The sequence below is a fragment of the Symphalangus syndactylus genome, chromosome 8, assembly GCF_028878055.3.
Source record: "Symphalangus syndactylus isolate Jambi chromosome 8, NHGRI_mSymSyn1-v2.1_pri, whole genome shotgun sequence".
NCBI classification, from domain to species: Eukaryota; Metazoa; Chordata; class Mammalia; order Primates; family Hylobatidae; genus Symphalangus; species Symphalangus syndactylus.
Window position 1 is genome coordinate 26,822,067 of NC_072430.2, and position 437,415 is coordinate 27,259,481.

The following is a 437,415-nucleotide window of genomic DNA, read 5'->3' on the forward strand; positions in this document are numbered from 1 at the left end:
CTTTGGGTAAGTCACTTGACCTCTTTGAGTCTTAGTTTCTTTCTCTGTAAAATTAGATTTTAAATGAGATAATTCATAGGAATCCCACAGTGCAAAGCTGAGCACATAATAAACACTTAGCACACACATTTTGGAATTCCAGGTGACCCATTCACTCTTTTCTTTATATGCTACTTGACTTCTAGGTACAAGAAACTTCTTACAGTTCCCCAAACACATTGTGTTTATTCACTCATTTTTAAGAGGAGATGGAAGGAGACATTCATAGCTGTTTCAGAAATTGGGTCAAAACCTGTTTTTCCATGTGCCAAGATAGGTGCCAGATATACCCTGCACCCTGCAGGGCTTAGTCCTACCAACTCCCACCAGCTGCCATAACAACCTCTATAATAGATGACTAGACAGTGTAGAGAGAAGAGTACACATGGAAGTAGGTAGTGCTTGGATTTTCCCTTCTCCGTCCCAAGCTAAGTGAGTGAGTCTCAAGGAGGATCATCTTTCAGGCAGGGGTTCCTATAAGAAAGGGGGACTGGTGTCTGGTTCCCTGGCTACAGGCTTGCTAAGTTTCAGACGTGTGGGCACTGGGTTGCAGCATGGGGAGGGAGAAGTTTTGGTGGAACTTGACATATATGAGTGGAGTTGGGGGACCCACAGTGATATGGTTTGTGTCCCTACCCAAGTCTCACCTTGAATTTTAATAATCCCCATGTGTCAAGAGTGGGGGCAGGTGGAGATAATTGAATCATGGAGGCTGTTTCCCTCATACTGTTCTTGTGGTAGTGAATAAGTCTCAGGAGATCTGATGGTTTTATAAATGGGAGTTCCTCTGCCCAAGTTATCTTGCCTGCCACCATGTAAGATGTGCCTTTGCTCCTCCTTTGCCTTCTGCCATGATTGAGGCCTCTCCAGCCATGTGGAACTGTGAGTCCATTAAACTTTTTTCCTTTATAAGCTACTCAGTCTTGGGCATGTCTTTATTAGCAGCATGAGAACAGACTAATACAGTAAATTGGTACTAGGTAGTGAGATGCTGCTGTAAAGATACCCCAAAATGTGGAAGTGACTCTGGAACCAGGTCACAGGCTGAGATTGGAACAGTTTGGAGGGCTTGGATGAGGGCAGAAAGATGTGGGAAAGTTTGGAACTTCCTAGAGACTTCTTGAATGGCTTTGGCCAAAATGCTGATCGTGATATGGACAATAAGGTCCAAGCTGAGGTGGTCTCAGATGGAGATGAGGAACTTGTTGGAAACTGGAGTAAAGGTCACTCTTGCTATGCAAAGAGACTAGTGGCATTTTGCCCCTGCCCTAGAGATCTTTTGAACTTTGAACTTGAGAAAAATGACTTAGGATATCTGGTGGAAAAAAATTCTAAGCAGCAAAGCATTCAAGAGGTGACATAGGATAAAAGTTTGAAAAATTTGCAGCCTGATGATGTGATAGAAAAGAAAAACCCATTTTCTGGGGAGAAATTCAAATTGGCCTCATAAGTTTGCATAAGTAGCAAGGAGCCAAACACTAATTGACAAGACAATGGGGAAAATGTCTCCAGGGCATGCCAGAGACCTTCACGGCAGCCCCTTCCATCACATGCCTGGAGGTCAAGGAGGGAAAAATGTTTTCCTGGGCTGAGTCCAGGGTCTTCCTGCTGTGTACAGCTTTGGGACTTGGTGCCCTGCATCCCTGCTGCTCCAGCTGTGGCTAAAAGGGGCCAAGGTACAGCTCAGGCTGCAGCTTCAGAGAGTGCAAGACCCTAGCCTTGGCAGTTTCTTTTTTTTTTTTTTTTTTTTTTTTTTTTTTTGAGACGGAGTCTCGCTCTGTCACCCAGGCTGGAGTGCAGTGGCGCGATCTCGGCTCACTGCAAGCTCCGCTTCCCGGGTTCACGCCATTCTCCTGCCTCAGCCTCTCCGAGTAGCTGGGACTACAGGCGCCCGCCACCACGCCCGGCTAATTTTTTGTCTTTTTAGTAGAGACGGGGTTTCACCATGGTCTCGATCTCCTGACCTTGTGATCCGCCCGCCTCGGCCTCCCAAAGTGCTGGGATTACAAGCGTGAGCCACCGCGCCCAGCCAACCTTGGCAGTTTCTATGTGGGGTTGGTCCTGCAGGTGCACAGAAGACAAAAATTGAGGTTTGGGAACCTCTGCCTAGATTTCAGAGGATGTAAGGAAACACCTGGATGTCCAGGTGAAAGTTTGCTGCAGGGATGGGGCCCTCATGGAGAACCTCTGCTATGGCAGTGTGGAAGGGAATTATGGGGTCAGAGGCCCTACACAGAGTCCCCACTGGGGCACTGTGAGAAGAGGACCACCATCCTCCAGATCCCAGAATTGTAGATCCATTGACAGCTTGCACCATGAGCCTGGAAAAGCCATAAACACTTAATGCCCGCCTGTGAAAGGAGCCAGGAGGGGGCTGTACCCTGCAAAGCCACAGAGGTGGAGCTGCCCAAGACCACGGGAACCCACCTCCTGCATCAGTGTGACCTGAATGTGAGACACGGAGTCAAAGGAGATCATTTTGGAGCTTTAAAGTTTGACTGCCCTGCTGGATTTCTGATTTGCATGGGGCCTGTAGTCCCTTCTTTTTGGCCAATTTTTCCCATTTGGAGTGGGTGTATTTACCCAATGCCTATACCCTCATTGTATCTAGGAAGTAAATAACTTTCTTTTGATTTTACAGGCTTTTAAGTGGAAGGGACTTGCCTTGTCTCAGATGAGACTTTGGACTGTGGACTTTTGGGTTAATGCTGAAATGAGTTAAGACTTTGGGGGACCGTTGGGAAGGCATGATTGGTTTTGAAATGTGAGGATATGAGATTTGGGAGGGGCCAGGGGCAGAATGATATGGTTTGGCTCTGTGTCCCCACCTAAATCTCACCTTGAATTGTAATAATCTCCATGTGTCAAGGGCATGGCCAGGTGGAGATAATTGAATCACAGGCAGGGTTTCTCCCATACTGTTCTCATGGTAGTGAACAAGTCTCAGGAGAGCTGATGGTTTTATAAATGGAAGTTCCTCTGTACAAACTGTCTTGCCTGCTACCATGTAAGACATACCTTTGCTCCTCCTTCACCTTCTGTCATGATTGTGAAGCCTCCCCAGCCATGTGGAACTGTAAGTCCATTAAACTTTCCTTTATAAATTACCCAGTCTCAGGTATGTCTTTATTAGCAGTATGAGAATGGACAAAACCCACAGGGACAGAGATTGATGTCTGTCCCTTACTGGCAGAGAGATGATGATGAAGGGAGCTTGCTGTGGCTAATGAAAAGACAGGGCAGCCACAAGGCAGCCAGCACATCTGTGACTCCTCCTGGGACAAGGGAATGCCACAGAAATTACCTGGCTCAAACCTTTGATGGATCCCGACCAAGAGGCTGTCTGCCAGTGTGAGGGAGCCCCAGCAGGGAGAGGGTCTGTATCCCTGGGCAGGAACTGAGGATCATAGGTCATCTGGATAATGCAAGGCCAAACTCAGGGGGCCAGGCCAAACTCAGGGGGCCGGGCCTGTGAAGGTCCCCACAGGGAGCCTCTTTGGAACCCCAGTGCGCTTCAAGAAAGAGCTGGCATTTTCAGCAGGTGGGGTCAGCCAGGAGAGCTTGGCAAACACCTCTGCTGTGACTCTATTCTCAGAGTTAGATATCACTCCTTGGAAGCATTTGTCAGCATGAGGGCGTGTTTGTGTTTTCTGCTGTCCCGGTGATTGGGAGGATGCTCTTGGTATTTAGTGAGCAGGGGTGCTGGACATCTCGTGATGTAGGCAACAGTTCAGAACAATGAAGAATGGCCCTTCCAAAATGTAATGCAGGCTGGGTGTGGTTGCTTATACCTGTAATCCCAGCACTTTGGGAGTCCAAGATGGGCAGATTGCTTGAGCCCAGGAGTTCAAGACCAGCCTGGGCAATGTGGTGAAACTCGATCTCTACAAAATATACAAAAACTTAGCTGGGGATAGTGGCACATGCCTGTAATCCCAGCTACTTAAGAGGTTGAGGTAGGAGGATCACCTGAGCCCAGGAGTGCTGCAGTGAGCTGTGATCATGCCACTATGCTTAGGCCTGGGAAAAAGAGCAAGACCCTGTCTTGAAAAACAAACAAACAAACAAACAAAACAAAATGCAGTGCAGCTCACTGCAGACAGCTAATTCAATGAAAGACTACAACTTTTCCTCATATCCCTCCTCCCCATGCCATAACACTGGGGCATTAGAAGCAGCAGAGTGGGAGGAGGAGGGGAATAAGGGAAGGCTCTGCCCCTTCCCCACTGTGAGGTCTTGAGCCATGAATTGGGTCTGAGCTGGGGATGGGGGATGCTTTGGACTAGAGTGAACTTCTTAATAGAGTGAGTCTTCCAAAAATGCGACTGTTCTTAATATCAGAAGGGACAGACATGCTGGGATCTGCCTAAGGGGTGGAAAGGAGGATTCCTCAAGACATGGGTGAAAGCACAAGTTGGAAAAGATTAAAACAATTTGTGGTTTGAACTCTTCCTGAAAGTTAATAAAATTCAGTTGTCGATACATTTATTCATTCATGTATTCAATATTCATTGAGCACCTATTATGGTCAGGGCCTGGACATATTGATGAAGACAAAGCTCTTGTTCTCACGGAACTTATATTCTAGTCAATTTGTGTTTCATGTCTCTGTGCCTTTGCACAGGCTGTTCCCTCTACCTGTAATTCCTGGCTCTGTCCATCTTTCTGCACAGGATGAGATTTTTTCAGATTTCAGTCAGCTTCACCTCCCATGGAAGACAGGCTTGAGCTCCGTGGCAGCATTGGGAATCCCTCCTTCCATTCCCTAGGTTATGGCAACACTGTGTTGCTCTAATCACTGGCTCATGTTTCAGTTCCTGTCCTAGCCTGGGGTCACCCTATTATCCCCAGCGCCTCAATGAACACATGCATTGATTTATTAAAGAAAACTCTGAAAAGACTGTAAATTCATTGGAAAATTCTGCCTCCTTTATTCACCGCTTTTTTTTTTTTTTTTTAAGCACTTCACACTACGAGACCCTGAACATGTTGTTGCCTACTTCAAAATCTTGGGCCTCACTTTCCCCATCTGTAGAGTGGGCATTTAATCTTACCTCCTCAGGTGCTATGAGGATGAAATGGAATGGGATGTATGGAGGGGAGTCCCAGGGGCTGGCTGTGGGTGGAAGTGTGTTTTAGCCACAGCCTCGGGGACACCATTGCTGAGTGCTTACTAATAGCTTCTGGATCACCCATCACATTAAGAAACTGGGACTCTGATGAGCTTGTAGACATTTTCTAGTGCTTGTTTATTTACAGATTGACTTCTCAGAGGGAATTGTTATTATTATTTGTTATCGCCTCTATAGTTGCTTCTAATTCCCTGTTTTTCAGCCAAATTGGTTGAAATCAATGTTTCTTGTATATGCCCTGGGATTCCCACCTCCCTGCTTTTTCTCATACTTGTAACTCTGCCAGCAGCCATTGAATTCCCATTCAACCTTCTAGACCCACTCAGATGCCACCTGTCAATAAAGCATTTTCTGATCCTCTTGGCAGGTTGTGTTCCTGCCTTCTTTTCTGAAGGTCTTTTCATTCATTGACTTAATTAGGGAGGTTGCATTTGCATTAACCCCTGTCTGAGCTGAGATTTCAGGGGCCATATCTGTTTTGTGCCTGTTTCCTGAGACCTGAGTCTGATCCAGTGGCTTGCGTATGGGGGAAGTGCAAGAGAACGGAACTGAGGCCATGGGGGGAGGGTGATACGGATGGGTGTTGGGACAAGAGCCAAACAGCCCCATCTGAGCTGACCTCTGAGCTGACCTCTGTCTCTACCACAACCTGCCTGGGCCCGGCTCTGCCCAAACTTGCCCACATTATGCCAGCAGCCCCCACCCCCTCTTCCAGTGCATACATATGTGTTCCCACAAGCTTCCCCAACTCCCAGGACGAATCAGCTAGGGAAGCCTACATGGAGATAAGATTAGGTGCAATTCGTTAACAGGAGTTTTGGCTTTCTCCGTTTTGGCAAAGCCTTCTTGACAGAGCAAACACCCTGGGGAAATGCATCAAGCAACAACTCCCTGTGGCGTTTTAACAGCCAAAAAGCCAGCTGCTGAAAGAATTCCAGCCAGGCAGCTGACAGCAACAGGCTGGCTAATTAATGGAATCTCATTTGCAAAATTAGTGGTAAACATTATCACCCAGGTGTATTAGCCCTAACCCCCAGCAGAGAGCAGTGGAATAAAAAGCTGGTTTTAAAGGCAGGGAAGAGCCAGGGAGCAGGGGTAGAGGTGGAAAGCTCTCATAGTCAGAGGGCTTGCGTTCCAGGCCTCTAGGTTCCAACCCTGAGTGATCACAGGGCTCCATGCTCACTGGATTTCAGATTGTTGCTGTAAACCAAAAAGTATGTAAGACAGGTCTCCATCATCTTAGAAGTATATTTTGCCAAGGTTAAGGACATGCCCATGACACAGCCTCAGGAGGTCCTGATGAAACTGCCATTGCAAAATTGTCACTGAGATAGTGAAAGAAATTTGACATAACCAACTCCATCTTGCTTCCAACCTCCAAGCTGTCCTTGTTCATTCCTGGGCATAGGCTGAACTAACTTTGGGAGGAGGTTATTATAGTTTATAGTTTAAAACAAGGACGATAACAGCCCTTTCCCAAAACAAACCTCCTTCTCGCCTGGGGATTAGATTGCCTTTGTAGGACTAGCAAATTAGCCTCAAGATTAGAAATTATGGTTTAAGAGTCATGCAGCTGGAGGCTATAAGATTCTGACATTCCCTAAACTGCTCCTAAGATCAGTGCTTGAGATATTTTGCAGACGCTGCACTTGATGGATCAGCTGACACCACCCAGAACGATTAACTGGCTCATCTAATCTGTGGCCCCCACTCACGAGCTGACTCATGAAGAGGACAGCTTCAATTCCCTATGATTTTATCTCCTACCTAACCAATCAGCACTCCTGGCTCACTGGCTTCCCCTAACCCACCAAGTTATCCTTAAAAACTCTGATCCCCGAATGCTTGTGGAGACTGATTTGAGTAACAGTAAAACTCTGGTCTCCCACACAGCCAGCTCTACATGAATTACTCTTTCTCTGTTGCAATTCCCCTGTCTTGAGAAATTGGCTCTGTCTAGGCAGAAGGCAAGGTGAACCCATTGGGTGGTTAAACTGAGAATATGTGCCCAAGGTGGTCAGGCTACAGCGTGATTTTGTGTTTTAGGAAGACATAAGTCATCAGTCAATGCATGTAAGATTTACATTGATTCTGTCCAGAAAATGGGGACAACTTGAAGTGGAGATAGGGGTGGCAAGGGCAGTAGGGGGTACTTCCAGGCCATAGGTGGATTCAAAGAGTTCCTGATTGGCAATTGGTTGAAAGAGTTTATCTAAAGACCTGGAATCAATGGAAGAAAGTGTCTGGGTTAAGATAAGGGATTGTGAGGACCAAGGTTTTTATTAGGCAGATGAAGCCTCCAGGTTGCAGGCTTCAGAGAGACTAAATTGTAAATGTTTCTTATTAGACTTTGAAAGGTGGAAGACTCTTAATTAATTCTCTACTGGATCAGGAAAATTCCTGGAAAGGAAGGGTTTTCCCCACAAGAGACAGCTTTGCAAGGCCATTTCAAAATATGTCAAAGAAATATATTTGGGGATAAAATGCTTTGATTTCTTCTAGGGCCTGCTATCTGTCATGTTGGTATCTTATTGCTGCTAAGAGTCTGCTTTGTCAGCCTTAAGGCCTCTGTTTTAATGTCTTTAAAAGCTGGTCAGCTGTGCCTGAATTCCCAATGGAGGAGGGTATAATGAGGCACGTCCAACCCCACTTCCCATCAGGTTAGTTTAGGGATGCCTTGGCTGAGAGGAGAGGTCCATTTCATTGGTTGAGGGGCTTCAAATTTTAATTTTGGTTTTCATTGTCATGGAACATTTATTAAGCATCTACTGTATGCATGCCATACTGGCTCAGAAATTAGAAAACCTGGCTCCATCACACAGAGGAGCACAGCCAGCTTTCCCTCTCTGGATCTGGTTTCCTCAACTACAAAGTAGAGATGATGGTGACAGTGATTATGACAGCTTCTATGTGACGAGCACTTTCAGTGTGACAGGCTCTGAACCAAGAGCTGTCCAGCCATTTCTTACCCAATCCTCGTATCAATCCTCTAATATAGAACCTACTTACAGCACCATTTCATACATGAAAAAGAAAAAAACAAGTTTTTGAGTGTGTACTAAGTTGGCTAGTGTCCTCCCAAAACCCATGAACCTTAAAACGTGACCTTATTTGAAACTGGGTCACTGCAGACATAATAGTTAAGTTGGGTGGATTAATACCAACATAGAGTGGGCCCTTACTCCAGTATGACTGGTGTTCTTATAAAGAGAGGACTTCTATGTCATAGGTAGCAACTAGCTGGGCCCAGTGGCATGAGTGGTAAAGGAATTTACCAAGAGAGTTGTAGGTAAAGAAAAGTAGATTTATTAGAGACAGTATGAAAATACATTACAAGAAAACAATGGGGCTGGGCGCGGTGGCTCATGCCTATAATCCCAGCACTTTGTGGGGCCGAGGCAGGTGGATCACTTGAAGTCAGGAGTTCGAGACCACCCTGGCCAACATGGTGAAACCCTGTCTCTGATAAAAACACAGAAATTAGCCAGGTGTGGTGGCGGGCGTCCGTAATCCAAGCTACTTGGGAGGCTGAGGAACGAGAATCACTTGAAACTGAGAGGCAGAGGTTGTAGTGAGCTAAGATCATGCCACTGCACTCCAGCCTGAGTTCAGTCCCCCCCACCCAAAAAAAAAAAGAAAGAAAGCAATGGGCAGCAAAGCAGAGAAGGGGCTGTCTGCAAAGAGGCAGGGGCTGGAGGGAAGTTTCATGGAGTTGTGCCAAAAGGGCTACCTGCAGGATGAAGCTGTGGTGCCTGCAGTTTATTTGTGATTAGCTGGTCTCTCAGAACAATTGTTTATTGTTCTTCCCCTCTGGGACCTTCCCCTACCTGGGGCCCCTTCCTCCTTATTGCTTACTTATCATCAGGGCTCCACAGTCTAACCTTCAGAACTGTGGGAGAGAATAAATTTCTGTTGTTTTAAGTCACCAAGTTGGTGGTGATTTGATTTTTTTTTTTTTTTTTTTTGAGGCGGAGTCTCACTCTGTCGCCCAGGCTGGAGTGCAGTGGCGCGATCTTGGCTCACTGCAAGCTCTGCCTCCCAGGTTCACGCCATTCTCCTGCCTCAGCCTCTCCGAGTAGCTGGGACTACAGGCGCCCGCCACCACGCCCGGCTAATTTTTTGTATTTTTAGTAGAGACGGGGTTTCACCGTGGTCTCGATCTCCTGACCTCGTGATCCGCCCGCCTCGGCCTCCCAAAGTGCTGGGATTACAAGCGTGAGCCACCGCGCCCGGCCGGTGGTGATTTGTTGCAGCAGCTTTAGGAAATAAATACAGAAAATTTAAGTAAGTTGCCCAAGGCCACACAGCTGTGAAGCAGACCCCCCTGAGATTCCAAGGCAGATTCTGATTCCAGAGCCCCAGTGATGAGCAATTACTCTATCTTAAATGAATCAGTTGTGTTCATCAGTGCCTGGAACAAAGCAAGAGCTGATGAAGTGCCAGCTGCTATTGTTGCTGTTGTTATTAATTATATATTATCATGGGCTCACTCCCCCCTCTGCATGCTTTGCAGGGTAATATGAGGAGCAGTAAGACAATAAATGCCTTGTAGTCTTTCAAGACCCAGACAACTGTAAATTATATTATCATGAGAAACAATGAAGTAAAGAAAAAGTACAGTGAATATTTTTTTCACAACACACTGAAGTGACTAGTCACACTTTGACTAGTCAGTCAAAGCAACACAAGTTCATCCCAGTGAGGGGGAGGTGAGAAGTCAGCAAATCCGTTGTCCTCTGGAGAGAACTAGAGATCTTCCCATGTCTCATTTGTATCCCCAAATGCTGCCAGGTACAAAGGAAGAGAGAATGACCACAAATCTCTCCTTTTCCCTGAATCCACACCTTTTGCCATGTTGTCAGAGGCATTTGAATCATAGCAACGCCATCTTTAATAGGGGCTGGATAAAATGAGGCTGAGACCTACTGGCTGCCTTCCCAGGACGTCAGGTGTTCTAAGTCACAGGATGAGATAGGAGGTCAGCACAAGATACAGGTCATAAAGACCATGCTGATGAAACAGGTTGCAGTAAATAAACCAGCTGAAACCCATCAAAGCCAAAAAGGCAACAAGAGTGACCACCAGCCATCCTCACTGCTCGTTATATACTAACCATAATGTATTAGTAGACTAAAAGACACTCCCACCAACACCACGACAGTTTACAAATGCCACGGCAACGTCAGGAAGTTACCCTATATGGTCTAAAAAGGGGAGGAACCCTCAGTTCCAGCAATTGCCCACCTTTTTCCGAGAAAACTTATGAATAATCCACCCTTTGTTTAGCATATAATCAATAAATATTCATAAAAATGGTCATCCAGCAGCCCTCAGGGCTGCTCTTCCTATGGAATAGGCATTCTTTATTCCTTTATTTTCCTAATAAACTTGCTTTTCACCTTATGGACTGGCCCCGTCTGTCTTGCGTGAGATCCTAGAACCCTCTCTTGGGGTCTGGATTGGGACCCCTTTCTGGTAACAATGTGACCTTGCAGCCCCCTCATTTCCATGCATGGTATATTTTTTCCTGCCCTTGACTTTGGGTTGGCCATGTGACTGGTGTTGGTTAATGCAATCAGATGGAAGTGATGGTTAATCGTTTATGCTTGATCTTTTGCCTCTCTACCTGCCCTCTTGTGCCTCTGCCTTCACCATGAGAAGAATGCTCCAGGCAGCTTGTGGACTCAGGAGGATGAGAGACACCTGGCCAAGAGCTGGGCCACGTGAGCCAAACCAGTGCTCATTGTTTTATGCCATTGAGGTTTTGAGACTTTTTTGTTATGCAGGGTTACTGTAGCAAAAGCAAACTGATACAAACCCCCAAGGGTTTACATCCAGGTCTGCAAATGACACTGGTTACTTGAAGCTATGACACAGAGTGAGACTCAAATAGCAGTGAGGGTGTTCCCTTAAACCTCCACAGAAACGTGGGGGTTGAGATGATGGTCACATGAATGACATCTAATGACTGCATGACCTTAGACATAATTAATTATGTTGGGTAGGTTAATACTAACATACGGTGGGCCCTTACTCTACTGTGACTGGTGTTCTTACAAAGAGAGGACTCGTAGCCTTCAAAACTATGGGAGAGAATACATTTCTATTGCTTCGGACCACCTAGTTTGTCTGTTTTTCATCTGTCTAATGGGATTAAAAAATGTTCCCTTGGGCCGAGCGTGGTGGCTGACGCCTGTAATCCCAGCACTTTGGGAGGCCGAGGTGGGCAGATCACGAGGTCAGGAGATACAGACCATCCTGGCTAACACGGTGAAACCCCGTCTCTACTAAAAATACAAAAAAATTAGCCGGGCGTGGTGGCAGGTGCCTGTAGTCCCAGCTACTCAGGAGGCTAAGCCAGGAGAATGGCGTGAACCTGGGAGGCGGAGCCTGCAGTGAGCCGAGATCACGCCACTGCACTCCAGCATGGGCGACAGAGCTAGACTCCGTCCCCTCCCCCCCCCAAAAAAGTTCCCTTTAGGATTGCTTTGAGCATTAAGTGAAATAAAATATACAAAAGGGTTTAGCATAGTACTTACTGTTAGTGGTGGTGAATCCATATGGGTCTGCAGCAGCCTCAGTTCTTGCCTCTTCGGAAGAAAGAATTTGACTGAGGGGCATAAGGCAGAAGGAGAGACGGAGGCAAATTTTAGAGGAGTGAAAAATTACTAAAAACCTGGGCACGGCACGGTGGCTCACGCCTGTAATCCCAGCAATTTGGGAGGCTGAGGCGGGCAGATCACCTGAGGTCGGGAGTTTGAGACCAGCCTGACCAACATAGAAAAACGCTGTTTCTACTAAAAATACAAAATTAGCCTGGCATGGCGGTGCACGCCTGTAATCCCAGCTAGTCAGGAGGCTGAGGCAGGCGAAGCGCTTGAATCTGGAAGGTGGAGGTTTCAGTGAGCTGAGATCGTGCCATTTCACTCCAGCCTGGGAAACAAGAGTGAAACTGTCTCAAAAAAAAAAAAAAAAAAAAAAGCTTTAGAACAAGAACAAGAGGAAGTAAGGTACACTTGGAAGAGGGGAAGAGGGCCGAGTGGGCGACTTGAGAGACGAAGCGTGCAGTTTGACTTTGACTTGGGGTCTTATGCCTTGGCATGCTTCTGGAGTCTTGCAGTCTTGCATCCCTTCTTCTCTGATTGTTCCCTTGGGGCGGGCTGTCCGCATGCGCAGTGGCCTGCTAGGGCCTGGGGGGGAGCATGCCCAGTGTGTTTACTGGAGTTGTACGCATGCTCACTTGAGGTGTCCTTCCTTTACCAGTCAAACGTCTCTAGGTCATGTACCAGTTAAACTCCGGCATTTTGCCTCTTTCCAATGCTTGAGCCCACTTGCCCAACTCCTGAGACTTTCCCGGGAAGCCACTGATCACCAGTTTCAGGTTTTTTTCTATTGGGAAATTTTTTTTTTTCCTGGTACTGGCTGTCTCCAATTATTATTTTAGGGAGATAGTTAACAACTGCCTGACCATCACCTGATAGTCGCCTGACATTCCTGGTTGGAGAGGGGGTGGGAGTGGGGTCGGGAGTTGGGTTCAAGGTCCTCTCCTTCCCTGCTCATGCTTGACTAGTTACCTACTGTAATAGTGCCAGCGCATAGTAGGTCTCAATAAACGGTAGTTTCTTAGCAAATGGAGTGGCTGGAGGCCTCCTATTATGTGGATCGAAGATGCGTGTTTTTGTCCATCTTCCAGATATTTCCCACACTGATGCCTGGGGCCACAAAGGAGGGCGCTCTGCCTGTGTACCGGGATGCTTTTCATTAAAGCCTCAAAGAGTCAGGGGCTCTTTGCCTTGCTGCTATTCACGATGCAAGTTTTGTTCTGTGTGACACTAAGAGGTTAAAAAATAGTTAGATATTGGGGGCGGGGCTGGATTAGAGTCCTTGCTGCTCCCCCTTGGCACAGCATGAGTTTAGGCAAGTTAATTAACCTCTCTGGGGCTCTGTTTCCTCATCTGTGAAATGTAGGTGATTATCTCCACCTCATACCACTGGGGTGATGGCTGGATGTCATAAAGGCACCTCCCATCATTAACAGCTGTGGGGCAGGAGAGGCCATGGGTTCTTTCATCCTGGGCTCTTACCCACCCCCATGCACCTGAACTTACGTTCTAGTCCCATTTGCAAAAGCATGTCCCTCTGGTGGCTTCATCTCACGAGAAGGAAGAAGTGTGAACCACATTTTGTTTTACACACCAGCCCTCCTCAGCAGGCTGTTCTCTTTCAAACAGAAAGAGAGCTGTTTCTGGGAGCAGGGACAGCTCATGACCCTCCACTCTTTCCCCCTTTTTAATCTTCCTCATTCCTTTGCTCCTTCTCCAAACTGATCCGATGATATACACTGGGAATCATGCAGAGATGGTTCCAGAGCTCAACACCCGGTTCAAAGACTCATAACAAATAATGAGCCAGGTGTGGCGGCACATGTCTGTAGTCCCAGCACTTTAGGAGGTTGAGGCGGGAGGAATGCTTGAGGCCAGGTGTTCAAGGCTGCAGTGAACTGTGGTTGTACCACTGCGCTCCAACCTGGGCAATAGAGCTAGACCCTGTCTCTAAAAACAACAACAAAACCAAATCAAAACAAACAAACAAAAAAACTCAATGAAGTGAAGGAAATGAGGTGCAAATATAGAAATAAGAAAGTAACCATATGGCTCTCATTTTACTGAGCATTTACTATGTGCCAGGCACTGGGCTAAGCAATTTGTCTACTTCATCTCACCGAATCCTCCTACAGCCCTGTGAGATGGTAGTGTCATACCCATTTTTACAGATGAGGAAACTGAGGCTCTGTGAAAAGACCCACAGAGGACTGAGGAAGGAGGAAGAAAGGAGGGGGAGAAGGGTCATTTTTGGTTAATGATAGTGGTGGTGGGTGGGGCTGGGTAGAATTAGGAGGAGAGAGAGGGTGGGGAGAAGCGAGAGAGGAACAGGGAGAGAGAGAGAGTGTGTAATGGAGACAGAGAACGCAGGCATGTGCCCCAAGAGCTCCCTGCCGTCCAGGAAAAAGAATAACACACAGATGATTCAAATGGGCCGCAACTCCAAAGGGAATTTTGCGGCTGAACCAGAAGAAGCTGTCTGTATGCTGTTCAGTGGAAAAGAGAGGTTCCTTTGGGCTGTAGTAGTGATTGTAACAATTTATGAAGTACCTTTTTATTATTACTAATAATTGCAATAGTAATAATAATGGCAGCTACCTCTGTTGAGTGCCTCCTCTGTTCTAGGCACTGCTAAGTACTTCACATTGTTTATGTCTAATCCTCACCACAATTTGGAAGCTAGGTCTCCTCATGTTCATGGGACAGATGCAGAAACTGAAGCACAGGTGATTGTATCACTGTTCCAGGATCTCTAGGGCCAGTGGCTGAAGGCTGGCAAGGAATCCCTTGAAGGTCCCGCTGACCCTGTACTTAGGTTCAGAAGTTGCTGTCTTTCCTTCCTTTCTTGTGTTGCAGAACTTTCTCCTTAGTTCAGCTAAAACCAGGTTCTTGTTACACAACCAGGAAAGATTAGGCTCACGGACACATAGAAGGGTGAGGAGAGGAATTTATTGGGAGAAAAGGAAAAATAACTCTCAGCAAAGCGAAAAAGAGTCCTGCTAGCAGGTTTCCCACCTCATAGATTGAATCCCAGGTCACCACCCTGACACTGAAGAGGCCAGGTTCCTCCCCTCTGCAAATGGCGTGAACTTCCCGAGGCTCCACCCCGTCCTCCCAGTGTGCAGGTGGGTGTCATTCAGAGAGAATCAGTCAGGAGAGCGCAGGTGTCATCCAGGACTAGCGGTCCGGTTTCTCACCCTTCAGGCTGTTTTAGGCTTGAAGGCGGGGCTTCACCAGGGACCCTTGGCTATTTCCTGTCTCTATCACTTGCAAGCATAGCTCCATCCGTCCGTCCATCCATCCATCCATCCAGCCTACATGTGTTTATCAAGCATGTGTGGTTGTCCCTCAGTATCTGTTGGGGATTGGTTCCAGGACACCCCTTAGATAAGAAAATCTGCAGATGCTTAAGTCCCCTATATAAATACGGCACAGTAGTTTCACATAGCCTGTGCACAGTATACTTTAAATCATCTCTAGATTACTTTTAATACCTAATACAATGCTTACACATCACTTCATTTACATAGATTCAATGCACTCAGTGCATAGCAAATCCAAATTTTGCTTTTTGGAACTTCATAGAATTGTTTTTCTGAATATTTTCTTTTGAGACAGGGTCTCACTCTGTCAGCCATGCTGGAGTGCAGTGGTGTGATCACAGCTCGGCTCACTGCAGCCTTGAATTCCTGGGCTTGGGTGATCTTCCCACCTCAGCCTCTCCAGTAGCTGGGACTACATGCACGCACCACCATGCCTGGCTAATTTTTTTTTTGGCTATTTTTGTAGAGACAGAGTTTTACCATGTTGCCCAGGCTGGTCTTGAGCTCCTGGATTCAAGTTAGCCGCCTGCCTTGGCCTCCCAAAGTGCTGTGAGCCGGACCCTGGATATTTTCAATGAGAGGATGGTTGAATCCGTGGATGCAGAACCCATGGATACGGAGGGCCAGCTGTCCTATGCATCAGGTGCTCTGCTAGATACTGGGCATAGAGCAGTGAACAAGACAATGAGCCCATCTCATTGGAGGTTATATTCTAATAGGGAGAGACAATGAAGGGATGATAAACCAATCAATATATCATATCAAGATCAGTGGAGGGCCAGATACGATCTGTTCATTCTCAGCCCATTCCCTCACTTCCTCTTCCCGATGATGACAAAAAAGCAATGGTGATAATGAAACAGCAGTAATAGCTGCCATTTGCTGATGGCTCACTCTGCGCTGGGCATTTTACTTGCACTAACTCATTGTACCATCATAATAGCTCTCCAAGGCTGTGCCATCATTACCCCATTTTACAGTTGCAGAGAAGCTAAATAACTCACCCAGGGCCACACAGCTGATACGTCAAGGACTGCAAGAGATTCAGACCCAGGTTCTCTGGACTCCCACGCTTCCAGCCCACCCTCTCCCCAATCTTTGTGTGACTCATGCTTGCGACACACCTTTGTACAAACCCTCAGCTTCCAACATGTCTTCTCTTTTTAGTAGCTACTATTTACAAAAAGCCTATCAGATGCCAGGTATTGAATGTATATTATTGCCTTTAATCCTCTAAGGAACTCCAAAGGGTAGATATCTTATGGATAAGGAAACTGAATCTCAGAGAGGCGAAATAACTTGTCTCTGGTCACATCAATAGAAAAGAACAAGGCTGGGATTGAAGCATTGGTCTGCTTGACTCCAAATGTCATGTTCTTTCATTTTCTCACATTGATTCTTCATCTGGCAAATTCCTACACATCCATCAAGACCCATTGTAAATGTAGCCTCTTCATGAAATCATCCCTGACTCTTTGAGGCATAACTTTTTCCTCTTCCGTATTCTCACTGTTCCTTTAGTGTAATATTAGTTTGTGATTATTTGTTTCCTTCTGTATCTCTCTCTCTAGGCAGTGAGCCCCCTGAAGGTGGGGGATGCCTGGCCGTACTCCACTGATTACAATCTTGCCTCTTTCTCCAGAGATTAGGGCTCTGTGCATTTAATTTCATTTATGATTTCAAAGTAACCGGTTAGCCTATTTGTCCATGCATTTATGCTGTTTACTATTAATCCAATTAGCATGGAGTGAGGGCAGTTCCAGTGGAGATAATAGAACAAGTGTGCTTAAGGTCAGGTCCAACCCTTAGCAACATCGTGGACTCTACCTTCAGCCACTCCTTACTGCCTTTAACACTGCCCCCTAGAGGTCACCCAGGCTGGAGTGCAGTGGAGCGATCTCGGCTCAGCACAACCTCCACCTCAGCTTCCCGAGTAGCTGGGACAGGCAGGTGCCACCATGCCCTGCTCATTTGTGAATTTTTAGTAGAGATGGGTTTCATGTTGGCCAGGCTGGTCTCAAACTCCTGATCTTATGTGATCTGCCAGCCTCAGCCTTCCAAAGTGCTGGGATTACAGGCGTGAGCCACCACTCCCTGCCCTCTCTGGCTGTTTCTCTCCACTATTATTAGGAACACTGGCTGACAGACATTTACCCCGAGGGAGCATGGAAGCCCCAGATCCTCAGGGACCTGCATTTAATGCAGAAATCACTAACAGTGAAGTTTCAATTACCTGCACTTCCAGCAGAGCCGTGGTACGATTTTTGTGGTCTCTTTTCTCTATAAAACATATTAAAATTATATTTTATGATTGTATTGGTAGAAAGAGAAATATTACCAAGGGCAGATCATATTCTTGTGGTCTTCTGATTTATTTATTTATTTTTAAATTTTTAAATTTTTGAGACAAGTTCTGGCCCTATCTCCCAGGCTGGAATGCAGTGGTGCCATCTCAGCTCACTGAAACCGCTGCCTCCTGGGCTCAAACCATTCTCCCACCTCAGCCTTTTGAGTAGCTGGGACTAAGGTGTGCACTACCACGTCCAGCTAATTTGTGTATTTTTTGTAGAGATGGGGTTTCACCATGTTGCCCAGGCTGGTCTCAAACTTGCGAGATCAAGCGATTTGCCTGCCTGGGCCCCCCAAAGTGCTAGAATTACAGGTATGAGCCACCGCATCCAGCCTGCTCTTCTGATTTGAAAAAGGTTAAAGCATTTTTGCAGGCCCCTACTGGTATCATGGGTCCAGGGCATAGTGCTAGCTGTGCCTGGTGGACAAGTTGCCCTGATTTGGAGAGTCATGTGCCACCCCTTGCAGCCATCAGGACACTTGGGGTGACCCCGAGAGTCAGTCCATGGTTGAGGGGTTCCCAGCAGGCTTCCTGTGGAATGCATCTTTTTTTGTTTTGTTTTGTTTTGTTTGAGAAAAGGTCTCACTCTGTTGCCCAGGCTGGAGTGCAGTGGCATGATCACAGCTCATTGTAGCCTTGACCTCCCGGCCTCAGGTGAGCATCCCACCTCAGCCTCCTGGGCAGCTGGGACTACAGTTGCCACCACCACACTTGACTAATTTTTGTATTTTTTTGTAGAGATGGGGTTGTACTATGTTGCCCAGCTGGTCTTGAACTCCTGGCCTCAAGCCATTTGCCCACCTCGGCCTCCCAAATTGTTGGGATTCCAGGCATGAGACACCTTGCCCGGCTGGAGTGCATCTTTCTGGTTAGAATGGGTGTATCTTCCTTGGGTCTTTCTTTTCTTATGGAACGCCTCATGAATTGGTGTGTCATCCTTGTGCAGTTCCATTTTCACAGATGGTGAAACTGAAGCTCAGAGAGCAGGGGCCACTTTTCCAAGCCCTCCCAGCGGGAACCAGGAGTCTAATTTGGATCTGCCTGTCCTACCTGTCCAAAGCCTGTCCTACCCCTGTCCTCTACCTGAAGGATTTTTTTCAGGATGACCTGAGCCTTTTGTCCCGTGATATAGTGTGAATATTTGTCCCCTCCAAATCTCCAGATGAAAGTTGATTCCCAGTGTTGGAGGTGGAGCCTAATGGGGGGTGTCTGGGTCATGAGGGTGGGTCCATCATGAATGTCTTGGTGCCATCCTCATCCTCACAGTAATGAGTGAGATCTCACTCTGTTAGTTCACATGAGATCTGGTTGTTAAGGAGTCTGGGACCTCCTGCCACCCACCCCCGCCGGTTTGCTCCCTCTCTCACCATGTGACACGCATGCTTCCCTTTCTCTTCCATCATGAATGAAAGCTTCCTGAAGCCTCACCAGAAGCAGATGCTGGCACCATGCTTCTTGTACAGTCTGCAGAACAGTGAGCCATATTAACCTTTTTTCTTATAAATCACCCAGTCTCAGGTATTCCTTTATAGCAATGCAAAATGGACAAATACACCCAATGCCTTGGTTGGGGAGGTTTCAAGGCCAGGGTTCTCAGGTGGCCCAGCTGGGAATCCAGTCCAGCCCATGAAGACCTCAGTGAGGCCCATCACTCCTTTAATCTAAGTGATGGGCCTAGATTAAGGCCCCCAGATTATGTTTGTCCCTTGGGCTTCTGACCAGCTCAGCAAAAACCATTCCTCTTCCCTGATGCCAGATGCCTGACCTGGCTCCCACGTCGTTTTTGTTCCCAGCACTGGTTAGGGGCAGAAGTTCCATATTCATTTACATGGTCCCTTGCTGCCCTCTCACAACACTCCAGGCTGCCTGAGGACAGGATTGCTCCTGGGTCTGTTTTATCCACCACTTTTCCAGTGCCTGGCACAGAGAGGCACTAAGAATGACAAACGGCTGACTGAGGCAGTCTGTTGGCTCCGGACCCCTCTCCTTGCTCCTGCAAGGAGGGACGGCTATGCTGAAGGTGTTGGAATTTGTAACACAGCAGGCTGGAACAGGAGGCATGGGCCCCAGACTAGGCAGCCCTTAGAGGTGGGGCAGGTTCTTGGGGACAATGGCATGATCTCTGATGCTGGGAGGCTGGCAAAGTGTTTACCCAGAGAGCACAGGGCAGGCCTAGGTGATCGTCCAGGAGCCAGGGACTTAAGAAAGTGGCGAAGGGTGTTTTGTTAGGTGGACAGACAATAGAAGCAGGGTGTGCCCAGTGGCCCGATAAGTTGGCATCGTTCCACCTGGTGTGGCTCCTGTGGTTGGTCCTACTTGCCCTGTGTGCTGGGGCTGCCCGCCATAGGCCAGCACTGGAAGTCATGGGGGCCCAAACTTTCCCTGAGGCTGCCCCTTCCTCCTCTACCATGAGCCCTTGACTTCACACTGCCCCCACTCGCCTCCACCCTCTCCTCTTTCTGCAGATTAGCTGTGCCAGTCCATTGACGTCATGCTTCCATCAGAGTTCAATCTGCTTTTTTCAGCTCAGCCCGTCCATATACTCTTGGCTCCAGCCAGCTCCAGGGACCCTTTCTCGTTTAGCATTGAGAACATAAGCAGCTTCCAGCCTGAGCGAAATTAGATGATGCTTGGGTCCACAGGGGAGGGGACAGTGTTTGAGAATTGGGCACTGGTGGGACAGGCTCCTGCACAGATCCTAAAGGGAGGAGAGTTAGGCCAAAGGTGTTGGAATTTGTAACACAGAGGCTATACAAGGATGAGCAGGCCCCAAACTAGGCAGCCTGTAGGGGTGGGGCAAGTGCATGGAGATGGTGACCGGATCTCTCAACACAACTTAGGCAACTCAGTCAAAAGGACCCAGACTGAAACCTTCGTCAGTGGGGAGAACAGGCCGGAGCCAAAAGCAGGGCCCAGATCCAGGCTGATGAAGCTGAATGAGGCAGGCCAGCAGCTCCCTCTCAGAACACCTCTGAAGTTCTCTAGAAATGCAGAGTTCCAGGCCCACCTACAGAGCTTCTCATTCAGAGGGACTTAGATGGTGCCCCAGGCTCTGAAGACTTTGCATCAAGAAACCCCCTAAGCACTGACCTCAAATGCCTCCCAATCAAGGACACAAGGGGCCCCATAGCCAGAGCTGGGCATGCAGGAGATTTGGGAAAGGGAATGTCGGATAGCCTCAGAATGGAGAACCTTCCAGAAGGCCCTCATGGTGGAGAAGGAAAAGGAGAAGAAAAGGAAATGTGATTTTAACTTTAACTTAGACTTGGAGACAGGTGTTACTTTTCTCCAGTAATATGACTTAAAAAAAATCATTTTCTTTCCCCCCAAAAAAGGGAGAGTTAACATAACTATCTCCATTCTCCTTCTTGCCACCCCCTACCCATGGTATATTTGGGTGCCAGCAAATGGTAAGTAATGCCTTTCTCATGTATCCCATCATGAGTTGATGGGTTGGGGGTACATTTCTGGGGGAGTGTTTGCTAGACCATCCAATTATGGGTCCTATAGAAATGGGTTCTGAGCTCTAGGATAGAGTGTAATCAGGGAGCTGCTGGCCTGTAATCGTTTCAGTCAGATGTTTTGGCCTTGTAAAAGCTCCCGGAGGAAAACAGAGGGCCTGTAATGCATCCTGCTTCTTGGGTTCTAGAAAATTAACCTGCTGGGATTCCACACCCTTTGGGCAGGCTGTAAACCTGAGATGGGGCCACTCACACAAGATTTCTGCTTCCTCACCCTCTCCAGGTAGTAGATGTCCTCTACATCCCCAAACTCCTGTGATGGCAGCTCCTGAAATCCTCCAAGCAATTTCTGTGGACAGCAAGTGTATCAGATAGTCTCAGATGGGCTCGCCTCTCTCAGGGTGTGATTGCAGTCATTGGGATAGGAATGACTTTCTTCTTGAATGAAGAAGGCTTCATGGAAAATAAACCCAGAACTGTGTGGAAAGAGGCCTGACCTCCTCCCCAACCCCAGCTTGGTTCACCCTCTGGAATTGGCTCCTTAGCTCAGGGGCAGAATTGTATTTGGTTAGTGGCAAAAGCCATGTTTTAAGGTAGTGAAAAAGGTGAGTCAGAAGTTTGGATAATTACAGTCATCAAGTGGATTTTCTTTGCAACATGCAAGTTGTCTGTATTGGGACTGAATCACAGACACCATGTTAAGGAAATGAGTCAATGAGCTGTTGGATTCCATTTAAAAAATCCAGATGGAATATGCTGATGATTAAGGCCTGTGGTGCCCCCGCCTCATTTATCAGGCCTCCTCAGTCTCCTCCAATCTGTAACAGTTCATCAGGCTTTACTTATGTTTCCTATCTTGAGATTTTTGAAGAGAGTATTGATTGCTTTGTAGAATGCCCCTCGATTCGGGCTTTGTCAGGTGTTTTCTCGTGATTAGATTGAAGTTCTTGTGAAGGACTCCAAGAGATGCTGTGCCTTCTCAATGCATCAAATCAGGTGGCGCATGATGGGTAGGTGCTAATGGCGAGGTTAACTCTGGTCACTTGATGAATTCGATATCTGCCAGAATTCTCCACTGTAAAGTTACTGTTTTTCTCTTTGTAATTACCAAATATTTTGGTTGAGATCCTTTGAGATTGCAAATATCCCTTTTGGCTTAAGCTTCTACACCCTTAATTTTAGCATCCATCAGTGGATCTTGCTTGTGGCAATTATTACTTTGGTTTTACAATACACACACACACACACACACACACCCCACACACATCTAGATATACTATATTCAAACTGCAGAAAACAAAAGACAAAATCTTGAAGGCAGCCAGAGAAAAAAGGAATATTACATTCACAGGAACAAGAAAGGAGTTACAGCAGACTTCTCATATGAAACCATACAAGTCAGAAGACAATGGTGTGACATCGTTAAAGTGCTGATTTTTACAAAATACCTGTCAATACAAAATTCTATATAGAGAAGAAACAAAGGCTTTCTCAGACAAACAAAAACTGAGGGAACTCACTGCCAGAAAACCTAGTCTATAAGAAATGTTGAAGAAAGTTCTTTAACATTTTAAAACAATAGAGAAGGAAAAATATCTTCCATACAGAAGAATTCCAATTAATAAATGTAGAAGAAATCAGGGAAATAGGAAATTACCAGTAGAATACCACAGTAAATAATTTCAAAGCTTATTTTAGAACCACTGTCAATCTGAATCCCAGTCAACTCATACATAAAATAATTATTTATCCCTCTTATTCTGGAAAAGATCAAGGGTAGTTTGAAGATAAATGCCCTGCCTACTTCTAGGCTAGAAATCTACAATGTGGTTATGAAGGTCAAAATATTAGAATTATGAACAGGTAAGACTTAAAAACCGTAAAAATGCTAGTAAGATACAGGATATTACTACAGCCTTTCCAAAACATTTTACTATGTCAAATGGTTCAATAGCCTCAGCTGATATTGAAATAAAGACTCAGTGGAAGAGAAAGAATTTGTGGTTTGTGGTTTGGTATAACTGTATCACCAGGAGTGGCACCATTTAATAATCAAGAGCCATCCTTGATGCCATGTGGCAAGTGTTGGGTACCAGGTGCAAGAACAAAACAAAGTCTTTCACTGCTGGATGCAGCATCCCCCCCTTGCCCCAGCATGTGGGCCATCAGTGCCCACAGTCTGTGCCTTTCCTGGGAGTTCACAGAGCCTCCCCTGAGGCTCATCTCATTTGGCCCTCTCCACAGCTTTGCGAGGTAGCCAGTGTTGTTACCATTTTCACATGGGGCACAATGAGGTTGACACACTTGCCCAACCTCTCCCACATTGGAACTGTCAGGACTGGTGTTCATACCAAGTATGGTGACGCCAAGAACTGTTCTTCACTATGTGGTTGGCCAGACCTCAGAAACTGCTTTCTGGGGGGTATTTTGTGATTTGAATGTTGTTGCCCCAAATGTGGGATGTGTACCAATGACTTGGGTAGAACATGAGATGACTTTAGGGGCTCTCAGGTGTGGAATTAATTAATCACACAGTGAGAAAGTTATTGCCGTGGCAAGACTCTTCTAGTCCTTTTGGTTACATCACAGAGAAAGTCTCTGCTTGATGCTAGTGTGTCTTTAACACCTCCTTATACTAAACAACTCGCTTATACTACCTGTGGGGCTGAGGTGGGAGGACTGCTGGAGCCCAGGAGGCGAAGGCTGCAGTGAGCCAAGATTGCTCCACTGCACTCCAGCCTGGGCAATAGAGCAAGGCCCTGTCCCCCTCCAAAAAAGTTTTTGCCCATTTTGGATCTTATTTAAAGAAAGTCATGTGTTTTGATATAACATCTCTCTGCAAAAATTGCTTAGTTCAGCTGACCCTCTAGGAAGATGAGCCTTGGGTATGCTGATGTTCCTTGGCCTCCTGGCACACCATCAGGGCTCCCAGGAACCTGTGTTGGAGGTGCAATCACTTGCTTTACTCCAACCCATGTACTAGAAATATGGAGATCAAGGAATCCCATAGGTGCTCCTCTCCCATCCCCACAGCACCTGGTGCAGTACAGAGCCCATGAGAAGCTCTGTTTGGGGTCACAGGTTCCTAACAAGCATTTTGCAGTAGCTCCAGGATGCTTTCCCTTTAAGAGTGATATAGAGAATACTTTAAGATCTCTGACTTTGGAGCCGTGCCGCACTAAGTTCAAAGGCCAGTGTTGCGGCTTGTCGATCTTCTATCCGGCACTTCTGGTACTGTAAAGAAAATGGCCTAGAATGTTTCTCCAGTCAAGACACCAAAATGACGCTCATATCCGTGAAGGTCAATTTCCCATTTCCTTTTTCTCTGAGTCCAATAAATGCCTGTTTAATGAGGTGCTTGTCCTCCACTGGCCACAATGAGCACTCATGGAATCTTAGTTAATAAAATGAGGATTTATTAAATTTTCCGTTTTAATAAATAGTCATCATCTTTGCATTGGGCCCCCAAGCCCTGGTAAAAATGAAATGGTCTGTGTGACCACTCAAAGGGAAAATGTTAAGCTATGTTCTTTAGTTACAAAAGTGAGTCTCTCCCCATCCCACACCCCTACACCACCATCTTGCTGCGGTTTAAAGGCCTGAAGCTGAATTTAATTTTCTTTTTACATTGAGGTCTCACAGACGCCACAGCCAGGCATTAAGGCCTTAAAAATAAAAAGAAAGGGACAACAAAAAACAGAAACAGGTATAAAGAGTACAACAGACATTTTCCCTGTGCAGACACCACTGGCAGTTCTGCTCTGAAGGAAACCTGGCAAAATGAAAGCCCAGACACATCCCCAAACATTCTCCCCTCTTTTAAAAATTCATCCATTCAGAGTTCTAGGGAAAGATGAGTCTTCACAATTTTTGTTCCCAAATAAGGAACAGAGAGAGCTTCAAGAAATCAAGGCTTAAGTAAAACCTATCTCCCCAGGCAGCTAAAGCTCTGAAACAAGATTAAAGAAACAAGGCAATGTCTAATGCTGCTTCTGTGATTTGTTTTGAAAAGACTGAATTTAGACTTAAAGAATAAGGATCAGGAGATGAGCATTGAGACTTCAGGCCCCCCATCCCTGGAAGGTGGCTGTTGGTTGGAGCCGAGATCAGATTTCTAAAGATGTTTGCGGAGGCTCCCAGGAACAGCTCCCAGAAGGAACAGAGCCAAGGCGCAGGGCTGAGCTCGTCCCCTGGGCGGCAGTCATCCTCCATTCTACCCTGGCCTCTGCCCAGCATCCACTCCTGGCTTCTACCTGTCCCCGCTGGTCTCTGCCAACCTGTTGTTCATGATTGCAAAGGCTCCCACCCCCCCTGAGAATTCATTGTCCCGGGCCAGTGTGCTGGTCTGGTGGGGGCAGCCGTTGGCCATCTCAGACAGTTGCTTCTGCAGGATGGCCAACGAGGCCTTGTTGGCTGCCAGCAAGTCCTTCATGGAGATCATCTCCCCCGAGAGCCGGCGCCCGTCCGTGTCACTCTCTGCCACCCCGTCTGTCTCTATGGAGATGTTGCAGCGGTTCCGGACACTGCCTGGCATCACCACATTCCTGCGTGATCGCAACAGTCCTCTTTGGCATTGCGGGCAGCACCCGCTGTCCGTTTTCCTCAGGATCCAGTTCAAGGACTGTTTGATGAGGATAGAGATGACATTGAACAAGGAGTAGATGCAGCAGACACCCATGAGGATGAAGACGAAGTTGGCAAAGCGATAGAGGCCTTGGCTTTCATAGTGGGCGTTCTGGCTGCTGACCAGGTCCCCAAAGCCAATGGTGCTGAAAGCCACGAAACAGAAGTAGAGTGAGTCAAAGTAGCTCCAGCCTTCAATGGGGGTGTACATGGCTGAGGCGCAGCAGGAGATGAGGACGGAGGCCGTGCATAGGATCAGCATGACGTAGTACACGGAGGGCTTCCAGCCGGCCAGGCTGTCTATCTCGCACTGCCCCGCATCCTTCAGGCGCTCCTGGGGCAGGGCCCCTCGTCTCCGGAGCTGTCGCTGGTGGCACGACTTCATGATGTAGGCGATGATGGTGATCAGGCGCTCCAGGAAGAGGTTGAAGAACAAGATGGTGCTGGAACACCCAACAAGGCCGTAAAAGATCAGAAAGATTTTCCCTCCTACTGTCGCCGGAGTTGTCATCCCAAACCCTGCAGGAGAAAAAAAATGAGAGAAGAGTAAGAGAAATCTTTGCTGTGAATGGGGTCTGGGTCTTGGCTTTGATGGCTGGCAAAGGACCTAAAGAGAGAGTTTCATAAAATCACTCAGCCCTAGTCTTTCTAGGAATGAGCAGGAGAATTCTCATCTGCTTTTGAAGACACTAAGTGTTGTTCAGAGCTAGGCTGCTGAAAGCCCGTGTGGTGCTATTGTGCAAATCAGGAGAATAGCACCTCATCCTCATGGCGGACACAGCCAGCAAAAAATGGCTTGGTGATAAGAATGTGGGCTGGATTTCAGCCTCCCTTCCCTTCTCTGCTAGATATCCTTGTACAGTCCACAACCTGAACAACCATACTCAACAGACCATGTTTAGAGAGAGAAGCAAAGGCTCATACAAAGAAAAGGCTTATACGGACTCATCAGAATTCATTTATTCTACAAACAGTTATTGACCTGCAGATAGAACTGTGGAAAAGACAGGTCTGGTCCCTGCCCTCATGGAGCCCGAGTCCAGTAAGATGATTATGATATTGTGTGGTAAGTGTGGTGCTAGAGGGAGTACAGGATTCTATGGGAACTCCTAAGAGGGGAATCCATCTAAGAAGTGGGGTTTAGAAAAGATGAAGCTGGGAGACCTGAAAGCTAAAGAGGAGTTAGGCAGGCAAGAAGGGTGTATGTGTGTGATGGTGGTGGGATGGGGAAGTCGGGATGTTCCAGGCAGAGAAACAGCAGCCTCCCAAAGCACTGGGATTACGGGCGTTTCTAGCATACACAGAAATGAGAAATTTGCTCAAGATCTACCCATCTTTTAAACAAAATTCTTCAAACACACACTTCATACTTTTAGAATAACAACAGAAGTATTGGATGCTATACGTTGATAAACTATAAAACGTCTGTTTTGCCTTTGCCTCTAACTGTTCACATTTCCACCCTCCTGACCTTTCTACCTGTGCACACAGGCATACTGCTAAGAATGCATATTGTAGAACAATGGATGTTACTAAGAAAAACAGAAGTAGAAAAGAGAGCAGTGATACACTCAGGATTTCTCATGAAGGGGCAATGAGGGTCAGCCCACTCTCATCAGAGGGATGAGGGTTCTTTCCAAGCAAATGATTCAGTAAGCATGAGAAGGCTGATGGGTGGAGGGTTTGGCATCAGAGTCACTCTGACTACAAACACCATTAAAAAATAAAAAGAATACTGAGCATGCCTCCTTGAGTCAGTTTCTTATTAAAATCAAACCACCAAAGCTCTCTCTCTCTTTTTTTTTTTTTTAAAGAGATGGGATCTTGCTCTCTGTCCCACAGGCTGGAGTGCCGTGGTGCAATCACACCTCACTGCAGCCTCAAACTACCAGGTTCAAGTGATCCTCCCACCTCAGCCTCCCAAGTAGCTGGGACTGCAGCTGTGCACACCATGCCTGGCTAATTTTTAAATTTTTGTAGAGATGAGGGTCTTGTCTTGTTGCCTGGGCTGGCCTCGAACTCCTGGTCTTAAGTGATCCACCCGCCTCAGCCTCCCAAAGCACTGGGATTACAGGCATAAGCCACCATACCCAGCCCAGTTTTTCCTTATTTTCAAGTTCAGATTTCTAACTTGGGTCCCAACGTTTGGATCACGAGAGCTCTCTCATGATCCTCCCTCCTGATAATATGCCACTTGTCACCAAGCTGATACAGTTCCCAGTTGCTACAGCTTGGTCAATGGCTGCCTCCCAGTGCACCCTGGAAGTGTTCAGACCAGACCTTGAAATGTGTGGGCTTTTGGGGTTATGACCTGCTGGTCTGCTCAAGTCAAGCCAAGAGGGCACCTTTCCCAAACTCCCAGGTGTGCGTACTGTATTACCATTTAGAACTAAATACAATTTTCCTTTCTCAGCACACAAGGAGCTGCATTTGGGTAAGAAATTAACAGCATGTAACCAGGAAACTAGAGGAAGATACCGAGTGTAGCTTTTGAGCTAGATGGGATGGAATGGAATTGCTAGGATGATTTGGGAAGGGAGGATCAAGGGACAGGGAATAGTTCCATTGAGAATTACGTAGGGCCCTTCATTCTAGACAGAAAATCAGACCATCATCTCTTCTCTGTGAACTGTTCAAAATCAAAGTCCCTCAGCAATTCTTGGCAGTGGAGGTTCAATGTAGACCCCAAAGCTGCAAGACCAGAGAGTATTGCTGCTGTAGTTACTAAACACAGGGAACTGAATGCAGCAAACCGGCAGAAAAAGGGGGAAACATTTATCTGGGGCCATTTATTCTAGAAGCTGGATGAAGTCAATGAAAATAGGGAAGGTTCAGAAACATGAAGAGAGATGTGTGGGCTGGGGGAGGGTCCTTTCAGACAATCAGAAAAGAACATTCTCAGGTAGTCCTCACCTGTTTTAGAGGTGATTTAGTCATTCTACTTTCAGAAAGCTGAGCAACAGGAGTTGCTATGGATTTGCTCCTAGCCACAGTGATAGCAATAATTTACTGAGCACCTGTTAAGTTCAAGGCCCTGCACTACATGTCTGGACCACTGCCATGGTCTGAGTGTTTATATGCCCCCCAAATTCATATGTTGAGATCCATCACCCATAAGGTGATGGTATTAGGTGGTGGCATCTTTGGGGGAGGTGAGTGTGTTGTGAGTGTGGTGCTCTCATGAATGAGATTAGTGCTCTTATAAAAGAGGTGATTCATCCATTCCTTCCTCCATGGGAGGACACAAGAAGGTGCCATGTATGAGGAAGCAGGGCTTTCGCAAGATACTCAACCTGCTGATGCCTTGATCTTGGACTTCCCAGTCTCCAGAATCATGAAAAATAAACCTCTATTGTGGATAAACCTCCCAGTCTTCAGTATTTTGTTATAGCAGCCCATGTGGACTAAGACAGCCAAAGAAGATGACACAGACATAGTCCTTGACCCCAGCATCCAAGGCTGAGACAAACTATCTACAAAACAAGCCACAGTGGGCTGGGCACGATGTCTCATGCCAGTAATCCCAGCAGTTTCGGAGGCTGAGGTGGGTGGATCATGAGGTCAGGAGATTGAGACTATCCTGGCCAACCTGGTGAAACCCTGTCTCTACTAAAAATACAAAAATTAGCTGGGCGTGGTGGCACGTGCCTGTAGTCCCAGCTACTCGGGAGGCTGTGGCAGGAGAATCACTTGAACCCGGGAGGTAGAGGTTGCAGTGAGCCGAGATTGCGCCACCGCGCTCCAGCCTGGCGGCAGAGTGAGACCCTGTCTGAAAAAGAAAAAAAAAAATCAAGCCACAGTGAGTCAAGGGCCAACACGGAAGCACCATGGAGTTATCTGGGTTTAGGGGCCCAAATGCAGCCTCACTTTGGGATGAGTGACATAGGCACAGACAGTGAAGTGCTGATACCAGCAGACACACTTGATGAGCTGATTTTTCCAGTGAATGAGGTTTCTAGTGACATGTTCCAGAGATTTAACATTTCTAGATTCTATCTTATTTATTTGGTTTTAACATACTCAATTTTGTTAAGGGAGGGATAATCATGACTTCTGGTTATCTACTGTTTGATGGATGACTGCTATCTCTCCCATCAGCAAAAATAACAGAAAATGGTACAAATGGTGGTATTTATGGAAGCAAAGGGAGACAGCTTCCTCATGTCTGCAGTTGGAGGTGTGAGAGGTGGTTTTACTACTCTCAGCGCTGAAAAGTGTGGAAGTAAGCTAATAATGCAGGCTTTTCCACAGAAACCCTCCCCTTTTTTGAGCCCCATAATGCTGAGAGTTGAAGATGGCTCAGATGGTGAATAATAACCCTCAGGGTCCTTTTTTGGTAGAGGAAAAGGGCTCAGGGATTATTATCAAAGGCCTTTCCTCTGCCAGGCTGTGTGCTTGTCAGCAACTCCTCACACCCACACCGGGGAGCTGGGTATTATTAGTCTACTAGTTGCATTTGACAAATGAGAAAAAGATTACAGAAGCTGAGTGGTTTGCCTAAAGTAATAAAACCAGAATCAGAACCTAGACCGTCTTGTCTCCCAGGCCTGTGCTATTTTCCACCTGACTAGGCTGAGTGTAGCTCACTGTCATCACTGTCAAGGGTACAAGCCATGAGCAGAACAGAGGGAAGGAAATTAGCCAAGTGTCCATAGTTCAATGCTTTATACAGACACCCAGACCGCAGTGGCTGCCAAACCTGGTACCGAAACTGGGGCGGGGGTTGGGGGGTGGGGGTTGGCTGGCATCACAAGCTAAAACCTTAACATTTTCATGTACTAAAACATATAAAACATATATTTCTAAATGTATATATGTCTCTTCCAACAAATGATATAATTACATCAGTTTAAAAACCTGTTATGCCCCATGCATTTCAGTCTCCCCATATTTTGTAGGCATACAAATGAAACTGACAGTCACAGGTGGTACTTTTCAATACGTAATATATTCCCTGTGCTTCAAGCCTGAAGTCATCTGATTGATATTCAGCCCCCGAATCTGGGAGCAGATGAGTGGATCGAGAACCAACGGCTCTTGGAGGCCAGTGAAACTCACAGCTGATTTGGTCTAGTTCCCTTAAATCATTTCAGGCCTCTGTTAATGTGCTTGTAATTTCTAGGGCAGATTCTGGGACCAATCCCAGCCTCTCTGCTGTCCTTAGGGCTAGGAATAAAGCTACCAGGGACTGCCAAGGTCCCTGTCAACCTCCACAGAACACTTCACTGAGCCCATGAAGAGCAGGCCCGTAGTCTCCCAGCCTTTTATGTATATGCCATCAACTACATTTTTTTTTCAAAATTCAATTAAGGTTAAAAAAAAGTAAAAGCTTTGTATTATGATATTTTTCAAACAGGCACAAAGGCAGAGCAAAAAGTATAATAAACTCCTATTTTCCAAATTATCAACATTCTGTCAACCATGCTTCTCCCATCCCACCCCACCTCATCCCCTTTATTTGCTGGTGTATTGTAAAGTTAATCCCAGATAACATACCATTTCTTTGATTAATAAAGACACATCTTTAACTGCCAAGCCTTTATTTTTCAAACATAACCACTGTGCCATTACCATACCTAATAACATTAATACTAATTCCTTAATATCAAATAATACCCAGTCCATATTCAGGTTTCTCAAAATTATCTTTTTACAGATGATTTGTATGAATCAAGATCCAACAGGCTGCACCCACATTTAGCAGAGCTCTTCAGCCTCTTTCATTCATTAACAATCTCCCCTCTCATTTGGTATGCCCTTGATTTGTTGTCCTGTAGACTTTAATCAGGTTTTTTTTTTTTTTCTAGAAATACTTGAGGGTAGAAAAAAGCATTGTGTATTTCAAGAGTGTTCTTATATGCAGAGGCAACTCTCAAATGCTACACGAGGACATAAAAATTGGTATAAATTGTCTGGAAAGCAATTTGGGAATATGTGTCAGACACTTTTTTTCTGTTTTTATTTATATATTTATTTTTATTTTTCATTTTTATGGGTACAGAGTAGGTGTATCATGAGATATTTTGAGACAGGCATACAGTGCATAAAATCACATCAGGCCGGGTGCGGTGGCTCACACTTGTAATCCCAGCACTTTGGGAGGCTGAGGCGGGCAGATCACCTGAGGTCGGGAGTTCAAGACCAGCCTTACCAACATGAAGAAATCCCTCCTCTACTAAAAATACAAAATTAGCTGGGGTGGTGGCGCATGCCTGTAATCCCAGCTACTCCAGAGGCTGAGGCAGGAGAATCACTTGAACCCAGGAGATGGAGTTTGCGGTGAGCCGAGATTGCGCCATTGCACTCCAGCCTGGGCAACAAGAGCGAAACTCCATCTCAAAAAAAAAAAAAATCATCGTCATCATCATCATCACATCAGGGTATCCTTTTTATCCTGTTTTGTTGTTGTTGTTGTTTTTGGTTTTTTGTTTTTTGCTTTTAGGAATATATCTCCCAAATTATGACTAATGTGACCAATTATGCACATGGATGTTCACCATGTCTTTACTTTTAATAATGAAAATCCTCAGCAACCTAAATATCAGATAATGGGGAAATGACTAAATCAAGTAGCCATTAAAACTGTGTATCTAAAGAGTTCTCAATGACTGGTGAAAACGTTAAGTGGAAAAAAGCAGAGCAACTTTGTGTGTCTGCAGTGTGTCTGCAGCATGAGTCACGCCTGACATATGGGGCATCCTCATTAAATATTTGTTGGATGAAGGAATAAACTTTGTAAAATATATTTATGTAGCTATATACTGCAGCAATTAAAATGCTTTTGGCTGCCAGGAACAGCAAATCATAAATAGAGGTGGCTTAAACATGCAGGGGCTAGCTCCTAGAACATGAAACTGAGAGAGAGGGCAGCTCCAGGGATGGTTAATATGGTGGATTTGGAATATGATGCATGAATCAAGACCGACTCCTTCCCAGCTCTGGCCCCGTCACCATGTCAGCTGGCTCCCTTCATACCAACAGCTGCAGGAATCACTCCCTCACACACCAGTGTCCAGAGTCAGAAAAATGGTTTTCTACTTTGGATGTATCCTTTCCAGAAGTCCTCTGGCAAGATTGCCATTATATACCACTGACCAGCCCAAGTTACATGCCCACTCTGAAAACCAGTTATCTGTAAGAGGAAGGATTCCTCTGGTCAGGATTCATCAGATTCCCTTGGGGGAAGAGACGGACCCCAGAATTGACAATGTCTGCCATAGACATACATAGAAAAGGGAAAAAAAAAAAAGAAAAATACACAAAATTTTCAATCAGGTTATTTCGAAGTGACGATAACACGAGTGATTTAATTATTTTCCAATGTTTTATTTTTCATTACTTTTTTTTTTAAAGACTAACCAAGTGCAGTAGTGAGAATGCAGGGAAGGAGTAGAACAAAGAGTGCTATCTGTAACTATGAACAATCAATTGAAATAAGTCACTACCTTCAGACCAGCCTATTTCATTACTGCTTTTTTTTTTTTTTTAGATAGGATCTCACTCTACTACTCAGGCTGGAGTGCAGTTGCGTGATCTCAGCTCATGGCAACCTCCGCCTCCCAGGTTCAGGCGATTCTCCTGCCTCAGCCTCCCATGTAGCTGGGATTACAGGTTGCATCACCACACCTGGTTAATTTTTGTATTTATTTATTTATTTTTTGAGACGGAGTCTTGCTCTGTGGCCAGGCTGGAGTGCGGTGGCATGATCTTGGCTCACTGCAACCTCTGCCTCCTGGGTTCAAGTGATTCTCCTGCCTCATCCTCCCGAGTAGCTGGGATTACAGGTACGTGCCACCAAGCCGAGCTAATTTTTGTATTTTTTAGTAGAGACAGGGTTTCACCATGTTGGCTAGGATGGTCTTAATCTCTTGACCTCGTAATCCATCTGCCTCGGCCTCCCAAAGTGCTGGGACTACAGGCATGAGCCACTGAGCCAGGCCTCTTTCATTATTTTTAAACTGCGAAAAATATGTTTCTCAGCAGGTTTTCTCAAGTTGCAGTCAAACACCTGCGCAGACACCTGCAGCATACCTCTTGATTCATTCTTCTCAATACTCCAAGGAACCAAAGCTTGATTTGCACAGACTTTCCCACAACCTTTTTGATGCTAACAGTTTAAGCCTTCTCATGTGGGATGCAACTACAAAAGAATTGGCAGACCATTTTTTTTGGTAAAAAGCCCCTCCAATTTCAACTGGGATGAAGAAAGGAGGCAAGAACAGACTCCTGTGGATTATTCTTGAGGGGTGAGGTTGGGGATGGGAAGTGGGTTCAGTGATGGAAGACTTAGAAGATCAGCAGGAGGCCCTGAGTCCTCACTGGGCCCATTGTATTTATGTGGATTATGGAACCACAATTCTCAAAGCTGGACAGACTTCATGACATTCTAGTCCAAGCTTTTTAAGTTACCGGTGGGGAAACTGAGGCATCAATAAGCCAGGCAATCTTCACAGGTTGTGGAGGCTTGGCTGAACTCAGATCCCATGTCTGCAATGCAGACTTCTCTCCTCTCCCCTTATTGCTTGTGGTACATAGTTTCCAAAGATGATTTCAAACAAATTGCTCCCATCCTTGTAAGCACTTGCTGTTTTTCCCATTAAGAGATGAAGCCTATTTCCTCTCTCCTTGAATCTTGGATGACCCTGAGACTTGCTCTGACCAGCAGAATATGGTGGGACCGATGCTGTACTAGTTCCAGGCTTAGGCTGTCAGCTTAGGAACTTCAGCTTCCTCTCTCTGGATCCCCTAGACACCATGTAAGAAGGGTGACCACCGCCCCGTCTGGGAAGTGAGGAGCGCCTCTGCCCGGCCGCCCCGTCTGGGAAGAAATGAGGAGCACCTCTGCCCGGCTGCCTCGTCTGGGAAGAAGTGAGGAGCACCTCTGCCCGGCCGCCCCATCTGGGAAGAAGTGAGGAGCGTCTATGCCTGGCCGCCCCGTCTGGGAAGCGAGGAGCGCCTCTGCCCGGCCGCCCCGTCTGGGATGTGGGGAGCGCCTCTGCCCGACCGCCCCGTCTGGGAGGTCTACCACGGAGGCCAGAAGCAATGTGGGGGCTGGACGTGGTGGCTCACGCCTGTGGTCCCGGCACTCTGGGGGGCCGAGGCGGGTTGATCACTTCAGGCTAGGAGTTCGAGACCAGTCTGGCCAACATGGTGAAACATATGAAAAATACAACAGACAAACCAACCAACCAACCCAGTGACAACAAAACAGGTCTACCCTGGAGTCATACTCTAATTTTTTCTATTTTCCTCCCTTTCTGATCCTTTATCCCACTTTCTTTTTCTTCCTCTTCCTTCTCCTTCTTCTTTGTCAAATAGAGGATTGAGTTATTATCACTGATCCATATAAAGTCCCTCTCTCATTTATTTTAATTCCCACCCCCCATTTCTATTCCCCGACTTCCCATGTGCAACCTTCCTAATATGTTTGATACGCATCTTTTTGTTTGTATGTATTTTTAGAAAATGTTTATTGTTTTTGTGTGCAAAAAAAATTAATTAAAAAAAAAAAAAAAAAAAGAAGAAGGGTGACCACTCAGCTGGAGAGACAGGCCCTGCCATTCCTAGATGACTAGATTCCTAGTGCCAGGTACTGAGTAAAGCCCAGCCAAGGCTACAGCTGGATGCAGTCACAAGAGTCAGCAGTTGACACTGAGTTGAGCCAAAGAACTTCCAGCTGAGCCCAGGAAATTCACAGAATTGTGAGAAACATTGACGGTTGGTCAAACCACTCATTTGGGGAGGTTTGCTACATAGCGATGGATAATGAAATATCTTCTGTCTGGGACTTTCAGTGTTTTCAACAGGCACCTGTTTCCCTCTATCTTCCTCCTCTTCTTCAGCTCCCTGCTCCATTTTCCATTGAAAATTAGGTGTGAGGGACTTAAGGGGGCTTCAAGAGGAGGCCTGCAAGGGATGTGGAATTGAATGGAGGTTCAACTTGTAAATCAAGCAGGCTGTTGAACCTGTTTGATTTTAAGGAACAGCCTTCAGTTGAGGGCAGGGGTAGGAGGAAGAGAGCATTCTACTGTTGATAAATATTTGGCTGCTTCCCAAATTGGGCTATAAGAATAACGTTTCCACAAACTTTTTTGTACATGTCTTTTTGAGATGAAGTAGGGACCCCTCTTAGGAGCCTGCAGGCCCACTCCCAAACCCACAAGCATGGAAATAAAGGAAAATCTTGAGTTCCTTCAGGGGAAATTCCAGGTACCTAGGTACCCCTGAGAAGTAAATGAGCAATTTGATGACCAAGAAGGTAGCAGTAGCTTAAAACAATAGCTAAGGAAGCTAAAGTCACAAGGTTTTTGGTTCCCTATAGAAACTAAAGATAACATCTTAATATATGTCTCCGAGTTGTTTTTCAGAAACCTGGTCCCCCACCAAATGGATCCACTGTCATGTACATCTCAGATGTGGAGGAGCTGAAGACTGAACTCTGAGTGCTATCCTTTGTTCTAAAGTTCTTCCTGAGCATCCTGGAGGAGGTTATGCCCATTAGCTAGAGCTAACATTCTTCTCTGCTGACCCAACATTTTTATTTTATTTATTATTTATTTATTTAATTTTTTTGAAACAGGGTCTTGCTCTGTCACCCAGGCTGGAGTGCAATGGTGTGATCACGGCTCACTGCAGCCTCAACCTCCTAGGCTCAAACATTCCTCTTGCCTCAGCCTCCTACGTAGCTGGGACTATCACTTTACAATACCAAACAAAACCAATTTTTGGATTTTTTGTAGTGATGAGGTCTCCCTATGTTGCCCAGACTGGTCTCAAACTTCTGGCCTCAAGCACTACCTGCCAGCCTTGGCCTCCCAAACTGGTAGGATTACAGGTGTGAGCCACCATGCCCGGCCTGACCCCCAATTTTTAAACAAAGCTTCTTTTCCTTAAGTAATTGAAAATCGGAAAATCTTTGAATCTACGTGATATGGTTTGTCTCTGTGTCCCCACCCAAATGTCACCTCGTATTATAATCCCCATGTGTCAAAGCAGGGACCTGGTGGGAGCTGATTGGATCATGGAGGCAGTTTCCTCCATGCTGTTCTCATGATAGTGAGGGAGTTCTCATGAGATCTGACGGTTTTATTTATTTATTTATTTTTTATTGTCTTTCAGATGGAGTCTTGCTCTTGTTGCCCAGGCTGGAGTGCAGTGGCGCAATCTCGGCTCACCGCAAGCTCTGCCTCCCAGGTTCACGCCATTCTCCTGCCTCAGCCTCCTGAGTAGCTGGTACTACAGGTGCCCACCACCACACCTGGCTAATTTTTTTTTGTATTTTTTTAGTAGAGACGAGGTTTCACTGTGTTAGCCAGGATGGTCTTGATCTTCTGATCTTGTGATCCACCCGCCTCGGCCACCCAAAGTGCTGGGATTGCAGGCATGAGCCACTGCGCCTGGCCGAGATCTGATGGTTTTATAAGGGCTCTTCCCTCTTTGTGCTTTCTCTTGCCTGCTGCCATGTAAGACGTGCCTGCTTTCCCTTCTGCCATAATTGTAAGTTTCCTGAGGCCTTCTCAGCCATGCAGAACTGTGAGTCAATTAAACATGTTTTCTTTATAAATTATCCAGTCTCAGGTGTTTCTTTATAGCAGTGTGAAAACGGACTAATACACTACCTATGATCTGTAATCCCCTGCTTCAAGATATCCTGCCCTTAGGCCAAACCAATGTATAGTCTTCATGTATTGACTTACAATTCTGCTTCTAACCTCCACTTCCTGAAATTTTCCCTTGTTTGCAAGCCACTGGGATGTTTGGGTCTTAAGCTTGAGCTGCCTGATTCTCCTTGTTTAGTGTCCTGCAAACAAAGACACTCCTTTCTCCCCATTTCAAACCCTGGTGTGGATATCTGGCCTTACTGCACCAGGCAAGTGGACCCCAGTTCAGTTCAATAACATTTTGGTGACCATATGTACACATTTCTCTTGGATACATACACTTATGAATGCAATTGATGACTCACATGATATGAATACGTTCAGCAAAGTGGATGTACAAATTTACCCTCCCCTCATCAATGTTTGAGCTTCAGTTCATATTCTTCATATTCTTTTTGAATTTTTAGAGGTGGGGTCTCACTCCATCACGCAGGCTGGAGTGCAGTGGTGCAATCATAGCTCACTGCAGCCTCAAACTCCTGGGCTCAGGTGATCCTACTGCCTCAGCCTCCCAAGTAGCTGGGACTACAGGCATGAGCCACCACACCCAGTATATTCTTCATATTCTCGCTGATATTCATTGTAACTATTCTGGAGGATACATAGTGGTTTTCATTCGCATTTCCTTCATGTCTAATCAAGTTGAACATCTTTTCATAGGTTTCACAGTCATTTGGATAGTCTCTTTAGCACCTGCTCACTTATTTTGGCCATTTCTCTTGTTTATTATTGATTTCTAGGTGACATAGAAACATTGAAGCTCTAGGCCTTGAGCGAGGCTTGGAAGGGGGCAGGTTTGCTGGGTGAATTTACTGCCTCATTCATGCAAGGGCAGTGGGTTTCACACAATATGCTTGGCCAGCCTTTTGTCTTTCACAACACTCATTCTCTGATTGAAAATTATTTCTAGCTTTTTTTTTACTCTAGCCAATTCACTCTGTGGTGCAGATTCTGATGACAATGTTGATCGTGCTTAATAGTAACCTCTTTAGAATGGATTCCAAAATAGACACTTGCATGGCCAACTGCCTCTCAGGTATAAATTGAAGTGAACTTATGCAAACCCACACACTTATAACACTTCATGCTGAAGTGTCTTATGGTAAGTGACCACTCATATAATAACACCAGAACAATACAATAACACCAGTGTAACACTTTACACTGAAGTGTTTTATGGTTAAGTTACCACTCAGACTACACAATAACACCAGAGCATGCTAATGTTAACACTGTATCAGAATTTAAATTTGACAAGCCAGGGTTTGGATCCTGTAATTGAAAGCTATAGTTATGCACCAAAGGCTTACATGCTCTGTAGAAAATTCACAATTTCGGTCACCTCACACTCGAGGAACCCCTGTACACCTATAAATCTAAGGCAAGGGTATCACATGGTGACTCAAAATCCTTTTCCAAGCCCTTCTATAACTTTTTTTTTTTTTTTTTTTTTTTGAGACAGAAGCTGGCTCCGTCACCCAGGATAGAGTGCAGAGGTGCTATCTTGGCTCACTGCAACCTCCACCTCCCAGGTTCAAGCAATTCTCCTGCCTCAACCTCCCATGTAGCTGGGATTACAGGCACCTGCCACCACACCCGGCTAATTTTTATATTTTTAGTAGAGACAGGGTTTCACCATATTGACCAGGCTGGTCTGGAACTCCTGACCTCAGGTGATCTGCCTGCCTTGGCCTCCCAAAGCGGTGGGATTACACGTGTGAGCCACCACACCTGGCCCCTTCTATAACTTTTTAAAGTCAATCTTTTCCCATCAAGAACACTGCCCACTGAGTTCTGCAAGTCAGAATAATGCCAGTAGACAGAACTTAGTTTTGTCTCTGAAATTTCACATTGCTCCATGTCTGTGTTCATCATGTGAAAGGAAAATAAAACTTGGGGCCCCCAAATCACTAAGCTAAAGGGAAAAGCCAAGCTGGGAACTGCTCAGGGCAAACCTGCCTCTCATTCTACTCAAAGTCACCCCTCTGCTCACTGAGATAGAGGCATATCTGATTGCTTCCCTTTGGAAAGGCTAATCAGAAACTCAAAAGAATGTAACCATTTGTCTCTCACCTACCTGTGACCTGGAAGCTCCCTCCCCACTTCCATTCTTCCTGCCTTTGCTTGAGTTGTCCCACTTTTCCAGACATATATTAACTGATATCTCACGTCTCCCTGAAATTTATAAAACCAAGCTGTGCCCCAACCACCTTGGGCACACGCCGTCAGGACTTCCTGAGGCTGCGTCACAGGCGCATGTCCTCAACCTTGGCAAAATAAACTTTCTAAATTAATTTAGACATGTCTCAAATGTTCAGGGTTCACAATCATAATCTGCTTTATACAAATCAAAAAAAGCAGTCTTTATGAATTATGAAAATCAAGGTAAGAATATCTCTCCTTTGGCATCGTTCCTTCTTCACAAACACCACTGGAAAATTACCAAGAAGGAACAATGGGATGTGAAACTGGCCTTCTCTGGCCTCTATGAGTTTTCCTTCATAGTCTACCCATGTGCCTTAGGGCTCCTGTGTGCAGAATAAATCTGTTGCTTAGCACAGCCTCAGCCCCACAGAGAAGAGCCTCCCCAAGGAGGGGTTCAGCAGGTCTGTCCCCTCTCTCACCTAGCTGGAAATGAGCTGGAGGGATTGGTGACACGATGAGGCAAGTGAACTGGTATTTACCAGGAGATCATGTGAAAGGAAATCAAATTTTGGGACCCCAAACTCATTTAGCCAAAGGGAAAGGTGAAGCTGGGAACTGGGCCAGGCAAACCTGCCTCCGCCTTTTGGTTCCTAAATAAGATGGCTACAAGGTGAAAAGCTACAGCCTCCCCCATATTTTGCCCACAAGGAAATTCCTAGTGCACTGTTAAAATTTCACCATGGCAATGCAAATTGATAGCTTATCTTTACAGGTGCAGTCAACCCTGTCCACCAGACACAGATGCATATCTGATTGTTCCCCTGCCCCATTTTGTCTATGTTATCTGACATAAAATGCAGATCCCCTGCATTTTTCCTCTGCCCCATTTGTTTATGTCATCTTATGTAAAACATGCAGATTCACTGAGCCAGACAAAGGCATGAATATCTATTTTTCCCTACCCCACTCTTACAGGAAAATTGTATACTTCTCAATATCCCACCCTTCTCCTTTAGATTTGGAGCCCTCAAAATCATCTTCAGAGAAAGGCACAGACCTGTCTCCCTGGCACACATCCTTAACTTTGGCAAATAAATCTCCTAAAATGATTGAGGCCAGGTGCGGTGGCTCACACCTGTAATCCCAGCACGTTGGGAGGCTGAGACGGGTGGATCACCTGCGGTCAGGAGTTGGAGACCAGCCTGGCCAACATGGAGAAACCGCATCTCTACTAAAAATACAAAAATTAGCTGGGTGTGGTGGCGGGCAACTGTAAACCCAGCTACCTGGGAGGCTGAGGCAGGAGAATCACTTGAACCTGGGAGGTGGAGGATGCAGTGAGCTGGGATTGCACCACTGCACTCTGGCCTGGGCAACAGAGTGAGACTCTGTCTCAAAATAAATAAATAAAATAAATAAATAATACAATGATCGAGGTGTGTAATCTTTTTTTGATTGACGATCATATGGGTAAAACCTTCTCTTAGTTAAATGCTTGGATGATTTACTTCTCAGGGGTACCTAGGTACCTGGAATTTCCCGTGAAGGAACTCAATTATTTTCTTTTATTTCCATGCTTGTGGGTTTGGGAGTGGGCCAGCAGGCTCCTAAGAGGGATCCCTGCTTCATCTCAAAAAGACATGTACAGAAAAGTTTGTGGAAACGCTATTCTTATAGCCCAATTTGGGAAGCAGCCAAATACTTACCAACAGTAGAATGCTCTCTTCCTCCTACCCCTGCCCTCAGTTGGAGGCTGTTCCTTAAAATCATCCCTACCCCCGGCAGAAAAAGAAAGTACAGAATGTTAGAAATTTTAAAAAAACCTAACTTTTGGGAGTGCCAGAGAGGTGATGAGAGTCCCTTAAAGAAACTTAAGATAAGGAGAGACTGGGACAAGTAAGTACCTTGGGATATGTGTGCTAGGAGCTATGTGGAGAGGGAGGAGGCCCAGGGGGCATCTGTACTTCACAGGCTACTGAGAGCCCATCTGTCGATAAAGTTCTATGAGTATCCTAAAGAAAATGCTTACAGATAAAGGTTTACCATATGAGGGGCAGGGGTCCCCCATCAAAGCTGACTTCCTCTGGGAAATCCCCGTTTCTCATGTTGAGAGAGGCAAGGAAGGAAAGTGCTGCCGTGACAATCAAATAAGGCAGCACTGAGTATTCCGTAGGTTTCAAACACTGTGTTGAGAGCAAGGGGAGGAGGTAGTAGTGAGACGATGGTTACTGCCCTCCAGGAGTTTCAAACCCGATCCAAGAAATAAAGTACTAGAAATAACACAAGAAGGCGACCTGCACAAGTCAGTGTACAAAATCAAGTCAACTCCTTTTCTGAGTCACCTGCAGATGACATCAAAGATATCTGCCCAAAATAAAACTTCTTAAAGCTTCATAAAAACTTCTGCCAAGCTTCAGAGAGGATGGAAGATCTGATTACATCTTTATTTGCAGTATTTAAAAATTAACTTTTTAGTTTATAAAAATTAACTTTTATACTGCAAATAAAAGGTGAATGTATTAATCTGTTCTCATGCTGCTAATAAACACATACCTGAGACTGGGTAATTTATAAAGGAAAGATATTTAATTGACTCACAGTTCCAAATGGCTGGGGAGGCCTCACAATCATGGTGGAAGGTGAATGAGGAACAAAGTCATGTCTTACATGGTGGCAGGCCAGAGGTTATAAAACCATCAGATCTCATGACACTTATTCACTACTGTGAGAACAGTATGGAGGAAACTGTCCCCCCCACCCCATGGTTCAATTATCTCCACCTGGCCCCACCCTTAACACATGGGGATTATTACAATTCAAGGTGAGATTTGGGTGGTGACACAGACAAACCATGTCAGTGAATAAGGTAGAAGGAAACTTAGATCACCTGGGACAAAGGTCCTAAACTTTAGTATGCCAAGAAATCCCCTGAGGAGCTTGTTAAAAACTGGGATTTCTAGGCCTTATCACCAGATACTCTGATTCAGGAGGTTGAGTAGGACCAGAAAACCTGCATTTCAAACCAGTGCCTAATAGTGATCTGATGCAATGGCCACAAACCCCACTCAGGGAAATACCTACGAGCTAGAGTCACAGCACTGGGGTAGACAGGGTTGGTTTGTGGAAGGCAACAAAAGTCAAGTGTGCCTGGGGAAGAGTCTAAAGAATGGTGTCCCTATTCCCCAACAAAACCCAGCGAAGGATACCGTATCTCTGGGGTCCTGGAAGCAAAAGCAACCCTCACTTTTTTTTTTTTTTTTGAGACAGGTCTTACTCTGTCACCCAGGCTGAAGTGCAGTGGTGTGATCTCGGCTCACTGCAGCCTCAACCTCCTGGGCACAAGCAATCCTTCCACTTCAGCCTCAGTAGCTGGGACTACAGGCACACACCACCATGCCTGACTAATTTTTGTATCTTTTATAGAGATGGGGTCTTGCCATGTTGTCCAGGCTGGCTTCAACTTCCTGGCTTCGAGCAATCTGCTCGCCTCAGCCTCCCAAAGTGCTGGGATTACAGGTGTGAGCCACCACACCCCGCCCCTCACTTGTTTTGTATGTTAGTATGTGATGCAGAAAACATTTCAGACGGTGCAGTATGTAAAATGAGCTGTCTTCAGAAGTTCTGGGTTAACCGTGGGGCTCTGTGGCCGACAGGAAAATAGTTACTCCCTTCTCTTCCTTTGGATGGAACTGACTTCCAAAGTATTCAAGGACCTTCTACTTCCTACATGTTGATAAAGGAAGTGAACAGAGGAAAGTGGTTCTTCCCAGCCAATACACCTCCTGCCATGTGAGCCAGGCGGGTGCTAGTCCCAGTTTATTTTTGTAAAATGAGGTTTGGGATTATTGGCAGGGGGTGGGGGTAGGAGAGGAAGAGAGAGATGCAGCAATGTGATAGAGGATTGAGGCAGTCACTTCCAAACCGGCTTTCGGCCAGGGGTGTTTGCTAGCTTGGTGGACTGCCTCGGTGAATGAGCAGGCCTGGGTCCCCAGTGTTCTAGGCGGTGTTTTCTAGTGTGTCACCTTAACCATTGGTATCAAAACCATCTGAGGAACTTGTTTAAATGCAGATTCCTGAGCCTTACCTACAAATCAGCATGTCTGGGATTGAGTCCAGTTCCCTGCATTTAGAACAATGATTACCCTACAGCAGGAGAATCACTGTTCTGGAGCTTTCCATTCAAGACAGGGTTGCTCCATGATTTAATAGACCAAAGGAGGGCTGGCAATTAAGTAACTCAATAAATGTTATGCTTCCAGGATAACTGTACTCTTTATATCTGTGTTACCTGGTGGTGAGAAAAGCAGTGAAAATAGATCACCTTTGGGAAGTTCTTCCTTCGCTCCTGGCCTTTTGGTTCATGACTGCGGTACGAGGGTTAAACCTCTCTAGGTCCCTAAGCACAAAGCTGTTTGACTGTCAGAATTGTGCCATAATGAGGACAGTCATGATGACAGTCTGTGCCCGCTTTTCAGAGCCAGGCACTGAGTTTGGTGCTTCCCACAATCCTCATGCCAACCTTGAGAGGTGGGAAGCCTTCATCCCCCTTTTACACTTGAGAAATCTTAAGTACACAGAGGTTAAGTAACTTGCTCAAAGTCATGTAGCTAGCTAGTTAGGGCCTGGGTGCCAGTGCAGACCCAGTTAATAATCTCACTGTGTCATGCCCACAACTTATTCCGGTTGTCCCTTTGGTAAAACGAGGATAGGGTGTTCCACATGAGGTCTAAGGACCTTCCGATGTCAATATTCTGTGATTTGGGTGTACGTGTGCAGGGCACCAATCAGAGCTCATTCTGCTTATGCCATCATCCCAGGATTCTGGGGAGGACTCACCCTGCCTCTGCAGCTCTCCTTCCACAGGCCAGGCAGGTAGACCCACAGTCTACCCAAATAAATAAGAAAATTTCTTTTTCTTTTTTTTTTTTGAGACAGAGTCTTGCTCTGTGGCCCAGACTGGGGTGCTGTGGTGCAATCTTGGCTCACTGGAACCTCCACCTCCCAGGTTCAAGTGATTCTCCTGCCTCAGCCTCCCAAGTAGCTAGGATTATAGGTGCCTGCCACCATGTCTGGCTAATTTTTGTATTTTTAGTAGACACGCAGTTTCTCCATGTTGGCCAGGCTGGTCTTGAACTCCTGACCTCAGGTGATCTGCCCGCCTCAGCACCCCAAAGTGCTGGGATTATTGGCATGAGCCACTGCACCCGGCAACCCAAAGAAAATTTCTATCTGTAACACTTCTCAACTAAAAAATACGTTACAGGCTGATTTAAAGCATATTAAAAGTTACCAGGTAAGCCAAAGGGAACGTATTTCCATTCCATGCTTGAGCTATCATTTTGCAGCAGTTACCGCTATCAATACAGAGGTTACCAGTTCTTCCCAAAGTTATTCTTGGAATTTGATATTTTTAGGATTATGACTCCTCTCTCATTTCCATAATAGTAAAGCATCTCTGACAAAAGATTATGAATGTAGCACAGATTAAACTGTTTTCCAGGTAACTTCTGAACTATGCGGATGTTTCTAGACTCTTCAGCAATAAGTAGTTTGTAAGTGAAAAATAAATTATGGCTATTCTAACTGTACAAGCTGAAAACTAGGGTATGACAAATACAGATTCTTTAAATCATCTGCATTACTACAAACCACAGTAGTTCTTACACTCAGAAGTAACAAAAATCATCTGCATGGGAATCAGAGTGCATCAGCTCACGAACAGGAATTTAAAACGTTTCATTTCCCTGAGAGTCACTGCATCTCGGGGGCATTTAGTGCTGTGTTTTCTGCTTTCACAAGCTTTCCCTCCTCACAGTCAGCAAGGATGATGGTTGGAATGAATGCTAGAAGCAGTAAATGCTGTCATTATTTTTGATTTTACCCTCATTTAAGGTGAAAAACAATGTGATTTACTTATCTCAAGGAGGTGTCCCAATTCCAGTGCTTCTTAACTTCTAAAATTGTGAAACTACTCCTTAAAAGCAAGCAGATATAATTATGTTCTCTCTTGAACTAAATTGCCCTCCCTCAGACTAAGAAGAAATGGTTCAATTAAGTAGGATGTTACCAACGCAGGGCATGTAACCGATGAAAGGTGCCTTTGTGCCTTTTCTTCAACGTGAATGAGAAAATCTGGCTCTGAGACATTTTGAAGAACGATGACTATATCTTTATTTTGATGGACCTCTGGGCCAAGTATACCTGAATCTGCCTGCCTTTTTGAATTTCTTGCTGCAGAGGACAGGTACACAAGGCCCCTCTGGAGAGGTGGCAGTCGGTGTAAAAAGCAGAAGAAGATGAGCTATATACTTCTTGGCCTAGGGTGGGTCCCAGCCCCACCCTGATCAGCACTCTCCCTCTCCCAATGGCAGCCTCTTGGGCCCTGATATGGTTTGGCCGTGTCCCCACCCAAATCTCATCTTGAATTCCCATGTGCTGTGGGAGGGACCCGGTGGGAGGTAACTGAATCATGGGAGTGGGTCTTTCCTGTGCTGTTCTTGTGATAGTGAATAAGTCTCACGAGATCTGATGGTTTTCAAAACGGGAGTTTCCCTGCACAAGCTCTCTCTTGCCTGCCACCATGTAAGACATGTCTTGCTTCCCCTTTGCCTTCCACCATGACTGCGAGGCCTCCCCAGCTATGTGGAACTATAAGTCCATTAAATCCTTTTGCACGTATAAATTACCCATGGGTAAGGGGTATGCAAAATGAACAGTGTGAAATGAATGAATACAGTGAGAAATGAACGAGCGGTGTAAAAACAAACTAATACAAGCTGCTTTGTGGGACCCTCATGCTTCCAGAAATCCCATTAGAAAGTCAAAGACCTACAAAGGATTAGTGACTCTCTCACCTTTTATGGTTTTACTTAAGTGTCAAGAACAAAACATGGCCCAGGGATACAAAATGACAGAAGCATAAAGACTTGAAATAAATGTGTTATTTACAGTATGTGTTCTTTCAGTCTGTAGCTCTTTCCTACAAAATCATGAAATTTCCTATGGTACTACTGAACCACTAGGTATACTGCATTACCTACAATCTCCAAGAAATGTTTGGCAAACACCTCACATTTGCTATGACAGTAGCTCTAAGGAACAACCCCAGTAGAAAATTAAGTTTTTCTTCTCTCTTCTCCATTCTCTCCTTCTTTTCTAGTCTCTTTCTTCCCTTCCCCCTTCCTTCCATTTCTTTAAAAGAGTCTTTAAAGAGATACAACTCAAACCTCATTCTTTTTAGTGGCGCCTTCTGGGCATAGCTAAATGAATCACTGTTCTGCAAGAAATGGTTCTTTGAGGGGGTTCTTTTGGGGCCTTTCCTTAAAAATGTTAATTTTCATCTTATTAGTGTCAGAAAGAAGTTGTAACTTTCCTTTGGCCAAAGCCAGTATAGATCCATTCTTTAAAAGCATTGTGACATTTGTGGCACACATAGGATGGGTATAATAATTGAGCTGGCAGAGGAAAAGTTCAAAAATATTGTAACACAATGACATTTTAGCTAGTCATGGGGAAAGGATGGGCTGATTCATTGTGATTTATTTTTCCACAAAGGGAACAGAGACTGAAGACAGACACCTCCCATGAACTCCAGGCTGCTACCCCAAATGCCAGGGTCTTTGGTAAATGACTTTCAAACATAGAAATGTGGGCTGAGCACAGTGGCTCATGCCTGTAATCCCAGCACTTTGGGAGGCTGAGGCAAGAGGATCACTTGAGGTCAGCAGTTTGAGACCAGCCTGGCCAACATGGTGAAACCCCATCTCTACTAAAAGAACACAAAAATTAGCTGGGGGTGGTGGTGCATACCTGTACTCCCAGCTACTTGGGAGGCTGAGGGAGGAGAATTGCTTGAACCCAGGAGGTGGAGGCTGCAGTGAGCCAAGATTGCACCACTGCACTTGAGCCTGGGCTACAGACCGAGACTCCATCTCTAAATAAATAAATAAGAAACTTGAAGTTAGATGGAACTGCCAACTCAGTTAGCAAGTGTGAAGGACCCAGTGTAAACCACAGTTCAGGTTCATCCTGCACCTGATGTGCTTTGTGTCAGTCACACTGTTAGGCTCAGTGGGGTCCGACTTGGTGGCTCAAGCATGTGGCTAAGAAAGGGTGAAGTCATTGTTATCCACTGGGCAACAGAAAGAGGAATGGGCAGCTGCAGATGCAGACAGAAGGCACTGAAGAGAATGATTTAAACCCTGAACCATATCTCAGAGGCTCTCCTATCTGAGTGTCTTCACTGCAGGCTTCTGGGAGTTGAGACAAAGCGATTTTCTTCTGATGACATAATTTCTAGTTTTACTGGCAAAAATAGGCTCTAAAATGAATTCACCTAACTTGCCTTTCTCTTCCTTAATGATTGTTCTGTGACTCTACTTTTCTCTCCTACCTGTATCTGGAATGTTCCTTCTCCTTGACAAGCCATTTGTGTTCTTCATTTCCACTTATTCATTCAACAAACATTAATAAAGCATCTATGACATGCCAGATGTGGAGTTCATTGTTATCAGTAAATAAGACATCACCTCTCAGCTTCCTTAAACTATATTTCTTCCAGAATTTGCCCATTGTTTCTCTAACAGTTTCTGCTTCATTGCCTACATTCTTCATGTGTTTACTGGCTTTTTGTATTTCTTCTTCTGTGACTTGCCTACTTCTGTTTTTATCCCACTTTACTATTAGGGTATTTATGGTTTTTCTTCCTGGTTGGTAAGAGCTCTTTATATATTTTTGAGAAAGTTAACCCTTTGTCTTCTATATATGTTGCAAATATTTTCCCCAATTTGTGTTTGTCTTTTATTTGTGCATAAATATTTTGTTGCTAAAGTTTAATTTTCATTTAGGTAAATCAATTTCTTTTATTGTGGCTCTTGGCTTTTGGGGTCACAGAGAGTAAAGTCCTTCCTTCCTTACCCTAGGAATATTCCAGTATTCACTTATGGCTGTGCTTTTCAAAAACAATGTAATATTTAATTCCTTGTTAATTGCAGGCACATACCATTTAAAAAACAGTTTATTTTTCTTATCACTATTTTAAATTGAAATTTCTATTGAGATAATTGCAGACTGACAGCAGTTGTAAGAAATAATACAGAAAGATTCTGTTTATACCTTACCCAGTTTTCCCCAATGGCAACATTTCGCAAAACTACAGCATATCACTACCAGGATATTGACATTGATACAATCCAATGATCTTTTTCCTTTTCCCCTGTTTGACTTGTGCTAGTGTGTCTTTAGTTCTCATGTGTAGGCTCTTCAGCACCATCTCTGAATAGTCCATTCTTTCTCCACTCTCCTGAAATGTCACTTATCAGAGACAAAATTCTTGTATCCGTTTCTGGATTTTATATTTTGTTTAATTGATCCATTGTCTATGCTGGGGCTGGTACCAAAAACATAGAGAGTTCTCCTTTTTGTTTTTTTTTGGTTTTTTGTTTTTTTGTTTTCTGAGACAGGGTCTGACTCTGTTGCCCAGGGTGGAGTGCAGTGGTTAATTACAGCTCACTGCAGCCTCGCCCTCCCAGGCTCAAGGGATTCTCCCACCTGGACCTCCCAAGTACCTGGGACCACAGGTGCGCACTGCCACGCCTGGGTAAGTTTTTTGATGTTTTGTAGAGACGGGGTCTTGTTACATTGCCCAGGCTGGTCTCAAACTCCTGGACTCACACGATCCTCCTTCCTGGGCCTCCTGAAGTGTTGAGATTCCAGGTGTGAGCCACCCTGTCCAGCCCAGTTCTCCTTTTCTTAATGCTTGTGAAGGCTCTTCCCTCACCTCTCTTCTCTTCCTCCTCCTTTTCCCTTTTTCTTTTCAAAGATGCCCTTGCTTATTTCATGTTCAATTTTCCTGATGAGCTTTAGAATCATTTGGTTAAGTTCCAGAAAAGATATTTGGATTGTGATTGGGGTTGCCTTATATTTAGAGATTCATTTGTGGAGAAATAACATCCTTACCAAACTGAGTTTTTCCACCAGGAACACAGTGTCTCTCTCTCCATTTATAGAAACCTTTTAAAAATGAGCCTTAGTAGAATGTTGTAATTACTTCATATGAATTCTGCACAAATCTTGTCACACTGATTCCCATTTCATAGCTTTTGTAGATATTGCAGATGGAATCTTTTCTCCCACCATACATATTTTTTGGTTGTTTTCTTATTATTGATTTTTATTGTGGTAAAATAGACACAAAATTTGCCATTTTCACCATTTAAAATGTACAGTTCAGTAGCAGTAAGTACATGCACGATGTATACAGTCACCACTGGCCAGCTCCAGAACTTTTTCATTATCCCAAATAGTGTCTTTGTGCCTATAAACAGTAACTCCCTGTTCCCTCGCCCCACCGTGGCAGCCTCTATTCTACTGTCTATCTATAAATTTGCTTATTCTGTGTACCTCATATAAGTGATAAGTGGGCTCACGTAATATTTGTCCTTCTGTGTCTGACTTCTTCCATTTAGCATGATGTTTTCAAGACTGATCCATGTTATAGCATGGATCTGAATTTCATTTCTTTTTATGGCTGAATAACATTTTATTGTATGTATAGACCACATTTTGTTTATCCATTTATCCATCCATGGACACTTGGGTCGTTTCCTCCTTTTGGCTGTTGTGAATAATGCTGTTAGGAACATGGGTGTGAAAATATCTGTTTGAGTCTCTGCTTTTAATTCTTTTGGGTACATATTAAAAAAGAATATTTAATATTTTTTCACAACTGATTATTAGTGGCAGATAGCAGGGGAAAGGTATTACATTTCTTTTTTTTTTCTGAACTGGAGTCTTGCTCTTGTCACCCAGGCGGGAGTGCAATGGCGCAATCTTGGCTCACTGCAACCTCCACCTCCCAGGTTCAAGCAATTCCCCTGTCTCAGCCTCCAGAGTATCTGGGATTACAGGTGCCTGCCACCATGCCCGGCTAATTTTTGTATTTTTAGTAGAGATGGGGTTTCACCATGTTGACCAGGCTGGTCTTGAACTCCTGACCTCAGGTGATCCACCCACCTTGGCCTCCCAAAGTGCTGGGATTACAGGCATGAGTATTACATTTCTAATTAGAAAAAAATATTAACATTTCCATCTACCCAAACACAAAAATAAAAAATCACCCAAAATATATGTACTCATCTTTCAAGGCCCTTGCTAAATGCCCTTTCTGTTTGTACAGGCCCTGACATCACAGGGACAGTCATTCATGAACTCTTAGCCATGAGCTCAGCACACACCAGATACCCTAAACTATTACATGTAATTGTTCATGAAAACTTGGTTCACTCCTTGTGCTTTTGAGTCTTCTAGATGACTTTATTCACAAAGGCAAAAGGGAGTTAGGGCAGGTGCAACAGAAAGACGCCATTAACTTTGCAGAAGTGGTTTTGAGGCAACAAAAGCAGGTGAATTTCTCTAAAGTGCCAGGTTGTTTTGTCAATGTCTAGGTATTTACTGTAGGCCAGTAACACACTTGAATATATCTGTCTTCCACTTTCCTCACAAGAAAAGTAATTTCTCTTTCTAAATTGTGTATATTCTTATTTTGCCGCAGCCTGAAGGCCTAATCAATACAACTTTGTATTTTCTGTTAAGTTTTAAGCTTCTCAAAATCAGAGGCTTGTCCTGCAACCCCCTCTGTATGCATGCATGTGCATGCGTGCACGCGCACACACACACACACACACACACACACACCCCTATACACACACAATTATTAAGAATACCAAGTCTGGAGTCAGGCTATCTGGGTTCAGATCTCAGCCCTGTCACTCACCCAAGGACACCCATCTGGAAAGGGATACAGGGTGAATTTAAACCCCAGCAATGTGGGGTCATTATTCTAACCTTAAGTAAATTATTTAACCTCTTACGTGTCTCAATTTCTTTATCTATAAAACAGGATACTAACAGTACCACCCTCATAGGACTTTTGTGAGAATTAAATAACCTAATATAGATAAAACACTAGAAATGTGCCTTAGAGTTCTAAGAGTCAGCCCTTCTAAGGGGAGGCTGTGATTGACATCTACAGTGCCAAGCCCTGTGTTTGCTGAGTAATGCTTTCTGTGAATTGGGTCTTCCATTGTCCACCTTGGGAGATTTCTCATCTCATCACACCTTTGCCCTCCTACAGCTGGAATAGCATTTTCATTTGTATTTGACAAGAACCAGTTATCAAGAACAGACAGACCCAGGCCATCTGCCTGATTGGTTGTGTTTATGGCCCTGAGGGCAGCAGACTCCTGGAAAGAGAGGACAGGCAGGCCGTGAGTCCTGGCTCCGTTTCTGATTTCTAATCAGGGCAGAAAGGTCTTAGCTATTGTCATGGTTTGCATAAGTCTCTGGAAAAACATGTGTTGGAAACTTAGTCTCCAAAGCAACAGTGTTGGGAGGTGGGGCCGAATGGGAAGTGTTTAGGTCATCAGCGCTCCACTCTCAGTGGATTAATGCCGACTACAAAAGGGCCTGAGGTTGTGAGTTTGATCTCTTGCTCTCTGTCACCCTCTCTTTGCTCTTCCACCAAGGGATAATGCAACAAGAAGGCCTTTGCCTGATGCCGGCCACTCAACCTCGGACTTTCCAGCTCCAGAACCGCAAGCCAATCCATTTCTGTTCATTCTGAACTTCCCAGTCTAGGGTATCCTGTTATAGCAACACAAACGGACTAAGACAGTACGATGTCGTTGAGGGGATCTGGAGCTCCCAAGTGTGCCCTCTTCCAACTGGGGGCCCACAGACTCCTGCAAGCCTGGCTAATCAACACTACTGTCAAGTTCTAAGGAGGCCTTCCTCTTATGGCCTGTCCCAGGCTGTGGCTACGTTGCTTGTTAGGTCTTGTTACATTTGCATGTCTCCTCCAGTAGGACATACGCAGCATGAGGACAGAGACCTTGACTCGAGAACAATGTTTGTCAAATATTTGGAAAGAAGGAAGTCAGGCAGGCAGGAAAGGAGGAAGGGAACCTTCTCCCTCCTCTACCCCACCTACTCACTTCTCAAACTCTGCACCCCAGGAACCCTTCTTTGACATATATTTTTTCTCTAGTTTTTGGGAGCCAAGAAAAAGAAACATGAAAACAAGGCTGTAAACTATTCAAAAGTAGGACTGTGCCCATCCTGGTGTTTTCCCCCTTCCCTTCTGGCCCCCACTGCTTGGCCAAGAGGTGGCCACAGTTACAGGTCAACGCCTGGGTCAAGTCATGAATGCTTCCTTTTAGGAATTTTGACTTAGCCCATATTTTTTTCTCTCTCTTATCAGAGATAGATAATAAGCGAATAATCTTTGTTCTTCCACCTCTTTCCCTGATGGACACCAGCTGGGAAGGCATGGGTGCGGGGACATTTCCCACAGTCTATCTGTGGTCCCTGGGGCCATGTCTTGTCAGGGCAGATGGAACAGCAGGCCAGCCCTGGTATCTTCACCAGCTTCTCACAGGAGGCCCTGGAGCTCTGGGCAACCATGGCTCTGGGCCATTGACAGGTCTGCTCCTGCTGTGGTTGCCTCCCTTCTAACCTGCAATCAGCCTGAAGGTTTGTTCAGCTCAGTCCAGGGCATGGGACCAAGCACCACCAGCAGGAGTTCCCCAGGTCAGGGGCTCATTGCCATTGCCATCTGATCCTTCGAAAAAATAAATGCTAGCCAGGGGCAGTGGCTCACGCCTGTAATCCCAGCACTTCGGGAGGCCGAGGTGGATGGATCACTTGAGGTCAGGAGTTCGAGACCAGCTTGGCCAACATGGCGAAACCCCATCTCTACTAAAAATACAAAAATTAGCCGGGCATGGTGGCACAGGCCTGTAGTTCCAGCCACTCGGGAGGCTGAGGCAGGAGAATCGCTTGAACTGGGAGGCAGAGGTTGCAGTGAGCTGAGATCACGCCATTGCACTCCAGCCTGGGTGATACGGCGAGACTCTGTCTAAAAAAAAAAAAAAAGAAAAAGAAAAAAGAAAAGCCAAGCCAGGTATGGTGGCCCACGCCTGTAATCCTAGCACTTTGGAAGGCCAAGGTAGGAGGATCAGTTGAGTCTAGGAGTTCGAGACCAGCCTGGACAATATAGCAAGACCCCGTCTCTACAAAAAATTTAAAAAATTAGCTGGGTGTGGTGCCACATGCCTGCAGTCTCAGCTACTCGGGAGGCTGAAGCGAGAGGATTGCTTGAGCCCAGGAGTTTAAGGCTGCAGTGAGCTATGACTGCACCACTGCACTCCAGCCTGGGTGACACAGTGAGACTCCATCTCTAAAAGATTAAAAACTAAATAAATGCTGATACTTTTTTTTCGTGGTTACAATGTGCTTGACTACTAAGACAGGATGACTCTAATGGGATAAAAAGGGCCTGCACAAGTACAGTGGATTTTTATCCAGAATGAATTTTGGTTCAGTTAATATTCTGGTTAACTGAGGATTACAATAGATAGTAGATACAAATGTGCAATTATCAAAGTATGTCAGAATGTGCTCATCACACAAATTCTACCAGATTATATTTAAAACTATCTTTGATGGTCCAGATGGCATTTCAGATTCTTGCAGTACATCAAAATTATCAAAATAAGCACAAATTATTTTGAAATAGCATTGATGGGAGTGTCTGATTATATGAGATTCCTTGCTGCTTGAATTCCAGTAAGTGCACTTTCTATGTTTACTTGTACATAGAATAAACTCTGGTTTATCCAGAATCCAAACCTATGCATTTACACAACATGAGAAAGTATAACCGCTGGACTGGACCCCAATACATCCAACTGGAAAGATACCCTCGAGACATACATTGTCAGGGCTGGAAGGCTCCAGCCTGCAGAGGGAGGAGAGTAGGTGGCCTCCTGCACGTGAGGCAGAAGAGCACCATGGGGAAAAGCAGGGACTCACATCTTGCTTTTGCCACTCATGCACACGAGGACCTTGGATATGGTATTTAACCTCCCCTGCACCTCATCTGTGAAATGGGATGATCGTAATACCCCACAGGACTGGGGGTCAGATTCAGCAAAATGGAGTATATAATGCGCCTGCTGCTCCTCCTTGTTTCGGCTCCCATTCCTTGAATATTTCAGTCCCTGGCTCACAGTTGTCCTTCCCTTCAACACTATTCCTGTCACAATTCTATGTGGCTTCAGTATTCACAGAGAATCAATTGCTCCCTTGCAAAACCCTGGCCTGGCCTCTCAATTCTCAAACCTTCTCCTTTGGCATACTAAATTATTTTTTTCATTTGGTTTCCAAGACACAAGTCTCCTCTGGTTTTCTTCCTACGTCACCGTCTTCTCGTTCTCAGTCTCCTTTGCTAGCTCTTCTTCATATTTCTCTCTTTGAAGTATTGGGGCACCCCATCCCTCAGTCCTGGGGCCTCTTCTCCACTCTCTCTGTTCATTCCCTTGATGATATCATTTGGCGTCATGATTTTAAATACCATCTCTATGCTGATGCCTTTTAGGTTTTTTCTTTTTTTTTGGACAGACTTTCACTTTGTCGCCTAGGCTGTTGGGCAGTGGCACGAACGTGGCTCGCTGCAGCCTCAACCTACTGGGCTCAAGTGATCCTCCTGCCTCAAGCCCCCCCAGTAGCTGGGACTATAAGTGTGTGCTACCATGCCTGGGTAATTTTCATATTTTTTGTAGAGACGGGGTTTCGCCATGTTGCCCAGGCTTGTCTCGAACTCCTAACCTCAAGTGATCTGCCTGCCTCAGCCTCCCAAAGTGCTGAGATTACAAGCGCGAGCCACCACGCCTGGCCCGTCTTCCAGATTTTATCTCTAGTTTGAACTCATTCTGCTGAACTCCATACTCGTGTATCCAGCTGCCTGTTTTACTTTTCCACTTGGCTACGTAATACTGATTCTCAAATTAACAGGACCAAAATGGAATTCCTTTCTTTCCCCTCCAATCTGATCCACCCACAGTCTTTCTTTTTTCAAAAAATAGCAACTTTCCCCTTCCAGTTGTTGAGGCCTAAAATAAAATAGTCATCTTGTACTCCTCTCTTTCTCTGACACATCCAATCCATTAAGAAATCCCGTTTGTTCTACCTACCAAAATATATTCAGAACTCAACCATTTCTCATCATCTTTCCTGCTACCCCTTCGGTCCGAAATATTCTGTTTTCCTTGAATTCTTGTAGGAGCCTCCTGAATGGTCCCCCTGCAGTTATCCTTCCCTAGCCTGCAGCAGCCAGAGCCATCCTTCGGAAACAAGTCAGATCACGCACCCCATAGCCCCAAACTCTCCATTGGCCCCCATTCACCTGGTGTGAAAACCAAAGTCTTTCCAAGAGCCCACAAAGCTGCCCCAATCCTACCTCTAACTGCTTCTCTAGCCCCTCCACTGTTCACTCAGTCTCTTTGGCTCCATGGCCTCCTTGCTGCTCCTCCTCCATCCCAGGCTCCCTCTGCACCTCTTGCTTCCTCTGCATTTCCCCAGATAGCTGCAAGCCTCATCCTTTCACCTCTTCATGTGTTTGCTCAAATGCCACCTTCTCAGTGAAGCCTTCCCCAGCCACCCTAAAGAAAACTCAGAACTCCCGTCCCTCTTTCCTGCTTTACTGTAATTTTTCTACAGTACATATCACCAGTATGATATACCATATATTTTATATATTTATTTATTTATTGTCTCTCCTATTAGAATGTATGTTCCACTAGGACACAGATTTTTGTCTGTCATGTTCACTGCTGTATCCTCAGAGCCTAGGATGATGCCTGAAACACAGTAAGGGCTCAACAATCATTATTTTCATTTGTACATACAGTACACAGTTGGATTAACTTCACCTCTTCCTGTACAGCTTTTGCAATCATTCCCACCTAAATTTTCCAATGCAATATCTCACATGGGAAGGGCTAGCTAATTAAATTAATAAAATTAATAGGGTAAGCAAGTGTCCAAGGGAAAATTATAAAATTACCTAAAGAATAAGTGATTTACAAATGTCCTTAACCTAGAAGTAACCATTTATGTAAACAAACTGATTAGTTTTTTATAAACCATTCTTATTGATACCTCTGATAGTTCTGAGTATGTCTGAATGGTCCTGTTTATCCTCTCGTGTCATTGTAACCAATCACGCAATGGCAGCTGGACAGGCTGACCAGGAAAAAGATGGCAGGATGGGCTAGGCTAGTAGAGCACATGCTTAGTAGAGAGCATAGCATTGTGGGTAAGAGAGCAGGCATTGTGGGTAGGAGAGCAGGCATTGTGGGTAGAAGAGCAGGCATTATGGGTGGAAGACCATGGCACTGTAGGTAGAAGAGCAGGCATTGTGGGTAGAAGAGCAGGCATTATGGGTGGAAGACCATGGCACTGTAGGTAGAAGAGCAGGCATTATGGGTAGGAGAGCAGGTATTGTGGGTAAGAGAGCAGGCGTTATGGGTAGGAGAGCATGGCATTGTGGGTAGAAGAGCAGGCATTATGGGTAGGAGAGCACAGCATTGTGGGTAGTAGAAGTGGTGCTGTGGTAGGAAAGCCCACATTCAGTGTTGGTAGAGATCATTCAGGACTGTTGGCAAGGGCAAAATATTCTCACAGTTTCAGAGCAAACCAAATAGAACACATGCTGCCTAATTAGGGTCAGGCACAAGCAAAGGATAAAATCCTGACTGAAGTCAGAGCATAGGGCCAATCAGAGATGCAGATCAGATAAGAGGCTGAGTCCAACTGGAACTAACCACATCAGGGGGCAAGATCCATGCCAAGACCCACCCACCACCACCTGGTGACACCAGGACAGAGGCTGGGTGGCCTGCTCTAAGCACATTCTTTGGTGGCCAGATGAGGGCTGCCAGGTGTCACTGCTCTTGGGAGAAAGGCTGGGCACACAGGGCATAGAGCTGTGGCTGCCATGCCTGAAGACAGCTCCCTGCCTCTAAGTCGAGAGAGATCTAAGCTGATCTTCACAGCTCAGAGGCCTTCAGACTGCAGCCCATGTTTCTTCTCATGATCCCTTTTCAGTACTACTGATGACATCAGATCAAGTGCTTTCCGTAAATGGAAACTTCATCCATACCACAATATTCACTGCATATCCACTGCATGCTAGGTTATGTGCTATGTACTTAGAGCATCACAAAAAAGTAAACACAGTTCCTGCCTGCAAGTGCAATAGTGAAAATAGACTCATAAACAAGGATAAGTAAACTATGGTGATGATAATAACAGCAACAGTTAGTATTTATCCAGCATGTACTGGGTTCCAGGCTCTGTGCTATAAACTTTTACATGGATCATTTTATTCAGGAAACTGTGAGATAGGTAGTACTGGTACTAAGTTTTTATTTTACAGGACTTATAGAGGTAAAATAAATTGCTCATGGTCACACAGCTAGGAAGAAGCAGAGCCAGTATGAGAACTACAGTCTTTCTGACTCCAAATAAAGTGCCTTAATCACTAAGCCCTGCTTATTCTTGGGGCTTTAGGGAGTACAGTGGGAGGAATACCTAATTCTGACTAGGGTCTGGGGAGGCCAGGGAAAGGAGAGTCAGGGAGGTCAGAGAAGGCTTCCCCTGGGAGGCGGGGGATGTTTGAGCTGAGGCCAGAGGAATCAGTACATGTGGTCTAGGTAGGGTGCAGGAGAAACAATGCAGGCTTAGGGAACTTCTAGTGCATAGGAAGAGCACCGTGTGCTCAGGCAAATGTCAGCAGGGGGTCAATGGGGATGGGCAGAGTTGAGTGTCAGGGGGCAAAGCTGGGGAAATGTCAAGGCCCAGACCAGGCCCTTACTACAATGCAGTCCAGGATGATCCTGTGCTACAGATCTCCTAGGCCTCAGAAACCCACAGAATGAAACCTTGAACGGGGAGACTCTATGTCAATTAAAATAGGTTACTTACAAAACAATCCTAAAATTCATATGGAACCATTAAAGACTCCAAATAGTCAAAGCAATCTTGAGCAAAAAGAATAAACCTGGAGGCATCATACTACCTGATTTCAAAATAGGCTATGAGGCTACTGTATTAGACCATTCTCACACTGCTAATAACATGCCTGAGACTGGGTAATTTACAAAGAAAAAGAGGTTTAATGGACTCAGTTCCACATGGCTGGAGAGGCCTCATGATCATGGCGGAAGGCAAAGGAGGAGCAAAGGCATGTCTTTTTTTTTTTTTTTTTTTTTTTTTGAGATGGAGTTTTGCTCTTATTGCCCAGGCTGCAGTGCAATGGCGTGATCTCAGGTCACCACAACCTCCACCTCCCGGGTTCAAGTGATTCTCCTGCCTCAGCCGTCCGAGTAGCTGGGATTACAGGCGTGCGCCACCACGCCTGACTAATTTTGTATTTTTAGTAGAGATGGGGTTTTACCATGTTGGTCAGGCTGGTCTGGAACTCCTGACCTCAGGTGATCCGCTTGCCTCAGCCTCCCAAAGTGCTAGGATTACAGGCGTGAGCCACCGCACCGGCCGCAAAGGCATGTCTTAAATGGTAGCAGCAAGAGAATGTGTGCAGGGGAACTGCCCTTTATAAAACCATCAGATCTCGTGAGACTCATTCACTATCATGAGAACAGCATGGGAAAAACCCGCCCCCATGATTCAATTATCTCCCATCTGGTCCCTCCCACAACATGTGAGGATTATGGGAGTTACAATTCAAGATGAAATTTGGGTGGGGACATAGCCAAACCATATCAGCTACTGTAACCAAAACAGCACAGTATTGACATAAAAACAGATATATAGGCCAGTGGAATAGAATAGAGAGCCCAGAAATAAATCCACACATTTACAGTCAATTGATCTTTGATAAAAGTGCTAAGAATGCACAATGGGAAAAGGACAGTCTCTTCAATAAATGATGTTAGGAAAACCGGATATTCATATGCAGAATGAAACTGGACCCTTATACCATATATAAAAATCAACTCAAAATGGGTTAAAGACTTAAACATAAGACCTGAAACTATAAAACTACTAGAAGAAAACACGGAAGAGTTTCTTGACATTGGTTTTGGCAATGATTTTTTTGGATATGACCCCAAAAACACAGGTGACAAAAAGCAAAAACAGACAAATGGGACTGCATCAAACTAAAAGTTTTCTGCACAGCAAAGAAAATAATCAGAGTAAAAAGATGACCTGTAGAATGAGAGAAAATATTTCTACTCCATACTCTGATATGGGGCCAATATCTAAAATATATAAGGAACTCAAACAACTCAATAGCAAGAGAACAGATAATTTAATAATGGGCAAAGGACCTGAACAGACATTTCTCAAAAGAAGACATAGAAATCACCAAGAGTTACATGAGAAAATGCTCAACATCACTAATCATCAGGGAAATGCAAATTAAAACAACAGTGAGATATTATCTCACACCTGTGAGGATGGCTATTCCTGCCAAAAGGTAAGTGTTGTTGATGTGGTAAAAGAGAACTCTTGTACACTGTTGGTGGGAATGTAAAAAAAAAAATAGGTTACTTTTGAGGCTCTATTAGGCTATTCTTGTATTGCTAGAAAGAAATACCTGAGACTGGGTAATTTATAAAGAAAAGAGGTTTAATTGATTCATTGTTCCACAGCTGTACAGGAAGTATGCAGGCATTTGCTCGGCTTCTGGGGAGGCCTCAGGAAACTTAGAATCAGGGAGGTGAAGGAGAAGCAGGCACATCATAAAGTGTGAACAGGAGGAAGAAGGGAGGAGGAGGTGCCACACACTTTTTTTTTTTCTTTTCGAGACAAGGTCTTGCTCTATTACCCAGGCTGGAGTATAGTGGCGCAATCTTGGCTCACTGCAATCTCTGCCTCCTGGGCTCAAGTGATCCTCCCGCATCAGCCTCCCCAGTTGCTGGGACTACAGGAATGCACCACCACATCTGGCTCATGCCACACACTTTTAAGCAACCAGATCTCATCTCTATCACAAGAACAGAACCAAAGCCCCCATGATCCAATCACCTCCCACCAGGCCCCACCTCCAACACTGGGGATTATAATTTGACATGAGATTTGGGCAGAGACACAAATTCAAACCATATCATTCTGCTAACCATGGGCTTCCTTGAAGAAGTTCCTGTTAGCATGTACACTTGAAACTGCAAACCTGCCTTCCTGTGCGTCAGACAGACCTTCTCTGATGTGGCTGGTTCCAAATATGTCTCTGGACTTTGCAGGTTGTAGTGTCACATTCATGAAGACCTTTGAGAGACAGATTCAGAATTTTACCTTTATTTCATTTATTATTTTTAATTTTTGTCTGGACAGGGTCTTGCTATGTTGCCCGGGCTTGTCTTGAACTCCTGGCCGCAAACAATCCTTCGCCTTAGCCTCCCAAAATGCTGGGATTACAGGTGTGAGCCAGTATACCTGGCCCAGATGTTACCTTTAACAGGAGAGCATAGTAGTTAAGCACATGGGCTGTATAACCAGACTTCCCAGGTTCAAAACCAGCTATACTTAACCATCATCCCCAAACAAGCCACATCCTCTCCAGCTTCTGTACCTCAGCCTGGGATGCTCTTTCAGTTTTCCACTCCCTTCTTTGGCTGGGAAATTTCTACGGCATACTTCAAGTCAGTTTAAACATTACAATTCCATGAAATCTCTGAAGACTAGGTTACGGGTCCCTCTTGTGAGCACTTATGTATCTTTATGTGAACAACATGTACACACCCCTCTGGTAGCCATAGCTCTGCATTGTAATTGCTGGTTCACTTTAATGTCTCACCTACCAGATGCTAAACAGTTGGAGGGCTGTGGATTACTTGATCGCTGGTATGTCTCCAGTGCCTAGCACAATGCCTGGACATAGTAAGTGCTCTATTTGCATTTGTGGAATTAAGTTAGAAACCTCAATCATCTTTTGCCCTCTTCCATGTCTCTGAATTCAGTGTGCACTCGAGTTGCTTCTTAAAAATGCCTTCTGAATTCTTCTTTCCATCACCATGACCCTAGCACCTTGGTTTAAACCTTCTTCACAACTCACCATGCCTGCTGTGATGACCTCATGGCTTGTCCCCAGCCACAGCAATAGGCAAACCCTGTGATATGGTTTGGCTGTGTCCTCACCCAAATTTCACCTTGAATTGTAACTACCATAATCCCCACATGTCGTGGGAGGGACTTGATGGGAGGTAATTGAATCATGGGGGCATGTTTCTCCTGTGCTGTTCTTGTGATAGTGAATCTCATGAGATCTGATGGTTTTATAAGGGGCAGTTCCCCTGCATGCGCCCTCTTGCCTGCCACCATGTAAGATGTGCCTTTGCACCTCCTTTGCCTTCTACCATGACTGTGAGGCCTCCCAAGCTATGTGGAACTGTGAGTCCATTAAATCTCTTTTTCTTTTTTTCTTTCTTTCTTTCTTTTCTTTTTTTTTTTTTTTTTTGAGACAGAGTCTTGCTTTGTAGCCCAGGTTCAAGTGCAGTGGTGTGATCTCGGCTTCTTCCAACCTCTGCCTCCTGGGTTCAAGGGATTCTCCTGCCTCAGCCTCCTGAGTAGCTAGGACTACAGGCATGCGCCACCACGCCTGGCTAATTTTTGTATTTTGAGTAGAGATGGGGTTTCACCATATTGGTCAGGCTGGTCTTGAACTCCTGACCTCGTGTTCTGCCCCGCCTCAGCTTCCCAAAGTGCTGGGATTATAGGTGTGAGCTACCGCGCCTGGGCAAACCTCTTTTTCTTTATAAATTACCCAGCCTTGGGTATTTCTCCACAGCAGTATGAAAATGGACTATATAAACCTTTCCGGACCTCATTCATCTTTCAGGGAGGCACAACTGGATTTTACCATCACAATAGCACTTTTACAGTGTATTTGTAATTCAGTGCAAAATATTGACCTCCTGTATTCGACTGGGAGCTGCTGGATAGCAAGAACAGTGTGTTGTTATTTGTGTCTGTCCAGCATCTTACAAGTTGAGTGACGATTAGCAGAGTGAATATGATTTATTACATTCTTTCCTAAAGTTCCCTATTAGCACCCTGTTGCTCATAGGATAAAATATGCTTTCCTTAGCAGGGTCCCAAGGGACTGCCAGAATCTGAACTTTCCCCGCCACCTTCTGATCCCTCCCACTGCGCAGCAGAGCTTCCGCTATTCCAAAGGCACCTTGTCACTCTGCACCTCCGGAGTGGAGTGTTGCCCCTGTACATCGTTTGCCTACCCTGCCCCTCTTCTTCCCGTTCAAGGCCTAGTTCAATGGCCACTTGCTCTGTGGAACCTTGCTCAGCTTCTCCTAGCAGAGTTAATGCTCCTTTCTTGTCTGTGGCAGCATTTGTTATCCATATTAAATGATCTGTTTGCAGGTTATTCTCCCCTTCTGGGCCATGATGGGCCAGTAAGGCCCTTGAAGGCAGGGAGAGGATCTCATCGTGGCATGTATAACATGGGAGGTGCCCTAGAAAGGACTCCTGACTGAATAATTGTGTTTTATAAGATTTACGTTTTATAGGATTAATGGTGTGGTGCTAGGGCAAGAATGGGCAGGCACATTATAAAAGAGAATAAAAGCTCCAAAAAGGACCCCTGTAAACCTAAAACTTGTTATTATTATTATTTTTTGAGATGGAGTCGCACTCTGTCACCCAAGCCATAGTGCAGTTCTGTGCTCTCGGCTTACTGCAACCTCTACCTCCCGAGCTCAAGCCATCCTCGTGCCTCAGCCTCCCGAATAGCTGGTACTACAGGCATGCACCACCACGCTCGGCTAATATTTTTTGTATTTTTAGTAGACAGGGTTTCACCACGCTGGTCTTGACCTCCTGACCTCAGGTGATCCGCCCACCTCAGCCTCCCAAAGTGCTGGGATTACAGGCCTGAGCCACCATGCCCGGCCCCTGTAAACATAAGACTTATGAGTGGTAAAAGCAGCATCACAAAACAGGAGAGAAAGAAAGACCTATGCAGTCAGTGAGGCCAGGAACATTCGATATTTTTAAAAAGAATTAAGTATAACCTAACCTCACGGCATATAATTAATTAAATCACAGGTATATAAAATCATTAAATGTAAGAATATTGACCTCTAAAAATACCAGGATAATTAAATATAAATATCTCATGGACAGAGATGAGAGATATAAGCCCCAACACAACAGAAGAAATCTCAAAGAAAAATATTGTAATAATTTTGACTGTATATCAATTTCAAAATATCTTATACATTAAAAAAGGCAAGTGACAATCTAAGAAATCTAAGAAAAGACATCTGCCATAATTAAAATGTTAATATTTTTCAAATATTAAGTGTACACAAACTGATAAAAACATCACAAACCAGGAGAGAAAGAAAGAAGGAGATCCTATCCCAACCAAAAAAACAAGCCAGGTGTGGTAGCATGTCTGTAGTCCTAGCTACTCAGGAGGCTGAGGGGGGACTGCTTGAGTCCAGGAGTTTAGGGTTGCAATGAGCTATGATTGTGCCACTGCATTCCAGCCTGGGTGACAGAGTGAGACCCTGTCTCTAGAAAAAGAAAAAATTAGAAAAATATGCCTGAAAATCTCTTAGGACTTCCACATCTGACTATGATAGAATAACAGGAACTAGATATACCCTCCTTTCTTAAACAACTAAAACAATGTACAAACATATGAAACAAGAGTTTGCAGACACAGACAGCAGGCAGCACATAGAAATGGAAATACACCATCTTAAGATACTTGTATTATATGTGAAGTGGCATAATAATACTTGAAGGCAGATTGTGATAGGTTAACATGTATATTATAAACCTTAAGCCTTTAATGGTTATAACCTTATAAACCTTTAATGATTACTGAATAACCATTAAAATAACACATTGAAGAATTTTAGCTAATAAGCCAACAAAGAAGATAAAATAACCTTATAAACCTTTAATGATTACTGAATAACCATTAAAATAACAAGTTGAAGAATTTTAGCTAATAAGCCAACAAAGAAGATAAAATGGAATTATAAAAATACTCAATATTTAAAAAGGCAGAAAATGAGGAAAAAGAGAACAAATGATAGAAAAAGATAAAATAAAAAATGGTATATTTAAACACAACCATACCAATAAACATATTAAATGTAAACCTTTGAACACCAAATTTTAAGGCACTGATTGTCAGATTGGAAAAAAAAAAAGTCAAGATTCAACTATATGCTGCCTACAAGAAACCCATTTTTAAGTATAAAGACACAAAGGGTTAGATAAAAGGAAGAAAAAAGATATTCCAAGACGGGCGGGGTGGCTCATGCCTGTAATCCTAGCACTTTGGGAGGCTGAGGTGGGCGGATCACCTGGGGTCAGGAGTTCGAAACCAGCCTGGCCAACATGGTGAAACCCCATCTCTACTAAAAATACAAAAATTAGCCAGGCATGGTGATGCACACCTGCAATCCCGGCTACTTGGGAGGCTGAGACGGGAGAATCGCTTGAACCCAGGAGGCGAAAGTTGCAGTGAGCCAAGATTGTACCACTGCACTCCAGCCTGGGTGACAGAGCGAGATTGCCCCCCCACTAAAAAAGATATTCCACATTAACCCAAAATAAAACTGGAGTGGTAGTCACAAAAGAAAAGTATAGGTTAGGGCAAAGAATATTACCATGGTAAAGAGGATCCATTCTAAGAAGATCTTCTATAATGGATAAAGAGACAAAATCATCAAGAGAACATAAAAATTCTAAATGTTTATGCACCTAATAACAGATTCAAAATATTTGAAGCAAAAATTGCTAGAACTGTATGTAGAAATAGACAAATTTGCAATTATAACTGAAAATTAGGGCTGAAGATTTCAACAACCATCTCTCTCTCTCTCTTTCGTATTTGTTTTGGTTTTGTTTTGAGACAGGGTCTTTCTCTGTTACCCAGGCTGACGTACAGTGGCGTGATCATGGCTTACTGCAGGCTTGGCCTCCTGAGCTCAAGTGATCCTCCCACCCGGCACCTCCCCACCCCCCAGTATCTGGGACTACTGGTGTGCACCACCACACCTGGCTAATTTTTAAATTTTTTGTAGAGATGGTGTTTCGTCATGTTGCCAAAGCTGGTCTTGGATCTTTGGCTCAAGCAATCCTCCAGCTTTGGCCTCCCAAAGTGCTGGGATTACAAGTGTGAGCCACCACACCTGGCCAACCATCTCTCAATAAATGACATAACAAATAGAAAGAAAATCAGTAAGGATCAGTAAGGAATCAATAATACCAACTCTATTCAAACTTAAAGAAAATAGAAGAGGAAGTGCTTTCCAATTCATTCTATGAGTTCAGCATTACTCCAACATAAAGAAAAAAAAGACAAAAGTACATACCAGTATCTCTCATGAACACAGACACAATAATTCTTACATAATTTCAGCATGTTTGAATCCAACAATGTATAAAAATGGTAATACATCATAATTAAGGAGAATTTATTCCAGGACTATTTTGGGTTTTGTTTTCTTTTTAAATTTTTTGAGACTGCGTCTTGCTCTGTCACCCAGGCTGGGGTACAGTGGAGTGATCTCAGCTCACTGCAGCCTCAACTTCCAGGATGATCCTCCCACCTCAGCCTCCCAAGTAGCTGGGACTACCAGCACACACCACCACCCCTGGCTAATTTTTTGTATTTTTTGCAGAGACAGGGTTTTGCCATGTTGCCCAGGCTGGTCTCAAACTCCTGAACTCAAAAGATCTTTCAGCCTCAGCGTCCCAAAGTGCTGAGATTACAGGCATGAGCCACTGCGCCCCACCTGCTCTATTTGTTTAATATTTGAAAATCAATGTAATTTACCATATCAATGGACTAAAAAAAAACCCATGTAATCACTTAGTAGATGCAGAACAATCACTGACAAAATCCAACATCCATTCATGGTGATAACTCTCAGCAAACTAGGAATGGATAGGAACTTCATCAGTGTCATAAAAGGTAAATACAAAAACCCTACCGCTAATATTAACATTATATTTAATGATGAGAGACAATGCTTTCCCCCTACAATCAGGAACAAGTGTGGGATAGCCACTCTCACCACTGCTATTCAACATTGTGCTGGAGGTTTTAGTGCAATCAGGCAAGAAAAAGAGATAAAAAGCATTGTAAAGAAAGTAAAACAGAGGCCAGGCACAGTGGTTCAAGCCTACAATCCCAGCACTTTGTGAGGCTGAGGCGGTTAGATCAGTTGAGGTCAGGAGTCTGAGCCCCCAGCCAGGCCAACATAGAGAAACCCCATCTCTACTAAAAATACAAAAATTAGCCAGGCGTGGTGGTGGGCTCCTGTAATCCCAGCTACTCAGCAGGCTTGAACTTGGGGGGCAGAGGTTGCAATGAGCCGAGATTGTCCCACTACACTCCAGCCTGGGTGACAGAGACAGACTCCAGCTCAAAAAAAAAAAAGAAAAAAGAAAGTAGGCCGGGTGCGGTGGCTCATGCTTGTAATCCCAGCACTTTGGGAGGCCGAGGCAGGCAGATCACGAGGTCAGAAGATCGAGACCACAGTGAAACCCCGTCTCTACTAAAAATACAAAAAAAAAAAAATTAGCCGGGCGTGGTGGCGGGCGCCTGTAGTCCCAGCTACTCCGAGAGGCTGAGGCAGGAGAATGGCGTGAACCCGGGAGGCGGAGCTTGCAGTGAGCTGAGACTGCGCCACTGCACTCCAGCCTGGGTGACAGAGCGAGACTCCGTCTCAAAAAATAATAATAATAATTAAAAAAAAGAAAGTAAAACAGCCTTCATTTCATTCACAGTAGACATGAGTATCTATGTAAACAATTCAATGGAATCTAGCAGAGGACCAAGACTAATAAATAAGTTAGGCAAAGTTGCAGGACACAAAATATAACAATTCTATTTCTATATACTAGCGATGGACAATAAAAAATGGAACTAAGATATCATGTACAATAGCATCAAAAATATAAAATACTAAGGAAATTTGACAAAAGATGTACAAGACCAGTACACTGAAAACTACAAAACATTACTGAGAGAAACTTAAAAAGACCTAAATAAGTAGAGAGATATGCCATGTTTATGGCTCAGAAGACAATATTTTATTAGGATGTCAGTTCTCCCCAGATTGATCCAATGCAATTCTAATCAAAATTCCAGTAGCATTTTTGTAGCAACTGACAATTTTAAAATGCACATGGAAATACAAAGAACCTGGAATGCCAAAGCAACTTTGAAAAAGAACAATGTTAGAGGTTGTTAAACTAAATTTGGGCTTTAGAAGCCTCCGTCCAAGTCCTACATAGCAAACTGCAACCTAACTTAGTGCGTAAACAAATTGAAAAGCAAATAGGAATCTGCCTTTGTAACAAATAGCTGAGTCTCAGTCTAGTGTCAGCCAGTTGCAGGCGGCCAACTGTACAAATCATGTTCAATAAGGCAAACGCCATGCTGGAGCCAACTGGGCTCTTTTTCTCTGCCTTGCTTCTGTTTTCTGTACATCTCTTCCCTTTTTCCGTTAGAAATGTTATCCATGCACGTAGCAGCCCCAGAGTCTCACCGAATTTGTCCTAGTTCAAGGATCTGCTTGATTCATAAATCGTTCTTTGCTCAATTCAACTCTACTAAATTTAATTTGCCTGAAGTTTTTCTTTTAACAAGACTTACACTACTTGATTTCAAGACTTATTATACAGCTGCAATAATCTAGATAATGTGATTGTGTAAAGACAGACATGTACATCAGTGGAACGCAATAGAAAGCCTAGAAATAAACCCACACATACCTGGTCAACTGATTCTTTACAAAGATGCTGAAGGGTAGCAGAATATGCCACCCCCAAATGTGCTGCTTTGGCATAAGGATTATTCTGAGCTGAAGGCAACTGAGAAGAAGCAGCTATTTGAAAAGCTGCAAATCCCAGCACTTTGGGGACTGAGGAGGGAGGATGGCATGAGCCCAGGAGGCAGAGGTTGCAGCCAGCTGAGATTACACCACCGCATTCCAGCCCTGGAGACAGAGCAAGACCCTGTCTTGAAAAAAAAAAAAAAAAAAAAAAAAGGAAAGAAAGAAAGGGAGAGAAAGAAAGAAAGAAGTTTCTGCTCTTCTCCTAAAATAGGGACATAAATTTGTAAAGGTGACCCTACCTTTTTTCTTTACCAGGAAGGACAAACTTTACACACAGGAGACAACTCTAGATCTTTATCAGCCCAGCAACTGGCACCAGAGGAATCTACGTAACAAACCTTATTAACTAGCCCTTTAGCCCTTATCTTCCACTAGTTCCCCCATACATTTACCTTCCCACAATTTGCTCCCCTAGAAACTTATAGTCCTTTTCTTGTGTCTTGTCACTTCTTTAAAAATATATTGATCTTTTGTTAAGGTGCTATGTAAGCCCAAGTCCTAACCAACCTTGTTGTTACTCACCAGTGAATGCTCCCATACATAAACACATGTTAATAAACCTGTTTGTTTAATCTGTCTTTCATCAGCCTAATTTACAGGGCCAACTTAAGAACCTAGGAGGATACAGGGAAAACATATTTTTCCTCCCTTACAGTGCCAAGGCAATTCACTTGGAAATGAAACATGTTTTTAACAAATGATGCTTAAAGAATTGGACAGCCAAAACAAGAAAACACATTATTGATGCATGTAACAATATAAATAAATCTCGAAATGATTTATGCTGAGTGAAAGAAGCCAATCAGAAAAGAACATATATTGTGCAATTCCAAGTCCGTACAATTCTAGAAAATGCAAAGTAATTCATAGTGACAGAGAGCAGATCGCTGGTTACCCAGGGACAGGAAAGGGAGGGGTGAGCTATAAGAGGGCATAAGGCTGGGCACAGTGGCTTATGCCTGTAATCCCAGCACTTTAGGAGGCTTAGGCGGACAGATCATGAGGTCAGGAGATCAAAACCATCCTGGCTAACACAGTGAAACTCCATCTCTACTAAAAAAAATACAAAAAAAATTAGCCGGGTGTGGTGGCAGGCGCCTGTAGTCCCAGCTACTTGAGAGGCTGAGGCAGGAGAATGGCATGAACCCAGGAGGTGGAGCTTGCAGTGAGCCGAGATTGCGCCACTGCACTCCACCTGGGCGACAGAGCAAGGCTCCATCCCCCACCCCCAAAACAAAACAAACAAACAAATAAGAGGGCACAAGGCTGGGCGTAGTGGCTTACACCTGTAATCCCAGCACTTTGGGAGTTCGAGCTCACCAGATCACTTCAGGTCAGGAGTTCGAGACCAACCTGACCAACATGGTGAAACCTCGTCTCTACTAAAAATATCAAAACTAGCCAGGTGTGGTGGCGCACACCTATAATCCCAGGTACTCGGGAGGCTGAGGCAGGAGAATCGCTTGAACCCTGGAGGCAGAGGTTACAGTGAGCCAAGATCGCGCCATTTTCCCTCCAGCCTGGACAACAAGAGCGAAACTCCATCTCAGAAACAAAACAAAACAAAAAACCCAAGAGGGCATAAGGATGCTTGGGCATGACGCATCTGTTCCTTACCTAAATTGCTTAAATGGTTTCAGGAATGCATGTATTTGTATGCATTTGTGTACTCATTAAATTGTCAAGTATGTGCAGACTATTGTATGTCAATTATAGTTCAAGAAAGCTGCAAGAAATAAGAGCTGTGGTTTAAAACAAATAGCTCTGGTTATACTATCAAGCCTCAAAGTGTGACGCTACTTTCTTGTGTGTGTTTGCACTGAAGACAAACCCTCCTGGGAATGCAGTCAACCTTTGAGTCACTTCCTGAGGGACGGGCAAGTAATGGAGGAGGAAGGGCTGCTAGCAGGGTCCAGCTCTCTTGGTTTTGACCTAGGGAAGCTACAGTGTCCAGAAGGACCCCCATTTCCAGGGGATGGGGTGGCAGGTGGTGGAGTGACGCCCTTCCTTCTCATTCGCTATGGGTAGGAGCTTAAATTGGTCATCTGAGAAACAACATGCCTTCCCCTAATGTGAGAGGTGGCTGAGAGTTGCGGGAGGCTCAAGTACCCTCTGCCACATTTTGCCTTTAAGTTGCCATCATTTACTTCCTTAATCTGAATTCTGCCAAAAGTAGCCAGAGGAATGATCATTAAAACATCCACTGCCCCGGGGAGACGATGACCTTTGCTGATTTATTCCTCATCAAGGAACTTAAAACTTACAGAAGTCACAGGCACATTTATCCGCAGTTCCCATCCAAATCCTTAACCTGCAAACTCTACTGGGCATGATTAAGCTTCCTCAGATAATTCAGAGGGTACAGCAGGATCTTACAGGGAATCCTGTGGGATTTTCAAGGGCATGACATTAAAATGAAATGGGTTTCAATTTATTTCTGTCCTTCTCCAGTTTTAGTACCAGATTTCTCTCTTTAGAGAGAGGGGACTTGTCTGGAAGGGATGATGACTCACAGTCCCCAGGGAACAGTTAATAGCACCATTCCTTTGTTCCCTCTTCCCCGAGTATCAAATTACTGCTTTGTAGTATGGTACGTTAAAATGTTCACGTTCATTGCTTCTCAATGGGTCTTCAAGAACCAGAATGTTCTTGATGTGTGGTAGACCTTCAAGAACCAGAAGAAATGAACAAGTCTCTTAAGTCTTTTATAGGTGAGAGCAGGCACTGGGAGAATCCACCTCTTGAATTTAAGGAGCCTGGCATGATGGCTCAGAGGCTCTGAGGTGTGGCTTTTCTCCCTGTTCTTGTAACCACACTCCAACCTCGAACCCCAAAGCCAAGGGACCTGTTTTAACCCTTACGTCTCCAGTCTCTTTCATGATAATTTGCCTGGTTCCCCTGAAATGGTGGGTCCTGCATCCCAACATCTCAAATCTGACTACCTGCCATCTGCACGGTCACCCCACAGTCAAAGACCTCACTGCTGGTCTGGACCACTGTGCACGTTTCTAGTGGAATTTTTTTTTTTTTTTTGAGACGTACTCTCTCTCTGTCACCCAGGCTGGAGGACAGTGGTGTGATCTCAGGTCACTGCAACCTCCAACTCCCAGGTTCAAGCGATTCTCGTGGTTCAGCCTCCCGAGTAGGTAGGACTACAGGTGTGTGCCATGACGCCCGGCTAATTTTTGTATTTTTAGTGGAGTCGGGGTTTTGCCATGTTGCCCAAGCTGGTCTTGAACTCCTGGGCTCAAGCGATCCACCTGCCTCGGCCTCCCAAAGTGCTGGGATTACAGGTATGAGGCACTGCACCCAGCCCCTAGCGGATGTTTCTGCTTCTTTTCTTGCTCACATACAACACTGTTTCCTCCCAGTGTCAGAGTAAATTGTTAATGTTTCATTATGAGAGCGATCACTTAAAAATATAAATTGGATCTCATCACTCCCTTGCTTAGAATCCTTCAACGGCGCCACGCTGTACAAAAGGAAAGAACTGCAGCTCCTCATTGCCTTACAGGGCCCTGCATGCTCGAAGTCTTGCCTCATCCCCAGCCTCATATCATCACACTCTTCCCCTTGCTCACTGTGCCTCAGCTACGCTGGCCTGCCACAGGGCCTCTGCATCTGCTATTCTCTCTGCCTGGAATGCTCTTCCCCAGTTCCTCATTCACACTGCTGGATGCAGGTCTCAGCTTCAATATCACTTCCCCAGACCCTTGGCCACCTGAAGAGTAACCTGCCCCACTCCCCACCTGCATTCAATCATCACAGTCTGTGTTTTTTTTTTTTTTTTTTTTTTGAGACAGAGTCTCGCTCTATTGCCCAGGCTGGAGTGCAGTGGCGCGATCTCGGCTCACTGCAAGCTCCGCCTCCCAGGTTCACGCCATTCTCCTGCCTCAGCCTCCCGAGTAGCTGGGACTACAGGCGCCCGCCACCATGCCCGGCTAATTTTTTTGTATTTTTAGTAGAGACAGGGTTTCACCGTGGTCTCCATCTCCTGACCTCGTGATCCACCCGCCTCGGCCTCCCAAAGTGCTGGGATTACAAGTGTGAGCCACCGCGCCCAGCCATCTGTGTTTGTTTTCAACAGCACTTGCCCCATCTCAAATTACCTCTCATGTATTTATGCACTTTATGATAAAGTGAAAGCTCTGTGAGAGGACGGACTTCACCTGCCTCTGCTACATCTCCAGGGCCAACTGGACGACTGAACCACACTGGTCCCATGTGATTCTATCCTTCTAGAGCCTTCTGAGCCCCACTGTGCCTGATTAATGGAACAAAACCCTCTGTGCCTTGCTGACCTTGCTGACTTCCCCGGAGCCCCACTGTTGCCTTCTAGACACTGCCTGCCTGGATGTGTTTTTTTCTGGCCGTACTGTTCCTCTGGGCCATAAAACAGAAAATTAACCCCAGAAGCAACCTCTTACCAGTAGTCAAAGAGATGTCACTAGCGGGTATAGCACCAATCTGTGCAAACTGGAAAGAAACTCCCCTCTGAGAAGAGAAAGGCCCCATGGTTGCAGCTATGGAGTGCAGGCAGGGTGGGCTTACCCCTCAGCTGTGGGCCTTTGTGCAGTGCACGCATCACACAGCCGTACGTGGCATCTTTGAGATCTCAGAGATCCCATGTCAAGCCCCATAGAATGGATTTTTAGATTCCTTTCTGTAAGTCTCTCTTCTCTGACATTTTATATAAATTCTCAATTATCCATGGTAAATAGGGAATGCTAATATGAAAGTCAAAGACAACCTCCAAATCTCCTTTAAATAAATGTTGCTACTTACTGAGTCCTAACTGTGTGACAGGTGCTGGGCTAAACACTTTAAGCACACTGTCACATTTTATCAGCCATATGACATCAGCACATTGGGAGAAAGAAAAGTTACAGAATTCCATAAGTAATATGATCCCATTAGGAAACCAAAATGGTAGTATATGTTTCAGTCATGGACAGAAAGACCTGTATGGATACAGATAAAACTCCTAATAGTAGTTATTTTGGGGGAGTAGAATTTGCAATAGGACTTTATACTTGATATATTTCTGAATTGTTTATATATATATATTTTTATAATGAGCACATATTACTTCTACAAACAGAAAATAATAATAAAGATATTTACATTTTGAAAAAAATAGCGTGGAAATAAAAAGCTGTAAGTAAACAGTCAAATTAATTGCTTTGACTTTCAGGTTCTTGACCCTACATTTTTTTCTCTGTTATGGGTACTGATAAGCAGGGAAATGACCAAAATGACTCAAGTCAGAGGATGCCGACGGGTGAATAATCAGCCCTAGAATATCTCCCCACTCCACCATAGATAACAGCAACTTCTCATCGAGAACCGATCCTGTCTTCATGCTAAAAGCTGGACCACTTGCCAGGCTAACAGTGGAATCAATCTCTAATTATAAGAAGCTACAGCCTTTTTAAACGCACAATCGTGTGTGTAAGCAACTTATTACCATTTTGTCAAACCACTGAGTGGGAAAATAAATTCTGACATTTGCAGTTCTAATGTGATGAACACACAGCTGGGAGTCAAGTACCTTGTTCACAATTTTACATCTCATTTATTTCCTCCATTTTTAGAAATAACTTTACAACTAATAGCCTTCTTTCATTTGTTCTCAATGTGTCATTTTAAAACAAGAGTGGGGCCTATAATTTTAAAACAAGAGTGGGGCCTATAATCCTAGCACTTCGGGAGGCCGAGGTGGGTGGATCACCTGAAGTCAGGAGTTCGAGACCAGTCTGGCCAACATGGTGAAACTCCTTCTCTATGAAAAATACAAAAATTAGGCTGCCGTGGTGGTGGGCGCCTGTAATCCCAGCTACTCGGCAGGCTGAAGTGGGAGAATCACTTGAACCCGGGAGGCAGAAGTTGAAGTGAGCCGAGATCATGCCACTGCTCTCCAGCCTGGGTGACAGAGCAAGATTCCATCTCAAAAATAAATAAATAAATAAAAATAAATAAATAATAAAATAAAATAAAACAAGAGTGGAAACATTGGCCAACGGCAGAAAAGTTGAAAAAAGAAAAAGGCTGCCAAATTCATTGGGTACCTTGTTACTAGCAGGAAATGCAGTGGGGTGCAGTAGGCACCCCACTTAAGAGAAAGGAAACGAAAGGCCACGAAGGCAGAAGGTTTACTACTTTTCTGTGTTGACTTTGGCTGTTTTTAAATGAGCACAAACATGAAGAAACATGAATCAGAACGACTTGGTGAACTGCTCCATGACCTGTGGCTAATTCCTTCTAGAAACTACACTCTCACTGCCTGTTTTGCGACTGAGTGACCCTTGCTTTGTTCCTCCTTTCATTTCTTTCATTATCTGTCTTGGCCAGAGAAATACACATGACGATGCTAATGAACATCACCTTGAGACTTTAGACCTTCGTGGGGGTAACCTTTCGCCATCCAAAGTGCTGTTTCAAATACTGGGTCTGTATTTGACCCTCTCGGTTCAATCTGGAATGAGGGGTGGGAGGAATGGAGCACTTTCCCTCTCTCGCCAGGCTTTCTCCGTTCACTGGGTCCTGGAGCTTCATTCAATGTCTATTCCAGCCGGACAACAGGACAGAGATGAAGCACTCCTTGCTCTCAGATAGCTCAAAACTCTGTTGGCAAGAAAGCCAGTAAATAACTATTTTACTACACAATGCTGTGTGCTGTCTTTGTGATAATAACTATCACGGGTATTGATTATTTTGCTTTCGATAAAACCTTAGGCAGTTCAGGTTTTGCTAAGATTTTTTTTTTTAATTCCCTCCTCCTTAAATCAATTCACTTGTGTCCCTGCTCTGAGGCAGAGACTTCTGCTCTGCCTTCCTTGGGGTCCTTATTAAAGGAGTCTCTCTTCTCACTTGGACTTGCCAAGAGTCTCCAGATTCCTCATCCCCAGGCACCAGACCTCATTCAGAAGCCACCTGCTTCCATCTACCTGTTCCTACTTAGAAGGGACCATGATGGCACACGGGAGACCTGCAAAACAGACCAGGGACCATCTACTCCATCCATTTCATCTGCAGGAAATGCAGAAACAGCAGGCCAGAGGCATGAAATGTGAGCTCAATGTGCATGAACTTCCTTGATGTTCAGCCTTCTGCTTGTCCCATCTGCTGTCATCCACATTCTGGCCACTTTTCATGACCCCCAGCCCAATCTCCTTCTTGGTGGCACGTCTCTATTTCTGGATGCCATCCCCTGGTCTTGTCCACCATACTGCTGCCCAGGCCAGGTGTGTGTGTGTCTTGCAGACATTGTGTTGTGATGCGGGGTGTGCCCTGGTGCTCCCAGCACCTGTGAAGTGAGTTTCCTTTATGCCTGAGAAGTGATGACAGCTGAATGCATGTTCTCATCTGCTGAAGGGTAAAAAGCAGCTTATCGGCATCCTGGCTGTCACCACGAAGGTGGACTCTTCTGATAGGTCAAGCCCTTTGGGAAACTTCTTTAATACTCTACAAATAATGCCAGATCCCTACACTCAACCAGAAATGAAAACTTAAACACAGAACAAAAAAGATTCCTTTTCTTGAAGAGGGCACCAGCATGGCTTAAAGCTTGAAAGCAAGCTGAAGGCCCTCCAACCTCTCTCCAACAAGGCCAGACACTTCTCTCATGCCCAACCCTGATGTGGGAGCCACATCCTGCCAATGACATGACAGGCCATCTTCTCTCTAACGTCTGTCCACGGGCCTGTGAAAATCATCTGCCATATGGCAAGGAAGGCAGAAAAGGTCCTCTCAAGACTCGGCATCAGGTAGTGGCCATCAAATAGAAAACAATGGAACCTCAACATCTTTACGTTTTAGAAATCTGAAAAATCATTTATGCAGCATCCTTTATCAGCCTTGAAACAGTTTGAGATGTCGGTGAACCTCAGCACCTCCCTTCCCTTGGTCCTCAGTGAGACAAATGTTGACCTCATGCCATGTCAGGCTGGCTGGACCCTGAGGCGGCCCAAGGAGACTCTTGACGACAGCACACTTCCCCTCTTTCCTTTGCCAAAAAGTCATCAAGCACATAAAGAGTTTTCTTTCATGAAACCCACTTCAACCTTATCTTTGTTTTCTTTTCAAATGAGTCCCAATTGCAGGATTCAGTAGAGATGTGTGTGTTTTTATTAGAAGACCTGGGTCAGCAGTGTGGAGGTGTGAGTTCCCCAAGTGGGCCACTAGGCCCAGTTCTCTGCGATTTAACAACGTGCAATGTAAGGTATCTATTGATGATTCTGAAAGTAAGATGAATTGAGTAAACCTTAGAGGCAGGATAAAAACTCTCAAATCAGTCATGTCTACGATGAGCAGGCTACTGTGAGCTCCACAATTCCCAATTCAGGGGAGGCTTATCATCTAGGCAAGTGTTTTCTTCTCAGCAGTTCCTGTTTCTTATGGTTTGTTTTTAACAACGTTTGATTATAATAACATTTCATATTTGTTATTCACCATAATATATATTCATTGTAGGAAATTCAGAAAATGCAAAACACCATTCATAATCCCACTGTTCAGAAAAGGGATCAAACACGTCTCTCTGCAGTTCAGTTTCTCTGTTAGTAAAGTGGGAGATGAAGAATAGTATGAGGATTAAATGAGATTATAATGTAATCTATCATACTATTATACTATACTAATGTAAAGCACTTAGTACATAAGAGTTAAATAATGTGAGCTGCTATTATTGTGAACACTTTGATGTGTTTCCATTCAGTCTTTGTGTGTGTGTGTGTCTACAAACATCAACGTTTCATAAACGTTGGATCTTTTTGTGGAGAATTAATTTTTCTTAAAATTCCTACCTATGTCCAATTTCAGCTCAGTTCTGACTAATCTTCTAAGGCTATGTTCCATAAACTACAACAGGAAGAAAGACAGTCAAACAATAAGAAAAGTTGAGAAGTGTTACCTCTATGTACAAGGAAATAAGTGTTTATTTCTACCACTTGGACGTGAACTTGCAGATGTTTTTCTAGAGGCAACAATGCATTTCCCCCAAATTCTGTACATTCTGACCTAGTCTCCCATCTTACCAACTACACAGGCTATGCAAGATAGAGATGGGGTCTCACTCTGTTGCCCAGGCTGGAGCGCAGAGGCACACACAGCTCACTGTAGCCTCGAACTCCTGGGCTCAAGAGATCCTCCTATTTCAGCCTCCCGAGTAACTGGGACCACAAGCAGGAGTCTTATTTGATTCTGGTGCCAAAGGATGCTTGGTAGAAGGATCTGGCCTATGTCCCAGGGTTTCAGCCACATTGTCGGGACTTGATACACATAACCGGTGCCCGACCCGAGGTAGGCCCTGGGAATATAGATGGGAAGAACCCATTTTCTCTTCTCTAGAAGCACCCATGGAGTTATACTGAGAAAGCAAATGGGTAGACTGCCTCACAGTGCACTGTGAAAAGCTCTCTAGAGGAGCTGTTTTTTGGACAGCGAGGCCCCAGGAGAGGCATCGTGGAGGCTGCCTGGAAAGCAGGGACGTCTTGCAGAAGAGTAGAGTTGAGCTGTGTCTCAAAGGAGCAGGAAGAGTTTCTCAGGCAGATGAACGGAAGACAGAAAGCCAGAAGTGTGGACTCTGAACTCAACTTTCCTGGTTCAAATCCCAGCTCTGTTACTTGCTAGCTCTGTAACATTGGGCAATTTCTTAACTGTTTTTTTTTTTTTTTTTTTTTGCCTGTTTTGTTTTTGTTCTAAATAAGATTTGAAAACCCAGCTTTATTGAGATATAATTCACACACCATACAGTTTATGTATTTAAAGTGCATAATTCAATGTCTTTTCAGATATTCACGGAGTTGTGCAACCATCTCTACAGTCTCCACAGTGAACGTTTGCATCACCCCCAAAAGAAACCTCATACCAGCAGTCACTCCCCATTTCCCCTTAAACTCCCATCCCATAGGCAACCACCAATCTACCTTCTGTCTCTAGAGATTTATCTGTTGTGGACATTTCCTATAGATGGGATCACACAGTATATGGTCTTTTGCAGCTGGTTTCTTTCACTCAGCATGTTTTTGAGGTCTGTGTCTGATTTGTCACGTATAAAATGAGACTAGTAATTGAATCTACCTCAGAGGTAGGTTTGTTTGGTGAAGTTTAAATGAGATCAAGCTTGTCAAGCATCTGGCCCATAGTAAGTTCTCATTAATGTGAGCTCTCTTCCTGCTGACATCTCTTTGCGGAGCCAAGGAAGAGAACAGGTCAAATGTCTCCTATCTACAATGATCCTGTCGTCCAAACGTTAGATAAGCTATGAAGCAGTGACTCATGCACACAGCTGTTCCAACGTGAAAATGGTGTACAGTGGGAAAGGCAGAATATCAGTACAAATACCAGTGAGGCAAGGCAGGAAAGGTGAAGTGGCAGGAAATGAGGATCATGGAAATAGTGTCTCTCAGGGTGTTACGAGAATTAGATATGGGACAGGGCTTTGTAAACAGTGAACTGAGAGGTACAAATGGCGATAGTTACTATTCTTTTTGTTTTTATTGTGGTAAAATATACATAACATGAAACTTACCATCTTATCTACTTTTAGGTGCACAGTTCAGTGGCATTAGATACATTCACATTGTACAACCACCACCACCATCTGCAGACCTCATTTCATCTTGCAAAATGAAAACTATAGGCCCACTAAATAATTCCCCATTCCCTCCTCTGCCCAATCCCAGATAAACTCTTTCCTCTCCCCTTCCCCTTCCTTTTTCTTTTTTGAGACAGAGTCTCACTCTGTTGCCCAGGCTGGAGGGCAGTGGCAAGATCTCGGCTCACTGCAACCTCTGCCTCCTAGATTCAAATGATTATCCTGCCTCAGCCTCCTGAGTAGCTGGGATTACAGGTGTATGCCACCACACCCGGCTGATTTTTTGTATTTTTAGTAGAGACGGGGTTTCACCATGTTGGCCAGGCTGGTCTCAAACTCCTGACATCAGGTGATCCTCCCGCCTTGGCCTTCCAAAGTGCTGGGATTACAGGCTTGAGCCACTGCGCCCAGCCTCCATTCTACTTTCTGTCTCTATGGATTTGACTCCTCTCGTGACATCGTATCAATGGAATTACACACTCTTTGTCCTTTCGTGACTGGCTTATTTCACTGAGCATAATGTCCTTAAAGTTCATTCAATGTTGTTAGCATGTGCCTGAGTTTCCCTTCTTTTTAAGGCTAAATGATATTCCATTGTATGTATAGACCACATTTTGTTTTTCCAATCGCCCATCAACAGACAGTTGGGTTGCATCCACCTCTTGGCTATTCTGAACAATGATGCTGTGAACATGGATGTATAAATATCTCTTCAAGATCCTACTTTCGATTCTTTGGGGTATACCCAGAAGTGGGATTGCTGGATCCTATGGTAATTCTGTTTCATTTTGGGGGCACCCACCATACTGTTTTCTGTAGCCATTGCACCATTTTACATTCCCACAAGCAATGCACAAGGGTTCCAGTTTCTCTATCTCCTCACTGACATTTGCTATTTTCCTTTTTGGGGTTGTTGTTGTTTTCAATAATGGCTATCCTCAGCCTGGGCAATACCCTGCCTCTACAAAATCTACAAAACATTCGCTGGGTGTGATGGCTTATGCCTATAGTCCTGGCTACTTGGGAGGCTGAGGTGGGAGGATCATCTGAGCCTAGGAGGTCAAGGCTGCAGTGAACTACAATCATGCCACTGTATTCCTGCCTGGATGACAGAGTGACACTCTTTCTGAAAAAATAAATAATATGGCCGGGCATGGTGGCTCACGCCTGTAACCCCAGCACTTTGGGAGGCCGAGGCAGGCAGATCACGCAATCAAGAGATCAAGACCGTCTTGGCCAACATGGTGAAATCCCGTCTCTTACTAAAAATACAAAAATTAGCTGGGCTTGGTGGTGCGTGCCTGTAATCCCAGCTACTTGGGAGGCTGAGGCAGGAGAATCACTTGAACCCGGGAGGCAGAGGTTGCAGTGAGCCGAGATCATGCCACTGCACTCCAGCCTGGGTGACAGAGTGAGACTCCATCTCAAAAAACATAATAATAATGAATAAATAAATAATAACAATAACAGCCATCCTAATGGGTATGAAGAAGAATAGTTACTGTTCTTATAAAATCTGTTTGAATGGAAAAAGAGGAGACATGACACTTACTGAGTGCGCTACTATGTGCCAGGTGCTTTCCATAAGTTCTCATGGAAACTCAGCAGCCCTGCGAGGCACACAGGAGTGATCCAAATTCATAGATGAGGAAGCTGAAGCTAAGGAGAGACCAAGCACCTTGTGCCCATTCTCACAGTCGGGCTTCTCTAGAGGAGCTGGAATCAAACTTGGGTCTGGCTGACGAAAGCTGATACGGTTCCCACCATATTCGACTTTGCTACCTCATGAGCCAAGTAATTGTACCATTTACTGCACAAAGAAATCTGCATTCCTATTTATTTATTTAATTTTTGAGATGGAGTTTCGTTCACTCTTGTTGCCCAGGCTGGAGTACAGTGGTGTGATCTCGGCTCACCGCAACCTCTGTTTCCTGGGTTCAAGTGATTCTCCTGCCTCAGCCTCCCAAGTAGCTGGGGTTACAGGCGCCTGCCACCACACCCGGCTAATTTTTTGTGTTTTTAGTAGAGATGGGGTTTTGCCACTTTGGCCAGGCTGGTCTGGAACTCCTGACCTCAGGTGATCCGCCCGCCTCAGCTTCCCAAAGTGCTGAGATTACAGGCATGGGCCACAGTGCCTGGCCAACACTCCTATTTATTTAAATGTCCTCCTCTGGCTGGGTGTGGTGGCTCATGCCTATAATCCCAACACTTTGGGAGGCCGAGGCAGGTGGATCATTTGAGTTAAGGAGTTCGAGACCAGCCTGGCCAACATGGTGAAACCCCATCTCTACTAAAAATACAAAAATTAGCCGGGCATGGTGGTGTGTGCCTGTAATCCCAGTTACTCAGGAGGCTGAGGCAGAAGAATCGCTTGAACCCGGGAGGTGGAGGTTGCAGTGAGCCGAGATTGTGCCATTGCACTCCAGTCTGGGTGAGAGAGTGAGACCCTGTCTGAAAAAAATAAAAAAATAAAAATAAATGTCCTTCTCCATCTTCTTCCACTTCTGGCATGTGATAAATTAATCCACGATCATCTTATCTGTCACAAGCAATTTCAATCACCTCTCCTCTGAGTCTTTTCAAAATGAAATGCCTTTTGATTAAACAACATTATATTCCAATGAAAGAACAGACAAAAACATGTTCGTCGATGGTCTCAGCTAACATGTTAGGAACCATCTCCGCTTTTGTAATGGCTACTTAAAATGGACCTAAATGACTACACCATCAGGCTCTCCCTGACTCTGCTAAAGACAATCTGTTAAAGTTATATGACTTGTTCACTGTTTACTTTCCTTGGAAAACCTCTTAGAGCCCATTCTTCTGCTTGTTAAGCCCAAGGAAAAACACACCCAAATGACATAAAGTCCCCTATGTTCTTTAAATAAAATGTCAAACATACTAGTCTCAGTGTCTAAGTTTCAGTCACATTGAATGCAGAGAAGAGGGATGAATAATATTAAGAGTTGGTGAAACTGTGGTTCAGTGGAACTTTTCATACTGTCACAGGAAAATAAAGTGTCACAGCAACATGGGAAAACAATTGGGCATTATTTTATAATGTGAAGCAGGCACACACACCCTACAGCCCAGCCATCCCACTCCTATACCTTAGACCGTGGTTCCCAAAGTGGAGCCTGGAGCAGCAGCTTCAGCCTCACCTGGAAACTTAGGAAAAATGCAACATCTCTGGCCCCACCCTAGGCCCACTGAATCAGAAGTTCTGGGGATGGGGCGCAGCAACATGTGCTCTTCCCAAGCAATTCTGATGCCACCTCACCCTTGGGAGTGATTGCGCTAGGGAACGCTCACACGGGTGCCTCTAGGAGACATCGGCCAAAAATGTTCACTATGTCATTGATCACTACGGCAAAAACCTGGAAAAAAGCCCCAGTGCCCCAAACCAGGAGAAGGAATAAGTAAACTGTGGAATATTCATATGATAGCATATTATATAGAAGCAAATATAAATAGGTTCTAGTTTAGACACAATGTAGATGAACCTTGGAAACCTAAGATTGAGACTAAAAAGAGAGTTGCAGTTGAGACTGCTTCTTTTGTAACCTCAAAGTCAAAAGTGAAGCAATATACTGCTTAGAGTTACCTACTTATGTGATAAAAGTACAAATTTTGAAAAAACAAAAGAATGATAATTACACAGTTCAGGGTAGTGGTCCCTGTCGGGGGGGTGGGGAGGAAGATGTAGAATAGGGTGGTACTGATAATGCCTCCGTCCTCAGGTTGGGTGGGGGGAGCTCAAGGTGTCCATTTTATTAGCAGGATGTATGCCTCACATTTATGTTACACATATTCTTCTGTATGTATCAAATATCAGATTTTTTAAAAAGGGGAATGGGGATGAATTCTGCCAAGTATCACACTATCTCTTGCTCAATTTGGAGAATGATGCTCAGGAAAAGTATTCGGTGAGAGATAGAATGTTCGAGAAAATTCTCCAGAGTGGAGCCAGCTTGGAAGGGTTTGTGGCCTCAGAGGAACAGGTGAGCCATGAAAGAGGCTGAAATGCACAGAGGATTCCTTATCTTACCTCCATGTCTACCTCCATCTCCAGGATGGTAATGTGCTGAGGGCTGGCCCTTTATTTCTGCTGCCATGCTTGTTTGGCATATGCATTCACCCACCACTTGAGAGCCCACACGTGCTGCACAGTGAGAAGTCAGTGCAGGGAATGAGCTGAAGGAAAGTGAGGACAGGAATGAAAGGGAGCAGCTGGCCAAGGGGTAAAAGAGGTTAAAATGGCCCCTGAAAAAAATGCCTAAATACATACAGGTGTTTTTACTACTTAAAAATTTTGTTTTGTTTGTTTGTTTGTTTTAACCACCAACTGAATCCTCCCTGGGACTGGAAGTAAATTGCAGCTTAGAAAATTGTAAATCTTTCCTGGAATGAAAGAATACATTTCAACTGAAGATGGAGTACATAACTGCTACACAAAGTACGTAAATGTTTGCACCATCGATCCAGTGTTAAAGATGAGATACACAATTCCTGTTCTTCCTCCATAGGCTAGAGGGTCCATATTTTTTATTTCCATGTGCAAACTGATTTAAAATTGCCTCCAATCCTATTGTGGAAAGCTATTCTAAATGGTCTTATTTGACATGGGAGACAAGAATTGGATTCCCATAGGTCTGGGGTCAAGCCAGGTTTGCCTTCAACCTGGGCAACTACCAAAGCTCCATCTGTTTTCTACAATATATATTCTTCATTATTTCCCAAAAGTACACTCAGAATGGTCACAGAATGTACTCTGTTAGATGAAACATACTCTTGAAACATTAAATAGCTTTTTTTTTTTTTTTTTTTTTTTTTTAGATAGCATCTTGCTTTGTCTACCAGGCTGGACTGCAGTTGTACAATCATGGCTCACTGCAGCCTCGAACTCCTGGACTCAAGGGATCCTCCCGCCTCAGCCTTATGAGTAGTTGAGACTACAGGGGAACATTACTGCCCTTCACTAATTTTTTTTTTGTTTTTTTTTAGAGATGGCGGTCTTGAGATGTTGCCCAGGCTGGTCTCGAACTCCTAGATTCAAGTAATCCTCCTGCCTCAGCTTCCCAAAGTGTGGGGATTAGAGGCATGAGCCATCACACCTGGCCATAGATAGCTTTAATATACTATGATGAGTGAGCTGTATGTGAGGCAGAGAAACCAGTGTACAAAAAAAAATAAAGTATGGTGGGCACTTTTACCTTTAAATTACCCAAAGAACAAATGTCCTGTCCCCAAAACAGGACTGCTCTGGGGGCTGGCTCAGATACATACACACAGGTTTCATTCCCTGCAGAAAATACAGAAAGGCTGTTTTCACGCTACAAAACATATAGGGTGCCAGGCATGGAGAAAACATTTTAAGGTGAATACATTTTTTTTTCATTTTTTAAAAATAAACTTATTTTTAGAAGAGTTTCAGATTCATAGAAAAGTTGTGACGATAATACAGAGTTCCCATATCATACCCTGCACTCAGTTTGCCCTGTTATTAACATCTTCCATGAATATGGTATATTCATTGCAACTAATTAACACTGATATATTATTAATTAAATTCCATACTTTATTCAGACTTCCTTTATTTTTCCCTAATGTCTTTTCTCTGTTCTAGGATCCTACCTGGGATACCACATTACATTTACTAGTCATGTCTCCTTAGGCTCTTCTGGTCTGACACTTTCTTAGACTTTCCTTGGTTTTGATAACCTGGACAGTCTTGAGGTACTGGTAGGTATTTTGTAGAATGTCTCTCAATTGGAATTTGCCTGATATTTTCTCATGATTAGACTGGAGGCTGGTTACCGTGGCTTACAGCTGTAATCCTAGCACTTTGGGAGGCTAAGGTGGGCAGATCACTGGAGGTCAGGAGTTCGAGACCAGCCTGGCAAACGTGGCAAAACCCAGTCTCTACTAAAAATATAAAAATTAGCCAGGGATGGTGGCGCGTGCCTGTAGTCCTAGCTACTTTGGAGGCTGAGGCAGGAGAATCGCTTGAACCCTGGAGGTGGAGGTTGCAGTGAACCGAGATTGCACCACTGCACTCCAGCCTGGGTAACAGAGCGAGACTCCATCTCAGGAAATACAACAACACAAGAATAGAGTCATGGGTTTTGGGAAAGAAGGCCAGAGAGGGGAAGTGCTATTCTCATCACGTCACGTCACATCAAGGGGATACACTATCAACATAACTTATCACCGATGAGGCTAAAACCTTGAGCTCCTAGGTGAGGCAGTGTTTGGCAGGCTTTTCCACTGCAAAGTTAGACATTCCTCGGCCCGTGCTGTTTCCATATTGTGCTTTTTGGAAGGAAGTCACTATGCACAGCCCACACTTAGGAGTGGGGAGTTCATGGCCCACTTCCTTGAGGGTGAAATAATTTATAAAAATTATATAAAATTCTTCTTCAGAGGAGATTTGTTTCTGTTCCACAATTTATTGAATCATTTACTTAAATCAGTGTGGACTTAGGGATATTTACTTTATATTTAAGTTATTTTCCAACTCCAATTCCACTTTTTTTTTTGAAATAGGGTCTCACTATGTTGCCCAGGCTGGAGTGCAGTGGCATGATCATGGCTCACTGCAACCTCAACCTCCCCAGGCTCAGGTGATCCTTCCTTCTCAGCATCTTGAGTAGCTGGGACTATAGGTGCATTCCACCGTGCCCAGCTAATTTTTGTATTTTTCTGTAGAGATAAGGTTTCACCATGTTGCCTAGGATGGTTTTGAACTCCTGGCCTCAAGCCATCCACCTGCCTCGGCCTCCCAAAATGCTGGGATTACAGGTGTGAACTCCTGTGCCTGACCCAACTTTGATTTACTTATTTTGTTGTTCAAATCATTCCAGCTTTGGCCACTGAGAGTGCTTTCAATTGAGTCCTGTGTCTCTTTGACATACTCCATCAGTGTGTGTGTGTGTGTGTGTGTGTGTGTGTGTGTTTAAGCACTTCCTTATTTGGTACATATGATTTTACCATGAGCTTTCATATTAAAATTAAATAGATCGGCTGGCCGTGGTGGATCACGCCTGTAATCCCAGCACTTTGGGAGGCCGAGGTGGGCAAATCAAGAGGTCAGAAAATCGAGACCATCCTGGCTAACACGGTGAAACCCCATCTCTACTAAAAATACAAAAAATTAGCGGGGTGTGGTGGCAGGCGCCTGTAGTCCCAGCTACTTGGGAGGCTGAGGCAGGAGAATGGTGTGAACCCAGGAGGCGGAGCTTGCAAAGTGAGCCGAGATCACACCACTGCACTCCAGCCTCGGCCAAGAGCGAGACTCCATCTCAAAAAGAAAAAAAAAAAATTAAGTACATCTGGGGGTTGGGGATGGGGAAGGATAAGAACTCCTTTTAAGTCTGAGGAGTTATTATTACTATTATTTTGACAAAAGCCTATCCTTCCTAAATGATCATTTCTTTCTAGATTTGTATTACAAAAACATTCCTTTTCCTTCCATCTACAGTAAAAAAATTCTTCATTTTCCTTTTAGCTGGAACTTCCATCAAAAAGTGTGGAGCTTGGGTCTCACATAGCACCTAACACCTACGGACCCTCCATTCAATAACTTCTTCAGCCTAACACTTGAGTTACTACCAACTTCACTTGCTTCTACTTTTACAAATTTTGCAAATTTGAGTGGCTAAGCCCATGACCACAGACAGATTGTCTTCTTATTATATTGAGTTTAGCTGTATTCATTTTCTATTGCTGCTGCAACAAATGACCATAACTTTAGTGGCTTAAAACAACATACATTTATAATCTCACGCTCCTGTAGGTCAGAAGTCTGACCTGGGTCTCAGCAAGCTAAAACCAGCTGTCCGCAGGGCTGCCTTCTTCCCGGAGATCTTAGGCGAGAATAACTTCCTTGCACATTCAGGCTGCCCAAAGAATTCAATTCCTTGTGGTTGCAGGACCGAGGTCCCCGTTTCCTTGTGGGCTATCAGCTGAAGGCTGTTGCCAGCTCTAGTTCCTGGCTGATTGAGGCTGCCCACATTCCCTGGCTGGGGATCCCCTTTCTCCATCTAAAAGGCAGCAGTGATGGGTGTGATCCATTTCATGATTTGAATCTCTTCTGCCTTTTTTTTTTGAGATGGAGTTCTTGCTCTGTCACCCAGGCTGGAGTGCAGCGGCGCCATCTCGGCTCACTGCAAGCTCTGCCCCCTGGGTTCACGCCATTCTCCTGCCTCAGCCTCCCGAGTAGCTGGGACTACAGGCACCCGCCACTACGCCCAGCTAACTTCTTTTTGTATTTTTAGTAGAGACGGGGTTTCACCATGTTAGCCAGGATGGCTACCATCCACTGACCTCGTGATCCGCCTGCCTCGGCCACCCAAAGTGCTGGGATTACAGGCAAGAGCCACCGCGCCCGGCCTCTTCTGCCTTTCTTATATTTCTCTGACCTCTGCTAGGAAAGATTCTCTACTTTTAAGGCCTCATGTGATTAAGTTGAGCGTACCTGGAAAATGCAGGATAATCTCCCTATTCGCAGGTTCCAGGGAATGGAACCTGTCCTGGGGCAGGGGCCATTATTTGGCCTATTCCAGCAGCACAGCGTCTCCGTATCACAGGCATTCAACAAATGACTAATGACTTTAATGAATGAAAGAGCTAAAGAACACTGTGAGCTGAGTGCACATTAACCGGAGACACACAATTCTGCTGCTGTGCTGATATTTTGCTGATTAGAAAGTATCCTATCCATGAAAAACTAATTGTTTGCTGGGCAGAAAGCATCACAGTGTAGGATAATGAAAGCAGCTCAGATTTCTCTTTGGCATTTCAGTGAAACAACGTTCTTGGTGCTGGGTACACATTAGAATCAGCAAGGAGCTTTTACAAAATATCTATGCCAAGGCCTCTCGGAGACCAATTAAGTCAGAATCTCTGGGGGCATTGCTATCTGTTAAAAACTGCCCAGGTGATTTGAAAGGGCAGCTGGGGTTGAGTCACTGGCTTAGAATTAGCCCTGTCTCAGCCTGGGCAACACAGTGAGACCCCATCTCTACAGAAATTTTTCTTTTAATTAGCCAGGTGTGCTGGTGCATGGCTATAGTCCCAGCTACATGGGAGGCTGAGCCAGGAGGAACATCTGAACTCAGGAGTTTGAGGCTGCAGTGAGCCATGATCATGCCACTGCCCTCCAGTCTGAGCAACAGAATGAGACTCTGTCTCAAAAATACTACTACTACTACTAATAGCCATGTCTCATAAATGAGGACTGGCAACTTTTCTCATTGTATTGCCTTTTGTTATGGACTAAATTGTGTCCACCCCAAATTTCTGTGTCAAAGTCCTAACCTGACAGTACCTCAGAATGTGACTGTATTTGGAGACAGGATCTTTAAGGAGGTACTTAAATGAAAACAAGATCCTTAGTGTGGGCCCTAATCCAATCTGGCTGGTGTCCTTAAAGGAGATCAGGACCCAGACACACATGGAGGGAAGACCACATGGAGACGCAGGCAGAAGGCAGTCATCTGCAAGCCAAGGAGAGAGGTCTCAGATGAGACCAATCCTGCTGATACCTTGATCTCAAACTTCCAGCCTTCAGAACTGTAGGAAAATAAACTTCTGTTGTTTCAACCACCCAGTGGCTTGGTTATGGCTGCCCTAGCCGACTGATACAGTTTCAAAGTACCAGGTGCCTTTCAGCTTCCTCAGTGAGTGCAAGTTCCTGGGGGTGGGACTTGCTGTCTCACCTTCATTTCCCTGATGCTTATCAGGCTGTTTGAATATAGCTATAGTTCAATAAATACAACTAAAGCAGCTGTGACCCTGGGCTTATGTCCCAGCTCTGCCACTAATTGGCCATGTGATCTTGGCTAAGTTAACAAGCTTCGGAGTCTTCATCTGAAAAATGCCACTCCATGAGAGTGCTGAGATAGTGTGTGACGGAACCATGCTGGGAAATCTACCCAGATCTTTCCACAGCCTGCCTGATTTTGATTTGGATATGAAGGCTTATTAGGTAGGTATTGAATGAATGAACAGTGTCACAGAGCAAACCATGCAAACCTTTTCTTCTGTCAGCTCAGCTATATTTTAAAAATTAGTTTTATAATACCTTTGGTCTCCTCCAAGTTAGTTTCTCCCTTTTTTTTCCATGTTCATTGAGTGCCTTGGGCCAGTTTGTGAATATCATGTCGCAAACAAAACTCAACAATTTCACACTCCATCTTTAAACAGTAAGTGAGTACAACCCTTTTGCAAAGCAATGTCAAATTATGGGTGAACTGAGGTCAAGAGTTTGAGGCCACCCTGGCCAACATGGTGAAACCCTGTCTCTACTAAAAATACAAAAAAAAATTTAGCCAGGTGTGGTGGTGGGCACCTGTATTCCTAGCTACTTGGGAGGCTAAGGCTGAGGCAGGAGAATCGCTTGAACCTGGGAGGTGGAGGTTGCAGTGAGCTGAGATTACGCCACTACACTCCAGCCTGGGTGACAGAGTAAGACTCTGTCTCAAAAAAAAAAAATTATGGGTGAAAAGTCTTTAAAATATTCATGCCCTATTATCCAGAAACTTCACTTCTGTTACTCACTTCTGAGGAAAAGCTGCTAAATACAGAAATAGCTTTATCTGTAAGTAGATTACTTATAGCATTACATATAACTGAAAAAAACAGTGAAAATCTAAATGTCCAGTAAGGGGGGACAAATAAAATATAGTACATGCCCATCATAGACTATGATGGAGCTATTAAAATTGTGGAAAACGTTTACATGATGGCAGTTATCTTAAGAAAAAGATATAAAATATATAGGTTAAAAATAGATCTGCTGGATGTGGTGGCTCACACCTGTAATCTCAGCACTTTGGGAGGCAGAGGTGGGCAGATCACTTGAGGTCAGGGGTTCGAGACCAGCCTAGCCAACATGGTGAAACACCGTCTCTACTAAAAATACAAAAATTAGCCGGGCGTGGTGTTGCATGCACGTAATTCCAGCTGCTCGGGAGGCTGAGGCAGGAGAATCACTTGAACCTGGGAGGCAGAGGTTGCAGTGAGCTGAGATTGTGCCACTGTACTCCAGCCTGGGTGACAGAGCGAGACTGTCTCAAATAAAATAAAATAAAATAAAATAAAATAAAATAAAATAAGAAGCATAAAGGAAAGGCTAAAAGGCAATCCAACAAGGTGCTAATAAAGTGGGTGCCTTAACAGTGGGCTATGAGTGATTTTCCCTCCTGACCTTTGCTGCTCTGGGCTCCTGACTTTTTTCTATAATGAGCATATACTACATTTATCATGGGAGAAAATAGAGTTAGTATAAAACAGCCAACAATAAAGAACAGAAACAGGACCGAGGAGTCCTATTTTGCTTCAGGATTCAGCTATCTCATTACAATGCTTGAGAATGATCAAACACCATTTAGCTAATGACATTGTCACAGCGTAACAACATCCCTCCCCAGAAGGTTTTCCTGATGTGGGTGTAAAACACATCCTAAGGAAGCCATGGTGCTTACAGGGAGGCAAAGGACAGAGGCTGCCAAGTGCTGCTTCAGCAACTTCTCTTCTATCCCTTTTACAAAACATTCTCTTTAATTAATTTAACAGAAACCTGTCGATGAAAGTCAATATTTACATAAACGGGCACTTCTGATAAGGCACAAATATTATTCTTATTCTTTGCAGCATGCTCTCCATAGCAGTTCCTACCTCGGTAGTGAGCCAGAAACCTAGACATTGGCTGGTTGCCTCCCTCACCCTCATTGTCATGTTCAGTCCTTCAAGTCCTAGTGACGATGGACTCCAAATCGTCCTCCAGTCAGTCCATTTCTCCTATGGCCAATGCCACCACCATCTCTCCCTCAACAACTGCAATAACCTCCCAAGCCGCAGACTGCAATGGGTGTATTTATCCAATTCTGTACCCCCATTGTATCTAGGAAGTAACTCACTTGCTTTTGATTTTATGGGCTCATAGGCAGAAGGGACTTGCCTTGTCTCAAATGAAACTTTGGACTTGGACTTTTGGGCTAATGCTGGAATGAGTTAAGACTTTGAGGACCTGTTGAAAGGGCATGATTGTGTTTTGAAATGTGAAGACATGAGATTTGGGAGGGGCCAGGGGCAGAATGATGTGATTTGGCTTTGTGTCCCCACCCAAATCTCATCGTAAATTTGAATCCCATAATCCCACAGATCATGGGAGGAACCCAGTGGGAAGTAAATGAATCATGGGGGGCAGATCCCCCCATGCCGTTCTCATGATAGTGAGTGAGTTCTCACAAGATCTAATGGTTTTATAAGCATCTAACATTTTCCCTGCTGGCACTCACTTCTCTGTCCTGCCACCATGTGAAGAAAGACGTGTTTGCTTCCCCTTCTGCCATGATGGTAAGTTTCCTGAGGTCTCCCCAGCCACTTAGAACTGTGAGCCAATTAAACCTCTTTTCTTTATAAGTTACCCAATCTCGGGCAGTTCTTTATAGCAGCGTGAGAACGGACTAACACAGTAAATAAAACTCAAAGTAAGCTCCTGTGGGGAGACTTGGTCATCCTCACTGGAATAGTGCACAGACACACACACATCACACATGGAATACTATGCAGTCATAAAAAGAACAAAAATCACGTCTTTTGTGGGAACATAGATGGAGCTGGAGGCCATTATCCTTAGCAAACTAACACAGCAACAGAAAACCGAATACTGCATGTTGTCACTTATAAGTGGGAGCTAAATGATGAGAACACATGGACACAGACAGGAGAACAACAGACACTGGGGCCTACTTGAGAGTGGAGAGTGGGAGGAGGGAGAAGCAGAAAAAATAACTATTGAGTACCAGTCTTAGTATCTGGGTGATGAAATAATTTGTACAAAAAAACTCCTGTGACACAAGTTTACTTATATAACAAACCTGCACATGTACCCCCGAACCTAAATTTTTTTTTAAGTTAAAAAATAAACAGAAAGCCAGGTGCAGTGCTCCGTGTCTATAATTCCAGCACTTTGGGATGCCAAGGTGGGTGGATTGCTTGAGGTCAGGAGTTTGAGACCAGCCTGGCCAACATGGTGAAACCTTGTCTCTACTAAAAATACAAATATTAGCCAGGCGTGGTGGTGGGCGCCTGTAATCCTAGCTATTTGGGAGGCTGAGGCAGGAGAATTGCTTGAACCTGGGAGGCGGAGCTTGCAGTGAGCCAAGATCATGCCACTGCACTCCAGCCTGGGCAACAGAGTAAGACTTTGTCTCTAAATAAATAAATAAATAAACAGAAAATGACAGTTATCCTAGTGGGTATGAACTGGTATATCTCTGTGGTTTTAATTTGCATTTTTCTAGTAACTAGTTCTGTTTGTGTGATGATTATTTATTGATTTGCATATGTTGAACCAACCTTGCATCCCGGAAATGAAGCCTACTTGATCATGGTGGATTAGTTTTTGATGTACTGCTGGATTCAGTTTACAGGTATTTTATTGAGAATTTTTGCATCAATGTTAATCAAGGATATTAACCTGCAGTTTTCTTTTTTTGTTGCATCTCTGCCAGGTTTTGGTAAAGGAATGACCCTGGCCTCATAGAATGAATTGGGGAGGAGTCCTTCCTCCTCGATATTTTGGAATAGTTTCAGTAGGAACGTTACCAGCTCTTCTTTGTACATCTGGTAGAATTCAGCTGTGAATCCATCTGATCCTGTGCTTTTTTTTTGGTTGGTAGGCTATTTATTACTGATTCAATTTTGGAGCTTGTTATTGGTCTGTACAGGTAATCAGTTTCTTCCTGGTTCAGTCTTGGGAGGGTGTATGTGTCCAGGAAAGTATCCATCTCCTTTAGGTTTCCTACTTTGTGTGCATACGGGTGTTCAAAACAGTTTCTGATGGTTATTTTTATTTCTGTGGGGTCAGTGGTAACATCCTCTTTGCCATTTCTAGTTGTGTTTACTTGGATGTTCTCTCTTTTCTTCTTTATTAGTCTAGCTAGTGGACTATCTGTCTTAGTAATTTTTTCAAAAAACCAACTCCTGGATTTGTTGATCTTTTGAATGGTTTTTCATGCCTCTATTTTCCTTCAGTTCAGGTCTGATTTTGGTTATTTTTAAAAATGAAAATAACAAGTGTTGGCCAGGATGCAGGGAAACTGGAATTCTTGTGCATTCCCACGGGGATGTAAGATGTTGCAGTTGTTGTGGAAAATGGTATGGCAGTTCCTCAAAAAGTTAAACAAGATTATCATATAACCCAGTAATTCTACTCCTAAATATCCAAAAATATTGAAAACAAGTAATCAAATACGTGTACACAAATGTCCATAGCAGCACTATTCATAAAAGCCAAAAGGTGGAAACCCAAATGTCCATAAACTATAAAGCACTAAATCATGCTACGATGTAGATAAACCTTGAAAACGTTAAGCTAAGTGAAAGTGTAACCCAGAATCCCGGAATTTTGCGTATGCACTGTGAAAAAGTACGTACTTGTAACTGTTGCATCTTAAGTTCTTGATGTTTCAAAAAAGTTCCAGGAAGAAACTCAGCCCTAGAAAACAAACATGGGTTGGATCCAGAGATGCCTGGGCTGGAGATAAACTTTGCCCAACTCCCCTCATTACCATACTAAACTCTCCTCCCAGGGAGGAGCTTGCTTATTCACCATTTCCTATACACATATGTAGAAGCATGATCGGTGACGGTGCCTTCACTGCATTTACTCTACTTTATATACAATGACTCAGCTACCAGCCCAATAAAAGCCCTGTTTTCACCATTATTTGAGGAGGCACTGCTTTGGGAACTATCCCAGTGTTCTTCTTACTTGCTGCAAGTAATAAAATCTCTTTGTTAAGTCCTCCTTGGTTGTAGTCATTGAGCTGTCACTGGCCAAGCAATCGAACCCACCTGTTGTGTGGGTAAGAAACGGAGACAGACACAAAGGTCACATATTGAAGGATTCCATTTAATGAGAACTGTCTAGGATAGAGAAATCTATACAGACAGAAAACAAGTTGGTGGTTGCCAGGGGCTGAAGGGAAGAGCAAATGAGGAGTAACCATTCAAGTGGTATGAGGTTTTCACCGGGGGCAACAAAAATGCCTTGGAACTAGATAGAGGTAATGGGTACACGACACTGTGAATGCACTAAGCACCACTTCATTGTATACAAGTGGTTCCCCCTTACATAAGGTTTTGCTTTCTGAGGTTTCAGTTACCTGTGGTCAACTATGGTCCAAAATATTAAATGAAAAATTCCAGAAATAAACAATTCCTAATTTTTTTTCTTCTTTGAGACAGAGTCTCGCTCTGTCTCGCCCAGGCTGGGGTGCAATGATGCAATCTCGGTTCACTGCAGCCTCCACCTCCTGGGTTCAAGCGATTCTCTTGCCTCGGCCTTCCGAGTAGCTGGGACTACAGGCATGCACCACCACGCCTGGCTAATTTTTGTATTTTGAGTAGAGACGGGGTTTCATCATGTTGGCCAGGCTGGTCTCAAACTCCTGACCTCAGGTGATCCACCCGCCTCAGCCTCCCAAAGTGCTGGGATTACAGGTGTGAGCCACTGCATCCAGCCCAATTCCTAAGTTTTAAATTGAGTGCCGTTCTAAGGAGCATGATGAGATCTCTCACTGTCCCACTCTGTCTCACTTCAGACATGTTCATCCCTTTGTCCAGCTATATACACTGTTGCCCTTGAGTCAATGAGTAACTGTCTAGGCTATCAGATCCACTGTTGCAGTGCTTGTATCAAGTCACCCTTCTTTTTCTTAACAATGGCTCAGAAGCATGACAGTAGTGATGCTGGCTATTGTTATAATTGTTATATTTTATTCTTAGTTATTGTCGTTAATCTCTTACTGTGCCTTATAAATTAAACTTTATTATAGATATGTATGTGCAGGAAACACAGTATCATATAGGGTTCAGTAGTATCTGAGGCTTGAACCATCCACCCGGGGTCTTGAAATAGATTCTCTAAAGATAAGGGAGGAATTACTGTATTTTGACATGGTTAATTTATGTACGCACATTTCACCTCAATTAAAAAAATAACGGTAATATCTCCCAGTAGGAGAAAAGATGAGCGCATTTGCTTGCAACCCCTTGTAAGATTGGGGATTTCTTGAGCAGTTGTGACACAGACCCGTGGGGTATGCGGCATTCACCTGGCCTGCTGTGCATGGCCTCCTGGGAATTGTGGGGCAAGGGGAACCTTTGCAAACCCGAAGCTCATGCTGCCTGCTGTGTTGTAATGAGTGGTCTAAATCCACTTGGGCTTGTCTCCTTTCCCAAAGCATCCATGGAGGTTTGGTGAGCTGACCTAACTGGGGCCTGCTGTTTACAGGCCGCTTGCTGCTTGACAGGCCTCATTGTCCCCTGATGTACATGAGCCAACAGGGCGCACGGAACTTCCTTTCCAGGGATGCAGTCTGCCATAGCAACTGAAAATTGCTATAACTGTGCAATAGTTTATAACTAAACTGTGCAATAGAAAATCTCAACCACAGCCATGCTTGCTTTTGCCCCCATAACGCCGAGAATATTTATGGGCAAATTGCCAAATACTTGGTGACTTAGTGACATCCATTCAGACAGAAGACAGATTTAAAGGCAGGCTTCAAATATCTTCAGGAGACTATTGCCTGGGAAGGGAGAAAAGGACTCTTTCGAGTGTTCTTACATTTCTATCTGTGTGGTTACGTGGCTACGATATATGTGAAGAAGAGTGCAAACAATAAATGTAAAAATTCATCAAGTTGTACACTTAAGATTTATATCCTTGACTGTATATCGGTCATATCTCAATAAAATTTTTTTTTGGCAGGCATAGAAAAATATGCTTGGAATCATTCCATTTAATGAAAACAAAATGAGCAAACAAACATACAAAGAAACACAGAACCTTCTGGAGCAGTTTAAACACTGTATCAGAGCAAGATGCTGCTCCTTAGAATGAGTAGTGCAATGACCATGCATTACAGCAGTGGTTCTTAATCCTGGCTGATTGAAAATCACCTGAAGAGCTTTTAATAAATACCAATGCCTGGGCACCACCCACAGAGATTCTGATTTAATTGCCTGGGCATAAAAGAACACGTTATAGCTCCCCATGTGGTTTTATCACGGTGGACAAACCATGGCCCACAACCTAGATCGGCCTGTTGCCTGTTTTTTGTTGTTTTTTTTTTTAATAACATGTTATTGGAACCCACCCATGCATGTTCATTTATGTAAACTCATGGCTGCTTTCAGGCTACAGTCGCAAAGTTGAGCAGTTGCAACAGAGACCCTATAGTCTGCAAGCCTGAAATATTTGCTGGCTGGCCCTTTACAGAAAGGGCCCCTGGGTCAGACATCTGAATTGAATGTGGAGTTTATAAAACACAAAAAGATGTTCAGCACCACCTGGAACCTTCTGACTCCAACTCTCCAGGATGAGGCTTGGGCATGACTTCTTTGTAAGTTTCACAGGAGATTTTTCTTGAGGATCCCCTGGTTCTGAATTAGGGCCCTTGGTGCTTTGTGGTGATGCAGTTCCCAGTGGAGCCCAGTGACCAGCAGGAACAGGCTGGCTCTTCCAGAATCATGTGAGGAACGTTTACAACTCAGATCCCCAGTAATTACCCTTCAGAGATTCACACTCAGTTGCTCCGGGGTAGGGTCCATCTACTGCTGTTATAAACAAACCAACCAACAAAACCCCAAAACAATGAAACCCCAAAACTCCTCTCTGTGTTTGGGACCATTTACATTCAGGAGCTGAAATGAGACCAGGTCCCAGTCCCAAAATTTTGAAGGTGCAATTCCTCCTGATTGCCAGAATCTGCATTGGGTTGGTAGAAGTCAAGTGATTTGGCTCTGACTTTGGATTTAAGTGCAAACAAGAGAGCTGGTTTTGCCCAGGCCACACTTGGAGAGCACTCCAAAGTCTCTGCTCTGCAAAGAAGGTGAGGTGAACCTGCACCTGGATGCAGAAAGAGGGGCCACCTAGCAGAAGGGGAAACCTGCACTGCAAGGCTGCCACCTGGTGAGCACCGGCGATGCTCAACTGGCAATCAAATCCCTCAGGACAGCCACTGCCATCTGTTTCCAGGACAGAAACCAACAACCTAGGTCTCACTCTCAAGGATGATGCACAGGAGCACCCAGACAATCAGGAACATACACCTCCTGGTGGTGGAGACACAAAGAAGCATGGAACAAAATCCCTGCCCAGAGGCTGTAATTAACATACACGAAAAAAGATTGGGAGCAATATACATGTGCAAGCATCTACCTTAGAACGCAGGTGACCTCCATGGTCCTAAGAATGGGGAAGGTCTGCTGTAATTAAGGCCAGGCTTAACCGGGCTTTCCCAGGACCAGAGGAATTTCTAGTTAGGTTGACACCATTTTCTCAAACTTGGCTGCCCCTTATAATCACCTGGGGAGGTTTCAAAATCCCGAAGCCCAGGTCCTGCCCCAGACCACTTAAATCAGAATCTCTGCGGGTGGCAACGAGACTTCAGTAGTTGTTAAAGTTCCTCAGGTGATTCCAATGTGCAGCCAAGTTTGAGCGCCCTGGTCTACACCCAGAGAAGTCCAAGGGGGTCTGGGTGCAGAGAGAAACAACGGGAAGCTGTCTGGAGCCTGAGTATAGATACGTGGGGAGGGGCAGATGGCTGGAAGTACACACAAGTCCACAGAGGGTGGTGAGGGGAAGGGTGGCAACAACTATGATACTCTAGATAGAAATTGGAAATAAATTGGCACAGCTGAGGGGATCCACTGGGAAGTGAGCCAAGGTACTCAAGGAAGAGCTGCAATGAAAATTCGAGTTTGCTTTTTCTTTGGTCTAGGGCATTTTGACCCCACCATATTTTCGGGAATAATTTTAGACTTACAGAAAAGTCGCAAAGATAATACAGAAAGTTCTTGTATATCCCTCTAGGTTTCTTTTTCTTTCGTTTTTTTCTTTTTTTTTTCTTTTTAGACGGAATCTCACTCTGTCCTCCAGGCTGGAGTGCAGTGGCACGATCTTGGCTCACTGCAACCTCCTCCTCCTGGGTTCAAGTGATTCTCCTGCCTCAGCCTCCCAAGTAGCTGGGACTACAGGCACATGCCACCATGCTCGGCTAATTTTTGTATTTTCAGTAGAGACGGGGTTTCACCATGTTGGTCAGGCTGGTCTGGAATGCCTGACCTCAGATGATCCTCCCAGCTTGGCCTCCCAAAGTGCTGGGATTACAGGCGTGAGCCACCGTTCCCGGGCCCTTTCGGTTTCTTCTAATGTTAAGATCTTACATTACCATAGCACATGGGTCAAAATTCAAAACACCACCATTAGTACGTTACTACCCACCAAACTCCAGACTTCATTTGGATTTCACCTATTTTTCATCAATGTCCTTTTTCTGCTCCGGGATCCAATCGAAGATGGTGCACTGATTCAGTCATCAGGTTTCATTTGTACCCCACCATTTTCAAACACTCTATTTGATTCAATTGGTGCTTTACACTTAAAAACATTTTTGTTTTGTCTTTATGAATATGTATATATATTTTCGTCCGAATTTTGCCACTGAAGAAATTTTATTGAGACAATCTTTTCCTCAGTGAATTCCATTACAAGCTACTTTAATTCTTTCAACAATTTTTCCATGCAGGTAAACCAGTACTATGTTTTTCCATTAAAAAAAAAAAAAACTTTTCAACCAGGTGCAATGGCTCACACCTGTAATCCTAGCACTTTAGGAGGCTGGGGAGGGAAGATTGCTTGAGCTCAGGAGTTAAAGACAGGCCCAGCCTGGGCAATATGGCAAAACCCTGTCTCTACAAAAAATACAAAAAATTAGCAGGGCATGGTGGCACAATCTGTGGTCCCAGCTACTCAAGAGGTTGGGGTGAAAGGATTGCTCGAGCCCAGAAGGATGAAGCTGCAATGAGCTGTGATGACACCACTGCCCTCCACCCTGGGCGACAGAGCAAGACCCTGTCTCCAAAAAAAAAAAAAAAAAAAATCTTTTCAACAGATTTTTTTTTTTACAATAAATTTTACCAAAAATATTTGGTTCATCAATTACTTTTTGTCTATATGAATGCTGTCCCTCATGGTTTTTGACAATCTGAGTTTCCTTGGATAATCACATTTCCACCAAGATCAATTTTCCTGAGTCAAATTCTGCATATCCAGATTTGCCAAGATGTGATCCTTCTATTGGTTAAAAAAACAATTTTACCATGTGCATTTTTTCCTTCTGTTGCTTTTATTTCATTTGAGTTTACTATCACATTTAATTTTTTGCAGTTCAGTTGTTGTACTTTTCAACTTTACCATGTTTACTTTCTGTAGTTTCTCATTTGCAACAATTTTTTTATCACTTGCAATTTTAACTATTGTATTTCCTTTTGGGTTTTTTCTACCAATAGTATTTGAAGCGATGACTACAAGATTGATGATTTGCATTGTTTTTAGTTGAGCCATGGAAGAATTGAATGGCTCTTCTCAGATACTCTAGAGATGCTCTACTGGCCGGGATGAATCAACTGTATTGCTCATCCAGTTCTTCTGGATGTTTGTGTTCACACATGAACCAGCAGAGCAAGAATAGATGATGAGTCAAGTGAGTGAAATGATCTGCTTCATTTAAAAAAACTTTTTAAAAGCTTCACTTGGTGGGTGGGAGTCCCTGCATGTCAGCAGCACTGCTTTACCCACAGAACACAATGTAAATGGCATCGCTAGAGATACGCAGAATGGTGCAGGAATGTGAGAAAAAGGTAAGAAGGGCCAAGGAGAACGAGCAGAGCAGGATGTTTGGCTGAATTCCAGGCAAAGACACAGGGACCAGACATGGTGCTGAGGCAGAGCCTTGATCTAAGAGAAGACGTCCTAGCTCCCAGAATTGGGATATAAGGTCAGGGTGGGGCCAGCCCCAAGGTTGATTTTCTGCTAAACAACTAGCCTAGGATCCTTAGACTCCCCAGGAGTGGATTCTCTCTTAAGAGCCTGAAGTGTGGCCCAGTGACCCACCTGTGAGGGATGCGTGGAAGGGGTGGGGCCAGAAAATTACTAGAGAAGTCAATTCACCTGAAGAAATCAGTCACCTTATTTATTTAGGTAAAAAAATAGTCACAAGAGAAGGTTTCGCTGTAATACTCTATGGTAAGCAACTGCCTGCATAGAGGGAAAGTGGCTTTATTGTTGTGGCCAAGCCATCTGGGGCAGTGTTGTCACAGAGAGGGACATTCTGCATCTAGAGATGAAAGGGCTCAGCCCCTTCTCCAGATGCCCCAGACAACCTTCTCCAAATAAGTGCAGGTCAACATCTTTCTGCTTTGTCTCAGGACAACAAAAGCGAACATTTCACTGTCTTCTATACTGTTCTCTCCCACTGCCAGACTAGAATCAATGAAATGCACAGAAAAAGGGCACAGCTGGGAAATAATTGGGCTTGAGTAGCAACTAACAATTCCCCTCATTCTTTCCCTGAGCTAATCAACCACATCTCCTAGAGCCAAAAAGGAGAGGTCCTCTTCTCTGTGTATATATGAAATGTAACACATTTGGGGAAAAAAGTGAATAAATGTATAAATGACTTGAGCATCTTTGTAACTAATACTCCGTCAAGAAATAGAAAATTTCCAGAACCTCAGTGGGTGGCCAACTCTCTATCCTCTATCTGACACCCCAGGGCAGTTTCTTGACTTGCACAGAATCTGAGATTTGGACGGAGAACTAGAGCTTTGTTTTGCAAAGGTCCACAAAATCTGGAGATGTCTAGAAATGAAGTTGGGCTTCTCAACTTAGTGGCTCTAAGGCAACACTCAGGGAATTAAGTATTAATAGGCTAATGCAGGGAGTTCCTGATCAGGGGGTTCAGAGTGAGACTCAGAGACTCAGGGATGTATTTTTTTTTTTTTTTTTTGAGACAAAAGTCTCGCTCTTGTCGTCCAGGCTGGAGTGCAATGGCGCCATCTCAGCTCACTGCAAACTTTGCCTCCCGAGTTCAAGCGATTCTCCTGCCTCAGCCTCCTGAGTAGCTGGGATTACAGGCACCTGCCACCACGTCCAGCTAATTTTTGTATTTTTAGTAGAGACAGGGTTTCACCATGTTGGCCAGGCTGGTCTCAAACTCCTGACCTCAGGTGATCCGCCCGCCTTGGCCTCCCAAAGGGCTGGGATTACAGGCGTGAGCCACTGCACTTGGCCAGGGATATGCATATTTGGTAAGTACCCCCAGGAGATTCAATAGTATGTGGTTCTCAAAGACATGCCCCTTTAGAAAGACATGCACTGAATCCACAGACACTTAGCTCAGGAGGCACTATGTGACTCCTTATGTCCTTGCTACTCAAAGTGTGGCCCCAGACTAGCAGTAGTGGCATCACCTGGAATGCAAAATCCTGGGTCCCACTCCAGAGCTCCTGAATCAGATGCTTTTTTTTTTCTTTTTTTTTTTTTTTTGAGACAAAGACTCACTCCGTCACCCAGGCTGGAGTGCTGTGGCACGATGTCGACTCACTGCAACTTCTGCCTCCCGAGTAGCTGGGATTACAGGTGCCTGCCACCGTGCCTTGCTAATTTTTGTATTTTTAGTAGAGACGGGGTTTTACCATGTTGGCAAGGCTGGTCTCGAACTTCTGACCTCAAGTAATCCACCCGTCTTGGCCTCCCAAAGTGCTGGGATTACAGGCATGAGCCACCGCACCGGCTCAGATGCATTTTTATACGGTCTTGCTGGTAATCTGCACTCACATTAAAGCTGTAGTAGCACACCTCTGGATTCCTTAAAGACAGTTCTCAGCAGGGGCAATGCTGCCCCTACAGGGCATTCAGGAAATATGAGTTGGACAGGTGGTTTGGCTGTCACAATGACTGGCATTTAGTATGGAGGGGGTAGGGTTGTTACATGTCCAGCACATTAAATAAATATCCTGGCCAGGTGAGGTGGTTCATGCCTATAATCGTGCACTTTGGGAGGCTGAGGCAGATGGATCACTTGAGTCTTGGATTTTGAGACCAGCCTGGGCAACATGGCGAAATCCTGTCTCTACAAAAAAATACAAAAATTAGCTCGTCGTGGTAGTGCATGCTTGTGGTCTCAGCTGCTCGGGAGGTTGAGGTGGGAGGATCACCTGAGCCCAGGAGGTTGAGGCTACAGTGAGCCGTGATTGCGCCACTGCACTCCAGCCTGGGTGACAGAGCAAGTCCTTTCTCAAAAAAGAAAAAAAAAAAAAAAAAAAGGCCCGGCGCAGTGGCTCACACCTGTAATCCCAGCACTTTGGGAGGCCAAGACAGGTAGATCACGAGGTCAGGAGATTGAGACCATCCTGGCTAACACGGTGAAACCCCATCTCTACTAAAAAAAATACAAAAAATTACCCGGGCGTGGTGGCAGGTGCCTGTAGTCCCAGCTACTTGGGAGGCTGAGGCAGGAGAATGGCGTGAACCTGGGGGGTGGAGCTTGCAGTGAGCCGAGATCACGCCACTGCACTCCAGCCTGGGCGACAGAGCGAGACTCCACCTCAGAAAAAGAAAAGAAAGAAAGAAAAGGAAGTCCTGCATCCTGTACAACTTCCAAATGTCTCACTGGATAAATATCTGCATTTATCTGAGTCTAGAACCTAATTCTTGTTTTTTCATCTATAGGTATCTTTTTATTAGAAAAGAAATTAAACATTCTCACTAGAGACTGAAGAAGGAAACTAACAATCTTACAGTTCTAGAAAAGGCAAACTTCATAAGGGATTCTTAAGTTTTCAAAGCACTGGGGGCTCTTTCACAGATACACTCTTGGGGTAGGGGGCTGTAAGTTTTCTCAGATGTTTTACATTTTGTGCTTTAATTTTTGCTGGTACTCTAAATCAAATAAATACACAGTGTTCAGGATTATCTGGATGGCCATCTTAAATAACAGAGTGTTCCACATGACCACAGCCTCTGTACTTGTGCCTCTGATCCATGTGACAGCAAGACCAACTATGCTTTACTTTTCATATGATTTCTCCAGTTGGGTCCTGAGACCTTTCAGATAATTTTTTTTTTTTTTTTTTCTGAGACAGAGTCTCACTCTGTTGCCCAGGCTGGAGTGCAGTGGCGCAATCTCAGCTCACTGCAAGTTCCGCCTCCCAAGTAGCTAGGACTACAGGCGCCTGCCACCATGACCAGCTAATTTTTTTGTATTTTTAGTAGAGATAGGGTTTCACCGTGTTAGCCAGGATGGTCTCGATCTCCTGACCTTGTGATCCGCCCACCTCTGCCTCCCAAAGTGCTGGGATTACAGGCGTGAGCCACCGTGCCCGGCCCTTTCACAGACTCTTTCACAGAATTGTTGAACATTTCCTATGAGATCTGTGAGAGGACATGGTGGACAACACTGGTTCAGGGCAGTGATTCTCAAGGTGGGATGGGATGGGGCGGGGTTGAGTCTCCGGAGAGGTGCGTGTAGTTTGAAAGAACACATTCAAAATACCCACTGATTTCATAACACCAACTCCATAAAGTCAAGCGGAAAAATGATTTCAGCTAATGGGCAGTAGCAGAAAACCAACTAAGGATTCATCATTGTGGAGAAGGAGTCTGTATAAACATAGTTGAAAAACACTGGCTTACAGGCAGAGGAATGCTGACACATGGAGAACAGTAAGAAACGCACGCCAAAGAGAAAGAACAACTGAGGGTGAGTGAGCGAATCCTAGGCCAGAACTTGTCACAGTCTTCTGAAAACCAAAGAGCACATCAAGAAGAAAACCAAGATGGCCCGTCAACCTCCTTGGCCCCATGGTTAAGAGCAAGTTGATCCACTTTTAAATACTGAGGCAAAAGAAGAAAAAAGCTGTTTGTGCCTCCCAAATTCATCCACCAGGAAGTGCTGTCATCACGTGCAATGCCATCCAGCTCTTGAGGAGGAAAGTCAGCATGTGGCCTGCTCTGTGGTTACTGCAAAACTCCAATCTGCTTTAGCCGCGTCAGCAGTTCCCCACTCTATTGCATAGTGACTAGATCACTGCATCTGCCTATACAATCTTTACCAATAAAGACTCGAGGCCCTGTTCTTGCTCCCGTGAGCTGTTCCAAATAATGAATCTCGTTAGTGTGGCTGGTGGCTGTGATATCGACAAATTCCAGAAGCCCTTGTTTGATGGGCAATTGACTGAGGATCTCTTGGGTCCTCCTACAGAATGGGCAGGTGGGCTTGATGAACACAACCACCTTCCCAGGCTGGATTTTGCAGTTCACACACTCTTGAGCCATGCCAACAGGCTGCGGTCTCCCCTGGAAGAATCCTCAGCTGTAGGTATTGCATGGGTATTGAGCCGAACCTAAGTCTTATTTTACAAATAAACACACTCTTTGTTTTTGCACAGTTTTAATGTTTACTGAAATTTCCAGGCAGGCAACTGCCCCATAAGTTGAGGGAAGGCTCAACATGTTTTTTTTTTTTTTTTTTTTTGAGACGGAGTCTCACACTGTTACCCAGGCTGGAGGGCAATGGCCCATCTCGGCTCACTGTAAGTTCTGCCTCCCAGGTTCATGCCATTCTCCTGCCTCAGCCTCCCAAGTAGCTGGGACTACAGGTGTCCACCACCACGCCCGGCTAATTTTTTGTATTTTAGTAGAGATGGGGTTTCACCATGTTAGCCAGGATGGTCTTGATCTCCTGACCTTGTGATCTACCCGCCTTGGCCTACCAAAGTGCTGGGATTACAGGCACAAGCCACCACACCCAGCCAACATGTATTTTAAGAGTAACCAAATGTGCACCATCTCGGCCAATCTCATCATGGACAGTAAAGCGGTGGTGTGCAGTACAGAGCACCTGTGTCAGCCTACCTGTTGGTACAAACACCTGAGCACTTCATTATAGTCAGACCCTAGCATTTATATATTGATATACTTTTTTTTTTGAGATGGAGTCTCAGACTGTCCCCCAGGCTGGAGTGCAGTGGTGCAATCTCAGCTCACTGCAACCTCTGCCTCCTGGATTCAAGCGATTCTCCTGCCTCAGCCTCCCGGAGTAGCTTGGACTACAGGCATGCACCACCACTCCCAGCTAATTTTTGTATTTTTAGTAGAGATGGGGTTTCGCCATGTTGGCCAGGCTGGTCTGGAGCTCCTGGCCTCAAACAATCCATGCGCCTTGGCCTCCCAAAGTGCTGGGATTACAGGTATGAGCCACCACACCTGGCCCATATTATTTTACTATAAATGTTTTCTGTTGTTTATTCTTTTATAATTAGGGCAGTATAATGTCTTTCTAAAATACATGTGTAGTTTATTTTACCTATAAAATTTCATTTCAGGATAATAAATAGTTATAAAATTTCATGATAGTATCACAGATTTTTTTTTTGAAGACATAGTCTCACTCTGTCACCCAGGGTGGAGTGCAGTGGCGAGATCTCAGCTCACTGCAAGCTCTGCTTCCTGAGTTCAAATGATTCTCATGCCTCAGCCTCCCGAGTAGCTGGAATTACAGGCATGAGCCACCATGCCTGGCTAATTTTTGTATTTGTAGTAGGGACAGAGTTTCACCATGTTGGCCAGGCTGGTCTCGAACTCCTGACCTCAGGTGATCCGCCCGCCTCAGCCTCCCAAAGTGCTGGTATTACAGGTGTGAGCCACTGAGCCCAGCACCTTTCTGATTTTGCCTATTAGTATGTGATGTGGAAAACATTTCAGATGGTACAGTATGTCAAAATGAGATCTCTTCAGAAGTTCTGTATTTACTGTGGGGCCTTATGGCACCCAGCTCATAAATTGTTTTTGACATAAAAAGGGAGTTGGCAGGTATTATAGGAATTGAGCAGAACTATTCTGATTGAATCACCTCATATTTCAAAGGCCTTGAAATCCAGGGAGATGGAATGCCCAAGGTCACAGGGATAACTAGTGTCAGAATAACCAGACACCCAAGAATTCAGACCCAACCAGGACTTGGCCTCCTGCCACCAGCACTGCCAGCTCAGCCTGTCCAGGTTTCTGGAGGGCTCCTTGTCTCCATAGAAAACCTCCTTCTATGCCCCTGCTTTTGCCAAGTCCTGGACAATGATTTGGAACATCATGCAGTCTTACTAGGAAGCAAGAAACCTTTGCCGGACTGTTATTATTTTTTTTATTTTTTTTTTGAGACAGAGTCTTGCTGTCGCCCAGGCTGGAGTGCAGTGGCGCGATCTCGGCTCACTGCAAGCTCTGCCCCCCGGGGTTCACACCATTCTCCTGCCTCAGCCTCCCGAGTAGCTGGGACTACAGGCGCCCGCCACCTCGCCCGGCTAATTTTTTGTATTTTTAGTAGAGACGGGGTTTCACTGTGTTAGCCAGGATGGTCTCGATCTCCTGACCTCATGATCTGCCCGCCTCGGCCTCCCAAAGTGCTGGGATTACAGGCGTGAGCCACTGCGCCCGGCCTGTTATTATTATTTTTTAACCTAGGACCTTTTCTTTCGTATGCAGAAATTACAGCTATAAAATAAACAGATCCCTTGTGCCTGGCTGTCTTTGGACACAAATTGCTGCCTGTCCTTGTCTGTTTAGAGTTGGATTCATGGGTCTTCAAGAAAAATGGCCAAAAGGGGAAAAAAAAAACTTCCTTGATTTGGGGAGACAATGGATTTTGTAGTTAAAGACTCAAAACTTGGGACTCTAACCCATGAGTACCCTAGTACCCTCAACGACCACAATCCAAGGCCATAGGGTGGGTGGTACTTAGTTTGCATACACAGAATGTCCCCATCAACTGTATAAAAACTTGTGTTTGGTTGTTCTGTCACTTGATTTATCCTGTATATTAAAGTCAAGGGACCCCTTTTTCCTCTAACATCTGTGATTTCAGGTAAGGACTCTAGAGGGAATAAATGAGGTGAGGACTACTTCACCAAGGGGGTGAGAGAAGATCTCATGTCTTCAGGTGAGGCTGAAGATGGGGACCCAGTTTTATAAAAAGCTGAGAGAAGAAAAGGGCTGAGAGAAGAAAAGGGCCTGAAGCAGAAAGGAGCTTGGACAATCAGGAGACAGGAGACCAGCATGAATGAGAGACACGGTGCTGCTGAATGCCTTGGATGGATGGATGGACCCAACCTCACCCTATTTATGTAACCCATTTACCTAAAGTAGCAAAATGGAGTTGGAAAGTAGCTGATCCTGGCTGGTGGCTCATGCCTGTAATCCTAGTACTTTGGGAGGTCGAGGCGTGAAGATCACTGGAGGTCAGGAGTTTGAGACCAGCCTGGCCAACATGGTGAAACCCCATTTCTGCTGAAAAACAAAAATTAGCCAGGCATGGTGGTGCATGCCTGTAATCCCAGCTACTCGGGACGCTGAGGCAGGAGAATCACTTGAATCCGGGAGGTAGAGGTTGCAGTGAGCCAAGATGGTGCCACTGCACTCCAGCCTGGGTGACGGTGTGAGACTCTCTCAAAAAAAAAAAAAAAGAAAAGAAAAGGAAAGAAAAGAAAGTAGCTGATCCCCAAGTTCAAGACAGTGACACCTGGCTGGGTGCGGTGGCTCACGCTTGTAATCCCAGCACTTTGGGAGGCCGAGGCGGGCGGATCACGAGGTCAGGAGATCGAGACCATGGTGAAACCCCATCTCTACTAAAAATATAAAAAATTAGCTGGGCGTGGTGGCGGGCACCTGTAATACCAGCTACTCGGAGAGGCTGAGGCAGGAGAATGGCGTGAACCCAAGAGACGGAGCTTGCAGTGAGCTGAGATCGCGCCACTGCACTCCAGCACTCCAGCCTGGGTGACACAGCGAGACTCCGTCTCAAAAAAAAAAAAAAAAGACAGTGACAACTCATATGGAAAGGGACCCCCGGAGACTCTTCCACCTTCCTTGCCCAGCCTGGGTAGGATGGTGTCTCCCTTAGGCTTAATCTGGCCATCCCAGGAGGATACGTGGCCCAGGAAAGAAACAGAATGCACATCACCTTTGTGAGACAATTCTGGCAGGATTCATCAAGTGATCACACAAAGGCTTCAAAGACATAAAAAAGACACTATTATCAAGCAAATCCCAGGAGTCCCCAAAGATAGGAATGTATGTGTGACAGGGACAAGATGTCTTATTGCCTTCTAGGTGCTGCTGTGCCAAGAGAGAAAATGGTCTCCAGACAATGTGTTTTCAATGAGGTTTCCAGAAACTCATCAAAGAATAGCCTATATGATCATAGATTTCAAAGAGTCTCTGTGAAAATAATAAATGTTATTGTTTTAAGAGGGGAAAAGGGGTCTGGAGAGAAAGCCCAGAAACCACTCAGTTCCTGACACCCAACAAGAATGCAGGGAGGGGATGAAAGGCGTGCACAGGAGGAGGAGGCACTCAGGGACATGCCAGGCTTTTATTCCAAGGTGTCCTTGAGGAAGAACAAGATTAGGAGGCTCGGCTGAGAAGAGAAAAATTAATGTCAAAGGAAAATTGAGTGGAGGAGCGAGATGAGTGAGTTGTCAGAAAAGGGGAAAGATCAGGAGACAAAAAGAGACAAGAGAAATGGACTCCTGCCCAACAGGAATGTGAAGAGGAAAGACGGGGTCTTCAGGAAGCCTAGAGACTGATCTTATACATCTGGGTACGGCCCGTGCCTCACTGAGCTGCTGAGAATGGAAGCTGAAAAGGCAAAGTCTTTAGAGGTAGGAGATACACTTAGAGATCTCTCTGGTCCAGGAGAGAGAGAAACAACAACAACAAACTGTCTGGGCCTGGTGCAGTGACTCACGCCTGTAATCCCAGCACTTTGGGAGGCCAAGGCAGGCAGATCACCTGAGGTCCCGGGTTTAAGATCAGCCTGGTTAACATGGTGAAACCCCGTCTCTACTAAAAATACAAAAATTAGCCGGGGAAGTTAGTGGGAGCCTATAATCCCATCTCCTCGGGAGGCTGAGGCAGGAGAATCGCTTGAACTCGGGAGGCGGAGGTTGCAGTGAGGCAAGATCACGCCATTGCGTTACAGCTGACAAGAGCGAAACTCCGTCCCCCAAGAAAAGAAAACCTGTCTGTCTCTCTGGGGTGGACAGGATGCTCTAGTTTTATGTGTGTTTGAATCTCCAAAAATACTTGCATTATTTTTCATGGGAAAAGGTCCTGGATAAAATAACTCAGATTGCCTTTAAAATCCCACAGATGCTGGCGAGGCTGCAGAGAAAAGGGAACACTTACACACTATTGGTGGGAATGTAAGTTATTTCAGCCACTGTGGAAAGCAGTTTGGAGATTTCTCAAAGAACTTAGAGTTACCATTTGATCCAGAAATCCTATTCCTAGGTATATATCAAAGGAAAATACATCATTTTTCAAAAGAGATAAATGCACTTGTATGTTCCTCAGCTTGCTAGTCACAATAACGAAGACATGGAATCAACCTAGGTGCCCATCAACAGTGGATTGGATTAAGACAATGTGGTATTATACATATACACCACGGAATATTATGCAGCCTTTAAAAAGGACAAAATTATGTCCTTTGCAGCAATGTGGATGGAGCTGGCAGCCATAATCTTAAGTGTATAACATAGGAACAGAAAGCCAAATGCTGCATGTTCTCACTTATAAGTGGGAGCTACACATTGAGCGTCCACAGACATAAACATGGGAATAACAGATACTGCAGACTACTAGAACAGGGAGGCATGGGTTGAAAAACTACCTACTGGGGATAATGCTTATTACCTGAGTACAATACACCCATGTAACAAACCTGCACATGTACCTCCTGTATCTAAAATAAAAGTTGGGGGGAAAATCCCAGAATGTTAACAGAACTAAAATTCCCGCAAATCTAATGTCTAATACCTTAGATGAAAGCTTGGCAACTCAACTGGAAGACAGCAACCCATCGGGAGATAGAAAGTCAGTGTTAACATCTAAGACAGCACAGCCATACTGACTGAGAAGCTCCGCAGAAAAGCACCACTTCCCAAAGGCTATGAGGAATAAAGGGAGGAATTTCACAGGGGGTCATGGGAGAGACTCTACTGTCCGTGTCATTGACTCCCAGTAACCAGGAAGGAGACAGGAGAGAAGACAACATTCTGAAGGTGGCTGTGTAGGGCAGGGATTGAGATGATGGGTGCTGGAGTCCAATCGTCCAGGATCGAATCCTGCCTTTGCCACCCAGCATTGCAGCACAGGCAAGATTCTTACTTGATTCTTCTAAGCTTCAATTTTACATCAATTAATGAAGATACTACAGTTGATGGGGGAGTTATGAGCTGAATCTGCAGCCAGTGAGCTTTCTGTATGCTGGCTGGTGTTGTTACCAGCTCTACATCACAGCTGTACATTCTGCCTTAAAGGGAATTCCTGGAGCCCATACAGATCTGGAGGAGTCCATTTCAATGGGGGGATTTCCTTTTAAAAATTTATTTCCAGCTGGGCACATTGGCTCATGCCTATAATCCCAGCACTTTGGGAGGCCGAGGTAGGTGGATCACCTGAGGTCAGGAGCTCGAGACCAGCCTGGCCAACATGGAGAAACCCCGTCTCTACTAAAAATATAAAAGTAGCTGGGTGTGGTAGCACATGCCTGTAATCCCAGCTACTTGGGAGGCTGAGGCAGGAGAATGGCTTGAACCTGGGAGGCAGAGGTTGCAGTGAGCCAAGATTGCGCCATTGCACTCCAGCCTGGGCAACAAGAGCAAAACTCCATTTAAAAAAAAAAAAAAGATTTCCATAGGTTTTTGGGGGAACACGTGGTATTTGGTTACATGAGGAAGTTCTTTAGTGGTGACTTGTGAGGCTTTTTTTTTTTTTTTGGAAAAGGAGTCTCACTCTGTCGCCCAGGCTGGAGTGCAGTGGTACGATCTTAGCTCACTGCAACCTCCACCTCCTGGGTTCAAGCGGTTCTCCTGCCTCAGCCTCCTGAGAAGCTGGGATTACAGGAGCGTGCCACCACACCTGGCGAATTTTTTTGTATTTTAGTAGAGATGGGGTTTCACCACGTTGCGCAGGGTGGTTTCAAACTCCTGAGCTCAGGCAATCCATCTGCCTGGGCCTCCCAAAGTGTTGGGATTACACCACCACGCCCCGCCAACTGGTGAGATTTTGGTGCACCCATCACCAGAGCAGTATACCCTGAACCCAATTTGTAGTCTTGTATCCCTCTCCTGCGTCCCACCTGATGGGAGAATTTCTGAATGTGATGCCCCTGCCCCCTCGTCTAAGTATTGGTTTTGCCATACGAGGACAACACACTGGTCTGGGACAAGATATGAGTGGAGACGTGCTGGGACTTCAGATCAAGATTTCAGACGAATCAAATCTCCTGCCCGTTTGGTGCCAGAAGCGATTTCAGAAAGAGACTGAACAACAGGGGCAAAAATGTATTTTGCACCCACTGTGAAGCAGACATGGTTCCAAACACCCTGCCTATGTCACCTCGTCTACTCCTCAGAACAAATCTGAGGTGTGATTATTATCACCCCATGTCACAGTCTGAGAAACTGAACAGGGGATTGAAGCACCTTGAATGACATAATTCCATCATATACTGCAACCTCCTTAGTTGTAAAGCACGTGGAAGCATCTGCTTGACTCAAATATCTTGTGCTGGCCAGGCACGGTGGCTCACACCCGTAACTCCAGCACTTTGGGAGGCTGAGGTGGGAGGACTGCTTGAGCCCTAGAGTTCAAGACCAGCCTGGGCAACATAGTGAAACTCTGGCTCTACAAATAAATAAAACAATTGGCCGGGCACGGTGGCATACACCTGTGGTCCCAGCTGCTCGAGAGGCTGAGGTGGGCGGATCACCTGAGCCCAAGAGCTGGAGGCTGCAGTAAGATGTGATCATGCCCCTGCACTCCAGCCTGGGCGACAAAGCAAGGCCCCGTCCCAAGAAAAACAAACCAACCAACCTAGTGCTGAGATACAAATACAGTTTTAAAAGTTGCAGCTCTTCAGACTATTTTTCAAAGTCATTCCTCTGTTTCACGTGGACAAATCAAAGTTATAAAAATAGCCACTACTAATCTGATGAAATTACTGCTTTCCTTTGTTCAATCCACTGCTTCACACTTTGTGGCCTGCCTAACATCCTTGGGACTGATTAGGCCTTCCTCTTCTATTAGGTAGGCAATGTTCTCTCCAGCAAACAGAAGTAGGCCTTATGTCCCCGAGGTCACCAGTACCAGCCAAAAAGTAGCTTGTTGAATGTAATTTCATGCAGAATCAGCTTCCAGTTTAGACGTCATTAGGGCCAGCGTTGCTGAGGTTTGAGACTTGGCCAGTGATAAACAGGTCACCAAAATGCAGCCACGGCACCTATTATAGAGTTTCTTGGGTGGAAACATAGACTCACTTGTTTACATCAAGGTTCCTAAATGAAGATATTTTTAGTTTCATTGAGTTATTTTTTACTCTGGCCAAACCCTAATTATCCAAGCGTAGATTATCTATGCTATTACTCCAAAGTGGGATCGACTCCAAAAAACTTTATTCTGGCTCCTCGGTACTTCCTAACACAGAACATGCAAATTAATTTTAATATTGGCTTGCGATGGGAAGGGCAGGAGCAAGCTGAGCCTTAGGTAATATGCAAATAGAACAGCAGCTTCAGAAGAACCCAGAGCTGTGTGGTTAGTCAGCTTCTTAGTCTCCATCAGGGAAGGAGATGTGAGTTTTGCGTGTATGTCAAAAACAAATAAGCACAAATTTGGGATGGTCTGCCCTGCTTTTTGCCTCCCCTGGAAGGAAAAATTATGTTGGTTTGGTATGAGAAAGGATGTGGCTTTGGGACCCTCCCCCTTGAGCAGAGGTCCCAGATCCTAGTCAAGAATTCTGTAAACACCTCACCCACCTATTGTCTATTTATCTGCTGTGTGGTCAGGTTGTCACGGCTGTTGGCTTGCTGCTTCAATTACGCAAGGTTTATTTTGCTGTGCAATCGTGATGACTTTCATCTAGAGTCCTCAACATTTGCCTAAACAATCAGCACTTTTCTCCCTAGTTGTCCCAGATGGAAATGGGAAACTTGACGCCATATATACAGCCAATTGTTGAGCCAGAACACCTTTCTAATAACCCACTCTAGGGATAAATCAGTCCTCAATCTCCTGGAGCCAAATCCATGAGCATTCTATTTTTCTTGGAATTTTTCATATACTCAACTTGCAGGAAAAAGAGGTCATTAACAAGAAACAAGATGCAACAGAGTTTATTTAGGACATTGACAAAGCCACCAAGGCGTATCTTGTATCCAGGTGAAGAGTTCCATGTCTGACAGCCTCTGCACCTGCAGTTGCTCCTACCAATGTCAGAGGAAATGCACAGTCCTGAACATTCCTCACGTGAAAGTTCAACTGCACTGAGACAACTCTACTGACTGAGAAGGCAGAGTGGACTAACATATTTAAAAATATCTCATCTAAACTATGTTACAACCACATACACGGTGTTTGGGAAGAATCGCACAAAAACACAAGTGGTCACTCTGAATAGTAGGTGATTTTTTTTTTTAATTTTTGAATTTTTTTTATAGAGACAGAGTCTCGCTCTGCCGCCCAGGCTGGAGTGCAGGCGCGCTCTTGGCTCACTGCAAACTCCGCCTCCTGGGTTCAAGCAATTCTCTGCCTTAGCCTCCCAAGCAGCTGGGAATACAGGCACCTGCCAACACGCCCGGCTAATTTTTGTATTTTTAGTAGAGATGGGGTTTCACCACCTTGGCCAGGCTGGTCTTGAACTCCTGATCTCATGATCCACCTGCCTCGGCCCCCTGAAGTGCTGGGATTACAGGCGTGAGCCACCGCGACCAGCCTTGTTCTTTAATTTCAAAGGTAAATACAAGATTATTTTCTAAAGATTCACAGTAGAATCCTAGTACTCCTTGGTAATGAGAGAGAAATGAATTAAGGGGGACAATTCCATTCCATCCGCAGTGCAATGTAGATGGGGTTTTCTTTTCTTTTCTTTTTTTTTTTTGAGACTGAGTCTTACTCTGTCACCCAGGATGGAGTGCAGTGTCGTGATCTCGGCTCACTGCAACCTCCACCTCCCGGGTTCAAGCGATTCTCCTGCCTCAGCCTCCCAAGTAGCAGGGATTACAGGCGCCTGTCACCATGCCTGGCTAATTTTTGTATTTTTAGTAGAGATGGAGTTTCACCATGTTGGCCAAGCTGGTCTCGAACTCCTGACCTCAGGTGATCCGCCCACCTCGGCCTCCCAAAGTGCTGGGATTACAGGCGTGAGCCACTATGCCCAGCTGTAGATGGGGTTTTCATGGTCTCCAGAAGGGCTTTCTCTGTGATGTGACCACATTGACCTTCAGCCTGGGTGGTCAAGTGTTTAATATTGTTATATAAATTATACCACTTCAAAACTTTAACTTAACATCACCCTAAGCAATGAGAGCCAAGAAATCAGAGTATTTTTGTGTGCCGTTTAAATAAACAAAAATGGAAATAAATAATAAATGCCAATGAAATAGCCATTAATAAAATACACCGTCTTCCCTGTGTTACCGGAAATGATGTGTGGCCCCCATGGTACTTGGGAACATCCCGGTTTTCTGAATTCACATTTTAAGTCTGTGAGGAACCTGCAGGTGAGTGTGTGGCACGTGCAGCATAGAGACAGACACATGAGGCAGATGCATGAGATGCAGGCCCAGAGACGACAGAGTCATCCCCTCCACAGGAGGGAAGTTTCTGCCCTGGAACACAGAGAGAGAGAGAGAGACTTGGATCCTTGTGATGAATTCTCCTTGTTTGCTTATGTTAGTTTGAATAGGTCTGGATTTAAAGAGTCCCATTTCCCCTTCCTCTGTCCCTCATTATATGCTCATTACTAATGGCTAATAACTGGATGAGAGATACATGGGGGTTCCTATATCCTATTCCTTTTTCTAAAGAGGAATGGCTCATTGCGATTGTCTTGTTTTTCTTCCAGTATTGTATACTGGGCGTGTTGTGCATGGCTTAATCTGATTGCTTAGTCCACAAATGGCAGCTGGTGAGCATTCATATCTGGGGAGTGTGAGCCTCTGCGTGCTGAAGCTCAACAAGACTTTGAATATTCTCCCATCAGGGATGGGGAATACAGTTTGTGGCAGTCAATGAGATGGCTGGTGCTATTGTTTGGCTATGGTTTGAATATGTCCCCACCAAAATTCACGCTGAAATTTGATCCCCAATGTGGTGGTGGTGGAAGGTGGGGCCTAGAGGGAGGTGTTTGGGTCACGGGGGGGCAGATCCCTCGTGAATGGCTTGATGTCATTCTTGTGGCATTGAGTGAGTTCTCACTTTGGTGAGACTGGATTAGTTTCCATGGGAATGGATCAGTTCCCTTGACAGTGGGTTGTTATAAAGCCAGAATGCCCCTGGGGTTCATGCCTGTCTGCTTCCCCTTTGACCTTCACCATGTTAAGATGCAGCACGGAAGCCCTTGCCAGAAGCCAGGGTCATGCCCTTGAACTTCCAGCCTCCAAAACTATAAACTAAATAAATCTCTTTTCTTTATAAATTACCCAGTCTCAGTTGTTCTGTTGCAGCAACATAAGATGAACTAAGACAGCTGGTTCTATTGGGCAGAGGTATTTCTGGGTGTATAGGAAGGAGGGTTTATGCTAAGAGGTGGAACAAAATATAGAAAACAAGGTTTGGGTTTCATCTCCCACTCCCCTTCCCTGAGTACTTCGTGTGGCAGCCATGTTTGTGCTGCTGGATCCAAGCCCCCAAGATTCACTTGAGTGGACAAGGGATAAACACCTGACCCCCACATTTGGCCAATCAGATTCTCTCAGGAACGTAACTTGGGATTAAGAAACAGTAGGCAGTCATCGTTAGTTGTTTCAACTGAGGGGACAAAAACTCAGGGCTGAGGGGTGGCGATCAGCAGCCAAGAATGAGAAGAAGCAGAAAGCAGAAGTCAAAAGCAAAAGAAAGAGAGACGCAAAGGCAAGAGCCCAAGAAAATGGCTGCCAATTCTTGCTGATTCTCCACTTTCTGGCCTAGCACTGTTGTGAGTCTCAAATTTGCTTCCTGCTCTGCAGTTCCATAAACTACCCCTGTATGTGTCCTTATAATACAATCTACAATTTGTCTTGAGCTGATTCAGGTGAGTTCCTAATATTTGCAAGGAAAAGGGCCTTGACTAAGATAATACAGAAAACACGGTCATACATACTGCTAATAAAATTGTTCCTAGTTTTTACAAGAGAATAATTTATTATGTTTTGTTGTATTTTGCAAAGAGGACTAAGAATTCAGGCATCTCACCACCTGTGATATTGTAAAATACATATTTGGTCTTTGTCCCTGGTTCCTGATGTATAACTCCTAAAATCTGTAGAATCTCTAATGTGATGTCTTTTTGTATGTTAATGAGTTGACTGTTGACTGGCAGCCCCTAGGGTAGTTTCAGAATGGGGCTGGTCACCAGAAAGACCAAGGCATGATTAGAGAGTTGGGACTTAAAGCCCCACACCGCAACCTCCAGGGAGGGGAGAGGAGCTGAAGGCTGAGTTGATCACCAATGGCCAATGGTTTAATCAATCATGTCTATATAATAAAGTCTCTATGAAAACCCCAAAGGACAAGGTTTGGTGAGCTTCCAGATAGCTGAACACATGGATGTTCCTGGAGGGTGGCTAACCCCAGAGAGGGTTTGGAAGCTCCACACCTCTTCCTATAGGTGTTATCCTATGCATCTCTTCATCTGTATCCTCTGTAATATCCTTTATAGTAAACTAGTAAACCTAAGTGTTTCCCTGAGTTCTGTGAGCCACTATAGCAAAGTAAGCAAACCCAAGGAGGGAGCTGTGGGACCTGATTTATTGCCAGTCACTCAAGCACAGGTCAAACATGGAGCCTGCAATTGACACCTGAAGGTGGGGGGCAGGTTAGGGACTGAGCCCTCGACCTGTGAGATCTGACTCTATCTCCAGATAGATAATGTCAGAACTGAACTGACTTAGAAGACATCCAGCTGGTGTTTGCTGCAGAGGACACCAACTTGCTTGATATGTAGGATAATACCCTCACATCTGGTCGCAGAAGCCTTCTGTGTTGATTGTTGTTGAGTGAGAGAATAGAAAAAAAAAACCAGCTTAAGTTTTTCCACTCTTAGACCATCTGAACAAGTTTGAGAATAACTGCTCTAACTTACTAGGTAAAAAGAAAAAAAGAGGCCCTTCTGGGGTCTTCGCCCAAATATATCTGAAAAAAAATAAGATAGCTGATTGGAAGCAGAAGATATGTTGACTATAACACTGACTCTCAAGGAAGAGCAAAAATCAGAATCGCTTTAGGAAGTTTTGGTGTTTGTTTCAAATGGCGCTACCAAGGCTCTACCTCGGAGCTACTGAATCAAAAGCTCAGTCAAGTCATCACGGCAGTTATACATTTTTTTTAGTTTCCTAGGAGATCGTGCCGTGCGCCCCTGTTAGAAAGAGCCACTTGATCTCAGCACAAAAGGACATCTGAGAAACGAAAGGACTCTACATATCACAGATTAATGTAGGGACAAATAAAGCTAGCCGCAGTGGTTCCTTGATGGTGTTGCCTTTTTTGACGGAAACGCTGTGATTCTCTGCCCATAAAGATGAACTTCAAACATCCAAAAGGGCTTAAATTATATTTGGCACACATTTTTTGAAGAGGTGGGATAACACGTAATCCATTTATTTTAAATGCTTTCACCAAAATGGTTAAGATAAAAACAATTTGGGACAAACACAATTCTAGACAAAACTTTAATTCTTAGAAAAGTCCCTGATAGGCTGGGCATGGTGGCTCATGCCTGTAATCCCAGCATTTTGGGAGGCCGAGCCGAGGACCACCAGGTCAGGAGATCGAGACCATCCTGGCTGACACGGTGAAATCCCGTCTCTACTAATAATACAAAAAATTAGCCGGGCGTGGTGGTGGGCGCCTGTGGTCCCAGCTACTCGGGAGGCTGAGGCAGGAGAATGGCATGAACCTGGGAGGCGGAGCTTGCAGTGAGCTGAGATCACGCCACTGCACTCCAGCCTGGGCAACAGTGAGACTCCATCTCAAAAAAGGAAAGAAAAGAAAAGAAAAGTCCCTGATAATGAAGACCATCATCCTCCAGGTGCCAAATAAACCCAGTGGTGCTGTGCTGCCCCTGACATGTGGACTGAGTCTTGTCTCCTTCCAGTTGACTGGAGCTAGGACTTGAGTTGATGTGAGCTAGGACTTCATCTGGTTTAGCCACAGGAAGAGGAAGCAAGTTAAGCAAGTACTCCATACTCTGATGTTGACTCATAGATTACAAGAAATAGAATCAGTTTCATTATGAAAATCAAGCCCTTTGTATTTGCCTCACTAGTGAAAATTCAATTGAGCAAACACTAGACAAGTGTTATGGCTGGCTCACAGTACTCGGGGCTGTCAGAAGAAACAGTTACTTTGGGAGGTCATGTGAATACCTGGTTCTCATTCAGTGGAGACAATGCAAGGACATTATAGTCAAAGCATATGGGATGTAGTTTTCATTGATTCACCTACTCAGGAAATATTTACTGAGGCCTATGGCATGCCAGCCCTGTGCAAGGTGCAGACACACACAGGGGAATGAGATAGAGACAGACAAGGAGCTCCTGGTTCCATGCAGACAGCACGACCTCAGAGATGTCTGTCTCACCCTTCTCCATGGAGTGAACGCTCAAGCAGAAGAGATCTGCTGTCATGAGAGAAAGAGGCCAGAGGTGGAAAATGGCACCCCCCGCAAATCCCATTAAAACAAATCCCAATATGGCAAGTCGATTATATAATAAATCAGTATTACCAAATGCTAGGCACTTATTCAGTTACAGAATAAGCACATTCAAGGCAATCCAAATATCAAGAAAGACTTCAGACTATATTCCAGAGTTCCAGGAATGAGGATTTGACATAAATCTCCACCCGTGAATAAGGAAACTTTAGAATGCTCTGGGAGGATGGCTGGGAGGGATGCCACCCTATAGAACTGAGACAGCCCATAATGTTCTCTGCAAGTGAATGGGAGACAGAGAATCTCCACAGGAAACCTCAAATAACCCCAACCACCATCTGCTCTCCATGGGGGCCCCTTCAGCCCTTTTGCAACATTTCCACTTCATCTAATTTAGGCTGGGCACGCTGGGGAGGACCAGGGGTGCCTCGGAATATAGCATCAAAAGCATCCATCCTGCTTCCTGACTTGCCCTAGATTTGTTTAAAATGTAGAGGTGGCAAAGAGAAATCAGGGCAATAGTAACAGGCTTTTATTCAGAAAACTATCAAGGAAGAATAAAATCAAGTGGAAATGGGACTGACTCCATCTCCAACTGATATTATTGCGAGTCAATTTTCTTCATCAGTGCTGGGAGAACAATAGCAATTCTACACCATGTGTTTGGGGAACGTTCTGCTCAACTAGTTAATTAGTTCACAATACAATCTGAGACTTTGAGGGTGACACAGACATCTAGAAGAAGCGTGGGCCCTGGAGCCAAGCGGATCTGTCTCTCTTTCTGCTGGCTGTGCAGTGAGGAGCAAATTTCCTGTCTCAGTTTCCTCATCTTGCATGGAGTGTTGTTGTGAGGATCCAATGAGATGATTCACTTACATTAGCACTTAGTGCAGTGCCTGGCTCAACACATTTAATTGTTTCTGAGTATCGTGATACTTTCTTTCTTTTTCTTTCTTGAGACAGGGTCTCACTCTGTCACCCAGGCTAGAGTGCAGTGGCATGATCATGGCTCACTGCAGCCTCGACCTCCTGGGCTCAAGCAAACCTCCCACTTCAGCCTCCTGAGTAGCTGGGACTACAGGCATGCACCATCATGCCCAGCTAATTTTTTAGTTTTTGCAGAGATGGGGTCTTGCTGTGTTGCCCAGGCTGGTCTCAAACTCCTCCCGCCTCGGCCTCCCAAAGTGTTGGGATTACAGGCATGAGCCACCAAGCCTGGCCTTGTGATGCTTCTTTAAAGGCAGAGAAATGAAAACACTCAATTCTGAAAAGCTGGTCTGCTGTATCTTTTGATCTCACCCATCCTATTAATCACTAGAGGGCTTTCCTGCTCCTCCAAAATGCTCCCTTTGACCTCTGTCCTCCATGTTTCCTTATCTCTTGCCTGCAAACCTCAGTGTTGTTCTCTTTTTAAGTGTGCCCTTACTGCATCTGTGTTTCATAACCTACATTTTCCCCATGACAAAGCCTCTCCTCTTTTCATTGAATATCAATTATTAGAAAGAAAAACCTGCACAGACGGATGTGGTTTAGCAGTGAGTTTCTCTCTCCCTCCCAATCAACATGGAGTTGTTCACAGAGGAGTCACTAAGAATGTTTTGCAAGGTTAATGTTTGCAAAAAGTGTCTTTAAGAATGGAGCTCCCGGCCGGGCGCGGTGGCTCACGCCTGTAATCCCAGCACTTTGGGAGGCCAAGGCAGGTGGATCACGAGGTCAGGAGATCGAGACCATCCTAGCTAACATGGTGAAACCCCATCTCTACTAAAAAAATACAAAAAATTAGCCAGGCGTGGTGGCGGGCACCTGTAGTCCCAGCTACTCGGGAGGCTGAGGCAGGAGAATGGCGTGAACCTGGGAGGCAGAGCTTGCAGTGAGCTGAGATCGCACCACTGCACTCCAGCCTGGGGGACAGAATGAGACTCTGTCTCGAAAAAAAAAAAAAAAAAAAGAATGGAGTTCTCTTTCCCAAAATGAAATTGATTTTATTCTTAAATAACAGCATTCTTGCCAACGTTTAGGTAAGTACATAATAATGCAATTCTTAACACAGCTACCACTGCTTTTCTGATGGTCTTCTCCTTCTCCCCTGCCAGCACTGGTAACTCCAGGACTCTCCCCATAGACTCTGTTTCAAACCTCACTTCCTAAATCATCTGCAGGAGCACTCTACCCCACCGAGCAGAGGGTATTGGCATGTCTTTTACCCTCCATGCATCACTGTCTGCATGGAACTCATAAATAATGAAGCATCTGGCATGCCCAGTGTTCTGCATTCCAGGTTTAAGAGCAGTCTTTCCCCCAGAAACAGGCTTTTGGGCATTATCCAAAATCAACATGGATGGTATCCAACAAGACCTTACAGATGCTATTTTTCTTTGACTGTGCTGTGTCAACTGCCTACTGTATAGGACTTGATACATTTTTAATGACTGTACTGAGTTTCCTCTGAACTTGTCACTTTTCACCATTTCCAGTTAGGGGGTCTTAATTTCCCATAGGAAAACCTTTAGCCAGCCATAGAGTTCATTCTTTACCGGTTCGATTCTCATTAATTAAATATCCTAAGTGGAAAAGCTCTTGTGCCTACTGATTTGGGACACCCAGAGGGAAATCAACAAGAATGGAATAAAATCTCCATGCACCCTATCAGGAAAACCTTGACTGCTCCATGATCAAACTGGATGCAATTTAAAAAAATAATATCATGTGGGGCCCTCTAACTCTTCCTTGAGATTCTGATTAAAAATCTAGGTGATCAGATCACTTGGTTCATATATCTCAGAGACAAGAGGAACCTCAGCACTTAAGCCAAGGGACAGGAAAGAGGTAAAACACAGAGATGAATGGCAGGTGACACTCAGCCTAGGTAGGTGGGACCAGAAGGAGCACTGAGCTCCCTGTATTAGTCTGTTTTCACGCTGCTGATAAAGACATACCCGAGACTGGCAAAAAAGAGGTTTAATGGACTTATAGTTCCACATGGCTGGAAAGGCCTCACAATCATGGCAGAAGGCAAGGAGAAGCAAGTCACGCCTTACGTGGATGGCAGCAGGCAAAGAGAGCTTGTGAAGGGTAACTCCTGTTTGTAAAACCACCAGATCTCATGAGACGCATTCACTATCACGAGAATAGCATGGGAAAACCCACATCCATGATTCAATTACCTCCCACTGGGTTCCTCCCACAACACGTGGGAATTGTGAGTTACAATTCAAGATGAGATTTGGGTGGGGACACAGCCAAACCATATCATTCCGCCCTGGCCCCTCTCAAATCTCATGTCCTCACATTTCAAAACCAATCATGCCTTGCCAACAGTCCTCCAAAATCTTAACTCATTTCAGCATTAACTCCAAAGTCTACAGTCCAACGTCTCATTGGAGACAAGGCAAGTCCCTTCTGCCTATAAGCCTGTAAAATCAAAAGCAAGTTAGTTACTTCCTAAATACAATGGGGGTTCAGGCATGGGGTATACCCACTCCAAATGGGAGAAAATGGCCAAAACAAAGGGGCTACAGACCCCATGCAAGTCTGAAATCCAGCAGGGCAGTCTAATCTTAGAGCTCCAAAATGATCTCCTTTGACTCCATGTCTCGCATCCAGGTCATGCTGATGCAAGAGGTGGGTTCCCATGGTCTCGGGCAGCTCTGCCCCTGTGGCTTTGCAGGACACAGCCTCCCTCCCGGATGCTTTCATGGCTGGTATTGTCTGGCTTTTCCAGGCACACGGTGCAAGCAGTTGGTGGATTGACCATTCTGGGGTCTGGAGGATAGTGGCTTTCTTCTTACAGCTCTGCTACGTGGTGCCCCAGTAGGGGGCCCCAGTAGGGACTCTTTGTTAGGGCTCCAACACCACACTTCCCTTCCATGCTGCCCTAGCAGAGGTTCTCCATGAGAGCCCTGCCCTTTCAAGCAAACTTCTGCCTGGACATCCAGGCATTTCCACCACCCTCAGAAATCTAGGCAGAAGTTCCCAAACCTCAATTCTTGACTTCTGTAGCACCTGCAGGCTCAACACCACATGGAAGCTACCAAGGCTTAGGGCTTGCACCCTCTGAAGCCACAGCCTGAGCTGTACCTTGGCCCCTTTTAGTCATGGCTGGATTGGCTGGGACACAGGACACCAAATCCCTAGACTGCACACAGCACGGGGACCCTGGGCCTGGCCCACATAACAATTATTTTCCTAGGCCTCCGGGCCTGTGATGGGAGGAGCTACTGTGAAGACCTCTGACATGCCCTGGAGATATTTTCCCCATTGTCTTGGGGATTAACATTTGGCTCCTCGTCACTTATGCAAATTTCTGCAGCCAGCTTGATTCTCCTCGGAAGATGGGATTTTCTTTTAGATCATATTGTCAGGTTGCAAATTTTCCAAACTTTATGCTCTATTTCCCTTATAAAACTGAATGCCTTTAACAGCACCTTTAATAGCACCTCTTGAATGCCTTGCTGCTTAGAGATTTCTTCTGCCAAACACCCTAAATCATCTCTCTCAAGTTCAAAGTTTCACAAATCTCTAGGGCAGAGGCAAAATGCCTTGAGTCTCTTTGCTAAAACATAACCAGAGTCATCTTTGCTCCAGTTCCCAACAAGTTCTTCATCTCTGTCTGAGACCACCTCAGCCTGCACCTTATTGTTCATATCACTATCAGCATTTTTGTCCAAGCCATTCAAGTCTCTAGGAAGTTCCAAACTTTCCCACATTTTCCTATCTTTTTCTGAGCCCTCCAAACTGTTCCAATCTCTGCCTGTTACCCAGTTCCAAGGTTGTTTTCACATTTTCAAGTATCTTTTCAGCAATACCCCACTCTACTGATATCAATTCACTCTATTAGTCTGTTTTCATGCTGCTGATAAAGACATATCCGAGACTGGGAAGAAAAAGAGGTTTAATAGACTTATGTTCCACATGGCTGGGGGGCCTTACAATCATGGCAGAAGACAAAGAGGAGCAAGTCAAGTCTTACATGGATGGTGGCAAGCAAAGAGAGCTCGTGCAGCGAAACTCCTGTTTCTGAAACCATCAGATCTCATGAGACTCATTTTCTATCATGAGAATAGCACAGGAAAGACTCAACCCCATAATTCAATCACCTCCCATCAGGTTCCTCCCATGACACATGGGAATTGTGGGAGTTACAATTCAAGATGAGATTTGGGTGGGGTCAGAGCCAAACCATATCACTCCCCAAAGGGATCATCTGTAGCTCCTCTTCAGTGAATGGCTGGCACAGAGGAATGTGGGCCTGATGTTGCCAGATTTTCCATTTTCCCAAGAGAAATCAGAAATCTATATTTCAACTGGGAAATCTGATGTTTAAAAGTTGACAGTGAATTCAGGTTTTCTCAAGCACTCTGAGGTCCACAGCAGTGAGGTGGAGCTGGCTGGGAAAGGTGCCTGAGAGCTGACTGTGCACATCTCTTCTCTATTCTGCCTTCTGCCTTCAGGGACTTCACTTTTGTGGCTTGAAATCAGCCATTGTGGGAATATTTACACCACAGAAATAGGCAAATGCTATGAATCAGAGCTTTTTTTTTTTTTAAGCTTGTTGTTAAACATTTACCAACTCATCAACATCTGTGGACCTAATAAAGCATGTTGCCTTTGGTCCAAAGGCCAGTGGCAATTTCTAATTTAAACTTAAGCAAGAAGCCAGCCTGGGCAACATGGTGAAACCCTGTCTCTACTAAAAATACAAAAATTAGCCAGGCATGGTGGCACACACCTGTAATCCCAGTTACCCGGGAGGCTGAGGTGTAAGAACCGCTTAAAGCCAGGAGGTGGAGGTTGCAGTGAGCTGAGATCACACCACTGCACTCCAGCCTGGGTGATAGAGCGAGACTCTGTCTCAAAAATTAAAAAATAAAAATAAATAAATAAATAAACTTAAGCAAGAAGTAGCATTGAATCACCATGAAGCAATATTATATATTCCAAAATCAGCATTTACAGCCAAGTATACATGGCATGCTGAAACCACAGGGTAGGTGGTGGGCTAAGCACCAGAAGGACATCATCACTAGCTGAGAAGGCAGAGACAAGGGAGCAGGGCGGGAACTCTGAACAAAGTCCCCTACACTGTGCAAAGGGTACTCTATAAATAGGACATTTCCAAATGTTTGCTTCTTCCTCCACTGCTCTAAGGGACTGTGGTAAATTATGCTGCCAATGATGACCCTCAGCACCTGGCAACATCCTGAAATGGCTTCTGAATCATCACAAAGAGCTGAGATTATGTGCAGTGATTGAGCAACGAGAGTGTTGCAAGTCCGTTTTCAAACAACTACAAGTGGATGAATGCTCTATCATGAGAAGCGGGGATGGAGGCAGTGGCAGGTTCCCTTTTTCTCTTCATTCCAAACTAGCCTAACCTTGGTCTGGTTCTCAATTCCTGTTTTCTGCTACCCGGAGCCTTCGGCAGTCTGGGGAAGTGTATTTGGTCCCTTCTTAGAATAATTTATTTTTAATGAATGAAATAAAATGTATAAAATTACAAAAGCAGCTGTATTAAAACACAGTTACTAAACAATGAAATAAATGTGCGACACATTAAATGTGCTTTGTTATTAAACCACGAAATAATAGCCTGGGTGAGTGGCTCTTGCCTGTAATCCCAGCACTTTGAAAGGCTGAGGCAGGCAGATTGCTTGAGCCCAGGAATTTGAGACCAGCTATATATATATATAAAATGAAATAATAAAATTAAGGCTAATAACCACCATGATTTTAAGGTAGTGGTGAGGGTGAAGGATAAGGGATCTGCCCTGTCAGGTGGAGGGAACGGATCTGTGATTTCACTAGTGCCAAAGCTACAGGCCCTGCTCATCCTATGTCAGGGTTGTTACCTACATTCATCATTGGAAGACATGCTCAAGGTTAGTCCGTCAGGGGTTAGTTGGATGCCAGTAAATATAAAGATGGAATTATTTTACCATCTACAGTTACAGATGCTCTGAATTCTATCCACGGGCCCAGCTTAAGAACTCCTGCAGTCAGGCTGGGCCAATAGTAAGAACTCAATAAATTCTGACTGAACCAAACTGAGGTTTACATTTGATATGGGATGAGTGCTGGGTGTGGTTCTAAGGAGATAAGCAGGGAAGAAAGACACCATTCAAACCAAGCATGGGACACCCAGACGTCTTCCTTAGTATACAAGCTGGCAGCCCTGTTTCTTCAAAGCAATAGCCTGCAAAATATATTCATCAGTAACATCAAATAAAACACAAAAACATCCACTGATGACAAAAAGAAATACTGAACCGGGGCCATAGGTTTTATTTCAATTTTCACTAGAATTTTGACTATCTTGGAGGCTACCCACCACTTCTCCCAGTTTAAATCATGGCTGAACAAAGTTCGAAACAAAGTTTTACCACCTACTAGCTGTGTGGCTTTGAGCAAGCTATGTAACCTCTGTGCTTCAGTTTTCTCACCTATAGAATGGGGGAAAATAATAGTCCTGCCTCATAGGATGAAAGTTTATCTATGCAGAGCTCTTTGTATAGTACCACAGGAGAGGAAAAATATAGTATATGTTAGCAGTGAGAATAAGATTATTGCAAATTAGCTAACAATATTCAAATTTAAAAATTCTCCAAAACTTGGCAGTACCTATAAAATATTTACAATTTAAATACTACAATGAAAATACGGTGTATAAAGCAGTTGTGCTAGCAAATAATTAGGAACTACCTATATCTTACAATAGGAGGAATGGTTAAATTAATGAACATCCATATCATAGTCAAGTATCCTGGGCAACCTCACAAAGATACAAGAACTACGAATGAACATGCCCCAACTAATCCTATAGATCTATAGTATTATCCTGATACCAAAACAAGACAAAGGGCATAAGAAAAGGAAAAAGGGCACAAGAAAAGGAAAAAGGTAGATAGATAGATAGATATAAATTTATATATTATATATTTATATATTATATAAGTATATTATATATAAAAGTATATATAATATATAAATTTACATACATAAATAAAAAAATATATATATATATATTTTTTTTCAGACAGAGTCTCACTCTGTCACCCAGGCTGGAGTGCAATGGCACGATCTCAGCTCACTGCAACCTCCGCCTCCCGGGTTCAAGTGATTCTCCCGCTTCAGCCTCCTGAGTAGCTGGGAGTATAGGCATGTGCCACCATGCCCGGCTAATTTTTGTATTTTTAGTAGAGACGGGGTTTCGCCATGTTGGCCTGATTGGTCTCAAACTCCTGACCTCAGGTGATCCACTCGCCTTGGCCTCCCAAAGTGCTAGGATTACAGGAGTGAGCCACTATGCCCGGCCTACGTCTTTTGAATATTGATGCAAAAATCCTAAACAAAATACTAGCAAATCAAATGCAGCAACATATTAAAAAAATTATACACCATAATCAAGTAGGACTTATCCCAGGAGTCTAAGATTGATTTAATATCCAAAAATTAGGCTGGGCACAGTGGCTCACACTTGTAATCCTAGCACTTTGGGGAGGCCAAAGTGGGTGGATTGCTTAAGGTCAGGAGTTCAAGACCAGCCTGGCCAACATGGTGAAACCCCATCTCTACTAAAAATACAAAAAATTAGCTGGACGTCGTGGCACACGCCTGTAATCCCAGCTACTCCAGAAGCTGAGGCACAAGAATCGCTTTAACCTGGCAGGTGGAGGTTGCAGTGAGCCAAGATCATGCCACTGCACTTCAGCCTGGGGGACAGAGTGAAACTTCATCTCAAAATTAATAAATAAATGAATAATAATAAAAAATAAAAATCAAGGCAAAACATTATATAAACAGCATAAAAAATAAAACCACATGATCATCTCAATAGATGTGGAAAAAGAATTTGGCAAAAATCTAACAGCTCTTTGTGATAAAAACATTCAACAAACTAGAAATAGAAAGGATCTTTCTCAACCTGGTAAAGGCCATCTACAAAACCAATTTCATACTCAATAGTGAAAGACTGAAACTTTCCTTCAAGATCACGAATAAGATAAAGAGGTCCACTCTTATCATCTCTATTCAACATTGCAGTGGAGGTTCTAGTCAAGCATGAAATAAAGGAAATAAAAGAAATCCAGATGGGAAAGAAAGAATTAAAACTATCTCTACACATAGGTGACATATTCATGTATATAGAAAATCCTAAGGAATTGACTGAAAATTTTTAGAATTAATACATTAGTGTAGCAAGGCCACAGGATACAAGAACAACATGCAAAAACTAATTCCATTTCTACACACTTGCAATAAACAATTCAAAATAAAATCAAGAAAACCATTTCATTTGCAATAGCATTAAAATAATGAATGACTTAAGAAATTTTTAAAAAAGTCCAAAACTTATGCTCCAAAAAACTATAAAACATTGTTTAAATAAATTAAAGGATCAAAATAAATGGAAAGACATCCCATGTTCATAGATTGGAACACTTAATACTGTTAAGATGGCAAAATTCCCCAAATTAATTCAATGTAAGTCTTCTTTGCAGTAATTGATAAACTGATGTTAAAATTCACATGAAGTTCAAGTGACCCAGAATAGCCAAAACAATCTTGGGGGAAAAAAAACCAACAACATTGGAGGACTCACACTTCGTGATTTCAAAATTTACTACAAAGCCACAGTAATCAAGATGCTAGAATAAGGACAGACAGATAGGTCAATGGAATAGAATTGAGAGTCCAGATATCAATTTCATGTTTATGGTTAATTGATTTTTGTCAAGTGTGCTAAAACAATTAAATGGGGGTAAGAATAGTCTTTTCAACAAATGATGCTGGAACAACTGGATATCCACATGCAAAAGAATTAAGTTGGATCCTGTCTTAGTCCATTCTGTGGTGTTATAACAAAATACCACAGACTGGGTAATTTATGAAGAACAGAAATTTACTTCTTAGAATTTTGAGGCTTTGAAGTCCAAGATCAAGACACTGACAGCTTGAAAGGGTCTTCTTGCTGTCATCACACGAGGGAATACATCACATCGTGGAAAGGCAGGGAGAGACAGAAGGAGGCCAAACGTGCCCTTTTATAACACAATTAATCCCATCCATGTGGGCAGAGCCCTCATCACCTAATCACCTCTTAAAGGTCCCACCTCTTTATATTGTTATAATGGCAACTAAATTTCCATGTGAGTTGTGGAGGAAATAAACACTGAAACCATAGCAGACCCGTATTTCATACCATGTACAAAAATTAACTCAAAATGGATCAACAACCTGAATGTAAGAGTGAAACTATAAACTCTTAGAAGAAAACATAAGTATAAATCTTCATGACCTTAGATTAGGTAATGGTTTCTTATGACACTAAAAGCATAAGCAACAAAAGGAAAAATAGACCTTTGTCCAATAAATTGGACTTTATCAAAATTCAAAGCTTTGGTGCTTCAAAGAACATCAAGAAGGGGGAGAGGGGGGAGGGACAGCATTAGGAGATATACCTAATGCTAAATGACGAGTTAATGGGTGCAGCAAACCAACACGGCACATGGATACATATGTAACAAACCTGCACATTGTGCACATGTACCCTAAAACCTGAAGTATAATAATAAAATTTTTAAAAAAAGAACATCAAGAAGATAGTGAAAAGGCAAACCACAGAAGGGGGAAATATTTGCAAATCATGTATCAGTTAATGGACTTGAACCTAGAATATATAAAGCACTTTCATAACTCAGTAATAAAAGGACAAATAACCCAATTAAAAGACGGGCAAAGAATCTGAACAGAACTTTCTTTTAAAATAGTATACAAATGGCCAATAAACACACAAAAATGGCACTCAGTATCATTTGTCATTAGAGAAATGCAAATCAAAACCACAATATGATACTATTTCACATCCAAAGAGAGGTAGTAAAAGTGTTGGAGAGTGTGTGGAGAAACTGGAACCCTTTTACACTGTTGGTGGGAATATACAATGTTATAGCCATTTTGGAAGTTTGTCCAAAGATAAAGAATAGAGTTACTACATGACCTAGCAATTCCAAACCTATATGCTCAAGAGAAATGAAAACATACGTCCACACAGAAAACTTGTGTTCTGTGGACATACGTTTTTATAAACTTATTTGACATTGTATGGTATTATTCATAGTAGCTAAAAAGTGGAAACGATGTAAATGTCCATCAACTGATTAACTGATAAATGTGGTACATCCATGTAGCAGAATATTATCTGGCAACAAAAAGGAGAGAAGTACTAATACATGCTACAACATGGCTCACTTGAAAACATACTAAGTGAAAGAAGTCAGTCACAAAAGCCCACATGTTGTATGAGTCCATTTATATGAAATGTCCAGAATGGGCAGGTCTATAGAAATAGAAAGTAGATTATTCATTGCCTAATGCTGGAGGGGAGAGTGTCTTAGTTCATTATGTGTTGCTATAACACAATACCTGAGACCAGATAATTAATAAAGAAAAGAGGAGGCCAGGCATGGTGGCTCATGCCTGTAATCCTAGCACTTTGGGAGGCTGACATAGGCAGATCATCTGAGGTCAGGAGTTCAAGACCAGCCTGGCCAACATGACAAAACCCTGTCTCTACTAAAAAAAAAAAAAAAAAATTAGCTGAGTGCGGTGGCATACGTCTATAGTCCCAGCTACTGGGGAGGCTGAGGCAGGAGAATCACTTAAACTCAGGAAGCAGAGGTTGCAGTGAGCTGAGATCATGCCACTGCACTCCAGCTTGGGCAACAAAGCGAGACTCCGTTTTGAAAAAGAAAACAGGTTTATTTAGCTCATGGTTTTGCAGGCTGGGAAGTTCAAGATTGAGCAACTGAATTTAGTGGCTTCTGGCGAGAGCTTCACGCTGCATCAAAAAATGGTGGAGAAATGGAAAGGAAAACAGGCAAAATATGAGAGGCAACCTCCCTTTATAACAATCCACTCTCACTGGAGCTAATCCATTCCTGAGAGAACTAACCCAGTCTCGAGAGAAAGACAGTAATGTATCTTAATGTCCTCATCATTCCTTCAAGGCTCCACCTCCCAACACTGCCACACGGGGGACCAAGCCTCAACATGAGCTATCGTGGGGACAAACCATATTCAAACCATAACAGGGGGGAAATGCTAAAGGGTATGAGGTTTCTTTTTTCAGAACTTGAAATGTCCTAAAATTGATGGTAGTGATGGTTCCAAAACTCTGTAAATATGCTAAAAACCACGGAATTGTACACCTTAAACAGATGAATTTTATGGTATGTGAATTATACATTGATAAAGCTGTTAAAAAGAACCATCAGTAGGTATAAAAACTGAATTTGCAAAAAAGTACATAAAGAACCACATATATGTGTGAAGGAACTCGCGTGTGTGCTTGCACTTACATGCTTGTGGATGAGAAAACAATTCTGGAAAGATCCACATCCAACTCTTGGAGTTGGTTATTTCCGGAGAGTACAATGGGAGAGCAACAGGAGACTGGTTTTTTACTTTAAATATTTTGAAATGATTTGAAAATGCATCCAAATGAATACATATTAAGAATTTTTTAATGGAAAAAGTATTTTTAAAAAGAAAACCCACCTTGCAGTTAATAATTCAAGTTAAAGTTTGGGGAGAGAGGACCACACACTCAAAATCTTGTGTTTCCAAATTTTACCTTTGGCCTATAACTTCCCAACCAATGGAAATCACTACATATTTTCAATTTCTGAAACCTGGACTTACTCCTCTCTTTGGTCCCAGTGCTCAGCACTCTTTGAGCCCTTCGCAGTGCCTGAAAGCTTGCGGAAAGAAGAGAACCAAACAGACTCTTTCTTCTGGCAGATTCTTGTCCTTTGGTTCCCTTTAGGGCAGTCATTCTCCCCCAAGGGGCATTTGGAGAGAGTTTTGGTTGTCACAACTAGGGACACACTGTCAGGGGTGGTGCTAAGCACCCTACGATGCACAGGACTGCCCCACGACAGGGGAAACTCTGGTCCAAAATGCCAGTTGTGTTAAGGTGGAGAAACCTTGCTACAGGGTCACAGATTTTTTTTAAGGAAATGGACGTGGGTGGGTTAGCTATTTAGGGCTTTCTCTTAGCCCTGGGGAATCCAAAACAGGTGATCCCAGTCTGGGGTGAGGAGTATCCTAACGGGGAACCCTGGGGCTGGGGATGCAAAGAAGAAAGAGAAAAAACAATACTGTTTTATTACCGTTGCTGTAGTTAAAAGGATGATGGCTGCAAACATAAAAGCAAGTCTGAAAACCTGTTATTCCTGATCCCATCCTCCTAAGATAGTAACAATAAAAACTTTTTTTTTTTTTTGACATCTGGAAGCTCTAGTCCTAACCTCTCTCCTGAGCTTCAGACTTCTTTTTTTCCAATTGTTTGTTAATGTATGTATGTATTTATTTATTTGAGATGGAGTCTCACCCTGTCACCCAGGCTGGAGTACAATGGCGTGACCTCGGCTCACTGCAACCTCTGCCTCCTGGGTTCAAGCAATTCTCCTGCCTCAGCCTCCCAAGTAGCTGGGATTACAGGCACCTGCCACCAGGCCTGGCTAATTTTTTTTGTATTTTTAGTAGAAACGGAGTTTCACTGTGTTGGCCAGGCTGGTCTCGAACTTCTGACCTCAGGTGATCCGCCTGACTCAGCCTCCCAAAGTGCTGGGGTTACAGGTGTGAGCCACCACACCTGGCCTTCAATTGTGTATTGAATGTCTCCATCCCAAGGTCCCAAAGGCTCCCTAAATTCAATACCTTCAAAACTCAACTCAGGATCCCTCCAGCCGTCCTCACTTTGATATCCCAGTCCTCACTTTGGTATCCCGTTTTGACGACAATAGCATTGTCCACCAAGTGACTCTCACTAGTTTGTGTCCAGGGACAACCCTCCCTCCTCTCCTTCATCTACGAAGAGTCTTCTGCTTTGGGACCTGTTTCCTTCTCCACTTTCAGTTGTGTGCCTCCCAACACATCTGCTCCCTGCTCACACCAGAGGTGGACGTGTGACCTCGACCTCACTCATTAAGTGTTTGTCATGAAAATATGACCCAGGCAGGGCCTGCAGAGCTCTTCTCAGGGACTCCAGGAGCCAGGATCTTTTTCTTTCTGAGTTCCTGGGTACTGCTTTCTGACACATTACCAGCTGGAATAAAGACTTCATTTCTTAGCCATTATTGCAGCCATATGACAAAGTTCTGGTCAATGAAATACAAGGGGAAGTAACTGGAATTTCTGGCAAGCCCCTTATAGTAGACACTATTTGTGCCCCATCCAGATTCCTCTAAACCCCTTGAGCCTTGTGAGTCCATCTCCCAGCTGTTGCAGGCTCTGCTGCTAATGGCTCACACCTGTGACTGCACACAGCTGAGACCTGGGAGGTGTAGGCCCCTCTACCCTACCAGCCACAACCAATGATTGGCTGGTGTGGGAGTATAAAAACCCAGTTCCTTTGCCTCAAGGTGGGCCAGATTCTAAGGTGTAATTTATGCTCCATAAAATAACCTTGTTTGACTTTTCCCTTTTCTCATCCTCAATTCCCTCACACTCCTACTAGTTTTTTCTGGGAACACTTCCTTAATACATCATTTCCTCTCAAATCCTTAGCCCAGAGTCTGTTTCTTAGAAAAACTGACCAAAGACAGTGCCTCAAAAGGAAAGGGACACCCCTCCCTCTCCCTTTCCTCCATCCTACTACCTAGCATGTCGATGTGATGGCCAGCACACCAGCAGCCATGTTGAACCTGAGCACTAGGGTTATACCACCAAACTGAAGAGGCCCAACTCCTGGTTGACTTTGTGCAGTCCCCACAGCAACTCTGAATTGCCTACATGCAGTACCTGCGGGGCAGACCTTTCCTATGGGATAGAGTAAAACCTTGTGTGCTTTCGCTACTTTTCAGGGCTTTGTAACATTGAAGGCAAACAAAATTCCTAAGCAATATGCTTCCTTAACAGCTGTGTGGACTTGGGAAAGTTACTCACTCTTTTTGAGCCTGACTTTCTCTAACTTATAGGATTGTTGAAAGAATGAGCAGGTCATGATCTCTTCCCAAACAGACCCTAGGCCCCATGTCCTCCAGGAAAAATGTTCTTACTTAATTGAAGAAGGAGTGATGATTGTTACTTTATCAACTCCGGGAGTTCAGTCTTCATCCATCAGCCTGTGAAATCGACTCACCCTTTGCTGAGTACTCAGCACAACTACATCCCTGTGTATTCAAAGCATGCCTTTTATACATTTTTTTCTTTCTTTCTCTTTCTTTCTTTCTCTCTCTCTTTCTTTCCTCTCTCTCTTTCTTCCTTCTTTCTTTCTGCACAACTACATCGCTATGTATTCAAAGCATGCCTGCCTGCCTGCCTGCCTTCCTTCCTTCCTCTCTCTTTTTTTTTTGCGTCTGTGTCTTGCTCTGTCATCCAGGCTGGAGTGCAATGGCATGACCTTGGCTCACTGAAACCTCCACCTCCTGGGTTCAAGCTATTCTCCTGCCTCAGCCTCCCGAGTATTTGGGATTACAGGCATGCGCCACCACACCTGGCTAATTTTTGTATTTTTAGTGGAGACCAGGTTTCACCATGTTGGCCAGGATGGTCTCAAACTCCTGACTTTAGGTGATCCACCCACCTCGGCCTCCCAAAGTGCTGGGATTACAAGCTTGAGCCACTGCGCCTGGCCCTTTTATACATTTCTTTATACAGCTGCTGTTACTGGGTCATAGTCTGTTAAAGAAATTAAGTCCTCTCAAAATATGTTAGGTTGAGAAATAGTATAGCATGTCTCTATTCCAAATATCAAATATATAACATCTGGAGCCAAAAGGATCAGCAGCTAGAAGGAATAAGACAGGCCTTACTGAGGAAAATGATAAATGTAGCCTAAGTTCAGTTTTTAGATTTTGGGCCCTAAAGAAAGGTTTCATGATTCTGTTGGGAATGGGAGTGGCTTATAGTAAACAGGCAGAGAAATTGAAAGGGGAGGAACGCCACAAGTGAGCAAGATTTAATGAAGAAAATCCATGTTAAGAGAGAAGAGAGATCACAATAAGGTACTATCAATAACTATCACATGATAATAAAAAGGATGGCAGCAGGAGAATAGCAAAGAGGAATGCCAAGCCAGTGCCTGACACACAGTAGGCTGCTGAAATAGTATCTGCTGAAAGAACTGTGAGCAAATGGCCATCAGACAATGGAGAAAAGAATTAGTGAGCTGGAAGATACATGGAGAATCAAATCCACAATATCAAAGTAAGCAAATAGATGAAAACAAAGCAAAAGTACCTAGTAGACTTTTAAAAACACAAATACTCAACTTGAGAATAAAAAGTGTGACAAGATAAAAATGCAGGGATTCTCTGAACTAACATTAAGGAAACATTTGAAGAAAAATTCCCAGGATTGGCTGGGGAAGGTGGCTCACACCTGTAATCCCAGCACTTTGGGAGGCTGAGGCGGGCAGATCACCTGAGGCCAGGACTTCCAGACCAGCCTGGCCAACATGGTGAAACCCTGTCTATACTAAAAATACAAAAAATTAGCCAGGCGTGGTGGTGAGTGCCTGTAATCACAGCTACCCAATAGGCTGAGGCAGGAGAATTGCTTGAACCTGGGAGGCGGAGACTGCAGTGAGCTGAGATCGCACCATTGTACTCCAGCCTGGGCAACAAGAGAGAAACTTCGTTTAAAAAAAAAAAAAGCCAGGTGCAGTGGCTCACGCCTGTAATCCCAGCACTTTGGGAGGTCAAGGTGGGCGGATGACGAGGTCAGGAGATCGAGACCATCCTGGCTAACATGGTGAAACCCCGTCTCTATTAAAAATACAAAAAATTAGCCAGGCGTGGTGGTGGATGCCTGTAGTCCCAGCTACTCGGGAGGCTGAGGCAGGAGAATGGAGTGAACCTGGGAAGCAGAGCTTGCAGTGAGCGGAGATCACGCCACTGCACTCCAGCCTGGCAACAGAGTCAGACTCTGTCTCTAAAAAATAAAAAAATAAAAATAAAAAATCCCCAGAATAGAAAAACAATTGATCAAGGCATTAACTGCTCACAGAGTACCTTCCAAAACAATTACAGAAAGAGAGACGCTCAGACAATATTTTCTTTTTCCAGGAGGTACGCTGTTAGTTGTCTACACAATATTGTTGCTACACAATATTGACTTCCCTTCTGTCTCAATAAAGAAACCCTAGCTGCATTTGAGATAGCATTGAGCTCACGTGCAAATGGGGGTTGGGGGACAATCTGACATGGTTCGCGCCAATGAGTTGTTATAATTTTCCCAGAAAGTTCTTTTCAGCTGGCACACACCTTTTACCTCTTTCCTTCCCTCTTCCTGTCTTGATAGTGCTTACAATTTCTGTTTTATGAGCAAAAGAGAGACAGAGCCACCATCTAAGCCTGGCAGAACAGAAAGACAGAAGGTTCTGGGACTCTGGTGGCCTTGTGGGACTATTAGATCAGCCCTGGACCACAGACCTCTGAACTTCTTGCTATATGAGAAAAATAAATTTCTATGTGTTTAAATCATTGGTATTGGGGTTTCCTACTACATGCAGTCCAATGCAACCTGCAGTCAATATGCTTGTCACTTTGAAGAAGCAGTACTACAGGCAACAAAAAGGAACACTACTACCTTGAGACCTAAGTACCAATAAAAGTGGCTAAAGAGTTAGGAGTAAGAAAAGCACCAGACAGAAAACACAGAAGAAATAGGTAACAAATGTGGTGTTATTTTCTCTTTCCTCCAACTCCACTAAGTGTTAAATGGGGCATCATTTTCAGACCACATAGGAAAAGTCATTCTCTCAAAGGTTCATTATTTTGCCTTTACTTTCTGTCTGAAGGCACAAGCAAAGCTTGAGGAGACCCAATGGGGTTTAAGTGAATGATGAACCAAAGCCTAAAGGTCCAGAGGCATGAGAAGAATGAAACTAGAGAGAAAGATGGGGAGATCAAAAAAGATAAGTCTAGACCTGGTGTAGTGGCTCATGCCTGTACACTTTGGGAGGTCAAGCTGGGCAGATCATCTGAGGTCAGTAGTTCAAGACCAGCCTGGGCAACATGGGGAAACCCTGTCTCTACTAAAAAAAAAATACAAAAATTAGCCGGGCATGGTGGTGCACACCTGTAATCCCAGCTACTCAGGAGGCTGAGGCAGGAGAATCACTGGAAACTGGGAGGTGGAGATTGCAGTGAGCCGAAATTGTGCCACTGCACTCCAGCCTGGGCAACAGAGCCAGACTCTGTTTAAAAAAAAGAAAAGTCCATAAACCACTAGAGAGGTTAAAGAGGTCATGGACTCTCAGTTAAAAGATGTGATGATACAAGGTAGATTCCAAGATGTAAAAATGTCATTTAAAGAAGCATTTCCAGAGAACAAGATACAACAAGGACCTGGGAGGCACAGAGGCTGGAGGAAATGGGTTGAACCCTAGGCTGAACGATTCTGTATCACCAACAAACCAAGGTCTCAATTTTATTTATAAACATAAAGAATAGTGGTAGAAATGGTTTTTATCCTCAGATAGTTTAGATATGATTTCATTCTGATCATATTTAAATGACAAAAAGAACACCTAAGCCATCATAATAAAAATACAGAATTGAAAACAGACTTAAAAAATAAGAAAAATAGGATGGAGGATAATACCAATGAAACCAAATATTAAGTCCATCAAATTTCCCTAAAAAGATAAAATAAAATTTAAAAATATAAAATAAAATAAAAATACAAAAATGTGTTAAGTGGTTACTTTCAAAAAATTACTAAACATTACAACTAAAGAGATGGTCTAAAAGTCAGCAAGTATCTGCTAAATGATGCAGAAATTTAATCTTATCTCAGTTTAAAAATAGGTATTAGCATATAAAGCATTCAGAGGTAAATAAAGGCAATACTATTATAATGAAATAGTAATAAAAATTATGGAAGTGATAAAAGCAATAGCACTGAATTTATATTCCCATAAACATACAATGAAATGCCATTTTGGGTGTGTTTTCTGTTTGGAGGGTGGTTGTAGATGTTTCCTCCAGGTCCAAAATTCAATAACATAAAAGAAAAACCAACTGAAATATATACAGACACTAGGATATACAGAAACAACAAATAAAAAGGAGAAATCTGCAAAATGCATATTCTCAAATCATTGTGTGATAATTTTAGAAATAAGTCAAAGCATCACTATGTAGTCAATCTCACAAAACCTTTTTAAAAGCAATCATTTAAAATAACATTTGAGATGAGTTAAAGAGCTAAACAGAGAATGGATAAGAATCTTTATCTCAACCATGGAGGGGACCTGAATTTATGAAAAGCTATAGAAAAAATGCTGCTGGTCAAAATGAGTGTATTTGGCTCTATAAAAATCTTTTCTACATACCAAAAAATTTAAGCCAATAAAAAAGTGGCTGAACAAGATAAGTATTTTAGACATATAAATATATCAAGTTCTTCTGCTCTGAAACAGTCAAATAGATAAAAGCTTGAGGCCAGGCATGGCTCATGCCTGTAATCCCAGCACCTTGGGAGGCCAAGGCGGGTGGATCACGAGGTCAGGAGTTCGAGACCAGCCTGGCCAATATGGTGACACCCTGTTTCTATCAAAAATACAAAAATTAGCCAGGTGTGGTGGTGCGTGCCTGTAGTCCCAGCTACTCGGGAGGCTAAGGTGGAAGAATCACTTGAACCCGGGCAGGCAGAGGTTGCAGTGAGCCAAGATTGCGCCACCACACTCCAGCCTGGGCTCCGTCCGCCCCTCAAAAAAACAAAAAAACTTGGTCAGGAGCAGTGGCTCACACCTGTAATCCCAGCACTTTGGGTGGCCGAGGTGGGCGGACCACCTGAGGTCAGGAGTTTGAGACCAGCCTGGCCAACATGGTGAAATCCCATCTCTATTTTGTAATAATAGAAAACTTAGCTGGGCGTGGTGGCACATGCCAGTGATCCCAGCTACTCTGGAGGCTGAGGCAGGATAATTGCTTGAACTCGGGAGACAGAGGTTGCAGTGAGCCGAGATCGTGCCACTGCACTCCAGCCTGGGTGACAGAGTGAGACTCTGTCTCCAGAAAAAAAAACAACAACAAAAAAAACACAACAACTTGAGGGGTCCTCTTGGCCCTTGAGGCAGCCCTTAAAATACCATGAACCCCATGGGCTCCGTGGAGCACAGTTTGAAAACCACAGTCCTGGTTGATCTTCAGGGCCCAAGCCTTGTGATCTTCATCAGCTGCTTAAAAGGAGGGAAGACCCAAGACACAGAGAACCTTGGTGCCAACACGCCAATAGCTAATAGGCAAAGTCAGGAAGTGACTTCTGGGATCAAATATGTCTGAATTGGAGGTGAAAGTCGTGGGGGCGGGTACCCCTCGTCATGGTGACGGCAGAGAGGTTGCAGCTTTGAGAGGACTGCCGGTGGGAGGCAGAAGTCTCTGCTTACATGGTACATGGACTCCTGGGCGGTAGGCAGCACGCTACCCAAACCTTACACCATCAGCCTCCCCTGAGATTCTGCTAACCAGACCACTTCTGTCTTCTTAGACTATCCCAGGTCACCTAAGGGCCACCACGCTGTAAAAGAGACCACACACGGTCACTTTAACTGGCGATTCTTCCCACAACAAGGACCCCAAAGGCAGAAAAGGCAAAGAAGTGGTGGTTCGGAGTGTAAGGTTTGAAGGGAGATGCCACACTGCTTCCAGCTGGGTGGCTTCAGACGGAGCACAGAAGCTCTTGGAGCCTCGGGATCCTTGTCTGCAACATGAGACTATTAATAGTACCGATCTTATGGGGTTGTAGTTAGAACTAAATGTACACAAAGATGTGCACTCTGTTTAACCATGGTGAAATCCAAAATTTCATACTTTTATTATATGCAATAGTAAAAAAAAAAAGTCACATATAACCCCCAAGTCCAACTCTTTGAGTATAGTTAAACCATTCTGCATTCATATAAACATGTGGAATTCTTGAGAAAGTATATAGGAAATAATGTGAAAAAGGTAATAGTCCATACATACTTACAGATTTCAATAACTATGTGCAGTCACAGAAATCAGAAGAGTTCAGGAGAACGTAACTGCCCTTAGTTCCTTTTAGAAATAAGTGCATGCAAGGTTCACCCTCTGTGAACAAGCGTCCTTTAAGTGAACTATAAAAAGCAAGCTCTGCTATACTCAAGAGCGATGCTATGCACTCCCTGTCCTCCCTCCCAAAGATAAGGAAGCCCAGAGCTCATAATCATCAAAGCTTGAACTGGGGGACTCCACCCATCAGACCTGTCTGGCCAGCGCAATGCTGTTTCAAAGTGAGAATCTGAATGCCTGTGTTGGGGCTGCTCTCTCCAAGGCACAAGGCCCTACTGCTCCCTAATGTCCTACACCCCGTTACACTCATTTACATTCACGGTCTGACCCCTGAGTTCACGGATTACAGTGTTTCCCTTTCAAGGAGAGGCGATCAGTTGAGAGACACAGGAGAGCTGATTAGAGAATGAGAAAAATAAACCCTGAGCACCTAATTAGGCTTATAAAGATGACTCTCTGGCCAAAGGAAGACGCAGTAGGTGTGCTGAAGGTCCTGGTAAGATGTCTGGCAATTCACATCAGCTGAACTGAAAGAGGCAGAAGGCTGGAGGATGAAGGGAGGGCCGTGTTGTGACAGAGGTGTCTTCTGATGAGGTGAGTTTCCCCACCGTCCTCGGCAGGACTGCGTGCTTCTGGGTCTGAACACAGAAATGTCCTCCTCTAATGGCTGAGATGTTCCCCAGGTGTAAAGTCATTAATGACTTTAATTAATGATCACCATCTTCCCCCACTCTTCTCTCCTTCTTTTTTTTTTTTTTTTTTGAGACGGAGTCTCACTTTGTCGCCCAGGCTGGAGTGCAGTGGTGCGACCTCGGCTCACTGCAACCTCCGCCTTCCAGGTTCAGGTGCTTCTCCTGCCTCAGCCTCCCGAGTAGCTGGGACTACAGGCATGCACCACCACGGCCCAGCTAATTTTTTGTATTTTTAGTAGAGACAGGGTTTCACCACGTTGGCCAGGATGGTCTTGATCTCCTGACCTCGTGGATCTGCCCACCTTGGCCTCCCAATTCTCTCCTTCCTTCTAAGAGGAAAAGATTGTTGCTTGCAGGGTCAACTACCAGGACTGTCCTTTACTATGGGAAATCCAGGAAATATGCTGAGAGAAAGCTAAATGATGTTGCAGAAGTAAAGTCAATACTGATAATAGGGAGCAGAGAGAGATGTGGGGAGACGGGACCGGGAGGGACAGAAAGACAGAGAGCTGATGATTGGGAGAAACTTGGGGAGGAGTTTAGGGAAAAGAGGTTCCAGAACTCCTTTGAGATATGAGAAACTGGGAGAGGAGAAAAGGAAGAAGTTTCCTTTGTGTTATAAATTGGAGACTCTTTAAGTTTCTTTTAAGATGCAAGCAAAAATCAAATTTACTTTTCATTACTTTTGGCTAACAGACCATGCTTCTTTCAAAAGAAGACAGCTTCTTGGACAGGACCCCAAGGAGCCCAAGAATTATTTGGGTTAAGACTCAAACCAAACCCATCTCTCCTTCGTAGAGAAAGGGATAGAGGGAAAGAGAGAACTGGATGGAATTTAGCATAAAAGAAAAGGAAGCCGTTCTATTTTATAATATAAACAAGAACTTCTAATGCAACAGGCTAAGATGAGCATATATGAATACTAAATGCTGGGCAATGGAGAGTGAGGGCTATGTCCTGCAACACAGCTCTAATTTCCAGATACTGAAATGTTCCCAGCAGGAAACAAATAATTGAACAAATCCAGGATTCTCAGAATGGATTGCCTGAGCTTCCCCATGAAATTTTAGAAGCTGGAAGAGGTATGGCCGTCTCACCCTACCCTGAGTGGAGGTAAGCTCTCACCAGCTACTCTTCCTGTTTTCTCATTCCCTACGACCGCACATTGCTCCTCAGCTATAATTCCAAACACACCCGCCATTGTTCGCATGAAACAATACATTAAAGTGCTTTAAAAGCCACTGCTATAACTGGAAACGGAGAGTAGTTGCAAAAATATTGAACAAAAGCTTGCATTCTTACGGAATCTGGATGGAAAAAGATTTAAGCACGAAGACAACGGGAGAAAGCACGAGGAAAGGACTGAAATACGAAACTGAATTGAAATGAAAAACATTTCTCTAAGTAATAAATAATGTTATAGACATTGAACAGAGAATAAAGGATGAAAAATACGACACATTTAGTCTTTAGACGGGGTCAAAATCCTTAAACTATAAAGCACACAGACACTTTGATTAACACAGCATCCCTCCTGCTCCCAGCAGAAAAATGGGGGAAGAATTAGTTGATTCAGAGAAGATGAACTGTAAGTATTTTTTAATCAACATTTTGAATCAATCAACTTTAATAAAAATCAGAGATATTAATCATAAGGAGATTCATTTTTGCCTAATTACAACAATCTGCTCATGTTATAATGGTTATATAGAAAGCAATGAGATGCAAAATACATTTCAGTGATTTTAAGATACACCTTTCCCCCAAATTTTAATATCTCTGAAATCGAGATGCATCCCACAACAGGTAGCATGTCAGAATTTAATTGGCAGTGTTTCTTTCTTGATGGTACATAAAATAATGATGCAGCTTAGATTTTAAAAATAGCACTTTAGGTTCAATATAATACGTATAATAGGATTTCCCAGACTATTTACAGTGTTTGTTGTTGGTTGGTAGAATTATGGATGATTTCTACTTTTTTTATACTTTCCCATATTATTTCCAGTCTTCCAAAATTAATACATATTTATTTTGTCACTAGACACTAAAAAAACAAAACTTGGTTCTAATTCTAACTCTGCCACTTTATAGCTGTGTGGTCTTAAGCGAGATATTTATGCTGTCTGCACCTCAGGGTCCTCACTTGCAAAATGGAATTAGTAATAACTTCCCTGCCTATCCCGTAAGGTTTGTGCACAAATGTTTGGTAATGTGTAAAGTGCTCAATGTATGATTTAAATCTTGACCCATGCATGACATCCATTAATGTATATCATTTAATGCATTCGTGGGATATTTTTATTCTTTCTGAATGCCTCATCTTCTCTGATGTCAGTTTATAACTTTATACTGTAAAATAGTGACTTTCAATATTTTATTGTTTGGATTTGATATACTTTGATTTCAAAAGCTCTTTCCTCGGCCTTGTTCCTATGAGAAAAAAAAAAAAAAAGATTCCCGGGCCGGGCGCGGTGGCTCACGCCTGTAATCCCAGCACTTTGGGAGGCCGAGGCGGGCGGATCACGAGGTCAGGAAATCGAGACCATCCTGGCTAAAACGGTGAAACCCCGTCTCTACTAAAAATACAAAAAATTAGCCGGGCATGGTGGCGGGCGGCTGTAGTCCCAGCTACTCGGGAGGCTGAGGCAGGAGAATGGCGTGAACCCGGGAGGCGGAGCTTGCAGTGAGCCGAGATTGCGCCACTGCACTCCAGCCTGGGCGACAGAGCGAGACTCTGTCTCAAAACAAACAAACAAACAAACAAACAAACAAAAAGATTCCCAAAGCAAGATTCAGTTTAGCACCACATGGATTTCACACTGACCAGGGCCAACCAGACACCTACCAGCTGAGCCCCAGAATCCCATGGGGGTCTTGTAGAGTACAGCCATGCAGAGCCAATCATGGGCCACACCCCGGGCCAGAAAAGGGCACCTGCATAATTATCTCTGTTTAATAAAAATGAATAGGGCTGAGCACAGTGGCTCATGCCTATAATCTCAGCACTTTGGGAGGCCGAGGTGGGCAGATCACGAGGTCAGGAGTTTGAGACCAGCCTGACCAACATGGTGAAACCTCATCTCTACTAAAAATACAAAAATTAGCTGGGTGTGGTGGCGGGCACCTGTAATCCCAGCTAATCAGGAGGCTGAGGTAGGAGAATCGCTTGAACCCGGGACGCAGAAGTTGCAGTGAGCCAAGATCGCGCCATTGCACTCTAGCCTCAGTGACAAAGCGAAACTCCGTTTCAAAAAAAAAAAAAAAAAAAAAAAGAATAAAAACTGTTGTTGAGAATCTAGTCACATATGAGGCGAGGCTGAGCCTCTCCATCTGAGCATCTCAGGTCCTCATGAGCCGGGTCATCTTCTCAGCCCGAGCCCGGCGCGTCCCTGCATCTGGATGGTGTGTAATGAACCTGCCCTCAGCGCACCTGACTTCCAGCTGGCGAGGAGGTCATAAGACAGCAGGTGAGCTCACCTCCTCACCATACCTGCCTGGCCACCAGTTTGTCTATGTTCTAAAGCATGGGAAGGCTTGTCCTAGTCAGCAACATCACAACATGAACAGCCCTCTAGACTCTAGATTTCTCAAACTTCAATGTGCCCAGGACTCACCTGGGTGTCTTATTAAAGCATAGACTTTGATTCTGTTGGTCTGGGGTTGACCTGAGAGTCTGCATTTCTTTTCTTTTTTTTGCTTGAGACAGGGTCTTGCCCTATTGCCCAGGCTGGAGTGCAGTGGCATGATCATGGCTCACTGCAGCCTCAACCTCAACCTCCTGGGCTCAAGTGATCCTCCCACCTCAGCCCGCCAAGTAGCTGGGACTACAGGCCTGCACCACCACACCCAGCTAATTTTTTCTATTTTTTTGTAGAGATGGGGTTTTGTCATGTTGGCCAGGCTGGTTTCGAACTCCTGGCCTCAAGCAATCCACCCACCTCCGCCTCCCAAAGTGCTGAGATTACAGGCATGAGCCACCGCGCTGGGCCCAATACGTGCTTTTTTAGACTGGAAGAAACATTTCTTCTGCAACTTGCCACAAAGGGGATGGAATAATGTTTCCCTGACCCTTTGAAGTACAGGGTGGTGGTTCTGTGACTTGATTTGGCCAAGGACGTGGGAGTGGAAGGGACCTGTGCTACTTCCAGGTAGTGGTGGCCATTTAATCATTGGTGCTCACTCTTCAGCTCTTTCTTCCCCTTCCAGAGCAATCCTGGAAGCATGTGCTGAGGAAGAGGAGCCAAGAGACAAAAGAGGCCTGAAGCGATGGGGCAACACAGAGACAACTGCCCTGCAGCATCACCAGCGCCCACAGTGAACTCGGTGTGGGTAAGAAGTACACTTTCATTACATTAAGCTACTGAGATTTTGGGAGTAGCTTGTTACTGCAGCAAAACCTAAGCCTTCCCTGACTCTGTCAAATGCAGAGTACCTCAAACTCTTTGGGGACAGAAGCTATCTACAGATACACCAGCAAACACGGGGGCAAGCTCCTAACAAAAGCTGGTTTCAGAGAAAAGATATTCACAGAAGATCATTTACAAGACATACTGTCATTCTACTTTTCTGAGGACTTCAAGTTTATCCCTGTTTCATGTCTGATCTCCAGCCTTTTTCAGAATCGACATTTCTGAATTGTGTTTTAATACTCTGCCCTGAGGTTTTCTTTACTGCAGTCAAATATACTTAACATATTTATCATTTTAGCCATTTAAAAGTGTACAATTCAATAGCATTAAATATAATTGCAATGTTGTGCAACCATCACCACTATCTATACCCAAAATGTTTTCAGTATCCCAAACTGAAAGCACCCATTAAACAATAACTCCCACTTCTGGCCTTCCCTCAGCCCCTGGTAACCTCTATTTTATCTCTATGAATTTGCCTATTCTAGGTACCTCATATAAATGGAATCATACAATATTTGTCCTTCTGTGTCTGGCTTATTTTACTAAGCATAATTATTTTCAAGGTCCATCTGTGTTATAGCATATATCAAAATTCATTCCTTTTTGTTTTTTTCTTGAGATGGTCTCACTCTGTCACTCAGGCTGGAGTGCTGTGGTGTGGTCTCAGCTCACTGCGACCTCTACCTCCCAGGTTCTAGCAATTCTCCTGCCTCAGCCTCCCGAGTAGCTGGAACTACAGGCATGTGCCACCACACCCAGCTAATTTGTTTATTTTCAGTAGAGACGGGGTTTCACCATATTGGCCAGGCTGGTCTCAAACTCCTGACCTCGTGATCCACCTGCCTTGGCCTCCCAAAGTGTTGGGATTACAGGCGTGAGCCACCCTGCTTGGCCAATTTCATTCCTTTTTTTTTGGCTGAATCATATTCCATTGTATGTAGCCCACATTTGGTTTATTCATTCATCTGTTAATGGACACTTGGGTTGTTTGGATATTGTAAATAATGCTGCTATGAACACTGGTGTACAAATATCTGTTTGAATCCCTACTTTTGATTTTTTTTGGCTATATACCTAGAAATGGAATTACTGGGTCATAAAGTAGTCCTATGTTTAACCTGTAGAGAAACTGGCAAAGTGTTTTCCACTCTAAGCTTTGACTTTTAAGTCAAAGGTCTCAATTAGATAACAGCTACATGAAATCCTCAACTGCATTTTCCAGGAAAATATTGTTTGTGAATATCATCTGTTGTCCTACACAATGTCTCCTATATATAATCCCAAAGAGAAAATACTTTTGAGAATTAGGTACTGGGGCCAGGTGTGGTGGCTCATGCCTGTAATCTCAGCATTTTGGGAGGCTGAGGTGGGCGGATCACTTGAGGCCAGGATTTCAAGACCAGCCTGATCAACATGGTGAAGCCCTCTCTCTACTAAAAATACAAAAGTTAGCTGGGTGTGGTGGCTTGCACCTGTAATCCCAGCTACTTGGGAGGCCAAGGCAGGAGAATTGCTTGCACCTGGGAGGCACAGATGTTGCAGTGAGCCAAGCTCACGCCACTGCACTCCATCCTGGGTGGCAAATTGAGACTCCCTCAAAAAATAAAAAAATAAAAAGTGGGTCACACCTGTAATCCCAGCACTTTGGGAGGCTGAGACAGGAGGATCACTTGAGGTCAACAGTTTCAGACCAGCCTGGCCAACATGTCAAAACCCCATCTCTACTAAAAAAAAAAAAAAATATATACCAAAATTAGCTGGGCATGGTGGCGCACACCTGTAATCCCAGCTACTTGGGAAGCTGAGGCAGGAGAACTGCTTGAACCCTGGAGGCAGGGGTTGCAGTGAGCTAAGATTGTGCCACTGCAGTCGAGCCTAGGTGACAGAGCAAGACTGTCTCAAAAAAGGAGAATTAGATACTGGGAAAAGTTTATGTTTCCTCCTTTCTGATATTAATTCTAGTATGGGTCATGACTCTGTCTGCCATGAAGCCTGAAACCAAATCTGAAGCTTGCTGGTTCTTTTCCTTCCATGGGATTCCCTACCATTCCTTGGGATCATGTTATCATTTCCTGGCACACTGGCCTGATTTCCAACAGCAGAGCCTATCTTTGCCTGAGGGCTACCCTTGGGCTGTCCATGAAAGAAAATAAGGCCAGAAGTACCTGGGAATTACATCCCTGTGCTCCTTCCTCATTCTCCCCAGACAGCTTTTTAACCAATTCCTGACAGGTGTGGGTATGTAAACATCCCAGCTTTCTTGCATGGGATATCTGGGTCAGGAGCTTTGCATTGCTTCCAAGCTTCCATTTGGGATTAGGTACCAATTGCCCACTATGGCACCTGCCTTAATAGCATACCCTGGATTAACTTACTTTCCTTCCTTGATTCACTTTCTCTTGCACCTACCTGTATCCCTTGCTCCTCCCAATAAACTGCTTACACTCAAATTCTTGGCTCAAGGTCTGCTTCTCAGGGAACTCAAACTAAGACAAAATTCCTCTCTAGCAACTTCATAGCTCCACTTGCATTCCATATTTCTGTTCTTCTTTTCCCTGGTTCTGAAGTTTTAATTGTATTTTATGATTATTTTACTGTATACTTTGTCTGCTACCTCAAAGTCTTTGCAGAATAAAGCATGGTGGAATTAATTTTTAGAAGAAAAATACCATCATGTAATGTTACAATAAAAATGCAAGATATAAGTGGTTTATAGAATATAATTCTAATTTTTAAAAATGCATATGTATATAAGTATACGCAGAGGAAAAAGGACACTAGAAGAAAATGGACCAAAACATTAACAATGGTTAATTTGGATGATATTACTGCATATAACTTGATTTTTTTCTTCTTTATACTTTATTTTACAAAAAAACCTGAACCTTCATCTTTTTCATCTATAACGGGGGAGTGTTATGCCTACCTCATGGAATTGTGTTGGCTGAAATGAAGTGTGAATGGCACACAGCAATGAGCTGCATTGCACATTCAGGTAATAATCACACAGTATGTGCCTAATATGGGCCTGATAAAGGTTAGCCAGTGCTGTTATTACAACAATTAGTGAAACAATTTAAAAGGAAATGTTACAAATGAGAAATAAAAATCAGCCCACACTTACATAATGTTTTTCACCTTTTAACACGCACGCACTTATAAGAGCTCATTGTCCCTCACAAGAACCCTGTGACAGGGGCAGGCTTAGGCAGAGGGAGGGAGCAGGGGGCAGGACTAATATTCACCAAATAGGTGATGTGCCAGATACCAAGGTGGGCACTTTGTAGATGCCTCAGATGAGAAAAGGATGGGGCTCGGAATAGTTAAGAGGCTTGCCCAAGATACAGAGGCAGGATGAAAAGCTCCCACTCCAGACTCTTTGCCCAGGTTTCTTTCCACTCCTCCATGCCACATTGTCATATTGGTATCCCCAAAGCCCATGTTCCTATATGGCCACCTACCCATGCCACTCTCAGTTCCTGCTACATGGATGCACCTGTCCACACACACACACTCTGCTCCTTCCTGCCTCTGTGCCCACTGGGAGCACCAAGAGATGGTTTTTCATGGTGGTGGGGAAGATTCAGCCCTCAAATCTCCCATCAAAACCATCCTAAGTAACCATTCAATCTAAAAAAATCCTGTACTTGCTATGCAAACACAGAAGAATCAAGGTCACTTCCAAAGTGACACCTCCTAATCAGTTTGTTCATCCCAAGTCTTGCCTATGTGAAGATTCTGGAACTGTCTTCTGAGACGTGGGAGGTGATGTGAGGAGGGGCTTGTGGAACACAGCTAAGAGTCCAGCAGAGAATGTGGGCTCGAGGGGAGAACCACGGGGGTGTTATTCCTCCTTCACCAATCTTGAGCCAATTCTGGTCTGCTGCAAGTTTTCCTGCCTGATACCCAGTTATGGTGGTGCCATCATGGCCTGCTGATGGGCAGTGCCATCTGGGATGGGATGGGGGCTGGGAGCCAGGCACTTCAGATACAGCCTGTGTGTCCCTAATCATACTGGTCCTCTGCCTCACCTCCTATGCATCAGCTGAAGCCCTGGATTCCTGGACTAGCCCTGGGAAGTCTTTCATGATGAATCTGACCTGAAGCCGATCTCTTTTGTCTTTTGTGCTGCTTCTCCTGGCAGAATGTCTATGTAGCACAGCCATGTGTGGGAGCCTCAAGGAGGCTCAACTTGTCACCCCACCTCACCAGCGAGCTCTTCTAGAGTGCACAGGGTCAGTAGCTACAGAGCGCTCAGCACATGCACCCTGGGCTGTTTGCAACTGCCAGCCTTTTTTGCAGCTTGGAGGCTACTTCCTCTCCGTCTAACTTTTCCAAGCTCCCTCCCCTGCTCCAGGTCTCTTTTTGCCCCCCTCAGAATTTATTTCTACAGCATCTTCCCCAACCCCCATTAATCACTTGATTATTCTTCAAGGATGAACAATGTTTAGGGGTGTGGTGCAAAGACTCCCCCAAATCATTTTCCTTCTGCTGGGAAATAAACACAACTGATTATAGCTGTGCTACATCTTTGCTAAAAAATTCTCAATGGCTTCCAGGTGCCTCTAGGTAAGTTCCAGCTCCTCAGTCTGTCAGTGAAGGTCCTACCCCCACCTCCATCCCATTAGCCAGCAGACCTTCCTAGTATTCCTTCCACCACTCCAACCAGCTCATGGGGCCCCTGAATGCGATTCTCTCCTACTCCAGAGTGCAACGCGCTTTCAGTTCCCAAACCCAAGTTACGCCTAACGCGAATTGATTCAGCCCAAAGGTCACTTCCTTGGTTCTTCCTGGTGGACAATTTTCCATCTTTTGAATCGTCATTGGCACTTTTGCTTCCTCACTTCCAGTCTGGTGTTCTGATTTTTTCTCAGTAAGTGTGAAGTCGAGGGCAGAATCTTTTAAAATCTGCACTTCCCCTCTGACTGACTCAGTTAATGTTTAGTTTCCTGTCCCTATCTGTAAAAGCCTTCTTCCCCATGAACTCAAGCCCTGTCTCCTTCATTAGACTGAAAATCTCCCAGAGCAGAGCGTCTCCAATTTAAGGATCATTCCAATACTTTGGGGACTTTGTTAACATGCAGATTCTGACTCAGCAGGTCTGCAGAGGGGACTGAGACTGCATTTCTAACAAGCTGCCAGGTGACGCTGAAGCTGCGGGTGCCTGGACCACATTAGAGCGGCGGGCAGGCAATACCACCTGTTGATCAGGCGACAGCTCATGTCAGTGGAGTCGGGCTGGGCGCCCAGATGGATGAATGAAAGGCTGAGAGGGTCGGTCCTGCCCCCCGGAGGAAGTGGAGGCCGCCCGGAGGTTGTCAGCGAGTCCGGCCAGCACACTTACCTATGGTGGAAACGACGGTGCCCACGAAGTAGAAGGCGCCGGTGAAGTCCCAGCGCGGGCGGACGTTGTCCACGCGGATGCCGGCGCGAGTGGCCTCCTCGTAGTGGCGGAGGAAGCCGCGCAGCTCGTCGCGGCTCAGGTTGTGGCCGCGGCTGAAGTTGGCCAGGCGCTCCTCCCAGCGCTGCTTGGCCTGGCGCTCGTGCGCCAGCTCCAGCGCGGAGAAGACTGCGGCGCCGCCCAGCAGGTAGAGCACGATGAGCGCGGCCAGCAGCAGAAAGCGCGCGTTGTCCTCGTTCAGTTGGCCCGGGCCCCAGTTGAAACCCCGGCTGGCCATGGCCGGGCCCCCAGGGGTAGCCCCCAGGCCCACGGCACCGGGCGTCGGCGGAATCTCGTCCACACCCCCGGGAAATAAAGGCCCCGGCGCTCAGCCAGCTCCCGGGCTTCCCACGGCAGGCTCGCCCATGACCGCCGGGCGCTCCCGCAGGCCGCGAGGCTCTCCCGGCCGCCGCCTCGGTAGCTCCTGCGGCGCCAGCTCCCCACGTCCTCCTTGACTCCTAGTTTCAAATCCGCTTTGTCGCCGCCGTTCCCCTCCACTCCCTCTGCTCTCCTCGGAGTTCTCCTTAACGCTGAAGGTCCCGGGGAACCGGCGCAGAGTCCACGTCTGCTTGGCGCTGGGATTCCGGCGCCGTTTCCACCCCGGCTCCCTGTCCGGCTCAGATAGGGGAGGGGGCGTGGCGCGTCTTCAGGGCAAGCTCGAGCGAACTCGAATTTCCGCCAAAGAGAAGGTCGCGGGTTGCGGGGGGGGGCGGGTCCGGAGGTCGGCGGGTAAGCAGAGCCCCGGGGTCCTGGTTCCTTTGACTATGGCTTCGCAGGCCGCCGACGGCTAGGACGCGGGTGTCAGTCTGCTAGCTTTGTAGGTGCCTCCCCAGGTAGATCGACGGTGGTGCCTCCTAGTTGTGGTCGTGGTGTCGCGCTGAGCCTGTGGCCTCCCGAGTCACCGAATCGGCTGCCGGGTCTTAGGGATGGAGGGGGTCCGGGGCGGGCGCACGGAGAGAGGGGCTGTGCTGAGCGGCGTCCGAGGTTTGCGGCGTCCGAGGGCTCCGGCCTCCGGCCGGGCTCCAACGCTGCGCATCCGTTGGGCGGACGGGCTGGAGAGAGGAGACCAGAAAGGGAGGTTGGAACAGGGGGCGAAGGAAGTTAGGGGCTTCTCCCCCGGGCAGCCTCCCTCGCCTTGACCATGCCAGAGCGCCCTTGGTCTCTGGATCCTGCGCGGGGGCGTCCTCTGCGCCTACCAGTAGGCTCCGCCCGGACCAAGGGCGCAACGCAAGCCAGCCCCGCTTCCGGAGAGGAGGCCAAATACTGGGGGCTGGAAGGGCCCCGCAGCCAGGAGACCTTGACCTTGGAGGGTTCCATCTCTTCCACCCGGGCTTGGCTGCCTAGTGCGTTCCAGAGTTTTGCCTGGACGCGGGGTCCGCGCCGAAGACATCCCCCACCTCATGCAGAACAGTAGCAAGGCTCTCCAGCAAACGGCCGGGGCCCCCTCCCCAAGACCCCGCCTTGTAGGGGGCGCTGGCGCCGCTGCCGCCCTCGGATCTCACCTTCCGGGGAGCGCCCACTCCGCGCCGCTCCGTCGGGACTGTTCCCGGGCCTCCTGGCAGCCGCGGCCCTGCCCTGCCAGCCGGCGCGCGGAGAACAGGTCCGCACCCCGCTCTGCCTTCTCAGGCGGGCGCGCTCCGACGCTGCAACAGGTGGAGCCGTGCGGCTGCCAGCTGCGGCGACTCCACCCTGTCGCCCGCCTCCTTGCACGCGGGCCCGCCTCCTGCGCTGGTCTCCGCGGGTAGACGCCTGGCGTTCGAAGGGCCGACCCGGGGCTGCAATGCTCCCACCAGGGCGCGCAGATCTGGGGAGTGGATGCAGAACCGTGTGGTGGGACGCTCAGCCGGTCCGCGTGGGCCCTCCGGGGCCGGGAGAGGGCGCTCTGCCCCCTCCAGACACATCCCGCCCCCGCCCGCGCACACAGCCCCGCGCGGCCCTCCAGAATCACCCGCCCGGGCGTGTGGGAGCGAATCGGTACGCGGAGAGGAATGGATACGTGGGCATCTTCCCACCTTCCGAGAGAGCGGTCCCAGGCTCAGAGCCCCACACACCACCCTTACGCACCAGGAGCAGAGACATAAGGGCTAGGAGCCCTGTTGAGTAAAACCGTATGATTTCGAATAAAGAAACACAGCTCTGGCGAGTGCATTTTCATCAGAAACCCTGGTGCTGTTAGCAGTCCTCTCGGCTCTGTTACTCACTCCCCAATGCCCCTCTTTCATCTAGCCTTCTGAGGGGCAAGAGCTTTCGGGGCATCGCGAGAATAGGTGCATGTGTATACACCCAGGGTGAGTACTGCAATTACCTTTTAAATCCATTTTATTATGAAAAATATCAAACATTCTAAAAAGTTGAAAGAACTTTACAGTGAACACCCGTATACCCACCACCTAGATTCTACAATTAACATGTTACTATACTTGATTTATTAGATATCTACCCGTCCCTCTGTCCATCCATCAACCCATCTTGTTTGGATGCATTTCAGAGTAAGTTGCAGAGCTTGGTACACTTCCGCCCTCATCCACATTACTTCTGCCTGCATATCACTACGTAGGGTTCAATATTTACTTGCAGATTTTTTTCCTTTTCGGATAAAATTTACATACAATGAAATGCACAAATCTTAAGTGTATCATTAGGTGAGTTCTGACAAATGCGTACACCTCTGCAAATCACCTATCCAACCTACCAACCAAACATCACCAACAGGGTCCCCCTAAGTCCCTTCCCTGTAATTCCCCACCCACATTCCTCCAGAGAAAACCACTGTTCAGAATTTTTCTACCATCGATTACTTTTGCTTTTATAGAACTCAGTTTTTTTGTTATAAATCTCCATATAAATGGAATCATGCCGGTATGTACTCTTTTGTGGAAAACATGATGTTTTTGAGATTTACCCATGTTATGTGTCTTAGTAATTCCTTCCTCTTTATTGCTAGTTTTTCATTGTTTGGGTATACCACAGTTTGTTTATTCATTCTCCTCCTATTGACAGAAAGGAGAACTGTTAGAAAATTTTGGTCATCATAAATAAAACTGTTAGGAACATTCTTGCACAGCTATGTAGACATATATTTTCATATCTCTTACATAAAGACCTAGGAGTGGAATTGCTGGGTCATAGGGTAGGTATGTATTTTGTTTTATGAGAAACTGCCGGACATTTTCCCAAAGCAGCTGTACTGACAGTGTACAATAGTTCTGGATGCTCCGTATCTTTGTCAACATTTGGCAGTATCAGTCATTTTAATTTTAAAACTACTGGTGGATGTAGCAATATCTCACTGTGGTTTTAATTTGCATTTCCCTGATGTCTAAAAATACTGGTGGATGTAGCGATATCTCACTGTGGTTTTAATTTGCATTTCCCTGATGTCTAATGTGCTTGCTGGCCACTTGTGTACCTTCTCTTGTGAATTTTCTGTTGAAATACTTTGCCCACTTAAAAAATTAGTTTCTCTGTTACTGAATTATAGAGATCCTTTATGTATGCAGGATACCAGTCCTTTCTCAGATACGTATCTTGCAAATATTTTCTACCTCTGATTTGCCTATTTATTTTCTTAAATATGTTTTCTGTATGTTTGGTGCCCTTTGAGAAATCATTACCTCCTTTAAGGTTGCATAGGTTTTCTGTCTCCCCACACTTTTATATTTGGGTCTATGATCCATTTAAGTTTGTTTCCCTATGGTATGAGGTAAGAGTCAAAGGTCATTTTGTCCAGGTGGATTTCCAGTTATTCCAATGCTATTTGTTGAAAAGATAAATATGCCTGAGTTTCAGGAATTCAATTTGTTCATTATTTGCCCACCCTTATGCTAATACCACAGGATTTACATTACTTACAGCTCTATAGTAGGTCTTTAGTAGGACTATAATTGAGTCCTCTAACTTTGCTCTTCTTTTTCAAGATTCTTTGGATGTTATAAAACTTTTACACTTCCACTAAAAAATCATAGAATCAGCTTATCCAAAAAGCTGTGGGATCTTGATTTCTGGGATTGTGTTGGATCTATTTTGGGAAGAACATCTTGACAATTCATGAAAGAGGTATATTCCTCCATTTATTTAGGATTTCTTAACCAAGTTTTCATATGGAGATTTTGCACATCTCTTGTAAATTCATTCTAAAGTATTTTATGTTCTTTTGATGTTATTGTAAATGGAATTTCAAAATTTTACTTTTCAGTTGTTTGCTGTAGTCCATAAAAATACACAATTGTTGCAAAAGTACTTGAATTCTTCAACCTTGCTACTTTAGTCATCAGTTGTAGATGTTTTGTTGATTCCTTTAGGAGTTTCTTTGTAAATAATCATGTCATCTACAAGTTTTGCTTTTTTCTTCCTGATCTTTATCATCTTTTCCCCCTCTTGTCTGCAGTGGCTAGAGCCTCTCAGTACATTATTCAATAGAAGTGGAAGCAGATATCCTTGTCTTATGATCTTAGGAGAATCTTTCCTTTTATCATCATTTATATAACGTTAGCTGTGAGGTTTTCATAGAAACTATCGGATTAAGGAAGTTTCTTTTTATTGTTGTTTCTAGTTTTCTGAGTTTTTTGGTGTTTTTTTGTTTGTTGTTGTTTTTTGAGACGGAGTCTCGCTCTGTCGGCCAGGCTGGAGTGCAGTGGCGCGATCTCGGCTCACCACAAGCTCCGCCTACTGGGTTCACGCCATTCTCCTGCCTCAGCCTCCTAAGTAGCTGGGACTACAGGCGCCCGCCACCACGCCCGGCTAATTTTTTGTTTTTTAGTAGAGACGGGTTTTCACTGTGTTAGCCAGTATGGTCTCGATCTCCTGACCTCGTGATCCACCCGCCTCGGCCTCCCAAAGTGCTGGGATTACAGGCGTGAGCCACCGCGCCTGGCCGAGTTTTTTGTTTTTAATGAAGCATGAATGAGTACTGAATTTTGTTAAATGCCTTATCTGCATCTATGGTGATGACCATGTAGTTTTCTCCTTTATTCTGCTAATATGTTGTATTTCATTGATTGCCTTTCTAATGTTAAGCCAATCTTGCATTTTTGGGATATGTTGCACTTGGGGTTTCCACTCTATTCTTTTTATTCCTCTGCTTCTGAGTTTACTCTTCTTTTTCTAGCTTCTTATGGTGGATGTTTAGATCACCAATTTTAGACCTTTCTTCTTTGCTAATGTTAGAGTTGCAGGACTTTTCCTTAGTTCAGCTAAAGATGGGGTCCTTGTCCGTCCTACGGCCATGAAAATTTAGGTTTGCAGAGGGTTTGAAGGGTGAGTAACGCAGGGCTTTATTGGGCGAAAAGGAAGAAAAGGGAGAAGCAGGGACTCTTACTAGCCCAGAGTCCCTGCTAGAGCGCTTCCCGCCGGCAGCTGGAATCCCAGGTTCCACACAAGCAGAGGAGGGGCCGGGCTCCTCCCTGCTGCAAGGGTCGTGAACTTCCCTAGACTCCAGCTCCACCTCAGTGGGCAGGCTGGTTGGAGCTTCTCCAGCGACCCCCTCCCACTTGGCTGTCTCATTAGTATTTTTAAACTATACCTTTCCCTGTTAGCCTGGTGCTAGCTGCATCCTAAACATTTTGGTATTTTGTATTTTCATATTTTATTCATATTATTTTCTGATTTTTTGGGGGCACATGATTTAGAAGCGTGTTGCTTAATTTCCAAATATCTGGAGTTTAAATAGACACATTATTTATTTCTAACTTATTTCCAGTGTGTTCAGAGAACCATATTCAGTATGTTTTCAGTCTTCCTAAATTTGTTGAGACTTATTTAATGGTCCAGCCAGATGGTCTATTTTAGTGAATGTACTATGTGCACTTGAAAAGAATGTGTATTCTGCAGTTGTTGGCTGTAGTGTTCTATAAATGTCAGTTAAAAGTAATTGATGGTATTTTTATGATCTATCTTTACTGACATTTGCTCTAGTTATTCTATCAATTGGTGAGAGGAATATTTAAAATCACCAGCTATAACTGTGTAATCGTCTATTTCTACCTTTATGTCACTTTTTGTTTCATGTACTTTTAAGCTGTTATTAAACATATGCATTTATAATTATTGTATCTTCCTGGTGTAGTGACCCTTTTATTAATATGAAATGTCCCTCTTTATCTCTGGTAATACCCTTTGCCTTGAAGTTTACTTTATCTGATATTAATCCAGTCACCACATTCTTTTGCTTGACATTTGCATGGTATCTTTTCCCATCCATTTACTTTTAACTTATCTGTGTAGTTTATATCTTTTAAGTGGACTTGCTGTGAACAGCATGCAGTTGGGTCTTTTTGGGGGGAATTTGTGTCAGTTCTGATAATCTCCATGATTGACCAGACCAATGCTGGTCAATAGAATTTATGTGATAATGGAAATATTTTATATCTGTGCTGTTCAATATACTAGTGAAATATAAGAGTCACTACTGAGCACTTAAAATGTGGCTAGTGCAATGAAGAGACTGACTTTTAAATTTTATTTAATGTCAATTAACAAGTATCACACGTGGCCTGTGGCTGCCATCTTAGTGCAGATAGAGACCATTTACATTTAATGTAGTTGTTTATACGACTGGACTTAAGTCTGCCATTTTACTATTTGTCTTGTTTGTCTCCACTATTTTTGGCTTCTCTGTTCCACCTTGCCTGACTTCTTTTGGATTAACTGGGTCTTTTTAGTTAATAGAGTATTTTTCAGAGCAGTTTTAATTTCACAGCAAAATTGAGAGGAAGGTACACATTTCCCAAATATCTCTGCTCCCCCACACACGTAGCCTCCCCCACTATCAAGAGTGGTACATTTGTTGTAACTGATGAATCTACATTAACACATTATCAAAGTCCATAGTTTATATTAGGGTACACTTTTGGTACTGTACATTCTATGGGTTTGGACAAATGTGTAATGACATGTATCCACCATTATAGTATCATACAGAGTAGCTTCACTGCCCTAAAAATCCTCTAGGCTCTGCCTATTCATCCTACCACCCCCACTCCTGCAGCCTCTGGTCTTTCAGCTGTCTCCAAAGTTCTGCCTTTTCCAGAACGTCACGTAGGTATAATCACACAGTATGTAGTGTTTTCATATTGGCTCCTCTCACTTAGTAATGTGGATCTATGTTTCCTCTGTGCCTTTTCATGGCTTGATAGCTCATTTTCTTAAGAGCGCTGGATAATATTCAATTATCTGGATGTACCACTGCTTACTTATCCATTCACCTATTGAAGAACATCTTGGTTGCTTTCAAGTTTTGGCAGTTATGGATAAAATTGCTATAAACATCTGTGTGCAGGTTTTTGTGTGGACGTAAGTTTTCAACTCCTTTGGGTAAATATTAAGAAGTGCAATTGCTGGATCATATGGCAACTATATTTAGTTTTATAAGAAGCTGCCAAATTGTCTTCCAAAGTGGCTGTACCATTTTGCGTTCCCATGAGCAATAAATGACAGTTGCTGTTGCTCAATATCCTTGCCAGCATTTGGTGATGTCAGTGTTCTGGATTTTGGCCATTCTAATACATGTGTAGTGGTATCTCATTGTCTTAATTTATACTTCTCTGATGACATATGATGTGTGGAGCATCTTTTCCTGTATGTATTTGCCACGTGTATATTTTGGTGAGGTGTCTTTAGCCTATTTCTTTTTAAGGGACAGAGCCTTGTTCGGTTGCCCAGGCTGGAATTTAGTGGCACGATCATAGCTCACTATAGCCTTGAACTCCTAGGCTCAAGTGATCCTTTTGCCTCAGCCTCTCAGGTAGCTGGGACTACAGGCATGCACCACCATGCCCAGCTAAGTTTTTTTTTTTTTTTCCTTGTTGCCCAGGCTGGTCTCAAACTCCTCGTTTGGCCCATCGTTTAATCTCATTGTTTTCTTATTGTTGAATTGTAAAAAATTCTTTGTATATTTTGGTTAACAGGGCTTTATCAGATAACTGTTTTGCAAATATTTTCTCCCAGTCTGTGGCTGGTCTTTTTATTCTCTTAATAGTGTCTTTCTCAGAGCAGACATTTTTATCTATTGGCTTTTTAGCTCTATCTCTATATTATTAAGTGGTTGCTCCAGGGATGAACGTTTCACAGCTAAGAGCTAACTAACATTGTATCACTTTGCATAAAATATAGATAGCTTACTGTATAGGGTCCTTTCCTATTCCCTTCCCTGCATCTATTATGCCATGATTGTCATGCAAATTATTTACATATGCTAAAATCCCACCAATTGTGTGTTTTGTTTTTTTTTTTAGATGGAGTCTTGCTCTGTCACCAGGCTGGAGTGCAGTGGCAAAATCTCGGCTCACTGCAACCTCCACCTCCCGGGTTCAAGCTATTCTCCTGCCTCAGCCTCCTGAGTAGGTGGGACTACAGGCACGTGCTACCATGCCCAGCTAATTTTTTTATTTTTAGTAGAGACGAGGTTTCACTGTGTTGGCCAGGATGGTCTTGATCTCTTGTTCTCATGATACACCCGCCTCGGCCTCCCCAAGTGCTGGGATAACAGGTGTGAGCCACCGCACCCGCCTATTGTTTACTTTAAACAGTAATGCACAGTTTAAAGAGGAGGAAGAAGACATCCTTTGTATTTACTCGGATGTTTACTATTTTCAGTGGCTTTTATTCCTTCTTAAAGATTTGAGTTTCCCTCTGGTAAAATCTCCTGTTAGCCTGAAGAACTTCCTCTAGCATTTCTTGTAATTTAGATCTGCAAATTCTCTTAGTTTCCTTTTACCTGAAAATATTAGTTTTTTTTTTTTTTATTCATTCTTGAAATATATGTTTGCTAGATACAGATCTCTGGGGTGACTTTTTTTTTCCTTTCAGCATGTTAAAGATGATGTTGCACTGTCTTCTGGTCTCCAATGTTTGTAAAGAGAGGTCAGCAGTCCTTTAAATCATTATTCCCTAGTTTCCTGTAGCTGATTTCAGTATTTTCTCTTTAAGTTTGGTCTTCAGTAGACTATGATGCACCTAGATGGGGTTTTCTTTGTATTAATCCTGCTTACTATTCACTGAACTTCTTGAATCTGTAACTTTATGTCTGTCACCAAATTTGGGAGTTTTTCGGCCACTACCATGAGAACTTTTTTTACATTCTTGCACAGTTTTAATAGCTGCTTTAATAGCTTTGACTAGAACTTCTTGGGGTTGATCTCGTTTGTCTCTTGAGAATGAGGCATAATTTTTTGTTTATTCAGATAGTGAATAATTTTGGATTGTATCCTAGACATTGTATTAAGTGTATAATTTACGTTGTGTTGTAGAAACTTGGGATTCTCTTATATTCCTCTGAAAAATAATTATTTTAAAACATGCAGTTAACTTGGTTGAACTCAGCGACAAAACTGTCTCCCCTGCAGTGGGAAGTAGTTCAACTCGTAGTTCAGTTCTTTTAGCCTTAGTTCTGCATGCATAGTTCAGTGGTCAGCTGGAGATTTGAGCAGTCTATATGCAGAATTTAGGAATCCCCTCTCTGGCTTGCTTTTCTGTTATTTCCCCCTTTACTCTCGAGAGGCTGTGGTGCTCTGAACTCTCTACTCTGGTTCCTCAAGCCAGCGGGCTGTAGATTGTACACTGGAGGCTTACCTGTCCTGCATGGTGCATGGACACCTGGCCTCAGGCTAACAGTGGTTAAAAAACAGGAAACTCACACAGTCCCGTGCCCTTCCTCCACTGACTCCTCTCCAGTATCTGCCTGCTTTTGGTCTATTTCAGTATCTTTAAGAAGTTGGTTTTTAAAGAAGGTTTTTTTCCAGAGCTTACAGTTTTTATTTGCTAAAGAACTGGTCCAATAGGAACGCTTTGGCTCTGCCAAAAACCTGAAGTCACCTGGTTTCCCCCAACATTGTATAATGACATTTTCAAACACAACAAAGAAGAATTTTACAACGGCAGCTTGTAAATTGACCACTTAGATTGGACAACTAAATTTTTCTTTACTTGCTTGATCATGTATCTACTTGTCCATTAATATATCTTACATTTTATGCATTTCAGAGTAAACTGCAGACATCCATATACTTGCCCCTAAATACTTCAGCATGTATATCATTAACTGGAACTCAACAACTGTTTAGTTTTTTTGTTTCTGATGTAGAATTTACATACAATGAATGCACATATCAGGATTTACATTGAGTATTTTAAAAATCAGCTTTATTGAACTATAATTTACATACAATAAAAATTACCAATTTGGTATATAATTCAAGGAGTTTTGTTAAATGTCACCAATGCCACAATTATGGTAGAAACATTCCTATAACCTCTAAAAGTTCCCTCATGCAGTCAAGTCCTTCTCCCGACCCTTGCACTTACTTTTAAGCCACTTAATTATACTTTGAGCACAAGTGGGGGCCTCTCCCAAGAACAGGAATTGGAGTCCCTTCACTGCCAGATGTGTCCTGGGGGTGGGGGCTGGGGGCAGGGACACAGAAGGGATGGAAAAGTGGAACCAGGTCTCAGACTGGGCTCTTCAAAAGTGTCTCTTGGTTGTCTCTAGAAAGTAGTTGGAGCCATTACATCTGCTCCTCTACCTAAAGGCAGATTCTGCCAATCCAAGCACAATTTAAGATGCTCATTTCTTGAGTGTGCTATGGTATTAGAGGAGATCAAGAAGCAGGTTGCTGTCATCTTTAAGAGGACTGAAACCTTAGGTTCACATACTTCTTTGAGCCTCAGTTTCTTCATTTATAAAATGGACTTCCTCCTGTGGGTGAAGTGGGACATGCCAGGCATGTAAGAGACACTCAGATATTTACTGTGTGGATGCACCTGGTAAATGATAAGGTTCTTGGCCAAGTAATTATTTTTAATCCCCAGCATGTTGTTTCTGATACTGAAGGAAGGTGGCTGTATATCCTTTCTTTGCAAACTTAGGAGTGTCTCGTGTCAAACTTAGACATTCTCATAACATCTAAAAACACTTGTCCGATCCCTCCCACCACACAGGTGACCCTCTCTCCAGCCACTTCTCCCCAAGCCATTTGGTGGCCAGTCACCAGCCCATTTTTCACACCCTCACCAGTGGTGCACACTGCCCAGGCCCTTCTCCCTTGGACCTCCCCGGTAGCACATCACAACTCTTTCCTTCCTTTCAGAGAAGCCTTAGAATCTGTCTGTCCTAGTAACTTTCCCTGCTTCTTCCCTACCCATTCAGATCCTCCCCTCCCGTATCAGTGAGTTTATATCAGGCATCTGAACCAAAAGGTCAGCGGTTCCCAGCAGGAGATGAATGGCTCTGCATGAGGGGGCTTTACTGACTGAGGCAAGCCCAGCCGGCCAACCTAAAGGCCCTCACCTCTACCTTCTCCCTCTTGACCAGCTATCAACTCACTCTTGGGGTTCACATTAACATGCATTCCCTAATTCCCCCAACCCCACCAATGAGATGCTGCCACTTCTTTCTGGGAGGCAGCAGATATCACTAACACAGTACCTGTAGGACAGGAGTACGCTGCTCAGCTCTGCAGAGTTGTTCAGGGTGTGCTTCTGGGAGGCTCAGTCTAGGGAGGAAGACTTCCTTGTGAGCAGAGCCCCTTTCTGTGGGATGCAAAAAGGAGCTCCGTGGCCAAGATTCTTAAATCTATCCATCTTCCAGAAACAACTTCCATTTAGTAGTCTGGAAGCAGTATTTGTGGAAGAATGCTAGTTTCCAAAAGGCATGGGTTTTATCTTCTACACTTAATTGCCCCAGAGGCTGCCGGTTCCAAGCACTTTTATTTACTGCTAACAAATACAAATCATTACAACTCACATTTCTGAAGTTCTTGCCACTAGTCAAGAGCACCGCTTCATTTGATCCTTATAACAACCCCATGAGGCAGGCAGGGCAGGTATTAGTCCTGTCATTAAAATGAGAAAAGGAAGACTCAAGAGGCGTTACTGCAATGCCTCAAGGTCTCACCGCTTGGAGGAAGCAGAGCTGGGACTAGACAATTCTAATGAACCCTGAGTGTCTTGTGGCTGAGTCACCTCTCAGGCTTCAGTCAGATCTCAGGCCATTACCAGGTGAGTATCTGTCTTCATTCAGGGTGGATGAACGAGGGAACCTGGAAAGGAACACACTCATAGATATGTAAATTGAAGCAAAAAGTAAGTCTACTGTGTGCTACACACAGATATTTTCATTAAAAAGTGCTGGTCATGGCTGGGCACAGTGGCTCACTCCAGGAGTTCCAGACCAGCCTGGGCAATATGGCAAAACCTTGTCACTACAAAAAAAAAAAAAAATTAGCTGGGCATGGTGGTTCATGCCTGTAGTCCCAGCTACTCCGGAGGCTGAGGCAGGAGAATTGCTTGGGCTTGGAAGGTCAACGCTGCAGTGAGTTATGATTGCACCATTGCACTCCAGCCTGGGGGACAGTGCTGACCCTGTCTCAAGGAAAAAAAAAAAAAGTGCTGGTCATGACTCTTAAATTGATTTCGCCCTCTCCAGCCTGGGCGATGGTGCTGACCCTGACTCAAAAAACAAAAATGCTGGTCGTGACCATTAAATTGATTTCAGGATTCACTGAAGGGTTGTGACCCACAGTTTAAAAAATCACTGTTGCAGGACATGAGTGTTCAGTAATTTATGTGGCTTTTTCAAGAAACTTTAAAAAATATTTCTCTACTTGGTTTCCTTTTGTTTTTCAATATATTCTACAAGTTTGCACAAATTATTTAAGAGGCATAGGTTTCTGTGGTGCAATATTAATAGGTCACCTAGAAGGAGACATCAGGCATTTTCCATCTCCCTTTGGAGAACTTCCCATCTGCTCCCTCCTTCCCCATCAGGGGCAGCCCCAGGAGCTGGAGTAATTGGATCCGGAATGGACTTGTGACTCAAGATGGCCAATCTCATGCGTCCAGGGACTTTTGCTGGGGCTGTTGAGTATTTTCTCTGGAATAAGGAGCTGGAAGAAAGATGGGATCCTAGCACCATGGGGGAATCTTGGCCTCCAAGTGTGGAGAGCTTGCTTGAGAATGATGCCCATATTCTGGAAAGCAGAGCTGAAAGTTGGAGACAGTCTGTTACATTAGGGATTCCCTGGCTCCAGCGCACTTGCCAGACTTTTGTTAAAGTCTCTTTCATTGTACAAATCTAATTAACCTGGTTTCTTGTAACTATAAAAGAAACCTAATGTATTCTTTCATAAAAATATTCATAAAATATTGAGTAGCAAACATGTGAGGCTTTTAAATTTTAGTAATGTCAATTATATGAGAACAAAATCAGCATTCAGTTGTCACGTTAATTTCTAAAGAACCTATGAGCAAACAGTCATCCAGGGCATACACAGTAGTATCATCTATGTCCTCAGGTCCAGAAAGGGATAGCACTGGCTTAGCTAGGACAGACTTAGCACCTCAGATGGGGCACAGATCTTGTTCATTAACCAGCTGTGTAACCCTGAACCTTATTTTTCCCTCTATATAATAAAATTAAGATAGTATCACCTGCCCCATTATATGAAGATGTATATACAATTACCTATGATCATAAATTACGATTTGGGTTACCCATAATAAATGCCCCATGGATGCAATTTCCCCTTTGCCTTTCCTTTCTAAGCTTCTCTTTGTGTATGTTGAAAAAGGAGACTGGTCCAGATGCCTTCCAGTTCTTGATAAAAGCAATGGACGCCAGGTGTGGTGGCTTGTGCCCGTAATCCCAGCTACTGGGGAGGCTGAGGCAGGAGGACTGCTTGAAGCCACAGTGAGTTATGATTGTGCCACAGCACTCCAGCCTGGGTGACAGAGCAAGCCTCCATCTCTTTAAAAAAAAAAATGCAAGGGGCTCTTTGAAAACCTTGCTACAAAGGCAACAGGAGACACTGAAACATGTGCCTTAGATACATGAACAATAAAGTTGGTCAGACTGTGCAGCTTCTTCTAGGCCTACTGTGAATAAAATATAATTTACACACATCAATTGAATTCTGCTTTAAAACAGACTTGATTGGAACTCTGTGAAATATGGGACAGGAGTTGCACCAAGACTTGCATGCTCTGCACACTACCTACCACCCGCTACTGTGGGCTGCCTCTTGCCCTCCCCATCTCTGGTATCTCCCATGCTGCCTTCTCTTCTGACATTGGCCTCATTCCTCCAGCTCTGTGCTTTAGATCTAGTGAGTCAACAAAAACGGTAGGTTTCAGAAAATTTAATAGATCATACTTAACAGTGCAAAGTGTTCAGCCCTTGATGCTCTTACCTGAAAGGAGCCCACTCCACTTGCAAGTCTGGCTTTAATAATTCCGTGGCTCAGTCCTGCACACTGATGTGACATTTAGTGGGTGACTTCATGTGCTGCTAGTTGGTTCTGTCATGTCAACCACAATTTGCTGTTACAGTGGATGAAAGTGTACCCAGTCTTGTATATATAGTTACATATCACGTATGCCAAATGTATTAGTCCATTTTCATACTACTATGAAAAAATACCCGAGACTGGGTAATTTATAAAGAAAAAGAGGTTTAATGGACTCACAGTTCCACGTGGCTGGGGAGGCCTCATAATCATGGCGGATGGTGGAGAAACAAAGGCACATCTTAACATGGCGGCAGGCAAGAGCGCACGTGCAGGGAAACTCCCATTTATAAAACCATTAGTTCTCATGAGACTTATTCACTATTACAAGAAGAGCATGGGAAAAACCCGCCCCCATGATTCAGTTACCTCCCACCAGGTCCCTCCCACCACATGCGAGGATTACAGGAGCTACAATTCAAGATGAGATTTGGGTGGGGACACAGCCAAACCATATCTCAAAGCCTGCCCCTTGGCTGGACCTTGGGAACATCTGCTGCCTGGATCCTCACAGCAGTATAGGATGACTCGAGCTAAAATGCCTGGGTTCAAATTCCAGCTCCGCCACTTGCCAGCTATGTGACTTTTCAAAAATAACTGTAATTTCTCTATCTGTAAATGGAGATGACAGTATGTCTTTGATAAGGTTATGAAAATTTAAATAAACACAAAACCCATGGAAGAGTTCCTGGCACAAAGTGCTCAGTGCTTGCTGGCCAGTGTTAACGCTCAAGGACCAGTAGACACAGACCAGGCTCAGAGTTGATCACCGGCCTCCAGGTGGGCCTTGGTCATGTCATTGCTGACATTCCCAGGAGCATATGGCCACAGACCACCTTTGATCTCTCATTTTTTGGATGTGTGAATCCTATTATATAAGCAATGGCCACCTAACTTACTAGTTGATAGAAACACAATAAGAAATTGTACAGTTTATGGTACTCTTTTGTCCTGGATTTGCTTGAAGTGGGCTACTAAACTTGGAAAATTTGTCTAAGATTTTATATGATCTGACCTAGGCATAATATGGAATTAGTACCATATTCACACTGGAAATCACGTAATACTGTATTAATTTATATTAGGGATAACTATATAACTTCCACTAAAGAATCCAGGAAAACCAAGCTCAACTTATGTGTAGTGTAATGCAGGAAGGTGTGCACTTTTGAGACAGCAGAGTCTTGGTTCCATTGCTTACCATGGACTTTAAGTTATTTAACTCCCTTGAACCTCAGTTTCCTCATCTGTAAAATAGGTCTAATAAGGCTGGGCATGGTGGCTCATGCTTGTAATCCCAGCACTTTGGGAGGCCTAGGCAGGCAGACCAGGAGTTCAAGACCAGCCTGGACAACATGGCGAAAGCCCGTCTCTACTAAAAATACAAAAATTAGCTCGGCGTGGTGGCAGGTGCCTGAGTCCCAGCTACTTGGGAGAATCACTTGAACCTGGGCGGGTGGAGGTTGCAGTGAGCCGAGGTTGTGCCACTGTACTCCAGCCCGGGTGACAGAGCAAGACTCTATCTCAAAAAAAAAAAAAAAAAAAAAAAAAGGGCTAATAATGGTACGTTCTTCAGGAGGTTGATGTGAGGATTAAGTGTAAAGCACTTAGACACAGGCACTGAAACACAGGAAGAACTCAGGAAACATTAGCTGTTACTGTTAGGTGGAAAAATACAGCCTTCCAAATCAGGGGCATGCAGCTTCATGCCAACAGAGGGGAGGTGAGGGTTTCTTCAGTTAGGGAGAAGTAATTGTTAAACCTCAATGGGAGAATGATGGAAGCACAGTTTCCTCAAAAACATTAGGCATGTTGTGGTCAGTCCCCCCCAAAAAAAAAAAAAAAAAAAAAAAAGACCAGTGGGTAGAACTGCTTGTTTTCTGTGTTCCCATGTGTTCCTTTTTTTTTTTTTTTTTGAGATGGAGTCTCGCTCTGTCACCCAGGCTGGAGTGCAGTGGCGCAGTCCGGCTCACTGCAAGCTCCGCCTCCCGGGTTCACGCCATTCTCCTGCCTCAGCCTCTCCGAGTAGCTGGGACTACAGGCGCCCGCCACCACGCCCGGCTAATTTTTTGTATTTTTAGTAGAGACGGGGTTTCACCGTGGTCTCGGTCTCCTGACCTCGTGATCCGCCTGCCTCGGCCTCCCAAAGTGCTGGGATTACAAGCGTGAGCCACCGCGCCCGGCCCTCCCATGTGTTCTTATTTTTGGGGAGTTACTTCCCATGTGTGCTATCAGCTGTGCCAGAAAGCACAGGGTGGTGACCCTACCCCCACTGGCCTGGCTCAGCCCTGCCCTTCCCTAAGCCCCTCACCTTGGCAAGGCGCACAGCACTGCTGTCAGGGGTTGGGCCTGGACACCTACCAAGTGCAAACTCCTTGACCATGGACTCTCCCTAATGTGACTTCAATGTTACCTATTCAGCCCATTCTGCAGAACTTCTCTCCCCATGTCCAGGTGGGCCCCCCCCAGGGCCTAGAGGAATACTACTTCAAGTGTAAGTACTACTGCCAGACTTGGAGTAGCACTCCTCTAGGCCTGGGAGGGCCCATCTGAAATGCAGACTCAGCCCGGCCGGCTGGTGCTGAGTTCAGAAAGTCAAAGCAAGCATTCAGAGACTTCCATAGCAATTTGACAGTGTTGAGACAATCCAAGCACCTGACTTTATATTCTAAAAATGTTATCTGTTCACAATAGACTGGGGGAAAAAACAGTCCATCTCCTTAGATACAGCCTACCACACTGCCCTGGAGCTCTGGCTGTACAGTCCAGCAGTTAACAGAAGAGGCTTTAGGTGCTGTCTGACCTGAGTTCAGGTGCTGCTAAAGCACACTTTGTAGAAGCACGACCTTGGACAAGCATTTTACCTTTTGAATTTCCTTCTGGAAAATATAGACAATCCTAATGACCTACCTGTAACAGTGACAGCAGCAAGCACTTGTACTGTTTTCATTCTGTGCAGGCGTGGCTTAACACTTTATATGTACTAAGTCACCAGACACATCAACCCTCTACAAAGGGTATTACCACCACCTTCATTTTGTAGTTGGGGGACCATGGCACAGAGAAGTTACATAACCTGGTCTAGGCTGCACAGCCAGTAAGTGGCAGAGCTGCGATTCAAACCCTGCCCACCTGACTCCAGCTCTGAACTCTGACCCATTTTGCCAATCCACCTCCTTGTGCTGTTATGTGGATCAGAAAAGCGATGTACCCGTGTGACCCCACACAGCCATCGTCTAGCTATCAATCTGCCACCATCGTCTTGATTGGCTGGGTCCTGCTTCAGAGCAGGCCAACTGACTGCAGCTGTGATGAGGATGCCCTGCTGACTGCGAGGCTTGCCTGGCACTACCTGGAAGCCTATGCTGCCCCTGCCCCAACGTGGGTGGGACCAGTGCATGGTGAGAATCGCACATTCTTTGCCACAGTCCTTTGGACACTTGGATTAAACTGCAGGGCCAGCCCCACCATGATGTCAGCTTTCACTACCAGCCCCGGGGCTCTCCCTGTTTCCTTTCATGGCTGTTGAGCTCATCTGATGTCGAGCTGTAATGTTTTCACACATAGAGGGTAGGGTCACAAAAGGCTTAAGCCTTACCTGCAAAATAAACTGGTTAAATTAGTTCAGTAGCTTTTCAAGTTTATTTTAAAAAAGCAGAACACATAAAAATACATACAAAACCCCAGATAATGTCCTTTACAGAATCCCAATATGTACAACAGATAAAGCAGAGCCTGTCTGTTGGAAGGTGGGAGGCCCTGCAGCCCTGTCTCCCTGCCTCCTCCTTTATCGCCACACCCCCGCCGCAGCCTACAAGGTTCCTAAGGTACTTTTGGAAAATCCTAGGCCTCTGAGGAACAGTTTGAAAGACTACTTTAGAAAATCTTTCAAGACTAACATTCAACTCTATCCTAAATTATAAGACAAAGAGGTTGATGACAAACTGGAAATCAGCCTCATGCAGAAGAAAACAAACAGGGTCTAAAGCACCCTAGGGAGAACGCAATGTACACAAAGCACAAAGACACTCAAGCTCTGAGCCCAGCTCGCTGTGTGACCCTGGGGACATCCTTAACCTTCTAGGCCTTAGCTTCCTCACTTGTGAATTTAAGGCACCAAATTAAGTCACCTTTTAGGATTTTTTCCCAAAATACTTGTGTGCTTTTGTATGTTTCTATGAGCTGCTTCCTCTGAAAGTTTCTGGGGATAGAAGAGAGACTCATTTACCCTGGGCAGGTGTTTGGGTTTGGTGGGACCTGTCTGTAAGCAGTGAGGCAGCCAGCAGGGTGCCAAGGAGAGAGGAGAAGCCTCGTAAAGCTGAAGTTGAAAGCTATGAAAAGCTGCTGTGAGGACCGTCAATACAATTCTTAGCTGCAGGGGGCTGAAACGGCACATTGGTCTCAGAGACAGATCCTAGGGGCATCCCCTAGGACCACCTCCAGCGATCCCACGAGAGGTACTCAGAAAGCTGAGAGAGGGCATGGGTGAAAAAGGACATGATGGTGTTCTTCCTGGGTAAAGTTCTGGTGGAATGAAGGGTGCCTTTCTGGATGGAGGGTGGAAGCACAAAGTCAATCTTCAATTCCCAACAGCTGACAGCACCAAGAGATTCTATGTCACCGTGAGGATAATTTTATATCTATACAGGTTGAGCATCCCTAATCTGAAAATCTGAAATGCTCCAAGATCCAGAACTTTTTGAGTGCTGACATGATGCTCCAAGTGAAAATTTCCATGCCTGACCTCATGTGATGAATCACGGTCAAAAGGCTGTCAAAACTTTGTTTCATGCATAAAATTACTTAAAATATCATATAAAATCACCTTTAGGTTATTGTATTTAAGGTGTATATGAAACATAAATGAATTTTGTGTTTAGATTTGGGTCCCATCCCCAAGACATCTCATTATGCATATGCAAATATTCCAAAATTCAAAAAAAATCCAAAAGCTGAAACACTTCTGGTCCCAAGCATTTCAGACAGGGAATACTCAACCAGTACATATTTTTAACATAGAGAAGTTCACTAATTTTCTTTCCAAAACATATAAAAGTGAATTAAGAAAATAATACTTTTTTTATTGGGAATATTAATGTCCATTAAAAGTATAACCAACATCCATTCATAACAGTGACCTTTGCAAAGATTTTGTAAGGGTGCAAATAAGACTTTAAGGGAAGTGAACATCCAGTACAAAGAAGAGATTCCATGTTTGTGGCTCAATGTCTTACACTTAAATTTCACAGTGCCTCAAGATTCTCAGGAGGGCACCCACATGTTCCCATGCGTATCCGGTGCTTTGACATAAGGAATGTTCCATATCCATGGCCGATCTGGGGGAAAAACACATTATGTAATATTTATTTGAATAGGATCATAGAAAATGCACTCACCTGATGGTATAAAAGCACTTATGTGCTTGACTCTCTAAACTGTCATAGAGTATTTTCTGAACCAAGCCCAGAAGATTCTCCCCCTTCAGAAAACAGCTTTTAGCAAAGGCTCCTGTTAGGACACTAGGGTGAGTGAACATGGGGAATGAAAAGGTTTGGCTGTGTCCCCATCCAAATCTCATCTTGAATTGCAGCTCTCATAATTCCCACATGTCGTGGGAGGGACTTGGTGGGAGGTAATTGAATCATGGGGGTGGGTCTTTCCCATGCTGTTCTCATGATAGTGAGTAAGTTTCACAAGATCTGATGGTTTTATAAAGGGGAATTCCCCTACACAAGCGCTCTCTTGCCTGCCACCATGTAAGATGTGACTTTGCTTCCCCTTCGCCTTCCACCATGATTGTGAGGACTCCACAGCCACGTGGAACTATGAGTCAGTTAAACCTCTTTCCTTTATAAATTACCCAGTCTCCAGTATGTCTTTATTAGCAGTGTGAGGACAGACTAATACAGGGAGGCAGGCAGAGACACAGGGGCAAATCCTGGTGCTGCCACTTACTAGCTGTGTCACATTGGCAAATCACTTTAACCAGAACCCCAGGTTCCTTATCTGTACCTATGTTGTGGAGCTGTCATGAGGATTGAGAAAAATCCACATAGACATTGTATCTGGCAGACAGAAAAGGCTTAACAAAGGGCAGCAATTCCTTTCTTCTTTTAGGAAGCTGAAGAAAGCAACAGTAATAGTTGGTACAGCCACAGGTGCAGCTCTCAGCTGGTCACACATAACCAAGAGGCCCACAGTCACATCTATAAAATGTTTTTGTTCTATTGTTAAGGGTTAATAATTGATGAAACATGAAGGCCTCTGTATAAATAACTGTAGACCAATGCTGAAGAAAACAACATGCCTGGGTATGGCACAATGGAAAGAACACTGAGGACCATGTCAAGTTCCACCTCCTCCGTCCCTCTTAATACCCTAGGGAAGGCATGTGGGTTATGGCATCAAGTTCCTCCTCTATGGAATGGGAACTAATTACACTAGCAACTGGCAAGGATTACTATGGAGCACAAATGAGAACATCTGTGAAAGCTCCTGTTGTAGGTGCTCAATAAATATGAACTTTTCTTCATTTTAACTGATGTTTCAGAAATTAAAAACATTTCAACAAATCACTTTTACCACACATTGCCACTGCTAGAGTCAAACCATTTCAAAAGAACTATAATATGGGTAGACCGTAAATACATCACAAGGATTAAAAATAACTCCCCATATTATTGTCTTGTTAAGTGTTACAGAGAAACTTCAAGGGGCTGGAATGCATATTGTAAACTGCCTCTTGGCGGGTCTGGCATGGACCACCAAGTTAAATCAGTGTCTCCCAACTGCGAACTTGCCCCTGGGGCAAGCTTTCCCTTTCTCTTGAACAGAGGCAGATGGTAGGTCACAGGAAGGTCTGACAAACAATGGTATCTGCTGCTGTCTTCTCGCAGCCTCACGGTTTGTTCAGAGCCATCATACAAACAGCAGCACCCAGCAGGATAGGTAGGAAAAAATACCAAAGATGGCAGCAAATCATCAGAACGCTGTTTGTCTGTCTCTGGCTTTGGGATGGTTTGAAAGCATGAAAGCAAACACTTCTTTGTTAACTAAACAAGCTTGTTAGAGAGCCATACACCTGGGTCTGTGTTGCATGCTTGTTTCCCAAGAGGCTGAGGGTCTGGCAGGGCTGACAGATCCAACTCCCCATTGCACTCATTGGCCTCAACAAGCCCTTGCTCTCTTCCACTGGGAACTCCCTCTGTGCTTGGACTTCTGTTATTTACCCATCGTTTCCTGTATACTGTTCTGTTGGGTAACATCAGCTCTGCTTCATTCCCAAGGCCAACGACACCCGATTCTTGCTATATGAGTGCTATTAGACATACTATTCAGCAATGCAGGATTTTTGATACAAGCATTTACCACTCAGCCAGTAACTTAACACTGTTGCATTTACTCCTCTCCCTCAAAATCAGGTCATAAATGACCAAGCAAGGACCTGGTAACCACTCTGTTGGCAAATTCCCTGTAGCTCTGCTTTTTGAGTTTTTAGCCTTTCCAATACAAAAACTAAACTCTACTGTTTAAATGAGTAGCATGTCTACAGCTGGCTGAAAAGCCCATCACTACCTGGAGGCAAAGCTAGAAAAATAACCATAGGAGGAGAAAAGAAGGTGGTTGTGATTCTTTTAACTCATCACTCCTGGAAATCAGCATTAATACTCACTGGTTGAGAGGAAAACCTGCTTTATGCAATCCTCCTAAATTGTCCCATGAGAGAACAACTTGCCTTGTAATAATTCATGCAGGTATTCAAAACATTTGTTGCATGCTGGCTAGGTGCCAGAGATTTGCTAGGTGCTATGGACAGAGGGGGATAAGCCATGCATGAAACCTCGAAGGGCTTCTAGTCCAATGGGGCAGACAGACAAGCAGGCATGCCACAGAGGTGGAGTTCTGATCTTTTCCATGTCTGTGTAGCAGCCCCCTAACCTGGCTGACATGAGAAACGCTGGGCAGCCTGTTAGAGAACATTTTCCCAGGACACATGCACAGAGATCTTGTTTCAGTAGATCTGGGTTGTGGCCTGGCAATATGTATTTTTATCAAATTCTAATGATGATCTTGATGCAGTCAGAGTTTGGGATTCAAGGCTACGGGGATGGGAAGCTGTCTTTTTTCTGGACTACAGTGGAAGAATTTAAAAGAGGGGAGGGTCATGACCAGATGTGCATGGTAGCACTGTAGAGGATGGCTTCCAGTGGGAAGAGGCCAGAAGAACTGGGAAGATGAACAAGCAAGCAAGGCTGGGTGAGAAAGAGGAGGCCTACATTAAGGCCATGGCTAGAAGGATGAAAATGACAGCCCATGTGGTTCTGATCTCTTTATATACAGAGTCTCTGTCCCATCTCTCCCTGTGGTCATACTGTGTGCCTCTTCTGCCTCTTTGTTAACTCTAGAACTTAGCCCTCCACAGGGAGGTAGTACCATGTAACAGGAAAGGGGGTGTGGGCACTGGAACCAGACTGCCAGTGGGGCCTTGACCAAGTTACTCTGAGTGCCCTAGATTCCTCATCTGGAAATTGGGGGTTGTACTATCGTACATGCATCATGGGGTTGTGAGGATACAATGAATTAATTCATGTCAAGTGCTCATATGAGTTCCTAGTACACAAAAGTACTTAATGAATGCTAGCTGCTATTGAGATTACTCACCTCCCTCAACTCACAAAGGATAAGGACTGTCACCCTATGTACTATGTAGGTCTTAAGTTTTTTTTTTTTTTTTTGAATAATCAGGTAAATCCAAGTGACATACAAAATCCTGTTTAGCCAGGTAATAAGGTCTTTTCTCCAACCCCCTAAGAAATGGCCATGGGTTAAGGACTTATGACTCTGCTCTCACCCCCATGCCCGAACACCCACACATACATTTTCCACTGTCATCTCTATGCGAAACTTGATGTACGACCTCCAGAAGCCACTGTCACTGTCTTTGCCTGAGCACTTTTAATTCTTATACCAGGAATAAGTAAAGTAGGGTGTGGAGGCAGGGTAGAATGCCAAAGAGATGAACCAATTATCTTAAAAGATCCAATGCCATTTTACATTAGCCTACTCTGAAATCAAGGAATGTACAAGACATGCCAGCTAGAAATGCCAAAGAAAGCTCTAAAGTGTTTTGCACTGATTTACCAAGTTAGTAGAAATGCAATTATTTGTAGATGTGGTATCAATGTTATCTGAAACCCATTAACACCTTTCTCTGTGAACTGCACATATTAATCTGTGACTATATACAGCAGGATAGAACCATCTTACTGGTGTAGGGATAAATTCAACTTGCTGAAAATTCAGTACTTATTTATTTCAAAAGAATCAATTTCAATTCTAGATTTCCTTAAACTTTCTGATTACAAAGTAATTTTAAAAGCTGAACTCGTAGTTTACTTTTAGCCTTCTGTTTGCACTATGAAACAAAAATAGATTTTACTAAAGGAGATGGCCAAAATCATTCTAAAAAATGTTTTGGGGTACTTCATTAAAAAAAAAAAAAAAACTTCATTTCTGAAGATCTTTCAAAAACAGGTCCTTAAAAATAAAACATATCAACTATCTTTTTTTTTTGAGATGGAGTCTCGCTCTGTCACCCAGGCCGAAGTGCAGTGACACGATCTCAGCTCACTGCAACCTCCACCTCCCAGGTTCAAGTGATTCTCCTGTCTCAGCCACCCAAGTACTTGGGATTACAGGCACGTGCCACCACACCCAGCTACATTCTGTATTTTTAGTAAAGACAGGGTTTCACCATGTTGGCCAAGCTGGTATTGAATTCCTGACCTCAAGTGATCTGCCCACCTCTCCTCCCAAAGTGCTGGGATTACAGGTGTGAGCCACCACACCCGGCCATACCAACAATTTAAAGCAATATATCTTTTGTGCATTTTATTTGGAAAGGATAATCCAATCAACTTTGTTTCCCTTAGAAAAATACTTCATGATTCTGGACTCTAGCAATAATTCTAACAGGTTTAGACTGAAGTTTATTCTGCTACTATCTGAATGTAGGGAGCTATTTAAAATTAATAAGGCAGTGGGAGAATGGTTAGACCATTTAGGAACAAATGGTTTTAAAATCTTTTGGAGGATTATGTATATTATGTATGTGCTAAATCTACATTATGCATACCTCATGTGCCAATCAGCTTTTAAGGACCTCTTCTATTAACTATATTTGCAGTTTATTAGTTTAGTTTCAGCCACTAACATTTTTAAAAAATTTTTGAAATTATACTTGTCAAGAATTATTTACAACCTGGTAAACACCAACTTTTTTTTTTTTTTTTTTTTTTTTTTTTTGAGACGGAGTCTCGCTGTCGCCCAGGCTAGAGTGCAGTGGCGCGATTTCGGCTCACTGCAGGCTCTGCCCCGTGGGGTTCACGCCATTCTCCTGCCTCAGCCTCCCGAGTAGCTGGGACTACAAGCACCCGCAACCTCGCCCGGCTAATTTTTTGTATTTTTAGTAGAGACGGGGTTTCACTGTGTTAGCCAGGATGGTCTTGATCTCCTGACCTCGTGATCCGCCCGCTCGGCCTCCCAGAGTGCTGGGATTACAGGCGTGAGCCACCACGCCCAGCCTGGTAAACACCAACTTAACCAATCGATCAAAGTTAACATCATCAGTAATCAGACAGATCAATAGGATGTGCTTCCTGATATGATGCACCAGGAAGAACACATTACTTCTTTGGTATTCTTGGTAAAAGTGCATAACCTGGGTCTAATTATAAAGAAATGGTGAGTGGGAAACCCAAAGTAGAATGTTCCTCAGAGTTTATAAAATAACTGGTCCATGCTATGCAATGTGTTGATGCCATGAAACAAAAAATTGTGGAACTGTTCCAAATTAATGGAGACTAAAGAGACATAACTCAATGCATGAACTTTCTCTTTTGCTACAAAGGACATTATTGAGGAAACTGATGAAATTTGAATATAGTTTTGGATCAATGTTAACTGCTGATATTGATCACTGTACTGTAGTTAAGTAAGAGAATGCCTTTCTTTTTAGGAAGTATACAATGGAAGTAGGGATAAAAGGACATCACATTTGCTACTCTCAAATAGATCAGAAAAGTTAATATAAGAGAGGATGTAAATGTGATAAAATATTGACATTCAGGAACTTGGGTAAAGAGTATATAGGAAGGCCGGGCACGGTGGCTCACACTTGTAATCCCAGCACTTTGGGAGGCTGAGGCAGGCGGATCACGAGGTCAGGAGATCGAGACCACGGTGAAACCCTGTCTCTACTAAAAATACAAAAAATTAGCCAGGCGTGGTGGCGGGCGCCTGTAGTCCCAGCTACTCGGAGAGGCTGAGGCAGGAGAATGGCGTGAACCCAGGAGGCGGAGCTTGCAGTAAGCCGAGATCGCGCCACTGCACTCCAGCCTGGGTGAGAGAGCAAGACTCCGTCTCAAAAAAAAAAAAAAAAAGAGTATATAGGAATTCTTTGTACTCTTCTTGTAACTCTTCTGTAAATTTGGAATTATGCCAAAACTTTGAAAGAAAAAAATACTATATAAGTACTCATATGTGTATTTTTTAAAAATAATGAAAATGAAACAACCTCCTTAATAGACTATAACTAATACCTCTGAAGCTTTGCATGTTCAGTTACTTCTTAAAGGAGTCATACAATTTATTAAGTCCAAATAAGATAGGCTTTATTTCACCCTTAGCTCATTATTTTTTCATCCTTTACTCTCTCGACAGCATATAAGATAATAAAGTGAATATAAGCTAAGCACGGAGTGCAAAACAGATGTCCTTGGAAGAAAGGTTAGGATTACACACCAATCTATTTTGCTTCCTCTTCAAAATCAAGGTCACACAGCAAGTGGGACATATGGAAATAATCTGTGTTAGATTTTAAAAGTTGGTGATTTTGCTTTATAAAAGCCTTCTTTGGGCCAGGTGTGGTGGCTCTCATTTGTAATCTTAACACTCTGGGAGGCCGAGGCAGGAGGACTACTTAAGCCCAGGAGTTCAAGACCAGCCTGGGCAACATAGCGAGACCCCATCTCTACAAAACGTTTTTTAAAAATTAGCTGGGCATGATGGCGCGCACTGTAGTGCCAGCTACTCAGGAGGTTGAGGTGGGAGTATCACTTGAGCCCAGGAGTTTGAGGCTGCAGTGAGCTGAGACCATGCCACTGCACTCCAGCCTAGGTGACAGAGCGAGGCCCTATCTTTAAAAAAAAGGGGGGTGGGGAGGGGCTTCTTTTAAAATTACTATTAGTAAAATGGGTCTGGTTAAGTATGATTTTTCAGGAGAAGAGGAATGTAAGTTTGATGAGAGTAAGGATTTGTGCCTGTCTTGTTTACCAACATATTCCAAGTACCCAGATGATGTCTGCACACAACAGGCTCTCAATATAGATATGTGGAGAGAATGAATGAACAGTAACTACTGCACCAAGCAAGGTACACTGGTAGCTCAGTCTTAGTTTTTGCTTTACTTTGATCATTTTCTTGGTTTCAAGATATCTGGCAGCCTCTTGCATTGAGCTTTACTTCATTCACAGCAGTATATTCCTTTGCTAAGCTTTTTGTAGTCTTCTGTCTTTAAAATAACACTGACAAGATCTTAGAGGTGTTACAATGGCTTGAAAATCACTTTTTAAAATGAAGTGCTTTTCAAATGTTCTTAACCACTTACTTTTTCAACCTTGGTAAATGCCTTTCTATAGTCCATATGGCTCCCCAGGAATGTTGGCTATATATGAACTGGTAATACTGAATTACTAGCATTATCCTACATGCAACTGAGGCAGTGTAGAGGACAAAACAGTACCAATAATAAATAAAATGCTCCAGTCTCTCTTGTATGTATCTTTATTTTTTAAAAAATTCATTATTATTATTTTAGCTTAAGCATACCCTGAGATTATATGTATCTTTCAAAAGAAATGCTGAAGAAACAAACAAAACTCATTTAAACATTGGAAAGCATTCTGCTTGCTGGCCAAATAAAAGATTTATCATTCCATGGTCTAAGACACTATACCTAGTTGTAAACTTCTAAGTTCCTGGGAATGCTTACTTTACTGGAAGGAAAGGGACCTTGGAACATTTTTAAGGCTCTTCTAGCGCTTCCATTTTTGCCTTCTTAGTCCTTTGAAGATTAGAACTAAAGAAACGAAGGGGGTGGAATCCAGCCAGGGTGCAGGGCTGGGGGTGGGAAGTGCAGGGCCCAAGGCCAGACCCCAGCAGATAAAGCCAAATCAGTCAGTCCCCACTTCCAACAGGGAGGAGGAGAACTTGGGTTTAAAAAAAAAAAAAAAAAAAAAAGGAAGAAAAGGAACCTCAAGAACAGATAAGGGGACAAAAGACAAAAGTAGCACAAAGCCGAAAGAGGGAAGAAGAGGTAGACAGGTTTAGGGACAGACTTGAACAAGCTTTAGATATTTAAAAATCATCAGCTCACCCTGGAAAATGGGAGGGAATTCACACTAATTCAACATCTACTGTTGCCAGGAACTGAACTTTGCATTTTAATAACAATTATGATAAAAGCAGCTAATGTTTATTGACTGCTAGCTCTGAGATAAGTACTTTATAGATAATCTCAGTTAATCTTTTCAATAACCCTATAAGGTAGGTACTCATAGTTCCTCATTGTGTAGACAGAGACACTAAAACCTAGAGAAAGTAACTAAATGCCCAAGTCTATTTAGGAAGTTGTGGAGTTGGCACATAAACATGGCCTGATTTTAAAGCAGGGTTTTCCTGGGGTTTTCTGTGTTTTTTGTGTGTGTGTTTTTTTTTTTTTTTTGGTGGCAGGTAAGGTGCTGATAGACTGCTTTAAATTCTGATAAAAATCTAGGTAGCCTTGCTACCGAAAACGAAATATGCATGAATATACAACAAATTGAAAGGACTCAACAGAAAGGCATAGGGGATTTCCACACTTTAGAAATAAGAAAAAGAATGCCTCCTGAAACTTAGTATCAAACTATTGATTAGAGAAATACAAAGTTACCAGCAAGAGGCAGGATGGCACATTGGACAGCATGAGATAGGATTAACTTTGTCAGATGTGTCAACACAATCTAAGAAAGGGCCCATCAGACAGAGGAGGCTTGGTTCACCATGAAAGCTGAGAATGGTTAGTGGGCGGGGAAGTTGTTAGATCCCATGAAACATTGTTGAGGGAACAGAGGAACCTACTGGGCAAGGCCAAGCTTGATAAGAACTGGAGATTTTGGGGTATCAATGAGTGATGTCATTAAAATTTGCCAATTGAAAAAAAATCTTTTCTCTGTTCAGAATTAACACTAGCTCAGAAACCTGCAGATTATAATTTGGCTACTCATGTAGGCCTCTCCTTTCCAGTGGAGAATATGTGGATTTGGTGATGTAATTTGCCATTTTAAATTGTGTCTTGATTATATATCTTATCCTGAGTTTGCTAAGTGTGGACCCACCTTAAAGACAGATATTCTCAGGGCTGATAAAAGCAGCAGAGCACCCTGTGAGGCTGGGACACACGCAGGCCGGACACAGGTGGGTACACTGATGCCAACCAGCTTTCCTCTGAGGATATCTGAATCTTCTGCAGCTATTCCTATTGTGTTTCTACTGTGAAAGATACTTGGTCACTGCCCTTAAGACTCAATGCATGCAGTTTTCAAGGTGTGGCCCCTGGGGACCTCCCTTTTGAGGGTTTGTGAGCATGGTGGTTGGGGGGGTCTGTGAAGTCAACATTATTTTCATTGTAGTATTAAGCCATCATTTGTTGTTTTCACTTTCATTTTTACACAGGTATACAGAGGCTATGTGATGTGATATCACAACAGCCTCCATGAGAGCACAGCAATGAGAATTTAGGTGTTACCTTTTAAGATGCACATAAAGAGGCTTGCAAAAACACAAAACACCACTTTCCTTGCTATTTTCTTCTTTTTGGAAATTGTCCTAAGAACTTTTTTTTTTCCTTAGAGTTGGGGTCTTGCTATGTCACTCAGGCTGGAGTGCAGTGGCTCAATCATAGCTCAATGTAGCCTCAAACTCCTGGGCTCAAGTGATTCTTCTACCTCAGCCATCCAAGTAGCTGGGACTACAGGCATGATCCACCACACCCGGCTATTTAAAACAATTTTTTTTTACATACTGGGTCTCGCTATGTTGGGCAAGGTGGCCTCGGGCTCCTGGCCTCAAGCAATATTCCTGCCTCGGCCTCCAAAGGTGCTGCGATTACAGGTGTGGGCCACCATGCCTGGCATAAATGTAGTTACAATAGACTTATTATTGTTACATTTCTTGGTTTTAATTTCTAATAGTTAGACTTAATGACCTTTTGACCTTTATGATGGTGTGAAAGTGATATGCATTCAGTAGAAACAGTACTTCAGTACAGTCTTCAATAAATTCCATGAGATAGTCAACAATTTATTATAAAACAGTCTTTGTATTATTTTGCCCAAGTGTAGACTAATTTAATTGGTCTGATCATGTTTAGGGTAGGCTAAACTAAGCTATGATGCTCAGTAGGTTTGGTGCATTAAGTGCATTTTTGACTTATAATATTTTCAATTTATGAGGAGTTTATCAGCATGTAGCCCCACTGTAAGTCAGGAAGGATCTGTATAGTAATTATAGGAGTGCAAAGGGATTCCAAGACTAACCAGTGGCTACAAGGCCCCAGACAGGCTGGCAAAGGGCCCTTTGCAAACTTGAGCTTCCAGAGGGTTCCATGAGCCAGGATCCCACTGAGACCAAAGGCTTCTCCTGGGCTCTGTTTTTCTTATGCATATCAACCCGTGGTTTTCCTTTATCTGTGTCTCACCTTTACTTCCATACAGTTCTGGAGGCAAATCATATGGCACAGGAAAGGTGGCCATTGGCTCCTGGCTGCCAGCGAAGAACTTCTGTTTCACTTTGAAACTGTCTAGACCCTGCAGACACACAGAGGAAATCTATGATTGCACCCCATTTTCTGGGTTTAAAAAAAAAAAAAAAACAGAAGGTCCCAAGAAGCAATAATATCTTTATGGTACCTAAATAAAATTCAAATTATTTCAGAGCTATTTTCAATGTTCATAGGCAAATATACTTACAACTCCCCCGCCCCAAATTATTTTCTTTTCTAAACATAAGAGCTTTAATTTTCAGGAATTAAGTTATAGCAAAGTTTGCAAAAGTTTAACAAAGGATACAAAGAAACAAGAGAGACAATTTTGGATATGATAGCCCATTTCAACCAAACATTATGTACAGTTTGCAGGGAGTTTGTAGAACTCACTGTATAAAAATACCTCAAAATACTTCCAACATTGCTATAGTAACAGGCTGCCTGGAGTAAGAAGAAATAAAAGCTGCTTTCATGTATAATGAAAGTGTTCCAATATAATGTGACAGAAGTATAAAAATGAAAATTCTTTAAGACCTATCAAAATGGAAGGTTTATTCCAAGAACTCTAGAATAGGGTATTAATTTTAGATCTTAATCAGGGTGGAAGTGGAGGTTCTATATCTAGGCTGATGTTCACACTGCCACTTCCTTCCAACACAGGGCCTGCCGCAGTGCAGGTGCTTACCACATGACCGATGTGCCCCCTCATGCTTCCATACATTGACCATCTCCTGCCCCTGTGTGGATCATCCTGGCATTCTGCTTGTCCGTCTGTCTCTTATTCCTTCTGTCCACCCATCCACACACATATCCACCCTTCAAATCCTCAATACGCACATACCCAACAGTGCTGATGTCTTAGGAACCCATAAAAAGAACAAAGACTGAGGTTCTTAGTCCCTGTAACCGTGCAACTTAGCAAGCGGAGGCTGGTCATGGGTGGTGTCAGAGAACACGGCAAGGTCCGCGTTGACTGGGCTTCAGAAAATCTGGGTTCTAGCCTTTCCTCAGGCATTTACTAAGCTGAGTAAATGACTGATGTCTGCACATTCGTTCATTCGACACTTTATTTCTTGAGTCCCTCTTCTGGGTCAGGCATGGTGCCAGGCACTGAGTGTACAAGAGTTAACATAAACATCAATATCCTTGTCCTCATGGAGTATACAGTCTGTTGGAGGCACATCAAATACATCTATAAAAGTAAAATAAAAATTACTATTTGTGCTAAGTGCTGCAAAGAAAAGCAAAGGAGTGCCATAAGAGAATAGCAGGCCTATTTTAGACTTGGCAGGAGCGGGTGATCAGTGGAAGCCTCTCTAAAAAAAGCAACACCTTTATTAAACTCTGAAAGATGAGTAGAGTTTGGTCAGGTGGGAGTGGAAAGAATTATGTTGCAGGTGGAGGGAACAGCATCTGCAAAGGCCCAGAGGTGGCAAAGAGCCTGGCAAGTCCCAGGGACTAAAACAGATGTTCAGATGTTGAGTGGGATAGTTGGCCACTTTTATTAGGTTTCTTTTTTTTTTGGGAGACAGTCTCACTCTGTCACCCAGGCTGGAGTGCAGTGGTGTGATCTCGGCTCACTGCAGCCTCTGCCACCCGGGTTCAAGCAGTTCTCATGCCTCAGCCTCCCGAGCAGCTGGGATTACAGGCGTGCGCCACCATGCCTGGCGGATTTTTGTATTTTTAGTAGAGACAGGGATTCACCATGTTGTTCAGGCTGGTCTTCAACTCCTGGCCTCAAGTGATCCACCCACCCCAGGCTCTCAAAGTGCTGGGGTTACAGGTGTGAGCCACTGCGCCTAGGTTTCAATTTCTGTGTTTGTAAAAGTGGGATAGGCTGAGTGTGGTGGTTCATGCCTGTAATCCCAGCACTTTGGGAGGCCGAGGCAGGCAGATCACTTGAGGTCAGGAGCTCAAGACCAGCCTGGACAACATGGTGAAACCATATCTCTAATAAATAAATACAAAAAAAAAAAATTAACTGGGAGTGGTGGTGTGTGCCTGTAATCTCAGTTACTTGGGAGGCTGAGGCAGGAGAATAGCTTGAACTCAGAAGGCAGAGGTTGCAGTGAGCCAAAACTGCGCCACTGCACTGCAGGCTGGGTGACAGAATGAAACTCCATCTCAAAAAAAAAAAAAAAAAAAAGTAAAAATGGGATAATCAAGCTTCTGGAGACATTACCATTTCTAACTTTAGCACCTAGCACAAGTCCTGGTGCATAGTAGGTGTTCAAGAAATACTGATCTGGCCAGGCGCCGTGGCTCACGCCTGTAATCCCAGCACTTTGGGAGGCCAAGGCGGGCGGATCACGAGATCAGGAGATCGAGACCATCCTGGCTAACACGGTGAAACCCTGTCTCTACTAAAATACAAAAAATTAGCCGGGCATGGTGGTGGGTGCCTGTAGTCCCAGCTACTCAGGAGGCTGAGGCAGGAGAATGGCATGAACCTGGGAGGAGAAGCTTGCAGTGAGCCGAGATCGCGCCACTGCACTCCAGCCTGGGTGGCAGAGCGAGACTCCGTCTCAAAAAAAAAAAAATTACTGATCTGTAGAAATGGGACTAAAGTTCCTTTCTTGCTTACTTTATAAGTTTCTGCATAAGAGCAAATGGCACAACCTGTGTGAAAGTGTTTTGTGCATGTCAAGACCTACAGAAAGGTATGGGTTACAGCACTGATGAAGATGGTGATCAGTAATACAGTGAAAGGCAGGAGGTGGCAGATGCCAGGCACGAACTCTAGACAAAATAGGAAGAAGTGCCCTTCCTCTAGTCATTTTCCTTATCCACGAAGGATAAGGAAAGGCTTTGTAGAGGATATTTTAGCTAGGGCTTGAAAAATTGGTGTAATTTTAATAAATAGAGAGATGATAGGGAAGAATACCAAGCGTGAGAACAGCATAATCAAAGGCAGGGTCGGCAAAGCACAGAGCAGGCACATCCCGGGAGGGCGAGGGCACTGACACAGAGGAGGGTGACAGGGAAGACACAGAGGAGGGGGGACAGGGAAGACATGGAGGGCAGGCAGGCCAGCTCGGCAGCACCTGCCCCCAGGTTTCCCTGCTCACATGTCACCTTTGACACACTCTGGATCTGAGGAAGCCCCTGATTATCTCTTGCTTTTGCAGACTGCTTACTTGCTGTGTGGCTCTAAGCAAGTCACTTAGCCTTTCTGGGCCTTGGTTTCCTCATTTATGAAATGAAGATGATATGAGCACCTAATTCATAGGGCTACTGTGAGGATATATAAGTTATTTAACCATGACTGGCCCATGGTACATATTCCAGGAAACAAATGAGTATAATTGTAAGTATTTTCAGGGCAATTCTCTGTGATGTAATCACTCCTATTTTACAGAGGAGGAAACATATTTGGAGGTTAAATAGTTGCCCAAGGCCACACAGCTATTAAAAGTGGCAAGGCCAGGCACAATGGCTCACACCTGTAATCCCAGCACTTTGGGAGGCCGAGGCGGGCAGATCACCTGAGGTCAGGAGTTCGAGACCAGCGTGACCAACATGGTGAAACCCTGTCTCTACTAAAAATACAAAAATTAGTCAGGCATGGTGGAGTATGCCTGTAATCCCAGCTACCTGGGAGGCTGGGACAGGAGAATCGCTGGAATCCAGGAGGCAGAGGTTGCACTGAGCCGAGATCGAGCCACTGCACTCCAGCCTAGGTGACAGTGACGAAACTCTGTCTCTCAAAAAAAAAAAAAAAAAAAAAAAGGCCGGGTGCGGTGGCTCATGCCTGTAATGCCAGCACTTTGTGAGGCCAAGGCAGGCAGATCACCTGAGGTCAGGAGTTCGAGACCAGCCTGGCCAACACGGAGAAACCCCGTCTCTACTAAAAATACAAAAAATTAGCCGGGTGTGGTGGTGCGCATCTGTAATCCCAGCTACTTAGGAGGCTGAGGTAGAAGAATCACTTGAACCCGGAAGGCGGAGGTTGCAGTGAGCCGGGATGGCACCACTGCACTCCAGCCTGGGTGACAAAGCGAGACTCTGTCTCAAAAAAAAAAAAAAAAAAAATTGGCAGGGCTGGAAATCATACCGTCTTTCTGATTCTTGGTCCTACATTCCTTCCACCAAGCAAACAAATGGTCTCACATTCGCCACCAGGAACTATGACAAAGGAAGAATTCCTTGAAAATTTAAGGCAGGCAGGGTCAAGATGAGCCAAATTCTAGAAACCCTGGTATTTGGACATTTTAAAAAATAAAGAGGCTAGTGGTTGGGAAGTGATTCCAAGTTAATGATTATTATACTTTTATGGAGTTTCAGGTAAAAAATGACTTCTCTCTTCTTCAGCTCCTATTAGTCCTGATATTTTCAAATGTATCATGGCCACAGGTTATGGTTCTTTACAGCCTGGGCCCAGATCTGAGGCTGTGTGCTTGACCCATGATTCCATTTTGTGATATCTGACCTCAGATATGAGAAGGTTTGAACTATTCCTGTCTGACAGAAACCAATATGCTTTTATTTTGAATGCCATTTCTGATCCAAATTCTAGGTTATTATGAAAAAAAGTACTACTTTCCCCTTCATTCTGAATGTCAAATAATTTGAGGCTGTCTTCTAATTATCATTATTTATATATCACAGTGCTATCACTTGGCATTTTACAAAACAGAGGAAGGCACCCTCCCAGGCACAGATACTTAGAAGACAGTTAAGACAATATGTTTATAAAATACCAGGTGAGAGGGTGGACATATATCACACATGAGAAATTGCTGGCTTTTCCTCTCTTCAGCTTTGGGAGTGAAAGAGCTGATTATCGCTGTGATGATTTATGTTTAGCAGCTTAGCTCAATCATAGGGAACAGGAGGCATGCTTCAGTTTCAGTTAGAGATGTAATTTATGTTTTTATTTGCAGCTATCCAAGTAGCAACCTCAAGTGGTAAAACCCTATACAAGGCATCAGGCTTTCCTGGATAAAACAGTGATAGCAGCTGAACTTCCCAGAAGGGGCACACTTAGTCAAAGACCAACTAATTGGCAAGGAAGTAAATTACAGGAAGGTGGTGGCATCTTTCCTGCAAGGCAGTATAGGATCAACAACTGGAAGTGCTTCCAGCTAGGGGCTTAGGAAAAGCTTTGTGGAGAAGTGTAAACCTAACAGGATTTTGAAGGATGGGTTTTTGATAAGCAAAGGGCTTTTTGTGTGGGACTGGGGGAATGCAGTTCAGAAGGAAAGAAAAGAGTGCAACATCATCACAGAAGTGACATCAAGATTCTGATTTGACTGAAAACCCACGGAGTATCAGCCCCTGCTTTCAATCTTCTGTTGAACTGTGTGGCTTATATGCTGTTGCTGCTACTGCTAATGTCAACTGCAACCTTTACTGAGCACTTGCTAAGTACCAGGCACTGTTGTAAACACTTTATGGGTTATAACTCTTGATCTCACATGAGATCCTATGAGTTACATTGTTTCCATTGTACAACGAGAAAAAGGGGCCTACGGAAGTAGAATAAGGAGGCCAAGTCTAACACAGCTTGTAAGCAGGATCCCAGCTCCTGTCTGTCTCGCTTCAAAGTTCATTCTCTTTCTCTCATTTTGGCTCCTAGAGATCTGAGGTCCCTAAGGGATCTGTCCAATGTGTTTTCCCATATTCTCTTACCAAGTTACTTCAGAGTCTCTGAGACAAAGAACAGTAGAGCCCAGGATCACACTACTAGTAAAAAGGGGCCATTGCTCCTACAGCCTATGTGCATTAATATGCTAACAAATACTTGTGGGTGGCTGGAGCCTGGGGGACATGCTGTGCCAGCTCACAGTGGACATTGATGTCACACAAAGGAGTCCAGACATCATCTCATGGGCCAAAGATTGCTGCTGAGGGTTTAAGGGCAGAGGAACACAGACCCTGACATGTGGGTAGAAACCCAGCAGTAGCCTGAGATGGGGAAAACAGGGAGGGAAGGGTCAGTTCATCCAGGGGAGAGAGGTAACAACCAATAGGAACAGGCAGAGAAATTCTTGCCAGGAATGCTCATCATCACTGGCCATCAGAGAAATGGAAATCAAAACCACAATGAGATACCATCTCACACCAGTTAGAATGGCCATCATTAAAAAGTCAGGAAACAACAGGTGCTGGAGAGGATGTGGGGAAATAGGAACACTTTTACACTGTTGGTGGGACTGTAAACTAGTTCAACCATTGTGGAAGACAGTGTGGCGATTCCTCAAGGATCTAGAACTAGAAATACCATTTGACCCAGCCAACCCATTACTGGGTATATACCCAAAGGATTGTAAATCATGCTGCTATAAAGACACATGCACACGTATGTTTACTGCAGCACTATTCACAATAGCAAAGACTTGGAAGCAACCCAAATGTCCATCAATGATAGACTGGATGAAGAAAATGTGGCACATATACACCATGGAATACTATGCAGCCATAAAAAAGGATGAGTTCATGTCCTTTGTAGGGACATGGATGAAGCTGGAAACCATCATTCTCAGCAAACTATCGCAAGGACAGAAAACCAAACACCACATGTTCTCACTCATAGGTGGGAATTGAACAATGAGAACACTTGGACACAGGGTGGGGAACACCACACACCGGGGGGCCTGTCATAGGGTCGGGGGAGGGGGAGGGATAGGGTTAGGAGATATACCTAATGTAAATGATGAGTTAATGGGTGCAGCACACCAACATGGCACATGTATACATATGTAACAAACCTGCACGTTGTGCACATGAACCCTAGAACTTAAATAAAAAAAAAAAAAAGAAATTCTTGCCAGGGCAGATGGTATAGGATGTGGACAGGTGAGGGGAAGGAGTAGAATGCAAGGACCGTGGCTTTATTAGCTGGATGCAAGAACATCAGCGGGTACCAAGATATGCCATGTCAAATTGTTGCCCGGCTATGGCCTCCTGGGAAACCCTGGGGACCCACAATAGATGGGCTGGGCCCAAGGCAGGTAGGCAGCATTGGTGTCAGGAGGGAAGACAAAGAGAGGGTTAAGGTGGTGGCTCTTGTAAACTGTATTAGTTCTTCCAGCCAGAGCCACAACAAGAGTGCATGTACTTGTGGTACACACGTTTACAATGAAAAAGTTTAAACAGAACAGAGAAAAGAGAAAGTAGAGACTTGACTTTTTGGAACCCACTAGCACAGGACCAAGTGACCCTGAGGCTCAGAAGAGGCTGAGACCAGCACAGGGACACCTGGGCTACCTTCATCCGGAAGGAAGCAGTATTGGACCCTGATCCAGGCTTCTCAGATGCTTATGTGCAATATTATTCCCAGAGGCAGGAGGAATTCTAGCCACAGTGCGCTAGGCAGGCTCAAGTCCAGGGCCTACTCAGTGCCTGACAGAGTATGTGCTCAATAAACACCAAAGGAATGAGGTCCAAAGAGAGAAGTACTTGTACCTCCCTGAAATATACACAGAGGCCTTCAGGTTTGGAATACAGCTACTGATCTTTGAAATAATCACAGCTTTCCTGTACTGAGACTTTCTGAACCGTAGTCTAATTTAAAAGTTAAATACACTTAAAGGGACAACCCAGAAAACATTATATAATTGACAAACTGATTTTAGACCTGAAAAGAATAAAGTCTTTGATTTAAATTAACAAAGTTTATTAGGCGACTACTATATACGAAGCATCACTAAGTACTGTGTATACAAAGTCAAATGTACCTTGACATGACTCTCCAAAGCTCTTGAAAGTGTTCTTAGTCAAAGGGGAAGCTATTGACAACATACTGTACAAGTTAGGTTGCTCTCAAAAGATGTATTTCCAGATTTATTCACTTAAAAGAACAAGAAAAAAATAGGAACACGTGGTACCAGGGACTTATCAGCCTCCAGATCAATCCCAGGTTTCAAATGGCATCTTTATCATGAATGGGAAGTGCTGGTTCTCTACCTGCTGTATTTTTAGTTTACAGTAGTGTCACATCACATGGCAACTTGATTCCAGAGTGACAGGTCCTAATCATGGCTGTGGGGAAGTAGAGAACTGCAGGATTCCTTTTCTAGGTGAGGCCTCTGCAGTGTGCGACACTGTGCCATTCTGGGCACTAAGCTTGACTCTCTGCAACAATGGCTCCAAATGAGCCTCCCAGAACACATCAAGTGACACGGCCTACTGGTGAAGGACAAAAGTGGCAACTCTGGCTGCTGATACCTCAGACATGTGGGTGGTGCGGACACAGAGTTCTACCCAAGAGATATGAAGGAGGGCTGATCTCAAGGAAGTAAATTCTGGATGATGTCCAGTCTGAAGGATGTCTAAAAAATTCTGTATTAAGTAAGTCTATTTGGCAAACATGAAGCCAAAAACACTAAAAGGCATGTCTTGCTGGTACTGAACAGGGAAACCTAAAAAAAGATACTAACTCCTGGCCTCATTTTATGATAAACTGCATTCTTGTCAGTAAACATTTTAGGATTATGATACAGAAATCTTTTAAGATATTTATTAAGTTAATTTATAGGGATTGGCATTTGTAAGTACTGCAGTGGACTCCTAAGCGTATGTGTATTTTAATTTCAAGACAGCTACAGATGAGCTATTCCATACAGCAAATTGCTTTACAACACAATTTGTGAACATATTTAAGCACCTACTGCACACAATACCCAATGGACAAAAATCATAGTCTCCATACTGTTTCACACACTTCTCACATTGTTCGGTATGGATCAACTTAAAGGGAACAACTTCAACTAACAGACACTTAGGAAACGCCTCCCACCTGACCCATTCAGCTCACTCTGGTCCAGGAGACACAAGTCAATGGTCACAGTGCAAGGTGGGATATGTGCTGAGCCCCAGGTTCTGTGGATGCAGAGGAGGGGTGCCTGGAGTGGAGACAGGTGCAACAGGCAGAGGTGGGGCATAAAGGTGTCATTCTCAGTACAGATTATGGCTGGCTAGCAGGGTGGACCTGGCTCGTAGTGAGAGCCATGAGTTCTGCACAGCAGTAAGTACCAGGAACGAGAGGTTAGGAGTTGGTGCACGAAGGGGAAAAGAAGCCCTGCTAAGGAGTCTGGATTCTACCTTACAGGTCTCCAGCAGGTAACAAAACCAGATCTGTGGTCTACAAGGCCCATTCCCACAGTGGACTGAGGAGTCGCATAGATGTGGCCCAGGGAGGTGAAGTGGGGGCCACGGCAGTAACAGCTGATTCGCCCAGCATGTGATGTTGTGGGGGTGCTCAGAGGGAACAGATTATCAAGAAGCACTAAGGAGTGAGAAATGACAAGATCTTTTGGGAGGCTGAGAAGGATCACTTGAGCCCAGCAGTTCAAGCCCCGTCTGGGCAACATGGCAAGACTGCATCTCTACAGAAAAATTAACAAGTCAGCCGGGCGTAGTGGCACACACTTGTAGTCCCTGCTACTCAGGAGGCTGAAGTGGGAGGACTGCTTGAGCCTGGTGGAGACTGCAGTGAGCTATGATGGCACCACTGTACTCCAGCCTGGGCGGCAGAGCAAGAGCCTGTCTCAAAGAAAAAAAAAGAAAAGACATGCCAAGAGAGTGAGGTGAATAGTAACAGTGACTCATTAATAATCAGGTTTGTTAAATAGTGTGGTTTACATGGCTAAGATGATGATTTTGATAATACATGCAATGTGCTATATCCTCAAGTACCTTTTAAATAGTATAAATCATAATCCTAATTTCAGAATTATATTTTATAAGATTCAAATTCTCTGAAAACTGGCCTAAGACCACTAGCCCTGCTTAAAAAACTGATGCCTTTCTACTATCCATGTGGAACCAAGGCCAGTGGTGTGTTCTGTTCTCCAGTCTCCTTCAGATTGGAATTCCAAGCCTCTCATACCCACACCCCATCCCCATTCCAAGCACACAGAACTGTTTGCTCTTTCCCAAACACAGCCTGCACTATTACCTCTGTCTGGAAGCCTCCTCTTCCCTGACAGCAGGTTAAGCTCATACTCCTTTCTCGACTGAGATCGAATGCCACCTCCTTAACAAAGCCTTTCCCAAGCCCCCCAGGCAGACTACATGGTCCCTCTTCTCAGAGCCCCTGTATTTTGAATGCCCCACACCCTAGTTCTTGTCACATATTGTAATCACCAGTGTCTGTTTCCTCAACTTATCCATGCGTTTCCAGAGAACGAAGCCTCCACCTCATCCTTTATTCTCTCCGCAGGGGCCTGGAAGACAGCAGGCATAGGGTGTGTGTGGGACTGAAGTGAGCATGGAGGGGGGTAGTCCCAGGCCACTGGAACGTTCAGGTAGGAGCCTGGGGTATGCTTTGAGGAGGGAACAGTCGGGCTGTTCCATTGGACAGCCTCTCCTTCACAAGCTAAGCATCTCACTCCTGTGCACATATAAACTCAGCGAAATGACAAACTACCTCATGGCACAAATCTCTGGGTCATCCTCAAGGTCAAAACCATCAATGTTAATTTTGTGAAGGCCAAGCAAAGGTCTACTTTTTTTCCAGAAGCTTCACATATCAGTAGACAACATAGATGTTGTAATATAAGCACTTAAAGTCTCCTATATCAAAATAACCCAACAACCCTTTTTACAGACTGACAAGACACTCATCAATTCACTTATGGGTGAAACCCCTTGGTAGTATCTACCCCTCAGGGTGACTTCCTCGCTCACATCCATCCTCCCTTCTCTGGAAACAGGCTCATTCTCCAGGAATGGAGCTGGGAGAGTCCTGAGTCATGGAAGGCAGATCTAGGCCTGAGGTGTCACTGGGATGCGGAATAGCCAGCACCTGGGCTGCAGAGCCATGCTAGCTGCAGTAACCCAGGGACAAGGGCCGCTGCTGAGTCCCCTAAGAGGGCCTGGCCCCATTGCTCCCAAGTCTCAGCTACTCAGCAACTCCTCTGATCCCATGACATCCCCCCAGCATCTTTTCAGTAAACTCCTTCCATCTGTGGGCTTCTGTGGGCACAAATTGGTTTCTGTAACGCACAGCAAAGTCCTCTGGCTTTGCTCACTCAGGTAGGCACCTCCCTCAGGTCTCAGCACCCAGCTCTCACCCAGGAAGGATGTCTCTGTCTCATTGCTTAGGTGTATCAGGTGGCCATCTGACTCTATGACCACCCTGCCCAACTAGCCTATGAGCTCCCTGGGAGGGGAAGGGTAAAGCCATTCTGTGTACCATCCACAATGCCTGATTAGAGCACTCTGCCCAAGTCATTTGTGATTCACTGAAGGACACAGACAGCCCAACCAAAGGGACAATGGCTGATGACAAGATAGGTATAGTGAGTGGGGCCTCACCAGGGTCATGATGGAAGCCTGCTGGAAAGCACTGTTCCAGGCTCTGTTTTTTGAGATGTGCTAACAAACTCTTGGAAAATGTTACAATCTTAGACTGTTAATTACATCGTCACCCTAACTGGGGCCTAGCTCTTGAATCAGTTGGCATAGTCTAGAAGGGGTGGAATCTGTTTTATATTCTTGTCTGATGATCTTTATAAATAATGCAATCTCTATTTTACCTAGAATGTGCTATAATGGGGCTCTTTCTTATTCCAGAATATAGAAGAGCCCCCGTATAAAGTCGGTTTAGGCATTCCAAATAATTATTTCTTTTTCTCTATTAGCCTTCGTTAATGGATAGTCAGAGAAAGAATATCTGGGGTAAAAAATGAGTAGCTCAGAAGGGTCTAGAGGACTTGGAAGGGCAATACATTTCTTCCTATCAGCATTTTCATGATCCGAACAGTTACAAAGGACCAGACTTTTGTAAATGCTGACAACAGAAGCCAAACAGGAGTGATGTGGAATTTATTCCATTACTTATTATTGGGCGAGAACTCCAGCCTCAGTTATTATAAAAGCCACAGTCACTACAATCACACCTCCTAGTGATGTGACTTCATCGTTCCCCACAAGCTGTGTGATAAAGCTGAAATCTTATAACTAAAAGAGGTTAGTTACATAGTTTTGTAGTGAAACTGAGACGGAAAGAGAAAGAATGGATAGATTGGTGAGAAGAGGAGAGAGAAAGGCAGAAGAGAGCTGTTCACTTGAGCACGGTGTGAGAAACAGTGAGCAACGCTGGGGTGGGCTGGGAAGGTGGGTGCTCTCCAGCGTGCCTTAAGACTGGATTAAGCGGTGGCTCACACCTGTAATCCCAGCACTTTGGCAGGCTGAGGCAGGCGGATCGCTTGAGGCCAGGAGTTGGAGACCTGGCCAACATGGTGAAACCCCGTGTCTACTAAAAATAAAAAAATTAGCTGGGCGTGGTGGCAGGCACCTGGAGTCCCAGCTACTGGGGAGGCTGATGCAGGAAAATCGCTTGAACCCTGGAGGTGGAAGCTGCAGTGAGCCGAGATCATGCCACTGCACTCTAGCCTGGGTGACAGAGCAAGACTCTGTCTAAAAAAAAAAAAAAAAAAAAAAAAGACTGGATTAGTCCAGATTGAAGTCTCAGGACAAGCACACACCAACACCTCAGCTAAATCTTCTGGTCCAGTCAGAGTCATCCACAGTGGAGCTTCGTCATGGGTGTTTGTCATAAATTCAACTATAGCCAGTGGGTGGGGGGAAAGGAAGGGAGGAAGGAAGGGGGGGAGGGAGGAAGGAAGGAAAAAGCATTAGCCATCTCATCGTGTGGGCGATTCTGAGTGTGTGCCCACAGTGACAGGAAGGAAGGAAGGGAGGAAGGGAGGGAGGAAGGGAGGAAGGAAGGGAGGAAGGAAGGGAGGGAGGAAGGAAGAGAGGGAGGAAGGGAGGAAGGAAGGAAAAAGCATTAGCCATCTCATCGTGTGGGTGATTCTGTGTGTGTGCCCACAGTGAGTATGAGCAGGTGACATGGGAGATCTCAGTCCATGTGCCTCTTATGGTGGAAATGTCTCTCTGGGTCAAGCGTGACTCTGGCATTTAGAGAAGCAGATGGCTTGTACACCCCAGTCCCTACATGCAAGTCACTCCTTCTGGTGTTTGGACACAGAAACCTCAAGTGACTCCAGAGCTGGGAGACAAGCTGGCTGTGCTGGACATCTCGAGAGACCACTTCGACGTGGTGCTTTTCCAGGGGGCTTACTGGGCCAGAAGCACATGTCCTTTGTGCCACCCCCTGGCCCCGCCTGGCCAAACTCTAGCCGATGATATGAACCAATCTCTGCTTCCCAGTTTGTGCTACTACCAATTCCTTTCCAACATTGATACCATTCCCACCTCTCTCTATACAGCCTACATCCTAAGCTAAGCATCTTTCAAATACTCTGCCAAGCTCTCCTGCTTCCCAACTTCATCCTCCAGTCACCCCTACCTAAAACATCTTGTGCTTGATTGGGCCATCCTTTGGTGACTTGTCATCTACCACCTTGAGATAAATCTTCACATTGTAGTTCACAATATTTATTTTAAATGTTATTAATCTCACTAGAAGCACACAGTCAATTCCTAATCAAGTACATGCCTTGATAACAGGTATCCCACTGCACCCAGACTGGTGCGTTGTCAGTAAGCTCAGAGGTACAGACCACTGGTTAAGAGTGCAGGTTCTGGGTAAGAATCCCGACTGTTTCCTGCCAACCTTAGGCAAGCTGCTGTGACTAAAGGAAGAGAACACAAAGCCTAATTTATCTCACATGTGACCCACCGCGCAGTTGGAAGTGTAAACTTACAAATGCTGAAGGGAGGAAAAGGACCCCAAGCTCGTAGGAGCGGATCATCAGCTGGGTGCCATTCTTCTCCAATGCTCCCCAGGCAGCCTTGGACAGATTCGCGCTGCAGAGACAAGGACACAGAAAGGGCTGACTCAGGGAGGCATCTCAGTGTGGGTCAAACTTCCACAGCTGCAAGAGCACCGGTCAAAAAAATATATAGCTGCAATCACATTCATTCATTTTCTAGCAGAGTTGCTGCATTTTTGAAAAGAGAATTTAAAATCTGCTGTTCTCTAATCCTCAAGATTTATCTAATTGCTAATTTGGGATAGCTTCACCCTCATCTGCATTTTCCTGAGGGCAGCTATTAAAATAATTATCTTTCCTTAGATTTTTTTCTTTCTAAAGCCCCTTTTCTTTTCACAATCCTGGAGTAGCCAGGATTTCTGGTTTTGTTGTATATAAAACTAGCATTTAAGAAGAAAGTTAATATTATCTTATGCAGTAGTATCTTAAGCTTCATATTTCCTTTTTCAGTTTTTTTGCCAGGTAGTGCTAATTTCTACTTTCAGTGTGAAGAAAACAGATCTGAGGGCAATAGACTGTTATTTGTATCTAGAGATAAACGGTACATTCAGAATGATGTTTTATATGTTCAAAGAGTTGTGGCTAAAAAAATCACAGTACAAGCCAGGCATGGCACACTCCTGTAATCCCAGCATTTTGGGAGGCCGAGGCGGGCAGACCACTTGAACCCAGGACCAGCCTGGGAAAGATGGCAAAACCACATTTCTACAAAACATTAGCCGGGCATGGTGATGCGAACCTACAGTCCTAGCTACTTGGAAGGCTGAGGTGGGAGGATCGCTTGAGCCTGGGAGGTGGAGGTTGCAGCAAGCGGAGATTGCACCACCACACTCCAGCCTGGATGACAGTTAAAATCTCGTCTCAAGAAAAAGAAAAAAAATCAAGCTGCAGCAGGAGGAAGGAGACTGGACACTGACCTTGCAAGGGGTGCCAAGCTGCATATTAAGGTGCTCAGGAGTGGAGACCACTAAGCTCTGAGGTGTCTTCGGAGACTCTTTTATAAGCGAATGTGGCAGAGATTAACATAAACCCACCATAAACATTTTTTCAGTTAGGCTCACTCAAGTTCTATTTCATTTTTAAAACATATAAACCTCAGCTATTCAGAAAACTCTTTAGAGCCTGACTTTGTGGATGACTGTGACTATTTCAAGATTCACCCACTGGTGCACCAAGTATGTTTTCTGAGCTATGTGCTGGAACTATTGTCTGCTGGAATTGGAGAGTCAAACAAAAACAATGACCAAGTAAGATAAAAAAAAAATAATAATGTTTGTTAAGGATTCTATGGGAACAGAGGAAGAAGAATGTGGAAATCAGAGCTAAGGAAAACTCTTGAAGCGATTAGGCTGACTTAAGAAAATAGAGCATTATTTACAAACTTTCCTGGCTTCCTAAATGAACCATATTGAGGACAGGAAACCTTTGCACAAGAACCACGATCATGAACATCACTGTCTATGACGTTGTTGAGACATAAAGTGAAGAGGAAGCTGATGTTTATGATAAACTGGTATTATGATGCCAGGAAAAAAACTTTTTTTAAAAGTCCAAGATGAGGCCGGGCATGGTGGCTCACGCTTGTAATCCCAGCACTTTGGGAGGCCGAGGCGGGTGGATCATGAGGTCAGGAGATCAAGACCACAGTGAAACCCCGTCTCTACTAAAAATACAAAAAATTAGCTGGGCGTGGTGGCGGGCGCCTGTAGTCCCAGCTACTCTGAGAGGCTGAGGCAGGAGAATGACGTGAACCCGGGAGACGGAGCTTGCAGTGAGCCGAGATTGCGCCACTGCACTCCAGCCTGGGTGACAGAGCGAGACTCTGTCTCAAAAAAAAAAAAAAAAAAGTCCAAGATGACATCTTGCTTTTAGGTCTTTCACCTGTTAGTAAAAACAGGTCATCTCCTGGGCGAAGAGGAAAGTCTAATGGCAAAACCAACCAGTGGGTCTGAGGTGTTTTTCTCACTTTTCAGATGATTGCTTTCTGGCCAACTCTTGACTATCAGTATTATGACAACACAGATGGGAGGTATCTTCTGGAAGGCTGTTCTCATTCTTTCCCCATGAGTTGTGTTTTCTTAGCATTCCAAGATTTGAGGGCTTATTCCAAAGTAAAGTTCAACAGAGATCTCAAGGACAGCCTTTCAGATGGCTTCCTCCAATCCCTCCTTTTATTTGGCTTTTAACAGATTTCTAAGCATTTGGAACCTTAGAAACTCTACTGTGAACACTGAGCGCCTGAAAGTCACTTGCAGGTGGTCTAGGTGATAAATCAACATTCCCTGAGATATCATCTTTAATAACTTTTTACATTCTGGGTAATACTTTGAATCACTGGCACCTGGGGCAGCCAGGAAGATGGGGTATTTCCAAACTCTTGTGGGGTGGGGGAGCAGGGAGGGTGGGGGTGTGTGTGTGTGCACGCGTGCACGTGCGCCCGTCATGGACAGCAAAAGCACTGTGTTCTTCATGAGGCACAGTGACACCACAGGGGTCTCTTGCTCCCATAACTCCAAAGAGTTCTAGCTTCTGTTCTCCACATGGAATCCATTGTCCACTGCCTGTCCTGGCTTCTGTTGAAAACTCGTTTTCACCATTTTATTCCCCCTGCCCTCGTTCTTCCATTGTTCTTTTGTCTACTGGACTGGGCTGCTTTTTCTCCCAAGTGCTGTGGTTTATGTTGTTGTTGCTGGATACTCAGCGATGCTTCATCACTAAAGAGGGGTGGGGTATTTAATTTACTTTAGATCCTTAGAGTAAAACTCTGGAGGTCCCATGGTCTACCATCTACCAGAAACACTACCCAAACCCTTAATAAAGTCATGATGAGTGACAGTAGCATCTGGGGGTGTATCAGTCAGGGTTCAATCACAGAAACATAACTAGAAAATTGTATATATATATGTGTGTGTGTGTGTGTATTTCTTACAGGAATTTATTATCATGTAATTGTAGGAGCTGGTTAAAGTCTTTATAAGGGTGTTATCTTTGTCCTGATGCTAGAGCTAGAAGTCTACAGGGCAGGCAGAAGCCAGAGGAGGATAGGCATAAAGTGGAGAATAACTAGCTGGAGCCACAGGCATGGACTGAAGACTGTGAGGACGGAAACCCATGTGGTTTTTGTGCCTCTGGCACTGGAGGTGTGGGTGTCTTGCAGAAGACAGGGCCTTCATCACAGAAAAAATACATACCTGGTGAGGGCCAGGAGTTAGAAAAGCTGAAGGAGGACTTGGGAGGGTGTGAGGTCCAGCTTCTGCTGGACACAGTGACAACGCATGAGTTACAAAAATGGCTGCTGTCTCGGCTGGGCGCAGTGGCTCACGCCTGTAATCCCAGCACTTTGGGAGGACAAGGCGGCGGATCATCTGAGGTCGAGAGTTCGAGACCAGTCTGACCAACATGGAGAAATCCTGTCTCCACTAAAAATACAAAATTAGCCAGGCGTGGTGGCACATACCCGTAATCCCAACTACTCAAGAGGCTGAGGCAGGAGAATCGCTTAAACCCAGGAGGAGGAGGTTGCTGTGAGGCAAGATGGAGCCATTGCACTCCAGCCTGGGCAATAAGAGCGAAACTCCATCTCAAAAAAAAAAAAAAAAAAGGCTGCTGTCTCACATTTGCTCTCCAAATGTAAGAATCTCCCTTGGGGCCCACCTAATTGGAAACATACAAGAAAGGGAATTCTGGAAATTGTAGTTGAGGGTAGACAAGTTGACCATTATGAAGTGTTAGGGACTGAATGTTTGTGTCCTCCAGAATTCACATGTTGAAATCCTAACCCCCAATATGATCGTGTCAGGAGCAGGGGCTTTGGGTTAATTATGTCAATGAGGATGGGGTCCTCATGAATGAGACTGGTGCCCTTATAAAGGAGACCCCAGAAAGCTGCTTTGCCCTCTTTCTACCTTGTGAGGACACAGTGAGAAGTCAGCAGGCTGCAGCCCAGAAGAGGGCCCTCACCGGTACCTGGCCATGCTGGCACCCTGACATCGAACTTCCATTCTCTATAACTATGAAATATATTTATAAGCTGCTCTGTATAGCAGTCTGAGCTGAATGAGGCACCAAGCCACCACAGCTAAGCTGACTAATGATATGTTGCTCAATTAGGCAGTTTATCGTCCCCTTGCCTACAAGGAGTGCAAATGGTGGTAGAATACCCTGCCACAGCTTGTGAGGTGTGACTGCTTATTACAGGTTTGACCTCAGTCCCCAATATGAACATTTTGTCCCAAAGATTAAATTTTTAAGAGTAAACTTGAAAACGTATGACAAAAAATTCGTACAGGAAATCTCAGGAGAGAACAGGAATGGCATGTTTAGGCACATGGAGAAGGCAGGCAAGCACACGCTAAGAAAAGAGCCCTGGACCCTGAATCAGGAGCAGTTTATGTCTCAGCTTCCCCATTCGCTGTAACTCCTTAAGCCACTCCTCTCCTCCCTGAGCTTTAGGTTCCTGTATCCAGAATGAGGGCTGTCAGCCTATGAGATCAAAAATCCCTTTCCAGGCTAGAGTCTACAATGATGAGAGACACCCATGCTCACGTGAACTAGAGTGTTCCCCTCCAGTGATGTAGTCTCATCCTAAGGTAAAATCTCTGAGTTTCACTGGAGGTTTACCACTGGGGAGTACTTGTTGGATGTTCATGGTAACACATGGGGGAAACAACTGCCTAAGAAAGGAAGTGGGGAGCTATGAAGATGACCTCTGGGCCAAACCCTGCTCCAAGCATCTTTCAAAACCTGAACTTTGGTAATGGGAACAGTTGCCATCACCAATGCCTGCTGAACACCAATTAGAGTGGCTGATTAGATTCACTTTTAAGATTTTTTTTAGAAGATGTACAAGTCCCCAAGGATGACTGCTGCTATGGGAACATATGTCTACTGATAAAATATTTCTTTTCATCATTAATTACTTAACAGTCTAGGCAGCAGCAGCAGCACAAAGAGTACAGAGACAATGAAACAATGTACAGACTGAGGCTTTGGCCACCACACTTCTAGAGGACCAGGGATGAGGGGACAGACATGTTCACAGACAGCTGCAATAGAAGAGAATGTTTTGTTTGTTTTGTTGTTTTTTTTTTTTTTTTTTGGAGACGGAGTCTCGCTCTGTCACCCAGGCTGGAGTGCAGTGGTGTGATCTCGGCTCACTGCAAGCTCCGCCTCCCGGGTTCAGTGGGTGCTGGAGAAGATGGAGACCAAGCAGCTGTACTGATGTGGAGGGGGAAACCATGACTCCAGCCAGTGCTGCTGTTGCCCCTTTTCTAAAACTCCACAGATTTGAGCCGGGCATGGTGGCTTATGCCTGTAATCCCAGTGCTTTGGGAAGCCAAGACAGAAGGATCACTTGAGGCCAGAGGCTTGAGACCAGCCAGGGCAACAAAGTAAGATCCCATATCAAAATAAAATGCAAAAATTAGCCAGGCAGGGTGATGTGCACCTGCAGTCTCAGCTACTTGTGAGACTGAGATGGGAGAATTGCTTGAGCCCAGGAGCTCAAGCAATGATCGCGTGCCACTGCACTCCAGCCTGGGTGACACAGCAAGACACCATCTCAAAAAACAAAACAAAAACAAACAAAAGATTTCAAAAGTAAACAACATACAAAAGAAATAATGAAAGAAGCATAAAACAAATTTGCTAATGGCAGCTAATATGCAGCATCTATTAACTGCCAAACATTGTTTTAATACCTTTACATATTCTATTTATTTTCATTCTTAACTATTAGATACCTATTCTATTACTATCCTTATTTAACAGATGAGAAAATGGAAGTCATTGGCCCAAGATTTCAACAGGTACTAGGTGGTAGAGTAAGAATTTGAACTCAGGCAGCGTGACTCTGGGCTGAACTCTAAACCATGAAACATATGGTATCCGAGAAGGTCCAAAAGTAAAATATAGTCACTAGAATTAAAAACTCTGCTGATGAATTAAATACCATATGAGTCATAGCTGAAAACAAAACTAATGAAACAGAAGAAAGATCTAAAGAAATTCGGTAGAATGCAACTCAGAGGCAAAGAGGTGGAAAGAAAGAAACTGAAGATAGAATGAGAGGGTCTGACAAGCATCTCGTAAGAGTTGCAAGAAGGAAGTGAGAGAGGGTGAGTCAATATGCTTAATGACAATAGCCAATAATTTTACCAAACTGTTGAAAAATCAGCTCCTTAGAGTGAAGAAATATAACAAACCCAGCTGAGACTAAATAAAAATAAATCCATACCTATTTATCCACTGTAGCTAAATTGAGGAATACCAAAGGTAAAGAAAATCTTAAAAACAGCCAAAGAGATGAGACAGCTTTTCCACAAGGAGCAATAATTAGATGGCAACTTCTCAATACCAACAACTGAGCTCAAAAGCCAATGGAAAAAAATATTTAAGGAACTTAGAGGAAAACCAGGCATGGTGGTTCACGCCTGTAATCCCAGTATTTTGGGAGGCTGAGGCGAAAGGATTGCTTGAACTCAGGAGTGTGAGAACAGCAACATAGTGAGACCCCATCTCTAAAAAAAAAAAAAAAAATTAGCCAGGTGTGGTGGCGAATGCCTGTAGTCCCAGCTACTTGGGAGGCTGAGGTGGAAGGATGACTTGAGCCCGGGAAGTGGAGGTTACAGTGAACCAAGCCTGGGTGGCAGAGCAAAACTCTGTCTTAAAACGAAAAAAAAAAAAATCTTAGTTGGCAGTTACTTTGTCCCAGTTTCCCGCCCCCCGCCCCGCCCTGAGACAGGGTCTTGCTCTATTGCCCAGGTTGGAGTGCAGTGGAGTGATCTCAGCTCACTGCCACCTCCCCTTCCTGGGTTCAAGTGATTTTCATGCCTCAGCCACCTGAGTAGCTGGGATTACAGGTGTGAACTACCATGCCCAGCTAATTTTTATATTTTTAGTAGAGACAGGGTTTCACCATGTTGCCCAGGCTGGTCTTGAACTCCTGGTCTTAAGTGATCCACCAGCCTTGGCCTCCTAAAGTGCTGGGATTACAGGTGTGAGCCACCGTGTCCGGTCAAAGAATTTTAAATTCAGTTAAATTATCACTCAAAAATGAGGGTGAAAATAAAGGGAGTTTTAGAAAAACAAATCAGAGCTTATTGCCAGTAAGAAGGCATCAATGAAATAACTATAAAAGATATAGTTCAGGAGTAAAACTGAATTTGTTTGAAAGGACAGGCCTACTGGGAAGAAAAAGAACAAAGAAATGAGTAAACTTGTGGGTAACTGTAAACAAGAAGTGACTGTAAAGTCATAATGACAATGACTAATTTTGAAAGCCAAAAAAGGGTGGAATGAAAATATTGGTGAATAATAAAGAGGAAGAGGAGCTGGGCACGGCAGCTCACACCTGTAATCCCAGCACTTTGGGAGGCTAAGGCAGACAGAGAGTTTTGAGCTCAGGAGTTCAAGACCAACCTGAGCAACATTTCAAAACCCCATCTCTACAAAAAATACAAAAATCAGCCAAGCATGGGCCGGGCATGGTGCCTCACGCCTGTAATCCCAGCACTTTGGGAGGCTGAGGTGGGCGGATCACCTGAGGTCAGGAGTTCGAGACCAGCCTGGCCAACATGGTGAAACTCCATCTCTACTAAAAACACACCAAATTAGCCAGGTTTGGTGGCGGGCACCTGTAATCCCAGCTACTCGGGAGGCTGACGCAGAATTGCTTGAACCCGGGAGGCGGAGGTTGCAGTGAGCTGAGATCAGGCCATTGCACTCCAGCCTGGGTGACAGAGCAAGACTCCGTCTCAAAAAAAATTAGCCAGGCATGGTGGCATACACCTGTAGTCCCAGCTACTTGGGGAGGCTGAGAAGGGAGGATCACCTGAGCCTGGGAAGTCAAGGCTGCAGTGAGCAGTGAGCATGCCACTGCACTCCAGCCTGGGTGACAGAGTGAAATCCTGTCTCAAAATTCTGCAGATGTTGAAGAATCTTGGGAGATTAACTACTAAGAGGATGCAACACATCAGCTGTGTTTCCAGGGTGGATATCAGGTCTTACAGATACAGTGTATTAACAAAGAAAAGCCAGCAGGAAAAGAAAAATGAAAATTATTATGATGCATGTTTTCAAACAGATAAGAGCAAAACACTAAAGGAGATTAGACACTTGGGTGTGGGGTTTTGCAAGTGTAAAGTCTGACAAACCACCAAATAGATTTGGACAAATCTACTTGTAACCTCACTTTGTTCCTCAGTCACAGGCCTATCATGACCCTCCCCTCACCAAGCAGTCTTTCATAGCCATGTTGGACTCTAAATGGAGGCTTTGGTGCCCGATGGCATAGTCCAGCCTACCTGTTGACCTAGTCTTTAAAAGGATCCATCTATCCTTGATCCCACAGATGGAATTACAAGGACTTTAGAAGTCATCACATCAATAATCCAAAATGACAAAAATTACTGCCAAGAAGGATAAAAAAATTGCTTTTCAAATTTCAGGTCAAAATTGGTATTTTAGAATACTATACCAAATAATTTGAGTACATATTTAATAGTAACCCATGTGACAACCAAAAACTGCTTACTGTTTTATTTTCTAATGAAACGTTCCAATGTTTTAGTCTATCTCCTATAGTGGAAAGGCAATAAATACAAGGACTTGAAAAGAGCAACAGACTTGTAAGATTTGAGTTTGCTTTTGGCTAGCTCTGTCACCTTGTGGTTAGTACTTAGGTCACCAATTTCTTCACTTATAATACGGACTTAACACCATCTGCTCATTGCACTGGGCTATAATGAGGAATGAATGAAATAATCTAGGTGCAAGTGCTTAGTAAATTTTAATGCACACCACAAAGGTAAGGTTTGGAAATGGTTAATGCTTTTAACAGAACTATGAAATGTTTGTTAGAATGGGCCCTGGGAGATGATTATAATGATTTTTAAAAATTTTCTTTTTAAACCTTGAGAACCCTTTGTTCAAAGGAAACATTTTAAGCAAACAAGGGCGAGTATCTCTGGGTGAATTACCTGCACTCATCTCTCTCTGCCCACTGTTGTGGTGGCTTCTGAAAGGGGTTTCCAGAGCCCACAGGGCTCCAAGGAACACAGCATAAAATCCACTGATTTAGCCCAACCCCTGGTTTTACAGATGGGGAAATGGGCCTAAAGAGCAGAAACAAATGTCTTAAGAGTGTGGCTGCAGAGCAGATGGACTGTTCACATGGCCAGTAAGACTGAATAGTCCAATATATGGTCAGCATTTGGTCAAGGTCCTGGGAGACCTTGAAAAGCTCTCTGAAGATGCTTCCTTTATAAAGTGTGTGAAGGCTGCCTTACCTTTGTTTTCCTGAGTCCCATAGTACACAGTGTCCTGGGAATGATTCTTGTCTTTTTGAAGCCTGAAGCATTGGTGCTGCATAGCACAAGGAAGGTTTCCACTAAGACCTGAGATAGCTGGAGGAGCAGCCTCCTTGGGGCTGATGATCAGCTCCAGAAAGCCTAACAGCATGTTTAACTCTCTCAGAGACCTGTGCTCACAACCTTATAGGCAACCTACTTCCTCCCTTCCTTCTCTCAGCCTGTCACCATCCTGCTGACTCTCCTGTAATAATGTTTCTGTGCCAATCCCAAAGCAGAGAGACGATAGGTCTACATCAATTAGAAGGCAAGTTCCATGAGAGCAGGGACCACACCTGTCTTGTCCATCATCTATAACTAAAACCTAGAATAGCACCTGGCACATAAACAAGAAACAGTCACATCAGACTACCTGGGTCTAAATCCTAGCTGGGTCACTTGGGGGCACGCTATTTAAGCTCTCTATGCTTTAGTTTTCATATCTCCAAAATGGGGATAGTAGCAGTACCTAGCTCCTAATTTGGGGGATTAAATGAGCTAGTATAAAAAAGCACTTGGCCAGCATATAGTAAGCACCATACAAGTATTTGCTATATTACTTGTGAGAGGCTTTCTTTGGAGGCCAGTCCCTGGTGGGAAATTCCAGGTAGCACCTCCTCATCTCAAGCCAGATGTGCACTTAGTGACTAGCAATGCCAGTGTGCAAAGGGTCTAGAGGCACTAAGTCAGGGGTCTCAAGCTTTTTTCCATCAGTGATGATGCTCACGAGACTTTCTCATATGAGTACAGAAAGGGGTATGCTCTGTCTTCACTCTGCTTGTACCAGATGTAGGCAGGTGAGGGTAGTAATATGACCTTGAGTCATCTCTATCGTATAAAGGAAGTCACTTATAGGCGTTAGTACTGATAACCATCATTTGTAACAAAGCACATGAAGCATATCAGCTAATCCCAATTATCTTAGAGCCACAGGGCCAGGCAACCAAGTCTACCCAATGACATCTGTAAGTATTTTCTTGTGTAATCCAATTTTATTTTCACCAAAATACTCAGACAAAGGAGAACAAAAAGAGATGATCTGTTTCAGAATCAAAGCAATAGACATTAGAGAAGGAGTACTGCATAGTAATATTGAAAAGCAGAGGACAGAGAATGTCTTTTATGTTTCCTCAAAAAGCCAGCGATTTTGCAGTCAAGCACTTGTCTCGTTTTCTCCCGAAGTGGCAGCACCAACATTTCTGCTCATCCCTGACTATCTGCATTGCCTGTCAGTTGCTAGGCAACTCTAACAGTGATCCAGCATGTGTTAGGTACCCACCTTGCTTCTGACCACCCACAATACACAACTTTCGTAACTGTTCTCATTGGGTTTGCCAATTATACCTAGGCACTATCTTCTTAGCCAAGGCTTCTCTTAAACCTCATCTTCCTCCTGCTTAGTCCTGTGGTAAAATTTAAATACCACATTTGTCATCACGTCCCAATAATTTCCCTAACAACCGGCTGCCCATCAAACATGGGATGATTTTATGGTAGGATCAAAACAGATGGGAGGAAAATGTTATTAAAACCATAAATATCTCTCCATAAAAGTAACCAATCAAAAGAGGAAATCGCCAGCTAATATAACATCCTAATAAGTTCAAGTGAACTGTTAATTTTGAGTTTCTCTGAATGTATAAATCTGGCTGACTGCACTTGTCCTGATAAAACAGAGTAACTGTGACCAACTTAAAAATTAACCACATATGGCTGGGTGCAGTGGCTCATGCCTGTAATCCCAGCACTTTGGGAGGCCAAGGCGGGCAGATCACAAGGTCAGGAGTTCGAGACCAGCCTGGCCAATACCGTGAAACCCCGTCTCTACTAAAAATACAAAAATTAGCTGGGCATGGTGGCATGCACCTGTAGTCCCAGCTACTCAGGAGGCTGAGGCAGAAGAATCGCTTGAACCCGGGAGGTGGAGGTTGCAGTGAGCCGAAATCATGCCACTGCACTCCAGCCTGGGTGACATGGCGAGACTCCATCTCAAAAAAAATAAATAAAATAAAAATAACCACATACTTAGTTTAGAAAAGGCTATATATCTATGAAAAGATCTTCTTTTTTTGAGACAGGGTCTCATTCTGTCGCCTAGGCTGGAGTACAGTGATGCCATCATGACTCACTGCAGCCTCAATCTCCCAGGCTCAAGTTATCTTCCCACCTCAGCCTCCTGAATAGCTGGGACTGCAGGCGCACACCACCACACACACAACCCCTGCCTTTTTTTTTTTTTTTGTAGAGATGGGGTATTACCATGTTGCTCAGGCTGATCTTGAATTCCTGAGCGCAAGTGATCCGATCGCCTTGGCCTCCCAAAGTGCTGGGATTACATGTGTAAGCCACTGCACCCAGCTTGAGTATGTCTTAAGGTCATATATTTTATATGGATGTGTTACACAGGCAAAACAGATAAAGGCTTTATAAGGTGCTTTCTTAAATCCTAAGAGGCCTAATGAATATGAGAGACATGAAAAATCAAGCAGTGAACCAATATTAAACACAGTATACTGTTTAATAGGAAACAACCACATGTTTTCTATCATCATCCTTGGGATTCCATACATGAGATAAAGCCAAGGGTATAAATGCGTTTTCCAAAATTTAAGTGACAAGGCTAGAAAGTGGCAATCTCAAATTAGGACTTGGATCTTTGGACTCTATCTCAGGTTATTTCCTCCATAATATGCTGGATGATTGGGTAATGTCACCATCTGTGGACCCTGAGTTTGAAAATGTTGATGGGTTACAGCTATTAAACCCAAGCAACTGGCAGTAGTGGTTTCTGGATGAGGAGCAGGGTGGCTGGGGAACAGGAATGGGAAGACATACCTTCTTTATATACTATTTATATATTGTGTATGTTACCTATTGGAAGAAAATACGTTTTTAAAAGGGCACTGATTCAAATATTTTTTGGTCACTAACCACGTGCCATGCAGTGTTAGATGCTAAGCAGAAAAAGATGAGTAAGATCAGGCACCTTGCTCACCTGAAGCTCATGATACAGGGAAGCAAAGGGACCCATAAAAAAGCAACCAGGTCGATGCCTACAGAAGCAGTGAGAAGATATTAAAAAAAAAAAAAAAGAATCAACTGGGAAGATGTAAAAAGGACCAAGCAAAAAGCGCCATGAAAACACAAAGGAAAAAATAATTATGCCTGCTGAGCTAGAAAGTTTCACTTTAAGGGGAGCATTTGAATTAGAACTTGAAAGAAAAGTATAGTTATTGTAGACAGTACAGAAAAAAATAAAACCTGAGAAGCAGTCTGAAAATAAACTGCAGTTAGATTAAGGGGGATACCATTCATTCAGTTCTGAGCCACTACAGGTCAGGTACTGAACTAGGCACTATATCAGCCAATCTGCCAGAAGGCACAAACATTAAAGAATAATTACCAAAGATCACAATGAGTATTCTGGTAGGAAATGAAGCATGATAATTATAAACTCATTTTTTCTCTACAGTAAAAGGAAACTTCTAATGCAGATAGTTTAACAGAAACGTCATTAAAAAAGGTTTTGGTGCAGATTTTATGATTCTTGGTGATGTGGTAACTATGGCAACTATATACTAAAACGTGACCCAGGATCTATGAAAAATGTTTTCAGTCAGAACCTCAATCACAACACATAATGAAAGAGAGGAAATGAAAACTGTGATTTATATTTAAAATAATAAAAGGGAAGATTAAAAACTATATTAAGGCTAGCATTTTTATAAGATTCCAATTCCTGACCTTCTGTAGCCAGTTTTCACATTTGTGAAATGTCAACTGGATGAAACAAAGTCCAAATGATCAGGAAGTCAACATCCTCTACTTATGATGGGTAGAGACATAACAGGCAATAAGATATTATGTAGACCCAATAGGAACCATACGAAATAAATTTCCTAAGGGGATGAGATTTTTTAAGATGAGGAAATCAGATCTTTGGTGATTCTATGAATCTTTTATAGGACTATTATTTTTAACAACTCTACATACCCAAGTAAATATGGTTCTCCAAAGCAGTCATGCTGCGGGGTTGGTCCCTTACTCCAGTACAGCTGCCTCTTTTGGCTCTGAGAAAGTACAGAACTTCTCAAAGAGCTTTGGAGCCGGAGGTTCAGTCTTTTGAGTGTGTACAAGGGTACTTTTGCTTAGCTATAGAAAACAAACCCCAATTTTGGAAACACTAAAAAATTAATTCCAGCCAAAATTGGAGAATAAGATGGGTAAATCAAACCAGGAAAGAAATATCAGTGGGCCTGGCGCAGTGGTTCATGCCTATAATCCCAGCACTTTGGGGGGCCGAGGTGGGCGGATCACCTGAGGTCGGGAGTTCAAGACCAGCCTGACCAACATGCAGAAACCCCATCTCTACTAAAAATACAAAATTAGCCGTGGTATGGTGGCGCATGCCTGTAATCCCAGCTACTCAGGAGGCTGAGGCAGGAGAATTGCTTGAACCCGTGAGGCAGAGGTGGCAGTGAGCTGAGATCGTGACATTGCACTTCAGCCTGGGCAATAAGAGCAGAACTCCATCAGTGAAGTCTGTGGAAAGCAGAATCGAAAGATGGCCCCTGGTGCACACGCCTGTATATCCTCTTTCCTTGAGGATAAGCCAGAATTGTGAATATGATGGAGTTTCACTTGTACAATTCGGTTATCAATTAATTGACTAAGTTACTCAAAAGGGAAATAATCCTGGGTGGGCTTGAGTTGGGTCCTTCCTGAGATAGATCCTCCTGCTGGTTTCCAAGAAGCATCCCATGAGGAATGCGGCAGACCACCACGGGCAGCACCTAGGAGTTGAGAACGCCTGGCTGACAGCCAGCAAGAAAGCAGGAACCTCAGACTTACAGCCACAAGCAACCGTGAGCTTGAAAGAGGACCCCCAAGCTTCAGATGAGATCACAGCTGGGTTGACGCCTTGATTTTAGCCTGGTGAGACACTGAGCAGAGGGCTCAGCTAATCCATGCCCAGATTCCTGACCCACGGGAACCATGAGATAGTAAATTTGTATTGTTTTAAGCCCCCTTAGTTTGTGATCATATATTACATAGCAACAGAAAACTAATGCAAGGCTGGAAACAGAGTGTCAATATTAAGAAACAATACTTATTTGTTAATGTGTCACGTCAACTTATTTTGAAAGAACTTGGAAGAGTGGAAAGAAAACTTGAGCAATGGCAATGTTTTTGGCCAAAGCACCTACTTTCAAAGGGTGATCATAATACTTCTTTGGATATACAGCTCTAGATTATTTTTTTAAAGTCTATCATGTTAAAAGTCAAAATTCATATTGCCTATCATTCACTGTGCTTGTTACTCCTATAATTTTTTTCTGGGGAATTTGTTTTGATTTTATTGTACTTAATAAAGAGGAGTTGGTTATTCATTCCAAACCCAAACATTAATATGGATCAGTAACAATAAAGTAGAAAAACATCAAAAGTTAAATTTATGTAGCTTTTGATGTATTTACCTTTGGCTAAAATCCAATTCTTAAAACCTAGTATGTCTGCTACTTTGCTGACAGAGCATTAGATTTGCTGGGCATGAGCACTTCATTTGGACTAGAATCCACAGTGCTCTCTACAATCCTGTCTCACTATTCTAAAGCAAGTAAATATATTAAGTGAAAGGTTATATCAGTTGTTCATAAACTTCTGAACTTATTCTCAAGGATGATGATATTGTCCACTGGAGCATAAAATCTAGGGAATATTTAGAAATGTATAAGGCATTTTTTTTTTCAGCTTTCACTAGGACTTGGCAGTTAGTATGTGAGGGCCAGGTTATTAAATAACTTATAATGCATGGGACAATCTTGTATAACAAAAGATTATCTGGACCAAAATAACAATAGTGCCCTGTTGAGAGACACACTATTTGAGTATAAGCTGAAGTCGACTATTTAAAATCACATCTTATTCTAGAAAATCTCATGGAACAAGCATTTAGAAAAGCACTCAATTATTCCAATCAATTCAAATTATAACATTCATTGAACTGCTTTCCATAGACCAACGACTAATAAGGCCTCAGGCAACCCAGGAAACATCAAAGAAACGGTAATATCTGAAAGCAGGTAAAAAGGCAAAGTCTGGCCACCCACTACTGCTCTGAACTCACCTACCCTCCCATCCTATTGACTCCAGTAACACTCACTTTGCTGTTAATCAAACACAGTAAGCATATTCCCACTCCCCACCCCGCATCCCTCAGCAACCCATCCACATGGCTCTTCCCCTACTTCTTTCAGGTCTCTGCATGAATGTCACCGCGTCAGAAGGCCTTCCCTGACCCTCTTCTTTAAGGAGCAGCCTCCCTCCGCAACCCGGGCACTCATACCCTACAGGACAGTGTTTGAGGGTGGGGACTCTGAATTCTTGGGCACCTTGTTTAACCTCTGTGGTTCTGTTCTTCCATCTGAAAAGGGGATTAATGGATACACTGTAGAAAGGCTATGAGAATTACATGAATTAATATATATAAATGTGCTTGGAACTGTGCCTGGAACTGCTGGTTAAGAACTACATGTTAGCTCTGAAAATTTAAAAACAATAACCTAAACCAAATTTGAAATAAAGCTTTTAACTCATTCCATTTGATAGCAAAACTTGATCTTAACTCATTGGGCAACAAAAGTTGAACTAAGATGACATGAGGCTACCTGTGATCTTTGCTTCCAAAATGTTTTATTATGAAGTGTTGGTCCAGATACCACTAGGGATATTAACAGACAGTATAGGTACCATATTATCTTTCTAAAATCCAAATACTGAACTACATCTGGTGCCAAGAATTTAGAATAAAGGATTGTGCACCTAAATTATCATTCTATTTTTTCTCTATAGCACTTACCACCATTTGCATATATAAACATACCTCTTTGCTTTTTGTGTAATTCCCAGCACCAGAACATAAAGTCAAGATGTTTTATCGTTTATTGCATTCTTAGCACCTAGAAAAGTGTGTGGTGCATAGTAGGTGCTCAGTAGTTACGTGCTGGATAAATGGTTAAATCTGATACCCAAAATAGAATACATATGAAACATTTTTCTTAGGTAGAAGAAAAATTATTTAATGGAGAATGTGTGACCAGTTGCTCTTCAACCCAGGAGGGATGGCTTGAATTCAATTCATTTGTTTGGCAATGAAACACCTGGTAGGCATGAAAAGCCCACCTGATATGTATTTCTTGTACGTTCCTCAATGCCCAGGCATTGATCCGCTATATTCTCCTCTGGAAGTCGCAAAGGATTATGGTGTTAACAATCAGTACTAACCAAAACTCCAAAACATACTATATGTACACCAAACTTTTAAGTTCATCTCCAACAAACAATTCCACCTGAAGTCTCCACCATGATAAATCAATCTTCAATCAAATTCACCATCATCCCACTGTGGTAGGCCAGTTCCATTCCCTGACTTCTATACTGGTATCAGTGACAATCCCCATCTCCACACCCCAAACTCAGGAATCACCTCTGAGGGCCCTCCCATGTTCCATTATGCAGTCTAGGCAGTGCTTTCATGGTTACCACTTCAATCCTAGGCTTCATCAGCCTCCACATGTCAGGCACCTGGCCAGTCACCAGGGTACGCTGAACAAGACAGGCATGGACTTGGCCTCACAGAGTCTAGAGGAGAAGCCAGATAATTACACAAGCAACCACAGTGAATAGGGAAAGAACACTGACAATGCAGGAATCTAGGGCATTATGGAAGCCACCAGGCTCCAGAAGTGATGTTTTGGCTAAAAACCCACCTATGTAGAATAGTCAAAAAGCATTACAAGTGCAATTAACTAATATGTATACAATGAATTCTTTGGTAAATCTCTTTCATGCAAATGTAAATTCTGTGAGAACCTCATCTTAATTACTCTATTCTTGCCACAGCGGGCAATACATATTTGCTGAGTAATGGGTAGAACTGCCTCAACTCTGCCACCTTATTCCTCATTGAGCGGAGGGAGGGGATAATGCCACCTCACAGCTCTTGTGGGGACTGAAAGACACTACTATGTAGGTAAAGCACCAGAAGTGTCTGCCACATGGTGGCTACTTAATGCAGGTCAATTCTCTCCCCTGCCCCTTTCTTCTCACTCCCACAAGGTCACCATGGTTGGCACCTTAAACCTTCATAGTTGCTGTGCAGTTGAGAAGTCTGAGGCTCAGAGAGGTTAAGAAACTTGTCCAAGGCAAAACTTGTTCAATAGTAGACATGACCATCTCATCTAGTACTGTCTGACAATGCTAAAGCTCATGCTTGAGAGACAAAATAGTGAGGTAGGAGCTGTGAGCTCCACTGGTGGCACATGGATCTAAGGATCTGGACAGGGAGGGACCAGCAGAGGCTGAAAGAGGCTCCAGGAGGAGATGGGACCTGAACACAACTCTTAGAAGATGAACAGCAACTGACGAGAGAGAGAAAAGGGATGAAAGGATCAGGAGAGGAAACTACATGGGCTGCTGGCTGGATGACTTCAGGGGCAAAGGAGGCTAGCCTGGCTTCTTCTCAAGGCTCCTATTGGGGATTAATGGGTAAGAATGGTGAAAATGGTGTGGCTGGGGCATGACTTCCAAACTGAGGAATCTGTACTTTAGCCTACAGGACGTGGGGAATTCTGAATATGGGACAATGAGGAAACTCTACGTTTCAGAAAGGTGAAGGGGCATGGGCAACCAGGATGAGTGGCCTATGAAGAACATTCACGTGATGACACAACAGATAGGAAACCCTTTCAGAAGTCCAGGTGATAAGTTTCTGACCTGGTAATTGCAAGGACTGGAAGAGGAAACTTTTGAAACATTTCAAAGATAAATAGGCTTTGGTAGCTATTTCCAAAGCATCCATGTGCCCACCTTAAGCACAGAATTGGTCTCTTCCTCTTGTAATTATTTCTGTGTCTGGCTCCTCACATCAGAGACTGTGAGCATCTAAAAGACACTATCTAAATCTTCTGTTTTATCCTGAGTGCCTGGCATCCACAGGAGGACCTCAGTACGTGTTTGCCAAACATTTGAAGGAATAGTGAAAGAGGACATTCAGGCTTTAAGCTTGGTAATAAGAGACAGGTGCCGCAAGGGCAAAGAAGAATGCTGGGAAAAGAAATCTCCATCTACATAAGATGAGTTCGGTTTGGGAACATTCTTTCTGACAGGTTCAGAAAAAGTGACAGACAAAACAAAATGTCCAAACCTAATCAAGAGAGCTGCTTACTGGTAGATGCCACTTAAATTTGGAATCTATACTTTCCCTTGTTATGGAAGGGCTGAGAGAGTGGGCTCTATGTATCTAAGTTGTTATTTATGTTTCTTAGAAATCCTTCAATCATACTGGAATGCTCAATGTCCTTTTCCTCTTTTATGCAACAATCAAAGTAAAGCCTGACACAATTTCTTTGGAATTAACTAGTCTTTGTAGAAAACAGGCACACTAAAACTGTATGTTGATTAAGAGGGGCATCAGACAGTAAAGGAGAGGCGTGCTCCTATCTGGGTTCCACCACTTATTACTGCATGATAGTAGGCAGCTTATTAATCACTCTGTGCCTCCTGGTCCTCATGCAGCTGTTGTGAGAATTAAATAAGTAAATACACATGATTGCTCACCCAGAACAGTCTGGCATATTGAAATTGCTGAATGAATGTTGTTGCTATTCATCTTTAAACATTTAGGAAAGTAGATACAGCTTTCAGTCCAGTTATTACAGAATAAACCTAGAAGCTACAAATCCATAATGACAAATTTCAAATTCTTACAATAAACTTCAAGTAACTATAATTTGCTTAATTTAGTAACAGCCATTTGACATTAAAGCAGATATTCACAGTACAAAACTGACAAATATTAAATGAGTAAACTGACAGTGGATGTTTTTTGACTTAACTTTAGAAAATACATGCCAAAGGTATCTGAACGTGTGTTTCCTTTTACATAGCCTCATGGAATAACTCAGATTTTCCCTGAAAACCCTGTGTATTTTCCCATCTCTACGGCCTTTGTCCTCAGTAGTTCCTTCTAGTCCGTCTGGGTTTTCTCTCAGACTTACTTCTAGGCCTACTTACAATAGCACCTCTTTACTTAGTTTAGCTGATCTCTCATTTGATCGTGCCTCTGCCCCAGCAAGGCAATACATTTCTAACAGTGCTTCCACTATGGTCCTCACACAGGTAAACAACCAGGATACAACATCACATGCATGGCAGGGCTCATGCTTCCTGGCTCTTTGTGTTCCCACAGTCAAGCACACACTGCCATTGAACTGAACTACAAAAACTTTGCCTTTAGAAAAAGATTACTCACAGGGTTACTTTAATCTCCACTTCCTTTAATGCCCTTGAAACAGAATCAATAATATGTAATTTCTGTGAAGTACATCACCTTTTTATTACACTTTGAGGGAAAACAACACCCAAACAGACATTAAATTCAACTTTTCCAATAAAGTAGAAAGAGACTCAAGATTGCAACATCAACTCTTACTAAATCTCCAAGCTGCTGGTTTGCCCTATGGATTTTGGACTTGCCAGCCCCCACAATTGCATGAGCCAATTCCTTAAAATAAATCTTTCTCTCTCTCCAAGAAGATGTAAGTGGCTCTTTTGTTTAAAAGTTTGTTCATGAGTGCTGTTCCCCTCTTAAAGAAATAATTCTACTCTGTGATACTTTAATTACTTGCTATTGACATTAATTATGTTACTGAATCATGAAGAGATGCCTAATCGTTGGGTTCAGTCTGGGAGTCAGGAACTAAAGTTCTAGTTTTCAAAGGGCATAGCAATTTATCTTCCTATAAAAATAGACACAAAAATGCCAACAGGTAGGTGGTTTCTTATAGGGTGATGAAAATATTCTAAATTTAGATTATGGCAATGGTTACATAATTCTGTGACTATCCTAAACCATTAAACAGTAGAGACTTAATGGGCAAATTTTATGGTATGTGAATTACATCTTAAAGATGTTTTAGAAAAGGACACATAAGAGATTTGATTGCTTCAGGTTTCAATTACCTAAGGAGAAACTAATTAAGAAAAAAATATTAATTTTAACATTTCATTATTCTTCTGTACTTACCCCAAATGTCAATTTGCATAATCCCTATTGAGGTATTAAATAACAGAAGTAAATGTTAGCTTTATGCAAATCTTATAAACATCTAGACTTATAAGCAAAAGTAGGTGATGATCATATACTTTACAAAGGGATTAGTCATGGGATGCCTTTAAATAAGGCTCATGTAACACAAACATACTGAAAACTAATGACAACTCGCTAATCACTTTTTAGAAACCCATTCAACATTCAGAGCAAGAATTATGAACACATTAAAAAGATTTCTCTCATCAGGAATGTAAGGACTATTTACCTTGTGACAAGGAACCAAGCAATTTTACTGAAGTCTGGAGAAGGCCTCATATATGTCTTAATATGTGGCATGGCATTGCTGCGGCCAGAAGTCTCAGCTGACCATTTGCTAGTGACAGAAAAGACAAAAGTCACTAATTACGAAATAAAATTAATCATAATCCTAATATTAGGAAACTGCATGAAAAGAAAGAGCCTATTATCTAAAAATCAACAGTGGCTACATGACTCTGTGACCTGTGATATTTTATGAAACTCCGTTCAAGTAATGCATGCCCATTTCAGAATTGTAAACTTCCCACTTTTCACAAGAAGCACTGCAACCTTTCAGTATATAGCCTTTCCATTTTTGCCATGAACATACATACACGCATACATATTATTTCTGTTGTGCTTTTAACAGCATGTGTGTATATGTCTCCTGTCTGAACTGTGAGCTCCTTAAAGGGAAGAATCATGCTTCCATGGTGTGTTATGAGTAGAGGCTCAGCAAAAGCTTGTTGAATGAAACAAAATACAAAAAAGGCAAAATACAAACAGTATATGAAAAAATGAATGTTGAAAAGCGAGGGCAGAAATACTTTAGTCAAATGTTGACATTCACAAATCTGAGTTTTGTTTCTAAGTTTCCAATATTGCAGACTATGGTTCTATGGGAACCTATATCATGAAGCAACAATCTTTACTTATGAATATAAGAGGATGGTCTCTCCAGATTAACAGATCGTCTGTGAAAACAGCATCAGGTTTAGGTAGGTACCACCACTGTCTTCATTCAAGTGAGTTTAATAATATAATACTGAAATGAGTTCAATTTAAAGAAATGTCCTCTGTAAGGAAAAACCTCTCAAGAAAGCATTAAAGAAAAGCTCTAGGATTATACACTGAATTACAGCTGAAAGCTATAATTCAAGTAATTCTGCTTTCATTTCTGGCTAACCAGCACAGCAAACACCTGTTGAGGCAAGCATGAAATAGACTGGCCTTGCATATGCAGGCTGTGCAACTGCTGTGGCTGGAGGAGGGCGAAGGACATTCCCTTCACTTGTCCACTCAGCATTTACTGAACTCTGACAACATGCCAGATACTGTCCTGTATCCTCAGGAAACAGCGGCATAGAATCTGCCCTCAACAAGCTTGCAGCTGCACGTATGATGGTACAGACAGAATAATGATACTTTATATTTTGGAAAAATGAACTAAAATGCTGCTTATGTAAATCCTAAACTACCCAACATGATCTTTTATTTATCTTTCTTGGCATGCCAATATTTAAATAGAAACCTCACGGCAATAAATTTTCCTCTTTGGTATTAAAAACCTATTCCAAAAAAAATTCAAAACCTTGTTTTAAATTATTTCTATCACTAACATATGTAGATGAAAGAATATAGCTATATTACATAAAGTTCCTTTTAAAAAAAAAACAAACCAGTGACATAAATAACACTCTAATTCCTAAAGAAGCAATAGCAGCAGTCTAAACCAATTACTTACTGAAAATAGGAATGCAGCCAATTCTGTTTTTCAGCTGTCTGGATGCTATAGGGAAGAGAGCCCCCAGCTTTTAAGAGAAAAATAAAACAATAAAAATTATGAAATATAATTTGAGGATCCTTCACTAAGAGGAAAATCTATAATAAACAGCAAGAAGGTAACAGGAAAAAACTACTTCTATTACTTCATCTTATAGAATAGTTATTTGAAAGAAAATGTCTATAGTTGCATTAGATATGTTCTCCTAATGAGGTTTCCTTCCTTCAGTATTAACTTTATGCAAATCTTATAAACATCCAGACTTATAAGCAAAAGTAAGTGATGATCATATACTTTACGAAGTATAGTCATGGGATGCCTTTAAATAAGGCTCATATAACACAAACATACTGAAAACTAATGACAACTCGCTAATCACTTTTTAGAAACCCATTCAACATTCAGAGCAAGAATTATGAACACATTAAAAAGATTTCTCCCATCAGGAATGTAAGGACTATTTACAATTCTTCTCCTGTGTCGAGAATAAAAGTAAATTAGCTCACTGAGGACGAGAACGCACCAAGTAAAGCGGAATAGAGCTTTTTCCTGCAAAAGCTTCAACTGCAAATAACTAAAACCACTCAGTTTCAAAGCCAGTTACAAAACAGCTTTGTTAAAAATACCACGTTGTTCCCCATTAAAAGTACACTTTGAAAACAAAAAATTATAATTACTTGGTGATGGTAATTTAACATCTATAACTGCACGGATCTGAAGTGTTAGAATCCTGGCCCATCCTACCCTCCTTATGCAAATAAGACACAGCTGGACAGCCTCTGTTTTGCCCAAGACCGTGGCGCTTGGGGAGGAAAATCTAGGACGAGATGTCAGTGCTCCTTCTACTTCACTTTTACACACTATTTCCAAACAGACTTTGTACTGGCTGAGCAGATTCCGACAAACAGAAAAGAATGGCTAAAAACAAAACATTCAGTAAACAGTTCAGTTTGAAAAAAGGAATTCTAAAAGCCTTATTCTTGCAAAGAGAATAAAAAAAGTTCCAAGTGGAAATACAATTAGAAGTCAATGCTTGCTCATTTTTGAAACGAAGAAAATTCCACAGTGGATTATCAGTGACTTTCCAAACACATGCTGGAACTTCTCCACACTGATCTAAGCTCAAAGAGATCTATATCCAAACATCTCTGACATATCAAATAGGGCATGTCCTGTCTTCAACTTCAAATAACTAAAAACATTGTTTCAAAGCCAGTTATAAAACAACTTTGTTAAAAATACCATGTTGTTCCCCCATTAAAAGTACACTTTGAATGAACCTAGCCTATTAGAGGCACAAGAAGAGTACCAAAGAAAAACCACCACTGTATCCCTGGGTCTTGGTGAATAATTTTGGTTTTGCCATTAAAAAACAAACAAACAAAAATAGGCAAATACACTCCAAACGCTAGCGAGATTTTTCTGGCAGATTTTTCTTATTGAGCCTGATAAGCAATAAATGGACTAAATTAGTTTAATTCAGCACATTCTGCTTTCAGCCATCAGCAAATGCCAATTAGACTTTGCTTTTTCCAGAGACAACCACTATTTGGGTTTTCGGTTAACATCTGATTACACTAACTAGCGGGCTGCTGAATTCCAAATAAAGGTTTAGTGCCTGGTATGAGTATAAGGGAAATAGACAACGTTGACAGATGCCTACAAAAAATCTTAGGCATTTGCAGATGATGCCCTTGACAGAATAGACACATCAACAAAGTTACACCAAAGGCAAAATTTTAAAAATTCCGGACCTTAACTGTATCTGTATCAGGCATTTAAAAGGACCACATGGTACCTCAAACACAGGAAGGGAGGATATGGAGAGAGATGAGAGGAAGGTATGTTGCATAAGCTCTGAAAAGGCATTGAAGAGTAAGGGGAAGCTGATTTTATTTGGCTATCTTGTCTGGACAACCAACCTGCTGGTTACCTTACTGGTAAAAATGAAAACCATTGTGCAGAGGGTTTCTGTAAGGATTAATAACACACCCACACTGAGGGGTATCATCTGCAGAACGCAGAGCTTCATATTGCCTATTTTCATGATCCTTATATAGTTAAGTGAAAACCATCTCCAAATTTCTAACCCATACTGGTAAAACTTTACCAGGACATTCATGAAATATACATAAAACACAACCAAGACAGTCTCCCCAAGAATTACCAGGATATCCTTCTAAACTGGTCCGCACATTTTCCACAGAAGGATAGATCTAAAAATAAGAGGAAAACAATAAAACTCAGAATGTACCATGTTGAAGAAAAAGAATGATAATCAGCTTTTAAGAAAATGAAAATCTGTTAAAAATACTTTTAAATTAGAAAATATGCTTTAAATTTGTAAAAGTTCTCATCTTATGAAAAAAATGAGCTAGTAATTAAACAGGAACCATATTTGATGTAAAATTATACTTCAATTTGAATATTTTTTCCTCTGAAATTCAAGTTAACATTGAAAGGAAAATTAATTATTAATTCACAGGTCTCTAAATAATTAAAATGCCCATAATTCTGCTGGCTATGCTACATCAAATATTTTCTTCCTTGGTTCAACAACCTGAAAGAAAGGATAGAAAAATCACAGGCCAGTCTGTGTCTGCAATGGAGTTCCTGAACGAATCGGCAAGCTCTTAGCACTGGGTATTCAGGCAAAGGCAACTTGATTACAAATGACGGTCCTAATGTACTGCTCTTTCCACACCCCGCCCCCGCCACGCCAAAAAAAAAGAATCACAGAATAAAACATCTCTCCATTACGAAGAGGACGAATTTTCAATTCTTCTCCTGTATAGAGAACAAAAGTAAATTACCTCAATGAGGGCGAGAACTCACCAAGTAAAGAGGAACGGAGCTTTTTCCTGGAGTCTTGCTTTCCTTCCCCAGTGTCAGCATGCTCTCTTTAAATTCAGAACATAACCACTTTGATTCATCACCTCCCAAGGAGCCAATGCTTGAAAACTGACCCACGACAGGCCAGGACTCTGCGTCAGGCATGGATGAGGCATGGTCTTTCAGAAGCTGGGAAAGAATAAAAGTGAATGTTAAAGTGACTCAAATAATCTTAACAGAAATGCTGTAATACCTGAAAACAGTTTTCTGCTCTTGGAAAGCCTAATTAACAAGAAAAGCTGAAAATCCTAGTGATCAATTTCATACCCACACACACATACTTCTTCTTTGGGAAATTTTTTTTAAATACTAAAAACATATTTTTAATGGAGTAGATGGACAGAAGTTCTCCTTTCCAAAATTATTTGATTTGTACTAAAAGCAAAAACAGGTTTAAAAAGGCCCATTTCAGAAGAAATTTCAGATAAGCCACCAACTTGTCATATGAAATTAGATTTTTTTACTTGAAATCACAACTGTTCAATGCAGCTTTGATACTATGAAATATGTATTTGGTCTTCATCCCTGTTTCCTGGCATGCAACTACTAAAATCCTTGGGATCTCCAATGTGGTGTCTTTCTGTATGTTAATAAGACTGATGGCTGGCAGACCCTAGGCAACTTCAGGATGGGGGCTGGTCAAGATAAAGACCAAGGCATGATTAGAAGATTGGGACTTTAGGCACAACCCCCCAACCTCCAGGGATAGGAGGGGCTAAAGGTTGAGCTGATCACCAATGGCCAGTGATGTAATCAACCATGCCTATGTAATGAAGCCTCCATTAAAAACCCAAAAGGACAGAGTTTAGGGAGCTTTCCGACAGCTGAACACCTGCAGGCTGCTGGACGGTGGTGGTGCACCCAGAGAGGGCATGAAAGCTCTGTGCCCCTTCCCCTATACCTTGCTCTATGCATCTCTTCATCTGTATCCTTTATAATAAACCAGTAAACGTTAAGTGTTTTCCTGAGTTCAGTGAGCTGCTCTAGCAACTTAAACCCAAAGAGAGGGTCATGGGAACCTCAACTTGAAGCTGGTCAGTCAGAAGTTCTGCAGGCCCAGACTTGCAACTGGTGTCTGAGGGATAGGGGCAGTCTTGTGGGATGGAGCCCTCAATCTGTGGGATCTGAGGCTACCCCCATATTTCTTTAAAAAAAAAAAAGTATTTTTTCAATTATTTTTTCCCTACTTTTCTCTGTTCTCCCCAACTCCTTCCCCACTTCCTACTTAGACCTTTAGAAATTTCAATATAACCTTTTACTTTTCCTTTACCAGACACTCCCTACAGGGCAAGTTCATCTAACTATGTGCTTAGAAGCTCCAGGGCAGAACTTTCTCCCACCAGGGGACTGCCTCGAGGGACAGCAGTAAATTTACAACCCAAAGTATGTCCACTAAGAAACTCTCCCACCTGGAAAGTTTCAGCCATCTTTACAACCTAGTTCTGCCCAGGAAGAGACCAAATGGACTGCCTGGTAGAGAAGGCAGAAAGTAAGGAAGTATCCACCTGCTTGCTTCCTCCTCTGCATGCCATTCATGCTAGGCCCCCTTTTAAAAGTGTCCACTTTCTGCTCCAAGAGCAAAGCAGTACCCTTAAGACAGGAAGCCTGTACTTATTCCTCTAAGCCAGCTTTGGAATAAAAAATCACTTTTTTTATACCATCACTTTCTTTATATCATCACTTTCTTTAATGTCGCTTTCTTTATACATCTCCAGGAAGACAGCATAAGAACTGAAGTGAATTAGAGGACACCCAGCTGGTGTCCCCTGCTTAGTGTATGAGGAAAACCCCACACATATTTGGTCACAGTTTTCTGTGTTGACTGTTGTAGTGTGAGAGCAGAGGAAACAAAGTGAGTTTTTTTGCTACCAACACTTAAATAATACCTAGAAGGATTACACATTTTGACTCCTATCATTTGAAAGAGGCTTAACATTCATAGTTTAACGCTTGGGCTCCAGGCAGCTGTGACGGTCTAAACGTAAAAGAGAATATTTACATACACATACCAGCTAAAACACTGCAGAAGACTGCTCTGCATTTCCTGCTTTGATAATTATGCAAAGCTGCAGAAACAATTAAGAAAACATTGGAAATTGTATCCACTTAAATAGGTACTGAATGCCTACCTAGAGGGCTGGAGAGGGCAGAAAAATAAACTGTAGCTCATCTTCTGACTGACGTTTTGTTTAATACGTATTATTTTCCTTAACACAGCTTAGGCATTAATACTTACACATACACTTCCCAAAAAGCCCAAAGTTTCCATGTCCATCTTGGGTACAGCATAGTGTAGGAAACAGAGCTGAACCGACAACTTATAACACCCAGTTTCTATTGCAGTGCTCAGCCCCTGAAGGGCCACCCTATCCTGGACAAGCCTCTGGCTTAGATTTACACTTCAGTGGAAACAGGCACCTAATCACCAGCCTGCCTTCCTGGAAGAAAGCTGTGGTGCAACACGAGCAACTGTGTGTAAAAAGTGGTTTGAAAACTCTTAACATATAGTTGAACTTTCAGTATCAGATGGTGATCACACACAATACGTGCTATTATCTAGCCTATCTAAACCGTTAGACATTCGTCCATAAACAACTGTGTATGTGCACTGAAGACTTACCATGTGCCCTGTACTGTTCTACATTCATCATTTCATTTAATCCTCACAATCACGGGAGGGAAGTACTATTATTATGTCCACTTTATAGATGACAAGCGATGTATGTTAAGGAACAAGTCAAGGTCACATGGCTTGTAGATAACAAAGCAGGGTTTGAACCCAGCTATAGATATCTGCCTCCAAGGCTGGGCATAGGCCAATGTGCTGAACTTCCTCTCTAGGCCAAGACATAAAGATGTCTTCAAGATCTTGCCTGCTTTAAGCTGTGGTCTCTTTTCATAAAAGGAAATTAAAATAAAAAGTTTCATTAACCAAGGGAAAATTCTTACACTTTAAATAGTTTATGGGATAAGAGGTTAAGGCTTTTAAGAAGGCCACTTTAGGGAATTTATTTATTTTTTTGAGACGGAGTCTCACTCTGTTGCCCAGGCTGGAGTGCAATGGTGTGGTCTCAGCTCACTGCAATCTCCGCCTCCCGGGTTCAAGCGATTCTCCTGCCTCAGCCTCCCGAGTAGCTGGGATTACAGGTGCCGGCCACCATGTCCGGCTAATTTTTGTATTTTTAGTAGAGATGGGGTTTCACCACATTGGCCAGGCTGGTCTTGAACTCCTAACCTCGTGATCCGCCCATCTCAGCCTCCCAAAATGCTGGGATTACAGGCGTGAGCCACCACGCCCAGCCAGGGAATTTATTAAGGTCAGTAAACCACCTAAAAAGAGATGAAAAAAACTTTAATCTTCAACTTATTTTATTTTATGACCTTTCTTTGTGCATTTTCATATTAGCAGCAAGTATTATTTTTGTAATTAGTTTTCTTAAGGGCACTGGTTTAATAATCAAAATATATTATAGCTCAGTTGCAGTCTTTACTCAACATTTTCTGTTTGTTGAATTTATATCTTAAAACTTGATATGCTGAATAATCAAAAGCTATAATCAAAGCTACAATATGTGTATGAATAGGAAGCCTCTATATTACAATATAAAAACTAGAAAAAGTCTATATATTTATGCCGTTAACAGCCTGCAGCTATAAAAGAGGCAAAACACATTAAAAAGCAGTAATTACTAAGAATTATAATTATCAATTTATCAAGTATCTATTTGCCCAGAATTGTGCAGAAATATTGTGACGCTGCATCAAAATATATAATTATTTTAAAAGACAGAATATGCATTAAATTTTTAAAGAATGTTAAAATAGTAAAAATTCTGTTACCTTCTTAAGTCTAAAATGTCCCCAATTATCTTTTTGACTTCCTTGAAAGCGTCCTGGGGTTGAACCAATAAGATAAACACTAAAAAGACATAAAAACACAAGTTATAAAATATAGTGATGTGCTTTGGGCACCAAAAAAAAAAAAAAATGACAAAATACACATGAAAACTAATATAATCAAGAAATGATCTAAGAGCCAATCCATTTTCTTGAATTAACTCTCAAATCCATTTTCAAGCAAATCAACTAATGATGGAACACCTACAAGATGTAAAAGTACCAGACAAAGAACTCAATAATTGTGAGAGTACCCCAGCGGGAGGCTAAGGTAAACATGAAGATTCACTGGCTGTCACTTTAATGCCTGAGAACCACAAGATACAGATGTGATAGAATCTGCTCATCCCCTCATCACGTCCTGAAGCTTGGCTAGATTTCACCCCACCTCTTTCCAGGCCCCTGCATGCCAGACCTCATGAGGCTCCCAAGGTATAAGCCTATCATAAGCACCCCAAATTGGTAAGTTGACACATACTTCGTTTCAGAGAGATCGTGCTTGTGGATGATGTCTATCCACTCCTTGAGAGAAGGGGCATTATAGGCCATCAAGTAACTGATGAGATCAGCTTTAAAATGTGTTGGCGACTCTCCAGATTTGGGGGTTCCATCAACAATTCGTGGGTATAAGGGGCTCAACCATATTCTGGAATTAAAAAAATAACCTTTAACAGTCAGGCACACAACTGATCACAATGATCTCTGTATCGACTATGCCTTCATCCTAAGAAAGGGGTGAATTCTCGGTATCTCCACATGGTAAGTAATCTTAGGAAACATGAAACATAAATCTGAGCACACCACTCCAATGGTTTCCCATCACGTTCAGAATTATTCCTGAATGTCTTGCCATGAATTTAAGATTCAGTAAGACCTGGGATCTGCCCACCTCTTCCAACCAACATCCCCTCCATGCTCCCTCTCACTTGCCAAACCTTCTTTATTCCTCCTCTTACCTCTGCACTTACATATTGCTTTCTAAGACTTGATGACAAGAGTTAAGAATTCTACTCTTAATGGTTAGAGCAAATCCATGCTACTAGTGGTAATCCCAGCAAGAATTTGCCCTTGTCTGCATCAGTGCAGCTCTTCAGCCAAATGTGAAATAAGAATTGTGTTATCTGTACCAAAGGTGCATGTGAAAAATCTATTTTCAATCAACAAACCCATTTTCATAATGTAGGTCCTATAGCAGCATATTTTTATGTCTTATACTTTCTGGTGCCTGGATTAAGTATATATCACATTCAGTGACATTACAATAACCTCAAACTTTCAAACACTTAATTCACTGAAGAAGCATTACAGACATCTTTCATTTCATCAATTCTTTTTCCCTAGAGGAAAACAATGCTCTTTGCCAAAACTTCTGCATTATATCCATAAATAGAAAACAACCATATCTAATCCCAATCCTTCTATAAACTGCTCCACAGTAGATTACTAAAATGGTTTCAAACCTCTTGTGCTTCAGTTTCTTCAAATGCAAAAAAGTGGGGTTAACAAGGCTGCCTCACTGGGCTGTTGCAAAGCAATGACTTACAGGAGCAGTCAAAAGTATCAGGTGTTACTTTTTTCCCCTTCTGTGGCTACTCTCCTTTTCCCCACCCTGGGTTCTATCTATTAAGCTGAAAGAGAAACTGCCCAATTTCTCTTTCACCTGGCAGCCCCTGAAGAAGACTGGCAAGATGCAGGCCACCAGGGCAGAAGGCATCCAGAACTGCAAGGACTCTTGGCCGTACATCTTCTCAACTTTGCAAGTTTCTAGCAAGGGGCATTTCATACCCGCTTCCCACCCTGGGGAGACACTTAGCACAGGAGGTAGCACGGTGTGATGAGGGCTGGAGCCCAGGTTCTGGACCCAGATTGGCTAGCTGACTATACCATTTTGCGTAAGCCCTGTGATCTCTCTGGGCCTTTGCCTCCGTGTGTAAAATGACCAGGTTAGGCTGGATAGACGTGGAGGACCTCCCCTTGCAACAGGACCTCAAAGTTCCCAGGCTGAGTGAGGCTCCTCCTAGATCAGAGATTCACTCACAGGTGAGTTCTGGATGATGAACAAGACAAATGACTTTCTAAACTAAGATGCTGAGATATGAGGCATTTTTAACACATCACAAAATGAGAAAATTACTATAATGAGCCAAATAATTTTAATTTTTTTTTTTTTTTTTTTTTTTTTTACTGTGAGCTTTGGATGCAACTCTTGTTCTAATTTTAAAAGTGAGAAATCAACAGATGGACCATGAGGCAGCTGAAGGGGATTAGCAGAACCACGGTAGACCAATTATGAAGTGAGATTGTATACAAAAACCGCTTTCAAAAGTTTTAAAATTACCACAAACAACATGAAATGCAAAACATTAGAAAGTAGAATATAGACCAAGCATGAAATAATAGGATCCCACACCAGGATGGCTGCCAGAGGAAGATTTCATAGTCTTGGTACTTTCTGAGTTTTGAACCATTCCTACCTAGTCAATAAGTTTTCTAAAATTTTAAATTAAAAAATATTTTTTTAAATAAAAAGAAACACCCAAGCCTTTATCCCTGCCTCTTCCCTCCTAGAAATCACTCCGGAGAATCCTAAGACAGTACCACTGCCTGTAAGCTAAGCTTCCAACTTCAGAACCAGCTGGAGGCCCAGGGTGGGATTCTTGGAACCACGTGAGGCTGAGGGCTAACCTGAGAAATCCCTTTAGTAACATTAATTATTGTTTCATGAGAACAAGCTATATTAATCTCATTGCCTTTTCATAGGGCCACATGAATCTCCAAACCCAATCTGGCAGCTCAAGAAGCTCTTGGGGTACCAAAGGCATAGTTAACCATAAATTCAGTAGATCAAGAAAGTGCTACAGCTGAGACTTAGAGACAGAGCAGCTATCCCCTCAACCCTGGACCAGTCAGAGCCACACTTCATTTTGAAAAGCATATTTTACATGCGGTACTGAAAAATTATAACATATTTATAGAAAAACGACCAGGAATTATGGCTAGGGGTCTCAAAGCCACATGCTATGGTGAGGCAAGGGAGTGGGGAGGAAACAAGAGATGTAAGGCTCAGAGACAAGACTCCCTTTCAAACTCTGAAGGACTGCCTTAATGGAGGGAGATTACATTTGTACTGCGCAGCACACTAAGGTTGAAGCAAGACCTGTTGAAGGAAGCTGGAAAGCTATTTCAGCTCAAACTAAGATGTAACTTGGGGCCTGGCACGGTGGTTCATGCCTGTAATCTCAGCACTTTGGGAGTCTGGGGCAGGCGGATCACTTGAGCCCAGAAGTTCGAGACCAGCCTTGGCAACTAGGCAAAACCTTGTCTCTACAAAAAATAAAGTTAGCCAGGTGTGGTGGTACATGCCTGCAGTCCCAGTTACCCAGAAGGCTGAGGTGGGAGGATCACCTGAGCCCAGGAGGTTGAGGTTGCAGTCAGCCATGATCACATCACAGCATTGTAACCTGGGTGACAGAGTGAGACCATCTCAAAAAAACAAAAAAAGATGTAACCTGGGCTCAGCAGAGCTTAGCTGAAAGTAATACACTCCAAATTAGGAGTTCTAGCCCAAGCTAGGCAATGATGTGGGGCAGGGTGAGGCAGAGGAGGATGACAGAGAAAACATGAACCTGGAAATGGTGCTAGACAAACGTCCGAGTTTCTCCCAACACAGAAGGCTGTTTGTTAACCAGCCCTTCTCTAGGACAGGCAGAGATGTGCAAAGTGGCTTAAACCAAAGAAAATTAAAGTTAGTCATAATCAAGAACAATAGCTGAACTTGATTTGAGCAAATCCCTAAAAATCCCTTTTAAAAAGCAAACCCCTCTTGAAAAGGGGATCAAAACCTGGATCTAGCATATGTGCACCAAGTACAGAGGGTTAGTAGTTTAAAAAGTTCATAAAAGCTTTCGTATTCAATTCTTCTCTTGGAGATTCACAACTTTAGTAACACACTAAAGGCTCTAAAAAGACACCAGCTTAAATTTGTTTCAAAGAAAATACACCAACTGTGGGAGTGAGGAAATATTTAGCCCACTATTAACATGACCAGGCCCTACCCCAACTTTTCCTTTGATTCCTGTTTGGGAAGTGGTAAGCAAAAATACAGGTGGGTACGTGAGTAAGGAGAAATCACAAAAGCTATCCGGTAAATCCTACTGGGAAAACAATAGGTTCAGATCTTTCATTCTGTAACCCCTTTTCTGCCTCAGATCTCTGCATGTGCTGTTCCCTCAGCTGTAGAGTGTATATGATGCCACTTCTCTAAAAACTAGGAAGAGCTACTGTGTGTAAATAGTAATGTATGTTTACAGGTAAAATAGAGGTAGCTGTGGATGATGATGCTCCTGTTAACACTGGTTACCCCAAGAAGGTAGAATGGGGCAGGTAGTAAAAGAATACAGTAACTTTTTCTGCATACAATTCTTTTTCTAGGCCATGTGTGTTATTTTTACAACTAAAAAAAAAATAGAAAAAAGAATAAAGTGAATGTTCTGACTTTTGACCTTTATCAGCACACACACTGCCAGGAAGTGAGCAGGCCCCTACGAACCCTTGAGTTTTCTGGTGCCAGTCAGCATGGATGAGGTTGGAGGTGTGTATGACAACCCGGAGGCCTTCTTCATAGAGCAGCAGCATCATTTTCCTTTAAAAACACCAAAGGATCAAAAAGCATTAATAGTACTTCCAAAATATGTAATACCTTTCCAATGCAAATGTAATACATAGCTAAAGGAATTTTTTTAAACTCTCTTATTACCCAAACTTAACATTTATAATCTTCCCTTCTATACATTACCATGATGAAAGTCTGCCTAGGTGATAGGATGAAAACCTTTCAAAAAGGTTGAGTATTTGGTGGTAAAAGAACTTTTACCCCATTCTGTCCACCTGGCCAGTCCTGGCACTTCACATCCCTCCAGCCTGGCCCCTTATTATCTATTCAGCATCACCTGTTACTACTAGGGACCATTGGAACCTTCTGATCTGGTGTTTGAGATTCAAAGTATGGTCAACAACCTCTCGCTGCATCATGGTTGGCATTTTTTTTAAACAACTAAAATAGCATAAATTGGTATACTGTATGTATTTAATTACTGGTTCATGAAATTTTGTTTTGGCACGAAGGTATGTTAGTGCACAATACACTGAAATGTAAAGTGTATTTCTTATGAGTTGAAATTTTAAGAAGTTTAAAAGATGCCTCATTACCATTAGTGGTTTTTTGTATCCATAGATGCCACACTTGTCAAAAGTGTGTTATCTGGGCTTGGGGTAAGTCTTGCCTATTCTTCATTAACCCAAATCAGACCTAGTGGGGTCCACTCTTTTTCCATGTGACCTCCCCAGGCCTCTAGTCGAACACATTTCTCTTATTTTAATTGCAGTGAGAGAGAGGGAATAGGATATAGATAAAAGCTTTCCATTTGAAGTCTGAAGACCTAAGCTCCAGACTTTGTCATTTAGAAGCCCTTTGACCCTAGGTAAGCCATTCAACGTCCCCGAGCCTCAGTTTTCCACTTGTATCTCTAAGGATCAACCCCACTTCAGGACTATTGTGAATGAAATGCAAAAATACATTTTGCTGCCAGGCATGGTGGCTCATGGCTGTAATCCCAGCACTTTGGGAGGCTGAGGCTGGCAGATCACCTGAGGTTAGGAGTTTGAGACCAGGCTTGCCAACATGGTGAAACCCTGTCTCTACTAAAAATATAAAAATTAGCCAGGTGTGGTGGTGGGCACCTGTAATCACAGCTACTAAGGAGGCTGAGGCAGGTGAATCACTTGAATCCGGGAGGCGGAGGTTGCAGTGAGCCGAGACTGCACCACTGCACTCCAGCCTGGGCGACAGAGTGAAATTCTGTCTCAAAAAAAAAAAAAAAAAAAATTGTTAAATGTGAAACACTCTCACCTGTCATTCCTATTACTCCTTTGGTACACAGCTTTATTTTCTAATCTAATAATGGATGATTTTTATCTCTCTGTTATTTTCAATAGGATTATTTCAATATTTCAGAAATGTAAGTTCTCTCTCTCCAACTAAAGTGTCACTTCTCACGGCTGTAACTCTGTCTTGACTTATTTTACCATTTCCATTGAGGCCAAAATGCTACTTAATACTTATTGATGAAACTCAATTCACACAGGGGAAAAAAAAGTGAACCACTGGCTCTCTCCAAATAAACAACATGAACATTATCTGGGCAGGATGAAATTATCATAAAAAGATAAGAAAAAGGATAACAAGAGAATGAGATATTTAGCTCTTGCCAAAACGAGAAATTAACTCAAGCTGGCAAACAGTAAATTAATGCAAAGCTGGAGAAATGACAGCTGCTGTGCCATCTTCTTTCCATTTGTGTAATGTGCTCCCTGAAATCTGGGCAGATTTACATACACAGTTGCCAAATCAGCAGCTGATTGTAATTAAGAATAAGTCAGTTATGGATTCATGATAGAAGGTTTACAAATATTTCCATTAGTCAAGACATCGATTATCAGGCAAATCACACACTAATGTCAATGAATGCTATCAAATAGAATTATGAACTTGAGAGTAGCCATATTCATCTTTTCATAGACAAAATGGTAGTGTTAATAAGGTCACAGTTAAAAATGGATAGAAAAGGGTGAGGAATGAGATCTCCCTTGAAGAATGCTGACCTGCCATATTGTCTGCTAAGCTATGGGGCAGCAAAAGGGACCCAACCCAAATGCGCAGCTATTCCTGCAAAGGGGGAAGAGAACTAACATATGGCAAGCACCTCTCTACCAGGTGCCATCCTAGAAGCTCTGTTGTATGTTACCACACCAAGTCTTCACAGCAATACAGAGGAGGAGTTATTCTCATTCTACAATTGTGGAATCTACAGCTGGACATTTAACAGGGATTATCCAAGGTCACAAACTGGTCCAGTGGAAGAGCTTGTTGGGATCACAAATGCCAGATGGCAAGGCACTCCTTTCACCACACATGGCTTCACAGGGCTGGTGGCAGCAATGGTGAACACTTCATGCTACTGGTACAGGGGTAGGCGAGGTTGGGGGAGACATGGCCTTGGTGGGAAAGAGGACTAAATGATGCATGGTGGGGGCCTGGCTATAGATCTTAGTGGAAAGAGGCATGCCTTGTCCATCCTGTGGTTTGCTACCGGCTACCGCCTGGATCTGGATATTTGACATTCAGTTGTTTTGACTTTCTCTTTCCCCTATCGATTCTTGGAGCTATAAGAATTAACTCTGCTCCCAGCTCTAGAGGAAACCAAAGAGCTTTCCCATTCTAAACCACTATGAGACAGACCACGAGATTGCATGGCATCCAACCGAAACTGACAGAGCAGGGCTTGTGTGCCAAAGTGTACGCAGTCTCAAAGACTGCCGCGTTCACTGTTTCTAGGTCTACCCTGTGAGGTGGGGAAGGCAGTTTACCCTCCATCACTATGATCTGGAAGGTGATTCTCCTTTTCTAATTCACATGTTTGTCTTGCTTCTCTCACCAAAGAAAAAGCTGTAAGAATAAAAACTCTATATCCTCTTGAGCTGTGTCAAGAACATAAGAAGTATTTAATTCTTGAAACATTTTAAAAATAGGCTAGGCGCGGTGGCTCACGCCTATAATCCCGGCACTTTGGGAGGCTGAGGTGGGTGGATCACCTGAGGTCAGGAGTTCGAGACCAGCCTGGCCAACATGGTGAAACCCCATCTCTACTAAAAACACAAAAATTAGCTGGACATGGTGGCACATGCCTGTAGTCCCAGCAACTTGGGAGGCTGAGGCAGGAGAATTGCTTGAACCTGGGAGGCGGAGGTTGTAATGAGCTGAGATTGCGCCATTGTACTCCAGCCTGGGCAACAGAGCGAGACTGTCTCAAAAAAAAAAAAAAAAAAAAAAAAAAATTTTTTTTTTTTAAATAAGCAACTAAAAGTAATTTCAAGACACAAGTTCAATCTTCTACAAGATAATGTCATTCCAACAAAATGTAAACTACAGATACTTAATTGGAAAAAGTTCAATTGTAATTACTTTCCTAGGCATTTTCTGTTGTTTTTGAGACAGGGTCTCACTCTGTCACCCAGACTGGAGTGCAGTGGCATGATCTTGGCTCACCACAACCTCCGCCTTGCAGGCTCAAGCAATTCTCCTGCCTCAGCCTCCCATGTAGCTGGGATTATAGGCATGTCCCACTACTGCCCGGCTAATTTTTATATTTTTAGTAGAGATGGGGTTTCACCATGTTGGCCAGATTGGTCTCGAACTCCTGATCTCAAATAATCCACCCACCTTGGCCTCCCAAAATGCTGGGATTACAGGCATGAGCCACAGCGCCCAGCCTTCTAGGCATTTTAAACTCTGAATTAAGAGCTCTTGGCCAGGCATGGTAGCTCACGCCTGTAATCTCAACACTTGGGGAGGCAGAGGAGGGTGGATCACCTGAGGTCAGGAGTTTGAGACCAGCCTGGCAAACATGGTGAAACCCCGTCTCTAATAAAAATATAAAAGTTAGCCAGGTGTGGTGGCAGTGGCCTGTAACCCCAGCTACTTGGGAGGGGAGGCTGAGGCAGGAGAATCGTTTGAGCCCAGGAGATGGAGGTTGCAGTGAGCCAAGATTGTGCCACTGCACTACAGGCTGGGCAACAGAGCGAGACTCTCTCTCAAAAAAAAAAAAAAAAAAAAGAAGAGCTCTGTTGAGTTTAACCTGCAAAGTATGTGTGTAGGGGCAAGGGGGTAGTGGTGAATGGACCAAAGGAAATAGTAAATAAGGTAAATTTTAGCAATGAGCAAACAAGAACAAATTTAAAGCTAAAGTTAATGCCAACACAGGGGCTCATGCCTGTAATCCCAGCACTTTGAGAGGCTAAGGCAGGAGGTCTGTTTGAGCCCAGGAGTTCAAGATCAGCCTGGGTCACAAAGTGAGACCCCTGTCTCTACAAAAAAATTAGCCGGGCATGGTGGCATGTGCCTATAGTCCCAGCTACTCAGGAGGCTGAGGTGGGAGGACTGCTTAAGCCCAGGAGTTGGAGGCTGCAGTGAGCTGTGATCATGCCACTGCACTCCGGTCGGGGCAACAGAGTGAGACCATGTCTTGAAAAATTGTGTGTATATATTAATTAAAGTTAGGATAAATAGGTTCTATTCCTGTCTCCATTACTGGCCCAAGGAAAAATCACATACCTAAACCTGGGCCTCAGTTTCCTGATCTATAAAATTAAAAGGAAAGACCAAATAATTTTTATAAGAGCATTAAATAAAAGAATAGCTCCCCCAGGCTCAGTTAAGCATCACTGTGTTAGATCCTAGGTGGGCCTACCATGCTCAGTCTCTCCTAAGAATAACCATGTAACAGACAAATGACAATACTTGAGGGGTTCCCCTATTTCACAAAAAGTGCTTACGTGTGGTGTGTTCCAAACGCAATATCCAACTTTGCCTAGGATGAAAAAGAAGTCATTTATTTAACAACAACTCACTAATATCCATACCTACTGGAAATTACATTAGAAACCAATCAGGCCAACTTTTTTTTTAAAACTATTTTTACTGATCTCTACCAGACAAGCCCTTGAATAACAAGACAGCTTTTATAATAGCATCTAGGGAGGCTCATTAAAAAAAAACAACAAAATTTTGTTACCCAGAATGATTCAATATACACTACATTTTTAATTACTGTAATTAGGACTGAGAAGCCTAAATTCTTTAGTTGACAAAAAACTAGTAAAACAACTGAGTCTCTATGCAAAGTTTTAGATATTTGGCTTATACAAAAATTAATGGTACACAGTTTTCAGGGCATATTTAGAAGAAACACTGACGGCCAGGCGTGGTGGCTCACGCTTGTAATCCCAGCACTTTGGGAGGCCAAGGCGGGCACATCACGAAGTCAGGAGATGGAGACCATCCTGGCTAACGAAGTGAAACCCCATTTCTACTAAAAATACGAAAAAATTAGCCAGGCGTGGTGGCTGGCGCCTGTAGTCCCAGCTACTTGGGAGGCTGAGGAAGGAGAATGGCGTGAACCCAGGAGGCAGAGCTTGCAGTGAGCTGAGATAGAGCCACTGCACTCCAGCCTGGGTGACAGAGCGAGACTCCGTCTCCAAAAAAAAAAAAGAAACACTGAAAGTGGTGGCAACATAAAGACTTAGGATGTTAAATTAAAATAGAAACGTTCTTATATTAGCATAGCAAGTGCTGAAAATAAAAACATATGAAATCCATTTTCATGTTATAAAACGACACCTTTACAAACTAATGGAGGGTATGTATATAGAAAACATGTTATCTAATACCCACTCATGCCAGATCTTGGTTAAGCAGAATATGTCACAAGATGCAGGTTATGAAAGAGTTTAAATAACCGTAAAAGTTTCACAATTAGGAATGCAGTACATGGGCTCAAATCCTGCCTTCACAACTTTGTACGACTCTGGAAAATACATCTAACTCTATGCCTCAGCTTTCTCCTCTTTAAAACAGTACCATTCTGAGATCCAGAGTTGTTAAGAATGAGATCATATACGTAAAATGCTGAGGAATGGGGGCCTGCATGCAGTAGGCACTCTACAATCATGGCAATCACTACTGCAACCTCTCCCCACTACCTACCACAGCCTCCTTACCACATGACGTGGGTGAAACTTTGCTGGGGGCAGTAATGGGCAACTGGAATACACAGGTGAGTTACAACACAGCTCCTGTTTGGAGTGGAGATGCTCACAGACCAGCACGCACCTGTGCATTCTGGCCACAGAAGAAAGTGCAGGGAACTCTATTTCATGTTTTCAAAATTACCAAATGAGAAGGAAGACTGCCACTCTGTAAACTGATATTTAGCTGAGAAAGAACAATGGTCAAGAGACCTGGCTTTTGTTTAGTTTGCGACAAGTTACATGCTTCTGGGTAAGTCTAAGCACAAAAAACAAGGATAACAGCTTCAACAGATATTGTTTACTGGGTGCTGTTTTTGGGCTAGTGTACCAAGTCCTTTAGTAAACTCTAGGATGAACAGCATTAGCAATCAATTTCAAAGATAAAGAAATTAGGTGACAAGCCAGCGACAAGCCCAGAATAAATGTTGTAGACTAAACACTTGTGTCCCCCACCAAATTCATATGTTGAAGCCCCAACTTCCAATGTGACTATTTGCAGAGAGGGACTTTATAGAGGTAATTAAGGTTAAATGAGGTCATAAGGGTGGGATCCTCATGATCCTGATCCAACAGGACTGGTGTACTTATAAAAGAGCTGCCAGACAGCCTATGTGTCTGTCTTCCTCCCTCTCCCTCATGAGGACACTGTGAGAACGTGGCCATCTATAAGCTGGCCCTCACCTGGAACTGAATTGACTGGCACCTTGATCCTGGATTCCCAGCTTCCAGAACTGTGAGAAATAAGTGTCTGTTGTTTCAGCGACCCAAGTCCAAGAAAAGTTACCCAGGTAATTTTGTTATAGCATTCAAGCAGACTAATACACACATGTAGAGCCGGGACTGAGCCCAGGCAACGTGACTCTGACCACCACAAGGTCTCAATGTCTGCCCTTAGGTCCCACGTTTGCAAAATCGGTCAGCAGCCACCGATTCTCTGACTAATGTGTCTCAGTTTAAATGACTCACGTTGCTAGAAAAAGACTTTATCTTACAGACAAGGTATAAAGGTGCTTCAAGAGATCAGGAGGACACAATCCTGTACATCAGCCTAGAGTTGGGAGCTGCTTCACAGCTCTTTCCAAGAGGTTTGGAAGAAGCGGCTCACTATGCCCTCTGGTGGCCAGCCTGGAACCACTCTCCTAAACTAGTACAAGTAGGTAATATTGGAAAAAGACTTTATTTCCATTCATTTAGTCACTGGTTTTCAGGATTTCTGTGTCAGTTTACTGCCCACTATAAGGTTTGATGGGAGCTATCCTACTGCAGTCTAACCTCTTATGTTGCTGGAAATAGAAGCAAAACAATGGAATTTTGGCAACTGCTAAGCAAAGGCACATCCATGGGCATGATATGAGCCCATGCTGGATAGAAGGCATTTTTTAAATGACAACTCTATAAAGTGCAGTGGGTTAAATCATAAGGAAAATGTTATGAGGTATGTTTAAAACTGACAAGATTGAGCTCTTGTACTGTATTAATCTTAAAAAAATACAAAGGTATCATATATAGTTGGAAAAAGAGTGATACAATGAGTTGGAATTCTTACATCTTTGTGGATGGGGAAAAAAGACACTAGAAGGAAAATGAGAAAAAAAAATCCAGAAAGGATGTAATTCACTCTGTCTCTGTACTCGCAGAGCAGAAATCTTTTGCCAATTTCACTAAGCTAACGATAAGGAAAGAAATGGGCTATAAAAAGCATCTTTCGTGTTTTCTCATAACGAACTAATACAGCCAAAAGAAATAGGAAAAGGTGTCTATTACACCAGCTACTTCATAACCACCATTTACATAGGAAGTAGTTATCATAAATGTGAGAAATTCTTCTGTATTCCTTGTTTTCCTTTCTACTTTGCATGTTTCTTGCTCAAAATGCCACGCGTAATAGAAGATCTTTTTAGATGATGAGTCTAAAGAAATGGGTCCTAATGAAAGTCCAAGACTCACTGGCCACGTTGTATGCTAACTGCAAAGTATTAGGACAAAATTATGGGAATATATAAAGAAACTGGGCAATAACCGTTGTTTGGCCTTTGATATGGTTTGGGTCTGTGTCCCCACCCAAACCTCATCTCAAATTATAATCCCCAATGTTGGAGGAGGGGACTGGTAGGAGGTGATTGGATCATGGGGGTGGACTTCCTCCTTGCTGTTCTCATGATAGTGAGTTCTCGTGATATCTGATTGTTTGATAAAAGTGTGTAGGTCTTCCCCCTTTCTCTTCCCTCTTGCTGCGGCCAAGTAAGATGTGCCTGCTTCCTCTTCACCTTCTGTCTCAACTGAAAGTTTCCTGAGGCCTCCTCAGCCATGCTTCATGTACAGCCTGCAGAACCGTGAGCCAATTAAGCCCCTCTTCTTTATAAATTACCCAGTCTCAGGTATGTCTTCATAGCGGTGCAAGAACAAACTAACATAGCTTTCTTTTCTGCTTTGCTTTGGTCCTAGCAAACCAAGTGGATATGCCTTTTATAAGACCACTTATGTCTCCACATTGGACTTAGATCATACACAGCATACGACTCACATAGTTTCCTAATGGTTTTTTTAATCTATGGGTGTCTCCTGTTTAGACCTTAGGTGCAACTTATGTGGAAAAAAAAAAAAGAACTACAGTTGAAGGACTACCATTGAAGTGTCAATGGCAGCTAATATAAGTTACACAACGTGTCACAAAAAACTACAAGTTTTAAGTTGTACTCACATGATAACTCACAAAAAGAAACCCATAGCCACTGAACTACATCCAGAGGACCTGTTCAGTGTTGAAACCCAGGTTTCGACAGGCATACTGACAAGCTACATGCAACCAGGGGAGCACTAGCAGGTTGTGGAAAGACTCAGAATCCATACTACATTGAGTAAAACTGAAGAAAGAGAATGTTTGAATCAGAGAGAGAAAACTAAGGGAGACAGGACAGATCACTTTAGATATATGAATCACTGACATGTGTAAGATGAAAGACTTACTTATTTTGTGTGGGAATAATAAGGGGAAAATTAAGACCAATGAGTAGAAATTAGGAGGAAGACTTCAGGCCCACAAAAAGAAAAACCTTTCCAACCCTGAGGAGTACTACGAATGGGATGCTCTATCTCAGGAAGTGTTTAAGCTGAGGCTAGACAAGTATCTATTGATGACTGATGCTGGAGAGCAAATTTCTGTGCTAGGTGGGAGGGTGGACTAAATGTCTAAGTTTCCTTCTAACTCAGACTATGCATGCCCTCCAACAGCAGTAAGTGGCTTACCTGGCAGAGAGAGATGTTCTCATAAGGCTTGGCCTGGGCATGGAGGTGAGCCTTAGCCTCTCGCTTATCACCATGCACAAGCAGGATTGGCGTCTTCCTAAAAAGAGAGCATTAGTATTTAATATACATCATTCATGGCTGGGCACGGTGGCTTACACCTGTAATCCCGGCACTTTGGGAGGCCGAAGTAGGTGGACTACCTGAGGTCAGGAGTTCGACACCAGACTGGCCAACATGGTAAAACCCCATCTCTACTAAAAATACAAAAACTAGACAGGCATGGTTGTGCGTTCCTATAATCCCAGCTACTCCGGGGCTGAGGCACGAGAATCGCTTGAACCTGGGAGGTGAAGGTTGCAGTGAGCTGAGACTGAGCCATTGCACTCCAGCCTGGGTGCCAGAGTGAGACTCTGTCTCGAAAATAAATAAATTAATTAATTAAAATACATCATTCATGAAGCTGGACTTGCCTCATTAAGGAATGCTAGCTTCCTTATCACTTGATATTTGTTTCTGGCCTTTGTAGTGAGTGAAGACAGGGCTAACACAGAGCAGCGAAAAGCTAATGTTCATTTACCAGATACCTTTATAATGGGGCTACATGGCTTGATCCTGCAGCTCTGTTGTAATACAGAGGGGTAATGACTCAAGAAAGTCCTTGAATAATTATCTTCTTTGGCCCAAAAGGGCACATAAGTAGCTCTGTGTTAAAATATTTAAGTCCAAATAAATTAAAGATATATAATAATCATTATATAATATAGTGCTTTTTTCTTTTTCTTCTTTTGGACCACACGGTGGATTCATTTCACACCACATCTATATTCACCAAACTCCTCCTGTGTGCTATGTACTGAGCTAGACCCAGGATACAACAGAGAACAAGCCCAGGCCCAGGCCCACAGCATGACGCAGCTTCACTAATGGGTGGTTAGATTTCAATGAAACAGAGCCCAAGCTATGTTGAAAATGCTATATTTTTGAATTCCAAATATAATATAAAAACACTCTTCAAGAATACATTAAAAAAGCTTTTGAGGGATTCTTGATCTTTCTGATTAATTCAAAGCAAGATAATCCTTAGAAATAAGTATATTTCTACAAGCTCTCCCAACATAACAAAAACTGGATATAAGCAATCAAGAAAGATAAACAACCGAACCACTTCCACATTTATCAATCACACTGCAGAATGATTCTCTACCATTCACAAAGGAACAACAATCAACTAGAGAGAAACATCATGGAAAATGTACTTCCAGTACTAATACCTCACTACCTCTTGCCCAATAGCTTTATTCTAACATGACAGGTAAAATAAAACTATGAAACATGCACCTGTGATTTTTAGAAATTAGGTAAGAAAAACAGAATAATGTAAGAAACACTCGTGCATCTAGTACCTAGAAATAAAAAATGTTAGATCAAGTCATCTTATAAAAAAAGATTAAATATGACTGATAGAAATTGAAGTCCTCATTAATTCTTTCAATTTATTGGTTCTACGACTTATTACAAAAAGATGGCACCTAAAGAACAGCATACTGAGATATAAATCCTTATGATCTGAATTTTTCTACATACAAATTCTGGATGTTACTTAAACTTACCATTTAAGTCACTCCTCATCCTTCTAAGGCTCGTAATAGCCTTCCCAAGATGCATTTGGCAATAAGGGGATGCACGGAGATGAAGGACACTTTTGTCCCTTTCGTTATTGAGAGTCCAATGGATACTGTTATTAGTGTGCCAGGGCCTCCAAAACAAAGTACCACAAACTGGGAGGCTTAGACAACAGAAATATATCATCTCACAGGTCCGGAGGCCAGAAGTCCAAGATCAAGGTGCTGGCAGGATTGGTTCCTGAGGCTGTGAGGCACATCTGTTCCAAGCCTCTCTCCCAGCTTCTGGGAGCTTGGCTTGTAAATGGCATTCTGTGTCTTTACATGGTCTTATCTCTGTCTCTGCACCCAAATTTCTCTTTTTATAAGGACACCAGTCATACTGGATTAGTCTTCATCCTAATGCCCTCATTTTATCTTGATTACCTTTGTAAAGACTCTATCTCCAAATAAGATCACATTCTGAGGTACTGGGGCTTAGGATTCCAACAGATCATTTTGGGGGGTGAGATAATTTAACCCATAACAGATACAAAGGAACTGCAGTCTGAACTTTGCCAGCGCTCTAATGGGGTGACAATTTGATTTCAAGGTCTTTAAGAAAAGGGAGGAAGAACAGAAAATGCCAATGTGACACCCAAGGATACTACTGCCAGGAGGAGCCAAGGCAGAAACTGCTTGTTGCCTCCAGACAGCCATTCTCTCCTCCTTCCCTAACAAAAGGCTAAGTCAGGAAAAGGTGTGCTAAGCTAAAAGACATTTCTAGCCTCTTTTAGAGCTGGTCAGCATGCAGCTGAGCTCTGCTCAATGAAATAGATGCAGGTGTTGTGTGGGACTTCCAGGAAGGCTGCTCTGACGGGCATAGCTGGAATGTGGGCCTTTTTGTCCTTTTCCTCCTTTCCTCTTCCTGCTACCTGGAATAGACGAGTAAGCTGGAGCTCTAGCTGCCATACTGGGCCACGAGGTGACTCTGAAGACTGAAGTCACATACAAGGATGGTGGAACAGAAAGGGTAGGTGGATAAGTCTCTGAGAACCCTGGTGCCCCCATCTAGACCATAAATGTTTACCATCTGAATGTGTCAGGCTGGAAACAACTTCTGTCTTATTTAAGCCACTGTTATTTTGAATATTCTTTTACATGCAGCTAAAACTAATTCTGTGTGTTACAGGTCAAAAAAAAAAAAAGCCCCAAGTGCCAAAGCTGCTTGAAAAATTTTAACAGCATTTTATCTACTGTTAATGTCAAAGGTTTCCACAATCTGATGCCCTAAATGTACCAAGAATTTTGAGGACCCTGACAATCATTTTTTGTGTGTTTTCCTCCATCCTACTTGATGTTATGGGAATCTGCTCCGTAAATGTGTTAGAAACAGGGAAGGGTGGCACCTCACTGTGTGATGCCCTATTTGGTCTGTATTGCCTAACATGAGGCTGATGAAGTGCAGGCAGAAGGCAGAACTAAAAATCCACCACCTCCAGAGCCTAGATAACGGAAGACCACAGATATAGCCTCCTTTCCTCAGCTCAGAAACACAAAGGGATCCTCAAAACAGAACAGCATTGATGTGCTACGGAAAGCATGGTATGCTGGCCGCATGTTGGCACATTCACAGATCTAGAAGGTATGTGGAGATGGTATTTTCCTTCATATTAAGACTGGACATAAAGTTCTGTTATTTGAGTTAAAGCCTGTCCTTATCTACTTCCTGAAAGAGCACAGAGGAAAATGCTAAAATCTGTAAAAAGAATGTGTAGGATTAAATAGATCAAAGAATGCTGTTTTCCCAATATAACTTAATGTCTGTATGATTTCAACGGTTTCAAAAGAAAAACTCAAAAAAAGATGAGTGGCTTTCGCCTGAGAAATACAAATCTTATGTGTCAAAGCCTCCTTACAGTTTATAGTGTTGTCTGTCACCCTGAGGACTCACCTGAACTCTGGTGGATACTGTTTTACGAGCCAGTCCACGTCAAAGCAGTAGTTAAACTAGATGGGAGAAAAGAAGAGTAACTAAGCCATGGGTAATTCTGCCAAATGGTTCATAAGGAGAATTGTTTAGTTATTACATTTAAGGAAACTCTAAAATAGTGATACACTACATGTATTATTTATAAACCTAGAGGGTTATGCTGCAATACCAATAAACCTGTAATTTATCTTAAATGCATGGTTAAAAGAACCTAAATGGAGCCAAGTACATGAGATAACAGGTTCCCAGGAAATTATCTCTGCATGTTTTGGCAGCATCTGTACTTGTCCGCAGGGTGTTATTACATTATGTCTAATAGCCCTGAGATTAATTTAAATAAAAGGACTTATAAATGTATCCCTTTTCCCCTAGGTGATTATAAAAAGACAGATACTGAAGACAAAGATCCCAGGACTTTCAGAAAAGAACATTTCCTTTATTAGCCAGCTTTGTACACAGCCACCTGGGACCAGGCATTCACTAGGCTTCTAATAATCACATCTTAAATGCAAGTTCTGTACTGGTCTTACCCATGGAGGCTCCTCCCCACACCTGGGTAATCCTGGACTTAGTAACTCAATCGAGCTAACAGGGTATTTGCAAATGCTCCCCACCTTCCAAATGGAAACCAGGACTTTCAATGCCAAACCAAACATAAAGGAAGCCTGCCTTTCTTCAGGGACAGGGCCCTTTGTTTGGACCACTTACTTGCAGGTCTGGACCATTACATGATTTATCAAGTCAAAGGGACCAGCTCAGTCAGGAAGGACCCACTGAACATGAAAATTCACATTTTTCTAAATTAAATCAAACTTGACTTGGCCTTCACTACTCTATCCATACCTCACCACTCTATGCACCAGAGTTAACTCAGTCCCATGAGTTAATCAGTATCCCCAAAAGAAGTGTCCCATTCTAGTCTTTCAAGCTGGAATGTCCAAAGTGACTTCTTGGCCAGTGGAGCCTGACTTGAGTCAAATGCTCTCCTGATAGTGACATCCCCATTCTATGTTGATGGCCATGGATTCCATTACTGTGGCACTTGAGCCGGTCTCCGGGTATGTGCCATCTCAATCTTTGAACGGGACTGAGATCCCCAAACTACATCTCTCATATTTTCTTATGGAGTTGTTTAATTATCTGTCTACTTTCACCCAAAGAAAAAACAGCTTAAAGATATACTCACCTGAGCTGAAGAAACAAGCGTCCCAAATAAAGGAGATAAAATATCTGAGAAGACAAAACATATATCAAACTCACACTCACAAAAATCCTCTAGTCATAATAATCACTACTAACTCATTCAACAGTCACTGACAATCAAGATCTGACTCAGAACACAGTAAGCTAAACAGTTACTACAAAATCAGACTTTAATGTTTCATAAAATTCAAAAAAATTTTCCCTATGGTATTTAATATTTATCATATTTTCTTTTATAAAACAATGCAAAACTAAAATCTACAACTTCAGTACTGAATGATTGATCAAGTTTAGAAACTCAATATGGACAATAATGATACATATTCTTTTCAGATCTCTGAACTTCTACCTCCTCCAAGTACCCATTCAAGTCCCTCTCCAGGAAATCTCCCAACTCAAGACTAGAAAAACTTTCTAGAAAGATTTTATAAACCTGGACAGTTTAGAAAGACTTTCCAGAAAGATTGGAAAGCACTTGTGGCCTGTGAACGAAAGGACAGAGGCACTCACAATTCTAAACTCACATTCCTGGTGTTCCTGGTCATCTCTAGGGAAGTCCCACTTTGTACCCATTCAAGCTTTATGTTAGATAGGTTGGAAAGCTCACTTCTCAAACCATACCACGAGAGGAAGTACATGATCATCATGACCTTCCATTACAACAGCCACACCTGTGGAGACCTGTTAGATGCCAGGCAGTATTCTTGGCACTTCCCATATATTACTTACTCCTCATATCCATTTTCTAGGTGGGGTCTATTATTTCTATTTTATATAGGAGGAGCATTCTTAGGAGGCTGCCCACAGACACACAGCTAGGAAGGGGTAGAGTCAGGGTTTGAACCTAGGCTGTCTGACTCCAGCATCTTCGCTCATACCCACTAAACTGCCTCTGAGAATTAAGACCGGGCTCATTCATTTGGCAAATATTTACTGAGTGCCTCCTATCTTCTGGACATTGAGCTAGACGCTGGGGTAGAAAGATTTTCAGAGAACAACAACAAAAAAAATCGTGAGGAAGTTTCTACCTTATTGGGAGAGTTGCAGAGATAAATTGCAAATATTCTTCCATTTGCCCCCACCAGCATGTATTTCTACCCTTCTAAATTTTACCCATCTTTCAAGGGCTTTTTGAACTCCCCCTTCCTCCATGAGATCTTCTAAACCATCTACAATTATGGCATATGGTAGAGTGCTACAGCAAACAGCATGGATTCTGATGACAGAATGTCATTACCAGCTCTATGACCTTGGGCACTTTTCTAAAGTGCAGATGCATTACTTATCCAAGGAAGACAATTGTAACATCTACTCATAAGACTGTCCTGAGGATTAAAGAAAAAAATATATGTAAGAGCTCCTATCATGTTACCACAATATCTTGGTGCTAATAGCCAGTTATTTTATTATATAGAGCAAAACTTGGCAAAATTCTCTAAGTATTTGTCAGTCTGTCTCAAACAAACAAAAAAACTTGACAAAGTACCAAGATAAGAGATTCTCAAAAAGAAAACAACCTGCAGTATGGAATACTCCAACATGTATACATCACACACAATATACAATTATATACTGGATATATATTAAAAAAACCACTGCTGACAGTGAACATTACTATTCTTAAATATAGGACAGGAAAAAAATCTGAAATAAGGGCAATAATGTTTATTGTATCTGCCATGTGAATATATGGTCACTTCATATATTTGCTCCCATTCTTCTGCATTTCCAGTTTAAAGATGAGCAAACTGAAATTCAGAGAATGTTAGGTCCTGTGTTAACAATCCATACAGCAAATGAGTGGTGAGGCCAGAAAGCAGATTCTAGAGCTCCTGCTATTCCCCCTGCAGGTGCTCCCTGAGGAATAAGGAGAGCAAACTAAGGCCATCTTTTGATCCATAACTGAAACATCTATTTGCACTCAGGCACTATTTTGTTTTTTCTTCTTCTTCTTCACCAGGAACTAAAACCAGGCTTTTAAGCAGTGGTTCTCAAACTTGACTGGGCAGTAGAATACCCTGAAGGGCTCGTGAAAACACAGACTGCGGGATCTCACCCTCAGAGTCCAATTTAATGAATTGGGAATGGGGCCCGAGAATTTGCATTTTAACAAGTTGCAGGTGATGCTGAGGCTGCTGGTCCAGGGCCCATGGAGAACTACTACTGTTGTCAAGTATTTGCTACCTTGTTGATAAACTGTTACTCATCAAGCTTAATCTTAAAAAGTTAAATAATGCTAAACATTGTGCTAAGTGATACAAGGGGTTGAGCTACAGGGTTTTGAGAACACATGCTCTGCCTGAGTTAAGTAAACAGTCTGCTGTTATACTAATGCACTTGCCTGTCAAGACTTTTTTTCCTGAAAGTAGTTAAGAACACAAAGAAGAGTTCTCAGAAATCATTCTAGGCTGCCCTCCTTGCTTCATGGAGGAGAGACTCTCAAGGGCAATTCAACAGCTCCTTGACACCCAGCATCCTCTTACCCTTGATGTGGAGGGCTCCGGAGTTATACTTTGGCTTAACTCCAGAGACTCTAGTGAGGTAAAACTGGAAGGGGTTCCCTTTATCCAGCATGTCCCAAATGTCCTGGCCCTCCCCTGACGTCTCATACTCGTCTTCCTCCTCTTTGAGCCTGTGGCAGGCGGGAGGGCCATGATTTTCAGTTCTTTGGGCAGCGCCGTCATTGGGAGCAGAGATGTCTTTCTCCTTTTTGATCACCACTTTCTCAGCCTGCTTCTGCGGCATTTCTGGCTGCAGCTCATCATCACTGCTGGACAGACACCAGCCGAGGTCCTCCTGGGAACCGCTTTTCTGCCTTTTAGGAGGTAAAACTGAATCTGTATTGCTGAATTTCACAGGTGATATTTTCCTCTTGTGTGCGGCTTTCCGGGCCTCAGAACAGGTGTACCTGGGCTCATTTGCTGCTCCTTGCCTGGCACAGGGAAGAGAAGAGGTAGACGGCTTGTCTGGTTTTGGCTTTTCTTCCTCACTTTCATCACTACTAGATATGGTCCACCTCCCATAATTGCCTTCCTGAGACATTATACTCCTGGAAATGAAAAGTGGAAACATCAGCATTTCCCATTCATCAGAGCATTGGTAAAATAACTTTATTGCTCTCAACTTCCCTGTCAGATGAGCTGACACCTTCCAGAGGCTGAACCACCTAACACCAGCTGCTTTTTGGGTGTTTATAAGCACATTACCAGAATCCACTATCAGATTTTGCCAAATCACAAGCAAAAGTCCTGGTCACCTTTCTTTTTTGTTCCCCCTTTTTTTTTTTTTTTTTAAACAGGGTCTTGCTCTGTCACCCAGGCTGGAGTGGTGCAGTGGTTCGATCTCAGCTGACTGCAACATCTGCCTTGGCTCAAGCAATCCTCCTGCCTCATCCTCTCGAATAGCTGGAACTACAGGCACATGCCACCACGTCTGGCTAATTTTTTTTTTCTATTTTTTTTGGTAGAGACAGGGTTTCACTATTGTTGCCCAGGCTGGCCTTGAACTCCTGGACTCAAGAGATCCACCCACCTCGGCCTTCCAAAGTACTGGGTTACAAGTATGAGCCACCATGCCCGGCCTTGTCTTTCAATCTAAACTTTGTTCTTGGATGTCCTAGGAAAGGGGGTTGAAGAATGCATCAAGACAAATGCCAAAATAAAACAAACATTCATTCTTGACCCTGAAACTTCCAATAAGCCTTTGGGATTAAGGTCCATTTAATCTATGTTCAATTTACAAACCTAGCCTTCACCCAAGTACAGGCACCCACAGGACTTCAGTGATTATGTATGTCTTACTTCCCAAAAGACAACCCATTTACCATAAAGCTTAACAAAGTCTTCAAGAGGAATGCCAAATGACCACTTAGGTATGTACATTATTTATACTACTTCCATGAGGACCCAACTAACTCAAGATATAATTATTCTATTGACTACATCATAAATCTACTAAAACCTGAACAGAAATAACTTGTACTAAAGCAACACATTTTTATTTTTTAAGCCACACAGACAAATTCTACTTTCTTGTTCTGAGAAGAGGAAAGTAAACGAAAGTCATTTTTGGTGTTACCTACAAAATCTCGTGAATTCAGTGGTAAAGGACTATCTAAGTAGACTTTCCAGACAGCTAAAGAACAGTTTCTCAATGTTATACTTTTAACATTTTAGCACAAGACCCAGGGGAAAATTACAAAACTCAATAGTCTGTGCTCAGATTAACAGTATCTTCAAGTTTTTGCTGTTTTAATGAGGCTGAAAAAGATACACTGAGTGGAGTAAACCAAGATGGTGACACTCCCTTCACAAAACCTACATTCCCCAAAAAAGAGAATTCTACATTGTTCTACATCAAAAGATTTGCAAATAAATACATATGCATATGTCTCTAGATGAGAACTAAAAATAAAAATCTTGGCTAAGGGGACCCCAAAGAAACCTTAAAAACTGAGTTCCGGGCCATGATGGGATGGGAGCTCAGACATGCCTGTTATATCCCCTCCCTTCTGTGGTTTAAACACAACTGACCAGAGATCATAAGACTGGCAGAATAGATTCTGTGCCAATATGACACCAAATCATAAACAAGACCTAAGGCCATGCCAAGCAAGGGTTAAATCACACACTGCTACCTTTAAAGAATAAACTATGTTCTACCTGCCACAAGGTTCTTTTTTCTTCAGCAGCTAAACAAGCACTGGCCTGGAGATAAGTAATATCTGAACAATTGCAGCTCACCTACTGCCAGATGCTTAACTGACCCCTCTGGTTCCACAGGCCATGACTGCAGCTGTCATTGGACAATGGACTAACTTTCTCCTGAAAATAAACCAGACTGGTTCTTACCAGTCCTCAGAGGCTGAGCACTGAGTGCCTCCACACTCCTCCTTCACCTTTTGACAGAGGGCCGAATTATAATTCATTCAAATGTTAAGTCTCCATCCCAAAGTGAACACGAGATGCACAAAAGACACAGGTTTGCTCATTACGCATGCACACATGCCCCCCTTGGTGAATATTCATAGCTCCTCCCACACCTGTTGAATACGTATACTTGGCCAACCCATTCAGTATAAATCCCTGTTCTACCCACTCCTCCCCGGGATGCCATTAAAGGTCTCTGCCTGAGGCTGTGCTTTCCAGCCTGTCAGGCCACATTGCAGGCTATAGCCCTTTATAAGAACTAAGCTCTCCTTTCTAAATGTATAGATCTCATAATTTTTCAGTGGACACAGCAGGGCAGGGCAGGGGAGGGTTGGAAATACTTTAAAGATATCTATCCCTTTTCATAATTTCTCTCTTAACCTTTTTCAATTAACTACCAGTCAAGTTAAGCAAGCCTTCTGTAAATTACACATTTCAAGGAGCTTTTATGCAAGAATGCTTCAAGACAATAATCTGGCCCACTCTTCATGGCTCTGGGTCACTATTGCCCCACCCGGCATGAACACACTATCTCACAGCCAAAGCCTTATGGACAGTAGAGAGGGCTGGGGCCACTTGCTCCTGTAATAGTGACCCTAGACTGTCTGGCTCTTTTGAGCCTTCATATCTGCTTTCTACAAGTTTCTATTCATTTCTACACTCTGTCCAGCCCGCTTCAAGGGGTTGTTAAAACTCATAGCATAGGTATATTTTCCCTAAATTGTTTCTAATCTAAGGGTTAAGAAACTAGATAACTGGGTCTGTAGAACTGTATTGTCATGGTTAAAGGGGTCTGAGTGCCCAGTTTCCTCCATGAAAGAGATTCAGATTGATTTATTACTCAACACCTACTTAAGCAGCTCAGAGGTGTTTTCTTAAATGTGTTTTTAATCCTTCCGGTTTAAAAAAAAAAACCCACAAAACCTTAGGCTCCTCCAGTGTTCTAGAGTCTAGAAGTTGCGGGATAGAGGTATTTAAGCTGTTACAATTCACTTTGAAGAAACTATTTCAGTGGCTACAGTTTTGTGACTTTGAAGTTATTTAGGAACAAAAGAACCACCTTAGGAAGAACCACTCTCTGAATGTCAGCTCTAGCTTCCTTTGAATTCTACAACAGTTCTAAACCAAGGCGGTGAGTAATAGAATCTTCCATTACAGTCCTCAGGCTGTTCTCTATAGTTACCTTGCCCATTCTAAAGCAAACAGCAGGTGTTAGTTTTTGGTGAGAAAGGATTCAGCTTCCACTCTCAGAAGCAGTCGCAGAATCTTTAGAGGCTACCATAACAAATATGGTTGCCTGCATTATATAAATAAAATGGAATTTCCAAACCCTGAGAATTCTGTAGGTAAAATCCTTAGCAACTCTGTGAATTATTTAGAGAATTTCAAAGGTTTTTAAGTTTTATCATTATCTACATTTTCTAAAACCATATAGAAGTGGAATTCCCTCCAACAAAGTAGGACAAGTGGGTAAAAAAAATAAAACGAAGCTTTAAAAAAGAATTTTCTAGAGAACAAAGCCTTTTTTGGGGGTTCTGCTCTATAAAGTTTTGGACCTGCTGAAACTCAAAAATATGCCTGAGTTGCTTATTACAACCTAATACAATTTATTGGGTTACAATTTAGTGCAATAGACTGATAAAATTGTGTCTTGTTAAGTGTAGCAGCTTACCAACCTCTTTATGACATCAAGGCTCACGCCCAGTTGGAAAAGAACTGCTAGTAAACACCAATATCAAACTTTTACTTTGGATAACTGGTCACCAGTAACAGAATTTACTTCCCTCACAGAGGCTCTGGTGCCCAGCATTTCAGAGTGCTTTGTAATGAAGTCATATGGTTTTAAGACATCTAGAACCCGAGAGCTTTCCTTCAATTGTTTATCATCTGTCTTCCCTGCCTGGGCAGTGCTTGGTAGAGCATAAATCTAAAGTCACACTTTTTGTAAGTGGTACTGAAAGAATCAGAATACAATATAGCTGTGTTGATTCTGAATCCTGGCACTCAATCAGAACAGCACAGTGTTTCCTAAAGTGGAAGTGATTGGGACCTGACATTATGAAAGTACCTCCCTTTCCATTCCAATCCAAACTCCCTGTTTAAATCAAGAAGAAAGTTGTAGTGTTGTAGAAATGCTTTTAATCTTGATTTTGAACAAATAGCAGGGTTTGGGCTCTTCTGCAGGCACCAACAATTTTGTTTACCATCAACAGAAGGTATCTTATGGCTACATTATACTTGAAATAGCAAAATAAAGTTTATTTTATGTAAAAGAATGATTGGATTCAAACAAAAATATTAAGTATATGATAGTCTGTGATAGCTGTGGGAGGCAGACAAATCCCTAGGCAGATAGGGGCAGGGCCCCAGTGAAACCCCACCTGCAAACCAGACAGTTTAAAGCCTGAAAGCCAAGCTACAAGTGTTGGATAAATCCACGGACCGGATTGATAACCTCTCTTCCCACTTGGTATGCTTTCCTCTGATTAATCCCCACCCTTCACCTACTTTACATATACCTACCCTTCCCTAATTGGTTTTTTACATTGTCATGCCCACCTTTGAGTGGTGCCTTTGTTTTAGCCTTTTTTGTATACTCACAAACCAATCAGCACACTCTCCCCCATTCTGAGCCCATAAAAGCCCCAGACTCAGCCACACCAGTGAACTGCCCACCCTGGGGTCAGGGCAGGAGCCATCCACTTGGGGTCCCATCTCTGCTGAGAACTGTCTCATCACTGAGTAGAACTCATCTCTGCCCTTTTCCCCTTCAGTTGTCAGCCTAACCTCATTATTCTTGGACGCAGGACAAGAAATTGGGACCCGTTAAACAGCGAGTGCAAATAGAGCTATAACCCTGTAGCACTCCATTCTGCTGGTGAAGCAATGGGAGAGGGAGCTGCTGGCTGCCACACACCCCCATTCATTGGGCTGCAGATGGCGGGACTAAAAGAGCTGTTACTACATCCCAATTTGCCTGGTGTCTCCAAGTGTTTGGGCACCACTGCATCCCCCTCATCTGGACACCAGAAGCTGCTACCAGAGTCACTTGCCATATGCCCAGGCCATCCACAAGCCCTGCATGGAGCCTGCAACTGGGCCAGCACTTGGAACAGCCAGCCGGGCCTCCAGGCTTGCTCACTCACTCACACACCCACTCCTCATGGCTGAGCATGCAGTCATAGTGGCCACAGGATCTGGGTGGGGATGAAAGACAAATGCACTCTGCCAGGCTGAGTGGGCAGTGCACCTCCTGCAGCCAGCCCAGGGCTGGAGGTCTCCAGCTGGCGAAGTGGCCCTGAAAAAAATCCTGTGTCATATGTGTTAAGAGAATAAAGCAAACTGGGGAGAAGGCAGGTGAGTGTGAGTGAAATTTGGCAAACACTGCACTAACATGAAAAATCTAAGAAATTTTCCCACCAAATGCTAGCTCAGCACACTGTTAGCGCTTTTATTAAGGACTTTAAAACATGTTGTGGATATAAAAGGGTACTCCATTTAGAGCTACTAGTGTTTCCTCACTCCCCACTATACGAGACCCAGCTGGGGCATTTCTCTTTAACCTCCAGCTGCTCCTTCTCATGGAGCTTAAAGACCATCAGCTGGGCCTGGGAGCCACGCTCCTCAGTTGAGTTCCTGTGTGGCCAGTAACAGGCAAACATGGGCCCTTGTCCCAAACCCAGCCATGACTAGGGAGTAAATGTGCACTTGGGCAGGTTAGTTAACTGCTGAGCCTCAGTTTTTTAGTCTGTAAAATGGATATCATGCTTACCCCCGGGAGTTCATTTATTCAACAACTTACTGAGCAGCTATTATGTACTAAAAACTGGGAATGAGGCGTTAACAATATAGTTTCTACCCTAGCAGAGCTAATTTCAGGGCAGAAGAGACAGACCCACACATAAACATTTTAATAGCCAAGATGAGTTAGACATTCATTACATTTTATGAGACAGAAAAATAGGGGTGGCCTTTGGAATATGCTTAAGAAGTAACATATAAATGAGACCCAGAGGGCCAAAAGGAACCTGCTGTCTAAATGATGGGGTGAAGAGCATTCCCAAGTAGAGGGATCAGCCTGCAGAGGTGGGACAGAGGTCATAAGAAAGGACTTAGGCAAGGCAGGCAGTGGTCCAGGATGAAGCGGGTGAGGGGAGAAGACTTGTCAAAGAAATTGGATTTTATGCTATGAACAATGGGGCCCCACTGAGGGCTTTAAGAAGAGGAGCCCGACTTACATTTATTTTTTTGAGACAGAGTCTCACTCTGCCGCTCAGGCTGGAGTGCAATGGTGCAATCTCGGCTCACTCCAATCTCTCTGCCTCCCAGGTTCAAGCAATTCTCCCACCTTAGCCTCCCGAGGAGCTAGGATTACAGGCACCCGCCATCAAGCTCGGCTAATTTTTCTATTTTTGTAAGTTTCACCATGTCGGCCAGGCTGATCTCAAACTCCTAACCTCAAGTGATTCACCCCCCTAGGCCTCCCAAAGTGCTAGGATGACAGGAGTGAGTCACCGCGCCCGGCCTTCGATTTGCCTTTTTAATACAACTGTGTGCTCCAATTCTGTGGAGAATGGTTTGGAGACAAAGGAAGTGAGAGGGCTCTTGCAGAAGGCGTTGGGGATGGAGCAGATTCAGAACGTGAAGAAGTGACGACAGCAGCTGCTAACCTTACTGTGTGCTCATTTGGGGCCGGCCAGGCACGATTCGAAGCGCCTCACCGGGTGTAAACTCGCTTCACCCTCAGGACAACTCTATACTACGTACCGTGACGGTCCTCTTATGCTGGGAAATCGAGCACAGAAAGCTTAAGCGCCTGGCACGTGGTGGGCGCTTTCCTACTCACTTTCGGGGACCACGCACCTGTAAGCTTAGGTCTGGGAATAAAAACCCGAGCAGGGGCCCCTAGCGCCGCGCCCCGGCAGGACACAGGTCTCCGCGGCGCCCGTGCGCGCCCCCTGAGGCGCTGTGATCGAAGGAAACCGAGGCCCCGGGGCCAAGGCGACCCTGCCCCGTCTTCCCGGCCGCGCGGCTTCCTCGCGCTCCGCCTCCAGCCCTGCGGGACCCCAGCAGCCGGCGCACCGCGACCCGTCCAGGAGCAGGATCCCAGGCCCGACCGCAGCCCGCGAAAGACCGCACCGAGTCCGCGCCCACTGCCGCCCAGCACGTACCTCAGGCGCACAGAACCAACGCTCTCCTCGGATCCCGCCCCTTCGGCGGCCGCCGCGCATGCGCGCCGTTCAAACCCTCGGGGCAGCGGCGTGTGCCTCGAGGCCCGGCCCCTTCCCCTTCCGGGGAGCCCATCGCTGGGTCCTAAAGCCCACCGGGTGTTTACCCAGGACGGGGCTGGGAAACCTGGTCTCCCTTAGCTCTTGGCTTACTTCCTGGAGACTTCTTAAAACGAGAGGAGAACCACAAAGGCGTCCCCTAACTTCTCTCTCGTTAACTACTAGCAAGACTCACCCTCTTTACAGGATTCTCATGGCTCAGGCTCCCAGGGCTCCATGCAGCGGCGTTTGGTTTAAAGTAGAGAGAGGATACGCTTAGGTTAAAGGCAGCTGCAAGGAGACCTGTGTCCTGGGAGGGGCTGGGTGCAGACTTTGAAATCTGCTGTAAAATAAAAAGTTAAATGAGTTCCCATCGGACTCAGAACCTCGAATGTCTGTTCCTTCTTCGAAACAGTTGCGTTCTTTTAAAATCTTCTGAGAAAAGGAACTCGCCCCACGTTCCTTGTGTTTAATAAGGATGTTTGCTGTGGGATTTGGGCTCGGTGCTGTTTATGGTATTTACTCTTGGAATCTCTTTCACACTAGGCATCTCTTCCAGAGGACTGAGTGAAATACATTTGTGTAAACATAACGGCTCGTTTCGTTCTTTCATTGAAGATCTACTTTGTGCCAGTCACCGTGCTAGGTGCTAGGGTTATCTGGAGGACAGAACAGATGTAGTAGCTACCCTGGGAGCTCGATCCCAATGACTTGCTGATCTGAACGAGAATCCTGGACGTGGCTCTTTTCGTTTGGTTCTTTTTATGTTTGTTCACGCTCTTTTTGTCTCCTATAATGTTTAACATAGTGCCATAGATCTAAATGATTAAAAGTAACCTATTGCAAGATGGAGGGAGAGAATGAAATAAATCATGAGCCAGGCATTGAACCAGCACCTAGAAGCTCTTGGATTTCCAGCCACGCTCAACGAGTTTAGGGGAGAGTCAGGGGGTGGAGCCAAGTGCTGTGGGCAGGCCTGGGCGCCTCACTGCCAGGGCGGCTCCAAGGAAACGTGATTAAACAAAGGCTCTGGCCAATAGCACTGCGGGATTAACGCGAGTGGCTGGCAGGTTGTCCAATGGGAGGAGACGTCGGAGTTGCGCGGCGAAGTTCGGCTTCCTGAGCCGCGGTGGGCGTGGCCGCTGTAGGCTGCGAGCCAGGCTGGGAAAGCGGTGGTCGCTGATTGGGTTGCTGGGGTTCGGTTGTTGCAGTCGCGCGCGATGTTCTTCTCCGAGGCCAGAGCCAGGTCGCGGACGTGGGAAGCAAGTCCCTCGGAACACAGGAAGTGGGTGGAAGTAGGTGTCTGGAGGGCGGCTGAGCCTCGGACTTCAGCTTGGCCTGGGCCTCTCGCTTCCTCTCCCGCGCCTGGGTCTCACTCTGCCGGGTGTACAGATAAGACCTGGGCTGCCTGTCCAAAGGGTCGTGGTTAATGACTGATCCTGGAGCTGCAGGGCTCCTGGCTCCCCGTCCAGGACTACGGCTACCTCCAAGTTCCATCTCCTTTCTCTCTATATAGTCTATTAATGGTAACCTTGAGTCTGCATCTCTCCCGCCTTTCAAAGCCAGCCCCTTTGCCTCACCTTCCTAACTCCAGGACTGAATTTTGGGTAGAATTTATCTCAGTGGCCTAAATGAATTAATTTGCGTCACCTGGCGGTTAACTCGTTTGCACTTTGAGGGAAATTTCAGGCCATCTTTAAGAAAATTTCAGTCCATCTTTAAGATTTCTTGAGAATTAATATTGGGATAATGAAATTCTATTTTCCTACTCTACTGCTGGGTCAAGTTTTGGATTTTCGAGGTCCAAACTATATAATAAACTAGTAATAAAAACAAACCGTTTCTGTCTCATTAACTAAAGCTATTTAATGTTCTTCAGGTATTTAAAGCATGTGATGAAGATCACAAAGGATATCTCAGCAGAGAGGACTTTAAAATTGCTGTTGTAATGCTGTTTGGGTACAAGCCCTCCAAGGTAGAGCTTTCTTGTATATTTGGGGATGGGGTAGACGATCAAAGGTGAATGGATCCTAAGAAAAGTTCACAGGGCTAGCTTAGGATGTTTATAAATGGCTTTATAAGCAATTTCAGAGATGTGTCCAGTGCTGAATTTTAGCTTCCTCTTAACACCTCAGCCCAGAGATGAAGTAGAAATCTTTTCCACTGGAGCCTACACAAGCCTATCTCACCACCAGGCTGCTAATAACTATTATAAATACGAGATGCTAGAGAGGTGCCAAGAAGGAAGACTGAGAGGGGAGTATTGGTAACAGGAGTTTCATAGTTACATAGGACATGACATAGTCTCTCTCTCGTTTTACTTTTGTTGCTTTGTTTATAAAATACATCCATAGTCACAAAATTAAAACAGTGCAGAAAGGTATAAAGTTGAGCATAAAATCCGCTCCCTGCCTACCAGAGGGTCTCACTCCTAGGGGATTACCATTAACAGTTTTTTGTGTAATTCTGAAATTTTCTATCCATGACATATATATGCATAGTCTTTTATTGAAAACATAAATGGGTAAATATTATGCCTACTTTAACTTGCTTTTCTCATTTAACAATATATCAACCTAAAAGCACACACCACTACCACATTTTGAAATATAGTTGCATATTTTTCTTTTTAGCCAGGTTCCTGTCTGGGGTTATATAGGTGGTTTTTTTTTTTCCTACAAACATTGCCGCAGTGATACACACATTTATGTCCTTGTGGCTGTATGTCTGTGGAATAAGTTCCTAAAAGTATAACTGCTAGGTCATGAAATATGTACGTTTAAAATTTTGTTAGATATTTGCTCTCCAGAAAATATTGCACCAATTCACCAATAATGAGAGTTGAGCTGAGCCTCCATGAACCTCCTACTTGAGTAGGGCAAGTTTCCTGTTCACCCTGTCTTTATGCTTTTCTGCTTTCCTGTTACATTCATTCGAGAGACGACACCCTTCTTGTTAAGCTGGAATTAGTCAGAGTCAAGATATTGTCCAGATTCAAGAAATTGAGCTGCCACCATCAAGCAAAGGGAGCACTCAGAGCTCAGCCTGGAATGCCATCCCTCACTCTCATTAGACCAGACAGCTTGGCAGTTAATTAGGGCCCAGCTGTTCCTCATGAGTGGACTGTGCCTTTCTGTCAGATTGAAAGCCCAACAAAGCCAGGGACCTTGTGATGTCATGCTTCTCCACCCTATTTGTGTCAACAGAACATACTTACTGTGAAGCTGTGATGCACAATAAGTATTAATATATTCTCTTGACCCAAGTAGGTTGCATGAACAGCTCAGGTGGGTTCAGAGTGGCTCAACTACGAGGGGATGCCTAGTTACTGAGAAGCTTGTTATGGAGCTCAGAGAAGTAGTCAGGGCCGACTCTTAGAAATTGCAGCTCTCCTGTTTACCTGTAATCATTTCAGTTGGAATTACAAAGCAGGTCAGCTAAAAAGAGTCAGCCTGTGAATCATTGTATTTAACTTGGATTCACCTGGAAAGGTATCTTGTCTCATTTTTGCCTTTATCACCCTTGAGTCTATGTGGTTTCCATTTTAGAATGAGGAATTTAATGACAGATACAGTGATGTAACATACTGTACATACACTCCATGAAATTTAACAGATTTTACTTTTCATACTGAGGTGAGGTTTTCTATTTTATTTTTTAAGCAAATGAACTATTTACTAACTGCAGTTCGCTAAACGGTATTTACTAATAGCATGTCACCTATAAACTTAGTCATTTGTACAATGAACTTTTATTATGCAAGTGACAATATATAATTTCTGTGAAATTCAACAGATATTTTAGACTAGGTTGAGGTTTGGGGTTTAATTTTTTAATATTACTTTTGAGCAAATGAAATATTTACTGACTGCAGGTCATGAAGCAATAAAATACTTATATAATAAATCACTTATATGTTCATGCAGTTGTTTACATAATTAAGTTTATTTATTTGTTGAGATGCAGTCTTGCTCTGTCATCCAGGCTAGAGTGCAGTGGTGTGATCTAGGCTCACTGCAAACTCCACTTTGCAGGTTCAAGCAGTTCTCCTGCCTCAGCCTCCTGAGTAGCTGGGACTGCAGGTGCACACCACCATACCCGGTTCTTTTTTTTCTTTTTTTTTGTATTTTTAGTAGAGACAGGGTTTCACCAATGTGGGCCAGGCTGGTCTCCAACTCCTGACCTCAAGTGATCAGCCCACCTCAGCCTCCCAAAGTGCTGGGATTACAGGCATGAGCCACCGTGCCCACCCATACATAATGAAATTTATTGTTTCTATTTAATAAAAGGAGTACTTGCTAGTTGCTAATGATATAAAGATGAATGAAACACAGTCTCTACTTCGAAGCAGTTGAGAGTGTAATGTAGAAAGACATAAAACTGTGATAGATACCAAGAAAGATAAGAGATTGAAAAACAGAAAGTGAAGGGAACAAAGAAGGAAGGCCTAATTCTAGTGGTAACTATAGCAGAAGTGGAGAAATTATGTCAGATGCTGCCAAGGCTCTAATACTATAATGTTTATAAAGCCCTTGTAACAGTGTGGTAAAGGGCTTATATTTTAACATTTAGTGAAAGCAGGTCCTCATATTTTCTATACAGTAAAGTCTCAAACGTTTAAAGATGCATAGGGGAAAAAAGCTGATTAGTCTAAAATGATAACAGTGATTTTCATTGGATGGCTGATTTTTTAATTTTCTTCATAATTTTTTGTATTTTTCATGCTTTCTACATCAATGATGTGATACTTTTGTAATCAGGAAAAAAATTTTTTAAATAGAGCCATAGAGCCCATGAATAACAATTGTATTTGTCTAAAGTAGAAAGGTTGCCTGTTAGATTATATTATATATGGGACAGCCAAATTGATTTTCTGTGCTTAAACTGTCTTGGTCAATGGAATAAAGTTTTGGGGGCTATTAGAGACTAGCAGATTAGTGTCTGCTATTTTACAGATGTTGATGGGAAAATAAAATGACTATTATAGCTATTGTGTATCATTACTTGTCTGCTTGGTTCAACAAACTTGGTTTCTCATAAAATAGATCCTTACTCCCACCCGAAGAATTAAGAACTTGAACTGTGAAAACATTTGATAAAATTACATGTTCTATTATTTTTTCCTCTTTTCTAGGTAGAAGTGGATTCTGTGATGTCTTCAATAAATCCAAATACTTCTGGTAATATGAAAGTTGATATTAATTTTTAGTACCTTATTTAAACACTGAGATGGCTTGGCTGTGTCCCTATATCAATCTCATCTCAAATTCCTATGTGTTGTGGGAGGCACCTGGTGGAAGGTAATTGAATCATGGGGGCAGGTTTTTCCCATGCTGTTCTCATGATACTGGATAAGTCTCATGAGATCTGATGGCTTTATAAGGGGGGGTTTCCCTGCACAAGCTCTCTTTGCCTGCTGCCATCCATGTAAGACGTGACTTGCTTCTTTTTGCCTTCTGCTGTGATTGTGAGGTTTCCCCAGCCACATGGAACTGTAAGTCCATTAAACATCTTTCTTTTGTAAATTGCTCAGCCTTGGGTATGTCTTTATCAGTGGCATGAAAACAGACTAATAACACTCACAAAATGAAAATTAAAAACAGAAACTAGGCTGGGTGCGGTGGCTCATGCCTGTAATCCCAGCACTTTGGGAAGCCAAGGCGGGTGGATCACCTGAGATCAGGAGTTCGAGACCAGCCTGGCAAAGATGATGAAACCCCATCTCTACTAAAAATGCAAAAAATTAGCTGGGCGTGGTGGCGGGCGCCTATAATCCCAGCTACTCGGGAGGCTGAAACAGGAGAATCACTTGAACTGAGGAGGCAGAGATTGCAATGAGCCAAGATCATGCCATTGCACTTCAGCCTGGGCAACGAGTGAAACTCCGTCTCTAAATAAATAAATAAAAACTATATAGCATTATATTTAAGCACATCTTTGTTTTGTTTCTCATTGTCCAAAACCAAATTTTGTTTCTCATTGTCCAACAACCAAATTTTGATTGTTGTTTTTTTTTTTTTAATTTTTGTAGGTGTATATATAGAGAAGTGGTACATGAGATGTTTTGATGTAGGCATGTAATGTCTAATAGTCACATCATGGGAAATGGGATAACTATTCCCTTGAGCATTAATCCTTTGTGTTTCAAACAGTCCAATTACACTCTTTTAGTTATTTTAAAATGTTTAATTATTATTTTGACTCTAGTCACCCTATTGTGCTATCAAATACTAGGTATTAATAGTCACATCATGGAGAATGGGGTATCCATGCTATCAAGCATTTATCTTTTGTGTTACCAAAAATCCAATTATACTCTTTTGGTTATTTTTTAATGTACAATTGTTATTGACTATAGTTACCATGCTGTACTATCAAATACTAGGTCTTATTCTATTTTTTTTTTTTTTTTTGCATCCATTAACCATCCACACCTCTCCCCAACTCCCCCACTATCCTTCCCAGCCTCTGGTAACCATCCTTCCACTTTCTATGTCCATGACTTCAATTGTCTTGATTTTTAGATCCCATAAGTGAGAATATACAGTGTCTGACTTTCTGTGCCTTATTTGACTTAACATAATGACCTCCCGTTTTCATCTGTGTTGTTGCAAATGACAGGATCTCATTCTTTTTTATTGCTGAATAGTACTCCATTGTGTATGCGTACCACATTTTCTTTATCCATTCATCTGTTGATGGACACTGAGTCTTCTTCCAAATCTTGCCTATTGTGAACAATGCTGCAACAAACAGTATATGAGAGTGCAGATATCTTCCATATGCTGATTTCCTTTCTTTTGGGTATATACCCAGCAGTGGGATTGCTGGATCATATGGTAGCTCTATTTTTAGTTTTTTGAGGAGTCTCCAAATGGTTCTCCATAGTGATTGTACTAATTTACATGCCCACCAGCAGTTTATAAGAGCTCTCTTTTCTCCACATCCTTGCCAGTCTTTGTTATTGCCTGTCTTTTGGATAAAAGCCATTTTAACTGCGGTAAGATGATATTATTATAGTTTTGATGGCATTTCTCTGATCAATGATATTGAGCACCTTTTCACATATGCCTGTTTGCCATTTGTATGTCTTCTTTTGAGGTTCTTTTAATTTTGATTACTTACAAATTTTAAACACGGAAATTTTAAACTGTTGAAGTGCATAAAGAAAAAATATCATTCGTAATTTTAACATTCAAAAAATGATACTAGGTTTTCTGACTTGTGCAGCTGGATGAATGGACATGGCACCTACTGAAAAGAGAAGATGGCAGACGGGTGGGGCAGTGGGGTGGGAGCAGGGGGCAGCAATACTTGGGGGTGAGGGAGACTAAGAGCTCAATTTTGAATATGTTTGAGAAGTGTTAGTTTACTATGTCAAAGCAGTCAGACTGGATAAATTTCAGAAGTAAGTTCTGGGCTGAAGAAATTGGGAGTCATCAACCTGTGGACAGATTTTAAAATCAGGAGAATGGATGTGACCACCTAGAGAGATAGAGTGGCCTGAGAATGTTAAGAACTCTAGCCAGTAGAACTCAGGTGGAAGATGAAGAAATGGTGAAGGAGACTTAGGAGTGACCGAGGGGCAAGAGGAAAATCAAGAGTGTTTGATCAAAAGCCAAGAGAAGTAGATATTTTAACGAGGAAGGTGTGGTCAGCACTATCAAATGCTCCTGAAAGGTGAGGTGGCATAACTGATGAGTATCCTTTGGAGTTGACCACCTGGAGGTGTTTGGTGACTTTAGCAAGAGGCATTTCAAAGTGTGGTGAGGGCAGAGTGGGTTGAAGATAAGTGGAAATTGATGATAAAGTGTGACAATGTGAGTAGATGAGTCTTCCATTAAGTCCAGAGTGGCTATGGATCAAGAGATGTTTTGTTTGCTTCTTCTTATTACCATTTAAATGGAAGAACATGTTTCCAAGCTTAGCAGAATGATCTAGTGAAGAGGAGGAAGGAAGATGAGAGAGAGGGAGGGAAGCAGACCTATTGTGTAAGGCGATAGGATCCAGAGCATGTTGGATTGGCTTTTTAAATATTACCTTTTTTTGAATAATTTAAAACTTCCAGAAAGTTCAAAATAAAGTAGTACAGAGAATAGCTTACTCTCTATATAAGGTATACCTTTTACCCAGATTGACATTGTTAACATTTTACCCATCTTCCTTCTCCTTTGCACTTTCTACCACTATCCCCTTCTCTTCTGTACTGAATATAACCAAAGTATGCTTATCATGTTCATAAATATATGTTGATACTGTGTTTTATCTGATTTATCATCTATATTTTGTCAGTTGATCTAATATCCTTAATAATATCTCCTTTTTTAGTATGTTAAAAATCATAAGTATATCTAGGGAAAAAAAAGACACATATGAATAGGAACAAAGATAAAAATGACAGCAGTCGGCTGGCGGTGGTGACTCACACCTGTAATCCCAGCACTTTGAGAGGCCAAGGCAGGAGGATTGCTTGACGCCAGGAGTTCAAGACCAGTCTGGTCAACATAGTATGAGACTCTGTCTCGACAAAAAAGCAAAAAAAAAGCCAGGCATGATGGCACATGCCTATAATCTTAGCTACCTGGGAGGCTGAGGCAGGAGGATCCCTTGAGCCCAGGAGTTTGAAGTTGCACTTAGCCATTATCATACCACAGCACACCAGCCTGGGCGACAGAGTGAGACCTCATCTCTTAAAAAACTTCATTAATTAATTCAAAAGAAGGAAGAAAATGGGAACAAAAAATAGATGGAAATAGACAAGTAGAAAACAAATAATATGGTAGATTTAAATCCAATCATTAATGTTTTAGTTAGATGTAAATGATCTCAACAGCCCCATTGAAAGGGAGATACTGTTAAATTAGATAAAAGAGTACAAACTAACTCTGTGTTGCCTAGAAGCCCACTTTAAATATAAGGGCAAAAAAGATTAGAAATATATACTGTACTGAACACTAACCAAAAGAATGCCAAAGTGAGCATGTTAATATCAGATGAAGTAGACTTCAGAAGAAGGAATATTACCAGGAATAAGGAGAGCCAGTTCATTAAGGGAATTAAACATTTATGCCCCTGGCCAGGTGCCATGACTCAAGCCTGCATCCCAGCACTTTGAGAGGCCAATGCAGGCAAATCACTTGAGGCCAAGAGTTTGAGACCAACCGTGATGAAACCCCGTCTTTATGGAAAAAATACAAAAAAATTAGCTGGACATGGTGGTGCAGGCCTGTAATCCCAGCTACTCGGGAGGCTGAGGCACGAGAATCATTTGAACCCAGGAGGTGGTGGTTGCAATAAGCCCAGATTGCACCACGGCACTCCAGCCTGGGTGACAGAGCAAGACTCTGTCTCAAAAAAAAAAAAAAAAAAAATCCCCTAATAATGGAAATTCAAAATACATGAAGCAAAAAACTAATAAAACTGTAAAGAAAAGTGGATCCATAATGACGGTAGGAGGTTGCAACACCCCTATCAATAATTAAGCAAGTAGACATGAAATCAATAAGGATATAGGAGACGTGAACAGCACTGTCAACCAGTGTGACCTAATTGTCATCTATAGAATGTTCTACCCAACAGCAGAATACACATTCTTTTCAAGTCTACACAGTATATTTAATAAAATTGGTCATACTCTGGGCCATTAAACATGTCAATACATTTAAAGTACAAAGTATGTTCTTTGTGATGGAATTATATTAGAAATCAATAGCAAAGCTTCTGGAAAAGTTGCAAATAGTTGTTCCAAGTAAAAGTTTAAAATTTCCAAATAAATAGCACACTTCTAAATAACTCATAGGTCAAAGAAAAAAATCAAAAGGGAAAAATTAGGAAGTATTTTGAATTGAATGAAAAGACCACATTTCAAATTTTGTAGGATGGATTGAAAGCAGTACTTGGAAAGTGGTAGCACTAACTTTCTATGTTTAGGAAAGAATAACGGTCTCAAACTGATGACTTCAGCTTCTACCTTTAATTAACTTCTACCTTTAACTACAGAAAGAGTAAATAGGGCCCAAAATAAGGGGAGGAAAGGAAATAGTAAAGATTGGAATGGAAATTGTTGAAATTGAAAAGAGGACAAATAAGAAAAAATTAAAAGCTGATTTTGTTGAGGTAATCAATAAAAATGAGAAACTACTACCCACACTGAGTGGGGGGAAAAAAGAGAACAGGGATTACTAATATTTAGATTTAAAATCTGTTACACTTTATATACAAGGTTTAGAATCACATTTAAAATAAGACTTTCAGGATTATTGCTAGGAGAACATGTTCTTGATATAATCCCTAACTTGATAGAATTGCTCCAGGTTTTAAATTTCTTGTTGAAAATTTTCACTTTCAAAATATTCAAAATAATGTTTGATGTTCCATTAGTTACAACTTCTTGATAAAGCCTTTTCTACATTTTTTTCCTTAGGGTTTTTTGTGAATATTCCAATCTACAGAGAGTTTTGTTTTCTGGCAAAAGGATTTCCCACATTCTTTGCATTGATAGGATTTCTCTTTCTTAAGAGTTCCCTGATATTCAGTGAGTTATTCTTTCTGGATAAAGATTTTCCCCTAGTCATAATATCGTGTTTCTCTATTATGTTACCGATATGGATTGGCTGTGTCCCCACCCAAATCTCATTTTGTACCTCCCATAATTCCCACGTGTTGTAGGAGGGACCCGGTGGGAGATAATTGAATAATAGGGGCGGGTCTTTCCCAGGCTGTTCTTGTGATAGTGAATATGTCTCACGAGATTTGATGGTTTTAAAAAGAGGAGTTCCCCAGCACAAGCTCTCTCTTGTCTGCTGTCATTCATGTAAGACACGACTTGCTCCTCTTTGCCTTCCGCTATGATCATGGGGGCTCCCCAGCTATGTGGAACTGTAAGTCCATTAAACCTCTTTCTTTTGTAAATCGTCCAGTCTCATCTTTATCAGCAGCATGAAAAAAGATTAATATAGTGGCTTTTCTGATGCATCAAGTGTGACTATTGCTGAAAGCATTTTAACATTCATTATTCTCCTAGACTTTCTTTCTTCTGTATGTTCTCTGATTTTGAATTAAGGGTTTGACTTCACACTGAATGTTTTCTTTCCTTAACTAGTTCTCTAATGTGCAGAGAGGTATGGATTCTGGAAGAAAGAATACAGTCCCCACCTGTATTCTTCCAGCTGTACTCTAGTGTGAGTGTGTGTGTGTGTGTGTGTGTGTGTGTGTGTGTTTATTTGGAAAAACTCAAGACCACAGACATTCAAGAAAAGGAGTAAAATAGCCTAGCGAGAAATCACTGCTGTACTCTGATTGCTGCTAACATGCAATTTTTCTATTAGAACTGTTCAATACTGAACCAATTTCAAACCATCTGCTTTTTCTTCTTTCCCTATTATTGATATGAGTCAATTTTACATGGTATTTCTCTTGAAGGAAGAGGGCTCATGTGCAGATTAAATGTTTTTCCACATATATTATCTGTCTTCTTAATGTTTGGATCTTGAAGAACTGAAATTGGCCGGGTGTGGTAGCTCACGCCTGTAGTCCCAAGCAGTTTGGGAGGCCAAGGTGGGTGGATCACTTGAGCCCAGGAGTTTGAGACCAGCCAGGGCAACATGGCAGAACCCCATCTCTACAAAAAATACAGAAGTTAGCCAGGCCTGATGATACATGCCAGTCCCAGCTACTCAGGGGGCTGAGGGAGAGGATTGCTTGAGCCCAGGAGGTTGAGACTGTAGTGAACCATGATCACGCCACTGCACACCAGCCTAGGTGACAGAGCGAGACCGTCTCAAAAGAAAAAAAAAAAAAGTCTGAAATGCTGGCCTTGGCCTCCTGGGAACTATTTATTCAGGTAATCAATTTTCCAAAGTTGTTCTGTATAATACAGCTGTGACTTGGGAATTCTCCTCTGCTATCCATTGCTCTTCTTACTTCAGAACAGGGCTCTAACACGCCATCCACAGGATTCTTTTGCAGGCCCCAGTTGCTGCCCAGCTTGCAGGGCGAGGTCAGACTCACATTCTAGGTTGGCCCAGACTCAGCTGCTTTTAGGAAGGGCCAGAGTCCCGAAGCTAGACACCCTGCACTTTGGGTTTGGGATTATACCTAAACCTGGATGCCCAGGCCCTGCTTCCCAAGGGCTTCTAATCCTCTTGAAAAGTGGGTCATTTCAGTAGAGATTTCCTTGTGAAAATTAAGAAGAGTGAAAAGTCAAAGCTACTAGAAATAAGAGTAGAGTATCTGGAAGAAGTGTACATGCTGGGAGAATTTGAGGGCAGCCAGGGTGAGTAGCAGAAAGGTGCTAATGATGTTTTTATTGCCTGTAACCTAACAAGCAAAAACTGTTCAATATAAGCAAAAACTGTTGTGGCTGCTTGAAACAAGGAAATACATGAGTGGAAGAAAAAAATCAAGCCATTAGATAAAGGAAGCAGCAGATCACAGTTGAGGTCGGTTCTGATTTACAGTCTTGCTACCTCTTTCAGAGGGTTTCATTATAACCCTCATTCTCTGTGATGCACTTCATAACTTTTCCAAGTGTATAGAATGAAGAAGCTTGCAACTAGAAGAGACCTGGAAAACAGTCATCTGTCCTTATTTTAAAATGAGGAACCTAGGCTTCAGAGAAGAATCACAAAATAATATAGAGGAATAATAAAATAATAAATACTTGGCAAAATCCTTTCACAGTATTTATTATTATTATAGATAATTAAGGCAATCATTTCCTGAACAGTTATCATGCAGATCTGTGATGAGCACATTCATCTGTGATGATTGTTATATGTAATATAACTCTATGATTTTATGATTATCCTCTGTATTAGTCCGTTTTCACACTGCTATAAAGAACTACTTGAGACTGAGTAATTTATAAAGAAAAGAGGTTTAATTGACTCACAGTTCCACAGACTTAACAGGAAGCATGACTGGGGGGGCCTCAGGAAACTTACAATCATAGCAGAAGGCAAAGGTGAAGCAAAGACCTTCTTCACGTGGTGGCAGGAGAGAGAGAGAGTGAACAGGAAATTGACACACACTTTCAAACAACCACATCTGGTGAGAACAACAAGGGGCAAGTCAGCCCCCATGATTCAGTCACCTCCCACCAGGCCCCTGCCCCAACGGGGATTACAATTTGAGATGAGATTTGGGTAGGGTAAGGACACAGAGCCAAACCATATTATCCTCATTATATTTTATTTATTATTTTAAATTATTATTTTTGAGACAGGGTCTCTAACTCCTGGGCTCAAATGATCCTCCCACCTCAGCCTCCCAAAGTGTTGGAATTACAGGCATAAGCCACTGTGCCTGGCTGATTATCCCCATTTTATAAGTTAAAAAACTCTAGCCATTCATGGCGGTAAGCACCTGTATTTACAGCTACTTGGGAGGCTGAGGTGGGAAGATCACTTGAGCCCAGGAGTTTGAGACCAGCCTGGGCAACATAGCAAGACCATATCTCTAAAAAAAAAAAAAAAAGTACTAAAAAGTTTAAAAATAAAAAATAAATAAATCCAGAAGCCTAGCAAGGTTAAGTAATTTGCCCAGAGTGGCACTGCTAGCTAGTAAGTACCAGACCAACGTGATCTGACCTCTAGCTCACCCTCTTAACCAATTGATAAGCCCTTCCTTTGATTTTTAATAGTGCCATGGGTCATATTCCTAACTGTGACAAAATTGAGGCCAGTATTCATTCCCCTAAGGAACTTTATGAATCAATGAGTTGAAGTCGGGAGTAGAATCAATACACAAAACACAAATCACCGTGTTCTCTATAGTTGTTAGACGTTAATTTCAAATTTGGTTCTGGACTACCTAGCATCCAGAGCAAATAGGACAACACGAGCAAGCACAGCTGCAGTCAGGGTCCATGCAAAAAAACAATTTGTCTAGAGAGGCGTAAGTCCTCCTGCCCTGGGATAGCTCTTCTGTGATGTCTCATGGAGGGGAGATTGGTGAGTGGATGTCAGTGTCGACGAGCTGTTCAATAAATGGCAGTAGTGAATTTTGTAAGGCTGTTGCTTCATCTTTTCTCAATGCAGACGAGTGTTTAATGTCAGGGCAATTCTATGGAGGGCAAAGACTGTGTGTTCCAAGTTTACAGATCTCAGATGGTCTGACTTTATTCCAGAATAAATTGTAGACCATTCTATATAAATAACAACAGCTAAGATTTACAGGGCTTTTCTTTATGCTAAAAGCTATAAATAAGAACTGAATGAGCATTGTCCCACTGAATCCTCATACATTTGTCTCTGTGTTATTATCTCGGATCTATGTAAAATATGCCGAAGGTTAAAAACCAGAAAAAAGGACTTCAGAATTTTGTTTTCACTAGGCAATTAGATTGAGCATCTTTTCTGTTTCCTTATACTATTGCCATTTTAAATTAATGGACATATTCTACTTTGATACTTGAAAAAGCTTTCCAGGAACTTACTTTTAACCCTCACTTTGAATGATGGAAAAATCAAAGAGATTGATTCATCATAGCAGTAATTATGGACTGTGTGACTGCTATCTAGTGTAAGGTCCAATTGAAAAATAATTTGGATGATTAGGTTAATGGTCAGTTGGCTTGCATGCTTTTATTTATTAATATCTTGTCTGGCTTGTTCTAAACCAGACAGTTGACTATTAAAGGTATTATTTTTTCTAAATTTAAATATCCTTTTTCTGGTCTTAGTTTCTGTCATAAAACACCTGCTGTTGTGTATGGTTTTTTATTTTGGCTCCTATGGAACAAAGATCAAGGTATAGCAGGGATGAAGGTTTTGGTTGATTTCAGATTTCAATTGGCCTCTTAGTTCTTTTCTATAATCAGGAAACTGCATACACATTAAGGTTACCTTATTTTGAAATTATAATCATAGGAGCATTTTGTGGGATCTCCTACAGATATTCACCCATCCATGTTTATTTAATTACCCATTTAGAAAATGGTGAATATGTTTCACTATAGAGATGGGGAGGAATTAGGAGACACAGACACTGACCTAAAGACATTTAAAAATATGTATCTCATGTGGGTTGGGCGCGATGGCTCACGCCTGTAATCCCAGCACTTTGGGAGGCTGAGGAAGGTGGATCACGAGGTCAGGAGTTCAAGACCAGCCTGGACAACGTGGTGAAACACTGTCTTTGCTAAAAATACAAAAATTAGCTGGGCGTGGTGGCGGGTGCCTGTAATTGCAGCTACTCCGGAGGCTGAGGCAGGAGAATTGCTTGAACCCGGGAAGCGGAGGTTGCAGTGAGCCAAGATCCTGCCACTGCACTCCAGCCTGGGCGACAGAGCAAGACTCCATCAAAAAATGTGTGTATATCTTATGTGATTGGGAAGATGAAAGAAATATTGCCACTTCTTTTACCGCCAGATGTTACGTTACCATTATAGGCAAGAAAACCTCTTAAGAGTTCGGGAGGGCAGGACTGCCCCCTAGAGGAGGTGTGGGCCTGGAGCTGGACATGCTGAAGGGTGGGTAGGATTTGAAACAGTGATGGAGCAAAGGAGAAAAGAGGCAGTAAATGAATGCAGTGCAGGTGCCAGCTGTGTGCCCCGCCTCCCGCTCCTGTTGCTGGTACTGTGCTCTCTGTGTAGAGTTCTTCAGAGACCCTCTTCTCCTGTGGTGTCCACCTCAGTGCCTGAAATCTCTTCTTCCTAGATCCCTGTTCTCACAAATCTCTCGCCCATCTCAGATTTGCATACCTAAATATATCAGCTATCATGCTGTTAATGCAGTCCTCCCATTAACAGAATCCACTCTCCTTGGATTTTTACCTTTTTTTTTAAACCTCTGCAACAGCAAGAAATATGGTGCATAACTATAAATGAATTGTGTCCAGCCAAGTCAGCTGACATGATGAGATCTGGGAAGGATTAAGGACCGGTGTGCATGGAAGGAAGGATGAAGCTTTAAAGTCCAGAATAAGGTATTAGGACTTTGTGCTGTTTAACACTGAGGAAGCTTTTAAGCTTTATGAGCAGGAGATGTATATAATAAAAAACTAACAATTCCTGCCTGGGTTTGATAGAAATAAGATTTTATTGGTTCAGATTTCTCTATTCTACTGTAACTGGTTTTTTTATTTTTATTTTTTGCTTTGTTGTTGTTGTTTTGTTTTTTGAAATGGGGTTTTGCTCTTGTTGCCCAGGCTGGAGTGCAGTGGCGCAGTCTTGGCTCACTGCAACCTCTGCCTCCCGGGTTCAAACCTGGAGGTAAACATGTGATTCTCCTGCCTTAGCCTCCCAAGTATCTGGGATTACAGGTGCGGCACCACCACGCCTGGCTAATTTTTGTATTTTTATTAGAGACAAGGTTTCACCATGTTGGCCAGGCTGGTCTTTAACTCCTGACCTCAGGTGATCTGCCTGCCTTGGCCTCCCAAAGTGCTGGGATTACAGAGGTGAGCCATCACACCTGGCCTATAACGTTTTCACTCATTTTCTCTCCAATTATATAGTAAAACTTGATTTATTCCATTAAGGTAGATTATTTTCTCTTTATTTCCCTACACATCCATAGTAAGCTGGAAGAAAATATTATCCTCTGAATTCATTTATCATAGGTGACAACTCATTATTTTTGAAGTCACTTTCACCTACCATCCTTACAGTCTTTCTGTGCAAACACATTATATCCTTCTCCCACCCCTTCACTGTCATGGCCTCCAAAAGTCATAATTTGAATTTTGTGTCTCAAACTGGAGAAGGCATTATCTCTTTTGAAAGCCTGCTTCATCCTTTTAAACCCTAATTTTTAAGCATTTTTTTTAACTCCTGGAAAAATCAATATGTGGCACAATGAACGTGAACCCTTCCTTTCTACTAAATCTAGGGCCAGGCTTACTGTCCAAATAACTTGCCATTTTTATTGTTTTCTCTTTCACTCTCCCCAGGTTTATTGCAGTTTCTAATTTGAGCTCACTGTGATAGCCAGATGCTAGACTCCTTCATTTTCAAGAGGGTTTCTCTGTGTGCACTGACCCTGAAGCTTAGAACTGTGAACCACAAAAAACTATACTTAATGGAACTTGCAAGTAAAAAATTTATATAGTTTTGTTAGACTTTTTGAATATATCTGCTGCTGTGGTGAAAGATGATTACCCTCCAAAGAAACTGCTTAAAAACAAACAAGTAGAAAAAAAATAACCTTTCTAGTCTCTCCCTCTCTGACATATATATATATATATATATATGTGTGTGTCACATGTATTAAGTAGTGTGGAAACTAAAAAATATGTACATGTTGGCCAGGCGCAGTGGTTCATGCCTGTAATCCCAGCACTTTATGAGGCCGAGGCGGACGGATCACAAGGTCAGGAGTTCGAGACCAGCCTGGCCAATAGGGTGAAACCCCGTCTCTACTAAAAATACAAAAATTAGCCAGGTGTGATGGCACGCACCTGTAATCCCAGCTACTCTGGAGGCTGAGGCAATAGAATTGCTTGAACCCAGGAGGTGGAGGTTGCAGTGAGCTGAGATCACGCTGTCGCACTTCAGCCTGGCGACAGAGTGAGACTCCATCTAAAATATATATATATATAAGTTACAGAACATGAAGAGAGTCCATTTTGCCAAGGATTGTTTATAAAATGGAAGGAGATGTTTTCCAGTTGTACAAAAAAATGCATGGACTTGCAGATTCAGGAAGGATTTGTAAAGATCGTTGGTCCAGTGGTCTTTAAACCATGATCCTCAGTCCTAGATCCTTTGGGAACACATTCAAAGACACTGTTGGATACGGAAGAATGGGAAGCCCACCCACTTCAAACCAAATAGTTCTGCCTTCATCTCCTCTACACATGAGGCTTTCTATTTTCATATAAAGAAGAATCTTTCCTACAGCTAAAAAAAAAATAATTTGCCAACTATTGATAGAGTCCAATGACCCAGGCAATTTCTGAATACCTTCTGCAGACATATTAATAATAAACACAGATAAACACATAGATCTGTGTGGTTCCTAATGTTGTGATGCTAATTTGTAACCACAGTAAAGTATGTTTAGGTAACTATTAGTAGTGGAACAGCGTGCACAAAAGACTCAACATTGTATTTGAAATTAGAATTTTCTGAACATATTCTTCCTCTGGAGGCGGGGTGGGAGGGGACACAGGTAATACATTTCTTATTGGGTATGAAATCTGATAGTAGAATTACTGAAAGCCTTTGTGAAGTGGTAATTTTAGGTTTGAATGTTGTGACAGCAGGTGGAGCTAGTAGTAGGAACTCTATTTCTAGGTTATGTAAAGAGCTAGATGTATACAGCTTACATTAATGTGTTTTCATTCTAGAGCTTCAGGAATAGCATGTTATTATGTATTGGCTTTGGAAAGTGATCATATTACTACAACATGAGAGCCGAGCTGAACAAAAACTCCTCTGTGCTTTAGAAAAGGGGCTTGTATTTGGATAAATGTTGCCTTAGAAGATTAAGACAATTAAGGGCATAGAAGGGAGGGGATATGTTTACACAATATATGCTTGATGAGTTTAACCCGTAGAGTATGGACTTGAAGAAATAAAAGTATATGATTGTGTGGGAAAATAGTGTGAAAGAAATTGATTACACATACGGAGTAATTTGTGTTATTGGATGGCTTTTCCTTTTAAGTGGTAATAGGCATACAGTTTAAATCCACATGCATTTTCTCCTAGTAAAAGCTAAAGACTGTTTGTTTTTATCCTACAATATTGTGAAATAAAGACCTGAATACTGCATAGCTCCAAATACTCCTGAGTTATCTGAATATGTAATTTAAAGGATATCACCACTCAGATCGTTTTTTTTCCTTGTGAATTACACGATGAACCATGGAGTTGTGCTTTTTTCCGTTTATCGCTTCTCTAAGTCAAATGCAATGATAAGAGCAAATATTATGGATGTAGTTCTCTCTGAATTTTGTTTGGTTTCTACTATATCATATGTTTTAAGAAATTGGAGTTTGTGAAGTGACAGTTTATTTTGCTGTCTATGTGAATAGAAAGAGACCTACTTTTTGGCATTCATTTACAGAGTTATAAGATCATTTAAAACACGGGTCTTTTTTTCTTTTTTTGAGACAGAGTCTTGCTTTGTCACCCAGGCTGGAGTGCAGTGGCACAATCTCGGCTCACCGCAACCTCCACCTCCTGGGTTCAGGCGATTCTTGTGCCTCAGCCTCCTGACTAGCTGGGATTACAGGTGCATGCTGCCATACCTGGCTAATTTTTGTATTTTTTAGTAGAGATAGGTTTTACCATGTTGGCCAGGCTGGTTTCAAACTCCTGACCTGAGGTGATCTGCCTGCCTCAGCCTCCCAAATTGCTGTGATTACAGGCATGAGCTACCATGGCTAATTTTTGTATTTTTAGTAGAGACAGATTTTGTCATGTTGGCCATGCTGGCCTGGAACTCCTGACCTCAACCTCTCTGCCCACCTTGGCCTCCCAAAGTGTTAGGATTATAGGCATGAGCCACCACACCTGTTCTAAAACACACATTTTAAGCCTGGCATGGTGGCATATGCTTTTAGTTCCAGCTACTGGGGTGACTGAGGTGGGGGATAACTTGAGGCTAGGATTTTGAGGCTGTAGTGCACTGTGGCCATGCCTGTGACTAGCCTCGGCACTCCAGCCTGGGCAACAGAACGAAAACCTGTCTCTAGGGGAAAAAAAAAAAAAAAAAAAAAACCACACACATTTTAATGCTTTTTGCTAGAAACTAGAAATAACATCTTCTTGTTTGTTATTATTCATTGAATGTTACTTACTCAGCGAACATGTAATGAATGCCTACTGTCTGCTAGGCATCATGCTAAACGTGGGATAAAATTTTGAGAACACTATACACTGCTTTCCCTCAGCATATCTCAGGCAGACATGTGGCCAAATAATTACCATAGGTCCTAATCACTTCTATGATTGCATGATGAACAAAGGGCCGTCGGGTCACAGAAAAAGGACTCAGCTGAGAGAAATCAGAGACATATTCAAACAGGAGGTGATGCCTGGGTTGCATCTGGAAGGAGATGTAAACATTCACTAGGAGAAAAAAGGAGAAAGTGCATTATTCCAGGCAGTGTGTTCTATACATGCAAAGGTGTGGAGTACGAAAGGGCCTCTTGGCTTGGGGAAGCACCAGGAAGTTGACTAGGAAGCCTTGAGAGGTGGACTGGGGTACGTTTCTAAAGGGCCTCCTAGGACATGCCATTATCAGTGAATATATTATTCAAGAATTTCAGCTACTCTAGATGCTACTTAATTGACTAGCTTTTGGTGTTCATGAAGCTACAGTTATGGATATGATCTTGTGGGCAAATGGCATGGCTAGACTTCAGTTTTAACCTCAGCTAGCAATTTGGCATTGTGTTCTCTGTCACAAAGGTGATTAGATAAGAATGGAGCTGCATCAATATGTATCCCCACAACTATGGAAAAAAAATGCTACATATGCTAATTTGCCACAGTACATATGATTGAGCACCTGCCAGGCACTCTGGTAGGTGAGGGAGATATGCCCTGTTGCCTAGAAGACAGCCAGTCACCTCCTGAACTTCTCCTCTTCGTTGTCTCCAGAACACTGAACACTTCACACAGCTGAATGGCAACTCTTCATCTCGCCCCAATTTTGCTCTTCCCCCAGACTTTCTCCTCTCTTTAAGTAGCTCTTCAAGCCAGAATCTACGGGATATTCTTGACATCTCCTTCTTTCTCACCCGCCACATCTAGTTCTTCATCAAGCTATATCATTTAGATTCTAAAATATATCTGGAAACCTTCCACTCCTCTCATCCCCACTGCCAGCAACCTGGCAACCACATCTCTTGCCAGTAGGCTCCTAACTGGTCTCTCTTTTTACATTTTTGCTCCCCCACCTCAGTCCTTTTATCAAGATAATAGCCAGAAAGATATTTCAAAACTCAGATCATATAACTTCCCAGTTCAAACCTTCTGTTGACTTCCTATTGCAACTTAAATAAAACCCAAATTATTTACCGTGGCCCGCAAGATCCTGTGAGTTTTGGCCCCTGCTGCCCTCCCCAACCTCATGTTGTATCACTTCTCTCTGGCTCACTTTGTTCCAACCACAGCAGCCTTTTTTCATTTTCCCACCTTGCCACCCGACGGCCTCGGCACAGGCTGTTCCTACTGCCAGCAGTGCTCTTCTTCCCAACATTAGGCAGTTGGTATTGTCTCATGGTTTAGGTCTTGGCTTAAATATCTCCTCCTTGAAGGGATCTCTCCTTCACCAGAGTCTACTTGACATGAGGATTCCTGTGAATCTTTTTCACAACCTCCTGTCTTTCCCCTCATTGCCCATGCCACAGTTTGCAATGAGGTGTGCGTTTGCAGTTGAACCTGTGTAATGACTGCCTTCCCCACCAGATCAGTAGCTTCCTTGGGACTGAAATCATGTGTATTCTCTTTTCCCCTCTATTTCCAAAACTTAATACAGTGCCTGGCCCACAGTAGGTCCTAAAAGGAATCATTTAAACACAGACAGATTTTTTTTTCAGTTTATAAATCTTTAAATATAAATAAAAATGTAGGAAATTAAGAAAATCATTTCTAAATTTTTTTAAATGATTGGAACTATTTTAGAAAAGGTATACAGCTTAGTATTACATCACTAAAAGAAAAAATGTGCATGTGGTTATTGTATGATTGGAGGCTATTTTTAAAACAGAGTGATAATGTTTTTTTATGGAAATTCTGAGTTATAAAAATGAACCGCTCTTTTTATATATGTAGAGCTCAGTTCCACTAAAATGTTTAAATTCTTGGCTTCGCTCTTTAAACCTACTACAAAGATCACATTAGAATTCATTTTAATAGACATTGTAAGCACAGTATCCAATCTCATTTTATCATGCTGGGCTCTTTTATTATGAGACTCGCAGGAAGCTGAGCCTGAGGCTGCTCCACACGTTGTGGGGTGTATCCAGGGCTGGAGATGGTGCCAGCTCTATTGTTTATGTAATATTCTCCCCACCTTTATCTGTGGTGTGCAATTGGTATTGACTTTTAAGAAACTACTTCTCTGACCCGATCTCCCAGTTGGAAAAAAAACCTGCCACAGTGACATCTGGCTAGGAAAAAAGGGATCAAAGAAGCATAAGGAAAGAAAAATTATGAGACCTTGTTTAATAAGTAGTTTCATGCCTATTAGAGGGAAGAGTGTTACACTTTTTTCAAGGTCACCATTCCTTTACCCCTGGAAAAAGCTCAGTGAACCCTAAAAGTGTCTTGTTTTCACTATTGATTTCTAGTGTTGGGTCTGTTAAATGTTGGCATTTAGCAAAATGCCTTTTTCGGTCTTCAGGAAACTTTACAGATCTTGAGTAAGTACTGTTCACCAAAATTAAGATAAAATTTGATTATTGGGATTTATTACTGTTCATTTCTGTTTATTTTTTTTCTTAAAGAGGAAGACAATAATCTTTGACCAATTGTTTTTTCCCCAACTTTTAGGTATATTACTCGAGGGGTTTTTAAATATTGTCAGGAAAAAGAAGGAAGCTCAACGATATCGGAATGAAGTAAGACACATCTTCACAGCCTTTGACACGTACTGTAAGTGTCTCTAAAATGTTTTGATGTTAAAAAATATTGCTATTAAGGGATTGCGAGTAGGATTATATACCCAGTAAATCAAATATATAATATGCTTGGAAGATTATATTACTGTATTCATTAGCTGTTACCTTAGGTATTGATGCACATTTTTTTCTCTGTCGTGATTTCTTGACATTTACCATAGATGAAATAGTATTTACAGTTATATAGTTGTACTAATATATTGTACCTTGATTGTCATGGGAACCGCAAAAGGACTCGCCATGGAGGATATAGGCCATGAGCCACCTATGAAGGTGTGGGAGACCGTGTGTCTTCCTCATCAACTCTTGCTCTGACGTACAGATGATTGGTGGAATTGTTTTCCCACATAGGGTGTGGCTGAGAGGGGTGGGTGGCTGTAGACCCCCTAGGCCCCACAGATCATACACAGAATGAAAAGACTCATGGAGTCTAGGTTCAGTGTCTTGACTGCTATTATGGTTTCCTTCTAATTAGTAATATTTCATGATTCTAATACCAAGCAAAGGAAAAGACATGAATTTTGAAGACTGCATTGTTTTGGCAACTCGCAAAGACTCAAAGTCTAACACCGTTGTTATAGTGCATGTCTCTATATAGTGCCATCCCTGGTACTGAGAGAATCAGCAAAATGATAGGGGCAGAAGTGACCTTCAAGATCAGCTGGGACTGCACTGAAGGAAAGTATTATTAGAATCTTAAATTATTCCGATGAGACAATCTCAGACTACCTTGTATGTGAAATCAACCATAAACTACTGCTTTTCTCCTAGTAATATATTAAAATAAGTTTTGCACAAATGTTATGGCTGAAGTAACAGTTGATAGGTCTTATCAAAGTAAGTGAATATTTTTTATTGTTTTCAAATAGATCGTGGATTTTTAACTTTGGAAGATTTCAAAAAAGCATTTAGGCAGGTGGCTCCCAAATTACCAGAAAGGACTGTTCTTGAGGTATTCAGGTAAGGCATCAAAATCCTTCTGTACACCACCTTTTGATTTACCATTTGCTTTTACATGTTTTTGACTTCATGGAAAGCACTTATTTCTGATTTTTGAGTCAGGAACATTTTTCTCTTGCAGCATAGTGTCATGGTCCAGGAGGGAAATCTATAGTTAGCTATGAGTCCTTCCATGCCCCTGACAGTGGACTGTAAAGTTGGGGGAGCACTTGCACACCAGGCAGGTGCATACAAGCACTTATGAGTAGGGGCAGGAGAGGAACAGGAAGAAAGAACTTTATCAGATACTTAGGTGTGAACCAAGGGAAAATGGAGCTTTAGTAATATTTAGCATGGATGCTGGTGTCCTCACATGGTCTGTATTTCAGACAAACACAGGTTACATGTGGTTCTTGAGTTGTCTGGGGAGAACAGCTGGAGTTGACTGATGGTAGCCCCCTTGTTCCCTTGCTTTCAAAGCTACTGACACATGTTGCTGTTCACACATACCTGATAAAGGGGATTTAAAGATTATATTATGTGGTTCTTATGAACGAATCCTGACAAAATGGACAAGTGGCTTAAAAGCAGTTTCTGTTAGGAAACTGCAGATTGAAGGTAATATTAATAGTGCAAACACATGCTGACGTGAGAACACAGCTGAGCTGTCTCTGACTCCCAGCATGAGCTCTTCATCAACCTTGTTAACAGGTATATTCATTAGCGTTCAGCACACCAGCGAGAGCTAGAAAACCCAGAAGAACAGAAACTCAAAAAATATAGAAATTCATTTCTCTGTCATATAAACATAGGCAAACCAGGGGTAAATGTTGACCACACAGTCGGGAAGGATCCAGATTGCCCCTTTTCTTGTTGCTCTGGCTGTATCAACACCTGGCTTCTCCCTCTTGCTTCAAGATGGTTGCTTAAGTTTCAGTAGTCAAATATTAAGTTTCAGCAGTCAAATCTGAATTCCAGCTGGTTAGGAGGAAAAGAAAGCAGAAGGTATGCACTCCTTTTCAGGATATGTGTTATTTCCACTTACAACCCAGTGACCAAAACTTAGTTCCAAGGTCACGCACAGCTGCAAGGGGGAAGGGTTTTGGAAAATGCAGTCTTTGCTCTGGGCAATGATGTGCCCACGAATAGAGGTTCTGATACCAAGGAAGAGGGAGAGAGGATGGATATTGGGGGACATCTGGCAGATGTTCCCATTTGGGATAAAAGTAACTTGATGAAATATGACCAGAGCCAGCCCTTCTCAATAGAAATTAGTAAATAGGTTATTTGAATCAAGATTTGCAGTCATTATCATTAACAGTGACATATATGAAATTCATTTGCTGCATCATTGACAAGCAAGCTACTGAGCAAGCTATTGAAGAAGAGCAAAGAAGTTAAAACCAGATGCATACAAAATGCTTATGGGAAAACATAGTTGATTTTGTAAAAGCAAATCCTTTAAAATGTAGCATCTTTGTATTTTGTGATGAGATAGGTAGTGAATATCAATATACTTCTACCATACAAAAGTTGTTTTTAACAAAGGAACTAAAAATTGATACTCATTTTCTTTTTACAAAAAGACAAGTTGTCCAAATATGATGAACTTTATGTGTTAAATGGTTTTAGTAGATACTACCTTATAGAGATTTTTGAAAAATGTATTTAAATATAGTCATTCAAGATACAGGCAATGTTTTAACGATGAATGAGAAAGTAACACCTTGTTAGAAGAAAAGCTATGCTACAGGGAGAACATTTTTGAAATAGATGTTTGAAAATGTTATTTTATTTTAAAACATAATGTCACCTATTAAAATTCATATCTGCATGTTTGGTATGTTTAAAATGGAATGTCCTGGCCAGGCACGGTGGCTTATATCTGTAATCCCCGCACTTTGGGAGGCCGAGGCGGGTGGATCACCTGAAGTCGGGAATTCGAGACTAGCCTGGCCAACATGGCAAAACCCCATCTCTACTAAAAAGACAAAAATTAGCTGGGCATGGTGGCATGCACTGTAGTCCCAGCTACTCGGGAAGCTGAGGCAGGAGAATCACTTGAACCTGGGATGCGGAGGTTGCAGTGAGCAGAGATCACACCACTGCACACCAGCCTGGGTGACAGAGTGAGACTCCATCTCAAAAATCTGCAAAGTTGTGGTGATTGTAGCACACAATTATTAAAAACAAATTCGGCCTGGTGTGGTGGTTCATGCCTGTAATCCTAGCACTTTAGGAGGCCAAGGCAGGAGGATTGCTTGAGGCCAACAGTTCAAGACCTGCCTGGGCAACATAGACCCTGTCTCTACACAAAATACAAAAATTAGCCAGGTATGGTGGCATATACCTGTAGTCCTAGCTACTAGCTATTTGGGAGGCTGAGATGGGAGGATCTCTTGAGCCCAGAAGTTCGAGGCTGCAGTGAGCCAAAGTTGCACCCTTGCACCCCAGCCTGGGCAACAGAGCAAGACCCTATCTCTTAAAAAAAAAACATATGTATATATATGTATTTATATGTCCATCTTTCCATGGGTTAGCGTATATCTTGAAAATGTATTAAAGCTATTGAATTATATATATAATTATATATTGAATTATATATGTAATATATAATTATGATTGGAATTATATATATTAATGTATATAATTGTATATATGTGATATATAATTATAGATATTTAAGCATATATAATATGTAATATATAATTAATTATATATGTAATCTATAATATATAATTATTTAATTGCATTTGTTTAATTATATATGCAATATGTAATTATATAATTGATATAATTGTATATAATTAGTTATATATAACAGAATTATATATTATTAATAATTGTATATATGATTATATATGATTAACATATATAAACATATATAATTATATATATAATTCAATAGCAAGATATCAGGAAAGATGGGCTTTACTAACTGAATTTTAGTTGGCATCAACAACAAAATAATAATTTAAGAAAACAAAACAAATTTTCAAATTCCTAAACCTTTGTATTATCAGAGGATGGAGTCAGTGGCATGATGACCTTTTCCCATTTAGATCTATATATTTTCATGAGGTACCTATACTATCCATTAAAACCAAGTATCAAAACAAATTGAATTTTAAATTGCTCACTTATAAAATATTAAGCCAAGATTTTCAGAAATAATAAAGTATATTAATGTACATTGTTCTTGTTAAGTATTAATAATTTCTAGTGACATCAGAAAGTTATTTGCCATTAATAAATAAAATATTTTTATCTTTAATTCTTTAGAAATTTCTATACTTTAACCAAGTACATGGTATATTAATATAATAACACATGTGCTCGTCTATAAATAAGTATATTCATGTTGTGGAGTATATGCCCACAAATCTTGTACTTCCTAGGGTTGTGAGACCAAAACAGTTTGGAAACCACTGCAACATACAGCCAAAGAAGATACTTTGTTGATTGAATATGGGCTTTTTAAACTCTCAATTGTATTTTTATAATATCACAATCCCAAAATTAGACTAAATAATGAATAACATGGTCGGGCGCGGTGGATTGCGCCTGTAATCCCAGCACTTTGGAAGGTCGAGGCAGGCGGATCACCTGAGGTCAGGAGTTCGAGACCAGCCTGGCCAACATGGCAAAACTCCATCTATACTAAAAAGTACGAGAATTAGCCAGGCGTGGTGGTGGGCGCCTGTAATCCCAGCTACTCAGGAGGCTGAGGCAGTAGAATCACTTGAACCCGGGAGGTCGAAGTTACAGTGAGCTGAGATTGTGCCACTGTACTTCAGCCTGGGCAACAAGAGTGAGACTGTCTAAAAAAAATAAATAAATAAATAAAAAGAATAACACATATTAAAGGAAGTTGTGAACTGGAAAAATATTTCCTGTTTGTGTAAATTGAAGTAGGCCAAAGAAACAGAGATGTCTAACATATCACACATATCCTTATTTCAGTCATGCAAACAATTTTCAATAATAAAAACATCAGCTGCTGAGGCTGTTAGCGATGCAAAATTATTTAATGTTTCCAAGGTTAGACGTTCACTTTTTGAGACGCTTGAGTAGCTTTTCACTTAATTGATCAGCATGTATGGGTTTCATTACCCAGGTCCGCAATTCACTACACAGGTCCAGAAAAAAAGCTGATCTCTGAAAAGCACTAGAAGAAGGCAGCTAGAGAAGGAGAATTCTAATTAGCCCGGGGTCCTCTGTGGCTTGAATGACTGAATAAGTTTTTATAGTCTTCAATTCAGTGACTGCCAGATTCTTCCCAAAGAAATTTCTAGAGATCAAGAGTAGGCTCTTTCGGAAGTACTTGCCCGTATTACACTTTAATTTTACAAACCAAACAACAGCAATTCAACCAACCAAACAACAAAAACGATCCAAAGAAAGAGACTTGGACATAGGCATCAAGGAATCATTTCACTTTATAATTTAATAGAACACTGGTGTATCATTCATTCATTCTGAAAGTGTTTGAGAACTAAATGTAAAATAATTTTGTAAGGTTTGTGAATTGTTGCCTAGGTATTCTGGTGATGTTTACTTTAGTGATTTTATCATTAATGAAAGCAATGTGTTCTTTTAGAAAACGTATTATTAGGGTTCATAACATTCACATTCTGTTGTGCAATCATAATCTCCTGTTTTGTTTTAGTCATAGCTCTATAGTTGAATGAATTCAAAGCTCACCTCCAGGCCTTTTGCTATGGTTTCTGCTCAGCTGAAGTTTATCCTCAAGTAGGGGTCATAAGAATTATATTCCCCACTGTCTTTCATGTTCAAAAATGCTTATCTGGGTCATTGTATTTGAATAAAAATATGTAATGGATTGAATGCTAACATTTTTGAGTCACATTCTTTTTCTTTGAGAACATTGGTTATGCCTATTTTGGAAGTCCTTTTAAGTTTTTTGCTAATTTTTATTTTAATTGCTTGCTTTGTTCTTAGTATATTACCATGCTCTTAGTGTATTTTCAACAATATCTGTTCTCCTTTGTGCTGCATCCAATTTGGCATTTTTCTTTTTCTGTTTTGGTTTTACTTTTCTCTTACATTTCTTTCTTGAGCTATTCTGCTGATGTCTCATATCCTTTTGTATTTTGCTGTATCTTGTTATTTTGTAGTAGCTCCCCTATCTACTTTCAGCTCTTGTTTTATAGAGGTGTTTGTTTTATTAGGGGAAACAGTGATTTTTTCAGATTTTATTTTTAAATGAGTGATTGCTTGGGGGAAGCTAATTATAACTTTTTCCACATAAATTAATGAAAGCAAGTTTTCTACCAAGAGAAAAGTTGTGAGGAACAAATTACTTTCATAAACCAAGGGATCTCTCATATACAAAATTCAAAATTGCTACTCATTTATTATGTCTAAAGATATTATAAAATCTTTAATACTTGGATTTCAAAATTTGAGACTTTTTTCAGTATTTGAAACTTAAAACTTTCATGTGGGTGTGGTGGCTCATGCCTGTAATCCAACACTTTGGGAGGCCGAGACAGGTGGATCACTTGAGACCAGCCTGGCCAACATGGTGAAACCCCGTCTCTACTAAAAATAAAAAAAATTAGCCCAGCATGGTGGTGCACACCTGTAATCCTGGCTACTCGGGAGGCTGAGGCACAAGAATTGCTTGAACTTTGGAGGTGGAGGTTGCAGTGAGCCGAGATCACGCTACTGCACTCCAACCTGGGCGACGGAGTAAGACTGTGTCTCAAAAAAAAACTTGTCTCTACTGAAAATACAAAAATTAGCTGGGTGTGGTAGCACGTGCCTGTAGACCCAGCTACCCGGGAGGCTGAGGCAGGAGAATCGCTTGAATCCGGGAGGCGGAGGTTGCAGTGAGCCCAGACTGCGCCATTGCACTTCAGCCTGGGTGACAGAGCAAGACTCCATCTCAAAAAAAAAAAAAAAAGAAAGAAACATAACTTTGTATTCCTCCTAGAGCTGGTAGTCACAATTTGTGTATTTGTGTACTATATCAAAGATGATGTTTCATTATTAGTCAGAATTTCTACCCACTAAAAATGGCAGAAGTTCAAGAGACATAAGAGCTGTTTGTACAATAGTACTGTTTGTACTATAGAATTAATGTTAGATAATAGGCTGTTTTGAGCAATTAAAAGTTAAGTAAGAAACATCTTTCCTCTTTAACACTAATAAAGCTTACTGAAAATTTTGTAGCGCTATCTTTTGTTTTTAATGTTCAGAAATCTTCAGTGACTCTAAGGGGTAAAGTTAAAACTAACCTGGCTTTCCAACATCTGGTCTCTTTTCCAACATCTGGTCCCCTTTTCAAACTCATCTTTCATCAGTCCCAAATTCCTGTGTTTCCCTTGGCATGGTACTTGTTCCTTTGATTATGTGATGTGCATTTATACTTCATTCTGTTTGCAGTGCCTTTCCCTACTCTTACCTGTCCAGATTTAAACCATCTTTAAAGGTCCTCCTCAATAAAGCCTTTCTTTCTCTACATTGTACAGTCTTCTTTCCTTAAATGTTGATAGTATTTATTGTTATGTATTTTTTCATTCACTTACTTGATAAATGAAAACACAGTGTTTATGATTGTCCCCATAAATTAGTACAAGTTCTTCGAGTTTATGGACTTATATCTGTAATTGCCACTGTCCTTGGCATGTTGCCTTTTGCATTATAGTTAATAAATAATCATTGGTCCATTGCCACTTATTCCAAATACCCTGTGACAGTAAAATTCTGTTTTCTTCGTGGTTTAATTTATTTCTCATAAACTAGGAAAGAGTCCTTTGAAATGCAGTGAGGAGCTTCATAGCCACATGTGGCTCTGCTTTCCATTTTTCTCTGTCTACATGTGATTTTCATGAATTAATCTCTGGTGGTCTCTTTTTGCTTTATTTTGGAGGCGTTTTTGGTTCATGATTTAGCTTCGCTGTCATCAGGAAGCTGGCTTAATGTTCCTTCTTGACTTTGCCCGCCATCAACACCCTGTGGTATTTCTGGCTGGCATTTTTCTCTGCATGGATATGTTTACTTCTCCATGCCTAGGAGCCTTCTCCATCTCATTGTAAGCACTGCTATTTGTACATTCCCACCACCTGTCAGTTGGCAAAAAGCTCTGGGAAGCTGCTTTTGCTTCCCAGTCATGAGATGAAATGTGAATGTGCATAAGGTCCATGCCCTGACCCAGCATCCAAGATCCTGAGTGCACAGGCAGATTGCCACATGCTGATGTAAAGTGGCAATATCGAGGCACCAAATGCTCCCGTCATGACCGGAGACATTTAAAGTTATATCCTGATATTTTTGGTGTAAGAATCCCTTTCTTCATATTACACAAGGGAAGGTCAAAGGACATAGGACATCTAACTCTCCTTTTTTGAATATTAGAAATTGGGTGAAAATGAGAATGTCATTGCTTGTTGAATAAGATATTTTCAAAATCAGAGTATTAGTGGGGGTTGGGGCTTAGGAATGCAATTGTAAAAGGGAGTGATGGATATTCTCTTGGCAGAAAAATTATATAGATGTTATATCACAGCCATTATAGAGGTAAGGACTGTCACCAGCTTGGGTAAAACAAACTAATAGGCTCTTCTGTTACGCTGATTGGAAGAGTCTTGCAGAGCTGAGGGCCTAAAGGAAAGTGATTTCAGAGAGCATTTTTGTTTTCAAGTCATTTGCGTCTCTTTTGAAATGTTATTTCTCACTATAGTTTTTAGCTTCCTACAATTCCTTTCTGCCAGCAGCCAACTTGTTGAGTATCATTTTCCTGGTCCATCTCTAGCAAGAGAAAATTTCCCAGTCATTATTTTGTGCTTCAGAATGATTCTGTGTATAATCATGCAACTTCAATAACATCACAGTTATTAAAATGAGTACCTAATTTAGTGACTATGACTATTGGTCTTTGAGTATCTGCCTGCTTCCGGGTATAGAAACATCCATAAAAACACCTAGAAATCATATTTCATTCTTTGTAGCCATACATAGATAACAGTCATCAGCTTTACCTTCTGTGTGAGTGGCATGACCGAAGAAGTAACTTCTTGAGGTCCAATTTTTATTTCATGAAATTTTGTGTCTTCTCTGCAATGGAAATGCTTCAGTTTTTATTTCAATGGTTTTGTTTCAAAATTATATTGTCAGAGATTCCCTTTTCTGATTGTCCTCTTGCACATGCTTACAAGATGGGGAGTATGAATGTGTGTAAGCTTTTCAAGCTGACCTCAGAATTTCCTCTCTGAGGGACTTCTAGGGACTTTCACATGTGATATATTGAATAAAACTGTACTTTAAAAATTCAGCTATAGAAATAATTATATTCTAGTCATTTTAAGGAAATACCAGTTTTTCAGAGGATTCTTAATTGATTTTGATTGTCTTTTTTACCAGTATGAACTTCAGAAATGGAGGAATTGAAACTCAGAAACTGGAGCAGGAAGCAAGTAGAGAAGATGACTTTGTTACGTAGATTTTCAAATAGATTATGTTGCTTTGGTTTCTTCATTTAAGCTAACTTATGAAGGATATATTATTAGATTGGAAGGAATATTTAGTCTCTTCACATTTAGGAAGCTCAGATTTTGAAGTCCTCTCTTATGTTAAACCCATCCGGATACAAATTCTATTCATCCTTCAAGGCCCAGCTGTTACGATATTTCTTATCTTGAAAGCCGGCCCTACCCTGCCACCTTGCAACCCCCAAAAAGGAAATTGTCTTCACCTTCTGCTTTAAACTCCTAATCTTTCATAAATGTCTTTCTTCTTCATGCTTTTTCATAGTTGTTTGTACCCATGTGTTATTTCCAGTGTCAGAATGGAAGCTAAACGTGAGAAGGCAGCATAGTAGGGTATTCATCATCACACTCCCCACACTCCTAGCACAGTTTTGTAGGTCTTGAATAGATGACTTCATCTTATGTAAATGAATGGCTTATCTCATTGGGAAAAAAAAAAACAGGCTTTTTATTACTATTATTTGTTTTACTCTTTAAATACCACACTGGCATCATGTTAAGGCCGGGAGTCCAGTCAAGCCCCAGGATGAGTTCTAGGCCCAGCTCTGCCTCTGACCCATTTTTCCACAAATCAGTGAACCTCTCTGGACTGCACTGTCATCTGAGAAAAAAGGGTGTTGTGTTATACGATCTGGCAGGCTTCTCCAGCTCTGAAATTCACTGATGGCGTCATCTATCATGGAGAATGGCATGGCCGTCTCCTTTATTTTCTCTGCGTACCACAGATATTATTCAGAATCCACCACAGCATGAATATAGATGTGGGCTGTCAGTGTGACAAAGACTGTTCTCAAGAGGAAATTACTGGGTTTGACAGCTACCCAACCCTGGGTTTAGTTTTTGGGATGTCACTATAGCAAGTGTTGTGGCCGATGTATCCAATTCCTCATCTACATATATGGCTGAATATACTGTTCTTGCTGTAATAGCATGAGGGCTATTTTTCTTTTAATTCAGCTGTCACATAGGAAACTGCTGCCATGGTTTCTTTCTATGACCAAATGTTGCTAACCCTTTCAGTCATCCTTGAAGTTATTAATAGCCACATATCATGAATGTATTCATGCCATTTCCTTTATAGAAAAAGGAATCAATTTCTCATGTTTTTCTTTTGTAGTAGATAGCTAACTTCTAGGTGGAATTTTGGTAATATTGAATGTCATATTTATAAAATAAGAGAAATCTGTATTTAATAAAATACATATTTTATGAGATAGTTAACATTGTTTTAAAATGCCATGACAAAGTAGGCCAGGAATTAAGAATTACATCAAAGTTTTGATTGTCCACCTTATACATAGACTAAAATCAAGACCAAAGATTTCCAGTACTACATTTTTATCGATGACAGCAGCCTATGAATTTGGTGCCTTATGTCTGGCCATCTTGTCTGCCTACCTCCTACCCCATCATTCTCCTCCATCAGGCTACCTCAAATAGATGCATCCTTGATATTCAAAGAGTTCTCCAAAGACCGGTGGCATCAGCATCAGGGAGCTTATTAGCAATGCCTAATCTCAGGCCCTACTCCAAAGGTACTGAGTCAGACATGTTTACTTTAATATTCCTGGGTGATTCATATGCACATTAAAGTTTGAAAGTCACTGGACTACCCTAGTTAAATTTTGGATAGTTTGAGTAAATTATCATTTCTATTTATGTTACTTCCTAACTTGAATAGCTTTTTATTCCCTACCAGATAACGTCTAGATTCATTGTATTGAATTCATATATGTATGTATTCATACATATTCATTGTATGTCTAGCCTGACATAGAAGGCCCCTATAGCAGAAACATACAAGACCCTATAGGCAGAAACGGCTGTGCCTTTTTTGCATGTCCCCTAGTATTTCATCCTACTCTTCTTGCCATATACTGTCTCATTTCTCTCCTAGCATTTTTGTTCATGGCAGGTTCATTGCTCTCTTTCCTCTTCCTCCCACTTCCCCATCCACATATCTGAATGGTATCCATTCCTTAGCTGAACATTCTTCTATGTAGCCTTTCTTTTCTTTTCTTTTTCTTTTTTTTTTTTTTTTAGACAGAGTCTCACTTTGTCACCTAGACTGGATTTCAGTGGCGCGATCTCGGCTCACTGCAACTTCTGCCTCCCAGGTTCAAGTGATTCTCCTGCCTCAGCCTCCCAAGTAGCTGGGATTACAGGCGCCCGCCACTATGCCCAGCTAATTTTTGTATTTATAGCAGAGACGGAGTTTCACCATGTTGGCCTGGCCAGTCTCAAACCCCTGACCTCAAGTGGTCCGCCCGCCTCAGACTCCCAGAGTGCTGGGATCACAGGTGTGAGCCACCGCGCCCGGCCCTATGTAGTCTTTATCACTCCAGCCCACAAAATATCTTTCCTTTTCTGTAGAACTCCTATAACACTTGCCATATTGACATATTTAATAGTAGCAACCACAGTGCCACTGGCAACTAATATTTACTGAGTGTTTTCCATGTGCCAGGCACTGTGCTGAACGAATCCTCACAGGAACGTCTTGGGTTGGGCTCTGCCTGCCCCCATTTTACACATGAGGAAAAAGCTCAGAGAGGTCTAAGGACTTGCTCAAGGCCACCAGCTGGTGACTGATGGAACCAAGATTCAAACCAAAGGAGGCTGCCTTTCCAGCTTGTGCTCTTAATCACTGTCATATTCCTTTCTCACTTCTTTTAACAGTGTTAGAGACCCTGAAGGTAGGAAGCATGCTTTTGTGTCCCTCCATTGCCTAGCATAAACACCAGGAAGCAAGGCCTATTCACTCTGCCCTAAGAGCATTCTTGATGCACTGGTTGCATGATTATATGGCTTTTCCCTGTTCCTATGAAGTGGTTTGGTTTGGATTATTATACTTGAGATTTCATTTGAAAAAATATACAAAAGGAAGCTGATGCAACATTTTATCCATCAAACTGTAGAAGGCATTCCAGTTCAGATTGCTCTGATAGGAACCCATGTGTTATGCATCTTGCCTATGAACTTCTATCACAAGACCAAAGTATTTGCCAAATAAATTATAAAAGCCAAATATATTGAAAATTGCTGAATGGAGTTTTATCATAATTTTAACTGGAGTGGGAGTGCCAAACGAAATTCATGACTTTCTCTTCGTAAGGCAGGATTATACTTTGATTCACTTGGAAGAGTCTTTCATCAGTTACTGTGAGTTTAGCATTGTGTTTTAGAAATTCCAGCTGGGCCACATTATCTGCTCTTCTTCTCTCCTTGGTTGCAACCTGCTGCTGGAGAAAATCAGGGCAAAGCAGTGATTAAATCCACTATAGACTTACTGTGAAGCCTCGTAGTTCCTGCACTCGCTCTTCCCTCTGCCTACCCCAGCCCTTGAAGCTACTGAAGATGGCTCCTTTGGTAGACTCTGGCTTACCCATTTCCTAAGCCAGCCCCAGGAAAAGCAGAACAAGTACGAATACTAATACCCTTTACTTTCCCCCCTACTCTGCCTGTTTATCACTCACTTCTACCTGCCTCCCACTCATGGAGTTTTTAGAATCTTAAAATCCCAGGACTGGTTACTGGTGGCTAGACATGGATCCTGGACTCTTGTCATTATTCCCAACCCTCCTCCTTTCTCCCAGGGCCATGTCCTCCACATGCCACACCTCTAGTCTCCTTAGCTACCACTAAGCCCAAGAATCAATGTTGACACCACTTTTTCCTCCTTATCTTCACTTAGGCCTCTGTCCAAGGCCCCTGCCCTTTGTTCTGACCCATACTGCAGGGCCTGCACTGTTAAGTGGGCTCAGGTGCTTGGACTTGCTCTTGGCCGATCTGAGATCTGAAGCTTACTTACCACTTGCCTTCTTTCTTTAATGTGTCTGCCTTCCCATCATACATTCCACACTGAATTAGTGTCTCTCTCTCTCTCTCTCTCTCTCTCTCTCTCTCCTCATCAAGTGTAATGTCTGAGAAATCTCTGAACTCTGCTATCCACCTTCCTGGATCCTCTTGCTTAGATCCCCTGGTGCCGGCCTTGATCCCAGAATGGGACCATGTCACAGTTCAGGCAAAAACTGATCTCTACTTGACCAAAGCGTTTGGGCTACCAAAATCTGTCTTCTGTACTCAGTTCCCCCACCCTGGTCCTGTGTCATTCCAGAATGCCTTCCATTTCGTGCAGAAATCTGGTATGCCTGTCACTCAGGTCATACAATACCCCTATTGCTATCCAGGAGAAATGTAACTCAGCTGGCTTCAGTTCCCTGTTACAAGGATGGCAAGTAGTTGACATGCCTGCCACTGACCCCTCCGGTACCTGTGGCTGCCCTCTTCTGCAGAACTCAGAGTTCTTCTCAGTACAGTACCCCAAGCCAGCTCATTAGAGTTGTCATATGAGATCAAATCTCTTGCTCTCTCTGTGAGATGTATTCTCTGTGATGGTTGTACCAAACCTTTCCCACTACTGTGCTTTGCAGGTGATCTTGCCTTTTTCTTCATGGAGAGGATCATGGCCTCTTCCTGGGTTTACTGCCTTCTCTTCATCTCTTTTCTGTATTCCTTTAATTTTTTTTCTTTTCTTTTTTTTTTTTTTTTTTTTGAGATGGAGTCTCGCTCTGTTGCCCAGGCTGAGTGCAGTGGTGTGATCTCGGCTCACTGCAACCTCCACCTCCTGGGTTCAAGCAATTCTCCTGCCTCAGCCTCCCAAGTAGCTGGGATTACAGACATGGACTACCATGCCCGGCTAATTTTTGTATTTTTAGTAGAGACGGGGTTTCACCATGTTGGTCAGGCTGGTCTGGAACTCCTGACCTCAGGTGATCCACCTGCCTTGGCCTCCCAAAGTGCTGGGATTACAGGCGTGAGCCACCATGCCCAGCCTTCCTTTAATTTTATTTCTGAGGAAAAGGGGTCTCTTCTTTTTTTCCTAATTCCTCTCTTTTGTTCTGGTCTTCTCTCTTCCCCTTTTTTTGATCTAAAACATTTCTCCATCAGCCATTCCCACTTCTGTTTATAATGCCTATCCCTGCCTGAAGATATACTCATATCCATCCTAGAAAGCTGCTCTCCCCGACTAAGTGCTTCCAGTGTTCTTTTTCTCAGGGTTCATTTTTGCCAGCTTCTCACAGCATTCACACCCTGCCTGGAGAGCCAGTCCTTGATTCTCGCTCTTCCCCAGCTTTCATTGCACTGTGTCGTCCACTGCAGTCACAGTGCTTCCCGTTCATTGATCACCGACTACGTGTTGCCTTACTTAGTCCTTACAGTGACTCTCCACATCAACGGCATTTCTATCCATTTTACAGTTAAAGCTGAGAGTCCTTTATTGCTCAGTTTAAACCAAACTGAACTAATTTGCAATTTTTATTTTTTTTTGGTCAAAGAAGTCACAGAACTGAGCCCCTAGGGCAATCAGAATTTTTTATTTGATTATAATCATGTTGCTGGTACTTGTTAATGGTCAAGTGTTTTTGTAACCTCAAAATGTTATTTTCTTGTTTAGGAATGCCACTGCCTAGTAATGATAATGATGGAGTAGACTGAATTTACAGGTGGAATAAAATGTCTGCACTCCCATGTTAATTGCAGCATTATTCACAATAGCTGAGATATGGAAACAATGTAAGTCCCCACTATTGGATGAATGGATAAAGAAATTGTGGTATGCGTGTACAGCAGAATATTATTCAGCCTTAAGAAAGAAGGAAATCTTGTCATTTGCGACAGCATGGAGGAATCTGGGGACATTACGCTAAGTGAAAGAAGCCAGACACAGAAAGACAAATATTGCATGATATTACTTACATGTGAAATCTAAACTAGTCAAACTTGGAGAAAAAGAGTGGAATGGTAGTTGCCAGGGGCCGGGGAGTGGGGAAGATGGGGAGATGTCGGTCAGAGGATACAAAATTTTAGTTGCAAGGTGAATGAATTCTAGTGATCTAATGTACAGCATGGTAACTATAGTTAATGTGTTGTGTACTTCAGATTTGCCAAGGGAGCAGATCTTAAGTGTTTTCAACACACACACACACACACACACACACGTGCGAAGCATGTCAGGTGATGGATATGCTAATTAGCTTGACTGTGAATCATTACACAAAGTATACTTTTATCAAAACATCATCTTGTATACCTTAAATATAGACAATTTTTTGTCAGTCATACCTCAAAAAATGTCTACACAGACTTAGTGAGACTCATGACATGAGTCATGTTAAAGGATATAAGAAACAAATAAAAGTTTAAAAATGCTTTTCTTAACCAAAGCTTATTGTTAGGATTCCTCATAATCCCGTCATGACTTCAATTAGAAATCCTTGCCGTGGTATATCGAGACTCTTGTCCAAGGAGAGGAAGGGGCAGGAGGGTCTCACTCTTGTTCTCTCCTTGTAAAAATTTAACTCTGTTTTCAGGAGAGAGTATTTGACGAATACATGAGCAAATGAATGAGTGAAATGAGCAAAGAAATAGAATTAATCTGATCAAAGTTTGCATGTTCAAATTATGTGTTAAATTGGATAGAGCAGCTGCTGGCCCTTACTTTTTTTCTGGGCCTATTTCAAATGGTCTTCTTTACTAGGCTTTCAATTGCAGATTTAGACTTGGAGGCTTTAACAAATATGAATTGAGTCCACATTTGTATAGCGATTTAAACTGCTATTATCACAAAATTGTCACAGTAGTTTTAAACTCTGTCAGATGGCTTTTAACCAAACCCTGCCATCAGAGTCAAATTTGATTCTTTGGATGGTTCTTTCCTTTTTTCTGTCTCTTTTACATTGTCTAGTAAAGAAGTTTCTTCAATGACCAGTTTTGTCATAGAGTTAGTGACATTTATTCTGTGGGTTACAAATTTATCATCACAAGTGGCTAGATGTACTTCTCATAGACAACTTGTATCCACAAATTGATTTTTTTTCTTTTTTTCTTTTTTTTTTTTTCCCTGAGCCATTCTCCCTAGAAAACACAAATTGTTTTGGGGGGAAAAATTAGGCTGTTCTTCAGGGGTATTTATTTTCATGATTCATTGTGCACAGATCGGAGTTGTGCCTTAAGGGCTTGGCTCTGCTCTCTTGATACTGGTATCCATTGCTAGGTGTGGCTCAATTAAACAGGAAGGATGGCTAGATAGCATATATATTCACATGTCAGATGGCAGCATCCATCTTTGAGACAGGAATCTTGGTGGGAAAAGTTCAATTTTTTAACAAATGTGAAATTCCCTCCTCAATCATTTTTATTTCCGGTTAAATTAATGTCTGATATAAACACTGTAGGCTAGCATAGTATTTGATACCATTTAGTTTGCTCTCTCTTTTAGTTTCTAATTTTCATTGTAGTTCTCAGTGTTTGCTTTTTGAGTGTGAGTTTATGGCAGAATAAATCAAATTAACTTTGGTGGGTAGATTGAGTTTTCTCTGACGACCTTTACTAACCAAAACATACTTTCTTCTCAGGTGAAAAAGCCAGGGTGGATTATTATTTATTTGACTGACAAAGAAATGCATTTCTAATGTTATTTAGTGACTGAAATAAATTGCTTCACCATAAATTAAATGTGAAATAAATGCATGATCCTCTCTTAATGAACCAAACAGACTGAGAGCCAAGCACCTTTGCAGTACACCTCTTTCACCAGTTGGTGGTGCCAAAAACTCTGCTAAGAAACTGATTGAAAGAACAGAAGGTTAACCAGGAGCCTTTCTTAATAAGCGTTATTTTCGTAGTTTTTGAAAAATTTGTACTGAAAACATATGCCCAAATTATCACAGTTTCTAAGGTTAGGAAGCAAAGCTAATCCCTCTGGTGACCAGCAGAATATATTTCTAGTAAGCTTCTGTAATAATGTCATTGGCCTATGTTAATATTCACATATTGGAAATTGCAAAGTTGTATAACATCTGACTCCATCCTGGAAATAGCCTTTAGTGTGCTTGCCTGGAGAGTGAAGGAGAAAACAATAATGTGTACAGAGAAGGAGAGTGATGTTCCTGGCTGTATTTATTATCGAATTTAGGTCTTTAAAAATATTGATGTGTTATTATTACTATGATTTTTTTTTTTTAACCATTAAAATATTCCTGTGACAGCAGGAACATTGCTTTTTTTTTGGGGGGGGGGTTGGTGGCTAGGTTTGTTTAACCCTTTTCTGTTTAGCCCTGAAAAAGTCCAAATGGAGCAATAGCCTGTTGCTTAAATGTGTCCTAAGATACAGTCAAAAGAACACAGGCTTTGGAGTCAGAGAGATCAGGTTTTGAATTTCCCTTCATATTTCATAACTGTCTCTCTCTTTTTTTTTTTTTTTTTTGAGACCAAGGTCTCACTCGGTTGCCCAGGCTGGAGTGCAGTGGCACGATCTCAGCTTACTGCAACCTCTACCTCCCGCGTTCAAGCGATTCTCATACCTAAGCTTCCCAAGTAGCTAGGACTACAGGTGTGCACCACCACTCCTGGCTAATTTTTGTATTTTTAGTTGAGATGGGGTTTCACCATGTTGGCCAGGCTGGTCTCCAACTCCTGGCCTCAAGTGATCCACCTGCTTCATCCTCCCAAAGTGCTGGGATTACAGGCGTGAGCCACTGCACCCAGCCTTTCATAACTGTCTCTTAATTACTTACGCAGATTCTCTACTGCTCAGTTTTTCCAGTTTGTAAAATGGAGATAATAACGTCTTCCCCTCAGAGTTGGCGTAAACATCACCTGAGATAACGGATGTGCTGATTAAGTGCTGCTCACCCTGTCCTTTTCTAGTTTAAGCACAGACTCAGTTCTTTCTGAGCCTCCACCACATCCCATGCTCTTAGCTAGGGCCTTAGGACCGGAGTCCCTCCTTGTGTCTGATGATGCCTCATGCTGCATTAATGAGAAGATGTTTCCAGGTTATAAAGTTCCACAAGGATTTTGTAAAGAACTCACAAAAGAGATACTCATATTGTTAGCTATATATGGTGTTCAGATATTTGTCCATCTACCCTGGGATGTTTCCATGTTGATCTGAATCTGCCTAAATGTTTAAGATTGGAGAAGGGAGCACAGGGTTGCTGACAGGTGTAGCAACAGTGTCCCCAATAGTTCATTCATATATTTATTCCACAGACTTTTACTCAACATTATTATTGCTGGATCTCTGGCATACAAAGATGAATTCCCAGAGAGCCTGAAGATGCTTCTGAGAGCTGCAGACTCAAGAAGCAGGATGCTTTCTGCTTGGCAGGAATTGATAAGCAGCCCTAATCTATGGAAGAGCAAGAAAGATAAATTTAAATATTTTTTAAAATATTATTTTAAAAAGTTGTAAGATTGTAAAAAATTTTTTAACTTTGAAAAAACTCTGATAGTTGTATTAAGCTTTTGATAGCATCATGTTTGGAAGAGTGAACAAATCAGAAGAAGGCTTCAGCGTAGTTGGTAAAGTCATAAAACACTGTTAATTAGGAGCTTTAGCCCAGTATAGAATTTTAAAGTACAACTGTATAAGGTATATACTTTTTTAGGAATAGCACAAGTAACATCTTTGATTAGATTCGATTGAAAGATTCAGACCCTTAAGATTTAGAGATTACGGAATCATAGAACTGGATGGTGACCGGGACTTTAGGAATCACATATGCCATCTCTCTTATTTTCTAGCTAAGAAAATGGAAGTCAAACAAACGTATGTGGCTCACCCAAGGTTACACAGACCTGGATCAAAACTCAGGTCTCCATGCCGAGACATTATTTTTCCGTCCTAACTCCTATACAATGAGCCATTTTCAGTAGATAAATATATACTTGTTCTATCTCAATAAACTTTCATGCTAAATATGGAGTATCATGTCCACTCCGTTACCAAAATTAAAACTTTGGCCGTACCTTCGGCAGTTAAGGTGCTCCTACTTCCATCTCAGAGCTGAGCTGAGGGGAGGCAGGGCACACCAGGCCTGTCATGTGCAGTTCTCAGCCAGAGCCATCGAGTTCCCCACAGAAGCAGGCAGCGTTTTCATTCACGCCTGCCTTGCCTTCTTCTCGTTTCTTGCTAGATGAATGGCATCATATGCTGCAGGTGTATTAGTAATTTCTGAGTTTGTTCCCCACTAAAAATGACCTCATTGTTTTGTGCCTCTTTTCCATAATTATACAGTAACAGGAAAATAAACCAGCTCTGAGTACAGCCCACAGCAGAAATCTTGTGCTCTTTATGCAAGTTTGATTTATAGACGTGTACTGCAGAGCAGAGTGACTATGAAACATTCATCTTCCCATTGCTAGTTGCCATGGAAATCGAGTACACAGAGCAGTGTCATTCCAGTCCTGGTGATGCCTGCAGTAGTTTATTCCTTTGTTGTTCCCGTTTCTTAAGCAACTGCCTAGCATTCTTTCATCATTACAATTAATCATGCACACAAGTTTTTATCTTTCGTCGCGCGTAGAAAGTACTAAAAACGTATGACAAAAACAGGGAGAATTTAAATATTCCTATGGCTTTAAATATGCATTTGTAATTTTCACCCTCAGTCCCGCTGGAAAAATAGGTCATGTAAAAAAGAAAAGCATATATTCATGTACAGATATTTCAATAAAGAGAGCAGTATAGAAATTTGAAGGAAAAACAATGCTAAGCCTGGGAAGCCCAGGAAACCTTAAGGAACTTCAGATCCTGAGGTCCCCCAGTGTTTAGATCTAAATCAGCCTGGGTAATGCCAACCAAAAAAAAAAAAAAAGGCCCTGAGCTATGTATCATCAACTCCTGTTTTGTTTTGTTAGTCTCCTTAACGGTTTGAACAACCTAGATATTTGCTGGATAGACATGCTAGACGTTAGAATAGAGATCCTTTTTCTCTTTAAAGGCCGATAAAGTTCAGGATATTTTTTTTTTTAAGTGGAAGTAAAAGGAATTCTAGTTCTTTTTCTTTTTTCAATGAAACCATTTTACCTCAGTTTTAACCCACATAGTTCATAGTCTATACCATACCAACAATGAATAAATGCTTGTTGATTAGCCGCTGCCTTCTTTTGTGGACTTCTGGCCATTCTGTTGGCTAAGAAAGCGTGTTCTAGAACAATTGTCTGGATCTAAATCCCTGCTACATTGCTTATTAGCTGTGAGACCTTTGAAAAGTATCTCAGCTTGCCTTAGTTTCCCCATCTGTAGAGGGAACAGCTATAAAATTAAGATAATGATGGGTTGTTAGGAGGCTTAACGGGGATAATTCATGCAAATGGCTCAGCCCTGTGCCTGGCACAGGACACGTGCTCTGTCACTGGGGACTGCTGCCGTGGCAGTGGTGGTTTCTATTGCCATGACTACTACAGGCCACAGCTGAATGGAGAACTGTGCTCTGACCTAGAGAATAATACTTAGTTGATCTACAGTAATTCTAGCCCCAAAGCCACAGGACTCTGTTGCCAGCATCCAGGCTCACACAGTGATTGCTGGTGCTTTGTTTTGCTTCGGCTACATCGACTTGTTTCATCTCAAGACTGTGGATACTAGGATGGTGGCTGAGAAGTATTTACAAGGGTCTTTTTATCTGCAAATTGAGAAGAGAAGGCTGCTACAGGCAGTCCTTGAAGATGCAAATTTCTCATCTTTGACCTGGATTTGTTTCTTACAAGGAGCTGTGTGTGGAGCACGTTGGGAGGGAGTGGGCTGCCTTTACATGTCTTAAGGTTCTCGTGTTTGTCTACATAGTCTGAAATAACGTCTGACCTGCTGCCTCTCCACCCCCAAACCCCCCTTGTCACTCGGCAGTGCCTGCAGCATTCCTTCAGCCTTTCTGGAATTGAAGTTTCCCTAACTGGTGGCAGAAGCATTCTTTGTTGAAATTCACTCTCCTTGGCAGTTCTCCAGGGCACACGGCAATGCCTATTTATTTGATTTAGCCTTTGTTTGGTTAGCCTTGTATTTTGTCTGTTTTGCTTTGCGAAGTTCTTTTTTCCCCAAATTTTCATGTTTAAATCCCTTGGACTTCACTTCTATTTATTTTACTAGCTTGCTTTAAAATACTGCTAAAAGTTGTTTGCTTTAAGCTCTCACAAAATGAGTAGTCTTGGATTCATTTGTCTGTTTTCCCCAAGCCTGATCCATAGTGTGTGTACTAGGTGCACCTTTGTTAATTATTAAAACAAAATAGCCTTTATAGTTTGTACTTTGTACATCCAAATATTATACTACATTGTCTCCAGTTCTCTTTATTTAGCTCTTTGTTTTTTACCCTGTCCTCCAATCATTAGGCTCATGTTAATTCTAAAGAGTTAGAAGTAGCTTAACTTTTCTGAATCTTTTTGTTCTCCCTCCTCTGCCATTCTTCCTGCTTCTCCCCACAAGATAAAAACCCGTCCGACTCTCCTGTCTTCCAAGTGAAGCTGGCAACACTCCCAGTGACATGAGTACCCTAAGACACCCATTTTTTTGTAACTAAACATTCAGTGATGAAACTTAGACCTTCTCTAGACATTTTTATGTATGTATGTATGTATGTATTTTGAGACAGATTCTGACTCTGTTGCCCAGGCTGGAGTGCAGTGACATAGTCTCTGCTCACTGCAGTCTCCGCCTCCTGGTTCGAGTGATTCTCATGCCTCAACCTCTCGAGTAGCTGGGATTACAGGCGCCCGCCACCACACCCAGCAAATTTTTGTATTTTTAGTAGAGATAGGGTTTCACCATGTTGGCCAGGCTGGTCTTGAACTCCTGGCCTCAAGTGATCTGCCTGCCTCGGCCTCCCAAAGTGCTGGGATTACAGGCATGAGCCACTGCACCCGGTCACTAGACATTTTAAATCCTCTCAAGACCCCTGATTTTATGTGTGGCCTTCACCTCACACTGAATGTGGCCAACATGCACTCCTGCCTTCTCTTTGTCCCCTAATCACTGTAAGAGAGATCTTTCCCTGTGCTCTTTTATTCTCAGGCTTATATCTTTCTTTGTTTTGGAAACATATTTGTTAGAATCTTCTGCATTGCAGATACTGGGATTGTATGAAAATGAACAAGATAGAAACTGCTCTGCCCTTTAGGAGCTTAGAATCTAGTTGAGGATATAGGTGGTTAGAATCCAAGATGGTTAATCCTGAAGGATGATTACAAAGTACTATGGACAAGAAGAATGCTTACTGCAGACTGGGGAGGGGGCAAGGCTGACATCATAGAAGTGATAGCCGGTGTGAGACCTGGAGGATGGTCTCCATTTGCCTGACTTTGCCTTAGCCAGGCAAGGAGGGAGGGCATATTCTAGACAGAATGCATCTGCAGAGGTCAGCGGGAGAGCATGAATAACAGAGTTGTTACGCATAGTTAGCCTATCAAATACACCTATTTTTTTCAGTGGGTGGGTGGCACCAGAAGATGAATGCAGAGTGATGAAACTGGAGAGATAGGCAGTGCCAGGTGATGAGGGTCTTGTAAGAGTTCAGACTTTATCCTGAGGGTACCGGGAAGCCATCGAAATGTTTTACATAGGGAAGTGAGGTGATCAGACTTTTTTTTTTTTTTTGAGACAGAGTCTTGCCCTGTCGCCCAGGCTGGAGTGCAATGGCAAGATCTCGGCTCACTGCAACTTCTGCCCCCTGGCTTCAAGCGATTCTCCTGCCTCAGCCTCCCAAGTAGCTGTGATTACAGGCACATGCCACCACGCCCAGCTACTTTTTTGTAATTTTAGTAGAGACGAGGTTTTGCCACGTTGGCCAGGCTGGTCTCAAACTCCTCACCACAGGTGATCCGCCCACCTTGGCCTCCCAAAGTGCTGGGATTACAGGCATGAGTCATCATGCCCAGCCGACGTGATCAGACTTACATGATCTCTCCTAGTGTAGTGTGGAGAATGGATTAAAATGTGGCAAGAATAGCCTCTATTTGGGCTGATCCTAGGGACCACTTTCCCAACTCAGCCTTCTCTTTAACCCCACAGTGTTTGTCCAGCCCAGCATGCATTTTTGTGATTAGCATGAAGGCTCATCTCAAACATCAGCTCGCTTTCTCTAGCTTCCTGTCTTAAAGGCCAGGACTGTGTCTTCTCCCTAGCTCTGGGCTGGCTCTTGCTCTACACTAAATGTGTCATCTGGAGCACCAACTGGATCCAGGTTTTACCATTGCCCAGAGAGTCTGTTGTTTTGCCTACCATCTTGGCTCCCCTGGGATTTTGGTGCCAGCTTAGATCTAGCCTGAGTTCAGTGATCTCCTTTGACCCCTGAAATTCATTGCCATTCATTCACACATTGGCCCTTCCTGCTTAGCCAGTCTAGAATAAACCTGCCACTGAGGGAATCCCCCTAGCCCTCTCTTTCCCACTAGTAGTTGAGTACCCTAGATACTTCACAATTGATCTCCATTGTATACCTACATAGAACAATACCTTCGATAAGATGGATTGAGGTAAGGTGAGGGGAACTAGCTACAGGTTGAGTATCCCTTATCCAAAGTGCTTGGGACCAGAAACCTTTCAGATTTTTTATTTTTTCAGATTTTGGAATATTTGCATATGCATAATGAGATATCATAAGAATGGGACCCAAGTCTAAACACAAAATTCATTTAAGTTTCATATATACCTTATACACAAAGCCTGAAGGTAATTTTATACAATATTTTTCATAATTTTGTGCATAAAAAGTTTGTCTTAAATACTCATGTGTGGAATTTTCCACTTGTGGTGTAATATTGGTGCTCAGAAAGTTTCAGATTTTGGAGCATTTTGGAGTTTGGATTTCCAGGGCAAGTTACTTAACTTCTCTGTGCCTTAGTTTCTTCATTTATAAACTGCAGGTATTAAGAGAACGTACACCAGAGTTGCTTGGAGGATTAAGTGAGCGAATGCCTGTAAAACACTGTGGCTGGCCCGTAACTGGCTCTCACTGCTTATTCATGTTGTTATTATGGTGTCTAGACTTAACCCTAGGGAAAGTGGGAGAACATAAAAGGTTTTTGACTTCAGGAATATTTGACAACAGACAAATGGGTATTAATCTTGAAAGGTCCACCCGTCCTCTTCACTATGAATAATTGAGAGATGACAGTGGTATCACATCCTGCCCAGCTGGGGGGCTATTCCAGTGAGTAAGTAGATGCGAGGGAGTGATAAAAATAGCTAACTGATATCTAGTGCTCACTGTGTGCCAAGCCCTGTTCTAAATTCTTTACTTGCATTAACTCATTTGATCCTCACAACGACCCCGTGAGGTGGCTACTGTGATTGTTCCCATTTTACTGATGAGGCAACAGGTACAAAGCAGCTGAGTGACTTAGCTAAGATCCCATTAACTGCTGGAATTCGGCTTGGACTAGACAGTCTGACTCCACATCGGAAACACAAATAGTTATAGCCACCGTGTAAAGGAGGATCTTTGCCTTTCCTTTTTCTCTCTCCCCACAGGTGTACCCTTAAAAAGGGATTTTGAATCTCTTTATCAATCAGATCTATTACAGTCTGTAGATTTTGAAGGAACCATTTTATTTAAGGGCCTTTCCAGTTCAGTTTCAATAGAATAAAGATCTAGACAGCATATAAATTTTCATAGTAAAAAATAGAGCTATATAATCTATGGCCATAACCCTTTTCATAGCCCTAAGGTTGGGGATATATGAAAACACTAGCTGAATTGTACATTCTTTTTATAAAATGCCTGATTTCTGGCAATTTGGTCATACAATCTTTTGATAAAAATATCAAAAACCTCATACTGCAATACTGTAAAATGTGACTGTGTTAATGGCCAAAAACATCTGTATTTTTTACTGTCATGAACTGTTTAAACATCATCATAATAGGAAACATTTATGGCTTAAATAATTGAAGTCTACATTTCTCAGAATCCATCTGCTCATCTCAACCTTTTGTTAGACCCTCAAACAAATCACAGAATTGACGGGCTTGAGTTTCTCTGTAACTCTTCTCCATCGTGGGGTGGTAGGATGTGCAGGGGCTGTTGGTCAGTTCTTCCAAGTTTGAATATCATAGTCGTGGGAAACTGATGTAGGCATCTGTCATGGGAAACTGATGTAGGGAAATTGATGTCTGTTAACCTCCCTGGACTTCAGTTTCTACTTCTGAAGGACGTCTAGCTTTAAAATACCTTGATTCTGTCTTTCTAAACCTTTTGTTTACTCACTCTTTAAAGAATATTATAATTAATAGTACAATGATCTAATGGTAAGAAATAGAGAAGAAAAGAAAAAATAATTTGGTTTCATTAATTTCATTTAACATTATTTTACAAAAGTTCATTAAGCATCTACTATGTGCATGATAAATATTTGTTTCACTGTCCAGTATACTAATAATGTTAAATTCTCAAACTGACTTGGGATTTTCTTCCCTCAATTTTCCCATTGCTAATGTTCTCCTCCTGGCTACAACATTACCATAAAATGTTATACTCTTTAATCTTATTTTCATATTCCCCAAACAAAGCAAAACAAAATCTTTCATCTCAAAGGGATTTTTAGCATGTTGCGAATTATCATTAAATCACACACAATTTTCTGTCTTCAATTTTTCAATGTAAAGAACCACATTTTAAAACCTACTAGGTTATGTTTCTTAGGAAAAACTGTAGACATCAAATGTTCACTTCTAATTTAGATGGGTCAGCTGACATGCTAGTTTCAATGAGTTGCAGTAATGAATTTGTCATAGAATTGAAGCCGTTTTCTAGCTATAAATTGCCCAAACCCAAATGCTATAGGAAATTTACAAGGACTGTCATTAGAATAGGATATTTTAAATTATCTCAGTTGTATTGAAACAAAACCAAACCTGATTAACAGATATATCAGGTAGTCATGAATTGATGTGACGGAAAAGAGTTATTGGGCTATTTGTCAAATGATAAACTAGATGATGATGATGGGGAAAGTTACCTTTATTTTATTTATTTACATATTTTTTTTTTAGTGCTCTAATGAGTGCCAGGCATTGTCAGTATTTCATGTAATCCTCATGATAACCTTATGAGATGTACAGTATTATTACTCTTTCTATTTTATAGATAAGAAAACTGAGTTTGGAGAGGTTAATGTTCCCAAGGTCCCACACTTTAAATAGCTGAAAATGTTTCACATTGCTTGTTGTCACCTTGACTTCACCATATTTAAAGTGAAAGTCATCATCCTCATCCCTTGTTGTTCTTTCTGTTTCGTCAGTGATATCATGATTTTCTGTTTCATTCTTGCAGTCATTGATTTTTCCTTTTCCATCTTTGCTCTAAATCCATTCAGTTACCAAGTCCCTTTCTTCATTCAATGTCTTTCTGCTGTCAGCCGTCTTCTCATCACTTAGCGTCCAGGCCTCCCAACTAAATGTACAGGCTGAAGGCCAAACTCCGTAACTCAGTCTTCAAGGCTGGCTACTCTCTGACTCCTCCTCTTCTTTTAGGCTTTTTCCTGTTACTTCTCTCCAGATGAACTAGTTACCTAAATACTTTGTGGCCATTTCCTACATCCCCTTTTGCAAATGATAACTCTTTTCAGATGGCCTCTCCCCTGTTCCCTGGTCCGTGAGCCCTGTCCCTTCCTCAGCATGAGACTGGGTCCTCTCCTGAAAGATGTGTTTTGATCAGCTCATTCCCCAATGAGTATCCCTTCTTTTCAATGCTTGTGACAGTAGGCTCTATACCCGTCATTTTGCTCTAAGCACATGCCACCTGACTAGCATTGCTATACAACTCTTCATCAATGTGATCTGTCTCTCTCTCAGTGGTGGTTAAGGCTGGGTCTAGATCTCTCCTAACATCTGGAACATTGTTCTATACCTAGAAAGTACAAGTCTTCATGCTTCGTGTGCATGGGTAAGGAAAGGAATTTTTATGGTAACTATAGTAAATATCTCACATATTGACTTCATTGACTTAAGAGATCTCCTGTGAATCCTCCAAGCCTTATTATTCAGACCCATTTCACTAGAAAGGGACCACAGGTATTCATAGGACACAGTGGTAGATTGTTTGCAGAGATGGTCACAGCTCCTTCCATCCCTGTGCATGCACCTGTATAAAGTGACTTGGCTGTCTTCCCATCAGAGGAAGAATTTATTTCTCCACTCCCCGAATCAGAGCTGACTTGTGACTTACTTTGACCAAAGAGCATAGAAAAAAGTAATAAATCTCAAAACCTGAGGGGTGGTCTAGGTGACCACCCCCAACAAAGGATCCCATCTGGGAGAAAATTTTTGCAATCTACCCATCTGACAAAGGGCTAATATCCAGAATCTACAAAGAACTTAAAGAAATTTACAAGAAAAAAACAACCCCACCAAAAAGTGGGCAAAGGATGTGAACAGACACTTCTCAAAAGAAGATATTTATGCAGCCAACGGACATATGCAAAAATGCTCATCATCACTGGTCATCAGAGAAATGCAAATCAAAACCACCATGAGATACCCTCTCACGCCAGTTAGAATGGCGATCATTAAAAAGTCAGGAAACAACAGATGCTGGAGAGGATGTGGAGAAATAGGAACAATTTTACACTGTTGGTGGGAGTGTAAATTAGTTCAACCATTGTGGAAGACAGTGTGGCGATTCCTCAAGGATCTAGAACTAGAAATACCATTTGACCCAGCAATCACATTACTGGGTATATACCCAAACGATTATAAATCATTCTGTGATAAAAACACATGCACACGTATGTTTATTGTGGCACCATTCACAATAGTAAAGACTTGGAACCAACCCATATGTCCATCAGTGATAGACTAGATTAAGAAAATGTGGCAGATATACACCATGGAATCCTGTGCAGCCATAAAAAAGGATGAGTTCATGTCCTTTGCAGGGACATGGATGAAGCTGGAAACCATCATTCTAAGCAAACTCACAAGGACGGAAAACCAAACACTGCATGTTCTCACTCATAGATGGGAGTTGAACAATGAGAACACATGGACAGAGGGTGGGGAACATCACACACCAGGGCCGGTCGGGGGGTGGGGTGCTGGGGGAGGGATAGCATTAGGAGAAGTACCTAATGTAAATGACTAGTTGATGGGTGCAGCAAACCAACATGGCACATGTATACCTATGTAACAAACCTGCACGTTGTGCACATATACCTAGAACTTAAAGTATAATAATAATTTAAAAAGACAGGTATGTTTGTGTTAGAGTTCTCTAGAGGAACGGAAGTAATAAAATATGTGTATAAATATATAAAAAAAGGAATCCATCTGATGCCATGCCTTTTGAGTTTTTGTTCCATTGTGTACATATGATAGATGTGGTTTGACATGCTTCTTTAACCAAAGTTTTAACGCATTTCAGAGTTCTGCACTTCTTAGAAGTGATCTTAAAGGTAGATAATAAATTGTGGTTGTTCACATGCCCTGATACCATAGTTCTGTTTTGCCTCTTGTAGTTTCTTGAACTTGAACGTAGTCCAAAATTAACATTGATTTAAAGTGCTAATATTTTCTCAGATCTGTTTTAAAAACTTTGCATTCTTGTGTTCTTCATTTGCAAACACCCAGAATTGCCCATCCCCTTCTCTTTTACCCATTATAAGGAAACAAGTTCTCTACTCGTCAAATAGCAAAACAGCCTTTGCTTAACAGTGTATATTTCACTTTTGTGCTAAAGCTGTATCCCAGTAACATTTTCTTTCACGGAAAATGACCATTTCTTCCTGGAGTATATAATTTTTCTCAAATGCATGAAGTTTTCAAAATGAAACCATATCAGACAGAATGATCTTTGGCTTTATGAAAGTGGAATATTTTTTATAGTTCTGTGGTTGTTCATTATTTTAAAACCTATTAGTTACAACAGGCTAGCTTGAAAAATGAGGAGGTTTAAATCTGAGACAAAATATCTCAGTATAGTTAGATTCTGAAACTGTGCCAGCAAAATTGTGTTTGAACGCTTCTTGAATTTGTTTTGTAAGGGGTAGCTTTCTGCTTTAAATGTGTATTCAGTAAAACACAGCTATTCAAATTCTAGTAGACATGTAGGAGAGCCAGATTCATGTGTAACGCAGATGCAGCATTGTTCATGGGGCTGTTTCCCTCCTAATGACTGACCTAATGTGTTGTGTCTCCTTTTTCTGGCTGAGAGAAGGAACCACATTTTAGAAGCATTTTATTCAGTAATATGTTCACATTGTGTTTCACCTCTTGCTGTCTCTTATACTACAAGAATACCTGTGACGTATTGAGATAGCTAATATCATTGCTAGAAAAATACAAGGTAATTTGGATAGAAAATAATGTAATAGCTTTAGTAACAGAATATAATTAAATTAGTGCCTAGAGTAAAAATAGTGAAAGGATTTATTTTTAGTCTTGAATGGCTCAGATCAGTATGATTAAAATACATAAATTAAATAACAGCATTTAGTTCAGTGGTGTTCTGAGTGGTATCAACTCTCTCTAATATCTAATCTTAAGTATTAATAATCTAATTCTAAGTATTCTGTTTTCCTCTGCCCTCCCCCATTTTTAAGTAAACCCAATATGAATTAGATAAAATGGGGAACACATTTGTTATATTCTTGGAAGCCTTGAGATTAAGGATTTTAAATTGGGCTGGCATATTTTTATTAATCTACTGGAAAGTGGTTATTGGAGCACCTTCTGTATACCAGAGGCCATTCTGGATGCTGGGAATAGAGCCACCAACACAGCAAACAAGGTCCCTGCTGTCAGGGAGTTCACAGTTTCCTTGGGAGAAGACAAATAATAACTGAGTAAACAAGCAAGTTAATTTCAGATAGAGAGAAAACACTATAAGAAAAGTAAAACAGAATAAATTATAGAAAACGTTTGAATGGGGAAGGGGTTGCTTAAAATTGGGAAGTTAGGGAAGACATTTTTGAGGGCTGACATTTGAACTGAGACCTAAATGACGAAGAGCCATCCAGAAAGAGGAAAAGCAGTTGCAAAGGGTCTGAAATGGGTATAAGCCTAGAGGGACTGAGAAACTAAAAGAAAACCAGAGTGGCCGGGTTGCAGCGAGCAAGAGGCAGCAAGGTCTGAGCGTAATTTGAGAGGTAGGCGGGGCAAGATGCTGCGTTAGTCACGGGTGCTACCTCTTTCTTTTATATGACAGGGTGAGTAGCCCTTATCGGAAATGCGTGGGACCAGAAGTGTTTTGGATTTTGGATTTTTATTTTAGATTTTGTAATATTTGCATTATACTTACTGGTTGAGCATGCCCAATCTGAAAATTTGAAATCTTATACATTCCAGTGAACATTGTCTTTGAATATCATGTATAATATCAAAAAGTTTCAGATTTTGGAGCTTTCAGATTTCAGATTCTGGATTAGGGATAACTCAACCCATATTATATTCTGTATTGTGTTACATTCCATTATGTCATATCATATTTCACACCATGTTGTGTATTTATATTGTATTATATATTTATGTCCCTGTACCCTACAGGGAAATGAAGAGTCAAAGAAAGACCTTAGATTTCTCAAGATGTGTAGGTTTTCTGGCATTCCCAGTGTACAAAGTCATGCTAGTGGGTTGCTGTGTCCTGGCTTGGGGTCCCCAGCTTCTTTTCATGTTTCTTTCCCATTATCAGTTAAATTCAGTTCAACAGATACTTTCTTGGTGCGTGCTGGGCCCAACAAACTGATGAGTCCACTTGGGCCATTTTACAGATGAATGCAGGAGAAATTGTGATAGGCTTTCATTTTAGAGCAACTTTCCTAGATTATGTCTATTATTTCAATTAGTGAGCACCTGTCTTTTGTACCATCTTATTTATCCTTAGGTTACAAGCAGTAAAATGATCATAAGGGCCAAATATCTTATCTGAATGGCAGTAATATGTAATGTTAACATAGTCATCATTTGTTTCTCTCCACTGGCGATACAAGACATAGAAAAATGATTTTGAGGCCTGCTTATGCATCAGACCAAGAAGTGTTTATCATTTGAATACCTCTCTTCTGGAAAGAATAGGGGAAGTTTTAAAAAAATTAACAGTTTACTAAAATATGTGAAAGTTTACAAACATATATTCTTTTAAATGAGGCAACACAGATCTTCTGTTACGATGGTTATGATTCAGAGTGTCTGATTTACACTAGAGGATCAGGAAATAATGTAGACTATTTCCTTTCCATGTGTCTTCATACCATAGGTAGTCATAATATACTGACTTAAAATTTCCACCGAATTAAACTTTCCAGTGATTTATAAGACGTTGAAATGCATTACCAAGAGCAGTTATTGAATCTTCCTTCAGAGATAATTAACGAAAAGACTTTGTTATTAAAAAAGAAAAAAAAAGCAATAATTTACCTTTCATGATGGCAAAGGTAAGCTCTAGAAGTCTTCCTGTGATTTGCTGATATTAATTCCACTCCCTGGATGTTTGTTTTGCATTATTCTTTCTAACTCTCCCTGATTCTGTGGTTTAATAGATTTTCCTCCTGTTTAGAATAAAACCATAGAAGTCAGTACCACATTTAGTATCTATCTCCAGGCATGGCCAATCCTTCTTCCCACTGGCTGTGTTCCGGAAGGTTCTGGAAAACAGCTGACAAAGCCTGAATGTGACAGGGCAATACATTTTAGGCAGCCCTCATGGCTTTTTCAGCTGTGCTTCTTGTTTTCTCATAGATGTATGTGGTATGTAAGTGTGTATGATGCATATATGAAATATTCAAGTCAGAAAATTTGTCCATTTATGTTCCTCCCAGGTTATGAAACAAAATATTCCTTTTAGCCATGGTTAAAGCCCCCTGGGTAGCCCTGCCTGATTGCCCTAGAGATCATCACTGTCCTGATTTTTTTTTTAATCATTCGTGTATGTCTTTATATTTTATGACATAGATTTATATATCTTAAATAATACAGAGTATTGTTTTGCTTATTTTTATACCTTATATAAATGCATATTGCTTTTTCTCTTATTATATTCTTAGGAATTATCCACATTGATCCACATATCTTTCATTTATTCTCCCTGCTGTATAGTATTCTGTTGGGGCACCAGGGGGCACAATAACCAGCACCTTCTTTTCCCCTCCAGAATCAATTGAAAATTCGACTCCAAGTGCAAGAGAGTAATAGATAGAAATTTCAGCTTTCTTAGTGACATAGCTGTATTGGAGGGATTGGTTTGCTAAAATACAGCCCACATTAAGCAGGTTTACCCTTTAGAGTGGAGTGGCAGGGTCTTTAGTGTATTCATGTCAGCAGTTGACTTGTTTCCCAAGTGGTTGGGCCAGTTCACAATATTACCCTCAGTGCACCAGAATTCCTTTCTGTCCATATACTCACCAGCACTTGTTACTGAACTCTAGTTTTTGCCAATTTGATGGGTGTGAAATGGCATCTTATTGTGATTTTTAATTTTTCTCATCACTTACAAAGTTCATCATGTCTCCTAGCCCTTTGGGTTTCCTGTTCAATGTCAATTTGCTATTTATGTATTGGCCCACATAAAAAATATTGCGTAGTCTATTTTAAAATGATTTATAGGGGCTCTTTATATATTCTGGGTACTAATTCTTTCTTATGTGTGAGTCACAGAAATTTTCACCCACTTGTGGCCTGTCTTCACTTTTTGTGGGGGAGGGATTATCTTTTGATATATAACTGGAATATATATTTTCCCCGAGGTTTTAGAGAGAATGTGAAAAAAAGAAAAAAGCCTGGGACTCTTTGGCATGTCCAAAGTCTAGGATTTTGGAGAGCATGTGTGTAGTGTTACTTGAGTATATAAATGGGGTCTCCCTGGTGATTTTCTGCCTATTGGAATACTCACTCTGAGCAGTTGCTCATCTTTCTTTTTCTATATTAGCCAGTTTGAACATTTCTCTAAGATTTACATTATTTTTCAAGTTCTTTCACATTATAGAATTAAATGCTTACTGCTTAAATTATGATTTTTTAGCCTCAGTATAGTTGCATGAAAAGGCTATACCATAAAACAAGTCTGACCTACCAAAAAGCGAATTTGTCTACCACTTGGCAACTCTCTATGTGTAACACAACTTTTTCACTTTAACTATTCTGATGGCAATGCTGTATTAATACTTCATTCTCTCCGTAGAGCTTGTGGACACTGTCATCATCCGAAGGCATTTGAGTACTAAATTGCATATGATGATACTTATAAAATAAAATTGCAGGCCAAGCATGGTGGCTCACTCCTGGAATCCTAGCACTTTGGGAGGCCAAGGTGGGAGGATGGCTTGAGGCTAGGAGTTCAAGACCAGCCTGGGCAACATAGCAGGACCCCATCACTACAGAAAATGAAAAAAAATTAGCTGGGCATTGTGGCACACCCCTGTAGTCCCAGCTACTCGGGAGACTGAGGCAGGAGGATCCTTTGAGCCCAGAAATTGGAGGTTTCAGTGAGCTACGATTGTACCACTGCACCCCAACCTGGATGACAGAGTGATACTTTGCCTCCTTAAAAAAAAAAAAAAAAAAAAAAGAGGCCAGGCATGGTGGCTCACACCTGTAATCCCAGCACTTTGGGAGGCCAAGGTGGGCGGATCACTTGACACCAGGAGTTCAAGACCAGCCTGGTCAACATGGTGAGACCCTGTCTCTACCAAAAATACAAAAATTAGCCACACGTGGTGGCATGGGCCCGTAGTTCCAGCTACTCAGGAGGGTGAGGCAGGAGAATTGCTTGAACCTGGCAGGTGGAGGTTGCAGTGAGCCAAGATCGTGCCACACTGCATTCCAGCCTGTTCAACAGAGCGAGACCCTGTCTCAAAAAAACAAAACAAAACAAAAACAAAAATGAGAAAAAGAAAATCGCATCATGATTTTGCTAATTCTTCATAAGAACAGTTTCTTATAGGGTCATGCATAGATTTTCACCATAAAAAGAGCCTCAAAGAGCATATGGTACAGTCTGTTATTTAAACATGTGAGGTTAAATGACCCATGCAAGGTCTCACACCTTGGTGGGGGTGAATGTGGGCATGGAATAGGATTAGGACCCAGGGTTCTTGGCCCCTGGCACAGTGTGTTTTCCATTGTAATGGGTTATAGAATAATAATGTTATTTATTTTTATAAAGTTGGTGTGCATTTCTAGATTTCCTTAGCGAGAGTTCCTTAGGTTTCACAGAAACATAGGTTTCAGTGCTTTTAGCTTTTTGATGACATCTTTTTAGTTTCTTAGTACTGAAGGAACTGTTTATCATACTTGCTTAAATTAGCTTTATGGAAATAATATATACTGTTTTCCTTCCTTATTTTCAACCGTATTTACGTGCTAGTCTTTCCAACAGGTTGTATAAATAAGTTAAATGTTATGGTAAATTATTCCAAAATGGCATATTAAGTTTGCATAAATTAAAACTATGGTGCAATACTATGAATCAGATTGTAACTAGATGTAAATTTGTAAATGTGTATAGTTAATTTTTTAAACATAATTTTTCCATGCATGACGGCTTTATTTAAGTTAGTGTGTTTAACAATAAAATTAATGCATTCAACCCGAGAACTACAATATTACCATTAACTCACATACACCCGCGCACTCCTCCATCCTATCTTCCTGCCTTTTTCCATAGGAACCAATATCCTGAAGTGTGTGTTTATTATTCCTATGCTTTAAAAATACATGCACATGGCTGGGCATGGTGGCTTATGCCTGTAATCCCAGCACTTTGGGAGGCCAAGGTGGGCAAATCACAAGGTCAGGAGATCGAGACCATCTCGCTAACACAGTGAAACCCTGTCTCTACAAAAATAGAAAAAATTAGTCGGGCTTGGTGGCATGCGCCTGTAGTCTCAGCTACTCAGGAGGCTGAGGCAGGAAAATTGCTTGAACCCTGGAGGCGGAGGTTGCAGTGAGCCGAGATCACACCACTGCACTCCAGCCTGGGTGACAGAACAAGACTCCATCTCAAAAAAAAAAAAAAAAAAAGAAAAGAAAAGCGCATATACATATATGTACCTATATGTTTCTCTAATGTTTAATCTTCCTTGTTTTAAAACTTTATAAAAAAGAATTTCAAATATATGTAGTCTTTGTGACTTGCTTTTTTTCACTCAATAGTGTTTCTAATATTTATCCTTGTTTTATGTATAATTCACTCATTTAAAATGTGTTTAGCGGCTGGGCACAGTGGTTCACGTCTGTAATACTAGCACCTTGAGAGGCCAAGGCAGGAGGACCTGTCGAGGCCTGGAGTTCAAGACTTGCTGAGCAGTAAGCAAGACCCCATCTCTATAAAAAACACAAAATAAAAATCAGCCAGGTATGGTGGCACATACCTATAGCCCTAGCTACTATGGAGGCTGAGGTGGGAGGATCGCTTGGGCCCAGGAGTTCAAGGCTGCAGGAGTTTGAGGCTACAGGAGTTTGAGGCTGCAGTGAGCTATGCTCGTGCCACTGCTCTCCAGCCTGGGTGACAGAGGAAGATCCTGTCTCTAAAAAAATAAAATAGTATAGCATTCCATTGTGTGGATTTACCACAGTTTGTTTATTCTTTTGTTGATGGGCATTTAGTTGTCTTTCCCCCAATTTTGTTTCCTTTTTCTCTTCTTATTAATACTGTGTGAATACTTTTGTATCATAACTCCTAGTGCCCGTGTGCAAATGCTTCTCTGCATATGTACTTAGGAATGGAATTGCTAGGTTGTAAGCTACACAAATGTTTACTTAGTGCTGGAATATCATAATGCCAAATGATATTTTCAATAATTCATATCAATTTACATTCCCACCAACAGTATATTCTGTGGATGGGCATCCTCTCCAACTCTCGCCAGACTTCTCTTTTTATTTATTTCCTTTTTTTTTTGAGACGGAGCCTCGTTCTGTCGCCCAGGCTGGAGTGCAGTGGCGCGATCTCGGCTCACTGCAAGCTCTGCCTGCTGGGTTCACGCCGTTCTCCTGCCTCGGCCTCCTGTGAGTGAGTAGCTGGGACTGCAGGGGCCCGCCACCACACCCGGCTAATTTTTTGTATTTTTAGTAGAGACAGGGTTTCACCATGTTAGCCAGATGGTCTCCATCTCCTGACCTCGTGATCCGCCCGCTTTGGCCTCCCAAAGTGCTGGGATTACAGGCGTGAGCCACCGCGCCCGGCCGCCAGACTTCTTAATCTTTCCCGGTTGAGTGGGTTTAATATTTCATTGTCAGCTTGATTTGTATTACCCTGATTAATGATGAGTTCTCTGTCTTATCTCTTAACGTTTACTAGTCTCCTGTGTGACATACCTGTTCGTGGTTTCTACCCATTTTTCGATTACATCTTCTATTGTTTTGAATGTGTTCTTTATATGTGTTCTCAGTACAAATATTCGGTCTAGTTAACAAATATCTTCTCCCAGCTTGTGACTTGCGTTTTCACTTTCTTCAAGCGTCTTTTGAGACACAAGTAAAATTTAGCTTGGTTAAATTTATGAATCTTTGTCATAGTTAGAGGGCTTGTGTCCTATCTAAGAAACCCTTCATTACCCCCAAAGTCAGAGACCTATTACCTATATTTTCTTCATAAAATTTAAAGTTTTGCTCTTGAAAATCTGTAATTCTTCTAGAACTGATTTATGAATATGGCGTGTGTGAGAACACAGTTTCACCTTTTCCATATGGACAATCAGTATTTTCAGCTCTGTTTATTGAATGTGCCCTCTTTTCTCTGCTGTTCTGCTTTGCTGCCTCTGCTCCTGTGTTTTCTATTGTGTTTCGTTGGTTACTTAATCTGTCTCTGCACCAATTTCTCACTGTTCTCATAAAATCTTAATACCAGTAGGGCAAGTCTCCCTCCTTACTTTTCGTCTTTAGCAGTGCATTGATTATTTCCAGCTCTGTTTTCTCATAATAATTCCAGAAACTAGCTTGTTAAGAACCGAAGACTCTGTTCACATTTCGATTAACATTGACTTTACAGATGAATTTCTGGAGAGTTGACATCTTAATAATATTGTCTTCCTATACATAAATATATTTTTCATTGGATATTTCAGAAAATTCTTTTTCTGTACCATCACACTATTATCACCATCATAATCACAATGGTTTTCACTTACACTGTATTTCTTATATGCCAACCCCCATTCTATTTGTATCCAGTCTTTACAACAGTCTTTTGAGGTAGATCCTATTGTTATGAGATATTGCACATAGGAAACTGAGGCACAGAGAGGTTAATCAACTCACTGTAGATCACACAGCTAGTAAATAGTAGAGGCAAGATTCTAGCCCAAGGTGCCTGGATATAAAGTTCATACTTTTAATTACTACTCTATATTGCCCACAGCTTTTTTTCTTCTTTTGTTGGATTTCTTCCTACATATTTTATAGTTTTTGTTGCTATTGTAAATGGTAGCTTTTGAAAATTTTGTTTTTTAAATTACTTGTAGAGACAATAGAAATGAAATTGCTTTTTGTATGTTAATCTTCTAGCTAACAACCTTGCTAACTTTGTAATTTTTAAGGATCCACAAAGATAATGATATCAGTGGAAAATAGTAATTATTTCTTCCTTTCCAATCCTTATATTATTTATTTCTTTTTGCTGACATATGCACTGGCTAGGACTTACAGGAGTGATAGTGTCTTGTTCTGAAACTCAAAGGGAAGGATTTCAATATTTTATCACTTAATTTGATCATAGCTGTAGGGGTTAGATCCTTTCTCAGATTAAGGAATTTCTCATCTGTTCTAGTTTATCATGAGTTTTTTAAAAATCATGAATTGACGAGAACACATGGACACAGGGAGGCTAACACCACACACTGGGGCCTGTTGGGGGGTGGGGGACAAGGGGACGGAGAGCATTAGGACAAATACCTAATGCATGTGGGGCTTAAAACTTAGATGACAGGTTGATAGGTGCAGCAAACCACCATGGTACTTGTATACCTCTATAACAAACCTGCATGTCCCGCACGTGTATCCCAGAACTTAAATTAAAAAAAAAATTAAAGCTGGGTGCAGTGGTTCACGCCTGTAATCCCAGCACTTTGGGAGGCTGAGACGGGCGGACCACGAGGTCAGGAGATCGAGACCATCCTGGCTAACACAGTGAAACCCCGTCTCTACTAAAAATACAAAAAATAAGCCGGGCGTGGTGGCGGGCACAGGAGAATGGCGTGAACCCGGGAGGCGGAGCTTGCAGTGAGCCAAGATCACACCACTGCCCTCCAGTCTGGGCAACAGAGTGAGACTCCATCTCAAATAAAAAAAATCAAGAATTGGCATTAAATTTCACTATATGCCTTTTCTGTATCTATTGAGATGTTATTTTTGAAATTCATTAATGTGGTGAATAACATGTCTGTATATATATGTATAGTTTTAATATCAGTTCATCTTTTATATTTTTGATATAAACCAAATTGTACTATCCTATTTTTAATGCACAGTTGGATTCAGTTTGCTAATATTTTACTTAGGGTGGTGTGTGCGTGTGGGTGTGCGTGTGTATTTGTCTAAAATGGAGCTCTAATTTTCCTCTCTTGTTTCATTTCAAGGTTATACTGGCCTCATACAGTGAATTAGGGAGAATTCCCTCTTTTTATATTTGGTACAGATTTTGCTATTTTAATATAAATAAAATATTGCCTTGGAAAGTTTATAACTTTATATATAATGAGAAACCTCTTGCTTTTGACAATACATTGTTTTCTGCTACTTTGAAAAACTCTAATTTCTACCATCGTATCTCAAACTCTTAAGTATTTTTAATGAATTAAAAATACAAAGGTATTAAAAGGTTATAATGAAACGTTTATTAAAATCCCCTGTGTTAGTTTCCTATTCCTGAAGTCACTTCAAGTTATTTATTTTTAGACATAGAACCTCTAGTTGAAGTCTATTTATGTCTGCTTCTGCTGGTTCTTGCTCATGGTGACTAGTTTTCCCTGTAAGCTTGTTTGTATTCAACTTTCTGGAGCTCACCGACCTTAAAAAATAATTTATGGGGAATTCCACGAGCTCAGGATGAAATCAGAGTGGTTTATGTGTTTTTGCCAGGCTCCTTGGAGCACGATCAGTACAGGACTATATTAAAACAAATCCACAGATGGAAGTTTCTGTACTCACTCAAGGTATGTTTAGACCCAGGATCCCAGGGACCCTCCCAGTGAGGGTCAGTCAACACTCATAACTTCTCAGGGGTGAATTATCGTTTTTTATTTCATTTTTCTCTTACTCCTTTGCTCAGCAACAGGGAAACTTTTATGTAGTCCTTTGGATTTCAGCTTAATGTGGGAAAGTTATCCTGTGAGATGATCCAAATTGGCAAAATCCTGGATCTTCACTTCTAGCCTCATCCCCCCATGAGGCTACCAGACCGCAGCCCCAGTGCACGATGTGAGTGAATGCCTTCAGGGCAAAGGTGGCTTTGGGATGCCGACTTTCTTTCCACTAACCTCTTTGGGTTCAAGCTAGCCTCAAGAATTTGGCCTGGCCGCTCTTTTTAATTTTTCAGTCCTTTTAAGGTGGTTTTGTTTTAGTGTCTTATCCAGCATCTTTAGTTTTTTGCGGTGGGGAGTTGATCTGAGTATCCAAAAACAGAAACTCATGTGAATTCTTAAATACTTTGTCTCCCAAACTTTTCCTTCTAAATTCTGCTTTCCAAATATTGATTTATTAGGTAGACAATAAGATTTATTAAGTATTAGAAAAGAGTATCCACTTATTTGTAAGAGATATAGAAAATATATAAAATTAGTAATGTATTTCTAAAGCTTAGTACTTCTGGCATTTTAGCTTTACTTTATCTTCTATTGCTGTTTAAAGAATATGACCAAGTATTTCTGACCTTTTATTGCTCTTATATTGAATATCATTTAGAAGTTGTAAGCTAAATATTTATTTTCATATAACCTAAAACCATAGTATTAGGAAATACTGATATAATTTAGTGATCATGTCATTGAAGCTTAACATTTTTATTGCATTCATTATTTATGAGAAGAAATCATGCAGTGTTTCTGTTTTTATCAAGGTATTATATCTAAAAATCACTTTTCTTGAACTTGAATTCAATATTTATAAAAGTGCATTTTATAGTACTTATACCTATGACAAAATAATTGATTAACTGTGTCCAAGTGTGTTGATGGGTCCCCAAGGGCCAACGATAGGTTTGATGATTCACTAGAAGGACTTCCAAGACAAAGCCTACAGTCATATTCATGGCTATGATTTATTACAGTGAAAGGATTCAATGCAAAACCAGCACAGGGAAGGGTACATGGGGTGAAGTCCAGGAGAAACCAGATGCCAGTTTCCCATTGTTCCCCTCCAGTGGAGTCACAGAGAACACAATTCCCCAACAGTAAGTTGTGACCAAACATGTGAAATATGCCAACCAGGGAAGCTCAGTAAAGACTCAGTGCCCAGGGTTTAATTGTGGCTGATCACATCGGCATTCTGTGTCTGGCATGTGCCAACATTTCAGACTCGCAGAAGGAAAGCAAGTATTCAGTGGGAGCCATGTTGTTTGCACAAACAGTTTTAAGCACAGTGATCAACTCTTACCAGTTAATGGTGGTAGGAACCTTCCTGAAATCCAGGTTCCCAGATGCCAGTCAAGGGCCAGGCTTGTAAGCAGAATCGCAGTCAGGTCTGCTGTGTTAACTTTTTTCTACACGTGGAGGTATGGCCGAAGTTTTTTAAGCACTTACCATTTGGCAAGCACTGTTCTAAGCCCTTTACTCATTTCATCCTCACAATCACCGTTTCATAGATGGGGAACTGAGGGATAGAGAAGTTACAAAATTTGTCTCATATTTCACAGCTAATAAGTAGTAAAACAGGATTCATAGTAAGGTTTCGAATCCATGATTTTATCCAATACTTTATTTGGGTTTTTTTGAAAATTACTTTCATTTGTCTCACCTCATGAATAAGATGTTCCATACATTTCCTTAAAATGGTGATTAAAATAAATTGTCAAAAAAACGAAGAAATTGTCTTCATACAGCCCCTTTTAATCTTCAGTGTTGTTTCATGGCTCTTAAGTTTCAGATTTGAAAAATCATTCTAATTATCATGCAAACCCTGCCTGATCTCTTCAGCTTTTCTCTGCCTCTGTGTTTCTTCTGGGTTGGAGAATTTGAATTGTTTTTTCCATTTGTCTGGTCCTTGACCACTAATTTACTGCCATGGTTCTTTCTGTATTTCCCTTTGGTATTTTCTGAAATTTAGCAATTAGAACTGCAAACAGAGAAAGTATCACAGCGCCATGGTTTTATAAACAAAGATAAGACAGCTGTCTTAGTCCATTTGGGCTGCTATAATAAAAATACCATAAACTGGGTGGCTTATAAACAACAGAAATTTTTTTCTGACACTTCTGTAGGCCGGGAAGTCCAAGAGCAAAGAGCTGGCAAATCTGGAGTCTGGGGAGGGCCCACTTTCTGGTTCACAGATGGTACCTTCTAAATGTGTCCTCGATATAGTTTGGACATTTGTTCCCACCCAAATCTCATGTTGAATTGTAATCCTCAGTGCTGGAGGTGGGGCCCGGTGGGAGGTGTCTGGATCATGGGGGCAGATCCCTCAAGGCTTGGTGCTGTCTTCATGATAGTGAGTTCTTGTGAGAATTGGCCATTTAAAAGTGTGTAGCACCTCCCCTGCTCCAACTCTTGTTCCTGCTCTGACTATGTGGCATGCCTGCTCCCGCTTTACCTTCTGCCATAATTGTAAGCTTCCCCAGAAGCCAAGCAGATGCCAACGCCATGCTTCCTGTAAAGCCTGCAGAACCATGAGCCAACTAAACCTCTTGTCTTTATAAATTACCTAAGCTCAGGTATTTCTTTATAGCAATGCAAGAACAGCCGACTACAATCTTCATATGGTGAAAGGAGAGAACTCTAGTCTCTTCAGCCCCTTATAAGGGCACCAATCCCATTCATGGGGGTTCTGCTTTTATGACCTAATTACCTTCCAAACGCCCCACCTCCAGCCATCACATTGGTGATTAGGTTTTAACATATGCATTTGGGGCAGGCACAAATATTCAGACGATAGCAACAGCATTTTCTGTTTTATTTCCTTCTTCCTAATTCTCATCATTGTATTGACCATATTATCTACCTCAGTAGGTGGGACAGTGACTTAAGGGCATGGCCTTTAAATGCTGCTAGAGGGCCATCTGGGATACAGCTGATAACTAAGAGCTTGCCTCTCTACAAGTATACTTTAGATTTTTTTTTAGAATTGAAATGAGAAGATTCACTATTTGCTATATCCATTCCCAAGAAAATATATTATAGCTTCAAGAAAAATGCGAGTGTTAACACATGTGCTGAAATATGATACAGATGTTTAATGTCTTACTGTAATATTATTTTGCTGTTCGTAGTCACCTGCTTTTTTGATCCCTGCCTAAGTTTGCTTTCTTTATTCCATAACACCTGTTCCCAGGAATATATTTACAGTCTGTTGTCTTTTCTAAATGGTTGGTACATATGTAAGAAAAAGGTTGACTTTTACTGGTTTCTTTCAGTAAATACCTTAAGGATTCCTTGTTATTTATTTTCAGTGTTACTTTATTTCAATTTAATACCTTAACACTGTTTTTACTTAAATACTACATAAGGAGTCATGCTATATGACCTAGGCATGACACTTACTTAAATGTTTATGGATAGAAAACAAATTATTTCTAGTTTTACTTTTTAAAAAGAATTCCAAAACTTCAAACTACACATGATAAATGGCCCTGTATTTCCATAGGCTTAGAAAGCTTATGACTAATTTATTACACCCATGTGATCATGTGTATCTAGTTGTTTGCTACCTTCTATTTCAGATCTTTGCATTTGTAGTTCCCTGTTTAAATATCACATCATCAGAGAGGCCTTTCCAAAGCGACCTCACTCCATCTCCCATCCCCAGTAAATCTCTGCTGTCTGGTTTTATGTCATTCATAGCACTTAGCAAATCTCAGGGAAGATTTTTTGTTTTTGTTTCCTTATTGTCTGTCTGTCAGGCTTGACTATAAAGCTTCATGAGAGCAGTGATGTTGTCTGTTCTTGAATACCTCTGGATGTTCAGGTTAGTTCAGAGCACATATTGAATGAATCAAGGAATTTATTAAAGACTATAAAAAACAATCAGTTTATATTAGATAGGATATTTGATCTTTGTTAATTCAAATTTATGAGATTTTCTGTGGGTTATTTAGGATGTGAAGAAGGTATCCAGACCGACCTTAGGTTTAGGTTATAATAATTAGCTAACTAAAAAGTTAACAATGGATATATTTAATCTCTAAGCCTGATTAAATTTTCTGATTCTTTAGGCTGTCTCTAAGAATTGTGTATCTGCTGTAAATTACCAAAACTGCAATAAACCAGGAGTCTTTACAAATATCAAGATACTAAATACATACTTTGATCTCTTTGTGTCCATCAGAAATATTTTAAACATAGAAAAGTATAGAGAATAATATGGTGTAACACTTGGATTTCAGCCTCTTCCCTTTATCTTAATATTTGTCATATTTGCCTCAGTGTTTAGTCAAAAACCAGTCTTGATATTTTTAAGATATACTTAAATCAGTAGATCTTGAGTAAAGCAGATCACTTTTTTTTTTTTTTGAGACAGAGTCTCGCTCTGTTGCCCAGGCTGGGGTGCAGTGGCGTGATCTCAGCTCACTGCAAGCTCCGCCCCCCAGGTTCATGCCATTCTCCTGCCTCAGCCTCCCGAGTAGCTGGGACTACGGGCGCCCGCCACCACGCCCAGCTAATTTTTTTGTATTTTTAGTAGAGACGGGGTTTCACAGAGTTGGCCAGGATGGTCTCGATCTCCTGATCTCGTGATCCACCAGCCTCGGCTTCCCAAAGTGCTGGGATTACAGGCATGAGCCACCACGCCTGACCGAGCAGATCACTTTCTATAATGTGAGAGGGCCTCATAATTGAATGCCTTAAGAGAAAACATGTAGGTCCCCCAGGGAAGAAGCAGTTCTGCCCACAGGCTGCCTTCAGATTTGAGCCTGCAACATTAACTCTTCCCTTGACTCTCTGTTATGTTGCATTGGTCTGTTTGTCTATCTTTGTGCCAGTATCACACTCTCTTTGTTATATAACTTTGTAATCTTGATGTCTGGCAGTGTAAGACCTAGAGCTTTGTGTTTTCTTCAGAATTATCTTGGCTATTTTTAGCCCATTGTGTTTTAAAATAAATTTTAGAGTCAGCTTTTCAATTTCCACCAAAAAAGAAAAAAGAAAAAAACAAGAAGCCAACCTCAAACCCAAAAATTGCTGTCTTCTTTCTTTCTCTTTCTTTCTTTTCTTTCTTTCTTTCTTTCTTTCTTTCTTTCTTTCTCTTTCTTTCTTTCTTTCTTTCTTTCTTTTTTCTTTCTCTCTCTCTCTTTCTTTCTCTTTCTTTCTTTCTTTTTTCTTTCTCTCTCTCTTTCTTTCTTTCTTTCTCTCTCTCTCTCTCTTTCTCTTTCTCTCTTTCTTTTTTTTTTTTTTTGACAGAGTCTTGCTCTGTCACCCAGGCTGGAGTGCAGTAGTACGATCTCAGCTCACTGCAACCTCCACCTCCCAGGTTCAAGCGATTCTCCTCCCCCAGCCTCCCAAGTAGCTGAGACTACAGGCGCACGCTACCATGCCTGGCTGATTTTTTGTATTTTTAGTAGAGACGGGGTTTCACCATGTTAGCCAGGATGGTCTCGATCTCCTGATCTCGTGCTCCACCTGCCTCAGCCTCCCAAAGTGCTGGGATTACAAGCGTGAGCCACCACGGCCACTGGCTGGGTTTTTAATTGAATTTGTATTGAATCTTTAGACTAGATCAATTTGGGGTGAATTGACAATGCCAAAATGTTTAAGTCTTCCAGTGCATGAATAAAGTATATCCTTTTGTTTTTAAAGGTCTTCTTTAACTTTTCTTGCTGTTTTGTGGTTTTAATGTAAAAGTTTTACACATATTTTATCAGGTAATTCTGAGATATTTGGTTTTTATGTAGTTATATAGATTTTTAAATTCTATTTTCTACTTATTTATGTATACAATTGTTTTTTATATGCTGGTCTTACACCGGCAGCATGACTGAATTGTCTTAGTCTAGTCCGTCTGTTATAACAGAATACCATAGACTGGGTGGCTTAAACAACAGAAATTTATTTTCTCACAGTTCTTAAGACTGCGAAGTCTGCAGTCAGATGCCAGCATGGTCTGGTTCTGGTGAGGAGGCTCTTCCTGGCTTGCAGATGGCTGCCTTCCTGGCTGTGTTCTTCTGGGTCCTTTCCTGGACATGTGCACGGAGTGGGGGATCTCTTGCTCTTCTTATAAGGGCACTAATCCCTTATGATGGTCCCACTCTCATGACCTAATTACTTCCCAAAGACACCACCTCCAAATACTGTCACATTGTGGGTGAGGGATTCAACACAGAATTGAGAGCAGGAGTGGGCACACACATTCAGTACATAATACTAAGTTAACTTATTAATTCTAGTACTTCGTCTTAGTAATTGTAATAGTATATATTTTATGTTTTCTAGGCATGCAATCAAGTAATCTTCAAATAATAATAGTCTTATTTCTTCTTTTCCAATTCTTATGTCATTGATTTCTTTTTCTTTTCTTACTACATCAGCTAGGGTCTCCCACATAGTGATAAATAAAAGTTGTGTGAGCAGGTATCCTGTTTCTTCCCCATCTTGGTGGGGGGAGGGGAAAACTTTAGTATTTCACCTAACTATGGAATATGCAATAGGTTTTTGTGTTTTCTTATGTTTTTAGGGGATAAATAACCTTTATTAGATTAAGGGAACTTCTGCTTTGCTAAGAAATTTTATCATGAATAAATACTGACTTTTATTAAATGCTTTTTCTGCTCATGTTGCCATAATCGTATTTTTCTCCTTTACCTGCTAATTTTTCTCCTTTACCCTGATACGCAGTAGACTAATAGTAAAAATAGAACTATTGTACCATTAGTAAACGTGAGGCTTAGAGGATATACAATTGTATAATTTTTTTTTGTTAAGAGTATTTAAAAATTACTGTTTTCTTATTATTTTTAGAGACAGAGTCTCCCTGTGTTGCCCAGGTTGGAGTGCAGTGGTGAGAGCATGGCTCACTATAGCCTCAAACTCCTGGGCTCAAGCAGTCTTCCCACCTCAGCCTCTGGAGTAGCTCAGACTATGGGCATGTGCTACTATGCTCAGCTAGTTTTTTAAAACTTTTTTGGAGATGAGGTCTCACTCTGTTGCCCAGGCTGGTCTTGAACTCCTGGCCTCAAGCAGTCTCCCACCTCCATGTCCTGAGTAGCTGGATTGCAGATGCAAGCCACTGTACCTGACTATATGGACATTATTTGTAGTAAGATTCCACAATGCTGTTAAATTTGTCTATATCTAACAGGTACTTGGGAAGAATAATTAAATGAACAGAGAAGTGGTTTAGAAGTGACAGGTGACTTGGCATTTGTGTCCAAATAAAAAGTAGATGTACATTTGGCCCTCTATATCAGCAAGTTCCATATCTGTGGATTCAACCAACTGAGGACAGAAAATATTTCTTAAGTTACATCTACACTGAACATATACAGACTTTTTTCTTTGTCATTATTTCCTAAACAATGTGGTATAACAACTTTTTACATGCCATTTACAATGTATTAGGCATTATGAATAATCTAGAGATGATTTAGAGTATACAAGAGGATGTGCTTAGGTTATATGCAAATACTACAATATTTTATAGTAAAGACTTAAGCATCTATGAATTTTAGTATTCATGGGAGGTCCTGGAACCAGTCCTTCATGGATACCAAGGGATGACTATATTTATATTTTCAGTCACCTTTTGACAAAGCTTAATGGCAATATTTCTTTGAGTCTGAACAAATTTTCAAGAAACTACAGAACATTCCTCTAATATCAATTTCTTTTATTCAAAGATGTACTGGAATATTATTATGTTAAGGTAACTATCTTAGTCCATTTGTGTTGCTTTAAAGGAATACCTGAAGCTGGATAATTTATAATGTAAAAGGGTTATTTGGCTAAAAATTCTGATGGCTGGAAAGTTCAAGATTGGGCGTTTTGCATCTGGTAAGGCCTCAGACTTCTTCCACTCGTGGTGGAAGGCAAAGGGGAGCTGGCGTGTACAGAGATCACATGGCAAGAGAGGAAGCAAAAGAGAGCGGGGAGGCGCCAGGCTCTTCTTAACAAGCAGCTCTGGTGGGAACTTTAAGAACTCACTCACCCCCATCCCGAAGAGAGAACATTCATCTGTTCATAAGGGTTCCACCCCCAGGACCCAAACACCTCCCATTAGGCCCCACTTTTAACATTGGGAATCAAATTTCAGCCTGAGGTTTGAGGGGACAAACATCCAAACCATAGCGGTAGCTGTAGGACTTTTTACCTCTGCCTTCTTTAAATTGTGTATTATATGTAACTGAGCCACAGACTGAGAGGTGGGTAGAACATGCACCAAGCCTTTTCTTGTTCCTAAGAACAGTGAAAATTCAAAGAAGGTACACTCTGTAGGAAATCAGTATTTCCCACCATTGCTTATATAAATCTTAAGCAATCTTATTTTAAGATGAGTAGATGAGTGAATGGATAGAGAGAGAGAAAAAAAGAGAGAGAGAGAGAGAGTGAGAAAAGTCATAGAAACTTGCTGTAGGTTTTTCACCTGGATGAAATGAAACATCACAGATGGTTTCTCACAGATGATCTCTTGGCTTCCTTTTGTAGGAGTTTCTCCCAGGGCAGTGCATTCTTTGTCCATGGTGGGGAAAGAGTCAAAGTCACTATATCAAAATGATCAGTATTCTATAACATATTTGAATTTAGACCATCTCAACATATGCCCCACATACATTTCCCATTGTGCTTCATTCACCCTTAACAGAAACAAATAATAAGACAAGGTAGTATTTGAACCTCTCAATGAAGAGTTTATAATGCATTGAATAAAGTCTTCACAGATACCAATATTTTATTCATCCCTCTGGCACCCAGGAAGTTTTTCAACACTCAGGCAATGCATGATTGTAAGATTCATGTTAGGTAAGAAATGTGCCTTTCTTTTTTGTAAAGTAGAAAAAAGGTGCTTGAAAGGGGAAGTGGGATTAGAAAACCAGTATCCACACAGGTGCTCTTGAGAAAACCAGTTTTTGGAAGGATTATAAATAGAAGTCAAAGTTCTGGTAATTGATTATAGTAATACTACAATGCTTGTGTAACCCTAAGCATACATACTCCTATGTGTAATGCTACTGATCTTGGTTGTAGACCCAGGTTTGAAATTATTTTTGTTCAAGTGCATGCACATTTTCAACTTCATACCTTTACTCTTTAATGAAGGAAAATTTAAGACAAGTAAAATTTAGAACAGATTTTGTATAGTTGGTAGTAGAATTCGAAAATGTATTAGTTCCAGGCCAGGCACAGTGGCTCATGCCTGTAATCCCAGCACTTTGCGAGGCCGAGGTGGGTAGATCACCTGAGGTCAGGAGTTTGAGACCAGCCTGGCCAACATGGTGAAACTCCGCCTCTACTAAGAATACAAAAATTAGCCAGGCGTGGTGGTGCATGTCTGTAATCCCAGCTACTCAGGAGGCTGAGGCAGGAGAATCACTTGAACCTGGGAGGCAGAGTTTGCAGTGAGCCGAGATTGCAGCACTGCACTCCAGCCTGGGAGACAAAAAAAAAAAAAAATATATATATATATATATATATATATATATATATATTCCAAGTCATAAAGTAGACCAAAAATATAAGTAGCTCTAAAAATAGTTTAGATAAAAATTTTATTGATGGGTAGAGAGTGGATTTTGGAGAAACTGAGATTTTTGTATATCTCTAAATATAAATAAATATATAACTGATGAAGAACTCAGTTATTCAGCCTTTTACTTCTTTTAACAAGGACTTATTGAGGCAACTGTTACTTGCTTACACTGAGCTAGGCAATTGGGGATATGATGTGAAGTAGACAGTTTTGTTCTGTAACATTAAATGGCAAAACAGTATCAAGTAAACTAAACTAATGGTAACAACCATACAATCACCAGTTGTTTTAAATGCAAAATAAATAAATAGGGCAATAAGAATGCAGAGTAATTGGGATAGTCACTTTAGTGCGCCTGCGGAGACCACAGGAGAGGGTGACATGTGTGTTTGTGATTTCTGTGGTACCACCCATCAGTGGACCTGATGGACCATGGTTCTGACTTTTATCCTTTCCCCATTTTATAGATGGGGAAGATGAGATGCAGAAGCACAGTAACTTTCCATGTGCATGTAGGCATCTATGTAAGTGGTTAAGTGAGAATTCAAACCCAGGTGGTCTGACTCCAGAGTTTGTATTTTTAACCACTATGCTGGACACTAGGCATGTCCCACAAGTAATATTAGTTTCATTTTAGTGAAATAACCAAGATAAGTACCAGGCAGACTAACCCCAAAGCCTGCTTTTAACAGCTACAGCCTCTCAAGAAGTCGTAGAGCTTATAGACTGACACAGCTGGTGTGTTTTTATCACTTTTTTTCTGTGAAGTAATTAGTATTTATTTTTTCCATTTTATTCAGCTTCCATTATTTTTCAACTAATTGCAAACCACCTTCAAAAGAAAAGAAAAATGGAAGTGAAGTCTCAGTTTAGGATCAATTTGAAATATTCTTAAGACTCTTTTAATATGACATCAGTTAACTTGAGCATCTTCATCTGCCTGTGCAGTCCAGTATTCAGGAGAATGCAGTTCATCTTAGTCTGTTTGAGCTGCTATAACAAAACTTCATAGACTGGGTAGCTTATAAACAAAAGAATTTTATTTCTCACACTTCTGGAGGCTGGGAAGTCCAAGATCAGGGCACTGGCAAATTCAGTGTCTGATTAGGGCCTGTTCCCTGGTTCATAGAATGGTGTCTCGCATGGTGGAAAGGAGCAAGGGAATGCTCTGGGGCCTCATAGGCACCAATCCATTCATGAAGGCTCTTCCCTGTGACCTACTCTTATGAAGGCCCCACCTCCTAATACCATCACATTGGTGATGGGGTTTCAACATACGAATTTTAGGGAGACACAAATGTTCAGAACATAGCAGAGTCATACAGTAAATACTAAGAAAGGTATACTCAGAACGTTTAGAATAAATGGAAACTGAAAAACTATTAATAGGCCAAATCTTAAAAGAGGATATACTAATGCTGACATGCATACCCATACATATATCTGGCATTTCTGATAGAATAGGTTTGTTCCAGAGAGTTTATACATAATGAATTTTGCTAAAAGTTTTCTGTAACATCCCTGTGTTGTAATAGGGGAAGAAGCATCACTTTTCTCTTTTTATAATTAGAAAATGCAGACTTATAAGGTTATACTCAGAGTGAGTCAAGCTGATTATTGGGTAATCTTGAATCATAAACCCTTCCACACCCTCTTTAAAAAATTATTGTCTCCATGAACAATAATAGGAACAAGAGTCTATATGAGCCCAGCAGTTCAAATTAGCCTACAAATTAACTTGGTTTGGCAAAAGTAAAATATACTCTTAGTCTTCTTCAAAAATACTTATTCAGACATATGTAAAAGAAAATTATGGTATATATTTGTAAGTAATTGAAGTGTTTGGGGTTTTGTTTGTTTGTTCCTTGATTTTTTTTTGGAGGGGTGGCATGTTTATGTTTTTTTGTGTAGCTTACCATAGCCAGATAAATTAAATGCATTGTAACTCACTGAAAAATAGAACAAATTTAAATTTAATAAGGAATGTGGTTTTATAGGATTATAAGATAGTTAATAATATCACTAACATAAAGAAGTGTCAGGAAGAGAACAATAACACATGCTATGATACTGAAAGGAACCAACATCTGGAATAGCAAAAATGATAAAAGGAAAATAATAGGAAATGACCCAAATTTCATAAAAGGTGTCTCTCTAATGTCTTTAAATACAAAAGAAGGAAGTAGGATCGAGTACACTAAAAAGAAAAATAGTCATATGATGTAAGAGTTTGTCCACCAGAGCTTAACAAAAACAGTGGAGAACAGAAAAAATTGGGCTAAATATTGAATACAATAGCAGTTTAGTAACGATCAGAGGACAGGGAGATGGAGGAATCATGTCTTAGCAAAAGAAAGGTCAAAAGAAGGCAGAAAGTACATTTTGGGTTAATTCAAACAAGGTAAAGTAATAGAAGAAAATAATACCAAGTAGACATTGTTTTAAGATAATGAAATGTATAGCCTAATGTTATGCACATTGCTTAGCAACAAGCAATTAAAAAAAAGAATGAGAAAGGAACTATGGAAAAGAAGAAAGAGGCATGTGTCTTGTAAAGTGGTCAGATACAAGATGAAAATGAGAAGAGCCAAGAAAGAAAATGAATTTAGACCTCAAAGAAGTTTGAGATAAATGACCCACATTTGTTATTGTCTCTTAGGTCACTTTTTAAAAAAAAGTTGATACTGAATTATAATAATCATTAAAATAACTGCTCAAAGTAGAGATATTGATTGCTATGTAAAATGTACTCCATATCCTTTATATATAAAGCTGTGAAGATATATTTAGACATTCATATAATTGAATATTTTGAGAAAATATATTTTAATACAGTATGATAAAACAAATCTATAAAAATGATTTAAATGTGATTTAGAAGGGCATTTGGAGATGATTTTCATCTTTTATTTTCTTGTTTTGGATATGGATTGCTGCTTTATACATCTCTAATACTTTATTGTAAATATTTAAATAGTGAGTAGCATCTGACCTGTTTGTAAAGTTCAGAAGTACCTTTATATAAATAATAGCTTCTAAAGGCCAGTAGACGCATTTAAAAATAAGCAAGTAAATTAATTCATCCCATACCTGGCAGTTAAAATAGAATGCATTTCCATTATATGGCTTTAGATTTGACCTTGTAAAAACTGAAAGCAATACAAACTCCACATACCACAACTACCACAGGGGTCATCTAATGAAAGGATTATTGTCTCAAAACATTGCTCAGATCATCTTTTAGTATGTCCCACCTGCAAGCTAGAATTTTTCTCCTAGTCATCTGTCTTTTGAAATCATAGAATCTCAAGCCTTGTTTTTTCCCCTATCCATTTGAGAAAATGACCAACGTTCTGTAGCGTTGGAAAGAAGGTGCAGATTTTATAACAAACATGGAAACCATTGAACAAAAGTGGTAAAAATCAGGCTTTTATTATTGAGTTTTGGGACTTACATGTCATTACTCATGATAAAGCTTCACAGTGCCTCTGCCAATCAGAATTCTTACTGCTCAGTGTTTTGAGGTTGAGAATGGTAAATTAAAGTGTGCAGTGCCTCTCAAAATAGTTATCCAATGTCTTAATATATGAAGGGGTGCCTTTTGAGATACTCTGATTTGTATTTAGGATTTACCCATTGCTAAAGCTGAATGCTTTTAATTAAAACAGTAGATCCAAACAGCTGCCAAACCCTTTCATGGAGTAAAATACCATATTTTAGTAAATCTGAGACACCATTGATTCTAGGGGCACCATCATATTATGTACCAGTAATGACAGAAAAAGTTCTGCCTGTTAAACTGTGACACACTGCTAAGATACCAACAACTGCAAGATGCTTTGCAAATTTAGAAAATTTAAATTGTGGAAAATGGTGTTAGAGAAGCAATAAAATAAGATCATGGGCACCTTCACCACCTTGTTCTGAATTCTCTTAAGATTTCTTATACCCAATACTAATCCTATCCAGTGTACTTTATTCTGCCTTTTTAGAACCTCTTCCTGGCCCCATTACCCGACTTCACTGCATGTAACCTTGACTTCACTTAAAAATACTTTTGGTTGGCTGGGTGCGGTGGTTCATGCCTGTCATTCCAGCACTTTGGGAGGCCGAGGTGGGTGGATCACAAAGTCAGGAGTTCAAGACCAGGCTGGCCGACATGGTGAAACCCCATCTCTACTAAAAATACAAAAATTAGTCAGGTGTGGTGGCACGCGCCTATAATCCCAGCTACTCAGGAGGCTGAGGCAGGAGAAATGCTTGAACCCACGAGGCAGAGGTTGCAGTGAGCCGAGATTGCGCCACTGCACTCCAGCCTGGGCGACAGAGTGAGACTCTGTCTCAAAAAACAAACAAAAGGCCAGGCGCAGTAGCTCACGCTTGTAATCCCAGCACTTTGGGAGGCCAAGGCGGGCAGATCACGAGGTTAGGAGATCGAGACCACGGTGAAACCCCGTCTCTACTAAAAATACAAAAAAATTAGCCGGGTGTGGTGGCGGGCGCCTGTAGTCCCAGCTACTCGGAGAGGCTGAGGCAGGAGAATGGCGTGAACCCGGGAGGCGGAGCTTGCAGTGAGCCGAGATCGCGCCACTGCACTCCAGCCTGGGCGACAGAGCGAGACTCCATCTCAAAAAAAAAAAAAAAATACTTTTGGTCATCTACTCTGAGAGTAGACAGTACTCTGACTTTCTCGGTCAAACATCCCTCTCTGACCTATCCTAGCCTTACAAGAGGATGTAGACATCAATTGTGAATAGTCCGTGGGCTCATTCTTGCCTTGTAAGCAGGATGTAGGCATCAGTTCGTGAAGACCTGGTTCTACAGCTGTTGTAGAGCTTCCCCATTCAGTGTTGGTTGGGCTTCTACCAGGAGCCTGGCATTGTGCGGGTGCTCTAGGTTACAACACTGAACAAGACATGTCCTGCAGGCAAGGAACTTGCAGTCTGGTGGGAGAGTAGATGCATAAACGGGGATTGGAGTTCACTTAACTTTAGCCGTGACAGGCAGTGCTGCCAAGAGATAAAGTTTCTCTTCACCTCTTCCTTGATTTACTGTGCCCCCTCTTTTTTTCCTGTGACCCCCAACTTAACCCTTAATAATATCAAACAAATGTAATCTGCCTTGCATTGCACAGAAGTCTATCAAGAATTCTCTACAAATGGACGATCTGAACCCATGCACATGTTTTGTTTTGTTTTTTACTTTTTTAAAAACACATCTTACATACTTACTCATGTGCATATTTTGAATATAAATTGCCCCAGTCCTAATCAGCCACCCAAATGGGAGTAGGAATAACTCATTGTAATGATGATGTTTGACCCTGTCTTGGAGATAGCATGTCCAAGAGGCCTAGCACCCTCTGACCTTAGGATATGACCTAAATACAGCCTCATCTGTTTAATGGAACCATCTTCTCCTCCTCCTCTTTTTCTCCCTCCTCCTCGACCACCACCACCACCAATGCTAGTAATAGAACCCATTCTGGGCCCTGCCTTCTGTCTAGCTCTATCTCAGCCAAGCTTCTGGGAAAAGTAGTCTGCTTGTTGTTTTCATTTCCCCACAGTCTCTACTTCTGAACTCAGTACAGTGTGGCTGTCACTTCTACCAGCTCCACTGAAATAATTTTGTTGTGCTCACCAACAATCCCTTAGTTGCCAAATGTCGCCTTCACCCTTCAGTCTTTGAACCCTTTTCAACATTCAAACTAATGACCTCCTTGAGATGCCCTTTTCCATTGGCATCTGACACTGCTGTCTCCTTGGTCGAGTCCGACCTTTAACAGCCAATGCTTCCACTCTCCCTTGATGAATGGCACTCTGCCTGCATGCCTTTTCCAATTTTCTCTTCCTTACCAGTATACTTCTCTGGGATATTTCACTCACAGGCTCCACTCCCACATGGAGGACTCCCAGTTCCATTCCTTTTGCTCAGCTTGGTTTTTTCAGCGTCTTACCCAGATCTTCAACTCCTACTGAACCTCTTTCTCTGGGTATCCTCAGTGACCCCTCAGACTCCACATATTCTAAATGGTTTATATTACCTTTAACCTGCTGATCCTTCTCCTTTTTTGTGTAACTTTCCTTGGTTCATGATACCACCATTTACCCAGTTACCCATAACAGGAACCTCCAAATCAACCTCTTTTCTTGACCACTTATAACCAACTGGTCACCAAATTCTGTCTCATCTACCACCCAGATCTGCCTCCGTTTTTTTCCACCTCAACATTCTTGACCCGTGCTATCTTAGTTGGCTGTAACAAAGTACCTCACAATTGTGTGGCTATATGGTTTGGCTGTATCCCCACCCAAATCTCATCTTGAATTGTAGGTTCATAATCCACATGTGTCATGGGAGGGACCTGGTGGGAGGTAATTGAATCATGGGGGCGGGTTTTTCCAGTGCTGTTCTCATGATAGTGAGTAAGTCTCATGAGATCTGATGGTCTTCACAATAGGGCAGTTCCCCTGCATGGCCGTTCTTAGTTGGTGGAGTAATTTGTCTGTTTAATTCCGATAACAAATGAGACTCTGGCATGCTAACTAGTTACGTGACGCCCGAGCAGTCAGCATCCCCCAACTTCTTAGAGGAACAGGTGGCATTCAGCCACCTGAGATTGAGCAATAACAGGTCTGTGATGCCCTTAGATGTCCAGGGCTGCATGTGCACTATGCTGACTGGTGGCGTTTTGCCCCCATCCTAAAGACGTGGAACTTTGAACTTGAGAGAGATGATTTAGGGTATCTGGTGGAAGAAATTTCTAAGCAGCAAAGCATTCAAGAGATGACTTGAGTACTCTTAAAAGCATTCCACTTTATTCATTCACAAAGATGTGGTTTGGAATTGGAACTTATATTTAAAAGGGAAGCAGAGCATTAAAAAATTGGAAATTTGCAGCCTGACAGTGCAATAGAAAAGAAAAACCCATTTTCTGCGGAGAAATTCAAGCTGGTTGCAGAAATTTGCATAAATAACAAGGAGCCAAATGTTAATCACCAAGACAATGGGGAAAATGTTTTCAGGGCATGTCAGAGACCTTTATGCCAGCCCCTCCCATCACAGGCCCAGAGGCCTAGGAGGAAAAAATGGTTTTTGTGGGCTGGGCCCAGGACCTTGCTGCTTTGTGCAGTCTCAGGACTTGGTGCCTTGCATCCCATCCGTGGCTAAAAGGGGCCAATATACAGCTCAAACCATTGCTTCAGAGGGTGTAAGCCCAAAGCATTGGAGGCTTACATGTGGTGTTGGGCCTGTGGGTACACAGAAGTCAAGAACTGGTTTAGGAACCTCTGCCTAGATTTCAGAGGATGTATGGAAACACCTGGATGTCCAGGCAGAGGTGTGCTGCAGGGGTGGAGCCCTCATGGAGAACCTCTGCTAGGGCAATGCAGAAGGGAAATGTGGGGTTGGAGCCTCCACACAGAGTCCCCACTGGGACTAGTGGAGCTATGAGAAGAGGGCCACCATCCTCCAGACCCCAGAATGATAGACCCACTGACAGCTTGGATTGTGTACCTGGAAAAGCCACAAACACTCAATGGCAGCCTGTGAAAGCAGCCAGGAGGGGAGCTGTACCCTGCAAAGCCACAGGGGCAGAGCTTCCCAAGGCTGTAGAAACCCACCTCTTACATCAGCATGTCCTGGATGTGAGACATGGAGTCAAAGGAGATCATTTTGGAGTTTTAAGATTTGGCTGCCCCATTGGATTTAGGAGTTGCATGGGGCCTGTAGCCCCTTTGTTTTGGCCAATTTCTCCCATCTCTAATGAGTGTGTTTATCCAATGCCTGTACCGCCATTATATCTAGGAAGTAACTAACTTGCTTTTGATTTTACAGGCTCCTAGGCTGAAGGGACTTGCCTTATCTCAGATGAGACTTTGGACTGTGGACTTTTGAGTTAATGACGAAATTAGTTAAGACTTTGGGGGACTGCCGGGAAGGCATGTTTGGTTTTGAAATGTGAAGACATGAGATTTGGGAGGGGCCAGGGACAGAATGATATGGTTTGGCTGTGTCCCCACCCAAATCTCATCTCGAATTGTGGCTCCTATAATCCCCTCATATCATGGGAGTGACCTGGTGGGAGGTAATTGAATTATGGGGGGTGGGTTTTTCCCGTGCTGTTCTTGTGATAGTGAATAAGCCTCACGAGATCTGATGGTTTTATAAACGGGAGTTCCCCTACACAAGTTCTCTTGCCTGCCGCCATGTAAGATGTGCCTTGCTTCTCCTTCACCTTCCACCATGATTACAAGGCCTCCCCAGCCATGTGGAACTGTGAGTCAATTAAACCTCCTTTATAAAGTACCCAGTCTCGGGTATGTCTTTATCTGTGACATAGACTAATACTAATACTAATACTAATTACTAATACTAATACTAGTGTGAGAACAGATTAATACAGTGGCTTAAACAACAGCAAAGTTTATTTTCTTACAGTTCTGGAGGTTAGAAATCTGAGAAAGCAACAGGATTGGTCCCTTCTGAGCTCTTTCTCTTTGGCTTGCAGATGGCTACCTTCTCTCTGTGTCTTCATATATTCTTCCCTGTGTGTGTGTGTGTGTGTGTCCTAATCTCTTCTTATAAGGATACAGTCATATTCTTCCGCACACGCGTGTGTATGTGTGTCCTAATCTCTTCTTATAAGGATACAGTCATGTTGGATTAGGGCCCACCTGCATGACTTCACTTAAATGTAATCACCTCTTTAACAACCCCATCTCTAATTATAGTCACATTCTAGGGTGCTGGGAGTTTAGGACTTCAGCATATGAGTTTTTGGGGGACACAATTCAGTCCATACTACCTGCCTTCATTTTCTCATGAGCTTATTGCTCACTCTCCCACTTTGTTTCCATACCTCCAGTATCATCTGCATTCTGATGTATCTTCCATATCACCGTCAGAGAGGTTATTCTGAATTCAAATAGCAGCGCAGTACTCTCCCTGCTTAAAGCCTTCGGTCAGTGGAGTATCTACCCAGACGCCTGCACAAGGCACTCTTTCCTACTTGCACTGTGCCCCACCCATGTGGAAGTATTTCAGCTTCCCTAAAGGCTTAGACCTGCACCTCTGTGCCTTTGCGCGTGTGGCTTTCTGGGTCTGAATGTTCTTAACGCTGCCTCCGTTTGTCTTATCAACTGAATTGTTTAAGACCCAACATAGGCGGCCAGGAGGAAACATAGCAAATAGCAATAGAACAAACGGAGAGAAACTGTTGAATTATTATATGAGAAGGCATCTTGTTCATAAGAACACAAAGGAAAAGAATATGGTAATGTAAATTAGGCTGTTATAGACTTTTGTCATTCTGTGGAGCCCCTGAAACTTTCTTAAAGGGATGGATGATAAAATTCACATCTTCCTTTTCATCAATTACTTAGCCATCAGTTCAGGGCCCGTCTCTCCATATGTAATCACTGCCTAGCCTTCCCAAATCAGAACCCCATCATGGCACTGCAGTGGGATCCGGAGAACCCACTCTCAGCAGTCTCTGTTCTTTAACCCTAGACATAGGAACAATGCAGCTCTTCCCCACCTTTTCTGAAAAATGAGTACAAATTGCAAGAAGTGCAGCACAGATTGTACAATGTCAGTACATTAGCAGTGACATGGGAAATCTGATGGAGTCAGGGAAAACAGGTGTAAATTGCAGGATAATATCAAGGGGAGGTCAGTATGTTAGTAATGCAGGGAATATGATGGACATAAAGAAAAGGTATAAATTACTGGGTGATAGAATGGAGAGGTCAGTACATTAGTAACATGGGAAAACTGGCAGATTTGGGAGGAAAAGGTGCAAATTATAGGATAATGCAAAGTAGGGGCATCACTGTAAAGATGAGCTTACCTCATACCAGGAGACTGGCTGGCCATACACACTCTGGCTAAAATTTTCAGTGTTTTTCTAGTTCTGTCTCACTGCAGATCTTTAAGTCTTTTACAATCATTAATTAAATTTCTTTAAGAGCTCTTTAAGCCTCTTTAAGTTGTTAAATTTCAAGCTAATATTACAGAGAAAAATTACTGTCCCTGCTCAATAGAAAAAAAAAGTCAGAAAGATTTCCTCAAAACTTCTGAATGCCTGAACCTATGAACCTCATATGTGCCAACTAACAAACACCCATCTTTTAAAGAATCCTTTGCTGCATACAGACACACATTCCTCCAAGAGGCTCTGTAAATATGACTGATGTTTCTGTGTTCAAGACAAAATTAAAGCAGTCATATAATAAAATACTTCTAAATAAATTTTTTATTGATGTATAACATATGATGGGAACCTATTCTGCACAGGCCTCTCTCATTTCCACATGGTTTATGAGTGAGGCACTCGCTGCCCTTTTTCCCAAAATGTCTTTTCAAGGATGTTTTTATAGAGAACAGCCTTCAGAGACAGAGGTAGTGTCTCCTCCCGGAGCAACGGAAAGGCTTGCTTACTGACCATTTAAAAAGATCCTGGGCTAGGTGCTGTGGCTTACACCTGTAATCCCAGCACTTTGGGAGGCCCAGGTGGGTGGATCACCTGAGGTCAGGAGTTCGAGACCAGCCTGGCCAACATGGCGAAACCCTGTCTCTAGTAAAAATACAAAAAAAAAATTAGTCGGGCATGGTGGCGTGTACCTGTAATTCCAGCTACTCGGGAGGATGAGGCAGAATCGCTTGAATCTGGGAGGCATAGGTTACAGTGAGCCAAGATAGCGCCATTGCACTCCAGCCTGGGCAACAGAGGGAGACTCTGTCTCAAAAAAATTTAAAAAAATTCTTGGTTCCGCCGGGTGCGGTGGCTCACGCTTGTAATCCCAGCACTTTGGGAGGCCGAGGAGGGCGGATCACGAGGTCAGGAGATCGAGACCACGGTGAAACCCCGTCTCTACTAAAAATACAAAAAATTAGCCGGGCGTGGTGGCAGGCGCCTGTAGTCCCAGCTACTCGGAGAGGCTGAGGCAGGAGAATGGCGTGAACCCGGGAGGCGGAGCTTGCAGTGAGCCGAGATTGCGCCACTGCACTCCAGCCTGGGCGACAGAGCGAGACTCCATCTCAAAAAAAAAAAAACTCTTGGTTCCGTAAACTCAAGGTTCTTCTTCTATGATGCAGCCACTTGCACATGCAGGCATCCCTCTGGGCCCAGCTGCATCAGCCCAGAGAATTTGGGGCAAGGACTGACTCAAATGTGCTGATGCTCTTGCTGCTTGCTGTGCCGTGAGTAATGAAGTCCTTCGTTTCTGACCTAGTAGTCCTGGGTCCTCTGCCAGCATCTGTGAGCCTGTGGCATGTGGCAGCTTGCAAGGAGGCTACATCTTCAGATCCTTCACAGTTTTTAATAGTTTCTTCAACAAGGATGGGATGCTGCCAGAGGCATGGCTTTCTAGAAGAAGGGTAAGGAAATCATGATCCTTAACAGGACTTGAGGGAAGTCTATGGGAATTAGTAGTGAATGTATTGATCGAACTGTATGGTCAACCAGGCAGTCATGGTCTGCTTCATTTCCTGTTTATAAGGAGGAGTTGGGGAGGGACTTGCAGTGGATTCACAGATAATTGCCTAGAAAGTGCCCGGGTATGTTGCTACCTCTCCTCCAGGCAGGAAGACTTCCTCACCAATGAGGTGGTCAGCCCCAGGTCCACCCATTGAAACAACTGTACAGAGATTCATCCTAGGTTGGCAGAAGGCTCTACCCTCTTTCAGACAACAATTATGTAGACAGATGCCTTTATTGAGTGAGAATGTAGGGAAATGTATGATTTCCATAGGCAGAAACCAGAGAATCGTTAGAAGTTTGTTTTGGGAGATGGGTGGTGGGGCATGTATACTTGTTAGGGAAGCATGGTGAGAGCTGAGCCATCTCAGCCCAGTCCCTCCTGCAGTCTGTCTGCCAACTTCAGACCCACATGGAGACAGAGGTCTCAAAGATTTTCACAGGGTTTAACCAAACTAAAAAATAGACATTTCAAGATCCATATTTGGAAGAAAAAGCAAGATAATGAGAAATGAAAAGTTCAGGAAAGTGCTTAAGAAAACGTGGCACAGGGCTCAGATCAAGAAGGAACACAGTGGTAGCTATGGTCTTTTTTTTTATTTTTATTTTTTTTGAGACGGAGTCTCACTCTGTTGCCCATGCTGTAGTGCAGTGGCACGATCTCAGCTCATTGCAACCTCCACCTCTTGGGTTCAAGTGATTCTCCTGCCTCAGCCTCCCCAGTCTGGACTACAGGCGCCCGCCACCACGCCCAGCTAGTTTTTTGTTTGTTTTTGTTTTTTGTATTTTTAGTAGAAGACGGGGTTTCACCATATTGGCCAGGCTGGTCTTGAACTCCTGACCTTGTGATCCACCTACGTCAGCCTCCCAAAGTGCTGGAATTACAGGCATGAGCTTCTGCTCCCAGCCAGCTATGGTAATCTTGTTAGTTTTCTAGTTCTGACTTTGGGGGTGAGTTCACAAGTTTTGGTGTTATTATGCTTCATAATATACCTATTAGTTACGTATGTTCTTTTGTATGTATTAACTATTACATATACATTTTTGTGATCAGCTTAGGGACGTTTATAATTGGAATTATTGAACTGCTATGTCATATAACATCTGTTGGATCCTTATATGGCTTTAGTAGAGTGGAGGGTAGTGTCTTCCCGTAAAAGCCCTGTAATATCAAACAAGAATGTATGACAGGAAAATAGTGTCATCTACCCACCTTCCTGGGAGAAATACTGGAGATGTTCAATCTCCAGTATTTGATGATCTATCTACTATCTTAGATAGTAGATAGATCATGAAATTATTGCAGACTAAGTGCTCTGATATTTTCCATCTAAGATTAATTTAAAATTATTTTAGCTTAATGTCTAATTCTAGATACAGTTAATTTTCATCAGTTCTGAAAACAGATGCTAAACACCTATGTTTATAATGCTGAGGAGGCGTTACCTGGGAATTTGAGACATTTGGGAAGATCTTCTATGTACTCTACTGACCTCACTGTTCATGAGGAATGAAGAAGCCATCATATTTCCTTTTGTAATTCTGTCTTCCATCTGATCAGGAGAAAGAAGGATTCTTCAAGCCCTTCTCAGATGGCAAAACTCTAAGGAGAATCCTGTGCTTTTTGTGTCCCCTGAGAATAACTGCAGCTCCTTGCTGAGGGCTTAGCCCAAAACAAGGCCTCTGGGAACTCACCAGCCCTTATAACACTTGGGAAGAGAGCTTGATGTGTGGTCTAGTTGTTGTTGGGAGTTAGGACACTAGATTCTTTGTGAGGTCTCTTAGAATGTTGTCGTTATAAGTAATACTCTCTAAAGGTTTTTACCACCTACTGTAGACCAAATGCTTTCTGTGCTTTGCTTTATTTACTCTTTACAGCAACCCAAGGTAGCTATTGTCACCATCCCCATCTTGTGCTGAGGAAGCAGGGCCTAGAAAGAGGTGAAGTCACTTTTCGTGGCCTCTTAGCCAGAATGCACACTCGGTCCTGTGGATTCTATAGCTCATGCTTTTAACAGTGGCAGATCTTTGTCATTTAATCCTTTAATTCTGGTAATATTACACGAGTGTATAGAATTTTTTTTAACCTCATGGAAGTAAGAATGTCTTACAGTTGTGATCAGACATTATGTAATAAGGACAAGTGGGTCAAGCTCTGTGACCTCCAGGCAGGAGCTCCCAATACATTAGAGATTGCTGAGATTTGACTACACCTTTTTAAAATGAATTCCATGCTACTACTTTTCAGCAAAACTGTATCACTGATACCGAGATGGTTAATTTCTAATAAGCAGGATTTAACATTTTTAAAGTATGAGGAGGAGGGACCAAGTACATTAGAGATATTTTTATTTTTGTTTTTGTTTTTTGAGACAGGGTCTCACTGTCACCCAGGCTGGACTGCAGTGGTGTGAACATGCATCACTGCAGCCTCGAGCTCCTTGGCTCAAGTGATCTTCCTGCTTCAGCCTCCCAAGTAGCTGGGAACACAGGTGTGTACCAACACATCTGGCTAATTTAATTTTTTTTTGTAGAGTTGAGGTCTCACTGTGTTACCCAGGCTGGTCTCAAACTCCTAGGCTCAAGTGATCCTCCTTTGCCTCCCAAAGTGCTGGAATTACAGATGTGAACTATATTTCTTTAACATACTAGGATGAGACCTAGTGTGTATACATTTGTTTCTGTAAGAAAGCAGGTTTGCATAGTATTTTGGTGTCTGTTATGCTCATGAAGGGTATGTCATTTTCCTTCTGATTTATAATTGGTACCTATGAGGGAAGTCACAGCACTTAATGTGAAATGGGCTTCAAAGGTAAAATATGAAGTGTCTTTATCCATAGTTTGCTGATTTGTCTTCATTCGGCTACAGAAAATGTAAATACATTAATCTGGCATACAGAGCACTTAAAACAAGGAAATGCAGTGTAAAAGTAGCCAGAGCTGGCCTTCTCCAGGTACAGAAGGCTGGCCGCATCCCTGAAGACAGATATTCATTTGGTGCTACAGAGACCTGGGACCCCCATTTGCAATCTTTTTAGGAGAGCTTTTTATAGTTTTTCTGCTTAACTCTACAGAGTATTTTATCTTGGTGTATTCTTGTAAATACCTTAATTTGATGGAATTTCATACAAAATTGACATATCTTTCCTTTTAATAGGAATGTTTTGTATCTTTATAAACTCTTTCTGAGGACCACATAGTCCTGTACGTAATAGTGGTTTGTTTAAATATACATAATCTGAAGTGCAAACCACTCCAACTTACAAACCATATCATAGCAAGAGAAACCTTTATTTTAGCTTAGTCCTACTGGTCTTGCCAGTCTCTCTTCAAGGACCATATTCACTTGACTTGATGATGAGATTGCACACTGTTAATCTATTGGTTAAACAGGTGTTTACTGCATGCCTATTATGGGTTTAGTTCAGAGTTTTCCCCTGTGCAAGAGACAAAGGAAGTACAGCCCCCAATTAAGAATGGATTGGTTTCCAAATGATTGGGAAGCTGAATCTGGAACCTGGAATGTGGCGCCCAACAATGTAATGAATGGCGCTTAATTTTCCAGGTTTGCCCATGAGGCATCGTTAATCCCTAGTGTGGTTCATCCATACCTTGATGTCTAAGGCTCCTGTTAGGGTTGAGATACAAAAGAAAAGCAGGGGGAACTTTCTTCTTCCTTTCTGGGTGCTAAGCTCCCACCTTCTTCAGTGCCCTCCTGCCACAGGGTTTCCCAGTGTCCTCCACAGTCACCAGCTGCCTCCTCCCTGTTTCCCCAACCCAGCAAAACTCTCATTTCCTCAGCATAGCAGATCTCAGTTAGATGTTAGTACAGAAGTATTTTGATTTAACTAATTCATACTAACATGTGCATAACTGATAACTTCCTTAATCTTCCCAGAAGCATTTGCATTATTAAAACAAAATACTTATTAAATGCATATTAAGTCAAGCAAGGGTAGATTATTTAGCACATAGGATAAAGTGAAATAAAAGATTAAGGCCATGCAAGGGCAGTTGCGTTGGGATCACCCTGGAGGCAGAACAGCCCTAAAAGGAGCTTGTTCCCTGGGGCTGGCTCTCCAAAGCCTGCCCTACTTCTCATCACTTCTTTCCTTATACTGTTTCTAAATTTCTGGATTCTGGAAAAGGCCACACATTAACATGGCGATGGCACCAGCAGAAGCTCCATTGGTTGAGGTGAGGTTTGGGGAGGACCAGGGATTGGCTGAGGTCATCCATGACTGATTTTAGGTTTGAGTTACCAATACGCCAGATATTAATAAACGTAGGGACTGCCTATATAAGGCAGGGTCGCTGACTAAAGAACAAGACAAAGGTATAGCACCAGTAGTGACCAGAAATCATGGAATCATTCAGCGATTCACGTCCTATTTGCTGATGGTGAGGCAGGAGACCTGGTTCCTGGCTTCATACTCAGTTTATTATCTAGTCAGGTAAATAGACCTTATGTAAATAATTACACTAAAAACAAGATCAGGCCAGGCGCAGTGGCTCACGCCTGTAATCCCAGCACTTTGGGAGACCGAGACAGATCACTTGAGGTCAGGAGTTTGAGACCAGCCTGGCCAATATGGTGAAACCCTGTCTTCACTAAAAATACAAAAATTAGCTGGGTTTGGTGGCAGGCACCTGTAATCCCAGCTACTCAGGAGACTGAGGTTGGAGGGGGCCAAGATTGTGCCACTGCACTCCAGCCTGGGCAACAGAGTGAGACTCTCTCAAAAAAATAAAAATAAAAAATAGATAAATAAAACATTTTTTAAAATGAGATCATTACACTTTTTTTTTTTTTTTTTTTTTTTTGAGACGGAGTCTCACTCTGTGGCCCAGGCTGGAGTGCAGTGGCGCGATCTCGGCTCACTACAAGCTCTGCCTCCCGGGTTCATGCCATTCTCCTGCCTCAACCTCCCAAGTAGCTGGGACTACAGGCGCCTGCCACCACACCCGGCTAATTTTTTTGTATTTTTTTAGTAGAGACGAGGTTTCACCATGTTAGCCAGGATGGTCTCGATCTCCTGACCTCGTGATCCACCCGCCTCGGCCTCCCAAAGTGCTGGGATTACAGACGTGAGCCACCGTGCCAGGCCCATTACACATTTCTCTACCTGCTGTCATAGAAAACCAAAGAACATCATGAATGATTATAGCCTAGGGCCTGATTGAGCTGGAGTGGGGGTGGCTTCTCTGAGGGAGACACGTGTCAGCCTAGACAAGGAGATCAAGGCTGGGTCAGCCAAGCAACGAGGGTGTGGGCCCAGGGCTTAGGAGAGCATTTTAGGCGAGACGCATGGTGTGCAAGACCCTGGGGAGGAAACACTCTTGGTGCCTTTGAGAAGTGGCTGGTGAATCTTGAAGAGGGAGAACCTGCAGGTGCTGGAGGGGGCCCTTGGAGAGGCCAGGAGGCAGCTTTGTCCTACAGGCCTTGTGGGCCACGTTTTGGGGATAGAGCCTGAAAGGCATGGGTTCTGACTTTAGGAATTTTAAGCAGGGGAGCAACAGGTTCTACTGTGTGGCCCTGACTGTGCGTGTAATTGGGGCTTGAAGAAGGAAATCTATTATTGGTGAAGACAATTCAGATCTGAAGGGAACAGAAGGGGCTCTTGCCATATGGTGTCATTTATGGGTGCCCAGAAGGGCCCCTGCCCAAAAATGTCTTTCCAACCATCCCTGACGGTGTCTAAAATCCTATCATTGAACTTCATCTCCTTTAAAATACAAGTCCTCTGACAGTCAAGCAGGATCAGACAAAATTGCAGGATAATATTTAAAAATTTTGTCAGGCCAGGCACGGTGACTCATGCCTGTAATCCCGGCACTTTGGAAGGCTGAGGTGGGCGGATCACTTGAGCTCAGGAGTTTTAGACCAGCCTGGGCAACATGGCAAAACCCTATCTCAGGCCAGGCATTGTGGCTCACACCTGTAATCCCAACACTTTGGGAGGCTGAGACAGGTAGATCACTTGAGGTCAAGAGTTCGAGACCAGCCTGGCCAACATGGTGAAACCTCGTCTCTAGTTTAAAAAAATACAAAAATTAGCCAGGCATGGTGGTGGGTGCCTGTAATCCCACCAACCTGGGAGTCTGAAGCAGGAGAATCCCATGAACCTGGGAGGTGGAGGCCACAGTGTGCTGAGATCTTGCCACTGCACTCCAGGCTGGGTGACAGAGTGAGACTCCATCTCGAAAAAAATAAAAATAAGCCAGACATGGTGGCATGCACTTGTGGTCCCAGCTACTCTGGAGGCTGAGATGGGAAGATCACTTGAGCCCAGGAGGTTGAGGCTGCAGTGAGCCGTGATTGTTCCACTGCACTCCAGCCTGGGCATTGGACCCTATCTCAAAAATAAAAATAAATTTTTTAGACCTCCAGCCATCCTTTTCAAATAAAGTATCTCTCTCTCCCTCCCCATAGCATCTCTTCCCTCTTCAGACGCCCAGGACTCATATGTCAGTCTCTAAATCAACACCTGATTTCAAGAGAGGCTCTGTCAGATACGACTTATATGAACTTTATGATGCAATTTTGAATCAGTCTGTTGCCTTTTCCCAGGATATAATGTGTGGCTGATTGTAACTCCAGCTGCTTTAGGTGATAAAAGGAATTTGTTGACTCTCACAACAGAACCATGCAGAAGTGGGATTGCCTTTGGTGCAATTTGATCCGGCCCCTGGCCACAGGTCTCTGGTGTTCTTTCAGCCTTGCCCTTGCCCCATGTCAGTGGTGATCTTGGACTGACCCCCCACCAAGGATGCAGCACTGACTGCAGCGGCTCCTGGCCTCACACCCATAACCTCACCAACCTGAGCTGAAAGCGCTGCTCTACTTAGGACGGTCACAAGCCCTTGGCTTCTCTCTAAGGTTGTGGGACAACCCTGAGCCAATTGTTAGGTCCAGGAGTATCTAATAATCTGAGAACTAGTCGCTGAGGGCATCCTGCTGATTGGTGGGGTATAATCTCTGGAGCTGTGGGTGGGATCCTTCTCTCCCAAATCACAGGGACCCTGGAGACCAAGAATGGGCACAAGGTTGAGTCAGCTCTAGGGAAGCACCAAACAACACTGACAGCATAGGGATATTTGTATTTTAAGTCTTTTGTCTGTTAATTTAATATTAAAGAAATGTGGCTGGACATAGTGGCTCATGCCTGTAATCCCAGCACTTTGGGAGGCCAAGGCAGGCAGATCACTTGAGGCCAGGAGTTCGAGACCAGCCTGGGCAGCATGAAAAAACCCTGTCTCTACAAAAAAAACAAAAAACAAAACAAAAATTATCTGGGCATGTTGACGTGCACCTGTAGTCCCAGCTACTATTTGGGAGGCTGAGGTGGAAGGATCAGTTGAGCCGAGGAGGTCAAGGCTGTAGTGAGCCATGATTGCACCACTGTACTCCAGCCTGTGTAACAGAGTGAGACCCCATCTGAAAAAAAAGAAAGGAAGGAAACAAAAGGAAAAAGGAAAGAAAAGAGAAAAAGAGAAAGAAACATGGGCATCAGCAAACAGATGGGAGAAGAATTGTTTTTAGGGTAGACCGTGGGGCCATCCAGCAGTTCCTGAAACTTGTGCTTCCTGTACTAGCCTTGCCCATGACACTCATTCATATAATCACTAATTTGTTAGTATGGCTCGGTTATGCAATTATTATTGCCTCTGACATATCCTGTGTTAAAGGGAGTGCATTTGAGCTTGGGTCCAGGACATTTAAAACAGACTAAGTATGTGGGTGTTGGGGGTGGAATTCCATAAACATGTAGATCCTGTTTGTTTAGGACAATTATGCATTATTTAGAACTAGTTATTTAAAAATTAAATAGTGTTCCTCATTAGTTATATTAGAATAATTTTATAAATAAGCTTGAGAGAAGTGGAAGAAGATGCAAATAAGGGTTATTGGTTAAAGAAAAGTTTGATGATCTTTTGTTTGCTATCTTATCTAAGTTTAAAGAGTCTTTAAAATTCAGAATACATGATTTTTCATGATTTTTCAGTTTTAAAAATGTTGGAATGGTTTTTTTAGTTTTTACTTGACTAAGTAGTTAGTACAGGCTGTGTTGAATTCTTCAGAAATACTTCAAAATCAGGCAAAATGTGTAGCATTGCCAATTTTTCATTCTAGGTCCTTTTTTTCTCAACCAACTGTATTCATTAATATTCACAGATATATGAACATAAAATGAGCATAGGCTCAACAAACATTTATCGTGTGCGGGGTGCATCCCCATTGCTGGGATACGGAGAAGTAGAAGGCACACTTCCTTTCCTCAGGGAACAGCATATGATCTCTTTGGGAAGAAAAGCAAATACATGGAAAATAAAAAGTAGCAGTTCATTCACTGCCTAGTGCCAGCAGGCAAACCAACAATGAGTTTAGAAAAGGGGGAGCCGTTGCTGGGGTGAGAGGAGAAAGCCTGCAGAGGATGGGAGAGGCTCAGATGTTGGCAAGGAAGGGGAGAACATCCCAGGTGGTCAAACAAGTTTGCTTTTGCAATTGAATTTCATTCTGTTTTTCTTAAAATTATAGAGTATGCTGCTTAATTCCAAGATTTTCTTTATTGTATAATATTTCCTGTAGAATTGTTAGGAGTTGGTCATATAGATCACTTCTGAATCTGACTATCATCAAGTTGGCAGAGTTCTTAGCTGGCTTTCTTTAACATTGAGTTGTTGGATTATCCTTAGTTTAATAAATTTAGGATTAAACCTAAAATTTTCCATTTCATATTATTTCTTCCCTTTTAGTTATTTCCTGTCCTTTACTCTTCACTTTTTTTTTCTACTAAGTCTGTGAACTCCCCTAGTTGGCTGTGCATTCCTTTTGGACAGAGATCATCAACTCCCTGGAGCTTTGGATAGTGCTCGGCACATAGAAGATGCACATTAAATGCTTAGTAAATGTATGGAAACATTTCACATCTGAGTAGAAAGAAATAATGCAGAGGAAATTAGATGTAAATGCATACGTATAATTTTAATTTTACTTATGATTTTGAACAATCTATCTTCTTATAGCAGCTTCCTGCTAGTTTTACCTCACTCAGAGCTAACTTTGTCTTACCTTCTCCAGGAGGTAAGATTTAGAAACCTACTAAAGTGCTCTCAGACATCAGTTATTTTGTAAGTCAGACTTGTTATCTATGATACATTAACATGTTTGATGATGTGAATGCTCAAATTTTATAAGATCTTTTGTTCCTCTTCTGCATAATTCAGTTCTTTTAAGAACAACTTATGTATTGTAGTTCCATGTGTGTATTTCAGACTAGTCAACACAACTAAAATTTGATCATGATTACTAGCTTTTCAAAGTCATCCTTCATTTCCCACCGGGTAGCTTTCTGTCAGAATTCATTTCCCATTTGGAAAATATCTCTCTGACCCACAGTTTTCTGGACACAATTCATCCTTCACATGTGTGAGACTGCCCATTGTCATCAATCCTCAGCTCCTCAGGTGCCAAAAATCCCCTCTATATTCAGAGTGATAAAATATATCAAAAGTGTTACAGGAAAGAAAACCAACAAAAATGTTTAAAAGATTTTGTTCCAGTGATTTTTCTAATAAAAAAATGCTTTTAGTATCTGTTTCTATTATTACTGTTTAAGAAATTAAAATAATAACTGTTACAGTTAAAACAGGATGTGCTTTCTATTTTCTTTCCATCTATATAATTAAAAGTGAACTTTGGCAGAGCTGCAATATAATTCAATTCAATTTAGCAAACATTTATGGAGACCCTTCTGCTGGTCCCGCAATACCATGGCTTCTTTTTTTTTTTTTTTTTTTTTGAGACAGAGTCTCGCTCTTTCACCCATGCTGGAGTGCAGTGGCGCGATCTCGGCTCACTGCAGGCTCCGCCCCCCGGGGTTCACGCCATTCTCCTGCCTCAGCCTCCCTTGTAGCTGGGACTACAGGCGCCTGCCACCTCGCCCGGCTAATTTTTTGTGTTTTTAGTAGAGACGGGGTTTCACTGTGTTAGCCAGGATGGTCTCGATCTCCTGACCTCGTGATCCGCCCGCCTCGGCCTCCCAAAGTGCTGGGATTACAGGCGTGAGCCACCGCGCCCGGCCCATGGTTTCTATAAGAGCTGGCTTTTAGTTGCAGCAAGTGTGAGAGAGTGTGATCCAGATGTGACTGCTGAGGAAACTAAAATTCACTGTGGAAGGAGATTAGGTAAGGAAAGATTCATCCAAGAAGGAATTTCATGTTGAATTTTGGACAAAGAATTAAATTTGGTTTGTGTCTGTCTATTTTTTCTTGCTATAACTGAATACCTGAGACTTGGCAATGTATAAAGAAAAGAAATTTATTTCTCACAGTTCTAGAGGTTAGGAAGTCCGACAACATGGTACCAGCAACTGGGGAGGACCATCTTGCTGCGTCATAACATGGCAGAAGGCATCACATGGAGAGATGACAAGAGTGTGTATGTTAGCTCAGGTCTCTCTTCCTGTTTTTATAAAGCCAACAGTCCTCTCATGAGGGCCCCATCCTGATGATCTTATGTAATCCCAATTACCTCCGAAAGACCACATTTCTAATCAGTTTATAAATTTGGGGATTATGTTTCCAACACATGAAGTTTGGGGGACACATTTAAACCATAGCAACTTGCAAAGGGGAATGACATTGCAGGTAAGGGCCACTGGGATTGGGTTCAGCAGGGCATGTACTGATTCTTGGGCAAGGAAGGGGCATGATGACAAAGGTCTTCATCTGTTTGCAGGCTGCAGCAGATACCAGAGAACTAAGTAACTGACCGAGGCTTAAGTGATGAGGTCTTGTTTCTAGGGTAAAGGAGGTAGACATATGAAGGCTAAGTCAAATCTTAGAAAGGGAAGGTCAAATCTTAACACAGAATCAGGTAGCCTCAGTAGCTTGTTGGATATTGGGAAGCAATGTGAAGAGAATTGTCAAGGTTAGTTCCAAGGATGGAGAGCCTAGGTGAGTAGGGAATCTTAGGGTCATATTAGTATAAATGGATGGTTAGAAAGAGAAGTGTAATAGGCAGAGGCTTTAGAGGATGTCAGTGGGTAGGAGGAAAGCCAGAAAAGGAATGTCAGAGGAGAACCGGGAACTTACAGTTTCATGGAAGCAAAGAGAAGACAGTGTTTCAAAATGACAAGAAGAACAGAAAACTCAAGAAATAAGAGGTCTGAGTTTGGTTTTGTTTAGGAGAAGGACAAAATGTTGACCTTTGTGTAACTTCAGAAAAGTGGTGGAAGTGGGTACCAGATGGCAAAGGCCCTGAAAATGGAGAAGAGTTTGTGTTACTGGGGAGACTAAAACAAGATCCTTCAGTCACTTCAAGTAATAAACCCCTTGGAAGGAAATTTACTCCTTAACTGACTAGCATTATGTTACAAAATGCCAGTATATTATTAATACCTGGAGATTTAAAATGTACCTGTTTTCACATTGTAACCCAGAAACATTATTTTTACAAACCATTTGGAAATAATAGTTTGATATTCTTTGATTCCACTCTTTCAGAATTTCACTTATCCCTCTCCAAGATTTATTTCTAGGTCATTGATTCAGATTCCAGAACTAGTGTTTTGTATAAGCTTATTTTATGCTTAGTAGAGTTTAAATTCAAACATTTTCTAACAGTAGCAACGGAAATAGCTTCAAAGACATTTTTCACATCTACCTTACTTTTTCTTAGTTGATTATATCTTTTCGAAAACACCCCAGATAGACAGCATGTGGGGTGGTATGCCTATAGTAACAACACAAGCTTTTTAGAACGATTGAGAAATGTACTTTGGCCTTGTTCTGGTTCCTGAAGACATTTGTTTGTCTGTTTGTTTGTTTGTTTGTTTTGAGATGGAGTTTTCACTCTTGTCACCCAGGCTGGAGTGCAGTGGTGCGATCTCGGCTCACTGCAACCTCCGCCTCCTGGGTTCAAGCGATTCTCCTGCCTCAGTCTCCCCAGTGACTGGGATGATGGGTGCCCGCCACCACACCCAGCTAGTTTTTGTGTTTTTAGTAGAGATGGAGTTTTACCATGTTGGCCAGGCGGGTCTCAAACTCCTGATCTCAGGTGATCCACCTGCCTCAGCCTCCCAAAGTGCTGGGATTACCGGCATGAGCCACCGCACCTGGCCCTGAAGATATCTTTTAGTCCTAAAAGGAGCCAATAAAGGAAAAAGTACGTTAGAACCAGAGTCATAGGACTTAGGTTCTGTTCCTTCCTTTGGGGCTTGACTGTGAGGAGGTCAACATCTAGAGTTTCTCAGCAATGAAGTGAGAAGACGGTATCAGAGGGCCAATTTGGTCTCATTCAAATAAAAAAGCTCAGAATGCATGGCTATACTATGTATTCCGTCTTCCACTAATCAAGCTTACTGCATGGTATGACTCCACATTTGCAGATGTGATCAGAGTGTTCCTCCTCTCCCTGTTTCCTCTGTCTATGATGGAACAGCCTCTCCCTTCATGTGCCCAACTCTCTTACCCTCCTAACCTCAGGCTACCTGTTTTTTTTGGCATACAGTGGCATCCCTGGCACCTAGCACCTCTGGTACAGCTCAGGTGCTCCATAAATATTTGATGACAGAGTAAATGGACTGTGTTGTATTATTGTCCACCCTGGTGGTTCTCCACACTGACTGAACATCAGAAACAGAGATCTCCAGGCCCTACTCCCCTGCCTTTGGCATTTGAGTTTGTAGAAATGGGCCTATACATTCCTGTTGTAAAATTCCGCCACAGGTCATGCTCATGTGAGAAACACGAGTGTCTCCTCTGTGAGTTCCTTGAGGAGGCAGACTATAGTTTCTGCCATTTCATTCCCATTCTGATTCTGGCAGAAATTAGATCTACAAGAAATATTTGTGAATAAGAGAATTTAACTCTAGAGAAAAGTAATAAATAATAAATGAGAGGAAAATGCCCTTTCTTCTGTTTGCAGATCTAAAACCTTGGACCTTTAAAGACTAATTCACATTACCCATACCAAGTTATAGTTTTAAATAAATGAAATTATGTAAGTGCTCAAACCACCAGATCTGATAAAATTCAGAACTCATTGTTATCTAATAATTTTGGCTAGGACTACTCTGCTTTATTTGCCCGATTTTGACAATTTTATGATAAGATATTTGCTTTCATTATTACTGCCTTACCATAGGCCTTATTTTAAATTGTTTCTTAATAAGTCACAATCCACCACTCTTTTTTGAGTCATATAATTCTAGAATTTTAAACTACAGTTTCTTTCTTTGGGGTGAGGGATGTGAAGTGCTGAATAAAGGAGAACTAGTGTGAACTTTTGGTGTTGTCTCACCACCCACACTTATGTATGTCATATTTCTGTGCTCCAGAGAAAGCAATTAAGATAATTGTTTTTTAACTAAGAAAACTATGCTGTCCTGAATACAAAAACCTCATCATTGGCCAGGCACAGTGGCTCAAGTGGGAGGCCAAGGCAGGCAGATCGCTTGAGCCCAGAAGTTGGAGACCAGCCTGGGCAACATAGGGAGACCCTGCCTCTATGCACACACACAAAAAAAATTAGCTGGGTGTGGTGGTGCACACCTGTGGTCCCAGCTACCTGGGAGGCTGAGGTGGGAGGATTACCTGAGCCCAGGAGGTTGAGACTGCAGTGAGCCATGATCATGCCACTGCACTCACTCTGGGCGACAGAGTGAAACCTTGTCTAAAAACAAAACAAACCCTTCATCATTTATAGCCTATTAGCCTGTTGACCTGCATTTTAGTTATCTGTGGCTGAGTAACAAATTTCCCTGACACTCAGCTGATTAAAATAATAAACACTTAGTATCTCTCCAGTATCTGTGGGTCAGGAATCTGGGAGTGGCTTTGCTGGGTCGTCCTAGTGCATGTCGTCTCATGAAGTTACAGTCAAGGTATTGGTCATCTGAAGGCTTCCAAGGTGGCTCACTCAGATGCCTGGCAAGGTAGTGCCTGTCTGCAGGAGGCCTCAGTTTCTTACCACGTGGCCCTGTCATCAGGGCAGCTTGAGTGTCTTCACCACATGGCAAGAGAGCCAGGAGAGGGAGAGCCTAGAGGCAGCCCCAGTGCCCACGTTGAGGGGAAAGGCTGTCAGGCTCCACTCTTGAAGGGAGGAACATCAAAGCATTTGTGGACGTAGTTTAAAACTGCCGGCCGGGCACGGTGGCTCACGCCTGTAATCCCAGCACTTTGGGAGGCCGAGGCGGGCGGATCACGAGGTCAGGAGATCGATACCATCCTGGCTAACACGGTGAAACCCCGTCTCTACTAAAAATACAAAAAATTAGCCGGGCGAGGTGGCGGGCGCCTGCAGTCCCAGCTAGGCGGGAGGCTGAGGCAGGAGAATGGCGTGAACCCCGGAGGGCGGAGCGTGTAGTGAGCCGAGATCGCGCCACTGCACTCCAGCCTGGGCGACAGCGAGACTCCGTCTCAAAACAAACAAACAAACAAACAAACAAACAAAAAAAAAAAAACTGCCACAGCATGTAGCATTAGATTCTGTTTGCTACCTTAGATGCTTTGTCCAGGGTCTGAAAGCATCTGTGATCCAAGTTATTTATTTAGTTTCTTCTCCATGAGTAGAAGCTGGATATCAGAATTTCTGGTTTCTACTTTATTATTTCTAGGGCCTACTTTCTTTTTATTCTCTTGTGTAAGATAATGAGATACAGAAGTAAAGAAATCATGAAGTATTAGAATAAAAAGATATCATTTTCTCTCTGCACACCAGACTACAAACTTTTCCTGTCTAGACTATAATTCAGAACTTATTGTTTCTGAGAAGCCTTCTTATTGAAAGTGGGAAGAAATTTAAGAAAGCTGCCCAGTTTCTAGATGAACTGGTGAGGGCCAATTCTACAGCATTCACCTAGGATTACAGGAGCAAGTGCCAGATATGACAGAGCTTCAGAGAAGGCATCTTACAGTTACTCAGGAGCTTCTCCAAAAATGGAACCAATGACCATCCAACATTTTATTGGTGATTTTTTTTATAGGAAGTTTCAGGAAAAAAAAAAAAAAAGACCAGGTCAGTAACAGCTATAAGCCCACATAGGGTGTTAAAAAATCAACCCAAAGGCATTTATAAAGTGAGCCAGGCATCAGGAACCGTGTTTTTACATAATTACCTCGTTTCAAGTAAGTTATCTTTCGATTCTTCACCCTCCAACCAGTCTTTCCTTCTTCGTGCGTCAGGATTATAGCACTTTTTGTTCTGTATCTGTTTGCCCCTTGACTGGGAGTGCCCAAAGGGCAGAGCTGTGAAATGCATCTTTGAATCCAGATGAGCAAGGCAATGCCTGGCCCTTAGTTGATTTTTATTGTTTGTGGTTGAGTTTAACAAGCCTATAAGTAAATACCATTATCTTCTTTTTCTCTGTAAGAAAGATAACACTCAGAGAATTGGAAAACTTGAGTGTAGCCTGTAGTTAGTAAGTGGCAGAGTTTGAGATTCAAAGCCAGGTCTATATTTTCTGCTTCAGTTCAGATGCACCCAGGAGAACTCTAGGCGGGAACTGTGTTGGGAGCCTCAAGTAGTTCCTTGTAGTTCTCAGCTAGGAGAAATTACTTAGGAGGCATTTCTGTCTTTTCCCAGAATGAATCACTGTAGTTTAAGAGACTGCCAAAAGGAAGCAGTCTGTTGATTGGATAAAAGGGTCTTGAAAATAATCTGGCTTTTGCAAACCATATATCTGATAAAGGTTAATATCTAAAATTGATAAAGAACTCATACAACTCAATAGTAGAAAAACAAATAGCCCAATTTAAAAATGGGCAAAGGTCCTAAATAGACATTTCTCCAAAGAAGACATAAAAATGACCAACAGGTATATGAAAAGGTGCCCAGTGTTATTAATCATCAGGGAAATGCAAATCAAAATCACTGTGAGATGCTACCTCACACCTGTTAGGATGGCTATTACCAAGAAGTTAAAAGATAACAAATATTGGCAAAGGTGTAGAGGAGGGAACTCTTGTAGACCGTTGGGAATGTACATTGGTACAACCATTATGGAAATCAGTATGGAGATTTCTAAAGAAATTCAAAATAGGGCATGGTGACTCATGCCTATAATCCCAGCACTATGGGAGGCCAAGGTGGGCAGATTGCTTGAGCTCAGGAGTTCGAGACCAGCCTGAGCAACATGGTGAAACTCTGTCTCTACAAAAAAAAATACAAAAATTAGGCAGGTGTGGTGGCACACGCCTGTAGTCCCAGTTATTTGGGGGACTAAGCCAGGATAATCACCCAAACCTGGGAGGCAGAGGGTACAGTGAGCCAAGATTGCACCACTGCACTCCAGCTTTGATGACAAAGCAAGACTTTCTCTTAAAAAAAAAAAAAAAAAAGAAATTAAAAATAGAACTACCATATGACTCAGGAATTCCTTTTCTGGGAATATACCCAAAGGAAATAAAATTCACCACTTTGTAAAGAAGTCTGCTGATAATTGCAGCATTATTCACAATAGCCAAGATATAGAAACAACCTAAGAGTTCATTGCTGGACAAATGGATAAAGAAACTGTGGTGTATATATACAATGGAGTATTACCCAGCCTTAAAACTGATCCTGCCAGTTGTCACCACATGGATGAACCTGGAGGGCTTTATACTAGGTGACATAAGCCAGACACAGAAAGCCTAATATTGCATGATCTCACTTATATGTGGAATCTAAAAAACAGACAAAAACCCAGTCAAATATACAGAGAGAATAAAACAGTGGTTACCAGGGCTGTGGGGGCATGCCAAGAAATGGGGAGATATATGTCAGAGGATACAAAGTAGCAGATGCGTAGGATGAGCAAGCCTAGAGGCTAATTTACGACATGAGCACTACAGGTAATAAAATTGTGCTGTATTTGGGATTCATGCGAAATGAGTAGATTTTAGCTACTTTTGCCACAAAAACAAAAAAATGGGTAACTATGTGCAGTAGTTAGTTGGGATATGTTAATTTGCTTTGCTATAGTAATCATTTTCCTATTGATATGTATCCCATAACATCATGTTGTATACGTTAAATATACACAATACAATGTATTCATTTATTGTTTGAGACAGAGTCTCACTCTGTTGCCCAGGCTGGAGTACAGTGGCATGATCATGGCTCACTGCAGCCTCAACTTCCCAGACTCAAGCAATCCTCCCACCTCAGCCTCCCGAGTAGGTGGGACTACAGGTGCACACCACGCTGCCCAGCTAACTTTTGTATTTTTTGTAAAGATGGGGTTTCGCCATGTTGCCCAGGCTGGTCTTGAAGTTCTGGGCTCAAGTGATTCTCCTGCCTCTGCCTCCCAAAGTGCTGGGATTACACGCATGCCACCACACCTGTCCTAACATTTATTTAAAAAAAAAAGAAAGAAAGAAAAGAAAAGAAGCTGTCCTATTCAGGCTACAAAAGAATTTTTGGTATTACCTGATGTTTGTCATTCTGTAAGTGGGACACTGAAAATTCCTCATGCCTAAAGTGCTAAGGGAAAGTCCTCCTTTTTCTTTCCCATTTTTCCAGGGATTCTGACCTGGGTGATGCAGGAGTTGAACATGGTATTTAGATAGGAAGTTGGAGCTCAGTAAATGAGGAGACTGTGTATCAAACCCCCAACCAAGCTACTGAGACTTCCTGATCACTCTTAAGAGGCCCCATTGCAAGAGTCTAGGCCCTAAGCTAAGATAGTGGTGGAAGAGCAGGTGCATTCAAATGGTATTTCATGTCTAAATATACAGGATCGTGGTGACAGGATGCACGGTGGATGGACATGGAGAAGTTGAGGAGGCCTTGGAGCCTGATTGAATGGTGGCTCCATTCAGTATGGCAGGGGACAGGGGAGGAGGAGCAGGTGTGGGGTTCACTATGGGGGCAATTTGGGCTGTGTATTCAAGTATTTAAGGCGTCTTTTGGACAACCAGGGAAGGTATTTTATCAAGAAATGTGCATTGAGGTTAGACAGCTCCGTGAAAGAGCAATTGTCTCAGGACATCTGGGAGACAGCTGGATCGTAGGGATGTATCTGATGATGTCCAGTTCATGGATTGCCGGTACTGAAAAGAGCCGACTGCTGCCGAGGACTTTCTTGGCTGTGTGCGGCTTTATTGGGAATCTCCGCTGCTGTCTTTATAGCTTAGTATCCTGAATGAGGAGGGGAGCAATGGGCAGCCTCTTGCTAGTGGATGTGGAGAGGAGCTACCACATTGCCCTGTAGGGTGCAGGCCCCTCTCTCTGCCCAGTTCTCCTATGGGCCATTACATGGAGCTTGCTTCTACTCATTATGATTTGGCAATCTTAAATGCCTCTTTAAAAAAATGTGTTTGTATCTGCTTTGAGATGTCATTTTTTTTTTTGAGAGACAACCTCAAATTCGTGCTTATCTTCTTGGGGGAAATACCTCTACTAAAACCATTGTTTGGCTTTTTCCATATGGGTGTTGATACAGATGGTTGTAATGAGACCTCTCTAATTAAGCACTTGCTATCTGACTCTGAATCATTTTAGATGTGCTGGCACTCTTGCTCTCTCTCTCTGTCTTTGATTCAAAGAGTTGTCCTGAGATGTAACACATTTAGCTGTTGTTATAGTCTATAAACTTTCCATTTTTTCATTTGCAGCTTATTCTCTTTTTTGTGCTAATCTGAGAGCATAATTAAGATGTCTGACTTCAGTTCTTTCCTTACAAATATTGCCTAACTCTTCTGTCTTTAATTATCTGAAATCATTCCTATGTAAACAAATAACAATTGCAGATTGTACTACCTACATTCTTTTGTTGTGAGGATGTAAGTACACCCTTGTTTGTTAAATTACAGTCTTTTAAAGAAATTGGATGTGACATATTTTGTCATTTTGTATGATGCCATAGAAAACAAAGGATCACTTCTGTATTTTTATTCTTGGTATCCCTTTTATTTAATATTCATTTTAAGAGCCAGTGTTGCAGGTGAAGTGAGGACAGGCTTTGGAGTCACACTGCCTTGAAAATCTCAGCCTTGCCACTTCCTAGTGGTGTGACTTTGGGTAAGTTGCTTAGGTGCCTCTCTGTGCCTAGGCTTCTTGGTGCATGAAATGAGAATGATGGTAATATTCACCTCACAGGATTATGGGCATTCAGTGACATAATGCAGGTTACATGCTTAGCACAATGCCTGGCACATAGTAGGTACTCAATAAATGCTAACAATGTATATTTTTATATAGTAGAGGAAGCTTTCTTAACCAATTCGTCAGATTAAAGGAAGCTTCCAGACCCTATGCCGAGCAGTCCAGTGGATGCCCACAACGTGGTGAACTGTAACTGGCTTCTCTCTAGTATGCTCAGGCACTTCTACTCCAATTAGCTGAGTTTATTTGCTGCCAAACCTGTTTATGTTATTTGTTGCTTGTGTTTGTTCCCGAGCCTATTTGTGCCAGTTGAACTTGTTGTTGTAATTATGTAATTTAATTAAATATCAGGGAAACAGATGGAATGTAAAAGTACAAAAAGACAGCAGCTTTTTCCTGAAAATGAACTTTGAAGGCTATGGAAAGACTTAACGAAATATTACTCATTAAGGTACCTGTAGATGATTTGTAGAGACTGAAAGGAGAATGGTGGTTGCCAGGGGCTGGAGAGAAGGTAGGAATGTCGAGTTGGGGATTAATGGGTACAGAGTTTCCATTTTCCAAGATGAGGAGAGTTCTGGATGGGGACAGGGGATAGGAGATGGGTGGGTTGCATGATGGTTGCACAACAATGTGACTGGACTTAAAAATGGCTAAGGTGGTAAATGTTACGTATATTTTAATACAGTTAAAGCTTTTAAAACTATGTCACATTAGCTGTGGATAAAATAGCTGTTAAAGATTGAGGTGTGTGAGGAATAAAACATCTAGAAAGAGTCCACATCGAGATTGTTTCCCAGTGGTCGTTAAGTTTTCATAATTTCAGGAAACCAAGATAGGAAACTTATTTTAAGTTTAAAATGAAACATTTAAGTTATGTATGTGTCTTGGGCCAGGCTCCTGGAGAACAGACTCACAGATGGAGATTGAGGCCATTGGAATTTGTCCTCCTGTGTTGATCAGACCTTGGATGTGGGCTGCTCCCCAGGGGAGGGGCATAACCTCGAACAAGGCAAACTTCTTTGGCTGAGCGTGAGTCTCAGGAGGTTTTTAGCTGAGAACAATCAGCAGGTAACACTCCAGCAGCTAGGGGATCTGAGTGGTACACTACAGCATCCACAACAGTGTGTCTCCATTTTGTGTGTGGTTTTCCCTTTATAACAGACTTTTAAAGATTAACTGATGAACTTCTGGTCCAGATTGCTTCAAATAAGAGTATCTTCACTGTTTATGCATAATCTTCTGAAGGTCTCATTGTATTTGACAGTTGTCCCATCTGTGATACAACAAGACTGCATTCTCCTGAATCCTGTAAACTTAATCACAGCAAATAAACATGTGTGATGTGTTGGAAGCACAACTGATGTTAGGGCCTCTGTCCAGTCCTAAGTATTTTCCAGTATTTATTTTGAGATTCATGGAATCAACTTCAGGTTTTCTTATTAAATGTCCAAAGACTCTTTTGGCATTCGTTGGTATCCTTTGGCAAACTCTCCATTTTTGTACTAGAAGTCATCTTCCTTTCGTGCCCTATGACCTGTAGGTCTCTCTCTGCGTGTTCTTTGGTGACTCTTCCATCTGCTGCAAATAACTGCCATCCCTCTTCCTTTTACGTTAGCCTTTTGCCTTAGACGCACGTCTCTTTATGATGATCCCAAGGCTCCTGACTTGAATGATGGCCAATCTCCAGGATGTCTAAATTTCATTTTGGGATACAGTCTTCCAATTCTTAAAACAGGAGCCCTGTTTATATGGTTGTTGTGTTTATCGTTAGATCCAAATTTGCTTCTCGTTTCTCTCAGCTTGCTTTGCCCCAAATTGTCAGTGCTAAAGGAGAAGTCTGAATCCCTTTGCCAGTGTGACCATAAATATAGCACAAAGATCCTATGATTACCCTATAGTGTCTGTTTTCCTTGAGCATTTTAGCATGTGCTGACCTTTTAGCAGGAATACTATTCAGCCTCATTTATGCTTAGCCCTTCATTTAGCCAAGTTTTGTTGTTTCCTTGGTTTCAAATTTTATCTCTTTATGTGAACTGGGAGCTGAAGCCTTTCATTTGACTTGTGATCTTATACATTCTGGAAGCTCATACATGTAATCGTGGAACAAATAAAGCAGCTGGAGGAAATCTTTTCTGAACAAAACCCAAGTGGGGCATTTGGGTGCAAGCCAAGATTTCAGCAGCTACAGAGGGAGATGTACAAAGGCTGCCTATATTACAAAGCCAACAAATCACTTCTGGCCAAATAGGAATGTCCTATAGGTAATGGCTGGATAGAGGGTAAGGGACCTTTACACATTTAATTACCTGACCACAAAATAAAGTGTTTACTGTAAACTTCCAAGGGCTCTCTAGTAAGTTAATTCCTATAACTAAAGGTAGAGGAACACTGTTGGCTCAGTGGATGAGCAACAAATTGGAATTCTGAGTCTGTTCATTCTGGGCCTAGGCCTCCCACTAAATTGCTGTGTGGTCCTAGGCAAGATACTGAGTGTTTAACTTCCTAGGTCTCAGTTTCTCCTTCCAAAATTAGGAATTATAATACAGATTTAGCTTACGGAATCCCAAGAAGCCACTAACCAACTAACTAATAATAAATGAGGCCCTGTAGCATGAAATCCTCTAAAACTTCCTCTTTTCCCTTTTTAGAGGAGAAAGTTAAATGTCCTACAGTGATCAAATAAGTAAGTAAAATTTCACTGGACATTTTGACAAGATTGGTTATTGATTCATTAATTCATACACACACACATACATACATATCTGGACTTACACGTACAAAAGCAAGGGCTTAGAATGGAGGTAGGTTTAAAACAAATGTAAAGGAGTTTCCCAAGTTTTTAATCATCTGTTAGTTCATCCAGGCAATGTTAACAATTATGCAGAGCAGCGCCTCTCAAACTTTAGGTACATAAGAATCACCTGGAAGGCCTTTAAAATGTCTCTCCTGGTCTCCATCCTCAGAGTTTCTGATTCAGTAGATATTGTGGTAAGGCCTAAAATTAGCATCTAACAAGCTCCCATGTGATATTACTGGTGTGTAGACCACACTTTGGGTCACACAGTCTAGAAACATTCAGAATGCCAAGGTAAGGAAGACACATGGTGTCTATAAGGCAGGCAGGATTAATATTAATACTCCGTGGTGTGCTAATATTAATTATACTGTATCACAGTGTGTCTGTGTGTGTGTGTGTGCACAGGACCATGTGTTCTAAAATCATTTCAGAGAACATAGTGTGTGCAGAAGCTTAGAGAACTGAAACCACATGACACATTCAGGAACATGAAGTTTGCATCACTGCAGCAGAGAGCACGTGGCTGGCCGAGAGGCAGGGAGTAGTCTAGTAGGGGTGGGGAGGAGAGGAACATGTGGCAGAAGAGATGCCAAGATCTAATAGAGCTCTGATGGTAATTAGGGGGCTTGTGTACGCTAAGAGACTGGATTGCTTTCCTAACCTGAGAACAAGAGAAATGGAACAGAGAAAATAAAAGATTCACTGGAGTTCTCAAAGTGGTAGAGTTAATGATAGCATAGAATTTAGCTAAATATAATCTAGTTAACCCATTAATCCTGCTGAAATTACACTTCAGTTGAAAGTTAATCTCTTGGGTATCTGATTTCTTCATTTCTGGTCATTTTTGTGCACCATGTGATGACTTATGTGTTCTTAAATATGACCTATTTTCCATTATTTTCTAGGTTCTTTGTCTAGCCAACGAATAGTCAGCCAGTAATCCTTGTCCAAAATTGATTATAATAATGAACAGGTGGAATACCAAGATCTTAGCAATGAGAGTGTCTTACCAAAAAAAAAAAAAAAACAGGATTTCCTTATTACAAAAGCAATGCATACTTATTATGGAAGCTACAGACAAGCAAAGAAACCTCCCACAATCCCACTTACATTTAGAAAACCACTGCAAAACCCCCTAGACACTAACTTCTTAGATTCTTTTCCATGTAGATGTGCATTCTTCCCTACCAAAATAGATTACACCATCTACGTTTTGAAAACCAGCACAGTTCATTTACACAATCTGCCAATTGTTGGACATTTGTACTCTTCCAATCTAATTCCCGTTGTTTCACATTTAGTCTGTTCCAAGTAATTTCCCATGGCTGATGCCTAAACTGAAAGTGAAGGGACAGGAGTCAGCCAGGCAAAGATGGTGGAGTGGAGGGATAGACATTCTAGGCTGAAGTACTGCCTGGGCACAGGCCTAGAGGTGAAGCAACGATAGCATTTGTGAGAACCGAAGGATGTACAGTAAAGCTGGACCATGGAGGGTAAAGGGTAATGGGAGTGGAGGTTCACAAGATTAAAACATTGGAACTAATAGCCTACAGTTGGATATCCAGGGGACTAACTGGCCAAAATTTATTTAGGGAAAAAGTAGAGAGAAAAAAAGACAAAAAGAGAAAAAATCTGCAGCCTATCACTGAACGTTATTCCTTTTCAACCAAAATGCTTTATTTTCATTTTTATTTATTTATTTTTTCTTGAGACGGAGTCTCGCTGTGTCGCCCAGGCTGGAGTGCAGTGGTGCCATCTCAACTCACAGCAACCCCCACCTCCCGGGTTCAAGCGATCTTCCTGCCTCAGCCTCCTGAGTAGTTGGGACTACAGGCGCTTGCCACCACGCCCGGATAATTTTTGTATTTTTAGTAGAAACTGGGTTTCACTATGTTGGCCAGGCTGGTCTCGAACTCCTGACCTCAAGTGATCTGCCCGCCTTGGCCTCCCAAAGTGCTGGGATTACGGTGTGAGCCACTGTGCCCAGCCTCAACCAGATTGTTTTAACACAGTGTTGCTTTCACCAACTTGATTCGGACTAAGTTGGTTTTGGCAAATGGCTTTCAACCAAATGATCTATATCCAAATTAAGAGGATTTGGGGGCTTACTGGATCCAGTGCTGTGCTGGAGCTGACCTAGGCAGGCTCTCAAGACATTTCTGCCCATCTTTTCAGTAATGTCACCTTCATAGCTTGAAATCAGCAAATGCTACAAATCGGGGATTTTTTTTTCATTCGAGCCAGTTCTGCAGCACACCACTAGATGTAGCTGAGTGAGAGGGAAGAAGTCCAAAATAAATGTCCTGGGTTTTGGCTTGGGAATTGAACACTGAAGTCATGTATCGGTACCAAACATCATAAACTTTGGAGTCAGAGGACCAAGATTTGAATCCTAACTGCCATTTTTCTGCCATTTCAAGCAGAGTAATTCTCTAAGCCTCAGTTTCCTCATATGTGAAATGGGGTCACTAATATTTAACTTACAGGATAATGATATAAATTAATCCTTGAGAGAGCTATTATGATTATTACTGCAATAAAAGGAGAAGCATGAGGGCATTCAGTTGATATTTTAATATGTAAAGTTTGAGTTACTTTGGGGAGCTTAGGTAGAGAATCCTGTAATAACAACAATAGCTAACATTATTATTGTTAACTACGTGCTTTACATACATTATTTTGTTTAATATTCCAAAGAACTGTGTAGGTAGGTATTAGTGATATGATTGCTCTCATTCGGAACCTGAGAAGACTGAGTTTTAAGTTAAGTATCTTTCTCAAGGCCAGACAGCTGGTAAATGCAGAGACAATTTGGAAGGCAAGTCTGTCTGAATTCAGAGTCTGCATTCTTTTTTTTTTTTTTTTTTTTCTTTTTTTTTGGAGGGTGGTGGGGAGACAGAGTTTCGCTCTTGTTTCCCAGGCTGGAGTGTAATGGTGCAATCTCAGCCCACTGCAACCTCCACCTCCCAGGTTCAAGCGATTCTCCTGTCTCAGCCTCCTGAGTAGCTGGAGTTACAGGCATGTGCCACCATGCCTGGCTAATTTTGTATTTTTAGTAGAGATGGGGTTTCCCCATGTTGGTCAGGCTGGTCTTGAACTCTTGACCTCAGGTAATCCGCCCGCCTCTGCCTCCCAAAGTTCTGGGATTACAGGCATGACCCACCACACCCAGCCTAGAGTCTGCATTCTTACAGTGTGCATATGGGCCTCCACTCAGCAGAGACATCTGAGCTACATGGTGTCAGTTTGTGAATGTTCTCAGTGGTTTAAGTCTTAGGTTTGAATGAGGTAACACTGGAGAAATCTATAGAATCAGAAAAGCAGAAGGCAAGGATGCAACACTGGGCAACACTGAATTTGAAGGTGTGGTAAGAGTTCAGAGAAAGAAGGGATGATTAGCAGTTTTGGATGCCACCAGGAGATCAAAAAGGGTAAGAATTTAAAAAGGTTATTTGGATTTGGCAATATGAAAAGGATTGATAATTTTAACAAAAGCAGCTTGGGCAAGATAAGGAAGGCAAAGGCCAGATTGCTTTGGGTTGAGAAGTAAATTGGTAATGAGGAAGTGGAGAAAACTGGTATAAATTCCTTTTGAGGAATGAGATGCTAAATAAGCTACTTGGAATCCAGGGAGATATTTAAGACATAGATGTGTTGGGCAGAAATAGTAGAAGTAAAGGACTGTGATTGAAGAAAGCAAGACCCTTCCTTAGGAGATAGGAAAGATGGGATCCAAAGCCTGGTAGAAGAATTATGACTGGATTGACGTCAGGATTGGGCTTTTTAGGTTGGGTGTGTAGAAGATTAAGGAGGCAGAGAACTAAAGACAGTCAACAGTATGACCAAAGTCATGGCATCGTAGGCTGCAGACTAGGAAGAGAATAAGTAAGACCAAGAGGCCATTCATAGACTTAGAGAATGTAGAGGGGCCAAGGTCCTGGGAGTCTCAAAGATGCTGAAGAAAAGTTGGGAGTAAATGAAGAATTGAGTTGTGAGTACAGGGAGTTGTGCACGGTATTCTTGATATTGATCAATTCATGTTCAGAGAAGCCTGGGTAGCTGATGATGTCCCTGGCCCTGCCATTAGAGATCAATTTTTGAAGCGGAGTGAAGGTGAATTCATCAGAATTGAAGAGCTGAAGGGACTAAGCATGGGGTCATGGTTGAGACCTTGCACTGGTATCCTTTTGAGTTCCCAACTAGTAAGACTACATCTTTTTAATAATACTTTGTTAATAATCCAAATGTTATGTCTAAAGAGGTCCTTCCCCATTATGATGGAAACATTCTTCATGGTTAGTGACATTCTTTCATTGGTGTCCAAGAAATCTGATAGAATCTTCAACTTTTTCTTGGTATGTTCATCCTGAGATTGGTAGGGGAAGTGTCCTGGGTTCATTTCTTCTCCTTCCAGAGGATGTACAGCTTACACTTTCAGAAGTATAATGCTAATAATACTAATAGCTGTCATTTGTTAAGCACTTACTACACGCTAGCCACTGTGCTAAGCACTTTATGTGGATTATCTCTTTATACACTTATAACTCCACAAGATAGGTGCACTTTCTGTGTCTATTTTATGGATGAGGACTCTGAAAATTAGAGAAGTTAAGTCCCTTGCCCAAGGTCACTCAGCTTGTAAGCGATGGAGCCAATATTCAAATCCAGGCAATTTGCATCTAGAACTTGAGATACTAACTCTGTAAAACTGCCTGTCAATGCTGGGGAGACCTAAGTCAGCCTCATTTTGGAGGTTAGTGTATTCCTGTTTGTGAAGGAAGAGGAAAGCAGCCACCCTGGGGCTCCTGTCCAGAGACGCACCACTCGACCCAGGACTCCCGACTGCGCGTCCATCTCCCTGTTGTCCATCTTCAGCCTGCTTCTCCCTAAAGCACAGAATCACAGTGTCCTTTGGGCATTCCATCACCCCATACAGTACTGCTCACCTAAGACAGTGCCCTTCACTGCCAGGGGCAGCATGAGATGTCTTCCCAAAGCCCCGCAGAAGTTAATCCTCTGGGCACTCCTTACAAGAGAGCTGAAGAATGGCATGAGAGCCGTTTCATTCCACTATTGACTCTTGGAAATACCAGAGGGTTGTTTCACATAGACACGTCACTGTGATGGCGCTTGGCTGTTCAAAGTGCAAGGAGGTTGTTGTGCTGACATCGAAAACTTAGTTTGAAACCTTATTTGAAGAATGCTTAGAAAAGTAATATAAGAAGTATGCAAGGAGAAGAAAGCATTTCTTTTATAATGATAAAATGAGTAACTTAATTTTAAGACCTTGAAAATCATATTAATTTGTTTCTAAATTAATTTGCTGTTTGCTGAAAGCTACTTTCAGAAAATGATACCTTGTCCTGTGGTATGCCTCACTCTAACTTTTATATTTAAATGATCCATTTACTTGGATGAACTCATGATGCATATTCAGAAAGTACTGATGGAAGAGAAATGGATGAGCACATATTTTAAAAACTATAATACGTTGAGTATTTCTTTAGCTTATGTTTATTAACCAAATGAAGACTTTTTAACCTCTATTTGCAAGAGTTAAAGAGTATTTCACTTCATCATGCAAAATGTAAAACAACAAAACAGATTTTTTTATTTTTCAATGTTAGATATATTCTTTTTTTTTTTTTTTTTTTTTTTTGAGACGGAGTCTAGCTATGTCACCCAGGCTGCAGTGCATTGGCGCGATCTTGGCTCACTGCAAGCTCCGCCTCCCGGGTTCACGCCATTCTCCTGGCTCAGCCTCTCCGAGTAGCTGGGACTACAGGCGCCCGCCACCACGCCCGGCTAATTTTTTGTATTTTTAATAGAGATGGGGTTTCACCGTGTTAGCCAGGATGGTCTCGATCTCCTGACCTCGTGATCCGCCCGCCTTGGCCTCCCAAAGTGCTGGGATTACAAGCATGAGCCACCGCGCCCGGCTTAGATATATTCTTAAACAATATCAATTTATACCAAATACCTAATCCTTATAACCCCGCCCCCTCTCCTCACTGCCTCCTCCAACACACCCACGGTGCTAAATACAGAGCTGGAAGTCCCCCTGGCAGTCTACCTCATAGTGTTCCAGAAACAACACCAAGGAGGGTTTACCTTACTCCTGATCATGGGGCCTGAGGCCAGAGGGCTGATACCCAAAGCCAAGTCCCAGAAGGAATTACAAAAATGATGCCAGGAAATTGAGTTCCAGCCAGGACTTTGTTAAAGCCTAGGTGTTAACACCCAGGGATTGAGCCAAAACCAGGTATCGGGTGTGGGGATGTGGCTGGAAGGAAGTGACTGGGAAGGCTGAGAGTGAGGAAGATTGGGGGAAGTGTTAACCATGCAGAAGTTGCGTAGCTTGGATTTCAGACATAGGGCCAGTGCCCCAGGCAGCATTGTCACAGGCGTCTAAGCTGGGTGGAGATGGCCTTCCTTATATTCATTCATCCACCCAGCAGTTCTCTGTATGTGATCCAGGGCCGCCAGGGGTCTGTGAGGTCAAAACTATTTTCACAATATTAAGGCACCATTGACATTTGCATTGATGGTGCAAAAGCAATGGTAGGTAAAATTGTATGAATTATTTCATTCAATTTTAGCATGAAGACAGTAGTGAAAACTATAGTCGTGATCATTGTATTCATCACCCCCTTGCCCTCACAGTTTAAAACAATTGTCAGTCTCACTTAAGAATATTTTGAAGGAAATATTAAAAAGTATTAATTTTATTGTCTCAATCCCCAAATGGACATCTTTTTAATATTCTGGGAAGTATCCATACAGCATTTCTGTTATACACAGAAGCACAAAGATTGTCTCCAGGAAAAGGATTTCATGATTGTTTAAGTTGAAATCAGAAGTGGCCACTGTTTTACTGGAACACCATTTTTATTTGAAAGAGTGACTGACAGACAAACTACTGTTATTCAGCCTTTAGTATTTGGTCGACATTTTCTCAAAACTGAATGGAGTGAGCCTGTCATTTCAAGGAAAACAACTGACAGTATTTGTTGCCAATGATAAAATTCAAGCTTCCTAGTGAAATTTAGAATTTGAGAAACTTGTATTCACCACTGTGAGCTTGACAGTTTCTCAATACATGAAGGCTTTTCTGATGAGTTCAGTGGTGATATTAAATATGGTTTTTATAGTGTATAATGAAATGTGCTAACGTTTAGAAGATCCGTTTAAGTCAGTGAATAAATATTTTTTGATGACCAGTGTAAGATGTTACAAAATCATGAATTTTGCTTGGATAAAAGATCCATTGCAAGTATAAGATGCCCCAGTATATGTTAACATAATAAAGTATGAAAAGTTAATTGATATGTTTTCAAATTCTACACTGCAGCTAGTCTTTAAGAAAATACCACTTACTGAGTTATAGTGTAACACAAGAGTATCTACAGTCATCTGAAAAGACTATGAAAATACTCCTCCCCTTTTTAACTATGAATCTATGTGAGGCCATATTTTTCTTTATATACTACAGCCGTATCTCTGCAAAGGAAATTCGGAAGCAGGAGAGAATCTAGCTATAATTTATTAGGGAATACACATAAAAGACTTACAAAAATGTAAAATCATGATATTCTTCTTACTTTTGCAAAATGAATTTTCTTAAAAATATGTTTATGTTAAAATACAAATAACTTATTTTAAAATGGATTAATATTTTAAATTTTTCTCAGTTTTAATATTCATTTCTAGTATAGTAAATATTGTCGATACAACCTACATGAACAGAAGTTTCTAGAGTTCTCAGTTTTTAAGAATATAAAGGAATCCTGAAGCCAAAAAGTTTGAGAACCACCGTTCTGGTACATAGAGAATATTATATAGTGGGCTTGGGCTGGTGTAGAGATAGCGTTGTGTACTAGACAGGAGTGGACCTTGCCCATGGAGCTAAGTCATCTACAGCTAAATAGATAAGTCCCATAAAGTGTGGTAAGTGCTGTGATAGGAAAAGCGCAGGGTGATAGGGGAGCACCTCACCCTGTTTAGAAACTTCCAGGATGAATTAATGTCTCTCTGCTGATTCTTAAAGGATGAATAAGAGTTATCCAGGCAAAAACAGAGTGATTCTTCTGGGTATATGGAAAATCATGTGCAGAGGGCCCCATGGAAGAGACCATGGCTCCACTGCAGAAATAAGAGGAGTGTAACCTGAGCACAGGGTAAAGGGGGATGGTGTGACAGAAGCTGAACTAGAGGACAGCAGCCACATCACGAAGGGCTGTGTGAGTTCAGGAGGCAGAACCTCCTCTGAGGGGAACTGGAAGATACTGGGAGGTTTTAAGACATGAGAGGGACATTGTATTATATTATATTATATTATATTATATTATATTATATTATATCATATTATATTATATTATATCATATTATATTATATTTATTTTTTGAGATAGTGTGTCACTCTGTTGCCCAGGCTAGAGTGCAGTGGCACGATCTCGGCTCACTGCAGCCTCCACCTCCCGGGTTCAAGCGATTCTTCCACCTCAGCCTTCCGAGTAGCTGGGATTCCATGCTTGGCTAATGTTTGCATTTTTAGTAGAGAAGAGGTTTCACCCTGTCGGCTAGGCTGGTCTCAAACTCCTGAACTCAGGTGATCCACCTGCCTCGGCCTCCCAAAGTGCTGCGATTACAGGCGTGAGCCACCACGCCCCGCCTAGATTACATTTTAGACAGATCCCTCTGGCCATAGGGAATGGATGTCTAGAGACAAGGGAGACCCACTAGGGGTCCTTGTGGCAATCAGAGAGCTGATGGAACCTGGACTAGGATATGGCTGAAGTGTTGGAGAGACATGCATACACTTGAGAGAAAGGTGTGTGGAGAAGTTTACAGAGCTAGGTAAATGGTTGGGTGTGGCTAGAGAGGGAAGGATAGGCATCAAGACCGAATCTAGGTTTCAGGTTCAGCACCTGGGAGTCATGATGTTGTTCACCAGCAGAGGGAACACAGGTGGTGCAGGTTTCGAGAGAAGGAGGAGGAGTCCGACTTGAGTTCCTGTAGGGTACCTGGGAGGAGCTGCCCGGTCAGCACTCGGATGCGTTGTTCTGAAGCTCAGGAAGAGCATCTGGACTAGAGGCACAGACGAGAGAGCTGTCAACACACAAACTGTAACTGAAGCCATGGGCTGAGTGAGAACCCTCAGAGGGTTGGAATAAGAAGAGAAGACTGCCTAAGAGACAACCCTGGGGGTACCAACATCTAAGGGATAATTAAAGAAAGGAGAGTGTGCAACTGTCCCTGAAAAACAGTAAACAGTGCCCAGAGAAGTAACAGAATCAAGACTATGTGGGCATTGAGGCAAGGGGAATAGAGTCAAGAAGAAAGGAGGGGGTGGGGTCAGCAGTGACAAGTACTGCCAAGAAGTACAAGGAGGATTAAGAGGGTCTTTTTGACTTAGTAACGAGGAGGTAGTTGTTGAGTCATTGACTGCTTCCAGAACAATATCAGTAGAACGGCATGCTCCAGTAGGTTAAAGAGCGAGGGAGAGAGGATAGCAGATTGGAGGTGGCAGGGGAAGAAGAGAGTAGTTGAGGGGGAGGGGAGATGAAGGCGGTAGGGGAGAGAGAAAGGATGGGGAGAGAGGGAGGCTGAGATTACTTTCACTCAATGGGAAGGAGGCAGTAGAGAGAGAAAGCTGAAGATATAAGAGAGAAGGGGAAATTGTTAGAATGGGGTGTTCCAGAAGAGTCAGGCAGTGAAAGGATTGGGGAAAATATGGAGAGAAGCCATGTCTCCAACGAAGAACCAAGTTCCAATCAAGGCATGAGGTGAAATGAGCATTAGCTGAGGCAGATGAGGATGTATGATAGTTTAACTAGGAAATGGAAACTCCATGGTACTCAGTGGAAAGGTTCAGGAGGAGGAAAGTAGTGGGAATTTAGATTAAAAGAGAAAAAGCACAAGGCAGTGTGAGGAAGAAGACACGGGAGACTGGAAGGCCAGAGGGGCTCCCCAGAGTGCCCAAGCATGGCAGTTTTGTGAGGAGACAGGTGTGTACAGGGAGCTGTAGCTTATTTTAGATATTGGTAACTTAATTACAGCAGTCTCATCTTTTTACACAATGATGCATTTTATCACAACCTAAAATTTATTCTCAACAATAATATTCTTTTTAACCAAAACATCATTTTCTGAACAATTCAAATTATTCTTATGTGTTTCTGTTGTTTACTTTTATGTTCACCAGGTTAAATCTTCAGTTACGTCACTGCCATTAAGAGATCCCTATGTAGAAAAATCTATTCATTATGAACACATTTATTGCTTCATTGAATTGCCTATTTAAAATGCAGAGAACCACAAATTAAATGTAGTGCTTTTCCATTTTGAAAAAAAGCGGATGAATGGGTACTATTTTCTTGAATACATCATGTTTGTCTTACATAATTAACATTCCAGATTCATAGGCCGACAGATGCCAATCCTTGCTTGTTTTGATATTTGTTCTTCAATGGTCATTACTGAAAGAGATGCCTCCTAAGACTTGAACATGCTGTGTTCTGCATCAGAGGAAATGATAAGGCAAATGTAATGGAGATTATTGCTTTTGGGGGATAGTTCAGTGATGTCCAAAATCTATTTCTCTAAGGTTAATTATACAAAGTACAAAACAATTTCTTCATTGCAATTGTAAAATAAAATCTCAAATATCTTCAGTATAAGCCTAGTCTATAAAATACTTCTAGATTCCAAGTTTATAGCCCTCTACTAAATATTTATTGTATTTAAGACATGGGTGTTTGTTCTAGAAACATGCTTTAATGTCATATTGCAGTTTTTCTAGATTTCTCATATTGAGAAATTTGAATATACTTGTGTTGAATATGTGTAAGCGTAGACTACAGTATAGTACAAGGGCACTTTTAAGTGGAAAACCTATGGGGAATGCCTAGTGGATCTCATCTGGAGGTCAGACTTGACTTTGTTGCCTTTTGACTCAACCAGGCCATTTGAGCTGTGATACGGTTTGGGTCTGTCCAAATCTCATATCCCACCCAAATCTCATATCCAATTGTAATCCCCAGTGTTGGAGGTGGGGCCTGGTAGGAGGTGATGGATCATGGGGGCAGTTTCTAATGGTTTAGCACCATCCCCCGCTTGGTACTATATAGTGAGTGAGTTCTCACGAGATCTGGTTGTTAAAGAATATGAAGCACCTCCCCCCTTCCTCTCTCTTCCCCCTGCTCCGGCCATGTAAAGTTCCCGCTCCCCCTTTGCATTCCACCATGATTGTAAGTTTCCTGAGGCCTCCCCAGAAGCAGAAGCCGCCATGCTTCTTGTATAGGCTGTGGTACCATAAGCCAATTAAACCTATTTTCTTTATAAATCACCCAGTCTCAGGTATTTCTTTATAGCAGTGTGAGAACTGACTAATACAAGCTGCCTGCCAAACCACCCCACTTGTTTCCCTCTTGTTTTTATTCTTCCCATCGTGACCCCAAAGAGGCCTCATGTTCCGTTTCTTAACACATATAATGGATCCTCCTGTAAGTATCTAGGCTGTGGCAGACCAACAGAGAGACCTCCATCCTCTACACCAGGTAATGCCCCAGGCTCACAGTCTGACCACTCTGTTAGAAAAAGAAGCCCCTCCATTCTCTCTGGTTGTCCCATCCCCATTCTACTTTGCTCTTTATTTGTTCTGACTCAGCCTCTACCCTTCTCCTCTCTCAGACTTGCGAAAGATGTTCCTGGAATCCTTTTTTTCATAGTAAACACACCCATCTCCTTAACTGGATGGTAGAACATTGTACCTGTCTTCTTGCCTTAACTGAAATTTGACTCTTCCCTGAGAGCTTTTCCCAGTTGAGAGAATCCTGCTCCAGAAGCACAATGCTGTTTGGAGTCCATCATTTCCCACTCTGTTGTAGACCCTACAGGGTCATCCTGCTATCTGACTGATTTGTCCTCTGTCCATAACACTGTCATCCACTAACCTCGTAGTCACCTATGTCACATATAGCCTCCCCCAAAACTCAAAGCCCTGCCATCATCAAAACTACTCAGTCCTTTAGATTTTCAGTTCTTTCACATCATCAATTCTAGTGAATTTATCTGTGTTACTTTAGCTGCCTGCTTCCTTAGCTATACCCTGGATCATTACCAGGAAACACATCATCACTAAAATACCACATTGAAATAACTCTTTTTTATGAGTCAGGATCTCTGATATAATGTTGGGTAGTAGAAATGATAGTGGACATCCTTATGTGCTTTCAGCCTTTGTAAGGAAATGCTTCTAAAGTCTCACCATTTAGTATGATGTTGCTGTAGGGTTTTGGTGGAAGCAAAATGCTTTTGTATTCCCAATCTGCTCAATTTTTCCATTACAAATAGCTGTTGGGTTTCTTTGAATATTTTTCTACATATGTGAAATGCTGTTATTGTTTTTCTCCCTTAATCTGATATTTGGAGCGTTAAATATTTTCTCTCCTTCTGAAATTTCTTTTAGTTTAATGTTAGCACTTTCCCTTGTGTCTTCCGTGTCTTTTTGACTTTCCTTTCAGGGTTTTTTTTTTTTTCCTTTTTATCTCTCTGTACTGCATATTGGGAGATTTCCACAGTTCTACCTTCCAGTTCATCAAATCTCTTTTCAGCTCTGTCAATCCTGCTAATTATATATTTTTTTCATTCTAAGACTTTCAGTTGGTTCTTTTTCATTTCTATCTCTTTTTATTTTACAACTTTCTGATTTTACAATCTTGCTAGTAATCTCTATTATGACTGAAGATTTTTAAAGTCTTTTTTCAGAGTGTTCTGTAGTACATATTTCCTCGGATATGAATCTCCCCATTCATTGAACTGCTTTTAATCATGGTGCATATCCTTTTATATTTTGTAATTTTCTTTAATTAAGAGCTTAACTTCCCTACAGATTTGCCCTATAAAGGTTCTCTTTGGGAATTGTCTGAACCCCAGGCCTATGAATTCCTCAGCTCTGAAACAATTCATAAGTTAGGCATAGCTTGGGAATCCTACTGCAGGGAAGTGATTTCTATGCCCATGTGAAATGCAGACTCAAAGGCTAGTTATATATAGGTGTCTTATCTTCATTTCTAATCATAGGTAATTTTGGGCCTTGACCCTCACTGAAAAAAATGAAACTGATATCACCCCCACAGCTCCCCACCCCACCCTTAGATTTATGTGGAATCATGCTCAGCATTCATATTCTTTTTCCTTTGCAGATGTAGAAACCTCAGACCCCATGTCTTCTCAGCACCTGCCCCTACCTCCAATCTTGCAATGGCCATATTCTTACACATCACTACCAGCATGGGTTTATTATCCTTTTTTATTCACAGAGACTTTTCTTTCTTGTTTTTAAAAATGGTTCTATCAGTCAGGGCCCCAGCAGAAAACAATATTGTTCAGATACCTAAATTCAAGAGATTTGAATTAAGGGACTATTTACAGATATAAGGTCAGGAATAAAGCATACAACAAGGTCATTTGAGGTGCCCAGAGACTAAGAACAGCAGATTCTAAAAGGGCAAGGGAGGAAATGTTATTACAGGAGCCCAGGAGAGCTGGAGCTATTGAGAAGGGGCTGCCTGGTAGAAGCTGTATCTGGAGGAAAGTAGGCATTACCAGAAGGAAGCAGGGAGGCTGCAGGAAAGAAATATCCCATCCTTTCTTCTCCCACACTCCAATTTCTTGCTGGAACTTCTGTTGGCCAAACCCAACTGGAAGGGAGCCCAGGTAATGTGACCTAGAAGGGCACAGGGCAAGGCAGAAAATTGATTGGATGGATATGCAGATAGAGAGTAAATAGTATAAGGCTTATGTGGTTTAAATAAATAGTGTATCTGTTATTTCTGTATGTTGCAGAGGCCTAAGGATTTTCAGCAAGTGTTTACTCTGCCATGTTGACCAGAAGTCTAATAACCGCTCCTCCGGCCTCTTAGCAGCTGACTCCATCATTCAGGCACGCCCCTCACCTGTGCAGATTCTCAGGCAAGTGTATCGCTCTGTCGCCCAGGCTGGGGTGCAGTGGCACAATCTTGGCTCACTGCAGCCTCCACTTCCTGGGTTCAAGCAATTCTCCTGCCTCAGCCTCCCAAGTAGATGGGATTATAGACGTGCACCATCACACCCGCCTAATTTTTGTATTCTTAGTAGAGACGAGGTTTTACCATGTTGGCCAGGCTGGTCTCGAGCTCCTAGCCTCAAGTGATCTGTCCACCTCAGCCTCCCAAAGTGCTGGGATTACAGATGTGAGCCCCTGTGCCCAGTCGTATCTATATATTGAAACATTATAAATCAAGGTAAACTATTAAATATAATCTGTTTTATCTTTCTACCCTGACAGATATACATTAATAATGAGCTAGAAGGCAGGGGTTTTATTTGGGATTCATCAGTTTCCTGGAGGTTCATGTGGAACATCTATGGCACAGGGGAGTACTGACATCTGGTCCCTAGCCCTGCTCCCGATGGTGATGTCCACACTGTGTGGACACCCCACCCGACATCCATGCTTAATCCACATCCCCTTCAAACAACCACTCTGGGCAGACCCTCAGGAAGAGGCCTGCAAAGGTACTAAAAGCAGCCTCAGGGCTGTGTAGAAAGGAAATTCTAGGGTCCCAGGTACCTGGAATGTGGTCTAAAAGGTAAAGGGTATGAGCTTTGGAAGGACATATCTCCTGGTGCAATAGAGTCCTTGCTCCATGGAAGGACTCTAGAGCAAAAGAGACTGAGCCTAGCCCTCTAAAATGCAGGGCCCGGGGCAGGGTCCCCTCTGTCCTGAGTCTTATGCTGGGCCCATTACACTTGATTTTCATCAAGACCTGTAGTCCCTTGACCATCTGTGTTTTCCTCAGACTGTAAACCTCTTGTGGTACTCCCTTCTTTCCCTGTCTAGCCTGGAGCCTATGGCCCCTCATACTCCTAGCAATGCCCTCACCTTCCTAGCACCCTTGTTTTTCCGTCACTCCTGCCTAGCAAAATCTTAGCCCTGGGCCAACCCGACTCTCCATCTTCTTGCTTTACGCTTAGGTTGTTGAGTGTCTGCAATAAAAGTATACAGATTAGGCCAGGCGCAGTGGCTCACCCCTGTAATCCCAACACTTTGGGAGGCCGAGACAGGCAGATCGCCTGTGGTCAGGAGTTTGAAACCAGCCTGGCCAACATGGTGAAACCCTGTCTCTACTGAAAATACAAAAATTAGCTGGGCGTGGTGGTTGGTGCCTGTAATCCCAGCTACTCAGGAGGCTGAGGTGGGAGAATTGCTTGAACCCGGGAGGTGGAGGTTGCAGTGAGCCGAGATCACTCCACTGCACTCCAGCCTGGGCGACAGAGTGAGACAACATCTCAAACACACACACACACACAGGTTGAGCATCCCTAATCTGAAATCCAAAATACTCCAAAATCTGAAACTTTATGAGAGCTGATGTGACGCCACAAGTGGAAAATTCCACACCTGACCTCATGTGACTGGTTGCAGTCAAAACTTTGTTTCATAAACAAAATTATTGAAAATATTATATAAAATTACCTTCAGGCTATACATATGTTTATAAAATATCAATGAATTTTGCCTTTATATTTGAGTGCCATCCCAAGATATCTCATTACGTATATGCAGATATTCCAAAATCTGAAAAAAATCAGAAATCTGAAACTCTTCTGGTCCCAGGCATTTCAGATAAGGGCCCTCAGCCTGTATCAGCAGTGTAAACATGCTGGGCCTCTGCCTCCAGGCATCCTGCTGTGTTCTCTCAGGCAGCTCTTTCTGGTTTCCACAGAAGCACTTTCAAACCTTTGCCACTTTTCTCAGGGTCCTGCCCCATTTTCCCTGTCACTGTCAGCAAATGGCCTTGCCTCCTATTTCTCCAAGAAAATAGAAGTCATCAAAGCATAATGTCTTTTACTTTCTGCTTCCCTCTGCGGTTACTATACACTGTTGGTAAGGATGAGGGTGATGGGGGATGATGGCTCACTTTCTTCAACACTAACCACTGACCACTTCATTCTGGTCACAATGGCAGGGGTACTATTTCCGCTATCCCCCAGCCCCAGACAAATCCTTCCATCATAGCTTTGGATTCTGCCCTTTTCTACTTCCTCTGGTCCTAACTGCATCAATTATCTTCTCTGTCTGAAGCTCTGCATTAAGCTGCAGTCACTTCTCTACTTCTCCTATCCAAATCTCTTTCAGTCCACTGTGATTTTATTTCTGCCCCAGTAACTCTGCTGAAACTGCCCTGAACCTTTTTGTTGCTACCCATGGGTACTTTAGTCCTTGCAGTATTGGGCACTCTTGAGCCTACCTTCTAAGCATGCTCTTTGCCCTGACATCCACGCACCTTCCTACCTTTCCAAACAGCTTTCCAAGTCTCCTTCCCACAAATGTCTTCCTCAGAGTTCTGCCGAGGCGGCTTCCCTTCTAATTCCTTGCACTCCCAGTGCCTCGCCTGGAGAAGGGGCTCAGTCAGTATCAAATTACATATGCAGATCCAATTGCCGGTTGCAAATTCAAGCAGTAGATTCACAAGTCTTTAAAAGTGTAAACAAAAAGGTTTTTTTTTTTTTTTTTTTTTTTTTTGTGTGATGGAGTCTCACTCTGTTGCCCAGGCTGGAATGCAGTGGTGCGATCTCGTCTTACTGCAACCTCCGCCTCCTGCGTTCAAGCGATTCTCCTGCCTCAGCCTCCTGAGTAGCTGGGATTACAGGCATGCGCCACCAAGCTCGGCTAATTTTTTGTATTTGTAGTAGAGACGGGGTTTCACCACGTCGGCCAGAATGGTCTCTATCTCCTGACCTCGTGATACACCCGCCTCAGCCTCCCAAAGTGCTGGGATTACAGGCGTGAGCCACCACACCTGGCCACAAACTTTTCTTTAAGGGATACACATTTCCAATTATAAATGATGTATTATTGCAGCTGGAGTCCACTGAGGGGAAAAAACCATAATAGCTTATTTCAGAACTAATATGGCTATATGTTAGCAACAGAAGTGGTGTAGCTATCTTATTAGAAATACAATAAAGAGATTACTTAGCAGCTGTCTCCCCACACCATCATTTCATTTTGCTCTGTAGTTCTTGGCAGAGAATCTAGAAAGAAAGAAAATAAAATTAAGCCACACAGTGTTCTCCTAGACTAAATGATTTCTGCAGTTCTGAGAAAGAAACCTTAAAAAGACAATGGATGTTCCATGATTATTGAAAAGAACATTTTCAAAATTTCTTCCTGGATACATTTGATTAAACATTATAGCCTTTTCTCTTTCATATCTTGTAGTAAAGCTTCTCTTACTTAGTTCCGTGTTCCGTACTCAGAACTTGAGTGCCACACACCAGCCTGGGGGCCATATTAGATCTTGACACTGAAAGAATTCAGCGAGAACTATTTAAGGCTCTCTTTTCATTGTAATAAAGAAATGTCACATATATAACATTCCTTTGTTTATTCATTAATCTTTCATCCAACAAATAATTATATGAACAGTCACTTCAAGAAATCTTAGAGTGGATATTATTTAATATATGAAAAGATGCCTGCCAAAAGATATGCTGAATTTATGGCTTTATTTTGGCTTTACCTGCCAGCATTTCTTTTCCTAGCCTTCAGACTGTGTTAGTCAGAAGTACCTACTTTTTGCACAGTCACAAGATTCCAAAGATCATATCATTTCATTCCATCTGTTCCTGCCACAGTTACTTTAATAACAATATTCATCATGTGACCTTTATGTGCTACTCTGTACTTAAATAGGGAAAACTCTTGTTGGTCCTGGAGAAGAAAGAATTGCCAAAATTAAATAAAAAGTCAAGATTCCATTACTTGATGATTTGTATACTTCACATTGTTTGCAACATAAGTAGGAACTTTAAAAATGATATGGTAACCATTTTAATTTTTATTGTTGTGTAAGAAAATGGATGTGGCTCAAAGGGGGATAGATGAGACATGAAAATGTGGGGAAAATTCTGTTAATGCTCTTAATCTTCTGGCATTACCTAGGCGACCAAGACAGTATAAGGCAGAATTTCATACAAACGGTCCCTAACTTTTAGCATAGTTCAACGTTACAGTGGTGTTGAAGAGATAGGCATTGAGTAGAAACTGTACTTTGAATACCCACACAGCCTTTCTGTTTTTCATTTTCAGTACAGTATTCAATAAAATACATGAAATTCAACACTTTATTATAAACTAGGCTTTGTGTTAAATGATTTTGCCCAACTATAGGCAAATGTAAGTGTTCTAAGCACATTTAAGTAGGCTAGGCTAAACTATGATGTTCAGTAGGTTCAGTGGATTAAATGCATTTTCAACTTACGATATTTACAACTTACAATGGTAAGTCAAGGAGCATCTGTATAGTGCTGATCCCAGAGTAAGAATTCAGTGCTTGCAGGGCTGGAAGAGTCATTGCCTACAGAAACATACATGTGTGACCTAGGCGTCATGCGAAATCATGAGGAGTGGTAGGGCTTATGGCAAACTGGAGAGCTCCCAAGTTGCCTAAAGACATCCACATTTAAAAATTTAAAAACACTGTGCTAGCCAAGCAAAAACATGGCCAGAGATCCTGTACTGCCCCTAGCTTGAGTTTGTTGTTGTTGTTATTGTTGTTTTGAAACGGAGTCTCGCTCTGTCGCCCATGCTGGAATGCTGGAGTGCTGGAGTGCAGTGGTGCGATCTCGGCTCACTGCAACCTCTGCCTCCCGGATTCAAGTGATTCTCCTGCCTCAGCCTCCCAAGTAGCTGGGATTACAGGTGCCGGCCACCACGCCTGGCTAATTTTTATATTTTTAGTAGAGATGGGGTTTCACCATGTTGGCCAGGCTGGTCTCGAACTCCTGACCTCTAATGATCCTCCCACCTCAGCCTCCTAAAATGCTGGGATTACAGGTGTGAGCTACCACGCCCAGCCCCTAGCTTGGGATTTAGATCTCTAAGTTATGCCTGCCCCTTGCCTGCCATCTTGACCACCATCTCGGCCTCTTACACAGCTCCAGGATTCTGCCTTTGCCCCCAACAATCTACTTCAGGTCTCTTCTCCACCCAATAAATAAGTCCAGCAATGATCCTTGTGAAATGTACATCAGGAGGGGCCTTCTCATCTCACCTATGATAGGTATGGAGTTTTTTCTTTTTTTCATTTCACCTGTGATGTATGTTTGTGACCTCCAATATGTAACCACTCACTGTGTTGCTTTTTAAATGATTTTTAAAGGTTTGTTTACAACCATAGCCACTATTTGCAATTATGAGTGTATAGCACTAAGCATGAGAACTAGATCTGTGAAATTTTTTGCCAATTTCATTAGGTGACCTCTGTAAGCATCAAAACCTGGCATTGATTGAGGTTGTTTCAGGCTCAACTAGTACTGTTCAAAATAAAGTAACTGAAAGCATGTCTGGTGGTAGGAGGTACTTTATAAGCTAACTAATACTTTTCAAAGGGATATGTATTGAAGGAAAGTCTCGTTTTAATATTACATCCTATAAGGCAGTGCTTCTTAAACTCCCTGTGGAAAAGGACCACTTTTTATAAGTTTCCAGTCTGTTGCAAACTGATACTTTGTAAAAATTAATAAAAGTGAATTACTACAAAAATGAAATTTTTTAAAAGAGACGTATAAAAGTTGTAATTTTTAGCAAACAGGAAGTTATATTGCAATAAATATTACTGGGGTATAGGAAAAAAGATACAAAAATTGTTCATGTTTGTTCATTGAAAGTATGCATGTAAGCAATTAATAGATAGGCTATTGCACTTGTAAGTTTTCTTCATTTTAAGGGAAAATGGAATTCCCATATTAAATGTCTGTTCATACACTTTGAACACAATGTGGACAAATGTTTAAAGTTTTTAATGTGACAAGTTGGAGTGCTTCCTACTGGATACTTTACCTAATCTAGGTAAAATTGCCAATAAGGCTACTTGTAGGGGAATAAGGTATATCTAAATAATTTCTATGCTTTATTTTAATAATGATGCAAAAGAAACCAGTCTCACAGAATGGAATGGAAGGAGAGATTTTAGAGCAATTTTCTCTAATTGAGCTCAGTTTATTCATTTTAAAATTTTATCTAAGACGGAGCCAGTGCCACTATGCTTTCAAAGTCTTTCAATCCCTCAACAGACATGAGTGCCAGCAATATATCCTGTAAATTATAATTAAATATAATTATCTTTTGGTGAAATAAATGGATCCTAGATCTATGGATTTTTTAGACATAGATCTTCTTTTGATGGAAAATAAAATTCAAAATGCTTTATCAAATTTAAGGTGTTTGGTGTTTGCTCTTCTTTGATGTGCAATATCAGAATCATCACTATGTCATTTAAAATTGTTACATTTCGGAACATGTGTCATAGCAATCTGTAGAAACTGTTCTTCCAAGCTTTGAACTTTCATTTTTGCCATTTGATTCTACCTGTCATTGAAAAACATGTTGCATTAATTCCTTGCATGGAAGTATTAAGATCATTAAAAATACTGAGGATATCAGATAGACAAACAATCCTCTTTATCCAATTCATATCTTCAACAAGTTGGGGCCAAACTTTCTTCTTATTTTGCAGAAACATTTAAGAGTTGTTTTGTAGTTCAGACTTTTTCAAACACAGCCTATTGGTCATCATCGTACCCCAGCATGCAGCAACAGCTGGTTATGATCTGCTTCCATAGTATCATACAACACAAGAGAATAATCTAAGATTTAACGCACTAGCCTTTACCTAATTCACAATTTTTAGTACATTAAGCCCGCTGTTTAGTTCCACCAACATTTGTTTTCATAGCAGGACTTTCTCATGAGAGAAACAAAACATAGATTTACATTCTGGTACAAGCTCCTTAATCAGGATAACTCCTCCAGAATATTTCCTGCACCGTCAGAACATACGCTACACACAATTTAAACTCCAAACTACATTTGTTGACAATATAATCTTTCATAGTTTTATACAGTTCAGACTTAGTTATGTATGTCAGCAACAAAATTGAAAAAAAGAACTCTTCCTTCATGTCACCATCATGTTCCAATTGCACATAAACAGGAATGTGAGTGCAGTTATCATGCTGCAATGAAAAATACATTGCCAGCTTTAACTGCTCCATGGGTTGGCCTTCTGGATCGTTAGCCAGTGCCTGGATATGCTGAGCTATGGTGGCACTGAAAAGTAGTGCTTGAGCCACCTTCTTTGCTGCAGATTCACCCAGTATTTCCAAGTAAATGCCTTTGATACAGTCTTTTCACTAATATCTCCCCAGCTGTATATGGATCTTAATTTTGGCAAGCTGAACTGCTTCTTATTAAGCCCGTAAAGCCCTAATGTTTATATGTAAAATATTGAACATCTGCTTCATAAGCTATTTAATTCAATATTCTTTCTTTCAAAAAATTCTTGTGGTTTTTAACTGAATTTTTGTAAGTAAACACCCCATAAGTTCTGATGGTTTCATTGCTTCATAGCCAGTACAAACAAAAAACCGAACACTATGTTTTTAGCATCTCAACATCGATTACAGCTTTAAACTGAATTCGGCATGTTAGGGATCATAGTTCTGGGGAAAAGCGACATGAACTCTTTGGGTCTTGGTTTCTTCAGAATCGCTTCCATGTCATCATTTGGTTTCTATCCCTGTCATACTCAGAAAAGTATTTTCTCATGAAAAAAGTCCAGTGAAGCTTGTTTCACCTTCATAAATTGAGGGTGAAAATAACAAATATTATTTCTCTAATCAGCTAATAATGTTAAACCACAAAGTTAAAAATTCTGATTAAAAATTAAAACATATAAAGTCAGTCATAAAAATAAATGCTTTTTTCATAGGTTTTTATACATTTTTAGGGTACAGTTAACAGACCAGTCATATCAATACAATAAGTGGTTATATATTAATTAGAGATCACAAACATGCATCTCAGGTTGAATGAAAAAAAAACCTATTATAATGTTATGCAAATGGCTACTAAATGGCTTTAGGTAAAATTTCTACTGTCAATACTAAGCATGGAATCAAAGTCCTGTATTCCAGATAAGTTTTCCAGGTGCTCTGGAAAAGACTTTATGTCTCAAAAAGTGGCTCTGGTGATCATGAAAACGTTTATATGAAGATGCATGTCAGAGTGAATAAAAGTCCAGGCATGGTGGCTCATGCCTATAATCCCAGCACTTTGGGAGGCCGAGGTGGGTGGATCACCTGAGGTCGGGAGTTTGAGACCAGCCTGACCAACATGGAGAAACCCTGTCTCTACTAAAAATACAAAATTAGTGGGGCGTGGTGGCGCATGCCTGTAATCCCAGCTACTTGGGAGGCTGAGGCAGGAGAATCGCTTGAACCCGGGAGGTGGAAGGTGCGGTGAGCCAAGATTGCGCCATTGCCCTCCAGCCTGGGCGACAAGAGCAAAACTCCATCTCAAAAAAAAAAAAAGAGTGAATAAAATTGCTTCATGAAACATGGTCATGGAAAAAGCAGTGCATGTTGGTTCTTCGACTGTCTCTGGGCTCCAAACTCACCCTTCTATACTCTGCATGGTGGGGCAAGACCTGCCTGACAAACCACATCTCTCGTTTCCCAGCTGCTTCCTTTTAGGTCCTGTCCTCCTGAGATACAGAGGCTACCGGGCGGCCAGAGAAGGGAGAGGCGAGTATTCCTTCCTGTCCTCTTGCAGTTCCTGTGAGGCTGACTCCTGTAACAGTTCCTCACTCCAGTTATCTGCAGTTCTAGTTTCGTGCGTTTTCCTATGGTGTCCTCCCTCAGAGACACCAGCTTCAGCCTCTAGCACCCTCTCCGGGCGTCTGGGTTCCAGCTCCACAGGACCTTCCTGCAGCCTCCTAGGTTCTAATAACCTCAGTCTCATCCCTTTGTTTCTTCAGCCCTAAGGATGGTAGAGGCTTCATGTGTTTTAATGGTTACTACCTTTTAATTGCAGAATTCCGCTTCTGCCTTTTTTGTTCTTCAATACCTGTCTAACCTATTTCTTTTATATTAAATTCTGTCTTTTAAAATAACCACTGTGGTTTCTGATTTCCTAACCGAATCCCAACTGATAAAATAAATGGTACCAGAAGTGGTCCCAGGTGGTCTGGGAATGGTTTGATTGTGTCTTTGGCCCAAAATGCAGTGCTGAGCAGCTTGTCAATGTGAAATGGAATGTTAGTAATCGGGTCATGCCGTGGCATCATGATTAATCAAACTATCCCCTGTGGTTGATTGTGAAGAAGTGCCTGAAGCTAGTAACTTAAGGGGCCAAGTGGCGGCTGCACTTAGCCATTATAGTAGTAATGATGATGTCAGAAGTGTGGAATGGGAGGCTATTCTGCCTTTAGTGGCAATCTTATGGAAAAAAAAAATGACAAGCTCAAGTCTTTAAACACCCAGCTCAAGTCATATCTGGCAAATCTCAAATTATTTCACTTCTTTTTATCTCCACCTCTACCATCCTACTGTAAGTCATATTTTCTCACCTGAAATTTTGCAATGACTTCCTGCTCTCCCTTCTTACAGTCCGTTTCTTAGACTGTGACCAAGGTACCATAAAGCCAACTCCTCTGCCTAAAACCTCCAATGGCATCCTACTGCATTTAAAAAAAAAAAAATCTAACCTCTTCAATTCGTCTCAAACCATTTTCCTCCTCTCTGTGTTCCAGTCTTTCTAGCTCTCTCTGGCCTGGGAGTTCCCACATTTATAGTTCCCTCTTGTTGGAATTCAATTCCCTTGGCATGTATGACTGTTACCTATCCTTCATATTTCATATTCCCTAGGTCCCCAACCCTCCCTATTTAAAGCAAACCTTCAACTCTTTCCTCTAGTAAATATGTTATCATCATGCATTTATTTCTTACACAGCACTTGCCACTATATATATATATAAAATATATTATATATTATATATATAATATGTGATATATTTCATTATAACAGGGTCAACTAATCAAGGAGACATAATAATTCTAAATGTATACATACATAATAACAGAGCTTACATATATATGTATATGAGAGAGAGAGAGAGAGAGAGATCTTGTTTTGTTTGTCTCCCCCACCACCCTGCTCTCCGTTAGGGCAGAAACCTGTCAGTCTTATTGGCTGCTATATTCCCAGGACCCTGCTCCAATACCTATCGCACAGTAGATGATCAATATTTATTATTTGTTGATTGAATGATCCTGGGAAGAAATTTTCTTTCAATTAACTTACTATTTTCGTTATAAAACATTGCAAGCATACAGAAAATATTATAACAAGCATCCAGGTCCCTGCCAGCAAAATTTAACACATTTTGACATATGGCCATACTTGCTTCACATCTCACACCTGCACTCCCTCTCTTTCTCTCTCTCTCTTTTTTTTCAAGAAATAAAATGTAAAGGAATATTTTCCATTTCATCTAAGTTCAAAATTATTAGCACAAATTACATATACTATTTCCTTATGATATTTTTAATGACTCTAGGCTCTAACTTTCAGTTGTGATATAGGTGATTTGTGGGTTTTCTTCTCCCCTCCCCCATCAGTCTAGCTCAGGGCTATCAACTTTATTAATTTTTTTAAAGAGGCATCTTTTAGTTTCATTTGTTTTCTCTATGATTTTTTCATTTTCCAGTTAATTGACTTTTGCCATTGTTACTTGTTATTTCTTATAGTTATTTTAGTTGACTTGCTCTTTTTCTGTCTTCTTAAGGTGGATGTTTTGATCATTGATTTTAGTCTTTTCAAATGTAAGCATTTAAAACTACACATTTCCATCTAAGGACTGCTTTAACTGCATGCCGCAATTTTGATATATTGGATTTTCACTATCATTTAATTCCAAATACTTTCTAATTTTTCTTGAATTTTCTTTTTTGACCCATGGGTTATTATGAAATGTATTGTTTAATTTCCAAATATTTGAAAGTTCTCCCAATTTTTTGGTTATTGATCTCTAATTTCATTCCATTATTCAATTTCAATCTTTTTAAATGTGTTGCAACTTTTTTTTTTTTTTTTTTTTTTTGGTCCCAGCATCTATCTTGGTAAATGTTCCATGAGCACTTGAATGGAATGAATATCCTCTAGGTGTCAGGAGTGGGGCTGTATAAATGTCAGTTAGGTCAAGTTGGATGATGGTGTTGGTCATATTATTTTTACTGATTTCCTGTCTCTGTGTTCTCTCATTTACTTAGAGAGAAATGTTAAAAATAACTGGCTATGATAATGGATTTGTCTGTTTCTCCTTTTAGTTCTCTCGATGTTTTGCTTCATGTATTTTTAAGCTCTCTTATTAGGTACGTATACGTTTAGAATTATTATGTCTTCTTGATTAATCGACCCTGCTATAATTATGAAATGTCTCTTATTATCTCCACCAGTATTTTTTGTTCAGCAGTAATATTGATGTGGCTATTCTTTCTTTGCTGTGATTATCATTTTTTCTTTTTCTTTTTTTTTTTTTTTTTGAGACAGAGTCTCGCTCTGTCGCCCGGGCTGGGGTGCAGTGGCGCAATCTCGGCTCACTGCAAGCTCCGCCTCCCGGGTTCACGCCATTCTCCTGCCTCAGCCTCCGAGTAGCTGGGACTACAGGCGCCCGCCACCGCGCCCTGCTAATTTTTTGTATTTTTTTAGTAGAGACGGGGTTTCACCGTGGTCTCGATCTCCTGACCTCGTGATCCGCCCGCCTCGGCCTCCCAAAGTGCTGGGATTACAAGCGTGAGCCACCGCGCCCGGCCCATTTTTTCTTCTTTTACTATTAACGTATCTGTGTCTTTATATTTAAAGTGAATTTCCTGAGGACAGCATACAGTTGAGTCTGCTTTTTCATCTTTTCTGGCAATCCTGATTTTTAATTAATATTTAACATATTTACATTTAATGTAATTATTTATATCGTTGGGTCTAAGTCTACATCTTCACATTTCCTATTTATCATTTGTCATTTGTTTTCCTCCATCCCCCTTGTCTACCTTTATTTCCAGTACTTTTCTTTCCCTTTCGTAGATCCAGTTTTCTATTTCATATTATTTTCCATAAGCCTAAGGAACTTCCTTAAATTTAATGTCTGCTGGCCACAAATTTTTATCAGTTTCTGTTTGTCAAAATGTTTCTATTTTACTTTTGTTTTTGAAATATATATATTTCCACACTTTAATGTTGTAATTCTAACTGGTTCCCGTGGTGTCTGATGAGAAGTCAGTGGTAGTTTTTATATATTTTTTTCTCTGAACAAATATGTCTTTTTCTCTGCTTTTAAGATACTGTCTTTATTGCTAGTTTTCAGCAATTTGATTATGGTGTTGTTTTTTATAGTGTTCTTCATTATCTTACTTAGAGTTCATTGAGCTTCTTGGATCTGTAGAATTTTAGTTTTCATCAAATTTGCACAGTGTTTGGCCATCATTCTTTTGAATGTTTTTTTCTTCTTCCTCAACCTTCTGGTACTCCAATTATGTGTATGTTAGACCATTTGATATTGCCCCACAAGTCACTGATGCTCTTTTCATTCCTCTGTTCATTTCTTTTTCTCTCAGATTTAGTTTGGAGAATTTCTATTTCTGTGTCTTTACATTCACAGAAGTTTTCTTCTGCGATATTTAATGTGACATTGATCCCAGTCCATGAATTATTAACTTCAGATATTATGTTTTTCATCTCTAGAAGTTCCATTGGCTTTTTAAAAATACTTTCCATTTCTGTCTTTACTATGTCCATGCCTTCCTTTAAATACTAGAGCATACTTATAATTAAAAGTTCTTGTCAACTAATTCTATTGTCTTTGTTGTTTCTGGTTCTGTTTCCATTGTCTGATTTTTCTCCTGCTTATTGGTCACATTTTCCTGCTTCTTAGCATGTATAGTAATGTTTTGATTGGATTCTGAGTATTATTAGATGTCTATTGCTGCATGACAACCTGCCACAATCTTAACAGCTGAAAACAACACCCATTTTCATTTCACTTATGAAGGTCAGCAGCATGGTAGACTCATTTTTTTTGCTTAGGGTCTCAGGAGGTCAAAATCAAGGTGTTGCTTGGGATGGGCTCTTACCTGGAAGTTCATGGGAAGAATCTACTTTCAAGCTCACTCAGGTTGTTAATAGAATCCAGTTCCTTGTGGCTGTAGGTTTGAGGTACTCATTTTCTTACAGGCTGTTGGCCAGGGTCTACTCTCTGGCCCTGGTGGATGCCCATATTCCTTTTCATGTGATCCTGTGCATCTTCCAGCAACAATGGTATGTCATATTCTTCTTGGGCTTTGAGTCTCTTCGACCTCCTCTTTTACTACACACTGGAGAAAGTTCTGTGCTCACGGGTTTAGATTAGGCCCACCTGGGTCATATAACAATCACAGGAGTTATAGCTCATCACTTTCATATGTTCAGGGTGTGTAATCTTGGGGTTATTCCTAGGAATTCTGCCTATCACAATTACAACCATTGTGATGGCCAAGTAGCAGGATTTTGATGTCTTCTTTTAAAGAGTATTGAGATGTCTTCTGGCAGGTTCTAAGTTTACTTGCAAATCAGCTCGATATTTTCAGGCTTGGTTTATAAGCTTTGTTAGGATAGTTCTAGAATAGCTTTTACTCCGTGACTGAATTTAGCCCTATTTCTGAGGTATGGCCTTTCTGGTGTCTATTGAATAATGTAGGTATTCAGTGAGGTCTCCACTCTCAGTAGTCAGAACCTCAGCATGCACAAGCCCTCTGTGAAGTCCTGTGGCCATCCAGCTGATCCGTAACTGTAAGTTCTTTTCCCACGGGTTTGGATTCTCACACTCTGTTTGTCCATAGGATATTTGACCAGACTCAAGTGACACCCAGGCTGATTTCTGGAGCTTTTTTTCTGCATAGCTCCTTCTCTTGTACCCTACCCTACAAATTCGAGACTCTCAGCCTCTCCCAACCAGTGGCATGCCAAGGGTGGGGTGGGAGGACCAATCCAACCTAGATGCTGAAAATTTACGAGTATTTGTCTGAAGAGAATTTTAAAACAGTGACTCAAAGTCCATCTTCTTTTATCACCATATTTCTAAATACCTACTCCTGCCAGGGGAAGAAAACAAGCACACTTATACGCCTACATTCTAAGTAATTGCTGAGGTTATTCTGAGTTTTAATAATACATATATAAACTTTAAATTGTACACTTTTATTTCTTAGTTTTAATAAACAGCCACACTTGCTCATTTTGAGATTACATTTATAACAGTTCAGAATCATTTGAACTGGTTTCAAGTGCAGTTAGTGTTTTCATCTCTGGTCGCACCAGAAGCTCCAGTGTTTTAACAATAGATTCAGTGTAAACAATGATGACACAGTGGTTGTAAACATAAAAAAAACCTCGAGTTATTAGATTTTATCTATATGACTACTTCAGAGTTTTAATTTGTGTTTAAAATGGAAAATAGTGAGAAAGTGGGAAATGTCAGGTGTAATGTTTATGTCTGTTATGTGTAAATTATAGTTTACACCTGGATGATTTTACTAAATTTGAATGATATTTTGTAAAGTGACATTTATTCTCCTTTTTGGATTGTTCATGTTTGTTTTAAAACCAGAGACTAAATCAAGAAAGTCATGATTATTGCTCATTATTACATCAGTGTTGCTGAAAATAGTTTTGTCACGTAGAGGAGGAGGTGTTTAAAAAGGGTGTGCTCCTGGTGTGAAATAGGTTAGGGTCTCTGTGCTCAAGTTTCCCTCCCACTCACCTCCATCCAAACGGTGCCTCTAGGCAGAAAGCTAGGACCATCCCAGGACTCACTTCATTTGTTTTGCTTTTCAGGGACCACAGGCCTTACTTTCTATTGTCCAATCTCTGAAAGTGATTTTTAAAAATATATTTTTCATTCTTTATGGCAGAAGGGCTAGTGTGGTACCCTCCACACTGGGTTTTATTGTTTGTTTATATTCCTATTTCCTAGATTTGCCTGAGTTTTATAAGCATAGGAGCCATATGGTATTACAGCTATCCAGAGAAGCAGACACAATAGGATTTATATACATAAGGGGAGAAAGACTGGTTTTAAGGAACTGGCTTGCAGGATTGTGGGGGCTGGCAAGTCCAAAGTTCATAGGGAAGGCTGCCGGCCGGAGACTCAAGTAAGAGTTGTTATTGCAGTCTTGAGGCAGAATTGCCTCTTCTTTGGGAGATCTCAGTCTTTGCCTTTAAGACCTTCAACTAATTGAATGAGTCCACTTACATTATGGAGAGCAATCTGCTTTACTCAAAGTCTACTGATTGAAATGTTAATCACTGACCAGCACAGTGGTTCACAGGTGTAATCCCAGCACTTTGGGAGGCCAAGGCAGGAGGATTGCTCAAGCCCAGGAGTTGGAGACCATCCTGGGCAAGATAGTGAGACCCCCATCTCTACAAAAAATAAAAAATTAGCCAGGCATTTGATCCCAGGAGTTCAAGGTGGCAGTGAGCTTAGATCAGGCCACTGCCTTCCAGCCTGTGTGACAAAGAGAAACCATATACATATAAATATATATAATATGTTATTATGTATAAAACATATAACATATATATAATATCTAAAAATCTAAAAATTACCTTCATAGCAATGTCTAGACTGGTATTTGATCAAACAACTGGGCATCATAGCCTAGCCAAGGTAACACATAAAATTAACCGTCATACATCTATTACTCATTTTTATACCCCTAGAACTTCAAGTAGTGCATAGGAATTAAGGAATAGCAAATAAGAGGCTGCAGTTTGGGAATAAGGAAATAATGTTTAAATAAGGCTGCAAGTAGAGGTTACTGTCGCTCCTGAGAGACTATGTGAAGGAGTTAACTGTATTATGTGGGCCGAGTGGGAGTCTTCTAACGTTTTGATGAGGGAAATATGTGATGTCGCCTGTCTAGATGGCAGTGTAGGGACTGAAATCTAGTGTGCAGCATTGTGATGGCAGCTAGGGGAGGAATGAGAAGGACCTGAGTGAGGCAGTGTCCAGGGGAAGGCCAACGGTGAGAGTGGTGGGGGCCGTTGAATGGAGAAGAGTGGAAGGAGAGAGGAAAAAGGCAAATGATGAATATTTTGCTGGGGAATTCAGCATTTACATTTCCTTAAGTTTCTTTGTCTCTTTGGTGGCAGGACTTCCCAGCTCCTTTGGAGAGAGCTTTAGAAAGATGTTACTAAACGTCTAAAAAACAAGCATGCTATTCTTTGTGAATAAAGAAAAAAAATCTACGGCTCTGCACTTAAACACCTGTAATCCCTTTCTTTACTATGACAACTGTTAGGTTTTTCTATAGCCTCTTCCAGTCTTTAGCCTTATGTAATCCTAGGCTTTTGTATAGCTGTAATAATATTGTATATGTGGTTTTTTGTCCTACTATGAGGAAGTTTATGTCTATGTGATCTTTATATGTATTATGTTTAATAACAGAAAAGCTTTACAATAAATTGATGAGCCATAGTTTACTGAGTCATATTCCTATTGTTGGATTGGGATTTTCTAACAGATTTTTACCATTGTAAAAGATGATGGTATAAATGATTTTTAACCTAAATTGTTTTTTACATTTTTATTGTGATATAACTGATGTGTAATAAACTACATATATTTAATAATTTAACATACTTGAATAATTTTTGGTATTTATACACATGAAATATCACTACAGTCAAATACTGAAGATAGCCATCACCATTAAAAGTTTCTTTGGGGCTGGGCACAGTGGCTCATGCCTGTAATTTCAGCACTTTGGGAGATCAAGGCAGGAGGATTGCTTGAGGCCAGGACTTCAAGACCAGCCTGGGCAACACAGCAAGACCCCATCTCTAAAGAAATGGGTTTTTTTTTTATAATTAGCTGGACATGGTGGCATGTCCCTGTAGTCCCAGCTACTCTGGAGGCTGACCAGGGAGGGTCACTTGAACCCAGGTGTTTTAGGCTGTAGTGAGTTATGACCATGCAACTGCACTCCAGCCTGGGCGACAAAGTGAGACCCTGTCTGGAGGAAGAAAGAAAAAATAGAAAGTTTCTTTGTATCCCTTTGCAGTTTCTCCCACCCTCCTACCCCTTCCCACCTCCCTGTTCCCCCTTCCCCCATCTCAGATAACCACTGAACTGCTTTCTGACACTGCAAATTAGTTTTCATTTTCTACAATATATAAATGGAATCATATAATATGTACTTGTTTTGGTCTGGCTTCTTTGACCCTGTGTAATTATTTTGAGATTTATCCATGGGATACCATGTATCAATAGTTCATTCCTTTTCCATTGCTGAGTATATTGTAACAATGTACCATGCTTTCTGACACTGCAAATTAGTTTTCATTTTCTACAATATATAAATGGAATCATATAATATGTACTTGTTTTGGTCTGGCTTCTTTGACCCTGTGTAATTATTTTGAGATTTACCCATGGGATACCTGTATCAATAGTTCATTCCTTTTCCATTGCTGAGTATATTGTAACAATGTACCATGTTGATGGACGTTGGGTTTGTTTCCAGTTTGGGGCCATTAAACAAATAAAGCAGCTGTGAACATTGGTGTGCAAGTCCGAATGGATATGTGCTTCCTTTTCCCTTGGATACGTAGCTAGGGGTAGAATGGCTGGACCGTATGGTAGGTGTATTATATGTCTAGTTTTTTTACAAAACTGCCAAATTTTTCCGAAGTAGCTGTACCTGTTTTCATTTCTACCAGCAGTGAAAGAGAATTCCAGGGGCTCTGCATCCTCACTAACACTCGATCTTGGTAATTTTAGCCATTCTTATAGGATGTAGTGGTATCTCTCACTGTGGTTTCAGTCAGTATTTTTGTAATGACGACGTTGAATATCTTTTCATGTGCATATTTTCCATCATATCTTCTTTAGTGAAGTATCTTTTCAAATCTCTCACCTATTTTTTACAGTGGTATTTGCTTTATTATTGAGTTTTGAGAGTTCTTTACGTATTGCTTTATCAGGTATGTACTTTGCAAAGATTTTTCTTCTAGGCTGCAGCTTGCCTGTTCATTGCCTTACCTCTGTTTGTTGAAGAGCAGAAATTTTTAAAGTATATTTTCTTTGGATACATTTTCAGAAATAAGATTAATGGGTCAAAAACCTAATCTTTTCTTCTTTCCTTCTTCCCTCCCTTCCTCCCTCCTTCCTTCCCTTCTCCCTACGTCCTCTTTCCCTCTTGTTTCTTTCTTTTGTAGTTCTACTTACTTGTTGTCTGTCTTGCAAAGAATTTGAAACGCTATCACTGAATCATAGTATGTTGTTCCCTGGAGGCTTGCCAACTCTGGTCTTTCTCACTTGTCTTTACTTGCTATTTTGGTGAGTGTAAAGTGTGACATTACAGTTATATTTCACTTCACTTACCTGGCAAGTTGAACATTTACTTAAATTTGGTATTTAAAATATTTTTCCTTCTGTAACTTTTAACCATTTGTCATTGGTAATTTTGAATTATTCTTATAGAGTTATAAGAGCTTTTCATATATTTTAGATGTCAACATTTACATATAATATTTATCACAATTTCATATCCATATTTACCTTTTATCTTGGTTTACTCCCTACCCCAACTGCAATTTTTTTTTTTTTTTTTTTTTTGAGACAGAGTCGTGATCTTGGCTCACTGCAACCTCTGCCTCCCAGGTTCAAGTGATTCTCCTGCCACAGCCTCCTGATTAGCTAGGACTCCAGGCACCTTCCACAACACCCGGCTAATTTTTGTATTTTTAGTAGAGATGGGGTTTCGCCATGTTGGCCAGGCTGGTCTCGAACTCCTGATCTCAAGTGACCCACCTGCCTCAGCCTCCCAAAGTGCTGGGATTACAAGCGTGAGGTACCGCGCCTGGCCTTGCCACTGCATTTTACTTGTAATTTTCTCGTGTGTTTTAAATAGTGAATCTAAATACCTACCTGGGATAAATATATTATTATTTTCATCTGCCTTTGGGAAATTGTATGTTAAATTTTTATTTACAATGTATTTATTCTGTTTTATGGCATAAAGTAAGGATCTAAGTTTATATTTATATATATATATATTTTTTTAAGAAGGAGTCTCAGCTCTATCACCCAGGCTAGAATGCAGTGGTATGATCATAGCTCACTGTTTTCTGGAACTCCTGGGCTCAAGTGATCCTCCTATCTCAGCCTTCTGAATAGCTAGGACTACAGGCCCATACCTAGCTAATTTTCTTATTTTTTATTTTTTGTAGAGACGGGGTCTCACTATGTTGCCCAGTTTTTGGCTGGTCTCGAACTCCTGACCTCAAGCGGTCCTCCCACCTTGGCCTCCCAAAGCACTGGGGTTACAGGTGTTAGTCAGTGCTCCTGTTTCTTTTAAAGTGGGTTGCTTTTTGATACATTCTGATCTCTCTTAAGTTGCCCCTTATTGTCCCAGTTAATCTCTGATATGAACTTCAGAATTTTTACATAATAAAATATCCTATTATTATTTTATTTAGAAATGTATTAAATCTACAAATTACCTTGAAGTATTGCCTATTTTTATTTTTTTTTATAAAATATTTATACTTTTATTATTGGACTGATATATTCCACCTTAGTTTAATTACCAAATAGGTACTCCATAAATGTGTATTAAATACAGATATATTTTTTCCTTGTTATGAGAAATCTAACTTTGAAACAAAAAGTTTGATAGTTGTTGTTGAAAAGGAATGTTATTATTTTTAGAGCATGTTTTATATGATAATTATCCTTGCATGATTTTACTTCTAAAATTCTTAGTAGATCCCTTTGAGTTTTCTGGGTTATATAATCGCAGCTGTAGCAATTAATGATGTTTCTTTCCTATTAATTTTTCTTTTTTTTTTTTGTCTTTTCACCATGGCAAGACCCTCTTCTAGTTTACTAAATAAAATGTAAAATAAAGAGTATCTCCGTTTTGAGTTTGCTTTAGGAAACATGCCACTAATGTCTGTATCTCCACCAAGGGTTTTGCTTTGTTTAGTTTTCAGAAGTTAAAGATTAGGAATGTATGCTTTATTTTATAAAATTCCCTTTTAAGCCTTTTAACATACAAATAATGGTGAGGGCCAGCAAAGTGTGCTAGGAGTGAATTAACTGTATTATGAGAAGGACTTATTTGTTTTATGGTTACTTTTCATGTTCACAAATTTTTTGTCTTTTGCTCTAATGTTTCAAAGACTTTCTTTTTAAGGAGATGTTGGTACTTTGTCATGTTCCTAAAGGAAGAAGTCAAATTATCCTTGTTTGCTGACAACATATTTAGAAAAACCTAAAGACTCCACCAAAAAACTATTAGAACTGATAAATGAATTAAGTAGTTATATGATAGAAAATCAGCTTACAGAAATCAGTACCATTTATATATGCCAACAGTGAACAAACTGAAAGGAAATCAAGAAAGCAACTCCATTTATAATAGCTACAAAAAAGTATAAAATACCTAGGAAGAAATGTAACCAAAGAAATAAAAAATCTCTATAAGGAAAACTATAAAACACTGATAAGAGAAATTGAAGAGGACACACAAAAAATAGATACCCCATGCTCATGGATTGGAAGGATTAATATTGTGAAAATGTCAGTACTACCCAAAGCTATCTACAGATTCAATGTAATGCCTACCACAATACCAATGACATTATTCACAAAAATAGGAAAAAATGCTAAAAATGCTAAAATTCTTTTCTTGATTTTTATTTTTCCAGTTGAACCCGACAAATGAGTCAAAACCCTAATCTTTAGGATGTTCTGGAAGTGCTCACTTTCCTCTATCAGTTTATTTCCTCACCATTGCCCAAAACTCAAATTTACAGCAATCTATATAGTACAAATTAGAAAGGATTTCGGCCGGGCGCGATGACTCACGCCTGTAATCCCAGCACTTTGGGAGGCTGAGGTGGGTGGATTATGAGGTCAGGAGTTCAAGACCATCCTGGCCAACATGGTGAAACCCCATCTCTACTAAAAATACAAAAGTTAGCCGGCGTGGTGGCGTGCGCCTGTAATCCCAGCTACTCGGGAGGCTGAGGCAGGAAAATTGCTTGAACCCAGGAGGCGGAGGTTGCAGTGAGCTGAGATCGTGCCACTGCACTTCAGCCTGGGCGACAGAACAAGATTCCATCTTGGGAAAAAGAAAAAAAAAAGGATTTCATAATGAAATTCCTCTAATTATGATACCAGTGCTCCTATTAAACTCAGGTTTTGTGAAAGACTTTTTTCTTAAGCCCAACCCAGCATCCGTGGGGGGAAAACCTAACTAAGAACTTAAACAAATTTTTCAAATGTACACTTAGGACAACATTTTTGAAACACTAATATTTTGAAAAGTGTTTGTGCCTTCTTTTCCCACCCCCAAATTGTGGGGATGTTCTCTTGGGCTATTCTGCGGGGCTCTGGGGAGGATGTTCATTGTGATGTCATAATTTCCACATATTCCAGGGACAGATCTTCACGTCTTATTCAGCCCCTAATTCTGCGTGACTGTGAAAAGTTTAGGCTAACGGCACACCAAAGTCATCCAAATCCTAGAGTTTATCCCATATTCCCACATAAGCTGGAAATGATCAAGCAGTTGAAATGGGGGGTCCCAATGTCTTGTTCCTGGTACTGCTTGCAGTGTGTACACAGCTTTGAGTTGGCAGTGTATTACAAATTGGCGTTCCTTTCTGTGTCCAGTGGGACCAACCTGGGTTTTTGGCGAAGACCCTCAAAATCTCTGAAAGCCCAGAGTTATTAGCTGGGTGTAGGACTGTGCCATGAATCCAGAGACCTGCTCTGCTATGCTAGGTAGGAAAGCAGCTTCGTGCTTCTGAGCCTCCATTTCCCCATCTGTAAAATGAAAGAGTGGGGCTGGGTGATTTTTTTTTTGAAAGGGAGTTTTGCTCTTGTTGCCCAGGCTGGAGTGCAATGGCATGATCTCGGCTCACCACAACCTCCACCTCCCATGTTCAAGTGATTCTCCTGCCTCAGCTTCCCAAGTAGCTGGGATTACAGGCATGCACCACCACGCCAGGCTAATTTTGTATTTTTAGTAGAGACAGCATTTCTCCATGTTGGTAAGGCTGCTCTCGAACCCCCAACCTCAGTTGATCTGCCCACCTTGCCCTCCCAAAGTGCTGGGATTACAGGCATGAGCCACTGTGCCCAGCCTGCTGGGTGATTTTTAAAGTCCCTTGAAGGAAAAATGACTACGTGTTGTTGTTCTGGGGAGAGGCTTGGACTCTGGAAGCATGGTGGGCAGGTCAGTAGAGCCCTTTCTCCCAGTGGACCAGACCGTGTGTTGCTGGCAGGCGGCAGGTCTGAAGCCCTCACCACAGCTCACTTCAGCGAGGGACAGAAAAGCAAAGGGGGAAGAAAAGAAGACATGAAAAGTTCTCACTTCAGGGCATTTGTTCTGTACAGTGCTCTAGAGGTTGTAGCACTGAACACCAAGTTCAGAGTTATTTTATACCTGTGGTTCGATTCAAAGTGGAAAAAAAAAAAAGGTTAGTTTTTTTTTCTCCCCCTAGGGAGCTATTTTCAGTAAAACTTCCATATGGGGATATATTTATTACTGAAGAGTGTCAAACGAGTCAAATAGTCAGACCATGTAGTCACTGAAAGAGCAGCAGCCGAGGAATGCGCGCAGACACCGGGCACCCTGGAACTGCATTCCTTCTCCGCAGAGTCAAGCACGGTTGTTTCTCTAAAAGTTCTGCCCGTAACATCTTTTCTTTCATTCCTTTCTTATAAACTCACATTATGTAAACTCTCTAAGTGTGAAATGGTTTTCCTTGGTTGGCCATCACTCACAAGATGATTTTGTCAAGCATGAATTTTTCCCTCAGCTATCAGCTGCACGCAGTGGGAAACTCACAAAATAGAGAAGTGGTTGTGTCCTGAGCACGTAGGCATTTTATAGGGGTTGGAGGGTAGAAGGTGGGGCAGGGGGTGGGAGGTGGACGGTTGGGAGGAGATCTGGCTGAAGTAACAAATGCTCCTCATAGAATATGTTGGAAATAGAGAAAGGTCTGAAGAAAGAAAAACAAACACCGCATGTTCTCACTCATAGGTGGGAATTGAACAATGAGAACTCATGGACACAGGAAGGGGAACATCACGCTCCGGGGACTGTTGTGGGGTGGGGGGAGGGGGGAGGGACAGCATTAGGAGATATACCTAATGCTAAATGACGAGTTAATGGGTGCAGGAAATCAACATGGCACATGGATACATATGTAACAAACCTGCACATTGTGCACATGTACCCTAAAACCCTAAAGTATAATAAAAAAAAAAAACAAACAACCATATTCATATCAAACCAAAGATAATCATCATTAATATTTTGGTACTGATTCTTCCCTGTTTCTCTCTGTTTTTGTTGAGTGTGAGTTTTATATCCCATGCTTTTCAATCATTTTGCCATTTTCCTTTATAAATAACCCTACAATAAACAAATTTGCCTTCACTTTTATCTTCTTAGGAGTTGCTCCTAGATATCAAGGTATCGTATCAGAGAGTATGAAGTTATTTTATCATTTTTACAGCTCCTGGTTCTTCTTACCCAATTGCCTAATAAACAAATTCTGCTCCCCTCACTGTATATGCCCTTCTTGCCCTGTTCTTGAAAGAGTGGCTCTGTAGCCACAGACTAAGACCAGGCCACACCGGTTGCAGTCAAGAGATCTTTATTGGAGGAGTCCGAGGGAGAGCTGAAGCGGAAGGGAAGACAGAGAGCTCTGCGGCCTCCGTCTTTTATGCCCGGGGACGTTACGTGGGGCTTGCTGATTGGCTGAGGGGCTGTGCCTAGGCCGAGGGGGGAAGGCATGACCTCTGTTTGGCTCCTTTTTGGCGGGCCTGTGTTGGGGAGGAAGAAGAACCTGGAACCAGCGCCATTAGGGTGCTCCTGTTACCTAAGTTCTCACCAATGACCGAGTGTTATTTTTCAAATGTTTACCAATCTAATACGTGGAAAGAGTATCTCATTTTTTTGTTTTATTTCTCCAATTGCTAATAACTTTGAACATTTTTACGTTTATTAGCCTTTTCTGTTCTCTTTTCTGTGAATTATCTGTTCATACCATTTGCCCATTTTCTATAGTGAAAACATTTATTTGTTTCTATTTTTATTACAACTTTTTTTCCAGCTTGTTGTTTTCTTTTATTATTATAATTTTTGATGTGCAGAGATTTTAAGTTCTCATGTATTCAAATCTGTGATCTTTTCCTTCACAGTTTCTTTAATTGCTTTTGTACTAAGAAAATTTTCCTTGTCTAGAAACCAGATGAATATCTGCTTCCATATTTTTGGTTGGTTTGAATTTTAGGACAATCTAGCATGTTAATGAATTTGGAACTTATTTTGGTATATAGCATGGGGTGATGATCTAAGCATTTTTGTTTCCAAATAGCCAGTTTTTCCATGATCCTTTGTCAAATAATCCCCATTTATATATGCCTTTATCACCTTGTGCTGTACTGATTCCTTTTACAGATGAGGCGACCTTTCCAGGACATTTATCCTATTCCCTTGGTCCCCTTATTCTTACTCCAGGGACACACCTTTCCCCCCCTAGTTCTTACAATATGTTCTGAAACCTAGTGTTTCTTGTTGTCAAATTTGTTCTCAGCTCTTCTTGCCTGTTTATTTTCCAGATGAATGGTAAAATCATTTTTGTGAAGTTCCAAGAACTCCCTTTGGGGTTTTGATGAAAATTGCATTCAACCTATAAATTAATTGGGAAGGATCTGGCATCTTTACAATGTTCAGTCTTCCCATCCAGGAATACACACGTGGCTTGTCCCTGCACATTTTCAAATATCCTTTTATATGTCTCGAAGGAATTCTGTAGTTTTCTTTATATAAATTCAACACATTTCTTATTAAGGTATTTCTAGTTATTTCATATTTTGGGTACTTTTTAAAAATGAAATCTTTTCCCCCTTTAGTTTAGATCACTATTTTTCATATCACTTTTTCCCTACTGATTGCCAAATTCTGACAGGAATCTAAGTGAAAAGCATATTTGTTCCTTTCCAGGCTTATAAGCTCAGAGATTTAGAACTGGAACCAACCTTAAATCTATTTTCTTTTTATATATGATAACACTGAAGTCACAAAAGGTAAAAATAATTAAATAAAGATCGTATTACTCATTAGGAGAGTGGCTGTAGATGAATAATACTTCCATATGTCCGTGTTCTTTGTGTCAAAGACTTGTAAAACTTAAATATCCAAAACTAAATTCATGATCATCTCCTTTGTATTAGATTCCTATTGCCACAATAACAAGTTGCCACCGACTTGGTGGCTTTAAACAACACAAATTTATCATCTTACATTTCTGGAGGCCAAAATCCAAAATGGTCATCATTGGGCTAAAATCCAGGTGTCAGCAGGGCCACATTCCTGCTGGAGGCTCAAGGGGAGAAGCCATGTCTACTGTTTCCAGCTTCCAGAGGCCCCTGCCTTCCTTGGCTCATGGCTTTTTCTCCATCAACAAAGCTGGCAGTTTAGCATCTTCACATCTCTCTGGCTCCTCTGATTCTTGTACGCCCTCTCCTGCTTTTAAAGTCCCCTAAGATTACATTGGCACCACCTAGATAACCTAGGATAATCTCCCCATTTTAGAGTCAGCAACCTTAATTCTGTCTGCAACCCTAATTTTCCTTCCCCACATAATACAACATATTCACAGGTGCTGAGGATAGGACATGGATACCTTTGCGGCGGGGTGTTATTAAGCAAAGATAAACTTCCAAAATTTATATCAAGCACGTCAGCCCCCTCCTTGAAGCACTTTGATGACTTCCCATCGCTCTTTGGATCATGACCAAGGTCCTTACGTAGGCTTCCAGGACCTGAATAGTTCCAGCCCATGCACCCCACAGCCTCATTTGGCTCCATGCTCATCCTCACTCTGTGCCTAGTCACATTTGCCTTCTTTCAGTTCCTTGAATGTACCTTGCTCTGTCCTGCCACAAGGACCTTGCACATGCTGTTCCCTCTGCTTGGAGAACTCTTCCCCCCCTGCACCTCCCTTACTAGCTCCATGCTTCTCAGATTTCAGCCAGGTCCTGCGCCCTCAACCTGCTGCCCAGTTCTCGACCCTATGTCCCACCCTCTCCTAGAACCTTCTGTCACTGCTTCGGGGCACTTAGTATACTGGTAATATTATTTTGCTTGTATTAATAGAATTATTTAATTTTGCTTGTAGAATTCTCTCCCAGGATTGGATAAAAGCTCAAAGGGACTCTTGTCTTTTCTGCTCACCCATGTATCTTCAAAACCTACTGTGCATGGACCATAGTGGGCTCTTAGTGTTTGCCTGGTGAATGAGTAACTGAACTCAGGAATCCATTTCTTTTTTTTTTTTTTTTTTTTTTTTTTTTGAGATGGAGTCTCACTTTGTCACCCAGGCTGGAGTGCAGTGGCGCGATCTCAGCTCACTGCAACCTTTGCCTGTCGAGTTCAAGTGATTCTCCTGCCTCAGCCTCCTAAGTAGCTGGGATTACAGGTGCCCACCACCATATCTGGCTAATTTTTGTATTTTTAGTAGAGATGGGGTTTTACCATGTTGGCCAGGCTGGTCTCAAACTCCTGACCTCAGGTGATCCACTCACCTCTGCATAGTTACTCAATGTGTTCAGTGATACATTTATAAAAGTGAAAAGACTGGATTGGCTCAAAAGTCCAACAAAAAATAATTTATTATAAATCCATTTGATAAAATTGCATATGGCCATTAAAAATGAAAATTATAAAGACTATAACAATGGGGAGAAACATCTGTCTTACATTTAAATAGCAGGATCCAAATGTTCTTATGCTGACAGAAGGAAAAGTGCCAACATTTTCACAGCAATTGATGTAAGATCATGAGGTGGTGAGTTCTTTCTTCCATCTCCAAAGTCTCCCATTCACATGCTCATATATTCAGCAGATACTTATTGAACACCACTGTGTGCCAGACACTGTGCCAAATACTGGGAACAGCACAGTGAACACAATATAGGTGGCCTCTGCTCACTGCAAGTTCATAGGCAGGTGAGGAGGAACACTAATCACAGTCATATTGATGGTCCAGCATTCGTGGGCTGCAGCTATATTCAAGAAAACATGGGTTCCTTCACCATAGTGTGTACCATAGGCTACAGAAAATACTTCTAAACTCCGGGTCATCATTATTAGGGTCCTAAAATTTTAAATTGTGGGGGAAAATTGTAGGGTTAATATACCTGTTACCTTTAGTCTTTAGGCCTTGAAGGAGATTTTCTAAATTGTCTCTGCAGTCTTTAATCACTGTTTATCCTCTTTTAAAGAGGTGATCATTGGGATGCCATTGACGGGGGGAGGGAGGTAGAACCCTTTCCCTGCCCAATTCATTCTCTTTCTCAAACATTTGGAGGTTCCTCAGCCCCCACTTCTAAGAACTAAAAATGCCGAGTTCTCTCCAACATAAATTCTCTTGGTTTTGTCTTCTTACACTTCTACACTCAGTGACTGTGCCTCTGTGCTTGAGCATAATGTAAATACTTAATTTGTTTAATAAATATCCTGAAATAGCCTCTTTGAGTTGTTACTAGAAGGGCACGAACCTTTTAAGTCACTTAGCTAGCACAGATCAACACTTAATGTCTTTAATGATGAGCGTGATCTTTTTTAGTGGCTGAAATGCTCCGTAATCAATGATGTGGCCCTGCCTGGAGGCAGGAGAAACTAGATAATGGGCAGAAAATGTCTTGCTGGATTGGGCCAGTAATTTGAATCCCTGAAATTGGTATTAGTGTGGCAATTTATGGGAGAGCAGTTTCTTCCCAAGGGTAGGAAGAGCTCCACAACATCCGCGTGTCCCTTAGTGATTTACGCATTATTGAAATCCCTCATGAGCAAGCGTCTGTTCCTGGCCTGAAACCTCTGAGGACTCTTTGCCTCCCCCACTCACTAAGGCAAATGGCACACCAGTTTCAGCACAACGGTCACCTGTCTTGGAAGTAATGCTTAGTGCTGGGCAGAGGGAGAGAGGTGGACAGGGTCGGGGAATGAGGATGTCATATGCAGTTTGTAAGACCTCCCTCACAGTATGTTCCTTTTTCTTCTCCCATCTCCATACCGACTTTGAGAATTAGTGCAGAGATAGAAAACAAATTCTAACTGTTAGATGAAGAAACACTTCCAGGTTTGAGTCCTCAAATGTCCCCTCTGAACTTTCACTTGGAGTCCCTGAGTTTTAATCCTAGGATTTGATTGATTTGCCCACATTCACACTCCTCATGCATTTCATAATTTTCTAAATGCTTGTATATGGCCCTCTGAACCTTTATCTCTTTAGACTGAAATTCTCTTGTTAAAAGCCCTTTTGGTCATTCCACTTGGTGTGACTTTTTTATTGTGAGTGGACTCCATTAATCGAGTGCTTTTGATAATTTGAGGAAATTGTTTCATTATCAAATGTTATTCATTTTTTATGTCATGTATTATTGTCCACAGACCCAGAGGTTTTAAATGCTAGGAGCATGTTGTAAATGAAAACATAAATAATTTATTGTAGCCATGCTGAACTAAGGCCAAATTTCCTAGTGGCTTAGTGATGCACATCGCATCAGTGAGAAATGGGCTGAGATGTAAAATCTTATTTTCCCAAATGGATTATTGAAAACTAAAGTACAAGCTGTTAGAAACAAATTTTAATTTTTATATAAGTTCCTGCACTCTCATTTAATGGAAAAAAAAAAAAACTGTCTTCACAGAATTTTAAAGTAATTTTTCTATAACCAAGATCTATAGAGTAAATTACTCACTTACTGGTGACTATTTGCTAACACTGTATGAGAATATCCTTCAGGATCTGGCCATGTCACAGCCCCTAGGGTGATTATAAGGTCCTATACAGGCCTTTGAAATATTACGCTTTTAGTTAGATGGAGCAACGGCTAGTCTTTGTTCCTATATCATTGTATTATTAACATTCATTGCCAGGACTCCCGGTTGCATCTCATTGCAAGGGAGGCTGGGAAATGTAGTCTAGCTATGTTTCCCGGAAGAGAGGGAAGTAAATTTTGTTGAACACAAAGCAGGCTCTACCATGGAGTCAAACTCCACCCATCCCCATATGGATAGCCAATTATCCTAGCTTCTTTTCCTGCCAACCTATTCCATCCCCACTCATTTGAATTGCCTCATTTGATTTTTGCAGAATTCCTATATATACATATTTCTGGACATTATTCTTATTGATTCCTGAGTAATAATCACACTGTTTTAATTACTGAATTGAGGATTTATCTTTTGTTTTGATAATATTATTATTTTTAAAAATATTTTGAATTTTATGGCATATTTATTTTCCCAGATAAACTTTTGATTTATCAAATTTCCCAAAGAAAGTAAACAGAAAACTCTACAGTCCTTCTATCACGTATTATTAAAAATATATCCCACTCAAAATATTATACTATTAAAGAAAATAAGCATTATTTGACAATTGATATTTTCTGACTCTGAGGAAGTATGCTTTTTAAAAGGCAAGCTTCCGTCTAAACAATGGCTAACAATGTAATTAGGAGGGCATTTACAAATGGCTTGATATTTATAGTTCACATTTCAACTTCAACTCTATTTGTTGCATTAGCAAAATGAAACTCATTAAGCCTTATTCTTCTAGTCCATCTCTCCAAGCTTCTGAACCCACTAATACTCAGCTTTCTTGTATGGAAATATGTAATCTTTCCTACATTACACTTGAAAGTTCAGCTCATTCCTAAACCTCCAGTCAAGGAGATGAACTTGTTGCTTTCAGAGAGGCCACATCTGTGCACTGAGCCATTATGCCATCTGTTAAAGTGGTCAGAGTTCATTTTATTGCCTCCTTTGTGGAAGGACTTGTACTGTAAAAAGCCTGTGTTATTGAAAACATAATTTTCTTCATCATTATGCTTTCTTTCTAGCCAGATCATAACCTGCTAGAAATCTATTGAGCATAGAGTGAAAAGCTCTTCAGAATAGCTGTTCTTAAGAGATTAAATGATTGCCATCTCTGTCCCATTTCTTTTATCTCATAATCAAGTTCAAGATGATACCTGGGTATCTCAGCTGAAGTGATTATATATTTGAAATAGAAATGGCTTTATCTCCATTCATATTTCATATTGTTGATGGTAGGATCTTTTTTCTTTACATTTATATATGCTTCTGTTTCCTTATAAATGTCCACGGGGTCAAAGGTTCAAACTACTTTTTTTTAAAAGGCTAAACATGGCTAACAGGAGTTGGGTTGCATTTTCCAATTCTCTGCATACAAAGACACTAGTTGTATAACTAAGATCCAGCTTAGATTCATCAAAATTGAGAACTGGACCAAATCTTAGCAATCATCTAGCCTAGCCATTCAGCTTAATAAGTGAGGAGCTTCAAAGTCATAGCAGTTGAGAAACTTGCCCAGGGCTTGGCAGCAGCCTAGCTGAGCAGAGAGCTCCCTCCTGGGGGATTTCTGCTGGACCACACTGTCTCCCTGTCATATTCAGAGTGGGCCTGTGGTAGTTGCACATTTACGGCATGTGGGGAAGAATGGAAGATCTTAGTGACGGGACTCAGAAGTGTAGGAAACAGATTTGTTATGATTAGTTCAAAGATGTTCACTTTGACTTTTGCACTTTATCCTGAAAGCTGTCTGATCTGTGCTGTTTTCTTACATTGTCATTTCTCTTCCAGAGAATCAAAGTTAGAAACACGATCATATCCCTGTTTATTAGCAGCTCTGTTAAAACACTTGATAGAGAAGGAATATCAAATTATTTCCTGGAAATATAGCCCAGGGCCTTGGGCTATATGTTGATTGCATTTATCCACATGTCTACAAGTAGTCAATAATCCGAAATGACATACTGAAATTATATTTTCTTCCTTTTAAAATATTTCTAGCTGTCAATGAGATTCCTCATTCTTAAAATTTAGTAAATAGGAAAAAGTGAGTCATTATTTATAGTTAATCACTTTGGTAAGCTCTGACTGTATTTTACATCCATTTTTCCTTTTTTCTTGAACTGGAGAATTTATTCCGTCACTTGTTAGGGAAAATATGTATTAGTCCCCTCAATAGCCTCTTCAATGCATTAAGAATCACAATTAAGGCACCATAAGCAGAACTTTCTGTTGGATACAACAGGCAAGTTACTTCTTTAGAATGCAGAGCTGGGGAGAATAAACCAGAATCTTGAGCTAGCATCCAAGGAGAAATCTAAATTATTTATGGTTTCTTTAAAATGGAATAATCATTTCAAAAATACTATGTTCATTGAGTATCTGCTGTCTGTCCATCAAGTTCCAAATATTGCAAGGTTTGGAAAAGATTTCAGACAGAATCCTTTGTAGGATGTCAGGATGCTTTCATTTCCAAGTAGCAGAAAATCCATTTCAGACTGCCTTAAACAACACAGGGAATTTATTGGGTCAGTGACTAAGAGTCTTGACACAGGGGAGGCTTCAGGCATGGTTTGTTTAGGCTCCAGCTCACTGCGCTGTTCTCTGACTCTTTCCCTCATTGTATATAGCTCCAGTCTCAAGCTGGTAATTAACACTTAAAAGCCTGTGCACAAATTATCGAATCAATGTACCATTGGAGCATAGAACTGTTGTGGAAATTGCACCCTTATGATAGGAAAAGGCTGTTGCAATAGCAAGCCTCACCTCTGCATCTCAGATGTCCACACTGAAAGAGCTTCTCAACTTGCATACAAAATTCCTAGACTTTATTATGTTTGTACCAATTCTTTACCAATCAGTAGTGGCCAGGGGAGGAATGACATGTGTTAACTGGCTTAAGCCAATCAAGGAGAGTGGGATTGCAGTCATTGGTTAAGGCCAGTGAGATCCCACTTCTAGAGCTTGCGGTGGGGGTCTGTTCCCCCACAATCACACAGCTGCTACATGGCACAGAGCAGGTAAGATAGAAGTTGGGGAAGAAACAAACAATGTCCATGGAACTGTTAGGCTAGTAGGCTGAGCCGAGTGCTAATGAGGCCACCATTTTGCCTGGCTTATGTCGTTCTTTATTCCTGGCCTAATCTGGACATTCTCTTATCCTTCACAGTTCATCCTAAACAGCCAGGTCCACCACTTGCTTATGGTCAGATCATAACTATACCTCTGCATTCAAAAGGACCCTGTAAGAATCTTATATTCAGGAATACCTTGTCCTCACTCTGAAGGAGCACTTAAAGTCCAATAATACTATTTATTATTAATGGACTAAATATTATTAATAAGACATGTATATTAGACAGTAAAAAGACTGCTGCAGTGTTTTTTTTCTGGTTAACTCTGGCATTTTAATTGCTTGGAACTTCAAACTTCAGAGCTCTTCTTAAAGGCAATATTTATTTTCCTCCAAAAAAAAAAGCATTTTGCAAATAGAGGAATAATCTGATCTCTTTCAAATAGTGAGATCTCTCTTACTTGAATGAGAATCTGATATGACATGCTATTGCTGATGGCAATTTAAATGCTCTGTGTGAAGTTTCATCTCTCAAAATAAACTTACCGTTGTGTCTTAACCTGGGTTCTTCTTGAAAGCAGAGCCTCATGAGGGCTTGTGTACAGGTTGTTGTGAAACAGAGAATGAGGGAGTGCAAGTGTCTGTCACCAAGCTCATTACTACTATGGGCCATTGGAGCTTGATCCCACCAGAACCTCTGACAAGCCAAGAGAATGATCTCAGAGTTGTCTACGTGAAGCACCAAAGCAGAGAGCTATTATCCCCTGGTCCTCATGCCTCATTGGTCAAGGGGTGCTTGACCAATGCTCTGTGCATTGATGAAGGGGTGCCACCTGCTCTGTTCTGCCCACATGTGGACATCTGGGATGCAGAGGTGAGGCTCGGTATTGCCACAGCCTTTTCCTACCATAAGGGTGCAGTCTCCACAACAGTCCTGTGCTCCTTTGGTACATTGATTCAATCCTTCGTGCACAGGCTTTTAAGTGTTAATTACCAGCCTGAGACTGGAGCCATGCACAGTGAAGGAAAGAGAGAACAGCAGAGTGAGCTGGAGTGTAAACCAGTCAAGAGGTTCCACCTGCTCTGTGCCTGAAGAAGGCCTTAACACTCTTTTTCATGCTTCCACCTTTGGGGGGTAGGGGGTGCCACCCCAGGTGTCAGAGCAGTCCCAAACAGCAAAGGATACTGTTACTGGCTCGGGCGAGGCTATCTCAGCAATGGCTGGAGTCAAAGAAGGTTGCATAGCGTGGGACGGGCACAAAGGGACCCCAGTACACACCGAAGAGAAAGCAGCACATCTGCCAAAGTCATGTCGGAGCCTAGAAAAGACCAGAAATCATCTGCGTATCTCTTTAGTCTTTCCTGTGTATCCGAATGGCTTTTCTTAACACACGTCTTTAAAAAGGTGAAATTAATAAACACATTACCAGCTGAATTGCTGTAGAGCCCTGTAGGACTCTCATCAACAAAGAGGCAAGCACACCAGTGGGAAGAAGCAGCGGGCTCCTCAGAAGAGAAGGCTGCTTGCAGGAGAGGCTGTCATCATTACATCTTCAATTGGCGGGTCCTCTCATCCCCAGCAGGGGCTCCTTGCTTGGAGGGTAATTTTTACTTTCACTGTTCAGTCAGTATGACAGCTTTGTCCCTAACATAATGGCAGTTTTGACTTTGGTTTAAATTATTCCATAAAGAATCAAAGAGAAAAAACTGCTCTCTCCCTTTTCCCCCACCCCAAAAATTCCACTAAGAAAACTTTTCTCACTTAAATCTTGGCCTCCACATGAAATTTCTCATTCACATTTCAGGTGCAGCAAAAATGGCATCAACTTTCTTTTTTTTTTTTTTTTTAAGGTTCTCTGGCGGATTTATTGTTTTCTTTTTTTTTTTTTTTGGACTAGAAGGAATTTTATTAATTTTTTTTTGCACACAAAACAATAAACATTTTCTAAAAATACATACAAACAAACAGATGCATATCAAACATATTAGGAAGGTTGCACATGGGAAAACGGGGAATAGAAATGGGGGGTGGGAATTAAAGAAAATAAATGAGAGAGGGACTTTGTATGGATCAATGATAATAATCCTCTATTTGATGAAGGAGAAGGAAGAGGAAGAAAAAGAAAGTGGGATAAAGGATCAGAAAGGGAGGAAAATAGAAACAATTAGAGTATGACTCCAGGGTAGACCTGTTTTGTTGTCGCTGGGTTGGTTGGTTGGTTTGTCTGTGGTATTTTTCATATGTTTCACCATGTTGGCCAGGCTAGTCTTGAACTCCTAGCCTCAAGTGATCACCCCGCCTCGGCCTCCCAGAGTGCTGGGACTACAGGCGTGAGCCACCACGTCCAGCCCCCACATTGTATCTGGCCTCCATGGTAGACCTCCCAGATGGGGCAGCCGGGCAGAGGCGCTCCTCACTTCCCAGACGGGGCGGCCGGGCAGAGGCGCTCCTCACTTCCCAGACGGGGCAGCCGGGCAGAGGGGCATCAACTTTCAAAATCTCATGTGATTATCACAGTGACTCAAACTAATTACTATCTGTCAGTACTTTTGTTGGGAACACAGATATGTCTGTCACAGGCCCTGTTACCACTAGCAAGAGTTTGCCTCTCCAGTGGGGTCTTCTCTGGGCTCATTTCAAAACCTTAGCGTGTTGGGACAATCATCTGCATGATCTGAGAAACATGTGCCTCAACTGACCCTGAAATCTTTTTTTTTAAGAAAAAGTCTTTAAAGCAATTATATTAGCAATTATAGATTTAGCGGGAATGTTCAAAAGGATTGCCTTAAACTGTGATTCCTCTGGCTCAGTGGTTCTCGACTGGGGTAATTGTGTTCCCCAAGGGACACTTGGCAATTTCTGGAGACATTTTTGGCTGTCACGACTGGGCATGAGGGGTGGGAGAGGGTCCTACCAACATTTAGCAGGTGGAGGCCAGGGATGCCTAAACGTCCTGCAATGCCCAGGACAGCCCCCTCTCTGCTATATCAGAGCATTGTCTGGTCCAAAATATCAATTGTGCTGACGTTGAGAAGCCCAGCACTAGCTATTGTGGATTTATACAATTTGAAATAAGGCCAACTGTTTGGAAAATTCAGACTAAATTGAAAGAAAATATTCTTTCAGTTGAAAAAGATATAAGTAATATTAAGGAATATCTTAAGACAGAATTACCCAAAACCCTACCATCTTCATAAGACAAGTTTCTGTGTAGCATATAACCTTCAGCTTCTGCCCAAAAGAATATAAGTGTTTATAAAATTGCAATTATGGGGCCGACTGCAGTGGCTCGCGCCTATAATCCCAGCACTATGGAAGGCCAAGGCGGGCAGATCATTTGAGGTCAGGAGTTTGAGACCAGCCTGGTCAACATGGCAAAACCCCATCTCTACTAAAACTACAAAAAATTAGCTGGACGTGGTGGCGCATGCCTGTAATCCCAGCTACTCGGGAGGCTAAGGCAGGAGAATCACTTGAACCTGGGAGGCAGAGGTTGCGGTGAGCCGAGATCGTACCATTGCACTCCAACCTGAGTGACAGAGCAAGACTCTGTCTCTAAATAAATTAATTAATTAAAATTAAAATTAAAAAATGAAAACATTGCAATGATGATGTGTATACCATTCTGTATTCTTGCTCCCACTTAAAAATATCACTTTCGTAGTCTTTATGTCATTTTAATAGAAAAGATTCCATTGTTTCAATGTAATAAAATTTAAGCCATTTCCTTTTTCTTTCTTTCTTTTTTTTTTTTTTTTTTAAGTAACTTGGGTAAAAGCAAATACTCTAGTCTGAAGCCTGGCTTTGGAGACTTAGACATGGGGTACTCCTGAACAATTTTACAAGAAAAATGATTTTCCAAGAAATAACCACTTTCAGAACATTCTAAGAAATTGTTATGATGTCAACATTTTCATACAAGAAACATTTACTCCTTGTGAGAAACATTGACTATTTACTTTTTTTTTGAGACAGAGTCTCGCAATGTCACCTGGGCTGGAGTGCAGTGGTGCGATCTCGGCTACTTGCAACCTCTGCCTCCTGGATTCAAGCAATTCTTCTGCCTCAGCCTCCCGAGTAGCTGGGATTACAGGCGCCCACCACCATGCCTAACCAATTTTTTGTATTTTTAGTAGAAATGGGGTTTCACTATGTTGGTTAGGCTGGTCTCAAACTCCTGACCCATGATCCGCCCACCTTGGCCTCCCAAAGTGCTGGGATTACAGGCTTGAGCCACCGCACCCAGCCAACTATTGACATTTTTTAAATTTAAAAAACGGTAGGTTTTCCTTCAGAATGTATTAGAGCAATACGTTCCCACCCTTTTATTAATAATCTTAATAAAAGATTCCCAGTGTAAAACCCTGGCTCCTTCAGGGTTGCGACCTCTTAGCTCTGGGTCAGGGAAGCATCCAGTCTGGGCTGTTGAAGCCCACACAGCGCCACCAAAAAGAGCAATTAGTATCTTGTGTAAAAAATCTGGATGTGAGAGAGAAAAATGCTAAAGTTCATGCTAATGAAAGTAATTATAACCACTATTTCTTTTTTTTTTTTTTTTTTGAGACGGAGTCTTGCTCTGTCTCCTAGGCTGGAGTGCAGTGGCGCTCACTGCAACCTCCACCTCCTGGGTTCAACCGATTCTCCTGCCTCAGCCTCCCCAGTAGCTGGGATTATAGGCGTGCGTCACCATGCCCGGCTAATTTTTGTATTTTTAGTAGAGATGGGGTTTCACCATGTTGCCCAGGCTGGTCTTAAACTCCTGACCTCCAATGATCCACCTGCCACGGCCTCCCAACGTGCTGGGATTAAAGGTGTGCGCCACCGTGCCTGGTCTATAACCACTTTTTAATACAATGAATCAAAATATTTGTACTTTAAATATTTAAATTTAAATTTAAAAACTGTTGGAATTCAACTGAATGGACTGAGTCTAGTTCTGCAAATTTGGAATGTATCCTGTGTCATCTGAGGTCTTCCTGTACTTTGAAGTCCATAGAGTATTGCCTGGAACCTCCATTCTACACCTGGGGGATTATGAAGCGCTTCCCAAGATTCTTGCAAATTCCTAGAAGGCTTATGGCTCTGAGTTCTCATTTCTCTGAAAGAATTCAGTGGATGGATCATCCTGCCATTCCCTGCTTGCTTTTCCTGCTGTCTGCTGCACTTTCAGACAGAGCTCATCTCCTGACTCAATCTTCAGCCCCTGACTCAATGCTGACACCCCAAAGTCATCATCCCCCACAGTGTGTGTGCCTGGCACACCACTTGGTGAAGATAGGGGAGAGGTTAGAACAGGTAATACGAACAATTTGGAAGTACATAGGAAACGTAACAGTTAATCGAAGGACTTTTGATCATCACATCATTGGGGAATTTCATGACTGTTCTTATATGGCCTCTCCCTGTGCCTGTACCCTCTCATGTCTTGGCTTGTCATCTCCTTCCTCCCAGATGGCCCTAAATTGTTCATACCAAGTAATACAGAGCAGTTCTGCTTTTTTTTTTTTCTTTTTTGAGATGGGATCTGGCTCTGTCACCCAGGCTGGAGCTCACTGCAGCCTCCATCTCCCAGGCTCAAGCAATTCTCCTGCCTCAGCCTCCCAAGTAGCTGGGATTACAGGCACATGCCACCACGCCTGTCTAATTCTTGCCTTTTTAATAGAGATGGGGTTTCACCATGTTGGCCAGGCTGGTCTCAAATTCCTGACCTCAAGTGATCCACCCACCTCAGCCTCCCAAAGTGCTGGGATTACAGGTGTGAGCCACCGTGCCCAGCCCAGTTCTGCTCTCTTGAGTCTCTACTCCCAAAATCAATTCCAGGTCTCCCTTTTGCATCTCAAAAACAAACACACCAAAAAAGCCTTTAATTTCATTGGGCCTACATTTCTAGAAGCAGTTATTGTTAATAACAATTAATTCTCCTCTGTTACATCTGCATAAACTTTAATTCCTTTGAAAAGCCATTTCTGAGATAGTATGTATATGTGTCTATACTATATCCCTGTGTCTGGTAAAAGAGGAGTTGCATTCAGCGGGTTCCCTCACTCCACTGCCCCATGTTTTGAGCCTCACTTTCCAAAGCTTGTCTCTCATGTGGTCTTGTCTGTACCTAGTCTATGTTTTGCAGAATGTGGTTGAGCATGGAAGCTGTAATCGACTTACTTATGTGTCCCTGAATGATGGGTCTTAAGGTGTTTCTCAGGCATGCGTTTGTTTGTTTGTTTGTTTGTTTGTTTGTTTGTTTATGAGATTAAGTTTTGCTCTTTTCACCCAGGCTGGAGTGCAGTGGCACCATCTTGGCTCACTGCAACCTCTGCCTCCTGGGTTCAAGCAATTCTCCTGCCTCAGCCTCCCAAGTAGCTGGGATTACAGGTGCCCACCACCACGCCTGGCTAATTATTGTATTTTTAGTAGAGATTGGGTTTCACCACGTTGGCCAGGCTGGTCTCGAACTCCTGACCTCAGGTGATCCACCTGCCTGGGCCTCCCTCCCAAAGTGCTGGGATTACAGGCATGAGCCACTATGCCCAGCCACTAGTGTTTTTAGACTCGGTAAAGACAATGAGGTGATAGTTTCTTTCTTTAATTCCCTAGTACCTCCCAGGAGGTAATAGATTTTCTATAATATTATCAGCTGTTTCCTCAGATTCATTTATTCCACAAATTCATTCATTCAACATTCATCCTCTGCTGTGGGGCAAGAAGTGGGGCCACAGCAGCAAACAAGACAAAGGTCTTGCCCTCCTAAAGTTTCTTTCGAGTCAGGGTTGGGGGGTTGGGGGAGCTGAATTTTTTAGTGCTGAGGGTTTGTTGATGACACCAAAACAACGCATTCTAGTTTCAAAACTAGAGCAAACTCACGTTAGGGTTGAATGCTGTAACAGAAACAAGAGGGCTTTTTAACCTGATGACATTTCCTTCCTCTCCTCAGCCAGTCACTAATTCTACCCACTGGACATCTTCTCTGTCACAGTGATTTGAGTGTGGGTGCTATGAGACCTTCCTTCTTCAGAACAATTCTGTCTGCAACGAAAAACAGTATTTGTTAGCTTTTAAAATGATAGCTCTGAACTTGAATTTCCTCTGCACTGTCCATGAGATGACCAGACCTGCTTGTATATATGTGATGAGGACGAAAAGTCAAAAGACATAAAGTGTTTCAGCATGTCTGATTTGAAATATAAATTTAAAATGATGATGCCCTGCCATTCATTATGTGAATAAAATGCCACCCCACACGTTATGAATAAACTTTCCAGTTCTAACAGTGCTTGGTTATACTATACTCATTTTGTGATGGAAAGCTCTAGCAAAGGCAGCAAGAAAAATTAGGAGTTAATACAATAACAGGCGGAGCACAATGGCTCATGCCTATAATCCCAGCACTTTGGGAGGCTGAGGCAAGGGGATGGCTTGAGCTCAGGAGTTCGAGACCAGCCTGGCCAACATAGTAAAACTCCATCTTTACCAAAAAAATACAAAAATTAGCCAGGCGTGGTGCCGTGTGCCTGTAGTCTTAGCTACTTGGGAGGCTGAGGTGGGAAGATTGCTTGAGCCGGAGAGGCGGAGGTCGCAGTGAGCCAAGATCACACCACTACACTCCAGCCTGGGTGACAGAGTGAGACTCCATCTCAAAAAACAAAAAGTTAATACAATAACAATGAGGTTGTTTACTGAGAAAGTCAGGAAAAGGGATTTGCTTCTCTACAAGCATTCAGCATCTCAATAAGTGAATAAGCACACTCGCATACACACAAAATATTATCAGAAGCAGTTTATTCTAAACATTATTTTTCTAGGTTATTCACTTAACTCACCCTCTGAGATTTATAGTTCAACCATACCAGTTCAGAATGGAAAGAAAAAAGGCCGTTTATCTAATCCAATTCCTTGGGAAAAAATACTTAGGCAATATTAAGAATCCTCAATTATCTAATTTAATAAAAGGGATGATTTATATTCTGTAGTTAGTAACATGATACTGATTATTTCTAATCCCTTCGAAGAGATCTGACACTATGCTTTTGGTCCTGTGTAGCATGAAATCATCATGTATATTTTACCAAAAGAAGTAACAAGAATAATGGCCTCTGCAGTCTGCAGTCATTTTATATGAACACACTGCAACATGGTTTTGCCCTGGGGCAGAGAAGTAGGGATTTTTCTCTACTTCAAAAGAATGAAAAATTATCATCACTCTATCCAGAACCATTATAGACTTCAGAGACTTTGGCATGAAATATTCAGAAAGTTTATGTTAGAATTCAATATTTTAAAAGCCTGCTTTAAAACTATTACAGTGATTAGTGGCTCTCTTGCTTGGGCCAGTTTTGGTTTAAAAAGTCCAATGTCATGGTTGATACAAATTTGATGTTTGAACAAAATATAATTGGCATCAACTGCAGAAGCTACTTGTAAGGCATTGTTTTAGAATGCCCCCAAAGAGGAGTTGGCACCACTGCTCATCAGTTATGCTTTCCAACACACTTTTTTTTTTCTTAATTGAGATGGAGTCTTGCTCTGTCGCCCAGGCTGGAGTGCAGTGGCGCGATCTCGGCTCACTGCAACCTCCGCCTCCTGGGTTCAAGCGATTCTCCTGCCTCACTCTCCCAAGTAGCTGGGATTACAGGGGCCCACCACCATGCCTGGCTAATTTTTTGTATTTTTAGTAGAGACAAGGTTTCACCATGTTGGCCAGGCTGGTCTGGAACTCCTGACCTCAGGTGATCCACCCACCTTGGCCCCCCAAAGTGCTGGGATTACAGGTGTGAGCCACTGCATCTGGCCTGCATATGTTTTTGACATATCACAGAAAGACATGTGTAAGATAATTAGAAAGAGCCATTTCTTTTTTTCTTATATAATCTGCATATTTGGCTTCATCTCTTTAAATATGTGGAATATATTATTTCTGTTAGTTTTAATAAATACCCTTTCTTTCCTGCAAACCTTTATTACCAATGAAAAAACAGGCATCAATCTCAGCCTTCAAGTAGATAAAATAGGTTCCTCTCTCACATAGACATGCAAATAAATAAAGATTCTAATGTGCTCTTGGTACATAGGTGTTAACGAGAATAATGTATAAATGACTTTTTGTTTCATTTTCCAGGGAAGTAGATCGAGACTCAGATGGTCACATCAGCTTTAGAGACTTTGAATATGCCCTGAACTATGGACAGAAAGAAGCCTAACTATTATGAACTACTTTTGGTAACTCTGGGGAGATCAATAGATTGTAATGTCAGCAGACTCTGCTAATGATGTCATGCTACAGACCTACAGACTTGTGATTAAACATTTTAAAAATTTTTAATTTTTGTGGGTACATAGTAGGTGTATATGTATATACACACACATATATGGGTTATGGGAGATATTTTGGCACAGGCATGCAATAAGTAATTGACTAAACTTTTAATTATAATTTTTGGATGCTGATGATGGACTTGCAACTCAGAATCCTAGAGGTAGTTGCTGCCAGGGGTCTCCTTCTGTGTGGCCAGCAGCCCTGAGTCAGGCCGCCATTGCTAGAGCTGGGGCTAGGGATGGCGCTGGTGGTCCCCTTCCTCCTCACTCTTCTTGCTTCCTACCCTCTCCACACTGCAGGCCACGGTGCTCCACTCACTCACTTCATTGTCCTCACCATCCCACCCTGAATCTCATCATCTCCTAATATCTGCAGAGGGGCAGCCTTTTTCTGCCAATGGTGCCAGTTTCCTTCATTTGCTCAACATTGGTTGAACAAATAATAGCACCTACACATACAGAATACTTACTATGTTCCAAGCAATGAGCCAGGCCTTGGGAAGCATAGGCTTAAGACTTCTCTAAGATAGGCTCGTGCCTACAATCCTAGCACTTTGGGAGGCCAAAGCAGGAGGATCACTTGAGCCTAGGAATTGGAGACCAGCCTGGGCAACATACCGAGACCCCATCCCTACCAAAAAACTAATAATAAAAAATTATCTGGATTTAGTGGTGTGTACATGTAGTCCCAGCTACTTGCGAGGCTGAGGTGGAAGGATCATTTGAGCCCAGGGGTTTGAAGCTTCAGTGAGCCATGGTTGCACTGTTGCACTCCAGCCTGAATGACAGAGCAAGATCCTGTCTCTAAAAAAACACTTTCAATTAAAAAAAAAATATAAAGACTTCTCTAAGATAATGTCCTTGAGTCGAAATCATCACTGTACAGTGGTCCCAGGGCACTGTCTGTGCAAGACAAAGAAACCAGATTGGGCTAACACGAGCAAGCCCTCTCGGGCTTTATACAGAGGAAGAACAGAGTGGTAAGGGTACTGGGGGCAAGAGACATGTTTGCAGAACCCTTTAGAATGGCCTAGGCTTGGGAGTCTCACCGCAGAGAAGCAAGCCTTGAGCTGCTCAGCTTCCCTCTGCTCCATACCCCCTGGTTCCTAGCAGTCATGTCCTGCACCCAGAGCCTTAGCCATGTGTGTTCACATTCCCCATGCCTTGCCTGTCCTGCTGGGCTCCAGTAACTGCTGTACTGGAGCAAGAACAGCAATGCTGGACACTCAGCATTTATTGAAGGTAATTCCAAAATACTGGTATCAGTACTCTTATTTATAAGTGTACGGAATGCATAACATGAACATTAGTCAAAGAACTTTTAATATAATTCACTTTTTAAGTGTTAAAATTTAAAGGTCAAGTAAAATTGTTAATTTGTAATATAGAAACATTAAGCATCATTATCATACAAATTATTAGCAGGTAATGTTAATAAAAATAAATGTTTATGGGTTTTTTTTTGAGACAGAGTCTCACTTTGTCACCTAAGCTGGAGTACAGTGGCGCAATCTCAGCTCACTGCAACCTCTGCCTCCCGGGATCAAGTGATTCTCCCGTCCTAGCCTCCTGAGTATCTGGGATTACAGGCGTGCACCACCACACCTGGCTAATTTTTGCATTTTTAGTAGAGAAGGGGTTTCACCATGTTGGCCAGGCTCGTCTTGAACTCCTGACCTCAAGTGATCCATCTGCCTCGGCCTCCCAAAGTGCTGGGATTACAGGCGTGAGCCACCATGCCTTGCCAGTAAAAATAAAGTTTTAAACTGTCAAATAAGAGGAGCCTAAGAAGATGTGACAACTAAATGTCATTTGGTATCCTGGATGAGATCATGGAATAAAAAATAGACATTGGCCGGGCGCAGTGGCTCATGCCTGTAATCCCAGCACTTCTGGAGGCCAAGGCAGGCGGATCACGAGGTCAGGAGATTGAGACCATCCTGGCTAACATGGTGAAACCCCGTCTCTACTAAAAATACAAAAAAAAAAAAAAATTAGCTGGGTGTGGTGGAGGGCGCCTGTAGTCCCAGCTACTCGGGAGGCTGAGGCAGGAGAATGGCGTGAACCTGGGAGGCGGAGCTTGCAGTGAGCTGAAATGGTGCCACCGCACTCCAGTCTGGGTGACAGAGCGAGACTCCATCTCAAAAAAAAATAGACATTGAGTAGAAGAAACAAATCAAGGATGGACTTTAGCTAATAATAATAATATATCACTCTTGGTTCATTAATTGTGACAAATGTATCCTACTCATATATAATGTTGATAGTAGGGGAAACTGGATGAGGTATATGGGAACCCTCTACTATTTTCACAATTTTTCTATGAATCTAAAACTATTCTAAAATTAAAAGTTTGTTTAAAAAATAAAGTCTTATTCAAAACCTAATAAACTAAACTTTATCTAAAATGAAGAAGACATTGAAAATCAAGTAAAAATAAGATCTTATTTCAAAAACAAAGTGGCTCAATGGTATCATTGAGTAGCTTTTGTGTTTATGTACGACTTGTTCCAGTTGATGAAAAGTTGATGAATTGTTCCTTTCTGATTTTGGGTAGAGTTTTGTTCAGCAAGTATTTTCATCATAAGTTGAATAATTGAGTCGTTCGTTGATCTTGATCTCAGAACATAAATGATGCATACTTCAGATTTTTAAAAATATCAAAATTAGAGTAATACATGAACAAAGTGGCATTATTCAGAATTTCCAGACAGCCATAACCTCTTATACCAGTCACTATTCAGACCTCATTTCTCCCGGGAAACATGACAAGGGAAAGGGAGGGGTCATTTCCCCCAGTTGATGCGGCAGGCAAGAAGCCAAGTTGGGGATAGCTGTTGGGCAACTCACTTGACCCTGGACTAGTCAAGGCTCTTTTTTGTCTCAATGATGGAAAACCACCCAAACTAGCTTAGACTGCAAGAGAATGTACTGGAAAACACTGGGCTATCTGATAGAACTAACATAGAGACAGCAGTGGTGCAGTGGGTTTCCAGGATAACCAGAACCAACCATACCAGCACCTTCAGATTCTGCCTCTCTCCCCTAGTCACAGACAGCCTCATAGTATCCTGAAAACGAACTGGCTCACGATTCATCCAGTTCCAAGTCTAGAGACCCCACAGAGAGGCTCTGGCCCCCTGGAGCAATCAACTCTGGTTCACCCAGGGGGTATGGACATGGCCACTGGGGACTCACCCAGGTGTACCCAGGGCTGGTCGCAGAGAGGGCAAGTTTGTAAGATCTGAGCAGACATCCCATTTTCTTTCTTAGAAGAAAACCGTATGTCTGTCTAGCTGTAAACTATAGTCTAGGAGGGAGAGTGCTCCTCGGATTTGCTACTTAGGAAGATCCAGGCTCTCAGGGTGAATACAGAAAGAGAGAATGAGAAGCCACTCATGTCACCTTCCCCTTCTTTTCACTTGCCCTGGGCCCAGTCCAAATCCTCATCCTGTAAGCTTTTTCCCCAGCTTCTCACTTCCAGGTCCTAGTCCCTGTCTTTGTCCCCAGTCCACATGCTACTGTCTGTGCAGAGCGACTTTGTTGATCTGATTTCAGTTGAGTGGCCCAAGGGTGGACATCTATTGACCAACTCAATCTCTTCCCTTGGGAAACACCAAGAGTGGGCATGAGTGAGAGAGAGCAGTGCCCCTCTGAGGGGCTGAGTAAGTGTGTCTGACTCAGGAGTGAGTGACACACATGTTTTCTACCACATGACCTGGAAACCCAAGGCAGCTAGTTGGCATTGAGAGTGGAGAAAAAAAAAAAAAGGACACTGAGAGGGGAACAGGAAAGGAGACAAGAAGCCCCGTGGTGCTTGGCTTCTGGTTAAAGCTTGTGTCCAAGGCCCAGTCATAACCCTCTGGGTCCTGTGAGGTAACCCTGTATCCTCCCAATAAATCTTTCTGCTCAAGCCAGCTGGAGTTGCTTTCTGTTATTTGAAACCAAGAGAACCCTAACTGTTGTAAGCATCGAGCCAAGGACAGAGTCTTGGGCAACGTTAACATTTACTAGGACAGCAGAGAAAAGTCTTCTAACGAGACTAAGAAGAAGCAGTTGAAGGTGGAAGCAGAAGCTGTTGCCCCCTTCTGTCTACGATTCCCCTGCCCCAACTTGCCCTCTCCCTGTAACCCAGCTCCATCTTCCCCGTGGCAGCAGCTCTCAAAGGGGTCACCAGTGAGCTGCTAATGAATGGCCAAACGCACCAGCCCTTCTCCAACCTCATCATACTTGTCCTTTCTCCTGGGTCTGCCCTGACAGCTGCACCTTTGAAATCCTTCCCTTTCAGTTTCCATGACATGGGTCTCTCCTGGTATTTCTGTGCCCATTTTTTCCCCTCTGTCTTTTCCTGCTTCCTCTCCTACAGCCATCCCGTAAGTATTAGCATTTTCCAAGGCCCTGTATTTGGCCATTCTTCTTGATCCACACATTCTCCAAGGATGATTTCATCACCACCAAGATTTCAGCTATTATCTTTATGGGTATGACTCTACAAACAAATCTTTATCTTGACCTCAGCTCAACTCCAGACCTGTGTTTTCATTTGCCTATCGGACTGCCATGCAAACTCATTGAATTAAAATCAGACTCATTGTTCCTCTCATTTTCAAAACGATTTTCCCATTCTGTGTTTCTTTTTCCTAGCTGCCGCCCCATCCCCCCGCCCAGAGCTGTCATCCAAGCCAGCTGCCGCAGAGTTCTTTTCAAGCCTCCCCCATCTTCCTTAGCTCCGTCATCCAGACACTTGCTGAATCCTTTTGAGCCTGGCTCTGTAAACCCTTCACGGCATTGTCTTCCATCCCCTCCTGATCATTCTGCCTTTGTCCTTATTCCCCCTTCCATCCTTCCACCTAGTCATTTTTTCTTCTACTCACTGATATAAAGATGAGTAAAAGATGTGCAAGTAAGAAGCAAACCCTGCTGTCAACAAATTTTAATCTAGCATGTCCGTTATCTTCCCAAAGCACAGACAAAATTACTTTGTCTCTGCTCAAAAGCTTTCGGTGGCCATCTTTTCTATTGGATAATGTCGAACCCTGTAATATGCCATTCAAAGCCCTCCATAATTGGGTATCAATTTATATTTTCAGTCCCATTGTTCACAACTACCTCTGCCATACCACCCCACAACCAGGTAAACTCACACACACACAGTCCCTTCTCCTAAATACACCAAAAACAAGACATCTTTGCCCAAAATAGAGGAGTAACAAATACTCTTGGAATGAATATCTGACAAGATAATAGGAAAATGCAACCATAAAATAATAAAACTCACTTTGAAAAACATCCGGGATCATCTTCATCATAATGAGTATTTTTCCCTTCACTTTGTCACCTTGGGAAGGGGGACTAATTATGCCAGGTATTTTGTATATTTGGTTTTTTTTTAATTATTGCGATAGATATTAGTCATCCTCTTTTATAAATGAGGAAACAGTCCCGGAAAATCTAAGTAACTTGATTCAGGCTAAGTGATGGTGATGGAAGAAGAGTGTCAGGGTGGGGATTCAAACCTGTCAGCCTGACTGAAAACATATGCCTTTCCTACAATGCTACATTATTACCTGCAGTGGGAAAATCATCTATGACATTGATTCACATTCTATGGTGACTCTTCATTTTCAGTCTAAAATGAATTTGCCCAGATTCACTGGACAATCCAAGACAAGCCTTTGGCACATAGTAGGTATTAAAAATTAATTTCCAAGCTGGGCTTGGTGGCTCATGCCTGTAATCCCAGCACTTTGGGAGGCCGGGTTGGGTGATCACCTGAGGTCAGGAGTTCGAGACCAACCTGGCCAACATGGTGAAATCTCATCTCTACTAAAAATATAAAAATTAGGCATGTTGGCGCATGCCTGTAATCCCAGCTACTTGGGAGGCTGAGGCAGGAGAATCACTTGAACCAGGGAGGCAGAGGTTGAGCCAAGATCGTGCCACTGCACTCCAGCCTGGGCAACAGAGTGAGACTCTTTCTCTTTCTCAAAAAAATAAAATTATTTTCCATCTTCTGCATCACCAAACTTAACCAAAATTACTTTGGGTTATTAAACCCACTTTCAAAAGACAAAGATTAAAATGTGCTGCAAGCTCTAAAGGCAGTATTCAAAGAGGAGTTTCAGAAATGCTGCGAACAATTGAAGCATCTTTGAAATAGGTGTGCATTCCCACTGAGCAACGCTTACTTATATATATAAATTCTAAACTGTATTTCATCAATCAGCCTACTTGGTATTCACACCTCACTTACAGAATTGTAATTTAGGATTAATAAAAATGAACTGTTGACTACTTTCCTTTTTGTAGCTTATAACTTTAGAGAAATTTGTTTGGAACTGCAGAACTAGTCAGTTAAAAAATTCATATACACACTCAAATTGAAATTCAATGGCATTAGGAATAGCAGCTCACAAAGTAACCTTTCTTATAAAACAGGCTTAAATTGGATTGGCCACAAGGATTGAAAAGTAGCTTAAAACAATTTAACATAATAAAATATAGAGTGTCCAATCGAAATGTTTCTTAGATTATTAAGTTGATGAAATACTCAGAAATGTGAATAAAAAAGATTTATTCTAACTTCAGAGAAAATGCAGATTAATTTATGTGAAAACATAAACTGAAATCCAAATATACTCCCTATTTTATGCTTTACTGATCCTTGAAAAAAATTTCAACAGAGAGCAAAACAGTTAAGTTGGCTAAAGTATGTGACTTCAGAAAGAGCAATTCCAATAATACTGAATTTATAGAAAAAACTTTTGACCAAGGGGCTGGAAATATATTGTGTGTATTGTCATAGCAACAGTCATTTTAAGGTAGAAGTCAGGTTTGAATATCTTTTTAATTTTAAATAAGGAAGCCAAGTTTAATTTTAAATAACTTTTCTAAGGTCAAATGTGTCAGAGAGAGTTCTTGAGTCCATTTCCTTACCAAGCTTTCACTATTGCTACTTGTCTTGGACGGCCCATGGGATAGGATTTGTTCATTTCTTTCTTTTTTTCCTTCCTTGTTCCCTTTCTTCTTTCCTTCCTTAATTCCTAGAATTGCATATATTGGACCATCTAAAGTTCATTCGATCTGACCTGCTCTTTGGCTGACATTCAAACTTCTATGAGCAGATTTTTCCCCCTTACTACAAATTGAAACCAAAATTCCAGAACACTTTATGTCTTTCATCAAACATAGAGATCTCTTGGCCATGATTTCTTCAAATACTCCATTTATCACAATCTTGAAGAGAATGGCCTTCTCAAACTCCAGTTGTATGCATTTTATATCAATAATATTATCTGACACATCTCTCATTCTCTGTTCTTCTCCACCACATCTTCATGCTCTTCCTCCCCTTCCTCCTTTCTCTCCCTGTTTCAGTTGGATAATTTCTACTCTCATTTGTTTCTAGGGGCAATGTAAAATGGTACAGCCACTTTGGAAGACAGTTTGGCAGTTTCTTACGAAGCTAAACATAGTCTTACCACATGACCCTGCAATCAAGCTCCTAGGTAGTTGCCCAACTGGTTTGAAAATTCCATCCACACAACAACTTGCATATGAATGTTTATAGAAGCTTTCTTCATCATCACCAAAAACTAGAAGCAACCAAGATATGTTCTTAAGAGGTGAATGGATCTTCTACAAAATACCTGACCAATCCTCCTCAAAACTGTCCAGCCCATCAAAAACAAAGAAAGCCTAAGAAACTCCAAGAGGACGCCAGGCGCAGTGGCTCACGCTTGTAATCCCAGCACTTTGGGAGGCCGAGGCAGGCGGATCACGAGGTCAGGAGATCGAGACCACAGTGAAACCGCGTCTCTACTAAAAATACAAAAAAATTAGCCGGGCGTGGTGGCAGGCGCCTATAGTCCCAGCTACTTGGAGAGGCTGAGGCAGGAGAATGGCGTGAACCCGGGAGGCAGAGCTTGCAGTGAGCCGAGATTGCGCCACTGCACTCGAGCCTGGGCGACAGGGCGAGACTCCGTCTCAAAAAAAAAAAAAAAAAAAAACTCCAAGAGGAACCTCTGGAGCCATGGTGACTAAATGTAATGCAATAGCCTAGATGGGATCCTAGAACAGGAAAAGGACATTATGGGAAACCCAGGAAATCTGAATAAAGTATGAACTTTAGTTAATAATGTACCAGCATTAGCTCTTTAATTGCAGCATATGTATCATGCACATACAATGTTCATAATAGGGAAAACCGAGTGCGTGATATATATTAATTTCTATACTATCTTAATTTTTCTGTAAACCTAAAACTGTTCTAAAGTAAAAAGTTTTTTTTAAAAATTCAGATCTGGCCGGGCGCAGTGGCTCACGTCTGTAATCCTAGCACTTCGGGAGGCCGAGGCGGGCGGATCACCTGAGGTCGGGAGTTCAAGGCCAGCCTGACCAACATGGAGAAACCCCCGTCTCTACTAAAAATACAAAAAATTAGCCGGATGTGGTGGTGCATGCCTGTAGTCCCAGCTACTCAGGAGGCTGAGGTAGGAGAATCGCTTGAACCCGGGAGGCAGAGGTTGTGATGAGCCGAGATCATGCCACTGCACTCCAGCCTGGGCAACAAGAGCGAAACTCCATCTCAAAAAAAAAAAAATCCGATCTTACTTTACGGTGGAACTTCTATACCTTTCCACTATTTAAATTTATAATAAAAGTTGAAGGTGTCAATTAAAAATATGGAAAAAGGAGTACATTTCAGAATAATGTTATGTAATACTTAGCAAAAAACGTGTGTAAAGCACCACTTACGTCACTTTTTTTTTTTTGTCTGTGAAACAGAGTTTCACTTCTTCTGTCCAGGCTGGAGTGCAGTGGCGCGATCTCTGCTCACCGCAACCTCCGCTCCTGGGTTCAAGCAATTCTCCTGCCTCAGCCTCCTGAGTAGCTGGGATTACAGGCATGCTCCACCGCGCCCAGCTAATTCTGTATTTTTAGCAGAGATGGGGTTTCATCATGTTGCCCAGTCTGGTCCCGAACTCCTGAGCTCAGACGATCCACCCTCCTCAGCCTCCCAAAGTGCTGGGATTACAGGCTTGAGCCACCGCGCCCGGCCACTTACAGCACCTTTATAGGACCCTCTGACTGCACCCTCAACGATGGCCTCCCTAATGTGGTCAGGCCTTTGCCGTAGGGAAGTGTGTTCACAGCCTCTTATATGACTTGGATTGGTTTCTGACAAAGAAGAGACCTCATATATTTTAAAGTATTTTTGACTTGCATTTTGAAAACATTCAAAAAAAGAAAGTCTCCAGCTTTCTATTATACTGCTTTCAATATACATTTCCAGGAAAGAAATCCCTTAGCTTTGGATCTATTGAAAAGAAAGGCCTTTCTACTTCTTTTGAACTTGGTAATTTCTCACAGTGCTGAGAAAACTGTAAGGTGCCATCCACCCATAAGGTGTAGTTCCTAGATTCGCCCTGCAGCAGGTCTCCAAAGGGCTGCTAATGAGTGGCGCACACCCGCATGCTGGGAGGAGCCCTCCCCCTGTTCTCTCTGCAGTCCTGGTGGCTTGGCCTCAGCTTGGCACTGAGTCATAGCCTTGGAAAACCAGCATGGTCATTGTGAGATTACTCAGGGACTAATGTGATTTTACAAAGTTCATGTTTTCTACATTAAAGTTGTAATGGTTAACAAGCCTAATTCTTCCTTTAAGCTTTTACTTTATAGACAGATCCTATTCTTCTATTTATAAATCCAGAAAATTGTATGAATCACTCTAAGGTGTCTTTCATAATTCTGTTACATTTCCATACATTTTACCTGCATGTATAAAATATATATTCAGTTATTTTTCTATATTAGGGTTCTCTATAGGGACAGGACTAATAGGATATATGTATATACAAAGGGGAGTTTATTAAGGAGAATTGATTCACATGATCACAAGGAGAAGTCCCACGATAGGCCGTCCGCAAGTTGAGGAGCAAGGAAGCTGGTCATGGCTCAGTCCGAGTACCAAAACCTCAAAAGTAGGGAAACCAACAGTGCAGCCTTCAGTTTATGGCCAAAGGCCCGAGAGCCACTGGTGAAAAAGCTGAAGAACTTGGAGTCTGATGTTCCAAGGAGGGCAGGAAGCATCCAGCACGGGAGAAAGATGAAGACCAGAAGACCCAGCAAGTCGGCTTCCCCCACCTTCTTCTGCCTGCTTTATTCCAGCCGTGCTGGCAGTTGATTGGATGGTGCCCACCACGTTGAGGGTGGGTCTGCCTCTCCCAGTCCACTGACTCAAATGTTAATCTCCTTTGGCAACACCCTCACAGACACACCCAGGAACAATACTTTGCATCCTTCAATCCAGTCAAGTTGACACTTAATATTAACCATCACACTTTATTTGATTGATCTTTTTAGGAATTTATCAATTTCATTAACCTTTTCAAAATGCCAACTTTTGGTCTTGTTGCTTTTCTTTTCTGTTTGTCTTCTGTTTCATTATTTCTGCTCTTAATTATTATTATTTCCTTTCTTTTTTGCTCTTTGTTTTTTCGCTGCTTGAGAAATTAAGATCATTGACTTCCAGTATTTGTTTTCTAATATATATATTTAAGGTTATAAATTTCCAGTGAGTACTGCTTTAGCTGCATCTCAGAAGTTTTTATACATTTTATCTTCTTTATAATTATAAAACATATTTTCTAATTTCTGTTGTGATTGCTTCTTTGACACGTGCGCTGTTCAGAAATGAAATGTTAAATTTTCAAAAATTGTGGGTTTTCTAGTTTTCTTTGGTGATTTCTAGCTAATTTCACTGTGACCAGAAGACTTATTCTGAATCTTTCAAATCTTTCAATCAATTCTCTTTTAAGACCTTTGGTTCTTCAGTGAACAAAGACATCTTCCCATGTATTTCAACAAGTTTTTAAGAATAGTAAATTAAACTCTGTAATCTATTGTCTTAGTTCTCTTGAATGTTCCAACACTATTTGTAAGCTTGGATTTCAACTTAAAATCGTAGATCTAAGACAACTTGTATTTTAAATTAGAATCATCAAGTAAATCTGTTATCAGTCTGAGGCTGTGCTGTCCAATGCAGTAGCCAACAGTGCATGTCATTATTTAATTTTAATTTTTAACACAATTAAATAAAACTTAAAATTTAGTTCACCGCTGAACAGCCATATCCCGAGCCATACTTCAACTGTCCAATAGCTGCATGTGGTTAGTGGCTGCCAAACTGAAGAGCACAGAATAGAACATTCTCATCACTGCAGCAAGTTCCGTTGGCCTAGACAGCACTCCCTGGGTGCTCCTGCGCAATGCTAGTCAGATTTTAGATTGACTGCTCTGGGATCAGCAGCCCATCCTGGTCCAATCAGCGGACAGAGTCCTGTGGCACTAGCATGGTGATGTGTGCAAACAGTACCCCACGTAAGACAGCTATTGTGGGAACTCCTTAGAAAGGGATTGAGGGAGAGACAAACACTGCAGCAAACTGCCTGGAAAATGCCTGATCATCCTTTGTCTTAGTTCATTTGTGCTGCTGTAACAAAATACCTGAGACTGGGTAATTTATAAAGAACAGAAATTTATTTCTTACAGTTCTGGAGGCTGAGAAGTCCAAGATCAAGATCAAGGGGCAGCATCTGGTGAGGTCCTTCTTCCCATGTCATTTCATGGCAGAGAACAAGAGGATGAGAGAGCGAGAAAAGGGGGTTAAACGTACCTTTTTGATGATGAACCCACTCCCTAAATATCAGCATTAATCTATTCAAGAGGGTGGAGCCCTCATGGCCTAATCACTTCTTAAAGGTCCCACATCTTCATACTGTTACAATGGCAATTAAATTTCAGCATGAGTTTTGGAGGAGAAAAACAAACTATAGCATCCTTCAAGGCCCCATGCCTACATCACCCCCTGTAGGACAACTCTCCTAGCTCCTTTAGGGGGTTGTCATACTTTCTTCTGGAATCTCACAGAAGCCATGTTGTAGTGTGATTGGCATATTTCCATATCTGTCTCTGACTCTTGATCATGAACTTCCCAAAGGCTAAGGCTATGTGTCTTTTTTTGTATTTTATCATCTTTGACCAAGTATTTCCCCAGCTTCCCTGGGGACCAGTGTCCTTAATCCTTGGCACAGTGCCTCATAAATGACAGATCTTGGTACATTGATGAATTAAAGGGAAATTTCTCTGCAAGATGGTACAGTGTAGAGCTAAGAATCAGAAAGCCAGAATTCTGCGCTCCACTCAATTCCTATCTCTTGTACTCTTTGGCAAGTCGACCACTTCTTGGGCTTCAATTTCCTCCTCTTCATAAATTTCGGTGAAGTGGTTGACTTGGATAAGATTGCTCACTCCTCATTTGTCTTAGTCCATTCGGGTTGCTATACCAAAAATACCACTGACTGGGTGGCTTATACAATAAACCTTTATTTCTTACAATTCTGGAGGCTAGTGAGTCCAAAGTTAAGACACTAGCAGATTAGGTGTCTGGGGAGGGCCTGTTTCCTGCTTAATAGACACCCTTCTTCTCACTGTGTCCTCACATGGTAGAAGGGGTGAGAGATCTCTCTGGGGTCTCTTTCATAAGGGCCCTGCTCTCATTCATGAGGACTCCATGACTTAATTACCTCCTGAAGGCCTTACTTCCTAATACCATCACACTGGGGGTTAGAATTTCAATATACCAATTTTGGACAGACACAAACATTTGTTCCATTGCACCATTATACATGAATTAGCATTATATGAGCAGAGAGTGTCATGGCCTGGGAAGCTGGGGAAATACTTGGTCAAAGATGATAAATGGGTATTTTTTAATACAGGGGTTCACAGAACTTTTGAAATGCTGAAGTCCATTATGGCACTCCAAGAAATGAGTAGAATGTGCAGAGTTTCAGATTTATTTCATGAACCATGGAACCACATTGGATGTGGGTGCCTGTGTATGTGTGTGTATGTAGAGGGCGCCATCATAAAGAAATGACATGCCATGGATCATATCTTGGGAAATGGTTAACTAGCTGACCCCTGCAGAATCTTCCAGTTCTGCATTTTTATGAAGATGCCTTCCAGAATCTTACAGTCCCTGTGGCTGACTTAGTGCTGTAACTAAGAACTCACAGAGCCATACACTTCACCTTCCGCTCCGTCAGCCCCTGCTTCCTCAGCTCCCTTCCACTCCCTGCCCCACCCAAAAAAAAGACATTGGAGCAGCTCTACTTCACATGTCTGTCAGGAGAGACAGGGCTGGGGTGCATGCATATTTACCTTTGACCTCTGATATGGAAGTAAAGTCGGTGCTAATCTGAAAGAGCAGCTGCTTTGAAAATCAAAGCATAAGACAGGGAGAATGATTTTATTTTAATTTAAAATTGATGTTTTCAGTTCTACCACATTTCTTTCATAAAAAAATATCTAGTTTGAGCAATAACTTAATATACAAGGCTTTCATACATATGAATTTCTTAAAGCAGCAACAGATTAACAATGTTATGTTAATAAGAATGCAATAATGAAATATTCTACAGAGTTCATATTCCATATATTATTAATGAAGACCTTTTGTGTTTTGGTGGGTCTGATACTTTATAACATGGGTGCCAAACAGATTGGAAATGTTTTTGCCTTCTTAGTAAAAGGGTCTCAAATTAGGCTACATGAATAGAGAATATTTGCAACAGGTAACCAAAATGGCCATGAGGCATTGTGGGACAGGAGGTGCTGAATTTATTTCAATCAGAGATGCCAGGAATAGCAACATTCTTATGCTAAAGAACAAAACAAATAATCACGTCAGCTACTTTGGGATAAAAAGCAGGAAAAACAGGGTTTCCTCGTGCTGTGCTAAACTGCCACATGCACTGAACTTATTAACTGAACTTATTAACTTATTAAAAACCAATGTTTAGGCCAGGCATTGTGGCTCACGCCTGTAATCCCAGCACTTTGGGTGGCCAAGGTGGGTGGATCACCTGAGGTCAGGAGTTCCAGACCAGCCTGACTGACATGGTGAAACCCCATCTCTACTAAAAATACAAAAAATTAGCCGGGCATGGTGGTGGGTGCCTGTAATCCCAGCTACTCGGGAGGCTGAGGTAGGAGAATCACTTGAACCTGGGAGGCGGAGGTTGCAGTGAGCCGAGATTGCACCACTGCACTCCAGCCTGGGTGACAGAGTGAGACTCCGTCTAAAAAAAAAAAAAACCAGTGTTTACTGTAGGGGTCCCCAGTGGGGACCAATCCATGGTACCAATCCATGGCCTGTTAGGAACCAGGCCACACAGCAGGAGGTGAGCAGTGAATGAGCAGACATCACCACCTGAGCTCCTGCTCCTGTCAGATCAGCAGCAGCATTAGATTCTCATAGGAGTATGAACCCTATTGTGAACTGCATGTGCAGAGGAATATGGGTTGTGTACTCCTTAAGAGAATCTATTGCCTGATGATCTGAGGTGGAAGAGTTTCATCCCAAAACCATCCCCCCATCTCATCTGTGGAAAAATTTTCTTCCATGAAACTGGTCCCTGGTGCCAAAAAGGTTAGGGAGTGCTGGTTTATTGTATGCCTGCCATTGGTCAACACTGTTCTCAGCACTTTGCATGCATTATAGAATGTAATTCCTTTTTTTTTTTTTTTTTTTTGAGAGAGAGAGAGTCTCACTCTGTCACCCAGGCTGAAGTGCAATGGCACGATCGCAGCTCACTGCAACCTCTTCTTCCCAGGTTCAAGCGATCCTTGTGCTTCCCGAGTAGCTGGGACCACAGATGCATGCTACCACGCCCAGCTAACTTTTGTATTTTTAGATTGGGTTTCGCCATGTTGCCCAGCCTGGTCTTGAACTCCTGACCTTAAGTCATCAGCCCGCCTCAGCCTTCCGAAGTGCTGGGATTACAGGCCTGAGCCACTGCACCTGGCCATAGAATTTAATTCTTGTGGCAACTATAAAAATCAAGACACAGTCTTGATTCTCAGGAGGAAGGATGAGGACTGCTGATGGTAAGTGGGAGACCTGTTGCTTTGAATTTGGATAGTCTGGCCCAGAGTCCATCCTCAGACCCTCAACACTGAGGCTGGAGACCCCTGGCCTTTCAGGTCTGAGCTCTAGGTTTGGAGAGGCACCACAGATCTAGAGGACCTTCAAGTGTTTCCAGTAGCAGAACCAGTGGCCTGTGTCTCAAAGGTCCCTGTGTGTCTGATCAGTGGCCCCCCAGGCAGACATGTTGGTGTGGGTGGAACAGTCTAGACACATCTCCCAGGTACGGCGTGACTCTTGATTAGGGACAGCCACCATCACACACTCATCTAAGAGACCACTTTGTTCTTCACGAAGCCAATGTCACCAGAGGACTGCAGACTTGTAAACAATGACACCCACACACACCCCTCCCCTCCTCCCTGCACACCTACATGCATCCTCCATCCCAGCCGTCAGCCCTGCACTGCCCTCTGTTTTTGGGGTCCTCTCTGCACCTCCCACCATTTCTCACAGGAGGCCTCCTTGACTGGCGGCATTTGGCTTATACGTCATTAGACTTTGTCCAAAGAGCTCACGTTGCAGGCTCACCTCCTCAGGATGCCCTCTCATGCACTCAGGTGAGCAAGATGCACCCATTTCATCCATCTCAGATCAATAAGAGGAGGGGTTGTGTAATCAGAGAATCCCAAGACTCCATCAGTAACGTAGCTCTACCTGGCTTCTTCCCCACCACCACTGGGCTTTGCCAGACACATTGAAAGTTTGAAAAGCAAAACAGCATTTTTTTCCCAATCATCTGATTTAGAAAATGGAAGAAATGATATAAAATCGATTTCGCCAACGCCCTTTCCGTGCAGATACTAAGTTCAATGTAGCTGTGATGTAAATATTAACGATATTTCAGTTTTCGTGTTAAGGTTTGTTTGTTTGTTTCTTTGCAGCAGCAGTCGGGAGAGTGACTAAACCTTATTCATTTGCAGGGTTTTTCTTTTGGAAATGAACATGCTGGCACAATTTTAATTGGGTTTTAGTTGTTGTTGTTTTAATTCTCACAGTGATGGCTTGGCTATGTCTTTTGGGACTGCGGAGGGAAACTGGCATCTGGTGTTTGAGGATTCTGGGGATTTGCACCATATTTATGTGTAATAACTATACAGTAAATAAACAGAATGAATAATTAAGTGAATAATGAGTTTCTCAGAAAAGAAGGTTCCTCCAAAGACTTTGATAGAAATTCTCGTGTATGTGTTCCACCCTCCCTCCTTCCCGCCTAGCGATTCTGCAGTGTTCTCACGGTGTCATTGCCCCCACGGAAACCAGCAAGGACATTTTCCAAGCCAAAGTCAAGCGTGCCATAAATCGACCCGGCTAGATACGAATGAGGACGTTTCTCTCACTTTTGTATTTTCTTCCCGTTGTGAGGATGTTGGACTTATATTTGTGAGAATGATCTTTTTTAACCCTAGAGAGAGAGATTTGCCTCTTTAAAAATAAAATCCATGAGATTAAATTTCATTAAATAGTATTTCTCTCAGGGGCTAAAAACTTGAAATTCCAGGAATTGGCTGTATCTAGTGAAATTACATAAATGCATACTAATACCCATATTAGCCAATACAAGGTGCCCTTGCTTCTAGATGCAAGCCAGGCCTAAAGTGAATCTTTCCAGAGGTAAAACCCACTAGTATCGGTAATGATCGCATCTCTCATGTGTGTGTTCATCAGTTCAGTCATGTTTTTACTTGTCCGTTCATTCATTCAGTGACCATTTCACTCATATAGTTTTTGTTTTGTTTTGTTTTCTGAGACCGAGTCTCGCTCTGTCACCCAGGCTGGAGTGACAATCTCGGCTCTTGGCAACCTCCACCTCCCCAGTTCAAGTGATTCTCATGCCTCAACCTTCCGAGTAGCTGGGACTACAGGCACGTGCCACCATGCCCAGATAATTTTTGTATTTTTTATAGAGATGGAGTTTCACCATGTTGGCCAGGCTAATCTCAAACTCCTGGCCTCAAGTGATCCGCCCATCTTGGCCTCCCCAAAGTGCTGGGATTACAGGCATGAGCCACCGCACCCAGCCCACTCACACATTTTTATTTGTCCATTCATTCATTCAGTGAGGAAGTAATTATTTATTAAGCACCCACTACATGCCAGGCCCCGTGCCAGGCTCTGGGGACAGCTGGCCGAGCAAAACCAGACCCAGTTTCTGTCCTCACAGAGATTGCATTCTTGTCAAGATGACAATATGATAATAAAACAGATTACAACTGTGACGGTTCTGTGAAAGAGAGTATGTCAGTCCCCTCGGGCAGCCATAACAAAACACCACAGTCTGGGTGGCTTAGACACGGAGATTTACTTTCTCACAGTTTTGGAGCCGAGAAGACTAACATCATGGTGCAGGCAGGGCTGGTTCTCCTAAGGCCTCTCTCCTTAGCTGGCAGATGGCTGCCTTCTTATGGTGCCCTCACGTGGCCTTTCCTCTCTGCGCACCCATCCATAGGGTCTTTTTTTTTTTTTTGACAGAAAAAGGGTTTTTATATTTTTTATTTTTTTAAATTATACTTTAAGTTCTACTGTACATGTGCACAACGTGCAGGTTTGTTACATATGTATACATGAGCCATGTTGGTGTGCTGCACCCATTAACTTGTCATTTAACATTAGGTATATCTCCTAATGCTATCCCTCCCCCCTCCCCCCACCCCATGACAGGCGCTGGTGTGTGATGTTCCCCTTCCTGTGTCCATGTGTTCTCATTGTTCAATTCCCACCCATGAGTGAGAACATGCGGTGTTTGTTTTTTTGTCCTTGTGATAGTTTGCTGAGAATGATGGTTTCCAGCTTCATCCATGTCCCTACAAAGGACATGAACTCATCCTTTTTTATGGCTGCATAGTATTCCATGGTGTATATGTGCCACATGTTCTTCATCCAGTCTATCATTGATGGACATTTGGGTTGGTTCTTTTTGAGTCTACATTTCCTCTTATAAAGACACTACTCATTGGATTAGGGCTCACCCTAGCTGACTCATTTCACATTAATTGTCTCTTTAAAGGCCCTATCTCCAAATATAGTCACATTCTGAGGTTCCGGGGATTAGGACTTTAACATATGAATTTGGGGGAAACCTAATTTCACCCATAACAGAGAGGTAGCTGGACAGAGATTGTAATGGGGACAGGTCAGATAACCGAGCAGGGACATAGATAGGCTTCCCTATTCAGCGGGGATCTGCAGGATGAGTAAGAGCAAATTAAACAGAGGAGAAAAAGTGTCTTCCAGGAAGAGGTGAGCGCAGGCGCCACAGCCCTGCAGCGGGCGGGGCCGGTCACACTAGAGAGACCAAAGCAAGAGGGCCACAGCGGCTGAGATTCTGTGAGGCAGAGCATGGGGCCCAGGACGGAGCTGACTTTCTAGGTGGGGAACAGGCCATGCTCAGCCTCAGGGACCATGGTCAGGAGTTTCGTCTTTTTCCAAGAGCAATGGAAGACCACTGAAGGTTTCTAAGTCACAGCAGAGGTGGCAATATCAGTCTGGCTGAAGGGCAGAGGGCAGGCATATGGGGATCTGGGGACGTTCCGCAGAGCATCAGATACAGGGAAATGGTGCATATATCCAAGCAGGAAGTGAAAGTGGCTTGGATTCAGGAGGTGGGACAGGATCGGAAAGAAATAAGTGGATTTGATAGATCTATGAGGGGCAACTGATTTGGTATGGGGGCACCGGGAGACAAGAGTTGGTGACAGGTGAGGTGTCGTGGGCACTGGTGAGTGGGGAGATGACCAGTTCTCTCCTGGAATTCTGACTTCCATAACTGGGTACAGAAGGTCAGTGGGGTCGAGTGCTCCAGAATAGGCCCTCATTTGAGCTGAATTTTAGTCATATTGACATCAGTAGACACTAACGGCCACTTGACCACTTTTTGTTCCTCAACACAGATACCTCTTTCTCCAGCATGTGCCGTTCTACTTGGAAGACTCTTTCCTGCTTATACTTCACTGCCCGTCCACAGGCCACATCTCAGCCCATCTCAGCCCAAGGGTCAACCTCCTCAGCAGGGAAGCCTTCCTAATTTCCTCAGACTAGGCTCAGTGCTTCTTACTTTTTGTTTTTGTTTTTTTGGTTTTTTTTTTTGAGACAGAGTTTTGCTCTGTCGCCCAGGCTGGAGTGCAGTGACGCGATCTCAGTTCACTGCAACGTCTGCCTCCTGGGTTCAAGTGATTCTCATGCCTCAGCCTCCAGAGTAGCTGGGACTACAGGTGCACGACACCATGCCCGGCCCATTTTTGTGATTTTTAGTAGAGATGGGGTTTTGCTATGTTGCCCAGGCTGGTCTCGAACTCCTGGGCTCAAGCGATACACCCGCCTCGGCCTCCCAAATTGCTGGGATTACAGGTATGAGCCACTGCACCCAGCCATCTTTCAGAGACTCTTATAACACGCTGCACTTTTCCTTCAAAGCAATTGTTATTATTCAAATTACATAATTAGTTGTTTAAATTCTATTTCTCCTGCTAGAACGCAAAGTCTATGTTCGGTGACCAAATCTGTCTAATTAATACAGCAGACAGGTGGTTCTGGAGCCAGAGTCTCTGGGTTCAAATCTCGACTGCCCTGCTTCCTAGTGGTGTAAATATGGGCAAGATAGTTCACCTTGCTGTGCCTCAGTTGCCTTGTATGTAAAATGTGAATTATAATTGTACTTTCTTCATAGAACTTTTGGGAGTATTAAATGAGTTAATTAGCATAGAGTGTTTATTGCAGTCCTTGGGATGTAATAAGCACTCAATAAATGTTAGCTATTATCATTCATCACTGTGTCTCTAACTACTTGATGGACAGATAATCAGATAGATGGATGGACTAATGAATGGATAGGTGGAAGGATGGAAAGACAGGTAAAGGTGGCAGGAAATAAAACACGGTCTTTACTAAGTTATATTGATTGAGCATAGTGGAGATGCAAGGAAGCCCAAATGGTATTGTGAAAAGAGGAGATAGCACATACTTTACAACATAATTACATTTCAAGATACTGAGTCCCCTTAAGACAAACTTTGGTTATCTTATGTAACTTATAAGTAACTTACGGTTACTTTCAGGTAGAGCCTTAAGTAATCTCCATCAAGACTTCTTCAAAGATAAGCCAAATTATTTGTCACTTGACTTCAATAGAGGGGAAAAAAAAATCACCACAACCCAACTATCCCCTTCTTAATTAAAAACTGTACATTTCCCAAATTAACTGATTTTTTAAAAAAGAGTTTTAGATAACTCAGTTTAATATGATTTAAACAATAAATTGATTCGTTGGCTTATTCAGTCTTGTGTTTCTCCCTCAAATGATAATGGAATTACTACTGTGTGTCAGACACTATGATAGGTACTGGGTAATTACAAAGTCAAATAAGATATCGTCAGGCCAGGCGCCATGGCTCATACCTGTAATCCCAACACTTTGGGAGGCTGGGATGAGAGAATCAGTTGAGCCTAGGAGTTCAAGACCAGCTTGGGCAACAAAATGAGACTCTTCCTCTGCTAAAAATTAAAAGAATAAAAAATTAGCCAGGCATGGTGGCACACGCCTGTAGTCCTAGCTACTCCGGAGGCTGAGGCGGGAGGATCGCTTGAGCCCAGGAGTTTGAGGTTGCACTAAGCTGTGATCATGCCACTGCACTCCAGCCTGGATGACAGAATGAGACCCTGCCTCTCCAAAAAAAAAAAAAAAAAAAAAAAGTATATATATAGTCATTGTCCTCAAGGAGCTTAAGATCTAAATAAACTTTATAAAAAACATAAGTAAAAACTTATGATAGCTCTACCTGATCAAAATAAAACAAATGCAGAAGCAAAATCTATTTTCTTTTTTCTTTCTTTTTGAGATGCAGTCTCACTCTGTCGCCTAGGCTAGAGTGCAGTGGCACGATCTCTGCTCACTGCAACCTCCGCCTCCCAGGTTCAAGCGATTCTCCTGCCTCAGCCTCCAGAGTAGCTGGGACTACAGGCGCCTACCACCGCGCCTGGCTAATTTTTTATTTTTAGTAGAGACGGGGTTTCACCAAACTTGGCCAGGCTGGTCTTGAACTCCTGACCTCAAATGATCCACCCGCCTCGGCCTCCCAAAGTGCTGGGATTACAGGCGTGAGCCACCGCGCCCGGCCAGCAAAAGCTGTTTTCTGAACAGGAGAAGCAGCCTGTTATGGCTCATCCCCACGCTAATCCCAGCTCTGCCCTGGGTTCGATGGTGGGGCCTCTGGGGAGAATGGCCAAAGCTGCTCATTCCCAGATGGAAGGTATTTTCATTACTGTCACTATATTTATGAAAGTAACTCATGTCTGGTATCTCCTTTTCACCCAAAGAATTCTCCTTTTGTAATTTATTACAAAATTCAAGGCCATTTCATTAGGGGAAATGCACCATGTCATTATTACAACAACTCCTCCTGTTTTTGTTCAATTTTGAAACTGACGATCTAAAGACTATTTTTAGCTCAGTCAAGTGAGATTATTTGTTTCCTTATTATGAGAAGTTTTTCCTTCAGACTCTAGTTAACATGAATTTTATGCTCACTTATTATGTCACATGCTCCAATTCAATTTATTTTAAAGCGGATTCTTTGGGGAAAACTGTAAAGCTAATTTGAATTGATTCTTTAGAGATTCCATTTTCAATGAAGTGCTATAAAAATTGGCAGGCAAAGTGAAAAAATGGAATTGAATTTTCTTCTTCGGCTACTCATTGGATTCAGAAATCTTGCTTTTCGACACTGCCAAGGGTTTTGATATAATGTTTTATGCAATTTTCATAACATTTATCTTAAACTCCACTGCCTTTGGTTTGGTTGTTCAACTGCAAAATGGTTTCCTGATATTTCCATATAAAAGAAGCAGAGTTTTTGCTACAGGAAAAATTTGGTGTTTTGATACAAACTTTCTAACATCCACTATGGTACCCATCTATAAAACATCTGGTGTAAGGCAGGTGTTTTAATTCTGGAGTGAATATCTAGCCCTTGTGGACAAGCTTGTTAAGGGGAGTGTGGAATAAAACTGCATCCCCAACTTCCTTCCACTTTGACCAGTTTATTTGTCTTTCTTTCAAAGTTGATGGATTTCCAACTTGAGGAAAGTGTGGAAATAATAGGCAAGAAGCCTGATGGCTTAATTTCCTGTCCCTCACAGACCCCAAGAAGCGCTCATTGTTCCTGAGAATAGTAGGCTCCAAGCTAATCAGAAACAGCCATCATTGGTGGGGACCAGGGCCCCGGGATTGGTCCAGCTGACTCCAGTTGATGATTTACATCCTATTATTAAGAATATAATGGGAAATACATCGAAAACACATGTCTGCCATTTCATTTTGAGACATACTTGTTTTCTTTGATGTGTTTTTTAAAGGGAGTTTTATTTCACACTCATCTTTTCCCTTGAATTCCCTATACAGCCACTATTGTTCCTATCGACCCAGCTGGTAAGCTCATCGCCAGCTCACCAAGGGCCTTCACTCACTTTGGCTCTGCTGCCATTGAATATAGCACCGAGGACTCGGAGTGATTTCCCCAAACTCAGGTTGGCCTTGAAAGCAACAAATCATTGTTGCATGAATTTTTGTTCTGATTACAGAGACGATAATCATGTGAAGTTAACGCAGGTGTCATTAGGGTTTTGGCAAAAGGAGCAGACCCAAGACTGACTTCTCCATCAGACACACAATGTCTACAGCCCTGGATACTTGCAGGGCACAATTTTAATTATAATTTCTTTTAAGATTGGAGGAAAATGAGTATAATAGTGAATACATAATAATGAATCCAGCTTAGGTAGTCTTTTTGTATACCAACATAGTTACAAAATATAATTTTTGGGGGGGCAGGGAGGAGTCTTTCTCTGTTGCCCAGGCTGAAGTGCAGTGGCCTCCCAGGTTCAAGCAATTATCCTGCCTCAGCCTCCCTAGTAGCTGGGATTACAGGCACCTGACACCACGGCTAGCTAATTTTTGTATTTTCAGTAGAGATGGAGTTTCTCCATGTTGGCCAGGCTGGTGTTGAACTCCTGACCTCAGGTGATCCACCCACCTCGGCCCCCCAAAGTGCTGGGATTACAGGTGTGAGCCACCACAGCTGGCCTAAACTATAATTTTTTTTTTAATGTTTTAACAGTAGAAGAAGGTCCATGAAGGCAAAGTGGCTCAGCGCATAGAAGTCACAATTCATCTCTGAGCAGAACTGCTGTGAGTAACATGGAATAAGGGACTGAGTCTAAGGATTGGCTTTTCTGTGACTGTGGCAGCTGATGGAGAGGTCTCAGCAGAGCTGCTAGACCTCTGCATCTGCAGAGGGGCTTGAGGTTACCCTAGGTCACAAAGCCGGCAGTTGAGAAAACAAGCCGGATGTGAAGGCTGTGGTTCTCAACCTGGGATGATTTTGTCCCCCAGAAGACATTTGGAGATGATGTCTGGAGACAGTTTGGGTGGCCACAACTTAGGTGAGAGTGACAACTATCTAGTGAGAAGAGGCCAGGAACGCTGCTAAACACTGCAATGCACAAGACAGCCTCTGACCACAGAGTTATCTGGCTTGAAAGAGCAACAGTGCTGAGGCTGAGAGACCCTTATGTGAAGAAAGGCCACAACCTATAAGCCATGTCTGCCTCTTGCAGCCCCCCTCAGTGATCAGATAACCCGAAGCAGGAGTTGCTGTCCCTTATCATTGAAGAACACTTGCACCTGGAAGGATTTGGAGATGCTGAAGAGGGATATGGGGCAGCTGCTGAGGAACTGCAGGGCTGGCTGCCCCAAGCTACCAGGTGAGTCAGCAGATCAGTGGCAACGCATTGGAGCTACAGTAACAATGCACAGTGCCCTGCACCCACCTGCGGAGCGTGAGAGCTGCTGCTTCACTTCCACCTTCCACATCTCATGCAAATTTCTCTCCTGGTCAGCCCTAACTTGAAACCCGACAGGGAAGGAACTCTAGAAAATGTAGTTCCAGGTTCGCTAAGTTGCCATAGTCCAAGCCCCCCACAGTAGACTCTGAGGGGCTCTGCTCACCAGTACTTTACACCTGTGAAGCGGTGTTTTCTTCACCTCACTCCAGACTTCTCATGCGTTGAAATTGGATGTGCTATTGCAATTGTTTTAATCCACAGACACTTGGTGTGCATCCACATCTTTCTTTTTTTTTTTTTTTGAGACAGAGTCTCGCTCTGTCGCCCAGGCTGGAGTGCAGTGGTGCAATCTCGGCTCACTGCAAGCTCCGCCTCCCGGGTTCAAGCCATTCTCCTGCCTCAGCCTCCCGAGTACCTGGGACTACAGGCACCCACCACCACGCCCGGCTAATTTTTTGTATTTTTAGTAGAGACAGGGTTTCACTGTGTTAGCCAGGATGGTCTCGATCTCCTGACCTCGTGATCCGCCCGCCTCGGCCTCCCAAAGTGCTGGGATTACAGGCGTGAGCCACCGCGCCCGGCCTACATCCACATCTTTCTTTCAGAAATACAGTTGTGGCTGGACACACAGCTGCCCAGACAGAGCCATGTCCCAGCTTCCCATGCAGTTAGGGGTGGCCGTATCACTGCTACTTATCACATGCATGTTTGGGCAAGTGGGTGTGCTGGCTCCAGAGTGCACCTGTGGAAGCCAGCTGCATACTCCTCCACGTGCTCTTTCCCCTTCCCATCAGCTGGAACCCAAATCTGAGGCAACCCAGCTTCAATCACACGATGACAAGAACAGAGCAGCAGGATGGAGAGATCTTGGAGGTTTTACACCCTAAAGCACCTGCATCGTACTCTTCTTTTTTCCTAAGGAGTTCTGAGTGAGCTTCTTAGTCACTTAGGTCGTGAATAATAAAAACCAACTGAGGCCAGATGCAGGGGCTCACACCTGTAATCCCAGCACTTTGGGAGGCCAAAGCAGGAGGATGGCTTGAGGTCAGGAGTTTGAGACCAGCCTGACCAACATAGCAAGACCTCGTTTCTAAAAAAGGAAGGAAGGAAAGAACAAAGGAAGGAAAAAGAGAGAGGAAAGGAAGGAAGGAAAAAGAGAGAGGGAAAGAAGGAAGGAAGGTAGGAAAAAGAGAGAGGGAAGGAAGGAAGGAAGGTAGGAAGGAAAAGGAAAGAAGGAAAGAAGGAAGGAAGGAATAAAGGAGGGAGGGAGGGAAGGAAGAAGGGAGGGATGGAAGGAGGGAGGGAGTGAAGGCAGGGAGGGAGGGAGGAAGGAGGGAGGGAGGGAGGGAGGAAGGAAGGAAGGAAAAAAATGAAAACCAACTGAAACTGGCTGGGCACAGTGGTTCATGTCTGTAATCCCAGCACTTTGGGAGGCTGAAGCGGGAGGATAGCTTAAGCCCAAGAGTTTGAGACCAGCTTAAGCAACATAGTAAAACCCTGTCTCTACAAAAAATACAAAAACTAGCCAGGCATGGTGATGTGCATCTATGGTTCCAGCTAGTCAAGAGGCTGAGGCAGGAGGATTGCTTGAGCCTAGGAATTTGAGGCTGCAGTGAGCTATGATGGTGCCATTTCACACTCCAGCCTGTCTCCTTTTAGAGACAGCAAGACCCTGTCTGAAAGAAGAAAGAGAAAGAAAGAAAGAAAGAAAGAGAAAGAAAGAAAGAAAGAAAGAGAAAGAAA

At 42.4% G+C, this 437,415-nt stretch overlaps 4 protein-coding genes and 1 long non-coding RNA gene across 36 annotated transcripts; 1 reads left to right on the forward strand and 4 right to left on the reverse strand.

Moving 5' to 3' along the window:
- Positions 1–24,302: 24,302 nt before the first annotated feature.
- Positions 24,303–151,689, reverse strand: KCNK13 (potassium two pore domain channel subfamily K member 13). The gene is made up of 3 exons (XM_055288453.2): positions 151,379–151,689; positions 149,781–150,928; positions 24,303–26,049 (listed from the first exon to the last, which is right to left on the reverse strand). The coding sequence occupies exons 2-3, from the start codon at positions 150,112–150,114 to the stop codon at positions 25,157–25,159; spliced, it is 1,227 nt and encodes a 408-aa protein (XP_055144428.1). The 5' UTR covers positions 150,115–150,928; positions 151,379–151,689; the 3' UTR covers positions 24,303–25,156.
- Positions 103,486–103,886, reverse strand: LOC129487550 (glutaredoxin-1-like). The gene has a single exon (XM_055288454.2). It carries the CDS (start codon positions 103,876–103,878, stop codon positions 103,609–103,611), a length of 270 nt encoding a protein of 89 aa, XP_055144429.1. The 5' UTR covers positions 103,879–103,886; the 3' UTR covers positions 103,486–103,608.
- Positions 151,690–169,212: 17,523 nt separating the features above from the next.
- Positions 169,213–252,573, reverse strand: TDP1 (tyrosyl-DNA phosphodiesterase 1). Of its 11 annotated transcripts, none has more exons than XM_055288448.2 (16): positions 251,831–252,573; positions 243,923–244,488; positions 241,423–241,466; positions 240,198–240,253; positions 236,643–236,739; positions 232,143–232,177; positions 227,302–227,394; positions 223,231–223,398; positions 222,696–222,774; positions 218,799–218,984; positions 218,131–218,179; positions 215,925–215,991; positions 214,428–214,535; positions 193,634–193,736; positions 179,949–180,057; positions 169,213–169,488 (listed from the first exon to the last, which is right to left on the reverse strand). In XM_055288448.2, the coding sequence occupies exons 2-16, from the start codon at positions 244,479–244,481 to the stop codon at positions 169,415–169,417; spliced, it is 1,827 nt and encodes a 608-aa protein (XP_055144423.1). In that variant the 5' UTR covers positions 244,482–244,488; positions 251,831–252,573; the 3' UTR covers positions 169,213–169,414. The 11 variants fall into 11 exon arrangements, with proteins under 11 accessions (XP_055144423.1, XP_055144418.1, XP_055144419.1 ...); XM_055288443.2 differs by lacking the exon at positions 251,831–252,573 and adding an exon at positions 251,539–251,675; XM_055288444.2 differs by lacking the exon at positions 251,831–252,573 and adding an exon at positions 251,231–251,555.
- A 152-nt stretch (positions 252,574–252,725) lies between these two features.
- EFCAB11 (EF-hand calcium binding domain 11) lies at positions 252,726–422,543 on the forward strand. Of its 21 annotated transcripts, none has more exons than XM_063644050.1 (9): positions 252,726–252,929; positions 253,514–253,609; positions 256,769–256,814; positions 274,085–274,186; positions 275,082–275,172; positions 314,699–314,821; positions 370,477–370,602; positions 375,616–375,740; positions 419,254–422,543. In XM_063644050.1, exons 1-9 carry the CDS (start codon positions 252,855–252,857, stop codon positions 419,262–419,264), a joined length of 795 nt encoding a protein of 264 aa, XP_063500120.1. In that variant the 5' UTR covers positions 252,726–252,854; the 3' UTR covers positions 419,265–422,543. The 21 variants fall into 21 exon arrangements, with proteins under 21 accessions (XP_063500120.1, XP_063500121.1, XP_063500119.1 ...); XM_063644051.1 differs by lacking the exon at positions 419,254–422,543 and adding an exon at positions 411,649–411,848; XM_063644049.1 differs by lacking the exon at positions 419,254–422,543 and adding an exon at positions 379,199–379,277.
- On the reverse strand, positions 304,125–316,327 carry LOC129487553 (uncharacterized). Of its 2 annotated transcripts, XR_008659365.2 has the most exons (5): positions 316,177–316,327; positions 315,385–315,702; positions 315,025–315,240; positions 305,857–305,987; positions 304,125–304,260 (listed from the first exon to the last, which is right to left on the reverse strand). It is a non-coding gene; the product is annotated as an uncharacterized lncRNA (long non-coding RNA). The 2 variants fall into 2 exon arrangements; XR_008659364.2 differs by lacking the exons at positions 304,125–304,260; positions 305,857–305,987 and adding an exon at positions 313,733–314,037.
- Positions 422,544–437,415: the final 14,872 nt, after the last annotated feature.

Bases quoted from the DNA above. Each gene is read 5' to 3' on its own strand.
- LOC129487550 (XM_055288454.2), bottom strand. From the start codon at position 103,878: ATGGCTCAAGAGTGTGTGAACTGCAAAATCCAGCCTGGGAAGGTGGTT.
- KCNK13 (XM_055288453.2), bottom strand. From the start codon at position 150,114: ATGGCCAGCCGGGGTTTCAACTGGGGCCCGGGCCAACTGAACGAGGAC. The intron at 26,050-149,780 runs GTAAGTGTGCTG...TTTCTCCTGCAG, and splicing joins CACCGTCGTTTCCACCATAG to GGTTTGGGATGACAACTCCG.
- TDP1 (XM_063644008.1), bottom strand. From the start codon at position 244,481: ATGTCTCAGGAAGGCAATTATGGGAGGTGGACCATATCTAGTAGTGAT. The intron at 240,254-241,422 runs GTGAGTATATCT...TCTCCCATCTAG, and splicing joins CGCTTGTTTCTTCAGCTCAG to TTTAACTACTGCTTTGACGT. The intron at 232,178-236,642 runs GTAAGCCACTTA...TTTTCATCCTAG, and splicing joins AGAACATCTCTCTCTGCCAG to GCAAAGTTGGATATTGCGTT.
- EFCAB11 (XM_063644049.1), top strand. From the start codon at position 252,855: ATGTTCTTCTCCGAGGCCAGAGCCAGGTCGCGGACGTGGGAAGCAAGT. The intron at 253,610-256,768 runs GTAGAGCTTTCT...CCTCTTTTCTAG, and splicing joins TTGGGTACAAGCCCTCCAAG to GTAGAAGTGGATTCTGTGAT. The intron at 314,822-370,476 runs GTAAGTTGTGAC...TGTATGTTGCAG, and splicing joins GAGAACACAATTCCCCAACA to AGGCCTAAGGATTTTCAGCA.